Source organism: Cricetulus griseus, chromosome X (assembly GCF_003668045.3).
Source record: "Cricetulus griseus strain 17A/GY chromosome X, alternate assembly CriGri-PICRH-1.0, whole genome shotgun sequence".
NCBI classification, from domain to species: Eukaryota; Metazoa; Chordata; class Mammalia; order Rodentia; family Cricetidae; genus Cricetulus; species Cricetulus griseus.
Window position 1 is genome coordinate 18,108,441 of NC_048604.1, and position 576,716 is coordinate 18,685,156.

The window sequence follows — 576,716 nt, forward strand, 5'->3', positions numbered from 1 at the left end:
TGAGTCACTCAGCAAAGTACAGCTGGGAGATACGTTATACAGCTTGCTGGGTTCCACCCAATGTTTCCATCTCAGTGAGCCCTGGGTGAGGCCTCCAAGTTCACATTTCTAATGGGGTTACAGGTTAGACTGATGCTACTTTGTCTGGGGAACACAATTTTATAATCATTTGCTCAGGCTAAAAGACCTCAGTTCACACAAGAACTTCATCAGATCAAACTCCTCCAAGCTAAGAATGCTTTGGACGCAGATGAACTTGCGATCTTGTGGTAGAAATGAGTTAAGGTTTCCAGTGTAATATGTATCATGACCTGCTAAGTGTCATGCACTATGAATCAGCTATACCTGCCTTCCTAAGGCTATGACCCAGGAGGCAGAGAGCTTGGGTGCATTGGTTTGGATTTGCAATTGCCTGGGATTGGTTTGGTCTCACACTATGTATGGAGCTGGCTTTCGGACATTCCTAGGACAATTATGGTGGGTAAGATGAACATCCTATGCTTTCCCAGGATTTTTTTTTTTGGTTTTTGTGTAGAGGATGGTTTCAAAAGACTTATCTTAAGATATACTCACAGGGAAATGTGTGACCTTTATTACATGCTGCATTGCTAAAATTGCCAGTGTTCCCATTTTTCTTTTTAGTAACATTTCAGAGCCTATGAGCCTTCTCTTTCTATAGCCCTCTCAGTTGTGAAGTCAGTTTTGTCTTTTACAGAAAAGCTACCTTTCTATAACTTGTCTGCACAAACAAGTGTATCTGTGGGAACAGTTCTTTGCAATCGGATTTTCAGTATTTAAAATGTTTTCTTCCCAAATGTCTAAATGCAGAGAGTCTTGACTCTGAGTTCCTTCCTGGTCTTTCCATACTAGTTGCTATTCTACTGTGATTGATCCTAAGGAAGTCTATGAAAGTGGAACTGAGCCATTGAAGTCACCAGGTAGTCTTTGAAATGGCCAGTTTATGCAGGCTTTCTTTTGGGCCACCAGCCGGCTCCCAGTCATGACACAGAGACTTCTTATTAGTTATGCTCAGCCTGGTTTAGGCTCCTTTCTGGCTAGCTTTAAAAAAAAACTTAAATTAACCTGTTTCTCTTGATCTACATTTTACCTCGGGGCTTTTTTACATTTCTTTCATTCTGTATGTCTTACTTTTCCTGCTTTCTTCCTGTGTGTCTGGAGGCTACCCTCTCTTTCTCCCTTGTTCTCTCTTTTGTCATTCTCCCACTTCTTGCTCTCTCCCCAAGCCTAGATTCCTCCTACACATTCTCTCTGCCCACCAGCCCCACTGATCCCTCCTCTACCTAGCTATTGGCTGCTCTACTTCTTATTAGACCAATGAGATGCTACAGGCAGGCATGTTACAAAAGCAACACATCTTTACATAATTTCAACAAATGTAGCATAAACTAGTGTATCTTTACATAGATAGACAAATGCAGCATAAACAAATATAACATATCTTTACATAGTTAAAGTAATATTCCACAACACTCTTACACACAGATTTCAGCATGTAGTGATTCCAAAGGTACAGTTTTTTGAGTTGTAGCTTATAACACATGCCTGTAATCAGAACACTTAGGAGATGGAGCAGGAGGATAAGAAATTCCTGGTTATTCTCTAGTATAGTGAGTTTAAAATCAACATTGGCTACATGCGAACATGTGTCAAAGGAAAATAAGAGAGCCTGTGAAGGTAGAGAAGTACTAAACTAATGTAAACTATGTGCACTACTAAACACATATGCACACGAGTAACACTAAATGAACAAAGCAGTTGTATTGATAAATTTATATGTATAGTATATATTATAGATACAAAATAAGAGGCTTTGCATTTGAGAAGGAATGGGAGGACACAGAGGCAGAAATGATGTAAATATAGTATTCATATATGAAAATTTTCAAAATAAACTTTAAAAGTAGACTTTAAAAAAAAGGTATGTAGTTTGAAGCCAGCCTGGTCTATAGAGCAAGTTCCAGGACAGCCTAGGCTACACAGAGAAACCCTGTTTCAAATAATAAGACAAGACAAAAGAAATATAATTTAAGAATCTCAAAAGTATAAAATTCATGTGTATAATATATCTAGATATGAAAATACATATTTTTAGCATTAAACTTTCTTTGTGCATAGCAGAAATTTCTCTTGTGTTCATGTAATTAGCTTCTCTCATATGTAAACTATTTTATGTATAATCATATCTATCTATAGATATAGATATAGATATATGGTGGCAATATTAGATTTCATTACTTTTTCTGATATCTAAAATAAATTTTTATGGAAAAAATATTCCACAAAACACTATTTTTATAAGATTTCTAAACTTCTAAATTCCATGTTCTTTGTATTCTATATAAAAATAGGATTCCCATATTTCAATAAATTATTTTGATGTAATTCAAAGTATGCCAAATATAATTATATTGTACTTTAAGTTCTATATTCTGCATTTGATGCTCCAAAGATCACACATGAAATAATTTAGAAAAACATAAAATATGAAAATATGCCAATTATCAGCAAATTAATTATAATAAATAGACCTAAGCATGCCAATTTTCATGTAATTCTGTACAAGGAGCCAGAAGATTTGGACTTAAGCCAAATAACCACAGAAGTATGAATTTGTGGAGGCTATGTAACTGCATATCTTTTTACATGAAGATGTATATACCAGTATGAGCAAGAACCCTGAAAAGTTAAAATGGATACTAAATATAGCATTGTATGTAAAGGCATATAAGCAATCCTAGAAGAAACATACCAAATACATGCTCCTACAAAGAAAGATGTGGGCTAAAGCACCTCAGAAAGGATGGGGCAGGCAGATCACAATTTTTTATAATTTTTTCATTTAAGAACAATCTTATTTTACATGTCAATTTCCCATTCCCTCTCCCTTCTATCCTCCCATCCCCCCCACCGACCACCCCAACACAGCACCCGCACCCACTCCCCAAGGAAGATGAGGACTTCCTTGGGAGATCATCAAAGTCTGTCATATCATTTGGGGGAAGGCCCAGGCCCTTCCTCATGTGTCTAGGCTGAGAGAGTATCAATCCATAGGGAATGGGCTCTGGAAGTCCATTTGTGCATTAGGGATAAACACTTGCTCCACTGTTAGAGGTCCCATAGACTGTCCAGGCCTCCTAACTGGCACCCACCTTTTCTTTACTATGATAGAACATTTAACCCAGACTGGAAGGAGGGTGAAGCAAATGAGATGTTCAACCTTCATGTTCATGACTCCTTCTTCAGTTTTGTCCAAGTGCAGTATCCTGCTGTAGTACTAGGGTCTTGAAAGGTGGGTTGCTCAATCTATAAATGTTCCATCCACCTTTGATGCCTAAGAAAGACCTTAGATGGCCTCATCTTTTGTTTCTGGCTAACCTTGAGGCAGAATTGTAGACTGTGTGCCCAAGCACTGAAGTTATCCATCAATACACTGTAAAATGTTTGATAGCCTGCCAGCTTTACTAGTTGAGGTTATTAAGCATTAGCTGACTGTGAAGCTAAGCAGGCAAAAACTTGATTGGCCCCACACAATGAAGATTACAGATTTAACAGAATTCGTTTTTGCAAGGCCATTAAACAAACAAACAGCAGCAACAGCAAATAAGAAAACAGTAATTAACCCCATAGGAGGACTGAATTCCTAGGGTTTCTGTTTTATAATATTTAACGCATCCAGTTTTCAATACAAGGTTAGGAGGTGCACAAAGAAATAAAAATTTCTATTTCTTTATGAAAAATTTATGAAAAAAGACTATTATATGAAACCACCAGGTTTCCAGGAAATGAAATCCATTCAAAAAAGAGAGAAAAAAGGTGTGGGGCTACAGTGATGACTCAGTATTTAAAACCATGTACTATTCTTCTAGAGGCCCCAAACTCAGTTTCCAGTACCCATAAGGCGTGATTTACAATGAATGGCCTATAGGACTGTAACTCCAGATCTAGGGAATCTGCCACCTTCTTCTTGCTATCATGGACAGCTACAGTCATATGTGCATACCCCCAAATAGACATTGTGCTACCCAGGCACACATTCACACACATAATTAAAAATAAAATAAATGAAATACAGTAAAACTTTAAAAATGAATTGCTTTTCTAAATAGTAATATGCAAACTTAAAAATAATAAAATCTGTCATTGTTCTAGTCTTGTTTAGGAAGCCGTACTGATGTAATACATAGAAACAATATTAAACAGACTCAGCAGATTATATTTATATATTTATTTATATATGCATATCACAACAGTCATTAAAGAAAATCATGACTTGAATTTAAGGGGAATGGACATCTGACAAGGAAGAAATTGTAGACGACAAAATGATATAATTATATTTTAATTAAAAGTAAAATTTGAATAAAAATAATAGATAGTACTTATAATAACATTAAAAGAATAAAATACACAATAATAAAAGCAACTATGAGCTTGAAACTTTTACACTGAAAAATGCAAAACATTGCTACATGAAATCAAAGAAGCCCTTAATGAAATTTGACATAACCTGTGTTCATGTATTGGAATACTTAATATTGTTATGCTAGCAATACTCAGAAAATGAGTCCATAGTATTTGGGTAAGATCATTAGCTTTAGTCTGAGAATTAAAAAGCTGGTTCTAATTGTCATGTGAAAATGCGAAGGACTTAGACTGGCTAAAGGCTGGTGAAACTGTATACTAATGCAGCCAGTATAGAAATCAGTTTAGATGTTCTTCAAGCTATAGTAACAAAAACAGCTTGGTATTGACACAAAAACAGGTAGACCAATGGAATTGAATTGAAAACCCTGATATTAACTCACATACCTGATCTTTGACAAAGAAGCTAAAACTATACAATGGAAAAAAGAAAACATCTTCAACAAATGGTGTTGGCATAACTAGATTCTGACATGAAGAAGATTGCAGATAGATCCATATCTATTGCCATTCACAAAACTTAATTCCAAATGGATCAAAGACCTCAACATAAATCCAGCCACAAATGAAACTCTTAGAAGAGAAAGTGGGAGGTACCCTTGAACCAATTGGCACAGGAGACCACTTCCTGAACATAAGGGCCAGTAGCACAGACATTGAGATCAACAATTAATAAATGGAACCTCCTGAATCCAAGAAGCTTCTGTAAGGCAAAAGACACAGTTAGCAAGACAAATCGGCAGCCCATAGAATGGGAAAAGATCTTCACCAACCCCACATGAGACAGAGGGCTGATCTCCCAAATATACAAAGAAGTCAAGAAGCTAGTCACCAATACACCAAATAATTCAATTAAAAAGTGGGGTACAGAACTAAACAGAGAAGTCTCAATAGAGGAATCTAAAATGGCTGAAAGACACACAAGAAATTCCTTAACATCCAAAGGGGAACACTTCTCCACTGCTGGTGGGAGTGCAAACTTGTACAGCCACTTTGAAAATCTGTATGGCAGTTTCTCCAGAAAGTGGGAATCAGTCTACCTCAAGATTCAGCAATTCCACTCTTAAGCATATACCCAAGGGATGCACATTCATACAACAAGGACATCTGCTCAAGTATGTTCATAGCAGCATTGTTTGTAATAGCCAAAACCTGGAAGCAACCTAGATGCTCTTCAACAAAGAATGGATAGAGAAAATGTGGTACATTTACACAGTGGAGTATTAGTCAGCAGAAAAAATCAATGGAATCTTGAAATTTGCAGGAAAATGTATGGAACTAGAAGAAACCATCCTAAGTGAGGTAACCCAGTCACAGAAAGATAAACATGGTATATAGTCATTCATAAATGGATATTAGACAGAGAAAAGGATTAGTAGCCGACAATCCACACCTCCAGAGAAGCTAGGAAACAAGGAGGACAGTAATAGAGACATACACAGTTCCCCAGTGAAGTGGAAAAGACAAGAGTCCCTGAACAAATTGGGAGCATGGGGAGAAAGGGGAGGGAACTAGGAAAAAGAGTAGGGGAGAAGAGGAGGGGGAAGAACATGAGGAATCAGGAAGATTGAGTGGGGAGAGGAATAGAGGAGAGCAAGAAAAGAGACACATCAATAGAGGGAGCCACTGTAGGTTTAAAGAGAAATCTGGCACTAGGGAATTGTACAGAGATCCACAAGGATGACCCCATCTAGGACCCTAAGAAATAGTGGAGAAGCTACCTTAAATGCCCTTCCCCTATAATGAGATTGATTCCTACCTTAAATGCCATCCTAGAACCTTCATCCAGTAGCTGATGGAAGCAGAAGCAGAGATCCACAGCTGAACACTGAGCCAAACTCCTGGAATCCAGTTTCAGAGAGGAGGGAGTGATGAACAAAGGGGTCAAGACCACGATGGGAAAACCTGCAGAAACAGCTGACCTGAGCAAATGGGGACTCATGGACTCCAGTCTGCCAACTGAGGAACCAACATAGGACTAAACCAGGCCTCCAGAAAGTGGGTGTCAGCTAGAAGCACTGGGCAATTTATGGGGCCTCTGGAAGTGGAACCAGGATGTATCCCGACTGCACAAACAGACTTTGGGAGCCCATTTCTCATAGAGGGATACTCTCTTAGCCTAGATACACAGGGGAGGGCCTAGGCCCTGCCTCAAATGACTTGACATTTTTTTGATGATCCCCCATGGAAGGCCTCACCCTCCTGGGGAGTAGACGGGGATGGAATGGGGAGGTCTGTGGGAGGTATGGGAGAATGGGAGGAAGATGAAACTGTGTTACGATAAATCTTTCTGGCAAAAGCCTGAGCCCCACCGCCACGTGTGAGCTTTACGCCAGTCGCCCACCTGAGTTAGGGCCCAAATGAATACACAGAAACTTGTATTAGGTACAATGCTGCTTGGCCAATGACTAGGATTCTCATCTGTTAGCTCAGTCTTAACTATCATAAACTTATATATTTTATAAGACTTATCTTATCGGACGCCCTTTGTGCTGCTGGAACAGGAGCGGAGGGGAAAAGAGGGATGTTTCCTCTTTCTCCTTCTTTAAATATGAGTCTCCTTGCTATGTCACTTCCTGACTGGATCACCACTTCTCTACTACATTTCCCAGAATCCTCTTTGACTCCTAGTCCTGTCTAACTTGCTGTCTCATTGGCCAAACAGTATTTTATTCAACAATCAATAAGATAAACATACACAGAAGTACTTTCCCCATCATCTCCTCTTTTTTTGTCTAAATAAAAAGAAGTATAACTTATCTTTTATAATAATTGAAGAAAACTATAACAATAACTATCTGTCTTCAACTCTATCAAAGACGAAAAAAGGATAATATATAAACTCTAGAATTGACAGAGGCATCTCGATACCTGGAGAGTCACCCAAAGTTCCTCTGTAACGTTGGGGCATCCATCTTTAGCCTATAGGACACAGTGTGTCTGGCACACTTCTCCATTTCCACAGGAACCCTTCAGGACTGTCTTGTTTTGTAAGTTCAGCAGTCACTTTCTTGTGGGTCCTGCATGTCCAGTTTATACAGCAACAAACAGTCCAGGCGAGAGCAGTTTCTTGTCCAGATGGCTAATCTTGCCATGTTGAAAGCAAACTCCATAACAAGTTTCTTCGATGCCCATCCTCCTTGCTGATGTAATTGGTGTGCCAGGAGCAGTTGTGTCTCACTGCCAAGAAAAACCCTAAACCATTTTAATGCCATATTTCTGTAGGTCTTTGAAAGGTTTGAAGAATACCTAATCATCTCAAATACATCTCTGTAAATCTAGAAAACTAAACTAACCTAATTATAAGTTCTGACTATTATAGGTAAAAGATCTGTATAAACACAATACCTAAACAAGAGGAGACATATACCTATCACAAAAATTGACCTTAAAGTTATATCAATAAATGAAAATCTATACCAATGAAAAGTATTCATTCCTATATCCTATTCCCCTTTTTTTCTTTAAAAAAATTGACTATGCTCATTATCATTTATAACCTACTCCATTTAAATGGAAATATTTATAAACAATATTTGGGAATATGGGCGTTGTTCTTTCTAAACTGCTTCCTGCTGATTTGGGGCGATGTTCATACCATTGGGATCATGATAAAACATAGAAACCTGACCAAATCCTTGTTTTTGTGGTCTGTAAAGCTGTATCATCTCAGCTTCAGGGAGTCTTGCTTGATCAAACCATATTAGTCTGGAAGGAATCAACAGCTTTTCATTTTCTGTGGAAATACAAGCAAAACTTTTATTTCGAAGTAGCCTGTCCTTAGACTTAAATTTTGAAGTCAAAGCATTTTTAAAATGTGTAAGTTGGATTAATTTAGCAGCATTTATAATCAAGTGTATTTTAGCAGCAGTAAGTAAACACCAAACATACAGAATAAAGAAAAAATATTAAGAGCAGCAAAGGAAAAAGGCCAAGTAACATATAAAGACAGACCTATCAGAATCACACCCGACTTCTCAATGTAAACTTTAAAAGCCAGAGGTCTTGGATAGATGTCCTACAAACACCAAGGGAGCATGGATGCCAACCCAGACTACTGTACCCAGCAAAGCTTTCAATCATTATAGATGAAGAAAAAGAGATATTCCATGACAAAATCAGACTTAAACAATACATATCCACAAATCCAGCACAACAGAAAGTTCTGGAAGGAAAACTCCAACCCAACGAACATAACTACACTCACAAAAACATAATTCAATTTTACCAAACATGAAAAGAAACAGGAGGGCAAAATACACGCACACAAACACACACACACACACACACACACACACACACACACACACACACACAATGACACCACCAACAATAAATCCAAAACAAACAAGAACCAACAATCAATGGACATTAACATCCCTCAATGTGAATGGTCTTAACATGCCCATAAAAAGATACAGGCTAACAGAATGGATACGAAGACAGAATCCATCTTTCTGCTGTATACAAGAAACACACCTCAGCTTCAAAGACAGGCGTTACCTCAGAGTAAAGGGTTGGGAAAAGATTTTCCAATCAAATGGGCCCAAGAAACAAGCTGGTGTAGCAAATGTAATATCTAACAAATTAGACTTCAAACTAAAATCAATCAAAAGAGATGAAGAAGGGCATTTCATACTCATCACAGGAAAAGGCCATCAAGATGAAGTCTCAATCCTGAACATCTATGCCCCAAATACGAAGGCACCCACATTTGTCAATGAAACATTACTAAAGCTCAAACCACACATAAAACCACACACACTTATAGTAGGATACTTCAACACCCGGCTTTCATCACTGGACAGGACCACCAGACAGAAACTTAACAAAGAAACAAAGGATCCAACAGAAGTTATGGCCCAACTGGGTTTAACAGATATCTATAGAACATTCCATCCAAACGTAAAAGAACCTTCTTCTCAGCACCACATGAAACCTTCTCTAAAATTGACCACATATTTGAAAACAAAGCAAACCTCCACAGACACAAAAGAATTGAAATATTATCAAGAAATAATTGATCTTATTAGATCACCATGCTTTAAAGGTAGAATTCAACAGCAATACAAATTACAGAAAATCTACAAACTCCTGGAAATTGAATAACACCGAATTGCACCATTCCTGGGTTGAGGAAGAAATAAAAATAGAAATTAAAGACTTCCTAGGATTTAATGAGAATGTATACACAACATACCCAAACTTATGGGACACTCTGAAGGCAGTGCTAAGAGGAAAGTTCATAGCACTAAGTGCCCACATGAAGAAACTGGAGAAAAGTCACACTAGAGAATTGACAGAACAACTGCAAGCTTTAGAACAAAAAGAAGCTAACTCACAATGGAGGAGTAGACGCCAGGAAATAATCAAACTGAGGGCTGAAATCAATGAAGTAGAAACTAGGAAAACATTACAAAGAATCAATGAAACAAAGAGTTGGTTCTTTGAGAAGATCAACAAGATAGACAAACCTCTATCCAAACTAACCAAAAGGCAGAGAGAGAGAGCATGCTAATTAACAAAATCAGAAATGAAAAGGGGGATATAACAACAGACACTGAGGAAATCCAGAGAATCATCAGGTCCTACTTTGAAAACCTGTACTCCACAAAATTCGAAAATCTAAAGGAAATGGACAATTTTCTGGATAGATAGCACTTACCAAAATTAAACCGAGAACAGATAAGCAGTTTAAATCGACCTACAACCCCTAATGAAATAGAAGCAGTAATCAAAAGCCTCCCAACCAAAAAAAAAAAAAAAAGGTCCAGTTGGCTTCACTGCAGTATTCTAACAGAAATTCAAACAAGAGCTAATACCAGTACTCCTCAAATTGTTCCACACAATAGAAGTACAAGGGACATTGTCAATCTCTTTTTATGAGGCTACAATCACTTTGATACCCAAGCCACACAAAGATACAACTAAAATAGAGAACTACAGACCAATATCCCTCATAAACATTGATGCAAAAATACTCAACAAAATATTGGCAAATCGAATCCAAGATCACACCAGAAAAAAAAAAATCCACTATGATCAAGTAGGCTTCATCCCAGGGATGCAAGGATGGTTCAACATATGAAAATCCATCAATGTAATCCACCATATAAACAAACTGAAAAAGAAAAAAACACATGATCATCTCCCTAGATACTGAAAAAGCCTTTGACAAAATCCAACATCCCTTCATGATAAAGATCTTGGAGAGAACAGGAATAACAGGAACATATCTAAACATGATAAAAAGCAATATAAACCAAAACAACAGCCAACATCAAACTAAGTGGAGAGAAACTCAAAGTGATTCCTCTAAAATCAGGAACAAGACAAGGCTGTCCACTCTCTCCATATCTCTTCAATATTGTACTTGAAGTTCTAGCTAGAGAAATAAGACACAAAAAGGAGATAAAAGGAATACAAACTGTAAAGGAAGAAGTCAAACTTTCACTATTTGCAGATGATATGATCGTCCACATAAGTGACCCCAAAAATCTACCAGGGAACTCCTACAGCTGATAAACACCTTCAGCAAAGTAGCAGAATACAAAATTAACCAAAAAAATCAGTAGCCCTACTATATACAGATGATCAATCCAATGAGAAAGAAATCAGAGAAACATCACCCTTCACAATATCTGCAAGCAACATAAAATATCTTGGGATAACGCTAACCAAAAATGTGAAAGACCTGTACAGTAAGAACTTTGAGTCTTTAAAGCAAGAAATTAAAGAAGATACCAGAAAATGGAAAGATCTCCCATGCTCTTGAATAGGTAGAATCAACATAGTAAAAATGGCAATCTTGCCAAAAGTAATCTACAGATTCAATGCAATCCCCATTCAAAATCCCAACATGGTTCTTCAGAGACCTTGAAAGAACAATACTCAACATTATATGGAAAAACAAAAAACCCAGGATAGCCAAAACAACTCTGTCCCATAAAAGATCTTCTGGAGGCATCACCATCCCTGACTTCAAGCTTTATTATAGAGCCATAGTTCTGAAAACAGCTTGGTATTGGCACAAAAATAGACAGATAGACCAATGGAATAGAATTAAAAACCCTGATATTAACCCACACACCAACGAACACCTTATTTTTGACAAAGATGCTAAATCTATACAATGGAAGAAAGATAGCACCTTCAACAAATGGTGCTGGCACAACTGGATTCAGCCATGCAGAAGATTGCAGATAGATCCATATCTGTCAGCATGCACAAAACTTAAGTGCAAATGGATCAAAGATGTCAACATAAATCCAGCCACACTGAATCTTCTAGAAGAGAAAGTGGGAGATACCCTTGAACAAATTGGCACAGGAGACTGTTTCCTGAACATTTCACCATTAGCACAGACATTGAGATCTGCAATTAATAAATGGGACCTCCTGAAACTGAGAAGCTTCTGTAAGGCAAAGGACAAAACGACAGCCCACAGAATGGGAAAAGACCTTCACAAACCACACATCTGACAGAGGGCTGATTTCCAAAATATACAAGGAACTGAAGAAGCTAGCCATCAAAACACCAAACAATGAAATTAAAAAGTGGGGTGCAAAACTAAATAGAGAATTCTCTACAGAAGAATCTGAAATGGCTGAAAGACACTTAAGAAAGTGCTCAAAATCCTTGGCCATCAGAGAAATGCAACTCAAAACAACTCTGAGATACCACCTCACACCTGTCAGAATGGCTAAAATCAAAAACACCAATGACAATCTATGCTGGAGAGGATGTGGAGAAAAAGGAACACTCCTCCATTGCTGGTGGGAGTGTGAACTTGTAAGACCACTTTGGAAATCAATATGGCGGTTGCTCAGAAAAATGAGAATCAGTCTACCTCAAGATCCAGCAATTCCTCTCTTGGACATATACACAAATAATGTGCATTCATACAACAAGGACATATGTTCAACCATGTTCATAGCAGCATTGTTTGTAATAGCCAGAACCTGGAAGCAACCTAGATGCCCCTCAACTGAAGAATGGATAGAGAAAATGTGGTACATTTATACAATGGAGTACTACTCAGCAGACAAAAGCAACAGAATCTTGAAATTCGCAGGCAAATGGATGGAACTAGAAGAAACCATCCTGAGTGAGGTAACCCAGTCACAAAAAGACAAACATGGTATGTACTCACTCATATATGAATTTTAGACATAGAGCAAGGGATTACCAGCCTATAATCCTCTTCACAAAAGAAACTAGGAAACAAGAAGGACTCTAAGGGATAAATAGACCCCAGGAATGGGAAGGGGCAGGAACTCCTGATCTAATTGGGAGCATGAGGGTAGGGGAGAGGGAGCTGCCAGAATTAGAGAAGGAGTGGAGGAAATGGAGTAGCAGAAATATTGAGTTGGGGGAAGAATAGAGAGAGCAGGATGAGAGATACCATATCAGAGGGAGCCATTATAGGTCCAAGGAGAGATCTGGCACTAGGGAGATTTCCAGAGATCTACAAGGATGACACGAACTGACAATCCAGGCAATGGTGGGGAGGATAACCTAAATGATCTTCTCCTATAATGAGACTGATGATTACTTTATATGCCATCCTAGAGCCCTCATCCAGTGACAGATGGAAGCAGAGGCAGACACCCACAGATATACACTGAACTGAACTCTGGAACCTAGTTGCAGAGAGAGAGGAATGAAGATCGAAGGGTATTGGATTAAGGTCTCTTTATTTCAAAGCACAGCCGGGTGAAACACAGGCCAGAGCTAGGTTAAGAACCCAGCCAGCGCGGCCAGAACAAAGAGAGGGACCCGTCCCCACGTGCAGTCCCTTAAGAAGCCCCCTTTACGTCATTCCGGCTTTCCTTCACCCCGCCCTTATGGGCGAGTCCCCAGGTCCACCTGGTACCTGCCCCAGGACTATTGGGCGGGGCTAGGGTGACTCCCTACAATTCCCCTTTTAGTCTAAGAGAGGATTAAAACTTAATAGTGTAAAATATCCAAAACTAACAATCATAAGGGTGGAATACAAGAATATACAATAATCTGCTATGATACATCCTATGTCTATTCTAGCTAAGTCTTAAAGTCATGTGAAAAAAGTGTCTAACTTGAACACCTTCTTCCAATCCCAACTCTAAACAATAAGAAGGTTATTCTTAACTAGGCTTACACTACCCTAATACACAATAATGGGGAATGGGGGCGTAGCATCTTCTAGGTTACTTCCTGCTGAAAAGGGACGAAGATGGTCATGTGGGGGCTCTGTGGAAAAAAATGTCAGTATAGGGAAAGTCTCTAATGAGTTATGTCTAGTCCATGTTATATGATTTGTTTGATTGAAGATCTACGTTGAAATCCTCAACTTGATTGAAGTCGTTACTCGAGGTTCTGGTTGGAGTGTCAGTCGAAACGGAGTGAGTTGAACGGCCAGAACAAAGAGAGGGACCCGTCCCCACGTGCAGTCCCTTAAGAAGCCCCCTTTACGTCATTCCGGCTTTCCTTCACCCCGCCCTTATGGGCGAGTCCCCAGGTCCACCTGGTACCTGCCCCAGGACTATTGGGCGGGGCTAGGGTGACTCCCTACAGAAGGGGTCTGTACCAGGTTGGAGAAACCCACAGAAACAACTGACCTGAACAAGGGGGAACACATCGACCCCAGATGCTGTCGGGGAGGCCAGTACAGGACTGATCCAGACCCCTGAACATGGATGTCATTAAGGAGGCCTCTGAACTCTAGGGAGCCTCTGGTAATGGATTAGTATTTTTCCCTGGTGTAAGAAGGGACTTTGAGAGCCCATCCCACATGAAGGGATACACTCTGGCCCTGGACACATGGGGAAGGGCCCAGGACCAGCACAGGAAGATTTGGTGGACACTGCAGAGCCCTGGTTGAGGGCCCTACCCTGCCTGGGGAGGAGAGGGTGGATGGGGTGGGGGGTAGGTTGGGGGTAGGGAGGGGAGGGAGAGGGTGAAGGGATTGACATGTGAAACAAACTTGCTCCTAATTTGAACTAATAAAAAAATTCCAAACATAAAAAAGAATCTGTTTTAAAGTATTGAAATGAACAACAGCAAAGATTCGAACAACTTCATGCAAGTCTAGGCTGGACCAGAATGGAAGTGGAACAGAACTAGAGCAAGTAAGGCAAGTCCCACCAGAGCAGCAAAGACCCTGTCCTTCATTTTTAGTAGGAAGTAAATAGATTTAATGAATATACTGCAAGAGCAGAGAACTCAGCAGTAACAAGATTGCCTTGACATTCCATTCATTGAGGACTTTGGCATTAATTTAGATTTGTTAGCAGCATTGCCTTCAAACATTACTTAATTTCTAACATTTCTAGTGCCTTCACAGATTTTGTACCCACAATGAATGCTTCACTTGCCCCACTTTAATTTTGGCCCTGGTAAGCCCTCCAAGGTTAGTCACCTGCTTTTAAAATAGTGGCTGTCATGAAACACTGGCTGACCTCAAACTTCTTTATGTAGCCAAGGATGACATGGAACTTCTCATCCTTCTGTCCCTATCTCCTGATGCTGGGATTATAAGCACAAACATCCATTTGGTTCTAGGAATCGAAATTAGGGTTTCACACATGGTGTGTGAACACATGACCAATGGGGCTACATATTCCTGAGCTCTAATTGGAAATGCATTTGAAGGCATTATATTCTCAAAAAGTTCCCAGGAAAGGGGAAAACATGGTGGCAATAGCAAAGTCTTTCACATCTGCAGAATCCAGACTTGGGATTAAATGACATCTGAACATCTTCTGCAGAGTCCCTATTTCCAGTGCTCATGAATGGGGGAGACTGCAATAAATTGAGTGCACCTAACACTAATACCCACACTCTAGTAATGTAAGTTGTTCCTGCTTAGCATTTCAAAACTTGTTTCTATTCCTTTGCCTTCAGAATGATTATACATTGTCTTTGAAAGCCAGAGACCCTCCCAGGCATTGTCTTCAGTAACATTCTATAGGCAGGAAAACTGAAACCTCAAGTGGAACTGGTGGCCATTCTGTCGTGACCCAAAGCTGGAGCATCAAGAAAGGTCTCTGAACTTCCAGGTCAGCACCTATGTCACGCTGCCTGTTTTCTTGACTCTTTGTGCAACCTCTTTCAAGACTATTTCATTCAAGAAAACTTGGTCAGCAAGCACTAAAGTTCCATTTCCTTTTGATTATGATGTTTGCAAAGCAGGACATTGAAGGAGTCAAGTTCCTCGGGCCTCAACAGAAAACAGTCTCAGGTTGTCCTCCTACCTCTGGCATCAGCAGCTCAGTACCTTTGGCAAGCTTCCTTTGCCTCTGAGCTTCTTTCTCTCTATTTTTCAATACAGGAATAGCAGGACCTACCTCGGGTGCTAGTAGTGAAGCTCAAGCAGGTTAATGTCCATGCAGTACTGTGAACATTAGAGTAAATAAAATGTAACTGTTATCGGGCTGAGCATGTAGCTCAATTAGCAGAGTGCATGCATGAAACCCTGGCTTCATTGCTCAGCATCTGAGAAAAACTGGGTGTGGCGCACACCTATAATCCTAGCACTTGGGAGGTGGAGGCAGGAGAGCCAAAAAAGTCAAGGTTATCCTAGCAGCTGCATGAAGAGTCTGATGGCTGACCGACTGTTCTCTGTGTATTTTTGGAAGCCTGCTGTTGTGGCTAGTTTTCTGTTAACTCAACGCAACCTGCAGTCATTTTGGAAGAGGGAGCCTCAGTTGAGAAAATGTCTCCAGCATATTGGCCTATGGGCAAGCCTATGATACATTTTCTTGATTGATGACTGATGTGGGAGGGCCCAGATCATTGTGAGTGGTGCCGCCCCTGGGCTGGTGATCCTGGGTATTATAAACGAGCATGCTGTGCAAGCTCTGATGAACTATCTAATAATCAACACTCCTCCATTCCCTCTGCATCTGCTCCTGCCTCTGAGTCTCTCCCCTGTTTAAGTTCCTGTCTCAACTTCTTCGACAATGGACCATGCTATGGAACACAAGCTGCTTTTTTGTCATGGTATTTCATCACAGTAACAAAATCCCTAAATAAGACACCTGCAGAGCAAATACAAAGATGCAGGGCTGAACCCATGGCTAGGAGCATTAAGAGATCTGAAGCAGCACCAGCAGGATAGATGAAGTACAAATCCTACCTCAAATCTATCTTTGCCACCAAGGGGAAGGAAATACTATAAACTACATTTTAGGGGCTGTCATTGAATGTATAAATGTGTGTGAAACTATGATAGTGGTTTTGGAAGCGGAGTTTGATTTGCTTTTGTTTACTCAAACCTGTGAGAGCTATGCCCAAATATGAAAATTCCACTCTGCAGAAGACCCCTATATAATGTGTTTTCATTAAAATTTTTTGTTTCATGTGGTTCCTTTAGTTCTCAATGTTTGCACCCATGGGACTCTGGTAGAGCAAAGGTGCTAATGGCTGACTTCTTGCTGGTATTTAATATGCTCTTAATTTTATATGTTAGTGCACTAGCTCTTGAAGAACAGCAGTTTTGGAGTGCTCTCATTCTAGCATTTTCATATATATATATATCAATAATAGCAGTATGTTATGCATGAATAACAGCAACAGCTTTTCCAGGTTCTGCAGTCATTTGAACAAAATTGTAGAGACATCCAGCACTCTCCATTAAAAAAAAAACAAAAAAAGTAAAAAAACAAAATCCCAGAAAACAGCACAGTTCTGTTACTCTTGTGGTACTTGGCACCATTTTTTTTAAATTAGCTTCTCAATCATCATCTGGGAGGAAACCATTCTGAGCAACATCATTAAAAACAGCTCTGATAAAGCACGGTCACTACTATGTATCATAAAGCAGGTCCACATATGAGTGAGTACATATCATGTTTGTCTTTTTGTGATTGTGTTACCTTGCTCAGAATGGTTTCTTCGAGTTCCATCCATTTTCCTGCAAATTTCAAAATTCCATTGTTTTTTTTTCTGCTGAGTAGTACTCCATTGTGTAAACGTACCACATTTTCTCCATCCATTCTATTTAAACTTAAATAGGTGTGTGTGTGTGTGTGTGTGTGTGTGTGTGCGCGTGCGCGCGCGCGCATGCCACCACAGTGCACATGTGGAGGAAGTCACAGGGTAACTTATGGGAATCATTTCACCTTTGTATGGCTTCTGAGGATTGAGCTCAGGTCACTAGGCTTGCATGGCAAGCAATTTGTTACCCACTGAGCCATTTAAAAAAATATTTTGAGGGCCATGCTGCCACAGAGACAATGCTGATCTGAGTGGCCTGTACTGCCACCTGGGGCCATTGTGACATCCGTGCTCAGGCTGCCAATGGGAACTATGTCTGGGTCCATAGTCCTACCACCACCGGGGTCTCTGTTGATGTCTATGGTCTGTGATGCCACCAAAGACCACACAAAAACCCAGGGTCTAGCCTATATACTGTAGCCATGTTGGTGTCCAAAGGCTGTGCTGCTGCTGTCAGGGATGTAGAGGGAGGCATTTGGATCTGAGTGGCCTGTGCTGTCACCTGGGGTCAGGGTGTCATCGGGCCAGTTCTGCTGCCAAGGGTCATGTCTGGGTCCAAGGCCCTATAGCAGCCAGGATCTGCGTTGATGTCTATGGCTCCTGATACCATTGAAGGCATGCCAATGCCAGAGGTCTAGGCTTCTGCCTGGAACCATGTTGTTTTCTGAAGGCCTTGCTGCTGCCAAGGCCACACTAATCTAGGTGGCCTGGGCTGCTGCTGGGGATCTAAAGATGTCTGGGCCTGAGCTGCTGCCAAGGGCCATGGCTGAATCCATGATCCCGCTGCAGCTGAGGTCTGGGATGGTATCCATGGCCCATGTTGTCACCGGGGATCACAGGAACCATGTGAGTTGCAGTCTGTGCTGAGTAGGCTCCACCCCTTACTGGCCTTGAGATAGCTGACTGGTCCTGACCCTCTCTGGCCACTATAGCAGGAGAACTGGCCTTTTCACTTGGGGGAGATGGTGCCACCCCTGACCATGGACATGGGAGAGCTGACCCTGATGGCATGGGCCTAGGAGAGCTAGTTCTGCCTCTTGCCTGAGGGGGGCAGTTCCAGTGGCCTGGACCGATCAGCTCAGCTACCACCCAGATCCACATCCTGGGCCTTGGGTTGGCCCACCCTAGCATTTACCCAATCTCTGACCTGCTGGAGTGTGGGAAGGGACTGGTCTTGTAGAATGATAACCACAGGATCTCCATGACTTGGGGCAACAACAGGATATCTGAGAGGAGTTTTCACAAGGGTCCAGTGATGATGGTGTGCCAGAGGCCTTGAACCAGGTCAATGACTCATTGAAATGGACATTTTGTATTTAGGGGTAATGGGACAAAAGGGTATACCACATGACACTGCAGCACCCAATGCCATAGGATGAACGAAGAGGTGCTGGAAAGACGGAGGAGCTAGGTGGCTTTTTGTTTTGTTTTGTTTCGAATTGATTTTGGAGGGTGACTTCTTTCGAGAGAGGATGCTGCAGGGGCGAGGGGAAGATATGGAGGGCCTGGGAGATGAGCAGGATTGGGGTACATGATATGAAATTCCTAAACAATAAAGTATTATGCTATAAGGAAAAGAAAAATTATCTTTGTAAATTCTATGAGAATTTTATACAATATATTTTGATCCTATTCATCTCTGAAACTCCACCCCCACCTCACTAACCACCCAACTTCATGTTCTCTCTTAAAATTTTTTTTAAATGTTATAATTACATCATCTCCCTCATTCCTTTTCTCATTGAGTCGAATTTGTGCTACTCAAAATACTCATGGGTGTGGAGCCTGCCTTTGAGCATGGTTGACCTACCAGAGGTCACATATTAAGTAAAACTAAGTCTCCTACTCCTGACTGCTATTAATTACCAACTTCTCCTCAACTAAAGGCAAGGTTTTTTTGTTTTGTTTTGTTTTTGGTCCCATCCTGGTAGATTTTTGTCTGGTTTGAGCTAGTTAAGATATTGTAAAACACTGCTTCCTTGTAGTCACACACCACTTCTGGCTCTTAGACTCTTTATACTCCCTCTTCTGGAATGAGCTGAGCCTTGCAGAGAAGGGTTATAGATATAGATGGCCCATGTAAGGCTGAGCTCTCCACACTCTTATTCTCTGCACTTTGACCAGTTGTGAATTTTGTGTTACTTGCCATCTACTGATAATAGAGGCTTTTCTAATGAAGATTGCAAATGTACTAATCTATGGAATAACAATAAATCATCAGGAGTCATTTAGATACTGTATCTATTTAGCACAGTGGTTCTCAAGCTTTGGGTCATGACCCCTTTGAAGGCAGAATGACCCTTTCACAGGTTTTTCCCAAAACCATCCTGCATATTTACATTACAAATATTTCCATGACGATTCATAACAGTAGTAAAATTTCAGTTTTGAAGCAACAACAAAAAAATAATTTCATGATTGGGGGTCACCACAACATGAGGAAATGTATTAAAGGGTAACAGTGTTAGGAAGTTTGAGAACCGTTGATTTAGCAACAGATTCTTGGCCCAGATAATGATGCCAGGCATGGGGTCCATCTTGGGGAGCAGCCCTTAAATCCAACCAGAAAGTGGTGATGTGCACAACAGCAAGTGTGTATGGGAGTGCATGGGTGCCTGGAGAAGCATATGGAGGTCAGAGGACAGCTTGCAGACATCAGTTATCTACTTCCGGCGTGTGGGCATCAATTCTCTCCTTCTAACTTTTGGGTACTAGGGATCAGACTCATAACGTTAGGCTTGACAGTAACTGTGTTTACCTGCTGAGCCATCCTGCAGGCTCCCTGGCTGTTTCTACAGATTGAGCTGATAGTTGTTTTGATCTCCTAGGGTGATGCTATAACTGTTGGTGGGCATCTAAGATGACATGGCAACTAGGGAAAATGCTAATGAGATTTCTTAAAAGATTGTAAAAGGGGTCATGAGAGAGCTCTGTTAGAAACATTACCCAACATATTAGTCTTTGCACAACATTGAAATTTAATGAATAACAACAAACTCACAGACTATTTAAATTTCTTTGGCTTTAATTTATCAAATAATACTGATTTCGCTTGGTAAGAATGACCCTTGGCAATCATAATTTCTTTTATTTCCATCTGACTTAATGCTTTTCATGTTTACATTTGCTTGCCCTTAATTATCATACAAAGTAATGGGTTTCATAATGGCATTTTCATAATACTTTGTTTCTGTTGGTCTTCCTCCCCAAGTACTCTCCCTCACTGTCCTGCCCTCCTTGTACTCAAATAGTCTCCTTTCTGCTTTTGTATCACTTGTATTCTAAGTCCTTTAAAAAATCCTACCCTATTTAGATTCTATTAGTACTACTATATTGACATCATTTCCATCTTCCCTCACCCTCTTCAACAACTCCCAGTGTCCTTCCCCACACCCTCTCAAATTCATGACATCTTCTTTAATTATTCTCCCCTCTTTCTCTTTTCATCTCTTTCTCTCACACGCCCACCCCCTACGGACTATATTTAGAATAAACTTGTGTTTACTCTCAGCTCATACATTCCATTTTATACAATCATGCACAATTTAGGCTAAGAAAAGGATAAAGTGTCTCTAGGGTTCAAAGAGGGTTATTTTTGTTTGTTTGTTTGTTTGTTTGTTTGTTTGTGGAGACAGATTTTCTCTGTGTAGCTTTGAAGCCTGTCCTGTAACTTGCTCTGTAGACCAGGCTGGCCTACAACTCACAGATCTGCCTGCCTCTGCCTCCCAAATGCTGGGATCAAAGTCATGTGCCATCACCTCCCGGCTCAAAGGGTTCTTACTGAAGACAGGTGATAGAGAGCTGAGACAGATGCAGAGAATAATTCAGGTTAACCTAAAGAACCCGCTGGCAGAGTTGATTCAAAGTACAGGAACTGTTTCCAGTTTTACTGGGTTCAGACCACAGGTAACAGCTAGAAGGGATGTGTTGAGCTGAAGCCCCAGGGGCAGAGTTGGCATATGCACTGGTTGGACTGATGACAGTCAGTGAATGCTAATCAACCCCAATGTTAGATGCCCCTCCCTTTATAGGACTGTCTGAGAAGGTTGCATCATTGATTAGTCTAGCATGTCTGATAAATTTAATATGATGGTACAATTTTATTTGTGTATATAAATAAGTTCTTTGTCAGTTTGAGCCTCATGGTTTGTGCTGGACAGATGGTGGTCATTTACTTGTATGAATAGCATTCTACTTCAGCATTTGCACTCAAAATGGAGCAAACTGCTGAATTATATGATGGAGTCACTTAGGGCAAGCATGAACACTACTGTGTATATGATTTTCTTGGTCTGCCTAGTGAGCTACAGATTGTTGGGGTATGCACAGTGAGATCCTATATCAAAACAAAACAAAACAACAGCAAATTGTCTGTGTCACTGCAAATATCCATAAACAGATACAGAATTGAATATTTAAGCTGTGTTTTATTCAGAGAGCCCAGCAATCTGAAGACAGAGGACTAGCATGACAAAATTTGCCTTTCCTGTCCCATATCCACTTCATAGAGAATGTGAACAAAGGCAGTTAATCATTCTAGAGTTTAGTCTTGTTATAGTTAATTAGCAAATACAAAATATTATTAATAACGATGATGATAATAATAGTAATATGGAATGTAAAATTGTCCCTACCTGTTCCTTCTGTTTTGGGGCCCAACATAGGCAGGCCTAGTCCTGATCTCTTGCTCAGTCAGTTAAATGGTTCAGCAGATTAAGTCTGATGATCTGAGTCAGATTCCTGGGACCTATGTGATAGGAGGAGATAACCATCTACCCTAAATTGTCTTTGATCCTCATACTCCCACAAGAGTAAAGGACACTCTGACATTTTCTTCTCTTCCTGGGATGTACATGGGGAGATGAACAGACAACTAAAATCTTATACTGTGATAATCCAGCCTCCCTCTATTGAAATTACACAAGTATTTGGAATCTTGACAAGCTACCTGTTTTGTCCCATCCTTGGAGACAATGCACTTTGCTCCAGAAAAAAATATATCCTTGCCTCAGTCTTCTGACACGGAAGAGAACTGTGAGCTGAAGATGCATTTATGCAACACATTGAAGTATAGGAGGGACAGGAGTGGGCACTGATGTTCAGGGACACTATTTAGTTAGCCAGGTAGCTGGGAAAATTGCCCTGGAAGAATAATAACATGCTTTGTGTTTTTGTAATATTGGTTGTTTGTTCACACTTTTCACATGAAAATATCTTGCAGGAGTTATTTTTGTTGATCAGGACAGAATTTCTCTATGTAGTCCTGGCTGTCCTGGAACTCACTCTGTAGATCAGGCTGTCCTTGAAATTAGAGATCTGCCTACTTCTGCCTCCTGAGTGCTGGCTGCAGAGTTTTTTTTAATTTTTAGCGATTTTCTAGATTATAGGTTTGGATCTAAAGAATTATACTAAACAATTCAACAAGATTATAGAGTAAAAATCAAAGACCCATTGATTAGTGAAATTCTAAAAATAAATCAGTCTACATAGGGCTTCTGAATATTGACAAAGGTTCTAAGCTAACACAATGGAAGATGGTGGAATTTTCACCTGGTGGGTCTGAAACAAATAAATAAAGAATCTACACATATTCAAAACACATGGAAAAATCATTGGATAAACCATAGATTTAAAGGAAAATATATATTCATAGACCTTCTAGAAGAAAATGTAGAATATCATTTTGACTTACAGCCAGAAGTTTGCCTACAGAATAAAAAGAGCAAATCATTTGTAAAGTTTATTTTTTTATTTTTTTATTAGTTCGAATTAGAAACAAGCCTGCTTCACATGTCGATTAAGATTGAGTATCCCCAAAACAATAAGGAGCTTGGGGTGTGGTTCAGTGGTAGCAAACATGCTTAGCATGCCTGGCTTCCATTCCTAGTGTCATAGCACCACCATCACCCCTCTGTCACACACAGAGCAAAGAAACTACGCTGGTATTTAAGAGGATCACAGCTTGGTCCCCAGCACCCACATCAGGTGGCTCCCTGCTGCCTGTAACAGGAGCTACAGGGGATCTGACACCTTCCTTTGGATTTAGAAGCCACCTGTACACAAATGGTATACACTACACATGATAGATACATACATAAATAAATAATGAAATAAATATTTTAAAAATTATTTATTTATGTGTATGGGGTGTTTTGCCTTCATTTTTATCTGTCTGCTGTATGAGTTCTGGTACCAGTAGGGGCCAAAAGAGGTCATCAAGTTACCTGGGACCAGAGTGACAGAAGGTTATAAGCCACCATGTGGGTGGTAGGAATGTAACTTAAGTCCTCTGCAAGAGCAGCAAGTACTCTTAGCCACTAAGCCGTCTCTCTATGACTATATCCAACAATTCTTTAGGAAATTCAGATATGTACAGACTAGCAAAAATATCAAGGAAGCATATTCTGATAAAAGGCAGATCCAGTTTCTATAGAAAATATCATATAAATGACAAACATGTTCATCAGGTATGAATGGTTACTTCAGTTCAAAACTATTACAAGCTATAAATGAATAAAAGTAAAATCCATTTCTCTTTCTGACCTTGTCAACCTTGGTATAACTCAAAGTTGCAAAACCATTAAGTATGTAAAGTTTTTAGCTATTTTACACTTGTTTGTACATGTGCATGTGTGTGCGTGTACACCATGGCATGCATGTTGGAGTCAGAGGACAATTTGTGGGAGTCAATTCTTTACGTTTCCCATGTGTGTACTGGTGATCAAACTTAGGCTGTTTGGCTTGGCAGAAAGAGTCTACTTGATGAACTGAGTTGCTAGCTCTCGGTTATTATCCTGCTGCTCCTATTTCCTAAGCAACTGTGAATGAGTAGCCCAACTTCTCTGTCCCTCAGCTCGCACACTTGTGCAATAAAATAATATTACTTATACTCATAGAGTTGTTATGATGACTAAGTAAGTGAAAATTTGTAAAATGCTTAGAATAAGGGCTGGAGAGATGGCTCAGTAGTTAAGAGTAGGCTGTTCTTCAAGAGGACAACTCATAATTGTCTGCAATTCAAGTTCCAGGAAATCCAATGCCCTCTTTTGACTTCTGTGGGCACCATGCACATACATGATGCACATACATAATCAGGCAAACCACTCATGCATATAAAATAAAAATAAAGTTCTAAACTGCTTAGAATAATGCTTGATATCTGGTAAGTATAGGCAAATATAAAATATATATTTGTTCACTGCATGCTATGTCTTAAAATTATTGAAAGAAGATCTTGTGTATCCTAGACTAGCCTTTAACCCACTAGTAACTTAGGATGACCTTGATCTTCTTATCTGGTTAAGGTTTGAGTTAGGGACTGAGTTACACCTCCAGCCCTCCTGTTGTCTTCAAATACAGACTTGGTTTTTCATACAACTGTCCTAGAAAGTAGGTACTGTTATTTCCCTGTTGTCAAAATATGGTATCTTTATCTATTGTATTAGTCAGGGTTCTCTAAAAGATATATATATATATAATATATATATATATATATATATATATACATATATATATATATATATATATATATTATATATATATATGGCTTATATGCTGTGGTCTAGCTTGCCCCACAATGGCTATCTACTAATGGAAGGTCCACAAATCTAGTAGAGTAGTAGAGTTCAGTTCTGGATGTCACAGATGGTCTTTAGTATATGTCAGAATCCCAAAGATGTTAGCTCTAATGTTAGTGAAGGAATGGACTTGCCAGTGAGAAGGAGGGTAAACAGTCAAAGAGAACAAGCTTCTTTCTTCCATATCCTTTATTTAGCCTGCCAGCAGAAGGTGTGGTCCAGATTCGAGGTGGATCTTCCTACACCTTAAAAGATCTGAATTAAAATAAAGCTTTCCACTTCAAATGAAAAAAATCCCTCACAGGTATTCATAGCTGCTGGGGTTTCAGCTAATCTAGTTAATTTCTCAAGTTGATAGCCAAGAATAGCCAACACACACACACACACACACACACACACACACACACACACACACACACAGTCTTGTTTTGCAGGACACAAATTCACTATGTAACAAAGGCAGGCCTGAAACTCATGGGCATCCTTTAGTTTCAGCCTCCCAAGTGACGAGATTATAGGCATGCACAACTATGCCTGGCTTAGTCCCCATTTTGTGAGATGTGAGTGGAGCCTCAGATAAGTTTACATGACTTATCCAAGGTCACATGAATTTTATGTTTCAGTCAAGATTCAAATTGAACATTTCTGATTCAAAAGTAAGGCCCCATCCTCTTTCAACCAAATAGCTTTCCATTTGTAATTTCATGGGATGTTACTGTCTAACTTCTGGAAGGGAATGGATTTTGAATAAACGTTGGAAACTGACTTTTATAACTGCCCTGTCTCAGTTGTCCCATGAGCAGTGTCTGCAAGATGCCTCAATATAGGCAATATTTGGTTTTATAATTTTCCATTCTCAGATGGAAACTTCCAAGTTCCCATAGTAGACCCGTATCATTAGAGAATTGAATCCATGCCCTATCTTTAATTTTTGCGTTTATCTATGTATTTGAGGGTGGTGAGTATGTGTCACAGAGGATTTTGAAGGTCACAGAACAACTTAACAATAGGTGGTTACCTCCTTCAACCATGTGTTCTCAGGGTTAAACTAATCATCAGGCTTGGTGACAAGTGCCTTTACCCCTGAGTCATGTCACTGACCTATATAGATTATATTATCCCTTAAAACCACTTGGGTATTTGGGCTTAGTCTGATTTCTTCTCAGATAATCCACACTATCTTCCACAAGTAGTTTATATTTGATCACAGACTCATAACAGCTCTTTCAAATATTTTCTGTTAGGCCTGATGTTTGGTGTCTTGTAGGATTCCTGCTGATATTCCTTATTCCCAGGTTTCACTCTAGACCTACAGATCTTGACTCCACTTAGACACTGGAAGCTGTACCTGTACCCTGGAGGCTCCTTATATGGCTTCGTGGTAGGGCTGGTTCTGTGGAGATACCCTTTAAAGTAGCAAGGTCATGGTAGTCATAACAGAGGTTTTAGAATTGGATATACCTGAATTTAAGACCAAGTCCAACTATTTAATAGCTATCATTGAGCAAATTAACCTTTCTGGACCCCAGCTTCCTCATTGTAAGAATGGAAACAATAAAATAGATCTCTGTACATTGTGAAACTTAAAGGGAGAAATGAATTTAAGATATTCAGGATGGTGCTCCGGTTGATGAAATAACCTGAAACTATAGGCTGCACATTTTAATAAATAGCATTCCAATTTCTTCATTGAATTCCTTAAAATCCTCAGGTGGATGTTGTCTGCCTGATTCCCCATGAATGATTTCACTAGCATAGTTTGTGATTAACATCAGAACATCTTGTGAATTTAAAGTACTGCCATTCAGTCTGTCTATGTGTCCTGACTTTAAATCATTAGTTAAGCATGGTGCCTCATTTCTGTAATCTGAGCTCTAGGGAAGCTGAGGCTGGAGGACTACCCATAGAATTCAAGGCTAGCCTGGGCTACATAGTAATTTATAGGTGAGCTGTGCTGTATAGTGACACCCTGTCTTAACTATACCCTCAATAATAACTAAACACATCCCCTATATGGACGAAATGAGGAAGAATGCAACAAAGGGAAAATGTAAAACTCAGTTTTACAACTGTAAAAGTATTTGAGACTGGGTCTCATGCAGTTCAGGCTGGCCTTATACTCAGTATGTAGCCGAGGATAATCTTGAACTTCTGATTTTCTTGTGTTCACCTACTAAGCGCTAGGATTACTAGTATGTAGTACCACCCTGGGTTCTATGAGGTACTGGGGATCAAACCTGGGGCTTTTATATGCTATGCAAGGACTACCAAGTCAGTTACATTGTCAGACACAAGAAATAGTTTCAAAGCTGGCTGGAACAGTATTTGCCAGTTCACACACTCTTTTCTAGAGTAGGGTTACTCCTTTCTGCTAATAACTGAATTTGTATGGCTCTTTGTTCTGCCTTGACTAATAGAATTTAGCAAGAAAGAAAAAGAATCTTCTAAGGTTGAACTTGAAGGATCTATAATTTGCCATCTTTTTAGTTGCCGTTCTATTGCTCTGATGAGACACATGCCCAAGGCAACTTATAAAAAGAAGCATCTAATTGTGGACTTGCTTATAGTTTCAGAGGGTGAGTCCATGACCATCATGGCAAGAAGTATGATGACAGGCAGCATGACACTGGAGTAAAAGCTGAGAGCTTACATCAGATCCACAAGCAGAAGGCAGGCATGAGGGGTGACTGGCATGGACTTTTGAAACCTCAAAGCCCACCCCCAGTGACATACCTCCTCCAACAAGGCCATACCTTCTAATCCCTCCTAAAGCAATTCCACCAACTAGGGACAAAGTTTTCAAATGTAAGAGCCTATGGGGGCCATTCAATCCACCATACCATCACATTATGGGAAAGCTAGAAAAGATCCATGTAGAGGACCACAGGCAGGAAATCAGAGGCCCTTAACCAGCAGCTTTTCCTGAGCATTCAACATGAGTGTCTTAGGGTTTCTATTGCTGGGAAAATACACCATGACCAGGACAACTATTAAAAAGGAAAACATTTCATTGAGGGTGGCTCACTTACAAATTCAAGGGTTCAGTCCATTATCATCATGTTGGGGAGCATGACAGCACGAAAGGCAGACATGGTGCTGGAGTAGTAGCTGAGAGTCCTACATCTTGCAGGCAACAAACAGGAGGTTGACTGAGATACTGGGTGGTATCCTGAGTATAGAAAACCTCAAGCCTGCTCCCACAGTGACACACTTCTTCCAAAACGGCTATACCCATTCCAACAAAGTCATACCCCCCAATAGTGCCACTACCTATGAGATTATGGGGGTCAATTACATTCCAACTACCACAAGGAGCCAACCTTTCACCAACTCTATGAATGAGGTTATGGTACTGGTAGAACCAATACAACATGAAGTTGAATAATCTGAAAGTAACCCACAGAATAAGGAATTAAACTGATGTTTTAAGACATGGATTTTAGTATTGTTTTTACATGGCAATATACAACTGGCACAGGTACACAAAGTTTTCCTGTGCTGGAAGCTGATCTTAAATAACAACTCAGAGTCTTAATATTAATTATAAACTTTCGATCAATAGCTCAGGCTTCTTACTAAGTAACTCTTACATTTTAATTAACCCATATTTCTTATCTATGCTTTGCCATGTAGCTCATGGATTGTTACCTCATTTTCTATACATCCTGCTTCCATGGATGCTGGATGGCAGCTCCTCTGACTCCACCTTTCTTCTTCTCATCATTCTCCTGGTTTGGTTGTCCCACTTATAATTCCTACCTGACTATTGGCCAATCAGCTTCTTATTAAATCAATCTGAATGACAAATCTTCACAGTGTACAAAAGGATTATTCCACAGCATTCCCATTTTTGTCTAATTAAAAGGAAGGTTTTAACTTTAACATATTAAAATTATATACAACAAAACAGTTATCAAGTAAGAATTATAGTTGCAATATCCAGTCCATTTGTATTTGGTAAAATTAGAGAAAATACTCTATTATCTATCTTATCTTGGTGAGTCTAAAGTTTTATACCTAATTTGCTTCCTATCATAACGATGGAAAACTATAAGTTTAATTATTTAGTCTTTAACCCCATCAAAGACCCCAGAAAGATGAAATGCTACCTAATGACAGGAACATCAGGCTGCCTGAACAGTCACCCAAAGTTCCTGTGTAATGTTGGGGCATGCAACTGTGGCTTACAGGCCTAGAATATCTGACAGACTTTTCTCTGAAGCAGGAATTTTGAAGGACTGTCCTATCTTGTCTTGGCAAAGTTTGGCAGTCACCCTTTTTACATTCTGCTGGTCCAGAATGGACAGTAACTGTCAGCAACTGAGACAAGGGTAGTTTCTTTGCCCATATGGCCAGCTTTTGTCATAAAGAAAACAAACTCCATATGGAGTTTCTTTGATGCCCATAATCTTCTCTGAGGTAGATTGGTGCTGCCAGAGCAGATGTGTCTCACTGTCATGAAAGGCCTTAGGTTATTAGGTTAGTAAATGCCATATTCTGTAGGTCTTTGAAGTGTTTGAAGACCACCTATCTATCTAAATATATTTGTGTATGATCTTGAAAACATACCTAATATGACAATAAGTTTTATTATTATAGATTACTATTAATATGTATTTTAATCATACATTATGGTTTAAATGAGCTGCATAAACATAATACTGTAAACAAGAGTAGAAATAAATATACAATACAACAAAATTAACTTTAAATTTGTATCAATAAACCAAAATCCATAACAATATAAAATATTTAAGACCAATAGTTATTTTGGATTAAAGTAGATGCAATAATCTACCTTTTTATCTCATCATTTCTATATAATATCCCCATTCTTTCCTTTAGAAAGAGATCTTTGAATTTAAGTATTCTTGTTTAGTTTTTTTGACATGATTAATAACAACTTGTAACCAACCCCCCTTAGATGATAATAAACATCTATAACCCATTTTTGGGAATGTGGGCATAGTTTTCTAGACTATTTACTGTTGGTTGGGGGCACTGACATCTTTGGGGAAACCTTGAGACAATCAGGATAATTGTTTAGTCTTGGCTGGAGTATTCTGTGAGGATGGATCATCTCAGCATCGTAGAAACTGTTTTGGATGCTGGATCACCTGGGCCATTTTTATTGTTGTCTGATCCCTTTGCTTAGAAAATTCATAAACTTTTAAAGGAAACATACATATCTACATTAATAAAAGTATAAACTGTGCATTGTACACAAGTTAGCCAAAGATGATTTTTTATTATGTGTTTGAGCAAATAAAATACACACCACATGTCTTGTAGTTCTTTTAGGTTTGTTTGTTTTGTGTGTAGTCGGGATTTCAGGGGATCTTCCTTGATCAAACCTGATTTTCTTTAACCCAGAATGAATTCACAGCCTCTCATTTCCTGTGGAAATAAAATCATAAGCTCTCTCCCAAAGTAACATATCTTTTGACATAAAAATTGGGGTTAAGAGGGCTGAGAAAGAAATCAGAGAAACATCACCCTTTACAATAGCCACAAACAACATAAAATATCTAGGGGGTAACACTAACCAAACAAGTGAAAGACCTATATAGTAAGAACTTTGAGTCTTTAAAGAAAGAAATTAAAGAATATACCAGAAAATGGAATGATCACCCATGCTCTTGCATAGGTAGGATCAACATAGTAAAAATGGCAATCTTGCCAAAAGCAATCTACAGATTCAAGACAATCCCCATCAAAATACCAGCACAATTCTTCACAGACCTTGAAAGAAAAATACTCAGCTTCCTATGGAGAAACAAAAGACCCAGGATAGCCAAAACAACCCTGTACAATAGAGGAACTTCCAGAGGCATCACCATTCCTGACTTCAAGCTCTATTATAGAGCTATCGTCCTGAAAACAGCTTTGTATTGGCACAAAAATTGACAGGTAGACCAATGGAATCAAATTGAAAACCCCAATACTAACCCACATACCTATGAATACCTGATCTTTGTCAAAGAAGCTAAAGATATACAATGAAATAAAGAAAGCTTCAACAAATGGTGCTGGCATAACTGGATGCTGGCACGTAGAAGACTGCAGATAGATCCAAGTATATCGCCATGCACAAAACTTAAGTCCAAATGGATCAAAGATCTAAACATAAGTCCAGCCACACTGAACCTGTCTTAGAAGACAAAGTGGGAAGTACCCTTGAACGAATTGGTACAGGAGACAGTTTCCTGAACATTACACCTGTAGCACAGACTCTGAGATCAACAATTAATAAATGGGACCTCCTGAAACTGAGAAGCTTTTGTAAGGCAAAGGACACAGTCAACAAGACAAAACCAGCAGCCCACAGATTGGGAAAAGATATTCACCAACACCATAGCTGACAGAGGGCTCATCTACAAAATTTACAAAGATCTCAAGAAGCTAGTTTCCAAAACACCTAATAATCCAATTAAAAATTTAGTACTGTGGGGTACAGTGCTAAATAGAGAATTCTCAACAGAGGAATCCAAAATGGCTGAAAGACACATAAGAAAGTGTTCAACATCCTTAGCCATCAGGGAAATGCAAATCAAAACAACTCTGAGATACCTCCTGTCAGAATGCCTAAAATCAAAAACACCAATGATAACTTATGCTGGAGAGGATTGGAAAAAGGGGAACACTCCTCCACTGCTGCTGGGAGTGCAAATTTGTACAGCCACTTTTGGAAATCAGTATGGCCATTCCTCAGGAAAAATAGGAATCAGCCTACCACAAGATGCAGCAATTCCACTCTTAGGCACGTACCCAAAAGAAGCACATTCATACAACAAGAACATCTGTTCAACTATGTTCATAGCAGCATTATTTGTAATAGCCAGAACCTGGAAGCAACCTAGATGCCCCTCAACTGAAGAATGGAGAAAATGTGGTACATTTACACAATGGAGTACTACTCAGCAGAAAAAAACAATGGAATCTTGAAAGTTGTAGGCAAATGGATGGAACTAGAAGAAACCATTTTGAGTGAGGTAAACCAGTCACAAAAAGACAAACATGGTATATACTCACTCATATATGAATTTTAGACATAGAGCAAAGGATTACCATCCTATAATCCTCTTCATCAAAGAAACTAGGAAACATGAAGGACTCTAAGAGAAAAATGCATGGTCCCCCAGAGAAGGGGAAAGGGACAAGATCTCCTGAGAAAATTGGGTGCATGGGGAGAGGGGAGAAGGAGCTAGGAGAATGAGAAGGGGAGAAGAGGAGGGGTGAAGAGGACATAAGGGAGCAGAAAGGCTGTGTAGGGGGAAGAATAGAGGAGAGCAAAATAATAGATAACCATCAAAGAGGGAGCCAGTATAGGTTTAAAGTGAAATCAGGCAGTAGGGAAATGTCCAGATATCTACAAGAATGACAACAACTTACCATCTAAGTAAGAGTTAGTGGAGAGGCTCCCTTAAATGCCGGACCCTGATAATGAGATAACTAACGTATATACCATCCTAGAGCCTTCACCCAGCAGCTGATGGAAGCAGAAGCAGATACCCACAGCTAAACACTGAACTGAACTGGAATCCAGTTGCAGAGAAGGAGGAGTGATGAGCAAAGTGGACAAGACCAGGCTGGTGAAACCCACAGAAACAGCTGACCTGAACAAGAGGGAACTCTTGGCCCCCAGACTGATCATTGGGAAACCAGCATGGAACTCATCCAGACCCCATAAAAGTGGGTGTCAGTGAGGAAGCCTTGTAAATATATGGGGCGTCTTGTAGTATATAAGTACTTATCCCTATCATAGGAATGGAATTTGGGTTCCCATTTCACACAGACGGATACTTCCTCAGCCTAGACACATGGGGGAGGACCTAGGCCCTATCCCAAAGGATATGACAGACTCTGAAACCCGTTTAGATTTTTTTTTTCTGTCTGAATCTGATTTTACCATGTATCTGTAACCTTTTCTGTCTACATGAGCAAAAGCCCCAGTCCACCACGCAACATTTTTGGTCGAGCTCTCAAGCCCACAGGCCATTGCTGGGAGAATCCTCTCTGTAATGCAGCCTGTGTAAGAGACTGAAGGAACCTGCCATGCTACTTAGCTCATGGTGGTTGGCGGCTGTCTCCATCTTGCAGGCGGCTGTTGGGAGACACATCTCGGCGTTGCAGCTGGCATGAGACTGTGAGACTAGGAAGCTGGATCTGGCTCTGTTTTCGGGTGTTTACAAACTTTTAACAACCTTTTTAAAAGATCTTATGTGGATCTATGCCGGACAGTGGGCACCTTTTGTAGGCAGAAGTTTCTGCCCTGTCTGCCAGCTCTCAAATAACCAATGTGGAGAGTAACGATTACTTATAAATGATTGGCCAATAGCTCAGGCTTGTTACTAACTCTTACATTTAAATGAATCCACATTTCTTACCTATGCTTTGGCAAGTGGCTCATGGCTTGTTACTTCATTCTCTATACATCCTATTTCCTTGGGGGCTGGCTGGCGTGGCCTCTGAATCTGCCCTTCTTCCCACCATTCTACTAGTTAGGTTGTTCCACTTAGACTTCCTGTCTAGCTACCAGCCATTCAGTGTTTTATTACACCAATTTGAGTGACAAATCTTCACAGTGTACAAAGGGATTATTCCACAGCAGGCACAAAAACATTTAATAAATATTTTAACTGTCTTAGAGTTTCTATTGCTGTGAAGAGACACCATGATCCCAACAACTCTTATAAAGGGAAACATTTAATTGGGTCTGGCTTACAGTCTCAGAGGTTTAGTTCATTGTTACCATGGTGAGGAGCATGGATGCATGCAGGCAGACATGGTCCTGGCTACATCTTGATCAGAAGGCAACAGGAAGGACTATGACACAGAGGGAAGCTTAAGCAAAAGAGAAGTCAAAGCCTGTCCCCACAGCAACATACTTTCTTCAACAAGGTTGCACCTCACAATAGTGCCACGCCCTATGAGCTTATAGGGTCAAATTACATTTAAACTACCATAGATACCTTAATGAATTTTATTTTATTTTTGATGAATATGTATCAACAATTCACATTAATAGAGGACAGTGTAATCTTTCAATCTACGTACATAATGTACACTGTATGAATCCAGTTTGCCCTAATATGTCTTTCTTATTCCCATTCTCAGTTTGTAGTAAACACTATTGTACCTTCAGGTCAATGTTTTCCTTTCTCTAATTTCCACATACACAGAGAATGCAAAGCCCTTGCCTCTTCATGCATGGCTTATTTTACTTAACATAATATCCTCAGTTCCATCCATTTTCCATCAGAAAATTATTTCCAGAACACTATAAGCAACTCCAAAAACTCAATATCAAGAAACAATAACACCACAAAGCCAAACAAATCATCCAAATAGACACTTCACAAGGGAAGAAATACAAATGACCAACTGATAATTAAAAGGTTCTCAACCTCTGAAAGTCACAGAGAAAGTGAGTGACTTTCAGAGACACTGAGAACTGCTAAAACAATGTATGCTTTTGGTTTTCTGCCATGATTTTAGTTTGTGTCATTGATTGTCCTTACCTTTGCAACAAAATGTTATTGCCTGTTGTGCTTTCTGGTATTAGTAAGAATATGAGATCTACAGAAGAAATATACATACAAGAACCCTAATATGAATGTTGTGTGTATCATAAATTCTCTATTTACCCACTAAAAAGTCATTGCTTGTAACTGGTGCCAGGCACTGTCTTCCTGTTCTAAAAAAGATCTTCTCCAACAGAGAGCAAGGAACTATTTGGTATGAAGTCTCAAAAATATTCTGTTGTAACAACGGGTATTTCTTTATTGATTAATTTTGAGGGAAGATGTCAGCTAGTGGTAGCACTGTATTTACCAGAATTTGGCCCTCATATCTATCCACAGGTTCTGAATCTGTGACTTCAGCAACTAAGCACAGGACCAAACTTAACATCTAGAGGCTAGGGAGATGGATCATCAGTTAAGAGCACATAGGGCTCTTCTGGAGATTCTGAGTTCAGTTTCTGACACTCATGTCAGTCAATTCACAACTACTCCTGGGGCGTGATCAATCAGCAGTCAATAGGGCAAAGATTTCTTTATTCAGATACACCAGCCAAGCACAGGCCAAAGCGTGCCAGGGCAGCAAGGCAGCCAGGCCAGTGTGAGGAGGAGGGAGCTGGGAGAAGGGCCAGAAGAAGGGGTGGTCCATGTGTCCGTGGTCCCTTAAGAAGCCTTCCTGACATCACTTTAGACTTCCCCTCACCCCGCCCTCACAGGCGTGTTCTGGCACACCTGTCTGGGTTACCTGGGGGTGGGGCTACAGTGTCTCCCTACAATTCCCCTTTTAGTCTAAAAGAGGATTAAAACTTAATAGTGTAAAACATCCAAAATTAACAATCATAAAGGTGAAATATAAGAAGATACAATAATCTGCTATTGCACATCCTAACTATGTCTATTCCAGCTAAGTTCTAAAGTCACCTGAAAGGGGTGTCCAACCTGAACACCTCCTTCCAATCCCAACCCTAAACAATAAGAAGGTCATTCTTAACTAGGCTTACACTACCCTAATAAACAATAATGGGCAACGGGGGCGTAGCATCTTCTAAGTTACTTCCTGCTGAAATGGGATGGTAGTCATGTGGGGTCCTGTGGAAAAAAATGCTAGTACAGGGAAAGTCTCTAATGAGTTATCTCCAGTCCATGTTGGATGAGATTTGCTTGATTGAAGATCTAGGTTGAAATCCTCAACTTGATTGAAGTCAGCACTAAAGGCTCTGGTCGGAGTGTCAGTTGAAACGGAGAGAGTTGAATCCAGTGCAGTCGGTGAGGTGTGGTCCAATTCTTTTTCTGGAGCATGCAGGGATTGTTGTCAGGTAGGTCTTCATTGGCTGTATGGGTCTCAAACATAAGTGTCATCAGAGAAATGTTTGCTTGTACATGTATGTGTACTGGGAAAGGCAATCCTTGAAAAACGACAATTATGAAAGGGTGTAGGCCTTGAAAGAAAGAGCCAAGAAAAGACCAAGATACTCCTCTAATTCTTCATTTATTCTGTATTATAGCAATTGGCTTCTTGATATAACACAGAAACTTTAAAATTTTGTTAAATAACATGCTTGGATTTTAGGGGAGGAAAGCCAAATCCAGCCCTAAATCCAGCATCGATTTAATTGAATAGGGACTAGGAAATGAAGAGAAATAGAGTTATTTGAGAAACAGCTGTAAAGTTTATCGAATGGCACGTTCCTTTTGTTTGATGTTTATAGCTACCTTCTTTCCTTAAGTATCTACTCATGTAGTGTCCTTTGACTTCCAGAGTGAGGTTTCCTGTAAGGATAAAAACAAAGCACTTCCCATCCTTTGGGAGGCTTTTATTTAGTTCATGAGATATAACTCAGTAAATACCTGTCAGTCGTCCTTGTCGAGAGGGTTGTCTTTTTCAACTCGAATCTTGATCAATTTTGATGGTATCCAAAGATTTTCTTCTCCTGTGGAAACAAATGCAAAACCCCTACCCCAACGTAACACATGTCTGGGTTTCCATACCAAGGTCAGTACATCTTTGAAGTACACTGGTTGATTCAGTTCAACAGTTTTTTCCATAGTCCAGTGTCTTTCCGAAGGTGTTTGTCCTTCGTCATTAGCATTAAGAAAGTTTAGTGTCAATAAAGCGTTATGCAACCTATGTTTGGGGGTTTTTGACTTACCAGCTTGTCTATGGAGCATCTCCTTAAGTGTCCTGTTAGACCTCTCAACAACTGCTTGTCCTGTAGGATTGTGTGGTATACCTGTGACATGCTTAATGTTATAATATTTGAAGAACTGTTCCATTATTGTGGAGACATATGCTGGAGTATTGTCAGTTTTTATCTGTGCAGGTATGCACATAACTGCCATCACCTCTAGTAGGTGTGTAATACCGGAATCAGCTTTTTCAGAGTTGAGAGCAGTAGCCCATTGGAAACCTGAGAATGTGTCAATGGTATGATGTTAGGGGTTACCGTGTGCACTCAAAGATGAACTGTAGTCCGTAGGGCTAATACTTCTTTATTCAGGTAAACACCAGTCCAAAACGCAAGCCAGAGCGAGCTCACAGGAAGCAAGCTAGTGGCCAGAGAGAAGGGCCGAGGTCTCCACGTGCAGCCCTTAAGAACCTTCCCTTACATCACCTGGACTTCACTTCACCCCGCACTCATGGGCGTGTCCCCAGTACACCTGGCACCTGTCTGGTTTGCCTGGGGTGGGGCTAGGGTGTCTCCCTACAGTATGATGTACATATTTAAAATTTCCAAATTCTGTAAAGTGAAAGACATCCATTTGCCAGATCTTATTCCTCCGAATGCCTTTAGGATTACAGCCTGCTGGCAAAGGAGTTTGGTTATAAAAGGAACAAGTAGGACAGTTTCTCACTATCTCCTTGGCTTCTCCAAGTGATGGAGAAGTCCTTCTTTAAACCCTTGCTATTTACATGATGCTTTTTATGAAATTGTGAGGCTTCTAGCACAGTGCCAATTAATAAACGATCAATCTCGTCATTGCCTTGTGCCAGTGGGCCTGGCAGACTCGGATGGGATCTGATATGCGTAACGTACAGGGGATTACTTCTGTTTCTGATTGTTTCCTGTAATTGCAAGAACAACGAGGTTAGTTCAGTATTATCAGGGATGAATTCTGCAGTCTCTATGTGCAAGACGACTCTCTCTGCATATTGGGAATCAGTAACTATATTAAGAGGTTCTGTAAAATCCATAAGCACCATGAGAATTGCATATAATTCTGCCTTCTGTACAGATGTGTACAGACTTTGAACTACTTTACTTACCTCACCTGCTTTATAACTAGCCTTACCTGATTTGTTAGCATCAGTGTAGAAGGTAAGAACTCCAGAAATGGGAGTTTGTCTTACAATGCATGGAAGAGTCCAGACTGTCTTTTTTATGAATTTAATTCTGTCAGTTTTGGGATAGTTGTTACTAACTGTTCCCAAAAAGTCGGTAAGAGCTATCTGCCAATATTCATTATCCTTCCATAGGGAGGAAATTTCATCATTAGTTAAAGGTACTATAATTTCTGCTGGATCTTTTCCAGTCAGCTGATGAAGTCTTTAAAATCAAATCAGAAATCTTTTCTATATACGTCTTTAACTTTTTGTTCTGCTTATGTGGCAGAAATATCCATTCTAATATAGTGTCTTCCCTCTGCATCAGAATTCCAGAAGGATATTCTTTGGATGGCAAGATGACCAGAAAACAGTCTACATCAAGGTTTATCCGATCTACATGTGCATCCAATATTCTGTTTTCTACCCATTGTACTCTTTTTCTGCCTCAGCAGATAATATTCGTGGACTGTTTAAGTCCTTATCACCTTTTAGAGCCATTTTTAAACGCTTTAAGTCATGTCCTTCTACACCAATAATCATCTGTAATTGAGAAATTTCTCCAGTAGCTTCTGAAGACTGTTAAGAGTTTGATAACGGTCCCTTCTAATTTGCACCTTTTGAGGTCTGATTCTTTATAAGTCTATCTTATATCCTAAATAGTTGATAGAATTTCCTCTTTGTATTTTTTCTGGGGCTATTTGTAACCCCCATCAAGGCAGAACTTCCTTCACAATTTCAAGCATACGTTCCAAAGTTTCCTTATTACAATCCGATAAAAGGATATCATCCATATAATGATAAACAAGAGATTGTGGAAATTTTTTATGAATTATTTCTAAAGGTTGTTGTACAAAGTATTGACACAAAGTAGGACTATTTACCATCCCCTTAGGTAAAACTTTCACTGGTATCTCTGAACTGGCTGTGAGTTATTAAGAGTTGCCACTGTAAATGCAAATTTCTCTCTATCACTTTCTTGTAATGGTATAGTGAAAAAGCAGTCTTTCAGGTCAATTACTATGATCGGCCATCCTTTAGGTATTAAGGAAGGCAGTGGCATTCCAGGCTGTAGAGAGCCCATAGGCTGAATTACCTTATTTATGGCTCTCAGGTCTGTCAGCATTCTCCAGTTACCTGACTTCTTGATAACAAATACAAGAGAATTCCATGGGCTGATAGATTGCTCTATGTGACCAGGCTCTAGCTGTTCCTGTACTAACTTTTCTAGAGCCTCTAGCTTTTCAGAGGTCAAAGGCCATTGCCCTTTCCAGACCGGTTCATCTGTAAGCCATTTTAATGGCAGGGACTTTGGTTCCTCTGAAGGCCTATCATTTGTATTTATTGTCTGTACAGCCTGGATAGGTGGTATCTTACCCGATCCTTTCTACTATCCGTCGAACTCTAGATAGAGTTCCAATTCCTAAAAATTGTACATTTGCCTTTTTAAGAGGTCATTTTTGAGGCCAAGACTTCTGGGTAATAGTAGTTACATCAGCCCCAGTGTCTACTAAGACCTTAATAGCTTTACCATTAATTTTTATTTCTAACTGAGGCCTAGAATCATTAATAGAAGCTTGCCAAAATATGCGTTTCTCATTTTTACCAGTCACATGTGATTCTTGATCACTATTCAAACTACCATGTAGAGCAGTATCATTTTCCACAATAGACAAGGAACTATCTATTTGTCCTGTGAGAGATTGTCTCCCACTGCAACTGGGAACCATCGGACCTTTCTAGACACGTGTGGAGTGATCAATCAGCAGTCAATAGGGCAAAGATTTCTTCATTCAGATACACCAGCCAAGCACAGGCCAAAGCGTGCCAGGGCAGCAAGGCAGCCAGGCCAGAGCAAGGAGGACGGAGCCGGGAGAAGGGCCAGAAGAAGGGGTGGTCCATGTGTCCGAGGTCCCTTAAGAAGCCTTCCTGACACCACTTTAGACTTCCCCTCACCCCGCCCTCATGGGTGTGTTCCAGCACACCTGTCTGGGTTACCTGGGGGCGGGGCTACAGTGTCTCCCTACATACTCCAGTTCCAGGGGAATCTGACAAACTCTTCTAGCTTCCATAGGATCCTGAACATATGTGCATGGACCCATATACAGTCACATACACATATAAATAAATAAATAATTGCATCTGTACTTCACATATAAAGACATTTCTTTTTTTTCTGTTTCATGAGAGCACCTTCCTTTCCTTGATAATGCACTCATGTAATTACTTCATGGAATAATAATAATATTCAATACAGCTAACAGGACAATAAGCTACATATTTAATGCTTTTGAATTCACAAAGTTCTTTGGTTAATCAGAACTGTACTATAATAGGGTAATAGAGAGTAAGAGTTAGTGGATGACACATGTTGTTGGGAATATGACTTTTTTCATTTACAGTAGCACAGGAAAATGTGGTAATTTTGAGATGTCAGGATTACTTCTTGCAGCCATTTTTTGGAATATTTCTGAAGGGTCTTGTTTAGGTTTGAAATTTAAAATTAATTAAGGACCTGCAAAGTGGCTCTAAGTTCAACAAGGACAGGGGCACATCTTCCAATGAACTGTCAACTGTCATAACTCTGGCGCTTACTGGAGCTTGTAGTTCCAGTACAAACATGTACCATGCATGCATAGTTAAGTGTGATTCCAGTATAGGATATAATGGGAGAGTGACAAAAGGTGATATTCTTCCAGATGGCAATGGCAGTTCTTTATATGCTTCTGTACTATGCTAAAGATTTGGACTTTATATTAGCTGATGATGTCCCTGTATAATCTTCATATAACCTGATCAGATGACTATTTTAGAAAGATTATTTGGAGTTCAAAGAGGAGACATCCACAGCTAAAAGCTGGTGATACAAGAAGTACCACAGGAGAAGATAAGGATGGGATATAAGACAACCCTTGGAGGGTAGATCTGACTGAGTTGCATACAAGAGATCTTTGCAGGTAGAGTGGTTTAATAGTGGCTCAACATGAATGAGTAGAGGCTAGGAAGCTAACTCCCATCTTTTTGGAATACATTTAAAAATCATGAATGAAAGAATGAATAAGTAAATAAAAGCAGTAAGTCAATGGGCTGGCAAGATGGCTCAATGGCTAAAGGTACTTGCTACCTTGCTTGACAACCTGGGTTCAATCCCTGGGACCCACAAAGCAGGAGAGAACCAACTTCCTCAACCTGTCCTTTCACCTCCACACATGTTCTGTGGGACTTCTCTCTCTCTCTCTCTCTCTCTCTCTCTCTCTCTCTCTCTCTCTCTCTCACACACACACACACACACACACACACACACACACACACACACACCAAAGAAAGAAAGAAATAGCAGTAAGGTTAAGTGTGAGTGCATTCAATGTGTATTCCATCACAGACTCTATCCATCATTTCCAACAAACGTATCTTCCTTATCTTGGCATAAAAAAGTACCATGAAGCCCCCTTTCCAGTAATCTCAAGGATTTGTTGGGGTTAGATGCAAATGTTATGCTGCTTTAAATAAGAGACTTAAATATTTAAATATTCTTTGTTCAAGGTGGTTCCTGAAATTGCTCCCTCACAGAAACTAAGAGATGACTGTATGCAACTATGCAAATGTGATCCAGCATCTGGTTCCATTAGGGCCAGACCTTTAGAGCAATGTAGCTTAGTTAATATTATTTGTGTAATGTACATGTGGCCATGAGTTCTACCCCAAGTAATGCCCAAGTCTGGTGTGGTGGCACATGCCTATAACTCAGCACTCAGGAGGTTGAAAAGAAGTTCAAGGCCAGCCAGGTGTTGGTGGCACACGTCTTTAATCCCAGCACTCGGAAGGCAGAGGCAGGTGGATCTCTGTGAGTATGAGACCAGCCTGGTCTACAAGAGCAAGTGCCAGGATAGGCTCCAAAGCCACAGAGAAACCCTGTCTCAAAAAAAAAGAAGTTCAAGGCCATCTATTGGTGCATAGTGGTTTTGAGGCCAGCCTGATGACACACATCATTTTATGTTCTTTTCTATATCCAGAAACTTGAGCTACCTGAAATTGAAATGCAATGAAAAATGTACATATATTGTTAACCTGCCCTAGATGAAAATCTTCCCTTGGAAAGCACAATCCCGACCATTAATTATTGTTCCAATCATTGTGTTTGGGTGCAGAAGCTAATTGATCATAGGAAGTCAAGATTTTCAATTATTTTTGACTGAATTCTCAGTAAGGACAGTTTTGCCTTTAAGGTAAAAAGAGGAAATGTCCACATGATTCATTTTTGCAGAGAAATAATTAGCTGTCTCTGGAAAGTAAGGGACCCACAGTGAAAGTAACTCAAACACTCCATAGAAGCTCTGGCCTCCCTATGTGTTCCCTTGACCTACCTACCTTACTGCTTATTTTTCTTTAAAGGTCATTTTCTACATGATAGTGCTCCAGGAATGGATGAAGCAAGCCTGTGATGCAGACCGTTGCATCCTGATTTCATTTAAACTGCCATTCATTATTTTCTTCCTGCACATTGTCAGGACCCCCTTGTTCATTACTCTTCATCACTCTGTGATTAGAACAATTTGCATGTGTCGCTTCTATATTGGCCACATAATGAAATCATCATCTGAGCATCTACAGAGTGTTTTACTTTTATTGTTGACAGGCTAATTCATTTTACAAAGTCATTTGATCATTTTATGACATGAGGGGCAAACCTCTGATACATCTACTCAATGAAGATAAATATTTACCAAACACCCACCAGGTGACAGGCTCTCTGTTAGGCCCTGAAAAACAGACAAGAGTCCCTGTCTTCAGAAAACTTACATGTTGGAGAAATAAGACAGCAATAGATAAGTGAAATATTCTGTATGTGAGTGAATAAAAGACCAATAAGAGAAGAACAGCCTTGAAGGTATGTGTTGTTTTCAAGATGATTTTTTAGAAGGCCTCAGGGATTGCATTTTAACTAAAACTTCAAGGAGGTGATGAAGTACATTTTCATGTAGCTACCCCAAAGAAAAAAGCAGTTTGTATGGGAAGAATAAGCTATGCAAAGACACCGAGGCGGTATACACTTAGCTGTGTTTAAGAATCAGCAAAGGGGCCCTAAGGCTTAGGTGGCTTTAGTTAAGAATAGATTTACAAGCGTTGATAAGTGGCTATTGTTTAGGTTCTAATGGGCAACCCTCAGAAGTTTGATTTTCAGCAAAAAAAATCTACAGGATGAAGTTTAATTAATGGATCATTTTGTTTGCTATGAGAGAACTGACTGTGGGGTCCAGTAAGATAGAAGCAGCAAGGGATCACTGCAGTGATCTAGGTGAGAGATACTTGTGGATCGCTTTAGTGACAGTGGGCATTGTGAGCAGTGAAGGCATTCTGGATAATATCTTCTAGACTGGAACTGCCAAAAAGACAGGAAGATTGGCATGGGAAAATGAGAAGTCAAGGATGACACTAGAATTTCAGTCTACTCTAGCACTTGTGTACCCTAAATGCCAATATATGAACAAAGGATAGCGTTCTGGTTTTGTGTCCAGTATCTTACATCATACTTAGATTTCAGTGTACAGATATTTCAATATTTTGATTCCTGAACATTTCATCCGTTTTTAGTAAGTATGAATTTTTCCTTGATTTCTTTTTCAGATAGGCAGGTATTTCTGTAAAGCATAGAACTGGTCTTTGTATATTGGCTTTAGATCATTGCTTTTAGTGATTTTATTTAGTATACCTAACATATTTTTCATGTAAAACATCTAGATTTTTTCCTTCCAGATTATCCATTTCATGGATATACAATTTTATAGTGGTCCCTTATAATCTATTTCAATATATCCCTATTTTGATTATAACTCTCTCTCTCCCTTTCGTTTCCTCTCCATAACCCTCTTCCTCTTTCCCTCCTTCAACTGTCCCTAGCTCTCTAGTTAATCTAAGGATGTTACAATTTTAGAATTTCTAGAACCCTTTTGTTCTTAATTTGTTTTTTCTTTAATCCTTATTATTTCAACTAACTTTCTGTTTGCTACCTTTTACCTTAGGTCTGTGACACACAAAGTTATGTTCTAGTGATATTTTTTCTTCTTTTAATCATTTCTTTGATTCTTTGAAATTATAATTAACATTTACCACTATAACTATATTTTATTTTTCTTTTTGTATTTTAAGACAGAGTCTGCAGGAATGCAGGCTGGCCTTAAATATGCTATGGAATTGGGCATGACCTTGAACTCCTGATCCTCCTGCTTGCCCCTCCTATTGCTAGACTTACAAGCATGCATGACCATGCCTACCTCTGTAATTATGATTTTCCTTGTTTAAAGATTTATTTTGTTATTAATTATGTGTATGTGTGTATCTGTATTTAACTATGTACACATGAGTATAGGTGTTCATAGGCCAGAAGCACCAAATCCCTTGGAGGTGTAATTGCAAGCAGTTATGAGCTGTCTGACACAAGTGCTAGGAATTGAACTTTCATCCTTTGAAAAAGCAGTGTGCATTCTGTCTCAGGGATTCTATTGCTGTGAATAGACACTGTGACCACAGCAACTCTTGTAAAGAAAAATCATTTAATTAGGGTGGCTTACATTTTCAGATGTTTAGTCCATTATCATCATAGTGTTATATGGTGGCATGCAGGCAGACCTGGTCCTGGAGATATCTTGACTTGCAGGCAACAGGAAGTGGTCTGTGATAGTGGGTGTGACTTGAGCATACATGAGACCCTGCCTCCACAGTGACACACTTCCTCCAAGGCCATACCTACTCCAACAAAGTCATACCTCTCAATAGTGCCATTCCATTTGGGGGCCATTTTCTTTCAAAACCACCACACACTCTTAGTATTACTTTTGTTACAGCCCATAGTTTTAATAAATTGTGTTCTTGTTTCTTTAGGTTTAATTTTAATCCAGTTTTGATTTCTTCTTGTTGAAGCACATACTATTTAATTTTCACATATTTGTAAATTTTTTGTTCAGTTCTTTCTATATCTTCAATTTTTGTTGCATTCTCTCCTTTTCTTCATGCCTGAAAAGCTTCCTTTTGTCTTTCCTTCCTATAATGCATTTAAGAGACCACTATAATGTTTAATTTTTGTGTAACAATAGTTATTCAGTTTTAAAAGATATTTTCCTAGAAAAATTTAGGATTATTTGCACAGAGTTTTAGTATCTTTACAACTAGCTGTCAGAAAGTTGATGTGGAGAGAGTATCATCTAACATTTTGAGGCCAGAAGTATGGAAGGCAATGGTGCTGAGAGCACTGTAAATTAGGAGCCGGGTTGATGAATTTTCACATGGGAAGAATGTTGGTATATTTTGGTAAAGAATATGGCTGCTTTTGCCCTTGTCCTAAAACTGTAGTTTGAGGCTAAATTGAAGAATTATGGATTAATGATGTTAGTAGAGGAGATTTTAAAACAGCCTAGTATTGACTCTGTCAAGTGATTATGCAGATAAAAAGAAGCAAGCTGAAGACTCCTAGCAACAGTGGAGAGGGTCTCTGAATGGGCCTTCCTCTTTAATCAGATTAGCGACTACCCTAATTGTCATCATAGAACCTTTTATCCAGTAACTGATGGAAACAGATGCAGTGATCCACAGACAAGCACTAGACTGAGCTCCTGGAGTTCAGTTGAAGAGAGGGAGGAAGGATCATATGAGCAAGGGGGTTCAAGACTGTGATGGTGAAAACCACAGAGACAGCTGACTTGAGCTAGAGGGAGCTCAGGGACCATGGACTGACAACTGGGGAACCTGCATGGGACAGATCTAGGCCCCCTGAAAGTGGGACACAGTTATATGGAGGGAGGGTTGGCAGTAGAATCAGGACTTATTCTGGGTACATGAACTGGCTTTTTGGAGCTCATTTCCTATGGTGTGATGCCTTGCTCAGCCTTGATACAGGGGGAAGAGGCTTGGTCCTGCCTCCACATGGTTTGCCATGCTTTGCTGACTCCTGAAGGAATGCCATACCCACTCTTAGGAGTGGATGGGGGTTGAGTGGGGGGAGGTGTGGGAGCTGGAGAAGGGGAGGGAGAGGGAACTGGGGTTGGTATGTAAAATGGAAAATAATTTTAATAAAAAAGTATAAAAGGGAGCAAGTTGAGAAAGGAAAAATACAAAATGTACAGTTTGAGCAGAAAGGGAGAACCAGAAAGTATAATGCAGCTAAGGCTGGTGCTCAAGTAGATTAGAAGTCTAAAGAAAAGCCTGAAGATAAATGAAATAAAGGGAGTGGTGACCTCAGGGCAAGACTCTACCAAACTGAGCTTTCAATTTTTGAAAAGAAATTAAGCAGTGAAGGAAACCATTATTGACAGAAAGTAGATGCAAATGTAATTGAATAAGAGGGCCAAGTTCCAGAGGAACTTGACAGGTTTGGCCACATGGTTCTGGCTTTAGAGTCAAGGTTAGAAGAAAGAGGTTGTGGATTCTCCCTCTGCTGTTAAGGAAATCTGCTGAGGTCAGGTGTGTGTCAGGGGTGTCCTTGAATTGAGGGTCATTTTGTGAAGTTGTGAAGGTGAAGCCTGGATTTTATTAGGGACCCCAAAATATTGTTGATGCCAGAGTTATGGGATGCTTGCCAAGAAGAGCTTCAGACCAGGTATGGAACCATCCTAAGTGAAAGAAGTATGTTGCAGTCAACAAAGCTGAAAGGAATTGGAGATCTTGTTATGGAGTTTGAATACACTGGAAGGACCGAAAACATGATTTACATTAAAATTAGCCAAATTTGTATTTAAGCTGCAGCTGACCATGGTCTCCCTGCTTAGATTTGGGACTGTGGACCACCTTAAAGTGGAAACAGGGTGGGCTTTTATAAAGCAGGTTACAATTACTTCATTCCAGTGGAATTTACATCTATGTGAGGAACTGCCTCACTCCCCTTGTTTATGGTGAGAAGTGAAGTTTACAGAAACCAGAGCAAGTGGTTAGTCATTTCACAAGAGTTTTACATTTCTGGGAAGGGTGCAATAAGTCAGAATTGCTAGGAACTTGTCTTTTAGGAATTTAGAATGGGTGCCTAGCACAAAATTGAGTTTTCCTTAGCCATCACAATCTGAAGTTGCTTTGACATCAAATGTGGAGATGAAGAATTTGGAGTTTGCCCTGCTAGTTTTTGGACTTGCTTTGGTCCAATATTTCTGCACTACATTCCCTTTCCTTTCCTCCCATTTCAAATGGCAATGTCTTTTCTATGCCAAGGTATGTGATCTGTTTTGTGCCTTTTTATTTTATAGGTGGCTACAGTTAAGAGACTACCATGAGTCTCAGAAGAGACTTTGGACCTTATAATGGGAAGAGGAAAGACAGAGACGCAGTCACTAGCCAGTCGCAGAGGAAGCAAGATGAGAATGCCTTACTGAGAAAAGGTACCAAGCATGTGGCTAAACGTATATAAGAATTATGGGTTAATTTACGTCAAAAGATACGTTACTTTGGAGAAGAGGTTTTGCTTTTGTTTCCACAGGAAATGAGAGGTTGTTAATTCATTCTGCATTAACAAAAATAAGATGTTATTGAGGGAGACCCACTGAAAATTTTCCAAAGGGAATGGATGGCCCAGATGATCTAACATTTCAGAGTACCTCTGTTGCACTTTCTTCTGAGTTCTGCATCCAGAACAGCTTCAAGGTTGCTGGCTGAGATGATCCAGCCTCACAGAATACTCCAGTGAAGACTTGCCCATAAGCCTAAATTTTCTTTGGGTCCCCATAAGATTACCAGCACCCCCAATCAGCAGCAAGTAGCCTAGAAAACTAGACCCATATTCCCCAAAATTGAATTATGGGTGTTTGTTCTTGTTTAACATGTTGGTTACAAGTTGTTATAGATAATGGTCAGGGAAAAACTAAACAAAGGAGATTAGATATAGGGTTCTTGTTTGGAAAGAAAAAAGGGGGAAATGGTGTGGGATAATGTTCTTGTTGACTGTAAAGATTTGTCAATTGTATCGGTTTACTAAAACACCGATGGTCCAGTAACCAGGCAGGAAGTATACGTGGGGCTATCAGACTAGGAGAATTCTGGGAAGAGGAAGGCAGAGAAACAGTCACCAGACAGATGCAGAGGAACCAAAATGAGAATGCCTTACTGAGAAAAGGTACCAAGCTGCATGGCTAACAATAGATAAGAATTATGAGTTAATTTAAGTTGTAAGAGTTTTGTTAGTAATAAGCCTGAACAATAGGCCAAACAGTTTTTAATTAATATAAGCCTCAGTGTGTTTATTTGAGACTAAATTGCTCCAGGAAAGGGCAGGACAGAAATGTCTTTCTACAGTGAGTTGGTTCTAGCCTCCAAGATATTACTCCACAATTGTGGCCCAGTATTTTTCATAAAATCAATGAGAAGTGAAAGTAGAGAAGCAGAGGCCTACGCAAGTTGCCTTAAGTTGTGCCCCTGATATCATCGATTTCTTTTATTTTTGAATAGTTACCAAGTAAATGTAATCCACATCTTTACAAAGATATCATCCACAAATGATAGGTTTCATAGTTTTAAACTGAACAGTTCATTGAACTTTATGTGGGCATTCTGAGGATCCTCAGAGTTATTTACAGTAAAAAGTACAATTAAATTTAGGACATTTTGGTCACCTTAAAAGAAGTCTTATGGGATGGTGAAATGGCTTAGTGAATAAGGTGCTTTTTGCCTAGCCTGAAGAACTGAGTTTGGTCTCTGGGGCCCACAATATGAATGGAGGGAAAGAACTGACTCCTGCAAGTTGTCCTCTGACCTCACAAGCATGACATTAAACACACCCTGTGCATCCCTCCATGTAATAAAACAGTTGTAAATAAATACCAAAACTTTAGTTATTACCAAGCCCCTCCCCTACTACCACCATCCAGCTTTAACTAAGTAAATACTCTTCTCCTTACCATGTCTTGATTTCCCTATTCTGTGCTTTAATTATGAGTGAAATGGTATTTTATGTGGCTTTGGGACTGAATTCTTTTGATTTTTTTGCAGATTGAAAAGTAATCTATTGTATTGTTATAGTAAATTTGTTTTAGGATGATAAGGTTACGCTATTTAGCTCTATCTGGCCTGGAAATGGAACTTGCTGTATAGACTATGTTGGACTCAAACTCAAAGATCCACCTCTGTGTGCTTGCAAGTACTTGGATTAAAGGAGTGTTCTATCACACATGGCTGCTATGGTATATTTACATTTTGTTTATTCTTTTAAGGGAATAGATACAGATCTTTGCAACTGCTTGAGGCTTTGGTTTTATGAAACATGTTTCTAAATGCAGTCATATGTAACTTTCTGTGTACATATGCTTTTTTTTCAGTCTGGACTTAGAAATGTAATTATTTGGCCAGGTGTCAAGTCTCTTTTAAATTATTTGAGGACATAGAGGACTTGACAGTTCACTTTGTATTCCTACCTATACTGTATGAGGGTTTAGATTTTTCTGCATCCTCAGCAACACATGTTACTACCTGACGTTATGATTTTAGTCATCCTGGAATGTTTTTAGTGGCACATCAGTGTAATTTTCTTTTCCATTTGTTTTACTGTTAGCTGTTGATTTTGAATATTGTATTGTTTTATGGCTTTTTGGTCATTTGTGTATCTTAGTATAATTGTTTGTTTAAATACTTAAGCTGTCTGTAAATGGGATTCTTTCCACAAGTGTGGAATGTTTTCTCTTATTTTTTCAGGTTACTTAAATGTTTTCTGATGCATTAATCTAATTATTCTTTATTGATAAATATCAAGAGTCCAATATTAGGGTAAGAACCTGAAAAATCAGAGAACATGGAGCAGCTGTCAGTTGCTTCCTACCTTTTTAGTTACTCTGCCCAAAAGGGCTGAGATCCTCTCTCCACCCTGCCTTACCACCTCCTGTCTCCCTTCTCTACAGTTCTCCAAACCTCCTTGATTAGCTAGTGGCTAGATCTTCCCTCTGACTCCAAGCAAGCTTTATTTGTCAGAACACAACCAAAATATCACACAATTCAATTTTTCCTTTTATTGAAAGTAACTCTTTTCTCACATAATCTATACCCTCCCTTTACTCTACAAATTCTTCCTAATCTCCTCTCTCATCCAAATCTACTACCTTTCTGTCTCTCATTAGAAAACAAACAGACTTCTAAAGGATAAAATTAAAATAAAATATAATCAGATAAAACAAAAACTAACACATTGGAATAGGACAAAACAAATAAACTGAAGGAAAAGACCCCAAAAAGGCACAATAAAGAGACACAGAGATCTTTTGCACATTCGGGATTCCTTGTACTCAGGAATCCCATAAAAACACTAAACTGGAAATGGTATATATATATAATATATATATATTATATATATATATATATATATATGGTGTGTTGTGTGTGTGTGTGTGTGTGTGTGTGTGTGTGTGTGTGTGTGTGAATGTATGCAAAGGGCCTTTAGGGAAAAAGAGAGAAAAATATGAAAACATATATGAATAAAATAAAATAAAAATAAGATAAAAATTTTTGAAAGAAAGAAAAGCCCTGACATGATATTATGAAACAAAGAACCTGCAAAGATAACATTGAGTTCATTTCTGGTAGGCTATTTACCCTTGCACATGCAGCCTACCCTGAAGAATAGTTAGTTTCCCCTGTGAGACTCCCTTGAAGAAAAACTAATTTTTCATTATGCAAGTGGTACTCAATTGGAGATAACTTCTGGGTTAGGGATTGGGGACATGTTCTTTCAGTGCTTGGATGCCATCTGCTGCAGACCCTGTGCAGGCCCTGTGCATGCTGCCCCAGTGTCTGTGAGTTCATATGTACATCAATCCTGTTGATTTAGAGGACCTTCCTTTCTTTGTGTTCTCCAATCCCTCTGGCTCCTACACACTTTCAGTCTCATCTTCCATAGGATTCACTCATATTTATTTATATTTCACTTTACAAAATTTGGTAATTATCAGAGTATAAACTTTAAATTTTATTTTTCCTAAAAAACTTGTTCTTTTATTCTTTTAGATTATTTGTGTGAATTTAATTACTTTTTTAGGTTTATTTTGTGTTTGTCAGTGTATTGGGGTACACATGTTTGTATATACACCGACATGATGGCCAGAAGTCAACTTCAAGTGTCATTCCACTAGAGCCATCTACCTTGTTCCTTTACATATTATCTCTCATTATCCTGGACCTCACTGATTAGGCTAGGCTATCTGATCAGACAGTCTCAGTGATCTACCATTCTCTGGCTCTCTAATGTTGAAATTTCACATAAGCACTACCATCCATTTTTATGTTAGTACTGGTGATCAAATTCAGACTCTTGTGTTGCGTTTTTAAAGTTAGATTATTTTATCTCATCTTATCGTTTCTTATCTGTGTGGGTGTTTTGCCTGTGTGCATTTCTTCTTCCCTATGTCTTGCTTTCTCTGTAAGAATAACTTATTTTTAACTGAAGTTCCTGTAAAGCAGCCACCATCGCTAATCCCTCAGTGTAAGCTAGGTCCATATCTGAAAAATTCTTAATGAACTCGCCTACATTAGTCCTTTTCCTGTGAGGCCTTAGCGAGGTCTGGCATGCAGTACCAACATTATCATAAGCTAGCTGTTTCACAATCAAAGTTTTAACACTTGTGTCTCTAACTTTTTTGTATAATGCCCATACAGACCTAGAAATCAATTCTGAACTAACTCCCTAGGTCCCTGCCTGCTCTCTATAACAAACATCCTCCTCCTGACTGGCAGGCCTTGGTTACCCACTTTCAATTTCCTAGGGGTGAGGCTTCTACAGCAATATTCCCTGTCAGCTTCTGGGTAAAAATTGCTGTTGGTCCATACTGGACATAAGCCATTTTCAGTTCCTTGAGCTGTTTGAATGGTATTGGCACATGTATCCTGCTATGTTCCCCTGAGCCTCTCTCTCTCTGATCCAGGAAACCTGTAAATTTCTTATCTCCTGTAAGCAATTTCACTAAAATTTCCAAGTCTCTTAGCTCTTGCTGAATTTTACCATTGAATATTTGCCTTTCTATATTCCAGGTTTAAAATGAAGGAAGGAGGTGAAGGCTCCCTCCATCTTGGTACTTATTAACTCTTTCTCGTGTTGATCCCAATCATTGGTCCTGTATATTCTTTACCATCCAGTTGCCCCTTAGTAGGTGCGGAGTTTTCTGTACACCATTACATTCCTAGATATCCCCCGAGGGCCTGCTTGTATGGGAGACCGCATTTATGACTTCCCAAGCCCTGCGCAACTCGAAATGCTGCATCATGGCGGTGGCTTTTGCAAGTGGGAAGGATCCTTTTAAAACTCTTAAAATTTCTTGTACTTGCTTTCACTTTGTTTTAGCTCTCCTAGCTGTTAAACTATACCTAAGTTAATAAATATACAATCATCTGACTAATACCTGCCTGATTTCTCTAACTATATACATTTTTACTTTCAAGGCTAACTTACTTCTCTTTACCATCTGGCTAATATTCCTGTTTCATATTTACAATTACCTGCATTTTTAATTCCAGATTTTAACACATTACATTTTACTACTTTATCACCTGACTGACATTTCAGTCTCATACCTACTGTGTGCATTTTCTCTTATTTTAAGTGTTAAATAACCCGCTTTACCTATTTTTGTCAGTTGCTGGCTGACATTTTCTCATTTGCCCATCTTCCATTAAGGGTTAAATAACCTGATTTATCCTTTTTCATCAGCTGCTGGCTGACGTCTTTCTATTTTATATTACATATATCTGTTTCCTATTTCTACAATTATATACAGTTTTATTCCTGACTTAACGCTGTTCACTCACCACATTTGGCCATTTCTTTCTTCTTTTTCCAGCTCGTGCTTCTTCTCCAACTGGTTCGCTCGAGAGGACTATCTCTTCGAATTTTCCAAGTCTCTGCCTTGTCCATTTCTTCGTGGTGTCCATGGCTTCTTCCCCCATTCTCAGGCCCCATGTTGGGCGCCATTTTGTCGTGATCCAGCATGTCTCAGCTTTAACCCACAACAGCCATTAGGTTCTTGAAAGACTTAAAAATTAGCAAAGAAATATAGCCCAGAAACTGACCAAGGCCTGGAATTTACCAGCCACCAGCACTTACTCCCTTACAAGGCCATAAGATAACTGGGTACCAAGAATTCCCAGATGGCCACCCTTCCCGAGGGGCTCATGAAGGAAACAGATTGCCCCACTGGCCAATGTGTCAATAATTAACAATTAAGGATCCCTGTGAAACAAAGTGATAGCTACCATTAGTTAGCACATCCTGAGGTCTGCAGGTTTTACAACTGGTAGGGTCAGGAGGCTATCTGATTCTCAGGCCTCCCCTCAAGACAAAGGGCTTCCTAGGAACCCATGACTCTGGTCACATATTCAATGGACAGAGAGTTGAGGCCCCTCCCTAAGCTTATGGTTTTTGCCTTTAAAAAACGCCTGAGCCTGGGGGACGGGGCTGCTCTCTAGCCTGCATGCTGAGAGAACCCGTTTGTACGTCTACCTTTCATTAAAGCCACTTGCTGTTTGCATCAAGTTTCCACCTCCTCTCTGGTGGTTGGGGTGGCCGCAGTCCTGGGAAAAGATTCTGGAGGCCTGAGCTTCTCGGGATCTAACAGTTCTACCTGAGTGGGGGTGTGTGGACCTGGAAGCTCCTAGCAACCCAGCGACGATAAAGACCAAACACAGGCATCTTGTCATCTTTGGAGAGCTCTCAGTTCCATGTTGTAGAACTAGAGTCATTTCTTTATTAGCCATCTTTTCTGCTGTTTTTTAACCATCCTGCCACGACCACGAGGGAACCATTTCTCTCTTTGTTCCCTCTCTGCTCTCTCGTTGCTTGCCCCTAACTCTTAACCTTCCATCCTCACAAGTTACATACCTCTGTTCTCCCTGCCCAGGTGAAGGCCTATTCAGATGCTTAGGTGCATAGAGATACAAATTAGGAAATATATTACCCTGAGGCCATGGTAAACAATAGTAGCTTTACTGGCATTAACAATACAATAGTGGGCTGGAGCTTTCCGATGCTCTATGTTTAATGAAACCAAAGGCTGGATCTCAAAATATTCCATAGAGGAAATATTTTGGTCCCCCACATGCCTGGATGTGTATCTGCCTGTGTTTGGTACCTGCAGAGGCCAGAAGAGAGCATTGGATCACCTGGAACTACAGTTACAGATGGTTATAAGCTACTGTGTGGGTGCTGGGAATCAAATTAGGGTCCTCTTTAAGAGCAACTAGTACTCTTACCTGCTGAACCATATCCAGGTTATTTTGCTTTGTAAGCACTTTACTGACTGAGCATCTCTGCAGGCATGATTATTTATCATTTTCATGTGTGTGTGTGTGTGTGTGTGTGTGTGTGTGTGTGTGTGTGTGTGTGTGTGTGTGTATGTGTTCGTTTGTCTGTGCATGTGTGGGAACACAGCTAGGAGTGCTTACTATGCATACCTCTTACCCTCCTTCCCTAATTCTTGTGTTTAAACTTTAAGTCCATCTTTTCCTCTCCCCAATGCACACTGCTTAAAAATTCCCCTTCATTTCATCAATCATTTTCTCTTTAATTGATCTATTAGGATGGGTGGCTGAGCTGCTGTTGTTAAGAGTGCTAGAGCCAGGCCATTTGCACCCTCCCTCTCAACTCTAGTTATATCACTTAGGAGGCTTTTTCAAAATATGTATTCCTGGTACTATCCCTAGTGCTCTTAAAGTAAGCATTTCAATGGATCGGATGGGATGGACAGGGATGGATTATGGCACTCAGGAGTCACAGATTACTGAGTGTTACAGCTCAAATGGAAAAGTATTCTGGCAATCGGGAGCCAAGGAATGCCACAGGTCACAGTAAGCATAGCAGCTTGCAACCCTGCTTCAAGGAAAGGCTTCCCCAGTGTATCAGCTCTCCTCCAGCAGGAGAGAGTTTCCCCAGTGAAGGTGGTGTTACAGTTTGGCTCGAATTCCCTGAAGAGCTGAGTGTAACAACTTTGCTTTGCCAGGGAAGGTTTCAGCCCTACTCTGCTCCACTCCACCCAGGGTCATCTCTGCTTCAGTGGTGAAAGAAGGTCTCCCCCAAACCTCATTAAAGGGATTTATTGGGAGGGAAGAATCCAGGAGAGTGGCTGCCCTCTGCCAGGGTAGCTGAGGACAGCCGGGCTGCCCCAACAGCCAGAAGCTGAACAGACACAGGGTTTATAAAAGGATTCTTAGGGGTGGAGATTTTCAGAGAGATTTCCAGGGTAGGGATTGGTCAGATTTCAATCCCTGAGTTTAGTATGGCTAGATCTCCTGCTCAGGGATTGGTTAGTTTTCTGCAAGGGCTTAGGGTCAGATTTGGCTGAGGTTTCAGGGCCAAAGTGTGTTTCTTTCACCAGTCATTTTTAGCCTTTTGGCTCAAATTTTAGGGCCAGGGTGTATTTCTTTCACTGGCTCTGATTCTAGGGACAAAGTGTGTTTCTCTGGCACTGGTTTCAGGGCCAGGATGCATTTCTTTGGTTCTGATTGCAGGGCCAATGTGTGTTTCTTTGGCTCTGCTCTGGGTGTGTTTCTTTGGCTGGCCCCCTTTCCCTACAGTTGATAAGGAGGCTTTATGTACATGAATGTTTGTAGCAGTACTGTTGAAAATCAACAAAACTGTGATTCATGTTCTCTCATGCTAAAGACTTCTGATGGGTTAAGCAAAAAGAACTGAAGTAGCATAACTTAGTGAGTACACTATACTCTCAAAACTGTGTGTCTGTGTTAGTCTGTGTCTGTCCAGTTCTCTCACTTCATTTCACCACTGGAGTTTCTGGTTGTGATAGTTTCTTCCAGTCCATTTGAAAAATTATTATTTTATAGGTTAAATTTATGGTTTTGAGCAGTCCAGTGTCCAGGGGTGGTGGTGGCTATTTTGAATTGCTTACCAAGCTTTCCTTACCAAACTTCTGTTTCTCTGTGTAGTCCTAGCTGTCCTGGAACTTGTTCTGTAGACCACGCTGGCCTCAAACTCACAGAGATTCACCTGTCTCTGCCTCCCCATTGCTAGGATTAAATGCATGCACCACCACCCATCGTGGTTCATTCATTGCGCTTTTTTTTTTCAAGACAGGGTTTCTCTGTGTCATTCTGGCTGTCCCATAGCTCACTCTGTAACCAGGCTGGCCTGAAACTCAGAAATCTGCCCTCCTCTGCCTCCTGAGTCCTGGGATTAGAGGTGTGTGCCACCACTTCTAGCTAGGGATACATTCCCTGATTTTGTTTTTTCATTTTTTTTTAACCTTGGGCTTTATAGAATTTTTGTAGTGTCCAGCTTCCTCAGCTGACTGCTCACTGAAGTGATGGTTCAGAAACACCATTTTGTATCAGGCACCCCACTTTAGTAGCTGCAATAGCCACAAGACTATTACCTAAATTTCCTGATAACCCCGACTTTGCCCCATCCTAGGAACTGTGTAACTGTGGTGAAATGATTAACCTCTTGCGCTGGCTTCTGTAAAGCCAATTAATCACTGTAGGCAGAACAAGCGAGGCAGTTCCCCAAGTAGCTGGTGGGAGGAGTGAGGCAATTCCTCACATAAATTTTAATTTCACTGTGGTAGAGTAATTGTGTTTTTTGGTTTTACAAACCTTTCCTCCACCTGCTTAGGTAAGGCACGTCCATTTCTGATTTGGCTTAGAGACTGTGGCCCTGCCAGCAGCGGTTTAATAAGTTTGGATAATTATAATTTGTATTGAGTCTGATGGTCTTTTTCCGGTGGAGATGAACTCTATTAGACTGTCCCTCAGTGTCCCTCAACACTCCTGCCCTCCCCCACCGCCCTCCAAAACCAGCAATTTTAACGGCTAAGGCAGAAATGGCGGGAAAGAACTCTCCACAAAAGGCGGAAAAGAGAGCTCATCTTGAGAGCGCGCCTAGTGGGGTTTTTTGAGTTTGGCATGGACCAATCAGGGTGGGGAATTTGAGCTACTTCTTCGTGGGGTTCGTTTTCCACTTCCCACAATTCTTGCAGGCTCAACGGGCAGAGGGGTTGAAATTCAAACACTTTTCACCAATGAGGAGTAAGGATCTATAGTAGGCAGGTTCTCTATTTAAAGAGTACATGAGAGTAGACATTATCCCTGTCAATCATCTTAGCCCCAACCAATCTAGATCCGTGGAGGTGGGGCCATAAACTGCCTATAAAAGGAGGCTCACAGGCCGCAGGGCGCCCATTTTGTCTCAGCTTTGGGAGTGGGGTGTTCAGGGACGCTCTATGTTTCAGAAAGCTGAGGGGGCGGCAAGCCCCTGAGGTAAGCTAATAAAGCAGGCAGACAGAAAGGTGACAGGGAGTGACAAACAGGAGCGTTGAACTGACCATGAAGCTTCAAGTTGACTGACTTGACCTTGTATCTTTGACCGGGAGCAGTGAGACCCCGAGCATCGTCAAGACCCGAGTGTGTTCGAGCTCCGGAGCTCCGTCGAGACCCTGGAGATCCTGAGCTTCGTCCAGACCCCATCATCGTCGAGACCCGGAGCATCTTCGAGACCCCGAGCGTCATCGAGCTCTAGAGCGTCAAGCGACCAGTAAGCATCGATGGGAGTGGCTTCCAGAAGTTATCGTGAGGTTTCTTTTAGTTCTTAGATGTTATATTTCATATATATATTTTTACTTCTTACTTATATGTAGTATGTGCTTTAAAATATCTACCTAGAATAATTCACTACAGTAATGTTAAAAATTCATTTATGTAGGGCAACAGTGATATATCTATACTTTATCATAAGAATCTATATGTAAGAAAAATACAGTGAAGCCTACTTTACTCACTGGATATTTTTTTTTTGGCGGGTAAGGGGAGGCTTTGTGAGATTGTTTCTCTTTGACTTTTGGCTTTTTGAGATGATTTCTCTATGTAGTCTTGTTTTAGTGTTTTTTTTTTTCTTTTGGTTTGGTTTTATTGCTTTTTGTCGCGGTTTCTCTGCGTAGCCCCTTTGTTTTTGGTTTTCTGAGATGGTTTCTCTGTAGCCTTTTTTTTTGCTTTTTTTTGTTTTTTTTTTCTTTTTGACACAATTTCTCTGTGCAGCCCCCCATTTTTTGAGATTTTTGAGATGGTTTCTCTGGATTGCCCCCCCTTTTTTTAGACGGTTTCTGTGTATAGTTCCCCCTTTTGACTTTTTTGAGATGGTTTCTCTGTGTAGCACTCCCATTGTTGACATTTTTGAGATGGTTTCTCTGTGTAGGTTTTTGGGGGGATTTTTGATACGATTTTTCTGTGTAGCCCCCTATTTTTGGCTTTTTCAGACAGTTTCTCTGTTTAACTCCCCCATTTATTCTGCTTTTTGAGACAGTTTCTCTGTGTAGCCCACCCCCTTTTGACTTTTTTGAGGTGGTTTCTCTGTGTAGCCTTCTGGGGGGCTTTGAGACAGTTTCTGTATGTAGCCCCCATTTGGGGATTTTTAAGATAGTTTCTCTGTTTTGCTCCCTCCATTTTTCATTCACTTTTTGAGATAGTTTCTCTGTGTAGCCCCCCATTTTTAGCTTTTTGAGACAGTTTCTCTGTTTTGTTTCCCCCATTTTTTACTCACTTTTTAAGATGGTTTCTCTGTATAGCCTCCACATTTACTTTGTTTGTTTTGCTTTTTGAGTGTTTCTCTATGTACCCCCCCATTTTTTGTTTTTTGAGAGTTTCTCTGTGGAGCCTCCTAATTTATTTATTTATTTATTTATTTATTTATTAATTTTTTGCTTTTGGAGTTTCTCTGTGTAGCCCCCCATTTTTGGCTTTTTGGGTCAGTTTCTCTGTTTTGCTCCCCCCATTTTTATTCACTTTTTGAGATGCTTTCTCTGTATAGCCTCCACATTTACTTTGTTTGTTTTGCTTTTTGAGTGTTTCTCTATGTAGCCCTCCCATTTTTGTTTTTTGAGAGTTTCTCTGAAGAGCCTCCCAATTTATTTATTTATTTATTTATTTATTTATTTATTTATTCAATTTTTGCTTGTTGAGAGTTTCTCTGTGTAGTACCACATTTTTGGCTTTTTGGGTCAGTTTCTCTGTTTTGCTCCCCCCATTTTTTATTCACTTTTTGAGATGGTTTCTCTGTGTAGCCACCCACTTTTTTTGGCTTTTTGAGACAGTTTCTCTGTATAGCCTCCCCACTTTTTGGTTTTTGAGAGTTTCTCTGTGTAGCCCCCAATTTTTTACGTTTTGAGACAGTTTTTCTGTGTAGCCCCGCCCACCTTTTGGCTGTTTGAGATGGTTTCCTTATGTATCACTCCCACCACCAACTTTTGGCTTTTTGAGGCAGTTTCTCTGTGGAGACCCCTTTTTTGTTTTTTTGAGATGGTTTCTCTGTGTAGCCCCCCATTTTGGCTTTTTGAGACAGTTTCTCTTTGTAGCCTCCCCATTTCTTTCTTTCTTTTTTTTTTTTTTTGCTTTTTGAGACAGTTTCTGTATATAGCCCCCCATTTTGGGTTTTTGAGATAGTTTCTCTGTTTTGCTCCCCCCCCCATTTTTATTCACTTTTTGAGGTGGTTTCTCTGTGTAGCCTCCCCATTTACTTTTTGTTTTGTTTTGTTTTGTTTTTTGAGTGTTTCTCTGTGTAGGCTCCCACCCCCATTTTTTGGCTTTTTGAGACAGTTTCTCTGTGGAGCCTCCCAATTTATTTATTTATTTATTTATTTATTTATTTATTGTTTTTGAGAGTTTCTCTGTGTAGCCTCCCATGTTTTTGACTTTTTGAGACAGTTTGTGTAGCTCCCCCAGTTTTTTGCTTTTTGAGATAGTTTCTCTGTGAAACTCCCTCCTTTTTTTTTGCTTTTTGAGACAGTTTCTCTGTGTAGCCTCCCCCTAAATTTTGGCTTTTTGAGAGTTTCTCTGTGTAGCACCCCCCCAACTTTTGGCCTTTTGAGACCGTTTCTCTATGAAGCTCCCCATTTTTGTTTATTTGCTTTTTGATACAGTTTCTTTCTATAGCCCCCCATTTTTGGCTTTTTGAGACAGTTTCTCTGTTTTGCGGCCTCCATTATGTTATTCACTTTTTGAGATGGTTTCTCTGTATAGATACCCCAATTTTTTTGGATTGAGACACGTTCTCTGTGGAGCCTCCCCATTTTACTTTTTTTGCTTTTTGCGAGTTTCTCTGTGTAGCCCCCCAATATTTTTGGCATTTTGAGGTGGTTTCTCTGTGTAGCTCCCCCAGTTTTTTGCTTTTTGAGAAGGTTTCTCTGTGTAGCCCCCCATGTTTGTCTTTTTGAGACAGTTACTCTGTTTTGCTTCCCCCATTTTTTGATTCCCTTTTTGAGACAGTTTCTCTGTGTAGCCCCCCATTTTTAGCTTTTTGAGACAGTTTCTCTGTTTTGTTTCCCCCATTTTTTATTCACTTTTTGAGATGGTTTCTCTGTGTAGCCAACCCCTTTTATTGGCTTTTTGAGACAGTTTCTCTGTGTAGCCTCGCCATTTTTTTTTTGTTGCTGTTTGAGTGTTTCTCTGTGTAGCCCCCCCCCCCATTTTTGGCTTTTTGAGACAGTTTCTCTGTATAGTATCCCCATTTTTTTGGTTTTTGAGAGTTTCTCTGTAGCCCCCAATTTTTTACGTTTTGAGACAGTTTATCTGTGTAGCCCCGCCCACCTTTTGGCTGTTTGAGATGGTTTCCTTATGTATACCTCCCACCACCAACTTTTAGCTTTTTGAGGCAGTTTCTCTGTGGAGACCCCTTTTTTGTTTTTTTGAGATGGTTTCTCTGTGTAGCCTTTTGGGGGGTTTTGAGACAGTTTCTCTTTGTAGCCTCCCCCCCTTTTTTTTTTTTTTGCTTTTTGAGACAGTTTCTGTATATAGCCCCCCATTTTAAGTTTTTGAGACAGTTTCTCTGTTTTGTTTCCCCCATTTTGTATTCACTTTTTGAGATGGTTTCTCTGTGTAGCCCCCCTGCATGTTTAGCTCTTTGAGGCAGTTTCTCTGTTGTGGTTCCCCATTTTTATTCACTTTTTGAGGTGGTTTCTCTGTGTAGCCTCCCATTTACTTTTTGTTTTGTTTTGTTTTGTTTTTTGAGTGTTTCTCTGTGTAGGCTCCCACCCTAATTTTTGGCTCTTTGAGACAGTTTCTCTGTGTCCACCCGCCCCTGCCTTTTGGCTTTTTGGAACAGATTCTCTGTGGAGCCTCCCCATATTTTTTGGCTTTTTGAGAGTGTCTCTGTTTAGCCCCCCATTTATTGGCTTATTGAGACTTTTTCCTCTATTTTGCTCCCCCATTTTTTGATTCCCCCTTTGAGATAGTTTCTCTGTTTAGCCTCCCCTTTCTTTCTTTCTTTCTTTCTTTCTTTCTTTCTTTCTTTCTTTCTTCTTTTTTTGCTCTTTGAGAGATTCTCTGTGAGCCCACCATTTATTGGCTTTTTGAGACCATTTCTCTGTTTTGCTCCTCCCATTTTTTATTCACTTTTTGAGAAGGTTTTTCTGTGTAGCCGCCCCTTGTTTTTCTGTGGTTTTATTTTTTATTTTATTTTATTTTATTTTATTTTATTTTATTTTATTTGCGCTTTGAGAGTTTGTCTATGTAGCCCACCATTTTTTTTGGCATTTTGAGACAATTTATCTGTTTTGTTTCCCCCATTTTTTAATTCCCTTTTTGAGACAGTTTCTCTGTTTATCCTCCCCATTTTTTTCTTTTTTGAGAGTTTCTCTTTGTAGCTCCCCAGTTTTTTGGCTTTTTGAGATGGTTTCTCTGTGTAGCCTCCACTTTCGGCATTTTGAGACAGTTTCTCTGTTTTGTGCCCCCCCATTTTTTATTTACTCTTAGAGGTGGTTTCTCTGTGTAGCTTGCCCCCCCCTTTGGCTTTTTGAGTAAGTTTCATTGGGGAGCCTCCCCATTATTTTTTTTATTTTTGAGGGTTTCTCTGTGTAGCCCCCCATTTTTTGCATTTGGAGACATTTTCTCTGTGTAGCCCCCCCCACACCTTTTGGCTTTTTGAGACAATTTCTCTGTGTACCTCCCCCATTTTTTCTTGGCTTTTTGAAACGGTTTCTCTGTGTAGCCCCCCATTTTGATTTTTGAGACAGTTTCTCTGTATTGCTACCCCCATTTTTATTCACTTTTTGAGATGGTTTCTCTGTGTAGCAACCCCCTTTTATTGGCTTTTTGAGACAGTTTCTCTGTGTAGCCTCCCCATTTTTTCCTTTTTTCTTTTGTTGCTGTTTGAGTGTTTCTCTGTGTAGCCCCCCATTTTTGGCTTTTTGAGACAGTTTCTCTGTATAGCCTCCCATTTTTTTGGTTTTTGAGAGTTTCTCTGTGTAGCCCCGCCCACCTTTTGGCTGTTTGAGATGGTTTCCTTATGTATCCCTCCCACCACCAACTTTTAGCTTTTTGAGGCAGTTTCTCTGTGGAGACCCCCTTTTTTTATTTTTTTTTATTTTATTATTATTTTTTTTTTTTGCTTTTTGAGACAGTTTCTGTATGTAGCCCCTCATTTTGGGTTTTTGAGATAGTTTCTCTGTTTTGCTCCCCCCATTTTATTCACTTTTTGAGATGGTTTCTCTGTGTAGCCCCCCCCCATTGTTAGCTCTTTGAGACAGTTTCTCTGTTGTGGTTCCCCATTTTTTATTCACTTTTTGAGGTGGTTTCTCTGTGTAGCCTCCCCACTTAACTTTTTGTTTTGTTTTGTTTTTTTGAGTGTTTCTCTGTTTAGGCTCCCACCCCCATTTTTTTTGGCTTTTTGAGACAGTTTCTCTGTGGAGCCTCCCAATTTATTTATTTATTTATTTATTTATTTATTGCTTTTTGAGAGTTTCTCTGTGTAGCCTCCCCCCAAAATTTGGCTTTATGAGAGTTTCTCTGTGTAGCACCCCCCCCCAACTTTTGGCCATTTGAGACCGTTTCTCTACGAAGCCCCCCTTTTTTTTTGCTTTCGAGACAGTTTCTTTCTGTAGCCCCCTACTTTTGGCTTTTTGAGACAGTTTCTCTGTTTTTCTCCCCCCATTTTTTGATTCCCCCTTTGAGACAGTTTCTCTGTTTAGCTTCCCCTTTCTTTCTTTCTTTCTTTCTTTCTTTCTTCGTTTTTTTTGCTCTTTGAGAGATTCTTTGTGTAGCCCACCATTTATTGGCTTTTTGAGACCATTCCTCTGTTTTGCTCCTCCCATTTTTTATTCGCTGTTTGAGATGTTTTTTCTGTGTAGGTGCACCTTTTTTCTCCTCTTTTTTTGCGCTTTGAGAGTTTCTCTATGTAGCCCACCATTTTTTTTTTTTTTTTGGCATTTTGAGACAATTTATCGGTTTTGCTTCCCCCATTTTTTAATTCCCTTTTTGAGACAGTTTCTCTGTTTATCCTCCCCATTTTTTTCTTTTTTTCTTTTTCTCTTTTGAGAGTTTCTCTGTGTAGCTCCCCAGTTTTTTGGCCTTTTGACATGGTTTCTCTGTGTAGCCTCCACTTTTGGCATTTTGAGACAGTTTCTCTGTTTTGTGCCCCCCCATTTTTTATTCACTGTTTGAGGTGGTTTCGCTGTGTAGCTTGCCCCCCCCTTTGGCTTTTTGAGTAAGTTTCATTGGGGAGCCTCCCCATTATTTTTTTTTATTTTTGAGGGTTTCTCTGTGTAGCCCCCCATTTTTTTGCATTTGGAAACATTTTCTCTGTGTAGCCCCCCCCACACCTTTTGGCTTTTTGAGACAATTTCTCTGTGTACCTCCCCCATTTTTTTCTTGGCTTTTTGAAACGGTTTCTCTGTGTAGCCCATTTTGATTTTTGAGACAGTTTCTCTGTATTGCTACCCCCATTTTTACTCACTTTTTGAGATGGTTTCTTTGTGTAGCCGTCCCCCCTTTTATTTTTGCTTTTTTGAGACAGAGTCTCTGTGGGGCTTCCTTTTTTCTTTTCTTTTCTTTTCTTTTCTTTTTTTTTTTTTTTTTTGCTCATTGAGAGATTCTCTGTGTAGCCCCTCCCACCCGCAATTTTGGCTTTTTGGGACAGTTTCTCTGTGTAGCTCCCCCATTTTTTTTTGTTTTTTGCTTTTTGAGATGGTTTATCTGTGTAGCCCCCCTTTTGCTTTTTGAGATAGTTTCTCTGTTTTATGCCCCCATTATTTTATTCACTTTTTGAAATGGTATCTCTGTGTAGCCCCCATTTTTTGCTTTTTGAGACAGTTTCTCTGTTTTGCTCCCCCCAATTTTTTGTTCCTTTTTTGAGATAGCTTCTCTATGTAGCCTTCCCATTTTTTTTCTTTTTGTGTGTGTGTGTTTTGAGAGTTTCTCTATGTAGCCCCCCATTTTTTGGCTTTTTGAGACCATTTCTCTGTGTAGCCTCGACCACAGCTTTTGGCTTATTGAGACAATTTCTCTGTTTTTCTCCCCCCATTTTTATTCACTTTTTGAGACAGTTTCTCTGTGGAGCCCTGCTTTTTGACAATTTCTCTGTATAGCCCCCCATTTTTTGGCTCTGTACCTCCATCCACTGCCTTTTGGCTTTTTGAGAGAGTTTCTCTGTGGAGCCTCCCCCCCTTTTTTTTTTCTTTTTGAGAGTTTCTCTGTGTAGCCCCCGGTTTATTGGCTTTTTGATACAGTTTCTCTGTTTTGCTCCCCCCATTTTTTGATTTCCCTTTTGAGACACTTTCTCTGTGGAGCCTCCCCATTTTATATTTTTGCTCCCACCAGATTGACGTTTTGAGACAGTTTCTCTGTGTAGCCTCCCCATTTTTCTTATTTATTTATTTATTTATTTATTTATTTATTTATTTGCTTTTTGAGAGTTTCTCTGTGTAGCTCCCCATTTTTATGGCTTTTTGAGACAGTTTCTCTTTGTAGCTTCCTCAGGTTTTTGCTTTTTGAGATGGTTTCTCTGTGTAGCCCCCATTTTTGGCTTTTTGAGACAGTTTTTGTTTTGCTCCTCCCATTTTTTTATTCACTTTTTGAGATGGTCTTGCTGTGTACCCGCCCCCCCCTTTTGACTTTTCAAGACAGAAGTTTCTCTTTGGAGCCTCCCCCCTTTTTTTGTTTTTTGAGAGATTCTCTGTGTAGCCCCCTCCCCAACTTTTGGCTTTTTGAGACAGTTTCTCTGTTTTGCTCTTCCCATTTTTTATTGATTTATTGAGAAAGTTTCTCTGTTTAGCCGCCCCCATTTTTTTTTTTTTTTGTCTTTTTTATACGGGTTCTTTGTGGAGCCTCCATTTTTCTTTTCTTTCTTTTTTTTTTTTTTTTTTTGCTTTTTGAGAGTTTCTCTGTGTCACTCACCATGTTTTTGGCTATTGGAGAAAGGTTCTCTATGGAGCTCCCAAGATTTTTGCTTTATTAGGTGGTTTTTCTATGTTGCCCCCCATCTTTGGCTTTTTGAGACAGTTTCTCTGTTTAGCTCTCCCTATTTTTTTATTCACTTTTGAGATGGTTACTTTTTTTTTTTTTGGCTTTTTGAGACTGTTTCTCTGTGTAGCCTACCCACTTTTGCTTTTTTTACTTTTTGAGAGTTTCTCTGTGTAGCCTCCCCGGTTTTTTTGCCTTTTGAGAGTTTCTCTTTGTAGACCCCATTTATGGCTTTTTGAGACAGTTTCTCTATGTAGCTTCCCCATTATTATTTTTGCTTTTTGAGAGTTTCTCTGTGTAGCCCCCCATTTTTGGCTTTTTGAGACGGTTTCTCTGTGTAGCCTACTCATTTTTTTTTCTTTTTTCTTATTTTGGTTTTTGAGGGTTTAACAGTGTAAACCCACTTTTTTTATTTTTGAGAATTTCTCTGTATAGCCCCCTCCCATTTTATGGCTCTTTAAGACAGTTTCTCTGTGTACCCCTGCCCCCTGCCTTTTGGCTTTTTGAGACAGTTTCTCTGTGTAGCCTCCCCATTTTTTTTTTATTTTTGCTTTTTGAGATTGTTTCTCTGTGTAGTCCCCCATTTACTGGCTTTTTGAGACAGTTTCTCTGTTTTGCTCCTCCCATTTTTTATTCACTTTTTGAGACAGTTTTTCTGTGTAGCCCGCCCCCCTTCCTTTTTTTGGCTTTTTGAGACAGTTGCTCTGTTTTGCTCACCCCCTTTTTCAGATTGTTTCTCTGTGTAGTCGCCTCCTTTTTTGGCTTTTTGAGAGAGATTCTCTGTGGAGTCTCTCCCACTTATTTTTTTTTTCTTTTTGAGAGTATCTGTGTAGCTCCCCCATTTTTTTGGCTTTTTGAGACATTTTCTCTCTGTAGCCCCCCAGATTTTTGCTTTTAGATTGTTTCTCTGTGTAGCCCCCACTTTTGGGTTTTTAAGACAGTTTCTCTGTTTTTTATTCACTTTTTGAGATGGTTTGTTTTTTGTGTAGCTGTCCGTTTTCTTTGGGCTTTTTGAGACAGATTCTCTGTGGAGCCTCTCCCCCACCCCCAATGGTTTTTTTTTTTTTTTTTTTTTTTTTTTTGCTTTATGAGAGTTTCTCTGAGTAGCCCTCAATTTTTTTGGCTTTGTGAGACTGTTGCTCTGAGTAGCTCCCCCATTTTTTTCCTTTTGTGACGGTTTCTCTGTGTAGTCCCCCATTTTGGATTTTGAGACAGTTTCTCTGTTTTGGGCTTCCCATATTTTAATTCACTTTTTGAGATAGGTTCTCTGTGTAGCTGCCCTTTTTTTTTTTTTTTTTTTTTTTTTTTTGCTTTTTCAGACAGATTCTTTGTGGAGCCTCCACACCATTTATTTATTTATTTATTTGCTATTTGAGAGTTTCTCTGTGTAGCTCCCCATTTTGGGGGGCTTTTTGAGAGTATCTCTGTGTAGCCACACACAGTTTTGCTTTTTGAGATGGTGACTCTGTGTAGCTCCCCATTTTTGGCTTTTTGAGACAGTTTCTCTGTGTAGCCTACCCATTTTTTCTTTTTCTTTTTTTGGTTTTTGAGGGTTTCTCTGTGAAACCCCCCATTTTTTTTTGAGAATTTCTCTGTATAGCCCCCTGCCTTTTGGCTTTTTGAGACAGTTTCTCCATGTAGCCTCCCCATTTTTTTTCTTTTTGAGAGTTTCTCTGTGTAGCCCCCCATTTATTGGCTTTTGTAGACAGTTTCTCTGTTTTGCTCCTCCCATTTTTATTCACTTTTTGAGAAGGTTTTTCTGTGTACCCGCCCTTTTTTTGGCTTTTAGAGACAGATTCTCTTTGGAGCCTCCCCCCCCTTTTTTTCTTTTTGAGAGATTTTCTGTGTACCCTCCTCCCCAACTTTGGCTTTTTAAGACAGATCCCTCATTTTTTGGGGGGTTTCTCAGACTGTTTCTCTGTGTAGTCCCACACATTTTTTTCTTTTTGAGATGGTTTCTCTGTGTAGCCTCCCCATTTTTTTTTTTTTTTTTTTTTTTTTTGAGATTGTTTCTCTGTGTAGTCCCCCATTTATTGGCTTTTTGAGACAGTTTCTCTGTTTTGCTCCTCCTGTTTTTTATTCACTTTTTGAGACAGTTTTTCTGTGTAGCCGCCCCCCTCCCTTTTTTGGCTTTTTGAGACAGATTCTCTGTGGAGCCTCCCCATTTTTTTTTCTTTTTGAGATGGGTTCTCTGTATAGTGCCCCACTTTGGCTTATTGAGATAGTCTCTGTTTTGCACCCCCATTATTTTATTCACTTTTTTATATAGTTTCTCTGTATAGCTTCCCCCTATTTTTTTTGTTTTTGACACACTTTCTCTGTGGAGCCTCCCCATTTTATGTTTTTTTTCTTTTCACAGTTTCTTTGTGTAGCCCCCCAATTTTTTGGCTTTTTGAGGTGGTTTCTGTGTACCTCCCCCAGTTTTTTGCTTTTTTGAGATTGTTTCTCTGTGTGACACCATATTTTTGGCTTTTTGAGACAGTTGCTCTGTTTTGCTCACCCCCTTTTTTATTCACTTTTTCAGATCGTTTTCTGTGTAGTCGCCCCCTTTTTGGCTTTTTGAGAGAGATTCTCTGTAGAGTCTCCCCCACTTATTTTTTTTTTCTTTTTGAGAGTATCTGTGTAGCTCCCCATTTTTTTTGGCTTTTTGAGACATTTTCTCTCTGTAGCCCCCCAGGTTTTTGCTTTTAGATTGTTTCTCTCTGTAGCCCCCACTTTTGGGTTTTTGAGACAGTTTCTCTGTTTTGCTCCTCCAATTTTTTATTCACTTTTTGAGATGGTTTTTCTGTGTAGCCGCCCCCTTTTATTTGGGTTTTTTGAGACAGATTATCTGTGGTGTTCCCCCCCATTTTTTTTTTACTTTTTGAGAGTTTCTCTGAGTAGCCCCCAATTTTTTTGACTTTTTGAGACAGTTTCTCTTTGTAGTTTGCCCATTTTTATTTTTTGCTTCTTGAGAGTTTCCTCTGTGTAGCTCGCCATTTTTTTTTTTTTTTTTTTGGCTTTTTGAGACAGTTTCGATGTGTAGCCTACCCATTTTTTCCCTTTTTTTGTTTTTTGAGGGTTTCTCTGTGTAACCCCCATTTTTTTGCTTTTTGAGAATTTCTCTGTATAGCCCCCCATTTTTTGGCTGTTTGAGTCACTTTCTCTGTGTACCCCTGCTCCCTGCCTTTGGCTTTTTGAGACAGTTTCTCCATGTAGCCTCCCCCCCTTTTTTTGCTTTTTGAGAGTTTCTCTTTGTAGCCCCCATTTATTGACTTTTTGAGACACTTTCTCTGTTTTGCTCCTCCCATTTTATAATCATTTTTTGAGAAAGTTTCTCTGTTTAGCATCCCCTATTTTTTGGATTTTGAGACACTTTCTCTGTGGAGCCTCCCCATTTTATGTTTTTTGCTTTTTAACAGTTTCTCTGTGTAAACCCCCAATTTTTGGCTTTTTTCGATGGTTTCTATGTGTAGCTGGTCCAGTATTTTGCTTTTTGAGATCGTTTCCTCTGTGTAGCCCCCATTTTGGACCTTTTGAGACAGTTTTTGTTTTGCTCCTCCCATTTTTATTCGCTTTTTGAGAATGGTTTTTCTGTGTACCCACCCCCCCTTCTTTTGGCTTTTAGAGGCAGATTCTCTTTGGAGCCTCCCCCCCTTTTTCTTTTTGAGAGATTCTCTGTGTAGCCCCCTCCCCAACTTTTGGCCTTTTGAGACAGATCCCCATGTTTTTTTTTTTTGTTTTTTTTGTTTTTTTTTTTTTTTTGCTTTTTCAGACTGTTTCTCTGTGTAGTCCCCCTTTTGACTTTTTGAGACACTTTCTCTGTTTTGCTTCTCCCATTTTATAATCACTTTTTGAGAAAGTTTCTCTGTTTAGCTGCCCCCTATTTTTTTGTATTTTGAGACACTTTATCTGTGGAGCCTCCCCATTTTATGTGTTTTTTTTTTGACAGTTTCTCTGTGTAGCCCCCAATTTTTGGCTTTTTGCGATGGTTTCAATGTGCAGCTCATCCAGTATTTTGCTTTTTGAGACTGTTTCTCTGTGTAGTCCCTCATTTTTGGCTTTTTGAGACAGTTGCTCTGTTTTGCTCACCACCTTTTTTATTCCCTCTTTCAGATGGTTTCTTTGTGTCTCCGCCCCGTTATTTGGCTTTTTGAAACAGATCCTCTGTGGAGCCTCCCCCTACTTTTTTTTTCTTTTTGAGAGTTTTTCTGAGTAGCCCACTAATTTGGCTTTTTGAGACAGTTTCTCTGTGTAGCTTCCCCATTTTCATTTTTGCTTTTTGAGAGTTCTCTGTGTAGCTCCCCATTTTTTTTTTAACTTTTTGAGACATTTTCTCTGTAGTCCCCCAGATTTTTGCTTTTTGAGATGGTTTCTCTGTGTAGCCCCACTTTGGGGTTTTTGAGACAGTTTCTCTGTTTCACTCCTCCAATTTTTTATTCACTTTTTGAGATGGTTTTTCTGTGTAGCCCCCCACTTTGGCTCATTGAGATAGTTTCTCTGATTTGTACCCCCATTATTTTAATAACTTTTAGATATGGTTTATCTGTATAGCTGTCCCCCATTTTTTTGGATTTTGAGATACTTTCTCTGTGGAGCCTCCCAGTTTATGTTTTTTTCTTTTGACAGTTTCTCTGTGTAGCCCCCCAATTTTTTGGCTTTTTGAGGTGGTTTCTGTGTGTACCTCCCCCAGTTTTTTGCTTTTTGAGATTGTTTCTCTGTGTAGGCCCCTACTTTTGGCTTTTTGAGACAGTTGCTCTGTTTTGCTCACCCCATTTTTTATTCACTTTTTCAGATCGTTTCTCTGTGTAGTCACCCCCCTTTTTTTTTGCTTTTTAAGAGAGATTCTCTGTGGAGTCTCCCCCCAGTTTTTTGTGGTTTTTTTTTTTTTTTTTTTTTTTTTTGCTTTTTTGAGACTTTCTCTGAGTAGCCCCCAATTTTTTGGCTTTTTGAGACAGTTTCTCTGTGTAGTCACACACATTTTTGCTTTTTGAGATGGTGACTCTGTGTAGCCCCCCATTTTTGGCTTTTTTCGACAGTTTCTCTGTGTAGCTTACCCATTTTTTTCTTTTTTCTTTTTTTGGTTTTTGAGGGTTTCTCTGTGTAACCACCCATTTTATTTTGCTTTTTGAGAATTTCTCTGTATAGCCCCCCCCCATTTTTGGTTCTTAGAGACAGTTTCTCTGTGTACCCCCACCCCCTGCCTTTGGCTTTTTGAGAAAGTTTCTCCATGTAGCCTCCCCATTTTTTTGCTTTTTGAAATTGTTTCTCTGTGTAGCCCCCCATTTATTGGCTTTTCGAGGCAATTTCTCTGTTTTGCTTCTCCCATATTTTATTCACTTTTTGAGAAAGTTTCTCTGTTTTCCCGCCCCCTATTTTTTATTATTTTGAGATGCTTTCTCTGTGGAGCCTCCCTGTTTTATGTTTTTGGCTTTTTGACAGTTTCTCCGTGTAAACCCCCAAATTTTTGGCTTTTTGCAATGGTTTCTATGTGTAGCTCGTCCATATTTTTGCTTTTTGAGATTGTTTCTCTGTGTAGTCCCCCATTTTTTGCGTTGTGAGACAGTTGCTCTGTTTTGCTCCTCCCATTTTTTATTTCCTTTTTCAGATGGTTTCTTTGTGTATCTGCCCCCTGTTTTTTGGCTGCTTGAGACAGATTTTCTGTGGAGCCCCCCTTTTTTTGCTTTTTGAGATTTTTTTCTGAGTAGCCCCAAATTTTTTTGGCTTTTTGAGACAGTTTCTGTGTGTAGCGTCCCCATTTTCATTTTTGCTTTTTGAGAGTTTCTCTGTGTAGCTCCCAATTGTTTTGGCTTTTTGAGACATTTTCTCTCTGTAGCCCCTAGATTTTTGGTTTTTGAGATGGTTTTGAGATGGTTTCTCTGTGTAGCCCACACTTTGGCTTATTGAGATAGTTTCTCTGTTTTGTACCCCCATTATTTTATTTGATTTTTGATATGATTTCTCTGTATAGCCGCCCCCTAGTTTTTTTGTTTTGTTTTGTTTTGTTTTCGAGACAGGATTTCCCTGTGGCTTTGGAGGCTGTCCTGGAACTAGCTCTTGTAGACCAGCCTGGTCTCAAACTCACAGAGATCTGCCTGCCTCTGCTTCCCGTGTGCTGGGATTAAAGGTGTGCACCACCACTGCCCGGCTCTATTTTTTTTTTTTTATTTTGAGACACTTTCTCTGTGGAGCCTCCCCATTTTATGTTTTTTGCTTTTTGACAGTTTCTCTGTGTAGCCCCCAATTTTTTGGCTTTTTGCGATGGTTTCTATGTGTAGCTTATCCAGATTTTTGCTTTTTGAGATTGTTTCTCTGTGTAGTCCCCCATTTTGGGCTTTTTGAGACAGTTGCTCTAATTTGCTCCCCCCGTTTTTTATTCCCTTTTTCAGATGGTTTCTTTGTGTATCTGCTCCCTGTATTTTGGCTTTTTGAGACAGATTCTCTGTGGAGCCTCCCCCTCTTTTTTTTTTTTTTTTTTTTTTTGCTTTTTGAGAGATTCTCTGTGTAGCCCTCTCTGCAAATTTTGGATTTTTGAGACAGATCCCCCCTTTTTTTGCTTTTTCAGTCTGTTTCTCTGTGTATCCCCCCCCTTTTGGCTTTTTGAGACAGTTACTCTCTTTTGCTCTCCCCATTTTTTAATTCACTTTTTGAGATGGTTTTTCTGTGTAGCCGCCCCCTTTTCTTTAGGCTTTTTGAGACAGATTCTCTGTGGAGCCTCCCCCCCAAATTTTTTTTTCTTTTTGAGAGTTTCTCTGAGTAGCCCTCAATTTTTTTGGCTTTGTGAGACCGTTGCTCTGAGTAGCTCCCCCATTTTTTTCTTTTTGTGATGGTTTCTCTGTGTAGTCCCCCATTTTGGATTTAGAGACAGTTTCTCTGTTTTGCTCTCCCCATTTTTTAATTCACTTTTGAGAAGGTTTATCTGTGTAGCCAACCCCTTTTTTTGGCTTTTTGAGAAAGAATCTCTGTGGAGCCTCACCATTTTTTGACTCTCTGTGTAGCCCCCTCCCCAACTTTTGGATTTTTGAGACAGTTTCTCTGTGTAGATTTCCCTTTTTTTCCGTTTTCAGATGTTTTCTCTGTGTAGCCTTCCTTTTGGCTTTTTGAGACAGTTTCTCTGTTTTGCTCTTCCCATTTTTTATTCACTTTGTGTGGTGGTTTTTCTGTATAGCCGCCCACCTATTTTTTTTTTGTCTTTTTTAGACAGATTCTCTGTGGAGCCTCCACATTTTTTTTTTCCTTTTTGAGTTTCTGTGTGTTGCCCCCCCCTATTTTTTTGCTTTTTGAGATGGTTTCTCTGTGTAGCCCACCCCCAAGTTTTGGCCTTTTGAGACCATTTCTCTATGTAGCTCCCTCTTTTTTTTTTTTTTTTTTTTTTTTTTTGCTTTTTGAGATGGTTTCTCTGGGTGGCCCCCCACTTTGGCTTTTGAGACAGTTTCTCTGTGTAGACCCCACTTTGGATCTTTGAGATAGTTTCTCTGTTTTACACCACCCCCCATTATTTTATTCACTTTTTGAGCTGGTTTCTCTGTGTAGCTCCCCATTTTTTGTCTTTTTGAGACAGTTTCTCTGTTTTGCTCCCCCATTTTTATTCACTTTTTGAGATGATTTCTCTGTGTAGCCCCCAATTTCTTTTTAGCTTTTTAGACCGTTTCTCTGTGTAGCTCCCACATTTTTTTATTCAGAACCTTGTTTTATTTAAATGTGTTCTTCATGCAACAACACAACCATTCAGAGTCAATCAAATACATAATGTCAGTAGTTTCCTCAAAATTCTTAAAGACTCACAACCACAGTTCTAAACCCCTATAAGGCAGCCTCAGTATCCAAAAGATCACAACACAGTAACTGTGGCATTAAATCTCATTTTATGCAAATCAAAAGAAAAGCAAATGAAAGATTATCAAACTATGAAAAATCAGTGACATCATCATTTGGTATGTATATTTCTCAACTCCCTAAACTTTCTCAGCATTGGAGAGTTGCCCTCCTGCTTTTGAGACAGGGTGTCCCTGTGTAGATGTAGATCTGTAGACCAGGGTGGCTTTGAATTCATAGAGATTCTCCTGCTTCTGTCTTCCTAGTGTGAGATTAAAGGTGTGTACCACCAACACCTGGCCTTTAAAAAAGAAAAGAAGTTCCCCAGCAATTCTCATGCCATTCAGAGCTGGAAACCACTGCTTTAGCAGAGTATCTAATTATACAAAAACATGATTAATTGAAAAGTACAGCACAGGGAAATTGCAGGCATGTGAGGGATAGACTTAGAAACCAACACACTCTGCTTCTGAAAACATTTTATCTCTTCCAAGTCTCAAAAGATTACTAAAAGCACAATTTATACCATAATCCTACCAACTAAGGAAAACTACTACAGCTAGGGGCAGTAGAGCCAGAGGTAGAGTGATTGTTCATCATGCAGGAGACTTTGTTCCATCCATAGCTTACAAAGACCCCAGAAAACACAACCCAGACAGAACTTTGTCAATTATCATTAATCATCCATTCTTATAATACTATTTGCTAGTGAGGGAAGACTGAGAGTTTAGGCATAAATAATAAAGACAGTCTCAGGGCACTGGAAGAAGGTGAGAATTTCTGGGGCTGGATTTCTATGGTCCCATCCAGGAAAAGGATGAGAGGAAAGTCCACCTGTGGCAAGGAAATGAGCACTGAATGTCTAAGAGCCTTGCTCATTTGAGCTCATTGATCTTTTCCCTTGGAATTGCAGATAACAGAACAAATAGGAAGACAAATAGAGTGGGTCGTCAAGGAAAGTGTGGGTCTTTAGTTTTTACAGGTCAACTGTCCTTTACCATGGAGCTACTCACAGATGGTCATGAGAAAAGAGACCATTTTCATTTTAGAAAGGTTCATGATATGTATGCTATAGCAAAGGCTGGTTGTAGCAAAGTTTCACTTCAAACTTGCACTGATTGATAAATTAGCCATTATTGTGGAATGCTTAACTTCTGCTAAAATGTAGTTTTAATCCAATATAGTATATAGTATACCACTTTTCACATTTACTTGTAGGCCCTATATTAGAAGTAGGTTAAATTTTCATCACCAAGATAGAAGAATATTCTTACAGCTACTACTAAAGCAATAAACTACAAAATAATTTCCTAGTATTGCTTTGAAAATATACCCCTAGACTATTAAAAGAAATTCCAACTCCATCCCAAGGCATTGTTTAACTTGGATTCTTCAGTCATCATCTGCAGTCAGCTTAATGGTTATTCCTCTTCTTACCTGACCCCACCAAATTAAACACCAGTGTTTCTCAACTCTTCAGCTAAGGGCATCCCCCCCCCCTACTTCTGTGCACACAGGATTAGTCAAAAACAATCTTGCCCAAATCAGCCTTGACAGCACTAACTCTTCCTCTTATTGACAGGGATCCTATGTTGACCACAAGCACTTCATTCTTAGACAGCTTTTGGACCTTTGCTGCTTTCTTGTCTCCTTCAGTTCGGACGCCCAGAAGACGTATAAGTAGGAAATAGGAAATTTCCAGTTCCGTGAATATTTCAGGTAAAGCTCCAACTTCACCAAGCACTTGTCCCACCATTCTGTCAGCTCTGCACAAAGTGGGGTCGATCTTTGTTCCAACTCCAATGATACCTCCTGGGGCTGTATACTGAAGATCATTATGTTCCACAAAAGTGATACAATTTTGGAAAAGATCGGTTTACACATGAGTTTTCCTTCTCTATCTTTGGAAACAATACCAGGTCTCACTTCTATCTCCTGGCCTACCTTTAACACTCCTTTTAGAATACTACCACCAGCTACACCTTCCTTAAGGTCATCAATTTCACAGCCAGGTTTGTTTACATCAAATGACCTGATAACAATGAGATGGGGTTCAAAAGTAAAGTCTTGTGGGCACTGGTATTTTCTTCATTATGTACTCACAGGCGACTTCAATATTGTATTTCAGCTGAGCAGAAATTGGAATAATCGGTGCTCCTTCTGCTACTGTTCCTTGTACAAATGTGAGAATCTGCTCATATTGTTCCTTAGCCTGACTTTCTTTTACCAGATCAATTTTAGTCTGTAAGATCAAAATATACTTGAGTTTCATGATTTCTATGGCAGCCAGGTGTTCAGAAGTCTGAGGTTGAGGGCGTGATTCATTGCCAGCTATCAACAGAAGAGCTGCACCCATCACTACTGCACTGTTCAGCATCATAGCCATCAAAATGTCATGTCCAGGACAGTCAACAAAGGAAACATGCCTGACTAATTTGAAGTTCCCTTTGGTCCCTGGAATGTCTGTAGGAAACTCATCTGGTGTACTACTTCCACAGGACCTGTAACATTCTGGTCTAGGACAACTTGGGTCATCAAGTTTATAAATCTTAGCATTAGCATATCCACGCTTGATGGTAATGTTTCTTTCCAGTTCATTTTTTAATCTGACGGTGTGAACTCCAGAAATAGCCTTTACCACAGTGGACTTCCTATGAGCTACATGACCAATTGTACCAATATTAATTGTAGCTTGTCTGCTGATAACTTCATGGGAATGTGGTGTCAACTTGGTGACGTTCAATGTGGCAAGATCCTGTCGGGAAAGATGTGGCTGCCCGAGAGTCACTCCAACCTCACCCCCAGCCATCTTGCTCAGAGACCCACTTTTTGTTTTTGTTTTTGTGTTTTTTGCTTTTTGAGACAGATTCTCTGTGGAGCCCCCCCTTTTATTTTATTTTATTTTTTTGCTATTTGAGAGTTTCTCTGTGTAACTCCCCATTTTTTGGCTCTTTGACACAGTTTCTCTGTGTAGTCCCCCATTTTGGCTTTTTGCGACAGTTTCTCTGTTTAGCTCCTCCTATTTTTTTTTTTTTCTTTTTTTGATATGGTTTCCTCTGTGTAGCCCCCTCCCTTTTTTTGGCTTTTTGAGACAGATTCCCTGTGGAGCCTCCCTAGGTTTTGCTTTTTGAGAGTTTCTCTGTGTAGCCCCCCCATTTTTGGCTTTTTGAGACATTTTCTCTGTGAAGCTCCCCAGTTTTTTGCTTTTTGAGATGGTTTCTCTGTGTAGCTCCCCATTTTTGGCCTTTTGAGATGGCTTCTTTGTGTAACCTTTTTTGTTTGTTTATTTTTTGCTTTTTGAGACATTTCTCTGTGTTGCACCCTCTCGCTGTTTTGGCTTTATGAGACAGTTTCTCTGTTTTTGCTTCTTGAGACAGTTTCTCTGTGTATCCCCCTTTTTTTCTTTGATTTTTTTTTTTTTTTGCTTTTTGAGACAGCTTCTCTGTGTTAAACCCCCCCCATTTTTTTTTTTTTTGGCTTTTGAGACAGTTGCTCTGTGTAGGTCCTCTTTTTTTTGTTTTGTTTTGTTTTTTAGACGGTTTCTTTTTGTAACCCCATTTTTTTTTTTTTTTTGGCTTTTTGAGACAGGTTCTCTCTGTGTAGCCTCTTATTTTGACTTTTTAAGATGGTTTCTCTTTGTAGCTCCCCCATTTTTTTCTTTTTGAGACAGTTTTTCTTTGTAGCTCCCCCCTTTTTTTTTTGCTTTTTAAGACGGTTTCTCTGTGTAGCCCCCCATTTTGCCTTTTTAGACAGTTTCTCTGTGTAACTCCCATTTTTTTGGTTTTTTGAAACAGCTTTTCTGGGTAACCCCCCTTTTTTTGGCTTTTTGAGACAGTTTCTCTGTTTTACTCCCCCCATTTTTTATTCACTTTTTGAGATGGTTTCACTGTGTAGCCCCCCCCTTGTGGCTTTTTGAGACAGGTTTTCTATGTAGTCCCCATCTTTTTTGCTTTTTGAGAGTTTCTCTTTCTAGCACCCCAATTTTTGGCTTTTTGTGACAGTTTCTATAGCCTCCACCCCACCTTTTAGCTTTTTGAGACAGTTTCTCTATTTTGTCCCCCCATTTTTATTCACTTTTGAGATGGTTTTTCTGTGTACCTGCCCCCCTTTTTTGTTTTTTTGACATGGATTCTCTATAGAGCCTCCCCCCCTTTTTCTTTTGCTTTTGGAGAGTTTCTCTCTGTAGACCCCCCCCCTGTGATTTTTTGTTTTTTGTTTTTTTTTTTTTGGCTTTTTGAGACAAAAAGCTTCCTGTGTAGCTTCCCCAGGTTTTTGCTTTTTGAGATGTTTTCTCTGTGCAACCTCCTTTTTTGGCTTTTTGAGACAGTTTTTCTGTGTAGCCTCCCCAGTTTGTTTCTTTTTCTTTTTTTTTTTTTTTGGTTTTGTGAATTTCTCTGTATAGCCCCCCATTTTTTTGGCTTTTTGAGACATTTTCTCTGTGAAGCTCCCCAGTTTTTTGCTTTTTGAGATGGTTTCTCTGTGTAGCCCCCCATTTTTGCCTTTTTGAGATGGCTTCTTTGTGTAACTTTTTTGTTTATTTTTTGCACCCTCTCACTGTTTTGGCTTTATGAGGCAGTTTCTCTGTTTTTGCTTCTTGAGGCAGTTTCTCTGTGTATCCCCCTTTTTCTTTTTTTCTTTGAATTTTTTTTCTTTTTGAGACAGTTTCTCTGTGTAATCCCCCATTTTTTTGACTTTTGAGACAGTTTCTCTGTGTAGGTCCTCTTTTTTTTTTTTTTTTTTTTTTTTTTTTTTTTTTTTTTTTTTTTTTTACTTTTTGAGATGGTTTCTCCATGTAGCGTTTTCTGCGTTTTGAGATGGTTTCTCTCTGTAGCCCCCCCCCCTCTTTCTTTGGCTTTTTAAGACAGTTTCTCTGTGTAGTCCCCCATTTTTTTGACTTTTTCATATGGTTTTTCTGTGTAGCTCCCCTTTTGGTTTTTAAAAACAGTTTCTCTATGTAGCCACTTTTTTTGACTTTTTGAGATGGTTTCTCTGTGTAGCATTTTTTGCTTTTTGAGAGGGTTTCTGTCTGTAGCCCCACCCCTTTTCTTGGCTTTTTGAGACAGTTTCTCTGTGTAACCCCCATTTTTTGCTTTTTTATTTTTTGCTTTTTAGATGGTTTCTCTTTGTAGCCCCCCTTTTCTTGGCTCTTTAAGACAGTTTTTCTGTGTAGCCCCCCATGTTTTGACTTTTTCATATGGTTTTTCTGTGTAGCCCTCCTTTTTGTTTTTTAAGACAGTTTTTCTATGTAGCCACTTTTTTTTTTTTTGACTTTTTGAGATGGTTTCTCTGTGTAGCATTTTTTGCCTTTTGAGAGGGTTTCTTTCTATAGCCCCCCCTTTTCTTGGCTTTTTGAGACAGTTTCTCTGTGTAATCCCCATTTTTTGCTTTTTGAAACAGTTTTTCTGTAGCCCTCCATTTTTTGGCTTTTTGAGACGGTTTCTCTTTGTAGCTCACCCATTTTTTAATTTTTTTAATTTTTATTTTTTTATTTTTTTTGCTTTTTGAGACGGTTTGTCTGTGTAGCCCCCTATTTTTGGCTTTTTGAGACACTTTTTCTGTTTTGCTCCCCCCATTTTTTATTCAGTTTTTGAGATGGTTCCTCTGTATTGCCGCTCCCCCCCCCTTTTTTGGCTTTTTGAGACACTTTTTCTGTGGAGCCTCCCCATTTTTTTTTGCTTTTTGGGTCTCTGTGTAGCCCCCCCCCAATTTTTGGCTTTTTGAGAATTTTCTCTGTGTAGCCTCCCCATTTTTTTTTTTTTTTGTTTTGTTTTTCTGTGTAGTCCCCATGCCTTTCGGCTTTTTGAGACAGTTTCTCTATGCAACCTTCCCATTTTTATTTTATTTTTGCTTTTTGATAGTTTCTCTGTGTAGCCCCCATTTTTTGGCTTTTTGAGACAGATTCTCTCTGGAGCTTCCCAATGTTTTTCTTTTTTTCTTTTTTTCTTTTTGCTTTTTGAGAGTTTCTCTGTGTAGCCCCCCATTTTTTTTGGATTTTTGAGACAGTTGCTCTGTGTAGCCTCCACCCCACCTTTTGGCTTTTTGAGAGTGTTTGTCTGTGTAGCTCCCCCATTTTCCTTTCTTTGTTTTTTTTTTTTTTTTTCTTTCTGAGTGTTTCTCTGTGTAGCCTCCCATTTTGGCTTTTTGAGACAGGTTCTCTGTCTTAATTTCCCCATTTTTTATTCATTTTTGGAGATAGTTTCTCTGTGTAGCCACCCCCTTATTTTTTGGCTTTTTGATACAGATTCACTATGAAGGTCCCCAGGTTTTTGCTTTTTGAGATGTTTCTCTGAGAAGCCCCCAGTTTTGGCTTTTTGAGACAGTTTCTCTGTGTAGCCTCTTTTTTTGACTTTTTGAGATGGTTTCTCCGTGTAGCATTTTCTGCTTTTTAAGATAGTTTCGCTCTGTAGCCCCCCCTTTTCTTGGCTTTTTGAGACAGTTTCTCTGTGTAACCCTCATTTTTGCTTTTTGAAAAAGATTTTCTGTGTAGCCCCCCATTTTTCTTGGCTTTTTGCAATGGTTTGTCTTTGTAGCTCCCCCCCTTTTTTTGCTTTTTGAGATGGTTTGTCTGTGTAGCCCCCCCATTTTTGGATCTTGATACAGTTTCTCTGTTTTGTTCCCCCCATTTTTTATTGACTTTTTGAGATGGTTGCTCTGGATAGATGCCCCCCTTTTTTTGGCTTTTTGAGACAGTTTCTCTATGCTGCCTTCCCCCCTTTTTTTTTTTTCTTTTTGATAGTTTCTCTGTGTAGCCCTCCATTTTTTGGTTTTTGAGACAGTTTCTTTGTGTAGCCTCCACCCCACCTTTTGGCTCTTTGAGACAGGTTCTCTGTCTTGCTCCCCCACTTTTTATTCGCTTTTTGAGATGGTTTCACTGTGCAGCTGCTCCCCTTTATTTGGCTTTTTGAGATAGATTCTCTGTCGAGCCTCCCTATTTTTTTGCTTTTTGAGTTTCTCTGTGTAGCCCCCCACCGCAATTTTTGGCTTTTTGAGACAGTTTCTCTATGCAGCCTTCCCATTTTTATTTATTTATTTATTTTTGCTTTTTGATAGTTTCTCTGTGTAGTCCCCCCATTTTTTGGCTTTTTGAGACAGTTTCTTTGTGTATCCTCCACCCCACCTTTTGGCTTTTTGAGAGATTTTCTCTGTTTTGCGGCCCCCATTTTTGAGACATTCTCTCTGGAGGCTCCCCGTTTTTTTTCTTTTTTTCTTTTTTTTTTGTGTTTTGAGAGTTTTTCTGTGTAGCCCCCCATGTTTTTGGATTTTTGAGACAGTTTCTCTGTGTAGCCTCCACCCATTTTTTGGCTTCTTGAGACAGTTTCTCTGTGTTGCCTCCACCCCACCTTTTTGGCTTTTTGAGAGAGTTTGTCTGTGTAGCTCCCCCATTTTTCTTTCTTTCTTTTTTTTGTTTTGTTTTGTTTTGTTTTTCTTTCTGAGTGTTTGTGTAGCCTCCCATTTTGGCTTTTTGAGACAGGTTCTCTGTCTTGCTTTCCCCATTTTTTATTCATTTTTGGAGATGGTTTCTCTGTGTAGCCGCCCCCCCACACACCTTTTTTTTTCTTTTTGAGATGTTTCTCTGAGCAGCCCCCAGTTTTGGCTTTTTGAGACAGTTTCTCTGTCTTGCGCCCCCCATTTTTGATTCACTTTTTGAGATGCTTTCTCTGTGTAGCTGCCCCCCCTTTTTTTGGCTTTTTGAGAAAGATTCTCTATGGAGCCTCCCCATTTTTTTCTTTTTTTTCCTTTTTGAGACAGTTTCTCTGTGCAGCCCCCCCCCCCTATTTTTTGGCTTTTGAGACAGTTTCTCTGTGTAGCCTCTTTTTTTTTTTTTTTTTTTACTTTTTGAGATGGTTTCTCTATGTAGCCCCCTCTTTCTTGTTTTTTTAAGACAGTTTCTCTGTGTAGCCCCCCATTTTTTTGTTTTTGAAACAGATTTTCTGTGTAGCCCATCTTTTGACTTTTTCATATGGTTTTTCTGTGTAGCCCCCTTTTTGGCTTTTTCAGACGGTGTCTCTGTGTAGCCTCTTTTTTTTTGACTTTTTGAGATGGTAGCGTTTTTTTGCTTTTTGAGAGGGTTTCTCTCTGTAGCCCCCCTTTTCTTGGCTTTTTGAGACACTTTCTCCTTGTAACCCCCATTTTTTTGCATTTTGAAACAGTTTTTCTGTGTAGCCCCCCATTTTTTGGCTTTTTTGAGACGGTTTCTCTGTGTAGTCCCTCCCACCTTTTGGCTTTTTGAGAACTTTTCTCTTTGTAGTTCCCCATTTTTTTTTTTTTTGCTTTTTTAGACAGTTTGTCTGTGTAGCCCCCCCCCTTTTTGGGTTTTTGAGACAGTTTCTATGTAACCTCCCCATTTTTTTGCTTTTATAGAGTTTCTCTGTGTAGCCCCCCCATTTTTGGCTTTTTGAGACAGTTTCTCTGTTTTGCTCCCCCCATTTTTTTATTCCCTTTTTGTGATGGTTTCTCTGTGTAGCCGCCCCCTCCTTTTTTTTTTTTGGCTTTTTGAGACATTTTCTCTGTGGAGCCTCCCCATTTTTTGGCTTTTTGAGACAGTTTTTCTGTGAAGCCTCCCCATTTTTTCTTTTTTTTCTTTTTGAGAGTTTCTCTGTGTAGCCCCCCATTTTTTTTTTGCCTTTTGAAACCGTTTCTCTGTGTAGCTCCCCCATTTTTTTTGCTTTCTGAGAGTTTCTCTGTGTAGCCCCCCATTTTTTTGCTTTCTGAGAGTTTCTCTGTGTAGCCCCCCATTTTGGCTTTTTGAGACAGTTTCTCTGTTTTGCCCTCTGCAATTTTATTCACTTTTTGAGATGGTTTTTCTGTGTACCTGCCCCCCTTTTTTGTTTTTTTGACACAGATTCTCTAGAGCCTCCCCCCTATTTTTGCTTTTTGAGACTTTCTCTCTATAGCCCCCCTTTTTTGGCTTTTTGAGACAGTTCCTCGGTGTAGCTTCCCCAGGTTTTTGCTTTTTGAGATGTTTTCTCTGTGCAGCCCCCATTTTTGGCTTTTTGAGACAGTTTCTCTGTGTAGCCTCCCCAGTTTGTTTCTTTTCTTTTCTTTTCTTTTTTGGTGAGTTTCTCTGTGTAGTCCCCCAGTTTTTGGCTTTTTGAGAAAGTTGCTCTGTGTAGCCTCCCCCAACTTTTGGGTTTATGAGACAGTTTCTCTGTGTAGCTCCCCCATTTTTTTGCTTTTTGAGATTGTTTCTCCGTGTAGTGTTCTTTTGCTTTTTGAGATGGTTTCTCTCAGTAGCCCCCCTTTTCTTGGCTTTTTGAGACAGTTTCTCTGTCTAGCCCCCCATTTTTGACTTTTTTATATGGTTTCTCTGTATAACCCCCCTACCTTTTTGATTTTTGAGATGCTTTCTCTTTGTAGCTCCCCCAATTTTTTCTTTTTGAGATGCTTTCTCATTGTAGCTCCCCCTCTTCTTTTGCTTTTTGAGATGGTTTCTCTTTGTAGCCCCCCATCTTTGGCTTTTTGAGACAGTTTCTCTGTGTATCCCCCATTTTTGGCTTTTTCATATGGTTTTTCTGTGTAGCTCCCCCCCCCCCCGTTTTTGCTTTTTAAGATGGTTTCTCTGTGTAGCTCCCCCTTATGGCTTTTTGAGATGGCTTCTTTTTGTAACCTTTTTTGTTTGTTTAGCTTTTGCTTTTTGAGACATTTCTCAGTGTAGCCCCCCTCGCTGTTTTTGCTTTATGAGAAGGTTTCTCTGTTTTTGCTTCTTGAGAAGGTTTCTCTGTGTAGTCCCTTTTTTTTTCTTTGATTTTTTTTTTTTTTTGCTTTTTGAGACAGTTTCTCTGTGTAGCCCCCCATTTTTTGGCTTTTGAGACAGTTTGTCTGTGTAGCTACTCTTTTTTTTTTTGGCTTTTTGAGACAGTTTCTCTGTGTAGTCCCCCTTTTTGGCCTTTTGAGACAGTTTCTGTGTAGCCTCTTTTTTTTGACTTTTTGAGATGGTGTTTCTGTGTAGCCCCCCATTTTTGTCTTTGAGACAGTTTCTCTGTATAGCCCTCTGTTTTTGTTTTTGTGAGATGGTTTCTCTGTGTAGCTGCCCCCTTTGGCTTTTTAGATGGTTTCTTTGTGTAACCTTTTTTGCTTTTTGAGACATTTTTCTGTGTAGACTTTTTTGTTTTGTTTTTGAGTCAGTTTCTCTGTGTAGCCTTTTTTTTTTGTTTGTTTTTGTTTTTTGCTTTTTGAGAAAGTTTCTCTGTGTAGCCCCCCCTTTTTAGTTTTTTTTTTTTTTGGCTTTTTGAGATGCTTTCTCTATGTAGCCTTTTCTTAAAGACAGATTTCTCTGTGTAGTCCTAAGCTGTCTTGGAACTAGCTCTGTAAGCTCTGTAGACCAGGCTGGCCTCGAACTCAGATCCACCTGCTTCTGCCTCCTGAAGCAGGGATTAAAGGCATGTGCCAGCACTTCCCAGCCACTAAAATGTTTTTTTTGTTTAATAGCTAAGAGACATTTGATAGAATAAAGCTTTAGGTTGAACTCCTAATGGCTAAAGTAGGAATGCCCAGAATCCTAGCGAAAGAAACAGAAGTTTAAGAGCATCCTCACCTACATGGTTAGTTCAAGGCCAGCCTGATCTACATGAGAGTCTGTCTCAAAAAATATTTATAAAATGTATGTAGGTAGTGCAGAGGTAGAGTGTTGTCTCGGGGTTAAGCGCTGCTGAGAGTTCTTCATGGATCCCAGGTTTGATCCCAGCACCCCAAATGTGGCCAAAAACTGGCTGTAATTCCCATTCCAAGGAATCTGATGTCCCCTTCTGGGCTCTGCAGGTACTGCATGAATGGGGTACACAGATCGGCTTAACTCCAGTCCCAAGGAATTGTTTGCCCCTTTCTGGCTTCTGTGGGTATTGAATGCATGGCATATATAGACCGGCAGGCAAAACACCCATACAAATAAAATAAAAGTAAAGATTTTTTAAAGATAATGTTGGCTTGTAAGGTAGTGTGCTTTGAGAGTCAGCTAAATTGGGCTGTGTTGTGAGGTTCTAGCCTTACAACCTAATTTTACTTATTTGGGTAGTTATTGGTTTTGGATCCTCTTATATATGGTTTTGTAGTTTGGTGGCATTTTCAACTTAAAAGTGAATAAATCCAGTGATACACTTGTATTGTGGTTACTAAGGAGGAGCATGTGCAGAGGCTGAAGCGACATATTTTATTATTGATTTGGAGTTGACTTACGTATTTTTTGTAGCTAAGTAACTGATGGACACTTGAAAATGTTTAAGTGTAAGTGTGTGTGTGTGTGTGTGTGTGTGTGTGTGTGTGTGTGTGTGTAAAAGCAAGTGTATCCCTTAGCATGTGTGTTAGAGGACAATTTGTGGGGGTAACTCCTCCTACGACTATGTAGGGGCCTCTTAGGATTAAACTCAGGTTGAAAGTTTTGGTGACAGGTGGCAATTCCTGCTGAGCCATTTTGTCAGCCTTTATTGCTGCCTTTGATTTTTAAATATTCTCCACCCTGATTGTTACTATGAAGTATAAAGGGTTTAGGAAAGGAGACATTAGCCTTACAAATCCTAACTTTTCAAGCAGAACACTAGACTTGAGTGAGAGCTGTAGTACTTGTGTTCAGGTAGCAGGCTTAAAGTTACTTTTACTCCATCCTTTAGACCCCTAGAATCCTATAGGTGATATTTTCCAGATTTCATCCTCAAAAGACAGTGTTAGAAGGTGTGAAGTTTGTTCCTTATTAGTTCTCTGAAAGTCTAATTTCAGTATTTACACAGTAATAGTATTACTTAATGATTAGAATAATATACGGAACTACCCTAAATCATATTAGCTTCTTTGTGATGTCTCCTTTTCTAATTTACTGTGCTGCTGACTGCTCCCACTAATATACTGTGAAATAATCTTGTATAATCTGGTGAACAGCTCAGTTTCCCATTTCAAAGGTTGCTATCCATAATCCTGTATGAGTTTTTTACCAGGTTCTTGATAAAATAAACTTGACATTCTCCTGCTAGAAATTAATGGTGATTGCCTACTAGGTAATGTTTAATTATTTCTTTTTGATGTGTGAAATATAAACTATGGTTCATGTTGAAGGGAGTGTCAAAAGTTTGAGTAGTAATTTTGATTTTGTAATCAGATATAGAATTGCTGCTTACCTTATATTCTCTCTTTCTCTGAATGATTGCCTCCTGCCTCCCCATCCATTTTCAGAAGTTCCTCTGGGAAAGAGCACCTGTATCCTAGCCAGGTAGTGCTGGATAATCCTATCTACTCACACGTAAATGTTCCTACAGGTTTGTACAGAACCTTCTTTAGCTTATGAGAAAAACGACTTTCATGGCTTGTTTACAGTTACATAAAGTGAAAGTGGAGTAGGAATCAGTTTTTAAGATGACTTAGAAAAATTCAGAGTATGTGTATGCTGTGAGATGCCATTCCCTTCCCTGTACCCATTCCCATTGCCATCACTAAAATAGATGTTAAGTCTTTCCCTGAGTCTCTAGAGATCCAAAATACCAACAGTGACGGTCACTTCTAGAGGGTTGCTGACTTATTCTATAATTTGACTCATTCGCTACAAACTATTCCTCCCCCAACTAAGATTTTTTTGTTTTTTGTGTATGTGCACATGTGTGGAAGTGCCTGTAGGTCAAGTAGTTGGATCCCCTGGAGCTGGAGTAAGAGGTGTTTGTAAGCCACCTGTTGTGAGTGCTGAGAACTGAATTCTGGTCCTCTGTAAGAAAAATATGTGCTCTTGACTGAGCCAGCTCTCTAATCCTACAATCTGTTCCTTTAATTAGGCAGAGGCATCCTTTTCCAGTTATTCCTTCCCTTCTTGTGTGCTGTAGGGCTGCCACTGAGACACATTAATATCATACTGTTCTCATTTCAAAAGAACATATTTTGAGCTTTAAATCAAATTTTTGATCTGTTTTGTTGTTTTGGAAAGCTAGGCGATAGTGGAAGAATTGCCTGGAGTGGACTGTAAAGAACAAACTGCATGGCTCAGAGTGTAGGAGTGCTGCTCAGGTATCTTTCTTGAGTATTACAATGCCATTTTGAAGAGAATATGAAAGCCACCTTTATTTCTGAGATGGGAGGGGCAGGGATATAGGACCTATGCAACAAATGGGTGATAGCAAACAAGGGAGCTTATTGTTTTATCATACACATAGTGTATATTTGCTATGTATATTTGGTATAGAGGTCCAGGAAGCACACACAAGCAATTTAACAAACAGGCCAGTTCTACAAACCTCAGTACTTTTATTGCTCTTGCAGATGTTGTTGATACTGTAAGGCATTCTGGGAGTCTAAAAGTCATTTAGCCTATTTTCACTCTAGTGTTTTTGAATACTCTGGCAACACAGCTGATTTCTAACATATGTTTCTACATTTTAATATCTTGTTAAAATTGTCAGTGGATTCAGGCATTGGAATCTGTGGGAAGGATTTGTGGTCTGAATGCTCAGGTACCCCCCAACCCCACGTCTCCCCCATCTCTGTCTTCCATTTCACGTAAAAGAAACATAGAGGGATGAATGTCAAGTGGATTTCACTGAATGCTGACTCTATATAATACATTTTCTTTCTTTTCACTATGTAGGCCAGAGTCTCTGTTTCATACAGCGGCAAAGTCTAGGGCTTAATTGGTAAGCATTCCTATTTGTTTTTTTACTCAACTTACTGTTTGAGGTTTTTTTTTTTATCTTCGTATTTGTTGTTCTTTTACTCAACTTACAGTTTTTTACTGTTTGAGGTTTTTTTTCCAGGTGTGTAGAGGTCCTGTGTTTGAACTTGATTTTTATTTTTTCTGCCAATTTTCTGTCTGGCTAGGTATTCAGTAACTTCATCACAATTATTTTAAAAATTTATTCATTTGATTTGTATGCATGTTCTCTCCCTCCCCTGCTCTCTCTCTCTCTCTCTCTCTCTCTCTCTCTCTCTCTCTCTCTCTCTCTCTCTCCCCTCTCTCTGTGTGTGTGTGTGTGTGTGTGTGTGTGTGTGTGTGCGCGCGCGTGTGTGTTCACATGTGCATAATGCCCAAGGAGAACAGAAGACATCATCTTGTTCCTTCATGAAGTGGTATTATGTTGGTGCTAACTTACTCATCCAGAATTAATAGCTGTGATCTTTTCTCTTTTTAAATGAAGTTTCTGTACTTACTGCACAATTATCCTGCTTCTCTTTATTGGGAGATTCTGGAGGAAAATCTCTTTTTTCCTTTTTTTATTAGAAAGAAAATTATTTTACATGTCAATCCAAGGTCCCTCTCCCTTCCCTTCTCCCCTGCCCCCTCCAACTAATGCCCTACCCATCCCATACCCTGTCTGCTCCCCAGGGAGGGTGAGGCCTTCCATAGGGGGGGTCTTCAAAGTCTGTCATATTCTTTGGGATAGGGCCTAGGCCAACCTCCTTGCGTCTAGGCTCAGGGAGTATCCCTCCACATGGGATGGGCTCCTAAAGTCCATTCCTATGGTAGGGATAAGTACTGATCCACTACAAGAGGCCCCATAGATTTCCAAGGTCTCCTCACTGACACCCACATTCAGGGGGTCTAGATCAGTCCCATGCTGGTCTCCCAGCTATCAGTCTGGGGACCAAGAGTTTTCCTTTGTTCAGGTCAACTGTTTCTGTGGGTTTCAAGTTATAAGTTCAAAGAGAAATCAGGCACTAGGGAAATGTCCAGAGATCTACAAAGGTGACACCAACTAACAATCTAAGCAACAGTGGAGAGGCTACCTTAGATGCCCTCTCCTGATAATGAGATTGATGACTAATTCATATGCCATCTTATAGCCTTCATCCAGCAGCTGGTGGAAGTAGAAGCAGACACCCACAGCTAAACCTTGAACTGAACTGGAATCCAGATGCAGAGAAGGAGGAATGATGAGCAAAGGGGTCCATACCAGGCTGGAGGAAAATCTTAGAGTAGCTTAGTGGGTAATTTTGTTAAGTATCAGCATTCAGAAATAGTCATAAGGTTGAATAATATGAAATGGGTTGTCTCTACTTGAGTGGATAGTCTCAGAATTTGGACAGCATAGAATGGTGAAACTTCGGGTAGATTGTGGCTTTTAGAAAGCAAATCAGTTCAAACCTTTCCTTGTCCCCTCAATAGTGATCTACTTTGTAAGTGGAATTTTAATGTGTTAAGCCATGGTGTGCTTTTACTCCCTGAAACTTTTACTTAGATGAAATGTGTTTTCATGCTGCTTGTTTATATGAGTACCAGGGAGTTTAGATTGCATGGGTAATTTTAGGTCAAGCTTATGGATAATGGCTCTTTTATGGAGGAGAAAGGGCTTTTTCATCATACTTCATGAAAAAGCACTATTTACACAAAAGTTAATAGGCCCAGTTCTTTCTGTTAAAAATAACTTTCAAATTATAATTGCAATATGTGCTTACAAGGGAAGTCTAGAGACTATTAAAAAGTAATATTTTAAAAAACAATTGGCTTTCTGCAGGAAAGGAAAAATCAGATATGTGGGATTTTTCCAGTTTCTCAGATGCAAGTACTCTCACACTGCAAAATTTCAGACAATTAATGATGACATAGCTGAATACAGATTTAAGAAAAGATACACTCTTTGTTTGCCTGAGTAAATTTTGGGCATCATTGAATATATTGTAAATCATTCACAGTCCAGATAGCTAGTCATGACAACTATGAACATTTTGGTGTTTTATCCATATTAGTTCTTCGAAGAGGATACACTTTTAAAATCTAAATTTATACTTTCTCATTCAAGTGTCTGACTTTATTTCTAAACTGTAATGTTCTATAGATATTTTGGGAAAGGTATAGTAACTCATTGAATTTAAAAGATTCTCTTCTATTTTTGTATTTGGTTAAAGCAAATCATCTAGAAAGCATTATATTGTGTGGAATAAAAAATTCTGTGGCTCATCCAGATGATTTGGAGGCATGATTTTGGTCACAGCATGTGTAGAAGCAGTAAAAACACAGTAATCTTCACAGGAACTTTGCCCCTTTATGAAGCATGATGCAGAGTCAGTGAAGGTCTTTACATGGGAATGTAAACATGTGAAAAGAAGTTTATTTTGCCTAGTTCATATTATATTCTTAGCATCTAAGTTTGACTATGGCAATTTACTGCTTCTTATGAGAGCAACAGGTCTACTCAAGGCTCTGAATGGAGCAAAAGCACTACTATTTGTTTCTTTGGAACATACAATTTAAAAAGTTGTTCCTAAGGCCTAGAAGTAGCCTATGAAGTTGGCACATTGTGGCTAAGTTTCCCAGGTTCCTGAGGTTGTACAAGTGAAACAGAAGACTAGACATAGCTGTAAGTAACTTATGAAAGCCTAAACAGTAGACTTAGGAGCTTTCATTTGAGTTTTGCTCTCATAGTTAGCTTGGAGGTCCTGTTAATGTAGTCATCAATATCTGGGAAGGGATGTCACTAGATAATGAAGGGCAAGAAATACCTGCTGAGACTGTCATGGAAAAAAATGGTGAGGGTTTATAATGCACAAAGAGGTGTATGTGGCCTGCTACTCAGAATGCTTTTTTCTTATCCAAATCTGGTCTCTTTCCAACAGATCTCACTTCACTGTTGACACCTGTGCTGAGTGTCTGTCTTTCTCAAGATTCTTAAAGAGGTAAGATTTTGTGAGAGCCACGGAGAAGCATTGTAATACACATAGTTTTGATTGACAGACCAAAATGATTATATGTAAATATTTTTATTAAAATCACATCTAAAAGTGTCTAGACTGTGAGAGGTACTTGTTTAATATAAGTGTATATACAGTAAAGCTGCATTTTTACTTAAAACCATGCAGGCCGTCAAACCATCGGGAAATCCCATCTCAGTGAAGTCCAAGTTCTCTGAGGATTCTGACCAAAATATTTGCTTAGATATGTGGTTAATATAAATGTAGGTCATTTGACTAAATCAATCTAATTCCTCAAACCTTTTAACTTAAGGATTTTGCCTATCTTATTTTTTCTGCCTGGAATTTTAGTTTCAGTAATCCCTAACACAGTTCTACCTATGCATTCTATATTCTCATTGGAGTGTGCTGTTTGTTCATTGTTATGTAAGTCTTACAATCATGAAATGTAAAAACTATAAGGTGTAAGGATAGGTAAGGATTAAGTTTGTAGGAAGACAAAGAAGATGAGAATTTAAATCATCCCAATAAGCTAGAGCATGCTTTATTTAATCAGAGAGGTGGCATCTCAAGTTCTGACCCCAGTGTGATCAGAGCACAGGACTCAGTCACTCAGTGACTTCAAGGTGGAAATTTTGTAGCTAAGAATCTGGAAGTGTGGAGAGATGGTTCATTGTGGGTAGAATGGGGATAGTAGTTGTTTTCCTTAAATAAGCTGTATTTGAAATTGCAGGGTCTGTTGTCTCTTAGCAGCTCTTGGGTATCTGGGGTTAGTGTCAGCAGCTTTTCTTCTGCAATCCCCAAATATCCGACTTCCTGGAATTTTGAGCAGTTTAGAACCTTGACATTTGGGGGGAAGATTCCTTTATAAGGTGCATCAGGGGCTCCACAGTAACTCCCCCATTTCATTAGTAGGTTAAAAACAAAACAATGAGGAAGAGCTGTTGTATATATGAACTCACTGACAGTGAGTGCACACACAAGACTTGCACAGGAGCATGCCAGCCAAAATCACATCATGGGTGGTGGAGATTGGTTCATGAAGTTCCACTCCTAGCTGAGAAGATACTGGCAATTTATACCTGCTGGGAGAAGATTATGTCCCCCCCCCCAAAGATGTGGCCCCTTGATGTGTGACACTACAGCTGGGAAGACTTGATCATGTATCTTCTCACTACAGATAGGGAATTGATGACAGATAAAAAGTACAGACAACACCAAAGTCCATATTGGTAAACCAGTGATATTTTATTGGGGTTACCAACAGGAGTATGGGTGAGGGGTTACTTACAAGAGTAGATATGACTCAAAGACAGCTACATCAAAGCCCATACCAGAATAGGTGAAGGAAAGAAAACATCACAGCTTGGATAAAGAAGTTTTAGAAAATCCTAAGAGATCACAACTTGTCTTGACTTTCTAAGAATAAGGTTTAAGAATTCACCAAGAGCTGGGTGGTGGTGGTGTCATATGTCTTTAATCTCAGCACTCAGGAGGCAGAGGCAGGTGGATCTCTTGTGAGTTTGAGGCCAGCCTAGTCTTCAAAGCTAGTTCTGGGATAGCCAGGGCTACACAAAGAAACACTGTCTGGAACCCTCCCCCAAATGTGGGTTGTCAGAGCAGACAAAGTTTTGACATACAGAGAAAGAAATGTGAGAATAATACAATTGCCACCTTAGACACTGTGTTGTTAATAATTAAGGCAAGGGCATAGTGAACCCACTGAACTAAACCACCCTGTGGACAAAGAAACTTCATTCAGGGAATCAAAGTGCTGGGCTGTCTCTTTTGGGGGTCGTGCAGAGAGAAGTGACCAGCAGGAAAAGCCTTGCCAGTTTTAGGAGGACAGGAAAGTAGAGAGCTGTGGAAGAGAGATTGGTAAATCAGGGCTGCTACCAGAAGCGGTATTTTTGCCCATCATGGGACTCCCTTTCCTCCTGTTCTTCCCTTCCATTAATCACCTTAAATACCATATTCATCAGACCTCTATGAAGGGTTTGAGAGTCATTATCAAGTCTCTTCATTTCTTTTTTAAAATATATTCAATTTTGAATATTAGTTTGCATTAAACAAATTGTACTTTTTCATTTACTTGCTTCAGGCTATACTTTGACAACATATACTGAAGGTTATATAATAAGAGATATAAAAAAAGCTTGTTCCTGTCAGTGAATGGCATTTATACTTAGCTTGACAAATAAGGTTCTGAGCAAACTAAAGAATTTGATCGCTTATAAGGTGACCATTAACTTGGATGTCTTAATTGTCTTTTAACAGTTTACAGTCAATTAATAACTTTTATAAGATTAATATTTTATAATTTTATCACTTAAATTTGAGCTTTAAATTTTATGATTTTGAATTGAAGATCCTTTAGTATCAAAATGAACTTCAGACAAAACATACTGTCTATGGAGAAACTAGAAACCTCATTTTACTGATCCTTTTATAGTGTAATTTTACAAAATTCTAGTTTTTAAAAAACACTTAGTTTTTCAAAATACCTAAAGCTTAACAAAGTTAAGAAAGATATAACTGGTTAGACATATGTCTTTAGGTTTTGTTTTGTTAAGTTAGTTTTTGTTATAACCTTAGGATTTCATAAAATTTAATCATCAAATATGTGTTGTTTATAAGTCATATTTTCTATTAATTATGTCCATGAATTTTGTCTCCTACTCTGTTATTTTTTGCTCTTAGAACAAAAACAATTATACAAAAATCCATCCTTATCCAAAATATGTCAGAGCCTAGTGTTGCCTCCAAACAAACCATCTTGCCATGATATAAATAGCAACCTCTGTTGGAAATAGTTTACTGCTTAGCTCTTAACTGCATAGTGTCTTTTCCTGGGCTTTCCTATTGTTCTTATTCTCCCTGTCAAAGAGCCAGGGCACAAGCCTGACCCAAGACATAGACTTTGAATGAAACTTTTAGACAAACATGCTTGGGGCTAAAGTGGGCAGGCCAAATCCCGTCCCTAAAGCCAGTTTTTTAATAGGGTAAAACATGACAATTTCCAAATACTATCCATACACAAAATACATGTGGATCTCTGTAATACTGAGCCTAGGGAACAAAGGGAGGGAAAGCACAGAACACAAAGAAAGCTTAAAGGTAAGGGATTTTTTGGATCATTTGATTGGACTGTGGCAGAACTTGTCACAATATGTGAGAATTTGGAAATTGAGTTTTCTATTTTCTGGCCATAAATACAGATTGTCAAGCTTGTATCTAGGGCAAGCCATGTTGTAGTAAAGTCAGGCAGAAAGACTTAATGGTATATGTGACTCCAAAGAGGAAAAGAGATTTAAGGAGACAGACAAGGGGAGGTGAAGAGTCAAGTTTTGAGTGGCAAGAGCCTATAATTTGTTTGAGGAAGGGAGATGCCCTTGAAGAAAGGTTGGTAGTAAAGAATTTCCAAGAGAGAACAAAGAAGGAAATAGGAGAGACTTAGGAAAAGTTTTTTTCCTTCCCAAGTTCAGGTATTAGAGGTGATAAATATGAGTTCTACCAGAGGGTGGATTCCAATAGCATATCTCTGAGAAGTAGGAGTTACAGATTGTGAGAACATAACAGGATATAAATGGAGGCACAGTAAATGGTAACTCAGGACAGAGTCTCAGTCCAAGGGCATCCCCAAGAGACTGAAACTTGTCAAAGAGATGCACAGGATCACATGGGCAGGTATGACTTGTCACTTTATGGGTACCTAAAAAGGCTGGTTGCATCTGACATACCAGAGCAACTTTTATTGAGCAACCAAGAGAGACAGAGACTTGGTTGTCAGCGCCAAGAGAACACTTACATGGGTAAGGAAAAGGTGAGTGGGTAGAGCAGGTAGAACAATAGAAGTGGTTGAAGAGATGGACTCTAAATTTGGAGTCAAATATGGTGGGTGGCACAAGCCATCAGAGACAAATGATCTGTGCCCAGGAGGGCCAATTTGACAGTTTGGTCCTTTTGGGAGAGACTGGGCTTTGGAGGACCTAAGTTTTCCTCCTTGGTTTCAGTGCCAGATACAAGCAAGGGCTTGGTGAAACCACCCAACTAGACCATGTTGTGGGTAGAAGGGAATCGAATTGTTGGGCTGTCTCTGGGGTACAGAGAATATCTGCCAGCATGAAAATCATTGTTAGTTTTATGGAGACAGGTAGTGGCAGGAGGACCGTTGTCAGCCAGAATAGTCTAGGATTTAGCATGGGGACTTTGATCTCTTCCAGACTGCATTAATCAGGAGCTAGATGCCCTTGCCTCGAGGGAGTTGACCACTGGGGGCAGATAAGGGAAGTAATGACTTTTCCTGGGAAGCACAAACCTGACTCAGGAGTTTTCTGAGGAATGCTGAGTTTAGGTTTTTGTTTACCTAATAGCAGTCCTTCTGTTTACCTGGTCAGAGTCCAGCCTGAACTAAGCGCAGGCTGTCATTTGGGACATTGTCAGCATCACTTCTATGATGGGGCCCCCTTTTGATTTAATGATCCCAGTCTGGTGCTGCAGCCACACTTGTGATTTTTCTTAGCATTAGTGCAATTTGTCTGTAACATTTGTTTGCTTTTCTATTGCTGTGATAAAGCAGTGACAAAAAAAAAAACTGAGGAAAGTGTTTATTTCACCTTGAAGGGTCCCAAGTCCATCTTTGAGGGAATTCAGGGCAAGAAGTTAAGGCAAGAACTGAAGTAGAAAACATATAAGAATTCTACTTACTGGTTTGCTCTCCCTGGCTTGCTCAGTGTGCTTTCTAATACAACTCAGGACCACTGCCTACAGTGGTCTGGACCCTCCCACATCAATTGTCAATCCAAGAAACAGCTCCACAGGCTTGCCAACAGGTTAAGCTGATGGAGGCATTTTCTCGACTGAGGTTCCTTCTTCCCAGATGACACTAGTGTGTGCCAGGTTGCCAAAAAGCTATCCCACACCACTGTGTAGATATTACAGATATTAGTCTTGCATAACCATGCAAACTGACAGTATAATGTTCTTTGGTTGCTTTTGTCCTGCTAATATACTAGAGGTACCTAATTTATCTTAAATTATGGCCAGAAAATTACTTTTTACACTCAGCTTATAAACCTCTGCATTTGCTTAAAATGTTTTATGTTAAAGGCTTCTGATTAATTTTTCATTAAATTTTGCTACTCCTTCCAAGAGGAACTGATAATAGAATTATTTGATCCGAGATGCTAGTCCCTAAGGTTCAAGGCTAACATTATTTTGTAAAGTTTTTGCTATGCCAGGTAATAGGCACTTTCCTAAGCATGTTAATGAACCTGCTACTTCATTCAAGCTTCTCAGGTTTTTCTTAGAGATCTTTTAAGAAGCACATTGCACCTGTGTTAGATCCCACCACAGTTTTTAGCACTTTTCTGGTATACTCTGAAAATGAGGTGGGGAAAGCACACATAAAGGATAAAGGTGTATTCCTGTAAAGAAGCACTATGACTAATGCTTAGAAATGAACACTTAGATGCTTTTTCATATGAAATGCCTTACAGGACAAGTGAAGGCCACATTCGTGGGTTTCCCAATACTCTCTTATAATCCCTATTAGTCTTACTCTCATAGCCTTAGGACTAAGAGGGGGGCCCACTGTGAATAAAGAAATGGAAATTTTGTAAATGAGGTGACAGATTGTGATTTAGTTGTCAGTGGTCTTGTCTTCTACTATTTATCATTAGTTCCATTCAGCTATATACTTTTCCTCTCCAGAGACCATGAAACTCATGAATAGTCTAAAAAGGGCAGAAAAGTAACTTGAGTTTCACGTGAAAGCATGGAAAGAATCATAATGACTATAAATTATTTGTCCATAGTCAAAAGACTAGAGATGGGTACTAGGTCAAGAATCTGCCCACACCTCATATCATAACTAGGACAGTATTTGGGAAGAAATGTTATGGATTAGGTGGCTAATGCTATCATTGGTTGGAGTAGTTAGTATGTGCTGCTTGGGAAATTCATCTGTTAAAAAGACTTAGGCATCTGTCTAGAATTTAAAGATTTGTAGGGTTTTAAGTGCCTATTTTTAGAGATGAATTAGTGTTAGGTTTGAAACACTAGAGCTAGAAAGGGGAGTCATGTGAGTATGCATAGTTGAATCCAGTTTGAATTTAGCCATCTAGAAGCTTCTGGGTGCATTTAATAGTCATGCTTTATATAAATATAATTAGAAAGTATAGAATAGTGAGCATTATCCTTGAGGGCTGGATCTGTACCTAATGTCTTTATATCAACACTCTGAAGTGTTAATATTAGGCATAGACACAAAGCAAGGGTCTCAAATACAGTTTCTGTGAAGCTGGGAGACTTGGTGTCTGAAACAGGAAAGAAATAGAATCATTAGATGTCTTTGGGGGAAGTACATTATTTCTAAGGATCCCACGAAGAAGCTTTGATGGACATCATTCCTTTATTAACTCACAAATATGCATTTGTCCTATTATAGTTATAGAATAGATTGGGGACTTTGGCTAACTCATTATTTAGCTTCTGTATTAAAATCAATAAGGTGAGTGAATTGGAAAGTCAGTGTTTACTTTGTGAATGGGCCATCAGATTTCTATTTAAAAATAGTTTCCCATCTCAGACTTTTCACTAAAAGCTGTAATTAGCTTAAATGTTATTATACACTGATTGCTATACTGCTTGCAATAAAATATCACCCTCACTAATTACAACTTCTTTGACAGTCTTTCCCTTTGAATTATTAATTCTAGTTTTGAAAGGATTCTGTGGAAATCAACATAATGTTTAAAGTTATTTTTCCAAAGACTATATTCAAAATCCTTTTGTAAAGCAGTGTGTGAATAGTTATAAACTAAGTAGGCTGTCTGTTCTAATTGTCCAATTGAGGCCAGTTTGTATTCATGGGCTGTTGAACATGCTTCGAGAGGGTAGCTTTTCAAGAGGATAGGAGGTTAGCCAGATGGGCCTAGAAGATTCATTCAACTTTTGCACATACAATTTGGTGAAAAGGCTAAGGTGGTGGTACATAGGACAAAACCTTTCTACAAATGACACATAAAGACTCCCCTCCCCTTAGATCTGATAAAATTGAGAGTTACTTGTTTCTTTAAAAACATAAAATCATTTTTAAAACAAGAGAGGCAGTAAGGATGGTTTCACAGTTAAGAGCACAAACTAGTCTTGCAGAGGACATGGTTCCCAGCACCAATGACAAGTGTCTCACAACCATCTGAAACTCCAGTTTCAGAAACATCTGTGTCTCTGTCCTCTGCAGGAACTTGAACTCACATGTGCAGGTGTGCACATGTGTACACTTGCACAAATATACATGCACACAAATTAAAAATACTAAAATCTTTGTTCTTAAGTTATTTTTTATTTTTCAGATTGTATTTTAATTAAAACATTTCTTCCTTCTCTCCCCTCCCTCCAAACCTTCCCGTACATGCTTCCCCACTCTCCTTCAAATTGATGGCCTCTTTAAAATTAGTAAAATCTTTATGATCTGATAAGATCCAAAATTCTCATCAAAGGACAGAACTTGGAAGTCAAGTACATTTACCATAGCCGTTATTCATTTGCTACACAATATGAAACAGTATAGTAGTTTTAATCTCAACCCTCAGTGTTCTGTTTTTTCTTTTCTTTCCCTTCCTCTTGCTTCCTTCTTCCCTTCCCCCCTTCATAACTTTTTCTTTTGTATCACACACTCACCTCACTTGCTATGTGATTTTTGAGTGTCTGGATCTGTTTAAAATCCCACCAACAGTTCCCTTTTCCCCACATCCTCACCAGCATTTGTGGCTGGTTTTGTTCATCTTTGCCATTCTGATTGGGGTGAGATGAAATCTCAAAAGTTGTTTTGATTTGCATTTTCCTAATTGCTAGGGCAATGATTTTTTTTTTTTAATGTATGTATTAGCAGCTTTCATTTGAGGACTCTATTCAGGTCCCAGACCCATTTTTTGAAATATTTTTAACTCTTGTTGTTTAAGTTCTTTATATATTCTGAGTATTAATCCTGCATCAGATGTGTAGCTGCCAAAGATTATCTCCTGTTCTGTGAACTTCTCCGCCCGACTGACTGTTTCTTTAGCTGTGTGGAAGCTTTCTAGTTTTACCAAGTCCTACTTGGCAATTGTTAGCCTTATTTATTTTTGTGATCTGATGAGTTTAATTAAGGTTACTACGAGGAATATGAATGAGGAATTGATTACAGGATTGTAGCCTACAGCACTGAAGAAAATGTCTTTACCTTGCCCTGCAACAATTAGCTTCCAGTAACTCTTTAAGGAGGTGTGATACTTTGGAGAATCCTCCACCACCCATAGTAAAATACTGATGGATCCAATCTTGTGCAGATAACCACAGCTGCTGTGAGTTCACGACTACAATGACCATGTAATTCCCTGAAGTTGGTATTCCACAATACTTTCTCCCCTTCCCCCCAGCCCTTATACTCTTTCTAACCCCTCTTCCACCATGTTCCCTGAGCTTTGGAGAGGTGTTATAGATAACCATTTTATGGCTGATCAAGTATAATTTATTCTCAGCACTTTGACCAGTTGAGCCCATGGAGTAACTGCTATCCCCTGCAAATCAATCATACAAACAAATAAACCTTTCACCAAAGCTATACCAATATATGGGTATAAAAATAAAAACTGAGGAGGCAAATTTGAAAGGTAGTACCAGTTTTTAACTAAGCAGACAAGTAACTCTGAGGCCATTGATTTACCTTCCAGGTCTAGTTATAACATAAAACGAGAGTGTTCCCACATTTCTTTTTTGAGATGGAATCCCACTGTATTGCCTAGCCTGAACTCCAATTCCTGAGTCCAAGTAGTACACCTACCACACCCTCCCATGGACCGCAGCTGCAAGCATACACCACCAGTTTACCCAGCTACAATTTGAGTGATCTAGTGGCACAATCCCCAGAGACCCTTCTATTACTCAGGCCATGTTCTAAGTAATGGATAGACTGCACAAGGTCACACAGATGGTAAGGTGGAGCAGAAACAGGAAAAAGTATAATTACGAAGAGAATAAAAGCTTCTAATAGGTATGTAAAGTCAGGGTGATGATCTGTTCATTGCAGCAAGGGCTCTGCCACACCAAATGGCCCTGCATTTCATTTGGCACTGAAAAAATGGTCAGGTTAGTCCTTTGGGGTACTGCATCATTTTTTAAGTTACTGTTAGGCTACATTTAAACTTTTTAAAGTTCAGATCATTTCAGTCATTTTTGGGTCAAGTTACTGTTGCTGGACTGCAGGAGATGGTAGAGACAGTACTACACATAGAGAAACTTTGAGAATGGAACTGTGTACAAATTCTTCCAAATAGTTTTTAAAGTGTTTGTTATTATAAGACTCCATGGAAAACATTCTAGAAGCTCTTAGAAAAATGTCCCTGGGCATTTTTCAGCACTCAAATATCATTTGCTCATGTTGAGGTGTGTGATTTAGTTTTTAATCCATAGTGATTTAATTTTATAGTGAAGATTAGTATAACCAAGGCCTCAAGCTTATACCAGAATATCCAAATGAGTATATTAATTCTGGGAGATTTTCTTCTAACAAGGAGAATTTTATCAGCATGAAATAAAGACATTTAAAAATTATTAGACTGAAAATAGCTTTATAGTCACCCTGGAGCTTACATATGTCAGTTGATAATAATTAAATAACACCCAAGCACAATTTTCAGTGAAGGAAATGAGCTGGTTTTAGAAAGTCTGAGAGATAAATCAGATAATCAAAATTCTAACGTTAATATGAGAAATTTATGTAATTCACATTGAGCATGTCAGATCAACTGGAAAATTAGAGTAATTAAATGTTCAAGGGGAAGGAATTTTATTAGACAAGCTATAAAAACTTGACATGGCAAGAACACTTGCAAAGACCTCATCCTAAAGACCCAGGAAAATACAGAAACACTAGGCTGGGACTGATGAATAGGTTTCCTGGAGACCTTATCAGTAAAAATACAGAATCCTATTTAGACATATTAACGAGCATAGGTGAACCTAGAATTTCCTAGCAGAGCAGAAAAAAAATTTGAAGTATACAGTGGATTAGTGTTGAGGATCAGCAGCTGCTTCTCTCATGGCTGTCTACTTGACCATCTTCCAGCTTGATTTTAGCTGTTGGTGTTACTTCTCTGGATATGTATATTGTCTTAGTATCTGTTATCTAGCTTTTACTTAGGTTATCTATTATTTTCCGTGATAATAGTACAATGATGTCATTTCTTCTGCCAAAATTTGTTACTTAAGTGTTCTACTACCTGCCTTAGCAACTTAAACCACTATGTTCCAACCTATATCTGGTCTTAGGTAAAGACTCCATGTATGATAAGGGCATTAAATTAGCACTTGTGTCTTTCCCTTGTTCTTTTCAGTTCTGTCTTCTGAAGAATATACTTTTGATTTTTCGTTTTTAAAGGTTACTAGGTACAGTTTTAATTTTTAGTGATTTCCTCTTTGGGGGTAAATTGTTAGGTATATAAATGTAAGACTAGGTTTCTGAATTGTTGACTGAATATATTTTTATTTGGGCCTCATATTTAGTTGATATTTGATATAGAACTCTACATTAGAAACTGTATATCCCTTTTCTTTCATTTGTCTTCCATTTAGGACCTTTTTAGTCGTCATATACTGCATCTCCTGAACCTATCATCTATAATAACCTAAGTTTCTTTCTACAAGTCTCTTTGAGGTGTTTGCCTAATATTCAAAGACCATATTCCTAAGATTGTGGGACTCATTTTACTGAGCACCAATTTGAGGCCACAATGGACTCCTTACTACATATCATTTTTTGATGTTATATTCTTTTTTGTGAGACAGGGTTTCTCTGTGCAACAGCCCTAGCTGTCCTGGAACTTGTTCTGTAGACCAGGCTGGCCTTGAACTCACAGAGATCCGACTGTCTCTGCCTCCCAGGTGCTGGGATTAAAGGTGTGTGCCACCATTACCCAGCTGAGGTTCAATTCTTGATGATTCCTGTTAAGTCCATCACCTCTCAATATGACAAACTATGGTGGTAGTGGGCAGGCACAGAAACCATTGATTCTAGTCTTCAGATTTTTTTTCTGTAATAAATAAGAAATAGTCTTCTGTGTTGTGTCTTCCTCAGTTTTTCATAGTAGTATACTGTTTCTTTTCCTTGAAACATTACCATGTAGAAGACAGCAGCTCCAGATTTGCTCATCAAAACATACTGAAATTTGCCGTTAATAATGCTAGACCTCAGATTTTAATACAATTTATTTTCATGAGCTTGTACCATTACTGATTTTATACTATTTCCTTTGGAATGCTGATAAATAAAATAGCGCAGTTATATATTACATGAACTACTTAAAACATATCAAATAACAAGTAGATGATGAAGGCAAGCTATTGTATATGAGATTTCCTATCAAAAATTTAAAATCTATTAAACATTCTGTTTACATATTGTTTCTAGTTAACATGTAGTTAATTGATAAAAAGTCTCAACATACTGCCTTGGTAATCCAGATACACAATGCTTTAATATACATCAAGTCACTTAAGTTCTGCACTTTACTCTAAATGTAAAACATTCCATCGGTCATGCCAATTCTTGAGAATTTTGCTTCAGTGATACTATGTTTTATGCTGAATGAAATCTTTTCAGATTCAAGGCTTGGGTAGTCTCCCATTTTAAGATTCCTATTTGCTCCTCTTTCTTATTAATAGATCAAATCCTTCTACCTGAACAAATTGTTCACATAGTTGGTATAGGCACTTAGGGAAATGAAAAAGAAGTGTGTGTGTGTGTGTGTGTGTGTGTGTGTGTGTGTGTGTGTGTGGCGGGGGTGGGGGTGGGGGGAGGTGTTCCTAACAGTGTCTTGAGATATCCCAAAAGATTATAAGATAAGGTGAGTTTACTGATTTTGAGCTTAGTCTTGTGAGAGTAGAAGTCATTGCTTCTTTAAGGGACCATTTCCTGTATCTTCTTTCTTGTTTATTGTTCACTACAGTGACCTCTGATGATTAGACTTTCAGATGCAATTCCTTACTTTACAACCTATGAAAATATACACAGATTGTAATTTTGGAAGTGACAGAAAAGGGCATGTCCTTCACTCTTGGAAGGGATTGAGGGAAGTAAGACACTTAGCATGCTTCTGTCTTGTAGCTTTCAATATTCTTTTTCTGTACCGTTGTCATTGTATCTATCTATATCTATCTGTCTATTTATACACACAAAAAACACACAATATAGAAAGGGTCTTTTTCAGTCATGACTATATGAAGTTCTAAATACCCCTTGAAGTAGGGCGTTTGGACTTTTTTTTTTTTTTTTTTTTTTTTTTTTTTTTGCTGTATTTTGGGGAGCGGTTTGAGACAGGGTTTCTTTGTAGACCAGCCTGGCTTGGAACACACAGAGATCCCCTTGCCTTTGCCTCCCAAGTGCTGGGATTAAAAGTGTGCTCCACTACCATATGGCTGCTGTATTGTTTTTAAAAAACAATCTTATTTTCATACAATCTGGGAATTTTTCCTTTATAATTTTGTTGCTTTCTGTGCCTTTGGTTTCTATCTTAGGTCTTTCTTCTACCCAGTAAATTTTAGGTCTGGTGCCTTGATCATGTCCCAGAGTTCTTGAAAGTTGTGATCTTTATTGTCAACTGAGTATAATAATTTATTAGCCTTGCCTTTAATCCTTCATGTTTTCTCTTCTGCTTCCTCTAGTCTATTGGTGACTTTCCTGCAGAGGTTTAAAATTTGATTTATTGACCACTTCATTTCTATACTTAAAGGCCTAAACGCAATGACTTCTTCATTTCTAAATATTTCCATTTTCTTTTTGAGAATTTTAATCACTTTGGTGAATTTATTTTCTAAATACTAAAGTAACTTTCTTATTATGCATACCTACTTACCTCCTTCTTGGGAATGTTGATCATTTTTTAAATCAGAGTTTGAATTTGTCATCTTGTATTTCAGTATCTTTAAATATGATATGATACGATACGATATTGAAGATTTGGGGAACTTTAGAGGAGTCATATATTGCTTTTTAATTTTTTTAATTTAATATTTTTAATTCTTAATTTGTCTGTCTGTTGTCAAATATCTCTTTCAGATTAACACTGGGATTTTCCTCTGAGCAGTATTCTCTTGAGGTCTCTACCCTGACTACCATTCAGGAAACAAAGTAGGTTGCAGTCACAGCTCAAAATCAAATGGGAATTTAAATACAGTGGAAAACATTTGGAAATAAAAACTACAATAAAGTTAGAAAAGATAGGTGCTAAGATAGTCATGTGATAAGTAGGAATTTACAAATCAGTAGAGTTAAAAGTATTAAGTAATGGAGCTGGGATATAACTTAGTTGGTAGAGTGCTTGCCTAGCATGTGTGAAAATCAGGATTTAATTTTTAGTGTGTTTTAGCATTGCATAAAACCAGGATGGTAACATATGTCTATAACCTCATCACATGGCTTAGTGAGTGAAGTATCAGAAGTTCAATACCATCCTTGGCTGTGACTTAGTAAGTTCAAGGCCAGTGTGGGCTATATGAGACACTGTCTCAAAAATACAAAATGAATTATAGAAAGATACAAACATTAGTAAGAAATAAAAAGGGGTAAGTAGGGTAAGGAAAAAGTCAGGATATGAAAGAGTAAAAGCATATGGAATGAAGATATAGCAACTGCAAGGAAAAATAGACCAAAAGTAAGTACAGAGGAAAACAAACCAAAGAAAGAAAACAACAACAAAAAACCCAAACTGGTCAGTATTTCCTTCCTGAGGTGGATGATGGAAACACTTCAGTGTGAGTTTTGCAGTGTAGTGAGTTATTTTCTGCAGTAGATTCAAACAGGTTAAGACAGCAAAGGTTATTTGCAAGTAGAGGCCTGCCCTCCTTTCTTATTAGGTCGTGCTAGTGTATTTTACTTTTAAAAATTATTTGTGGGGGAGGACCTATATGCTATGGTGTCCATGTGGAGGTTGGGTGACAACTTGAGGGAGTCAATTCTACCATATGGGTCTCAGAGATGGAATTTAGGTCATCAAGTATGGTGGCAAAGGCCTTTACCCATTGAGCTATATTACTGACCCTTGAACTAACTTTTCAAACATTATTTTTGCTGTAACCATAATTACAGTCATAAGTACATTACAGATCATTTGTATCAAAAATATACCATTTCAGTTACATATTCATACATTCATACAGTGGTAAATACAGTTTCTTCTCCCTCTCTCTCTCTCTCTCTCTCTCTCTCTCTCTCTCTCTCTCTCTCTCTCTCTCTCTCTCTCTCTCTCTGGTCTAATTGTAAGACACGACTAATCTGTTGTCAGATTTCTGTGCTCTTACCTTAATCTGATGAACACAATGCATTTCAACAGGGCAGAACAGTAGCCTTTTAAAAATGATTAGGTCTCCTTTGTATTTGACTATCTCCTACTACAGCAGAAAGGAGTTTTTGAAACTCTTAAGAGAAATTCTGTGTAAAACACAAAACTCCATTACCTAAATTCACATTCCACTGCAATATTAAGTTTCATTTTGATTAATACATATTTCTAGTATTTCTAATTTAGCCTCTTGGACTTAGGAAATTCTGAGATGAAGGAATAGAATTTTGTCCTCTGTGCTTTACCACTCTGCTGATCAGAATGCATTTCAGCAGACAAAGGGGATCAGGAATTGGTGAAGATTTCATACTCCTGCAAGCTTTCTTTTGGTTTCTCACATTTGACATCTTTCTTTGCTTTTTAATAATATGACTGTTTTCATTATTTTTAAAATATATTTAATTAAATTTTTTCAAGACAAGGTTTCTCTGTGTGACAGCCTTGGCTGTCCTGATATTCACTTTATAGGCCAGGCTGGCCTTGGACTCACATAGAACCACCTGCCTCTGCCTCCCATGTGCAGAGATTAAGACATGGGCCACCACCACCTGGAAGTTTGTTTTCTTAGTTATAAAAAATAATAGATTTTAAGTTGACATTGTCATGCATGTATTATAATTTACTCATATTCACCCTCCATTATCTTTACCCATCAGTCCTTCTCTTCCCAGATAGTGTCCCTCTTCTCTGTCAAACATATTTCTGCATATGAAAGAAAATGTATTTGTTTTTCTTTCCCCCCAGTGTCCTCTTATTTCCCTACAACATTAACTCACTTTGTCCCTCCTTATGAGTTCCCTTTTTACTTTACTTTTATGCCACACATCTATCTATATATTCCAATTTAAATATAACCTATGCATACAAGAGAATACATGCTTTATTTGTCTGAGACTGGCTCACTTTGCTTAACGTGATGATCACCAGTTTCATCCATCGTTCCTATGGTTACAGTGAGCCATAACATCTAAGACAATTCAATTATTATTTTTATTATAATCTCTCAAGTATCTTTGTCTTTATAGATAGCTATAAGATCCCAGTTATATCCCATTTTGATTATTATGTCATAGGGATCATTTTCATGTGGAGAGAACTAAATGTCTCTGAAACAAAAATAATCTTAACACAGCCCCAAAGCATATCAATTCTACTATGGATTAAAATGTCAAAATGAATATTTATGCATTGACACTTATGAATTTAACCCCCAATGTGAGTACTAAGATATTATTTTAAGAGTTAATAATTGTTAAATGAAATCATAAAGTCAGGTTTATAATCCAATAGGATTGGTAGCCTTACAAAAGAAGAGAAACACCCCAATTTTCCTTTCACCCTCCTTTTCTTCTCTCTACTCCCCTCTTCTTTTTGTCAACACATACTCACATACCAGGAAAGGGCTATGTGAGGACAAAGGGTCATAGCTACAAATAAGAAAGAAAGGCCTCCCCAGCACTCGGGAGGCAGAGGCAGGCAGATCTCTGAGTTCAAGGCCAGGTTAGTCTACAGAGCAAGTTCCAGGACAGGCTCCAAAGCAATACATCTTAAAAAACAAACAAAAATGAGAGAGAGACAGAGAGACACAGAGAGAAAGGCCTGAGAGAGAGAAAGGCCTCACCAGAAATAAATCCTATGGGATCTTGATCTTGAGTTGCCAGCCTCAGAACTGTGAGAAAATGCATTAATGCTGCCTAAGGTCTGCCTAAGTCTTTGGAGTTGTAGCAATCTGAGCACATCCTCTACCCTTTCCCTTATGGTGAAAGAACAGAGGGCAGGGCTGCAGAGGATTGCCCACATGTAAAATCACAGATAAAGAAATTCCCTGTGTAGAAGTTTCATGTTTACAATTGTTTAAAGGGCAATTTGGATTGTCTCTTTGGGTTTTAATAGGATGGCATTTCACATAATAACTCAATTCCGAAGCTGAGTCTAATCTTTGTGTGTAGGGGGAGGTTGCATTCTTTGCTTGTGATTTACATCACCTGACACCCACTGTAATGACTTCCATTGCAAGGGCCATTGCTATGGCTCTGCAGCTTCAATCCATCACTGGCAACCTTCTGAGAGCTGGGGTATCCCATTCAATCAGGAACCTAGTGCTGTGCATAATTAATTATATCCCTTTCCCCTACCCCCACCAACTGCTACACATCAATTCTCTGAAAACTAAGTGAAAGCAGTATTTTTCTCATACCTTCCCTCTCAATAAGTGCATTTTGCTTTGTGTACCATCAATCACTGAAACTTTCAGCCTTTTTTCTTTTAATTTCAAGTATTCATGACCATGTCTGTGTTGAAAATTGCAAATGGATTCATTCGAGGATATCATTAGTACCTGAGCTCCCTAACTAGCTGCTGGACTCCAGGTCGGTCTTTGAAGCGGCATGGAGTTCAGCCATCTGCATGTAAGCAGAAGCAATCTCTGTGATTGTCTTTTAGGACTGTAACAGATGTTTTAGCTGATAAATAACACCTATAATTTTAGTGTCAACATTGTTGTTCAATGATGGTATCTAAAAGCCAGTAATTCTGTCGGCTAGGCTGAATTGATAAGCATATAGGCTAATAGAATTCGGGACTGTGATTTCAAGGGCAAGGTTTGATATGATTATGTAGGATGTATCATTAGGCATTATTACACTAAATAATTTATTCAAGTGGATGGTCTTCAATTTTCAAGTCACTCAGATTCTGTGACTGATAAGCTAAGAGAAAGGTTCATTATGTACAGAGAAGGAACATGGAAAACTTGAAAAAGGACAGAATCTTAAAACCAACCAAGCCCCTAATGCATTCCGGAATTGTTAAGACACTATTATTATGTTAAAAAGTTCTCTGCTTTCCTTATAAAGGTCTCTGAATGTATTTCCTGTTGGCCATTAAGGCAGAGCAAGGCAAACCAGACAGCAATTTTGACTCCAAAGCTCAGTGCTGTGAAACTATTATGTGAATCTATTTCATTTGGGGTATGGAAGATGATAGTGCCTCAGTGCTATTTGTATCATTAAAACGCAGGAGGAAAAATGTAAAGGGGGTGGGGGAAAAAGAGGGTGAAAAAATTAATTGGAGATGTGAGATTTGAGACACTCCCACCCAGTCAGCCATATCTCTACTTGAAAAACTAAAGGCTGTCTAGAGGCTAGGGGAATGAGTCACTTCTTGAGAATCTCTGGAAGGTTGTTAACCTTTTGCCTGCTTGAAGGAAGCACAATCCCTGGAACTTAGTCTAATTCTGTGTGCTGGAAAATATAAATCAGGATCAGGCAGGCATTCTTGGATTTTATCCAAGAGAGTTTAGTTACTGAAATAACAAATAGCCTCATCGCCCAGACTCTTCTTCAGGCTAGTACAGTCCTTGTACTTGGGGACTTTTGTGCTACTTCCTGTTTCTGGATGCTCCAAGGAAGGTAGATTGGAGCCCTTCACTTGAATAGAATAAAAGCTCCGAAAGTAGATTGAAAACCAAGACTTCAGTAGGATGCTTGAGTTCCAGTCTAGGTGGTTGGGGTACTGGGGAAGATTTACAGTCTTGGCCAAACACTTACATTCTCTTTGACTTCAATGTCCTTATCTGGCAAACTTGGCAGAGAGGCTAAAGATCTTTCATGTGGAGGTCAGAGGACAGCTTAGGAGAGTAGCTTCTCTCCTAACATGTGGGTTCCAGGGAATCAATCGGACTCTTGTCGGGTTGCTGTAGGCACCTTTCTGCTGAGCTGAGACATCTTGCTGGCCCATCTTATCAGCTTGTGTTCATTCTGTCTGTCTCCTTTTCTCTCTGTCTCTCTCACTTTCTCACCCTTACTCTTGCTCTTTCCCTTCTCATTTATTTTCACTCTTCCTTATTTCTTTCTTTGTGTTATACTAGGAATTGAACCTACTGCATAGCAAATGCTAGCTAGCTAGGTGACCTATCACTGAGCTACATCCTTTACTTTTACACTTTGTCTTGAGACAGGATCTTACTAAGTTGCCCAGGCCCTCCTGAATTTACTCAAATTTGAAACTCTCTTGCCTCAACCTCCCAATTAGCTGGCATTACAGGACAGAGACATCATGTTTGACAGTGTGGGTCACTGTCAACACAAAGTGTCCAATAGAAAAAAAAACAATTTAGGTATAAGAAGTAGGGAGGATTTATATCATGTAACTTAGAAATCCTTGGGTGGCCCTTAGTATTTTCTTTGTGTCACAGTGGCTCCTTTATGACACAGATAGGGCCCCTTCCATGTGAGCAATTAGAGGCACTTCCTTGTACGTTTCCTTTAGAAGACACCCCTAGAGTCAGGAGTTCTGGTTGTCCTAGCATGGCTCAGGTGCCCTATTTTTCCACTATACTTGGTAGATTGGAGTTATCACAGTGGTAAGGCAGTACTCTGACTATAGACTAACAAAATCAGTAGCACTTCACTGTATCTCATTCACATGTTAGACCTCTAATACTGTAACTAAATGTGCATGAAGTCCTCATTTTCCTAGGAATCTTTGTGCAAACCACTTTAGACCTCAGCCTGAAATTACAAACCTACGCATTTTCTCTCCTACTGAAAATAACTAAAAAAAATCCTGTTGAAGTGATTAGTAATATCTGTAGTGATGTTTCTTGTCTGAATTGTGAAATATGGCAAATAAGTATTCTTTAACAGGAATAAAGATCTTTTTTTTTAACCCCAAATCACTTTTTTGGTAAACACAAATGCATTTACTCATTTTCCTGAAATTTCATGTGGTTCCAAAGCCATCTAAACATGGAGATGAATTTCCCTCCCACACAGGCATATACCTGAACCCCCCCCCTCTCTCTCTCTCTCTCTCTCTCTCTCTCTCTCTCTCTCTCTCTCTCTCTCTCTCTCTTCTCTCTCTCTCTCTCTCCTCTCTCTCTCTCTCTGTGTGTGTGTGTGTGTGTGTGTGTGTGTGTGTGTGTGTGTGTGTGTGTGTAAAACTATCTCAAACCTTTCATTCAAACAAATGCCACTGTCATGAAATAGTTTTTCTCCATATCTTGGACCCACTGAATTTCATAGCCTAGTGACTCATTCCAAGAAACTACACTGAAAGGGATTTTACCTGATCTTGTAAGGTGTTTCAGCTTTCCTACTGCCTACTTGACAATGTAGAACACTCTTCTCTAAGTTTATCTCTATTGCTTGCCACTCTCATCATTGACTGTAAAAATCCCATCTGTTGCATGTTAATGTAAACAAGGATGTGAAAAAGAGAATTAAATAGAGGTTCAGTAAGGAGACCAGATCACTACTTGTAACTCTAGAAGCTTAAACAAGTAGGCTCTTTTTAAATCTTTTTTGAGAAAGGGTTTCTCTGTGTAGCTTTGTAGACCAGGCTGACCTCGAACTCACAGAGATTTGCCTGCCTCTGTCTTCCAAATGCTGGGATTACAGGCATGTGCACCATACAGCAACAAGGAGATGTGGCTAAGTGGTTAAGATCACTGGCTGTTCTTGCAGAGGACCTGGGTTCAGTTCCAAGCACTGACATGGCAGCTCACAACCATCTGTAACTCCAGATCTAGGGTATCCAACAAGTAGGATCTTAGTAATTTTTTATGTTTAATGCAACAATTCTGTCTTGGGCTGACAAGCTTTCTGTTTAAGGATTGGTGAGTCTGGGACTGATGGTTGAAAGCATCATTTAGACATGTTTGATTTCATGTAAATAAAAACATTTACTTGATAGATTTCTAGCTGCAGATTTCTAGTTGTCACACCACAGAAAATGTGTTGGTAGTAAATTTGTTCCTTATGTAGTAGCTCAAGATTATTGCAAAAGGTTGGATGTCCTTGTGTTCATTCATTTTACTCTGCCATTCTATACTTGTTAGCTTTACAGTTGAGCTAATGTAAAATGACTTTTACTGTCTCACCCTTCAGATTAAAACATTATGATACTCCATATTCAGTGGTCAACTTCAAGTAACAGATGCTTACATAAATATGGCAGTTATTATAATTGGCCCAGTAACATCTTGAGGGAACCATATACTTAAGTCTTTTCACTGATTGCATTTCATCTTTGTTCACAACTCATGAGCCTTGAATTGCTTCCTTACTCCAGTTGTTCTCTTATATGCTTAACTATCTTGTGTTTTATTTGCCTTTTACAGCTTTCACGTGTGTACTCAGCTGGTGAAATAGAAAAAGAATGGCAAATAGCAAAATGGGTCCTTCCAGTTATGCCCTTTATCTGAGTTTATCTGATAAACTCAGTAGATTAGTGTTATCTTTTGACTGCTGTATTACTTGTCTTCTGTATCATGGAAGAGAGGTTAGAAAGGGAAATGTGATAGGAGTTAAGTCAGCTAATCTCCAGTCCCTTGGAAGTAGATGCATTTTCCATAACAGGCGGAGTACTAAACTATTCTATCATGGTCTTTTATAGATTCATATGTCCAATATGGTAACTATCTACAGGTATTTAAATACAAAGTGGATAAATTAAAATTTCTTCCCTTTTGATTATCAGGTATTTGAGCTATTTCACAAATAATAGTAGGAAATATTATACCAATTCGTTTTTGTCTGCATACATTATACAAGTAGCTGCTGCTACTCTTAATTTTTTAAAATAAGTTAGTTTGGTGCTTCCTTGGGTGTCATTAATCACCTTGTGGCTGTAGCTACAGGTGGACGTATCTTCAAGGAGTAAACATCACCCTCTGTCTTCTAGATTTCATTGCTAACATATAATGAAATCATCTTACTACTGAAAACTACATGCTTGACAACAACCCACTGCAGCACACTAATTAGAACATTCCAATATCCTGAGTTATTTATGTCACTTTTCCACTTAAAAAATTGAACCTTAGCAATAAATTATTCCCCTGAGGTCCATATAGCTTCTCTTTATACTTTTTAATCCACCCAACAGGAAAATCAGCCCACCATCATAAGCATCTATAGGATAGCTGGGAATTGAACTCAGGACTCCTGGAAGAGCAGCCAGTGCTCTTAATCTCTGAGCCATCTCTCCAGTAGCCACAAAGCCATAGCTTTTAAAATTGAGTTAAATGTATGAATTTGAAAAGGGGGCAAATATAATACATCATATTTGTGGTTTTGTTCCTTTTCTACATTTTTTTAGACAAGTTCTCATGTAGCCCAAGATGGCTTTTAATTTTCTATGTCGGTATATAGTCATATTACTATATACCTAAGAGTGTTATTGAGTTCCCAAACCTCTTGCCTCCACCTTCCAAATATTAGTAGTACAGGCATGTACAGCCACACTCAGTTCATATGGTGCCATGATCAGACCCAGAATTTCAGGTATGCTAAATGAACATTCTACTAACTGAGCTACACTCTCAGCCCATCATACTGTGTATTGAAGCATTTCTGGAATAAGCAATGAGCTGTTTTTAACTTTCATCTTCCTACACAAGAGTCTTTTAGAACAGTATAATCATATTGATGAAAATAGTGGAATGGTAAACTCATGTTAATGAAAACAGTATACTAGAAGGTTTTAGTTCTTAGCATAGATGTACCTGGGGTAATCCATATGTGCTGATGTTCTTTAGGCACTTACAAATTTCAGTTTTCAGAAGTAATAGGCAGAAATCAAGGGGTAGCCATGCTATTATTGGGAGAGTGCTGGGTACATTAGTGAAGTAGATAGCGTTTGTGCTGGGCCTCAATCAAGCATAAATTTGGAGAGTTTAAATAGTAGCCTACTCTCTTTTTTCTTCTACTCCTGATACTTTGTCACCTCATCCATCTTAAGTTTTCTGTCCTCAATGACAGTCAATCTCTGGGAAAATATTCTGGTGTGCAGAATGTGATACCTTAAGAGGATTGAGAAGCACCTTTTAGAGACTTTAGGCATGATTTAGGTTTGGGACATTCAATAATAAGGATATTTCACAATGCATTAAAATGCAGTGAACAAAGTCAACTTTAGAGTTTTCCGATTCAAAATACATTTTGGAGACATTTGATTCATTTTTTTTCCATCCCTGGTGACACTGCATTTTCAGGTTCATTTTCCAAACAGTGGTTATGTAAAATTCTCGCACAAAGTCTTCAGCATGAAATGTGTTTATTCTTAAGTCAAATGAAGATATATTGACTTGCCTGCCCTCTTTGCCTTGGCAAGAAAAATGTTGCAGTGCCCCCTTGTGTCAAGTGAAGTCTAAAACACCCCTGATTGAACTCCAGAGCTGAAACTACTAATATCCTGAAAGTATCTCCTTGCAGGTTTTTTTTTTTTTTTGGGGGGGGGGGGATTTTCTGTGAAGTCAAGTACTAGGCAATCTTTGTAAGATCAGTCCACCCTTTCAAGTAAGATTTCTGTTGTATTATGCATGTTGTAATTGGAACTTGCTCTCTACTCAATTGGAATAAAAATTTGCTGTTTTCAAAATTGTCCTATCGGTCATAGATGTTCCCAGGATGACCTTGACCTAAGGGAGATTACTGGAATAATGGATGAATGTAACTCTTATTACCACAGACTATCTGCTTCCCATTTGTTTTCCTTACTCAGCCTTTCTAGCATCCTGCTTTTTTATGGGGATAGTGTATATGTATGCAAAATCATATAATTTATCTTGGAATTCCCCTCAGAAGATGAGATGCTCAAGTTCTGGTGCATAAATTCGAAGTCAGTATCTGTACATATGCCATCATCTTTTCACCTGTGGGACTTGCCTCTGTTAGAAAAACTGCTCTGTGAACCAGGAACCTTGGTTTGCAAGAGCTTTTGAGCTGTGGCCGTGTGATAGAGCTTAACCATATTTGTGTTGGGCGTAGCATTCTTTAACTGGATGTTAGGGGTATATATTAACAAAGATAGCAAACAAGAGTTACTTATCAGGAATTTAGGACAAGAGAACACAGGGATGGTAGGACCAGGACTGATAGTTGTGCTGAGCAAAAAGCATCACCATGGGACATCATGTAAAACTGTGGTTCATGGTTACTCTGGGAAGAAAGTTATAATTAGATAAGAATACACACAACGTGGGAGGGGAGAAGCTGTGCATATAGGAGTTTTGGGAGCACCAGGAATCTTCTTGAATCTTCAGATTTGATTGGCGAACCATAAACTTGGTGTAGTCCTAATGGTTTATCTTAATGAATATTAGAGCCAGTGAATCCCACATAAGATAGTGTGAAAACTTTTCCAATTTAATACTAATTCAAATTACTCACTGTGTTTCAGATGCCCCTGTAACTTGATTGCCTTCATTATTGCCCACATCACACCTTACTATTTAAGTTTTGTTGATGCCAAACTAACTGGCCACACAGCTGTCTAGCAGCCTTAGATTCCTGTCCACAACCCATATCTTTGAAAGAATTTAAATGAAAGCCATATTTTATTCCCTCCAACAGTAGTCTGAACTGTGTTCTTTTTAAGTTTCATGTTGCCTTCATGTTAAACTTGGTCCCAGGCCTGCCTTCCCATTTTGTGTCTAGCCTCTTGGTAATTAAAGAAAAAGGATCCACAACAGTGGATAGGCACTGCTACCCTGTGTATTTGAAATGGTTAATACTGAGTCTTAAGTAGGCTGTACATACTTTTGGTTGCCAAGAAAGTGCCAAATTGTTTTCTGGACAAACGTTTGCACTGATGTTTTGAATCTAAGGTTATTTGAAGGTTACTGATTCAGTGTGATTCTCCTCTTCTTTGGGGCAGAACTGCATCCCTTGTTGCTGTGGTTTCTTTCTATTTCTTTCTGTTGTCTCTGTGTTCATCTATGACTGGGTATTTGTCTAAAATGTCTATGTGATTAGAATGTCTCACATGGCAGAGACAAGGGAGAGAACCAAAATGAGATAAAAAGACCACCAAAACCACGTTGATTTCTCATTCTAGGCTAGATGCCTAAGACAGAAAGGAAAGCAACAACAACAAAGGCTGGCTGTTAGTTGCATAAATGAAGAAAATGAACAAGACCCTTTTTTGTCTAGCCTGTGTATATTTGACTTTTTAAACTCATCATAAATCCTCTGCCCTAACAGGTTGTTTTCCCTTGACATGCATTGCTGAGTGGGAAATTTCTTCACTCAGGATCAGCATCCAGTGCCATTCTGGTAAGCTGAGTTCTTTTGTAATTTCCTGTTCTCCTCTAATGGGTCCAAAGGGTATCTCTCTTGTCTAGTCACCTTTTACTGATACTTCCTTTGGTGTGATTTGCTCATGGGATTGTTGTCTGGTTTTCTTCCACTTAGGACATAGAATCATTTTATTTTATTTTTGAGACAGGATCTCATGTGACCCAGACTGGTTTTGAATGCCCTATTTAGCCGAGGCTGACATTGAATTTTTGATCCTTTGCCTCCACTTCCCAAGTGTTGGAATTACATGCATGCACCACCACTGACACACTTTGAAAAACAATTTGCTGTTCTTATATTCCTATATAGATTGTGCTTGGGTTATGGGAAATAGCAGTGCCAGTGGAGTACAAGTGAGGTGAATGTCTTACTAAGTGGGAATGTTTTGTGAATCTAAGGCAGGGAAAAACACCTGGCAATTGTTTAAATGACGTAAGACTTGAGCAGAGTTTTTAAAAGAAGATTAAAATTAAGACCATCAGGAGAAGTGTTAAGGAATTCCAGGTAGGAAGGTCATGCAGTAAGGGCTGGGTCTCAGTCACTGATCATCAGGACCCAGGTACAAAAGACAGAAGGATCCCTGGAGCTCAGAGGTCAGCCAGCCTAGGGTAGTGAGCCACCTAACCCAATGAGCGCTTCCAGGCTAGCTGGTTTTGATGCATAGCGACTGTATGGTAGCTCAAAACCATGCACAGTTCCAGTTCTGGGAGAATCCAGTACCTGCTTCTTGCTCCCTTGGTACTAGGCACATATATGATGTACAGACATGCATGTAGGCAACACAGTACAAGATAGATGGCTCTCATGAAACAGTGTTTAAAATTGACCTTTGGTCCCCAAACATACACAAACAGCCCCAATCTCCCCCAATTAGGCAGTACAAAAGGGAAAAATGCTATGAGAAGTTGAAATGTCAAAAATCACAAGGCTCTTAGATAACATACTAATTGGCTTTTACTTAATTAATATATTTTCCCTTGTACTGCAATTGTTTATATTATTTGTCCTATAACCTGTCGGAGAGCAGTATTTTACTGCTTTATCTTTTGGTCTGTCCATAGTTGATGCTAAAGCTGACTAAATGTGAGTAAATATTTTGGTTAGTAAGTGAATAAACAAATAAATACAATAGTTAGCAGGACTGTTTACAAAATACTAAGACTAGGGAAAGAATTAATGTCAAAAACTCCTCTTGCTGTATAATAAATACATGCTTCCTCAAGAGAGAACATTCTTCTTTTAAAAGAACATTCTTTAATGAAATAATCATATTTAACTTCTGGAAAATGATCTTTGCATTGTTTTCAGCTATGTTTTATTAGTAGCACTAACATAACCATTTTAAAAGAAAGGAAAACATGTTCTGCCAAATCTGTCTCTCCAAAAGGCTTCAAAGCTTGAATAGTTCATGGGAACAATTTGCTAGTCTAGAGAATTCTTCCCATTTTGGTCAGGGCCTCCTATGGAGAGATTTATGTGCAGTGTATGTCAAGAGGCGAAGTAATGGCATTTCTCTGCTATACAATGACATGGACTTTTGCTGAGCATAGAAATGCACCTTTAAAGCAGACAGGGAAAAAAGAAAGTCTGCCCTGATCCAATCATTTTGAAAAGCCATGCACACTGAGGTTGGGAACAAACATAATGACAGGATTTAATTGCTAATGCTCTAGAGGTAGTGTGCCTCTTGATGTGTTGACCTTTAACCCAAACTTAGAAGAGTAGAAAAGGGGAGGGGGTGCTTTCTTCTCTCCTTTCATTGGCCCTCACTTGCCTACCCCCTGTACCTGATCCTGCCTGCTTTCAAGCCAATCCATACACACCTAATGTTCAGCTTTGTCCTCAGTTCTCATTGCATGCTTCCAGCTTGGGGGGCAGCTTGAAAATGAATAGAAAAACACAAAGGAAGAGGGGAGAACAATAGGAGAAGGAAGTGGTTCAAGCTGTTGACAGCTGCTTAGAAGCAGGAGGCAGAATTACAGCTACTGAAATGAGAGACACTCTGTCCCCTAATGTTACTACCATCCCCTTAGTGTGACATGGAGCATGCATATTTTAATGCTTTTATTAAATTTCATTCGTTTTGTGTATGTGTGAGCACATGCATGCCACTAAGCATGTGGACGTCAGGACAGTTCTGGGGAGTGGCTCTCCTTGCACCATGTAGGTTAGGAGATTGAACTCAGATTGTCAAGCACTGCAGCAAGTCTGCTTACCAGCTGAGCCATCTCTCAGGCCCACATTTTCCTGTATTTTAATCCTCTATCCACAGGTCATATTTCTTTTCAAAGATTTATTTTCCCTTTTATGTATGTGTGTGTGTATCTATATGTAGGTATGTGTACATAAGTGCAGGTATCCAAAGATTCTAGAACATGGAATCATATCCTCTGGAGCTGGAGTTAATGTAAGTTGTGAAATTGGTCTAAATAATAAAAACCCAGGGTCAGACAGAGGAAAATGCTGAGATACCAGAGAAAAGAAGGAGCAAGCCAAAGCCACCTTTACCTCATTAGCTTTTCCTCTATATCTGACGCCGGTTTTTATTATTTAGACCAATTAAAACTCCATTTCCATGTTGTGAACTATTTGGCATGAGTGCTGGGAACTGAATTGGGTCCTCTTTGTAAAAGCGTTAAGCATTATTAACTGCCTAGTACCACTTCATTTTAAAAGGCTATGTTTAGGGTTAACTCCCTTCATGCATTCAGCTCTGCTTTTTTTTTTTCTTAAGCTTTCTTTGGAACGAGCAGAACCTCCCAACAAGTTAAAATTCAAAGCTCCTCCTGTTATGCACTGTACCAGGACAACTGGGCAGCTAAACATAGCTGGAGGAAACCAACCAAATTGTGATGATTGGTTCCACTATACATTCACAACCGTGAGCCCAAGGCAGCCCTGTAGTTTGGAACTGCTTAGCTAGGTTAGCAATCCATTTGCTTTCCTGATCTTTTACAAAAACTTTAGATCATTCTCTGTAGATGTCTTCACAATTCTCCCTGGAATGTAATTTTGTTTGTTCTTTCTCAAATCTGGAATCCCTTGAATCTCTTTGCTCTCTCTTTGAGACACTACTATATCCTGACTACCAGGTTGAGTCGCCTGTCCTTCGTCCCCCCCACCCCCCACCCCCACGCACCCTTGTGTGTACATGTGCATGTGTATATGTATGCATGTATGTTACATACTTGCAAGTGGAGGTGAACTTCTTCAAATGCTGCCTGCCTTCTATTTGGAGACAACATCTTTCAGGAGCATAGGGCTTACCAATTAGGCTAGGCTGGCTGCCCATCAAGCCCCAGGGATCCTCCTGTCTCTAGTTCTCTGCTGCTGAAATTACAAGTAGGTACCATTATGCTTAGTTTTGTCTATGGGTTCTGGAGATTAAATAAATGCAGATCCTCATGTTTGCGTAGTATACAGTTAACCAAGTAAGCTTGTCCACCTCTCCACCACCACCTTTCTTAAAATTACCACCATCTTATATCCTATATATACATAATCTATGCATATTATTATATGTATGGTTTGTTCATTTTTTTTAGGTGCTGGGCACTGAACCCATGCTAAGCCTTGCATATGCTAGACAAGCACTCAACTATTGAGCTATATGTAAATTAACTAGCATACATGTAAATTTTCAACTCTGCTACAGTGAATGTTTTGTAAGAGGCAGGACATTGTATTTCTTTACAATATTGTATACCCACAACTATATAGTGCTTTCCAGTATTCCATGCATATTTGTTTAATGAATGAGTGGATGAATGAATGTATAGTCACTTTTGCTCATGGGCTTTTGAGAATGACATTTCTCATTTCCTAAACCCAGTATACACATACTTTTCATGGTCATATTTCAAGGCACACTAAGCAATTGTTGGAGGAAGCCTTTTATTTGGATATATTGGGAAATCTAATGTGCTTTATTAGTTCTACTTGTTCATTAATTATATTGTACCTGGAATCAAAGTTTTATAGAATGGAGTCCTCAAATACAGCTTTGATGATGATTTTTTTTAGTACATTTAACAGAATCTCATAATGCCACTGGCCTTTCCTAACCCACTAAGATACTTACAATTTAAGGATAAATGTAAATTGAAGTTGTCTTCATTTTTCAGCGGTTTGGCTTGGGCTCATTAGAGATAGCCAGAACTTTATTACAAGCTCCAGTGGAACATATCTGATTTTATCATTTCCATTCACTGCATACATGGGTAGGCCACTATCTATTAGATCTTTCATAGTTTCTATCCAGTGAGGTAACTAAGCAGCTTCTTAGTATATTCTAGCTTTATCTTCTGCCACTTATCTTGAATGTTTTCTGAATGTTTTGAGGGCCAGAAGTATATCTCAGTGATAGAACACATGATTGGCATGTGTGAGGTCCTAAATTCAATTCACAGCATAGCAAAAGAAAAAAATTGTGAAAAAAGCTAATTAAAACTTACCATCTCTGATGACAATTGGGCTAGGCAACAATCTTTGAGTATAGCAGAATATTAGGCATCATTTCATGGACTTTTTTTCATTGACAGTCATGTTTGGTTCTATCCTAGGTCTCTTGTCTATCAAGCCTCTGGGTCCTGGCCCTTCAGGCAGTGTCAGGGGTGGGCTCCTTCTCATGGTATGGGTCTCAAGCTGGACCAGTCATTGGTTGGCCACTCCCATAATTTCTGTGCCACCTTTACTCTAGCATATCTTGTAGGCAGGCCAAATTGTAGATTATGTTGCTGGATTAGGGTCCCAATCCCTCCAGTGGAAGTCTTGCCTGGTGGTTACAGGAAATGGCTGGTTCAGGCTCTGTATCTCCCATTGGCAGGAGTCTTAGCTAGGGTCAGCCTCATACATTCCTGGGAGTTTCCATTGCACTAGGTCTCTAGCTGTCCCACAGATGCTCCATGATTCCAGTTATCTCCAGTACTCTCTCCATCATCCTTCCACCGGATCCCTCCCCTCCTCTCTCTCACACACACTCCACCATGGGTATGTGTTGTGTCAAGTCCTAAAAATAGCACCAAAAAAGGTATTTTACTAGATTCTTTGTTCTCATTGGAAGGAAACTGCTCTTCAGTTGTGACTTGTGCATACTGGTGGTTTAATTTATATTGTTCATGTACATGGAATATTTACATTTTTTGTGTTCTTGGAGAAATGGTTGCAGTGTCCAGCATTGAATATATGCTCAGGATATCATAATGTGAAGCATAGCTCAATAAACACTCAAAGAAAGTCCAATGTATGGTGAACTAGTAAATTAACAATGATGCAGATATTTCTACTGGAGTTATTTGGTTTTTTAAAGCTCCTGGCCAACTTCTTGGTATCATAGGTCATTCCTCCAAATCTGATAGAAGTAGCACGGTTTTGTGGGTTTCTGGCTATGTTTTGAAAGCCTCAGCTAGCCTAATATATTTTGCTAGTATCAGATCAATCAAACCTGGGATATTTTAGTTTTTGGAAAATGAGATAAAAGCTCATACATTTTCTTAACTTTGAAATATAGTTATCATTGTAGACTTGTATTCTAGTTTAAGGATAGCTGGGAAGAGAAATGTCATTGTAGTGAAGCTTCCTTTCAGCTGCATAGAATACTCACATAGTGGTTCTTGGGGGAATCAATACTCTTTAGTTTAAGATCTTTTAAACATATCCAAAGGAAGCTTCAACAGCTTTGAGTAATGAGATGGAATGAAAAAGAAGTTTTAAGTTTAGAATGTGCTGGAGAAGAGGCAGTGGTTAGACATGTCACCTTTTTGTCAGCATAGATGGTCCTTGGTCTTTGCTTATCACACTCAGTGAGCTTAAAGAAGTTTCCTTTATTTGGGAATAAAATGTCAAACTTCAAGGAAATAATTGAAAAATGCATACACAATTTCATAAGCACACCTCCTGTTTTTATCCTGTTTTGGTTTTTGGAGACAGGGTCTCTCCATTACTCCCTGGCTGTCCTGGAACTCATTATGTAGACCAGGCCAGTCTCAAACTCAGAAATGAAACTACCTTTGCCTCCTAGTGCTGTGACACTATGCATGGCTCCCAACTGGTCTTGAATACAGAGAGTAGAAATGCCAGGAGGAGGTTAGGTTACTTCCACTATCATTAGAAAGAAAAGACATCAAATTTTGGGAGGACATTGTTTCCCACATAGGTCAGGCCGGCTGAAACTTGTACTCTTTCATGCCTGCCCCCCCTCTCTCTCTCTCTCTCTGTGTGTGTGTGTGTGTGTGTGTGTGTGTGTGTGTGTGTGTACTCAGATTCATCTGGCATTGTAGAAATCTGAATGTGGATGGAAAGTTATTCTTAAGTTATAGATTCTGTTGAATATTTAAACAAAATAAAGTCCAATTAAGACTTGTGAAGAGAAAATTGCTTAAAATCTTATTTAGCATGTACAATATGACAGTAAACTACACATACTTTAGAGACCTTTGAAGCCAGGCACTGTGGTGCATACCTTTAGTCCCAGCACTCAGAAGACAGAGGCAGGTGGATCTCTGTGTTCAAGGCCAACCTGGCCTACAGACTGATTTACAGGACATCCCAGGGCTACATATAGATACCCTGTCTTAAACTTTCTCACTCCACCCCAAATCTAGAGAACTGAATTTGCTGCTATGCCTGAATGTTATGGAACCGTTTTCCATCATGACAAATATAGTCATTCTTTCACTTTGGTGCATATGTACTTTTGTATATGAATGGGCAAACTACTTCATTGAGCATACAACACAAACTTCATTATGTGCTACCAATTTTCAAGTTTTGGTCATTTGAGCATGGATTACGCAGAAGTTTTCCTTGGCATTCATAAAGACAGTATGCTGAGTTAATCAAGAGCATAGGCAAGACTAAGGAATATTAACTATTCAGGAGAAAATACAACTTGCAATGAATTTTAAACATACTTTCTGATGCAAATATTTGCACTGCTTATTGATACCATTAATTCAAATGTTTCTCCAGATCACTTAAAAATTTCTAATTTTCAGTAATTAAATATATCTGATACCATTTTTTGTAAAAATGATTTTGGGTTCTCAGGATTGACCTGGGGACTTTCTGGATTCTAAGCATGTGCTATAACACATAGCTATACTCCAGTTGCCCCACTAGGTTTGAGTAGAGAGCACTAACTTGGGTAAAATGTCAGAGCTGGCTACAGAAATCATTCTACCATGTATTTGATGGTTATGAAGTTGTTATTCAACTTTTTCAATGAAGGGTAAAATGTATGGTTGTTTCTCAGTGCTAAGTGAAAGAAGGTGATCTAACTGCATTTGGAATGAGGTAGATGGATTTACTCTGAGTATCCCATGTATGATTTCCTTTACACATCAAGGGATAGTCATCTGCAATGGAGGTAAGGGCTACATAGGGCTCCTGTTTGCTTAGTCATTTGTTTGCTTAGTCATTTGCTTAGTCATTTGTGAGATCATTCTGTATTTGTATATAACCAGGACACTGTTCACTGTGCTTTTTAACTATGTCTTAAAAGTCTTCCAAAGGTTTGATTATTTTCATTTGAAAGGTGAAATTAATTAGGATAGAATCTAACGTGGTAGAAAGAAGTTTAGGTTTTCTATAAACATTTATCTCATAACTGAAAGAACTTTCCCTTGGAGTTTTTAAAATCATGGTCTTGCATTGTTAACCAAGATAAACACTTACAACCATAGATTATTCTCAAAAGGTATTGGCTAATTACTAAAGTGCTAGATAGATACACAGAACATGAAGAATTTTTAGTATAGAGCCAACCTTAGAAATAGTCATCTTGTGTAGAAAGTAAAATACTATTTCTTTGTTGTCTCCTTAGGTAAACTTGGGAAGCAAATTGAAACTACAGGACCATTAGTAATCTAAGACAGGTGTCTTATTTGCTAAGAAAAAAGTATGGATCCTATATTGATACATGCTCAAGTCCAAATGTGGAGTGCAAAGGCAGGAATGTCTAAGACAAAAAGTGTATGCATTGAATCAACAGTAGGAAAACGTGAAGTTAAACTTCTGCTCTATTTCAGCACTGGGAAGATTAAAGCTTTGCAGCTAAACAATAATATTAAAAGTGTGATCCTTAGAACCTATGGTGACAACCAGAATTACCTACATTTAACTTTTAAAAACAATGATTTCTTGTTTGTTGAGAAACTAAACACCACAGATGCCAGACAACTGAAGAGATTCCTGGACAAAGTCTATCAAAAAAATCTTCGGGCATCTAAGAGAAATGATGAGGAGACATCTGGTGGTCCTAGTACAAGCACAGAGGAGTTGGGTGGCTCTTCATCACTGGAAGTTCATTCGGAAGCAGGTAGTAAATGCTTGGAATCAGCAAAAGAAAGTGAGGTACCTCTGCCTTCATCCTCACCAGCCACACTTAGTAGTATGGAGTTATTTGGGAAACAACTTATAAAGAGGAAAAGATCCTTACCTGATTCAGAAAAGAAGGGAAAAGAAAATATCCCGAAGGACAGTAGTAGGGAATGTGAGGCAAAGTCAGTGGTGCCTGTACATGATGATAAAGGGAAAGAGAGGGATTTAGGAGAGGCAGAAATGAGTAAACCAGGATTTGGATTTTCATTTGAGACCAACTATTCTGAAGAGTCTGATTCAGATATTCATAATCTTCATGATCTCATTAGAAAATTTTTCTCACCCTTTCTGTTGGAACCACACTGTGTGCAGAAAGGCGTAGAGTGGCATGAGTGTATGAAAACACTCTTACTGTACCCAGAGAAAGCATGGCAAGGTCTACCCAATGTGGGGAACACCTGTTATATAAATGTAGTACTACAGTCTCTATGCTCAGTTCCACTGTTCGTTAATGATTTATTCAATCAGGGTTTCCCATGGATTAAACCTCCCACGGATGATTTTAACATGCGCTTGATGCAACTGCTTGTTTTGAAAGATATTTACAACACGAAGACTAGGGAGAACTTGCTTATAAGTATTACCAAAGCCCTCCCAGAACTTGCAGACGCATTCATTGCTGACACTCAGAATGATGCTCATGAGTTTTTAAGTCTCTGTTTAGTTCAGCTGAAGGAAACTGTACAGAAATTAACCGTATTGTGGCAATCTGAAAGTGAATCTGGGGGAAATAGTTTACTTAGACGGATTTTTGCTGGCCATGCTATTGTCAACAAAATACCTGTTTGTCCTGTTGCCAATAATTTTGAATTTGAGTTGCTGAGATCCATTTTTTGTAAAGGTTGTGGCCTGGCTGTTTTCAATAAAGAACAGAGTAGTTATCTCTCTATCAACATTCCTCAAGGATTGAAAGGCCAGAACTTGTCTATTCAGTCCAGTTTTGATCTTTTTTTTAAAGCAGAGGAGCTTGAGCATAGATGCGAAAGGTGCATGCACAACAGATCTATTGCATTGCACAAATTTGGCAGCCTCCCCAGGGTTATTATTCTTCACCTAAAACGCTATAGCTTTAAGTCACAAGTCATGAAGAAAGATGAACAGCACATCATTATTTCCAAGTATTTAAAGCTATCTTTTCATTGCAACAGAAACACAAAACTACCTCAGCCCCTTAGCCAAAATGCTCATGTTAAGGATCTTGACTTACTAAAACCCCTTCAAGAGTTGGGTTCTGAAATACTGGAATTTTCATTTAATTCTCTGAGGGCCTCAAGATTCAAGGATTTCACAACTGGAGACACCAGATCAGACAACGAGTCAGAAGCACAAAATGTAAAGATAGTTTCTAAAGTGTTGAGTGGAAAAGGACAGCAGGAAGATCAGAGATATGGTGACACAGCAAATGTAATTGGGTCAGAATTAACAAATGAGACAGGAAACCTCAAGAAACATAAGAAAGTAGATTTACTTAGAAAGTTAGATTCTGGTAGAATCAGTGAGGCTACTGAAGAAAGTGACATCAGAATTCCAGAAAGATCCCCAAAGTACCAACAGGCCCAGAAATGTTCTGAAGAAAGAAGAGATAAACAGACCTCGGGAGAGGCAGTTGCACAAAAACATCCAAAACCACGCTCCCGGGAACAGATAGAAAGCACCAGGAAACCTGCAGAGGCACATACCCAGAATGGCAAGCTGAAGTCACAGGGCTCACTAGATTCCAGTAGGAACCCAGGAAACAAAGACGGTTTAGGTAAGAAGAGAAAGTCTAAAGTCAAGGTGTCTGATAAAGAAGAAAATGCTTACAGGCTCTTTAATATTATCAGCCATATTGGGAGCAGTCCCCAGGGAGGCCACTATATCAATGATGCCTTTGACTTCAGGAAGCAGGATTGGTTCACTTATAGTGATCCACAGGTGACAAGTACACAAGAGGACCTGGTATGTAAGGCTAGGCTTTCCACTGGGTATGTCTTCTTCTACATGCATAATGAGATCTTTGAAGAGCTTTTGGCAAGGGAAACCAGGTCTCGCAAAATGTCACAGAAGTAATACAAGGAACCTATGTCTCATCGTACATATCTACCTGAATGCCGCACTCACTTAAACTGGATCGAGGACAGATAAATAGCTCAGGAACAACATCTCAACAAAACAATTACAGAGAAATTGCTTTGCTAACTCTGACCCCATCAATCCTATAGTTAACTAACAATTTATGCTAATAAGTGTTCTTCTGGCATATAAAACTGGAACTGTGTCTTTTGTATACTTTTTGTCAGAAAATAGAGTTATTATTGATAGTGAAGTTTTCAGTATTCACTATGGAAGTTGCATAACCCGGGGTTGCCTTTATATTGATAAAATGCTTTATTTAATTGCAATCATAAACAGTATTCCAGGAAAAGAGGTACATTTTCTCTCATTTCAATCTTCTTTCTTGCATGATCGCCATAATAAGTTATAATGAAAAAGCTCTTACACAATCAAAAGACAAAAAGCTCACATCCAGATAGCCAATAGTTCAGGCGAGTCTACCTAGTACTGTTACCCCAGCCTGGTGCTTTATCTTGCTGTCTCCACACTTGATATGGTTTAGTGTCCCTATCCCCTCCCAGCATTCTTACAGTGGAGCTCACTAAATGATGGAGCCTGCAGTGAAGAGAGAAGAGAACATTTTGTGTCCACAGAAGTTGGATAGTGCTGTTTCACTGCTTCTAGGCTTTAGTCTTCTCTAGTTCCAGGGCCATGGCTTGCTTAAGGTGTCTGGTTTCCTTCTTGGCTCCAGTGACAGCTCCTCAGCTCAACTCTTCATCAGAAACAGAAGCACCATCCACAGTACTGCTGAGATTTTCAGACAGATGGAAAGGATTCCTTCATCTGCTCAGTTATATTTTCCGAAATCTGGATTCCCTATACGACAGATTCTCTTACTCATTTGCCTCAAAAGTGCTGCCCCCTGCTTCTGTCACCACAGAGTCTGAGTATGGACTCACAGGCACATCACTCCTCCCTTGTCCAACAGGAACAAGGCCACAAACCCTACCTTTTGCATATTCTAATGCAGCGGTTTTAAGTGTGTAACGTGGTGAGCACCACCAGGAAGACAGGACTTCATGGGATATGTGGACTCTACTGCAGACCTACTAATCCCCAAATTTAGGATAGAGGACAGAAATCCAATGGAGATTCTAATGTTCAATTAGATTTAGAGTCACTGCTTTTATATATAGAATATCTTTTGCTGTTATCTTATATGTTTGAGTTGCTTGTAACATAGAAAGTTTTTGTAGCCTTTGTATTTCTTTTATATATGCCTTTCCTATGTAAACACAGAAATAGTCTTAATAGTCAGTGATTTGGCTTTGTAAAGTACTGGGACCATGCCAACTGTATTCAACTAAATCCTGGCCATAAGCATTAAATGTGGCTGATAAACCTCTGAATCCTGTTAGAGCATATGTAGATGACACTGAACACCAAATAAGCCTTCCCATTAGCCACTAAAGGCCCCCTTTTCCTTGGTGGCAAAGGTGCTGGGTGTCCTCAGACTTTCATCTTGAGGATGGAGAAGGTCATTTGCGCTCAAGGAATTGGCGTGGTTTTATGTTTGTCAGCTAGCAGGTAACCTGGATTTTGTTGGTCTGAGCCCACTTCACCATTTTGATCTTCTCAGAAGGGCACTTGAGTCACATCAAAGCAGTTTTGTTTACCAGGTCTTAATCTGCAAAACTGAACAGTTTTATGTATTCAGCATTAGAAGAGGAAATACGGATTTCTTTTCATCTTTGTAGCATGGTATTCTGCTCCTTGAATGAATATACAATACCTGCTTTAAAGTCTACTTGCAAGACCTGAAAAATGTAACTTGAGTAACAAGCTTTGCTATAACATGAGAGAAATGTTTCTGGAGACGATCTGATGTGTGGGGAAAGCCGTGTGCATCGTAGTGTGGTGATATTCTGTAAACACTCAGTAATCAGACTTAATACTTCTAATCCTAAGCATGTGTTCTCTGAAAAGTTTTCTCTTGCCTAGGAAGCAATGAGTATAATTCCTTATACCTGTATTAGAGTAAATAACTTGATTGTACTATGTTTTATTACATACACAGAAAAAATAAGTTTTCAATCCTACTTTTGGCAATACTGAATTTACCTCCTAGTATATGGGGTAGTTTCAGCATAGTGGTTTTAAATCTTTTTTATTTGATAGTTTGTTTAATTTCTTTTCTCGTTTCTTTTTCTGTTTTTGTTTTGTTCTTTTTTTGCTTGTTTTTTTTTTTTTTTTTTTTTTTTTTTTTGAGATGGCGTCTCATTTCCTATAATCGGCCAGGGCTGGCTTTAATTCAGAAATCTACTTGCTTATGCTTCCCAAGTGCTAAGATTAAAGGTACAAGCCACCATGTCTGATTTTTAGTGTTATTTCTAGTGGCCTTTAAAGGAGTGAATTAGAAGTTAGTGCTGTTGAGGAAGTTAGGCAATGCCCTTTTGTTTATATATTTTATGTGTATGAGTGCTCTATCTTCTGCATGTCAGAGAGGGCAGTGGATCTCATATTTGGTTGTGAGCCACCATCTAGGTGGCTTCTAAATTTGTCTTTGACCGTAGTTAATTCCGAGCCCATTTACGTACAGACTTCAGAACAGGAAAGCACAAGTGAAGGAGTTGGGATTTGTGTAGATTTTTTTGTTTATTTTATTTTTCTTTTGAGACAGGGTCTTACTTTGTAGCCTTAGGTGACCTGGAACTCATAAAGACCTACTTGCCTCTGCCTCCCAAGTGCTGGGATCAAAGGCATGCATCATAACACCTAGCCAAAGAATTGTTTTATAAGGTACAAAACATTAACCTTTAGTATGAGATTGAGGGAATTTTTTTTTTGGTAGATGGTTTGTATACTGAAATTTTTCGTTAGTATTTAGCACTTACAAATATAGGGCAGTTAAAGGAAGAACAAGGAAGAGAGGAGAGGAAATTCTCAGTTCACATTTACTTTGTATACTGCCTATGTGTTATTTCAAATAAAATACCAAAAAATTTAACAGTGACTCAGTGGTTATTGTTTATCACAAATGTAAACATTTCCTCTAATTTATGGGTCATATTTCCAGATAATCACAGGAGCAAAAACATGTTGCTTAGTTATTTTCTTTTCTGTTTATAACAGGTTAACACAAGAGCCTAAAACAACACAAATTGTATTACGTTTTCATTTTAGAAATCAGGAGTCCAGGTTTGGTATATCAGCAGGCTGGAATCAAGTTGTCAGCAAAGCTGCCTGGCATCTTTGATGTTCTAAGGACAGAGTTTGTCGTGTTCAGTCTTGTACGGACACCCCACAGTCTTTGGCACTTAGCCTTGTTTCTGAATTCTTCAAAGTCTGCAGTGTTGGACTGAGTTCTTCACAATGAAAAGGCTGGTTCTTTTTCTGTATGTATTTTCCACTTTTAAAAACCATTATGATTAGATTGTCCATTCAGATAATCCATGATAGCACTGTTTTCATGTCAGAAATTGCTTGCAATATTTGCTAACAGTGATTAGGATGAGGATATCTATATGATACTCTACCTACCATACATGTTCAGTAGAAGTGACAGAAACCCACCGCAAAGGCAGAGTAGCTTGGACTGATGAAGTACAATTTGTGTCATTAGTACCATGTTAATGCTGCTGAGAGTTGTTTTCTGAGTAACAGAGAAAGATGATAGGAAACTAAAACACAACATCAATTAGAAAAATAAGGATTACAGTTACTTTGCATATTCCTGTTCATTATATCAACAGTTATCTGCATATTTTGTCACTTTTAGTACTCTGTTTCATATTTCTGAGTTTATGAACAAGTTTATTGTTGGCTTTTCCATTATTTATGTAACAGTATATTCAATGGTAGCCTGACTGAATTTGAGGAACACTTTTAAAGACCCCTGATGGCTGCAATGGGCTTGAGACTCTTGAGTCATCAAATTTTGGAGGAGTGAGAACCTTAATATTAACGAATTTTTATTTTCAATTAGGTAGAAAGATCGAATTATTTTGCTGGAGATGCATTTGAATATGTGTGCCAGGTGAATATTGAAGCTGACTAGACAAGGGTAAAGGGCCAGGTATCATATATTGCTTCCTGGCTTCAAGTATACCCTTCAACACACTCTCAGAAACAATGGACATAATACTTTTAATCATTAACAGTACACATGTTAAATTTCTTTTATTTTCTCTGGGTGTTTTGTTTTTGTTTTGTTTTTGTTTTTCGAGGCAGGGTTTCTGTGTTTAGCTTTGGAGCCTGTCTTGGAACTAGCTCTTGTAGACCATGCTGGTCTTGAACTCACAGAGATCCGACTGCCTCTCCTGGGATTAAAGGCGTGCGCTACCACTGTCCACATGTTCAGTTTATTGATAGAAGGATCTCAACTATATAGTGTTGCAAGTGAAAAGGGACTTCTCTTGCTATTCCCAGTTTGTGATGGGCTGGTTGTATAGTGTGAGAATATCTTCTGGTATAATGTCTCAAGCCACAAACCCAGAATATGAGGTCCCGGTTGCCCTCTAAAGCTCCAGGTTGACTTTGGCATCAATCCCCTGTTGTGTTTTCATGGATACTATATACTCATGGGTCCTGGCTTGCAATAGTTGCCTGATTCCCTGCCCCCAAGCTGTTCCCAATTGTGTATTTGCAGCTTCCCAATGCTCGGCCCTCTAGATGGAAGTGTGGAATAATTTTGGTTTCTTGCTGTATTAGCATTCCATGTCACTGACTATGACTATGCTTTGTCATTGGTTTTAATTTTGCTTGTTCCTTTAAGGATAGCCACTGGGAACCCTACTCATGCATGCCTGTATATCCATCCATTGGTCAAGGCTTGCCTGGATTATGACTACTACTTCTGCCCTCCAGGCAGCAGAGTCGTGTTTGGTATAGTAGTAAACTTCTCTGCCATCGGGAGACTGCTATTAAAGCTCCAACAGGGTTGGGATCCTGGCCCTTGTGTTTGGGACCCTTTCTGAATTTGGCCTGTTCACTGTACATACATTCAACATATAGGCTTTGTAAATCCTACAAACATTTCTTCATTTTTGAACTCTGGTTTTAACTGCAGTCCCCTGCCTATTCAGAGATAAAGCCCATGAGACATTGTAGTTATAATATTCCTACTTAAGTGCAAAGATTTTAATGCAACATCATTTCTTTGGGTTTTATTTGGTGTTCATAGTTATGTAAAGCATGGCAAAGTTTGTTGGATTTACAATCAAAGTACTCCAGTTTCCATTTCATCTCTAGTAAAAGGTTGAGAGATAAGTAATCACCCCTTGTTTTTCATGCTTCATTTGTTATGTGGATAACATGAGGGGCTACTGCCAGATGGTTTTATCAGGTGATTATAGTTCAGCCAAGATATGTGTCAATAACATACTTTGTGCCATTGAAACTGGAGTCATGTACCTGCCATTGACCCAGCTCCATAAAGTCCCAGTTCCACACGGTTTCTACATACAGAGCCCTTAGCAGCCACCTAAAGCATGCACAACACAGCCATGCAACCTTTGACAGTCTTTGGGCTGTCAGAGAGGAGCAATCACCTGTCAAAGATGGATCCTGGGGCTAGGGAAGGTAGCCCGGAGAAGAATGATCCTGGGGTGGGGAGAGAGCCCAAGGATTAGAGAGGCCTAGCAACCAGGAAAAGCTCCCTAAGGAGAAGGCTCAGGAGAGGGCTGGTACAGAGTGACAGGCTAATGCTAAGGAGAAACCACAGGGTGGGATGAGAGGAGTCGGGAGCAGCAACAGGGTCAGGATGCCCAGGACCAGGATAGAGGAAGAAGCCAGGATATATCAACAGTTTCCATTAATAGACATCTATAATTTCAGTGCTTGAGATTACTGGTATAGGAGGCAGAACTATCTAATGCATGACCTAGAATAATTTAGCCAACATGTAGTCGAATACTTTCTAGTTTCTTTGTTTGGAAAGAGTAGTATAGCTAGGCTACTCTGTCAACCGTAATGTGTTCTATTTGTTAACTATGTTTATAGCAGCATTATTTGTAATAGCCAGAACCTGGAAGCAACCTAGATGCCCCTCAACTGAAGAGTGGATAGAGAAAATGTGGTACATTTACACAATGGAGTACTACTTAGCGGGGAGTGGGGGGCAATAGAATCTTGAAATTCGCAGGCAAATGGATGGAACTAGAAGAAACCATTCTGAGCCAGGTAACCCAGTCACAAAAAGATAAACACGGTATGTACTCACTCATATATGGATTTTAGACATAGAGCAAAGGATTGCCAGCCTACAATCCACACTGTCAGAGAAGCTAGGAAACAAGGAGCATTCTAAGGGGAGAAGATGAGGGGTGAGGAGGACATGAGGGAGCAAGAAGTTTGAGTTTGGGGAAGAGTAGAGGAGAGAGAGCAAGATAAGAGATACCATAATACAGGGAGCCATTATAGGTTTAAAGAGAAATCAGGCACTAGGGCAATGTCTGTAGATCTACAACGATGACAACAACTAACAATCTAAGCAACAGAGGAAAGGTTACCTTAAATGCCCTCCCTTGACAGTGAGATTGATGACTGATTTATATGCCATCATATAGCTTTCACCCACCAGCTTGTGAAAGTAGAAGCAGACACCCACAGCTAAACACTGAACTGAACTGGAATCCAGTTGCAGAGAAGGAGAGTGATGAGCAAAGGCCAGGCTGGTGAAGCCCACAGGAAACAGCTGACCTGAACAAGGGGGCACTCTTGGTTCCCAGACTGATAGCTGGGAAACCAAAACCAGCCTGGGACTGATCCAGACCTCCTGAATGTGGGTGTCGGTGAGGAGACCTCAGAAATCTATGGGGCCTTTTGTAGTAGGTCAGTACTTATCCCTAGTATAGGAATAGACTTTAGAAGTCCATTCCACATAGAGGGATACTCCCTGAGCCTAGACACAAGGGGGTTGACCTAGACCCTATCCCAAAGGGCATGACAGACTCTGAAGACCCCTATGGAAGGCCTCACCCTCCCTGGGGAGCAGCAAGGGTATGGGATAGGTAGGATGTTAGTTGAGGGGGGGGCATGTGAGGAAAGGAGGCAGAGGAAACTGGTATTGACATGTAAAATAATCTAGTTTCTAATTTAAATAAAAATGTAGAAAAAGAAAATGAAGTAAATAATCACATGCATAAACAAACTGGCTATAATCCCACCACAAAAAAAATGGTTAACCAGAGAAATAGGACCAACAAGTTATTTGTGTCTTTGTGTATATATAATCTATATATACATATTTGACATTATTTTAGTGAAGTTATTATTTATGTATTAGCTTAACAAAGATAAGTAATACCCAAGCAGCTGGTAAACATTTACTGTTATATCATAGGAGGTTTTTTTGGAAAATACTAGTATTTTACTCAGGAGATGGAAGAAAGTAATTGTGCTAATAAATAGAGCTGGATATGTAATTTATGAGGACCTGAATTGAACTAAAAAGATCCAAGGGAGGCAAATTTGTTCTCTACTTCAGATGGCAGATCCATCTCGGGCTAGCACTCTTGGTCATCGGGCCTTGAGCTGCAAGCATTAATGCTTCCCTGGTTCTCAGAACTTTGACTTTGTGTTGGAACTACAACTATCTGTTCCCCTGGGCTTTCAGCTTGCAGGGCACAACTCGTGAATCTTCTTGACCTCTATAATCACATAAGACAGTCCCTCCTGTTTGGTCTATCTACCCATCCTTATTTGTCTACCTACCTGTTGCTTATGAATATCATTTTGAATTAATTTTTCATTTTACATACCAACCACAGTTCCCCCCTTTCTTCCCATTCTCTCCTCCCACCCTCCATCTACCCACACCCTCCCATCTACTCCTCCTCCAATGGAATCAAAGCATGGCATATCTTGACAACACTAATACAGTAACACGTTTAAAGCATGTCAGGTAGCACAGCAGACACGAAACAAGTGCAGGAGTCAGTATTGCAGTCTTGTGTCCGAAGTCCACAAGGTAAACTGTGCTAGAGACTACTGAGGATTTGAGGCAGAATTTCTTCAGAAAAATCAGGTCTTGCTCTTTAGGCCTTCACCTAATTGGAGCAGGTCCACTCACATTGTCTTTATTTGATCAACTGATTTACAAAATTGCATTTACAAAATACCTGCATAGCAATCCCTAGGTTATTATTTGACTAAATAACATACATCCTAGTCAAGTTGGCAGACAACTAGCCATCACATATGCTAAGTCCTGAAACTTGGAAAAGCATGAGCAAAACAATCAATTTTGTAAAAGAGAACTATATGTTATAATACTAAATCATTACAGGATAAGAAAATATTCTTAGAAACAATTCCATATAGACAGTGTTAAGGGTAAAACACCAAATACACAATTCTTAGGACAGCTTCTGCAGGGTACTAAGTAAAACGCATCTAATCAGTTTCATGACTACAAGACCAAGTTCTGTTTTACGTCAATTGACGTTTGAAATTTAGTGCATAACTCTTGATATCAGGTTATGCCCTACTTTTTTTTTAAAAAAAGATTTATTTGCTTTTATGTTTATGAGTGTTTTTTCCTGCATGCATGTAAGTATACTATGTGTGTGACTGATGCCAGAGACTGGAAGATGGCATCAGATCCTCTGGAACTAGTGTTACAGGTGGTTGTCAGCTACCTTATGGGTGCTCATAATTAAACCTGGGGTCCTCTGAAAGAGCAGCAAGTGTTCTTAACCACTGAGAAATAGCTCCAACCCCTATACCCTACTCTTAAATGACTCCATATTGTATTAAACTGGTTGTTTAAGTAGTGCATTGCCCTAGCAGATACAACAAGGATGACTGCAGCCCCTAGGGGTATCCAGGGACACTAACCTATCATCTGGTCTCTGTGTGTGTGTGTGTGTGTGTGTGTGTGTGTGTGTGTGTGTGTGTGTGTGTGTGTGTGTGTGTTAAGGACTAACAAACTTGACTTTGCCTGGGGTCCTGCTGTTGACACTGAACTCAGCTGCATGTTTGCCCACATTTTACAGTTTGGAACTGTATTTGATTCACAGATTTTTGCTTTAGACCTAGAAGCTGAACTACTTTAGCTTTGCCCTAAACTCAACTACAGCAGTTCTGTCCTGTGACTTGTCTGACTTACTACCTTGTTAAAACAGGCTCTTTCTCAGCCTTCTTCTAAAACCTCTTGAACTATACTGCAGCCTCCTTAACATGCATGCACTCTGTAGCCCATATATATGCATGCAGACATACAGATACATTTAGTCTGTGCTGTGTGAGACAATATTAACAGGTAAAATTGCAGTAAAGAACCTGCATTTGCCTCAGCCAGGCTACCAAGGTAGGTGGATGATATGACATTGCTGTCACTGAAACCACCAAACCTGTGAATTTATTGTTAGTCAATAAATTCTGACATTGTGGAAAGACAAAAACATGTTACTCTAGGTTTCTACTGCAGCACACTCATTTTTTCAAGAACAGAAGTCACATCATCTAATTTCCCTTTTAATTCCATCTGTACATGCCTCAGGGCCCTGATAACACTATTAAGGTACTTCACCCTGTCTGGCCATGCTATCATTTATAACTTGCACAACCAGTGGGAATGCATAGCCCCTGGCCTTTTCTTCACATCACATCACAAAATTTTCTGCCACTGAAATACAAAATATGTATGTACAGTGCGGGGAGTGACAATTGAAATAGAATGACAATTGCCTTTGAATTGTTATTTTAGAGACACTGGGATGTCAAAACTGAAGACCAGAATCAATAAACTATGCACTGTGGAAGTCACATTTTTATAACTAAAGTAACTCACACAGTAATATCGTGTTTTAACCTATGACCTAACTGCAACAACCAAGTTGAGAAAATTTTAAAATTAGATGCATTTATTTTATGTATGAGTGTTTTGCCTACATGAATGGAACTGGAGCTAGGAATGGCTGTGAGCTGCCATGTTAATGCTGGGAACATAACCCAGGTCCTCTGCAACCACTCCTAACTATTGAGCCATCTCTCCAACCCAAGAAATTATATTTTTCAAGCCTTATTTTTATTTCCTGTAAAGCCCTCTTTTGCATATATGTATGGGCATCACATGCATGCCTGGTGCCCATGGAAGCCAGAAGTTGGTGCCATATCTCTAGGAATTTGAGTTACAGGTGGTTGCAAGCAGCCTTGTTGAATGCTGGGAATAGAACCCAGATCCTTTGTAAGAGCACCAAGTGCTCTTAACTACTGGGACTTGTCCCTAGCCCCCTTTCAAAAGGAAATTAATCTTTTAAATAATAGGTATGGTGTGGGTAAGTGCACTTGATTGCAGAAGCTTGAGGAGGCCAGAAGCATGGGATGCTCTTGGAGCTGTGTTTAAGCTGGTTGTGAGCCACTCGACATGCATGCTGGGAACTGAACCGGCATCCTCTGGAAGAATAGTACACTCTCTTAACCTCTGAGCCATCATTTCAATCCCAGATTTCAGAAGTTGTAAGAAAAATAGGACCCACAAAGTCTGAAGCTTGAAATACTGAAAATAGTATTTTTAAGTGAACGCTTACTAGCTTCCTTCCATAGCTTATCATTGCCATTGTTTGAAGTTTATTTTGGAATAGTCGTACTAGTAAGGGAAAGCTCAGAACAAATAAAAGTAATTCATTGTCCACAAGGCTGGATGCTTTTCTCCTCTGAATTAAGCATAGGGTAGGTAAGAGGAGGAAGAGAAGAAGTTGGGACACCGAGAGGTGCTGTAGGACAGAATCCATGAGTAGGGGAACATGAACATGTGGTGGGGTACACAATCGTCCATAGAGGTTAGGTGCAGACAACAGGAAACATGGGGCCGCAGCCTTATATTGGTAATATTCCCCACAAAGTCTGCCAAAGACAATTCCTAATATGAAAGAAGGATACAGAGAGCACCGTACACTTTGCACACATACCCAAAAGAGAAAAGATTTCAGTTAAAGTGAACTTGGATAACCGCAACAAGGATTAATTGAGCACTTCATGTCTACTACAAGAGAAAAATGATAACACAGCTTTGGATAGAAAATGTGTGGGGCTATCAAAACCTTAGAATACTAACATCAGTTTCCAACTAAATTGTCTGTCTTAACCATCAATCATCTGTTCATTTTGTGTCGTTCCCAGTACTGCCAGCTAGGCTCAAACTAGTGAACTCAATCACATAACAATGAATCCTTTGTGTCTAAGGAGTACATATCTATCTGTAACTGATGGCCCTGTGCAGAATGAGAGGAGCAAAACAGAAGAACAAATACAGACGATGGAGATTTCTGTGGCCTGAATGAAGTAGACAATGTTTAAACAGGGGTGAGCTGTAGAAGTTTCATAGATGAGCTGGGGAAATGGCTCACTGGTCAAGAGCACATACTGCTCTTGCAGAGTTCAATTCCCAGCACCCATTTGGTGGCTCACAGCCTCCTGTGAACCCAGCTTTAGGGGACCCAATGCCCTTTTCTGGCCTCTGCGGGCAGGCATTTTTAAGCATGTGCACATACAATTTCTAGAAAAATCAATCTTTTATACAAGTCACATAGAGATGTTCAAAGGAGGAAATTGCAAACAAAATGGGCCTCACATGGATGTAAATTGTGAAGTGCCTCATTCTCGTGTTACTATGTAATAACATAAGTAGAACCTAAAACTCCACCTTCTACAAATGAAGTAGGCCATCCAACACAAGCTTCAAGTCCAGCTCAGTATATGATCACCGAAGAGCTGCTTGAATGTATTTAGACTACTCTTTTCCATTTAGATAATGAGAGATTCATAGAATTTATAGCTGGGTAGGACTGTTGATAACTTTTCTCCCTTGGCAGCTTATATAGCACCTTTGGATATTATGAGAGCTAGCTAGTCCTAAGGGAAGAGGCTTCCAGGTCAGTTCCAGCTCAATAGCTCCAAGTCCTGGGTATGGAATGAGTCATGTCTTCAGCAATAGGTTCTTCTTCAAGTTCTGGAAAGCAATCAAGGGCAATGGCAGTAACTGGCAAAGGCAAGAGGTAGCATAGTACTCATAAGTAAACAAGGCCAGCCATGGTTAGAATGTTTTCCAAGTTGCAACAGACCACTCAAAATCTTTCTTTTTTTCTGTGTAGGCATATATGTGGCACATGTGTATGTATGTGCATTCATATAGATGTCAGAAGACAAGCTTAGGCATCCTCCATAGGAAGGCCATCTACTTCCTTTGGGAAGTCTCTAACTGGCTGGCACTTACCAAGTAGGCTAAGTAGTCTGGGCAGTGAGCACTAAGGCACCTCTTGCCTCTGCTTCTTCAGCGCTAGGACCACTGGCTTTGGGGGGGGGGATACTGGGTACTGAATTCCGGTCCTCATGCTTTCAAGGTAAGCCCTTTACCAACAACAGTTTTCAGATCCCCCCCTCTAACTTCTATGGTTCTAACATGTAACATGAGCCTGATTTCTGTTTGATTATCAGGTCAGTGAGTCTAGTTAGTAGATTTGCCCCTCCTTTAAAAAACTCTTAGGAACTGGAGACATGGCTAAGCAATCAAGAACACTAGTTGCATCTTCCAGAGGATGAGAGCATTGTTTGCAGCATCCACTTTGAGCTATTCAGGACTGTCTGTAACTCCAGGTCTAGGAATCCATAGCCTTCATCTGGACTCTATGGGTACCCACACCTATGTGGCATAAACACACATGTGCACATAAATAAAAATAGTAAAAACATTTCAAAACAATAATATTAAAACCTGTCATGATGCATATGCATATATGCTTGTTTTTAGTGTAAGCAGACACATGTGGAGGTCAGAGGGCTGCCATAGGTGTCAGTTCTTGCCTTCTGTCTTGTTTGAGGAAAGCTCTCTTATTTTTCCTGTATATGCCAGGCTACCTGTCCCACCAGCTTCTGGGGATTCTCTTGTCTTTGCCTCCCATCTTGACACAGAAGTACTTGTCAAGATACATGTTGCTGGGAATCCACACTGATTCTCATGGTTGTGTAGCAAGTGCTTAGCATACTGAGCCATGTCTCCAGGCACCTCTTTACACCAGTTTGCTCAATTGCACAGGAGGCAAACATGTCTAGGTGACATTTTTTCCCTCCAGTGGAGTGGAATTCCTGTTGTCCTCCCTAGTGGAAGCAGTGTCACCTTGGGAACTAGTCTCCAAACTAGCTAAGGAATGAATATCAAAACTTCAGAAGGCAAAGCTATCCATGTATGAGTTTTTAAATCATATCTGGGAATGAGGGAGATGGCATCATATTATGGTCTCTAGGTAAACAGACTTCTATGAGACTTCAGTCTGGTTAAGGTATTTTCCTCCAACTAGCACTGCTGCTGGTTTTTCCACAGTAGTCCACATTTCAACCGAATCAGCTATTTCTGGGCAATGGGTTATCCCATGAGCCTAGTTATAGCCACAATTATAAGAGCATCTTTGCACTTCTTTTTCTGAGATGCATTTTCTGATGAGATGCAAGGCTATTTGGAATGCCACGATCTTGTAATAAGTGTTCCGTGAGTCCATGGATGACAGGAATAGCAGAATCACTTCTAAGAAGGATAAACCTTTATGATAGGCAAAATTTTATATAACTGAAAGGTCTGCTATCCGGTGGCTTATGGGTCCTTCTGAGGAAAGGTATCCAGGTCTTCACGTTCATCTTCATCACCAGGAGGTTAGGTACTCGACAGTAGAACGCTTCAGCTTCCTGAGAAGAAGCTTGTGTTGTTTTGCCTATGCAAAGCCTCTAATCAATGTCACTGTGGCCACTTGGTTTATCAGTTCATCCAGCAAGCACTCATATGACTGGAGAAAGAATCTGACTCACATTCTCTGGATATATTATTTTGTTCACCTGGTGTCTTCATGGTGTGTCCATTCTGAGTTATCTATCTACATATGCCTTCCCCAAACGTCCTTATTTCAACAATGCTGACCCATTCCACAATACAATTTTCAGAAACTAAAGCAGCTTCCTTCACAGTGTCCCTTAAGTGCCCTCTACTGGCAAGAGCCAACAGTGCATATACTGAAAAGGAGAAATGGTTATGTGAACTTTGGCTGTTATTCACAGACCATGTACAGATGGATGAATTGTACATTATCAACTGGCACAGACTTGCCACCTCGGCATTATCAGGAATTTGCCCATTTGCTGTTGTAAATGCCTGAGCCTGTTTTCTGACTCTTGAAAAAATAGTTCAAAAAGCACATTCTCCAATCCTAGGTACATCTGTAGTAACAAAGCCTTGATATCATGTATGTTTTAAATAACATATTCCCTGAATATTTAAAAAGTGCATAGTGTTTCCCAGCACTCCTGATCCTTCATTGTTCTTCTCCAGAGAATATTTCACTTAAAAATTTAGAAGCAAGCTGTACATACATATATAGGGATAGCTCATCAGGAAACCCAAGGCTTTAAAGCTCTATTGAATGAAAGGCATCGAGGACTTTCATACTAATATACTCTCTCTTGTCTTACCATTTTGTTGGTGTAAAAAAGTTTGGCTGTAAGTACTAGGGGCTTGGTCGGGCGGTGGTGGTGCATTCCTTTAATCCCAGCACTCGGGAGGCAGAGGCAGTCGGATCTCTGTGAGTTCAAGACTAGCCTGTTCTACAAGAGTGCCAGGACAGCCTCCAATGCTACACAGAGAAACCATGCCTTGAAAAACAAAAACAAAAAAAAAGCACTAGGGGCTAGCCTGATAGAACTCTTACTTTTTTCTAAGGGTCTTGTATAGCCAAGAGTGTCTTTGAACTCCTGATCTTCCTGCTTCTACCTCCCAAGTGCTGGAATTTTAGGGGTGCAGGATCATGCCCAGCTTCTGGTCCAACAACTACTTTGTATACTTGTGATTGTTTTCTATGTTTGATGCTACAAGGCTCTGTGTATCATGTGAACAAGTATCTTATGTGACAGCTTATGGCCTCGACATGTACAATCTGTCATCTACAAAGTTCATGCTCAAGAGCCGCACAATAAACTTACACACACACACACACACACACACACACACACACACACACACACACACACACACAAATTTTGGGGCGGGGGAGGCAGTTCGATACGGGGTTTCTCTGTGTAGCTTTGACTATCCTGGAACTCACTCTGTAGACTAGGCTGGCCTCGAAGTTACAGAGATCCGCCTCCCTCTGCCTCCCGGGTGCTTCGATTAAAGGTGTGCACCACCACCACCCAACCAAATAATGTTTAAAGTAATGTAAGTTTATGATTTTCTGTTGGACCACATTCATAGCCATCCTCCGTCACATGGCTATCACTTGCACTGTTAATCCCACCGGTCGATAAGAAGACTACTACCACAGTTTAAAGTCAAATTTGAAGCAAGCTTTAATTAAATACTGACCAGATGGATGGGCTCTGGCCAGGTCCATACCCAGTGTTGTAATTTAAGAAAAGCAGCTCTCGAGAGAAAGATGCCATGCAACAGGATTCAAGCAGAAGGTTTTTTTTTTTTTTTTTTTTTTTTTTTTAATTAGGGGAAAGGGAAGGGGGGAAACAAGCCTTCCCTTTCCACTAATTAAAAAAAGGAGCAGGAGAGAGAAAAGAGGGAGAGAGAGACAAAGGGAGGGGAGGATGGGAGGGGGAGAAGGAGGAAGGGAGGGAGAGAGAGAGAAGGATAGGAGGTGGGCAGGGCCCTTTAAAAGGGGAACATAGTCAATGTGCACAGGGGGGGTGCTCTTAGCGGCTGCAGCTGAGGGCATATCCTGTCAGAACTCCAAGAACAGGCCAGTACAGATGCCTGAATACTAATACCCAGGTTTCCAGGAAATGACCCCTAGTCATAGTTTGCAGCCACTTAAAGTATTTCCCATCAGATCCAATCAGGAGCGATCATACATCTTGATGTATTTCCTGCCTGTGAATCTCTGACCCACATGTAACCAAGTACATTTAGTGTAGTTGGGTCAAACAACCTTGTTTAGGGGAATGAAACATGTGGCTTATTATCGCCCATGCACAAATGCCTCCAGCATGTCAGGAACTATCTGTCCTTGGGCATGGGGCTTGCACATCAGAGACATTTTTTTTCATGGATCTCTTTGAGATAGTAATTGCAACATAAAATGTAACTTTGGCTCTCACACACATGTGGCAAACCATAATGTCCTCTATGCATGGGGAGTATCCTTGTGCACTGTTGGCTTCCTTTTAACAAGGCCAACCCAGGTGGGCTAGGGTTCAAAATGTCCATGTGATTCTTCTCAATTTCTCTAAAATCTTATGCCCCTCACTTGGTGAGTGTGGTGTTTAATTGTTTGGGTATTTTTGTTTATTTGAAAAGGATTTAGATAGTTATCAGTAAGAAATTTGCTTCTAAAAATCATTGCTGTTATTGTACTGAAAAATTTAAGAGCTACTAAGAAACAAAATTGTTACAAAGTTGAATGGATGGAACTTGTTCACTGATCCATTCTGACTTGCATTTATGCTTTATATCCAACATTTATATTGAAAATTCACATGCAAAGGAAAATGGAGGCATTGCTGCTATGTGACATCTGTCCTCTGTTTTCCTACTTGCCATCATATATGTAGGTACTTTTTTGACTAAGTGGAAAGAAGATGGAATACACAAGACTATAATAGGAAGAGACGAGGAAACATATTATGATGTTTTTCCTGCCATAGTGGATTCCTACATAAGTTGTTCATCTATGTGGAATGACAGTAGGATATTCTTTGACATATTTGTTACTTGTTGGTCAGATAGCCCACAGGTAAAGAAAAATCAGGTTCATCTTATTTATATCCTGCAAAGTACCAACAGTTCTTTTCAGAAGCATAGATGTGTTCTGAAGTCCTGACTGGTTTCTCCCAGATGATGCAGGGGGGAGTTTGTGATTGAGAAGTTAAGGGGACTTTGACAGCACCTAATTTCCTGCCTATAAAAATAGCATTTTCTCGCCGCTACTGTAGAGGGCGCTTTCTTGTGAATGGTCTGTGTGGCCAGGTGCCTCCAGGGTATTTTACTATCAGTTGCTTGGCAGCAGTATGCTTTTAATGAGCTGTCCTGTAGAAGCCTGTATACTTATCTGTCTTTGCCTTCAGCTGGAAGTCAGCTGGCTGCTATGCTGACATTTCAGGGGGAAAGCCCTCTGTGTGGTTTTCAGGCAACTCTGGTCAAAAATAAAATAAAATAAAAAAGCCATCCTGACACTGGGGACATAGACAGTCAGTAAAATGCTTGCCATACATTCAAGTGGATCCAAGTTTCAATGGCAGAATGCAGGCATTTAAAAAAAGAAAGCCAGGCTTGTGGAAGCTTGTAATCTCAGCACTGCCAAGACAGAGACACACAGATCTCTGGGGCTCCCTGGGCAGCGTTTCCTGTCTACTCACTCAACTCCAGCTTCCATTGAGAGAAACTGTCAAAACTCAAACTGCACAGCACCTGAGGAGTAATGAAAACCGAGGTTAACCTCTGACATACATGCACATATATGTCCGCACCTAGATACACAGTCTCTCTCTCTCTCTCTGTCTCTCTCTCTGTCTCTCTCTGTCTCTCTCTGTCTCTCTGTCTCTCTGTCTCTCTCTCTCTCTCTCTCTCTCTCTCTCTCTCTCTCTCTCTCCTGTACAGACACATGGTCTCCTCCGTCTCTGTCACACACACACAGATACACATACTTGGACACAGACTCACTCATACACACACACACACACACACACACACACACAGAGAGAGAGAGAGAGAGAGAGAGAGAGAGAGAGAGAGAGAGAGAGAGACTCAAACATGCACACACATCCCATTGTTCTTTAGCTCCTCTATGAAGTAGCCTGAATCATTATGTAATGCATCACTTTGGCTTTGGATTGGCTCTTTCCATCTCTCGTAGTTGACTTTTCCATCTACCCCGTCAGCATTTGAAGTCTCTCCATTTATTAGAACCCTCCATTCAGTAGCACCCTCAAGTCTGCCTTTCCCCCAAAGGATGGCATTTTCAATTGCCTCTTATTCACCTTCATTTCTCTCTTTGTACTTAGAGCCTTCCCTTCCAGCACATGCAGAATTTCTTTTTCTCTGAAGGCTGGTCCTCCCCAAGTGTGGGATGGTAGCAATTACACTGTCAAGGTGACTACTTAGTACAGCTCTTTTCCCCTGTCACTGGTGCCCTGTGGTAGAGACTAAGAATCCCCTTATAAAATCACTCTGGAGTCTGGGAGGAATAAGACATATTTCACTTAATCATATGGGCTTTGGGATTCACTCTAATGTATGGTTTGCTGTTAGGATCATATTAATAATTCGGAGGGAGAAGTTGCAGTTCTACTGAGAGAAATGGGAGATAAAAAGTGTGCAAAGAAAAGACTATCCTTCAGCGATGATTATGACCATTATTGAAAATGATTGTCTTCTCTATAGGATTTTATGTTTCTTCTTTTAGAAGCTTCGAATTTTCTTTTTGCCCCTTTCATTTTCCAAGCAATTATCTGTAAGTGTAACTCAAGTGTCAGGGATCTTAGTTGTTTCTCTGAAAACTGAAAACCCCAGAGTCCAAGGAATAGATGTAAAAATTAATAGTGCTTTTCAATGCTGTCTCTGAGGGCTTGTGATTTCCATAAAGACGGGAAGTAAGCCGATGTGTTTGTTTTTACTATAAACCAACATATTAACCATTCTTTCAAGTCGGGACCCAACAGCCAGTTAGAGAAACCTCCCTTGTACCTAGGGCTCTGCCTCCCATTGGGTGTGGCTTCAGTGAAAAGAGTCTCCACAGATTTCCACCCCTTTATGAGGAATACATCCTGCAGTTATCTTAGGTTGAATGCTTATTTCATACTGGAACCATGGCTCCTCAGCTGCAAACCATTTTTAAAGCCCTGTTTTGTCACAACTGGATAAAGGCAGTGAGTAAATGAGCTAACCTGTGTGAAAATGCCATACATAGCTTTACATTTCAACATGGGTTAAACAAGCAGCACATTAGGATTGTAGTTTGGGAGGCCAAATTTGAGTTAGGTGGAATTATCAAAGCACACAAAACACTTACCTTCTCAAATTGTTGCTAACTCAGAATTCCAAAGTGCTTGATTTCTGAGGAAAATTAAGACTATCGACACTGGCCTTGGTTGCTTTCTAAAACTCAAAGTTAAGGCCCTATTGCTTAAGACATCTCACAGCCTGGACATGGGACTTGTAAGAATCTAGCTGGAACTGATCTGGATGCTTCCTCCCTGAGGATCTAGCTCTCATAGGGTCAGAAGCCAAGGGAGAAGAACAAGTAGTAGTCCTTATCAAGCTGAACCGAAATGTTGACTGGCCAGACAAGATGATATAGTGGTGCAATAGTGTCAATTTTATTTTGAGGCTAACCAACAGTTGGAATTAAGGCCCACTCAGTGGGAAGGAATTCATGACCAGCACTGTAAACCTAGCCAAGTACCCATGGATGGAGAGGTCAGAGACCCTAGAAGAGAACACACTACTGACATTGTCCTCAATTAATGTACTTTTTTCTTCTTTCTTTCTTTCTTTCTTTCTTTCTTTCTTTCTTTCTTTCTTTCTTTCTTTCTTTCTTTTCTTTCTCTCTTTCTTTTGAGACAGGGTTTCTCTGTGTAGTCCTAGCTGTCTTGGAACTAGGTCTTGTAGACCGTGCTGATCTCAAACTCTCAGAGATCCACCTGCCTCTGCCTCCCAAGTGCTGGGATTAAAGGCGTACACCACGGCCACCTGGTTCAATTAATGTACCTTTAACTATATTTTTAATATTTATTGTTAGAACCACAGATAAGTGGGGAGCATTTCAGCCTTTTATACTGACCCCATATTGAACATGGTCATGATTTGAGTGAGTGTTCTAGGGAAGTTGACAAACACAAACAAAAAAGCAGTTTTGGGGGGGTGAGGCAGGGTTTCTCTGTGGCTTTGGAGGCTATCCTGGAACTCGCTCTTGTAGATCAGGCTGGTCTTGAACTCACTGATCTACCTGCCTCTGCCTCCCAAGTGCTGGGATTAAAGGTGTATGCCACCAATGCCCGGCAGGGTTTTTTTGTTTGTTTGTTTGTTTTGTTTTGTTATTTGTCTTTCAGAAAGCTAGTTGTTAAGATTTTACCAGCATAAATAGTGGAGAGGGTGCCCAAACTGGCCTCCCCTGCATTCAGATTGATGAATACCCTAATTGTCATCATAGAGCCTTCATCCAGTAACTGATGGAACCAGATGCAGAGATCTGTAACCAAGCACCAGGCCAAGCTCTGGGACTCCAGTCGAAGAGAGGTGGAGGGATCATATGAGCAAGTAAGGTCAAGAACATGACAGGAAACCCACAGAGACAGATGAATCAAGCTCGTTGGAGCTCACACAACTCTAGACTGTTGAGCATGCATGGGACCAAAGTAGGTTATCTACATGTGGGCAAGAGTTGTGTAACTTGGACTGTTTTAGGGGTCCCTGGCAGTGGAATCAGGATCTATTCCTGGTGCCTGAACTGGCTTTTTGGACCCCATTCCCTATCATGGAAAGCCTTGCTCAGACTTGATACGGGGGGGGGGGGTTCCTGTTCAAATTTAATGTGCCAGGTTGTGTTGATTCCCCATGGGATGCCTTATCCTTTGTGAGGGGTGGATGGGAGGGTGGAGTAGGGGGAAGGGGTAAAATCATGTGTGTGCATGCATGCATGTGCACGCACGTGCAGGCACAAACACACACTCACATACACACTGAGCAGACACACATGCATACATACATAACACACGCACATACATATATCTGTGGTGATATATTATTTATGATTTATTAAAGCTTGCCTAAAGATTCAGAAAGCAAAGTCAGCCTCAAGCTATAGAGATCAGGCAGTGGTGGTACACACCTTTAATCTCAGGACGCAGGATTAAGAGGTAGATGGATCTCTGAGTCCAAGACCACCATGGCCTTCACAAGACTGAAGAGTAACAGAGTTTATGCCTTTGATCCCAGCACCTGGGATCACACACCTTTAATCCCAGCATCAGGAGGTATATAAGACAGGAGCATGGTCTCAGAGCTGGCTGGCATTCATTCTCCAGACACATTGAGGATAGGAAGACATTAAGTCTCAAGACTCTCTAGCCATGATGAGGAGAGCATAGCAGTTTGTGATTACAGTCTGAGGTTTGGTAGAGCCAGGATCACCTTTCAGTCTGAGGTAGAGGTGAGAACTAGTGGCCAGCTGCTTTGCTGATTTTCAGTTTGCAACTTGAACCCCAATACCAGTCTCTGGGTCATTTATTTTTTGTGTAACATACATACATATACACATACATACATACATACATACATACATACATACATACATACATACACAAGCATACAGACCTAGACATATAGGCATACAAGCATACACACACACACACACACACACACACACACACACACACACACACACATTTTAGGATCTTGTCTGCTTAGAGAGGTGTTAATCCTTCCTGAAGCTGAAGTATATTTGGCAGCACACAACTGAGCATCCAAGTGAACAATAGCATAACACAGTTCCTCACAGCAGGTACTATTGAGAGTCATCCCATTTGTACTGCTGTGATACAGTTGTGCCACGAGGAGTCACACTTTCGCAGTCATTGAATTCTGCCTTAGCATATTAGACTGATGCTTCTTCATTTTTCCTTGTCATCTCCAGACAACATGTTTTGCATTAGCTAGCAATAGCTGTCAGATGTTCTGGTAGATGTATGTCTAGCTTTTTCAAACACTTCAGTACAGGAAAATCAAAAAGAGAAGGAGGAGGAGATTAGATTTTGGAGATGACGTAAGTCCCACATCTATTTATGATTATTTGTCCCTTAATGTTATCAAGATTCAGAAATGGTAAGCAGAATGGATTAAGTTATAAAATGTGCAGATACTTTTTTTATTTCTTCTAGAAATAGTGTGGGCTCCAATTTGTTTTCTGAAACATACTTTTATTTATTCTAGTGTCTGAGTGAAAGCCATTATTCTCCCAGTGCATGGTGTCAGTTGCATGTGTATTAGTTCCATTTCCTGTTGCTGTAGTAAAGTACTCTGACAAAAGCAACTTAATGGAGAAAGGATTTATTCTGGCTCACAGTTCCACGTGGACTGTCTAGTCCATTGTGGTAGGCAAATCAAGGAAGCAGGAGCTTGAAGCAGCGGGGCAGATCACATTCACAGTCAGGAAACAGAGGGATGAACTCATGCTTATTCTTCAGCTCCCTTTGTTGGGTCTTCTCTCCGAGATCCATGCAATCAAGATAATCCTCCACAGACATGCTCAGCAGCCCGTCCCCCAGGTGATTCTAGATTTTGACAAGTTAACAGTTCACACTAGCAGTCTCTCATATTAATGACTAGAGATGTCAGTCTTCAGAGAGATCATCATAGGCTACTGGGATTGCCTGTGTACTCATATCCACATGTATTTATGACCATTCTGATGATCTGTAGTCTGAGCTCACCTCTCATGAATAACACCATCACATACTAGTATCTACAGGCCTGGCCAGATGTGAGCTCTCCTCTTTTTTCCCCTCTGAGTTCACCTTTTCAGTGACAGTGCAGAGTACTGGTTTATTTTCCTGTTCTCCAGAGAAAAGTGAGTGTGATAAATTAGTGTTACTCCTGAGGACCCATGTTGAAGATTGCCCTCCAAGGCAGTTTGCAGTCTCTAAATTCCTCATGGAAATGTTCAACAAATGAAAATACAAAGTAATTCAATTAAATGCATCCATCATCTATTACAACAATTACCAACTTCTGACCAATCTCCAGAAACCCAACAATTACCAACCCCTGAAGCAATCTCCAGAAACTCAACATTTTACTCGAACATATGTGACTATGTAAAAAGCACTTTCATTTAAAAAAGAAAGTGGAGGAATCTTTGGCAACAATTTTCATTGAATGCATAATTTACAGTTAGTAGTTGTTGGGGCAGGGATGCTTTCCCTCTTTGTGGGAGCAAGGTGGGTGGAGCTGCAGAGCAACGAATGGTGACAGTTTCTGCATGGAATACTTTATAGAATGCTTTCTCTTCCTTCATATGATACATATTTGTCACCTTGTTTTGAATTTAAATTCATAAAAGGTGGTAGAATACTGGGTCATTCACACTGTGTTCTCAGCTTCACAAGAAGAGGTGTTTTTCAGAAGCCTCTGGCTTCTGCCACTTCTTGTCTACTCAATCTCCTCCCTCCCTACCTCAGACAAGGTCTGCTAATGTAACCTCCAACTCACCATGTAGCAGCTCCTGCTTCCCCCTCTCAAGTTCTGAATCCCAGGCACACACTACCACATCCAGCGATGCAGTGCTAGAGATCAAAACCATGAGGAATTAATACATGCTATCAAACACTCCACCAACTGAGCTACATTTCCAGTCCACCTTTACTAGAGTCAGCTTTGCGGTATAATTACATTTCAGTTATCAGTTACAGACCGGTTTGAAAAGGAGCTCATTTCTGAGGTTCAGTACAGGAACATGAATCGGTGGTTTAGAGCCCTTATTTACTATTCTAACTTTATGTTCTGTCTGTTTATTGGACTGTCCTAGGCTTGAATATCTGGTAATAAGCAGCCTTCTCTATGAAAGCAAAAATCGATGTTACTGTTATTTTTGCAGATGAAATGAATAGATGAAATCAGTTTTTACCTTATTAAAAAGTTTAGGTTTGAGCAGTAAATGGGGGTCATGAGACCCCCCAAGAATGAGGTGCCTTCTTGAAAAATTTAATGACCTCGTTTCATTTCAGATGAAACAGTTACAGCCAAAGTTACTTTGCTCCCTGTGACCTAATCCATTCCTGGAGGCTGGGCTGATGATGTGTAGGGTTTGCCTCCCTTCAAGGCAGCTCATGATAAAGTAGGCTAATGGTAAAGGAAAGAATCTTATGCTATTGAGCATTAGGATCATACTTCATATTTTGCAAAGTGCTTTTTCATTATTTATTACTCACAGCCTACCTATGAGATCCCCTGGCTGTCTTATCTCCCATATTGTGGCTGAAATATGACTAACCTATGTTCATAAATGCTTCAGGAAGCCAAAATGAATATAGGTACTTGCTGACATACAAACACCCAGCATTCAAAATGGTCAGCCTACACCACCCTCAGGGGATGGAGGGTGCAGCTCCCCCAGAGGGTGGGAAATAATTCCATTTCATTGTGTGTACAGCGGCATCTGCCACTGTGTGTGAGAGTCAGGGCTGAGGGGAGGAGGCAGGTGAGTAGACCCTTGTGACTGTTTAACAGAAGATTCACAGTCCCATGAGCACCTTACTACATAGGGCTTCCGTGCCCAGATGGATTCACAAGTGTTGAGATGTCTTGAGATACAGTTTTGTTTGAGCTCAGTTATACACACTCTTGGGTTTCCTGATTTGGGGGAAGGGTAGATGACTCTTTTTATAAAATTGGAACTCTGAGTTCTTATTCCTATAAAAACTGCTCTCCTGTAGGAAGGCTACTTGGTAATTTTGTAGCATGTATCCACCTGTTTCTTCTCTGCAGCAATCTAATATTATCCCTTAACCTCGTTCTTCTTCAGGCGACTTTCTAGACTAGAACAGCCTTTAGGCTCAGTCTGATTGGATGACACAGAAAGAGGCAGGTGACCTCTGTTTAGTTTGTATATATAAGGGAGGTCATAATTGGGAAATGTAATTGTATTTAGAACCTCACTGGCTTTGCCACTGAGTTTGGTGTTATCTCAACAGATCTAAGATGCTTGTAGTACTTGGTGATTTCCCTCCTATCGTCCAGTACTTCCTGCTAGTTGGTACTTACAGTTGAGGACAGCCAAACTGAAAAATTAAGGAGGGACAAGAAGATTAAAATCTATTGACACTATGTTTCCAAAATATGGATGTAAATATCAATTCTCAGGTGATTTTGTCAAGACAGTATGTATGTTAGTTTCAAAAGGTACAAGACTTACTGCTGGAGAACCATGTCTATAAAGGAAAAGTGATTTAATGGTTTTATCCGATGGTACTAGAGATTACACTTGTCATGTGAGTTTTGAAAAGCAGACTTTTTAAAAGCAGATATTAGATTAGCTGTCAGGAGACTTGAATGTCACTCAGATCTTGTTCAAATATTGACTTGGGTCTCTTGTGACCCATCAAAATGTTTCTGTTTCTTCATGTGGTAATTAGCAGTATTGAATTAAAGTGACTCTTGTGTTTCTTTGTGGCATTAAGACTTTCTTTTCCAATCCAAACGAAGTGTACATGAACAAGTAACCAAGTGACACAGGTGGCTTATTGGTCTTCCTTTGCCAGACTAAGAAAGGTAAGTATGTATTTCTTAGATATTCTGGACTATAAATAGAGTGTGAGGAAAACAATCATCTAGACAGGACAATCAGAATAAAATGTGTTCTTCCCAGACTCACTAATAATCTAACCCTCAAAGGATACCTCTATTTTGGTAGATCCCCCACAAAGGAAAAATGATATTGATTTGATGGATGCTCAGATGGTGTGTGGAGAGGCATGCACACTGATGTACACAAGGATGCACCTCAGTTTTCTTTTTTTGGTTTTTCAAGACAGGGTTTCTCTGTGTAGCTTTGGAGCCTGTCCTAGAACTTACCTGTAGACCAGGCTGGCCTCAAACTCTAAATTCTTTTTAAATGACATTCCCTGTTTCCTGATGGTTCACTATCAAAACCAGAACTCAGGTTCACCCCAGTAATCCTCAAATGGAGCTAAGCATCACTTTTCAAGAAGAGATATTAGATTATTTACTATCTTTTGCTTTCTTGTCAATTAAGAATATATTTTTAAAAGAAGATAAAGTGACTGCTGGGACAATGGTCCCAATCTTTCAAGAAGTTACTTCATGAGGTTAAAAAAATGATATGGAGCAGGCTGCTGTAGTTTATATGAGACCAAAGGGTGAAAGCTAGGAAATACAATGCATAGAACTTGTCTGTATGTAGCTGTAATGATAAGCCGCCCAAGCCCCGCTGCCACGTGGGAGCCTGAAAAAACACACAGAGATTATATTAATTACAATGCTGCTGGCCAATGACTATGATTTCTTATCTGCTACCTCTGTCTTAAGTATCAACCATAATTATTAATAAACTTATTGAAGACACCAGCAGAATGCATCCTATCTTCCTGGTGATTACATGGTGACTGTGTCCCTTTCCTACATTTCCCAGAATCCTCCTTCTCTCCTAGGCCCACCTAAGTTACTACCTTATTAGTCAACAGTGCTTTATTTATCAACCAATAAGACAAACATATACGCAGAAGGACCTCCCCCATTATCTCCTCTTTTCTGTCCAAATAATAAGAAGGGTTTTAACATTAACATAGTAAAATATATAACAGTTACCAAGTAAGAACTATAGGTATGATATTTAGTTCATTAACATTTAGCAAGATTTAAAGAAAATAGTCTATCATCTATCCTATCTTTGTGAGTCTAAGGTCTCATATGCAGCTTATCATTTATAATAACTAAAGACAACTATAGCCATAATTATCTGTCTTCAACTTCATCAAAGACTACAGAAGGATAACATATAGACTCTAGATCTGACAAATATCTTGCTACCTGGACATGTGGCTGTACAAATTACACAGGATTGGGATGATATAGGTTAATTTTATTGGGGAGAAATCACTCACATGAGAAACCAATAACCCAGGATCAGCACTCAGAGCATCCAATTTTAGCTGTCCTCTGAGGCCCAAACAGAACCCAGCGAGAGCAAGCCTATCCCTGACCCCAGACCAAAATCCCATTTATGCACCTGTGACCACACCCAAACTAGTGTGGCCAGTGCAGTAGGTGAGGCTGTGAGATCTCTCACTACATCTGTTTCCTTCCTTGGGAAAAATAAAAGCATATGGGGCTAGAGAGATGATCAGCAGTTAAGAGTACTGGCTGTTTTTCCAGAGGATCCAGGTTCTATTCCCAATACCCACATGGCAGCTAACAACTGTCTCTAACTCTAGGGTATCCAATTACCTGTTTTGACATCAGTGGGCCCTGTATTCATGTAGTACAAAGGCATACATATAGGCAAAATATTCGTACACATAAAATAACAAAATAAAAATAATTAAACCATTTTTAAGTTAATCTCTGGACATTTAGGAAAATGTAAATAGGAGATGGACAATATATACAATACATGACCGTACTTGTGATGAATGTATAGCAGTTATTCTTTGGAAATGTGTGTTGAATGATCCTGATTTTTATCTATTGCTGAGAATTTCTTCCTAACGTCTGCTTTACATGACAGAGAGATAGCTTCCCTAGCTTGATTGCTGGTTTCCATCTGGACTCCCTTGTGTTTCTTCCTTGCTTCCTAAAGTCTTGTCTCACCAGTGGGAGTTTCTTCTATACTACCTTTTCTTACCTTAACAAAGGAGAAAACTTCCATCCTAGCCTGGCCTTAGACGCTGCAATCAATCCCTTCGCTTCAGTGCACCAGTTCTTGTAACTCAGGGCTCTGCCCTGGAATGCTAGAGATGTTGTATTTGACAGAAGAGCAAAGTTCTAGCTGGGCGTTGGTGTTACCCGCCTTTAATCCCAGCACTAGGGAGGCAGAGGCAGGCGGATCTCTGTGAGTTTGAGACCACCCTGGTCTACAAGAGCTAGTTCCAGGGCAGCCTCCAAAGCCACAGAGAAGCCCTGTCTTGAAAAACCAAAAATAAATAAGTAAATAAATAAAATTAAAATTAAATTAAAAAAAGAAGAGCAAAGTTCTTTAATTATCCTCATTTCATTTTGGATAGTAAAATAGTAAGTGGAAACTGTACAACAATAAAAACATCACTAGAAAAGCTAATTGGGAATTTTATTATAAAATAGAATTTAAAACTGAAATAACAAATATTATTCAAAAGCAAAGAAACAAGATCAGCTCAGAAGAACTCAGCAGTAAGTCTTCTAAATAATGTTCCCTGGAATAAGGGACATTAGTGCGACTTAGTGGGCTGTTATTCAGTCTTGTGATTGAATTCCAAACCCTAAAATTAATGGGCCAATACTAAACATGGTGCAACTATGGTGAAGTGATAAATATCAAACCAAGATCTTTTGACAAGGGGATACAGTCACACAGCAAGTACAAGATGTGTGTGCTTATCTAAGAAGAAAGGATACCTGCTTTGCAGGGCAGTGAGCCTGAGAGTGCTGTTGTCACATAGCAGATATTGTCGATCTTTCCATAGGTAAAACTCCAAGATTCCTTGTATTAGTGCAAGTTATAAGCAATGAAAAAAATCCCATGTTATCCGATCTAAGACAAACCTAGAGTCACAGCACAAGGGCTGTTGCTGTATGATCATTTCTTGACCTGAATTCCTCCAGGTGAAGTTCACGCCTCCTATAAAATGTCTACAATTCTTCAGCATTTGGAAACTTTTGGCCTAAAGGTTAACATTAAATACAGCCAACATAATATAGGGCACATAAACTGAAAAAGCAAAGCAAAATGATTATGTGGAAGCAATAAATGGCATTTTCCAATTCCTCTGGTGTCACCATTCCTTCCTTGAGTTCCAACATCTACAAAAACTCAAAGAAAATAATTGTCTCAAATTATTGGAAACTCAATCAACGTGCAAGTGTAACTTTAGGTTACCGGATTCTGCTATTCCAATCTCCAGATGGACACAGGTACTTGATTCCTACCTAGAATAACACTCCACTTCCTATAGATTAACACTCTACACAAAGTTTCCAAAACCAAGTCTACACCAGGCTGTTCTAGTCTTTCATAAGGCCAGCTATGTCTGACTAATAGTGTAGGGTGAGAAGATCAGTGAACCTCACTGGGCATCAGGCAACTGCTTTCCATTGGTCAAATCAATTTGAAGTGATACATTACTCTAAATCAGTGCTTCTCAACTCTGTGATCCTATGTTCCTCATGTTGTAGTGACCCCCAACCATAAAATCATTTCATTGCTACATCATAAATTGTAATGTAAATAATCTGATATGCAGGATATCTGATATGAGACCCCCAAAGTGGTCACGGCACACAAGTTGAGAACCACTGCTCTAAATATTAATACAAAGTGGCAAGACAGATTCACAGAAATGCAATCCAAATTCAAAATGGTATGTAGTATGCTTAGCAGTAATCACTAACTTTAATTGCTGCAATGCTAGAGTAAGCACAATAAACTGAACGAGTAAATCCAACTGTGGGGCCATGTAAAGAAGATCATTTAAACTGTCACTATATTTATATGCAGGTAAAGCAATTAAATCACCTCCACATCAACTATCCTACAGCCTACCAGGTCTTCAGAGATAGTTCATTTAGTTAGTAGCCCAATAAAATGCCCAAACTAAACAAGTTGTGTTGCCAAAACCCACAGAATTATTTCATATTCATCCTATCTACAATGTTAGGGCTTGAGGTAGATCTGAAGTAGTTCATGAGATGAGTGCATGGGAGAAAATTACAGATTAGAATCCTCTTAACCACTGACACAAAGGCCTGGAAATTGACTCTGGGGGATAGTCCAACAGCACAGGGCATCTGCCAAGGCAGGCCACTGGCATCCTAAAATAAAGAACATGATAGGACTCAGAAGACCAATGCACAAGTCCCTATTAGTCATGCTGCTGGCTTTCATATGGGACCTGTGCTTTGCTGGAAGGATCTGGAAAACTCTCATAGCTGCTCCTTGACCTCTCTATCAAGGTGGCCAGTATTCCAACAGTTAGGAATCCAGGATGAATTTTGACAAGTGCCTAATATGTGTTTCTATACATCAGTTTCTATTACTAAGAGATTGAAACTAGTGTGGCAGTATTTGAACCAAAGTCTTTCCCAATGTTTCTAAGTGTGCTTCAGATCATAGACTCCTGGAGAGCCTGATTGATGTGTAAATTTTTAGCCCAGAAAAAGTAATTATAAATACAAATGACTACATATATTATATAAAACTCCAAGGACCCAAGATGCAGGGGTTGTGTAGCCAATTATTTCTATATTCTACACATTCCAGGAATTTAGGGATTATCTCTAAATGCTGACCACCAGAATAAAAAATAAAATGAGAAAACAGAAAAATATACTAACAGTTTGTTAACCTCTTTCAATAAACTTCATTGCAGGTTGTATTTCTAATGCCCAAATCCACTGTATAGTTGGTCAAAGTCCCCAGTGTTACAGTAAATTCTTCCCACAGAGAAATTTAAAACTTCTTAGTTGCTGATAAAAACATTAAAGTTTTCAACTTAAAGCAAAATGACCAATATGAATTTTTCCACATATAAACTGAGATGGTTAAAGAAACTTCCACATGTTAAGGAATATATCTTCTTTGGGGCCTGAGGTGTAGACAGTTGGCAAATTGCTTGCCTAGTATGCATGAAGACTTGGGCTTGAACCCTGACACCACCATGAGCCAGCTGTGGTAGAGCACACATCCAGTCTCAGCATTTGGGAGGTGGAAGCAGGAAGATCAGAAGTTCAAGGTCCAGGCAAGGTCCCAGTTAGGGAGATAGTTCAGATTTGGGTCCCCAGAATCATCTGTCTGTCTGTCTGTCTGTCTGTCTATTTTTTAACTGAAGATGGTGGCACATGCTTGTAATACCAGAACAGGAGGTGGAAACAGGAGGATATCTGGTATTTGCTGTTCGCTTGTTCTAGCTTATGTGGTGAATTTCTGACTTGCAAGAGACTTTGTTTAAAAAAGAAGAAAGAAAAAAAGAAAAGGAAAGAAAAGAAAAAGGAAAGGAAGGTAGCAGGTACCTTGGGAGCAACAACATTCTAGTCCTCTGAATTCCACACTCATGACACAAAAGTGCACATGTTCACACACACACACACACACACACACACACACACACACACACACACAGGTATGCTTGTATTTATATGGACATACACACATATGTGCACATATGCATAAGCACACACACCAAAGAAAAAGTTCAAAGCCATCAATGTCTACATAGCAAGGTCAAGGACAGTCTTGGATACCCGAGACCTTATCTCTGAGAGAAAGAAAGACAGGAGAGAGAAAAGAAAGAGAGAGAGAGAGAGAATGAGTAGATAGATGAGAGGGATGTATTTGAATGACTGTACTTTAAATTTTATAACCAGTCCCCACAAATGAATTTTACTTATACTAAATTACAAAACCTTAAGTTAAGTTAATAAGTATAGAACAGAGACATAAAGAAAATAAAAACCTGCCTCATAATTTCACTTCAAATCCTTTTTCAAGATTTAAAAATTTAGTGCCTTGAAGTATTTCACATCTTGAATATAGCCATATTGGTTTTCCAATGTTATTGATATGATTTCCCAAAGTTATGCAAAATCCTACTATCATGACATGAAAATATAGAAGGTAAAGTTTCCCTAGAGATGACTCTCGCTGAGGTAATGTATTTTTAAGGTAATATTTTGAACTTCTTATAAATATGGGACCTGGGCTAGCAGTGTGGCTGAGTGGCAAAGCACTGTGCTAGCGTGTGTTTCCAAGGCCTACAAAAAATGGGGTCATACCTTAATAACTTTTCTAAAGTTTTTTTGTGTTTTCATTTAATTGCTTCAACATTTTTCAGTAACTTTAGATATAAATTTGATTAAATCTTAAGTGTGAAGAAGTTTTCTATTCTCCTGCCATTCTGTAATTTATTTACCCATACCCATTAAAGAATGGCTCCAAGGAGCTAGATTCCAGGAAAGTGCCAGCCTCTGTTCTTTATAACCTGACAAGTTAGCGATTTCACAGCCTCTGCTCTCCAGAACCCAACAAGTCAGTGATTTCCAAAGCTAAGTCATCAATAATGTTGAAAGCAATCAAAGCCCTCTACACTCTACCAACCTGAAAACATCCTCAACCTTCTAGACTGAACACTGCTTGTCACCTTCTCTTTCTTTCTTCCCCTTCAGACATTTTGAAACCTAAATGGTCCTGTCATCTTCTCCTCCAGTCACCTTTCCCCATTAATCTCAATTATCCTCTAACTCTGAAGTGCTTCACTATATATGCTGAACTTCTTGAATGGAAAAAGACATAGCCAGTTTATTTTAAAGAACAGAATTTTTCCTTTCATTTCACAGAATTCATAGATACACCTTTTTCTAATCCCGGTGCCTCTATATGTGGGCCGCTAGTCACTCTATCTCTCCATAAAGAAGACGGTGGGACGCCCTCAATAAATGACTTCTTATTGCAAAAATGCCTCCAACTATGTCGCTTTAACACAGCTTACTCCATTCACCTTATTTATTCAAAACACTTTGAGGAATGATTTATAGCAGATGCTTGAACTTGCCAGGTATCTGTAAGAGATGCCCCTCACTCACAGTTCATAGTGATTTGTTGCTTTTGTTTGGTTATGAATCCTAGACCTTAAGGATCTGGGTCTGCATCTCAGACAAATATTTTTAGTATACGTGCACTATCTGCCTGATTTCCAATTTTGGTTTCAACAGTAGACATTGTCAGGAACTTATTCTCATTTGGACACATACAACACATGGGCTCCATCACCTCACCCTCTATGCCAAATCTGAACCTGGGGTAGCCTGTAGCTGGAGGACATGCTTTTCTTTGAGGATAGATTTGGTACCATTTACTATGTACAAAGTGCTGCTTTGGTGCCATATCATAATCCATCCAGTCAGTGTTCTGAAGTTTCACAGTTGAGTAGACTCAAACTCTAAAATACATGTACAGTTCTAGTCTTAATGTAGACAAGATTTTCTTTATTGTCTCAGCTTTGTACATAAACTTTATTTCCATCAAAAAGGGTAAAAAGATAGATCCTATTAATCCTTTCCCCTGATCGTGCTTTCCAAGTTACTTCACTTATCTTTGAAACTGGTAGTTAGTATATACTTTGTGACTCTGTGTTTGTGTATGTGTGTGTGTTTGTATATGTGTGTACATGCACACTCTCATGAGTGCCACTGCACATATGCTGAGGTCAGAGGACAACTTCATGGAGTCAGTTCTCTCCGTAAGGAGATGTTTACATGAGTTCCAGGGATGGAATTTGGGTCACCGAGCCTGTACAGCAAACATCTTTACCCTCTAAGTCATCTCATTAGCCCCATTTGTAGATAAGAGGCACAACACCCATTCTCCAGAGGAAATGCCTGCATTTACACTGACCATACTCCCTCCCCCGTCCCCCACTTGCTTTAAGAAAGCAGCACAGCAATGAAATCATCCTCTTTGTGAACTGATTGCAAAACCCCACACAGAGCCTGCTTCTGGTAAGCCAGACAGCCAACTAGTTAGCCTTCAAATGGAAAGTTTGAGTAAGGTCTTTGAAGAATGCCTGGGCAAGAATTCTAACAGCAGGGTTATCAGAACAGAAATAAGGAAGAGCTGCAAACATGATAAAGCCTTAAGTATGCTTGTTGGCAATGCTTGTGATCTGCAATTGATGTGTCCAGGCCATGAGCAGAAAATACAACCCAAATAGGGATGGGTTGCTGGAAAGAAGGAAAAAGAAAATGGAACAGGTTCTTGTGGTATCATCTAGAGAAAGATGTTCTGCCTGCTATTTGGCAATAAGCCATGTACATCACTGGGTTACCTGCTAGTAATCTACACAACAGTGACTGTCCTCTTAGGGAAAATTGACTGCCCCTTGCCTAGTACCAATTGCCAATAAATAACTTCATGGTTGCTGATAGGATTATGTGCTCCACTCCCTTCTCCTAGTTGGAATCTGATCTGTATTATATATGTCTTGTACACGCTGTCACAACTGCTGTGAGTTCATATATGAAATTGCGCTGTTGTGTTCATTCACCACCTCTGGCTCTTACCATTTTTCTGCCTCCTCTTCTACCATGATCCCTGAGCTTTGGGAGGAAGGGATGTGAATTAGATATTCCATTTATGACTGAGCATTGGACATTCTCTTATTCTCTGCACATTGCCCAGCTTTGGGTCTCTGTGTTAACCACCATTTCTGCAAATAGAAGCTTTTTTAGTGAGGGTTGAGAGTTACTTTATATCGTGGGTGTAATGGTGTTTGTGTTTTGAGACAGGATCTTGTAGTTCAGGCTGGCTTCAAACTAGCTATGTAGCCAAGAAAGCCTTGAACTCCTGTTCCTCCTACCTCATCCCTCCCTGTGCTGAGATTACAGGAGTGTGCCATCATATATCTTATCTTTGTACATGCTCACATTTTTCTTTGAAAAAATTGGGATCATAGTGTGCATGCATATTCTGATTACACTTTTGCACTAAAAAGGCTACATTCCTTTATAACATTAAAATACTTTATTTTGTTTAAGGAATCATATTAAGATTTCATGGGCACAACTCCCTTTCATATATAGAAGGCACTGTTTTGATAACTGTAGACTGTGTCACATTACAAAAGAAAACAACTACCACTTATTGCTAGAAGTGGTGGAACATGACTTTATTCCTAGCACTTGGGAGGCAGATTCAGGAAGATTTCAAGTTTGAGGCCAGCTTGCTCTACAAAGCAAGTTCCTGGACAGCCAACAGTACATAGAGAGATCCTGTCTCAAAACAAAACAAAACAAAACAAAAAGAACTACCATTTATTTACTTGACTCTTTACTTTTAAATCCTTAGTTTCTTTGCAATTTTCAAAAGCAAAACACAAAAGCAGAAACAAAAAAACTAGTTCTTGTTATGTAATACATAATTGAGGCTGGCCTCAGACTCATTGTGCGGTCTGCTCTTGATTCTCAGGTCATTTTTTTCTAAGCCTCTTGGTCCAAGTTGTGGAACACCCAATCCAGTTTTTCATTTATTAAGTGAGAAGTTTCATTAGAAAGGGAAAGGGGGATACAAAATATATAAACAGCCACAGAGACAGAGAGAGGACAGAAGAGAAGAGGGAGACTGGAAAAGTCCTGTCTACCCCAAAGGAACAGCGGGAAAGAGAGTGGGAAAGAGTTCAGTTTTTCATTTTTGAAATTTATTCTTACTTTGTGTGTGGGGGTATTTTGTGTGGTTCGTGTGTGTAATACCATTGTGGGCCAGAAGAGGGTACAGGAGCCCTGAAATGAGCTACGGTGGCTGTGAGCCACTGTGGGTGCTAGCAGCCAGACATAGGTCCTCCTCACCAGCAGCAAACACTTTTAACTGCTGAACCATCTCTCCATCCTCAGTTTGTATATTTATTTATTGTTTTTTATTCTTATTTGTTTAAGACGAGTTCTGGAACTCACTCTGTAGCTCAGGCTGGCCTCGAACTCCATTGATACACCTGCCTCTGCCACCTGAGTGCTGGGGTTAAAGGATTGAAAATGTGTACCACTAGATTTAGCTCAGTTTTCTGTAGTACAAGTTCAATAAGAATATATGCAAATGAGTTTGTCCAAGTTTCTGATTACCATCTTAAGATAAATTGCTAGATTTACTGGGTCCCATTATGTAAACTGAAAGGACACTTCATGGCTATTGCTAAATTGCCTTCAGGAATGGTTGCACTGGTGTAGTGACCCATTTGCAGGATGGGAGGATTCCTGTCCATTTTAACGACTACATATTGGGAGCACATAGTAGATTATTAAAGCATTTCTGTTCTATTTTGAGTCTGTGTTTGCAAATAAAGTGTCTTTGTTAGCGTCCCTTCTAATACTGTGAAGAGACACCATGACCACAGCAACTCTTGTAAAGAAAACATTTCATTGAGAGTGGCTCCCTTATAGTTTCAGAGGTTCAGACTATTAGCATCATGGTTGGGAGCATGGAGGCATGCGGGCAGATGTGGGACTAGAGATGAGAATGCTACATCTTGTGGGCAACAGGATGTCGGCTGACTGTCACACCGAGGGAAGCTTAAGAAAACAAGACCTTAAAGCCCACCCCTATGGTGACGCACTTCCTCCTGTTAGACCCCCAGAAAACTCAAGTATTCGGGGTCCCAGGCCACGTTCGCAGTCACCCCAATCACCAGGTGGATTCGAGAGCTTGCTGCAAACTGCACGAGGCTTTATTGTAACTTAACGAGCTAACCGTTCCCATGTTACCTCGGGTCTTTCGCCCACCCACCATGGTGGATGGCCAGAAAAGACGGCTCCTAGGGTCTCCCAAGAGATCTTATAGGGCAGCGTGAGGGGAGTGTCTAGGGGTACACACAGGCTCAGGATTGGTGTGCCTCCAGGCTTGGAGGGCTTGCCCTGTGTTGATTGGTCAACTGGTTGTTATGGCCCATAGGCCCTCCCAGGGTGGTTGCTATGCTCTCTACGTCATTGCTGTGCGCTTGTCCGTAAAGCACACCCAGGGTCGTAAAGCATAGCGCCACCAGCTAACTTCTGATTGGTCCCTTGTCACGACGCAGGCATCTGACTTTCTAGTGTCTAGGACAAGGTCATAGAAGCACGTTTTTGGCCGTTATGGCTGCAAAAAGGGAAGCTGGTCCCTTCACTCCAACAAGGCCATACCTCCTAAGAGTGCACTCCCTTTAGGGGCCCTTTTCTTTCAAACCACCACAGCAAGTCTAACTCTGGAGCACAACATTTGAGACTCTAGGTCCACAATGATTTCCTCCACCTGTTAGGTCTGAGCCTCAGATTCTTCACTTCGAGAGATTGAAATAACAGGTGCCTCACAGAGTTGTGATGCTAAATGGCTTGAATTCAGTTTCAAAGTTCAGTTTCCTCATTCAATGAAAGTGTCTAATCTAAAATCCCTTTTGATTACACGATCACCATGCTTCTTTTCAGCTTTGTGCATGAGAATGGAGAAAGCCTGAGAAAGCACAGACAAAATCAATTTGCTAATATTTCCTTGTTATGTTCCAGTTACTGGAATATGATTGAGAAGGTTTCTAAAAAGGCATAGTGTGGGTGATGGAGGAAAATCAACTAAGCATATCGTGTGATCATCACATTCTCATTTCTCTGTACTTCCAGGTAGAGAATGAAAAGTACCCAATGCAGAAACTTCCCATACAACAAAGATAAGGTGTCATTTACTCAGGTGCCAACGTCTTTGTAAAATTATCATTTCTCTCTGTTGTCCTCTTCAGTTACTTTCCATAAAACCGATTAAATAGAATGCAGTTCTTTGACTATGTAAGTTAAATATGCACAATATTCGTGCTACAAAAGCCTGAGAAGTAGGAATCATTTTTTAACTCCGACAGTATTGGGGATTCCACAAAGCACCAGACCTGCTGTCACAAGTAGGGTTCCTCTACCTCTCGTGGCACAGGGCATGTCTCAAAGCCCCTTGAGCCTCCAAAACCAAAGAAACATTCACAGTGTCTAATTTAATGTGTTCTAGACCCCGTGTCTTCTGATTGTGTGAGTGTGTGTGAGTGCGTGTAAATATGCAGATCCCCAGGCCCAACTTTTCCAGACAGACTTGTGAAGAATAGGACCTGTAAGTTAGCATTTGCATTGGGGCAGGAATTAGTTGGGAGACTGCACTCTGGTTTTAATTTGATGATGAATGTGTCACTGCCAGTAGTCAGTAGAGGCACAACCAGAAATGTAACTGTCAATGAAAGACAAAACTAGAGAAAGTTTTAGGATGGTGGTGGGGAAGGAGACACAGAAGACTTAGTATTTTTGTTTAACAGAAACTGAAAAATATTTTTTCTGACTGGTTTTGCTCATTTGGATAACTGGCCTAAATTCCATTTTGCCTGTGTTTTCTCACCTTCCAGTTTGATGAGAACATTTGGCAGGAATTATTTGGCATTATTCAGTATTAACGGAATATTTATTTAGATGACATAAAGACGATGTGTAACATAGTATCCTGAATTGAATTCTGGAATCAAAAAAAAAAAGATGTTAGGTGAAAAACTAGTGAAATCTGAGTAAAATCTAGAGTTTGGTTGCCAATATCTGAGTTAATTTCTTGTCTTACTAAGTGTATGCTGCTGCACAAGGCATGATGTTAACATTCAGGGGCCTGGATGACAGACATGTAGGAAAGACACAATGTCTCTGTAAGTACAAAATTACTCCAAAGTAAAAAAGTAAAAACTAATCTTAAGTTAGAACAAACCCGATCACTCAATGAAGCAAAGACAGATTGCTAATCAAAGCACTGATTCACTCACACACTGGGGGAACATCCTTTAGGGAGATAATTGCTTGATTTATGTAGAAAAGTTACTTATGAGAAAAAGCCTGTTATATCCCACAGATGAGTTTGCTGAGTTGGGGAGGGCTGTTTTAATTTCAGGAGAATCAAATGATGATTTTCTTCTTTGATAGCACGTTCTGTTTATGCAATTTTCATTGAAGTAATTGTTTTAAATGGAAAACATGGATCCCGATGGATTACTTAATGGAGTAATCAGCAAAGACTGGAATCACCTCATAATGGGTTTGTATATAGCAGGCTAAAGTGGATAAACAGCTTAATCTAAAAGATGATTATGTTATGTATATGAAAATATGTTTTATAGAAGTACTGTATCATAAGTGAGGTGTGGTGGTGCTGTAGTCCTAGGTATTCAGGGGCTAAGGCATGCAGATTTTGTGACCATAGGAGCTTCCAGCAAACTTGTGCAACTTGCATTCCAGCAAATTCCATTCTCCATAAATAAAGCAATACTTGGTAAAAAGTTACCCATTCCCATTGGACTGGAGTTGTCTCTATACTACAAGACTGGAGGGGACTCAGAAGTCCTTAACCGTGGCCATGCATGATGGATCATGCCTTTAATTTCAGCATAAGATTTAAGGACATTTGTTTGCTTGCTTGCTTGTTCATTCATTTAGTTACTTGAGATGGGGTCTAACTACGTACTCCTGGCTGGCCTGGAACTCACTAGGTAAATCAGGCTAGCCTTAAATCTTATGATAACCCACCTTCCTATTACAGTGCCTGAAGCACCCCATGGTTCATTCCCTTTCAGGAAACATTTACTGGATATAAATAATAATAATAATAATAATAATAATAATAATAATAGCAATAACAACAGCTGCAATTCTTGGAACAATTACTTTAGGCAAGGTGATTTATATAAATTCTCTAAATTCTCACAACTACATGAGACCAGGTTGTGTTATATTATCTTTGGCTTTCCAAATAAGAAAACTGTGGCTGGGGTTGTTTAAGAAACAATGGCCCGTGTTCAACAGGCAGTATGTGGTAGAGTTAGACACAGCCTTTTTCTAGCCGACCCTCCAACTTCCACCATGCCTAGCACTACAGTGAGCCATGCCATAGGGACAGAGAGTGAAGGCACTAAAGGAAGAATCAGCTAAATGCCAACAGGAGGGAAGATGAAAGAAAAACATTATTGGCTGGTGTCACAAGTGGAGAATCAGCCACAGGAAATACCTTTCAGAAGGAAAGGGGAGGCAAGGTGTGAACCTTCTTAAACATGCCCATATCCAGGTAGCAGTAGAGAGGGATTTCTTTGAGAGGCAGCAAGAATCAGGAGAGGTCACTGTGAGATAGTGTATATGGAGAAAATCTGCAGTACTCATCCGGTGCTTCTGAGAGGTCGAATGTGGTGGACAACCGATGATGAGTGGTGGCACTGGATAAAGATGCATGATGGCTACCTTTTTAGAAGGGCTTTAGCTGGGCAGTGGTGGCGCACACCCTTAATCCCAGTGCTCAGGAGGCAGAGACAGGCAGATCTGTGAGTTTGAGGCCAGCCTGGTCTCCAAAGAGAGTGAGTGCCAGGACAGCCAGGTCTACACAGAGAAACCGTGTCTGGAAAGAAGGAGAAGAAGAGGAAGAGAAAGGAGAGCTGTAGGACAGAGATAGTGGCTCCAGACTTAGCAGGGGGGTTAAGAAGCTAGGGAGGGTTGATGAAAGGATGGGGAGTGTCTTCCCTTTGACCAGGAAGATAAGCAGAGAAGAAAGATTACACAATATAAAGACTGTAACATTTTTATGTTGAAAAGCTCTGAGACGTGCAGGTGATGGAAAAAGGTACAGATGCAGTGGAAGAAAGATAAGTGTCATGGATGCAGTAACCCCCAGAGTGAGGTGGAAAGTGTGGGTGGGGAGTGCATGGAGAATCCAGTGAATAGAAAGAGATTATTGAGATAGGGTTGGGAACATCTCTGAAAGTGTGTCCCGTGGACCAATTCTTCTCTCTCAGAATTTTCTTCTCTATGCTGTGTTCTCCCTTTCGCCTCCCTGTTTCTGCATCACAATCTTTAACCAGGACATTGCACAGCTGGGGCAGTAGGTAGTCATTATCCACCTGAAAGCTGTTGCTGGAGGCTACAAGCAGAAAGAAATACAAGTCTACTTAGCTGTCATTCAGCCGGTACACCAGGTCAGCAGGTGCAGCTGCACCAACGATGTGTACTTTTCACCCATTTAGCAACACCACAGAATTGCATTATCGCACTTCTCATTAGAGGCTTTCTCTAACATCGTAATCAGCATTGTCTACTCGCATATGCGTCAGCATCAACTTAGAGTAATCAGTTTTAATGACGCTCATTTGAGTTTCTTTCATAAATCACATACTTTGATGAGATAATGGAGGACAACTATCTAATTTTGATCTAAGATAAATGAAAAGTGAATGCACATGTGCTTTAAATGCATTTTTACTGGTTTCCCACATTCGCCATTTAAAGGGAAAGAGTATATCCTAACTTTTCTTTGGGGAGTAAAGGAGGGAAAAGGGCAGTAGACATTTAATTCTAGAGCTTGAGCTGTAGGCTCTATACAAAAATAAAACTGCAACTCACCCTTAGTATGCTTTGCACGAAACTCAATTGATTAGAAATCAGTGACTATGAATGACATGTGTGAAGTATTTTCAACAAATTAAGGGGTAAAATATGAATGCTGCTTTCTTTTGACAGAGGCAGAATCAAACTGAGCTGGTTGTGTTGTCTGCAAAAATATAAGCAAGTTCTTTCATCTAAGAAGCATGTATTGAATTCCTACTAAGTTCCAGATAATTGTTGGAGATGGATAGAACACTCCAAATATCAAAATATTATAAATATTATAAATACTTAAATATTATTTTATTTAATATTAATATTCCTTTTATTGGATATTATTATCATTATTTTACTTAGTCTTAATTATCTGATATTATTTTATTAATTGTGTATGGTGGTATGTACACTTGAGTGCTTGTGTCTAAAAGGACCAGAGGTGTCAGATCCCCTGGAGCTGGAGTTACACGGGATTGTGAATGTGAACCATCTGATGTGGCTTCTGGGAACTGAACTCAGGTTGTTAACCATTGATTCTTCTCTCCAGTTCCATTCTCTTCTGTATTCTCATGGAGGAAGTAGACAGGTATATGACTTCATCCACCAGATTGTCTTAAGTACAGGGTAAAAGCGATTACAATATCAAATGGGAACAGTCTGGAGGAAGTATTTGTGAGGAGACAGAGAGAGAGAGAGAGAGAGAGAGAGAGAGAGAGAGAGAGAGAGAGAGAGAGAGAGATGGGGTTAGTCAGGAAGTTTGACAAAGTATGTGGTGATGGGGTTTGAGTTACATTTGTTCTAGGAAACTGTAATGCCCAAGGAGAGATGGGTAAGAAGGTCATCTTACAAGACTTTATTTCTAGATTTTTAGCTTCCCTTCTCTGAAATGGAAATCAATGGCAAACTGAGTATGGCATAGATTGCTCTTATGGTTCCTGGCTCCCTTTAGGACCAGTGTGAACCCAATAGTCAATGGCACACTGAACTTCTGTCAGTATCCTCATAAGACAATATTCCATGATACCTTTTCTTTGCATGTACTACTCCCAACATCTGCAAATTCAACTCCCTGTTTTCTGCCGGGCTGAGTGGTGCTTGATGACCTGCTACCTAAGACAAGGCAGAACACTTCAACCACAAGCTTGTGAGATCTTTTCAGCTCCAATCATACTTCAGTTGATGGAGATGTAGGTTAGAGAGCTCAATCTGCACACACCATTCTCTGTCTTCTGTTGCCCAGGCCATTTTGGAAGGGGTATGGTTCCAATGTGTATACTCATTCCCATCAGGAAATGTCTGAATTTATTTGTTTAGAATCTTTCTAAACCAACTAGAATAGAGGAGACTTAGGTAAAGTAACATCTTCATCCACTTTTATTATAACTTTGGGTTAGGGTTACCACAGATCAAAGATTTATACTATTCTACTTTTCTCTTTATCAAAATTTCTTCCAGGTAATTAAGGGAACATTTGTCCCCCCTGGCCTGAAATTTAAACAAATAGTAAAAGCTGATCCTTTTTAGTTCAATGTTGTCCACTAAGCCTTTCCTGAACGAACGAAAATCCTTGGACTAAGGCCTATTGTCCTGGCTGGGTCTACTGCAATTCCAGGTGGCCCATTATGTTCTCCTCAGGGTTTGATGCTGCAGAACTACAGAAAACTAAGTTAATTATTATGGGGCTGATATGATGTGCAGAGCAGAAGAAAGCTTAAATGAAGCCCTTTGAAGGGCTATTATTCCCCATTGTAATAGGTTTTACTGCTGTTAAGAATTAGTGCATGATACTTGCCACAATTGGGTGAATTACCTAAATGCTAATGTCAACATCAGATGTAATTTAGAAGAGATATGGGGAAGCATTTTTCTGTTTTTAAATGTCAAAACCATTTCTCATCCATCACGTAATCATTTTTCAATTTTCTTTTCACAAATATAGTACCTTGTCAGTGCTACTGAAGTCATAATTGATTTCACAGCTATGAAACCATGGGAAGCCAAAGAACCTTCATTATAAGATAGAATGTGGAAATATGAATGAGACACTGCTTCCCTAAGAACCACAAGATCAATAAAGAGACACAGCAGACAGCGCCAAACCATGAATCTACTACAGAATCTAAGGATGAGTGCCAGATGGCAAAGAAGTGGGTCTTAAGTGACCACCAAGGGCTCAAATAAGTTGCTTAGTTAAAAAAAAGTGATGTTTTCAATTTAAAAAAGCAGAGAGCATCAGACACAGGTCAAACAAATTATTTCACCACCTTAACACTCTGTTACCAAATTTTTCATTATTTGAAGTTTTGATGGAAACTTACTTGTTCCAGGAAAGCATGGTATGCCACACTTGCCATTTCTATTGCGTGGGTATCTCCACTCCTTCCAACCCCACTCATTAGAGACTATTGGCAAAATGCCTAACCGTTTTTGTTTTTATTTTTATTAAAGTATTTGTTTATTTGATTTTGTGTGTGAATGTCTGCATGTGTGTACAGGCATCGTATACATTCCTGGTACCCTCAGAGGACAGAAGATAGTATAGGATCCCATGGAGGTGGAGTTACAAATGATTGGGAGCTCCCATATGGGTCTGGGAGTCAGACCCACATCCCTTTCAGGAGCAGCAAGTACTCCTAACTCTGGGCCATTGCTCTATTCCCAACTAACCATGTTTAGCTGTAGTCTTTGGACATTCTTCGAAGGCCCAGGATCTTCTTGCTGCTTAGAAGACCCCACTGTTTACCCTCTTGGTTTATTTTAGAAGTACTGGGCTAGACCCAGCATAATCCCTGTTCACATCTAGATATGCTGTGGGGTCATCGAAAGAAGGTATAATTATGTGAGCCAGAGGATTACCTACTTCCCTGAAAAAACAAGCAAAGAACGACAAAACAACAAGTAAATCTTTTAAAGTCCTTAATTCCATTTGTTTAGTGTGTTTGTGCATGTGGGTGCATATGCTCATGCATGGCATTCATGCATGTTGAGGTCAGAAGACAACTTTTCTCTTCTTCCACTGTATGGGTTCTCGATCTCAATCAAACTCACTCAGCTCACTGGGCTGAACGTTTTTCTTTTGTCAATACTTTACAAACTGTCACATACCCCCTGCCTCTGTCTGTGCCCTAGCTAGATGTCCTGTAAAGTACTTTAAAGAATAAAGCCTTCTTTCCCAAAAGTTTTCAGGGACTATTAGGTCAATAAGTTATTAATATGCATGTTATGGACAACTAATTCCCTGGCAAGTGTGTTTGAAAAACTTAATTTGCTTATCCCCTCTTGGAAGAGACATAATAGCATTCAACAATGATGCTAAGAACCCTTGCAATAGCATGAACTCACAGCAGCTGCATTTACTGGCACTGGGCCTGCACCAGACTGGCCCTGTCAACAGTCAGTCATGGATGAGAGAGGGACACATGGGACCTGAGACAGTTAGTTTTAACTGTTAACATGATACAATATAGATTTTGCCTGCAGAGAGTCTTGTTGAAGGATTATCTAGAAGAGGGTGGCCTGTGAGCACGTCTGTAGGGAATTATCTTGACTGCCTTAAACATGGGAGATGCACACATTCTGGATGGCACTGTTCTCTGGTTTGCAAACAGTTTAAGTATAGAAAGGTGGCTGAGCACACGCAGGCATGCATAATTCATTTCTTTCTGCTCTTCTATGGGTTTGACTAGCAGTTTCAAGTTCCTGTTCCTTTGACTTGCCGGCAGTAATCGGGATTGTGAGCTAAAAGAAACCTTTTCTCCCCTAAGATGCTTTTTGTCAGGATATTTTATAATAGCAACAGAAATAGAGCTAAAACGTGGTTCCACCCCTTAGTGCCGAACCATTGCCTACTGACAGGATCTGGGAGAGGAGACAGTGTTGTCTTCAATTGTGTGCCCACAGGGCTCCAATGAATAGTTCAAACCCCATGGTGACACAGACAGCCTTGGTTAAACTCAGTGAGTCACAAAACAAAAAGGCACATTTGTGAAGGGGAAATTTGTAAGGAAGGGGGAGAACTGATGGGGTTGGAGGTAAATGAAAGAGGGAGAGAGTAATCAGAGTTCATTACATAGGTGTGTGAAATTATCAGGGACTAAATTTAATTTTTAAAAAGATTGCAATTACAGTCAACAAGTTTTAAATTTAGGTCAGTTTATTCTATATGTATTGATCCATGAATCATTGATCTTCATTTACTAGCTGACAATAGATGATGAAACTGCCATTCTCCAGCATTCAGCTACAGATTAAAGGGAATTTACCAGAGGACACGAAGCATTTTTGATGTCATTTAGAAAATCTGTGGGGGTTAGAGCCTTCTTGCAGATCTGTGAGTCATCTGTGCAAAAAAATAGCTTCAGTTCTCTATAACTGATCTCCACCTGCTCATGAGTCCCCATTTCCTCTGAGGGACGGAATTGCTTACACTTTGACTCTATGAAATGACTCAGTCTTTTTTCTGGTTTAAAACTTAATCTCTTTTGGATAATTAGTTACTCATTTGGTTCAGCATTTCAACCTAGTCCATTCAGTAACGCCATCACAGCTGCTATTACCTCAAGACCTTCCTGTTCTGTCTCTGTTTTCTACTCCCTTGGTCCCCTTTCCTGACTTTTTACTCTCTACTTCAAGCCCCTCCCACCTGTTTTTACATTCCCTTGTCATCCTTTAGAGAGCTATGTATATTTGCAGGAAGCATCTCCCTTACACAGGAAAATGTTTGAACACATGGCATACTTAGAGCAATTATTGTGATGTATGCCATTGTAAGACTGCAACATTCAGAAGAACATGAGGGCATAATGTGAATTAAAGTTTTTTCTTTTTGGGAAAAGTATATCTTAGAGCTAAAATATATGAGAGAAGCTGACAGGACACTCTATTCCAGATAAATGAAAAAGAGGGGTTAATTGTGTAGCTCTGTGGTAGAATCCATGTTTAGCATCTGCAAAGTCAGTTCTGGAGTTGATAGGAAGGAAGGAAAGAAGGGAGGGGGAGGAAGGGAGGGGAAGGGAGGGAGGGAGGGAGGGAGGAAATGAAAATTTACAGATGGTGTCTTAGGGTTTTCATTCATGTGAAGAGACACCATGACCATGGTAACTCTCATAAAGAAAACATTTAATTGGAGTGACTCACTTAACAGTTTCAGAGGTTCAGTTCATTATCTTCAAGGTGGGAAGCATGGCAACATGCAGGCAGACATGGTACTGGAGAGGCAGCTGAGAGTCCTACATCTTGTAAGCAACAGGAAGTAGATAGAGACACTGGACGTTATCCTGACCTTAGGAAACCTCAAAGCCTGTCCCTACAGTGATACACTTCCTCCAACAAGGCCATACCCACTCCAAAAAAGCCACACCTCCTAGTATAGTGTCACACCCTATGAGATTTTGGGGGCCAATTACATTTAAATTACCATGGATGGAGTCTTGCTATATTGTACTGGTACGATGGCCTGGTACTTGTTAGGAGGCTCAGGCTTGAACTTGTCGTGATTCTCCTGTCTCTGTCTCTGGGGTGCTGGGATTAAAGACTTGCACCACCGCATCTGGCTAGGAAGATAAATCTTTTTATAAATTTCCTTTAATATAAGAAGTAGGGCAAAGTGAAACATGTTGACAATTTCATGGCTATCAGCCATAATGGCATGCCATCACAGGGTAGGTGAGAAGCATCCTAATAAAGTTATTTTTCATTCTAGTGTAGGATGATTTTGAACAATTTATTTATAAAGCCAATGAAAGGCCCTGTATATCTAAGATGACAGTAGATAGAACAATAGAGAAGATACTTGAGTTTTTCGTACAAAGGCAAATTAAACTAACCTGTCAGAACCTATTATTTATACTCTGCAGCGTCTGGCTTCATTACTTTGTAAAATGCCTCTCATTTGCTTCTATATCTTTTGTTGTTCTGTAGTTGATCAAAAAATGAACAAACATGTTGTGCCCTTAAAAATTATTGAAAGGAATAGATTTTTTTCTAAGCTAACTACTACAACACATATGTTTTATTGCTGCCTGTCTGTATTGTCCATTAAGAGATCCAAATCCATGTCCTGAAGTGGGGCAGTAGCGGCTAAATGATAGTGAGAGGAGAATGTAGAAAGTGGCTTCCCAGCACACCCACACAGCATTGGGGCTTTCTTTTTTTCTTTATAAAACACTCTCCTTCTTTAAATTGGATGTCTGTTGTCAACTAAAACTGAAGAGAGCATGAAAAGGTGAAGGAATAAAACCTATATTTAGGGGCTGGAAAGATGGTTCAGGAGTTAAAGGCCCTTGCTATTCTTGCAGAAAATCCAAGTTTGCTTCCCAGCACCCACATGGTGGCTCACAGTCATCTGTCACTCCAGAGCCATGAGGTTTGCTGCTGTCTTCTAACCTTTGTGTGCACCAGGAGTACACATCCATACATACAGGCAAAACACTTATATACACAAAAAGATTTAAACACGCAAAAACCCATAGCTATAAAAATTCTACAAATGGAATGAATTTTGAAGCAGAAATGTTTATTGCACTAAAAAATACATGCAGTCATTTAGGGGCCATGCATTTAAAGGGGGAAAGCCACACCAACCCAGGATGTGTCTCATTGACTTCATCAAACACTGGATAAGTCTCCTCACCATTTTTCTGAAGTAAACAATTGAACTGACATTCTGACCACTATCCTTACCTACAAAAATGTAAATGTTGTCGTTCTGAGTTCCCTGAGGCTTGTGCTTGTCACTATATTAATGTTGACTACCCAGACTTTAGGTCTGGACTATTGTGGGTATCTATCTGTGGTGGTTTGAGTGAGAATGTCCCCCATAGGCTCATATATTTGAATGCTTGGTCTCCAGTTCGTAGAACTGTTTGGGAAAAATTAGGTGTGGCTTTGTTTTGAGGAAGTATGTTGCTAGATGGGAGCTTTGACGTTTCAAAGGACCATCCCACTCCCAGTTAGCTCTCTCTCTCTCTCTCTCTCTCTCTCTCTCTCTCTCTCTCTCTCTCTCTCTCTCTCTCTGCCTCCAACTTGCAGATCAGGATATAAGCCCTTACCTATTGGTCCAGTGAAGTGCCTGCCTGCCTGCCTGCCCCATGCTTCCCACTGTGGGGATCATGAACTGTAACTCTTCGGAACCCTGAGACCCAACAAAAATTTTCTTTTGAAGTTGCCCCAGTCATGGTGTCTCTTCACAGCAATAGAAAAGTAACTAAGACACTATCCCATGATATGGTTTGTTATAGAGCTGATTTTTTATTCTTTTCTACAACTTGATAGCTCTGTGAACCTGCAGAGGTGATTTTTGCCTCATTTTTATAACGCTTATAAAAATGAGTACAGTAAAGAGTCTATTTGTTGTTATGAGAAAGTATTTAGATAACAAAGTATAAAGTAATTATTTATCAGCATTTAAAAATATGTCAGTGTATTAGCTGTATCAGTAACGAGTAACAGTGAGTTCCCCCTTTTCCTAAGAAGAGTATGTAGTTGCTTGATGAACTGAAGAATTTAAGGCCACTTTGGGGTTGATTAGGATAAACCTGAGCACTCTGAAGATGGATCTGATAATACTTCCTGGGTGAGAAGGCAGTCCCATGTCCTTTTCTCCAAGAACAAATAGCCTTGCAATTTGTTTTGTCCCTGAAACATACATCAGTTTTGAACCTGGGGCTGTATGAGGCTGGGGTGGGAACTGAAAACCCTTTGTGTTTCACCGTTTCACTTGAAAATTTGTTGTTTTTACTCCCTTTCCTCCAAAGAAGAATTTAATCTCATCAAATCCTTAAAATTCAATACTTTTGTAAACCTCAAAAGACTGTGAAGAATGACTTCAGTTGCATGAAGGATTCTTTGCCTTTCTCCCTACAGCCACTTTTTGAGATAGAGGTCTCTCTGTTTTGCCTTGCTAGTGCCCCATATGGGTGTCCTAAACCTGTTCCTTCAATTTGCTTTTCTTATGTATCTCAAACCTAGTCGCATCTCCAACCAGTCTTCCCAGAAACCTCCTTTAAAACTGCTTCTAGAACTTTATTTAACATTTCTTAACCCCCCCACACCTCAAACAAACTCTTCTTTGCTGTCCTTACTCATTCAAATGGACAGAAATCTAGGAGAAATTCCTTCATGTAGGGACTACTCAAGCAATCTCCACTAAGAAAATGGTTGGTCACATCTGCAGTTCAAGAGGCATCAGTTGTTGGCACACCCCTGTAAGCTTGGGATGACAAAGATTTATAGCCAGGATTAGAAAAAGATCTTTAAAATGGAAGGAATTCTCCCATTATTTGGTGCCTGAGATATTATGCTCAGAACAATGCATTCTAAGGGCTGGGTGTGTAACTTAATGGTAGATTATGTGATAGCCCTGTACAAGGAACTATGTTGAATCCCAGCAATCCCAGTTGAATCCCAAACAAACAAACCAACCACATTTTAACTGAGAAAGGGACAAGGTAGGAACTGAGCCCATAGATAGAAGCCCTAAGAAGTAGGTTCCCAGGGCAGGGGTTGGGGGAGGGTTGGAGAGTGGAGTGTGTCAAAGGGGATCAACTGCTGACTTTTCTCCTTTGCACAGTGTCCATCTGGCCCCAAGTTGTTGATTTGTGAGCACGGATGCTTCCTGCTTTGTCCTGTTACTTTATCCCTGGCAATGAAGGGCAGGGGGAAGAACAAGGGACAGCTGTTTAACATCCCGCTCTAGCTGTTTTGCTGAGAACAGAGTGAAAAGAGGAATGCATTCATGTTTATTGAGCACCTGCTATCTGCCAGTTACCAGGAATGTCCATATCACATCAGTATTAGACCATAGGCGGGGTGTGTGTGTGTGAGGGGGTTTCAAATAACCCACTGAAAGAGTCAGCCTGCTGGGAAAGAAGGGAGAATGCCAAAAGCCATCCAGCAAGCTCACTTAGCCATCTTGTGCTCATCATTATTATCTGCTTTTCAACAGATGTGGAAGCTGAGAATTAGGCTGAAAGGCTCTCCCAAGATCCCACAGCTAGTTTATGGTAGAGCTGGCTGAGTTCGGTTTCTTTTCTATTAGTGAGAAATCATACATCGTTCTTGTACCCGTATAGCATGTAAACCAGAGGAAAGGGACATGTTTGATGTCACTTGGATATTTCTGTTAATGGGTATCAGGCGTTAAACTGCAGGTACATATATTTCCAGAGGAACCCAATTTAGAAAAGGAAACACAATGGATTAGAATGCACAATTCCACTTTGGTAGCTGCCTATATGGGCAAAGAAGCAAAAGAATAAAAGAGGGAAAGAAAAAGAGAGATGGCAAGGCAGCCAGAGGCATATATTTTTAGAGAGCTCAAAAGATAAAAATGATAGTCTCCCCTGGAATTTATCTTAATGAGCAAGACTCAATCAATGGGAAGTGACAGATGGGATAATTTCAAGTTCAACTTTCCTTCTTCTGTTTCTTTGTGTAAAAGAAAACCAACTTTTTGATCTTTTTTTTCCTCAGCTGTAATATTCTGCTGCATAAAGAAGATTGAACACCGAGTACCACATTAATATGTTATTGGCATCTTTCCTTTTTCATATCCTACATGTTGCTTGTAAAACCGTCCAGAGAGACTGATAGCTGTAATATATTACAGTTTCTCAACCTCAAATTAATTTCATAACAGTACAGTAGAGCCAGATACTCTGTGCTCCAAGAAGTATCTCCAAGCAGGTAATATTCTTTTTCTTTGAAGCCCCAGTTCTAGCTATTTTATTTATTGGATAACCTAGCTAGTCTGGACTTTTTCTGCTCCATTACCCAATGCAGTAATTGCCACTATCCCTGGAGGATCCCCAGCCTGCTTCTGATGCCTCCATGTGTGTGAGCCTATGGTGAACTGAACAAGTATATGAGGAGCAGAGAACTGTGTGTGAGATGTGCAGTCCTTGTCTCTACACTCAGAGCTGCAGGGTAAGCAGACAGGCTCATGTAGACACAGCTTAAGCCCATGAGCTCATTCAGGAACAAGTCAGGGCATCACTTGAACCCTTTCCTTTTCTCACAGGTGTTTCCCACCCAGAAGAGAGAAAGCCTAAGAGTACTCTGTCTTTCTGACTTTTATTTAGGAAAACGGTTATGAGGGATGAACATGAGCATTGTCACTCCCCACCCAGTGAGTCTTAGGACCTCTCTACTTGCCACAAAGAATCAGAAATAGATGCCAGGCTTGTACTATTTTCCTCTAGGGCTGTGCTGTCCAATATGATAGCCATTGGTCAATATGACCATTCTAAGATAATTTACATGATCCAGGCGGTGGTGACGCATGCCTTTAACCCCAAAACTCAGGAGGTAAAGGCAGACGGAGCTCTCTGAGTTCTAGGGCAGCCGGGTAGGTCTACAGAGTGAGTCTAGGACAACCAGGGCTACACAGATAAAACTGCCTCAAAAAAATATGAAGAAGAAAAAAGAAAAAGAAAGAAAGAAAGATAAAAAGGATAATTTACTTAATTTTAAATTAAAATATCTTAAAATTAAATCAGGTAGCTAGGGACACAGTTCAGTGGTAGAGTGCTTTCCTAACACGGCACCAGGGCCTGAGTCTAATTCTCTGGAACTGCAAAACAAATAAACAAACGAACAAAAAAACCCAAAAACACCACTACCATCAAGAAAAAACAAACAAACCAAAAACCAAAACCTAACCAAACAACAGCAACACACCAACACACACCAACACACACACACATGCACACACACACACACACACACACACACACACACACACACACACACACACACACACACACATCAACCTCCTCCACTTAGGCTTAGTGGTGCACACCTGTAACCCTAGCCAGGTTGCCTATCTGAACCATGTAGTGAGTTCAAGGTCAGCCTGACAATTTAGTGAAAACTGGTCTTAAAACTGTAAGCTGAGAGGAGAAGGGAGTAGGAAGGATGCTCTGTGGCAGTGTTGGTCTAGCATGTGTGAGGATCTAGGTTAAAATCCTCAGTATTGAAAAATATCATTTCTTAGTCCCAGTTGCTGCGTTTGAAGTACTCAGTAGCTGCACACAGGTAGTGACTATCATATTGAAGAAGGCAGACAGAGAACATTACCATCATTGAAGAAATTTATCATTGACAGATCTTCTCTTGACTCCAACTGGGTCTGATCTTGAAAGAAGAGTAGAATAGCGATTAGTTTCTGGGAGAAGGGAGACAGAATTTACAGAATCTCCTTCTTCGTTGCTACTGGCTTTGTATGGTGTATTTTCTATGAAAGGAACATCTTTGAATATGTAGTTTTCTACAGAGTATTGTCAGTTGTCAGAAAGAATGTAGGGCACCTGAAAAAGTTGTCTACTTTGTAAGTCATGTGAATAAAATAAAATGAGATTGGGGAAGCAGAGCACAGAAAGTTCAGTGGGTATGAAAACATAATTAAAATTTTTCCCTCATCTAAGTTCAAAAGAAATTTCTCCAGTATCTTAATTGCTCATTTTTAAAAATGTGGTTACTATAACTATGAAATTCATCATTAAAAGTAATCGTCATTTAAAGTTCATATTTAACTTACTTATTTATTCAACATAGGCTTTTAAGTACTTGGGATGTTTATCAGGCATTCTTCTAGGACTTTTCTGGGCATCAGTAACTAACAGATGCCTACAAAGCAGAAGCTTGCATCATATGGAATAAGTCATAACAATGGCTCTATAGCCCCTCATAATATGGGATATTGTAAATAAAATGTTGAATGAAAGAAACCACACACACAAAATTGTACATAGTACACAGGATTCTAAAATGGCTTTCTAAGATTCCGTGAGCCCAGTATGTGTGTACCTTGTTCTGGTTGTTCAAGCAAGCAGTAAGAAGTTTAAAGATGCAATGAGAGCTTCAAATAAACTGCCTGAACAAAATGAGATTATATTCTGGTGATTCAAAATAATACCATTGATTTTTACAATTAGAAACAAGATTGTTTTACATGTCAATCCCAGTTCCCTCTCCCTCCCCTCCTCCCCTACCGCTCCCCCAACTAAAACCCTACATATCACATACCCTTTCTGCTCCCCAGGGAGGGTGAGGCCTTCCATAGTGGGTCATCAGAGTCTGCCATATCCTTTGGGATAGGGCCTAGGCCCACTCCCATGTGTCTTGGCTCAGGTAGTATCCCTCTATGTGGAATGGGCTCCCAAAGTCCACACCTATTATACCATGGATTTTTAAAATGATCAAAACTTAAGTAGACACTTGTATGGAAATGTCAAAGAATACAAACATTTAGAAAGAAATTTATTTTAAAATAATTATTTGATATATATGTATGTATGTATGTATGTATGTATACTGTGTCTGTGCATACTTTTACTACTTATTAAAGATGAAAACAAATTTTTACACAAAAATCTAAATATATTGGGCTGCTGACGTGTAAAAAAGTGTCATGAGATGAGCTCTCTGAGCCGGGAGGTGATGGCACACTCCTTGAATCCCAGCACTCGGAAGGCAGAGGTAGGCGTATCTCTGTGAGTTCAAGGCCAGCCTGGTCTACAGAGCTATTCTAGGACAGCCAGGGATACACAAAGAAACCTTGTCTTAAAAAACAAAAGAGATGAAGAGAGAGAGAGAGAGAGAGAGAGAGAGAGAGAGAGAGAGAGAGAGAGAGAGAGAAGCTCTCTGTTGTTTACCTGAAATTGGATGAGGTTCTGGTAAAGCCAGTGGGATTGGTTGGATGGGGACCCCAAACTCTCAGTGATATCATAGTCCTGGCCAACACCTTTATTTAAAATCTGTAAGGCCTTGGAAAAAGAATCCATCCACATTAGCCTTGGATTTTGACCAACAGAAACTGAGATAATTGATTTCTGTTGTTTTAAGCTGCATTGTCCGTGGTAATTTGTTACTAGACAATATAAAACAATTGCATTGTGATTTTATTTATAGAAAGCACAAGACAGACAAAAGGAATCTATACTAATATAGATTACTGTAGTTGGGTTTTTCTCTGTACTGCCAGCTCACAGGTAATGACATGGAAGCTCCTTATTAATTATGAAAGCTTGGTCTTAGCTTAGGCTTGTCCCACTAACTCTTATAACTTAAATTAACCCATTTATTTTCATCTGTGTTCTGTTGCATGGCTCGTTACATCATCCCTCCATACTGCCCATCTTGCTTCCTCCAGATCTGCCTGGTGACTCCGCCTTCTTCCCAGAGCTGTCTCTGCCTAGAAATCCTGCCTGTACCTCCTGCCTAGCTATTGGCTGTTTAGCTTTTTATTACACCAATCACAGCAATACATTTTCACACACTGTACCAATATCCCTCACAGATTACAATGGCAATGTTTATTAATATTAAGGTTGATTAGTCATGTATATTCACTTTATGAAAATACTGTATATTTATCCTGTGTTCACCTTCCTTTATGTAAATTACATTTCAATAACATTTGAAGCATACATATGAAACATATATTTTGCTTTAAAGCAACTACAGATAATCTACACTGTGTAATTTTTTTGTCAATGAGTTTATTTTAAAAATTTCCCCAAAATACACTTGTAAAATCACTCACATACCGGCCTTAAGGACAGCCTTTACAAGAGATTTTATATATTTATTTTTGATTAAGGTACTTATGAAAGCATACTGCAACATGATTAATAAAATCCCATTGACAGATATTGGGGTTCAAGCTGAAAAGCAAAGCAACCAGCCACTAGCTCTTACTGAAATGGGTGATCCTGGCTCCACCAATCCTCAGAGTGCAATGCAGACTGCACTGCTCTCCACCAAGCTTCAGACTGCAATCTCTGAGCTCCTGTCTTCTCCCTCCATATATTCCTCTCTCTTCCCAGTCATATCAATCCTGTTTCCACCTCCTAGTGCTTGGATTAAAGGTGTGTGTTCCCAAGTGCTGAGATCACCTTTATATGAGCTGTGTCTCTTTCAGACTGAATCAATTTTGTGTATCTCTGAACTAACAGAGATCCCTCTGCCTCTGCCTCCTGAGTCCTGGGATTAAAGGTATGCACCATCACTGCCTGGCTCTATGGCTGTGGCTAGCTTTGCATTTTGATCTCTAGTGGCTTTATTAGATCATAAACAATGTATCACCACAGCACACAGATTTAAAAGATAATAGAAGAGAAAATATTAAGTCAATGTTCAAAAAGGGTTAATCAGTATTGTTTTTTCAATTGTGAGTTACTTGAATAATTAATAACATGGAGCTGGAGATATAGCTCAGCTATTAGAGTGCTTGCTTAGCATGCATGGAATCCTGATTTCTATCCTTAACACTGCATAAACTAGGCAGAGTGGCATACACTTGAGATAATGAGGCCCTGTCTCAAAAATAATTAAGTAGATAAAAATTTATGAAACCTCACCTTTATCCCAGCACTCGGGAGGCAGAGGCAGGAAGATCTCTGTGAGTTCGAGACCAGCCTGGTCTACAAGTGCTAGTTCCAGGACAGCCTCCAAAGCCACAAAGAATGCCCCCCCCCAAAAAATTACAAAACTGAAAGCATCAAAAAATCATAAAGATAGAAAAGGTTGCAAAGCTTATGCAGAATTGCGATGACTTACTAGGACTGTGATTTGAAGAAAATCCTAGACATTTCTTCTGCCGTTTTCATTAGGTGGCTACCTCTTCTTTGCCAAATCCTGTAACAGATCCTTTACATGCGTTATCTCTGATTTCTCTTGTATATATTGCAAGGTAACTGATAAGCACCATCCACATTGTGCAGGGAAGACACGGATGCACTGTGAGCTAAGGCTTTGCTTCAGGCCACCAGCTACTAAGGAGCAGGACTGGGATCCAAAGCTTGGCTTGAATTCCCAGTGTGCACTTGTTACTACAGTGCCTGCTCCCTGGGTGGGCTAATTAGGATGGTCTAAAGGATTCCTTGGATTTAAAGCAAGTTTTAGTAAGGGGATCTTCTGTGTCCAGAACCCTTGGATAGAAATAATTGTTCTTTAGGTTATTTTCTTTCCCCATACACACTAAAGGGGAATATCAGGGATGATTGAAGGTGAGTGGAACTAGCATAAAAAGCAAGATTCTGTTTCCTAGAATGGGTTAAGTAGATAGCTCTTAAATTTTCTCAGTGTGGCTGGCTTCCAGTTGTCCAGTCTCCTTCTGAGGCCTTGGCTGAGCCTCGCTTCACATTACAGGTTTTATTATCTGAATTTCAGCGTGCTCTCAATATGATGCCCCTGCAGGGATTATATTAATAACCTTGATGCAAACACTGTAGACATGGAAAGTGAAATCCAATCTCTGCTCAGGAGATTCCAATCCTCAAGTCAAGGGCCAAGCCATCCATCCAATTGCAAGAAGCTCACAATGGAGGCAGCTGAGTCCAGCTTGGACTTGACTTGGAATTCATTGAATACCCAGGAGTTAGTCAGAGGCCTGACCTGAGCTCCACTTTCCTGAGCACTCAGGTTACTGAGCTTAAAGAGCAGCCACTGCCCAGCAGGACTTGTGTGAAGGGCAAAAAAAAAAAAAAAAAAGACTTGCTCAGAGCACCCAACTTAGAGTTCTGATAGCCTTTTACATAAATGGTCTGTTAATATTTGTAAGAGAGAGCTCTGCCTCACTCCAGTTTCAGGGTATGGGTGCAATTCAACTTGACTCTCCCACCCTCATTGTTTTGGTGGGGTTTGTTGTTGTTACTGCTGTTTTATCTAAATTGCTTGTTCTAGAGTTGTAATATAGCACAAAAGATGTTTGGAAAACAAACAGATGTCTGTATAATTTTTATAATGCGCACAACTCCCTGATCATTGAATGAACTCTTCCATGTCTGTGATCCAGTGACTGATGAAATTTGTGCAGAATAAAAAAAAAAAAAGATTTTCTGTTGCCATCCAACTTGAAAATATCTTTGCTTGGGATGTTGTGGTATAAACCTCTAATATGGATGATAAATCATGTCTAGCTATATCTCCAGACTTGAGTCAACAGAGAAAATTGTCTGACCCGCTTGCTGGACTCGCAAGTGCTCTGGCAAATTATGGTTGTTAGTTTGCTATTGCTCCAGCATCTTAGCCTCTCAACTGCCCTAAGATTTCGCCCTTGATAGGAGCACTAGAAGCTGTCCATTTGGTAATTCATCATCCGACGCTTATCCATAAGACTCTGTAACAACAAGTGCCAGTTTGATTAGCTACCAAACCTCTGTTAAGACCGGGAACTAGGGGAAGGATTGGAGCAAAGTGCAAACATCTTTTATGATTGAAACTGTGTCCATCACTGTCCCTCTTCTTATTCAAAAAGCAGCTTGTAGATTTTTTTTTTAAAGTCAGCTATTTGTTCTCCAGCTGATATGGAGATTTTGACATGGACTGCACCAAAATCTTCCCAAAATAATGATCTCAGAAGTTTGAGGGTACATCATTAGCAATAGTGTAGGATTTGGAGCTGGAGAGAGTTGGGATAGTTTTGTAAAACATCACGAAACAAAGAAGGAACTGGGTACACTGAGGAAAACAAGGAAAAGAAAGACAAGAAACACAGTTCCCAGAACTTGAACATATCACAGAGATCCTTGGATGTTAATGTTTATTGCAGCACTATTCACAATAGCCAAGTTATAGAATGAGCTTAGGTGGCCAGCAACAGAGGCTTGGATATAGAAAATATAGATTGCATACATAATGAAATTTTATTCAGCCACAAAGAAGAATGAAATAAAATGGATACAACTTATTTAGAGGATCAGGTTAAACTCAGAAATGTCAAATTGTTTCTCACTCATAGTTCCTAGATTTTATATAGTTATATGAAACCATGTATGTATATACAACATGGAAGTGAATTGGCAGCTGTGTAGGATGCTGAAGGGTATTCATTAATAGAATGTGGGAGGGAGGAGAAAAGGGATGATGGGGAGTCTGAGAGAGAATATGCTCAACATACACAAGTAAGGAAACTTGAATGAGTGAACCCAAAGTCAATTTTTGTCAGCAGAAGTTCCTCTTTCTGCAACTAAGACAAAGGGGTATGCATGGGCTAACCAGCTCTTCCTGGCATTCTCCCAGAGTGTGCCAGAGTCCTAGCATTCATTTGCTGTCCTCGGGTTCTTTCCTATTCATCATACTTATTTATATTGAGAGCAAATTCTATAAAAATGTGCCCTGTCTGTTGAACATGTTGGGTGCCCAATATGAAACTACAAAAAGGGAACCATCTATCATCACTGCTCGATCCTTGAGTTTCTGACAGTATTACCTGATACTGACTTCTATGGCTAGAGAGAAGCAAGGGGGCAGTTAACAATGGTATTTCCATATAACATTTGGCCACTGGCTAAATTCTTCCAGCCCTCATAGACCTAATTTCCTCATACATGTAATGAGGACAGAAACAGCTGCCTTGAAGGATTGTAAAAGTCCAGTCATTATCTGTGAAATTATCTGGTAAACAGTGAGGCTCTAGACCAAATAGTATTGTTATTGAACACTTGGAGGAATTTTTAAAACAAAGAATCCAAGGCCTACAAGTCCAGGTTATTACTGGGTAAAATAGACAAGGTAATGCTTATTGCACCTCTCAGAAAAAGTGTGTGATACTGTGCACATTCCAAGGCTATGCATGTATTGCATTGTTCCATCTAACAATCTCTGTTTCTTCCTGTGAAAATTCAGGCTCTGGAATCTCGATATCCTTCAGTGCCTTTTAAAAGGAAGGGCAGGCTAGTGAATTCACTGCAGTGAGCAGTGGACTGGACATTTGCTGGAGTAGTGAACACTTCCTTCTCTATTACCTTGAGATCATGTTCCTGCAAATGCAAGCCTGTGCCTGTGTGCACACGCTCTGTGCAATCCCTCTGTACAGCTCTTCTACCTAAGTCTCTGGACTTTTCATTTGGAAAAATAATGTGTCATAGACACCAGCTCATGCCCAGACACCCTGGATCAGGGTGAGGATCACAAGGGCAACATTTGCTACAGGTTGTGCAACTAGAGAGACCTGGGTTCAAGAAAAAAGTTCATTCTAGCTGCATGGTTATAACAACAAATCCCAATGTCTTCATTTGCAATGAACTCATTAGATTACTGGTAATATTGAGACAGTACATGAATGGTGTTTAGTACTATATCCAATATATAAGAGATGTTTAGCCCAGGAGCTGCTGGCACCATTTGCTAAGCATTCTGGTGCTAACCAACAGGATATGTCACCAGGGCATGTCATTCCTGGTCACCATAAGTCACTGGGGTTGGCACAGTTGCCAACGTGTCCACTCCTTCCCTCACCCACACCTGGCTGTATTTCAAATCCCTCCTTGAGCACTCGCAGCCATATTTTGTCTCTTTTCATTGAAAGTCCAGATATTATCTTCTCCCTCAGCTAAATTTTCTATAAGATGATACCCATTAACGGAACATTCTTCAGTGTAGAAGAAGAATCTCAAAGTGCCTTTTACCAAGCTCATTTTCCCCCCACGGCTCTAATGGTCCAGTTCTCTGCAATTTAATGCTACTTAGTGAAATGTGGATTTTGAAAATATGGATAAAACAAGTAAGTCCCTTCCCAGGCTATTCAATAAAGTCCAGTTCAGGGCTTTAGGAACCTCTGACCTTGCTCTTGCTTATTAAAATTAATTTTCATTTAGTTTGTAACATGCATAGTTTCCCAAATTTCTTTTTTCCTGACTTATGCTCATAAGACATTCCCTTCATAGCTCATCTGGGTGTTAAAGGATCCTTTTCCTGTGTATAACTTAAGCCTTGAGGCTTATGTCCTCCATGTTGCCCTGAGATACAATTTTTAACTTTTTACTTTATTATCCAAAATAAGCTCTCCCATGGTGACCAGCCAGTAATGGATGAAGAGGGAATGCATTTCTCTCTTGTTGAGATCCCAGAATGCGAAGCAAATGGGAGACCGTGGGTCAGGCAAGGACACTTGCTTTTATTACCACTCTCATGTCAGCTGGAGGTCTGTTCTCAACACTGGTTTCCAGAAGTCTTTCAATTTTGATTTTACCATGTCATGTCAGTCATTAGAGCTACAAAATTCTATTTTCAGGTTTCTATTTTGTTCATGTGACTGAGAAAGTTTCGAAAAGGTTACTCTGTGTAACCCTGGCTGTCCTGGGACTTGCTCTGTAGACCATGCTGGCCTCAAAATCGGAGATCCATCTGTCTCTGCCTCCTGAGTGCTGGGATTAAAGGCATGAACCACCATGGCCCGACATGAAAAAGTTTACTCCTTATTGAAATTCTTGTTCTGATATAAAAATACTTATGTATAATTATTAATTATTTTGTGGCTGTTTGACCTGCTTGTATGCAAGTGTACCCTGTGTGTACAGTGGCCACAGAAGCCACAAAAAGGTGTCAGATGTCCTGGATCTGGAGTAACAGGCAGTTGTGAGTCACGTGATGTAAGTGCTGGGAACTGAACCTGGGTCCTCTGCTAGAGCAACTGCATTTAACTACCGATCCATCTTTCCAACTCCTTGTTCTGCCTTTACAAGTATTCTAAAATTTATTTTTATTTTACATGCATGTTTTGGCACCATGTATATATGATTATCTTGTATGTGTAGTGCCTTTGGAAGCCAGAAGAAGCCATTGGAAACCCTGGAACCAGAGTTACAGATGATTGTGAACTACAATATGAACAAAGGGCACCAAACACACATCCTCTGCAAGAGCAGTATGCTTCCTTAACCATGGAGCCATCTCTCCAGGCCCCTCATTTTGCCTTTTTGACTCAGATTCTAGTTAGAGGGTTGGTCATCTTTCATAGTGTACAGAAAGGTAGATCTAGAAAGGGTTTGTCCTCCCATCAGCTAGCAAAGATTACACCACACACACACACACACACACACACACACACACACACACACACACACACACACACACACACACTCCCTTCTTGAGGGAGACCTTTAGGGTCTACTTGCACTTTATTATTTTATCAAGGAGAGCAACTAAATACCAGAGACATCAAGTGACTCACCCACGGTCATGCAGTGAACTAATGCAGTTGTTGTGGTTTCTAACATGATGGGCCCAGACCAGTACTCAGCTCCCTGCTTTGGCAGCCATGGCAGGCTGCAGAAAAGACCCAGCACGATGTATGCCTCTGACTCAGCAACACGTGCTGAGCTCCCAAACTTGCCCTAATTACTGGGAATAAACTGCCAGATACTCTCCACGTGGCAAGAAGCCAATCAGAAGTTAGCTGGTGGGCTCTGGAATGAAGAGCATAGCAACTGCCCTGGGTGGGCCTTTAGGCATAGCACCTTCTTGTAGTTGTAGCAGACCAATCAATTCAGGACAGGTTGCCCAAGCCTGGAGGTACACCAATCCTGAAATTGTGGCTATGCAACTAGGGAACTCCCAGATGCTCCCCTTGCTCTACCGCAATATATTCCCTTTGCCACTGCTGTTCAAGGTCCCATGCCTGGTCCTGGCTTGCTTTACTCACTGTATAGGATGGATGGGGGTCCAAGTTAACTCGTGAAATTAAAGACTCTTTGCTTTTGCATTGGATCAGGTCTCTTGGTGATTTGGGGTTTCAGAATTTGGACAGAACACTATCTACCTTGTCACTGTTAACTAACCAGCCTAGGGATTAGCTGATGGGTGGGCTTGCTCAGTTATGTTTCATGCAGGCTGAATGCAAAACCTTGTTTTTCAATCCCAACTGCTGTGGTTTGACCAGCTGCTCAAATTGAAACCCCTCTGGCTAAATCAGCTATTACCTTTGGAAATGAGTAGAGCTGAATACTAGAGTCAGGAGTTTGGAGGAGCCTGGCCTTGTCAGCACTCCCCCTCACTTGCATACAACTCTTGTCTCTTCCACCTAGCTCCAGAAGTCTCTCTACTGAGCATCCCACCAGAGGGAGCATTCGGTAGGTTTAAACACCTTCCTCTTCCCTGAATTTGTGCCCTACTCCTTCATGTGACTGAATGGATCCATCAAGAGACATCAGCAGAAAGAGATAGAAAGCTGGGGGAGGGAGAGGAGACAATACTAGAGATAAATAGTATGAGGACAAAGCCACTTTAGCCCCTCTTAGGGTCATGTCAGCTATCTATCATCAGTATGCTAGTAGTATGGAAAAAGATATCAGATCAAAGATATTCAGAGTCAAAATTGGTAGAGAAAGTTCTGCTTTTCCAGAAACCCAAAGTATTCTCAGTAGATACGTTAACTCACACAAGAACTCAGTGAGGTAGCTCTGAGCTTCATTTTTTTATAGAGGAGAAAACTGAGGCTCCGAGAGCTCCAATTGAACTCCAGAGCAGCGTCCTCTCCAGAGCTTTTCTCTATCCTCTTTAAGAAGGCCCACTGGAGATTGGGTTCATTCTTACTGTACCCATAAAGCAGCTCACTGTTTTATGTGCAGGAACTGGGATGCAGAGAATTGAGCAGACTGCCTAGGAGCTGAGGCTGTGCTTGCTGCAGGTTGGCATGCTGTACATCTAAAAGCCCAGCATGAGCTGACTTCCATTCCTTCTCAGCAAGAAGGAGAAACTGCCCTGTTCCTGAAAGGCTTCTGCAGTCATCAGCCTGCATGTTCCCACTGATGAGGTTACTATGAACCCCATCCGCTGCTTAGTTTCCTTTCACAACACACACCCCTTTAGTACGCACAGCACCCCAGCGTTATCCTCCTCTTTTAATTTCTTGAGCCCCAGGTTTTGTCAGGCTAGAAATCAAAGCTCTGTGTTTTGTGAGGGAAAACGGGACTGTGGAGAGGGAGATGTATAACACAAATATGAAAGCTTGAGCATCAGAACAGCGTTTCATTAAGCACTGTTGTTCATTCAGTTTGGAGAGACACATAAACACAGAAATGAATTGGCGCCACCATTTGCATGCCTTCAATCTTTGTGACAAAAATTGCCTATTATTGAGAATATGAGCATTTTCAAAAAATTATAGACAGCTGGAAAAATGGGCTTGAAATGAATACTAGGGATGAGGGGAAAGCATATTGTTCTATGCTGTATAGTAAATGTGCTACACTCTCCCTAATATTGTTTCCACTATTTCTATTCTAATTTGAACTGGGATCCTGCTGTCGCTAGTGCATTATAGGCCCAGAACAAATGTAGCCACTGAGATCCTGTGTTGCTAATGCCCTAGAATTTCATTTTGAGGACCAGGAATCTAACTTTCTCCTACTGTCTGTGGCATTTTGGCTTTTGAAGCGGACAAGTAACCTTGGTCTTGGCATTATCAGATCGGGAAAGTGCTCTTTGAATCACATTAACCTTGCTGTCTTATACACAGGGGACAAAAGAAGCCAGCAAGGAAGCAGCTTCCCTGGCCTCCTAGGCTTCTTTGCATCCTACTTAAATTGTGGTAGGGAAGTAGGGCCGGGAGAAAGAGGCAACAAGATTACCATATGAAAAAAGTCACAAGGACCCTAACCTCTTCCCACCAGGGCTGTCTGTAACCAAGCAGAGCATCCCTGGGAAATGCATGCAATCTGCAATTGTGGGAGAAAGCAGGAGTGGCCTAGAAAGTCTCACTGTGGGGAGACCTGGCAGTTTTGAGCCTGGGATTTGTCCCAGCCCTTTAGTCCACTCCCATTCTCAAGAGTGTCATTGTCTTTCTTAATGGACTGTCATTGTTTCTATCACTATCCACGTGTCCCGGGTTCACTTCTTTGTTCTGTGACAAAAGAACCTGGCTATCTCAGTGGGTGCCCTCCGGATTTGGATTCATGCTTCTAACAAAGGACTCTCGCCAGTGCTGCTTGTTGTCCTCTTGGCCCCCAGCACCCAGATTCAGGGTTCCCAGTGCTCTGCTTGCTATACAAGCCAGGCTGACCTTTGTGCTCTCTGAATCATCCACTTTTTGTTGAAAACCACTGAAGGACAGTTCTGTGCAAACACTGAAAACCTCACCACGTTGTGGAGTCAACCAGAGGCCCTGCTCAGACTGCAGTGCCTTCCTTACCTCCCAAGTACTGAATCCTAAAGTTTTATACCCACTGCAACTCAAGTTGCTTCTAAGAGATGGATAAGCAAAGGCGTTGCAATTCGGACTGTTCTTTTGCTCTTTTCCTCCCGTCTCAGTCTCTCTCCAGAAGTCACACTCTTTGTGTCCAACCTGCAGTAAGCAGGCAGTCTGCTGAGAATAGTTATGAATGTGGTCCAAGACAAAAATGATAAACTTGCTTAAAACATTATGAGCTAGGTGTGGGGACCGAGGCCTTTAATGCCAGCACTCAAGAGACAGAGGCAGGAGGATCTCTGTAAGTTCAAGGTCAGCCTTGTCTATGTAGGAAGTTCTAAGTCAGCAGTTCAGGGTTATATAGTGAGAATGTATTTCAAAACAACAAACGTAAGATTTTTTGCTATTAAATAGTGTGTGTGTGTGTGTGTGTGTGTGTGTGTGTGTGTGTGTGTGTGTGCCATTGTGTACGTGCCATTGTGTTCCTGTAGAGGTCAGATGACAACTTGCATAGTTGGTTCTTTCCTTTCACCATATGGGTCCCTGGGATTGAACTCAGATAGTCAGGTTTGGCAGCAAGTGTTTTTACCTGCTGAGCCACCTGACTGAGCTACCTGCCTGGCCGACATGATTCATTTCTTTGTCTCACAAACATGAAGGGGAGGGGGTCAAAGAAGGGCTTGTAAATGAAAATATCCTCCACTGGCTTTTTATATATTCACATTGGTGTGTTAGCAAAGCACTACAGTGTACTTCCCTTAGTTCTGTAGAGAATCAAGCTGACTAGCACTTCCTCTGATACTCTCATTGTGAGCATGCTTGCCTGTTTGTGCATGTGTGTTTACACTTGTGCCCAGGTTTCTTTTGTATGCTTTGAGAAAATCCTGATTTTCCCTGGTTCTGCTCACCACCTCCCTCTATCCTCCACCCAAGGTAATTTCCTTTCCCATATTCCAATCCCATTAATCCTTCTTAAATAAAAATTCCATAATTAGTAGCTGAGGGATTGAATGTGCAAACCACCAAGTTTCAGAAAGAATTTTCTGAAAGCAGGATCCACTGACTACCATTCTAATGGTGATATAATGATGGGGGAGGGGAGGGCCTTATGTGGCATCACAAGAGGAGAGCTACCTACTGTGTCAGGAAAAAACTGCACTGTGTGGGTGGCCATGAAAATGATAATCCCTGTATCTTCAGATCTTACATCCTAACAAGCCCCCAGCAGGGTGTAGGTCCAATTCCACCGATGTAGCAGACCCAGGGGAGCTCTGGGGGGAAGCTGAAGTCTACTTTGTGTATTGCAGCATCCAGTTTCTTTGAACAACTTTGCTCCTGGAGTTCAGGGCCAGGGATGCAGGAATGCCACAAATGCAGAATTTCCAAGAGGTATACTGTCCTTGACACCTGCAGCATCTAAACAAAGAATCCCTTAATGTAGGTTCCCCGGGGAGTGGGTAAGTCCAGGCAGAACTGGAGATTCTGAGTAGAAGGGCAGGGGCACTGCTGTAAAATGTCCTGACAAGGACCCTTTCCTTCTTCAACTAGACTCAGACTCATTTGGTACACCTAGGCAAGAGTTGCAGGTAAACAACACCTGGTATTTTTTTACCTAAAGATTTCTACATTTTATCCTTACACTAACCTACTTGGTTAAAGTGGAGGCATTATTATTAGTCTTATGTGACAGAAAAGGAAACGGAGCCTTAGGAAGAGCGAGTTACTATGCCACAGTTTCTGTAAGGAAGTGAAAAAATTCCAAGGATGCAGTGCTCTGCATGCTGTTTCACCATACAGCAAGGCAGACACTGTTCTGGAAAGAAACATCCCTACACTAGCTCTCAGCCTACAGCATCCTCTTCCAGTGGCCCCAATGCCAATGGTGCTACTTAGGAACATATTGCTAACCCGCACTACTTTTGCTCCAGTTCGGTTGAAAGTGCATGTTCAGGGTCTTCATGCACTGCAATTTCTTTATTAATTAGATAGGAAACGTCTGGGGCCCAAATTGTCAAGGGGTCTTATTCTCAAGGCATATCCATTCTTAAATTTTCGAACCCCTGGCCCCCAGCTGAAAAGAGCTGAACTGGTCTTGATAATGAACACATAAATATTTATGGTGAGACGTGTTCTAATTGTGAAAAAATGGTTGGAGAGTTCCTGGGTTTCTGAAAGTAAATCCCAGTGTTGTGCTGTGTGACCTTGGGTATCTGTCTAATTCTCTCTGGGCTTCGGTTTCCTCATATAGCACAACATCTTCAGTAAGATGGTCTCCCTCTGATGCAGTGTGTAGTTAATTCATTCAAAACACAGTAGTGAGGGAATCTTCCTGCGGTGGTGGGCTTGGTGCAGGGGATTCAGCAAGGGGAGAGGAAAAAGAGCGAGTGTGCTTTGAAAATGCTCAAATTCCCCATATAAGGTTTTTTTAGTCATGCTTTATTTCCATGCTGACTTACCTTTTCAGAAAATACCCCCTCTTCCGTTGCAGAATGGAAATTGGCAAAGAGAGAGAGAAGAGGTCCAATTTGCGCCTTTGCTATTTTAAGGGAGGCTGAAATTACGAGCCAAAGTGGAGTGATGCACTCTCTGGAGTGACCTCCGTTCTCTCCAACACAGGAGAAAACCCAGGTCTTTTGCTTGTGAAGTGGCTGGGGCTCTTGGGCGCGAGGCATTATTATATAAATTCAAGCTCGCTCCTGATCCTTAGTACCCTGAGTTGCCTGAAGGGGGGAATGGCACTGCCTGCGTTTGCAGCCCGGACGCTCGGGCCGCCACTGCAACCAGAGCAAGGAGCGCCTGCTCGCACCACCTGTCCCCGCCGGCATTCCAGAGTAGAGGCCGAATTGGCAGCAAGCCGGCCCGGGTCGGTCGCCGCCTCAGTCCACGCCAGCCCTCCTAGGGGTGTGTCTCTGGGATTCAACTCCCCGCCGCTCCAGGACAAGCCCCCAAAGGCATTTTCTTCCTTGGCGGGAGCCTTGCGCGCCCCGCTCTTCGCGCTGCTGCCTCGAGGCCGCCGCAGGCGGATGCACGACCTCAGGCGACGCTGGGACCTGGGCTCCCTCTGCCGGGCCCTGCTCACTCGGGGCCTGGCAGCCGTGGGCCACTCGCTCAAGCACGTGCTCAGTGCGATCTTCTCCAAGATTTTCGGTCCCTTGGCCAGGTACGTGGTGAGCGAAAGTGGGGTTCGCGCTCTGGGTTCAGGGTGAGCCCGGGTGGCGGGAGCAGGGAAGGCAGCTGGGAGGAGAGAAGGCAAGGCTCAAAGTTCCAGCGAGCCTGCAGTGACCGGGCTGGGGGACTCGGGACCGGCTGAGCGCGCAACTGACCGCGGTGCGGCTCCTTCCCCGCTGTTCCGCGGAAAAGGGCAGCGCCGCTTCAGCTTGCAAAGTCCGGCAGCCCGCAGGCTCCCTCTCTCCCCTGCAGGGGAACCCTGAAATCCCAACTCACTCCCAGAGGCCACCCGGTGGGCAACGGGACAGGCGCCCAGGGAGCCCGCGTTTCGGGTCGGCAGCTCGCTCACGCGGAGGGGACTGGGGTCTGGAGCCCAGGAGAGTCCCATGGGCCAAGCGGGATGGGGATGGAAGCTGGAATTGAACAGAGCGGGAAGCACCCGGTGCCGGATAGGGGTGGGCGTGAGTTAGGGAGTGCGGAGACAGGGGCAGGAGGGATCTTGCGGGGAGCGAGACACCACGGAAGGGACCCGGGGCTCTTCGGCGGGGGAGGGGGCCACCGGCCAGCGGGATGGAGTCGGGGTGAGGGGGGCGGGTGTGCGGCAGAAGCCACAGCGCTGAGCCTGCCGGGAAGAAAGGAAGCGGGGAAGGGCGCCGCCGCCGCCGCTGTGTTGGAGTACTCGGTGCGGACGGGAGGGGAAAGGGGCGCAACGGTGGCACCACGGGGAGGGGGCGGTGCGGGAGCGAGGCGAGAGCGGGCCGAGCTGCGGGATTGACGTAACGAGCTTGGGTTTCCCCCAGCGTCGGGAACATGGATGAGAAATCCAACAAGCTGCTGCTGGCTTTGGTGATGCTCTTCCTATTTGCCGTGATCGTTCTCCAATACGTGTGCCCCGGCACAGAATGCCAGCTCCTCCGCCTGCAGGCGTTCAGCTCCCCGGTGCCGGATCCGTACCGCTCGGAGGATGAGAGCTCCGCCAGGTTTGTACCCCGCTACAATTTCAGCCGCAGCGATCTCCTGCGCAAGGTAGACTTCGACATCAAGGGCGATGACCTGATCGTGTTCCTGCACATCCAGAAGACTGGGGGCACCACTTTTGGCCGTCACCTGGTGCGCAACATCCAGCTGGAGCAGCCATGTGAGTGCCGCGTGGGGCAGAAGAAATGCACTTGCCACCGGCCGGGTAAGAGGGAGACCTGGCTCTTCTCCAGGTTCTCCACCGGCTGGAGCTGCGGGCTGCATGCCGACTGGACAGAGCTCACCAGCTGCGTGCCCGCAGTGGTGGACGGGAAGCGCGATGCCAGGCTGAGACCTTCCAGGTGAGTCTTTGGCTACTTCTCAGTGGGTCAACCAGGAGCGGGAAAGGCTATGCCTGCAGTTGCTGGGGACCCTGTGAACACCTTAGTGTCCTGAGTGTTGAGTCCCTGATGGGTAGAGGCTTGGTACCCTAGAGCATATCTTTACAGCCCTGAGATGCTGTCAGGAAGCCTTTGGGCTCCAGCCTGGGACAGCTGGCCTCCCCATCAGAAGGCTGGCCTGGTTGGTGGTTCGGAGTGAGCATGGGGAAAGTGGCCTGGCTGCCTGGAATGAGCATCCCAGCAGCAGTCAGGACTGGGCACCACACTCAGAGCCCTAGAGAGCCCTAAAGAAGTGCTGTGCATGCAGTCTCTGGGTTTATACTTGCTCGTTCTCTCTTCTCTCCTCTGCACCTGGTTTGAAAGCCAGTGCTCTTTCTCTCTTTGGTGATGATCCTCCCCAGTTTCCTGCTCCCACATTCTCTTTGCCCTTTTAGTTTCTGGCTTTCTCTAGTGGAAAATTCTCTGCCCATCTTGTCTGCTGTTGGTTACTCCTTCCTTCCTTTTCCTGGTCTTTCTATCGTCCATCTCCCTTTTCACTTTTCTTATCTGTCTTTCTCACCTTTCTGTTTCTTCTTTCCTGGCATCTACTGCCTCCTCACCCCACTCCAGGACTCACTCTTCTCTGGAGAGTGGATGTCATTTTGCCACTGTTTGCTGACACTCAGTGAGAGCTGCAAGTTCTCATCTTGTGGCCCTCACTGCTGCCCACACTGCCCACTCCGTGTTCACAGTGCTTTTCAAATATAAGGGGGCATGCTGCCAGCCTGAATACTGGCTGTGAAGTTGCTCTAGACCCTGCATAGGGATCAGGGGCCTCAGGAGTGGTAGGAGCTTTTTCTGAGGCACAGACATTCCATAGCCTCACCACCCATGGCCTGCTCAGGTTCTGGGTGACTGGGGATGATGCAGGAGAAACTGATTTATGAATAGTCTGTAGCCAGCAGAGCCTTTTCTTCTCTCTAACTGCTATGGCCAATTCCTGGAGGTCATGGGATGCTGTGAAGTGGACAAAAGGAGTTGCTTTGGAGTGAAATCAACAGCCAGGGCTATTGTTTCCCAGAGCTCTTGGAAAAAAATATCTAGGCTGGGGCAGAGCATCTATGAATGAGTTAGTTTTGGGGAGTGAAACTGGGGTCTTCCAGCAGGCAAGGACATGATCATGTGTGTCTTGCTTTGCCCATTTTGGTGACATCGTAGGCCTTCAAGGGTGCTGCTATTGCTTTTGACCACCTGGACCCGTCTTACCTTCATATTCCATGGAGATATTCAGTTTCCTGGCCAAAATGGTGGTTTGCAGGTGGCTGTTAAGAAAGAATTGTGGGTGTGGTTTCTTCTGTCTAGCTTCAGGAAACGGAACCCCTGGTTTTCTGGTCAGCCTCAGTTTACAGTGGCTTTTCTCAAAGGCCAGAGTTCTGGATGAATCCTTTGGACTTTCATTTTCTTTGTACACTAACAGATTTTTTTCCCATCTCAAGAGAACCTTGTCACAGGAAGACTGGGCTTTGGTTCATGGCAAGAATTGTGGAAGTCATTGTCACAATAGCACCCTAGTGTTTAAGAAAGCCCCTTCACATTTGGCAGTGCTGTAAATGATCTCTTACACTCGCTAATCTTGTAGGTGTACTGAGGGATGGTGATCAAAGTGATCTTTGTGGCAAAAGTAGACTGCCACCCCTACAACGGTGGTGGGGAAGTAAAAGAGAAGTCTTCACTGCTGTGGAAGCAATAGCTTTGTCTAGCATTTGTATGTGGCATGTGTGCCTTTTTCACTTCTTTTGAACATGTAGGTCAGGATGTGATGTCTGTAAATGTACTATTAATGTGGTCTGAATCATCTATTAAATAGTCATTGTCCTTTGGCAGGTTACATCAGATGTAATCTATAGGTTAAAGGACTCATCGAAGCCTCTTGGATTGTCCCCAGTTGAAGGAAAATTGTAATGCAATATGATTTTCTTAGGCATTGAAAGGGTGATACCACAGTGCCATCTAGTCTAACCAAAGAATAACCACGTTTGAAAAAGTCAGTTGATTGTGCAATATTTATGAAAATGAAGTAAAATTTCCTAGAGAAATAAATACCACTTCAAGGGCACTTTCATTATTTCACTACTTTCTGCCCATCTACAGAACTATTCAGTGATAGCCAGAGGGATCCAGAATTTTCCAGAATATTGGCAGATCCCTGCTCCCAGAATGAGCTCTGATAATGTGTATGCATGCATGCATGCATGTATGATTGCACATGGGAGATGAAAATTAAGTAGTCAAGGCAACTGAGGTGAGATACTAGTCTTGGGACTACAGAATATACCTCTGAAGTTTCCTGTAGAGCAGCCTATGTAAATAGGACATTCTATTTTGTCATAAGCTTTCATATTGTCTTGCTGTTTCTCTGCGAATGCATGCTGTCTTTTGGAGGAAGGCAGGCAGGACAAGAATATTCCCTTTTATCAGAAAACACTGAAATCCAAATCGGCTGAAGGGCTTCTCCAAGGTCATTGAGGTCTTTGGTGACACAGCAGAAATTTGTCTCTAGTTTTGTATGACTCCATACACTTTGATATGTTGACTGTGCCTTGATGAACAGTTTTGGCAAAACACAATGAGGTATTTACTACTAGTGATTATAAATGGTAGCTGGTATTGCTTTCACTTCCATTATTACTGTTATTAGCCACTTTACACTTGTAGCTTTAGAGGAATGGTTGGATCATAGTTGCCACCCTGATCTAAGAAAAATGGATTTCTGTATCAAGAAACCTTTATTCCAGCAGAAGTAGCTCTTGGGGTAGATTGCTGTGAGGCTTCTTTTTTATGTAGGAAATCTCTGTAAAGCTAAACAGCATGGTGACAGATTGGAAGTATGGTTGGTGAGTGCCAGAAGGAGCCATCTTCTGAGGATGAGCCTTTCACCTACATTAGGGTCACCAAGAGGGCCTATTGGGGCTGGAATGTAAGTCCCCAGATTTTGCGATTAAGGCAACAACTGAAATGGTCTCTTGCCTCCAGGGATGGTAAAGTGCTTGGGTGATATATACTAATATATTACCGAATAGAAAGGACTGATCTTATTGCCTGGGGGCAGGGAGGGGAGCAGAGAAGAGAGGGAGCTTGAGACAGAGCCTGAGAAAAGCTCAAGTTGTTTATTAAACTAATACTTCCTCAAGAAAAATTAGAAGTTGTTTCATTCATCTGTTTGCCAGTATGTTGCCTGAGGTCAGAAAAAGAGTTCTGCTCATTTTAGAATTTCTAAGACCATTTAAAAAATGTATCAAAACATTGTTGCACACCAGCTGTTCAAATTCCCAAATTCTACAGGCTTTTTCCAGGCCCAAACTTCCTGCATTTGTAGCCAACTCTAGTATGTCACTTGCTCTGTGGGAGGAATTCAAAACTGCCAAGAAAGTGCACAAACCCTGTTCTTCATTTGGTAGCATGCTGGCTGGTGCACATGGGTGTTGGCTCAAGGCACATGGCTGTACTGAGTGTCCAAATTTGCATATCTGCTGCAGTCTAGATTTTAACATTTCTACAGTTTTAGTAGCCACACGGAAGGATAACATTAAAATCTGGTAGCATATTGTTGATAGGAATGAACTAAAAGGTTTTTGTTCAGATGTAGAAAAGCTTTCTGTTTGGGGGATCAGACATTCATTTACAAGTATGATAAAAAGCTTTCTACTTCTTATAAAATGGTGCCTTTATTTTGAAAAAAGCTAAAATACAGTTCATGTGTCTGATCATCCCTTGCATGTCCTTACTTGTATTTCCTCTTTTTATTGGTTTTGCAGTGAGGCAAGAGACAGACGTGTGGTGCAAGATGAGGCATGGAGTGAATGCATTGTTATAGCAAGCAGTGGCACCCATGTGGTCCATCAGGTTGTGCTCCATTGGTCTCTCACCTTTACTTAGTTGCACACACCTTTGTTTGTTTGTTTGTTTGTTTGTTTCCTTCCTTCCTTCTTTCTTTCAAGATTCACATCTACGTCTATGGTATTTTGCCTTCATGAATGTCTGTGCACCATGTGCATGTCTGATGCTATCAGGAGCCAGAAAAGGGCGTTGAATCCCCTGGGGCTGGAGTTACAGATAGTTGTGAACCATGTGGATTCTTTTCAATTGAACCTGATCCTCTGGAAGATCAGACCATACTCTTAGCCATTGAGCCACTTCCCCAGACTCGATGCCTTTGGTTAGTTTATCTGTTGCCGAGAGCTTTTGTGTTGTTTTATAGTCTTGGATACCAAATACCCAATAGAAGCAACTTAAAGGGAAGAACTATTTCTTTGTGCCCCATTTCAGAGGGTTCAGTTCATGCACTCTTGGCTCCATGTGCTTGGGTAGGATATCAAGGCAACATGAACAGGTGGCAGAGGATTTTTCTCACCTCATAGCAGATAGGAAGTAGAAAGGCAGGAAGGAATAAGGTATCCCTAAGGATCTGTCCTCGGTGACCCCTTTCCTCTAGCTAGGCCCCATCTACTAAGGTTTCTACCAGGTCCCAAAATAGTGCCACCAGCTGGGAAGCAGGCATTTAAAATTTGAACCTGTGCAGGAAAATTCATATTCACACAATAATGAAGAGCAGGATGATGGGCGGTGGCGAAAGAAAGCCTGAATGAGAGAGAACAACAGTGTGTGTAGAATTCTAGCTGTATTTGTTAGTACCTTTGTATGGATTGCAAACAGATTTTTCATTTTCAGCAAGACTGACTCCCAAGTTCTCAAGCAGTATAAAATGTTAAGAGTTAGCTTCTGTTGATAATCTAAGGTTACTTCCATGATGTGGCAATTAAAATACTAAAGCTTGTTTTTATGGGTATCAGTTGTCAACTGAGAGAGTATGAAATGACATTAAAAGAATACTCATCTTTCCCACTGTCACTCATGTAATACAATTTTATGAAACTGTCCATTATATTCCAGGGAAGATATGCTCTTACAGAGCCGACAGTAGAAGTGAACAATTTGATACCTTAGATATTTAGAAAAGAAGATGCATTTTGTTTGAAAACTATCTGAAAATCAGTTATGTCTTTAAAATGTCAAACATTTATTAGAGGATATTAAAAAAGAAGACTCTTTCATCTGTCATGTGGTAATTTAGATCTAATCTATAAACCAGGAGAAGTAATCATCATAGCCCTGTTACAGTGCCAGCAGTTGTGGAGAACAGAGTCAAACCAATGCCAAGAAAGCCCAGGTTATCCTCTTCAGCTTAAAGCCCCGAAAGTTTGCCAGGTGAAGTGTAGAAATGTGTAGCTAAGATGACTGGGGGAGAACTTCATGACCCGAGGCAGTCCTTTCCTCTTCCTGGCCTGAGATGCGTTCTCTATATAATGGAAGATTTAAATAAGATGCTTCCCAAGGCCTATTCCTTTATAAAGTATGAAGACAAGTTAGAAAAGGAAAGGGAGAGATCTATTTGAAAAGTCCAGTGGGACTATGAGGTTGTGTTTAGGAGAAAGGAGGCATTGTGGCTAGTCATGGCATCCTCTAGGCAGTATGAAGCCAGTGGGCATTGAGAGGCCAGGTAACCTGACCTTGCTAGTAGCCTGATCTAGAGAAGGTTCATGCTTGGGGAAGTAATGGCTGTAGAGGTAGATGGGGGTGAAGCCCCCACCATTAGGAATCTGGAAATGTGGTGAAGAATATGAACGCATGTGAGTATGAGAAGGTCTTAAATGGAAGAGGATAAGAAGCACAAAAGTAAATGAAGGCATTTCATGTTCATTTAAAGGTACCTCTCTGATTTCTAGTCTCCTATTGATTAGATTAAAACAGGTTGAGTAGGGATGTAGTTTGGGCTGAGAGAATACTAAGGCACAGTGACTGTTGCTTGTTGCCTAGATGCCTAGTGGACAGGGTTTGTAAGGAGATGAGAACTGTGGCTCTGGCCCTGGTTAAAGCTTAGTGGTGTATGTGGGAATCTGTGAACCCAGTTCATCTGAATTCACAATTGGCATTATTATTTAAATGATAGCTGCAATTCACACATGGGACTCTTAGCCAAAGAAAGGAGGTTTGAATAAAGTGAAAGATAGACAGTTATGATTACATAAAAATGAGAATGTTCATCTGTCAAAAGAAAGAAAGAGAAAAAATGAAAAGGCATATGTCAAACTCATGAAAATATGTGCAACAATTACAACAGACAACAGGCTGAAATCTTTTCTGTACAAAGAAACCCTATGAATTGATTAGGGAAACAAAGGGCATGTCCAGACAGTTTAGGACATGAGGCCCAGGAATAGTTTGCAGACATGAAAAAAAAAAAGACTCAGTCTCCCTGGTACTAAAGAAATGCAAATAGAAGCATTTAAACTTAGGACAACTTTTTTTTAACTCTCTAATTAACCCTAATTCAAAAATATAAAAACTAATCTACATTACCACCAAACAAAAAATAAAATATGAGTAGCCAGTGCTGAGAAGGATGTATATAAAAATTCCTATAAATTAATGTTGAGAGTATAAATTTGAATATTCCTTTTGGAAATAAATTAGATAATGCAAACATAGAACATTAAACATATTTACTTTTTCACAGTAGTAGAGTGCTTGACCAGGATGTGGAAGGTCCAGGGTTCAATATATAGTACCACAGATTTTTTTCTTAACTCCTAAGTTATTTCTTGGGATTTCATTGAAATAAACCCCCACCCACATTTGTTTCCTCATTTATTTATTCATTAGGCAAATATTCATTGAGTACCTGCTATCATCACTAAAAATTTATCCTGTGGGCATTGTGATCAATCAGGTAGGCTATCCTTGCCTCTGTAGAGCAGGAAAGAGTTATAAGCTAATTAAATAAAATCATTAGAGGAGCTATAGGGGGCAGTCTTAGCTGAAACAATGGGACTAGAATGTCCACACAGAAAAGAATGCTTGAAGAATGTTAATGAATTCACTTGGATGATTATTATTGCAAAACCATGTAAACGCCCTGTTATAAGTATGGGGAATGCTACTGAATCATTACAAAGCAGAACCAGTAAGACTAAGACTAGTTTTTTCTTTTCTTTCTTCTTGAAAGCAGAGGGGGAATGGGAGAGAAATAGAAAATCTTTCTATTTCTACTAAATCTAAGCAATAAAGAATACAGACAGGAAGAAGACACACCAGGATCCTAGGAGATAGGGAAGTGATTTGTTTTCCTTATTCTGATATTCTGAGGATTTTGAAGTTCATTTGCAAGTATATCAATCTGATAATAAAGGCTAACCTAGCTAGGCTGGTAGCACACACCTTTAAACCAAATGCTCCAGAACAAAAGCAGGCAAATATCTACAAGTTCAAGGTCAGACTAGCCTAAGTAGTAATTTCTGGGATAGCCAGAGTTACATGGTGAGACTCTGTCTCAGAAATAAATAGACAAATAAATAAATTTAAAACTAAACAACACCAAGTTTTTAAGACAAGATTTTTTGTGGTTGCAATAAATGTACTTGTGTCTAAATTTTGCTCCCTGAAGACTATCTGTGGACATTTCTCTAGCCTTTTGACATCCTGGTCACCCTTAATGAGGAGAGTAGCTTCAGTCCAGTCAACCCTCCCACTGAAAGGCAGAGGTGCTAAGGCACATTAGTCCAGCACTGGGTGCTGATTTTTTCTCCTAATTGGCTAATCTATTTATGACATTCCAAGGAACTCTATACCAGCATAGCATAGAAATATCTAGGAGAATTGCTATTGTTTCTTCTTCACTGGAAGACTCAAGAAGCTAGTGCTTTTCCCCAATTGGAATTAGAAGGCTTAGTTGTGCTTGACCATGGCTCTTCAAAATAAGTTAGAACATTGGCCTTCATGGGACTCTAAGTGAGCTGATTGCCTAGCTAGAAATCAAAGACTAGAGGTTGGTTAAGGGTTGTGATTCTAAATATCTGTGTGAAATGCCATCATCAGTTAGTGCATGTGTTAGTGCATTCAGGAAAAAAGAAGGGTCTATAGCTGGACAGCCTTCTTAGAGCAGTTTCACTACGTAAGAGCTTTCCCTTTAATTAGACATAAATGAAGTCCATTAGAACGCTTTATTTCCCAGCTCTTCTGGATGTCTGTGAGCCAGCTCCCTCTCCATCTATCGAGGTGCATACTCTTATTGTTGAACCTGCACTGAAACTACGCCCAATGTAGAAGTTATTTTGACAGTAAAAACAATGTCATTCACGGTCAAAAAGCTAATATTGACATTCCATAACAGAAAACAAGGTATTTAGTGATTGACTTTAGAAAGAAGGGCATGAATGGGAATTTCCCTCTTTCCATTAAAGGATAATGAATAATCCACTTAATGGTACATGTCATGTAAAACAATGCCATTGTAAGCATAGGGAAATACTTGTCTGGACTTCAGTGAGATATTTATTGGTGAGGGAGCTTTTCTCGCTCTAGTAGGTCTTGGGCTCTGCAGATTATTCAGTTGGTCTTATTGCATCCATTTGTTATTTCTGCCATTTTGCCTCCTAGAACAGAACAGTGTTGAAGACTTTGACACATTTCAGAGCATTACACTAAATAAATCTGTCTTGCACATTCTACTGTGCTTTTTCTGGAATATTATAAGTATTCAAATATAGGCATACATGTAGATTCAAAATAGAATTCAATACATGTAAATTCTTCATAAATTTCTTACTTATAACTTAGCAATAATTTTGAACTTGTTATCCCATGATATAAATATATCAAAAGTGAGCTCATGGGAATTACCAATAAATATATTTTTCTGATTAAACTGTGGGCTTTTTTCCCACTGACAATTTGAGCTTCAATTTTGAGTTATAAGAGAATAATTTGCACTTCATTTACTCTAAATTGTCAAGAATTGCACTCTTCCACAATGTAAATGTCTGCAAAGAAGATTTCTTATTCAGTTTGATTGGTTTTTAAATTTTACTAGCAGAGATGCCCTTGTGAGCCTGAGAAAACTGGGCTGTTTCTTGTGATGAATTCATTCCTGGTGAATCGCTTCCATGTACTTGTCTGTGGAACCACAGAACAATTGAACTGTGTGGTGTATTGATTTATATCAGATGGATTAGGCATGTGTGCATCATCCCTTGCATTAATTGATTGTTCCCCATTGTTTTTGGAATTTTTAGGGTTCAAGACTCCAGCAAACTAGACTCATCCTCAATATGCCAATTAAAAAGACAATAGTGAAAAATAGAAAACGTATTCAGAATGGTCATATTGTGAAGAGGAACAAATAAAGGGGCCACATTCAGTACTGACATTTTTAGGTTTAAATAGAGGGCAAGAGATATACATAAAGAAGCAGTCCCAGTCAAGACATCCCTGCATACCATTGTCACTGTCAGGTCTGTTATGGAAGGGTTCCTGCTAGGATGTTAGAACTGTATGAAATCCCTTCATGCGAGGCAAGTTCTTCCACTGGCTTGAACATTTCCCTTTTTGAACCATGAACTTCCCAGGGGAAACTTTAACTCTTTGAGTCCTATTGTTTCAATACTCTGATCCCAAAGGGAGGGCAACAAGAGTCTTGTTTAGAATGTCTTCTCCCCTCCAAGGACAGTTCCAGCATAACTGTGCCAATAAAGAGGACAAATGGTTAGGAGAGCCTCAGCTCTGATTCTCATAGGGATTCTTGGGCTTTTGTTAACTGCTCATAGGAGTGAACAAAGCAAAGGGATTTAGAAAGTCACTTGGGCATCCATATGTGACTGTGCAAGCCTGTAATTCCATCACTGAGGAGACTGAGGCAGGAGGATTGCTGTGACTTTGAGGAGAGCCTAGGTTACAAGTGGGACTGAGACCAGCCTAGGCACTACATAGCAAAATCATGTCTCAAAAAAAAAAAAGACATGCATGATCCAGCTACAGGTAGGTAACTCAAAGGTAGTGTAAAAAGGCCCTTTTATGATGGTAGCCGACTCACCCATTAAAAACACAGATTATCATAAGAGATAATAAAGGGATAAAGGTACAAAATCCCGCTGTACTTGAAGGGTTGTAATAGCTATATTATGCAAACACTAACTGGAAGGAAACTGATGCAGGTGCACAGATGTGATGGTATTTTGTTTATGATCTAACAAATAAAGCTTACCTGAAGATCAGAGTGCAAAGTTAGCCACATTAGTCAGCCATAGAGGCCAGGCAGTGGTGATACACACCTTTAATCCTAGCACTGGGTTGGGGGGTGGGAGGCACAAGGATCTCTGTTAGTTCTAGGCCACCCTGAGCTACACAAAATTGATCCAGTCTAAAAGAGAAGCAGAGCTCACACAAAGGTGATCTCAGCACTTGGCATCCCACACCTTTAATCCCAGCATTAGAGAGGAATATAAGGTAGGAGGAGACAGGAGCATTGCAGTCTGAGGTTTGGTGGAGACAGATGTGATCTGGAGATTCAGTCTGAGGACAGGATCTCCCCTTTGGTTTGAACATTGGTAGAGGGGAGAACTCTCTAGTGGCTGGCTGTTTTGCTTCTCTGATCTTCAGCTTTAACCCCATATCTGTCTCTGGGTTTTTATTATTAAGACCAATAAGAATTCATGTTACACACAGATATCAAATAAAATAGACTTTTTAAAAAAATCTTTTTTTTCTTTTTTAATTTTTTGAGCCTGTCCTGGAACACACTCCGTAGACCAGGCTAGCCTCAAACTCATAGAGGTCTTTCTTCATTTGCCTTCTGGGACTAAGGCTGTGTACCACCAGGATTTACTGCAATGCTCATTATTAACCTGTGAATCATCTCTTCATGCCCTAAGAAATAATCTTAAAACCCTATGCAGTATTATTTTATAATTGGTTGTTGTTACGTGTCCAGCAGCTACAGGGTAGCAGATTATGCTTGGGTGTCTGCAAATGATCATTAGTGGATGGGTATTACCAATCTTTCACAGCTTATGTAATTTCTTAATTTACATGCAAAGTGAAGAACTCCGAGTCAGTCCAAGTGAAGAACTGTACAGTCCAGTTAGCTTGGCCTGATTGGTGAAGATCTATCACCATTTTTGAGTATATTCTTAGCCAAGCCCTGAGCAAGCAACATTACACATACTTTTTTTTTCATTTAATCTACAAAACAACCCTTTGAGATATATGTTTTAAAAATTTATTTAAAAATGAAAAATAGAGGATTGCAATCTATCATCTTTCTATCTACCTCTCCATCCATCCATCCATCCATCCATTCATCTATCAATCTATCATCTATCTGTATCTCTATATTATCTCTCTGTCTCTCTCCTGATAAATCTAATCAGCCGATCAGTATTGGAGTAGCATATAAAAATATTCAGAGCATCTGGTCATCGACTTTCTGTGTTTAGAAACAGAATGGAAACTTGATGTGACTATTAGGGATATTAGGAGCCCATAGGTTAACGGCTTTTGAAAATACATCTTTTAGGGGGCTGGAGAGATGGCTCAGTGTTTAAGAGCACTGGCTGCTCTTCCAGAGGTCCTGAGTTCAATTCCCAGCAATCACATGGTGGCTCACAGCCATCTATAATGAGATCTGGTGCCCTTTTCTAGTGTTCAAGCATATGTACAGGCAAAATACTGTATACATAATAAATAAGTCTTAAAAAAGAAACTACATCTTTTAAAAAGTTTAATAAACAGAACCAAGGAGATGCCTCAGTTGGTAAAGTGCTTGCAGTAGAAGCATGAGGGACTGAGTTTGTCTGAGTTTGATCCCCAGCACCTAGATGTGGCCCCCACATGCCTGTAATTCCAGTGCTGAAGACACAGACGGGAGGATCCCGTGGTTTTCTGGCTGAATTTGTTAGCTCTAGTTTCAGTCTAGTTGAGACCATGTCTCAACACGTAAGATGATTAAGCAAGACATTGATTTCAGGCCTCCATTTGCATGCTCATACATGTGTGTACTCATACATGTGTGTGCATACACAGGAACACACACATACATCACACAATGTTTTTAAAATGTTCTTTGAAGTGAAGTCTGCTATTCATTTTTTCTCTCGTAAACAAATACTCAGATAACTAACATCCCAAATGCTTTCAAAACCAATTTTTACAGAGGGTTAAAGGTTTTAATGAGTGTTAGTCATGGGAGTTTTCTTTTGTTACTGTAAGAAGTAATTAAGAAAACAACTTCAGGAAGGCTCATAGTTTGAGAGAACTCGTCTCATGGCGAGATCCCTCTACTTTCTTCTAGGCCATGGCGAATGAGTGGAGCAAAGTTCTTCCCTTATGGCATCCAGGCAACAAAGAAGCACATAGAGACAGGAAGAGGTCAAGGACACAGACAGAGTTCCTTCCTAGGCTGTGCCTCGGGTGACCTGCTTTCTCCCAAGTCCCTCAGTTTCTGGTGAAATCCCAAACTACCAATCTTTAGAATATATTTTTCTTAAAAATTCAAAGCATAACATAGGAGAAACTCTGTCTCTGTCTCTGTCTCTCTCGGTCTTTCTCTCTGTCTCTCTCTGTCTCTGTGTCTCTGTCTCTGTCTCTCTCTCTCTGTCTCTCTCTCTGTCTCTCGCTGTCTCTCTCTCTCTCTCTCTCTCTCTCTCTCTCTCTCTCTCTCTGTGTGTGTGTGTGTGTGTGTGTGGTTTTGGTTTTGGTTTTTTGAGACAGGGTTTCTCTGTGTAACAGCTTTGGCTGTCCTGGAGCTTGCTTGTAGACCAGGCTGCCTTGAAACTCACAGAGATCTGCCTGCCTCTGCCTAAGAGTGCTGGATTAAAGGTGTGCACCACCACTGCCCCACAAGAAGTTTAAAAAATAGGTGGACATGGTGACACACCACTCTTAGGGGGTACTCAGGAAGCTGACAGGAAGGATTATTCAAGTTAAGGAGTTTGGGACAGCCTGGGCAACACAAGACCCCGTCTTAAAAACAATCACACAAAACCAAAAATTAGAAAAAAAGAGGTTAGAGAAATGGTTTCCTTTTTTGTTCTTACATGAAATGAAGCTCTTAACTATAGTTTAATTGCAGCCCTATGTGCACTGAAAATTTGCTGTGCACTCTGTGGAAGATTTATAAGGTGCCAAACACCTTGCTTCTTCTGGAATGTTGTTGTTGTTTTATTAGTAATATCAGTATATCAGTTGCAGTGTTGTGATAGATCATGACTTCCTCTGTAAATGGCCTTTGTAGTCTGTGTAGATCCAGTGTCGTGGAAGGAGTGTCACTGTTTTCAACAAGGGCAGTTCCTGTAATATGGAAGTAGAGGAGCCAGTGGAATAAAGAGACTCTCTCAAAATCAGAAAAGATGAATTTGAGAGCTTGTTCTTATCCTAGGGCCTTGTCATGAAACTAATACGAATGTATTTGGTTTCTGAAATAACCAAGTGAGTGAGGGCAGCAAATTGTTATAAGCATCACTAGCCCCTCCTTTTTGAAGAGGCAGCTTCAAAAAAGTGTCATTAACAGAACGTGCAAATTAGCAAAAGCCTACTAGCCTGGCAGGCATTATTAGTGTGGATGGCAAAAAAAAAAAAAAAAATTAGGTTGAAGGCATGGAAGAATGGTCACGCCTAGTATACCCAGAGGACAACAGAAGCTTTAGCTGTTTGTCCACTGAAACAAGACTGAGGGCTGAGTGCAAAATTAACCAGCAGAATATGTTATGGTTGGTTGGTAAGCTGCTTGAACTTTTTTTCTTTTTGCCAAATATTGTAAGACAATATTTGCGACTGGTTTCGATGCAGGTATGTTCCAAAATTGTAACAGCCCAAGCTAGTTCATTAACACATGTTTAAATGAAACATATCAGACTGATGATGTGGACTAGGGCTGTTTAAGAAAACTTAATTCATTAAAGACTGTAATAAACATATAGAAATAATTTTATGTAGGTAAAGATCCATACTTAACATTTGCCACCTCAGTGGCAAATATTCTTTGTGATTTTGGAGGAAGAAAAATCAACCAGAAACAACAACAACACAACAAAAATCCAACCAATTAACCTTACACAGACAAACAAGAAACAAAAGAGAAGAGCACAGAGATGATTTTAAGATTAATATAGGGTTTTACAATCTTTTGGCAGCTTCTGTAGTTCTCACCATATGGGTGTATGTGAAATCTGCATCTCTTTCTCATTTATATGTTTATGAAGTTAAAAAAGATAGGCACATGCACACACAAAATAATTAGTCAAGTGATGTGTTTGACAATGTTTGGTGACTTAATGCGATTTACAGGAGTTTTTTTTTTTTTTTTTCAGCCTTGCTTTCCTAATCCAATTGCCCCCATGCTTTTTGGTTTATGCACGTAGTGACAGAATCCATTTAAAGTGCCAGAATTTGCATACATGCAGCCTTGAGTGAGATGTCTGTTTATTCCAAATGATTTTGAGAAATTTTTAGTGAGGTGGTTAGAGACCTGGATGGCGAGAGAGATCCATTAGGATGAGACGGATATCACGCTTTTGGGTTTGAGAATTTCCTCCTGTGCATGTGCAGAAAGGACTGTGTTTTCATTCTGTGGAGAGCTGAAGGTCCATAGCTCAGCAACACCATTAAATGGAGCCAGATTTGCTCAGCTCAGCTCAAGGAGGGCATCTTGTGTCATAAGCACCTTGTCTAATGCCACTGTAGAAAACTGGCTCATAATTTCCCAGAGTTCAATCAAAAGCTGAATAAAAGGCTACACACAGGATTTGTATTCATGAAAGTCAGAGGTTTCTTCTTTAAATAATTTAGTTGCATTAGAATGAATAAAATCAAGATTCTCTACATTGAGTGTCATGGATGGGTTTTTTGCCTTTTTTCCTTTGAGACGGTTTTGTGTATCCTGGACTGGCCTCAGATTCATTATGTTGCAGAAGATGACCTTGAATTTCCTATCCTCTTGGAGTGGTGGGATTACAGATGTGTCCATCACCATTTATGCAGTCTGGTGATCAAACTCAAGTGCAAGCTATGCAAGTACTCTACTAATTGAGTATATCCTGACTATGATTTTCTTTTTAACCCTGCCTTATTCATTGTAGCAATGTTACCTTCTAGTGTCCAGAGACTAGTGTGTAGGTCTTAGGTTGTGAACTTTGGCTAGGAATGGGTATTCTAAAGGATGTCACAGTGGTCATGTTTCCATATTGACAGTAAGCAAGTAGGTGACACTAAAGCCAACTCTTCACTTTGATGGAGTTTGACTCTAGGAAGCAGGGGGAAGAAAACTGAGTGCCATAACACCCAAGGCATGTGTACCCATATTGCTTTGGTTCTTGATTGCTTCCCAAGTTTAGTTTAGCAGACAGAGCCTAGGAAAAGAAAGAGTTCTCTCCAAAACTTCAAGGAATTAGAAATGTGGAAGAAACAGTAGGAATTTCACACGAAATATCAGAGGCTATACTTGAATCTGAGAAAGAGAAATACAGCTGTTGGCATAGCTAAATGACAGAGTGACCTTTAGTGATCCTGACTACCCCTTTCCAGATCTAGTGATGGCCTGCCTTGGCCCACCCTCACTTCTCATGGCCACATAAACTTCAGGACATATCAGTAGACCCTCACCTGCTGTGGGGCATTTGAGGAGGCGATGGATGGCCTGATACAAACTGTGGCAGCCCTTGTAGTGAGAACCTCAGAAGTTAAGGTCTCTTTGGCTTTCATTTCTTAGGATAAATGTCTACAAAGGTACTTGCTGGGTCTTCTGGTAATTTACACATTTTAGACATTTTAGCAAGTTGTACTAATATCTCATTGTGGTCTTGCTGTTCTCTTAATGTTTAAATATGCTCGGCATCCTTTCACATGCTTCTTAGCCAGCCATCTGTGTGTTCTAGTTGGTAATGTGTCTGTTTATGCAATTTGCCTTTATTCTGATTGGATTGTCTTTTTAAAATTTTGAGTGTTTTTAGACATTCTCTGTATTGTTTCTTTTTCAATTATGATGTTTGTAAGTATTTTCTCTCAGTCATTGCTTGCCTTTTTCATCGTCACTCAGTATCTGATAAGTTATAACATCATCTCTCCAGTGGATCATGCTTCTGGAAAGTCTGTAACAATTTGCAGATACCTGGATATTGGATTTTCCCTATGACTTTACCCCTAAATGTTTTGGTTTCTACATAAAACTATCCATACTTGTTGTATTTATTTTTTGAAAATTATAATATTTGATTTTCTCTGTATGGGTGCTTTGTTGCACACATTTATGTGCACCAGGGTCAAAGAGGGCGTCTTCCTGAGACTGGATTTGCAGATCATTGTCATGTGAGTGCTGGAAATTGAACCTGTCCTTTCCAAGAGTTACCAATATGCTTAAACACTGGCCTATTTCTTCAGCCCAATATCTATATATTATTTTTCACAAGTTTTCACTATACTATTTATAGTGATATGATAAAATTACTTTAATATTTATCTATTGCATCCTATTCAAACATTTACTTTGTGAGCAAAATATTCTATTACATACATGTATGTACCACATTTGTTAATCCATTCATAATTGATTTACATTTAAGTGTATCAAAATTTATGAACATTTTAGATCAGAGAAGTCAAAGCTGCCTGCCATGCAAACCTGATGACCAAGTTCAGACCTCTGATTGAAGGAGAGATTCACTGACTTTAATTTTTCTCTCATCTCCAATACAACCTACTGCATGGCACACTCATGCCTGTAAGTACACACACACACACACACACAAACACAGATCAACACAACAACACACAAAAGCCTATATTCTACACTGGGTGTGGAGGGGGAGAGAATTGAAAAACTTCATGGAATTGTGAGAGCAGGAAGATGGCTACTGAGTTCAAGATACTTCCTGCTCTTCTGAAACATTTTGCCTAGTTCTGTTTTCCTTATTTGTTCAGATTTCAGGAGGCAATAGCCTCTGTGTTACTTATTGAAAGGGGATATTTTATGTTAACTTTCCTTTAATCTCCTGCCCTGTCCCTTTACTGACAGGATATGACCTCATTCAGCCACAATGCGTGTGAAATTCACAGTGTTCCCTCTTTCTCTTCCATTAGTAAATTCCTTTTCTTCCTGCACTTCTCCTCCCTTTCCTCTTCACTCTTAAACTCGTGTCCCCAAGGCAGCCATTCTCTCTCCATTCAGATTCACTTCCCCCTACAAAACAACCTCCACCCATTTCTGTTGCATGGGTCATTTTCTTGTGACACATTTTTTCCAACACCCATGGAACCTGCACTTTTTACACACTGCACTGCACACACAAACATCAGAACAATTATAATTGGTAATAAAAACAAATATATTTACCCTTTAAGTTTTTGTTTGAACTAGCTCTTTGCAGATGCTGACACTCTTGTGATATGGAACATCCTTGCTGCCTGAAGTGTTGAGTTACTAAATTCAAGCAGGAAAAAAACAAACATACCAAAAGTCAGCAGGGCAATTTTTGAACACATCCACATTACACAGTGCAGCACTCAAGGTCAGACACTGGCACTGGAATTGCTATAGAAGAGTAGAATTTCTGAGTCATATGAAATGTTTGCTTTCTGTAATTTTTGGGCAACTACATTGCCCATTGCAGCAAGTGAGGCTCTTTTTTGTGAAATCACTTTAATTGTAGTTCCTGCCCACAACTTACAATTTGTTGTGATTTGGATTCAAGATTTTACCTGATTGGTGCCAATAACCCCTAACAGCTGCTTGGTGACAAGTGGCCTGAAAACAGGCCCTGAAGATTAGGTCTTCTAATAAATGCATTTTTCACATTGAATATTCTCCTTTCCCATAGTGCTACTTGCATTCTCATACCCAGCTAGCTAATATTTGGTAGTGATGTGAACATCTCATTGCCAGAATTTTTCAATTTTCAAATTGGGCTTTTTCAGAATATGGCCTTTAAATCAATCCCAAAAAAGTATGAGGATGGGTGGAAAAAAAAAAAAGAGGGAGGGGCTCTATTAATTGCCCTGTTTTGGGTTTCTAACATGGTTTCCACCTTATTCTAATCAGTCCAGTTGGCAAGCCCTGTTCACCCAAAATTAAAATTCTACCAGAAAGGTTCGCTTCTGTTGGTTAACAGTGGTTGAAAAGGTTTTGGGTTTCTTTACAAGTTGAGTGGGGGAGAATTGTCTTAGTATTGGTAATTGGTGATCTTTTAAAACAGATACAGAACTCACAGTACAAAGTTTTGTGTGGAATCTGCTTTGGGAGAGCTCAGCCCAGTGATTTTTTTCTCCTTGTCTTCACTGTTTTGCTCTGAAATAAGAAGATCACCTCACTTTAGAACATTTTGTTGTTGATTTATGTGTGAATTGAGTGCTAGTTTAAGATAATTGGTTCCTAGAAAACTGGCTCTAAACATCTATCTTTGTGATCTTTACAGGATTTTTTGTTATTTTTCTTATTAATTTAGTTTCATGGAATAATAAAAAGAGATTCTCTAGATTAGAAATGGATGTTGTGATTTTTCTAAGACATTTTGAATGGCCAAATTTGAGCCATGGTACCACAATTTACTATGGGCAGTGGTGTCTCTTTCTGCCACTGCTGTGAGAAAAAATCTATATACTCTTGAATCCTTATACCCTGATGAACTCTTTTTAGGGTATATTTTGTGCTTAATCTATTTTAGCAGACTTAGTTTTTTCTTCAACTTTTCTATATTAGTTTGTGGAAAAAGTAGGCTTTCATTTTTCCATTTCTTGGTAAGCAAGTAGTGACCAAAAGTTCATTTCATCTGATGCTTAGATGTCAAGGAGCACAAAGAATGTTTGAGTGGAAATTTGCTTATTCAAGCAGTGTTCTTGTTTCTATGTGTTTGAGGAAATGACCTTTTTTAGGAGAAGATTTTTTTAGGTTTTTATTGTGAACAGAATGGGCATAAACTTCAGGACATATCAACACCCTCTGTCTCTTACAAGCACCCTTGTCCCAGAAGTAAGGTTATGAACTTGAAATGATAAGTTAGACATTTTAGCAGTGTTTGCTTTAGCTCTGTGCCATGCCACTTTCCATCTGCATTAGATTACTGTTACATTGGACCTGTATTCTTTTCTTTAGCTTTTCAATTATGATCTGATTGCTTTAGGAGTATGCTTTATACTCACATTTTCATGCTGGATCTGTACATACTAGGTCTCTAGTCCACACTATGCCAGTGCCTGAGTGCTCAGTATTTCCTTCAGTCATCATTCCATGCCCCTAAAATATCAAAGATGCTTTATTTTTATTTCTAATTAGCTCAGTGTAATTTGTGATTTCTTTTGAATCATCTCTTTTGACCCAAGCCATGTACACTGAACTGGCAAAGTCCTGATATGGTTGGGAAGACTGGATTAATCTTGCTGTTGGGGAAACATTCTCTCATGTCATCCCTGGTGTGTGGTAAGACATACACTTGCTTTCTATCTAGGTTTTCTATTCACATTTGATGAAGAGGGTGTATGGAAGTCTCACTCTTTGAAACCTTATTTTTTATCACCTCCCTTCATTGTTTTGTAAAGCTGTAGAGGTCTTCAGAGTTGCTTGACAGTTGTGGGATCATTCATTATGCTAATGTCATCACCCTTCATACTCCAAATTAGAGATCCTCTCTACCGTATATACAGTCACTTCCTTCCCTTTTTCTCAAGTTTCTAAGCACCTTCTTTCTGTGTATGTTTAGCAGACAGTTTAGGGCAATGAATTAGATCCTCATTTTCTATACGCAGTATGCACAATTTATAAAGATGTTAGACAGCAACGAACATTTGATTTTGCTGCTGTTTGTTTGTTGTGGCGCATACCCTTCAATCCAGCATGCTATGATCACTTGCAAGATCCAATGATTTACTCCTATTTTAAAGTGACTTCAACACTCTAATGATGAATGTGACTTTGGAAAGATGTCCCAAGGCAGGCATCATTTTTTTTTCACTTAGCTGTGGGAATATGTTGTGTGACTGATAGTCTTGATCAATAGTTGATGTGCCCACTGTGTAAAATAATGACAGCAACATTCTAATTCTCACCTAGACTGGGACTTATCCTTTGGGATAAGTGTAAGCGTATTGAGAATTTTGAAGCAACAAAATAGGTCCATGTATGTATTTTTTTCTTTTCTCTTGTCCTTCGTGCATTGGGGATGACTGACCAGTTCACAGTGGTTCCCTTTGACTTCTTTAAGAAAAAGTTTCTTTTCTTGTTTTGGAAATCTGTACCACATTCATGCAGTGCTTGCAAATCTCGACTCATTCTAACCAGTGATAGAAGAGAAGCCACTATAACCCTTGCCTGGAACACCTTCAATAAGGTTCCCTGCAGTGGGGCTGGAGCAAGCTGGAATTGCCCCAATAGTTAGCATCCCATTTGGTCAAGAAATGTCTCTTCATATACTTTCTGTTATCATTTAGCTTCAGCTTCTCTGGTTTTGCCTTCAGCAACTTGCACAGACAAGTTGCTCTTACACATTTTAACTAGAATTTACTTTTCACAAAATTAGAAAATATTTAAATGAGATCCTGAGATAAAGAACCTCAGAACCTTCAGACTCTATCTTCCTATTGAGTTCCCACCCTACATAGGCATCTCTACATGGTCAGTATATAGTCTTTAAAATTCCATGAGTGAAAGCTGGGCTGCCCCCACATTCTTGTATTTATTATAGCACTCCTTCCAGATTTCTGGTCCCCTCATTCTTCTCTTTACCTTCTATAACTTTCAGCTTCTGCTTCCCTTCTGTCCTTCTTCCTAAATACTTCCTGAATCCATTCACCTCTTCATCTTCTCACAGCCTCTCCTCCAACCCAAGCTACTCCTAGATTAGTCTACAGCCTTTTAACTGGGCACCCCAAATTCTTGCCCTTCTCTGTTCTCTTCTTGGCATAGAAGTCAAAGTAACTTGGTAAAACCACAAATCTACCCTGACACCTCTATTTTAACAGTCAGAAAAACCTTACTGATTTCAAGATGAAGTGCAATGTATATTATATCATGCCCTCCAAGTCTGTACCTATCAACTCCTGAGGTGGGAAGACATGTCATCCTAAGCCATACCTACAAACAATTCCTCATGCTGCTACGACTTCCCACTACTTCCTAAATATTTTCCCTATTCATGCTTGGGCTATGCATCTATTGGAACACAGATAAGTTGCTACCTCAATAAGTAGAGTATTTTCTGGTTGAGAACCCTATCCCTCCTTCATCATAGCAGCTACAATTTAAAAGACCATTTCCTTGTTTCCCCATCACTAGTCTATAACCACTGACAAGTCAGTGCCTATGGCATCTGTCAGCTCTGTAACTCTAGGAAATGACACATTTCCTGGGGCATAGACATTTACATACGGAATCAATTAGTTAATGGCAAATACTTGAGCTTAGTCAAAGTATACCATACTGGATTTGTGCATCAACCTACTTAACACATAAATTTTGTTTCTGTTTTATGATGAATTTGTGGCAGCAGAGACTTCCAAATTATACATTATCCCAACTCTTTCCATATATTTTCAAAGGGCAATGTATTGCAATGAATTTAAATCAGTATGGTTGAGAGACCTCACCACACACACACCAACACACACACACACACACACACACACACACACACTCCTACATTCATGAAAACACTGTTCACAATACCCAAGATAGGAAATCAACATAAGCATCCATCAACTAATGAATGGATAAAGAATATGCTGTCAATAAAATACTATCCATCCACAGAAAAAAAAATGAAATCCCATCACTTGAGACAACATGGCTAGAAGTAAAGATCACCATGTTAATTGAAATATACCAAGAACAGGATGGGCCCCATTTTCTTTATTTCCAGAGATCAAATGTTTTTAAACTAAATTTAGGGACTAGGGAAATAACCCAGTGGGACAGCACTTACCTGGCATGTCTGATGCTCTGGGCTTCATCCCTGGTACTGCCAAAAGTGAAATTAGTTAATTCATTTTACTTTAAAGCCATGCTTTATGTTGCTCAGGCTGGCGTTGAACTATTTATGTAGCTGAGACTGATCTTGAGCTGCTGATCCTCTGACTCGGCCTTTCAAGTGCTGAGATTACAGGCTTGCCATCACACCTTACTTGTTTATCTATTTATTTATTGTTACTTACTTTTTTGGAAGCGTATACAAGGGCATCCTCAGCAGTCTTCTTCATGGGGTTTAAACTCTTAGTTTGAAGTACTTTATTTAGCATTTAAAAAAAGCATTACTTTCTAAGCCCTGTGTGGGAACGACTAGGAAGCTTTTTTGTTTACAGAAGGTTGTCCTTCCATCATTTTCTATCTATATCTATGGCTCCAGGGTGTTATTCAATGCTAACACCCTGCTAAAGTTTACAGTCACTGTGAATGACTGTGACCATCACTTTGAGAGACCAAGTGGCACATAAGCAGCCAGATTTCGCTTAAGCTTATGTTTAGCTATTACATAAAACATAGATATTGGATGTATTTGTAAGTTTAAATTGGGTTTAACATATATATCACAAATATACTCTTTTTGTGGTGAAATAATTTGAGCTCCTTTCTTCTACTTTTGAAACACACAGCACAATATAATCATTTGCAGTCAGGCTACTGTACAATAGCACTCCAGAATTTGTTACTCCCAGTAACTATGAGGTAGTACCCATTAATCAACCACTCCTCGTCCTTTACTTTCTCCAGCATCTGGTACTCAGCATTCTAAGAACTCTCAACTTCTCTGAGATTAAAACTGTGAATTTCTAACTTTTGAGTAAATGTCTTCCTGTTCTTGGTATATTTCAATTAACATGGTGATCTTTACTTCTAGCCATGTTGTCTCAAGTGATGGGATTTCATTTTTTTTTCTGTGGATGGATAGTATTTTATTGACAGCATATTCTTTATCCATTCATTAGTTGATGGATGCTTATGTTGATTTCCTATCTTGGGTATTGTGAACAGTGTTTTCATGAATGTAGGAGTGTGTGTGTGTGTGTGTGTGTGTGTGTGTGTGTGTGTGTGTGTGTGTGTGTGAGGTCTCTTCAACATACTGATTTAAATTCATTTGAATACATGCCCTTTGAAAATATATGAAGAGTTGGGATAATGTATAATTTGGAAGTCTCTGCTGCCACAAATTCATCATAAAACAGAAACAAAATTTATGTGTTAAGTAGGTTGATGCACAAATCCAGTATGGTATACTTTGACTAAGCTCAAGTATTTGCCATTAACTAATTGATTCCGTATGTAAATGTCTATGCCCCAGGAAATGTGTCATTTCCTAGAGTTACAGAGCTGACAGATGCCATAGGCACTGACTTGTCAGTGGTTATAGACTAGTGATGGGGAAACAAGGAAATGGTCTTTTAAATTGTAGCTGCTATGATGAAGGAGGGATAGGGTTCTCAACCAGAAAATACTCTACTTATTGAGGTAGCAACTTATCTGTGTTCCAATAGATGCATAGCCCAAGCATGAATAGGGAAAATATTTAGGAAGTAGTGGGAAGTCGTAGCAGCATGAGGAATTGTAAGTTGTAGGTATGGCTTAGGATGACATGTAGTACCTCAGGAGTTGATAGGTACAGACTTGGAGGGCATGATATAATATACATTGCACTTCATCTTGAAATCAGTAAGGTTTTTCTGACTGTTAAAATAGAGGTGTCAGGGTAGATTTGTGGTTTTACCAAGTTACTTTGACTTCTATGCCAAGAAGAGAACAGAGAAGGGCAAGAATTTGGGGTGCCCAGTTAAAAGGCTGTAGACTAATCTAGGAGTAGCTTGGGTTGGAGGAGAGGCTGTGAGAAGATGAAGAGGTGAATGGATTCAGGAAGTATTTAGGAAGAAGGACAGAAGGGAAGCAGAAGCTGAAAGTTATAGAAGGTAAAGAGAAGAATGAGGGGACCAGAAATCTGGAAGGAGTGCTATAATAAATACAAGAATGTGGGGGCAGCCCAGCTTTCACTCATGGAATTTTAAAGACTATATACTGACCATGTAGAGATGCCTATGTAGGGTGGGAACTCAGAACTTAAGATAGAGTCTGAAGGTTCTGAGGTTCTTTATCTCAGGATCTCATTTAAATATTTTCTAATTTTGTGAAAAGTAAATTCTAGTTAAAATGTGTAAGCAACTTGTCTGTGCAAGTTGCTGAAGGCAAAACCAGAGAAGCTGAAGCTAAATGATAACAGAAAGTATATGAAGAGACATTTCTTGACCAAATGGGATGCTAACTATTGGGGCGGACTGACACATAGAAACCTACAGGCTTAGCTTGCTCCAGCCCCACTGCAGGGAACCTTATTGAAGGTGTTCCAGGCAAGGGTTATTTTTTCTTGTTTTTGAGACAGGCTGGTTTTGAACTTGCTATGTAGTCAAGGATAACTCCAAATTCTTGGTCCCCCTGCCTGTATCTCCCAACTGCTGACATCACAGGCCTGTGTCGCCATATTCTTTTTATTCAGTAATGGGGTAAAACCCAGGGCTCAGTGCGCTATAAGCAACACTCTTTCATATAAAGTAAATCCTCTCACCCCACATCCCAGGTGTGAAAGCCAAGAGCTCTTGGGGAACAAGTACAACTCTTGTCACAAAACTTGTTCATCGAGAAGGAAATGCTTGTATTTGTACTTCTTTCTCTATGTGACACCCAAAATGCTTTAATTTTCCTATATCACACTTGTTATCAGTGAGAGTAACAATTTCAGGTGAATTATTTAACCTTGCATATATTATCTGTCAAAGTAATAATAAAGGTACTTCTTTTCTACAACCCAGAATAAATTATTTAATATTTCCAAGATATGGATCTCATGGACCCGAGTTTGCATGGTGGTTTTTTGCTTACTAATTATGAGACTTCAGGCAAATCACCATACCTAGCTCTCTGTGCATGTCTTATTTGTAAAATGGGGATGTTACTTCATGGGGATGCCCTAAAGCACAAAGCTGTTACAAAGTAAGTGAAAGGTCTTTATAAAGTGTAATTTTTTTCTGGTTTCACTGTGAAATATGTCAATGTTACTAGAAAATCTGTGAGATTGTTGCTAAGATTAGAATGCATTGCTGTAATTAGAATTCATTATTTTACATCATTTTTACTTAATAACAAATTATATAATTACATGATTGTAATGAAAAACAAAACCTGTTTCTTATTGTGGTTTTTGTCTGTAGCTGTACAAAATATTACCAAAATGTTCTCATTTCCCCAAAGATCAACCAATTTTTCTAACTCTAGCTCATTCTCTTAGGTTCAGATCAATTCAGTTCTAACAATAAAAAGTTTAGATTCTCCCATTACCACAGTTTAAGAACTCTGTCTTGCCTGTCAGTTCCCCACTTCAGATGCCAATCTCAAATTCCAGGCTCAAACTCTTAGATGTTTCACAGAACTCAAGAAACACTTAAACTTCCATTTACTGGTTTACTCTTTAATAAAGGATTCAGATAAAGGATGCAGATAAACCTCCTGATAAAAAAAGGCACACAAGCAAAGTTTGTGTGAATGGATACAGTGTGCCCATGTCTTTTCATGGCTTGCATTCTTGTCCTTTCCACATGTTTACCAATAAGGAAACCTTATAAGGCTCATTTTATGGGATTTTTTTAGTGGAAACTTTATTAAGCATGAAAGAGTAAATCATTGACTTTCCATGATCAACTTGGTCTTCAGTCTTCCAATCCTCTCTCACCCCTGAAGGTCATAGGTAAGGTTCAAAGTCCCAACTCTTTATATGATTAGAAGCACAAGTTGGTACTCCCAGAAATCAGCCATCCCCATCCTGAGATGTCATTAACATAAAAGGGCATCTCTCTCTTTCACACTATCTCTTTCTCTCTTTCTCTCTATCTCTCTCTTACACACACACACACACACACACACACACACACACACACACACACTCTACTATAAATCACACTACTACATTGATAATGGACCATTTATTATTTCATTTTCAGATTAAACATGGATTGATGAAATGGTAGAAATGGCACCCACCCAATATTTTCTAACATTGGGAACACATGTAAAATTGAGCATCTTTAATCTGAACATCTAAAATCTAAAATTTGCCAAAACATGAATGACTTAGTATACTGGTGTGGTCCCTCAAGTAGAAATTTTTACAACTGATTTTCAGATGACAGGTGCCAGTCAAAATATAGCGCTACTAAAAATTGAACAAAATTTCCTTCAGGAGATATATATCCTGCATATATATGTATGTATATATATACATATATATACATATATGCATATATATATGTGTGTGTATGGTGAGTATGAAACAATTAATTTTATATTTAAACTTCCCATCCTGTTATGAATATCCAAATACTCTCAAATTAGAGAGGATCTCTAAAACACTCTTAGTCTCAAACATTTCTGATAAGGAATATTCATCCTGTGTCTGTTGATGACTCTCCCAGTTTCAAACATACTTATGTAAAATCCAAAATATGTTGATTGTTGTAAATTTGTAGCATGTGTTCCTCTTCCATTTAGCATGAAGCTTTACATATTCTCTATAGATCTGTATTACCAGATTTTGCATGTTGTAGTTGAAATTTGGAATTGTAGTTATTGTTAATATGTTTCACAATTATTCTTGGCTTCTGAACTGGGCAGAATTTATTCAGCAGAGATAAAATTCAGCTAATGTGCTGTAACTGAAAGATTTTTAGCTGTTATAGATTGTCTGTGATGATACTGGACAGATAAAGAACAACACTTTATCAAATGATGGATTTTAACTGGGGAATAATTATTGCAGATGATCTTGTTATCCTGCAGGACATTTCAACTAGTGTTGGATATTTGAGGGGAAAATTGTACTTTTGTAGAAAGCCAGGCTATTTGAAAGTTTTTATGAAGCTCAATTGGCATTTTCTGATATGTGTCAGGGTTATCAATTTGTATTGTTACACATGGCAAGAAACACGTGGATGGCAATATCTCTTGGCATAGTGGTACCTAGGTTCCATTCCCTGCTGAGCTTTAGACAAATGGCTTTAGACAAAGACTCTAAAGTGCTTTCTGTTTCAGCATTCTTAATAGTGAAGCAGAAAGTAATATTTGCTATCACTGACCTCATGGAGATGGTAGATTGTTAATTAGATTATGCCCTAAAAGCACTTTGTGTGCTGTTAAGAAATATTCTGTCTCAAATTAAGTAGAGCCTATGGTTTTATAAATATAAACATATTGCCAAGAGATGAATCATTGATGGATCAAAGCATGCACACCAGATAACAGGCATTAGTAACATCAATGTGTGGGAAAACAAAGAGGAGGGCTTTGCTTTGGAAGAAGGGACTACTGGTCAGATTCAGACAAGGACCATGGCCACATGAGCCCAGTGACTTTTGTTCATTTCTTGGGAATGAACTGAATTTTAAGTGGAGGCAAGCAGTATGATTTTGTACCTGTTTTCAAAGAAGAACCCTTTGGTTAAGTTAATGTGGTATTTTCTTTATCTCCCTAGTAATTTTTGAAATAATGTTTATTTGTTAAAATAAAGTTGCTGTGTTGGATCTACAGCTTGATGATTTTACTTATTGTCATGAATAAGTGGTTAGAAACAAAAGCAGACACATATCTGTCTTTCCACAATGTAAGATTTTATTTAAAAGAATTTCACAAGCTCTTCCACTCCATTGGCTTTAATTCACCAAGTACTCTTAATTTCACTTGATATTAATGCCTATTTGAAAATAGTTTTAAAAAATCCCATTCCAATCTTAATTGCTTAATATTAATTTTCAGATAACACACTATATTTCACACAACAATACGAAGTTTACTGAACGGCTATGAATGAGCTAAAGCAGTTGTGGTTGATCAAAGGATTCTTACTATAGACAAGAGATAGAAAACTAAGACAGATGCTGTGGTAGTTTGAACGTTATTGGCCCCCATAATCTCATAGGGAGTGTCACTACTAGGAACTGTGACCTTGTTGAAGTAGGTGCAGCCTTGTTGGATGAATTGTGACACTGTGGGGGGTAGGCTTTGAGGTCTCCTATGCTCAACGTACCACCCAGTGCCACAATCCACTTCCTGTTGACTTCTGATCAAGATGTAGCCAGCATCATGTCTGCCTGCAAGCCACCATGCTCCCCACCACGATGATAATGGACTGAACCTCTGAACTATTAAATTGTAGATGGAAGTTTTTGTCCTGCTTGGTTCTGCAGCCCTTTAGTCCTAAATAAACACACAGAGGCTTATATTAATTTTAAACGGTTTGGCTGATGGCTCAGGCTTCTTATTGGCTAGCTCCCTCTTAATTATTAGCCCATCTCTATTAATTTATGTATCTCCATGTGGTCTTGGCTTACCAGACCTCTTTCTTCCTTGACAGCTACATGGCTTCTAGCTTGTGACCCTTCTCTGAGCCTCTTCCCAGAATTCTACTAGTCTGGTAACCCAGCATGGCTATATCCTGCCTGTCCATTGGCTGAAACAGCTTTATTCAATAAGTAATAAGAGAAACATATATTCACAGCATACAGAAGGACATCCCCTATCAATAAGCCACCACCTCAACTAAATGTTTTCCTTTATAAGAATTGTCATGGTCATGGTGTCTCTTCACAGCAATAGATACCCTAACGAAGACAGATGTAAAGAAAGTTACCAGGTAACTCCTTCTGTAACTGGGTAATCTAAGCAACCTAGTTACAGAACTGAAGTGTTCTGGCTCAGGCCTGCAAAAGCCCTGACACAGGGTTGCTGCCAGGTGCAGAGCTGCTTCCTGGTCTACTCTAGACAAATGGCAGTTCAACCAGACTAGATCAAGCAGGGAGATCCTGTCGAGCAGAAGCACTCTGAAGACAGTTCAGAGTTCATTGTGTGCCCTGTAATGCACACTGCCTGGCCTGATGGTGCAGTGGGTGCTGCCTGTAGCCAGTATTAGGTGTTACTTATTTTCTATGATCCTGATGAAGGAGTTCTATGATTCATTGATCTAGTAGTTGGATGCACTCATACTTTGGTTTCACTCAATGGTTTGGATATACCCACATTGCTCTTGTATTTCTTATTTAATTACTAAGTTCCTAGATGGCAATATTTTATTTATACAAACAAGTTACCAATCTGTGTCACATAGTTTTTGAGGGACAGATTGTCATAATTCACTTGTACAATCACAATGAAAAGTCATTCTGCCTCAACGTTTGGACCTAAGATGGATCAGACTGCTGTCTTACAAAAATTCATATAGTCTGAACACCACTGCTTTATATAATATGGAGTTATTTAGAGCAGAGATCAGCCTCATCTCCACATCCTTTTTAGATCTTTGACCTCTAAGGCAGCAGAAAGAAATGATAGCTAATTGGTTTCTGATGGGCCAGCCAAATCACTCTAGCAAATATTCTCCTACTTTTAGCCACACAGTTGGAAGGAAAGAAGCCTAGGGGTCCCAACTAAATCATTGACATGTCTGCTAAAATATGATGTAGGCTTTACTCAAAGCATCTGGGCATCTAACCTGAGCTTACTCATTCAGGGTCTTCTGGGTTCAACCTGAACCTATCCAGACTTGGTCTTGGTTGGCTCTCAGCTCCAGCATGAAAGCAGAAATTTGCATGACCTTTTAGATAATGTACCCAGTTTGTAGCCTGTGTCTATTTCAACATGGTGCTCAACATTCTGTAGTATAGTTGTGTTTCTGTATTGTTTTCCCAGATGTTATCTCCATAAGAACAGGGACTTTTCTATGTCTTCCCAGTGTCTTTTTCTGTAGTGCCTATAATTTCGTGTTGAATAAGAAAAATTAACTTTTTAGTGCTGTAAATTTAGCCTGCCAAAAGCCGATCACAACAGTCCATCTTCCAGTGAATGGTTTTAGAGCCAGTTTTCTAGGAACCTAAGTGTATCTTAAACTAGCATCTTTCAATTGCACTGTGTACATAAATCAACTGAAGACCTTGTTAAAATCTAGATTCTAATTCAGTGAGGCCTGATATTCTGATTTTTTTCAGCTCTCAAGTGAGGTTAATAATGTGATTTGTAGACTACGTCTTGAGAATTAAAAATCTAGACCATGGGCGAGTCTTGTCTCATCTCCAAAGCTGATTCCATCATCAAGTTTAGTTGACTTTGTCTCCTCTGTTCCGAGCTGTCTTTTTCTGTAGCCTCTGTTTTAACTGAAGATTTCATTGTTTTCTGCATGGATTACTTCAGTAGCTTCGATCTAATCTAACTATATCTTTCTCCTCCTTTCTGTTCTCTATACTGCTGCCAAATGATATCCTGCAAATACGTCTTTGGTCATGCCAGTCTATTGTTGAGAGGCTTTCAACAGAAGATAAACGAACAGTCTTTCTGCTGCTAGATATTTTAATTTTGGGTGGGAACAGGGCTGTGCTAAACAACATAAGGTCTGGGATGCTAAGAATGTAAGTGTTGGTAAACCAGTGATTAGGAGCCAACCCAAGTAGACAGGGCTACTTATATATGCCTGCCCCTGCCCTCCCCCTCTCTCTTTCCCTTCCTCCTTTTCCTTCTTTCCTTCCTCATAGTCAGAAAGTCAGGCATCCAAAATGCGAAAGCTGTTGGCCATTGATTCAATAAAGGCTTTGCATGTTTTTCATGATAAAAGCCCAATAACTTGAAAGGCATTGTTTCCAATTCTTTGGCAGATGAGATGTTTCCACTGTTTCCTTGTCCAAATATTAGCTAGCCTGGGCTCTGTCAATCCCCAAGTCCACCACTGATGTTTTAGTTTGAATTACGGAGAATTTTCTTGTACCTAGTGCAATACTTTATTACGTACCCCCACACCTGAAATGCTGCTCAGCAGTTCCTTTTTCTTTCAGGCTTCTCTTGCTGTGCTTTCAGCTGGGGTCTGTTAGGTGGTTGATGTGCATGCAGTCTCACTCAGGTATAAACTCGCTGATATCCAATCTGTCCCAAGAGTAGTAGGTGGTGGCGGCAGGAGAGTGACAGACTTCTAGGATTGTGCTTTTCTTTCTTAACAAAAGAGCTCACTGCACTTGTTGCAATGGGCATATCTGGGATGGCCGGACATTAGGAGATGTACAGAAGAGCAAAGCATCCTTCCCTCGTGGGTAGCAGAAATGTAGGTTGACTCTTCTCCAGGAATTCTAACTGCCCTGTTCTGACCATTGAGCTGCTGCTGCTGCTGTAGAGTGTGGCTGTGTTCAGGAAGAATGATGAGCCCTGTTGACTTTTGGTAGTGTTTGTTTTTTTCCTGCTTTAATTTAGTAACTCATTACAGGGGTTGTTCTTTGTTCATCATTCCAGGATTTTTCCATATGCTTACTAATGCCTACAGCTGGCTCTCTAGAGAAAAGTGCTAGGGAGATCAAACAAATGAGATCTTAAAGGGTAAATAAGGTTTTTAAATGTGTTCGAGCAACATCTATTCAGTTCAGTGGTAAAAAGTGCTTCCAAGGAAAGAAATTTGTCCAATGAAACACCTCCCAAATGGCAGCAGAGCAATGGGCCTCAGGTGGTTGTTTTGTAGCCCAAGTGTCTGATTCTGCTTAGATTTCCAATGGCTGCTTAAAATTTAAGAGTGAGGGAAAATGAAGTGCATTTGACTCAAAGGAATTTACTAATGGAAGACCAAAGTAGTGAAAACTGTCCTTTCACACGCATTGTTGAATGGTTGTATCTGTGAGTAAAGGGTTGGGGGCAGGAGATTGGGAAAGGAAAGTTACATAAAATATCCCCTTTCAATAATTTCACACACACACTCCTTTTCTACCTCCTGGAAATCTCAACAAATAAGGAAAACAGAGACTACAAAATGTTTCAGGAAAAATTCCAGAGTCATTTAGAACTCAGTAGTTCTGGTCTCTGTCTTCTCAGAAGTTCCAAAATGAAAAATTTTATTATGCAAATCAATGTACCCAGAGTAGAATTTATAGGATTTTGTGCTATTGCAAATTTGAAAATTACATCTTGTTTTTTGTCCTTTGTTATGACTTAAAAAGTGGCCATGCCTAAGGAATACTGAATATTCTAAGCCACTTGACATTGAACTATTAAATAGTGAATGCTATTGGTTATACAGAGGTCTAGGTAACTAGTGGTCCATCATGGAGAGCCTTGGCTAGGATAGCTTTTCTTCTTCCATTAAACAGATACTAAAAGTCATTAGAGACTCCCTGCCATCACCAAACCAGAAAACCAATTTATTCTGTGATATATTAAAGAAAACATACTTAGCAAGACAATTTTCTAAAAACATTATTGAACATGGTCCACAATCCAGTATGCATTATCCTTTCATAATCACTATTTCTTGTAAAACTTGACAACAATCCCATCTGTTAGAGTAAGGGATTAAAGAAGAACATAGGCCAGAGTCAGCATGAATGTGTGATAAGAGGAATTAGCAGTGGTTGCTTGCCTTTAGCATGTCATTTATTCTGATCTTCTTTTCCAGTTGTATCCAGGACAGGGGCCATTAAGACCATAGTGTCTGTTTGGATGCTTGTAATCAGGCTGAGGGGCTTTTGTCAGAGTAAATCAAATACCTTATATGGCTTCTCTGAAAGTTCACTAAGTAGGGTGGCTGTTGTCCTATCTGACCACATTCCAAGGAGGTAACAAATGGGGTCCAACTGACCTGTGTTTCTGAAAGATTTTTGGAAGAGTTTAGGGGGAGGTGCCCCCTGTCTTAGACATTATAGTTGCTTTTTGGTCTGATGGTCACCATGGTTATCAGCCATATAGACTTGCAGCACCAAATGCCAAATCCTTTTGTTTACCTGTGGTTGTCCAAAAGACAAGCCTGGTGTTCCTAGCAAATCTGCCTCTCAGGATTCATGTCATTGTTGTGCCTTAGCTGAATTGAACTTCTAGGATGGTCCCTGTGCCTGGTACCTGGCACATCCAGAATTGTCAGTCTGCACCGTCATCATGACTCTGAATGATTTCAAAGGGGACAGAAATGAAGCCCTCTTCATTTGCAAGAAGGAATTGGTGTGTAAGTAATAATCCTTTTGGGTAAAACAAACTGTCCTATGCTGAATTTGTGTTAGAGCTATCATAAAAGATCCTGGGCATAAAACTGCTTTCATACAGGAGTGGGTTGTTAATTCAACTTCCTCATTTGCCCAGGCCTAGAGAGGCCCAGAGCTTCCTCCCGATGCCTTTCCTTATCACCTCAGGCTTCTTCCAATATAGAGAATTGTGCAGTACATTGATGGCAGGTATGCCTTTGGACAAGTGGATGACTGGATAGTATTTTCAACCGTGTAGCTGTCATTTTATTTAAATTCTTTTTATACAATATATTTTGAATGTTTCTCCCACTCCAACTTCCAAATCCCCCCTACCTCCCTATCCACCCAACTTCTTCTCTCTCTCTCTCTCTCTCTCTCTCTCTCTCTCTCTCTCTCTCTCTCTCTCTTTCTCTCTCTCTCTCTCAAATAAATACCCCCAAACAAAAAGGAAAATAAAAACAAAGGAATAAAAATTATTCATACATCTTATACTTTGAGCATATCTTCTTCCTTTCTATTTTCTTTCTCCTCTTTACTCCTGTTAGCCCAATCACCTTTGTCCCCCAAGACAGTTTTACTTCTATTTTCATGTTACACATACACACATAATTGTATGTATCTATATGAAAGCATATAATATTTGTCAGAAACTGACTTAATTCACTTACTGTGATCCTCTCCAATTGTATCCATTATCCTGAAAATGTCAAAGCTTCCTTCTTGTTGGCTGAAAAATTTCCATTGCTTATTTTCTTTTCCATTGTGTATTTCCCAAAGAATGCTTTCTATATGCACTCCTCTATTCTTGGACACCTTGCTTGTTTCCAAAACTTAGCTACTGTGAGTGCTACAATAAGCACTGATGTGCAAGGCTCTCTGAGACAAATTGATGTGGACTCCTTTAAGCACGTGCTCAGGAGTGGTATGGTTGGGTCATATGTAGGTTTCTTTTATTTTTTTTGAGGAATCTCCATAGCATGTGGACTAACTTACATTCCCAGTTCTCATCCTTGCCAGTGTTTGCTGTTATTTGTTTTCTTCATAAGTGTCATTCTGTCTGGGGTGATCTGGAACGTCAATATCCTTCGGATTTTCATTTCTCTGATGACTAGTGAGGTGGAACTTTTTTGTTCATGTGTTTACTGGCCATTTGTATTTCATTTGTTGAGAGCTATCTTCATCTCATTGGCTCAGTTATTGTTTGCATTATTTCATTTATGATCTAAATTTTATAACCCTTTGTGTATTCTAGGTATTAGTCCTCTGCCAAATGAATAGTTAACAAAGATTTTATCCTGTTCTGTAGACTGTCTCTTCTTTTGCAATGGAGAAGCTTTGTAAATTCATAAGGTCCCATTTGTCAATTATTATTATTATTATTATTATTATTATTATTATTATTATTAGCAGCAGCAGCAGCAGCAGCAATAGGAGTCCTAGTCAGAAAATACTTTCCAATGTTTACATTTTGAAGTGTGTACTCCATAGCTGTTTTCAGTATCAGTTCTTATGTTAAGGTACTTTATTTATTTGGTATTGAATTTGTGCAGTGTGAGAGACAGGCATCTTATTTATTCTGCAAGTGTATTTATCCAGTTTTTCTTGCACTGTTTGCCGAAGAGACTATCTTTCATCTAAGATGTATTTTTGTTATCTTTGCCAAAATCAAGTGGCTGTAGCTGAGTGAATTTATATGTCCTTCTTTGATTTTGTTTCACTGATCTATATGTTTGTCTTTGTGCCAGTATTGTACTGTTCTTTTTCTATGGTTGTGTAGTATAACTTGAAATTGGTATAGTAATGCCTCTAGTAATATTTTTTAGAATAACACTTTGCTGCTATTTCTGACAGTCACTCATAATATTTAAATTGTATAGCGACAGATTTATTGTGCCATGCCTCTTAGAAATCTTCTTATCCAGTAATCTCTATACTATGTTTGCAGATCCCAATTGTTTCTCGAAGAGACACCAATGCCAAGGAAACTGCCAGGCATATATTGTTGATGGATGCTAAGGTGTCATGGGTTATTGTTTGCAACGTTATTATTGGTACTTAAGAATATTGAAAGAAGATGCACAGTCACTCTAAAACCTGTCCTTACTTTAGGTGTGAACTATAAATAGATATAATCCATTATCAAATTAATGAAATTTAGTGCTTTTCTGTAAACAGTGAAAGTTTACAACAATGCAGAAGATGTTTTTAATTTTTGCTTTGCTCCGAGTGTTGAAGTCATGTTCATAATTTTAGGTAACAGAAGATTTGTAAACCTTCAGAATTGTAAAATGGGCCTAACCTACAAAATACAGCAGGAAGGCCATATGAGTAGTTAGCAGCAAGACTGGGACAAATCCTCTGAACTGCCACATCACTTTTCTATAAGTGTCGTTATGCCTCGTGCACAAAGTCATATTGTATCTTCACCATCATCTTCCTTTGGCATTACTTGGTTGTGTATGAAAATCGTAAACCCATCTTATTACAAGTTTCTTCTATTTTGAATGTGTCTTCTAAAGTTCCTGTCTTGGAAATCTAGCTCACGCCAGATGTGACCCTTCTATCTTAGATCTTGAAGCTTCTAGGATTACAAGCAAAATAGACTTATGTTCATTATAAATTACTAGGTTGATGGTATTCTACTTATTTTAGACATGGTCTCACTCTGGAGACCAGACTGGCCTTGAACTCACAGAGATCCACCTTCCTCTGCCTCCTAAATGCTGGGATTAAAGGCATGCACCACCACATCTGGCAATGATGTTCTGTTATAGCAGTACAAAACAAACTAGTCATCAGCGATATGTTTTTTTGTATTAGTACAGCTTTTAGCATTTTACAGATTAGTTTCATGTATACTTTTCTTTTATGTTTTGTTCTTTTTGTTTTTTGAGACAGGGTTTCTCTGTGTAACAGTACTTGCTGGCTGGAACTCAATTTAGATCAGGCTGGTTTGAACTCAGAAATTCAACTGCATCTAATTCCTGAGTGCTGGCATTTAAAGGTGTGCACCACCCCTGCCAGGCTCGTGTACATTTTTTTGCATACCACACTTGTGAAGTAGGGCAGGTACAGCTGTTGTAATTTTAAAAGTCAACGCACCAGAGAAAGATACGACAGAGCTTGGGTGGAAGGTTTTTTTATTGGGGGGAATTGAATGGGAAAAGAGGGGAGGGGAGTGGGGGGAGACGGGCCTCTGGTGACCGGAGTGGTAGAAGAGAAGAGAGAGGCAGAGGGGGAGAGGGAGAGAGAGAGGTGGGCAGGGCCCTTTAAAAAGGGAACATAGTGAATGTGTACAGGTGGTGCTTTTAGTGGCTGTGGCTGAAAACATATCCTGTCAGAACCCCAAGGACAGGCCAGTGCAGATGCCTGAATGCTAACAACAGCATCATCACCAGCCTGTCATTATTAATAATGCTTCCATTTCTGTATTATGGTGGAGAAAGTTGTAAGTCAGGGAGGATAAATGGCTGGCTTAGGATCAAGTATACAGTAATCAAACTGAGTTGGTCATTGTGACATATTCATTTAATTCTACTTTGCATGAAAGCAAAACATAGAGATAAGAATGTGTTGAGAAAAGACATTTACAAGAAGCTTACTGGAGAATTGTTTCACTGTTGAATCCAACTCCTTTCTACCAGCACTGTTAGCTAGCTGACGTCTTAATACAATGAACCCATAACACTGGATGATTTTAGCTATACATTTGATGTCATACATGCAGACCTGGCGTGGCTTTATGCTGCACCTTGGATGCTTATTGTATCAGAGCCTATTTTAATAGAGATCACCAGTGAGCTCAGTGGCCAATAGTAGTGCTTCCTGTACTACATGAGCGAGTGCCATACCGAGGAAGCTGTCTTTAAAGGTCAAGTGTGACAAGGGTCAGTGGTTAACGTGGGCATCTGCCATGTTTTGAGATAGATAGATACTCTGTCTCTATTCACACTGCTTACAGGAGAGCCTCGAGGACTCATTTCACTTGGCAGATTTCAGTCTGTTGTGATTTTCCCTTTTAAAACACATCTTTTCTTTTGAAAATTTAATGAAGTGCTGCCACTTTCCTAGTGTTTTAAATGGTTGATCATTTTTTTTAAGCTGGCACAGAAATGTTTGTAAGTGCTAATACTTAAAATGCCATATCAGAAGAGAAGAAAAAGCCTCGCCCATTTTTTTGGTGTGTGTTCTGAGTAATGTGGTACTTGCTATGCATAGTAGAGTACAAGCCCTGCTCAGCTGTCATTTTGGACATCCATGGATGGCTCAGAAAGAAATGCTTTGGTCATATCAAGACACTGAACCTCGTTGGTTACTGGCCCAGTGTGCTGCAGGTCAGGGCATGGTGTTGGTGAGTTAGATACCCACGAAGTGGCTCTGCCACTCCTTTGAGTGTTCCATTAGTGGATGAATAGAAAGTTTCCATCCTTAGAGGTGTCAAGTTGCATGATACCAAGTGTGCTTAAGTGAGGCAGGCAAGAAAACCATACTACAATCAACTTAAGGATGTTTTGAAACAGTATCAAACTATGTAACTCATATTGGTCTGGAATTGCAATATAGGCTAGCTTGACTTCCTATCTCTAGTGATCTTTCCCTCTGTTCCTTGTAAATGCTGGGCTAACAGGTGTGAGCCTTTGTGACCCCTCACAAGTTCAGATTCAAAGCAATACTTGTTGGGTTGGGATACAATTTTCCTGGCTTTGATTTCCCTTGGAACACAGATAAGCTTCAGAGGCAGAAGTTACATATTTGATACTCATCAGAGGTGGGTCCCTCTCTTCTGGCTTGATGAGTGTATTACAAGGGGGTGGTAATTGTCAGTAGATACCATAACTCCTGGTAAATTTAAGTATTTTCTGTTGGGTTGTTAAAGTGATGCTTTCATACGAAAAGTACTGTCAGGAAAGCATATGCTTGCAACATGAAGATTCCTTAATCGCCCCACCTTTTGGAGAGCAGAACGGGATACACACAAAGATTTTGTCATTGAAGCCAAAATTTTACATGTCATCCAAGATGATTGGTCAATGAGTTTTATTTAATAATTCAATAGATACAATTCCACAGCAATCTGGTATGGCCAAGTTTAAAAGAGTAGATGAAAGGACAGCATTAGAGAATAGGCAGTTTGAAGCCTCAGTGAGGGGAAAGGCAGAGAATGGAGACAGCTATCTATTCAGCTTCCATTTGTAAAGGCAGTGGACATTATGTTTGATTTAGTGGAATTTAAATGTTTTTGTTTTGAGGAATTTCACATAATATATTTGATCATATTCTTTCGCTCCCTCAACTCCTCTCAGACTCTCCCAACTTCATGTTATTTCTCTTAAAAACAACTGCAGCAACAATAACAACAAAGCTCTCTCTCTCTCTCTCTCTCTCTCTCTCTCTCTCTCTCTCTCTCTCTAAAACACACACACACATACACACACAATTATGGAGTAAGATTTGTGTTGACTAAGGCTGGCATGGAGTGCAGTTGATATACCCAGTGGCACTGAATTAGAATCATTGTTATAAAGGGATAAAGGAGAAATTAGAACAGGAATATTAAATGTGGTATGGGAGGGGAAGGAAGGAGAGGGGAGGAAATATGGAGATGGATAGCTAACACTTGGTTGAATTTGCTAACAATTGGTTGAATTCCTTGTTTTGTCTGAGATAGGGTCTTTCTGTGTATCCCTGGCTGTCCTAGAACTCCCTATGTAGAGCAGGCTGGCCTAGGGCTCACTGAGATCCTCTTGCCTCTGTTTCCCAAGTGCTTGAACTAAACGCATGTGCAACCACACCTGACCTGTTGAACTTTTTGATGGCTGTTATCTTTCAGAATCTCAGGTCAGGGACTATGAAGGTATTTTGATTGCTATAATCTCAGATTTTTATAAATCCTGATTGACCAACTATAGAGGATTATTTTGAAAGCTCCTTCCTAAGGATGATGGAGATTAATAATTCACCTGGAAATGCAGTTACATAGACAATAGGAAAAGCCAAATAGAACCCTGTCTGAAAGGTCTCCAGAATGAACCAATAGAAGGAAATTTTTTTTTGTCAAAATGGAAGAGCAAAAGATGAACTTTTTTCTTTCAAAAAAGAACATTCCAAGAGAAAATATAGTGTACTTTTAGGGGAGTAAATTCTGGGTCTTAGGCCCCACATGGTTCTAAGCTGTTTGATGGTTTTAAAATAGATACCATTGCAGCCCCTTATATAAGGTATCAGTGGCTGAGTTTACGATGCCATGGATGGGATTATCTAGGAGAAAGAGCTTCAAGTGGTTGCTTATTGTCCCTAACCAGAGACCAATGCAATGTGTCTGTGAATTTGGAGGAGAGGTAAAATGCAGGATGCAGAGATGTAGAAAAAAAGGCAAGTATCAGAACTGAGAAGGCCTGTAGGGCTCATTGAATCCTGCTCCTTAAATGAACATATGGGGAAACTGAGGCTCTATGCAGGAAAGTAGGTTGTCTTTTGTTGTTCCAGGTTTGATTGCAGAATAAAGTATAAGCTTCCTGTCCATCTACTGTTTGTCTCCATTTATACTTCGTATGATTTTGTTATGGAGATTACTGAAATTAGGATCATGAGATTCTAAACTAAGCGACTTGCATGCAGTCTGGCTGGTGGTAGGAACAAGGGTCTGCCTGGTTCTAGTCTGTGAACATATTTATTGGAACATATGATCAAGTGGTTTTGTAGTGGGAGGTGGAGGGAACTTAAAAGGATTTTCAGAAAGGCCACTGTAAAGAAGTTACATTTAAGCTGAAGTCCATGGACTCTTGGGGAAGAAGGAACCATGTTAAAAATGGAAGAAACCAGCCAGTGAGTTGCACCCCCAAGTTAATTTGCCCCTGGGACTGTTGCTGGGGTCACTCTGTGACAGGCCTACTATAGTCTGGTACTTTCAATGCACAAGTGCTCCATTGTTGGTAGCTCTAACTTGAGAGTTTGCACCAGAGGCTCATGTCACGACAGTTTTCTTAAAGCTTGTCTGTCTGCTGTGTTTTCAGTAAGAACAGGATGAATCAAAATGCCAGAAGTGTGGGATCAGTGGGAAGGGAATGAGTTCGGAATGGCCTTGTAATCTCACGTTACTGGTGGAATACTGAAAAATATTTCTCTAAGGTCTTAAAGATATATAATGCTACAAAGATTCCTAGAAGTATTTTCTTATGACCCTCAGAGGCCTGTATTTGCAGAGGCACAGAGATCAAAAGCAAAGAACTACTGGTTGCAAGAAACATAAAACCATGCTTGTCTGGGTCCTGGAACAAAAGCATCTGAGGCCAGACTTTGACTTCTGCCCTGGGACTGTATTGCTTTTGATTCTCCTCCTTTACCTTTCCTGTTTAACATGTGATACACGTAAAATGTCTAGTCTTTAAAACAAAATTGTGGTTTCATCGAAAGGATTCACAAGGCATTTATGTTAGCCCCACTCTCCATTGTATTGATCACCTCAGTGTTCTTTGGTAGTGATTAAAGAAGAGCACACTCGTTGCAAGAGTGTGTGTAAGTTGCTTTGCACATTCCCCACTAAGAAAAGAGAAAGGATTCAATCTTTTGGCTTCTTATTTCTCTTTTTCTCTTTGGTGGGCATGCTTTTCAAGATTTTGTTGTGTGCTATTCTTTAGTGTTGGCCACTCACAACTGGTGGAAAAAGACCGGATCTGAGGTGGTTTGGTCTAGTGAAAGCAGTAGAAAGCACTTCATTAAAAGAAAGTCCTTATGTTAATTTGGTTCTTTCTTATTTTCCTAATTGCAATTTTATGAACTGTTGCTGATATCCTAAACTCATAGCAAGCCATTTCTATAGGAGTTGGAAAGAAAAGAAGAAAAATCACTTATTGGAAGGTTCAGGACCAAATTTGAAGGCTTTCAAGGTCCCAGTATGGCAAATGGTGGAGTGAATGTGAATGTGTTATGAAAGCATGTTCCTATCATCATCTGCCCAGTGAAGAATGGAATTTGGGTGGGATGGATGGAAATGTCTGATGTCTGCATTTATTACCAACCCTGTAGCTATTGAAATGATGACCATTCTTGGTGGTGGTGCAGTATGATGTATGAAATGCTGCCTCCCTAAGGACCTTGATACAGGGCAGAGGTGATTACAACAAATCATTGCTGCTGCTATAATGTTCCATATACCAAGATTAAACCACGAGATGAAGTAATGTGTTTTTTTTTTTTTTTTTGAAAAGCATCTGGAAGGAAACCAGGATACAAACTACTGCCAAGTGAAATATAATGCTCCAGGGGACAAAAAGAAGATACTGTAAACTTAAAAACATTACAAACTGACCATCTGTGTTATATATTAAACCACAGCTTTTCGATTTGTTATGGTTTGAAGAATGACTTCATAACGTATGCCACTTCCCGCTACCTTCCTCAGGCCCAGGAAAGTATTCGATTTTCATAAGTGTATCTAAACCATTTTTTCTTTATTTCAGTGATTTTTAAAGTTTAAATCAGCAGTCCTTAATTAAGTCATTCTGCTTGTTTCTTCACATTGAGCCCTACCACATAGTAGTCTCCTTGCTAATTTCACATCAGCAGCAGTGTGTAGCCACCCACCATGAGATGAATGGAATCAGTGTGGAGTTGACAGTTGAAAAACATCTCTCTGCCAGGGCTCAGGAAATAAGAGCCTGTTGCACTTATTTTTGGGAAACTCTGCGGCATTAAAATCTTAAGCTTTCCATGTTTTGAGAGAACTGAGCAGTAGTTCTGCTCTTTTTTTTTTTTTTTAGTTTTGTTTTTCCTGCTAGAGATGGAAACCAGAGCTCTGTATCCATTGTGCTGTGTTGTGTTTGACAACCAAGTTCCCGGCCCAGCTCTAGTAGCTCCATCTTGATAATACCTTAAATGTATTTTACTTAATTAGAATAGAATTTTCTCAAGCAGAAAATCACATTTATATGTTAGCTAGGATGTAACACCTCATAACTATCCATTGCCTCTAAGCAAAAAGGACAGCTCTGTGTTTTCTTGGAATTTCTATGGGACTGGCTTTGAAACACTTGTAATTTAGGAAGGCAACTAGTGTTTAACCCAGCCTCTTTGATAGGCTTGTGGAGACTGTAGCTTTGTTAGTTCTCGTTTTTTGAAAAGCATAACTTTTTGAAACATAATTTACATCACTATATAGTTTACACATTAAAGGGGAAAATTAAATTTTAGAGGGTATATTCATGAGGTTGTGTATCCAAAGCTATAATAAGTCTTAAAATATTTTTATTACTCCCAAAAGAATTCCCACACTCCTTAGCCTTTATACTCGGCCTTTCCATTTCTCAAAGCCCTAGGCAACTACTAAACTGCTTTCTGTCCATTTGTTTGTTCTCTACATTTAACATAAATGAATTCAAAGCATACATGATCTTTTATTACTGGCTTCTGGTTCATCTGTGTTGTAGTATCTCTTAGTGCTTCATTCTAATTTGTTGCTGAATGCCATTCCATTCTATAGACATACCACAGTTTATCCATTCAGATGCTAATTGGCATTTGGGTTGTTTCCTGTTTTTTGACTTGTGCACAATACTGCACTAGACATTTGTACATAGCCCCTGTGAAGACACAAAGTTTCATTTATAGTAGAGTTGCTGTGTCATATGGAGTCTCAATGCTTACTTCAACCTTTGAAGAACCATTTTATACTCCCATCAGCTATATATAGGTTCCCAATTTTTCTGTATTCTTGTCCATTCTGGGTAGTACCCCTATAATTACATTTTGTCACAATCTCTTTAGTGTATATGAACTGATGTATCACTGGGATTATAACATGTTTTTCTGCTGACTACTTATGTTAATCATCTTTTTTTTATCAGACTATTAGTCATTTGAATGTTTTCTTTGGGGGGGGAATATTTGCTTAAGTTTTTTGCCATCAAAATTGTACCCCTGTCTTTTTAGTTAATGAATTGTGATTATTCTTTATATATTTTAGATATGTGTCCATAAATTGAAAAATTTGTACAAATGGTTCTTCCATTCTGTAAATTAGCTTTCCATTTCCACCCCTTCAGTGCTGGGGATTGAATCTGGGGTCTCACTCTATCCCTGAGCTCTAGTCTCAGTTTTCTCTTTCACTTTCTTGGTGGTATTCTTTGAAACCCAAAAGGCTTACATCTTGATGTATAGTTTATTTATTTTTCTTTTTTGTTTATTGTTTTCATAGCAAAGAAGCCATTGCAAGTCATAAAGATTTATAGTTATATTTTCTAAGACTTGTATAGTTTTGGCTCTTCACATACTTGTGTGTGATCTTTCAAGTTAAATTTTGCATATGGTATGAAGCAAGGGCCCAGTTTCATCAATTTGAATGGATATTGTTTTGAAACAGACCCATTTGATGAAACAGCTATTATTAGTTCCTTTCCTATCTCACAATAGCTATGCATAGTATAATAATTCCAGTGGGGTAGCTATAAATTTGTTAGGCTGACTTCAGCAATGGTGGTACCATAATCATATTCTGCGACTTCACCTGTGATGACTTGTTCATTTTCAGCAAAATTATCATGAATCCACATTTTACTTACCATGCTTGACACATTGGCCACAGTATTTCATTACTGCAGAGGAAACTATAGAGAATTAATGAGTTATCATTACCATCTAAATTTGCATATCTCCTTGAATGCTTGGGAGGAAATAGAAACTTTTGGAGATGGAGCCTCACTAGGGTCACTGACTTAGGTGCGCCCCAAGGAACTATACTGACTTTGGTCCTTCCTGTCCCTTCCACTCTGCTTCCTGAGTTTGATAAGGCAACAGCTTCTGTCACATGTTCTACCACTGTGATATCCTTCTTCACCACAGGAACAGCAGAGCAGGATAAGAGTAGACTGAAATTTTTGAGACCACGAGTCAAAACATGTCCTTCCTCCCTTGTTATTCATATCAGATATCTTGTCATAGTGATGAAAAGAAGCAATATAACAGAAAATTGCTATCACAAAAGTGGGGTCATTGCTGTGACTATTTGGCAGTGTGCTTCAGAAGTGTTTGGAACTGGTTTTGTGGGAGGCATTAGGACAAGTTGGAAAAGCAGGCTAGCGACAGCCTAGAGTGCTGTAAGCAAAGCCTAATGGACCATTCTAGTGGAAGCTCAACAGATCAGCATGCCTATAGGAATGATAGGAATGTAGACAAAAAAGACTGCTCGGGAGGTTTCAAATTACAGCAAGGACCCATTGGGAGTTGCATCATTTGTATTACACCTTGGCAAAGAAATTCTCCAGATTTTGTCTATGCCCTAGGGTTCTATTGGAAACAGGTTTTTTTAAAAAAAAAGAGAAAAAAACTTTGTGCTTACTATTATTATTACTATTATTTGTCTCTGAGTGTGTGTATACTTGATATGTAGGGAAGATGTATGTATATGTTTCATAGCACATTTGTGAAGATCAGAAGACAACTCTGGGGGAGTTGGTTCTCTCCTTCTAACTTTGTGGGAACCAAATTCAAACTGTTAGGCTTGTATAGCAACTGACTCTACCCACTGAACCATTTAGCTAACTCAAGAAGCTGTGTTTTAAGTGGTAGGCTAATTTATTCTGGTGGGAAAAAACTACAGAATTCAGGCTGTGACATGAATTTTTGCTATCTACTTTTCCTCACGTTTACACTGAGAATCAGGAGCAAAGGAGGAACAGAGCGATTTGAAAAGCTTTCAGTTTGATCAAAAAAGAAGTTTGTGCAAACTTGGGGCCAGTGATAACAAGAAAGATGATTTGAAGGCATTTCAGGAGTTGGCCAGTTACCACTCATTGCAAGATGTAAAAAAGCAAAGTGTTTTGAAAAGGTTTTTTTTTTTTTTTTTGGGTGGGTGGTGGTAAAGAGATCTCTAATGTGTCTTGCTCCCATATGATCACATAGGGAAGCATCTCCCCAGGTTTCCCATCTAGACACTAAGGGAATCCATGATTTAAAGGATCCCAGCTCTGAGGTGAGTCGGCAGCAACTCTTTGTGTCATCTATATATGACAATGTTTTAGGGGCACGTAGGATGCAAGTGTTATATAGTAATGCCAGAAACTAGATAAGAGACTGTTAAAGGAATGGAAAAGATATTAAGGGAGTTTGAAAAGGAGAGAATGATGTTCATGAAGCATGAGAGCAGGAGGGATGTTGAGGGAGAGGCACAAGCAGGAGGAGGGTAGGGGGGATAGTGTTGGGCATTTGGGAAAGTGGGTAGATAAAAGCAAAGTATGGCATATATAGATGAAAGTGCCACAATGAAACTCATTGTTTTGTATGCTAGCTTAAAATAAATTCTGATAAAAGAGGTATGAGGTCATGGAGGTCTCCACCTAGATTTCAAAGGAAACCGTAGGCATCTAGGCAACGTGACAAGGTCAGAGTCCCTGCATGTGAACCTTGAAAGGGCAATGCATGTGAGGAAGAAACCTTAGCTGCAGTAGAGACGTTATGGAAGCCAAGAGGCCAAGAACAAATAACTTGTGCTGAAGAAAAGCCCAATGCAGGGAACACATTATTAAATGAGAAGTGTAAATCAAATTTCCCCAAATATACAGTAAGATTCTACTGATAGCAAGCTGATGAACTCGAGAGACTAAACTACATCAGCTGGTACATTTATAGCAAGAGATAAGAGGTAACAAGTGAGAGACAAGTGCCTTCATTACACCATCTCATCTGAACTGACATCTAAGTGTGTTTGCTCTAGTTTGTTTGTTAAGAGTAAATCATTATATTTGTCCTACAGTCAAAGAAAGATAGCACACAGGAATGAATAGCAGAGCTATGAGTCATTGGGAGCTAGCTACCCTACCACCTCTCTCTAACTTTTAGCATTCTACCTTGAAATATTATAGCATTTCACAGGAGGTATGAAAAGCATGTAACAGAGCCGGGCTGTGGTGATGCACACCTTTAATCCCAGCACTTGGGAGGCAGAGGCTGGAGGATCTCTGTGAGTTCGAGGTCAACCTGGTTTACAAAGCTACACAGAGAAACCCTATCTTGAATAAGTCAAAAAACCAAAAAAAGAAAGAAAAGCATGTAATAGTTTATTTTAATTTTCTTACTCTCAGAAATTTTGCTATTTTCATCATATTCTACATATGTTATATAGCACATAGTATAACATATTTAAATTGCTAGCTATATTTTAAATAAGTATAAAGTCCAAAGCCTAGATATTTAGTAGTTTAATAGCTTTGATTATTTAATAGCTTTGATTACTAATAAGAATATTTGGCCCTTCCAAAAACCAATTCCATTTTGCTGTATCAACAGTAGCAAATGACTGTTCATTAAAGCTCTTAATGGTTTGTCACAGTTAGTGTGTGTGTGTGTGTGTGTGTGTGTGTGTGTGTGTGTGTGCTATGCATGCTCATGTATGCATGAATATGTAGAGGCAAGAGGTCAATATTGGATATATTTCTCCATCAGTATCTATCACATTTTTGAGATAGGGTTTCTCCCTGAACCTGGATCTCATGCATGCAGCTAGCCAGTTAGCTCTGAGGATCCACTTATCTTGCCTTCCCCACAGTGCTGTGGTTACAGATGCATGCTATTCTATTGTGCCTTGCTTTTATGCAGGTGCTATGGATCTGAATTCAGAACTTCATCCTTGCCTGATAGTCTCTTCACCCACAGAACCATATTTTCAATTCAGTATCACTTTGTTCTTATTGAGACTTAATTTTATCCTTTGTTGAGGTATCATTAGTCTTTAACCTGGGGCTACTTTTATCCTGTTCCTGAGACAAGAAACCTTTGAGGGCTCTATTTAATGTCCCCAGAAAGACATAGGGTACTCCTGTTCCTTGTTCACTTCATAAGGATTGATTCTCTCCATATTTTTAAATAATGATTCTTTCCTTGATCTTGAGATCTATGTAGATCAGTGCTTACCCAGCAACGTGAAGGAATCCATCTAAAGACCCCCAATTTCTTTTCTGTACAGCTCTGTCCTCTGTGGTACCTTTCCTAATAGTTAAAAAAAAAAACTGTTTTGGCCTCTCCATACATTAATGTTTGGGGTTCATTTAGGTTACCCCTCCTTGTACTAGCATGGAAACCCTTGATGAGCAGTGGGGGCAGTTTTTTGGTTGCCTAACTTGTTTCTTTTCTCTTAAAGGGTACATTTATGTGTTGGCTGGTATTGATGACCACATTTTTTGTAATATGTTGTACAGTTTTATAGTTGTTTAACCTTATTTCTTTTACTCCATTGTGATAGAAGTGGAATTGTTAGCATGTATTTCATGTCTGACTGAATTTATAGTTTTGCTTTCCAAGTGCTGAAGTCGGATCATCCAGCTGTAGCTACTCTTCTTCCCTTTCTGTGCCCCACATTGCCCCTAAATGTCTTGACCAGCTTGGGAAGAATTCTGTTGGGCTTCAGTGGGCAATATTCTGTCTGCCATTTGAGCCTGTTCTTGCTTCAGTTCTTTTCTTGTGCTCAGAGGCACACAGCTGACAGATGCTCAGGTCAGAAGAGCCTTAGGGCCCTAATTTTTCATGTCTAAGCCCTGGAGTCATCTGGGCCACTTACCTCTCCTAGAGAAATTAAAACTGCTCCTTCTTTTATCATTCCAATTGCACCTACAAGGAGATTTTTAAAGTTTTAGTATTCTTGGCTCATAGCAATTGCTAAGATAGTCACAGGTTTTATTGTTTGTTTGTTTTGTGTGTGTTTCTTGCGATAGAATCTATACTAGACAAACACTCTAAAAGGACCCAAGATGTAAAAACTAACTTGAATATAACAACAGCTACTCTTTATCAAGTGGTAACCATGCCAGACACAGCTACCTTTTGAAGTTCTATTGAGTTGAGGAGGGTCCTAAAAGAGCTTGAGGAATTGCTACCACTATATGCCAGCCACTTCCAGAGTTGGATTCAGAACCTAGGGTCTTTTTGTACCATATCTCATCCATCTTGCTGCTCTCATGTATATGTGTACATCAGTGCTTTTCAAATATGACATGTATGGAGATCACCTGAGAATCTTGGAAATTGCAGTTTCTGATTCAGTGTCTCTGGCATCAGTCCTGGGATCCTGGGTATCTACTAAGTGATTTTTTTTTACACTGTTGCTATTGACCTATAGATGACATTTGAAATACATAACTATACACTAGTAGAAATGCATGGAAAGTCAAGTCTCATAACCTAATTGGACAGTTTTAAAAGCATTGAAATGATGTCATAGAGCGCATTTTTCTTGACTTTTAACAAAACTGCATTAAACATAATTTCTAATTTATGAAACATTTTACTCTTGTAGTGAATACTGTATAAATCTGGGGAAGGAATTTCCCCAGATGAAGAGACTTTTGCCCCATGTTCTAACTTCTTTTCTGTTGCTGTGATAAAAATTCTCCAATAAAACAGGTTGCTTTTTCACATACTCTCATGGTTTTGAATTTTACTTACATTCATGTATCAGTTACATCATGTGTCACTTTTTCCTTTTATGATTAAATAATATTCCATTATATGGATGTATCATGGATATGTTTTCCATTATCAGTGGATGGCTGTTTTATGGATTGTGAATAGTGCTGTTATGAATACTTCTGTATATTTTTTTCATAGACGTGTATCTTCATTTCCGTTACATTCACACCTAGGAATAGGTTGCTAGGTTATTTGGTAGGTATATATGTTACTTTTAAGAAGCTGCTGGCTTATTTTCCCAACTGGTATACCACTGAACTTTTCAACAGTGGCTACTTTCGAAGTGTGCTAGTTCATCACATGCCAACCAGTCTGGTTATTATCTGCCATTGTCAATTCAGTAGATGTATAGTAGTCTCTCATTTTGTTTTTAATTTAATTCAATGTCTAATGGCAAGTGGATATCGTGTGTTGATAAGCCATTATTAATATATCTTCTTTGAAATGAGCAATCAGATACTTTGCTCAGTTAGAGTTAGCTTGTGTTCTCATTAGTGATTTATTAAAGCACTTTTTGTATTCTACATCCAAATTGTTTATCTCATCTGCGTGTGGCAAATTCTATGTCTTTACTCATGTGCTATTATCCTGATTTTGCTTCCACTTTTGAAGGATAGTTTTACTACTTGGAGCATTCTTGGTTGACCGGTTTTGTCTCAATATTTTGAATGTTATTCTGCTGTCTACTCTCTGAACTGATACAGATGAAATCCCAGCCCTTATTGTAGTGATTCTTCGGTATATATATGATTTCTTTCTTCTCTTGCATCCTTAGAAATTTCTCTTTCCCTCAGAGGGGGAAGGAATTGTACTTGGACTTTGAGGAAGTCATACAAGTGCTCTACTCAACTGTTACTCTAGCATGTTCTTCTCTTTGTATTAATTTTCTGTCCTATCTCTCACTTTGACCTGTAAATGATTTGACCATGTTTCTAGGTGTGGAATCCTTTGTGTTTATCCTTCCTAAATTTCTCTCTCTAAGCTTTTGTTTGTAAGTTAGTGTTCTTAATCACAGCTGGGAAATTTTTAACCATTATTTCTTCTTATACATTTCTCCCCTTTCATTCTGGAAGTTTCATTAGCATAATGATTGTTGTCCCACATGTCTAAAGTCTGATATTTTAACTGTATCCTTTTCTTCTTCAAGTCAAACTATTTCTTTTTAATTATCTTCCACTTATTATTCTTTTACTTGCCATCTGAGTCTGCTTGTTTATGCATCTCCAGTATATTTTAAGTTTCTCCTATTTTAATTCCACAGTACAAAATTTCAATTTACTTTTATCAAAAAAATTTTTGATATATTTCCTTTTGTTGTTCATGATTGTGTGTGTGTGTGTGTGTGTGTGTGTGTGTGTGTGTGTGTGTGTGTGTGTGTGTGTGTGTGTGTGTGTGTGGTCACAGACCAGTCTTAGATATCATTTATCAGTCAGAAACCACCTTGTTTGCTGAGACAGTAACTCACTGGTCTGGAGCTCGCCAAGTAGACTGTCAGGCTACCCTGTAAATACCAAGAATCATTGTTTCTCTGCCTCTTCATCTCTGTGATCACAAGCATGAGACCTTTGGTGGACCTTTTTCTTCTCTTCCTTCTTTCTTCACGAGTTCTTCAGAACAAGTGTAAAGTAAGCACTCCACCCCAGCCTGTGTCCCCAGCCTCTTCTTTAATTTTTAAAATATGGTTCTTTAAGTTTTATGATAGGATCACAACATACTAACACTCAAGGACTCAAACCATCTTCATATGGGGGTTAATTTGGATTTTCAAAATTTATTATCTTTTCTCTCCCCCTTTCCTTCTCTACTTCCTTTTTCTTCCCTCCCTTTTATTTTCTTTTGTCACTTCCCCTCTTCTCCTCTCTTGTCTGCTTTCTTTTCTCTCATCCCAATCAGGTACATAAAATTTTCTAGATAAGTTCGATTTGTGTTATGTACTCAGCAAGAAACATAGACTGGGGATGGGAAGATGGCTCAGTGGTTAAGCACATACTCCTCTCCCAGAGGTCATGGGCAAAGTTCCCAATACCCACATCAGGGAGCTTGTAGCTTCCTGGAACTACAGCTTCAGAAGTACCTGAAACCTCTGTCTTCCAGGGACACCTGAACTAATATGCACATACCCATATACAGACATAGACCCATGCATATACTTTTAAAAATGGGTATTACAAAAATTGATGGTTAAATAGTATTTCTGTTACTGAGCCTTTAATGTCACCCTGTAATCTCACTTAGTTCTGAAGCTGAGACAGGAGGATTGCAAATTCAAGTCCAGCCTGAGCAAATTCATGAGACTCTGTCTCAAAGTAAAAGCAGGCTTGAGAGCATTTCTGTGCTCTCAGAATTTGGGAGATGGAGACAGGTAAACCAGTTTATCAGGCTTCACAGTGAATTTTAAGCTAGCATGGGCTACATGAGACGCTGTTCACCTCTGCAAAAACTGGAGGTGGATCTTGTTTAGTGGTGGAGTACTTGTATAGTATGTGTCTGGCCTTAGGCTCAATTCTCAGTATGACAAACCATGAAAATCTCTGCCAAATAAGCAATAAATTATCAGGTGAATTTTCTTACTTTAATTTAATTTCTTTACATTTGGTTTTCATTTTGCTGAAGGTTAACCCCTGCATTTAGTACAGAAGGGGAAGTGAAGACAAGCAGCTCTGCTTGAAAAATGTAACAGGAAACAAATATTTTGTTAGCACACGTGAGTTAGTAATGGAAAATGTAGCAGAGATCATTCACAGCTGAGTGTCCTGGCGAAGTCTGGGCACCAACCACTGAACACTTGTTCCCAGAGGGACTTCTGCTTTAGGTACAAGATTGGATCCACATTCAACATAATTTTAGAGTATAGCATCCTAGCAGACAACAAGAAGTGCAGGAGAGTATTAAGAGAACAGTAGTGATCTTTGTAGGTGCTTAGTGTCCAAATGGAGGGGCAAAGGTTTCCCCAGAACCACAATCTTTCAACATCTTTGTTTGCTTTATATTCATCAGTCGGCACAGGGAGTGAAACTTTGACTGGTATTTCAAGAGGCTTATGCCGAGGAGGTGTTCAGTTGCTATATAATGGACAAGAATAAATCGAATTGAAGATTGAACTGAACTCTGAATCTGATCTCTAAGGTTCCTTGCAGTCTGAAAATTCAGGCTCCTTGGATTTCAGCCATGGCAGTTCTGGCTCAGCCTCCCTGAGGGAAGCCCTGTGCTTCCTTTGTTTTACCCACCCCTTTGTATTTGAGTAGTGTAGGCTTTCAGTCAAGTCCTGGGAGGGTGTAAGTTTCTTGTTGCACTTACTAGGATGTGATAGGATTTCAAGCAACACCCAAAGAATATGTTTCTGGGAGATCTAGCAACACTCTACACATATGGTGGTCTGAAATGCATGGCTACATAGAGCAAGCATTTGTTATGATGCACAAGACTCCTAGGTTGTTAGAGAACGTGAGGGGACATTTCAAAGCTCAACTTGCTTTACCTTGGCTCTAGTTAAAGGTTGGAATTCCTCCTGAGGTAATCTGTTGCAACATCAAGTACTTCCGCATATGACAGAATTTACTAGTCTCTGAGTTAGAGAGAAGAGGGCAAAAGCCTTTGGAACTAAGTTGTGCACTCTAGCTTGCTAAATTAAGCATGGTGTTAATACTTTAAATGCTTATAATTAGGAGACTTCCAGATTTTATTGGTTTTTTTTCAAGCAATCTGTTTGGGAAGCTGGAAACAACTGGGCAATGCTGGCTTTGGTGAAATTTATTTAATTTATTTTTATGACAGTCTTCATCTTAGAAATGAGATTTTCAAATATTGCTTTGCCAAGCAACATTACTTATTTGCTGGTTTTTATTTCAGGATTGGGACTGGCTCAGGGTGCTGGGGAAGCATTTTATGCTGCTCTGTATTACAGTTGTAATATCCAAGAAAATTGTTTGATTGTATGCAGTATCTTGGATGTTGTACTTTATTGAAAATGTTCCAGACTTTGACAGTGTGATGTGTTTATTATTCCTGATTTAAATTTTGAATGGTCTTATTTCCTCTAAATTAATACTTTGTGCAATCTTTGAGATTCTATTTTGCTTTCTAGCATCATTAAGAAGCGTTTCATTGGTATTTTGTATCATTCAGTACCCTCAAGCATTAAAAGAGGAAAGAGAGAGCAGATACATTTGTTTTGTAGCATAGAATCACTTTGCCTTAACATTCACATTGATCATGAGCCAAACCATTGCTTTGGCAATAGCAAGAGCTTCACAAGTGTTTAAGCCTTGAGGAGAGGGGTTGAGATCATATCTCCTCAATGGCTATTTTTTTGTGATTTTCTTTTGAATAGTATTACTCATTGTGCCACTTCTCTTGGAATACCATGGACCTCCACTGTTTGCACAGTTTTCAAGACCACCTCCTCCTGCATGAAGCCTCTACAATGTCCATATCAAAATGGATGGCACTATCACCTTTGGTATCATCGCTCTCACCATTACCTTTCTTGGGGTCTTTGCCCATGTGTATCTTGTTGTATGAGCTCCTTCTTGGTTATTGTTTCATTCAACTAAGAGACACTTGAGAAAAGCAAGCATAAGGTTTGGATTGGAGCCTTTCTGTGTCTTCCAGAGTGCTTGGTGCATCCATGTTCTTTGAAGAAACAGTCTTCCTCATTAGTTGCACTAATTCTTTTAGGGGAACATTCGTTGAGTCAAGCAGCATGTATGGACTGGGGTCTGACTCCAGTTTGGTAGAGCTGATGCACTAGAACTGGAAGACTCAATTGAACTCCTAATGTGCTATTGATCAGTAGCATAACCTTCAATGACTTCCCTTTTCTGAGGTTATTTTTCTGTTTTTTTTTTAATATACTATAGATATGAGTACCTGGCATACATAATGTGAAAAGATACTATAAGGATGAAAAAAATGATTGTATAAGCAAACCTCTCACAAATTATGAATAAATGCATGTAGTAAATTTCCATTTTACAGCTTCATTTACCCCCAACTTTAAAATAGCAATCTCAGTATGATCGTGACTGAGTTAGTGGGAGCATTAAATAAGGCAACAAGGAGAAGTGCTTAGCAGATAGTAGGTGGTTAATGGCTGCTGTGTTTCCTAATGTGGGCCACACCCAGAATTAGAGAATATGTGCTTAAGGTGGGCTGCTTGGACTGTGGATTCAACTCCTCCCCCACCCCCTGGCTTTGCTAGTTCCAATTTCATAGCTGTAACATGCAAAATAATTAAATTTACTAGTAAATGTTTCCAGGCCTTTGAATGGCAGCCAATAAAAAGGGTAAATATTATTCTTTTTAAAAATTGATGTCTTTGATGTGGCAGAAATATCATATTTACTTACACATATTCCTGCCTCAGACTCAGAAAACAACTAAGAAAATTCTTTTATTCTCTCCGAATTTCCAGCTTAAGGTCTTATCTATATAGAAACAGTGATGGCAGCTACCAGCAAGGGCAAACCAAGGGTTCAAATCAGAGTTACAGCCACCTATACTGGTGGACTGGATGAGAGCTCATTCCTTAGCAGACACTCAATCCTCTAAGCCCTCAGCTGTCTCTTATATCCTGCCCACCATAAAAGTAGGTGCTCCCTAAGGACTATGCACTGCCTCCCTCCCTCCAGCTCTCTTTTCCCCACCCACAGTTACTTCCCAGAACCTCTCTACTCTGTGGCTGGTTTTTCTTTCCTGGGACCAAAGGCAATTAACCGTCAAAAAAAGGGGAAAACTTGCAAGGAAAGGCGATCCAAAATGTAAACACCCACCCCACAATGTTGATTACTTGAAAGTGGGCTGCTATTCTGTCTCCAGATCACAAATAGTCCCACTTTAAGCTCTGCCACTGAAAGAACTATTGAAAGATAAGGGAAGGTCAGCACATCCAAGTTCTAATTAATTTAGCACCTGATGCTTATGGTGCTCTGGATGGGCCACAGTTCTTGAAGGACTAGTGTCCCAAAGGTTAATGAAGTTTGCCTAAGGTGTTGCTGGATTAGGCCTTCTATTCTCACATAAATTGCCCATCTTTCAGTCCCCTTTGTCCTTTGACATTTTCACCACAAAGGGGTTGGGGAAAGCTCAGAGGATTCTATGAGCCAGACCATATTTGTGAAAAGACATGATTATAGACCCGTGTTTCAGAAAAGATGTGTTTCCAGATCTTCTCATTATCAAGATTCTTATTTGTCAGACTTTGGTTGTTTTGAAATCCCCTGCATTGACATGACAAACTGAAAACTAAAATGTTTTACATTAATGTGCCTCTTCCAAAAAACCTGAGATTTTTCTTTTAAATACTCCAGTTTTGGATTTTAACTTTACATCTTTTTTGATATCCTGAGGCAGAATTTTTTTTGGGCTAATGGAAAACAGAATGCCAGCATAAAACCAAATGTGCCTTTACTCTCCCTACCCCCTGCAAAGTTTAGTGATCTTCAAACCACACAGATTTGAAAATGGAATATCTCTGTCTAGTCCAATTCTGGGGCTATAGGCTTTGGCTTTACATTTACTTTTCTACAGAGATTTGACATCCCCTTGATTTTTCTCAGCTAAAGAAAGTGAATCCATTCAAGTTTTTCTCTGCCATCCATCAAGAGTCTCCCCCAAGATGAGCTTTCTGGAAAGGTTTATACAAATAGTAAGCCAAGCAGCTCCCTGGGCCATAACAAGATGCTTAGACATCTTGGGCACTGCAGACACAGATGGAGAGAGATAAAGGAAGCAGCTGGCTAAGTTCCTGACTTTTTTCACACTCCATCCTGCCTGCCTTTGCAGACAAGGGACTTTGAGACTGTTCATTACTTCTCAGACAGGGCTAGAAAGACAAATACAAGAGCCTCATCTCTGGAGAGCTAAGCTCCAACCCAGGGTCCCTAATCACTTCAATCCTCAAGTTGAATCTTGAACTGAAAGGAGCATTAAATATGAACAACATCTTTCAAATCAGTTTGACCTTTTGGGCACTGCCTGCTTCTCCTGGGGATGTGCAAACCTCTTGTGTTCCTCTTGTCACAGACATGTTGGCAATAAGGTGTCATTAATGGGCACTGCATTCTCCAAATTGAATGTCTGCTACGCATGCCCAGTCTCAGCTATTTTTCTTCTCTAGAATTTCAACGCTCAGCTTGTGAAGCATAATTCACATCAGAGAGGAGCCCAAAGCGTCTTGTCATTGAGGAACAGCCTTCATTTCCTCTACTCTTGGCCTTCTTTTCTACTTGGACTTCCAACTTCCTCTTGGCCCTCTCTGAGGCAGTGCAGAAAGAACATCCCTGAGTCTGTGCCACCTATGTTTTGCCATAGGTCTCTTCTCTGGAAGAGAAGGATGAGGAGGAGGAGGAGGAGGAGGAGGAGGAGGAGGAGGAGGAGGAGGAGGAGGAGGAGGAGGCTTAGGAAAACCATGTCACATAAGATAGAACAGCCAGCCAAGTCCACAGAGGTCTTTGGCAGTCACCTAGGTCTGGATGTTGTACTGGACCAAGGCTGAGTTGAGATTGGCTTTTTTATGTTCACCCAGCTAGTTCAAGGGGAAGAAGTACATAACGGAGTCCTGAGGACTTTCAAGGGAAACACTGTTTGATTTGAACTTTTGAGTTTCCTGATGAACTGGCACCTTAAATTGAATTCAAAGAAGTCTTTTCAAAAACTGTTTACATGTGTGTGTTTATTGTGGGTGACTCTGTGTGTGTGTGTGTGTGTGTGTGTGTGTGTGTGTGTGTGTGTGTGTGTGTGCGTGTGTGTGCGCGCGCGTGCGCGCACACATGCCATGGCACATGCATCAAGATCAAAGGACCACCTACGAATTTTGTTTTCTCCCAAAACCGAGTATGTTCTAAGGATCAGACTCCACTAGTCTTGATGGCAGTACCTTTATCCATTCAGCCATCTTACTGGACCTGGCAAAAGGTGTCGCTCTCTCTCTCTCTCTCTCTCTCTCTCTCTCTCTCTCTCTCTGTGTGTGTGTGTGTGTGTGTGTGTGTGTATGTGTGTTTGCAAAATGATGTTTCTTCTTTCTATTCCCAGTTATTTTTACTTTCCTTGCACCCTAAGGAAGATGTTTCCAGTTATAATAAAATTGTGTTGTGGGTTCTATTTATTGATTCAGATAGTTCCATCTTGTGGGAGCAGTTCTAGGAGAAATTCACCTGCTTACTGATTTAAAAGTACACACAGGTAACTCTCTTGGTCAAAGTAAGAGTGCACTGATCAGCGCAAGCTTGAAGAAGCTACAGTGCTACCAATAGGCCTCTCAGAGGCCAGTATGCATAGCCTCCAGCTGCCTAAGAAGCAATCTGAAATGGATAGCTATTCTTAGAAAGGGGAGCTGTAGAAGACTGGAAATTGCACAAAGACAGTATCTTATGAGTCTGAAACTCTGGCTTTGTCTCACAGGGCTCTACATTAAGAGCTACTTGTAATTTTACTGTGGCTCCAGCCAGTACTCAACTGGCCCACTTGTTCTTGTTCCTGACCATGGAGATAACTTATACTTAGATCCTTCAAAAACATTGCTTCCACACTTAGGTGTATACATCATTTCTATGCTTAACCAGGTCCTTTGTTTGTCTAATTGATGCCATTAGAGTCGTGTTGTTCAAGTCATTCATTTATGCATTAATTTCCTTCTATAATCAAGAAACATATTTTGAAATTAAGTCTGTGTCGCTTTTCAGTGATTAAAAGAAATTACCCAGATCCACTAAATTGCAAGCTTCTTTAAAGTAGGAAAGTGCATATTTCATTTGTGTGTACATACTGCTGAGCATATAGTTTCCATAAGTATGAATGGATGCTTGAGGCAAATGCAATTTAATCAAGTTTGCCACAGAGGCATCTATTTCTCCAGCCAGATGTTGGTATTTTAATATCTTTTCATAACCGGAGGTCTGAGGGCATGGGGAAATAGCTGAGAATGAGAGCTCTGGAATAACATGATATTAAAATAGATGCATGAGCGAGGACCCAAAGCTTCTCATTGTCAGAATCACAGAATAACTTTTGCTTCTTGTTTTTCCTGGGAGAAATGTAAGAGGATGATGAGTGAGAATAGAAAGAACAACAAGCTCGTATCAAGTATACAGGCAAACAGGAGTGATCCGGAGCTGCCCTCCTTAGCTCTCTGCTTTTGTACAGCAGCCAGAGTGTAAAACACGGATTAGTACCTAGAGTGGACTTGGTCACCAGAAACCTTGTTTAAAAAAATCACAAATTGTGTTCCAGCATTTAGTAACATCTAAACTTTCCACTCCCTCCTTCCTTTCTTTTTGGTTCCTAAGGTGTTTTATTGGCCATCATTCAGGACTGAGAGATTGCAGAATGGATTAACCAGGTTCAAAAAAGTCTGGACATCCACATAACTTAGCCAAAGAACTCCAAAATCCATTGTCTTTATTTCTGTGGATTCTTTGAAGGAATCTATGTAGCCACGGATGACCTTGAACTCCAGATTCTCCCATCTTTACCTCCTTGTCTTGGGAATACAGGTGTGGACCATCACACCAATTTATATAGTTTTGCAAATTGAACTCAGGGCTTTGTACCTGCTAGGTAAGCCATCTACTGACTACATCAGTCCTAAGTTTCTTGCTGAGTGCTACAAATATGATTCCTTCATATAGATCATTTGAATTTTACTAATAGCTGCTTTAGTACACATTTGAAAAATATTTTATTCCTATTTTAGCCACTACATTTACAATTACTGCAAATTATAAAGCACCTATGGCAGATCTCTATAATAGAGATTTCTGTGACAACACAAATGATTAATAATATGAACACTACCCAACTCTGATAACCATTAACATTTGTGATTATTGAATACTTGAAGATTGCTAGTGAGACCAAGAAACAGAGGTTTTAATTTTTATTAATTAACTATAACCCAAATAATTATTAAGTAGAGTACTTAATAATTCAGATATGAACGAACTCCAAACATTTTTATAAGTAAGTAAGTAAGTTGTGGTTGAAAAAGTTACATAATTTCCTAGGAGAGACAGAGATAAAATGTAATTCCTGGGTTTAGTTCTGAAGGCATTGTCCTGATGTTTCTGCCATATTTACCATTTAGACTATGCTTGCTCTACTTGTATACAAGTCTGTGAATGCACAACTCTGGTACATTTATAATCAGGCATACAAAGAAATACATAATAAAGAACAATAGTTGTTAAAGCAGTGCAAATTGATCCCAGGTCGAAGCATTTTTAATAATATGGTTAAAAAGTCACAGTAAAAGATGGCTGAAAATTCATTTGAGAAACCATATGTTTTTTGGAAATTTGAAGAAATAATGAAGAAAAAGATTGTAGGTTGGACTACTAAAGCAGTAAAATGTGCTTAAAATTAAAAATAGATTTGGAGGATATTCAATAAGAGAGAAGTACTTGATAATTAAGATCATAAAACACTTCAAAATGGATACTCAAGAGTTAGTGGAAGACAAGGTGAACAGGCAGTTCATACAACTAGCAAATAGGTGTATAGAGAACAGCTAAGATGGGAATTTTCAAAGAGCTACAAATTAAGTGCTGATAAGACAGCATCTTGTACCATTTGAATCAGCCAGTTCTAAAGAAAATATTAATCATCTGTGTTGGAGAAAGATGGTAAAGATAGCAGATTCATATGTTGCTCATGGCAGCTGAAATCGCTCTGATTTAGAAAGCAAATTTGAAGTCATCATGAATCATTAATGTACTCATTCCTCCTGAAAATTTACCCTATGTAAAAAAAAAAAAAACCTATGGAAAAATGCACTGCCTCACTAGAGTTTTAAAGTGTAGAAGAAGCTGTGCATTGAACATATGATTATCTCAATGTATAATGTGATCCTGCAGAAAGAAAGAAAATGAAGCAATATAAAATACCAAGTCTTGGATAGCATGCGTGCTCACGCCTGTGTGTGTGTGTGTGTGTGTGTGTGTGTGTGTGTGTATGTTTAAATTCATTATCACACACACATATATACACTCTGTAGAATATTAGATCTCTGTTAATTAGATAATTATGAACACTGTAACAGCATGGAAAATGTTCATCATGGCAAATGGAAAACAGCAAGACACAGATTTGTATCCAGGCTAAAATTTCAACCTTGTCAAAAAAGATATATATACATGCGGATCCAGATAGAAAGGGAACTCGGGAAGGTGAAAACATCTGGTGTATTGGGGTCTTGGGATTTATTTTTATTTACCTTGTTTCTGTTTTCTGAAAGAGACAAAACAGAAATGGAAACACAGACAAGCAGTCACAGAAATGGGCTTCAGTCACAAAGCATAATTTCTTATTGGAAGCTTCCCCCCCTCTTTCTTCTCAGACATCTATGTCTCATTTTGATGAGCAGCACATGATTAGAAAGAACCCGCCTTCAGTCAAACATAATCGGCACAAGGAGAGTACTTTCTGCAAGGAGATTTATTCTGTGATGGTTGGCAGAAGAAAGGAAGTACAAAGAATGTGTGGGTAGATTTCACAGAGGTAGTGGGAATGAAAGAGCAGACCATCTGTTAGAATGGGCTGTGGCAAATTAAACTGCATATTATGAACATGGAATACCAGAAGAAAATCCAAATGCACTGGAGTTGGAAAATGACCAGCTGAGGCACTCTAAAACAAATCAACTACAGGCCGACAATATGTCTTCATAAGCTCAGATAATTCCATTACTAGGGAGAACATCATTCAAGCCAAAATTTACAGACCACATTGGATGTGGATTCCCCTTAGGGGGAAAAACCAACTACCCACATCCTTCCACACCACACACAGATGCCTCTGAGGGTGCTGCTATTTCAATGAGTTTGGTAAATTCAGAAGGAACTGAAAGGCATTGGGTTTGCTTTCAGCTAATGTTCATTAGTGAACTCTGACACCCAAACCAGGCAATCAGAATGATCAGGATTGCATCTGGATAGTAACTCTTACAGTTCCTCCTCTTCCCCCTCTCTTTTTTTCACTAACTCCTGGGTATCTTGCTTATTTCCTGAATAGCCTCCAAATCTCTTTCCTTTCCTATCTTTTGTTTGCCTCCCCCTTTCTTTAGCTATCTAAACAGTTCACATTCTTATTGGAGCTGACATCTCAAGAGTTATGCACATTTTCAGCTCACCACCATTTCCTCTTATCAACCATTTCTTTTTTGTTATCACTAGGGACTCTTTCAGGTTCTCAAGTCTTTTATACATGGTGATGATGGTGAGATTGGTTCTTCCCACACACCTTTAATATTTGGATTCATTAAAGTATTGGTAATGATAATGATCCTGATCTCTATGTAGTTCTTAATGTGTCAAGTGTATGTCCAGTGATACCACAGTCCTAATGTGGCTTTGGGACTGGTTGCTTTCTAAGGAAGTAGCTAGATGCAATTGGTAGTTAGATTGAAGAGTGATGCTGAATCGGCGTAAGTATGTGGACTGGCTCTGGGGAGAGAGATTTAGGTATTTCCCAATGCACCAAATGCCACCAAGCAGTAGAGTGACAGTCTGTGAAAGGAAGTGCCATCTAATGCAGCAGAAACAAAGAGAAGCTGAAGTATGGCCCATGATTTGGGCTTGGTCCACGCCACCCTGGAGGAAGACATACCTGGAATGTTACTTTCCAGTGGTTCCTATAAAGATACCATATGTGCCATAGTTAACCATAGCTATTCCATGGAGATGTATCTCTTACAGGGTCCATTGTTGTAGACCAAAAAGGAGAAAAACCGACCTTATGACTGTTTGCCATCTCTTCACTCCTGGGTGTAGTTTCATTCTCTTGAACTCCTGAAAAACTTCTTATTTTTTGTGTTTGTGTACATATGTGCATTTTTTGTGTGTGTGTGTTTGGAGGCTAGAAGTCAACCTTGCATATAGTTCCTCAGTAAATGTCCACATTTTTTGAGACAGCATCTCTCACTGGACTGGTACTTGCCAAATAAGGCATGCTGATCAGCCAGTGAGTAACTGTCAATGTAGTCTCAACTTTCTCAGGGCTGCTGGGATTGCAAAGCATTGCACCATGCACTGCTATCCTATGTGGATTCTGAGAATCAAACTTAGGTGCAAGAGCTTCAATGACTGAGCTGTCTCCCCAGACCCTGAAGTTTTCTTAATATATCCTTGGAAATCTTGCAGTTTTCTCCTTAGAATTCCACACAGGACATCACACATACATTTTTCTATTAAATTGAATTGCTCCTCTTTCTTCCACTTCCTTTCTTCCTTCATCAAATATTGATTGAAAGTTTATTATGTTTTTTTATTTAATTTTTACATAATTATAATTTCACATGTCAATCCCTTCTCCCTCTCTTCCCTTCCCCCAACCCCCCCAGCCCTTTTCCCCACTCCCCCTTCACTCCCCATAGAGGGTAGAGCCCTCCATGGGGACCCCCAAATTCCACAACAACATCCTGGGGCAGGCCTAGGCCTCCCCCATGTGTCCAGGCCAAGAGTGCATCCCTTCAAATGGAATGGGCTCTCAAAGTCCCTTATTACACCAGGGAAAAATACTGATCCACTACCAGGGGCCCCATAGGGTGCCGAGGCCTCCTTGTTGACATCCACTTTCAGGGGTCTGGATCAGTCCCGTGATGGCCTCCCAGAACAGCATCTGGGGTCTATGTGCTCCCCTTTGTTCAGGTCAGCTGTTTCTGTGAGATTCACCAGCCTGGTAGCGACCCCCTTGATCTTCATTTCTCCCTCTCTGCAACTGGGTTCCAGAGTTCAGCTCAGTGCTTAGCTGTGGGTGTCTGCCTCTGCTTCCATCAGCTACTGGATGAGGGCTCTAGGATGGCATATAAAGTAGTCCTCAGTCTCATTATAGGGGAAGGGCATTTAAGGTAGCCTCTCCACTATTGCCTAGATTGTCAGTTGGTGTCATCCTTGTAGATCTCTGGAAATCTCCCTAGTGCCAGATCTCTCCTTGAACCTATAATGGCTCCCTCTGATATGGTATCTCTCATTCTGTTCTCCTCTATTCTTCCCCCAACTCAACATTTCTGCTCCTCCATTTCCTCCTCTCCCTTCCTCTTCTCCTCCTCATGTTCTGCCAGCTCCCTCTCCCCTCATGTTCCGAATTAGCTTAGGAGATCCTGGCCCGTCCCATTCTCCGGGGACCATGTTTTTTTTTCCCTTAGAGTCCTTTTTGTTTCCTAGTTTCTTTGGTGAAGAGGATTGTAAGCTGGCAATCCTTTGCTCTATGTCTAAAATTCATATATGAGTGAGTACATACCATGTTTGTCTTTTTGTGACTGGGTTACCTCACTCAGGATGGTTTCTTCTAGTTCCATCTATTTGCCTGCGAATTTCAAGATTCCATTGTTTTTTTTTTTTCTGCTGAGTAGTACTCCATTGTATAAATGTAACACATTTTCTGTACCCATTCTTAAGTTGAGGGGCATCTAGGTTGCTTCCAGGTTAAGTCTCTATTCTAATGACCAAAATAAACAAAGGGCCCTGTCTTCGTGAAGGTTTCTATTCATGTCCAGTTCTGCCACTTACTCAGTATGTGTGGGCTCAAGCATACTGCTTTCCTTAAGGGAGGAAGTGTGGCCTCTAGTGTATACTGAAGGGTTCATAAATATTCCTAGTTTTCTTTCTCATTATTTTCCCTTAATCACACATTGCTTCCGTGATAGTTTATTTTTCCCATTATTCCAAATATTTACTATTATATGGAAAATAACAGAATGCCCCTTTGGCTATAGGTCAATTTTTGGTATCTTTATGCTCACATTTGCTTAGAGTGAACTCTTTTTCCTTTCCTACTTATAGATTTACTTGGGACAAAAACAGTGGCTGTTTTATTTTTACTCTGAGTACTCAGCTCACAATGTACCTTCATTTACTTTTTCAAGCATTACTAGATTTTTATCCATTACAAAAGTGGCTCACTTTTGTTTATTTCCCTTAGTCCTCTGTCCTGAGAGCAGCTCCCAGAGTTACAGCCTTGGCTTCTTCAGCTGAAGGAGATTACCTATTTAACCATGATAGATCCTCATGAGAAAATTGGCTCCTTTTTTCTCCTATAATTTTATTTATTTAAATCCTGACTGCTTATACTAAATATCCTCTCAAAGATAATTTCATTTTCAAACAATTTGGTTTGTGATTTGATGCAGCTTAAGTGTTTATTTGGGGGATATCATTTTTCTTTTATAACGAGTTCCCAACAATAGCTCTGTTGAACTTCTTTTATATCTTATTTATTTACTTATTTTTTGCCTGGCTATTGGCAGGATGCTGGTTAGCTTTCCTTGAGGCATATTAGTTTACTAATAGTAATTAGCTTTTGAGAAACTTCTTCATTGGCATTAGCATCTGATTTTTATTAAAAAGTAGTGAATTTTCTAACAAATGGAATGATTTAAAAGAATTATAAGAAAAAGACAACAAATTGTTGTCATATAATTTCTTTAGTATTTGTAGTCCAATGGCCATTCTCATATAATTCATGTTTTATTCAGTATCAGGATACTAAGGTGAAATTGGTATTATCATATTGTGAAAACAAAAAGTAGTCATATATGTTATTGGAATATGTACTAACTCAGATTTAGTTATTAAATAGCCTAAAGAGATGAAGTTTCTATTTTGATCCATAACTTCACACATGTCAAGTTTGAATTTTTACATGAAAACTCTCATAGTGTACTGTCTTTTCTTGTTGCTTTCAACATGTTGTGAGCATTATAACATGAAGAAAAAAAGCACCAGCTAACTTGGCTAAGCATCTACAAGTTGTCCTGTATGGAGAGAAAATGCAATGTGCTCCCTCAGGCAAAATAATTTAGGTCCATAAACCAAGAACAGTAAGTTACTTTAAATAGTTTTGACCAGATTCTAAGTGGCAAGGTCTCAAGATTTAAGCTAGGTCAGTTTAGGGAGTAGAAGATTCAAGTCAGTTCACAAATACATACATTTCTAGTAAGTATTTGGGAATTGATTGCCAATTCTGTTGAAAACCAATTGTAAAACAGACATCTTCCTCCAAAATCCCAGCTCTAGTTGATTTTCTGTATTTATGTAGCCATTTGCTCGTTGTATCATTTTCTTTCATTTGCCATTATGTAAATATGTTGTACATGCCTACGGTTTTTAGACATAATTCTAGGCACTATGTTTTTTGCTATTGAATAAAAACGACATGATCCATTTTGTGAGACTTACAGTTGACCCTATTCAAGCAAGTCATTTCATTTGTCTCAACTTCATTGCATAATCTTCAAACAAGCATATTGTCTTCTTGAAGAATGAATAAAAGAATAAAAAAATTAAGTGTAGATACGTTGGTTACCACATAAGACATGGTAGGACCTCAACCAAGATAGTACTTAAACCATTGTGCATGCTGGAGAGCCTTTGGTAAATGAATTGAAGATCATCTGGATGTGGATTCACCTTATAGAATACTAGCTGAGAATGAACATAAGGGCTGCAAAGAGGTTAGTCTTTTCTTACACAGGCATTATACCACATACTTCAAATGAACTTGCATGAGAGAGCATAGTACTATAAGCATGGGATTTCTGAACATATCCATGGGAAATTTAGAGATGACTTTTTTCCTAGCATTTAAAAAGTGATAAAAAGACCAGGGAGATTGAGCAGTTAGTTGTTCTTAGTTGCCAGAAGTGAAGAGGTGTAGAGGGGAGGCTGGATGGTGTGCAAATCTGTTAGGTAATGTAACAATTCTGGCTGCTAATTTCACTTCTTTTTTCCATCTTTTTTTTATTTGAATTAGAAACAAGATTGTTTTACATGTCACTCCAAGTTCCCTCTTCCTCCTCTCCTCTACCACCCTCCCCAACTAAAACCCTACCTATCACGTATCCTTTCTGCTCCCCAGGGAGGGTGAGCCCTGCTATCGGGAGCCATCAGAGTCTATCATATCCTTTGGGATAGGGCCTAGGCCCCTCCTCCTTTGCTCCCAACTTGCTCAGGAGACCTTGTCCCTTTCCCCTTTTCCAGGGGACCATGTATGTCTCTCTTAGGGTCCTCCTTGTTTTCTAGCTTCTCTGGCAGTGTGGATTGTAGGCTGGTAATCCTTTGCTCTATGTCTAAAATCCACATATGTGTGAGTACATACCATGTTTGTCTTTTTGTTATTGGGTTACCTCACTCAGAATGGTTTCTTCAAGTCCCATCCATTTTCCTGCGAATTTCAAGATTCCATTTTTTTTTTCTGCTGAGTAGTACTCCATTGTGTAAATGTACCACATTTTCTCTATCCATTCTTCGGTTGAGGGGCATCTAGGTTGCTTCCAGGTTCTGGCTCTTACAAATAGTGCTGCCATGAACATCGTTGAACAGATGTCCTTGTTGTAAGAATGTGCTTCTTTTGGGTATATGCCTAAGAGTGGAATTGCTGGATCTTGTGGTAGACTGATTCCCATTTTCCTGAAGAATTGCCACACTGATTTCCAAAGTGGCTGTACAAGTTGGCACTCCTACTAGCAGTGGAGAAGTGTACCCCTTTCTCTACATCCTCTCCAGCATAAACTATCATTGGTGTTTTTGATTTTAGCCATTCTGACAGGAGTAAGATGGTATCTCAGAGTTGTTTTGATTTGCATTTCCCTGATGGCTAAGGATGTTGAATACTTTATGTGCCTTTCAGCCATTTTAGATTCCTCTATTGAGAATTGTCTATTTAGCTCTGTACCCCACTTTTTAATTGGATTGTTTGGTGTTTTGGAGACTAGCTTCTTGAGTTGTTTGTATATTTGGGAGATCAGCCCTCTGTCAGATGTGGGGTTGGTGAAGATCTTTTTCCAGTCTATGGGCTGTCTTTTTGTCTTGCTGACTGTGTCCTTAGCCTTACAGAAGCTACTCAGTTTCAGGAGGTCCCATTTATTAATTAATTATTAATTATTAATTTATTAATTGTCGATATCAGTGTCTGTTCAGGAAGTGGTCTCCTGTTCCAATTAATTCAAGGGTATTTCCCACTTTGTCTTCTAATAAGTTCAGTGTGACTGGATTGATGTTGAGGTTTTTGATCCATTTGGACTTAAGTTTTGTGCATGGTGATAGACATGGATCTATCTGCAGTCTTCTACATTCCAGCATCCAGTTATTCCAGCACCATTTGTTGAAGATACTTTCTTTATTACATCGTATAAATTTAGCTTCTTTGTCAAAAATCAAGTGTTCATAGGTGTGTGGGTTAGTACCAGGGTTTTCAACTGTATTCCATTGGTCTACCTGTCTATTTCACTTCTATGAGTCCAGAGTAAACGATAAAGATTCCTAAAGGGTGTGATCGAACACCTTTCTCCCCCTTATGAGTATTTGAAGGTAGAGCTTGTGGTGATTTTCTGTGTTAAAATAAAAATTAGAAGCAGTCATGCTGCAATTTCTCAAAAGGAATTTGCCTGTGCCTATGAAAGTTGCTTTTATTTTTTGTATGGGAGCATAGATTGAAAGAGACTACAAAATCATTACCCTTTGCTTCCAGATTCATAGATTTTGTAGTAAATCACACATAATAATAGTTTATGAACTTTAGAATGTTTTTGTGCTTTTTATATTCTGCTAGGAAGGCATAATTAATATGTCCCTCTCAGAAGTAAAGACACCGAAGAATAGATGCTTGCCCTAGAGCCTCTTCGCTAAGTACAAAACCTAGAGCTACAAGGATAACCTTTCTTGTGCCATAGCACTGGACTGTGGCAGACTGCCATGTGCTCTTTTCCTCAAACTGACACGAATAGGTTATACCAGGATTCATTAAGAGAATGAGAAGTAATTAAGTCCGAGTTTCTTAAAACAAGACCTCTATCTATAAAAGGATGGAAGGTTTGTAGAACTGTGAAGAACTCTTAAGAAAATTCTCAGCAAAGGCTGGTGTTGTGGCTAGCAATGGAGTGAAAGCTGTGAGACTTGTTCAGATTCCAAAATGCTGTTCAACAGGCCTGCTGGTTGTTTTTCATAATTGGAAACATGGCTTTATGGGTTGTGGGTATTTGTTTGTGCTAGGATGTACACTGATCCCTTAGTGGCTTTTGAGCTCCTGCTTTATGTGTTCCAAAGTGCTGATGTGTTCACTCTCAGTTCATTTAAAATCATAATGTACATTTTGTAAGAAGTCTGTGCATTGAAATTTTGGGGGGCTCATTTTCTTTGAATGCCTACCTTTTACATTTAGAGGCTAAGATTCCACATTTGTGTAGGATTGGAGGTGGATACATAGGTGCAAACTGTTTTATTTTTCAACACAAATCCTAAAGACAGAACAGTTAAAGTAGGAACACATTCAGACTCTTGGCTATAGTGTGTTGGAAGATCCATGAATTTCTGTTATCTATGTTCATGTTGTCTCCCAGGACTATAAATTATTGGCAGGTGCCTATTGATGATAGCTCAAATAAATCTCAAGGTGAAGTTACTCTGTGTCTCCAGGTTGACAGGATGATGGCTGACAGGCAGCAGAGCCTGTGGCTATCAGTGGTGTGTTGGCCTGCCATTCAGAAACCCTTTCTCACTTTAATCAGAGCCATAGCACTTAAAAGGATGAACTGTCTGTGGCATTCCTTTATGGAATAGCTCTAGGTAGATACAGGCCATAATCTGTATCCTATATTGAGACTGGTCCTAAGGCTCATTGGTAATAGGAGACTTTGACACAAACACATTCATTTAGATATAACTGTGGTGGTTTGACGACACATGGACCCCAAAGAATCATGTGTTTGAATGCTTGGCCCATAGGGAGTGGCACTATTAGGAGGTGCGTTCTTGTTGGAGTCATTGTGACCTTGTTGGAAGAAATGTCTCGCTGTCTGGGCAGCTCTGAGGTCTCATGTACTCAGCTACACCCAGTGTTGCACATAGTTCACTTCCTGTTGCCAGTGGGTCAAGATGGAGTACTCTCAGCTCCTTCTCTAGCACCATGTCTGCCTGAACTCTTCCATGTCCTGCCATAATGATAATGGCCTAAACCTCCGAAACTGTAAGTCACCCCTAATTAAATGTTTTCTTTATGAGAGTTGCCACAATCATGGTGTCTCTTCACAGCAATAGAAACCCTAACTAAGACAATGACTGAATGGGTTTATACCAAATATGTCACCCTTAAAATATCAACGAATTTTTATGGATTGATGGCAGTGTAAATATGGAAGGAAATAGTTTTTTATTTTATCTGCATCTCCTTCCAGAATGTTTTGATGTGGAAGTATTTTTTACACCCAATTTTGATTGAAAAGATAAGAAAGTACCATATAGATATTGTCTTCCTGACATGGCATGGAAGTAAGGCTGTGGCATGTCCTTGCATGGGTTGGGTCCAGGAATCCTGCATGAGGGTCGTGAGCGAATGAAGAAATGACAGACACACAGACACATGTACACAGAAAAGCTGACCTCAGGTAGATTGTGCTTGCTCTGATGGAGGATCCACAGCACCCCGGAACTAGTGTATTTATTTTATACATTTGAACATGGAGGCAGAGTTATTGTATATGACTAAACAAGAAAGTAATGATTATGGTATACAGCTGAATAAGGAGGCAGGTTTAGCTTTCTTGGTGTAAGTGGTGTCTGTAGGGAAGTACTCTTCAGGCTGTAAATATCCTGGTGGAGAAAGCTATGGTGGATATTTCTTGTATACACTATCATCACACTTGGACCAAGCAAGAACGATTTTCCACTTTTCTGAACCTAGCTCTGGGAATGCTTTGCCCATTCCTATGAGTCTAAGGTATTGGGGTCCTTTACATGGCTGGCTCTTGTCAACACACATGCACTCTGTACTTATATTTACTTAGGGTTTTGAATGTTTCCTTCAGGCTTTAAATTAGAGCATGGTAAGAAAGTTGTATAAAGGGTTATTTATGAAGATAAACTTCAATAAATGTAAATGTAATATATTTTATTGTTTAGACAGGGAGAGAATGCCATGTTTGTAGATCCTGCTATTATACATGATGTAAAATATCTTCTGCTCCTTGTTGTAGACACTACTACAGCTTGGATTGTTGTTAGTATAGGGAATTAGGATAGAAGCACCCAGAAATACATCTTTCAAATGCAGCTGACAATATAGGACCATGTTTTGTGACCTTTATTTTTATGATAACAACTTAAGGAAGATGTTTATTCAAATTATCTCTAAATAATAAGTAAAATACCAAGGAATGAGATTGGCAGAGAGTAAATCTGGATGTGGATAACCATATACCACTATAATATCTAAGATTTTTATATTTTCCTCCCTCTATGAACCAATTTTCTTCCCCTTTGTAGGCAGTATAACCTGTGTTGAAAATACCTGATTTTGATATGTAAAACTATAGTCAATTTATGTAGTAACTTTTTTCCAACATACTATTTTTATTGATTATTTGGGAATTCCATACAATGCACCGCAATCACACTCAATTTACATTCTTTCCAGTTTTTCTCCCCCAGCAAGTTGTGGTGCAAATAAACTAAGCCAAGGGAATGTCCAGTCTCAGAGTAGCTATCAGAGTAGTAGGTACTTCCCTCATTGTAGACATGAAAAACAAGAGATTGCCAAAATCCTGAAATTGGAGCTGATATGCTTGCATTATTTCTCCCTGGTTCTCATAAAACTAGAATGCGTGAGATTGGAAAGCAGGGTGTGGTGGTGGGGGCAGATGGAGCAAAAGAGTAGGGGCTAAAAATGATTAAAATACATTGCATACATTTATGGAATTAGCAAACAGTAAACTTTAAAAGAAGATGGAATGTGGAAAATATGCTGGTATCTTATCAGAGACCAGTCTGGCAGCTGAGATAACATTTGAAAAGAGTAGAATGAAGGGAGTAGGGCAATGGGGAATACATCCTTGTGATCCCAGATCTCGGGAAGTGGAGTTAAGAGGATCATGGATGCAAGCCCAATGCAGCCCTGTCTTTTTTCAATTAAAAAAATCTTATTTGTTTATTTTCATTTATTCATGTATATATGCATTTATTTATTTATCTACTATTGCGTGTTTGTGCGGGGCATACATACCACAGCACATATGTGGGGGTTAGAGGACAGCTTTTTGAATTAGATTCTCTCCTTCCACTTTTATGTGGATTCTGGGGATCAAACTCAGATCTTCATGCTTCTACTGCAAGCATCATTACCGACTAAACCATCTTGCCAGCCCCAGCCATATCTTTTATTTTATTTGACTAAACCATTTTTCCAGCCCTAGTCCCTATGTTTTTTATTTTATTGTATTTCTATTGTTATTGTTCTTATTAAGAGAGGGTTTCTCTGTGTATCCCTGGCTGTCCTGGAACTTGTTTTTGTAGACCAGGCTGGCCTTGAATTCAGAGATCTACCTGCTTCTGCTTCCTGAGTGCTGGATTAAAGGGATTTAAAACAGACAAAAATAATGAGGACAATTGACTCAGCAGAGTACATCCATGTAGCTGGGCGTTGGTGGCGCATGCCTTTAATCCCAGCACTCGGGAGGAAGAGGCAGGTGGATCTCAGTGAGTTCAAGGCCAGCCTGGTCTCCAGAGCAAGTGCCAGGATAGGCTCCAAAGTTACACAGGGAAACCTTGTCTCGAAAAACCAAATAATAATAATAATAATAATAATAATAATAATAATAATAATAATAATAATAATAATACATTTGGTTATAGTATAGTTTTTTGTGAAGAACTTTCTTACAAAGTACTCTAAAAATAAAATACACCTACTGAATACCAATAAAGTCATACACTATACATTTCCCCCAAACAGAGAGTCTTCCTGGAAGTTGATGTTTGCTCTTGGAGATGCCCAAAAAGATTCTTAATGTAGCCCGTGAAGAGGCATTGTTAGTAGATGCTGAGATAGCCTTCTGCTAAGAGCTAGTTGGCCTAAGTTCTGCCTTCCTTTCCTATGACATCCTGGGTGACTTTGTCAAGTGAAACTCTATCTGGACTTCTATATCCTTTTCCATAAAATAGCCGGGCTGAAGTCAGTAATTTCTAAAGTACTTATAAGTCTCTTCAAGTAGGAACATGGCTTAACACTATTTTCCAGCCTTTGTGTGTCATTCTAAAAGTTTCTGCTCTATCATGAGCAATTTCGCACCATGGCTAGTTTTGGTAAAATGATAATGTACTTTGAGCTGATAGGCAGTAAGTGAAAGAAATGTGTTAAATCTTGTTGTTTATATATTAAATAAACCATATTTGCTGACATTTGTAATGTCACCAAGTGAACAATTTACAAAATCAGTATGCCCTACTGAAACATTTGCACAGATATCTTACTTTATTGACTACTTGGGCTCCAGTTAAGGTGAATGCTGAAAAATATTGTCTTTTGTCTGTACTAATATTTACAGCTCAGTACACTTCCCATAGGTAGGGATAATTGCCTGATATTGTTAGCATACCCCCTATGTTCTAATGTGGGCTTCTGTGATTATAATGATTTCCATTTGGAAAAAAAATGTTTGGCTGCCAACCTCCACACTAGCTTTTTTTCCTCATACAGTTCTTTGTCTGCTTCTTAGAAGCCAGCAGAACAGTATGTGTAGTTGAAATACCTTCTGTTTCTTTCATCCAGGTTTTGACTGTGTCGTTGCATTGTCAGTTGGAAGACTGGACAGTTAATATGCTGTATTGATGAAAGAAATAAAGGCCAACATTATCTATACAATAAAAATCACTAGAAGGAATTGATTTCAAATTATAACAGAAAAACCAGACACTTTGATTTTTGTTTCAGTGACTAGCTGGGATTTATCAGTCTTAATGAAGAATAAAAAATACTGTTCCAAACCAATATGTTTATATCTTGTTATCAAGCTTCTCCCATGTGCTTCTGCTTCTGTGTGTGTGTGTGTGTGTGTGTGTGTGTGTGTGTGTGTGTGTGTGTGTGTCTTTGTCTCTTTCTCTGTTTGTCTTTATGTCTCTATCTGTCTCTTTCACTCTTCCCCTCTCTTTCTCCTGACTAGACAAGGAGACTTCTTTTTTTTCCCACTGAATATGTGCTCTAGAGAGCTTGGGTACATTTGAGTGTGTGATAATTCAGGTACATTCATCCTCATGGTTTACAGATAAGAGAGGGCTCCATATACATATATAGTTCTAATCAAAATCTTTCTAGTCATTTGTTTGTGAATGGCCTTTGCAGTCATTTGGTGCTTAAGGAGAGAACTATTTTCCAGAACTGGACTCTTCTCTATTCCTTCTACTGTAGGGCAACCTTCCAGAATGCTGTTGTTTTTCAGTTACAAGCTTTAGTGAGGATGCTCTCAGAAGCTACACGGATTTTCCTTCCAGGTCCCTGGAGGAATTATAGGCTGTATATCTTGTACTTCTTCCTGATATTTGTGGAATGAAATGACCTTCCTTTTGCAGTCTCTGAGTTCATGAGACACATCTATGAAAATGGCCCATTGGCAACTCTATGGATATATGCTGAGCATCGGGGAAGCCAAGTGCCAGGGTCATAGAAAATATTCTTCTGTGGAGAAAGGCCAGGAATTCTCAAGGACAATGTTCCTTTAAACAGAAAGGTTGTAGAAAATGGTTTTCCATTAGAGCCATCGTTATGTGTGTACAGATGCCAAGCCTCATCCTAAATTGGCTCATTGTCATCTGTTCTACATGGGAGAAGTACATCTCTGGGCATGGAGATAGTATGGAAGGAGGCAGATTGATGATGCTTCATTTTTCTATTACCAGGCAAATGACTTTGCTTTTAAAGGTCCGGTAAGAACAAATGAGCTTTAGGGTCCCATGTTGAATAGAGTCCTGGGGGAGAGGCATCTTTAGTAGATGTGTTTTAGCGTACTGCCGCCCCAGCCTGCTCTGAAAAGAGCACAGTACCGGCAGCATTCTGTTCACCTGTTAGAATCTACAGGCTCGAGGAATTCTTAAAAGTCATCTACTCCACCCACCCACCCGCATCTGATACACCAGCTGCTTCTACACCCGAATTGCTAGCTTTGCTTATGCATAGTGCTCTCAGACCCAGGGACCTCAGAGCCTAGCCACAGGTGATTTTGAATTCCTATTCCACATTGCTATCACCCATTGCTGCTAGCTGGACTATCTGGGACCTCACAGAACATTTCTAGCTTTATTTATGTGACTCTTTCAGAAATTGGTATGGGTTCCCTCTCCCACCTGTCCTAGTTTAGTTTGAGTTCTTCCAAGTGTCTTCTGATCTTGTAGACATAAAGCCAAGAAGGAAAGGATGCCTTTGAGACAATTGGAGAGCAGCATTTTTTCTCTCTTGCTTAGAGTGGGATAGTTGATGTGAATTAGTGGAGACTTAGGGGTAGGATGAGGGGATGTACAACCATTCCTCTGATGACATGGGCTTCCTTTTCCCAGTTCCTTTTATTTCCATTAATAGAGACAAGTACTTCTTCCTCAATATTCCTTTAACAAGATTCAGATACAACCTCACTAGTGGAGGTGAGCAAGGAGGCATAGGCCTATGATCCTGGCATTCATGAAGCTAAGGTAGAGGTTTGCAAATTTTCAGAGCAGCTTGTGCTACATGGTGCGATAACATCTCAAACTCTTTCTTGTGTTGATGAGCTCCTTCCTTCATCTTTCCACTGCACTTGGATTTAACACTGGAATTCATGTAGCGATTCATCTTTCTGGTGGCCTTACCATACTGGAAATTACAGTTTAACATATACTGGACAATTGTTGCCTTGCTGCCTGTAAACCAATGGTTCTGAATGGGGGTGATATTGTTACCTCCACTCCCCTGGGATATCTGGCAATGTCTGGAGATATTTTTTTTTTAAATTTCTGGACAGTTGGTTGGGCATGCCTTTAATCCCAGCACTCAGGAGACAGAGACAAGCAGATCTCTGGGACTTCAATGCCAGCCTGGTCTACACAGAGAGTTCCAGGCCAGCCAAGGCTACACAGAGAAAACCCGTCTTGAAAAAAAATTATGTGTGTAAGTGTCTGTCTGTCTTCTGTGTACCAATTGAATGAATGTTGTCTATGGAGGCCAGAAGAAGATGTTGGATCCACTGATACCGGGATTATAGATGGTGTGATCCATCATGTAGATGCTGGCCCCAAACCCAGGTCTCTGCAAGAACAAGTGTTCCTGAATGCTGAGCCACCACTCCCATCCTGGACACAGCTTTTATAGTCATGGCTTAGTTTATATAGCACTGGCAACTACCAGGTAGAGTCCAGGTGTGCTGCTAACCATCCTTCTATATACAGGGCTTCCTTTCCATTTCAAAGAAAACAGTTTCAAGGTCAAGAAGCTCTCTTAAAGACCAATGTGCACACATTCCTTCCAGGTTATTTCTCTACACTTTCAAAGGCACTTTATGTGCAATTTTTGCATTTACATCTTATTCAGTTTCATCTGTTTGCAAATCATGTTACACCATGATGTTTGGACACTCAGCATCAGTCTGCCAGTCTTCAGTGTTTCCAGCTGTGTGCATTAAGTCTTCACTGCTTGTAAAGGACAATTACTAGCACATATAGAGACCTTTTCTCTTTCTTAGAACAATGTTTTCCTGAAATGGTGTGCACTAATACAGAAGGCTGGTAACAATCTGTTTCTTTGTTTTTTTTTTTTTAACTGTAAACATGTTTTGGTAGTCTCTGACTTCTCTGATAGAGAGCTGGTGGGCTCTAGAATTGCATGTAGTTAGATTAACAAAAGGCCACTTAGTTAGCCTGCAGTGTGCTCCAAGTGTAGGCTCTAACTGCCACATCAGCGGAAAGTATTGACTCCCTGTAAGAGCAAGGGACAGGGAACCAAGGATACCTAGAGTGTTGCTTGGCAAAATCCATCCCCTCCTAAGTAGTATTCAAGCGTTATTAGTTCCACATGCCTAAACAGAGATGGGGATAACTGTTATTGGTAGGCCAATACTGTTACCTTTAATGGGATTTGTTTTAAGGAATACTTTCTTCTGTTCAGATTTTTGCACCAGGCCAGGCATCGCTCCAGTTGCTGGCTTAATGACTGTATTGTTGCCAATGTTGGTCAAGATAAGCAGACTCAAATTTAAGCTCCCATTTATATAGCATTTTGCAGTCAAATTGCATAAGGTAAGCTAGGCAGTTCTCATGCCCTGGTTGCCAGAGATGAAGTCTCCCTCTTGAGCCTATTTTCCATGTAGCTAAAATATTTCATTTCCTAGGTCCAAATGAGTGATTTTGTTGTTGTTGTTCCAAAGAGTAGAGCAGAGGTCAACAAGCTATAGCCAAGGTCAGTGTGTTTCCTGTGTCTCTATGCCTATAAAGTAAGAATGCTTCTTTTTAACCCTGTCAAGTGATTGAAAATAGCCCAAAGCAAAATATTTTATGATGTGAAAATTATATGAAACTCAACTTTCAGGATACATATGAAAAGGATTATCAGAACACGACCAGGCTTATTCGTTTGGATGTTTTCTTTGCCACTTTCATGAGGAACAGAATTGAGTAGGTGTGGTGGAGCTCTTATAGCCCACAAAGTCATGTATTTGGCCAAAATATGCTAATATCTGGCCTTTTACAGAAGAAGAAAACTATTTTTTCCTTACCAGAATAACATTTGTAAAGGAGTCTTCATTTTAATCTGTTGAGTGCCATGAAAATAATCTTTCTGTTAATAGCCTGTGTGATAGGAGTCTTCTGGTATCTGACCTAAGGGCGAAACTATATAAAAGTCTGTAAAACCCAATCTTAGAGCTGGGAGAAAGAGTTCCCTAAGTTCGCTGGAGATGGAAGTGATGGGAGTTTCTACATTCCTTGTGTATAGATCTAAGAGTCTTTCCTAGAGTTGCACAGTCCTTTCTCTTTGTTGAGGTTCTTGCAATAGCACCCTGGGCCTCCTGGGTATTCTGTCACTACAGCTCCCTCTGCATACAGTGACTTCATTCATAGGCATTGCTGGCTATTGTCTCCTCCATCTGACTCGAAGGCTCTTCATCATTCACATGTATTCAGTAGAAAGTGTTTTTACCTCCTATATACTAGATAGGAAGTGTGCAAATCTTACCCAGAAGTTTTTCTATGGGTTTCATTTAAGAATTTTTACCTTAACCTTTTTTTGAAATTAATGTGATGTCAACCTTTTGAAACTTAATGTCACTTGTCTCTCTCTCTCATATATATATATATATATATATTTACATATATATATATATTTATATATATATATGTACTTATATAATGGAATGAAATCTCTTCTGAGAGAATAGAAACTGAGATTTCACCGTCTCTATCATTTTTACCATTAGGATTAGGTCAACTAGCATTTGAAATTCAAACTCTCCATCTCTAATATACATAGTTAAGTATGATAAACCAGTACAATTATGTACTTTATTATGTCAAATACAAACATAAATATATAGTGATGCATAATTATTAAAATCAATAAAAGTATAATTGCATAGTATAACATAATATACTAATATTGATGAGCAGTAATTATCAACCAATTATATACTCCTCATAATATATGTTACGTATTACATGTTAATGTAAAATTGTGTATAGCATAATATAAGCACAAATAATATACTATAGTATCATATGATATTACGTTTTATAGCATGCAGTTATTTATTAATATATAATACTATATAAAGTATATAAACTCTATGTGCTTATATATTATAACTGTGACTATGAATTTCTATAAAGTATATGTTTTTATTTTGCCAGATGCTTGAGTTTCAGGCCTACCCAGACTATTTGTATCTTCTAAAATGTTCTATTTTAGCAGTTCATTTAGGGTGCCAAGACTTCATTCTCTTTTATATTTCTAGCATCATGTAAAGTGTTCAGCATAGTAGATTCTTGTTAAATGTTTATAGAATTAAGCTCACTTGCTGCAATTGAGAGAATATCCTTGAAATTTCTTCTATACAATCCTGTAGAACTGATGAGTGAGTGAACAATTTCCATAAATATTTGTCTATAATTTATCCAGTATTCTCAAGGGCATATTTAGGCTCAATCTGTATTCAGGTTGTTGGTGTTGATTCCTCTAATGTGGTGTTAGGAGAGGCTAAAGAAGTGAAGAGTGTTTTTGTTGAGGAGAAGGAGGAGGAGGAAGAGGAGTAGATTAGTCAGATTTTGCCCTGATGATAGCTGTCCTGCCCGAGCATCACATTTGGAAGTGGAGTTGAAGAGAAAGTCTACATGGAGGCTAAGAGAAATGCAAAAGACATAAAGGAAGGGACAGGGTAGCTAAAGGCCAGTAGTTCTTTTGTGTAACTTAGGTATAGAGCTTCAGTTAAAAGTTTTTGTCCCTGGGAACATGAGAAATACTGCAATTTGTACTTTCAGATGAAAGCCTAGGACCATGGAGAATCCAAAATGCTTCCCCACATAAAAGAACCTTTCTCGAACTGTGTCACACATCAGTGCTTTCTAGACTATTTTCCATATTGGTGTTTTTGTCTAGCTTCTCATTGTCTATTGTAAAGCTATTGTTCCTCGAACTAAAGATAGCAATCCAGGGATGTTGTGAACAGCACAAATGAGAAGGTTTTTTTGGATTATCTATTTCTATTTACAGATCCACTTGGAACAGATTCACTAATAGATACAGCTTAGATAGATTGTGTATCTGTTTATACTCATTAATTTTAGATTTCTTCATATTAATGTCAAATCATGACAACTATATGCATATGCATGTGGGTAGGTAAGTTTCCTTTCATGAATTAGAAGTAAAATCCCTATTTAGCTTTATTATTCCTATTGCTCTGCAAAATGCTTAAGAAAGTTAAAATTTTCAGAGCAAACACCAGAGCTCTTCTGAGTGGTATGAAAGTTAAGAACTATGTTCAGACACAGAAATACAGAAGTGACTTATTATGTGATACTTAAAAATGTTTTATTATTTTTATTCAAATGGTCTGGGGATGTTGTGGTAATTATTAGGTTAGGTAGAATCCAAGATGTTTAACAGATAAAGCAATTACGAAGAAATTATTCACAACAGAAAAGTCACTTGCTTGTCTAAGCCAAGTTGAAGGTGATGTTACCTTGTCAACAGATGCCAATATGGACAGCTACCATTAGGGACTTCCTGAAACACTGCCGAGCCACAAAGCATATGATATGGCATGTGGATACACATACATCTGGCTCCACTCTTGTGAATTCAACTAAATGAAGACAAAGTATTTGAAGTGAATTATGTCTGTACTGAACCTACATGTGCTTTTTTTCTTGTATTTAATCCCTAAATAATCTAGCATATTAACCATTTTCATAGTACCTACCTTGCACTAGGTACTAGAAGTCATCTAAAGAGGACTTAATGCATATTTCAGTGTGTGCATAGATTATATACAAGGAGCTGAATCATCCACAAACGTCAGTATCTGCAGGGGATGGGGGTTGCTCTGGAACCAATCATCCACGAATACAAAGCAAAACTGCAAATGTAAATGACAAGCAAAAACATCTTTATGTAAGTATGTATGGGGGAGGGGTGCCTTTGCTCCTCAGAGAGATAGAATGGCTTCCCAACACCATTGTTTTCTAAATGCATTGCTATTAAATCTGTAGCCATTTATCCATACACTTGTGATGGAATTAAAGAGCTCCCACTGGTTCCAAGTCTGTAATGAACTGTGGGTAAGTACTGCATAAGCTTAAGTATTGCAGGCACAAGAGGCCCTCATATAAGAATAGAGTCCCTGGGATTTGAACCCTGTGGAGGCTGCACTGGTTAGATGCAGTGATTACCAACGAGGACATTTGACTGTGTGCGATAATTGGGGAAGGCTCCCTTCTTCCCTTGCAGAGTGGTTTAGGGCAGTGGGAGCAGGGTGGAGGAGAGCAGGCTAGTTTCAAAATACTGTTTTCTCTCTGTCATCTTCTCTGGGGACTTTCTGAGAGTAAAAAGGGAAATATTTTCCTGATAGTTTGGCAACACATTTAATTAGAGGTGGTAATGAAAAGTCATTACAGCAGCACAATGCATTTGTATTATGAGTTAGACTTAACATATTTAAGGGTACTTGCTCACAAGCTGTTTGGTGATTAGGGACCTATCTACTGAACATGGAAATAAATAAATAAATGAAACTGCTGTTTGAAAAATGAAAGCACTGAAGTTAGGCTGCATATAATTGCTACACAACCAAAATTGAGCATATATAGTCCCCAAAGAGAGGCAGAAAGCCTTGTAGGGAGCATTTGCTAGTCTAAGCTGTTGTTTGTGGCTCTGCATGGTGTTGGCTCAAAGCCCAGTCTGGCCCCTAGAAAGCAGTAGGGTGAGTTGATCTGTTCAATCAAAACTGATTGATGTAGTAACTGGATTTCTCAAGTGTGTTTTCTCTCCTTTCATATAGGCAAAACCCCTATGTTCAGTGATTTTGATTTTTTTTGCTAACCTCTAATCATCTAAGTATGGCATCATGTCTTCATAGCCCATTTCCTTCCTAAGTGACTTTCTTTCATCTCCAATATTCTTAAGACTTAGGAGAGATAAAATTACTTCATCTGTCCTTTGATCTTCACCTACCGGGCATGCCCATCAGTTACATTAACCCATTTTTTTTATGAAAACATGAATGATAATGTTTAACTTAGCATGGCAAGTCTGTAGATTCTAAACACAACTGGCTACAAATCTGCTTCGTAAAAAAAAATTGGTAAGGCCAGTGTTATGTCCTTATAAAACATGCTTATCATTATCTGGCTTTTTTACTTCTAAACTGGCTGTTTGGACATCAAATTAACTGACTTCTGAACATTATCTCTGTAGAGGTGCTCCCATTTCATACGGTATGTCACTGAGTCAAGAGCTCCAACCAGTGCCCCACCATATTGATTCTTCATTTTATTAGGAGCCCCACTGGCAGTGAAAAGGTTCTGTGTCTAATTCGGTTAATGAGCTCCATTGCCAGCAGTGCTCCATGCCATGAGCTCCAAAATCAGCCTGGGAATTCTTCCTATGGAAAGGTCTGTGCTCAGTTGCTGCTCAGTTTGATGCCCATTAGGGATAGTTACAAGGTGCAAAGTGTCTTCTGTAGGAATGGTGCAAGAGGAGTGTTCGTAGTTGTAGGCAGGTCCAAGGATGATGTCACAGAGCAATATTTATGCTGATTGTACTGACTTTCTTGATTTGGAGAAACACAAACTCCAGATGAGAAGAACAGACATCTCACTGGAGACCTCTAGAAAACTGAGCAATAAATCTAACAGGCTTCTTTGGAACCCTGGAAAGCTCCAAAGTGTCAGGTTTCCATGGTTCTACATAAGAGTTCCAGCTCTTTATTTTTCATAAAAGAAACCAAGAGACTCAGTTTCTTCTTTAAAGCGTGAGATTTGGGGAATGTGTGAGATCATGTGATCTCATTTCCTCCACCAGGGCTTTCTCGCCAGCTCTAACTAGAACGTAAAAGTTGCACTTGAAATAAATTAAGCTCAGTAAGCCTATTGCTTCCGACTGACCCACTGCAGTTTAAAATTGCTCTGGGAGTTTTATGAACCACCCCCGTGAAGTTCTTTTTTAAAAAAGGCACAGTATATATTATATACGAGAGGGAAATATAAAGTGTTCAACTTCACCACATTTCTCAATAAGAACAGGGAGCATGGAGCTTAATTCAAGAATAAGTGATCGTAATTTTGTCTTTCTGAGACTGTGAATATATGTTAGAACTGACTTTAGTTCCCAGTCATAGCCAGCTAAGGAAACAATAGTTATCGAAGAAGCAGATTAAAAAGAGAGAAGGGAAGGAGAAAAGGAGAGAGCAATAGTAAAATGAATATTTCATAGCTCCTCTAATGTGCTTAATTCCAAAGTGTCATTTGCAGAATGATAAAAACCTCCAGCAATCTTAACAAGAATGTATCAGGTGAATATCTTTGGGTGAAAAGAGGATTAGAGGAGCAAGTAGTGGGAAAAGAAGGGAGAGTAGAAAGGGGAAAACAAAGCAAGAGGCAAAACCTGCCTCATTTCAGAATGTTGAAACTGTAGGTTGGGAACCTGCATTATTCATCTCCTTATGCTAAGGTTCCCCCATTTCCCTGAACTAAGTCCTGTTGTTAAAATAATTGGGTATTTGGAATAAGAACTAAGAGGTCCTTGGTTTATAGTGAGGTGCAATGGGATTGGAACCACTTCATGGCATTTATTTCTTATTAGCCCTGCTGAGGCTGTAATCTGAAAATGATAATGGGTTTCAGTTCCTTACTTCCATAGAGAGCTACATATTTTGGTAGTGGTGTGCATCGAACTCAAGGCCTCCTGTATATTAGGCAAGTGCTCTGCCAATGAGCTTTATCCCAGACCTTAGGAGCTATTTTTTGCCTGCCTATTCAAGTTGCAGAGTTATGGTATCATCTTAAGCAATTCTTGCTTGCTATAGGCAACACATTTAATAGTACTGGGAAGTGGGAAGCTCCTCACACTTGGCTTGTCATCTACAATTGCATTTCATCTCGTGCCATAGAAACCCAGATCCACTTTTTCTACATTCAAGTATCGTGAGGAAGAAAAGAAAAAAAAAACTTGCATTCCTTTGGAAATCATATGTGCTATCTCATAATGTCTGTGTTAGTTCATTTTTAGTGGGAAAAGTCCAATCCAAATCAAAATAATAAAATGCTAAGTGCAGTGTTACTAGTAGAGTGGAATTTTTGTTCACAAATGATAATTTTTAATTCTGATTCCTTAGAGCCCAAGCCCCCTTAGACCACCCCTTTAATCCAAACATAACCATTTGGAGATCTCCTCATTCCTTTTTCAGTAAACACCATCTGCTGCTAAACAGTGAAACTGAGATACTTAGCTAATGACCTGCTTGCTTAGGGATATGTATTGACCAAGGGATAGTTCTTAGGATCTCATCAGTTGAGGGACATATTTGAGAACAGTATTGATGAGTCTCACTGGCAGACGTGGGCCAGGAGAGGGTAGGGGAGATAGGTTTGGTAGGCATGAAAAGAGCACATTGATGGGATTTGGATGTTAAGCTTGCCAGAACCCGATGAAGTGCGTGTGTGTGGCGGGGGGGGGGGGGGGGGGCGGCAGTTGTTCTCGGAATAGTCAGATTATTTTATTAAAGGACTCATGACTGTCAAAATTATGTTTTTGTGTGAATGTGCAACACTGCCACCATCAAAGTATAATTACTGAAAGACCTAGTGTAATTGATCAAATAACCACGAGACAACTGCAGTTATCTGTGCCAGAAAGAAATCTATGCTTTTGTTGAGGAGGAGGAAAAAAAGAAAAGATAGATAACAGTTATGTCCAGCTCATGTTAAGTGTTCACAGAAAAAAAGAAAACAACAACAGAACATCCTGACAGGACCAAGTGAGAGACAAAGTACAACAAACCAAAACTGTTAGTGAGATTAGTGGAAGGGTCTGGATTGTCACTGGACACCTGCTGTCATAGTTCCAGAAGTCCATGGGACAGTTTGAATGAGAGATTAGATTAAGTTTTGGGGACTCTATTTTCCCAAATGCTTCCTGGGAAAAGGGCTGCCCGTGTGTCTGAGACAAGTGCTACTGGGGGCAAACAATGACTATTTACTTTTGAGTTAGGGATTCAGTGACAGTGCTTGGAGCTCAATTAGTGAGAAGCCAGGTTTTCTACAATCTGGTAAGCTCTGGTCACAGGGTCAGTCTTGGCCTCACAGTGGCAAGGAATTGGTATTCAGCTAGAAACATACATCTAAGAAGTCAGGCGGCCATCTCCAATTCCCAGTTCCAGATATAATGGGGCAGAATCCAGTAGGCATGCGAACAGTGTCTATTTACACATGTGTCGGGGCTGCTGTTTTCCTGTACAACCATTCTCCCCACATTTCCTGGAGGAACTACGAGAGTCACAAATCCAAATTTGTGGCTTGCCCTGGGTAATGAGTCATTGGATGGAATTTCATTTGGTAGATTTAAAGAGACTTAGTGTTGATCTATGAAGCCAGATGATTTAAGAAATTGAAGCAGTAACAAGTAAATTGCTTTTCTCTTGTAGTGCAAAATGCTTTCTAGGCGTTTTTGGCTTTTCTTTTTAAAATGGATTTATAATACCATTCCTCTCCACCTCAAGCCTCAAGTAAACCTCTTTGCTCTGATGAATCCTAAATGGCTCCTCATTTCCCACAAACAGATTGTCCAACAGAGTTTTTAATATCTTGTTTTAGACTATAGAAGCTAGACTTTTTAAATTCTATAGGAAACACAAATTAATACAAATTGTAATTTCATGGCTTTATTTCTTCTGAAATCTCTTATGGAGAAATTATGCTCAATCGTACTCAAATATTTGGCCTAGCAACCAAGGCTTGCAGTTACTAATCAGCACGAAGTTGCTTTCCCTTTTCTGTTTCTCTGGAGACAGTAGTGAAGTCACACCAGGAGTTACTTGTTGAAGGGAGACACAAAAGCCATAAACATAGTCAATTCATTCAAGCAAGTCACTGACAATTGTGCAGAATAGTTATAAGAACAGACATTTTGGGAAGCTGTGTCCAACCCATGATGATATGTAGTCAAGTGCTTTGCAAGTAGAGGAAGGTTGCTGTCTCCCAGAGCCAGCTGCATGCTTGAGGAGGCTAGAAAGGAGAATTTTTATGCTTTGGAGGTGGAAAGACCAGAGTTGTTCCAAAATAGCTTTTTTTGTCTTTGTATGTCCTCTTGCCAGTCTTTCCAGTTGTAGATAAATACCTTTCTTCTAGCAGCCTCAAGGACAATGCTGTCAGGACTCTTGAGAGACTGTTGAATTTGGGAGAAAAATGAACAGTTAGACATAGAGATTTCTGAATGAAATAGTTTTACCTCATAGAAATTCAGCAGACTCAATGAATTCAATGTGGAGTTTCTTGAGGGCAGGGACTGTGTAGCACAACATTTGTTATCCTTATACACAGTTTGGAGTATCCAAAGTGCTTTGTGCAGAGCAAGCATTTCACTCTGCTGAGGAAAAAGGTACCTTGGAATTCTAGAAGAGGAGACAGCTAGCTCCACATAGGGGACTCTGAAACTGTGCACAAAAATATGTAAGTTGAATCTCCCAACTCAGCAATTTGGGAGGGGCCCAGGGTTCTTGCCACCAGAGCATGTGAGGCGAGGTATTGAAACTGGAAAGCAAGCTGGTTAGCTTCATTATCAATCTTGTTCTCTAAACCATAGGGGCCACTTGGTAAGCCTGAAGTTTGCTGGCTGCAGGAAGACTCATAGAATGTATGAGAGTTCAATTCATAGAGCTATAGTTTGGAGAAGGGCCCTCAGAATGATACTGTAAGGAGGAGGAGTAATCATGGGGTATTGTTTAAGAGAGCAGCTGTCACTATTGCCATTTCTGGATGGAGGTCAGAAATGGGCTGCGGGCCTCTGCGGGTCATGGTTTATGTAATTGGGGTCCTGTCCTCCTGTTTCTGTTACACCACTCATCCATGCAGCTGTACATCTCATATGTATTTTCCACTGTAGTGGCCTTTGTGAGACATAAGGTGAACAAACTGCTTATTAAGGTAAGACAATGGAGGCCCCATTTTAAAAAGGTTAAGATGTACTCGAAAGTGTCAGTACATCGCAGTATTCATTAGCAGTGTACGGATGCACAGCCTGGTATTTTCCAAAGGCCACACTAACCTTTTCAAGCATGGAGCCAGCTAAAAGGAATGGATTTCCTCACCATTTGATGAGAGAAGAAATCTTTTAAATGCTTATTTTTATTTGCTCACTGAGAATCATTTCTGTGGAGCTCAACATGGGGAAATGAATCCCGAACACTTTAGCAACTCACTTAAAATACCATTAGAAAGCACTTGGGTTATTAAAAGCTGAAAACAAAGGACTGGGAGCCCTCTGGTGCTAATAACTTCTAGAGAGAAAAACGAGACCTACCTAGGTCCTCCTGTTTGCCAAAAATGTCTCTGAATTTAAGTTCTTTATTGTTAAAAAGCTTAAGTTTTGCCAAGCCCTTTTTTCTTTAAGTACACCCACTTTTCCATGTAATTGGCTCAACACTGCTATTTGCATAATTGTCATATTTTTCTGCTTCCCAAGAGGTCTGTAAGCATAAAGGTGAACCACAAAGTGGTTTGACAAAGTGCACATTTATATGTGATGTGCAATTCTCAAGTCATAAAGAAAATTACATCTTTTCTATTGAGGTTATCTTGCATTTGGAAACCAAGTATTCAAAACTCATTGCCCCCTGAGATGGGTTTAACCTGCTTTTCCTGGTCTTGACCAAAGACTAATTTCCTGAGCCCTGGGTCTTCAAATAATAAAGTTGCCACAGGGCCTTGATCTTAACAGGGACTTAAAACACAAACATTTTTCTTTAAGCTTTGCTACAACAATAAGATCACTGAGTCTGAATCTTAATGTTGGATTTCATAGTAGCTGGGCCATGTTTTTCAGTGAGGTGTCTGACAATCATTTAGCCACTCAGAGCTTCCCTTTGTCTAGCTGTAAAATGGTGATGCATCTAACTCACAGCAACTGCATATCCATTTATAAGGAAACATGTTTCCTAGGGCATGGTCCAGAGTAGATGTGCTGATAAATGTGTGCTATTGCTTCATTTCTTCTTTTATAGTAAGTGGATGACATTCAAATAAATGAATGAGACCTCTATCATTGCTATATGAAAGATCTGGATTTGTATTCTGGTTTCTGCTTATAGGAATAGTGACACAAAGAGCTATGTGATTTTTCAAAAAGCATTATGGTGTTTTTCTTTTATCTGGTAATTGGTGCAGAGGCTAGAAATATGGACCTTTAAGTTTGTATTGAGAGGATTGAATAAGATGCTGAATATGGGCCATGTAAATGCTCACTGCATCTGAAACCTAGAGTTACTAATTACATCTTTGATAGGTTTGGACCTGTTACCTGGTTTGGAAAAGTATGGATGAGGATGTGAAAGCTGAAATTCACTTTAGATTTGCTGTGTGTTGTCTAGTAAGTTTTCAAGACTGGATGGGGCGGAATGAGCATCTTCTCTCCCTGTAAATGGCCTGACCTAGGAAAGCTTTTGCTTACTTCCTCTGCAGTGGAACTAGATTCTCCCAGGTTTCCTGAGTGCTTCTGGTTGTGGACTGATGGCATCATATTGCAAGACTGAGTGGAGGAACAGTATTCATGGTGTGATAGTGATCAGATGAGGGAGATAACAGGACACTAGACATCCGGCCTCTGACGGCTGATCACATGGCTGACTTTTGAATCCTGGATTCCCCTTGACAAGGTTATCCACTATTTACCAAGGGTTTCATGGTCAGAATTCTAGTCAAGCAATAAACTTCAGCAGAGGGGAGAAATTGAAGGCTGTATTGCTCTGCCATTAACTGGCACTTGAATTCAATTGTTTATGTATGGAGCCAATGTAATAAAAATGCATCAGAATAAGTTGAAAAGTATCTAAAATTCTTACAAGTAGTTCAAAGTGTTTTCATAATTCTCCATGGGCTATTGTTTACAGTTTTTGCAGTTCTTGAGATTGAACCCACACTGCATGCATGTTTTTTCTTTTATAATTAATTTTTATTTAAATTAAAAAAATCTTATTTTACATCCCATTCACAGTTCCATCCACCTATTGTCCTCCCGTTCCTTCCACCATCTCCCCATCCACCCCATCCACTCCTCAGGGAGGATGAGGCCTCCCAAGGGGAAACATCATTTGGGACAGAACATAGGCTCTCCTGTCCCCTGCCCCTGAATCTAGGCTGAGTGTGTCCCTCCATAGGGAATGGGCTCCCAAAGCCCATTCATGTGCTGGAGACAAATGCTGGTTCCACTGCCAGAGGCCCCATAGACTGCCCAAGTCCCCCAACTGACACACAAGTTCAGGGGGCCTGGTTCGGCCCTATGCTGGTTTCCCGGCTGTCAGACTGGGATCCCTGAGCTCCCACTTGCTCAGGTCAGCTGTTTCTGTGGGTTTCTCCAGCCTGGTCTTGACCCCTTTGCTCATCACTCCTTGCTCTCTGCAACTGGATTCTAGGAGTTCGGCTCAGTGCTTAGCTGTGGGTGTCTGCTTCTACTTCCATCAGCTACTGGATGAAGACTCTAGGATGGCATATAAGGTAGTCATCAATCTCTTTATCAAGCAAGGGTGTTTAAGGTAGACTCTCCACTATTGCTTAGATTGTTAGTTGGGGACTCCTGGGAATTTCCCTACTGCCAGATTTCTCATTAACCCCAAAATGGCTACCTCTATTAAGGTAGCTCTTTCCTTGCTCTCCTTCTCTGTAGGGAATACACTTTACCACCGACCTTAACTTTACTCTGACCTTAACAGTTTTTAAACAAGAATGTGGGCATTAACATTACAAATGCTAGATGAAAAAAGGTGGTGTGTGTGTGTGTGTGTGTGTGTGTGTGTGTGTGTGTGTGTGTGTGTGTAAAGCTTAAACTCCTAATAAACAAATCCTTTAGATACAGAAGAAGGATAGATTCATGGTTGCCAGGAGATGGGGCTCATGGAGACTTAGAGAACATAGAGCAGACGTTCTTTTGGGAGTGATGAATATATTTTAAAATTGATTGTGCTGCAGTTTACACACCTGTGAATATGCTAAAATCTACTACATAGAGCATTTTAAATCAATGAGTTGTTTGTTAGGTAGATTATATCTTAGTAAAGCTGCTACCAAACAAAATAGCAAGAAGAATGATATACAAACAGATTAGACGTGAATGTTTCTTGAAGGCTAATAGTGGACATAATACAGTGGTACTTTTTAACTGATTTTTAAGATGGGTTCCTTCTTTAGCTTAGACTGTTCTAGGACTCACTACATACCCAGGCTGACCTCGATCCCTTAGCAATCTTCCTACTTCAGCCTTCTTAGTGTTGAGATTATAGGGTTGAGCTACCACACGTGACTGAGCTACTTATTTTCTTATCTGTATTTTCCCACATTTTTCATGGTGATATATAGGTGTGTATATATACTGTATAATGAAAATTTATTAAAAAGGAAAATAAAATGAATTAACACCACATTTTTCATCTCATGAAATTCAAGATAGAAATGACAAAGAGATTCAATTATGTTTACAGAAAATTAAAGTGTAATATAAAATAGATGACCCTGTGTATGGATGAAAGCATCATCACTCACCGTTTTTATGAATGTATTGAATTTTATAGAAAAAATTGCCAAGAATAATGGCACTCTTAAATAGCACACATTTATTTTGGAAGACTCATGGCAGAAAAATAGCACACAACCCCCTTCATTCCAGGACGATGTCTATCGTGATTTCTCTCAGAGTTCCTGAAAATTTCACTGCACAGAATGATAATTACCTCATAAGCACAATGTGCCACACAAATGCCTGTCTTGATCTTATCCCATAATTTTAATAGTAGCTTTTATCAAAACACTCAGAAAAGTGATTTTCATATGTTTAGCATTAAGTGCTGGTGGGAATTACTTGCTAAAAGCCAGCCTTTCTGGTGAAGCTTAATTGTACATTTGAGTGATTCCCTGTTGCGTCCCTCCCCCATGATAACCCTTATTATTATCCTTTGTACACTGTAATTTGTCTTCCATGGCCTACCTGTAGCATAAAACTTTCGGTTGTTTTACGCCTTCTTCAGTTAGTTAAACAACTCAAGCTGTAAAAATCACAGAGAGAAGAGAAGGTGCAACGTGATCGGATTTATGCACCATCAGACCCTTTTCAACATTTCTGCCATGCTTTTTATATTGAAGGGCAGGGAACAGCTGTCTCCTTCTGCTTTGGTGTCCAATTCAGCTGTTTCATATTCATCCTGTACCTTTAAGCATCTGTTGACAGGAGGGAAGGCTCACTGTGAAGAGAATTGTTGCTTTGGGTGGCTTCTGCCTAAAAGAAGCCTGACCCTTTGTTTGCCCCTGGAATAGAATGAGTGTGTTCCTCCCAATTCTCATTAGCCACAGCTGTTGGTACATTTTAGTAGATGAGAACCATTTCTGAAGTGTTTCTACATCTCTCTCAGAGAACCGAGGGGGTATTGTTCAGAATGTCACTGGACGAAGCTTGTTTGCTGTGGAATGTCTGTAAAGTGCTTGGGACTTATTAAGGAGTTGCCTGACTGCTATTAGTCCTCCATGTCTCAGAAATAGAAACTTCCACTTGATGGCCCTCTTTGCCTCCCATCTTTTACCAGAAAAATACAGAAACTCGAAGGCTTCTTTTGTTGGAACCCCTCACTTTACAAATGAGGAGCCCAAGGTGGGTTGGTTCAACTCTCTTGTTTTACATGGCAGAGGTGGCTAATGGTTTTGAATATCTAGAGAGTGACATCACAGTAGCATAGAGTTGTTGCTGACTCCAGCTTGTCATGTTTCTGAGAAACATTTTTCTCTTTGTGTTTATTCCTTTATCTTGAATCCAGCATATTGAAGGCTTAGGTGCATAGGTTTTGTGCTAAGGGGAGATCCAATCACTGCTCATAGAACTTAGTAAGTTTAAGCAAACTTAAGAATAATTCTGTAAAAAAGAAATCCTTGAAATGGTGTCTTGATATGTCTTATGTCAAAATCTTTAAGTACAGCAACTTCAATACTTTGTTGTCTTGTCTCTCTGACTACCTTCTATCACACTCTGCACATGTAGTCACTTTTGCACACAGCAGTGGAAAGGTACATGTAGATTAATGGAATTTATGTACTCACTGGAGCTGATGTGCCCTAAGATTTCCTATACTGAGTGTAAAATCCTGGGCCTGGGGACCCTACTAATGACTTTTCAAGAGGCGTTCTTTTCAGAGGCCAAGTCTTCAATCTTGTGAGCGGACCATCAACCCCAGTGACAGCCTACTTTGAAGGAGGCCTCATAATGGTCGAGTTCAGACCCTTTCTAATGGCTTTAGCTAATGGAACACCTGGAGGGGAAGTAGGAAAGCTTCCTCAAGTCTCTCACAGGTAGAAAGAAAGATAAGACTTCTCTAGAAGTTCTGTGAATTGACGGGAATTTACAATTTTGGGTTTGAAATGCATGAAGTCACAGGAGATGATGAAGACCCAGTCTTGACTCACTTGCTGGTCTCTGGAGCGTTCACCTAGGAAAAGAAATTAACTCTAGAGGCAAATTGAAGGATTGGTATTGGAAGCGTTACTTCTGTGGCCACTTCCTCTTTGCAGGTCTCATATCCATCCTAGCCAATGTGATTCAAGGGCTCCAGTGGGCACCTGTAGCCTTTTGTTTTAGCACGCCTTCTTTCTCAAAACTAGGCAGACACCTTTAAACATGCTGTGGAGAATATTAAATGCACAATGAAGATCTAAGATAATCCATATTGCTTCAAGAACTATCATTTTGTCCACCTGTCTGTCTTGTTTGCAAAGCCCTTGCAGTAGTTGTTCAAAGCTAGGCAGTCCTATGGTGTCTAAGTTCTTTGTCCCTCATTTCTGAAAATACTGTTGGGGATATGCTGTACACAGACATAAAAGAGACTCCGAGACAACCTGAGGTTGGAGTCTCACGAGAGGAATCACTGAGAAAACCTCTATCCACCCAGAATAACCAGTTTGATAATTATGGTGTATTTTCTATCTTTGTTCTGTCCCCTTTTTGTCAGGACAAGTCATAGTACATAAGAAAGCCCTTGTACCTTGCTTTTTTAACTTACTATGCTCACAGAGCCTTACCTTGCCACACGGATCAAATGTGTTTCTCACTCATTTTCATTGCTTGACCGTCATCTTGCACATAGGTTTTCTGTTTCAGATTATTTCCTTGGGACAGATATCCGGAAACGGGATTACTAAGTCAGGCTCTAAAGCTATTTTGAGGTCTTTGATGCATGGTGGCAAATTGCTTTCCTGAAGAGTGTGCCAGTTGACTCAGCTGGGAACAGCAAGGCCCAAGTCTCTTCTGAGCTTGTAAATGTGTACAGATAACACTGAAAATAGTTTTTAAAACTTGCTGATAGTTTATTTCTTAGTGAAAGCATTCTCTTCATCTGTAGGTATATAGCATTATATTCTCATATAGAGGTGGTACTTTTGAGATTCACTGTAGACTGAAGAGTGTCCTCACACAGTTGGTCATAAACCTCTGCAAAAACAAGGAAGCCCTTCCTGGTAATGAGGCCTAGAGAAGGCTGTCTGTCTTGTTATCCAAACTCCATTTTTCTTTGTGATTTTTTTCCTTTTATTGAAAATAGATTTTTTTCCACATAATATATCCTGATTATGGTTTCCCTTCCCTCTACTCCTCCCAGTTCCTCCCCATCTCCCCTCCCATCTGGATTCACCCCCTTTCTGTCTCTCATTGGAAAATAAACAGGCTTCTAAGGGTTAATAATAAAATAAAATATAATAATATAGAACATAATGGACACAATAGAATAGGACAAAACAAACAGAAGGAAAAGTACCCAAGAGAAAGCACAAGAAACAAATACAGGCACAGAGAAGCACTTGTTTGCACACTTGGGAATCCCATAGAAACATTAAACTGGAATCCATAATATATATGGGAAGAACCTATAGGGCAAAAACAGAGAAAATATAAATAAAATAAATAAAAATAAGATTTAAAAGACTTGACATGACTTAATGAGACATGGAACCTTCACAGATGCCATTGAGTCTATTTTCTGTCATCTATCATGCAGTCTACCATTAAGAGTAGTTTGTTTTCCCATTGAGGCTCCCTTGGAGAAAACTATATTTTCATTTACAAGTGGTTATCCATTAGAAACCGCTTCTGGGTTAGGGATGGGGGCATGTTTCCACTTCTTTCAGTTCTAGGAATCCATCTGGTACAGATGTGTGCAGACCCTGTCCGTGCTGCCTCAGTCTCTGTGAGTTCATATGTGTGTTGATCACATTGATTTAGAGGACCTTGTTTCCTTGCTGTCCTCCATCCCCTCTGGCTCTTACACTCCTTTGGACTAATCTTCCACAAGGTTCCCTGAGTCCTGAGGGGAGCGATTTGACAGGGACATCCCATTTAGAGCTGAGTGTTCCAAGGTGTCTCAGTCTCTGAAAAATGTCTGGCTGTGGGTCTCTGTATTTGTTCCCATCTGCTGCAGGAGGAAGCTTCTCTGATGATGGCTGGACAAGGCACTGATCTGCTCTTCTAGACAATGAAAATATTTTTAAATGAGCATAATTGACATATAGTAAATATACAAAAATTTAGTTTATAAGATTAGTGAGTTTCTGCATTTGTGCTCCTGTATCAATGATGTCTAGATTAAGACAGATAGATAGTATTTCTGTCATTTGTAGTGTCTCTGGAAAGTTCTGTCAGTGTTTTGCTCCGATAACACTCAGGAAAAGCCTTCATTTGTAAGTAATTTCTGCATGTTTCTCTTCTCATCTGAAGTGCTTTGGCAGATTATTTCTCTCTCTTTCTGTTTTCTTGTTTGAATCATGGTCTTACTTTATAGCCCTTGGTGGTGCCAGTCTTACTATAAAGATAAGACTCGCCTCAAATTTTCGGCCATCCTCCTGTGTCTGCCTTTTCAGTAGTACTGGTGTTTACAGGCATATGCCACCATGAGCAGTCACAGGTAGCCTGTAAAGGTTGCTTTTTCTGCCACTAAGCCCTCCTTTACCCCATATGGAGATCCGCATATCTTTATTTCATTGCTGCTCAGTCAATGATACTGTGCCCAGATTGCCTTGACCACGTTTTTGCCATGTCTAACATACCCACTAACTTTTTTCCTTTTCAAGAACAGACAAAGTCACTGCAGTCTGATCTGTATCGCATGAGGCAAAAGAGAGCAGTGATGAAGAAGGTGTGGAACAGAAATAAATCAGGAGCCATGTTGGCTCAAGAAAAACAACTGTCCCCTAGCATTCCTCCTGAGCATCTCTTTTTCTAGAGTTAAAAGAGAGGGTACAAAGAACTTGGTCTGCAAATCCAGCAATACTTTTCCAGAGCAGAACTGTGCTTTGGAATGTGAAGTCCCTACCAAGTGAATTTAAAAGGGAAGTCTCCCAGTGTGAGAAGGAGTGGCTCTTGAAAAGGTATATTCCTGTTGGCCCATGCATTTGGAAATCTAAATTTAGAGAGTAAGCATTCTTTGCTGAGACTAAATGGTCATTTTATCTTCAAATTTGATGACAATCAGAATTCCCAATTTTCCATGCAAACTATATTCAGCTGCCTTCCTCCTTATAGAAACAAATTGTTTTTTCATAGGTTGAGAAGCATCTGAAATCCTTTTTCTTGCAAAGCAGAGGTCAGTCAAGGTTAAGAGCATCATGCGCAGGAACATGGTGGATCAACAGTAGTTGTAGGTATAAATTCAGATGTTTAGAGCAGAAACTGAGAGGGCTAAGCCTAGATGGGAGATAAGAGGAGAGAGGATTAACAGTGATGCAGGGTCCACACCTGATCAGGAAACAATGGCATCTGCATTAACCCATTTAATATCCACACTAAGGCTGTGGGAATGGTGTCATTTCCCCTTGGGAGTGATAAAACTGAAACATATCCAAAGTCTCAGTGCTGTATTTCTTTCTTTTTTTTTTTACCACTATGTCTTTTCCTTATTTCCCATTATTGTTACATTCTTTAACTTTCTCTCCTCTTTCTCATTTTTTTTACTTTGCTATAACATCCTGTGTTATGACAAATATCTCTTATCATCCATGTGTCAACGACTTCAGAGAATTTTTTCATTCAGTCTCCCCTTCTCCAATGCCTTTCCTGACACTGTGGGCTAGAGTGAGCTTATATGACCGTTGGGTTTTGAAGCTCTGTCAGTTATATCGTTTTAAACTCCCACAACATCTATAGAAGTTGCGTGCATGGAACTCTCAGTAACTGTCATGAATAATGATATGGCAAAAATGAGCTTCTCATTAGGATGATGGCTTCTGTATCAAGATGTAAATGACTTCTTTGAATTGACCTAGAGCTACTGGGTGACATGTGATCAATAGAAGGAAACTCCTTAGTTCTCACATTGCTGCCTTAAAATTGGTATCAATACCCAAAAGTGATCACTGAGTTTTGCTGCTTTGCCACCCTTCTCCATTGGCATGCATAAACCTTGGAGTATTCTATTTTAGCATCACATCAGAGAACTTTCAGTCTTCTTAATTAATAACAGAAGCATATCAAGCAAGAGCTAGATGGTCTGACCATAGCACATTCCTTTACTAAGTAAGTGCTCTATAGATAGTTCCCCATCTGGCATAGACATCAAGGGCTCCAATTTTATCCAAGGACCTGTGAATGCTTCACACCTATATTGCTACATTAGAGCAGTCATGAAACTCAAATAGCAGTGAGTTGTTTTAGGTCATCTCTGAAAAGAAGTGTGGTAGGATAATTAATGCTTCGAATTATCAATGTGCTCACATGCTTCATATATTTATAGGGGCACAGTGGAGCTGGATAATATAAATATAAATATAGTTTCAGTCTCATTTTAATTTAAAATTTTCTAGTAGTCACATCAAAAAGTTTGTAATGCTACTGTTAATAATACATTTCATTGAACTTATAACACAAGCACTATGTCAACAAAGAAGTATTGTAAAATAATGGTGATATTTTCTTTATTGTCATCAATCATTGTAATCTGATGTATAATTTATACGTAAAGCACATCTTGTTTTGGACTAGTCATATTTCAAGGGCTAGAGGGCCATCTGTAGCTATTGACTACAATGTTAGATCCAAAGAAATTACTAATATTATCTATCTCATAAAGATAAGAATATTTATTTATAAACAACAAAACCAAGAAACCATAGTGTTTATTGGAGCTATGCTCTGTCATAGGCACTGTACGGTGGAAGGAAGATGTAAAAGTGTGTGTGTACCCTCTGTTTTCAAGCTGTCACATGTGAACACTGAAGTCATTCCAGTTCCAATAGTCAATGTGTCCACCACAAGGCAGTTTTTTTTTTAATTTGTTCTCAAGCACATGATTCATTTTTCATGCATGCGATTTATTTTCAGGCACGTGAGAGATTCAGTCAGGAAAGGACTCAGTCAGGAGTTTGGAGGAAAAGTAACACTTGCTAGTTGCTAGAAGACAAGGAACATTGGGGTAAAATATATTTGTATGAGATATCAAAAAAAAGAAAACATGCAGTTTGAGCAGGGGGTACAGCTTCATATAGGGATGGTGAAATTGCAGTATTGTGGACATAGATTAGCTTGGGTCTGAGAAGTCATGTCAAAGAAATTAGAGACAAAAGGATGGGATTCCTTTGGGCTGTATTGCAGAAAGGCCAACCATATATGGGAATGGCTAAAATGCTTCAAATAATAATGACAATAAAATAATTATAGCTACTGTCAGTTAATCAATTAGGGGCCAGTTTCTGTACTCAGTGTTTTGTATGTGTTGATCTCACAATCAAGAAAGCTAAAAATCTAGAGAAGTTGAAAGACTTGTCTATGTGGGCAGAATAGAGTTTTGAATTCTGACTCAATTTTGTTTGACTCATGAGAAAGCCCTAGGAATATTGACTCAAGTGCCACAGCAGTGCTGAGGCACAACTTCAACATATGGCTCTCTAGGGCTAGGGTTCTCTGCAGGTTCTTTATTCTAAAGAGATGTAAATAGGCACAGCTGGTATGCTGTTTCTGAGGTTGAGGGAAGCCTTGAACCTAAATGTTTATGACTCTAGCTGAGTTCCTCTTTTTCAGGCTTTACATATTCCAATATTATACTAAAATACTGAGATCAATGCCCTAATCGTATAGAAGAATAAGTAGTGGCTGAGAGAGGAAATGACTTTCCCAACCATCCAGTTTTAGAAGTGGCAGAGCTGGGGCCTGTATCATGATTCTTTGCCCCTAGAAAACTATACTGCCATTAGTTAAAGGCTTTCTCAAAACAAAGTAATGTGTTTGCATTGGGAGATGTATTTCAGTTATTCTGAGTAATTGCTTTAGCTGTCTAAGGTTAAAATCTTATTGTAGATGATGGATAGCTCTGAATTAAGAGATGAATTTCACAAAGGGTTGCTATAAAATGAGTTTCTAGTATGCAGAATCTACACTCTTACAGATTTTAATAGAACCAGATACCCTTCCTATAAGGAAACTGAATGTGATCAAATTTTTACCTCCAATGCATATTTAAAAGTAAAGCAATGCCTTTTAATATTAAACATTAGCACTTCCATTCACTTGGAAAAGTGGCTTTAGTTGGATATCAAACCATAAAATAAAACTACTTAAAAATAGGGTAGCCACAGAGCAGCGATCAGGCATTCTGGTAGATGTTTAGGCTTTTTCCCATCTAACACCCACTATTTACAACACAAGGTGGCCAGTCCCTGTAAATGTGGCTTCCAGGTCTCAATAGAGTCTATTTCTCTGTGATTTCTCTTACACCTTATACTATGATTTATTCTGGTTGCTACTAAATATTTTGCATCTATTGGGGCCTGATGTTTGTGACACTCATACTTTACAAGGGGAGACCGAAGAGTCAGAGAGGCTAGATGGTCTGCTGCAATGAAGCAGTGACACTTTTAGAAGACAGGATTAAAACACGAGGAGCAACTAGTGAACTCCAAACAATACATATGATGTGCAGATACCCAGTATAGAGTAGCTCCCTCTGTTAGATCAGTAACACTGCACGTTGACCATTTCCTTTTGATGTATCTCAGAGAAGCACAAGATGCCAAAGTTCGTGTTCCCAATCCACTAAGGGCCAGTTGCCCTTTAGCAAAGGAATACTTTTTCTCAGGATAATATTCCCAAATTAGGTTCTAGTTTCATGAGATTCATGACCAATTGGTTGTCTTATTCCAAATAATGGTCATCCCTGAAAACACACATACAAGTAACATTATTCAGATAAAACAGGTAATATTTAGGAATATGCAACAACAGTTAGTGAAAAAAGAGGCCATGAATTTGATGGTGATTGAAAAAGTGTATATGGGAGGGAGGAAAAGAAGAGGAGAAATGGGGTAATCACATTATAATTGAAAGCTGTCAAAATGGGGACATGCCATATTTGCTTCATTCTTGTCATCCCCTTAGAGAGTTGAGGTATCTTGCCATATGAAAGCCCGTGAAGCTTTGAGACCTTTTCTCTGATTCTGTCATTTAGAAACTTTGACCTCCTCCTGGTATTAACCAAACTGCCTTGTTTTAAAGAGCCCATATTTTGTAAAACATACCCCTTGGGCTTTGTGGCAGCACACACCTTGGGAAATGCTTTGGCCTCCAGTGACTTAGCTCCCCCACAGCAGTTAAATGGCTGATTAGGTTACAGTTTTGTCAGCCCCTGGATTTTCCAGATGACAGTCTGAAGCAGGAAGTCATAAAGAGAGCGTAGCTCAAGCTATTTGAACAACAGGCCTCTCACTGAAACACACCCCCCCCCCCGTACAGTTGATAAACATTTCGCCCTCTTAAGAGAAAACCATGCACAGAAACAAGCACATATGAATAATTTACCAAGCTGTAATAAGCTATAAATAACAAGCCTACTAAATAATGAATTAACCCAACTGCTGATTCATAGGTAAATGTCTCTTGTAAAGCAGCGATTTTATGGATTTTACAACTTAGTTAATATCTACTCATATTTCATTAGGATGGCTGAGCTGAAGTATTGGGGTAATAATCTAGATGGATTTCAAAGTGATGCAGCACATATGAGCAGTCCAGTCTGTGCTTGGGGAGATGCCAGGTTCCCTCTCTTCTGGTGATTGCACTGCACTGTATGTAGTCTTCTCTCTCCTTCGTGGCCCCAGCTTGCCCAGCTCCTCAGGGCAAGCCTGACATCTGAGAAGGAAGGAGGTATCCTCTCAGACCATTAGCAAAGTTGGAGGCAGAGGTCACTCTGAACTGGTGGGAAGGGGCACATGAAAATCACTTTGTAGTTTGTTTGGCCTATCAGCTCTGCTAAGATTCCCTAACAGAGGCACAAGGTTCTTGAGCTGAATTCTTGATGTTTGGTTATTAACTGACTACTTATTTTGTGACTTTGGACAAGGCGTTTATGTTATCTATGACCATATTATATCATGTCTAAAGCAGCATCAATAATTGTACATACAGCTCAGGTTTATTTTGAAAATTAAAGAGTTTATATTGTCAAGTTCTGGCACAGTTCTTGGCCCATAGCAAGTACTTTAGGCCTGAGGATATGACCTAGTGACAGAGAGCTTGCCCAGCATTCACAAAGGTTATACGTTCAGTCCCCAGCACAGTTTCTCCACAAAGAGCAAACGGAATTGCTTTGTACTTTTCATTTTGGTGTCTTTCAGCCTTAGGTCCCGAAAGTTGGAAGATGGTGGGAATCAGAGTGACTCAAATGTCCTCCATTGACTGCAAATAATGGGAATGAAGAGTGGTGCCTATAATGTCATATTCAGGATAAACTGCTCTGGTCAAATACCTAGTTATTTAAAATAAGATGTGTTGTGTATATGTGATTGCTTAAGATGAGGAACTACCAGAAATTACCAGTTGAACCACCGTCAAGAGGTAGTTTTAAGTTTGTTTTTACTGTGTGTGTGTGTGTGTGTGTGTGTGTGTGTGTGTGTGTGTGTGTGTGTGTTTGTGTGTGTGTTCTCTATTGTTTTACACTTTATATTTTGAACATGGACCTTGTCCTTTAGTCTAGACTGGCTGGCTAGCAAGCCTCCTGGATTTGCCTATCTCTTCCCACCATATTTCCTGGGGTTAGAGATGATACCATACCAAAATTTTTACATGAGCGCCAGGAATCTGAATTCAAGTCTTCATGCTTGCTCAGCAAGTACACGTGCCACTGAACCATTTCAGTAGAGAAGGTTAATTTTAATCTCATAAGTAAGTCTTAATTAAGGTGTAAAAAAAGATTTCTATTGTCATCTTGCAGTGACATTGAATTCCTTAAGCTGTGGAGGACATCACTGTTGCTGGTAATAGGGATAAAACTAGGGTAAATGCCCCACCCAATTGGACCATCACATCAAAAGTGTAAATTCTACTATTGGCATAACGGCCACTTGGTTGTGATTAAATGTAAAAGTAGGCTAAGCTAGTTATCATGTCTCATCACCCCAGATATTCCTATCACTTACTAGAGCACAGCATCATAGGTAGGTATAGTTTGTTGCAGTGGTCCTCAGCAGGTCCCCTAAAGTTTCACTTGGTAGCGACATCATTTCTCTGCATTTTAGTCTTGGGCTTTGGTCTGTATCCTGTTCTTGGTCCCCCTTTACAGCATGTTGCTTGACAATCTTCCTCAGTTGCCTACAAGGAAGAGTACTTTCCCACTTTTGCTTTCTCAGTCCTATGAGTTCAAAAATGGGCTGAAGGCTTTCTTCATGTTGGTGATGCCCCTCACTTAATGCTCTCCGTGTACACCTACTTCAATATAGAACTATGGAAGACATCATCTAGCATTACTACACTTTGAGGAAGGGGTGATTGCTTTGTGATGATGACTTCTTTGTTGAAGTCATTCATCTGGTATGTATAGAAAATAGCATGGGAACAGGGGAGGCTTTGACTTAATAGGATTGGACTCCAAAACTCTTATTTTTAATGGACAACATTAAAAGGTTGACTGTGTACATTCAGTAGCCCATAGACTGTGGGGACTTGGAGTGGATAATAGGGTAGACAATCGCTGTACAGTGTCTCCTAATAGAATAATTACCCCCTACTGCCTTGCGTTCTTCTCATTTGGGCTGTGTGTCAGGGCTCAAAATTAACTTTTGGCTAAGCTTTGTCCTTCCCCTCACTCCCAGGAAGTGGAAATAAATACGGTGGAATAGCACTCACTTTGACAAAGCTCTTTTTCTTTTCTGTACTCAGTAAGACCTGGAGGAAATAAAAACAGTTGCTAAGCTACTAGGTGGGTTCTATCTGTGTGTTTTGTTGTATTAAGAACTTGTGCTCTGAGATCTGAGTGATTGTTAAGGAGAATTGCCTCCAAAATCAAAAGACACAATTTCTGTAAGAAATTCTGTAAGAACACTCGAACACTTGATTTCATAAAGACAGATGGGAATATGTAGACCAGACATGTCAATGACAAGAATGTGGGGAATGTGCTATTGCTTAAAATTAAAGGCTATGTATGTTCTCATATATGTTTTCTCTATGTACTGCCACATACTTGTATTACATGTTTATCTCTTAATAAAAAAATGAATTTCTTTGTAAAAAAAAAAACCAACAACAAAGAACTTGTGCTTGCATCTATTCAGGACCTTAAACTAGAAGAAGGGAATAGGGTGCTGGAGAGGACTTTAGTTTTGCAAGTTCAGTTATTGGTCAGGTCAAGTGCACTGGAGCTGACTACAATTCTGCTACCAGGTGGGAAACAGGAGGCACATGTTGCTTTGCAGTTCTCTAAACCTTTTAAAGACAGCATTGGTTTGGGGCTTCATTTTTCCCTCTGCATTTATTTTAGGAAGGTCAGTTCTCAAGTGGGTGCTGGTCACACTCCTAGTTTTCCAAGCAATGTGTTTGTATCCATCACATGCAGTCAGTGCTAGTGATGGGCTATGGACAGCGGCTGTCCTAATGAACTCCTACCTTAACAATTCAGAAAGCATAGAAAGCCAGACCTTCGCTGTTTGTGGTGGCGCATGCCGGTAGGATTTGCTAAAGGAGGCAGAGGTAGGAGGATCACGAGTTGGAGGCCAGCCTGGGCTACACATTTAGCAGGGCATTGGTGGCACACACCTTTAAACCCAGCACTCGGGAGGCAGAGGCAGGTGGATTTCTGTGAGTTCCAGGCCAGCCTGGTCTCCAGAGCGAGTGCCAGGATAGGCTCCAGAGCTACACAGAGAAACCCTGTCTCGAAAAACCAAAATAAAAAAAAAAACAAAAAAACAAAAAAACAAAAACCCAAAAAACAAAAAACAAAAAAGAAAGAAAAGAAAAGAAAAGAAAGCCCGAGCTTTTATGCCCATAGTCAAATTGTTGCGCTGCTTTGCATTTAGTTTTTAATTTTCTTTTCTGTCTTCAACATTTTCTTTGTAAAATCAGATTGATCCTAGTTCAGGGAAGTCTTCATTTAAAAATGTTCACTTAACTTAGCATTTGTTAGAGCTGGTTGCTTAATGCAAATGCCACACCTCTAGTTGGTACTAGGATTGCTTTTCATGTCCTAGCTGGAGGGCTTTGACACTTAGAGGTAGAAAGAAAGGCTAGTCCCCAAATTCCACTCTGCCACATCCTCAAATCATTCATAATGGCCTAATCCAGCCATTGCATGTTGGTTCATGTTGTATGAAGGCATTCCTGATTGTTTTCATCAACTACCTCATTCTGCTTCAAGTTGGGCATAACAAAAATATCTTATAAAAATTTATGCAGCCTGGGCACTCTTTGTGGAGGGTACATTCAAAATACATCTTAAATAAAAAGCCAGGAAATTGTGCCTTCTGTCTTTCACCTGTCAGCATAAGCAATGGAATTCTATAGCCCATTCAGTGGCATATTTAATTAAGCAACCTATCTGCTGAATGCACTGGGGGTTGTCTGACAGTGCTATTCACTCATGATTTGGATGACAAAGGATATGGTGAGATATTCAGCAGTCTGGTGGAATGGAAAGAAACTCCCAATTGGTCACACCTACCTATTTCTCTTGTCATGTTGCATTTGCTCTGATAATATGGAAAATAGACCTTTTATGTACTGAGAAAGTCAGTGGACACCAACCTCTTGACTTTTGCACTTCCACAGCAAGCCTTGTCTGAGTTTTGCACACATTTTCATTATGGATAAATAGACATTCAGTCATTGATGGGAAATTTTAGCATTGAAAGAAAAAAATCAGGTGCTCATTTTAATGCTGGTATGGAACAGTTACTTCCAGGCCATCATTCTTTATTTTGATGGGAGTTATTGCCTCCCTTAATGGTTATTATTAGTATTATGCAGAGTTATACAGTGTTTTCCTGATTCCAAACATTTCAAAGTATTCTATACATTATCCTTCCCAGCACACCTACGGTAGAGATGTAATTATTATCTATTAATACAGATTCAAAACGTGATACACAAAGTGTTAATTAACTTGTTTGAAGTTACACAATCAGGAAGTGGCAGAATCAAATTTGGAATGTACATCTCTTTTTACCTTAGTCTATTTCCTTAGCCACCCTGCACTGGTTCTCTACGAGGCCCAAAGGGATTGTCATCCCAGTACAACAATTAATACATGGCAGTGGGGTTCTAAGACCCTTTGGAGGCATCTCCCAGGGAACTATGGGTTCTTCATTTTGGCTTTAGAGGCTACAGAAAACTCACAAAAGCCTTCAGATTAGATGCAAATGTATACATACATATTCTAGGGACATGAATATGATTTTATCTGCTTCTTGAAGAAGCTTGTGATATAGGATGATTAAATTCTATATGTAACAAAAATGCAGACAGCACTTGCCTTGTACGAGACATGACTATGATGCCTGGCATATAAGGAAACATTTTATCATTACCATAGTTGTAAGAGGTAGGTATGAACATCATACCTATTTTACAGAAAGGGAAATTGAGCCTAAGAAAGGTATTTTTCCAAAGGTTACTAAGCTAGTAAATGACAATATTTGGATTTGAAGCCCAGCAGTAGCCTTCTGAATTATTGTTTTAAATCATGCTTGAGAGAAAGTTTCTCTTTATTCGTTCACCTATCTCCTAGCACAGGACCTGATATATAGATGATAGTTATTGATATTTGTTGAATTGATTTGCATTCTGTTGGCTGTATGTGTGTTTTCTCTTAGGAATCTGTCTCAAAGATCTCATGTATATGATGGAGACACCACAAAACTGGGCTGTATGGATGAAAAGAATCAGCACACTCAAAAGATAATTTCTTAGGGTTTTTAAAGAAAGGCAGCTTGGCAAAATCTAAGTATTTTGCTTTCAACCGGGGCTCTCTGGAGGGTTGCTGCATTAATCCCCGAGTCCATTTTTCTCCTGACTCAGTAGATTGCTCCAATTAGTCATAAGGTACTCTTGAGTAGGGACTAGTTACCTTTTTTGCCTTTGTGAAACTGGATGATGCTTTGTGTCTTGATTACCAAGCATAATTCTCCTTGCTTCTTATTACCAAGTGACTAACTGGAAGCCCCTCAACTCTCTGTATGTAATCCCAATTCAAATCCAGGTCTCTGCTGGGCTTCTCGAGGGGATATTGGAGGTGATGCAAATCCAGTTCAACTGGAGCTGAGTGTTGTTGGGTTTCTAGGATAGAGCAGTCTTAAAGACTTGAACAATTGGCTATGATTGTGACGAGTGAGTGCATGGTGAGTTGGCGAACGGGTGAGTAACAAGGTGGAGAGACTCAAGTTTTTAATCACCTTGATTACATGTTCCAAGGTTTAACTTCGAGGCCTCCACTCTTCCCCTAATTTTACCTGCTGTGATCTTATTTCACTTTTCATTTTATTCTCTAATCACTGCCGATTAGAGCCCTGAGTCCATGCTGGTTCTGTTGCCTGCCTCTCGGCCTGATGGGCCTCTTTGTACTGAGGCATAGAACCCAGCTGGCGCTGAGACTTCCCAGGGCCCGGAAGCTTCATTACTCTTTGTTGGCAGTGAACTCAAAAGTTACTGGCTTTGGGCTTGGGCTTTCTCAAGTACAGAAAAGCTTACCATTTGGTCTCAAAGTTGAGAGATTTTTTTCCCTGCCTTTTTTCTTAAATTAATCACTTGCATGAGCTAATTATAATCCAGCAAATATTTTAAGAAAACTGCCCTCCCGTAGTACCCTTGTACAAACTGCAAACTGTTTGCTCAGTAACTAATATGTTTCCTTTATTTCCTTTGAGGTGAAAAACAGCCGTTGACAATGACTCCCTACTCATTTGGTTCAAATAACTAATTTTGTACCTGAAACTAATTACAGTAGTGACACCATCTTCTCTGATTAGGTCTCTCACTTGAAGAACTTGAAGCAATTTATAACTTTGGAATCGTGGGAGCAAATCTGTCTGTGGGCAGCATAGCAGTGAGCTGTTATCAGCAATATAGTTAAGCCTCTTTAGTTGAGCTCCTGCGAATTCAAAAGGTAATAATCCAGACAGTACGAAGAACAAATTTGGTACATCTCTGACAATAGAACGTTGGTAAAGGGGTTATTTAAACTGCCAAACAGAACATACTTTTAGAGGTGCCAATTCATATGCAAAGGATTGGAATGTACATACAAATTGTTCCATTAATAGACTCATAGAATTTGAAGGTGAAAAGTCATGTAGGGGCTGTAGCTCAGTTGGTGGAATGCTCACCTAGCAAGGGGGGGGGGCGGCTGGGTTGGATCTTCAGTGCCATAAAGAATGAGTATCGTGTTGCATCACTGTTATTCCAGTGCTAAGAAGGTGGAGGCAGAAGTATCAGTTCAAGGTCATTTTCTGTTCCATAGAGAATTTGAGACTAGACTGAGGTACATGAGACCCTGTCTCCAAAACAAACAAACAAAACATATAGTATGGCAAGTGGCTGTTCATCAATCAATCAGACATTTGTTGAGCAATGCTATGATGAACCATATGAATATAATTTTTGGATGATAGCTCTATTAAGACACAATAAACATACCAAATAATTCACCCATTTAAAATGCAAAGTTTGATGCTTGTCGGCATAGTCAGAGTTGTGAAAACACTATCACAGTTTATTTCAAAGCATTTGGATCACTTCCCAAAGGAGCATTGTATCCTTTAGTCATAAGTCTTTAATTTCCCATCACTCTCCATCTTTGTCAAGCACTCTTCGCAAACAAATTTGACTGAAACACAGAGCCTGCTTTTGAAAGGTTATCACAAGACACCTCAGAAAGTAATGGACATGTTGCACAGCATCCTACATTGTTGATGCCGAGACGCGTCAAGATGATCATCAATATCATTTTCTCATTTGACATTTAGAGAAACCGCTGCCCCAAAATGTGAAAGCAATTGCTCAAGAAAACAAAGATCGTGGGGCCATGAAGAGAAAGCATGCATTTTGTCATAGTAGCCCAGTTCAATATCAATTGAAGTGCACATTTGTGGGACAGTTTCCATCATGAGCATAGATTCTTGAGTCAGACTGCCTGGATCTAACAGTTTGCTTTACCTTTCATGGGCTGTGTGATCTCAAGCTATTGTTTAACTACTCTGAGACCCAGCTTCCATATTTGATGCATTAAAATAATCATTGTAGCTACTGTTTAGGACTGTTGTGAAGATTAATTCAGTTAAAATGTAGAGTATTTAGACTGTTATTTAGCACTGGATAATTACCACATAAATTTCTTGCTATTGTTTTGATCTAGTTACTGAATATGAAAATAGATATTTCCTTATACCCCCAAATATGCCACCAATGTCTTGATAATCTTCATACCTGACTGCTGTTTACCTTGTGCCAAAATCTAGTTTGTAGGGTATAAAAAGTGTGAAGGTTAATTTTGTATACTTAAGAAGTTCACAGACACATGAAAAGGCTAGTGAAGAATTATATAGTCCCACACTAAGGCAATCAGCAGGCAGTGCCACAAATTAAGATTGCATGGAGCAGAGATGGTGTTGGAATGGCTTTATGGAGGCAGTGGCATTTGATTTGGGCTTTGAAATATGAATCAAAGTTCATCAAATGTAAGAGGGTGAGAAGAGGCCAGAGTAACAGCAGAAACAGAGAACCTTATTTGTTCTGGTTGAAGGAAAGATAAGTGCTATCTATATGTGCTCTGAGTGTAGGATTTAGGGAGACGTCCTAGGAGATCAGCCTAACGACAGAGAGATGGGACTGTCAGCAGGAAAATGCATGAGAATTGGTTCATATTGATTACCTTCTATAAACCAGGCTGTATAAAGCATAAAGTACTGAATATGTATAAGTGACTCATTTGCTTCTCCTTTTTCAGGAAAAAGGCACAAAGTGGTGAAATTAATTGAATGATGTGACACTATGCAAGTTGCAGCATCTAGATTCATGTTGCGATCTTTCTCTATCTATACTTCCCTAGAGGAAAGGACACATAACAGTTTGTCATTGACTAGAAAAGATACATGACCAACATGTTTTCACCTGAACAGGAGCAAAGGAAAATCAACAGTTTATCTAGTGTGTAGGTTTTGAGAATGAACAAAGACACGGCCCTGCGGAATATACACGTATGTGATTTGGGCCAAAGAAATATAGCAGTCAACCAAACAAGCAGAAACAACCTTCTGCAGGGGTAGCAGAATGAACACGAGTCTTGGGGAAAGGCAACTTCAGTTAAGGAAGAGGTGGTCTGAACTGCCAAGTGATAAAAAGCCACCAAAGTAGATAGACTGAAAGGGGGCCTATATATTTTGTGACTCAAGAAGTTTTTAAGGGAAGGGAAGCAGATCAAGTAGAAATACTGGCTACAAATTATTGCAGTACTAGGGGACAGAATAAAGAGTGGAGAGTGGGAGATGCTGACTGCAGACTGTAGAGATTTGGTTAGAAAGATGTTGAATATAAAACATATCTTAGGATTTTTCTTCAGGATAGACAATAGTGAGCATCTATTTTGATGAACAGCAATGAGTTACTAAAGAGGCAGTTAGAATAAGAAATATTGGGGATACCTAGATGATCTTGAAAAATACAGGAGAATATGAAAGCTGGACCACAAAGAGTGGGCTTACTGTGGACTTGAGTCCTTTGTCTGAGATGGAGCAAGGAAGAGACACAAGGAAGTACAGGGCTTTTTCCAACAGAGTATGAACTGTCTGTGATAGTAGAATTCAGTACTGGTCTGAGAGACCTTTTACACTACATAAAAGTGTCAGAGAAGCAACAAAGACCAATAAGAAAGTATTGAATTTAAAAATATACGAGGAGCAAGTGGACAAAGAACACATGAAAAGATGTCTGGCATTGCTAGTTTTTAGGGAAGTAGAGATACAAAACAAAGGTAATACAACTTCATAACCATCAGGAGTACTATGTTTTAAGTGGAAAATATGAGTTGTTGAGATGCAGAAAAATTATAATCCATTGAACACTGTGGGGAGGGTTTGTAACGTCATGGAAAATAGTACAATGGTTCCTGAAAATATTGAAATGAATGCTGTACTTCTGGTGTTGCTACAAAAGAATTTGTAAGAAGGAATTGGAATACATATTTGAAAACCGATGCTCATGGCAGCGTGTTTCACAATAGCCTAAAGGTATAAGTAACCTAAGTGTTCATCAATGGATGATAGATATACTGGCATACGCAAAATGGGGATATTAGTAACATTAAGAAGACAATACCTTTTCATACATGCTACAATTTAGAAGCATCTTAAAGATACCACTCTAAATGAAATAGCAGGGTATAGAAGAATGGTTACTGAATGTTTTCCTATATCAGACACATAGAGTATTCAAATTTTAGAGACAAGAAGTAGATCACTTGTTGTGGAGATATGAGGTGCAGAGAATTATTTTTGAGTTTATGAAGATCGGAAAAGTTCTGGAGATGGATGTCAGTGATGGTTGCATGATACTGTGAACACACTCTATTTTTACTGAACCATACACCCAAAGTTAGTTAAAATGGCTAGTTTTATTATATCACCTCAAGAGAAAACCTAGCCTCATGGAACCATGCTTTGATCTTGACCAGGTTGGTTTCTCCCTGAGTTGTTTACCGCCAAAAACAGTGACAGTTTCCACAGCTGAGAAGTTCAGAGTGTCCTGGAAATGTACATGAGCTTTTCAAGTCTCTGCCTGTGTCCTCATTTGCTGGCATTCAAGAGGCCAAAGAAAGTGTCCTGGCAGCTCCTTTAAAATCTCTCTCCCAGGAGAACTGTGATGCAGTTAACTCGCATTTTTTTTCTCAGTGTACTTCACAGTGATAACATGATTAATGTGAATAAGAAACAATAACTTGGAGAACTCCTTCAAAACATAGATTCACAAAATCATCCCTTCCCCTATGTTAGTGCAGTAAGAGTCCTATTGGTGTACAAGGGCCTATCCCGAGACGCATGACTGGGTGCTCCTTTTTGTTTAGTTGAGAGAAGTCTCATTATGCAGCTTAGCTGAGCTTCAGACTCCTGATGACCCTGCCACAGCCAGCTGAGTATTGGGGTTCCTGGTGTCCACAAGTGCCCCAGCCAGCTGAGTACTGGGGTTACAGATGCATACAACTGCCCCAGGCAGTTGTGTTTATTGCTATTTATCCTATGAATTGGCTGAATCAACTGCAAGCTTGTTTGAACATAGCTAGGCTAGCACATCAGTAGGTTAGACTGAGTTCAGCTTTTCTAGAATGGCCTCCATTGGAATGAATTGGATCTGGTTCATTGTAGCCTTTCATGCTGCCCCTACTCCCCAAGTTAGCCCACATTCATGCTCATAACGTGGCTCAGGTCCAAGGAAACCCACATATTCATGAGTAGAAATGACTAGAACTTTTCAAGTCTCTATCTGTGTCCTTATTTGCTGACATGTAATTTGCCAAAGCAAGTCACATGGCACAGTTCAGAGTCTACAATGTTAAAGGGCAAAGTGCAAGGGACTAGAAGGGTGGGGCTTAGTTGATTATCAGTGTACTTAATCCAGTACAGTAGGATTAAGTAAAACCCAGGGATCTGCATTTTTGCAAGCATCCCATTGTAATTCAGATGCAAGGGATCCATTAACAACATCCTTTGAAATATTAGTCTAGTATCTCTTGGTACTAAGACTGGAACTGGCATGATGGATGGCTCAGAAAAATGGAGCTTATAAATGGGTTGCCCTATTCTTTTCCACAGTCCCCATTTATGATTCCTATGTCTTGGTTCCTCAAAGGTAGAGGCTTAAACTAAAGCTGTCTGCTTTTTAATAATCTTTTATAATTATTTGTTTGCAGTTGGAGTCAAGCTGATGAAATTATTTTTTAACACAGGCCAGGAGGCACTGTTGGTTTGTTTTGTCTTGCTCTTTACGATATGTCTCTGTCCAAGGGAGGCTCATAGTGATGTAAATGAAGCATTGAGATGCTTTATGGGCCATGTGATAGGATCATAAAGTTGAAGCTGTTGCTTGGATGAAACCTTTCTTAGAATACTAATCCAAGCAAATGAATATGAGCTGCAAAAAAAAAAAAAAACTGAAAACATAACAAGAAAGTACAGTCATTCAGTCAGTCCTATGATCTTGTCATGAAGACTCTTAGATAAGATTTGGGATTAGAGTTCTGCAGATATTTCTCAGAAAAGACAGATACCATAACAGTCTTGTAACCCTGTTATAAATCATGGTGACTGCCTCATAGTCAGTGCTTAAAACATATTTGTTTGAGTTAGTTTCTTAGATTGCTGTGCTAGTTTTCTATTGCTGTGAAGAGACACTATGACCAAAGGAACTTGTTAAATAAAAGCTTTTAATTTTGGGCTAACAGTTCAGACAATGAGTCCATGACCATCATGACGGGAAGCATTGCAGCAGGCAATCAGAGACTGGGACAGAGACAAGAAACAGATAAATTAGGATAAATTAGATGGCTAGATCACCTGGCATTTTGAATCTGAAAGGCCACTCCCAGTAACAAACCAATAAGACAGCACATCATAATCCCTCCCAAAGGTTCCAGAAACTGTGGAGTAAGCATTCAAGTAAATGAACCTATAAGGTCTATGAAGGAGAAGGCTTGTTGATTCAAGATATCTTTCGCAGCTTCTGGGCCAGGTGGCCTTTCCTGGCCGAAAGCAGAGGCCCAAGCGGGCTTGCCAAGAGCCGGAATGGGCCGTGGATTTCGTTGGGCGCCAAGTGAAGGAGAAGGCTTGTCGATTCAAGATATCTTTATTCAGATAAATACCAGCCAAAAGCAAGCCAGAGCGTTCCCAGAGGCAGCAAGGCAGGGAGGCCAGAGAGAGGGTCCCCACGTGTCTGCAGCCCCTTAAGAACCTAACACACATCATCCTTGACCCCCCACTCCCCGACAGGCATGGTCAAGCACACCTGTAGCCAGCCCTTAGGAGGCGTGGTTACGGTGTCTCCCTACAGGTCTATTCTTTGCAAAGTGCTGGTATTTGGGAGAAAGTAAACCTATACAACCTGGCAAATGACCTCATTAGATGATGTTCTTTTGTGGTACATTGGGTTATGGTGGAAGGTTTTTGAGGAGAAGGAACTACAAAACATCAAGATCACATAATCTCTTTGCCCCATGAACTCCAGCTACCAGAATTATTTCTACTATAGACACATTTTGAAAAATAAAAATAAAGTGGATGTTCTTTGCGTGTTATAAAGACAAGTTAACTGGGGAGGCTGATGTTTCAAAAATTGAAAAGGGGTTTGGGGTAGTAATTGAGGGTTTGTTCAGAATACCCTCTTCTAATATATCACTTACACATATTGGTTCATTCCCTATCTCACACAGTGGGTGGTGTTCACGTAGTTTGCTGATTTTCTGGAACAAGGGAATAGAGACAGTGTTTTTTTTTTCTTCAGAGCTCTACTAGCTTAAGATTTTCAAATGAGCAAGGAAAGGTGGTAAGGATCCCTTGTCAACCAACTGTGAATATGCCAAGCTGGCCAAGTTTGATTCATCTTGTCATCTGAGATATTGTTACTTACATTATCATTGTGACCAAATACCTGAGATGGGATGATTTAAGGGAGGAAGATTTGTACTGGCTCATGATTTGAGGGTGCATTCCTTTGTGGCAGTAAAGGCATGGCAGTGGAAATGGCTCTTAGCTCTGACTCCTTATCACCTCACATCCTCACATCCCCGGAAGCAGAGAACAGGGGATTCGGGCACACAACATTTTTGCCTTTTTATTCTATTGGAGATCCCAGTCCATGGTACCGTACTACCTACAATCACTGGATCCTCCCTCCTCAGCTTGACTTCTTTGGAAACACCCTCACAGACACATCCCAAGGTATGTTTCTTAGGTGAATCTAAATCCAGTGAAGGAGACAATGAAGTTCAATCACCACAGCTGGAAAGCTCCATGTGCTTTCTCTGAGAGCAAAAGGTGTAGCTCCTAGGTGAAGTTTGTCACCTGTCTTGAGAGAGTTAAAACCAAAGGGCTGTGATATTTAATATTCTTAGCATTTCAGGTGACCACCCTTTTTCTCTGATGCCCAGTACCCACTGCCTTCAGTCATTTTCCATTCTGTCTTTTTACAGTGCCTGCATTTTAGTCAAAATCATGCCTCATGACTTCTCTATTTCTGGGATGCTTGCTTCTCATAGTGAAGAATCTATCAGCTGTTTCTGAATCATTGCATATCTCTTAGAGTGTTAGCATCTTCAATTCTGCTATACTCAGCAATTTTGCCTAGTTTAACAGGCGATCCACAAAGAGCAGCCGAAGTTGAGTAAAGGCAGAAATCAGCTCCCCTTTGCCAGAGCCCCGTCAGTTTTCATTTCCTCCTTCCTCCTCTGCCACCAGCTCTGCTCATCCCATCCCAACTCTCTTCAGACTCTTAGTATTTTATCTCAGTTATCTATGAAAAGAATCAAGTATTTTTAAAATCTTTTGTTGAAAACCAAGTTTTGACTCTACAGATTTTAAATGACTTGTAACTATCTCACTCCATATATTCATGTACCTGATATAATTTTCACTCAAACTACTCTACACTGCTAGAGTAGTTTAATGAGTATGGAGTTGGCAATTGCACCATTTAGTAGTAAGGGAGAAGTGGGCCTTGGAGTCAGCCATTTATGGTTCTGACTTGGACTATATTACTTTAGAACTATGAAGTTTTTGCCAAGCCATTTCTGCATTTCTATGCCTCAGTTTCCTCATCTGTATAAGCAGTCTTATGCTCATACATTAGTGTGAATATTAAGAGAGTCCATTAAAATCACTTAGCCTGATACTTATCATGATCTCAAATGCCATTGTAATTGTGCTTATTTAAACCAATGAGAAACTGTACAGGATGCTATATATTGTTCTTTTAGTTCAAGAATCAGCTAAAAATAAACATTTTTCATAGTTTTAGAAATTTGAAAAAGGAGGTCAAAAGAAGAATGCTACTTTGTACTTGGGAAATGATATGAATTTAAACATTTTGTCTCTATAAATAAGGTCTTCCATAGCATGCTCACTCATTTTTCTATTATCGGTGGTTGTTTTCACTCCGCACCCACAAGAATCAGGTAATTTTGATAGAGATGGTATTATTTATAGCACTTAAATATTTACTATCTTGATGAACCCCAAATCCAAAGCATGTGATATAGGTTTTTCGAACATCACTGAGTTGCATAGTTCAGAAATAACCCGCAGATTATCACCAGTATCATCCCCAAATCCTGTAGGAGTGTCTTTGGATGTGGAGTAATTTACAAAGAAAGGAATTACACAAGTCCATATGAGATACATGGCATGATGCTATTGTGGCGTTTTAAGCTAAGGATTTCCATTGCGTATTTGAGGAATCAGACAGAATTTAGAAAGAGGGGCAGCACTTGTTGTCTAAGTTTATAGATTCTTTGATTTGACTTTTTGTCATGATCATTTTCTCTGTGCAGAGGACAGAATGAATGATTCATTTCTCTTTGGAAAGTGGATTGGATTTCTCTGAGTGCAATGGCATTGTAAGGAGTTGGTCCCCAATGTGGCACACAGCGGCAAGGTCTGATCTCATCCTGCCCTTCCCCCAAGGCAATTTCTGTGGAGAAGTATAAAATCTTAGAATATCAAGATTGGAAGGAGCCTTAGAGATGTGCAGACATGATACACATATTAATATCTCCTTGCTGATGTAGATACAATATCCTGTTTGAAGGCAAAATATTGCACAATAAACAAGTTCGTTCAATTTATTTATCTAAGATGGCCTTCAGTGGGGGTTTGTGTACTGGAACTAGATTTGAATACCTGTGAAGTATTAAATTTCATATGCTTTATAATATGTACAGCTATGGACACACACACACACACACACACACACACACACACACACACGGCTCAGTTTTGAATTGTGATGATTGGGGAAAGGTAGGAATGTCTCATCTAGGGCTATTAAATCTACTGTTGTGGTCCTCACATTCATCTTTTGTTTGGCCTGTGGCTCTAATAAAAGTGCCTTTTCAGTAGGCTTAGATGTACATGGGGCTGAGGAGGAGTCTGGCCTCTTTGAGGAATGTTGTGTTTAGCTGAGCTTTGCAGATAGTCTTGTTTCTCTGTCAGAGAAGAGAGTAGGCCTGGGAAAACTGCCAGTGGGAGCTGTACGGAAGTACAGGAAAACTGATCTTGCAGAAACCCCAGATCCTTTGCCATCTCCCCATCTTCTTACATGCTGTACTTTGGGTTTTCCAACTTGTAGGATGTTGAGGAGATGCATACTTTAACCTTCAATTTTCCTGAGTTATGCTTTGAAATTCTGGCTTGAACAGCATATAAAAGTAACAAAGGCCAAAGATGGTTCCATGTGTATAGATCTGATACTCCAGGTGTAGCAGATAATCAATCTCCAAGCTTATATATACTTCAGCTTCTGTTTTCCCGCCTCCTCTTCTTTTGAAAATCATCTCACTAAATGGCCCAATCTCTCACTTTAGTCTAGTAAGCCTGGAATCAGAGGAGTGTACTGCTGTGTCTAGCTTGCTTTCTCTTTCTTGTCTCATGGCAAGCTCCCAAAGTATCTGATGTGGACAGTAGCAATTGGTGAAGTTATATAGCTGAATTGAATTTGTACCCTGTAGTGATAGACTTCCGTTTTGTTGACGTTGGAGTCTATTGTAAGAAACTGTGTTAAGTTGGATTAATTTAGCAACATTTATAATCAAATGTATTTTAGCAGCAAGAAGATTTTCCTCGGCAATCAAACAATTTAAAGACAACAATATGGCATATAGTATCCAGATTCTCTGTGTATTTTCCATCTTTATGTGGCTTTTTTATTACTATCTTTTGTTTCTTTTTTTTTTCTTAGACAGGGTTTCTCTGTGGAAATCTGCCTGCCTCTGCTTCCTTCAGCAAATCCTACCGGTGTGCGCCACCACAACCGGCTAATCTATTTCCTCCTGTTGCTTTTTCTCTCACAAACCTACATATATTTTTAAATGTAGTGTAAACCTTTAGAGGTTTTTCTTCATCTGGATCTGTCTTTATCATCTTGGGAGTGCTGAGTCTAAACCCCAGAAGCGCCAGGATGGCATGAGCATATGGAAGCTCCTCCGATGCCTCTCAGCGGCCCGGCAGGGCAGGCTGTGGCCGAAGGTTCCCTCTTTCTCTGGAAACCTTGGGGCATGGGGTCATCCCGCTCACTGACACCATTCTGTTACAATAAATCTTTCTGTCAAAATCTGCTGAGCCCCACCGCCATGTGTACGCTTTATGCCAGCCGCCTGCCTGAGTTAGGGCCCAAATGAATACATAGAAACTTGTAGTAAGTACAATGATTCTTGGCCAATGACTAGGATTCTCATCTGTTAGCTCAGTTTTAACTATCATAAACCTATATATTTTATAAGACTTATCGGACGCTTTATTGGCGTCCATCCTTGTTGGTGGATCACATTGTACCGCTGGAGCAGGAGCAGAGGGGAAAAGAGAGGCCCTTCCTGTTTCTCCTTTGCTTAAATATGAGTCTCCTTGTTATGTCACTTCCTGTCTGGATCAGCACTTCTCTACTATATTTCCCAGAATCCTCTTTGACTCCTAGTCCTGTCTACTTGCTGTCTCATTGGCCAAACAGTATTTTATTTAACAATCAATAAGATAAACATACATAGTACGTTCCCCATCAAAACTGCCTATCTTAATACTTTACAGAAGAAATTTCTTTATTTTCCTTTGTTTTTGTATCCCAACCAAAGTTTCCTCTCCATCTCCTCACAGTTAATGCTCTATATTACTGTCCTGTAGGAATTACATCATATAGTTTGATGACTTCAGCCATGATCACTCCAAAAAAATATCTGTGGCTTCCAGCTTCTGGGCTAAATGGTGTGTGGTGTCCAGGTACTAGCATAGGTCAAACTCATACATAATGTGAATAGACATGGCACACAGGGGCCAAACAAGCCATTGTCACTATATTGACATTTTGACAACTCTAAAAGAATTATTTAGACTCCTAAGCTCAGTAACATATTCAGTTTTAGCAATGTACTTCTATAATGGACACATTCTTAAAGGTGTAAATAAAGCCCATTATTTTAGTTTACTATTCAGTTTGATATTCAAATTGCCAATACAGCTTTGATTTAATAATCAAAAACAATAGGATTCAGTTTATGTTCATATAGTGACAGTTGTACAGTTGGTCAAAAGATCTTTTTGTGTTTTGAATACTTTCTTAGTACCAGGAAGTATGTGTCAAAGCTAGCCACGCTAATTAATAAAAGCTATCATTTTTCAAGTACTTAATTTGTGTCAGGATTTTGGAAACATTATCTCATTTAATACCACTGATCATTCTGTAACCTGAATAACTCTTTTGTTATTGTTGTTTAAGACCATGTCTAATGCTATGTATTGTTCAGGCTGTTCTAGAATGTATGATCCTCTGACTCAGCCTCCAGAGTTCTGGGATTACAGGTGTGTGATACTATGTCTGGTTTGCATTGCTGTTTTTATATGAATGGAATAGATGGGGAAGTGAGGCTCAGGGCGTCATTCTCGGAAACAACTAACTGGCAGTTCTAAGAATGCATATCTGTCTGACATTACATCTTATATTCTTTATTTCATAGCTAGAAACTTCTGCTGGCCATTTCGTTTGGGAGTGTGCCTATTAGGTATTTTCTTGCAGATTCAACAGAGCTAGAGATATAGACATACTATGAAACTAGATAGAAAGGATACATTCAGGAGACTAAAAAGCTTAGGTGCAGAAAGCTTTAGCTAGTAGGAACCCAATGAACACACTGGTTGCTTATCAAACCCAGTAGAGAACACCAGGCCTAGAAGAAAAAGAGCATTCGTAACAGGGCAGGACCAGCCATAGGCCTTTCCAGACTTCTGTTAAATACCCACTTAACCTGCCTTCCTTCTTACATTTGTAGTCAAGTCATCTGGCACCATATGGCCAGCATTCTCCTAGGGAATGAGGGAGGGAGTTGGAAAGAAAGTTCATTAATGAGGCAATATATGCAGGGAGTCTTCAAATGATGCTTGATGACTATAGTGAATGGAGAGAGCGAGAGTTCCTTTCCACCCTCTGGTTGGTTTTCCTGTACTCTCTGATCCTTCTGTAGTCCTTCTCCTACCATTTTATTTTAGATCTGAAGCCATTGTTCTTGAGACTGAGACTTTTATAAGACTAGACTAAAACTCAGCGGTTCAGTTTTGTGTTTTGATAACACAAAACATGAGAAGTCAGAAGTGGAGAGAGCCTTTTGGTGTGTCCTGCTCTCCTTTTGGTATAGATGCCCCAGAGTGAGTTTTCCACATGTTACTGCTGGACTTCGAAGTGCTTTCTAGCCCCAATGAAGTTTAGCAATGGATATCTAGATAGTACAGCTGTTTGGACTCTTTTTTTGGAACCTCCAAGTTTATTTGGAACGAAGGTTTATTTTCCTGGGATAGTGCTACTACATCTCAGTCTCCCCTTCATCTGTGAAGTTAGAGAGAAAACAAGCAGCAAGCCTGCCCTGTGAACAGATGACACACTGTGAGACCCAGTAAAAGGCCTTCTCATTGAGGAAAATGTGAGCAATAGTCAAGGTGCAACCCTTGGTGCAACCCTGTTGGGATATGGTATCATCATTGTGCTACCTGGATTTTAGGCAAAGACAATGAGCATCTTACATAAATGACTCTCATTGCTTTTTCAAGTTCAGGGGTTTTATTTTTTCCTCTCAGTGAGTTTTCTATTAAATACTGGTTTTCTCTAGTATTGTATATAGCTTTACACATACATACACACATGTGTGTGCTTGTGTGTGCGCACTCACGCATACACACACACACACACACCCAGAGAGAGAGAGAGAGAGAGAGAGAGAGAGAGAGAGAGAGAGAGAGAGGGAGGGAGGGAGGGAGGGAGAGAGAGAGAGACTATCAGTGAGTTTGTTTCTCTAATTGTATTTTATTCATGTATTTTGCAATACAAGCACTATTAATTAAGTTCATTCTGAACAGGTCCCAATTAAAATCTATAAACCCCTTAAGCCTCTATAAAATCCCCACCAACTATCTTAGAACTTAGCATTAATAGTAAACTCTAGAGAGGAAAAATGTCTCTTCTTGTATTTATATCTGATGGATATCATTTTTGTTATCAATTTAAAAACCCATATATTTAATTGGATCCCTTAGGTATCAATGAAAGAAAGACACCAACGGGATTCTTTACTTGCCAGGATGGTACCATAGAGCATCTTCCAGCCACCTTTTGTTTCAATTCCTTTGAGGAGGCATACATTTAAAATTTCCATGTAAGAATAAAACCATTCTGTGAGCTTAATATTGCTATAATCTGAAATGCAGACAGCAGGAGTTCTCTGGGACAGTAGAGATCTGTGGCATGCAAAGATCATGTAAAACCAAGGCCATTTTAATCTTGGTTCACATGTTGAGCAAACAAAGGAATAATAGGACAGCCATTTTTCACTGAAAGACTTCTGGTTGTTAGTCTCCAGCTATAGAAAGTTCAAAGTCTTTCCAACTCTCCCTTTAAAATAAAAAATACTAATATTTTTGCATACTTTGTTTTATAGTCATAATCAATATTCAATTTCCAATGCAGTGAAACTAATAAAAGAATATAAATGGATCCAGCACAAAGGAAAGGGGGTAGAATTAATATGCTACAAATGGGGCTAAGGAAGAAAATAGGAGAATATTTGTAACCATCGAATCTTTTCTGTGTGTCCATTTCTATAAGCCAAACTCCTAGGTCAAGAGATTCTGTGATTATCCCTTGAAAAACAAGAATCAGGAACAATACTACAAAACTCCCAAATTCGTGAAGCCCTTCTCTCTGTGGTGTTCTGGTGTTTGGAAAGATTTCTCTCTGTGGTAATGGGACTGGACCTATAGTCCATTTGGTGCCTGTAATTATAACAGGTGTCCTGTGGGGCTGAGTTAAACATGAGAAGCAGCAGGCAACAGAGGAGATAGGAGTAAGGAACTCTATAGGTCAGGCAATGTTCCAGATTTTTGAGAAATGCTCCTCCTTCACTTGCTACCACACCTTACACTTTGCAGTGCTCTTTTGGTTTAATAGGTAAAGAGAAGTCTTTCCTATGGCATTTAAAGAGACCTTGAAATCAGTGTGCTTTTCTTGAGAACTTTTGAATTGCATTGGGTATCTCACAAAAAACTCATTTCAGCATCTCTGAAGACACACGTGGTTAATAAACATGCCATCTCCTCACTGCAGATGAGTACAGTGGAATATATTCTGCTATCAGAACCAGCCAGTGCTGGCAGTGGAGTCAATAGCTCAAAGGTGAAAGGTTCCACAATGTTTCATGGCACACTGGCAATGAAAATGTCTCCCATGAAACGTGTCAAGATTTAGGGTCTCCTGTGGGATAATACTGGTTTATTCTATCACATGGCATCTGTCTGATTAAGGACATTTTCAGTTAGATAAGCATTTTCAGCAGCATTGATCCCAAATTCACTACTAGTTTCTCTGAGACCTGGAAACCTACTTTTTATTAATGGGGGTGATGTAGTTTAGGTGTTTGCTCTTGACGTGGTTTCATATTCACTGGGTAAACTCAATAAGGCACCATGTTTTTTTCTGGTAGACCACTTGAAAACAAAAATAATTTTTAACATGAAGGGATCACACAGCTCCTAGTTTAGTGCCTAAGGGAATGGGCTTGCTAGAACTTTAAGTGGAATGATGCTACTCTCATAATTTATTCAACAAACATTTACTAAGCACTTACTCAAGGTCAAGCCACTTGCCAGGGAGGGAAATCTCACCCTTGAGGAGCTCTCACAGTCAGCTAGGAGAGATAAGCAGTAAGTGGGTAATTATGCAAGCCTCAGCCAGGTGCTGGTGATCCTGTCCCTGAGTTCTTGAGGTGTGTGGGTGCTTGGGGCATAGTCAAAGCTCAATGAGAAGAGTAGGATCTCTGTTCACTTTGGACTTTAAATTAGTCAAAAGCTAATCGCTTGCCTTTTAAATAACTTTGTTTTAATAGAATCATTTTTATAACGTTAACTGACAAAATAGGTTCTCCAGTTCACTGAATATCTTTCTCTCTAAAGTGACTGATGATAGGTTTTGTGATGCTTCCAGGGCACTAAACAAAAGTAGCACAGGCAGGACAATACTGGAGTGAATCAGCATGCTCTGAAGGCCAAATCCATGATATATTCAATAACTGTACCTTCAAAATAAAAAGGAAGAAAAATGCTGAGAACTATGACTTATAAAGAGTCGGCATGCTCACTGTAGAACAAGCAAGGATTTGTGCAGACAAAGATCCGTGGTGAGTATTGTGCCGAGAGCCCAGGAAGTCCTGTCATTTTCTTTACCATAATTCCCCAGCCAGTAAGATGGGTAGTTAGGTAAGTATCTCAATCTTAAGGTTCACATTCTTTTTGAAGCTGATGGAACCTTGGATTTCTCTTGTAATGCTGCATGTATCATACTAAGCTTTCTGACCACAGTGTACAGTAGGTTCTGTTCTTAATTCCTTCACTACACATGCCTAGGCAACACTTCTTAAGATCATTAAGCATTTAAGGGAGTGTATGGGGTTTTCTGAAGGGAAAGCAGCTATCCCCATGTCAATAGGCCACCTCTTCTCCTGCTTTACTCTTTGTGGCTTGCTGCCTTTCTTTTCTGAGTCTTTCCCTTTAGATAATTAATTGGAATTCAATCCAGGGATCAGGTCATTTTTTCTGGGTAATAATGAAAACTTGCATCCTTTTCCACAGTCCCTCTTTCTCTTAATGTACACATGTGCATACACAAGTATACTCATTGCACCGTGGTCAGTGGAGAGAAGGAATTAGGCCTAAACTACTATTTCACTCAGAATCTGAAAATCCTGGATGTACTTTTATACAGTTTGGTGTTAAATGGAATTCCATTATCCTTGTCAAGTTTCAGACAGGAGTGAGAGCCCAGAATTCTTGGCAAGCACATTTCAGGGTGGTAAGGTAGCTAGGCAGTCTGAAGGCATCAGCCTTCATCTGACTTGGAACTGCAAGAGACTTGGTATTATGACTTCCATCCCAATGACTTAGGTTTGAGCTTAGCATGTTTTGTGTACCAATTATGTGGCTTTCCCCATGCATTAAGTACCTATTGCCATCTTGGGGAAGGAGGGGACAGATTAAATGAATCTTTGTGTCTTTTTAGTACTCCACAACAAGAGACTTCTTGGAACTAGACTTAAGGTTTATTGTCTTGAATTGAACCCAATACCTTCCTTCAGGCTGAGTGTATTTACTTTCTCAGAATCCATTTTCTAAGGATAGACAGGTGGGCTAATCAAGCTTTTTCTCACTCAAAGAATACAATACAGTGTGTTTATCAATCTGTCCCTTCACCTTTGCCCTAATTTTCCTTTTCTATCTACCATTGTAGCCCTTTCTATTAAGCTCTCAGTTCTTTAAAGAAAGCGTGGCAGCGCTTTCTCTCCTGCTGACAAAATAGGGAGTAATTGGCTCCACAAGATCCTTGCATCTCTTGTCCCTTTCATGGACCTTAACAGCTCTGTTGCCTTTGCTTCATGGATGTGTCTGTATCTGTACCTTAAAGTGGGGGGAATGGTAGAAAGTACTTGTTAGAGCCCAGGGATCCACTTGCCACAGAACTCCTGGGGATTATAATAATAACCATCTGGCCAGACTCTTCTGAAGATGTCTCAGTTAAGGCCTGTTCCCTGAATGGACCTTTATTTATTTCAAAGCCACACTGCTGTTCCAACCTGAGAATTACATTTTGCATAATGGGCACTGGAAGTACAAGTGAAAGCTCCTTTAAAAAACCCACCCAGTAAATTTATCAGTCCATGTGTGATTCCCATTTTCAATTCAGCCAGGACACAGCCATCCCTTTTCATTGAAAACATATGGTGGGCACTTAGAACAAATCCTAGACCAGATCCAGTCATGGTGCCATCAAGTGTAGCAAAAATTAAAAGAGGAGGAAATGGTATCCAGGTGGTGGGAGGGGTTCGGGAGGTGGGATGGGAAATATTTTATGGTTAACAAGCTTTCATAAGAACAGAATCAAGTTAGATGTGATTTGCAGGTTCCTAGACTAGCCATTTCTGCCCAGCACAGAGGAAACATTGAGAGGACTCTCATAACTGTCTCCCATTTTACCCTAATCATCATTCTGTCATCTCTACCTTCAATGTGTTCATAAATGTCATTAATCTTTGAGAATACATTAAAAGTAGAATAGTACTTTCCTTGCATCATCCTTTTTATCCTCTCAGATGCTGTGAGACAGAGGGTATCATCCCCATGCTACTAATGGGAAAACAGACACATGTATGTGGATAAAGGTAGTACAGCTAGGAAGATGCAGAACTCAGGTCCGATTAAAGATCTCTCTGCCTTTGAGGTCCTTGCTCTATATCTACTATTTGGAAATTCCAGCAAGCAGAGAGAGAGATGCTTGCAAATTCATCAAAAGAGTCATGCTTTCTCCTGGGAAAGGCTTTTTTTAAAACACAATAGCTATGTATCCTGTGCAGCCAGACAGATCTGGGTAAGTAGCCCTGGCAGTGGGAGCACATGGGTCTCTTACAGGGAGCTTTCCAGCCAGTTCATACTACTTCAGCCTCCAATAATTCTGAGGACAGGCAAGCCATAGGGTTGGCTTTGAACACCAACAGAAAATTCTATGCACCGTCTACTTCTCTCAAAATCTTCATGAAGTGGGAGGAAGCAGTGATTTTCCATCGAGGCAAGGCATGGAAAAAAAGTTGAAGACAGAATTCCGTTTCTATCAGTTTAACTGATTCCTTTTGTCCTCCCTATAAAGTTTGCCCAAATATGTCCAAATTCCTTTTGTTACCCGTAAGTTTTTAGGAAATAGCAAATTAGGACTTCAGTCCAGAAGTGAGCTTAAAGAAGAGAAGACCTCCCCAGGCAGGATTCTAAACCTAAAATGGCCCCCAACACATTAAGACAGTAAAAGGGACTAATTGTAGGAAGGCGAAATTACAGCCAGCTCTTGAGATCTGAGGTTTGTGACTGTAATAAGTCACTTAACTGCAACCTCTGTGTCTGTCCATTTTTTAGAATAATCCTTTCCCATTAGTCCTTGCCCGATTGTTGTGAAAATGAAGCAGGAGGATGTGAAAAAATCCCAAATCCGTGATGCTACACATAAACACAAGTGATTATGAGAAAGTGAAGTCCAGAGAGTCACAGAATGGCCATTATCCTTTTGATGAGAGAAAATTGGTGCTGGCCTCCATGATGGTGGACAGGCTTCCCCCCTCTCAAAGCACATTTCCAGAGCAGAAGGAAGCTTTCATCCAAGCCCAAATGCTACAATTTTGATATGAGAGCAAGTTTGAGATTTAAATGAACCCTGTCTCTCAAGACACAGCTTTGCATCTATTTTGCATTCAAATGTATTTATCTAGAGACAAACTTGTGCATTCTTTAATTCTACTCACAGCATAGGCAAGTAGACCAAATGAGGTGCTGATCTAGCAAAATGGCAAGTAGCCTTTTGTGTCCCTGAAATTGCTAATTTTACAAATGGCAGAATGTTGAAACATGGCACGGAATATCTATTTTACTAGAATCTGGCCAAACGGGCACATATGGTCTTGTCAAGAACAAATCAAATGCAACTCCAGGATCCTAATTAAGTAGTTGAAATTCCAAAAGGAAGAACCTAATAGGAACCCAAGTCAGATTTAGACTGCTTCTCCTTAGGTTTCTCTTGGACTCCTCCCAAGGCACATGATTGGGAGCACAGATTCGTATAGAGTACTTACCGTGCAAATTGTTTAATTGTAAGACAGCAAACATGTTCTATTTGGCATCTGTACACCATGCTCAGGGTATCATACATCGCAGAATGCATGAAGTCCAGGTTAAGCAATATGCCTGCATAAGTATTTAGGTTGACACCTGCTCCCAGTGAATGTGCACTTGAGAACAACTCCCTGTCAGACCAGCCAAGATAAAGAATGGACAGGGGTACTGCAACTGAGAAACGCACTATGGTGTACAGGGATCGAACCAAGGCCTTGTGTATGCTAGGTGATAGCTCTACTACTGTGTTATGTTTTCATCCCAGAAATGCCTTCTCAGTCTTCCTTGGAGCGGTTTTTCACCTGAAGGGAGAGGCCATATCATTTTTCCCTATCAGACTGCCATCTAGCATAGCAATTGGCATGTGAATGACAAGTTGATCTGGATTGCAATCTCTGTGTCTCAGAAACGTGCCCAGGGATTCTCTTCAAGTAGCTGCAGACCTGATTTGGAGTCTTTGTTGATAACTGAGCATCTGTGTCCCCAAAACAGCCCAAGGGTAGAAACAATCTGAGCATGCTTTGACTGTAGAGTGTCTAAGTCTGCATGTATATCTGGCATGTATATGCAATACATTATTATTCACTGATAAACAGATATTAATATATAGAAATACATAGATGAACCATGAAAACCCGGCACTGACTAAAGCCAGATGTGTTTGATTCCATTTTATATGGAGAATGAAGATAGGAAAATTTATAGAGAAAGATTGAAGGTTGTCAGATAACAACAGAATATTAGAAAAAGATAGCTGAACTTATGGAGTTTTTTGGGGGGCTGTTGAAATAGTCTTAAATTGATGACAGTAATGTTTGTACAGATTTATGATAAAGTGTACTAAAAATTTTGAACTATATACTATCAATGAGTAAATTGTAGCCAGATACCTGGAGATATGCAATCTCGGTATTTGCAGGCTTCCACGGGAGGATTATGAGTTTAAATTTATTTTAAACTTGTTAAATGTATCCAGTTTAATAAGCTGTTTTATAAAAATGTCCTCTAGATGACTTTGTGGTACACTTGAGTTCCATATGTTACTAAAATTCCAGCAAACTATGGGCTCCTAATCTGCCCCCCCCCCAATCTTAGGGCGTCCAGGTTTCTTTCAGGCCTACTTGCAGTTCTCTAGTTCGACTTCAGAATGAAGTATGCCCAATACAAAGTCGATGCTATGGCTAAAGAATGCTTGGTTTAAAGCTCTGTTTACATGCACACCTCTGGCTCCTTCTGCTCGGACAGATGCTTTACTCTGCCCCTTTCACATGTTCTTCCCATTCTCATGTTTTCCCAGGGCCTGGCAAAGGCTCAATCAAGATAGCTGCTTTGTGGCTTGAAAATAGCCCCGCATTTTGGTCATCTACCAGAATGCAGTAATTCTATTAGTGAAAACAGCTGCCACAAAGCAGTTTCTTAGGTTTCATACAGGAAATTGTCACTTTCAAAAGAAAAGGGAGTAGACTCCTTTAACCCTCATTTAATATGACAAACTTAAAACACAGAGTTGTACATGTTATTCATTAGACCCTTTTGGACTTATTTTTTGAAAGAAAAGAAAAACATTTTGTATGCTACACTCCCCAAACTACTTCCAGCTTTTGATTTTACTCCAAAGTAAGAAAATATTGTTTTGAAGTCTGAAAAAAGAACACACCCTTTGTAAAGTGGGTGCTAATTCCTAGTTTCTTTCTTTTTTTTCTTTTTGAGGCAGAATCTCACTATGTAGCCCAAAATTATGGCCATTCCTCTGCCTCAGCCTCTTAAATGCTGGAATTACATGCATAAGCCACCCTAACTAGCTCACATTGTGTTTTCTAATAATTATTAATAAACACAATAGTTTTTCTTAAAACATCAATAACCATATACTTCTAGTAAGATCACATTGCAATCAAAATTATGAACAATGTGCTAGAAGTCCAGGTCCAAAAGCAATGTGTCTTTATATCTCCACTAAAAATACTTACTCATCCAGAATTAACTATCACGTATTTAAATGTTGGTAAAGATAAAGTTTACCTCAGAGTGGACCAAGGTCTTCTGACACAATGCTTTGTGATGACTGGTGATAGTCCGCATTCCATATCTTTGAATATGGATGTATCTTACCATTGAATTATCTTTGGAGTGGTCAACAAAAATTTTAAAAGAGTTTTAAAAACCAATGTGAAATTGGTGAGTTTTAACCACTTCCAGACACCTTTTTACTGCCCTCAGTACCCAGAGAACTGCTACTTTTAGCATCACATACTCTTACTGTGTACTTTCTTGATTTATTCTTGGCTGCAAAGAATCATTCTGCAAGCATCATGGAAAAGAGCCAAATACCGAGTCTTCTGTGCTTATTCCAGATCTGATATAGTTAGTTTTATGACTAAATAGACATGTCGCGAATGTCTGAATAAATAGATGCATGGAAGGATGGATTGGTAAACACACGCTCTGTTTATGAAAATGTACTTCATAGCACATTATTTCAACCATGGTCTGTGAGGTGAAACACCTAAACCGAGTTTTGTGGCAGATTGTTTTAGGGGCCTCTGCCCTATTATAGACTGTAAAGTTCAAGTGGAGATCTAAAGATACTTGGGAGCTGAGACAGGCAAAGCTGAGGAGAGAGTCCAGGTAGAGACAACATGTTAATCCATGTTAGCTAGGGCAAGAAGAGTAATAAATTAATAGAAACCAAGAGGAAACAGAATTTGGAAGATGGAAGAGAGTAACAAGGATTAAAGTGGGAAAATGAGGAGGACTAGAAGACAGGCATGGGTGGCAGCTGCCAAGACTCGCAAGCAAGAAAACCTTAGCAATTTTGAAAATGTAGGTTTAGCTGAATCATTCATTCCCTACGGACACCACATTCTCAGGATTTTACTGCAAAAGCTGGTATATTATTGGTCCTGAGAATTTCTCCCACAAATTGTTTCAACTTCAACATCTGTCCTGTGCATAACATAAGTTAGGACAGAGACGGAGCTGGAGGAATGCTGAAGATAATTTCATTGAACCTGTATTTTATAGCTAAGAAACAGAGTATTGATTGCTGTGGTTCTCAACCTGTGGGCTGTGATCCTCTGGGTGTCCAATGACCCTTTCAGAGGGGTCACCTGAGACCATTGCAAAAGAGAAACATTTACATTATGATTCATAACAGTGGCAAAATTACAGTTAAGAAGTAGCAATGAAAATAATTTTATGGTTGGGGGAGTCACCACAACATGAGGAACAGTATTAAGGGTTATAGCATTAGGAAGGTTGAGAACCATTGGTTTAAAGCAATGTTAACATTGTTGTAAATGCTGTCTTATTTAATCCCCAGAACAAACTCAGGAGCTAGAAAATATTATGAACCAATGCACAGATGATAAAACTGAGGCACAGATTCCTTTTCTCATTTCGGGTGTTATAAACTTTGGGCCTATTAGTCTGTCTCAAAAGCCACAAAACTGCTCAACAACAGATCTGTGAATGGAATGAACACAATCACTACAGTAGCCTTTCTTCAGTTCTAACTTGAACTCTGTTACTCCCAGAGTTAGATATACACAACATAATAATCATACAATCATAGGGTGTGAACTAAATATCTTGGTGTCCATCAAAAAACTATTCTATATCAGGGAGAGGATGGGCCCTTCCTTAGGAGCTGAGCTGTCCTGAATGTTGCCATGCATTATGACATAGTTGAGCAGTGGGTGCTTGGGAGCTGGCAGGAGGCATGGTTGTCCTTCAGCTTAATTGAACAGTTATGTTAGAAGCTGTCATCCAAATGTATAATAATAATAATAATAATAATAATAATAATAATAATAGCGATTACCATAATAATATTCATTGTGTCTTTTGTGATTTAGAAACACATGGGTTGCATTATAGTGTGACAACGTGTTCAACGGCAGACCAAGGTGTAAAAACCAATGCTGGAGATTACATTTCAAGGGCATCAAGTAAACCTGTTGTTACTATTTCCACACAAGATTTGATTGGAATGAAAAATGCATCTTTGTTTCATCATTTCAAAGCAATTTCATGCTTCAGTTGTCTACACTTTTGTCTTCTGAACACTTCCAAGGGCCACACTTGGACCTCAGCATCAGCCTGCAGTCTTATGTGATGAAGTTGCCATGTCAGGGCTCTGTGGGAGTTATGCTGAAAACTACATGGTAACACTTGACTTTGATAGAACATTTAATCATCTTCCTCTGCCTCAATGAAGCTGAGAAGACTCAAAATGCGGTTTTAAAATTGAAAAGTGTAACTGAATGAAAAGGTTTATATCAAATATGGAAAAGCTAAAATAGAGTGCAGTGACTATTACAACCGAGGCTAGCAATCTGGAGTGACTCAAGGCCATAGCTGTGAACAGCGATGCTCACTTTTCTGAACTGAATCATGGGAGAAGTGGAGTGGGATGTTAAGGACAGAGTCTAGAGAGCTTACCCAAAGCACTGTCTGGCACCTGGGGGCAGTTGAGTCTATTATGTAAAAATTCTAACACCATCTGGTCATTTGTGGAATTGTTCCGTTTTCTTTTTGAGACAAATCTCATGCGGTCTCCCCAAAACCTTATCCTTCTAGGCCACTATGGCAGGCTTATGTGGTTCTAGGGCTCAAATCCTGGGTTTCATGTATTCTAGGCAAATACTCTACCAATTGAGTAAGATTCCTAGTCTCTGTGGATTCCCTTTTCATTTATTTTATTCCTTGGAAATTTCATACTTATATATAATTACTTTAAGTTCTTTCCACCTCATTCCTCTCTGTTATCCCATCCATTTCTCACTGAATCTCTTCTTTCCTAGAAGGCTTCCTCCTACTTCCATGCCTCCCTTTTTTATTTACCCAGTGAGTTTAATTATGGTTTCAGGCATGAGCATGGGAAAGGTGATATTTACTAGAGTCTAGGCAGCTTATCACTATAGCATCTATATAACTGAAGAGAATGACACACCTCCCCCATCAACCATTTATTGCCACTAGTCCCCCAGGGAGCGATGGGGGTCTCATGAGACCATCATGTAAGAGTCTTTCTTCTTTATAAATTTATTTTATTTTAATTAAAGTATAATTGTATAGTTTTACCTTTCCTGCTTGCAGCCCCTCTCATCTCTTCTGCTCTCTCTCAAATTAATGTTCTTTTATAAAAAATATCATTATAGTTATTGATGAAACCCAAATGTGGGTTCCTTCAGCGAGGTGCTTGGTACCTATTGAGGTAAAGGAGAGGGGACACTCATTGATCCTCCTCCCAACTGCATTACAGACTTTGTGCTTGAGTGCTTTCTATGGATGAGAACGGTGCTGTCAACCCTGGCTGCATTGCCCGTCCTGTTTCTGAGATTCTCATTTATTTAATCATAGTAGAGATCTGAGCCTTCAGTATTATTAAAACTAGGATCCACGATGAGTTAAAATCAATAAGATGGAGAACCACTGACAGAGCATATGGTTGCTCTTATGCTGTTTTTGCTCTTTCAGAACCTGGGGGTTGAGTCACCATTTTTCTTGTGACAAGTACGAGAAATGTGTGTAATGGCTTCAGGACTATGAACATCCATGGCAAATTCCATCAGCCTGTTAGATCCGTGCTTTGAATTGTCTCTCTTTCCTGATCCTGCTTCCAGCTAATATTGCTAGCCTTCTACAAGACCATTTTCACCAGCCCTTGCTTTTGATCATCCATTCAAAGGAATTATATGCTGTCTTTACTTTGTAGCTTCTATAATCTGAAAATTGATGAAAAGATATTTTTTTGGGAGGGAGGGGTTCAAGACAGTGTTTCTCTGTGGCTTTGGAGGCTGTCCTGGAACTGGCTCTTGTAGACCAGGCTGGTCTTGAACTCACAGAGATCCCTCTGCCTCTGCCTCCCGAGTGCTGGGACTAAAGGTAACACCACCACCGGGCTTAAAAGACATAAAATTTTAGGTTTATTCGAGACAGGGTTTCTCTGTGTAGCTCTGGAGCCTATCCTGGTACTTGCTCTGGAGACCAGGCTGGCCTCGAACTCACAGAGATTTGCCTGCCTCTGCCTCTGCCTCCTGAGTGCTGGGATTAAAGGCATGCACCACCAATGCCTGCCAAAAGAGATAATTTTTAAAACCCCTAGCAGAGCTCAAGAAATGGCTCAATGATTAAGAACATTTTCGGTTCTTGAAGAGGACCTGTGTTTAGTTCCTAGCACCCACATGCCAGCTCACAACCATTTGCAACTCCAGTCCCAGGGAATCTGATGCACTCTGATGAGCTCTGCAGGCAGCAAGCACCCATGTGGTGTATATACATACATGTAGGCCAACACTCATACACATAAAAGAATAAAGTAAAACTAATTTTCAATATATGCTTTTAGCAAGGGAAGCGCACTTGCCATGCAAAGTTTCTTTCTTGGAAACATGTTCCCTATTGTAATATCTACTTTCTGTCCTCCTGACCAGGCCTCCGTGAGACGACCTCTAAAGACAGTACTCATGGGCCATGAGAGAGAGATTTGGCAGAGTAATAATTCTAGATTAAAGAAAACTCTGTTTTCCTGGAAATTTCCTCAAGAGGGCCAGATGTGCACCTGGTTGAAAGAAATCTATTGTCTTAGAATTTTGTTCTCCCAGGGACCCTACATTCTGGTGTCAGTGTAAGCTGGGCCTAGAGGCGAAGGAAAAATCCTGTTTCTTCAGATGGTGGTAAATGACTCTGGCAAACACAGTCTGGGACTTAGAAAAGAAGAGACAACACATGTCTGGGCAAGTTTTTATTTTTATTACTTTTTAATGTTTTTTGAGACAGGATTTCTTCCCTGGCTGTCTTGGAACTTGGTCTATAGACCACACTGGCCTCAAACAAGTTTCAGGTTCTTGACAGACATAAAATAATGTAAATCAAGATTTTGAATAACAAAATACTAATGGAGTTGTCTTATTATTTTGTGAGTTAGGAAATGACAGCGAGTCTTACAGCCTTTCTATTATGTGTGAAGCTCCTAGCTAGTATATACATTACTCTACTACATGGTTTAACTTTCCTAACACCCGGGAGGAACCTAGGATTACTTACCCCATGTTGTAGCTGAGGAGAGTGAAGCTGAGATCATTGACAAGAGTTACCCTAACTGGGTAAATATTTGGGTGGATCTAACATATAATCGAACTCACATCTCTCTAGGGGTGCAGAATAACTCTCATGCTTTCCAGTTCCCATTATCTGTCATGAACCTTATCCTCCATGGCTTTTAGGTTAAAATTTTTCTCTGGATTACTTATTCCTTAAATGTTCCCTAGATTTGTCCTTTCTACATTCTCACTTACCAGTATTCTTGGTTCTTTCAAATCCAACTTCCATCCTACATCTTCAGATGGTCAAAATTGACAGACTAAACTCTAATCAGCTTTTAACTGACTGGCTTCCTAGCACTTATTATGGATTCTTGCACTTTTTTAGGGTTTCTCTGTGTAGCCTTGGCCTCAAACTCACAGAGATCCATCTGCCTCTGCCTCCAGAGTGCTGGGATTAAAGGCGTGTGACACCTGCACCCGGCTCTTCTGCTTTTTTAAACTGGGTAGAATAAAGGAATTTCACTGTGAAATTCTTAACACTGACTGAGAAAGTGGTAAAGGTTTAACAAATGCCAATTATTATTTTCATGACTGTATGTGTTAGATGTGGCAGGGAGAAATATTGAAGACACTGCTTAGAGAGGGCTTCATGGGGCTTTCTGGGATAATTCTAGATGAATTTTCTCCCAAAGCCAGCACAGATTACATTTGCCCCCATTAATTATAAGAAGTTTTATATTCTTTTCTTTTAAGTTCATTTTGCCCTCTAGGTCATTGGAGACTTTTAAAAATGCTATAAGGGTTTTGATCCAATTTAAAATTATCTTGTAAGATATCATCTGACAGTCTTACTGTATTCCCCACAGCATTTTATTTAGATCATGATAGTGATGTGATCTTTGCAACTAGTGCAAATTATGTACTTCCAGTAACTCCTATATTAGTTGTGGCTTAGCTGCTAGGACGCACACAGCCAGTATTCAGTCTCTTTCAGGGGAGCTTCATTTCCTACATGGTCCTCATGGGTTTGGCAAAATGATGTAAAGTATTATCCATGAAGTGTGGCGCAGGGGTTATATGTTAGAGCATCTTATTTTCAGAGTGGATTAAAACACTTCTGAATTGCACTTGCTCCCCAAGCATGCACAGTTCTTATCCCATTCTCAGGTTGAGCGCACAGCTTGTTCTGTTGTTTGTTTTGTGCACATGTCTGTTTGAGACAGTGGTTCACCATTTAGCCCTTGAAACAACTATGTAGACCAGGCTGGAGTCAAACTCAGTGATCATCCTGCTTCTGTCTCGCAAGTCTATACTTACAGGTTAAGCTGCCATATCTAGCCCTTTGGAGTTCCATCTTAATTGACAATTTTAGGGCAATTTCCTGAACCTATTGGTGGCCTCATTCCCCTATTAAGATCCATACATCCTGTAAAGGCTTAAGAAGGAATGGCATTGAACACTAGTTTATAGTAACATTTCTTTTTAAGATTTTAGTTAATTTTTCCTTTTATTGAAAATAGATTTTTCTCACATAATACATTCTGATTTTGGTTTCCCCTTCCTCTATTTCTGCAAGTTCCTCCCCTTCCATGTAGATCCATCCCCTTTCTGTCTCTCATTAGACTTTTAAAGGATAATCATATAATTTAGTATGGTATGATAACAAAAACTAACACAGCAGATTTAGACAAAACAAACAAACAGAAGGAAAAGAGCCCAAAAGAAGGCACAAGAGTTAGAGACAGACTCATTTGCACACTCAGGAATCTCATTAAAAAAGTAAACTGGAAACCATCTGTACAGAGTACCTGGTAGAGACTTTTGCAGGCCCCCTACAGTAACATTTTAAAAAGTTAATATTTAAACTCATTTTCACAAATATAAGATAGATCCAAACTTATCATTGTATTTGAAATTTTTTCCTCTCTACTCAATCAGATTAATGGTGACTTATACTCTACTCATTTCTGGAGGAATGGTCTCTCTTAGTGTTGTCCTTGGCACAGCAAATGATAGCATTCCTGGTCAGAGAGTTCTAATTCAGTTGAAGAAACATCAGTTGCATATGTTTAAATCAGAATGTCTTTTCTTTTTCAGTACTAAGGCTTAAACCCAGGAACTCTACCACTGAAATGTATCCTCGAGCCTCTTTTATGTTTTAATATAGCATCTCACTAAATTTCTCAGGATTATCTTGACTCATTCTATAGGCCAGTCAGGTCTTTCTGCTTCCCAAGTATCTGGGATGACAGGTGTGTGTCACCACACTCTGCATAAATAAGAGTTCTTCAACCTGAACACATTGTGGGTTGGATACTTCATTGTGTGTAGTTGCCTTGTGTTTTATGGGATATTTCTAGCACCCGTGGCACTGACCCACTAAATGGGCCAAACTCCCAACTCCAGATTAATACCCCAAAATGCCTCTAGACGTTTTCATGACCTACAGTTTCCTCCATGATACAAAATCTCCTTCCACGGAAAACTACTGGTATATAAAGTGTTCTGTTAGATAAATTTATGTGAGGGTAATTCACTGGCCGGAAGGAGTTGGCACCCTTGAAAATAGACCTTTAAAAACTTAAGTCATATTTTGATAAACAGAGATGTTTCCGGTTAGAAAACTGTGAACTGTGGTTCAGATACTGCACTGCGATTTGATTTCTGAGTGGTGGTGAGACTACCAGGCTTCAGTGGAAGAGAATGTACATAGTGAGGAACCAGACTCATAAGACACATACCAGGCTTATGGCTGGGATTGGTAGCATTGCAGTGGCAGGATATGAGGAACACTTTGACAGTGCCTTTAACTGTAGTGTGCAGAACAAGGTGCAGGGAGAATGGCCAGAAGTCGGGTTCACGCTTTATTTCTCCCTGCTTTTACAAACGATCATGGCCAAAACAAGTCAAACAGAATGCCATTCCTCTACAGCAATGGGATTCTTTGTTCTGTGAATCCTACACAGGAAAACACATCATGAGGTGTATTGTGCAGACTCCTCCTCCTTTCGTCTCTTTGGCTGTATTTTGAGGGTCAGAAGATTTAGATTCATAAATTTTTAAACTAAAGGTAATTGTCTTGTTTTTCACATTAATATTCTTCATTAGGTCTTTTAGATTAGTTTCCAGAGCTAAAATCTGTATCTCCCAAGCACTTCTCTCTTTATCTCTGTGTGTCTTGCCAAGGTTCCTTTCTCATCTACCCAGTATCTATCTTGTTTTTCATTCAGAATGGTCTGAATGTTGCCTACAGGACCTCTCATCCAATAATACTGCTGATATCAGTATCATCTGTCTAGCCACTCCTCTTGATCATACCAATATTATAAATGCACCAGAAGAAAATTATTTCTTTAGTCTTTTATTCCTGTCAAATATACTATATTCACATTGGTGAGATTAAGAACTCCACACATAGAATGTTCACAAAAGGACACCATGTGTGCTTTTACATTTTAATAACTTAGGGGTTAGTCTGCCACTCCATCTGTATGGAACCATTATCCAAATGTGAGGATATGGAGTTTTAAAGCAGGATCCCAGGAGAGGTTTCAAACTGTGAGTCTCTTTCTTTGCCTAATGCCATCTAAAACCATGTGAGCTATAGGAGGACCATTCATAATAGAAATCATCTCAGCCACCTCTCTTGTCAAAGTTAAGGCACAAGAACATCTTCAAGCCCTACAGTTTGGTACCATTAATTTGAACCCAGAGAGAGTGTCATTCACTAATGAAATGTTGTGGCCTCAGGAGATGATGTGCACAGTTGAGATCTCAGAGCTCATCAAGATGACTTTACAGTGGAACTACAGTGCCACTTTTAATTGAATCCCATACAGAAAACTTTCTAGCAATAAGGATATCTTCAAGCTGGTAAAAATGGCTCAGGAGGTAGAGGCACTTGTGTGCTGGCCTCACAACCTGAGTTCAACCACTGCACCCCAAGGTGGCAGAAAAGAATCAACTCCTGAGAGTTATCCTGAGACCTCCACATCTGTACTCACAGTCTCTCTCTCTCTCTCTCTCTCTCTCTCTCTCTCTCTCTCTCTCTCTCTCTCACACACACACACACACACACACACACACACCCATACACATGCATATCCACAGACAAGCAACAAATAAATAAGCTAGATAAATAATAAATGCCTCAACAGATAAATAAATAAGCAAATGAGGTATTCACACTATTCCACTACATGTATCTGAGGGAGAATAATCTTGCAGAATCACTCTTGGTAGGGGATGCAGACGCTTATGCATGTCTTGGATTGTGCAAGGGGAACTGAACTGGATGGAGGCACAATGGCAAGCTACAGGATCCCTGATCTCAAGGAGCTTACCACCAAGGAGCTGTGTGTGGCATAGATCAAAGCCAGTATAGTTGGAAAGCAGAGGGAAGTTTTCTGGGGGAGTCCAGTTTTATCCTAGGCTTTGGAAAGTAACCTGTGGAGAAAGGTGTGGGCATTTTGAGTAGCATAGTAGCTGTAGGAAAAAGCTCAGTGGCATGCCCAGTTGGAGTAGAGGAGGAAGGAAGGGATATGATTAAGAGTGAGAAGTTGGATAGAAAACAATGCCCTTGGACTTGACTCCATGCTATCAGCATTGATAACCAGCATAGTCCATGGTGCTGTGTTTGGAAGGAAATTGCACCCAAATAGAATACATCCTACATTATTCTATACCCCAAGCGTAAGTTGTGTGCATTATGGAGATTCTTCTTACAATTATGACCATGCTGAACAGTTCATTGTGTATGATTACAATCAACCTCACATTCAATTATCTATGCCTTTCAGGACTGATTATGTATCCCCCCAAAAAATACATGAAGCACCTTGCATGAGGAACCGGGATTCTACTTCATAGCTGTTTTGAGCCACTATGTATAGGAGCCATTTTTGTAGAAGCAGAACCATCTGCACTTGGCACTCAAAATGAATCTATGGGTTGGAGAACATAAAAGAGCAAATAGCACTGTTTTACAAATGAACAAGGAGGTTTACCAGCTATTTCTGGGCATCCTTCCAAACCTAAAATCACACACATCACCCAAAATGTATAAAGTTGGGCTATTAGGATGTCATGTTCATGAGAACAGGGATTTTGTTATGTTCGTTTCTGTATTCATAGCACCAAGAATAGTGTCTGGCACACAGTAGAGGCTCAACATCCCCTCTTTAAATAATAAGCTGGGAATTACTGAATTTTCTAAGTTTCGTTACCAATGTTATTTGAACAATCATCTTTATTATAACTCGGTCCTTTTAGCATTGGATTTGCCTACTTAGCATTGCACCATTAAGTCTACAGCTTATATAACACATATAACATATAATTCATCCTTTCCAAGCATATTGTTGAGTTCTATTGGTATATTCAGAGTTCTTCATGATCACTACATCCAGCATATTTTCCACACTCAGAAGACAAACTCCTAATGATTTAGGGGCCCTCTGCATTTTTTCTACTCAGCTTTGGTAGTTAGGAACCTGTTCCCTATCTATGGATTCACCTATATTGTCCACCATATAAACAAGATCAACAATATATGGTCTTTATGTCTGGTCCCTTTCATTAGCTATGCATTTCAGAGCTGCAACAGTGTCAGTCCTTCACTGCTTTTTGTCTAATATTCCATTGTATGGACATACCATGTTTGTTAACCAAGTTATCCATGAGTGAATATTTAAGTTTCTACTATTGGGGTATCAGGAATCCTGTTGCTTCCCACTTTCAGCTCCTGTGAACATACTGAGTTTTGAGGATCATATGTTTCCAGTTCTCTTGAACATACAACTAATAATGAAATTGCTGGGCAATTCAATAATTTAAGGTTTAAGTTTTTGAGAAACTCTCTGATTGTGGTCTAAAGTGTTGATACTGTTTCAAACTCCTACCTGGAGTGTACAACATCCCAGTTCTCTGTGTCTTTGCCAGCACTTGTTACTGCCTGTAATTTTGACTCTCACCATCCTAAGTGGGTTAATATTGACTTTGAATTTAAGAATATATTCCATAAACACACATATGGAGCACAAACATGAACACTAAACTGTCATTTCTGTGCTACAGAAGTAGCCTTGTCAGCACAGCATTTTCCTTCTTACATTTTTAGTTTTCATTTAGTTTCATGTTTTATTTCCTCATAGAGGAAATGAAAGAGAGGGATTGGTGACCTGCTAAGCTGTATTTTAGCACTTCCTTGATTGAGAGTGTGGTGGTCATAAAAAGCACACACTGGGCTTTGAGATGGCATGGAAAATTCCAAAAATATGCCATTTCACAACATCTGTGCAGAAATTGTTTCTGTGCCAGTGTATTCCATTTGAAACCCCATTTTGTGTGTGCTCAACTTTTACGCAGATCTTGAGAAAATGAAATTGAATTTTATGCCTCTTTAATTTGATTTGAGACCATGACCAGGCCATTTCTTTATAATAATTACAAGAATGTATCCAATATATGACTTTCATCTTATAGTAATTACAACCATTTACCATTTATAGAACACATAGTTGAGGACACTATAAGCCACATTTCATGCTAATCACTTTTCTGAAAATAAAGGGCTCTGTTGTACAACTCCGAGAACAATGATAGGAGAAAAGAAAATCAATTGATACATCACATCAAAGAGGATCTCAAAAAGAAGACGTCAAATATATGCCAAAGGCTCTCATCAACTACAAATTATGAACTCACCCCAATCCTTATTTTTAGTCAAATAGGGTATCTTGATGGCTCATTATAACAGCTACTTCAAAGATGATGTGGTGTGACAGGATTTTGCCCCAGGGCTTTGCCTGTTTTACACGCCAAGGGCTTCCCCTGTGAGTATAGTTCCCTGGGGCCCACACCCAAGTGACCAACTTCACTTGGAGATTTTTATCTCAAAGGACAAGGAGCTCATTTTTATGATCTGTTTCCCGTTTCCTTCTTTATTTCTAAAGTTGTGTTCAGAACACAAAGAAAGGGCTTCGATAGCTGTTTCTTCTTGTTCTATGGAAAAACACCCTCATCTGAAAAATACCCATTGAATCTCCAAATAGTTCTTACATGTCCCAGGCTTAGTTTCCCTCCATGCTTGAAGGTTCAGGTTTTTCATCTTCTCTTTTAGGAAGTATTTATTTTTCTTGTTAGGTCTTATGTGTAATACATTGTTCATTAGAAAATGAAATTGACACCCATAAAATAACTTGCTCTGTGATAGCCCAAAATTTACCATGTGGCATTTCTTTCTTAAAGTATTGTCTGTTTGCCAACATACTATCTTATCTTTCCTTTCACTTAGTACTTCCAGAGTACCTACGTTGTGCCATGGACTGTATTAAGATATAAACTCTAATATTCATTGTCTTTGTAGTGATTATGTTTATAACTATTGATGTCACTACTGCTTTGCTTCGTAAAATTTAAACTTAAGGATTACTTATGTACCAAACACAAAACCGTGATCATGAATGAGTTTTTCTTTAAATACTCTTTGAAGATAATACCTCTAGCAGTGCTGGGGATTGAACCCAGGGCCTTCTGCATTCTAAGCATGCTCTATAATCAAAGAGTCATATCCCCAGACTGAAGATATTTGTAATGACTATGTAAGAACCCAGTTTAAGCTTTATACTAAGTGGGGGGTTTTGGTTGTTGTTGGTTTTTTTTTTTTTCGATTTTTCGAGTCAGGGTTTTCTACAAAAATTTATTTTTCAATCGTTGATCATTTGTTTTTGCTCTTGTTTGTTATCAAAATTAAGGTAGTTTTGAGCATCATTTCAAGAGTATACACATTATATGGCTGTTGTTGTATTGGTCAAACTTTACTTCAGTATGCTTTATTAAGGTGAACATTAACCAGCTGTATGTGAGGACCTTTTAACATAGCAAAGGGCACTACTCAACAGAAGACCAAAGGAATCAAATGACTTAATCTATCCCTTTGCATTCAAGGAAAGTCAGAATGGTCACCACTAGCACACAGAAGTTCAGTTTCTCTTATGTATTTAGTATTTATTTATGTGTATGTGTCTCTGTGTACCCACAGGTGTGCAGGTGCCTGTGGAACCCAAAACAGGGTATCAGTTCCCCTGGAACTAGAGTCAGATTCCCTGTGAACCATCTGACATGGGTTCTAGGAGCCAAACTCTGGTCTTTCTGGAATAATCACATGTGCTCTTAACTGTTAGCCAACTCTCTCACCCGTTGAAGCCAATTTTTATATTAGAAATAAATAAAACTTAAGACCTCTCTCTATATAGTACCATAAAGATTTATGGCCAATTAGTTGTAGTAGTTGGGGAAACATACTTATATATAATGATATATAAATCTGTAAGGAGAGAGGTAATAGTGAAGAGGAGGAATGTCAGTTATATAAATTCAAGGAAGCAGTCCGAATACTTACTAATTATCTATTATACATCAGAAATTGAGCTAGGTAGTATGTATGTTACAGGAATGAACATATTTCTCACCTTCAGAATTTAAAGTCTAGTAGCAAAAATAAGCATGGACCAGAGCGTGGCTCAGCTACTCTGGGGAGTTATATAATGTCTTTGATGGTCTCATCTGCCAAACAGTGTGAATAACAAGAGTTTTTAGAAGATAGCCATGAGACAGTATGAGTAACAATTCATATGCAAATGCCTGACACATAACAATGCAAGAAGTAGTTGCTATTGCTTTGATAATGGTGTTTCTTATCTTCCAAGGAATGTGTATGTGTAATGCAAACAATAAATAAATGTAAAACAGTTTTGCTATAGCCTCAAATTAAGATGGTGATTTCAATGATAACAGCCATCTTGGTGAATATCAAGAAAATATAACATAAGTGAGTTGTACCACACATGAAAGCAGTAACAGAGAGTTTGCTGTTGCTTCAGAACAGGTAGACCTTGGCATACTGCACTTCAAAAGACACTCTTTTTTTCTTTTTTTTTTATTTATTAGTTCAAGTTAGGGAACAAGCTTGTTTCACATGTAAGTCCCTTCTCCCTCTCCCTCCCCTCACCCCATTACCTCCTCCCCCACCTCCAACCTACCCCCCACCCCATCCACCCACCACTCCCCAGGCAGGGTAGGGCCCTCAACGGGGCCTCTGCAGAGTCCACCAAATCTTCCTGTGCTGCTCCTGGGCCCTTCCCCATGTGTCCAGGGCCAGAGTGTATCCCTTCATGTGGGATGGGCTCTCAAAGTCCCTTCTTACACCAGGGAAAAATGCTAATCCACCATCAGAGGCTCCCTGGAGTGCAGAGGCCTCCTCATTGACATCCATGTTCAGGGATCTGGATCAGTCTTGTACTGGCCTCCCAGACAGCATATGGGGCCGATGTGCTCTCCCTTGTTCAGGCCAACTGTTCCTGTGGGTTTTTCCAACCTAGTACAGACCCCTTCGCTCTTCATTCCTCCCTCTCTTCAACTAAATTCCTGATTTCAGCTCGGTGTATATTTGTGGATATCTGTCTCTGCTTCCATCAGCCATTGGATGAGGGCTCTAGGATGGCATAAAGAGAAGTCATCAATCTCATTTTAGGGGGAGGGTTTTTAGGTTATCCTCTCCACCATTGCCTGGATTGTCAGATCGTGTCATCCTTGTAGGTCTCTGGAGATCTCCCTGGTTCCAGATCTCTTCTCGGACCTATAGTGGCTCCCTCTGATATGGTATCTCTCATCCTGCTCTCTCTCTTCTATTCTTCCCCCAAATCAATATTTCTGCTCCTCCATTTCCTCTCCTCTACTCCTCTTCTCTTGCTCTTATTGTGGCAGCTCCCTTTCCCCTATCATCATGCTCCTAATTAGCTCAGGAGTTCATGCCACTTCCCATTCCTGGGGTCTGTTTATCCCTTAGAGTCCTTCATTTTTTCTAGTTTCTTTGGTGAAGAGGATAATGCAATCCCAACACAGTTTTTCACAGAACAAAAGACACTCTTACCTCTCCAAGTTGAAGTCCTCCAAGACTTAAAAAAAATCAAATGTACAAAGCCATCCCATGTTTTATCTATTCAAACTGTTGATTGTCTCTGCTCATTGTACCACACAGTTAAGGATACCCACAGTACATTTTGTCTTGGTAGAGTTTTGAGTTTTTGCCTGTTACCGGCCTAGAATTGACTACCAAGTACAGGCTTTATTGGGCTTGGTGATATTTGTCTCTTACACCATCCCTGAAGAGCAACTTTTGTAGTTTGAGATTAGACAGGGCACTGGAGAGCTCTAAGTGTAAGAAGTTAGAGGCTGGAAATGCTGTGCTGGATGTCTATGAAATGCAATTGATGAGCAAACTTTCTCCCCTGAGCCACTTTCCTGTTATGGGGTGGGAGATGCTCTATTTCAGTGATATGTGCTTGACTTCTCCCGTCCTGGAGCCCTTGTATTGAATGCCTCCAGGTTTAAAAGGAATGAGGGCAAATTAACTGTTCTTTTAAAGTACTAATGCTTCAGGCTCTTGTGCAATAAAACCGTGGCTGAATGGAAAATATTATTGTCTTCCTGATTTCAAAAGTTACTTGTTTACCTGTTGCTCATAAAGCACAGGGTAATTTGTGGTTGGGAAAAAGGTATTCTTTGTCTGATGGGTTTCATTTCAGCAACTCAGACTTCTCTGAAGATTGCAAAGATGTTCTATTGCTACACACATTTACACAGCTCACCCCGAGGTAGGAGAATTAGTGTCTGGTAATACCTTCCTGCCTGCCAATTTTCCCTCACTGATTCAACCTTTGGAACTGATTTAATCAATGTATCAGCACATTATTCAAGGGGGGAAATGTTATTACAGCAAGGCTTTCACAAAGGCTGATGATTCATGCAGACACCATTCAGGACTTTTTAATCACGCTATATAATAGATGTGAATGTGAGTGTTGCTTATGCCTGGAATTTTGATGAAAGGGGAAATATTAAGGAGCTGTAGGAGAAGGCCTGGTCTTGAATCTATGCATACAGACATTTATTCTGAGGAAGGGAGCTAAGAATGTTCCAGAATAAAAGCACCACAAAAAAAAAAACACAGATCTATCCTGATGAGAGAGGTGAGGATGTATGAAGGACAATGAGGTGCTGAGCCTATTCTCCAGTGGAAGAAGTCCCAGGATTATGAACAGAGGCCTGAGTTTCCATCCTTTTGTTTTATGGCAACTGAATGATCTCAATGCTCATGTTCCTCATTTGTTATCTTTCATTTCCCCATGACTTCATGGGGATCAAAGGCCAGTAAGTTCCTTGTAGAACTTACTTGTCTTATACATATTCAATTATTGATGACTCCAAATCAGAATCTCAGAATCCAAGTGATTGTGCGTGTGCATGTATGTGTATTGTGCACTCATGTGTGTTTGTAAGTATGTATATATGCATGGTACCATGTGAGTGAGTGTATGCACATATGTGTGCAAATGTTTGCTCATCTGTGCAAGTAATTCTCAGCTGTCATTACTCAGAAGTTTCCTACCTTGGCCTTTTGTTTTCACTTTGGAGACTGGGTCTCTCACTGGCTCCCAAGAATTGTCAGTTAGGCTCTGTTGGCTAGCCAGTGAGCTCCAGCTCACCACAGCACTGTGATTGTAAGAGCAGGCCACCACACCCAGGTTTCAATGTAGATAGTGTGAATCTGACAGGTCCTCCTGGCTGCAAGCACTTTACCAACTGAGCATGTCCCCAAGCCCAGTAAGAACCCCTCACTGTGAGGTCAGAGGCAGTGGAATCCATTGAAGGCACAGAGGCCTTGGGTCATTGGAAAAGCCTTCCTGACAAAGAGGGAAATAATCCCCTTTTCAGGAGAGTTAGGTTGCCTGTACTAAGGGAAGATACAACAGTCTGCTTAAAAGCAAAGTTTTTTTGTGCTCAACTAGATGTAGATTTGAACCCTACTCCCTGTTTATGAATTGTAGAATCATAATGGCCAAATTTCTTTTGTTTTGAAGATTTATCAATTTTTGAAAAATTTACATGTGTGTTGCATGCCCTGAACACCTGTGTACTACATGCATGCTTGTATCCATAGAGGCCAGAAGAGGTCATCAAATCCCTTGGAGGTGACGTTATAGACAGTGGTGAGCAACCATGTGCATGCTGGGAATTGAAGCCACATTCTCTGCAAGAGCACCAATGCTCTCAACCACTGAGCCTTTCCTTCAGCTTTATGGGCAAGCTTCTTGATGGTCTTTGTGGTTCTGGTTCATTAGGACAAAGTAAGAACAACAATGCTACATCCTTAGTGTGGAGCAGGAATGATTCTATCATAAAATATGGACAATACACTACCATATCTGCCTGAGAAACTAGTTCAAGGACAATTGGGAAGAGGGGCGCAATGACAGCTGTGGTAGCAATAACCACCGAGAACATAAATCATCAGTCATTTTGAAGTAGCTGAAGTGATGGTTCCTTTGGATCTCCCTTTGATAGAGGCCATATTCTTTATCTTTGGCCCTTACTTTGTATCTAGACCAGTGCTTCTCAACGTTCTTAATGCTGCAACCCTTTAATACAGTTCCTCATGTTGTGATGACCCCCACCACAAAATTATTTTCTTTGCTACTTCACAACTATAATTTTGCTACTGCTGTGAACTATAATGCAATTATCTGTGTTTTCTGGTGGTTTTAGGTGACCCCCGTGAAAGGGTCATTCAACCCTCAGGTTGAGAACCACTGCCGCAGATCCTAGTAAACTCACATAAGCTTATTTTGGAGACAAGGTGTAGCTTAGGTTCTCTTGAATTTTCTCGTGTAGCCAAGAATGATCTTGAACATGGTGGACTTATGGGTGTGCGCTGCCACGCCTAGTATATGTGGTGCTGGGATCAAACCAAGGTTTCCTGCATGCAAGACAATCACTCTAATACCCGAGTTACATCCCCAGGACTGTAGCTGTTCTTAAAAGCTTTTGTCGTCTGTCTGTTGAGGTTGCATAGATCTCAATTTGCTCTTTATTTTGCTGCATTCCAAGTGTGACTCATGTGAGCAAGTTGTGTCAATTTTGCTCCTCAGAGGTAAACTGACAGATGAAAATAAAAGAATTATTTGTTGCATAGGGTTATTTAGAGAATGTAAAAGGACACTCCATATTAAAAAAAGACTACCTAGCTTCTGGAGCATGTTCAATAATGATTCTTCCTGGGGTATAGAAGAAATAATTTCTCTCATGGGGTAGCATTTGACATTGAAATTCTTGATATTAAAATTGTATTTGACTTGGTAGTACATGCATAGCAATAACTTCCCCATTGACCGTTCATTTCTTGAACTGGCATCATTGGCTGCCAATCTTCCCATTTTTCTGTATAATGATCAAGTTCTCACAGCCCATTTAAGGTCTATATACTCATGGCAGAATGGCCTAGATCACTGTCTCTCAAATTCTGGTTGAATCAACTACATTGATAGCATATGAAAGCTTCTGAGAAACTGAGAGCCTGAAGCCTCCCCCTCACCCTACTGAAACAGAGCAATTCTCATATGATTGCCTTCTAATAGTAAGATATTATTGCATCAGTGTTCATTGGCACATACTGTCACCCCTATTTGATTGTTTCATTGCTCGATGTATTAAGCTACATACACTGTGTATTATCTTTTTCCAAGAGAGACACGAACCCTTGAACAGTTGAGCACTTTGCTGTGGGTCACACATCTTGCTTAATAACAGAGCCAGGATTATATTGCCAAGGACCCAAGATTCCACTTCCTGACTCTGCCCCCAGAGCTGTGTCCTTTGCAGTTTGATCTGCTTTTCTTTCTCTAGAGTCTGTTATCCATTGATCATTCTTTTACGCCCTCCACAAATCACAGATGGTTAACTGTATAGAACTGCATTTCTTTGATATTCCATCAACCACACCAGGGCAAAATCTAAAATGACTTAGTGAAATAACGATGAAAGATTTATATACCAATATGAATGACTCTTGGTTGTGTGTTCTGAAATCTCTGTGTTACTATTTCAGCTTTCTTGTGCAAATAAGTGCTGTACTTCAGTGGCTCTCCTTTTTACTTCAATTGCCTTAGGTTTATCTGGGGACCTTGTTTTTTAACACAGATTTTTAGTCACTCATGTGCAGAGATTCTGAGTCCTTCCAAATTGAGTCTAAGGCTACGAGTATACAGCTTGTACTTTTGGAAACCTACTTGGATTTCTGAGTCAGATTGCCTGGCTTCCAATCCAGCCTCTGCCAGTGTCTAGCTGGCTGCTTTTGTGCTTTATTTCCCTCAGCTTGGAAAGAGGTCTGACAATGTCTTTCCATCAACGTAATGTCACCATAATCCTTACACATCCCAATAAACATGAAGCAATTAGTACAATGTTGAACTCACAATTAGTTATCAAGAACTGTTAACTGGTAATTTTAAATCTGTCCTTTTTAGGTTACTAAATGGTTATTAGTTTCAAAGAAAGGTTCTCTTTGCATGAATACATACGCATTTCCAAAGGAACTAAATCACCCTTTAAAGCTTAACACTCATGTTATCTTGTCCTTGAGGTCCTTCTCATCTTGCTCTCAACTTGAATCACTGTTCCTTTTATAGCTCATCCACTTGTCCTCCCCCTAGAATAGAAGGTATTTCATTCTGCACCAAATTTCAGTCAGAACTTTGCATCTCTCTCCTAGGTTGGCAAACCCTAAAGCTATTACAAGCCATGTACTTCTACTGATGTTTCACACAGCCACAGTCCCTCATCAATGCTTGGTGCTCTGTAGCTTTCCACTCCAACTTTGCTGTGTTGAGCTGAATGAAGTTCAAGAAGTGAGAAGCCTCCACTGAAACTCTTCAAAGCACAGTCACTTCCCTCTCCCATGCTTGAATAAGCACTGAGAGGCATAAGGTCATCTCTGCTTTGTTTTTGCTGCAATTTGAGGGGAAACATCCAGAAAAGTCAGAATTGGGTGGAACACAATCACCACCAAACCACCAATGATTGCCATTATTTAGAAAAAGAAATCCTCACCAGATGGAAGGCATTTTCTAATGTCACATATTTAGTTCTTGGAGGAAGAAACAAGGCCATCCCTCTCAGTGAGTGTCTATTAACTTGGTGGGCAGTGGAGACTATACTTGACCTCTGGGTGAGTTTCTGGACCAGCATCCAACAGAATTTAAATAATAGAGGAACATTCCCTTCAAGGCACATGAAACAGGAGCTTGATGAATTTTCTGCTCAAGGGTTTATATTCAGTTTGAGTCTCTAGAACCTACACTTGATAGAACAAGGATTCGAGCCCTGAGAGATGAAATGCATACATCACATCATGAACTGATGCTGCTGGGGATTTTAAGGATCATTGACACCAGGAAGCAGTGTCCACATAATTGTTCTTTCGTGGTTCTGCTTTGTTTGCTTCTTTTCTTTTCCTTTTTCTTTCTCAAAATATCCATGAGCCTTTATTGCTTGTTTCCCTAGTCTCCTTAATTATGCCCTACTCCAAACTTACTAGCACCTCTGGGGATTCAAATTCAAGCTCTTACACTAATAAGCCGTGTTTCCTTGGACATATCAGTTGTACGCGTGGAGAATAAATTCTTTTCATAAAAATAGAAAACTGTGATGAAAGAGTTTTTAGGTCCCTTTTAGCTCTAACACAGAGATTCTCCAAGAGACAGAATTGTACTGTTCCCTTTTAAGGAAAACCCATTCTTTCCTAATGCTGAAATTCTGACAGCCTAGTGAGCCAGGTAACTCCACTCAAAGTTGTCTTACAAAGCATTTAAGGTGTTTGGAAGCAAGGATCTATTGTTTCTCCTGTTAATTTTATTTTAGTATTCCAAGTGACATTTACTTTTGCACAGCTCACATTCCCCATGAACATGTTATGTGACAGGTCATACACTGATTAAGACCTATTCGGAGAAAATGTATTCTTTCTGATGGAAATCCAAATGTATTGATTGTTTTTATCTCTATCATAAGACTGCCTTCTAGTCTTGTGATGGATGACAGCTCTCCACACCACTTCATCTGCCAACTGGACAGAGGGTGACACAGACAGTTTTCATGTTTTGTGGACTGAGCCATTAGCTGTGACAGACAGCTCCAAGCCCTCTGTGACCCTGTCATAGCCCTAACATGGTCAAACTGTGCAAGATTAGACATGTCTCAGCTGCAAGTTGATGTTCAAACTGATGGCTCAGTGAAAAGAACCTTTGAAAGTGACAGGGGCATCTGAAAAGATCCTATGCAGGGTGGGACCTGGAGAGATTTGAGAGCAGTGCCTGGAATTTGTGTTTTGTGTTACCTCTCCATATATCAGTGCAATAACAAGACATCAGTGCAAATTAAGACATAAGTGTCTGTGAGCACAGTTATCCAAAAGTATAGCAAGCCCATAGGCTAAGTATTTATTATAACAATTCAGGTTTATTAAGCTCTCACTATGTTTCCTGCACTCCATGTAACTCTTAATAATTTTCATAACAATTCAATGAAGACAGTAGTGTTGTTCCTGTTGTCTTTAATTTGTAGATTGGGAAAATGAGTCTCAGAAAGGTTAAGGACCTTCTCAGAGTTTCATGGTAGTAGATGGCAGAGTTAAGAGTTCTACTCAGTTAACAAGTAGAAAGTCTTATCTATTATGTGCTACTGCAGGCAACTGTATGTCTTATCCTTTAAAAAAACATTAAGAGTAGAAAGACATGAGTAGGTTTTGTTTCCTGTGCTATTGCTAGCAACATGGGGCCAAGGAAGAAGTATTGTTTTAAGCTTACCTCTTGTATGGGGCCATGAGGCACTGACATGGTGAAGCAATACATCTACAGGCCCGTTTCAGGGTGTTCTGCTATTATTCTTATCTACCATTCCTCCATGTCAACTTTCCCCTTAATTCCTGGCAACATTGCCACCACTTTTCTTGGACATCACTCTCTATAGATGAGACATAGAAGGTTATGATAAAGAGATGTTTCTTAATTACCATTACTCCTTATATACTTCTGAAAAGAAGCTTATGGGTCCCCCACAGAAGTCATCATTAAGTGACATGGAGTGACAAAGACACCTGGAACTTTGTTGAAGAAATGCAGGAGAAAGAATGTATGAGCAGCAAGCAGTATTTCTATCAAGAGTTTAGAGTGGGAATAATTTCAAGCACTTAATAAGCATCATATGTGTGGCTGTGGGGCTTCCAATAAACACATGGCTTCTGTCCTCAAGGAGCTCAAACATCTCCTAGCATTAAAATGATCAGTGAACTTGAGCATTCAATTTGGCTTTGAATTCAAGCCAGACAATAAGTGAAACGTGATGGATGATTCAGTATCCATCTGCTAAGTGGAGTAGTGTCTGTTCTTCACAAGAGACAAGCTTCTCTATCAAGCTGAATAATGATGACAAATTATTATTTTATATCAATAATAGCCAACATTCTTTGAGAGTTCATCATGTGCCAGCTATTGTACCAGGCAGAGGGCTTGCATTATCTCATCTAATCCCCATAAATATCTCCATGGTGTACATCTAATTACCATCATTGTGCAAATGAAGCATTTAAGATGAAGAAGAGTCACCATATGTACCCATACATAATATAAAGGGATATCCTCAATGGAGTTTTCACAGAATTTTCATATCTGTCTTTGAAAGCATCATCACATAAAGTTTTGTGTTCTTTCTGTCCTTCTTTCCATTCCTCATGAATATACGGTCTCCAAAGGCAGTGATCACAGCTGTTTTGCTTCAGCATTGCCATTCACGTCCTAACAATTCAGATGCAGTTACTCCCCTTGCATGGTCCAAATATAGAAAACTTTCCTTTATCAAACAACAAGAAGAGCTCCAATAGGCAACTCATCATCTGTCTTTTCCAAGAAGGAAGTAAAGATACAGGTAAAATGTTGGTTGGCCTGAGAAATGGCAGGACTTCAGTTCCAAGCTTCAGACACCTTCTGTGCCCACGTCCAGTACTGGCTTCTGAAGATGACTTGGTTCATGTCATGAACATGTTTACTGTCAGTCCTATTGCTCCTAGAATTCAAGGTGACATAGGAAGGACAATTGAGGAGCCACATAAAGAACCAGAGGACAAGATAGAGTTAGGTAAGCCAGTGACTGGTAACCTCCTTCATATACTCTGCTTCCTCCTTCCCTCCAATCCACTGATCTGATGGCTAGTGTTGCTGTCAAAAGGTCTGACGTTTTTGGTATGTGCCATTTTGAGGTGTCCATGCCACACCCATTTTTCAGAGACTCTTGGCTTTGATAGAACTCTCTTCCTCCTGCATGCATATATTTCTCACACATGCATGCGCCCCATGGCATGCTCTCCAATCACAATGTGTGGAAGTTAGGCATTTGTATATTAGCTATGAGACTTTGTGTGTATCAGTTAACTGTGAGCCTCAGTTCCTTCAGTTGACCACAAAGAGTGTGGTGTGTACATTCGGAAAAAAACAAGTATGGCCGTTTATAGTATTGTCTAGCCCATAGTGAGCAATTAAAGTAGCTCTCATCAACAAACTTGGGGGTCACAACCTGTGCCCCCAGCCAAGTTCAGCCACCTGCCCAAAAAACGAACTAAAAGAGCTAATTGAAAGATAGAATGCAGAAAATGAAGATCTAATCAATATAGTCCCATTGGAAAGAGAGGCAAAGAGATCTATGGAATTTCCCCAATCTAACTTTGGTGTCCCAGTGAGATTAAAGTTGAAACAAAGGTCCTAGGATACGCATATCTACCTGCCTTTGACTCATCCTTGTCTGGGCTTCAGTCTTATCCTCTAAAGTAGCCTGACAAGTTGTTAGAACTGTGAAATCTCTTTTTCAGGAGACAAGTCCTTCTCCATCTGGAGACTTTTCCTTCTCCCAACATTAGATTTCTGGGGAAATCGCCATTTTGGGGGTCCACTCTTTCAGTACTTAGGTAGAAAGAGAGACATAAGTGTCTCTTTTGATACTCTTCATTTCTGATTGGCTCTTTAGAATTTAGGAGCTTTTGTGAAGGATTTTGCACCTTCATATTGTGGCTTCCCTGTTTAGAATGCAGAACAATATTCTCTATTATCATCAAGTTATTTGCTTTTTCATGTCCCACAAAATTCAGTGAAATTTAGCACACTGATGATATTGTGGAATTATCAGCACTCTAGTTATGAAACATGTAAAAATCACCCCAAAATGAGACTATCTACCCATTAAGCAACCACTCACCATCCCCCACCTATGAGATTGTTTACTTTTCAAATATGTTTCGGATACTGTGGTATTCCTTAAACCCGAGGAATTGAGGGTGATTAATTCTGGGTGGTAAACTTTTCCTAAAATTCAGGAACATATTCCCTAATTGAGGAAACCCAAGCATTGTCTTACAAGAGAATACAGTAAAAAATCCAAAGTGATAAGCTCTTACTCTGGCCTTCACCAAAATTGACTCTTTGATATTTAGTCCTTATGTTTTACATTATTTACTTGTCTTTTACCCAAAAGAGAAAAGGGATCTGCAACTTACAGTAAAGTGAAGGGATGGATTTTTCTAAATGGTCCTGTAAACAAATGATGAGAAAGCCAGGAGAAGGTTAGCAGGTCAGTCTCTCTGCAGTTAATTTCCATCCTGACACATTCCAGGAGAGGAATTTCAGACTTGGGAGGCTCCAGATAACCCTCTGGGGAAATGTAACCCTTTGAAGTTACTGGTTGTCTGTTTCTGCAGCTGCTGATCAACTCACACCACCCAAGTTAGAGGGGCCCCACTCATCAGCACTCCAGTGCAGCCTAATTGACCACTACATGGCAGTGGAGCAGTATATAAGCATCCCACAGCAAGCTGTGTGAAAGGCAGGCTTCATAAGTCTGCTGCCATGAGACAAAAGAGAAACTCCAGTTGCACAGTTGACTGTGTCTTTAAGCAATGTAGAAAAGGAAAACCAGAAAAGGGAAAAAAGAGAGAGAGAATTCTCGGGCCCAATACTGTGGAATTTTGCAAATGGCTATGAAACCTATGTGTTAGTCAGTTTGCACTGTGGGACAGTGGGGCTACCTAAGAAGGCTTCTGGTGCCTTGAGAGCTAAAGGGCTGAGCAGGCTTCTTGGCTTAGTGACTATTGGTTGAGGCAGGATTTTTGTTTTGTTTTTAAGTTTTAGCTAGGATGCTGATACTTTGGTCACTGTGCTACCATCTTATAAAGTATAATTTCCTTCTGTAAAACAGTGTCCTTTGGGGGACAACGTTAATGCAGGTGGTTTCTGTGTGTATGCATACTGATGTTCCTGTTATGCATGATGAGTACTTTACAAGCAAGTTTTAGCTCCAACCCTTGCTGCAGTTTTTGAGGCTGCAGAAAGAAGTAAAGCAGTACTGATATACTTGGGAAACCTTACTTTGTTTTAATGAGGAATGAGGTTCTCACAGTCTAGAAGTAAACATGTAAGAGATGGTGCCAATCTCAATGGGCTTCTTCTGATGGAGATGTTACAGTTTAACCTCCATCGCAATTATCCCAAACACCAGGGATGTGCCTCTATAGAATTCACATTTCTAATGCCACAGTCAAGTACCTGACTCTATATGCTAAGTTAAGAACTAGATAAAATATTTTTGAGATTCAGATACCTGGGTCCCCAGATCAGAAACACTGCCGGCATCAGAAAGAAATGTTTGAACAAGTAACCTGTATGGCTCTAAACATTTGGTCTTGGATCTGAGCTCAGGGAAATTGCGGTCTCTGGAATACTTGGGGTAGGAACTGTGAAGGGGTAAATTGAGAGACAGAGGATGCTTTTCATTTCGAATCTGGTCTTTTAACTGGTTATTGGGGACTAATGGGCAGACCCAGCTTGGAGCACAGATTCGGGCCCCTAACTTATGAGCTAGGTACACTGAAAATGGGGGATCATGAAATAGGGCTTCTCCCTCTCCCTCTTTTCTGTTTATGCACATTTCCTGCTTTACAAAGAGACTTAAGTGGCCATTATCGTGTGATTGAAAACACGTTATGTGAAGTTGTAGGATAACCCTTGATATTTACAGCTTTAACTTCATCCATGAGACTAAATTTGAAAAGTTTTCTTGAAGGCTTAATAAATAGAGATTGGTAAAAGTTCCATGCTCAAGGGTATTTTCTTTTCCTCATGTCTGTTTGAATTGAGGAAGGATGAGCTTTTACCTCCTAGTCACAAGGTTGGAGATTTAGTAGCTCCTACTAAATTTGCCCTTTCTGTTCCTGGAGTAAAGTATTTATTAAAAATCAAACTACATTGTGGACAGAAGTCGAATCATTTTTTTATCGCTATACTTAGATGGATTCCTATAAATGAACATGAAATAGTCTAGTTTAATGTCTCTTAAAAGGCAAGTATTTCACAAAGGGGGAACTTTCTGCACAGCTCATCTTATTTTGGCCCTTGGTCTATGTTTATCTCAAAGCATTTAAAGTATCTATGTCAGCTCTTCCTAAAACTTGACCTTTAACTGGGTCTGGGAAGAAAGAAAGTGAAAGATAGCCTCTACCCCAGTTTTCTCTCTCTTCTTCCTCAGGATGTCCTACGATCATTCTGTAGTTGCATACCTACTCATGTCCCAGTATCTGTCCAGATGCCACAGACCGTATTATATCCCCATTACCTGACAGACAGTGGCCCCAAGAGAAGTTTTCTGAGGGGATTGAATAAGATTCCAGGATCGTCTTGGCCCAAATCAAGGATCTGATCTAATAGCTGTAAACTTTAGTTTTTCTTTTAAAAGCCTCCAGCATCTCTCTGGAAGTTCCCCTTATCTTCTCGGAGATGCTAACTTCTCTATCTTGAGAAGTTCCTTTGCTGATAACACATTTGAGGTGAGTTAAAATGTTGTTCTTCCACAGCCTCAGCTTCCTGTTCCTAAGGGTGAGTTACACAATTAGTCCTAAATAGTTCCAGCTGTTAGGGTTTCCCACAGGACGATCCTTGTGAAGTGGTTTTCCCTTTTCACTGCTTCTAATGAGGCTGTATGCTTTATCAGTAATAGACAATGCTAGATTACACAGCTACATCTTTATGGTACCTCTAAAACCCAAGGGTTTTTAACATTCTCTAAGATCACTCCTGACAATCTTATATCCAATGGCATTTCCCAGTTCTGATTGGAACCAACATCAAAAACCTTACCCATTTCTTCTCATGCATTGAGCCTAGCTCTTCTGCTCTGTGCTATGTGTGAAATTTATCCAGGGAAATGTCTATTCACTTCTTAAACACACACACACATACACACACACACACACACACACACACACACACACACACACACACACACGGCAGGAACACTCAGTGTGTTCAGGGAGATGGGTAAAGATAGAAGGCATTTAGAGCAATGAAGAAAGTGATGTCACAATGAAGCCAGAGAGCCACTAGCCAGCAACGGTGTGTTAGGAGTTCAAGAGAGATGGAGAAGATCACACAGGATCAATTGTGAGTACTGTAGGATAAGCAACCTCAAGAAAAAGATGCCAAAGAGATCACAGAGAATTGTGAGAGGTCATGATGAAGAGAGCAGACAAGACAATGAGGGAAGGAAGAAAAGAAGGAGAGCAAGCACTCACAGGACAAAGGAATCACCCGAAAATACCAAATTATGAAGCACTCTCTCCACAGAGCCTAGGCTCCCTGTACCTCAGATGGAATTTCAGGATCATATATCTTCAAAATCACCACCAAGATGCCGTTCTGAAGATGCAGATGGCAGAATACTTGCCAAGAATGCAGAAAATCATTGGCTCAATCCCAAGTACCCCATATGCTGGGTGTGGTGACATGGACCCATAATCCTTGTTCTTGGGGGGTGGAAGGAGGAGGCTCTGGAGTTCAAGAGCACCATTGACTAGAAATGGAATTGAAAGCCAGCCTGGACTACATGCCAGCCCATTTCTCTCCAAAGTAAAAAAAATAACAAAAGACCCCATGCATGACTGAAAATATACCCACCCTTCCTTTCAATGTATTTCAAATTTTGGTATAAGTCCTTTTATTCTGCCAAAGGGAAACCTGATCATTTTACAACATGTTAGTATTAAACCAGAAACCCATGCAAAGCCCCGAATAAAATGCTTTACCTTAGTGTTTCTCAAGCACCAGAGCATGATAATTGTCACAGATTCTTGCTAGTTAACATATCATGTTGTAGGGCTGAGAAATGACTCATCAGTTAAGAGAATTTATTGCTCTTCTAGAGGACCCTGATTAGAGCCCGAACACCCATATGGATGGCAACCCTCTGTAGCCACAGTTCCAAGACATCCATCCCCATCTTCTGGCTTCTGCAGGTACCACACATGTATCAGATATACACACAGGCAAAACACTCATGCACATAAAATAAATATGTAATTAAAAATAAAACTAAAATACCATCTTCCCAGGGGCTGGAGAAGTGGGATATTTGGTGCTTGCTAACAGCAGGAGGACCTGAGTTTGAATCCCCAGATTCCTAGAATTGAAAATTCCAGACATCCTGGGTTGTGCTTGTAATCTGAGAGCTGGAGGGGTAGATATAGGAACATCCATGGAGCTCATTGAGTAGCCAGCCTAGCTTATGCAATACTTTCCATGTTGTATTTGAGACCCTGTCTCAACAAAGAAGTCAGAGATTACATTGGGTCAACACCCAGTGTTGACCTCTGTTCTAGCCAGCTGTGTGTCTATAGCTTTAATTTACAGCCCACCACAAGCTTCTGCTGCCCAGCAAGATGTTAGCTTTAAGCTATGCCTTTTCTCTCATCATGCAAATTCATTTTCATCACTGACTTGAAGTCAGATTGCTTTCTAACAAGGCCTAGACTAAAATGGGTACCAAAATATCAACAACAAACTAAAACAATATTTTAATATAAGGACCCCAAATTAATGCAGAAAAACTAATGGCCGATAGATAGAAAGATAGATAGATAGATGGATGGATGGATGGATGGATGGATGGATGGATGGTCCAATTCTTCACTCATGTACCCCTGCTTCACTTGAATCAACTAACCTTAGCTCCAATTAAACTTTACAAAACCAGCCAATCAACTGTGGGCGTGGTTTACAGGTTTTACTTATTAAATACTTTGATTTATATTATTATCATTGTTTCTGATGTGTGTGACTGAAGGTACCTGGGCTATATCAGGAGTCAGATCTCTCCTTCTGAAACCTCTGGATCTAGGGATTGAACTCAGATTCTTGGGTTTGTATGGCAAATGCTTTTACCTGCTTAGCCATCTTACTGGCCAGGGTTTGATTTCATTTTCAACACTATATTATGATATTATTTATTCAACTAGGATCCAGCTCCTGGTTTCCATTGCCATTCCTTAATAAAAAAGAGCCAACCTCCTTGGAGAAATGGTTGGTTCTAAGAATGAACCTGGAAATAGTACAAACACCTTGCAGTGCCAGAAAGTAAGCAAGTCCTAATAAGCAAACAAAAACAAAATACCAATGGGACTTACCTCATGAACCAAGTGGAACAGTGACCACCGCTGGAAAAATCAGAGAAACTAAGTAAGTTGTATCATTCTACAACCCAATTATTCAAAACACCAAAAGCACAGCCAAGAATCCACATTGATATAATTAAATGTTTGAATAAATCAGTGAGCTGAGGGAAGTTTGCATAAAACAACTCCAAGTGATTCTTGCAGATATTTTGCCCAAACAGAGGTGGAGCATAGCTCTCCTTACCTTACTTCTGAGAAGTGGTTAGTGTGTTTCCTATAATGAGTATAGCTTATGGAAGAGGATGCGTAAAGAGGTGGAGCCTTCTAGTGGCAATCCTGCCACGTAGTATCTCAGCCAGGTACTAAAAGCCGATATCATCATCCATAAATTATTTTAATTTGGCTAAAGGTCAGACAAATTCCATCAGGTGAGTATTCTATAACTATGCTCTTCCATTGTTGGGTCATAAAAAACAAAACAAAACCCAAGAACATCTGAGAAATTGCTGTGGTCAAGCAGATCCTAAGGAGATGTAAGACGGAAATGGACAGCACAAATAAAAATTAAGAAAATATGAATAAAATATAGATTGTAGGTAGAATAACATACGACTAATAGTCAGCCCACAAATCCTAACAAAAGTACATAGAAAAGTAAGATGTTAATAATGGAGGGAAGTGGACGGCTGGGGATGCTGCTCCATGGCACAGTACTTGGCTAGCCTGAGTTAGGCCCCGAGTTACATTCACAGAACTAAAAATAAATTGCTTTTCTGGGCTTGATGACACCCACCTGAAATCTTAGCACTCTGTACAAGAGCAACCTGGGAGATATATATGAAACCCTATTGTAAAATAACAAAAACAATGTAAGAAAGCCTGAGCCGGGGTATACGGGAACTTTCTGTTCTTCCTCAAATTTTCTGTGAATCTAAAACTATCATAAAATTTAAAATTAAAAGAATATTATTTGGATCCACGTTTTTGTGCTTCCTTCATTTCCACAAATAAGGTAAGTACCCCACTCTGGTTGCCACAGTGATGGCCCTAGTTCCAAATGGAAAACAAACAGCTAGCTTCCTGAACTGTGTACACATCCCAGATGGCCAGTATGCTTTGTGTTTGTATGTAAAGAAAGTCAGGCATGGTGGTTAGTACTTATAATTCTAGCATTGGGTATATTAAAGCAGAAACTACATGAAAATCCAGTTAAGGAAGGAAGGAAAGAAGGGAGGGAAGGAGGTCAGGATGAAGGAAGGAAGGTAGGAGGAAGGAGGGAGGGAAGAAAGGAAGGAAAGAAGGTAGGTCACCATGCAACCTCCTCCTTATAGTTGGCTGTGTTGCACCATTATTCTGGCAGAGAGCATCAGCTCTCAGGTATCTGAGCCTGTTTCTAAATGCCTGGACCTCTGTCCTAGAATGTGGTATGATCAAAGTAGGTTTTGTTCTTTTTGTTGCTTTCCTATCACCTTTCACATCAATACTGTTAAGACAGGAAAAGCATCTATTTAAGCCCTGAGATCTTACATGCAGACTTCTCCTCGCCCCTCCTTCCACCTTTATTCTGTTCATTAGTGCCGAGAAGGTAGGCTGCCAGGGCATGGCAGAAATCTGGGTAGACACATTGCTTTCACTCTATTCCCTCAGGTGAAACAGCATCAATGAAAGAACAATACTGAGTAGACTTGGCTTTGGCAGGAAGGTTTGTCTGGAGGGGAGTTGAGTTCCAGAAATAGTTGATGTAGACACTAAATCACAGAGTGTACCTTCTGCTCTCTTATGAGCATCTCTGTAAGAAGATGCCTCAAAGTAAGGCCGATTGATTCTCGTTGGAGTAAGTGGGTGAATCTGGTATTTGTCTCCTCCTAAAAGAAATGATTAAAAAATAAATGCCAACTACACCATCCGGATTCATTGGAGGCATTATCTGTGGCCTCAGGTGAACTTGGGTGTGGATCCATCTTTTTTGTTCCTGGGTCCCTGAATTGCTTAACACTGAGACCTGGACAAGTCACCTAGCCATCACAGAACCCGAGTTTCTTGGTCTGTAAAATGGGGACACCAAAACGGTGTTTCTCTGCAATGAAGGGAACTAGTGAGTCCAGCCCACTGGAAAGATGCCTGTTAGATAACAGTCTTCTTCAGTGAAGGACTACAGCTTAGAACCTGAATAGGAAACTTCCGCTAGTAATTATCTCCAGGATGGCTCTGGAGATGCTGGGTGCATGGGACTCACTAGCTTTCCTCCATAGCACATGAGAAATGGTTCAGGAGCAAATTCTTCTCTCGGGAGATTACTGGAAGAATCCCCATGGAAAATGACACTTCTTATCCTCCTCTTTTCAGGCACATTAAGAAGGGGTTTCCAGAGGAGACTGGGTTTGGAAGCTTGGCCATGCTTTTTTCATCTACATGGGGGTGCTTATAGTATTGTTTGAGTTGGAATGCACGGTGGTTTCTATCTAGGCTTTGTACTCAGAGCCTTGGGGGCTAGGGGCAGCAGCATGTATCTGCCTTCCCAGGTGCATATCTGACAATGCCCTGATGGAGTTCTGTTTTAATGACATTCATAACTGGAGAGGTGTACTCTTTCCTTTTCTCTCTCTCTCTTTTTGGGGGATTGTGCAGCTGAGGACCAGATGACATCATTGAAAACTGGGGGATACAGTGGGAGCTAGAAGCAGCTGTTGCCACAGGAAACAAGGCTTCCCTGCTTAGGGAACACACTGCTCCAAAATGTTCTATGGGGGTGGAGGTAGATCCAGAATGGCAGCTGTCCTCTACCCGGATCTTTCTTTGTGTACTCAGAGGTCAAGCTGAACTGTGGGTTACCCACAGCAATTCCAAAAACAATTTTTGACCTGTCAAATCTGCGTCCAGCTAGTTCTACTTGACTTAAGTGAATAGACTCTCATCTTGTGGTCAGTCCACCATCACTTTCCCACAGTGTTTGAAGGTGGTCACCATTTCAAAGGACAGAGTAACAAAAGACAATGCAGACTGGTGTTTGTGGCTTATATTCTTTACCTTTGCTCAGTCCTACATTGGAGAGATGCATGTTAAGCATCCAACCTCAGGGGTAAATTCATCAACCAAAGGCTTGATGCTGATAGTTTAATTTTAGGTCCCAGCTGCAGGTTGAAGATGGGTATTTGAGGATGAGGGAATTTTTCTACTTACTTGAATGTATGGTATTCCTACAGTGTCTTGCTTCTGCAGGCAATACTATGCCTATTTGGGGAAACACACATAGTCTCCATACTTCTGGTCTATTACACCACAGCTATAAAGTCCTGGAACCAAAGAAACCCTACCAGATGCCTGTAGATAAAAACAAAGTTAGCCGCACTACCGTATAAGCCACATATTGTTGTAGTTTTAAAAATAGACTGTGGCTTTTGGTTTAGTTGCTCACTCACCCCACTTCCTGCTGGAATGATACTGCCCAGGCAAAGTGGCTCCGGGGATTTCCTTGGCTCTTTTTTTTTCCTGATTGGCATCTTCTGCTTCTAAATAAAACCTCAAATACTCCTTCCAGAAATTCAAGTCAATCAACATTTATTGAGCACCTACAGAGTTCATGGTCCTGTTCCAGGCCTTGGAATTGGAGCATGATATTACAGGAACATATGCCCAAACTGGACCTCATCCAGTCTGGAGATAAGGTCTAGTGCTGCAGGAGACTTACTGGAAGAGGCTGTAGGCTCTCAGTGTTCTACAGGAAACTTTGAGATGGGAGTTGGGTATGTGTGGCCTCTTAAACTTCTATCCTTGTTAATTTTCTTTGTTTCTGGAACACACTGACCGGGATCCAAAATGGGCTTAGCTCATGCTCAAAGCTACATGATGAAACCTCATTAGCTCTTTTCAAAGCCTCTTTCCTATTGGTATATACAGCTTCCTCTTAACCCTGCCAGTTTTGAAATGTTTGTTAGCTGCTCCTGATAGAATTACTTCAAATGAAAATGCTTCATTCCTGAGGATATTTTCTTTACAGCCAAGCAACTGTAACTAGTGACATTACGCCTACCAGGATGGAGTGACTGTAGATCTTTGATACTGCTGAATAACTCTGCCAGGAGTTCCAGGTTGCTTTTATACAAGTGAATTGCCTGATTCAAATAAAACGGGCTGCATTGCTCTTGTCCCCCTGCCCCAGGCTCCCTGCACTAGTCCCCACAAGCATGTGACCCAAAGCCCAAGGCTACTGGCCATTCAGCCAGCTGTCTGCCTAGCACAGATATATCAAGTTGGTCTACCCTAACCAACTGGTGGTTGAGCTTGATTGAAATCCATGTGGTGAGTTTTGCTAAGGGAATTTCTGTACCAGTCTGGCTTGGCTAGACTAGGTACTTTGCTATACCCTGAAAGCATTGTGTGTTATGGGGCCACATTTTACTTTTACAGTCAGAATTTTATGACCAGAAAGGACTGCTTTACAACTGTGCTGCTGAGGGCTCCATTTACTCATCATTTGTTGAAGTTTCTAAGGATTTCAATACTGGCTCTAGTCCTTGTGTTGGAGGTCCTGCTTTGGTGCCTAGACAGCCCCCCCCCCCCCGCACCGGCTCCCATGCATTGCATCAAATGCCACGATAGTGGCAAGAACACAGCATGCCGTACGAACCAAGGAAGGAAGGCAGGAAGGATCACTTCTACTTGGGAGGGGAGAAGGCCAAGAAAGGCAGCTCAGAGGAGGTGATATTCGAGCTAAGTCAGGTGGAAAAGCTATTCTAAGCAAGGGGAGCAAAGGCATTCGAGGTATTGGGAGAACCTTGTCTGGGAAGTGGGAGGGAGTTAATTAAATAAAGAGTACCTTGTTATAGAACGGCTCTTTCCAGCTGTGATCCAGTCATTAAGACTGAACCACACCTCGGTCAGCTTTTCTAGACGAAGCAATGTGTGCAATTGTAAGTCACTTGCTCCTTCGCCGTATGAGGCCACCTTCCCTTAAATGGTGGCCACATCGGTAGCAGCCAAGGACAGCAGCTTTGTGGGAGAGAGGAGTTAAATCTGAGAAGATTTATTTTGGTCCCATTACCAGCAGTCTTTGCTGAGCAAGGCTTAACGAGAGTGAAGCTCCTAATGAACTCCTGAGTGTCACCACCGTGTTCAGGGTTGGCTTATAAAGCCAAAGAAATGAAAAGAAAGAAAGAAATCAAAGGGTCCTTCAAAAGAAAAGAGGTAGACTGTAATGGCTATGGGGTTTGGACTTGCCTGCATCCTGATTGGCAGGCTGGAATTACAGCTTAGGCTGTGTTTGAAGGGTAGTTCTCCTCTAATGCTGTTATTGATAGTAGATTCTTTTTTTCCCACAGAGAGAGTTATGTTGAAGAAGAAAAGAAAATATTTGATCTCTGATTCACGGGCATGTTGAATGGCCCATGCAGCTGCTTTATCTTTAAAAAGAAAAAGCCTTTTTTTTTCTCTTTTTTTTTTTTTTTTTTTTTTTGGTCCCCTCGAAAATCAAAGAAAGCAATGTAAGGTTTTTGTCACTAACTGTGTGCCTTTCACGTGCCTTTATCTCCCAAACCTTACAACCCTGCTGCTTCTTTACCATAGCGAACAGGGAAATGTCAACCTGTAGTGTGGAGAGTGTGAAGCCTCGAGTGCCAGCACCTACAAAGAGATGACAGGTAACTGCTCAGTGGCTTCATTCTACTTTATGCCCTGTGCCTGTTTCACCTCAGGCAAGCAAAAGATCTGAGAGCATGGAGCTTGGAGAGGCCATAGGGAATGAACACTGAGTCCAACTTGTTATACAAATTGGGAAATGGAGGCCCACTGAGTTCCTCTCTATGGAATTGTTTATGGTCATGACACCACCCTTGGAAGCACTGCTGGGATTCATGTTCGGATTTCTTTCTTTCTTAGTCTTTTTTCCAATCATAAACTGTAGTCCCTCTTCCTGTCCTTTTCCCTGTCAGAAGCAGGAGATAATTCTGGAAGGGAGGGGAAGTGAGTGTCTTCTTTGTTGCAGATGCCACAAGGTGTAGGAAAGAGAAGCAGACCTCCTTGCTGCCCACTCTTAGTTGAACAGCCTTGTCCCTCTCTGTTTACATTTCCAATCAGCAAGCTTACTGTCTTATTTATTTAGCTTTGTTAGAGACTCAATGAAGCCCCTAAGCTGCAGAAGGGATTCTGGGGAGACCTAAGCTTCCCTTCTGACAGCTATGGTCCTCAAATCACGAGTCAGCCATCGTGTAGGTATCATCTTCTCCAGGAAACATTTCCTCATTTCCACATGTGAGCTATACAGAATAATACTGGCCTAGCCTAGAAACTAAGATATTCCATTACGTATGCATCTGTCTGCTTTTCTGGGATGTGAGTGAGTTCTTTGGGAACAGCAGCCATTTCTCTAGATCATAGAAAAGACCTAGGCTAAAGTAGACAATATTTTTTAAAGATTGAGGACCCAGGTTTTCATGATAACGAAGTTTGACGCTTATCTCCTTAAAAAGCCAACCATTCCAGGTAACGAAATGGGCAAGTGAGGTAAGCATTTATTCCACTTGCTGGGCTTGATGCTTCTGCCACTGTTGACTCAAATCCGGAATGGGCACTCTGTAATGTTTGCCTTGTGTGCACTAGCTCAGTTTGTTTCTGTCAGTGTCTGTGGCAACAGACTTCAGGAAGCAGTGTAAAGGTTGTTTTGATAGATGTTAAGTTGTTTTAAAAGGCTGGGGTTTAATTCTGTTCTACTTCCCTTGAATACTACAGGAAAGAGACATTTTTCCAAGGCAAGTGTGGAAAAGAATGAAGACTATGAAGCTAGAATTTCAAGTCAGGGTACTTTATCTCTCATCCAAAGGTGGCATTGTCACATTAGTTTTTCTTGGGGATGGGGCATGAAAACAAATATGTGTTCACCTCAGATGAGACATCAAGTATAGGCCAAAGAAACAATTCCACCCAAATGTATCATGGTGAGCCAATGAGGTTAGCTGGGGTTGCTTAGAACATAAGTGGGGAGTTACCTATAGGAGCAGGGGCAACTTCACAATAACTACACTATTGGTGAAAAGTTTCTCTTCCTTTGTACTGGTTCATTATTTTCACATCTGCAGGGAGGGTGGGGTCATTTGCATTTGGTGTGCTTTTAAATGCTGGGTACTCCCAATGATGAATGTTAGTGGGATCAAACTGTGAGGGTCTCATTTGGGTAATCATAGTTTCTCTGTTTTTTTTTTTTCGTTTTTCAAGACAGGGTTTCTCTGTGTAGCTTTGGAGCCTATCCTGGCACTCGCTCTGGGGACTCGCCTCAAACTCACAGAGATCTGCCTGCCTCTGCCTCCCGAGTGCTGGGATTAAAAGCGTGCGCCACCAATGCCCGGCAAGTTTCTCTAGTTTTAAGATGGCAGAGACCTGAGTGTCCAATGGACAGTATTCCATAACAGGCTTTGTTATGGTTCCCTGGCCTTGGAACCAGCCCCATGGGTTTTTATTCAAACGTCTTGCTGTTTGTAGAAAGGATGTGTTTTCAAGTCCTTGCCTGGATTATTTGACACAGTATATTTGGCTTAGATACATTCACTCCATGGTATCTTCATTTTGCTCTGGAGCCAAAGCTGTGCAAGATAACCATCCCATCCCTAAGAAAAAAAAAATGCCTGAAATCTGAATTGCTTTGAGCGGTGACAAAATGTTACAAGTAGAAATTCCCCACACAGGACTCCAGGTGGCAAGTTCCAGTAAAAAAAATATGAAATTATTTAAAATATCATATAGAAACACAGCCAGAATGTGTGTATAAGTTGTATATGAAACAAATGAATTTTGTATTTATACTTGAGTTCCATTTCAGAGGTACATTATTATGTATATTCAGGTATTCCAAAAATCTCAGGAAAATCTGAAATTTTAAACACTTAAAGCATTCAGAGTTTATTCAAATTATAGTGAGAGGGACAGCTACTAATGAATCACTGGGGACAAATAGCTTGCTTTTGTATTCTTACTTTCCCATGTCCATCATTCTCAATATTTAATGAAAATTTGCAGCCTTTCACAAAAAATGAAAATGTAACCAAAATCTTGTCTGTAAAAATGAAAACTAATATGAGAATTAATAGGAAAATAACTGATGCTATAGCCCTACCTCAGAACTATTTCTTCAAAATCTTATAGGTTAGGCCTTGACCAAATATTAAAAACTCTTCATTTGATTTTAGTGTACAATGCCAACTGTTTCTCCAGGAGAAGATGGTTCTCACGCTACTTTCTTTTTGGTTTATTAGACCTAGTATATCATGTAGCCCAGACTACTTCCAACTGAACTATTTAGCCCAGGCTGATTGTAAACTCACATCTCTAGCCTCCTGTCTCTACTTCCTGAGTACCAAAATGACAGGCATCAGCATCACACCTTGTTTAGTATATGCAGTGCTAGGGAATCATACACAAGGCCTCATGCATGCTAGGCAAGCGCTCTACCACCTAATCCACATCCAGGAGTTTTATTTTGTTACATTCTGAGGGCCTCTAAATGCTGACGTCCCTTTGAACCAGAGCTCTTCCCCCAACTCTGTGATGGATAGTTTGGAACACATCAGATCCCGAGAGACGTATTCACTCTACTGTTGGAGATTTGCTTCCATTCGAATTCAGCATGAGTCCACATCAAACATGTGGATTTGAAACATCTGGATGAAACAGTTGTCTTCCTGCGATGTCTTTCATGGCCTGCAGATACTAATGAGTTTTTCATCGACTTAATTGATTGTTCGACACAGCAGGTATTCCTTACAATTACAGAATATCACACATACTTTAAGTGAGTGATTCCAAAGTGGTGCATTCTTGATAGCATGGTCGGAGCTGTTTTCTAGAAAATGTTTAAGTGTTTGTGAATGGCAAGTGTTTGATACATGACCTCCATACTTTGACTCCTTTGTTCTGAATTAAATGGTAGGTATGTGAATGGACCTTATCTTTGACTTTGGAGCTTTTGAACTGTAGGCTTTACCCAAAGACATGTTGATGGGGTGGTCACTGTGATTTCATAACCCCAAGCCATCCTGGCAGTAGTTCTGTGCATTCAAATAGACCACCAAAGTGAATACAACTCAGCCAATAACTGAAGGAATGATAATGGTTTATATGACTGAGAAGGTTAGTCATATAACAGCAGTATGACTTAGGAGACCTGATAACCAACTGATACCAAAGCATCTACTTACCTTTGAGATGAGGTTAGCCCAAGTCAGTGGAACCATATTTGTGTGAAGACATTGAGTGTCAGGTGGTTTTGATGGGTGGTTTGGGCACGTTTGCTTAAAAATTTCATGGTAGGTCCCTATTTTCTTAAGTGGGCAATAAATGTTGCATCTGAGTCCACTAAGATCATGATAGTAGATCTTACTAAGATTTTGTTCTCATGCTTCAGTCACTAGGTAATATATGTTTTCTTCACTCCTTGACAAAGTAGTTTTGTTTGGGCCTTGGCTTCAGAGAAAGAATGTAGGATACAAAATGTATCCAAGACGCGGAACTTTGTCTTTTTTTACACAGTTCTTGGCATCCATTGCCCTACTGCTAAGACTGAGCTCCCTGTCTATGAATGCCCCTCACCCCATGTGATTCAGATCCTAAGGTCATATTGTATGGATTGCTGCTAAGCTAGGTAGGTCTCCCACACGTTTCATCTAATTGATATTCTAGATCCTTGGTCTGCATCTTGACTATAATCCACATCGAATACCTTGTATGGTTTGGCCAGTGATTCAAGTTGCTCAACAGCCTTATTCCATGCTTTTCTGACTCTTTTGGTTGAGTTCGCCCTTAGGCAATGAGTGGTTGTTGTTCATTTTCATGGTTTGAGGTCTTGCAGAGTCTTTCTTGTGTTGCTACTTTCCCTGTTTCTTTTTGTGGCTTTGTGAAATTTGAAGTGTCTGATTTTCACTTAGCTTTACTGAGTCCCCTGACTACTGAACCCAGACTATCAAGCAGGAACTGCTGTTCATCTAGTGTCAGTTTGCTAATGTTACTATTGAGCCTAGATAGGACTGTATAAAGCTTACCTTAAATTGCTAAATCTTTGAATTATTGGGGGGATTTAACAGGTATATATGTGACATGGAACACCAGATAACTATATATGACTTATGAAATATCTATATAGCTCCTTTCTTAAATTGATGCATAAAAATAAAATAGGAAGAGTCAAGGTTTGAATGAGTAGATTTACAAACAAAATCCATATTTGCCCCTGTTGTTGAGGAAATGTTAATTGAGGATATGCAGCAATGGTTAACCCACATTTGGGATAATCCTTGTTTGACCTTTATGTAATGGGTTCTGTAAAGGTTAGAGGACTGTCTACACTGACAGTCTCTTACTTCATGACCCTGGAATCTGGAATGTGTTTTATCTTCTACAACCACTTTTTCTTTGACTTGTGTGATCCATTGCTTATCTCCATGTCTTAGTTTCCAAACAAGGTTGAATTCAATACTTTGTTCTGATTTGATCTTTAATGATTCCAGTAACTTGGGGAGAGACAGCTGAATAAATGGACATACTTGTCATTTGTTGTTTTTACAGGTTTATTTTACTTTTAATTATGTGGGGTGGTATGTGTATGTCTGTGCACTCACCTGTGTGCATATGAACCACAGAAGTCAAGGTTTCAGTGGCTCTCTACCTACTTTGAGACAGGTTTTCTCAGAGTTCGCCTCTTTTGCCTGGACAGACTGACTAGATTGCCAGTCTTGGAGCCCTCAGCAGTGAAGTTCCAGGTACATACTACCACACACAGCTGTGGCGGCTGGGACTCAAAACTCAGGTCTACATGCTGGCATTTGAACCATCTCTCCAGCCCTTAGTAGTGATATTTCTCACATGTTATGAGGTAGAGATACTGTCATCCTCCATTGCACAGGGAAGTCATCATAGCTTAGAGAGGCAAGGTGGCTTTTCCAAGATCACACACCTATAAACATCCAAGTAGGAATGAACCCCAAGCTAAATGCCTTCAAACCTGCGCTGTCTCTCCCATAGCATGCTTCTTTTGAGATTAGAACAAGGCTTTATGCAGCCACAGGAGTTTGCTGTTGATTCTCTGTTCTTGGGAACTTTGTTCCCGCTTTCTAGAACACTTTTGCCAGCTCAGCAGTCCAGGCTTGGGCAATTCAGAGTCCTTAGAGTACAACGGTCACACCTCCAACCTATCCCATCCTCCATGGTGGCTGAGAAGCTTGCACAACTTCCTGACAATTATATGCCCAAATTAAGTAATTTTGCTTTCTCAGGGACAATGAAATAAATCTAACTATTCTCAAAATACAGCAGGGGGAAAGAAGCCGCTGGGAGAAACATATTCCTCCATCTCTGCCCTTCCTTGGCCAGTTCCCATAATGTCTCATTGCCTATAATGTATAATCTTTTCATTGCTTTTTATACTAGTGATGCATGTACCCAGTAAAATTGAAAGGGTATCTGTATTTCGCTGTTCTTTGTTTTTCTCTGCCTATCTATCAATTTCTGCAGCCACTTCCTCAGTTTCCCTAGCCTTGTTAGAAAGCTTATAGGCTTTTGCCTAGCTAATGGAGGATTGCCATCCAGTGGTATATATGCAGAATTGCATCGCTCCCAGAAAAAAAAAAAAAAAAAGAAAGAAAGAAAGAAAGAAAGAAGTTGCTCTCATTCTCCCTCCCCCTTTCTAAGGGACAATGCCATCCACTCCCATGTCTGAGGATTAGTCTTTTCTTGGCTTGATGCTCATTAGAGGCAGAGTAGAAGTAAAAGCAGGGAAAAGCAATGCGGAATTTCAGTCTCCACTCGGCTTTTCTTCTCCCTCATCTCGGAGTGGTTTTCTGGGAGATGAATGCTAGGAGCTTTTGATGGGGTGGCTTCTCTCAGAGCAACTGTTCTCTGGGTATTGGTGGTTCTAAACTGATAACATCTGCAGTGTATGTCTTGAAAGGGACTAATGCAAAAGAGCAGTTCATCACACATTAGGTATAAACAGCTTTTTAAAAAAGCACACACACACACACACACACACACACACACACACACACACACACACACACAAAGCCATGCTACTAATAATCAGTGAACTGTAAGTTAAACTTAGCAATGGAAAAATATTTTTACACATGAAACTGCCTGAGTGAAAATTCCCAGGGCTGAAGAAGAGTTAGTTTAGTGCATATTTTCATACACTATTAGCAAGAGTCACAAATTCTTCAGCTTTTCTTCAGAGGGTGTTCAATAATGTGGTGAATAGAAGTAAAAACTGTGTGCTTTGAACCTAGCTAGCACATACTATCACCTAGAAAAGCTTTGAGGTACAGACATGGGTGTATGCAGATCTTTGCTGAAGCATCCCTTAACAATAGACTCAAAGCACAAACTTGGAAAAATTTGATTGTGCAACCTAAGTAAATGTATAATCATAGATTAGATTTTTTGCTTAGGTCTTTATCCAAAATCATGCTCTTACAGAATAATTAAAGATGTAAAATTCTAGGGAAAGGATTAGTCCCTGTCTGTCTCTGTCTCTATATCTGTCTGTGACAGCTCCCTTCCCCCCCTCTCTCTCCCGGTGTGTGTGTGTGTGTGTGTGTGTGTGTGTGTGTGTGTGTGTGTGTGTGTGTGTTTGGAAATCCCAGGAACAAAACTAACCAGAGCCTTACTTTCTAGCATATCTCAGTAAAATACATAGAAAATGACTGAGTATGATAAAATATGTAAATAGTAATCATCTCTAAAATGGAGGATTATTGGTGATTTTATTATTTTTTCATACTTTTCTATTCTGCTTTTTCTATAATGACTATGTAATGATTTTCTTTTTAAAATAGTTTTTTTCTTTTAAAATTTTATTTTTGGTTTATTGAGACAGGGTTTCTTATGTAAATCAATCTTGTTTCTAACACAAATAAAAATGATAAAAAGTGTTCTTCCTGAGCTAAACTAACTTTTTTGAAATATGGATTCATCTTTTCTCTAACATTTATACAAAATAAAAAATATATTTTTTTTGCAGTGCAGAGGATGAACTCAGGGTCATCTCACCTATACCTACACCTTTTAATTTGAATTTTATAGGCAGAAAAGTGATAGAAAAATTAAAAATGGGCTAGGAGAATGCTAGACCAACTCACATAGCTGGTTGCCACCAACAAAAGTATGAAAACCTTGTGTATCCTTGAGTCACAAAGTTAGAGTTTCAGAACGCATTGAAGTACGTCTAGTGCCGATTTCATCAAAGCAACAGAAATCTTCTCACTATCTGTCTTTCCGGGCATACGTGTTCAGGCAGTCTTTTCTTAAATACTGAATTTAAGGAACTCACTGTCTCTGGCAACTACTTCTTCAAAAATACAACCACAAAGATAAAGCTTCACAAATCTAGTGGTTTGTATTTATGAATTTCCAACGAGGCACTCTAGTTGCTCACTATCCTGAATGGGTAAGTCCATTTTTCTGTTTCTTCCACATGATAATCTTGAGTTGACCTGACTGCCAATGTTAAAGGACTTCTATATATAGGACAAACAGTTACTGGTGTGATTGCAATCCAAGTTCCTTGGCAGACTAGGCCGAGGTTTGTCCAGAGTCTCTAAGTATCCAGGGTCTCATTTTAATTGGCTTATGCCAGCCTTGCTACAGCTTTGGATCTCTGAGAGATAAGCTCAGATGTAAGGTTACACATCAGATGAGGCCCTGGCTGGGCAAAAATGGCAAGAGCTCTGGTGAGAATGAAGAACCTGATTATTGGATTCTCCCTGCTGCAAATCCCACCAGTCCTCACTTGGAAACCTGCAACTGTATTTATGAAACGTTGTTTTCATAAACTGCTGCTTGTTCAATAAGGCATAAAATAGCCAGTATAAGATAGTTATTTGCTCTGCAAAATCGATTTTTGTAACATGGCTTCAATGTCAGAGCAGTTACTGCTTTTCTTTTAGTTTCCTGAGAATGTGACACAGTAGATTGACTGTTGATATGAAAATGCAGAGTTTCTCCTATAGCTGTCAGCAATCTTCTTCCATATTCCTGCAGCCTACCTAGGGAAAGCATTTGTACATGTCCACTGCAAGGTCTAGTCCAGGATCCATTTGGATTTGTCAACATCAGGAGGAAGCAATAGGGAGGAAGATAATTTTGTCTGACCTTGGGGGGTGTTTGTGAGTTAAGTAAAACAAGCTAAGATCCAGTTCATTGAGTGTTGTCCTTGTCCAAACCCATGGCCCCATTTCCTGTTCCATCTCAGGCTCTATGAGGAAGGGCAAGGAAGTCATAGTAGAATTTTTTTTCCCTAGCTGAGGAAGCAAGAGAAACCCATTGGAAAGGAAGAGTAAACCAAAAGGTACAATGGAGTCTCTCAAGATAGCATGTGCTGTGATGGAGATTACTAGCTAAAGGCTACCAGTTCAGTCCAAGACTAGGACAGAAATCTGCCCTGGCCTAGATGCATGGGTTAGCCAAGAACACAGCCAGTAGGTCTGAGGACACTGTAGGCCCTGCTGGGCACCTTGCCTAGTCAAAGGCACTCCTACTTCCAGGAATGGATCCATGAACTCTGCAGGAGGTTTGCAGAGCCTTTCCATGCCTAATCTGCTGGCTGCCTAAACTGGCACTTCCCTATCCTGTGTTTGGGGCCTTCCTTCCCACTAACCCTGGGAAGAGCAAAGCATATTCTCGCCAGAGAAATGCCAAACAGCTGTGCTTGCCCCTTCTGTAGGCTTGACGGTTTTCCAGCACTGTCCTGAGGGATTCAGTGAAATGATTCAGAAAAACAATTGGTTTATTCTATGACTGGAGTTGGGGGTGGGGTGTGTATTATGGCAGATGAAATCAGCTTGCAAAAGATTAGATTTGTGCCCCAGTTCCAGACCATATCTCTCTACCATGCTGCTTAAAGAGGGTAGGGACTAACGGCTAATGGGAAGATACCATGTGTAAAACACAAAGGCACAAATAGACCTTAATGTGTGGTTGCAACCATACACTGGACTAAATGTTGTCCCACTTTCCTGTTATTCCCCATTACCCTTAATTTGGGCGAGTGAGTGCAATACATAATTCTTTTTGAGAGTCCCAGAAAGTGTTTCCCAGCAGATATAATTTATGTAAAGACAAATGACTTATCATGAAAGGACTATTTTTGTTAGTTCTTTGAGATTTTCATACAATGTATTTTGATGATGTTCACTCCAAGCTGCTCCCAGATTTGACACTCCCCCTTCCCTACCCACCCAACTCTGTCTTTTTGTTATTAAAAACTCATAAAATCCAGTTTGTACTGCCTATATACTCTTGGATGTGACAGCATGCACAAGACCTTTGTGAACTCAAACTAAACAAAATCCCAGCTACTGGTGCTGTGTGTGGGTTTTGTTTTATTTTGTGGGAGATTTTCTTTTTATTTTATGTGTATGGATATTTTGTCTTCGTTTACATCTGTACACATGTATGTAGTACCCACTGAGAGCAGAAGAGGTCATTAGATCCCCTGGGACCAGAGTTGCAGACAGTTGTGAGCTGCTGTGTGGTACTGGGAATAGAACTGGAATCTTCTGGAAAAGCAGTCAGTGCTATTAACTGCTGAGCTATCTCTCTGTGATTTTCATTACAGACTGTATAAATAAGTTACTTCTTAGTTTCTTTACTACATATTTAACTTTAGATGCTTTCAATATACTTAATAAAGCAATGAATATATTACCAAGAAAGAAAGCACTTTTAGGTCCTTATGTGCAACAGAATTACACATTACAGCCCTTTCACTACGTGCCACCTTTGATTCTTGGACCTTAAAGTAGTTTAAGATGGATCCTGTTAGTTCTCTACACAGTCTAGATTATTTGGCCTTGTGGAGTAGAACTCTCCTTCTAGGCCTCATGATTGCTGTTCGTAAACAGAGAACATTAAATTGGATGAGTTCTGGTACCACCAACTCAGATCCTTTTCTATGTTTATTTCCCTATCAGTGTGTATATATTCACTTGTTGTCTTTCACAAGTGGCCATTCGCCTTAAAGTTCTTTTTAAGAAGAACAAAGAAGACTTTTGTATTTGTCTAAGATACACCAACCTATTGACTGATACCACCCTTCCACTTTACATTTGTTTGGTTATTCCTTCATTTATATATTCATTCTCTCATTCATCCAGATAACAGTGTGCTTGTCTTGTGCTTAGTATAATGCAGAGCAGTGTATATACGTATTGTAAACGTTTCTCAACTCTCCCTCTCTCTCTCCCTCCCCCTCTCTCTCTCCTTTTTCTCTCTCTCTCTCTCTCTCTCTCTCTCTCTCTCTCTCTCTCTCTCTGTGTGTGTAAGATGAAATGAAATGTAACTTGTGAGGGATCCTGCTGCTGTGTTTAGTTGTCATCCTCACTTTCAGGTACTTCACCTGATGAGCATCTTAAGAATTTCAGGGTGTCATTAAGAATATAGTTAGCCACTCTGTGCTTAATATTTCAAACCATCAATTCATAGGTAAGCAGGGAAGTATGAAATGACTTAAAGGATGTTAAAAGTTTAAAAAGAAAATTGAAAGTCAGCTAATGAAAATGGTATGTCTTCTCCCGCCGCCCAGTGTCATGATAGGATGTATCTCCCTCTGGAAATTAGTCCTAGTAGCAGCAGAGCTATTGTTTTGAATAGTTCAAACTTGGAGTCAAATAGTCTTTCTTGTCTAATTCTTGCATTATAGAAGGCAACACCGTGGCCATGTGTGGTCTTGTACTACAGTGTGCAATTTCTCATCATGTATTCATCATGTATTCATCTGGGTGCTGCAAACCCAGACTTTTTATTGGGGTTGAATAGTTACCCGACAAACAGAGAGGAGGAAGAAGAAAATGCCACTACCACTTAAGGACCCTTTGTCACTAAATACAATTGCTCTTTTTCAGTGATGTCTTCATTTGAGACGCTCAAATAATCCCAGAACGTCAATGTGGACACCATAATCAGAGTGAGCCTTGAGATCAGTCTTCTTATTTCAGTTCTGATGACTGTTGCTCAGAAGTCTCCACACCCTTCTTCCAGACTGTTTGCCTCCCTAGACATTTGCAATTTAACTGAGCTCACAGGCATGATTAGCTGCGTGGGTTCCTTGTCACAGTACGGCTTTTGCCATTAGTACCTTCTGAACTTCTTATCTTGGAACTACTAGAGTCCTTAAATCTTCTTGATACCTGGTTTGGCCTGATTTACCCTTGACCTGTTGCCCAAGAGCCTCTGTAACATATGACTAGAGTGATTGTAACCTAACTTAGGTAACTTCTGTTTTCACTCCCTGAAGTATGACAATGATGATTTTGGTCTGATACAAACCCCCTTCCATGGAAGGAGACCCAAAATGACAATGATGTATGAGTTGATCAGATGGCGGCTGACTAGGACATTGACAAGTTCTCTTTATTTTTATTCTTATTTTATTTTTTTTGGCTTTGTGTTTAAATCTTTCAGGTATGTTTTAAAAACCAAGAAAATAATGTAATTTGATTTATCAATTTTAAGTGATGAAATAAACCGTATCTTATTAATTTAGATTTTGTGATCATCATCTTTCTCTGGGACTTTTATTACACATACTTCCAACCACCACCTTCCCCTCCACCCCTCACCTCACCAACATTCTTTTTGGAGGTGATGATCTCTGCTGCCATACTGTATTTTTTCAGGTCTTCCTATCACTATTCACTTATTCTCATTCATAGATGATATAGCTAATGATGAGTGCTATCCCCTGCCATGCAGTTTGGGTTGTATGGGCCAACATGGCATATTCTTATTATTTTTTAGATTCATTTATTTTAATTTATGTCTCTGAATGTTTCATCTGCATGTACATGTCTTGTAACCAGGGGAGGAGGGAGTGCTCACAAGAGGGCATCAGATCCCCTAGAATTGATGTTAGAGATGGTTATGAGCCACCATGTAGGTGCTGGGAATCAAACCCAAGTCCTATGCAAAGGCAGCAAGTACTTTTAACCATAAAACCACCTCTCCAGCCTTAAGCATACTCTTTTTTTTTTCTAAAAATTGGGCTTCACTGAGAGCTGCCTTTGTTTGTAAAAAGGCCAGCTGTGGTGATTAAAGCTAGTATGTTGAGTGTTCCTGAGATCAGTGTGAGGACATCAAGTGCCTAGTATATGTAGGGTATCCATCATAAGAGCAGGTGTGACACACCCTTACTGTACCTGCCTGTATAAGGAAAGGCCATGTTTTCAGAAAGGAGAATGACCTGTGATGGTTCTCAAGTGGATAGTTTTCAAATTTTGGGTCACTTTCTTTTCTCTCCAATTTAAAAATCCCATTTTCTCTGGGCATGACTGATAGCTTGCTATTTGTTGCATTTTATAAATTCTGCTTTCATACTTCTGTGTCTTTGTCTTCCCTCTTTTCCCTTTAACTTGGATTTCTTAGAGGCTTGGTCCTCTACTCTTTCTTTTGCATTCATCTCAGGACTGTGTGCTGTGTGGACAGCCCCAAGTCCTAGTTTGGAGACCTCAGGGACGGACATTCCTGTAGTCATCATTGCCAACCTTCCATTCTCAGCAGTAAGGAACCAACTCATAGAGGATAAGCATGTTATATTTAAAGAAGAGGATATCATATGGAAACTCACTGTTATATATAATTAGGTGTTTTATTTAATGCTAAACATGTTAAACAAAATTCCTGGGCATACTTCCACTCTCAACCAATGAAATGCCATTTTTCCCAAATCGAACCCCTCATTATCATCTTGCACTATTCCTTCACTATCATTTTTCCCACCATCTGTTGGCTAACTACATGGAATGTTTTCTTGAAAATAAAGAAAATAGAGCTTCCAGTTTCTTAAGAGATTGTCTAATATGGTGATGAGGGAGGGGGAGTTGGTTATTTACTAGAACTATCTATCTCTAGGCAGTTATTTTTATAACCCTAAAACAAAGATGAGATTCATAGCTCTAGAAACAATTGACTAATGCAAATCTCCACTCAGGTTTCAATTTTGGTAAATCGGATAATTGTTCTGTGTGTCATTTGCAAAATGGAGGCAATTGTATTTTTAAGGTTTGGTTGTTAGGATTAAATGAGAAAAGACCACAAAGCACTTAGCTTTGGCTGAAGTCTATCACATCACCTCAGTCTAGATCCAATGCTGATACTCTCCAGATGTTCCCATTCTTGTCGTTCAGTCACATCTATTGTTTCTAGTACAGAACCTTTAGATTCTCAAGACTTATACTGTTCCAGATCCCATTTTCCTGGAATTTTGGAATTGTAAGATGACCATAATTTCAACAGGTGTCTAAAAGAATTTCTATAAATGTCAATGATTCAGATTTAAACAAAGGCAAGACCAAGCATTCATTGGGAAACATCTGCGAGGTAGCTCCTAAAACTGTTCTTTGCTGACTTTAAGAGGCAAAGGCAGCAGGTGGTGGTACACACACCTTTAATTCCAGCACATGGCAGGCAGGCAGAGGCAGGCAGATCTCTGTGAGTTCAAGGCCAGCCTGGTTTACATAGTAAGTTCCAGGCAACCAGGGCTACCTGGAGAAACACTGTCTCGAAAACAAAACAAAACAAACAACAAAAATAAGAGGTAAAGACAAGCAAGCACCTCCGGACTAGTCAGATACATGCCATGTCAGAAAGAGGGTCAACTGGCTGGCTTGTCAGTCAGAGAAATAAAAGCATACTGGATACACTGTTTAATGCCCCATTTGTCTTCTCACTTGACTATATATCTTGCTTATATATTGTCAAGCAACAATTCCTGCTTCATGGGCAGAATTAGAAGAGGAACCCAGAGGGACCAAACACTACAAGAACTTCCTTGAGCTACACAGCTCTCTAACAGAATGGGACTAACCCTTGACACTATGGAAAGGGGGATTGGGATACTTGACGACTTCCTGATAAGAGGACAGCAAGGAAAGGCAGAGGGAAGAGGTTTTCTAAGAACCGATAGGTCGGTGTTTTTGTTGATTGCCTGATCAAAAGTATGTCAAGCCTTCTGAACCACATGCTAAGACAAGTCATCATCCTATAATGTCACCTAAAGGGCTAGCTCTTGTCTAAATAGTTACATTATCCTGTCAGAACAGAAAGAACTTTAGAAGCACATTTATTATATGGAATATAAGGAAACTGAGGCATTGAAAGGAAAACAAATTTTCCCGAAGGTTATTTGATTCAAAAGGACATAATGGGCATCATGTAGCTGGATAGTGGGTGAGCACTGGGTACCAAAGTAAGATTAATTGTGTTTTCCTATACATGCTTCCTAAAGAAAATAAGTCATCTTTGTATTTATGATCACCAGAAGCTTAATTTTTCACTTTAGAGGATGGCTACACTAGAATTAGAAGCCTACTTTGCCTGACCTTTTTAGTGTTGATAAAGCATCCTTGATTTATGATGCGTGAACCTCGATCTTTGAAACCGGTAAGAAAAGTTTTGTTCATTGAACATGCAAACAAATTACTTTCCAAGGGCTGAAATTTAAACTGACATTAAGCTCCAAGAACATCTATATTTAATTATACATAAAGGCCAGAAAACAAATGGTAACTTTAAAATAGTCCAATTAAGACAGAAGTCCCATCTATGCAAATAATTTATTTCATGACAACACTACCCTTTTAGTTTTGCCATCATTTGTCTGCATTAGCAGCATTGGCTTCCCAGATATTTCCAGGGAAACCCTGAAATTTGAACTCACATTGGAAATAATCAGGCAGCACATTTCCCAGGGCAGCTGGTGTTAGAGAATCAGGAAGTGTGCTGGCTTCTAACAATGCTTGCCTCTCAGTAGGAGGATTACTAATGAAATGCTATCGGTAACCATATATTTCTCTCAGGATGTGACTAAGGGCTGAAAATGGAGTGGGAGGAACACAGGCAGGAAAAGCATGGAGATCTGGATCTTAAAATGACCCAGAACAATTCCTTTCTCCACTGTTTTCCATGGGTTCCTCATCTGTGAATTGAGAGGCTAGATTTTTGATGACCAGTTTGGAAGAATGGAGGAGGAATTGAAAGGAAAAGCATGAATCAAATAAAGAAGTCTTGCTTGTTACTAAATACCCATTACTTTCTCGCCAGCACATCCTTGCACCATACACATACATGTGCATATGCTAGTCCTCCACTGAGCCATGCCACAGTGTGATATTGCAGTAAGCACTGGACTAGGATCCTGGTGATGTGGGTTCACAGTCCAGCTGTTTCTCTTACTCTTCATATGCCCTAAGGTCAATCTTCCCCCCTCTCTTAGTTTCCCTAAGTACGAAGTAAGCAAATTAACACTGTTTGGTGCTCACTGGCTTCCCAAGACTGTATGTGTATAGACATCACATTTGAGGAGGGAGGGGGAGGGAGGCGGGGAGGGAGGATCAGTGCTAACAAACGAGGTTTTCCCGTGGGATAGAGCTCTGTAGGTGAGCTTCCAGACTGGCGTGGTTCCTTTGGCCATGCCAACACTGTTATTCTGTGAGCAGTTTCTGGGGACTGTCTCAGGCCTTCTCTGTGCTGCTGCTGCTGCTGCTTCTGCTGCTGCTGCTCCTCTAGTGACATAGCATTTTCAACATGTCCCTTGCCATCAGTCTTTTCAGAGGGAGGGATCTGTTTGTGTAGGGTGAGAGTGTGGTGGGCACAAGACAAGCTCTGTGGAGTCACCATGTGGCAAGCTGCCAAGACAACTTTCCGTTTGTCAGCAACATGAACTTTTCCTGAACCATACAGGGACCTGATTAAATTAATTGATTCCCGACTTTTCAAGAATCCATTCTCTGGTGGGTTGCCTGCCGCTTATCAAGATGTCTAAAGAAGTCAGTGCCAGGTTGAATGCTTTATCTGAGGGAAATTGTGGCTGACCTGACTTGAGATGAATATGGGGAAGAAGCAAGGTTAGACTATTGTCTACGTCTCTAGGTCAGTTTTGCAAATGTCAAGCATGGGCATTCAGACAAATGTGCTTATAGAGTAAGTATGGAGGGTGAGGAGGCAGCTTGCTTTGGACTTCATAAAGGCAGTGTTTCTTAGTGCAGTGCTATGTAGATGGAGAGCTCAACGAGCGGAAAGTGCCAGTGTTACTTTAGAGGAAGCCACTTACAACAAGCACATTGAAGATCCAGATATGACCCCAGCTGTCCTTGACTTACACATCCACAACCCTTGCCTTCCCTAAGTTCCTGCAATGAAGGGGTTGGACTCCCCATTACTCATTTTCAAACTTGGCCACTCAGGACTACTTCAGTTCCTCTAACCCACCAGAGTCTCAGGACTTCAGGATACAACTGCCATTCAAATTATGTTCTCACTATGGGCATCATTCTGCATACCTATAATCATCAGCATTCAGGAGTCAAAAGCAACAAATTAACGGGAAAAATAGTTTATTATCAGCAGTTCTCAAGCTTTTCAGCCTCAGGATTCCTTCTTCCAAATATTAAGTACTTCAAATTGTTTTTGCTTATATGAGATATAACTATTAATATTGCCTATGTTAGAATTTAAAAGTGAAAATTTCAAAGATGTTTTAATTCATTTTAAATGAAAACAGTGTACTATTAAATGTTATCACAAATAACAGAGACTAGTTATATGAAAACTGATTTGAAAAAGTAAAAACTATCAGAAAAAGGTAGTGCTTTACATTTTGCAAATACTTGATATTTGTTTTCATAAAAGATTCATGGATTTTCACATAAACTCATTTCTTTGATCTTACGTTATCTAGGTTTTTTTAGTTGAAATATATGAATAAAATCCAATCTTAAACAGACATATATCCCAACCCTGGAGGCATAGGCAAGACACACCAACTGAACCTAACTGGGTGAGCCCCAGATCCTAGAAACAAACAAACAAAACCCCTCTTGTTTCAAACAGTTAAAGTGAATGGTTCCCGAGGGATGACATCCCAAAGATTGAACTGTGACCTGCACACACATACATAAAAATGACTCTGCTAATATAAATTTAAATCTACTCATCAAAATCTCAGGTAACTGAAGAGGCAAGGAATTTGAAACTGATCAGGGTCATCAAGATTCTACCTCCAGGCTTTCTTTCCTTTCCTCTTCAAGTATTGAGGAGGGACTTTGGATTTGTGCCTCAGCCCTTCCAGTATAGTGAGAGGTATGTCATCCTGACAGTGACAGTTTCAGTGCCTGAAAATAGCATGGAATGGCTTCAGCGATTTAATGGCATCCCAGAATGAGGCTGTACTGCTCATAGAGTGATATAGACTGCAGGAGCCATGGATTCAGTTGCCATCCAGCTGTCTGATCACTGAAGGAGAGAGACAGGCCATAAGGGCACGTTTCAGTGATATACTCATGTGCCATCATCTTGAGAGCTACATATTCGTCATTTTTATTTATTTCCTAAATCCACATCACAGCCAGTGTCAAATACCATGGGATCTAATAGTCTTCGGAACCCATTGAAACTTTGAATTTCTCATGGAATAAAGAAGGCAGCACTGTTCTTTCTTTCCTTGCCATAGTCGGCATTGATTCCTTGACATTTCTTTCATAAAATCACATGGGATTCTCTGGCTTTGGTTCTTACAGCTGAGAAACTTCCACTCTAGGTCCCCTGCTAAACAGGGTGATGTGAATCCCATGGGAACAGATTGGCAACAACAATCCAGTGGACCTGCTAGCTCTAACCCTTAGAGAGACATTCCTGGACCGTGGAGGAGGGCAGGGTCCCCCCACTCCTATTCTGTCCTTGTTTGTTTCTCCTGCTGGCCTAAGCATTAATTAAGAGGCCCAGATCCAAATGCCCAACATTACCGCCAATCATTTGGGCTAATTGGGTGTCTCCAATTTAATGGAAGTCTTCTCTGAGAGTTAAAAATAAAGCTAAAGCTCTGGGAGAAACTGAAATCCTGTACAAACAATACTGATGAGAATGGCAAATGGTGCAGCTGCTGTGTGGAAGTGTTTGAACATGCTATTACCATATGATTCACTGTTCTACCCTTAGCTATAAATCTAAGAGAAAGAAAAACACATGTCTACACCACAACTTGCATACGAATCTTCCTAGTGGCATGAACTGTGACTATGCAAAAGCGAAACAACCCAGATACTCAGAAGCGGGTGAACCGACAAGCAAAATGTGCTGTATCCATTCAGTGGAATATTGTTCAGCCATCAACAGGACCAGAATTGTGATGTGTGCTACAACACGAACTAATCTCAAAAACATTTTGCTAAGTAGTGAGATATGCCAGATTTTAAAAGGCTACATTGTATGATTGCATTTATGACTAATCTCAGTAGGCAAACCCATTTAGACAGAAAACAAATTTGTGCTTGAAGCACAGTGTAGGGAGGGGAATTTGGAGTAACTGCTTAATGAATACAAAGTTTCCTTTGAGGGGATGAAAGTGTTGTGGAACTAGATAGAGGTGGTTTGACACTATACAACTATTTTAAATCCAACTTAATTCCACGCTTTAACTCCCATCATCATATATTGCATGGATTCACCTCAATTTAAAAATGCAGAGCATGTATAAAACCTACCTGAATTCCTGACTACTGTGTCCTCCCTGACTGTTTTCTCTCATGAATATCTGTGTAATCAGTAACCCAGTTCCAGACTGTGAATGGCAAATGGACACAACATAATTTATAGGTAATTTTAGTAATCATGTGTGATAGAACTGCCACTTATAAGGTATTATTTCCTATGCTCCTAGCTTCACTGTGATGTCATGGAAAGCATGGGTCATGTACTCAGCCTTACATTCCACGTGTCCAAACTTTCTCAGTACATAAGAGACATTCAATAGGATGTTGGATGAATAAATGAATGAATGAAAGTGTCCATTGTATTTTTCAGTCCATCTCTATAATCACAGTGCTAGTGATTATACTAGGATATATACTCAGGATAGATCTGTGGTCTTGAATAGGGAGTGATGATAGAATTGTTTAGATGCATTTTACTTCTTTAAAAAAATTGGATATGGGGAAATGGAATATTTTGGCTTTGGAAAGGAAGGAAGGACAGTTATGATATACAATATAGATGAACCTTGACATCAGTATACTAAGTGAAAAAGGCCAGTCACAAAGGGCAACTATTGCCATAGAATTGCTTTTATTTGAAATTTCCCAGAGAGGTTGGAGCTACATTTATGGCAGTCAGGGTCTGGGAGATCAACTGGATAGGACAGGTATATCTAGAATGTCAAGAATTTCTTTTGGAAATGATAAGGTATTTTTGACGATGGTTATACATTTCTGTGAGTCCAATGAAAACCACTAAATTACACACTTCAAATAGATGGATTGCATGGGAAATAAAACTATTAAGCTTACATATATCAGAAGAGTAGAGGATAAAGTTTGAATCAAAAGGAGATATGCCTGTAGTTTTGAGAGACAGCCATGTAAAATGTAATGTACATGCACACGAGGGCTTCCCTAGACAAAAGTCCCTTTAAATTGGGCCTCCTTTATAGGAGCAGCTCTTGTGTGTTTCCAGATCATTACCCCTCTGATGAGGGGCTAGGGCCAGAGTAACTTAAAGCCTGAGTGTGAAGGGCAACTGCCAAAAGTTGGGTAGCCAGAGATTGATTGTGATATATGTCGGGATTTGATTTTCACAAAGCCGGCTGCCTGCTGCTTTCTGCCTTGACTGAGTGATACACAGATCACTCCCCACTTTGATGAGGAAGAATGAGCAAGCTGAACGAGGAGCCACTTCTGTAATTTGCAAGTTGGAAAGTCCAACTTCTGATAAGCACCACCAAACTCCCCTTCCATTTTGGGGGAATATAGTCAGAATCTTAGAGTTTGTTAAACCCTGATGTACTTCTACCACTGGGCCATCATTAATGAATGGAGGTGAGACTCTGCACCAACATGTGTGGAGACTTTCAGAAACTCTCTCTGCATTCAGATGGCATCTAGATCTCTTCCTTTTTGTGTGAAGACACTCTCACAGCATCATCCCAATTAGCTGGCAGCTTGCCATGATCACCATCTCTTACGTCTCAGGAAGTTGGCCTTAAAAGCCTGAGAGGGCACACCAGCTCCCATGGTGCGTGGGGGGGGGCGGGGTTACAAAGCACTTGACAGGCTGTTCTGATGGCTTCTGTTTTCCTTGATTCCGGAGAACAAGTGCATCCAAAAGTGTGTTCAAAACGCTGAGAGCAAGGCACTATCCAAGGTTCCATTGGATGTAAGCTTGCAGACGAGAGTTCAGCTTCATTAGAGTAATTGCAAAGCCAAACACAAACAAAAAATTCCACATGGAGGAACCTCTTTTGTACTAGGAATGTAGACAAAGAGAAATGAATTGATTCTACATTGTTGGTGTGAAAGGCCCACGTCTTTGAGATGAGAGTAGCCTGGAAGCTCCCTTCTCTGTGTGTTCATTGTGTGACAATGGGAAAGATGCTTCATCTCTTCAAAGCTCCATTTCCTGGCTTGAACAAGAAGATAGGAAAGAATATCTTACAGTTAGTGTTAGAAAAGAAAGCCTGCTCTTCATTCCACATCCTCTTCAACCAGCTTCCCCCTGGCAATTTTGCTTCCATCCCTCCCTCTTGCAGGGACCACTGGAGTTTTTTCTTGTCTTTGTAAGAGAAAATAGTGGTGCTTTTAAACTCCTAAACTAAAAGTCATAATGGCTAGGAGATTGGTTTGGGGCCCATGCTGAACTCTGAGAACCTCTATAGAATCCCCACTCTCTTTCTCTCTGAGGCTACAAATGAAGAGCTTGGGTTTGATGGTCTCTTAAGGATACATTCCTGTTTCAATAAGTTTAAAACTAAGTGATGATAAAGTTGTGCATTGCCTGGTTTGCAATGCTAGCAAATGGACTCTGCCATTCGGCACCCACACCTATTATTTCCCAATGCATCCACTTACCCTCTTACCACAGCAATCACTCCTGCCTTTTCAGAATAAAGCGCACACTCTTCTTCCAGCATCATCCCTCTGCAAATTGGTACCCAGGCCCTAGATTTCTGCATTCTGTCTCTCCACTATAATCATATTTGTATTGACAAAAAATATAGGAACAATAGAAAAAAGGCAGCTCTACACCTGAGCTGCCTGCCAATTCCTTTTTCCCAAAGGTACCTGGCCCACACACAGCCACCTGATTTATGTCTAAGGCACAGCACAGCTCTGGGAAAGATTTCCACTGAGTTCTCATCTAGTCTTCTTGTGTTCAAGTGCTTTGCACTCTATCCTGGAATGCAAAATGAAAAATAGTCCCTTGAGAAGCTTGAAGAGAGGCATTCATGGAAGCACTTTGGAGTGTGCTGTCCCCAGATCTCAGTGGAAGTGTGCTATCCATTGCATGATTATATACAGTGACCCTTTCAATAGCGGGGCCACACTAAGGCAAGCACAGAGTCTAATGTGTAAGGTATAGTATGCAGGCCTGGAAGACTAAATAGTTCTGTCCTAGTGGCTTCACTTATTAGCCAAATGACCTTGAGTAAGTTGTATTCTGAGGCCCGACGATCTTCCCTGTGAAATGAGAATGATGTCTACATTACAGCACTACAGTGAAGGTAAAATCAATTCCAGTTAGAACAACTTAGTGGCTAATGAGCTTGGGGACAGGCATACTATGATTCTGAATTTGAATGCGGACTCTACCACTTACTGTGTTAGTTCTTCTGAGCTGCATTCTTTTTCTTTTTGAATTCTATTTTAATTGCATCTGTTTGTTTGTTTGTATTTATGCACACATGCATGCACATAGGGATGTGCATGCCAAGGTCAGACAGAAGCTTGAGAGATTTGGTTTTCTTTTTCTTCAGATAGGTCCTGTGGATCAAACTCAGGTTGTCAGGCTGGATGAACAATTGCATTTTCCTGCTGAGCCATCTCCATCCCCAACTTGTGGTTTTCTTATCTGCACAATATGTTTAGACTTTTTGTCTGGGTGAAATAATTCCTGTAAAGCATAGTGTCTGTGATAGAGTACATACTAGTTATATGTTAGTTAATAGTATGCATGGTATTGTTCGTCGTCCAGAAATAGGTTCCAATAATTTTGGGAAACACATATTCCTCTGGTAGACTCTGCAAATGTGCCCTTTACTTGGTATTTTAGAGGACAAAAAAACTGAGTGTTTTTGGTCCTTGTTTTGCCTACAGTCCAAAAAAGTATTAATTAGTCATTCCAAAAAGTGCTTCCATAGATAGTGCAAGGAAAATCTGATTAGGAACACTATACCTGATCTATTATTTATTTATTTCGTGTGATAAAATAACATTATCTAAAGCAACTTGCAGGGAAAAAAGTTTATTTGGGCTTATGGTCCCAGATGGAGAGTCCTGTTTGGCAGGTGTGATGTGTTTAAATCAGGGATGTCCACCCATAGGGGCATGTATTCAAACACTTGGTTGTGGTTGGTGGTGCTGTTTGAGGAGGTTATGGAACCTTTAAAGGTTTTTTGTTTTTGTTCTTGTTTTTTGTAGTTATTTAGAGAACAATCCCAGAAATGTGGATTTTTGTTTTTGTTTGTTTTCCACATTGGAGGAAGTACATCACTGAGTCCAGGCTTTGAGTTTTTATAACGTCACTCAACTTCTAGTTCATTCTCTCTCATTGCTAAATGTGGATAAAGACATGGTCTCTCAGCTCCCAAATTCTGCAGAAGACACTAGCTGAGTAAGTAAAGGCAAGAAGAACAGTGGCATACCAAAGTCCTTGTCACAGTTGCTGTTAAATAATGAACACCATTACCCAGATGTTTCATTGACTTGATTCTGGACATAACATCTTCAAAACATCTCAACAAGATGATGTAGCTTCCTTCCTTCCTTCCCTCCCTCCCTCCCTCCCTCCCTCCCTCCCTCCTTCCTTCCTTCCTTCCTTCCTTCCTTCCTTCCTTCCTTCCGAAGACTGTTGGATAAATTAAATTGAACAGATACTTTATGGATCACTTGCATTGTGCCTTCCATAGGGAATTGCTGCAGATCACAAAGAGATCCCAGTTTTGTTGAGAAAAAAAATGAGCCTGACAGCTTGAAATAACCAAAGAAGAGGAGCTGTGGTTCAAGCACAATTTCCGGGACCCTTGCTCAATCAATTTTTTGATCACAATTAACTCTTCGTTTTGGGCCAGCTAGAATGAAGTTTCCAATCAAATCTACTGTTCTCGCCATGATTTGATTTCATCAGAAACTCAAGATTCCTGATGAAAATGAGTGTCATATCTAGAATGCACCATCCTATGAGTCTGATCCCATTAGCAATTCCACTAAACATTTCTTGGGAATGATCTCAGTCCTTACGTTAGCACTGGCCAAATGATTACTTGTTTGGGACCTTATTACATTCCCTGTGGTGAAACATGTTAACATATTAATGAAGCAGTTATACTTCATGCTGGCAATTTGCCACAGTTTTTGTCTGTGTCAACATAAAATATTAGTGATATAATAAGGTGTATTGCCTTGCATCGTTGACTGGAGGAGATACAGTGGAAACCTTTTTGCTGATTTGACCCAGTGCTCAAATACCATGCATTGTGCATCTTCCAGACCCTTTACTCTTAAATTTGGAAGTAAAATTGTAGGCATTAACCCTAAGTGCTTGCTTATATTAATTTTATGTTATATTTCACATTCTAAATTACTTTTTTTTCTAGCCTTTCTTACAAAAAAAATAGCAAGTCTTGTATACTCGGGGAAATTTTTAACGGACTCTTGGTTCTTTCCTTTCCTTTCTGCTGAAAAGTGTATATAAGGGAGTGGAAAAGGAGGAAGGTGGAGGGGAAGCAGGGAGGACTGCGAGGAAAGGAGGAGGGGAAACTGCAGCAGATAGGCAACATCAATGAAAAATGTTGTTATTAAGTAAAAGAAAAATACAAACCTTACCCAAACTTTTCAAAAAAGAAAAATATACTTGTGAACAAATTGACGAAACACACTTCTAGGTCCCGTAATACAACTACAGATGTTTGCCAACAGGGAACACTAAGGCATGTATGAAAACCGTTGTTAGATTTCAACTGATGAGTCAGCTTGTGTCTCCACATTTATTTTATAACTCACACAGGGGTCCTGTATCACGAATGCTCATGTTTCTCAAGAGGCAGGGCTACAGGTTTTCTAAGTTTGTGGTCCTCCATTTTATTTTGCTTTCTTTTCTCCATTACAAAACACCCATTTCTCTTCTTTGGGAAAGACTGACTTGATAAATACATGGTGTACACGCCATCAGATGGCAAAGGGCAAGTTAAGAACAAACCCATTTCCCACCCCAACCTGAGAATTCCTTGGTCCCCAGGTTCTTAATTGGATCATCACTAGAGGGCACTCTTATGATGCCAAAATGGAGGAATTTTCCTAAATTCTGGTGCATCAGAGTGGGAGTGGGGGTGGGGAGGAGGGTGGTCTGCCAGGAATGCAGACACTAAGCAGCTGAGAACAGGCATCTGCAGCTGAGAACTGACTGATTTACCAGCAGCAGAGAAGAAAACTCTTATTTGAAAGGGGCTGTGCAGCAATTTTTCTCATCAGATCCACTTTGTTTCCAAAACATGATTGGTGCTTCAGCAATAAAGAAAGGGCACAGGTATTTTGCATTGTTCCTCAAATGAAATGAATAAAAGGGAATAAAAGGATCATTGGTTGATAATGAGTGAAGCAGTCATTGTAAGTTAGCAAGAAGCATAAAAATGTGTTTATAAATTAACAGAAACTAGAAAAGAAGAATGACACATCCCTGATGTCTTTTGCAGCTGTTTCCCAGTCTTTTGCAGTTCTTTCTCTTTAGTTGTTCTCAGTGTGGTGTGACTGTGTCTGAGAGATGATGCTTGTTTGCTTGCTGCCTCTGAGCAGACTCTAGTAGACACAGTCTGAGCGACATACTCTAAAGATAGGTCCTGGGCTTGGCTCCAGCACTGCTGTACTCTGTGGTGAGTCCCTGTCTCCAGAAGGATCTCAGCATCAGGGAAAGGTTGAGTGACTCCAATAATCCCTAAAAGATGTCACCCAGTCTTTAGAGTGTCTCTTTACACACCATCATTCCAGGGATACATCCATAGAAACTGAAACTAGACTTATGGTAGTCAGGTTATGGGAGAGCAAGAGGATAGGGCACTAGGAACTAAAATGTCAAGGTTAATGGGTAAGAAATGCTGAAATAGCTTTCTGTATTACTTGTTTATAGTACCACTTGTGACTCAGAGATGATGTGATAGGAATCATGGGATAGATGCTGACTCTATGTTATCATTAGAGGTAGTACTGAAAGATTTGCCACCCCCAAAGAGCTGATGTATCCATATTAGTCACTTGTTTAAGTTTATGGCTCACAACAAATACAACCTCAGAGACTTAACACACTAAGTCATCAATAGTGTTCCTTAAATTGGCTTAAAATGCCCAAGTTAGGCAGCTCCTAGCTTGTGCACCGAGAATCATGTCTAGCCAGCCTTTGGCATGGGGGTCTTTTAGAGAAATTCGGGAGTTTTTCTATCTAGTGTTTTTGTTTATGAGACATAGGCCATATAGTTCATGGGAATGTTCCCGATTAAGTCAAGTTTATCGCAGAGTCTTAGATTGAATGATGAACTTGGAAAGGGGACCTAATCAACCAACTTCTCTGATTAGGAACGGACTTGCCAAAGTTGTGAGCCAGATAATAGCAAATCTGGAATGAGGCCCTTAATTATTGAGTTTTAGTTCAAGCTTCTTTCTGTCCCCTTATACTACACAATATTTGTTTCTCCCCACCTTCATTGAATCTAGAGAATAAGCAACCAGTAGCTATGAATGAAATATATAACTATAATATATCTATGTTATTTCTTGTGTTATTAGGGGGTATATTTTTTTTAAAAAAAGGCTTCCTAATTGTTAGAAGGTTGGAGGTAAAATCAACGAACAGTAATTACTATGGTTCTTAAAAGGCTCTGTATTCCTATGACTGTTGCCCAAATTTAAAAAAAATAAACAAAACAGTTTGAAATCCTTGTTGACTGGTAGAAAACGGAAAGACAGGAGGGAAAGTTTGGAAACCAACTTGAGTGTCTTAAAAGAAAGGGAGGTACTGAGGAAGGAACAATCAAAACAGACTGGGAGGACTTCACAGTCGTGGCAAAGGCTAGTCCTTGTGGAATTAAACAGACACTCAAAGAACATAATTCAGGAAAGATGGTCTGCTTTGTAGTCTTGTCAAGCCAGCCATAAAGTACCCTGTCTGATGCCGTCCGTGTGCATGATTTTATGTGGACTTGGCATGGACTAAAGACAAAGTGGTCAAACGGCATAGCACAGATGTTAAGGCACATCTCTCCACTATACTAATAAATGTGGTGGATTTCAATGTGGCCATTGACATATAGGTCTTTTTGAGCATGGTTTTGACAGCCTGGTTCTGTTCCCAGAGGAAGAGGGCTCAGTGACAGGCTTGGGGGCTATTTCTGTGGTCTGCCTCAGTCACTATCATTTTGGACTATCCTCTTATCTGGTCTTCCTCCTGGACAAAAATAATCTTACATAAGGTTTATTGCATGTTGACTCTGATTCTTGTCTTCTGCCAAGTTGCTTGTAATGATTCTCATTGAATCATTACAAGTAACTTGAGAACTACCTTTCTATACTCAAAGTCATTGGCCTGCTTACAAAAGGCACCAGGTTTCTGCTCTGACTGGATTATGTTCTCTTCTAATTGAGCATCACCCATAATAACATATTTTGTGTGTATTTTGAATATCATTATGATCACAGATATTATACTTGTCCCATTTTGCAGGCAAGAGAGTTGAGCAGGTAGTTTTTAAATTTTTAATGTAAACTTTCCATCATAAAGAACCAGCCACTTTGTATATTTAAATGCATAGAGCTGTTTTCCAAGACAGAATGATATTTGGCCACATTTCCATTTGGACACTGTTGTTTTGCCCATGTCTCATTTGCTTGTGAATGCAGGAATGCTGGGCTCTCTGAACTACCGGTGGCAGGTTATATTGAGAATACAACTAGAGATAGGTATATTTCAAACTAACACAGCTCCAAAATGGAAGGTAAAGTTATTAGACTTGGTAATGTGTACTTTAGAAACCAGATTGTTGAACTACTTCATCTCCTGAATCTTCAATGGAGATCATAGCCCAAGATCAAATTAGTCTTTGGGAAAATCAAGACCAGAAACCAGGGATCCTGATTCCTGCACAAGAGTTCCTACATTTTATTCTATTTTGCTTTTCTTAAGGTCTTAATATCAGTATTTGGGTCTTAATATCAAAGTGAATTGCTTTAATTTTCTCTTTGAATACTTAAGCAGCAGCCCTAATACTGTAAATGCCAAAGGTAGATGCCAAAATTTCAGTTTCCTACTTCAGATGAATTTCCTCTGAAGTCATTTTTCTCAGTGGTATAGGCACTTCTATGTGGCCCAGACTCCAGTGAAATAGGCCCTATTATCCATGCTCATGCAATCTAGTTAAACTCAGTGGGTTACAACAAATTGCATGAGAGTAAGAGTGGCCATAGCTGGGGAAAGGGAGGCTCAACAGGATAGGTAGGGTGGTGAGAGAGATCAGTGGAAGGAATCTAATAAAAATGCATTGTATGAACTAGTTACAAAGGAAAGATGAATTCTTTAGAATTTCCAAATCTCAGGGACTCCCAACTTCCCGTTATTACAGTGATATGTGTTTTGAATTCACTTCCATCCTTTCCCTACTAACTTGCCATTTTTACATAGTTGCTGACTTTTGGAGGCTGATCCTAAATTCTTGAACTTAGCCCAGTATCCAAGTCTCCTTTGTCTTCCCAGGCCTGATGTTTTCCCAGGATGGGGCTTGCTGAGGGCTAATGGGTCTCATCTCAGCATGTCACCTGGGCCACCTCTTAGAGAAAACAATAATAGCCAATGAGAAAGGCTCTATAAAGATGTGGCTCTGAGCTAATATTGACAGTGCTATTGAGAGACTTCCTGTTTTCACAGCCTTTCAAAATACAAGCACTGGAGGCTTATGAGCCAGACGGAAAGAACCTTGACTGACAGACAGCTTTTGGGAAGGGCTTTTAAGGGGAAGAGACCATAATTTATAGAGTTCCTTCTAGTCAGAAAGTAATTTCTTATACTACAAATGTTGACTGTGATGCCATTGTGTATGTCCTCCATACATAAAGAAAAGAATAAATAAAACTAGGAGAAATGCTTTCACATATGGTATATTTCTGTAAAATTCTTATTTCAAGCAGATGGCCCACAAAATATTCCTCAAGATTGCAGAGTCGGCAGAAAAGAAGGATTTTCGTTTGTTTGTTTTATCCACTGTTGTATCCTATAGCAATTCCTGGCATATATTGGATAATAAATAGAGTTTGAATGATTCTTCATGATTAAAGGATCCCTTTAAAGGATTCCATTTGAGAACCATCCCAAAGGGAGAATGTGTGTACATTTGTATAAAATAAAATTGTAAATTAATTCCTTTTCTTCTAATCAGTATGCATCTCTCTCTCTCTCTCTCTCTCTCTCTCTCTCTCTCTCTCTCTCTCTCTCTCATCTTTCCCCTATGTTCTTTGGTCACCTACAATGACTATCCACCTGCTTGATTGGTGTACCTGTAACATCTTCATGGATCATTGAATACTGCATCTCTGGCTGTCTGGACACCCAGGTAAGACAATGAGCTCTTTAAAACCCTGTAAGTGTGATCACTGGGAAAATATTAACAAGTAGGAGGGAAGTTTGCCTAGACATAAAAAGGGATCACCTCAAGAGATGATAGCTCCCTGATTGAAGTTAAATTTAACCCACCCCTGATACAAATTAATAAATTAATGGGAATATTTACATCATTTGAGGATTTCCATTAAAATAGCATAATAAAATTATGGTTTTAGAAACTACTTTATATTTTCTGTGGGATTTACTGGAACTAAAAAAATCAACATATGGTTTCTTGTTTTCATTTTTTTCTTATTGCTGTTTTTCTTAGGTTTTTTTGTTTGTTTGTTTGTATTCTCATCCAAAGTTGTATTTTCTTTTGCTCACCAGACCAAGTGTGCTACAGGTGCTTCTAAGGTGTCTTCAGTGTATAAAGATTTTATATCATAAGGCAGAATATTATATCCTAAATTTCTTCTTTTTGTGGCTGGAGTAGACTTTGAATATCGAGCTAATTTGTGGGGGTATCTTGTTTTCAAGATGTAGTGTGAGAACTCACCAGACATACCATGTTGGTTTCTCATAGCACTTGTTTCCCCAGTAGTCTTAACAACTGAGAAGCAGGGAAGTGTGGTCTCACCACACCAAGGACTCATGATTTTTTTTTTAAAGTCATATACTGTTTCCCAAGTGATAATGCAAGCAAGGCTCTTCTACTGGCTATGCTATTAAGAAATATTCTTTATTCACCCCAGAAGCCTGCACATATTTTTGAGACATTTATCCCATAACAACTCACAAGCCCTTATAACCTTTTTAGTGCATATTAAGTGTACAAAATTGTAATGGCCCTTGTTATGGTGTAATTAAAATCAGAAAGTTACATGCAGAATGCTGTTCATATGAGAAGTTCACACACATGAGATTTCTCAGTGGTCAAGGAGCTTGTGATCAAGTCTAATGATCCCAGTTTAATGCCCTGAGCCTAGAACTCTTACAAATTTTCCTCTGACCTCCACACACATACCATGGTGTGCACACATACACATACACACATACACACAAAAATGCGAAAAAATTAAAAGAAATTCACACTGTAGAGTTAATGTTTTGTGAATCCTAAGACACGTGTTATGAGAAAGATCTAAGCAAATTTTATAAATGAGGAGAAATTATTTACTTACTTTGATGGATGTCTTCTGTTTGGGTGGCAATCACTACAGAAATGAATCATTTATCACTCTGTGTGTATGTGTGTGTGTGCGCGCGCGCGTGTGCGTGTGCGTGTGCGCGTGTGTGTGTGTCTGTCTGTGCATATGTGTGCATGTGTTTGTTTGTGCATGCATGCTTTGAATTCTCATCTCATTTGAGAGTATAAGCAAAAGTTCTAAGAGCTCTTTTTTTCTCTTTTAAGTGTGTTCATACATTCCCAATGATGTGACAAATCTCTCTTCAGTCCTTTCAATGAGGTGTTTCCATTTCATCCATGCTACAGGGTTAGACTTGGTCTGGGGTTGCGTGTCTTTGCTTTTGTCTTTCTTAGCTTGCCACTGCCCCTTGAGAAAGAGAATGAAGTTAGTATGAGTGGTAGATCTATCATTTCCTGCCCACAGCAATCCAAAAGATTGGTTCTCAATGCTTCCCTGCTTCTTTCAGCCTTGTGATTTGGAATGTCCCCATTTGCTGGAGATGAGCTAATGGGCAACAGAATGGGAAAGCTACCCATGAACAATTTCCTTACACTTTAGGAAACTGTAAAAATATGATATCCAAGCAAAGTAGATATTTTTATTATTATGACTCTTCTCTTGGCAAGCTCTTGCTATCGACTGGTTTTACTGTTCCTTTAACAGGTGGAGGATTTTTCAGATTCTAGATTCAACTAGGTAAGTAACAATGTATTTTTAGTTTAACTGAGCCCAAGAAAGGTACAAAACAAGCAGGAGCCTGCCAGTTTAATTGCAACACAAAATAGTTCATTTTTTTAATCATTGACACTTGGCTTGTTTAGGTTATAAGCACCACATTATCTCAGGTCTAATGGCATATCCCATTGGGAAGTGGGATGATGATTTAGCTTGCCCCACCACTCCCAAGAGTTAGCTGAAACTGGAATACACACTAGAGTTTCCAGGTAAGAAGATGTCCACCATCAACAAAGGCTTTACAGTGCTTCAGCCATGCTTGACTCTTCCTAGGGTAGATGGTTCTTTACAGAACAGTCAAACCAACATTTACTATGACATTACATGCCTATGGGATTACATAGCTACAGAACAATTGGACCAACATGTCTATGGGGTTGCAAGGTAGAGTGACCCCACAGGCAGTAGGCTTGCTTACATGAAACCTGCTAGAGAACAAATCGAACACAAGAAAGTTCCTTTCTGTGGGGAAAGAGCAATGAAAATGGTTCAGGAAAGTATCCACTGTTGCCATGAGTTGTAGCATCTTGTCACCAGTGCTGAAGAGGCTAATGGGAATGATAAGTGCCCCCCTTTGTTTAATGGCATACTCTATTAGCTTGGCATTTTTTCTTCTAAAGTTGTGATGTTCACCAGTTTTATATTTGGCTTATTGTAGGGTTATTGGCTCTAGAAATATTTACCAGTGCCTCTCTGTTTTCTCTTCCTGCCTACCTATACCTCTCCTTGACTAAATAAATCAGAGTTGAGAGGTGATGAGCTTGGTATTCCTCCACTAGGAGAGGCTCCTGTGGAAATTGATTAGATGGGCACTCTGTAAGATGACCAGTTTATTTTCAGGAGTTTGGCTTCCATATTAGTCTTAAGATCCTGTAGACCTATTTGATAACTAGAAGAAGAAAATCATCATTTGATGCTCTAGTCAGTTTGTAGTTCATTGAGATAAAAAGTATAAGCAGACATCAATACTTCATCACACATTACTATGGAGGATATTTTAAAGATCACATATTAGATATGTGTCCTCGTGGCAAGAATATTACATTTTGCTGCTGTCTAGAGCAGTTACTTTGAGCAAGTCCCATTTCCACTAATGAGCTTTGATTTACTCATGTGAGAGTAAATTTTGTGGATGATTATTAGAACGATCAAGAAGATAGAGATTATTTTACTTCTAAGTGTTTTACAGGAGGAGTGTTGCTGGTTTTTATTCCCTTTCTGCTTTAAAAGTTACATGGCAGCAACATTCTGTCTTACTCTTATTTTTATTATGGTGCTGCTTAGTTGGAGCCGAAGTTGTCAGAATGACCTTATACACAGTCTTAGTGAGAAAGAAAAGAGGAATGCAGGTGGTGAGATGGGAACGAAACAGCTTTGGTAAATATTGATGGGGCCGTTTTTGAATTCTGGTGGACTGAATGAATGATGTATGAAAACTGTTTGCAGGGCTTGCATATTTTTCAGCCACTGGTAAAATAATGAAGCAACAATTCATTTGGTAATCTTCATTGTATATTCAGCTTCATAAGTGTACAAGACTATGATTATCTCTGCCTCATAATTAACAATTGGCCTAAGTACCTGCCATTATTTGTCTGTCTGAATGGATTTTTGTAATCCAGAGGAAGAAGGGAACAATCAGAGCAAGCCACCCCAAATGCCTAGTATTATTGCTACACAAATGCACAATTAGCAGTGATACTAATTGCTGTAGACCAGAGAGCCTCATTTGGTTCTCTATAGCCAGCAAAACATTAATTGCTAGCATCTTGTCACTCATTCACTCACACCCTGGATCTCATTGTCTCCCATAACCAATTGGATCTTCTAAGGTCTTTGTTGGGTCCTAGGTCAATTAGTTGGTTGAATTTCCAGTGTATCCATTTGTGTGGAGCTTCCAAGCTTCTATTTGAGTTAGCAATCAATGTCTTGACCAACCATGGGTGTATTTTTATACGGTTTTAAGGAATAAAGTGATGCTGACCTGCCAACCAGTTCTGCTGCTGTACTTCATTCTACTCCCAGTCTTCCATCTTTAACATGATTGCCATTGAATCTCCATGCAAGAATTGTCTAAATTTAAGGCTAGAAGAGGTCTTTTAAGAGCACGCTGCCAAATTTCCCTCAGTCACCTGATGCCTTTGATTATTACTAATTGGAACATTAAAAACAACCACCTAATCAATGATGCCACATTTTAAAAAGAATTCAAACCACTGGGAACTATTTTACTAAGCACATTTGAGTGATAACAGGTTGCTTTGCAGTCATATAGATTTGAGGTTTTTTTTTTTTTAAGAACCCAAAATAGAATTATTTGAATATTCTGTCATAAGGTTTACCTAAATATAACCCCAAAGTTGATGGTGTATGTGTAAGAGGAGATACTCAATGCAAAGAGCCTGATAGATACTAAGAGCTACTTCATCAGGATCAGCTCCCTTCTCTGCAAGCACAGCTATCTAACTAACATGAATGTGGAGGTGTTCACTTCATTGGCTGACAGCAGGGAATTTCAGCTTCAAATAGAACTCAGATCACATCCTAGGATGGCCATGTTCTAACTGTGTAACCTTGGGTAATTTATTTAACTTTGCTGGTTCTGGTATTCTGAAATGCAAAAAATGTAGCAACTTTTTAGAGCTATTATGGGGAAGAAAGTAAAGCCATGCACAGAAATACTGTGCATTGATTCCAGCACATGGCAAGAGTCAATATCCAACAGTAGTTATTAACTTCGTTGTCAGGGATATCCAGTACCAATCTTATTGTTTACTAATATTTAATCTTCTGGTACTTTGGAATCCTTACCTGTGTATCTTGCATACATCCATGCATGGGTGATCTTGCACACAATCCAGAGGAACTACATTGGGAAGACTGCTTTTCCCAAAAGTTACCTGTGACCCCCATTTGTCAGAATTTGATGGCTGCTTCTTGCCTTCAATCATCTGGACATCTGAAGATTCCTGTACCTTAACATGTCTTCTTTTGCTGAAAAGTGTTCACTATTTATCTTGGTGTCATCATAATATTCATTAAGTTTGCTTTGTTGGGATTTCTGATCCACACAGACACACACACTAGTGCATGTGCATAACCATTGACTATGCACATACGTTTGTTCCCTCTTCAGCCCTTTAAATGTTGCAAATCCTGAGTTCCTGCCATTGATCTGCGTCTTCTCTCTTGCTGTGTTTGCTCCCTGGGTAATTTCATCTCTTCACGTAGTTTCACCTTTAACCCCTACCCTAATGATTCCCAAACTGACATCACCAATCTTTAATTCATTCCGGAGCTCTGGGCTAACTCCAATTTCCAAATGCCTGCTGAGAATCTCCAGGGCTGGATATCCTAGGAGGCTGACAGCGCAGTCTGGCTTTTGTCATCCCCTTAGGAAAGCAGATGGAAGTTTCAGAAGTATTAAGAATTTACAAAAAGGAGCAAGGGTGAGATATTAGCCTAAGCAGAAGTAAAGGAGGTCTAAGTTAGCAAATGAACACAAACCAGGCTTCCAGGGGAGAATAATGGGCAAACTGAATCTCTGTTTTCATGAATTGGAGATGCCAACTGGGTCTCTAGAAGTTGTGTGCTTTCTAGGGAAATGGGAATAGCTTTCCTGATTTAAACTGAATTCATTTTTAAGGTGCTGGATGATTGGCATGTTTGGGTGGAATGTTAATTAAAATCATCTTTCTTGGGAGACAAATGGTTATTATTTCAGTGTTCTGTTATAAAAATGCACATGTCAAAGAGAAGAATGACCACATGGGGATTTTGAGAGTTCTTGTATGCATAGACACACTTATAGGCTGGGTCAGAGGTGTCTGAGATATTGTTTGTGTACATCATTTTTTTTTGTGAGGCCAGGTCTTAAACTGTAGCCCAGGCTGGCCTGGAATACTTATTTCTGTAGCCCCAAGCCAATCTAGAACTGGCAGCAATCATTGTAGCTCACTTTCATGAGTTCTGGGATTGTGAGCTACCATGACAAGCTGCAAATAATTCTTTCAAGAGCTATAAAGATAAAGATGTTTTTCATTCATTCTGTAAACATTTATGGAAAATGCCAGGATCTCTCTGGAGAAATGAGACTGTGAATACTGTACCTATAAAGTCTCTGTCCTTGGATGCCTGGTACATTTTCCTTTAGCTATTTGCAGATACATTGAGACTGTAACTTGTCTGACAATCTTAATGACCAGAGGAACTTAAGGGAAATAAGACAGATCCAACGTGGGGAAAGGATATGCATAAATTCGAATTACAAATTGATTGCTTCCTTTAAATTTAGTAAATATTGAGTTGCTTTGGGGTTTTACATTCCAAGTGGGCTCATCAGTGTTTCAGGCCAGATGAATGATTGTGTCTAACCCTAAAATTTAATTAGAGCAAGGGGATAGACAAATCTTAGTTAATACGTGTGCTGTCATTAGGAGACCTGGCTATAAACAAGCTCCTCCCATGGAAAATATGGTCTCAGTGCTGCTTTCATTAGTAGAGAACAATCGCTCCTTTTTGGAAGGGTGGACCTACTCTGCAGTCCCAAAGTGCTTCCTATCTTATGTGCTACATGAAGGCCTGCTTAACTTCCAAATAGTCTGAGATCCTTGCACTCACATTTGTACATCATGCTTCCTTTTAAAGCTCTGCATGGCTATGGGTTTGCAGGTCTCAATTCCAAGTGCTCTTGTCCGAGCTCTCCTTGTCAAAGTCTACTTTGTTGCCCCTTTCAGATCTCTAGGTCCAGTCCCTGATTGAACTATTACAGCTTAGGGGTGTCCTGACTATCCCACAGCTCCTGCCTATAGCTCATCCCACCATGCTCTTCCTTTTACATGCCATAGAAACGTGCATAGTAACAGTATCTATAAATTTCTTGTGTTCTTATTTCCTTTGCCTTGAATGAATTAGAAACATTGATGAATTAGGGACAGTATCTTATTCGAACTGGATGTCAGAACAGTAAAAACCAATTCTTGAATTTATTCTTTAATATCGTTTTCTCACAGATCTAATCAACCCAATCTAAATTCTGATGTCTTTCTCAGACTAGTTCATTCAATGCATATGTATGGAGCACTCCACATAGTCTGAGACAGGCAAGTTCACTCCCTGCCCTTATGTTTCTTATGGAATGCGTGTATACATGGAAGCAGGCGTTAGAGGCAATTAAAGCCCAAATGTATGAATTTGCTAGTTCTAGAGAGTGGCCAATGCTGTGAAGGAAATAGAAATTGGCTGGAGAATGATCAGATGGGTGGGGATTGGTCAGGGAGGTGAAATCTGCCCCTGGCTTTTGTGGACTTTACACTTTGGACCCTTTCATTTCCTCTGCCTCATGCTTTCTTGGCTTCAGTACCAATTCTCATTTCCTGCTTCTGCCCACTCTAGCATTAGCAGCATAGTTAGTCCTCAAGTATAGGCCAGCACAGTCCCTTGTCACACTTCTGCTCCACACTTTCCTTGTCCTTTTCCCTCCTTTGCCTGTTACAGAATATGAATGATCCTTCCAGTCTCTTGGGGGAACTTCATTGTATCACTTTGAGTATTTTTGTTAGTCAAGGCATACAACCTGTTAAAACAAAGACACAAGTATTAAAGGTTAAAAAGCATTTGACCTTGCCTGTTTGTGTTTGTATCAGGATCTCGTTATATAGCCAGGCTGCCTTCTCGAACTTACTCTTCTCCCTTCTCTTCCCAAGGGCTGAGATTGGGAGCATATGCTGCCATGCCAAGCCTTGGCTTTGCCCATTTCTGTACTCGGAAGAGCCCCAGTTGGGAATCGGAAAACCTGAACTGCTATTTTAACTATCACAACTTTAGGCTCATTTCTTCATGAATAAAACCAGTGTTCAAAGCACATGACCCCCCAGGGCCTTTATAGCTTAGAAGTGGTACAATTAGTTGTTTTCAGAGATAAGGGCCAAAATCTCTTTCCAGCATTCTGTTTAATTTTGTAAAGTGGATATATAAGGGCCAATTTCCCAGTGTATCAGAACTGCTTAGATTAAACATACATTTTCTGGCAAAAGCCAGCTTTACAATTCTTGTAAATGTCACAGGAAGTTAAATAACTGTTTCTGGTTCTAACCTCTGCCAGCTAGGGTGGCAATTCAGAACCACAAATGCAATTGTCAGCTTCTTTAATTTGAGTATCTGAAATCCAGGATCTATCCAGCTTGCCCATGAGGAATCTTCAAAAAGAAACAAAAACACCACAGATATAAAGGACTGCATTGGAAGTGGCCTCCCAAGTGGTACAGTATAGGTGTTGAAGCCCAGTGATTTACCTGCCAAGAAAAGCATGTTAACCTTTGAAGCCCTCTCCCTATTCATGTAGTGATCTTTGAGTCATTCCCTCAGCGTTCAATCCAAGTCCAGTTAGGTCCTGAGGTGAGAGTTAGAAAGCTGGCTTTCTCTGACTTCCCTGAAGCCTTGGGATAATAACTTATCTGTGTACATGCAATTAATCAGATGCTGGAAAGGGTTCCAGCTCAAGTGAATCCTGTCTCATACTTTGATATGTAGTTAACTAGATTTGCTTGTTGTGCTATTTGTTTGATTGCCTTTGGTGTGTGTGTGTGCGCATGCGTGCGTGTGTGCGTGTGCGTGTGCGTGCGTGTGTGTGTGTGTGTGTGTGTGTGTGTGTGTGTGCAAAATGGGGAAATGTACTCACAAATTAGAAATTACTAGTCAATTTTGTTCTATCTCTGAATTTGAAGCATTTCCTATTTTATAAATGGTCCTTCTCTGTAATTTTAAATTTGTACCTAGTTCCTTCCATCCCTCCATAAAAGGAAACACCCATGGGCTTCCTGTTTCATCTCTTCCATTGGCTCACTGTTGTTTCCTAGACAGCCCAGCCTTGCATCATCAACTAGACACTGATATTGTTAGAGGACTTCTTCAAGGCCTTGTGTGGTTTGAAACCCTTTTGGACTGTCCTAGTTCAAGTGATATGGATGCTAAATAATGTTCATAAAAGGCAGTTAGTGGCACTTTGTTCTTTCTTCTTGGGATTTCTATCATTTCCAACTTGATATCTGCTACCCATAGGGCACAATTTACCTTGTCTTTTCCGGAAGCTCTTCTTCATTTGTCAAGACACCTAAAAGAAGATTGTTCCACATGTACAGCTTTGGAATGTCACTCATGTTAAGCTGTCATAAATGTGTCTTTAAATGGCCTTTGCTGATTGTTTTTATATTAAAATAAAAAGGCACAAGAGTCTATATGAGGAGATTATACATAGTCTTTCTCACGTTTTTTCCTATGACTTGATTTGGCAAAATCACAGATGATGGATGTATGGGAAGAAATGAAAAGTACAGGAAAGAAATAAACACTGTAGATTTCTCTAGCTATGAACCATTTTCTGACTCAAAATAGCTTTTAAACAATACCCTGATTTTGAATTGGTGCAGGAGAATGTGGTCCCTGTGATGTCCTGCTGATTTGATAACCTCTTGGAAATAATGGGAATTAGTTTCTGGTTACATAAACATAGGAGGCTTGAGAAATTCACAAAGGATGAAATAAACAGAGTCTCAAAAATAATTAGGTGTAATTATAAAGATGCTGGGATTTTATAAGAAAATGAAATAGATTCAGAGGGTTTGAGTAGTTTAAGATTCTCAGAAAAAAAAAAAACAGAATGTATTACTGAAGAGCCATGTAATTCAGTACTCCCCACTCATGGAACACCATGCAAAGCCATGCACCAGGAGACTTAAGCCTCATTTACTACTTTCTATATGAGCAGCTTCAATGTCTCCTTTACAGTGCTCATAAAATATGTGGCAGTAAAGTAATACTCTTGGAGCTGATTTTAAATTCAGCCTATGTAAACTACAGTTGACTTTAAATACCTGAGAATTGCATTTGTACTTGAAGTGCACAATGAAAGCTGGATGGCTCTGGCATGGTCCTGCATTTCAGCCTTTGAGATGGAAGGGAAACAGATGATAGCTTTCGATAGATGTGGGGAAACCAAGCAGAGTTCCACAACTTGGCAATTACCCAGTACTGCCGCTGACGGATTCTATATTTTTAGTGCCATATACACTAGACAAAATAGTGGCATGTACTTCTCTACTTTTTTTGCAGATTTTTTATTTGAATTAGAAACAAGATTGTTTTACATGACAATTCCAGTTCCATTGTCCCTCCCTTCCTCCCCTACCACCACCCCCCAACTAAAACCCTACCTATCACATATCCTTTCTGCTCCCCCTGGATGGTGAGGCCTTCCATAAGGTGTCATCAGAGTCTATTGTATCCTTTGGTATAGGGTCTAGGCCCACCCCTGTGTGTCTTGGCTCAGGGAGTATCCCTGTATGTGGATTGGGCTCCCAAAGTCCACACCTATGCTAGGGATAAGTACTGAACTTCTACAGGAGGTCCCGTAGATTTCCGAGGTTTCCTCTCTGAAACCCACGTTCCTGGGGTCTGGATCAGTCCCATGCTGGTTTCCCAGCTATCAGTCTGGGGACCAAGAGTTCCCCAATGTTCAGGTCAGTTGTTTCTGTGGGTTTCACCAGCCTGGTCTGGACCCCTTTGCTCTTCACTCGTCCTTCTCTGCATCTGGATTCCAGTTCAGTTCAGTGATTAGTTGTGGGTGTCTGCTTCTACTTCCACCAGCTGCTTGATGAGGGCTATCAGTGGCATATAAGTCAATCATCAATATCATCACCAGGGGAGGGCATTTAAGGTAGCCTCTCCTCTGTTGCTTAGAATGTTAGCTGATGTCATCTTTGTAGATCTCCAGACATTTCCCTAGTGCCTGATTTCTTTGTAAACCTAAAATGTCTCCCTCTGTTATTGTATCTCTATTCTTGTTATCTTCTGTTCTTCACCTGACTCAACCTTTCTGCTCCCTCATGTCCTCTGCATCCCTCCTTTTCTCCCCTTCTCATTCTAGCTCCCTTCCCCTTCTTCCTGTGCTCCCAATTTACTCAGGGCATCTTGTCCCTTTCCCCTTCTCCAGGGGACCATGTATGTCTCTCTTAGGGTCCTCCTTGTTTAGTAGCTTCTCTGGAAGTGTGGATTGTAGGCTGGTAATCCTTTACTCTATGTCTAAAATCCATATATAGTGAGTACATACCATGTATGTCTTTTTGTGATTGGGTTATCTCACTCAGAATGATTTTTTCTAGTTCCATCCTTTTTCCTGAAAATTTGAAGATTCCATTGTCTCCCCCCCCCCGCTGAGTAGTACTCCATTGTGTAAATGTACCACATTTTCTCTATCAATTCTTCAGTTGAGGGGCATCTAGGTTGCTTCCAGGTTCTGGCTATTACAAATAGTGCTGCTATGAACATCATTGAACAGATGTCCTTGTTGTATGAATGTGCTTCTTTTGGGTATATGCCTAAGAGTGGAATTGCTGGATCTTGTGGTAGACTGATTCCCATTTTCTTGAGGAGTCACCATACCTCTTCTACTCTCTGGTAGGAGACATAAAAGACCTCCTCTTTGACCATTTGAGAGTGTAGGAAAGACAATGACCCTCATGTTTCTTCTCATGCAGTTTCTGTCTGGATACCTGCCTTTAAAGTTCTATGGATAATTTAAAGCAGAATGTGTTTCCTGGCTTTCATAGTTAGCTTAGCACTTTTAAACTTGTGTGAATCTCATTTACAGAGTCTTATAATGGCTGGCAATCATTAGCGCTGGCTGATGTTCCAGCCACTGAATCAATTCAGTAAGAAGCTAACGATGTACTCAGTGAGTGAGACACAATGACCAGGCCTTTCAGACCACTTTTTGGGATATGCTTTAGTTTGCCTTAATTTGGCCTTGCAAGAAATAAAATACTATGTTTCTTTTGCTTTGATTGCTACAGTGTATCATATCTTACCCAAAACAATGCACAGTTTCATCTGAGGACATATGAACTAGTAGTAAGTAGGTCTGCTTCTACAGGAAGTGGTTAGGCATTGCTCTCTCTGTGGGCTGTGAGACACCATTATGTATTTATCCACATTTTCACATTTCAGTGCTAGCAGGTGTAGGAAGAGTATATAAAGAATAATTCCACTGAAAATAACGTCCTTCAGTGGAAGATATGTCATTAGTGTAACTGCACAATGTCCATTACTATGATACCTCCTTATATAGAACCCTTGCTTTTGAAGATCAAAGACTCTAAGAACAAAGACCAGGATAAGTTTGATGTGGAAAAGAAAAGGAGAAAGTTGGTTGAGACACATGCAGCCTACTTACCAATATTTGAGGGTGGTCTCAATCAAGGATAATAGAGGATGCTGAAAGTTTTGTATTCACATACATCTCCAGGCTCTTCTCTCCTTTGAGCTCTCTAGACTATTAACCAATATCACATTCATCAGTTCCACTGACAAGCTTCCTTGGTATCTCAGACTTCCCATTACAACGTGGATGTCTTAAGGTATTTCCAACCTTAGTCAATGACAACTCTGACCGTCCAGTTGTTCAAGTGGAAATAGCGCCATTCATACTAATTCTTGTCTTAGGCCACATAGCCACTAGCACATTCGATCTACTCTGCCTTTCATTGGGTATCAGGAATCTGGTTGCCTCTTGCCAATACTTTTTTTTCTTATGTGGGTTTCTAAAATTTAGTTTTGTTGTTGTTGTTCTACAATTGATCTTCTACATTCTTATTGCTTAGCAACAAAGTCTTGCTATATAATCCATTCTGGACTGGGACTTGTGGCAATCCTCCTGCCTCAGCCTGCCGGGTAGTGAGATTACAACTGTAAGCCACACCGTCCTCCAAGTCTTCCACCCACCTAGTCACACCTCAGTGCTGATCCTAAGTGTCAGTTTGTTGCATGTCATGCCGTTGGCCTGCTTCCTAGTGGCTCTCTACCTCATTCGAAGTACAATGCTTCAAGGGCCTGCATAGTCTAACCCTCCCCCCACTTCTAATTGTATTCCTCAGTCCCAATGGCCATGTGTCTCTAATTGCACTGGTCTCCTCACTTTTTCTCTTGTTATGCAGTATTTTAATCAATTCTTTTATAATTTCATGCAATATATTTTGAACATTCACCCTCCCTACTCGTCTCATAACCACCTCTTTACCCTACCCTCTCTACTAATCCAACCCCACACCATCAAGTCCATTGTGTTAGCCAACCACTCCTGGCCATGGCTTTTAAAAAGCCACCCCTGCCCCTCCAGGCTTTCACTTACCTAGTCATCCCAGTGATGATTCCATGATGATATATTAAGTAGCATACCAGTGAAGAAAATTGTCTCTCCCTCTCCCAACAGCAATCAAATGAAAATAGGTCCTCAGCTAGGGCTGAGACTTCATGCTCACTTCTCCTCTATGCTGAGATTTGGTCTGGCTTGAGCTTGTGCAAGTCTTATGCGTGCTGTTATGGTGACTGTGAGTTCATTTGTGTATCTTCGATTTTTGTGTTTGGAGAAACTGTCACCTTGTTGTCATCTACCACCTCTGGCTCTTCCAATCTTTTCTCCTCTTTCTCATAGGTCCCTGAGCCTTCAGGTCAGGGGTGTGTGATAGATGTCCCATTTAGGGCTGAGCACTCCAAAGTCTCTTATTTTCTGCATGCTGACAGCCTTGGGCTTCTGTGTTAATTGCTTTCTGCTTCCTTGCTTTTTCTTAAGTTACCAGAGCTTGTGCAACACCAGGAGCTTGTGATAAATGCCCGATTCTGCCCATAACCAACCACACTGCCTTTTAAAGTAAAATTCACTGACCCTGTACAGTAGGAGGTCACTTCTGACCTTTAAGAGAGAAGTTGCAGTCAAGTGGCACAAGCCAATCCAGGTTTTTGAAATACTTGTCTGTATCCCCTACTAGTCTGCTTCGTGAGTTTGGTACTGATGCCTCATTGACCTTGTGTCATCCCTCCTTGTGAGTGTTTTTTCAGGGGAACTTTGATTTCTTTACAGACTTATTTCTTGAGTACTAGTGTATGGTACAGTGTTAAACAAGCATTTTGAAGGGTTTTCTATACAGGTTAGAAGGCAAGGCTGAATGAAAGTGTCCTCTTTCTCTTAGGGAGATAGGAAACTTGAGAGTGTCTGCTGCCTATTAAGGGCCCCACTTTTCTTTTCAAATTTTCCTTTTAGACACTGAGAGTGTTATTTAAATTCACAAAATACCTATGACATCAAGCAAAACTCTTAATGATGTTGGGGTGAGCTACTTAACAGGTGATCCAGACCGTTAATACCCACTAGTGAAAAACACAAGTAAAGTGAGGAACTCAATAATGTCACTGTATCTACCCTTTACTTCATGTCCTCTCGTTTATTTGAAAGTATGTGCAGTAATGGCAGTTTCATATGCTGTTCCTTCATTTAGTCTCTGCCCTCTGCAATCTTACCCTAGCCACCAGCTTCAGAAGAGGTCGGCCTTCTTTGTATCTATTTATTCTAGAACCTGTTGACCTCAGTGGTAAATCCTGCTTTCCTTTGCTGTCCAAGAATTTTTTAAAGGTCACTTCTGCAATGTGGGCCCCTAAGCCAATTTCTGGGAAGTCTTGGCAAGACTCTGCACCCATAGCCAACATGGTTCTGCTCTGCTTGCAACTGTTCAGTAATATATTTTAAGGTCTCCATTTCCAGAAATGGATTATGATATGTATCTCATTACGCTGGCTACAATATGAAGATGCTGTCCTACCTGGCCTGATGTCTACCACATTTATCATGTAACGTCTTTACTTGAGTAGAAGGAAACAGCGTGACTACTGAGAATCGGTAGCTGCACTATGAGGAATAAACAAAGTTACTCACATCCTACAAAAGAGTACTTTTTCTGTGCAATGAATATTATAGAAGTATATACTTAACTAATATGCCAGTCAGGCTCAGTCTTGCCCAGTACTGATGAAGCTGGGCATCATGGGAGAGGAGGGCACATGAAGGTAAAACATGATCCACAGTTCCCAGAGGACAGAATAGAGAGATAAAAGTGCAGCTACATATTATGCTTTTAATGTGATATAATCCAGTCTGAACAAAATGGACTCAATTGGAAGGGACTGATGTTGCCTGGGGCTGTGAAGAAAACTAGCAGCCAAAAAGGCAACTGCAGGTTTTCAAAGAGAAGTGAGAGTTTGCTCTGACAGAAGATGAGGAAATGTGATCCACTTAGAGGAAGTGGCTTTGTCAGTTTCTAGAGGCAAGAACAAGTATGGAAGATCTCAGAGGCATGGTACTTAGAAAATATATAAGACTGAGCTCCAACATGGAGGGCCTGAGAAGGCATGAAGAGGGTGTAGACCTGATTTGGAAGGCAATAATGAACTATCTAATACAATGAAACAAAACGATAAGTATCTGGGTGTGTTGTCAAACATAAGGTCTCCTTTGGTACTTACTGCCCTGTTCTGCTCCTAACCAACCACTCTGTCCTCACAAAGGAAAGATGTTCATGGGATTGAGTAGGCAGTGCTATTCCCCGGGGATGGATAAACTGCAATCTCATCACTCTTTCTGATGGCTGCTTCACTGAGTAAGGGCAGAGAGAGAGAGAGAGAGAGAGAGAGAGAGAGAGAGAGAGAGAGAGAGAGAGAGAGAGAGAGAGAGAGTATTGGGGGGCAAGGTAAAAGCTCCTTGTTTCTAAGCAAAAGCCCTCAGTAGGAGACTGTTTGTAATCATGCCTAAAATTATTTCATTATTGGAACCTGTGTTTGATCTGTGATTAGGAACTGGATGAAGGAATTAAGCAATCAACCACTGAAATTGTAACCATAAATTGTTCTATAAACAACCAGCTTCCCCTGTCTCCCCCACCCCAAGCAATGAACTTGAAAACAGATGCTTTTCTTGTTGTTCTTTTCCCTCGTGGGTTTTATCCAGTACTTTTGAGCCTTGCACAAGCCAGAGAGCAATGCCTGCCAGCTGCAGTCTCTGCATTGCCCTCACATCTGGATTACGCGTGTTCTACCTTGTCAGACTAAGACAAAACACCTAGGGAGTATGAAATCGTTAAAAATGTGCAACTTATTAAGATGGGCCGGGTAAAGGTGAAGAAGTTTACTTTAACTAGAGTTGATGATGGAGAATAAAGAGAAAAATCCTCAGGAAATGTTTGCCTTTTGAATATATTATTCCATGTAGCTTTTGTCCCACGGGGTTTTACTAATTAGTCCAAAGACAATCAAATGCCACTGTTCACAGAGTTATATATTTCTGCAAAACACCTGTATGGTATATTTACTTTTTCTTCTCTGGAATAGCAATGTACCCTTCAACACATCTAGTAAACATGTGAATATTCTAAGCTAGGTCTACATTTCATGTTGACTGTTATGTCAATTTGGACAGTAATATTACAACCACAACCTTGCTTGCTCCCATTATACTTGGTGACAACTAGGTGAGAAGAGTTTGAGGTGCACTCATCAACTGTTTCTTTGATGTTATGAGGTAGCACCTAGCAACTCCTCAAAAAGCTTCATTACCTTCTTCTGTTATGACCAACAGCTCAAAACATATGGACATTATAACTTGGAATGATCCTTAAGGATTTGTCCAAACCCTTCCATTTTACACAAGGGCAAGGCTCACAGAAATTCATTTCTTCCCATTCTCAGCTAGTTATGAGCAGAAGCAGAGGTATAGTCACACGTGCAATCCAGGTGTTTTGTCCCATCAGATAAAGCCAACTTGCCACCTGGCCCTTTGGAGTAACTTCAATAAGCTAATAATAATACTATCATGTTCATAAGTACACATTCTTGCCACATAGCAACATAGCACCACCATTGACTGTACCTAACATATGTGCAGATACTGCTTTAAGAGTTGGTGTAGCTGTTTTCACTATAGTGTGGTTCCAGGGAACTAACTCAAGTCTTCATGCATGCTAAAGAACTCTTCTATTACTGAGCTACCTCCAGGCCCTCACCATAGCATCAAATATTTCTTCCAGTGTTGCTGTTAATAAAACCGGTGGCATTTTAAATGCCATCGTGGTGCAGCCACAGTGGAATATGGATTCCTTCTTTGTAGAAATAGAACTTGCAAAGGTTTCATGTTCTTTTTTTCTGCCTTAAAATTTTGTCAATAAAAATTTCGATAAAGACTACTTCAGGATCAGAATAGACTTAAGGTGTAATGAGCAGTTCTAGAAAAACAAGTAAATGGAAGATTCTAGGTCAGGAATAGTTGCTGATGATGGCTTTTCAGGTAGTCTCTTGAGTTATAACACATGGAAAAGAAACTATACTTACTGTGAGATGGCTAGAAGGAGGAAGGTAAAGGGAAGAGGGTAAGGGAGAAACTTCTATATAAAGAACCAACAAAAGCAAATTATCTCTACACACCCCACCCTGCCAAACTCAAAATTCTCTGGGATAAACAACTGATACTTGAATATATAATGACCCTAAATCTCACAGAGCATCAGTTGTTTTCTACTTGGAAGTGGGTGCCTCAAGAAACTAAAGACTTCTCATTTCTTAGGCACATTGCCAACTTAGGGTTTTACATCACAGGTCAACAAATTCTGGCTCAGGGACCAAACCTTCCCCAACTCCAGATAGTGGAGATGAACCCCAGGGCCTCACAATCACATGCACCTTCCCTGACTTACACCCTTAGCCCCATTGCATGGGTTATGCTAGTATCTATGAGTTAAGAACAATTTGTGTATTTTCAGATGAGTAAATGAAAAAACCCGAACACTATATTCATGACACGTGAAAATTATATAGCATGCAAATTTGAGTGTCTGTAAATAAAGTTCTGTTGGACCACAGCCATGCATTAATTTGCATGGTGTCTGTGGGTGCTTTTGGGCTACAGCAATGGAGTCCTCAAATGTGAAAATATTTCCTATCTGGCCTGTTACAGAGAAATCTGTTTCAACTTCAGCTTTCAGTTGAAGTAGCTTCCTGATCTAAAAGATTTCATTGCTTTCTCTGGAGCCCAGCTCTTAGTTACAGGGATATTGAGACACACTGACACTCTGGGTCAGTGTGACTCAATTCAGTGCTTGCTCTCTTTAACCACCATTCTTTCGCAGTCAAGTTAGAAACACACAATCCTAGCTTATAGTCTAATTATAAATTATATTCTATAAAGATACGTCAAATGTTTAAGTGTTCTAAAATGTAATATTAACTTTCCCAGTAATTCTCAGTGAGATTAAGGGGGAATTTTGGTATTTTTCCTTTATAACAATCTGCTTTGTATAACTAAAAGCAAGCAATTTGGGGTCTGAAGACTGTTGGAGGGTGTATTTTGAGTCAATTAGCTGTAGTTAAAACCTGAATGGTTAAATCAGCAATTTGACTTAAAAATGAGCCATAGATTCTATTTTCTTAAAGTCTCTATACCAACAGCTTTGATATTGACTTGGTTGTGGGGCAGACTATTATATGTACCAATTTTGAGCTAATTTTTCATTGTGGTGTCTTTCACCATAATACCCCCATCAAAGCTAGGTTTCCCAAGGGCATTTTTGAATAATGAAATCGAAGCAGGAATTTACATGCTCATTTAAAACTTGTCTCTGGACATCCTCACTTACTTAGGTTGGAGGAGGGTTGGTCCTCACTTAGGACAGACATCAGGAGATAAATGAAGGGGCTAAGAATCACCCTTGGAACGTCGGGAAGGTCACTTTTTGCACATTAGTACGTTGGACCTGTGGATCGTTTCTCTTGCAGTCTAAAGACATATTTTGCATTGATTAGCTGTCACTGAAGCCTTTGCAGTTCAGTTTTCTCCTTTCTACTTCTTTAACTGAGCCTTGTATCAACTATAGCTTAGATCTAAGAGATAAGAATGAATCCTATGCCTAGTGGAGACTTAATCCTGCTAGCTATAAGGGCCAAGAGCCTTTCTGCCTGACATTTCCATAACTACCTCTGTGAACTAGAATGCTTTACTTAATATTAGAGATTGTAATTTCCCCAATAGTTTCTTATATTTTGAATCAATAGTTTCAGACCACCAACCATACACTTCTGTTATGCTATTTTTTTGTGGGTTTTTTTAACAATAGCTCTCTTGCTGTTGGCTTTGTGGATTCTAGAAGGGTCTTCCGAGCCCTAGATCCTCTGGCTTGTCTTCGCTGCTAAAGTAACCAAAACCACCTTAAATTTGTACTTCACAAGGCTCTAAAACCAGAACAGAGCTATCTTCCAATGACTCTGGACCCTGAAATGAAGCTTTATATGAACAGTATTAGAAGAGTCACCTCGTGCTTTACCATGCAGTTTCCAGACGATGCAGCTTGAATTGTGCTCCTGTGTCTGGCCACTAGTTTAAATTCCAAGGGTTTCAACTGAACACTTAGGGACTATCATTTATCTAATAACCTTGAATGATTTCTAGTCAGCCATTCCTTATCCCAAAGGAATGTCACTTATGATGAAATTCATTCAAAGAAGTCTTGATCATACTCTGTTGCCTCTCCCCTCCCTCAAGATCAGAAGAGTGCCCTTCATGTGGCCAGAATAGAATGTCATTACTGTCTCTAGGTGCAATTGTTCATTCATCAAGGGTGACCATCATTAATCCAAGCACCTCCTTAAGGTAACGAGCCTGGAGATTTTTTGGTGGTTGTTGTTTGTTTAAGTTGTCTATTCTGGACTTGAACTCATGCTTCCCTCCTCCTCCTCTCTTGATTCTCCTGTTCCAGTCCCCACTCCCCGATCCATCCATAACTATATATTCTATTCCTCTTGCCTAGTGAGCCCTATCTGTTCCCCCAATCTCTTGCTCTATACCTAACCTTTACGGTCTTAGCAGCTAATATCCATATGTACATGAACACATACCATATTTGTCTTTCTGGGTCTGGGATACCTCACTCAGGATGATCATTTTCATTTCCACTCATTTACCTGTGGATTTCATTTTTTGACACCTGAGTAGTCCTTCATTGTATAAATTTTTCACATTTTCTTTATCCATTCATATATTGAGGGGCATCTAGGCTATTTCCAATCTCTGGCTATTATGGATAAAGCTGCAATGAACATGGTTATGCAAGTGTCTCTGTTATAGGATGAAGTGCCCTTTTCGTATGTGCCTAAGAGTGAATAGCTGGACCTTGAAGTAGACCTATCCCCATCTTCCTGAGTAACACACACTGATTTCTATAGTGGTTGTACAAGTTTGCCCTTTCACCAGCAAGGGATGAGTGTTCCCCCTTATTTCACATCCTCACCAGCATGAGCTGCCATTTGAATTCACTGTTTCAAGTCTCTAATATATTTGAGAATAGGTATTACACAACAGATCTTTGTATCAGCATCATTTTATTCCTAGCAGGTGCTAAGGGTATTGTTATTGAAACAACTAGTATAAAACAAGAGCCATGACAACATTTTAATTATAAAACAATTTGTGTTAATGTACTCTGCCACTTACAGTTCATGAGCACTAGGCCAGATGTCAGGACTGCACTGTTTTAGTTCACATTTCATTTGTGTGAATTGAAGCATACCACTCAACTAGAGGACTGGTGTGATGGCTTCTAACAGTAACCCCAATTTTCCAGTTTTCAATATGGCCCTCTCAATAATATGGATGAAATCAGGTGCTAGTATAATACATGGCTGCTATTTACAGAAGTCTAATTAATATCACTCACTCCCTAATGAAATACCTTTTTTGACTCTGTGGCCAAGCAGGGCCAAGCAAGTGATGTCAGAATGCCAGGGTGAATTATCGGGCTTGTGTCAACCTAGGCAGGGATGAAAAATCACCTCTGTGAACTTAATTCAGGACAAATGAAAGAGCCAAAGTTTTAATTAGTGAGGGTAGTGATTTACATTTGCATCCAGCCTCCCAAGTGTCTGTAGTAGTTTTTAAACTTCTGCATTTCCTTGGTTGTTTTCTGACACTGGTTAGAATAGTTAATGTGCTATTATATAGCACTATACTTAATGGACCTGTGAAGGTACTGACCTATGAATCCTTTTCCTCACCTGTCATTGGAACCATTCCCATTGGAGAAGTCAATGAAAGATCATAGGCTGGCCGGGCAGTGGTGGCTCACGCCTTTAATCCCAGCACTCGGGAGGCAGAGGCAGGCGGATCTCTGTGAGTTCGAGGACAGCCTGGTCTCCAGAGCGAGTGCCAGGATAGGCTCCAAAGCTACACAGAGAAACCCTGTCTAGAAAAAGCAAAAAAAGAAAGATCATAGGCTAGGAAGGGGGAGCATTTCAACATGTTATTTGGTTCCTTCCTGTGTACATGAGAAAATGCAGAAAATATTAATCTGGGCTACAGATATTGGGATTAATTTCTAGTCAAAAGTGGAAGGATGCCAAAGCACTAGAATAAACAAAAGAATCCAATGGATTTACTTTTGACACAGCAGAAGCGATAGATGGAAAGTGTGCTGGTTGAAGAAATGTCTGATCTTTCCATGCTTCTGCATTGGTAGTATATTTGACAGTTATAGCATGTTGCCATGACTCTGCACAATTTTGAGATGTCTTTTGAAGGTAGACTGGAGTTTTTGAATCAATCAGATTTCATCAGAAGATAATCATGATGTTATAATTGAGGCCAAATAAAATAAAGTGTACTACATAGTAATAATTCTTCTCATGTGTCTCATAACTGTCCATAAAGACAGTTACCATGGAGAAGCCCTGGAAATGGGGATCCCATCAGTGTCCCTGGAATCTTCATATAGCCCTTTAGGTGACACCTTTGAGAGGAGCAGCATGCATTAGATATAATGTAGCCTCTAGAGGGTTGCTAAAGATCTGTTCTGAGACTTTATCGCATTGCCTACATAGACTCTTCATTTGCCAAGCAACTCTGAGCATGAATTTCCTTCCAACAATCTGGAATGAAGCTAGCATCTTTCACAAGTATAAATTTACCCAAGTCTAATTAATGTTTTTTACTTACTAATGATCTACTCCTTTTGACTCTGTAGACAGGCAGGGCCAAATACATGATGCCAGAATTCCCTAAGTGAATTATTGAACTTGTGACAACCAGGGCAGGAATGAAAAATAGCCCCAGAATATTTAATCCAGGAGCAATTAAAGGGCTGAAGAATTAGTTAATGTAGGTTTTAATTTGTTAAAGTCTAGAAGAGGGAACCTCTTTGTTTGTACTGGAGCCCTTTTATGAGTCCTCTTTGATTACAGGCGAGTTTGCTTCCAGGGAAGGATAATTTTCCTTACAGTCTTCCTGGGTAACCTATGGATAAGAAAGAGAAAAGTGGGCTCTGAGACTGAAAAGTACATCAAATTGTTGGATTTGCAGGTCAGGTACTGAGCCACTACCTTGCCCAGAGGGATAGCTTTTTAGGGAATTGATAGAAGGCATAGATGGAGAATTACAGATAATGGAAGCAGATGATGATAAAAGAGAATGGGTGCTATCACTGGACAAAAGAGTAACATCCCAGGAGCCCTGAAGAAAGAATTGGAAAGAGGACCTAAGGAAATCAGGAGTGCATTTCTCTGTAGCTTTCAACTGAGTCTCCCTGACCCCCTACCAGATGGACACAGCAGATACAGACATGGAGCCTACCAAGTAATGCCTCAAACTTACCAATGCAAAATAGCCAAATGGACACAATCTTCCCTCCTGTGCAATGAGCAGACTGTTTGTTCCAACTTATGCTTCTTCAAAGAGACCAGAAGTTTTTACTGTCTTCCTTCCCATAAGATTGGATGTTCAAAATGGCATCTACCACATTAGCTTGGCTTAGTTGCGATTGCCATTTTATTGTATATCTCTAATGGCTAGCTGAAGTTTCCCAAATGGAAATTAGACCCTACCAACTTCACTTTTTAAAAAGTCTCCATAAATGATGGAGAGATAGATAGATAGAATAGGGGATATTATCTTTTAGTATTTTCTACAAAACAAGTGCTGCTTTGACTGGCACAAAAAAAGTAAAGTAAGTTCAATCCTCCTGACCAAAGAACATTGTTCTTTTTTTTTTTTTTTTTTTTAAATCACGTCTTGACAGTGCCATTAGCCATCAAGTTTCTATTATGGCCCTGGTTTCCAGGAAACTCAAATCTAACTCCAACACTCAATTTGAGTAATCCAAGCAGCCCAAGGTTCTGTGAGGCTTTCTCCCTTTTAAAGTCTTTCTGATGACCCCATCTTATAATGGTACTTTAGGGAAAAGTCTCCCAATTTTGCAGACAAGGGGCATGTTAGAAATGACAAATACTTCTCTACTCTACTCTGAAATGGTATCGTGCAAGTTTTCGTTTTCTGTGCCCCATGCTACTATCTCTGACCCGTTGTTCTTGTAATAAACTAAGTTTCTGTTAGCCACTCTTTTGACACTACAGGTAATGGTTATTTTAAATTATTCTTTCTCTGCGTCCACAAATATCAGTAAAAGTGGAGGGATCATGGAGCAGCAGGCATCACTTGGTATTTCCTTATTTCTGAAGCTGGTTATTTAAAATTGGCAAGAAGGAAATTTCTACTTAATCCAGAATTTTCCGGCTTTGGAATTGTGACCTGAATAGCTGACTGATTCTAGAATCATTTTGCATGATATCTCATTTGACTTCCAGTTTGTTGTCATTACTTCAAAGCTAAAAAGGAACTCTGATTCCAGAAGCCATATTGTCTCAAGAAACAAAGCATCTGTATTTTGCCCAGAAACAAAATCCAGATGTGTTAAGACCCATGTCTGCAAGCCATATGTATCCTGTAGTGTGTGGTCTTTCATAGACCACTGATAACCTTACTCTGGAATTATAGGTGCTTCTGTAAGTCTAAAATGAGTTTTGACATCTTGGCAAGCATGCAGTAATAGAAACTTCCTCTTAACTGAAACAAAATTCTTACCAGGACCTATCAGGGATAAGTAGAGCAACAGCTTCTAGAAGGAAAAGCTTTAGAAAAGATCTAACAACAAAGCTTTCTGAGTATGAGAGGGTCATTCTCTTCCTCTAGGGTTTTATTTCCCCTTAGTGTCTCTAGAATATTAACACTAAATTGTACTTCCATAAGCCCTAGATAAACAGAGTATGTGAAAGGTTACTTTAACAAAGTGCTCTGGAAAATGGGAAGAAAACATAATTGGCATTAGAAGAGGCCACAAAATGCATGATGATAAGAATCCCAAGATAAATACTGAATAACATGTTTGTGATGCCTTGTGGGTACTAGAACACTGCTCTACACCGTCACATCTTTGACCCTTAAACAGTTTTTATTAATTACATCTATTTACTTTCATTGTGTGTATACATGTATGTGTTCAGAGGACATCTTTCAGGAGTCAGTTCTCTCTTTTCTACCATGTGGCTCCTGGGGATAGAACTCAGGTTGTGTCAGCCTTAACTTAACCCATTGAGCTGTCCCCCTATCCAGGAAATAGATTTTAAAAGCTCATTTTGTTTGTGCCCAAGCCACAAGAACTGTTTGTGTTCCTTTCAAGCAGCTAACTGGATATCTCTCATCCCCAGTCTGGGTTTCTCTGAGTTAAATACCATCTTGATTCTCTTTAAGTGCCAACACTGCTTTCACTAGGTAGAATCCTCTGTTCTGCCTACATGGCACTCTTTTGGGGGAGACATCTAGAGGACTGACTTATCTGCTCCCCTGGGACCTGATGGTTGACTGAGATTCTTGAGCCTCAGTGAAGGTTGCCTTCTTCACAGCTTCAGTTGTCTCCCTATCTCACATATGGAATTCTTTCAGAATTGCCTGAGAGGTCTTCAAGCTCATATCCTTCTGTTGAGTGGGAGCCTAGAGATCTTTAACATTTATGGCATCCCTTCTTGGATGATCTCAGTAACAGCAAAGGCAGTCATTTTCTTAGAAACCTTGAAGAAAGTCAGGAAGAGGGCTTGCCCTTTAAAATTTAGAAGCCAAGATGAGGGCTGTAAGGCTTTTTTCTGATTTTGCATATAATAGAGAAACCAACCAAACAAATAATCAAAAGCCTAGTTTTTTTGAGAGATGTTTTTTACATAAGCCATAGTGCATTTAGTTTATTCTAGGACAGTTTCTTGTTTTATTTACCTTTGTGGTAATAAATAAGGCCAGATTGAAAAAGACACATCTAAAGCCTATAATTATGGATTTGGTTGATGTACAATAGTCTTCCTTCATTGCACTTCAGATCATCCTTGCCAGGAATTGATGAGAACAGGTTGCATGTGCTCAACAAGAATTCTTCACTATCAAATGCTCTTGGTGTGATAAAGGACAGGATGACTAATGAGATACCACAACTCATCAGAAAAGTCCCCTAGGAGAAAGCAATGTGCAGCACTTGGAATCCTTGGACATATCACAGTTTCATAATCAGCAACTGAGTCTCCAATGATTGGAATACTGCTCTTGGATTCAGTCTCCTCTTTGGCTTTCAGAAGCACACAGTCTCATTTCTGACCTGTGCTTAATCATCTTCCTTGGCTATTCCGTACTCAGTGCACTTTATACTCCCTCTGTGTAGTCTCTTACTCTATGGGCTTTAACTCCTGCCAATTCCCAGATTTGTGAGGCCAGCCTTCAGCTGAGAACCCTGTCTTGCTAAATTCTGTATCCGTATATCCAATCGCCAAACCAACATTTTGCTCCTAAGACTTTTTTATTTGAACAATAAAAAGACCACATGACTACATTAACAAACTTCTAATATAATATGTGTCAGTCAGCCAGCTCAGTCCAACAATTGCCTGCTATCAGCCATTTTATCAGGTACACTTATCAGTAAACTGGTATTGAAAACTTTCTGGGTACCAAATATTATGAGCTTTTATGAAAACATATTAACAAAACTCTTAAATCTCTTGTAAGAGTATATTATTAGAAAGTAAAAGCAATCACTGATAACCCAATAGGGAAATGTTCTTCACCCATACACAGGCTTTTGGCTTATCTTATTCTGCTATATAAAATCAAATTTTGTCAAGTAAATCAGCTGCCCTTTCTTTTTTCTTTGTGTGTTAATTCCTTCTGTAGTAGTTGGCTCCTTCAGCTTTTCCTAAAAAAGTTTTCTGAGACTCTACCCTACTCTGGGAACCCCCTAATAGGTAGCGTTCACCAACAAGACTCTAGTTGTGAATTTTTAATTATGTCAGATCGTTTTCAGTAAATAGAACTGCAGGCTCAATTAATGCTTGTCAGATCCAATTTTTGTTTCACCTGCTATTGAGCTCCACTCTGTGGTGTTTGCAGTAATTGCCACTTTCTTGGGAAAGAGAAGTTTCTCCAGAGATGCATGTCAGCAGCTCTTTATGTCTCCCCACCACCTTGACCTTCATGTAACTGAGTTCTAATTGTAGTTTTTGGAAATCAGGGACAGTGGATGTAGGTGATTGTTCTCTTGATTTCTACTAGTGTAGCTGTCATGTGCAGCAGTGGCTCTCAAAATGCACATCATGATCACACAACATTAGCATTAGCTGAGAACATGCTAGAATTGTAAATTCTCAGTTCCTTGTTTTACTCCCAGATAGCTTGTCCCCATGTCCAAACTTCGGTTTTATTATTGAAGGATGCTATCCTTCTACCACCCAGGATGGTACCTTAGGGTGCAATTAATACGCCAAAATATAGAAACAATGTAGGAAAGGGGAATAGAACTACATAGAAAAGTTAGAGTATTAATATTTAGCCTTTAATATTTTGTTAGTCCTTGGGAAGAATGGACAAAGAAAAGATATGAACTGTAAATGAAGCTTGGGTTTAATGGTTACTTTTGTTCATCAGTCAGTGTCTTCCCTACACTGAAGTACCAGCAGCAGCATCGGAGGGACTTTGTAATGGGTTTCTAGTAAGGGTTGACAATATTATTTCTACCCACTTTCTGTACCTAGCTTAGTGAGCTCTCTGAATTAGGGGATGGAAACAGGCTTGCAAGGGAGATGGACAAAGAAAGCCACTGAAGTATACAAGGATCAAGACTTGTATTTTCCTTCATTAACCTTAGCATTGATGCCTTATACAACTAAATCTACTGGCTTGGACTCTTACATGGATTCCTGGTCTACAGACCTTTGCAGAGACCTCATAATTCCCATCAACCAAGGTGGAACTAAACATTCTGACAAAGGATGTCACTAGACATACCTGCTTCTTAATCACAAGGACAACTGTCCCATCAGGTCTCACTACTTATCTCATGGCTCAGAACACCCCTTTGAAGCAGAGATTATCTTCTTACTCTGCTTTTCTTCTGGAATTCCAGTACCACTTCTCTAAATGTCTGCTAAAAATTGTCTTTCCATAACCCAGCTTAATATGTGCCAAGGCAAATCCCTCAATATCTTCTATAATCTATATCCTTCTCCTAACTAATCTCTTTCCTGGTAGAGTATATTTGTTTCCCAGTCATCTGGTTTCTGAACATTCTCCATAGCTGTTTAGAGTTTATTCTCATTCCTCCAATACAGTCAATCTCCAAGTTCTGTTATGTTTTTTTTTTTTATTCTGGGCATGGTTTCTTTCTTTCCACCTCTCTAATGACCATGCCAGTTCAAGCACCTTTCAGATTTCAGATCTCAATTACCCAAAGCCATGTAATCCCAGAGCTGTGATTTTTGGTCCTCAACCTCCCTCCTGATGGATGAACACCAGAGATGTGAATATAGTAATAGAACAATAATTGTCATAATTGTTGGGTGAAGTTACACTGACCTCAGATACTCTGAAGCAAGGTTCATATTCTTTCAAAATACATAAGTGATTGGCCAGCTTAAATGAGAATAATATAATTTAAAATCTGATTCCAGTGAGACATTAAAGGATATGACTATCACTCCCTTGGCAAAACAAAAACAAAAACAAAAACAAAAAAAACATCATGTGCCCATAGGTGAAGAGAGCAAACCAGCAACAATAATCAGTGAGCTCACTGTTGCAGGTCCTGGTACCCTGTGGTGAGCTGTTAGACTGAGAAGTTAATGGAAAGGGAGAGGGCAAGATAATGTATTGCACAGGCAACCTTTTCTCAAAGCTTTGCAATTACAGAGCAACTGTGAGTTTCTCTATGAATGAATTACCTGGTTGGTTTAATCCCTTCTGTTTTACACATGGCAGTCCTAAGACAGTAAGAAATGAGACATCTCACCGGCAGCCAAGATTAGAACTCAAGATTCCTGAGCAAGTGCTTTGAGCTTAGGAGTTGTCCCTGGGAGACTATAGTTATCCTTGGATACACAGCAAGAAAGATGAGCCTTTGTCTTCTCTGAAAAGCCTCTGTTACTATCCACAGTTAAGCCAAGGGAAGCCAGGGGAGGAGCAAAACAAAAGTGCATCTTAGAAAACGGAGCTTGCTCTGCTTGATGAGTGACAGAAATAGAGATAATGAATATAAGAGACTAAAAGGACAGTGGACTCTTAATTCAAACACTTCAGGTAGAAGGAATAAAAATGAAAAAATTGGGGGGCAAAGAAAGAAAACCACTCAGGACACAATAAGGAAAGAAAATGAAATACAGATGCTTCATCAGCTTTAATTAAAGGAATCAATATTTGAAGAGCTTTCTTACTCAGTAACAGAACAAGGGCAAACTACTTCAAAAATGCAGGCCTCTTCGAGAAGAGAAAGGCAGGCACTCACCAGGAGACAGTCATGATTTAAAAGCCTCTCCGAAGATTCCCACTTGGCAAATGGGTTGTTGAGTGGACTCAAACATCTGTTTGGGAAGCACACTGGACGAGTTTGTGTCCTTGCTAGTGACTGGATTTTAAGTGCATTTCCAAATGCTAGGAGCTTTCTGAAACCTAGACTCTTTGCTAGAAACACAGAATAGCTACTATTTCCCCCAAGAGAGACTTGGAACAAGCCCTCTACATCTCTATTTCTACTTACAAGATCATGCATTGGAAATCATTAAAAAGCTATATGGTTGCAACAGGCTTAGGACGATCATTAAGTACTACTATCCTATCATCTAACCATGCATGCTTGAAAATGAAATTGTTTTCAAAACTCACTTGTCTTTGCAACATACATAATGATCAACCATCAGTAACTGGATTCCAATTCTCCTGGACCATTCCTCAGTCATGGAAAATGTGTGATATATATGTCCCTGCTTCTCTTTCTCACACTGATCAGACCTTTTGATCTTTGATAATACTGCTTCCCTCCAAGCCCAAATGCAGGTGCTTTTTGTTGATTTGTTCGAGAATTTTTCTATGTGCTCGCTTTGCCTGTTTTCTATTGCATTAATGAAATTCATGAGCATGGATTAGTTATAAGGAAGCTGGTTTCTTTACCATGATTGTAAAGGCACTGAAGATCAAGAAGGGACAATTTGATATCCGTTGTCTGAAACCAAAATGCCAACCAGATTCACTCCTGCTGGAGTTTGCTCAAAGAGGTAATTATGAACAATCCTTCAATCATATATGAAGTCCTCATGCTGCACAAAACATGGCAGATGATGGCAGGACATGTGAGAGTAGCAAGCAGACGTGGGCTGAAGAGAGCAGATGTATTGGGGAGTGCTAGACTCCCTCGAGAGAAACCAGCTCTTACAGTAACTAACCCATTCATGAAGGCTCTGACCCTATGAGCCTGATTAAATGCTAATCTCAGCTAAATCTTCCTATTAAATGCCTCACCTCCTACCAATATCATTAAATTTGGAGATCTACCCTCAGCATAGCTTTTCCCGAGGACAGATGATGTTTAAACCATAACAAGCACTGACTTAAAAGTTAGTAGAAGAGATAAATGAGCAACAAAATATAAGCAACACGAGGGACCATATACGCTCAGTGCCAAAAAAAAAAAGATGCAGCCACAGGAAGTATGCAATAATCCATGCCTGGCACCTGAAATACAATTTCAGGTTCTTAGGACTCTGAAAATTGTTACAATTTCAGTAACTGCAGAAACAAACTGTTTTTATTGCACACATGAGATCTTTCCAAAAAGATCTCATGATACACTATGAGCAATACAGGTTTATTCATGCCGCCCATCAAGCATGTAGGTTAAACCACTGGGGGATGTAGATTGGGAGAGGGTATGACCTGCCTGAATGAGGATCTAGCTTCAATCCCCAATAACAGTAAAAAAAAAAAAAGGAATGTGTTTTCAAGCAATAAGTTCTTTGTTCATAATTGCCTCTCAGGCAAGACTGAAAAACCTCCAGCAGGAGTGGGTCTGGTTGCCATTTCCGTTTCTGACAATGGATATCAAATTGTCCCACCAGAAGCCCATTGAGAATGCTGCAGACTTGTGTCCATCCCAGTTTTCCTACTTAGATGGAATAATGGACACAACACTGTGGGATTTTCTTTCGTACCCTTCTAGCCTTTGGAGCATGTGTGGAGCCTGGAGGGGGAAAAATCCTCCTTGCTATTAATAGTTAGTGAGGACAGCTCACCAGAGAGTCTAGAGGAGGGCTGGCACGCATTAACTTTTCTTATCAGAAACTCACCTGGAATTGGTTTCACAGGCCTTTGATGAGGCCAGAGGAGAGTCAGAATCTTATCTCAGAAGAGGATACAACTCAGGTGGGGCTCAAGAGGGCTGGACCCCAGACCTTCTGGGATTTCAGCCACAGCTCTTGAGATTACAACTTGAAGGAGAGATGAAAGTGAAGAGGGCTGACAAGTGGTGTAGGAGCAGAAGGATCAAAGGAGTGACAGTGGGCATGTCTGTTTCAGATGCAAAGGTTAGGAACTAGTTCAAAATCAACGCAGTCCCCTCCCCATTCTCATGGGCCACAAATTATCATACATATAGCTTAGAAGCAAGCAGACATTCCTGTAAGTCCCTGGGATTGCTGGTTGTTTCAGTAACCAGGAATCTTGGCAGCATCTTAATCTTTGGGCCTTTGACCTGTGTCTTTCCAGATCTTTGAGGCTCCCAGTAGTCTGCTGCAGTATTTTCTCTTTATCTCTTATGAGGCACTTTGGGAAAACTCGAGGACCTCAGAATTACTGCTTTCATTGTCTTTGTGTCTCAAGGTTTGAAATTTACGGCATCTTGTCCAGGTTTATCTACCCAGCCTAGATCTCTGGGATAGGGAAAGATGGCTTTTTTTTCTGCCAATATTTGGCAGATCTTTCTGTACAACTATTCTTAGTATAGCTACAAAATTGCCCTCCTAGGATCCAAGCCTGCCAGAAGTTCCTCTTGTCCACGCCCCTTTCTGATACATTTCCCACTGGGAACCCATCTGTTATTTGCACAGAACACACATTTGGAGACATTTGAGTACTTTCACCTCTAGCCTTGGTGCCATACCTTCCCCCATGTGATTTATTCTTGAGAATGTTTTTGTTTTCATTCCCCTCAGATCTGCACTTCAGGGATTTGGCAGTAAGCCTGGGGGTGGGGTGGGGTGTGGTGGGATGCTTTCTATCTTTTAAAGGCTACTGCCCCAGGACAACCCACCTCCAGAGAAGCCTTTAACAATAATAAGGCTGTCATTGCAGCCTGACATTTTTCCCTGATGTCCTGCCTTGCTCTCCCTTGAGAATCACTTGTAATGCAAATTTTAGAAGACCTCCTTCCCCAAGGCACAGAGGTGGGAAGTTAGCCGTGAGAATGCATGTTGTTTTATTCAAAAGTACAAGGATGTCTAAAGTTAGATGAGCACATAATCTGAGCTTGTAGCCTGCCGAGGATGATTTAAGGGATCTCTGGTTTAAGAGTGCTTCCAGGCCAATTTCCCACTGCCTATTGTGTGAGTGAAGTATTGGAAGAGGTCCAGTGTCCAGGAATGTAGAAGGGAGGCGGCTAAGACATACTTGTGTTTATTTTCCCCTCTTTGAGTCAGGGCCCCTTGTAGCCCATCCTGACCTCAGACTTGATTTGCAGCTGAGGATGAGCCTGAACTTTTAATCCTCCTGCGTCCACCTCCTAAGTGCTGGAATTGCTGACACATACCACCATACAGGTTTCTGCTGTGCCATTAGGGATACAACCCAGAGAGTCATACACACTAGGCAAGCACTCTACCAACTGAGCTTATACCCCCCCCCCAGCCGCCACTTGTATGTAAAAGGAAACTTACTCATCCTTTGCATCAAACTGTACCCACTTTTAGAAAACAATAATTTTGAATGCTTTTGAATGAGAGCTCTCTCTCTCTCTTCCTATCTCTCTCCCTCTCTTCCCTCCTTCCTTCCTTCTTTCACCCTCCCCCATCGCCATCCTTCCTTTCTCCTTCCTTCTGCTGTTTATTTCCACACAAAGGAACAGGTTTCATCACGACATTTTCATACATACCTCCGATTGATCTTTCTGACCCAGAATATTTTGTCCAGATTTGAATTGTGGCAGTCAATTTCTGACCTTGGTTCTGGATAGGGAGGAGGGTGACTGGTATTCATCCCCAAACGGTCTAAGGAGTTCTTTGCCAAAAGGCCATAATGGATGGGTAGGGGTAGCAGTCCCCATTGAGCTCCTCAGTTTCCGGTGAGCATGTCACCCATGCTGGTGAGTCAGTGAGCGGAAGAGTCAAGTGGTGTCCCACTGGTTCAGTGTCTAAAGTTTCAGCACTGAACTGTAGAGCCTCGCACCGTGCAGCAGCATCAGAGCCACTTGCATGGCCCCCACTTTACATGACTGCTTTGGGCCCTTGTGGACACTACATCCAAACTGCTGGAGCTTTTGCTAATATCGACTCCTCCTGATTCATGTCTGTCTATGTCTATACATCTTTATTACCTTTGAAATCACAAGGAATCTCTCATTATTTCTTGTTCCAATCACACCCTGGTGCCCATTTGAAACTAGTGACTGTAGGATAGAATGACATTTATGACCCCCTTCCCAGCCTTCACCTAAATGCTGCTACACAGAAACACTTATTTGCAAAGGACTTGAAAGATTCGTAAGAATCTAGAAGGATCTTTGACATTCTCTTAGACACTATCTCTACCCATAAAAGGTTCTGGGCCCATGAGATGGCTCAGCAGAAAGCACTTCCTGAGGAAACTCAACAACCTCATTTTGATCCTGGAACCTTTGGCTGAATGAAGAACAACTGAAAGTTGTCCCCTGACTTCCATATTCACCCCATCACATACACACACACACAACACACACACACACACACACACACACACACACACACACACAATAATAATAATAATAATAATAATAATAATAATAATAATAATTTTTAAATAAAAAAAAGAAGGTCCTGGGCTGATGAGGTCACTCTGAACACTTGCTGTCATGCCTAATGACATGAGTGCATCCCTTATGTCCCAGATAGTGGAAGGAGAGAAATAACTCCTCCAAGTTGACCTGTGACCTCTCTGTACAGGCTATGGCACATGCACATATACACTTGACTGTACACATATAATAAGTAAATAAATGTAAAAAAAGAGAAGGTCCTATTACATACTCTGAATAACAAAATGAACATGATCTACCTTCACTGCTTATGAGGTTATTCTGACGTAGATTCTAGTAACAGAAAAATTTCCGATGAAATCGGGATAAATAATTCCACATATCAAGTGGAGAGAAAGGCTTTGAATTGGTTTCCATGGAAATCTGAAGATGAAGTACAGTATTAATTTCAAGGCAAAGCTGCTGAATTGAAGATAATGGTAAAATAGTTTGATAAAAGAAATAGAATAAAGTAATCAAGGAGACTCCAGTCAATTATTCCTCTTTGTTTACCTTGAGGTGATTAATTTGCCTTCGTTTATTAACCTGATGAGATTAAGCAGACCTTCCTTGTGATTTATTTAGTAATTGTTTCCAAGGTTTGACATAAGCTGTGGAGTTATTGAAGGTGGAAATTTAAATTCAATTACTCATGAAGCAAGTGGTGCTTCTCTTGAAAGGATCTCTGAATGCAAGGCCTTCCCATGAAACATTATGAGGGAAAATTATTAATTCATCTGATAGTATCTCCCAAAGATATTTTGAAGTCACTTGGTTCCATATCCCTCACTGAAAGTCGGCAGCTTCAGAACTGAACTTGTGATACAGACACTCCAGTGGCTGAAAAAGTAAGGGGTTTCCTTTTTGTTTGTTTTGGAGGAGAGAAACTACTATTCCCTTTTGACTATGTATTTTATACATGTTTTCCCACTAAAGCCTTCCTAGAAGCTTGGTCTATGGTGCTACTATTAATGGAACGTAACAGGTCAAACTTTGCTCTGAAGGACAGTTTTATTTGACCTTGACTAATGGTTCCTACTATCTCTGACATTGAAGGAAATCACTGGATAAAAATTTGCTGGGAGGAGGGCAGGAGAGAGAGAGGTTTTGAATATTGTTAAACGAAATGACTAATTGCCTTTTGTCTCTGTGTTCTTTGTATATATTTTTGTTCGGTGGGTATAGTAAGGATAGATGGGGTTCTTCAAACTTCAACTCAGGTGCCAACTCTCCATCATCTACAAAGACCCGGAGCACATCTAAGAGTGGGAAGTAAGTGAAAAGTGCTGTTGTGCATCTCACACAGTTACCACAAAGCCATGTGTCTTCATTTTGTCTTTCATTCATAGCCATTCAACAAAGATGTGTGGGATGTTTTTTGTGTGCCTGACAGTGGGAGTTAAAAGAACAATATCTATGTAGGTGATACTCGTATAAGGAGAAGGGAAGGGGAAGAAAAGGCCAGAGATGATTTTGCTAGGCCATTTGTCTGGAAAGGCAATGCAAGCTTAATCTACGATGTTCAAAAACTAAATAAATAACACTTGTTAATTGCTTTATAGTTTGTGCAATGCTTGAAAATCTGTGTCTTAAGATTTAGGGTTAAATTAAAAAGTTCTGGAAAGTCATTTCATAAATTTCCTGGTTCAAATACATTTACATTTGAGTTGCATCACTGATTACGTGATATGTTGATATGTTTATTCTTTTCACAATAACTAGCATGTACAATGTTCTACATCTTTTTTTTTGTATTTTCAGAACTTGGATTGGTTGGATACTTGTGGTAGATTTATGTTTTTAAGATGGTTCTAGAAGACAGCTTTGGCTAATCTCTCCTCTTGGATTTAGCAGAGCATGGCATTCTGAAGTGGTGTGTCCCTAAGGAGATGACATACCTTCAATTATGTAGTTCCCTCTCCAATAGGTGCAGCCCTTTTATGGACTATTCAGACTTTCTTTTTATTCATTTAATTAAATGTTACGTGATTTGGTGCTTTGATGGCATGTATGTCTGTATGAGGGTGGCCAGTCTCCTGGAACTGGAGTTACAGACAGTTGTGAGCTGTCATGTGGGTGCTGGGAATTGAACAAAGTCTTCTGGAAGAATAGCCAGTGTTCCTAATCACTGAGCCATCTCTCCAGCCCTTCAGCTTTTCTTATAGGTTCTTTTTTGAAGGATATGGGGCTTTAGACTGGCCTGCATCTAGAAAATGAAAGATGCCTTCATCACACTAGAAACTGCAATTGAGCAATAAGATATGTAACTATAAGAGCAAGGTTTTGCAATGGGAGGTGGATTTGTAATGGTCATATATTTTATGTATTCAGCACTGGACACTAAGTGCTGTACTTTGAATATAATCTGCTGTTCGATTCCCAGTGTGAAAGATCTATTGGCTGCCGCTTTCCTGTTCTTTTTCACCTCCTGAATACCATTTCAGTTTTGCATATAAAATTGATTGTGGCCTATCTGTGAAAATATGAAAAGTGGTGGTAAAGATATGAGACTAACTCTCTGAACAGATAGAATTCGTTTCAGTTATTTATTGCCAAGCACCACAGTCAAAATGCTGTATCAATTATGAAAAATGGAATTGATGGACACATTTCCAAACAGTTGAAGGGTTCCAAATTAGTCCCACTCTATTGTTAATTCACACTCTCAGTTCACAATGATGCACTGGAGAGAAGCTTTAACCCATGTCTGGGCGCAAACTCAATCTAGACACCCTTATTCATACCTGTCACACTGATGATGGCAGAGTTCAATTTTCATTCATTAGACCCTGATGTATAATATGGATATTTGTGATTTTTGATGCACTTCCAAAGGAGCATTGCTTTGCATCTTTGGACTTTGCAGGCACTTGATCTTTTACTTATTAAGTGAGAACTGTCCGTGTATCACGCAAGGGGAGGTTGGTATAATGGAAGTTTGGCTGATATAGAGAATGCATGCAGAATACTTTATCCAGGCTGTTCACAATAGGAGGCCTGAATAAATGCATTCCCAAGTAGATAGCCGTGCTCTTCTATTACAGCTTCTATGTTTGCATCCAGCCGAAGCTTTTGCCATTTTTGAATTCTGAGCTAGATAACTTTTGTTTGCTATACACAGTGACATACAAATTAAAATAGTTGTTTTTAACTTCTCATTATTTTGGTTAGTTACTACTGTTAAATTAGAAAGTTTACAGATTCATTTTTCACAGTTGTGTGGACCAGATTCCTTTGTATCATACCCTTCTTCCATTGGGTTTGAGGGGTAGAATTTTTTCTTAATCTGTCATTGCATGTTTTCTCTGCCTTGGGCTATCTTTGTCCTCAGGAATAGTGCTGGTGTTCCATTGCTGTGATAAGACTTGTGGACTTTCTCCACACCTTGTAGAATACTGTCTAGCAATGTTTAGGCATTGTGCTCAGTGTTCAGAGGAAGATGTTCTATACATTTCCTGCTAAGTTGTCCTTGTACTCCCTCTCCCTTGGTTTCAGAGTGTAGGGTGGTAGCAACAGCCAGCATTTGAAAGTGCCATTCTGTTGAGTTTCCTGGGCACTGTTTTATCTAATGACAGTAAGATATGCAGCTACAGAGTAGCTCTAGTTTCTCTGTGCTATTTTTGAGGTCAGATATAGGCTGCAAGACTGAAAGAGTGTTCTTCTCTGAAAAGAAATCAGCTCTTCTATTTTCTGAAGAAATATAAAATGCAAAAGTCAAGCTGTGCCAAGTTTGCCTCATGGCAGAAATTATTAGTAACTAGTATGTATTGCTTGTGTGCTTATGTGCCAGCATGTCTATGGTCCATGTAGTAAATTTTTCCTCATTAATCCTCGCCCACATAAAGCTTACAAAGTGGACACTAGTATTAGTATTTCTACTTTACATGTGAAGAAATTGCAACTCAGGAGATAGTAATATGTCCTAATGAGATCTACAAATGAATGGTTTTTGCAAAGACCGTCTTTGACTCAAGTTCTAGAAGTGATTATTTTTATTATATATATATATAATGTATATATAATATATATATAGAGAGAGGGGGGGAGATGGGGGTAAGGGAGGGAGGTCGAGAATCTACTTTGTACCCGTCTACTATATCCTGGGGCTACATAGATAAAAATAAAAGGTCCAGTAACTATCCCCAATTAGCTCACAGTCCTGGTAAAGGAAAGTGGGGATGTTGATACACTGTTTAGGTGATGCAATGAAATAATCACAGGATGTGACCAGAGTTGCCCCTGACCAATGCAGTTATTGGGATGCAGAAGAAGTCAAGTCATGAGGGGATTTTGGTGATATGACATCTGAACCCTTTAATGTCATCAATATTCACCTCTTAATTAACAAGGTTAGGCCAAGGCCAAAGAAAACGAAAGATGCAGGGCTGAGGAGGTGGCCCAGTGGGTGGAGCACTTTCTCTGCAAACATAAGAACCAAAGTTCAAATTCGCTTTACCAGCAGAGTATGGACTGCGTATTTGTATAACTCCAATATTAGGGGACAGAATCAGAGCTCACTAGCCAGCCAAACTAGGTGAAATGGATATAGTGAGCTTCGTGTTCTGTCTTAAGGAAATGGCAAGAGGGCAATAAAGACATGGCACCCTCCCGCTGCCCATTGTATGTGTTTGCATGAGTATGCTTATCTACACACACATGCATACACCACTCGCTCACTTGCCAGCCCTCCCCTCCCCCACAAAGAAAATGTATGCTGGAAAGGTGGGTCAGAGAAGCTGGAGTTGTGGAGTTGGTCAAAGCTAAAACTGCATGAGCAATTACTCCTTCTGACTTTCCACCTATTTAGAGCCGGCTTAGGTTCAATGAAGCATGGTCAGCGAGGAGCACAGGAAACCTCCAGCTTGGACGTTGTGTCAGTTCTGCTTGCTCTATTGCATTGCCTGGCTCTGAAGCTGGGCAGCCAACCTTCTGTTTCAGGGAGGAACAGATGGGGTGGGATATGTCTGAGCAGCAGAGCCAGACCACCCTGGCAACGACTTTCAGCGAGTAGCAAGCAATTTCTTCAGTGTTGACAGTGAGTCAGATTGACAAGACAGAGACAGAAATCAGTACAGAGCCATAGGATCTAGACCAAACAGTGTAAGTTTTACAGATGCTGCTGACCCATGACCAGGCGGGCCAGGCCACAGCACTGAGGCTCACATGGGGCTCCTTTCTGGAATATAAACATGTTACTCTGGCCGACACAGCAGTCCACAGTCAATCCGTTTACCTCCCACTGGATCACACTGAAACTGTCAAAGCTGAGAATGCTTAGCTGCCCCCAGGAGCTTTCAGGGTTCAGTTTTGCTAACTCGTTATGGTTTCTTGAGATACCAGTCTTAGTATGTGACCCATTCTGGCCTTCAACTCAGGAGTTTCTTACTCTCTGGGACTAGTGGCATCTGTCACCATGTCCAGTTTTAAAAGTGCTCCTTTTTTGCAGCAGAATATTTTTATTATTTACAGAAGACCAGCTCTTTTGCTGGACAGATTGTAGATAAGGACACCACCACTAAAGAAAGGTAAGCCACTTCTGAGTCACATATTTAGTTAATAGCAGATGGAAGCCTAGATTTCTGGTCTTCTAATGCTGTGCCAATACCCAATGCTCAACACTGAATGGTGTCATTCTTCCAGAGACCATCGCTTCAGTTCCTGGCCTCTTTTGTTCTAGATGTCCAACAATGTGCTTTACTCTCCATATTCCGTGATGCACAGATTGGGGGTGCAGTGAAAATGGAGACTTTGGAAACATTAGAATTATTCCACTTTATAAAAAAAATATGGCAGTGGTGGTGATGGAAGGAAAAAGCATGCACTTCTCCAATTCTTCATTTTTCTCTGAAATACCATTCTGCTGCGCTTGGAGAGGTGTCATTTCTCAAGATTATCGTGGCACTGTCAATGATGCCATCATTAGAATGTACAGATCACCACAGATTTTTTTTCTCTCAAATCAAACAATGCTGGTGGCCATTTTTGTCTAGAGATACAGATGTTTCTCAACTTGAAATAGGGTTTTGTCTTGACAAAACCACCATAAGCTGAAAAATATCATATTCAAATACATGTCAGTGCTGATGAGATAACTCAGTAAAGCGCTTACCATATAAGCATGGTGACATACCTGAGTACAGTCCCCAGAACCCATATAAGAAATCCGAGCACATTGGCACATGCGTGTAGTCCCAAAACTGGGAAGGCTCACCTGATAGTCGGTTTGACCTGCTTGGTGAGATCCAGGCCAGTAAGAGACCACTGGACTCCACATGCTCATACTCACACAGGCGTGCATGCACATTCTGTGAAGGTTGAGAGAGACAGGTTGTGAATTTGAGGTCAGCCTGGGCTACATAGCAGAAACCTGTTTAAAAAAAATGTACTTAGTACACTGTTGTGTATTGAACATCAAATATGCCCTCTCATACTTGTTTTAAGATTTTTTTTGTCTTTTTAAAGACTCTTTTGCTCTTTTAGCTTTTTGGCCTTTTTGAGGGGCCCACCACTCAGCTCCCAAATAACTCACACACGTAATTTTATTCTTAGTTATGAATGCTCGGCCTTAGTTTGGCTTGTTTCTTGACAGCTTCTCTTAAGTTATGCTGTCTACCTTTTGCCTCTGGGCCTTCATCTTTCTCTATTTCTGTATACCTTACTTTCACTCTTACTCCGTGGCTGTCTAGGTGGCTTGACACTGCTGTCCTTCTCTCCTTGTTCTCTTGTTTCTCCTTGTTTTTCATTTCACCTCCTATTTAAACTCTCTGCCTGTCAGCCCTGACTATTCTTGTTCCTGCCTTCTTATTGGCTGTTCAGCTCTTTATTAGACCACCAGGTATTTTAGACAGGCAAACAACACAGCTTCAGACAGTTAGACAAATGCAGCATAGACAGAAGTCACACACATGAAAATAGTATTCTCCGACACATACTACTCTGTTTCAACACTTGGACCCTAGCTATTAATACTGTTCTGAGAGGCTCTGGAAATTTTTACATGTTGTTCCTGGTGCATAAGAATGGAGCTCAAGCTTATGGATCATCTCTGCTTCCAAACCAAACTCTCTGCTTCCTGATGTTATAACAAACTATTCCAAATGCTCCTGACATTACTGACCAAGGCTTCCAGCCACTATACCATCTTTATCTTTCTAGACTGTATATCCTGAATTGTGAGCTAAAATAAAGCTCTCCTCCCTTAAGTTGTATCTGTCAGATATTTTAAAATAACAATAAGAGTGACTGATTATGTGTGTGGGTATATGTATATATATACATATATATATATATGTATGTATATCTGTATATGTATATATATGTATACATGTATATATATATATATATATATGTGTGTGTGTGTGTGTGTGTGTGTGTGTGTGTGTGTGTGTGTGTGTGTTCATTCCAGGGGTGCCCATTTAAATTAGATTGTATGCAGATGAGATGATGCTAAAAATCAGTCTCAGCATGAGATATATTTAACATACGCTGAGACTATGGAAAGTCATGGAGCAATTCCCATTTTTAAATACTCTTTTTTTCTTGGTCCAAGGTCTTATTATGTATCCCAGGCTGGCCTGGAGCTTGGTATATAGACCAGGCTAGCCTTGATTTCATAGAGATCTTCCTTCGTCTGTATCCTTAGTGCTGGAATTAAAGGCATCCATCACCATGCCTGACTCAATTATTCTTGAATGCCATGGATATTAAAAACCATTGTTGATCAACCAAGCATGGACCTAGTATGTGATACCATAAATGGTGAGTTAAGTACTATAAGTAACAGCTTAAAGGAATTCTATTAAGGGAAGGAAAAAAGTTACACAATAAGATGACAAAATCCTGTTGCAGAATGTTCCATTACATTGTATGAAGAATGTCACTGCGATTGGTTTAATAAAAAGCTAAATGGCCAATAGTTAGGCAGGAGGTATACTGGGGACTTCTGGGGACAGAGAAGTCTGGGAAGAAGAAAGGTGGAGTTGCCAGCCAGAGGAAGCAGGATGGGCAGTATAGAGTAAAGGTAACCGAGCCACATAAAAGAATGCAGATTAAAAGAAAATGGGTCAATTTAAGTTATAAGAGCTAGTTAGGAACAAGCCTAAGCTAAGGCCATGCTTTTATAATTAATAAGTCTCAGTGTCATTCTGTGTGAACTGGTGGCCCAAAGAAAAATCCCTCAACAAAGTCCACCTTTGCACATGTCACCAAGCTGAATGGGACTGACCCTAGTAGCAGATGCCACAGGATGACTGATGACAAACTGGATTTACTGGAAGTTTTGTAGCAAGTAGAGTTCTTTATCTATTTGGTGGTACCTGATGGGGGCAGGGTAGAACATGGTTTTTGTTGGCAGGAGACAAATAGCAAAGCTTTCCTGCCTTAGGAAGAAGTGGGAGCTTGCTTGTTTGCTCTGCAGGTACTTCCTCAGGTGTGCTTTCTGTTTGGTCTAGCTATGTACGTACATGTTCATCACAGAAAGCATGGGTGGCCTTGCCTCTCATTGAGACACATGTGTTTGTTCTGAGCCGGTAAGCTGCTTCTAAACTTTAAGGTTTTTCTGTGTGTGTATATTCTCTCACTTCAGATTGCAGTACATAATGTTGACATAATCAAATGTTCATTTTTTGTATGATTTTATAGTTTTAGGTAGCAATAATACCAATAATGCCCTTCACTTGGCTATTAAACCAATACCACAAAGATGCAAAACCAAGGTGTTGAACTGATTGTTAATTTATTCCTCCCCCTCATTACTTCTTTATAGGAAAGGGGAAAAACAGCTCCTAAGTAGACATGGCCAGGACAAGTCCCTTTGCAGCCTGACTGTCTTCTCCTCCAGTATTCCCCAGCCAGAATACTATGAAATTCTTGGTTAAAACAAAAATTTCAGATATACCCCAGAAAATACATTCATTAATAAGTCAGGAAACTCGAATAAAGCATTTGAAAAAAGATTTACAATAGCCAGGGACAAATAACCTAGGCTTACCATACTTTGATACTTTGATGTTTGACCTCAGGCTAAGCAGCTGCAGCACACGCCTGTTCAAAAACCTCTTTAAATAAATTAATCAGGCAGCCTTGTGTATTCAAGAAAAAATGTCATCCCTGGAGTCAGATAGACCTGGATTTGAATGCTGGCTCTCCTGCTCCATAACTTTATATGTACCTCATTGGGCCATTGTGAGGATTAAACGTCCTAATCCGAATGGAGCTCTCAGAGTGCCTGGCACATGGCAAGTATTCACTAAATGTCAACTAGTGATTATGTCTGTTTTGTTTGCCAGTGTTTTGCAGCTGGAGACAATGTGACCTGGCCAATAGGATTCTGGCCAGTAGGATTTTGATGAGCTCTGGTTGGCTCAGCTTGTTTGTTTATCTACTTTGCCAGCTCTTGAAATGGGGCAACAGTAACCTCACCACTTGCATATACAAATACAAATACATATACAAAAAATGAGCAGCACATCCAGGAAGAAGATCATTGCTAGCAGATTCCCACACCCCTCTGTGAGATACAATATATGTACCCAATAGGAAGTGCCCCTCCCAGCGAGTGCCTGTCAATACTGGTCTTGATGGTGCCTCTTGGTGGGAAAGTGTGTTCTGCTGGTTGGGCCTTGGAAAGCAGGGCCTACATTTTTGTCTGCCAGCCAACACAAACACTTGCCACATAAACTCAAGGAGGCAAGATGCTGCTGCTCCCTGTATATTGATTAAAATGGCAAATACTAAAACTTGATGGCTGCTTCAAAAGTTGGAGCACTACTCCGTGAAGAGTACTTCATCCGTCTGTGTACTAGTGTCCTCACGGTTAAAAATGAAAACACTGCACGAATCACTTTTCTTATTGCTGTGGCCAAACAGCAGACAGGAAGCAGCTCAGGGGGAAGCGAGTCCATTTTAGCTTACAATTTAAAGTATTGTTCATCATGGTAAGGAACGCATGGCTTGAGCATGAGGTGGCTGGACACATTCAGTCACAAGTTAGGAAGCAGAGAGTGGGTAGGAAGTAGCACTGGACTCTAAAATCTTAAGGCTTGCTCTTAGTGACCTACTTTCCCAAAGACATTGACAGCAGCTGGAGACTAAGTATTCAAACACATGAACCTATGGGGACTATTTTATATTCTAATAACATCAGATACTGGTAGCACCTACTTATTGTATAAGGTTTTCAAAGTTTTTACTGAGTGCATACACACAGGTGTTGAGTGCCACTCTGCAGATTCAGAAAAGAATACACTCAACGGTATTCTTTCTTTGCCATTTTGCCCATTATAGTAGAAGGATGTGATCATTAAACAAATAATTACACATAGACATGATAGCACATGCCTGTAATCCCAGCTCTTAGGAGCCTGAGATAGGGGAATTCCAAGTCCAAAGCTGGCTTGTGCTGCATAGTAAGACCCTGTCTCACAAAGAAGAAAGGAAGGAAGGAAGGAAGGAATGAAGGAAGGAAGGAAGGTCAAAAGTAATGACAAAAATGAATATGTAGTATTTCAAAAGGGAGGAAAAAAGAAAAGTATGGACATAAGGAATGGATGGTCAGGGCAAATATCTGTATATTTAGATGAAGTGATTGTGGGAAGCCTCACCAATAGATAACATGGGAAAGGTGGGAATTAGTTAATGAATTAGTACATTGTTCTAGTTTCATTTCTGTCATTGTGGTAAAATATCCTGACACAAAGCAACTTAGAAGAGAAAGGGGTTTCTTTCTGTTTACAGTTTCAGATTACAGTCCATCATCATGTGGTAGTTAAGGCAGGAACTTCACGAAACTGAACACATTGAATACATGGTGAAGAGCAGAGAGAAATGAACGTGTATGCCCGCTTGCTTGCCCACAGCTAGATTTCTCCACTCATGCAGTTCAGTACTGCCTGCCCCAGGGAATGGTACTGCTCAAGCTGGACTGGGTCTTCCCACATCAGTTAATTTGGTACTCCAATCCCCCACAGACATGTCCACAGTGCAACCAAATGTAGAGAAACCCTCATTGAGATTTTCTTCCTAGGTGACTCTAGGTTGTGCCAGTTAACAATGAAAGCTAACCACTATATACACATAAAAGGATTTGCAAAGTAATCTCATATATCATGAACTACACCAGTGCTTTGTTATGTGTAATTTATTGAGTGTTTTCTGAGTCGGGCACTGTGCAAAGTTCTTCACATATTCTCCCTTGTTTGACCATTAGATAAGAACTACTAGCACATTGTCATGGACTGAAGTCCCAGACTGACTAAAAAGGGAAAAGCAGAGAGAGTGAGCTGAGCATCAGCATCCATCTCTCTACAGCTCAACTGCAGACATCCCTCATGCTTTTGCCACCATATCTTTCCTTACACCATGACTGTCTTCAAAACTCTGAGTATGAGGGACCTGAGAAGGCAGAGCTGAATTTGTCCAAGCCTGAAATTACTAAAAACTACAAAGATACATATGTTTTCACAAAATTTTAAAGAGACTTTGAATCTATTATCTTCTTTAATTTTACCAGCAATTCTATGAGGAAGATGATGAGAAAACTGAAGTGACAGAAACAAAGTATTTTGCCCAAAGGCACACAAGTAGTAAGTTTCAGAATCATGGTTTAAAGCAGTATCCATGTAAGTCTAAATTATCTTCCCACTTCTATAGGGCACAGGCCACTCTGAAACTGGAAGTCAAAAAATGAATTTTAGCTATCTCATCTCAACACTTTATCAACTTACATGCAAGTAGAAAATATACAGAATTCATTTCCAACAAAGGTAGTAAAGACTGATAGATACACAAGGCAGAGTTTTTTAAGTAATGAGGGATGACATTTCCTGGGTGATTTCTTTGTACTACCCTTGTTCAAAGTTCTTTAAATACATGAATAGTCTCACTTAATTCTGGAAAGTACCACATGACATTAATGCAAGGAGAACTCCTCAGATGTTTCTATGGCATTGGGCCATTCAAATTTCTGAAGAGACTTAGGAGTGAACAGCTAGGTATCTTCTTCACATAAGGCTCCTCTGAAGATTCATTTATTTTATTTTATGTGTATCACTATTTTGCCTACATGTATGCCTGTACACCATGTGTTTGCCTGTGCCTGCAGAAGTCAGAAGAGCACATCTGACCCCTTGGGGGACTGGAGTTATAGATGCTTGTCAGCTGACATATAGATGCTGGGAACTGAATCTAGGTTCTCTGAAAGAGCGCCAAATGCTTGTCACTACTGAGCCATCTCTCAAGTCCCTAGGCATGGCTTTTAATGTGGCTGGATTGTTGAGCTTAGTCAAATCAGTAGTTCTCCCAGTCTTTTAGTCTAAGAGGTTTCTTTTAGGCATCATAACTTGAACTGAAGAATTAGGAATGGTGTGCTTGCTTCCACGTACCTCTATCTCATCATGGCTGGCCGTCATGCAGCGACAGCTTCAATGACATTTTCTACCAGCATTGGCATATGCACCCAATTGTTCCTGTTCTTGCATGGGAACTTCTCAGGGATGGCCACACTCTTTTGTGTCCTCACGGTAGGTACTAGGGCAACTGGTTAGGTTGTAAACTTTGTCAGAAAAATAGTCTGCTGCCACTGCATCCCTATATTACTCTCCCAGAATCACTACCATTCCTTCTGCAAAACGTGGAGAATTGTTCTTGTTACTTTTCCTGGCATCACCAAGAGGGTGGAAAAGCCAATAGTGAAATGCCTCCAAGACCAACCAAAAGCTACTAGTTGTGTGCCCATTGTGTTAAGTGATTGTCAGGAACCATGAGGGGGAAGCACATTTTCACATAAACTGGCAAACCTAGACCCTTTGCCCTAAGACTATCTTGCTCTCAATGGACCTGGTTTGTATTGGTTCTTCCCCCCAACCCAGATTGTCATATCCTTTCCTAGTCATCATATGCCTAGAGCTTCACCAAACACTCACCTTTCAAGGGTTCTCCTTAAGCAGACATGATCTGAAGAATAATTAGAAGTAGTTGAGTTTACCCTTGAAAACACACAACATTTGAAGGCTGTGAGTTTTGTTTCCTGTTTATTTGACTAGCTATCCCCATTTGGTGGCGGAGAAGAAATGGACTGTGTTTGAAGGGATGTTTATTTTCTTTACTGTGTTTTGGGTGTGAACTTTACTGAAAAAAGATAATGTGTTGCAGGCTTAGTCCCCAGATATAGAGTACATTTATTATGTATTCTAATGGTGAGTATATAACAGATGTGCTTTTAGGAGCTGGGGCAACAGGGGCATGGCTTCTGAGGATATATCCTATTTTCTGTCCCTCTCCCTCCATTTCTTCCCCATTCCTTCACCATGCCCTTTCTGGCTGAGGTGAGCAGCCTCCTCCACCCCTGCCATTCTCCCTTAGTGTCTCTGTCTTGCCAATCCACAGAAATGAATCTATTCAAACATGGTCTGAAACCTCTTAAACTGTGTCCACATGAAAACGTCATCCCTTTAAGTTGTTTCTATCAGGTACGCTGTCATGGGGGAAAGAAACAGTTGAGTAACACATCTTGATTGGTATAGTATGAGAGGCAGTGTTAACCATTCATTCATTTGTGGGCGTTGCATTTTGTACTATCCATGAGCAATAGCAAGCAAAGAGTGGGTTTCTCCCTGCCCTCTGCTTGCTCCCCACATACCTCTTGCTGTGTCTGCTAATCACCATCATCCTTCTCAGTTCCTGGTTTAGCTCCTAAATAGTCAAAATATGAAGAGAAAGTTTTAAAAAACCTAGATTTGATGATGCAGGACACTTTATTTATTGCATTCTTCCTTTGTATGTACCAGTGTTTCCAATCTGTGTTCTCTCTGGTCATTTGGTTCTGGGGCAGGAATGGAAAGGCTGCTGAAGGTAAGAGTGATGGACAAGCTGAATTAGTAAGTACTTGAAGCCCCAGACCCTCACTCTGCCTCTTCCTCATCTGTTTTGTGTATCAGGGTCAAACTGGATTCCCTTTGAAAGATCCAACAGCTGAGAGCTAGTTTCTAAGTACTGGTGCAGACCTAACCAGATAAGAGCCAAGGTGAAGGGTATGAAGATTACAGCCTGGGCTGTTCTTGCCCCAGCTGCCCAGAGACAGTGGAAGCATTCCCTTCCTCACTTCTGCATGCTATTTTTAAAAAGACAAAAAAAGAAAGAGTCCCCCATCACTTGGTCAGATGGTTCTGCCTGGATGAAAGGTACCTGATGGATAGGTGATGGTACTCAAGATTACAGCTGACATGCAAACTGAACCTGAAATACTTAGAAGGAACAAAATGCCTTTGGTTTTGAGTAATGCTCCCCAACTGGCTGCTGTTCTCCAGACTAAATGAGCATGCACTCTTTCCACTACATTTCCTTCCACTGGCCTCGGTGTGAGGGTGTAATGAAACCTGTAGAGGAAGAAAAGAGCATTGGCTTAGACACAGGGTTCTTTCAGTTGCTAAAGCCATCCTGTCCCAGAAAATGGTCCAGCAGATGTTTAAAGGTCAAAGTCCAACCTGAATGCCATTAGAAGGCCTGTGGTTTTTCTAACACTTATGCTTGCAGATATTTTGTATAATTCTAAGCATAATTTTGCTTTGAATTAAAAAATCTTTTCAGTGTTTTCACTGCATACATGTTCATTAACTAATTCAGCAGTATCTTTAACAACATACTCACATTAGAGAGGGATGCTCAGGCCCAATTGACCCCTATATCCAAACCTCCTCTTTTGTCTACCTTTCAAGAACTATTACCTGGGAAATTGTTGCTGAGAGTGCTTTAAAAAATACTGTCTTATATTTAGTTAGGGAGTTGAAGAGAGCAGGAGGGAGGCAGAGGCAGACAGAGAGGTTAAAGGTAGAGTCCAGGAACTTGGCATATGTCTTAAAAGTGGGCTAGATGTATTTTGGGACAGGAAAAAAAGAAAAGATAAAGACTGAACTTCTGTCCTTAGGTCTGACCCCGTCTAGCTCTGCCACCTTGAAAACATAAGTTAGCCTTTCTGGGTCTGTGACTTCTATGCTATTAAATGAGGGGGTGCCTTTGCTGACTCAAGTACAAATAGCTAGACAGCCCCTCATCACCAGTATCTGAAGAAATAATGAAGCAAAGACATCAATTCCTTCCAGGTACTTTAGTGCTGCTGCAGTTTAAGGCTGGTGGGCTTGGGGATACGTGTTTTAAAAGAAGGAAAACCCTTTCATGTCTCCCCACATAACGTCTATGGTGGTTTATTAAGAGCACATTTAAAAGAAGTGGTCTCATTCTATATTCTTCTACTCAGGACAGCAAACCAGTCCAGTCAGTGTTTGTTTGCTAATGGGGCCTTAAGCAAAATCTTTTTAGTGCAACCCAGAGCTGCTTTGCAAAAGACAGAGAAGTGGACTCCCAGCCCCCACCCCAAATCTATTTAAAAATGTTCGCTTTACCATTGCTAAACTTCATTACCACTCACCAGAGCTACATCTCTGAGATTAATGATCATCCCACAGGGAAGGCAGTGACGGTCAGGAGAAAAAAAAATCCCCAGCACATGCTATTTACTATTCTGCACTCTGAGAATTAACATCAATAATGGCACTGCAACATTTTTCAAAATAAAGAATGGAGATTTCTAATTGTCTACTTACAAAAAAATCCGAGTCTGGCTCCCTTGAGCAGAGACCTGAGTTTAAATCACGAAGACCACACATCTCTGAGCAGTGTGGACTGTTTGCAAGTGCTTTAATCAGGATGGTGTGGCAGTGGGCTACTTTAATTTGATCACATTGATTAAGTTTTTGTAAGCTACTCTATGTTGCATTTTCAATTTCAGTTAGATGAAAATATCCTACCATTTTTAGATATTACCAAAATGCCCCAATGAGTAAGGCTAGACTTGCCGTTTTCAATTGCTACCGACTTCCTGATTATATCATCTGTATTAAATGAAATCAATGAGTGCGCAAATTAAATTCGCCAAAATTTAAGTGCAAAATATATTTCCCTATACCTTTGTATATTTTTCCTCAAGGTATAGAGTCTATTAGTTGAGACTCATTGATTACTTCCAGTGATAAATTTTACAGGACTCTCTCCCCTCATATACAGGTTCCTAGAACAGTCTATCTTGTTCAAGGCACTGTAAATGTGGGTGATGAATAGGTACATCCCTAGTATATGTCTGTTATAGTTGTGCCTCCTTTAGCTTTAGATAAGCACTACCTTATGTAAATGCAATTGCTTTGTCAATGTAAATGCCTATTGGGTCATCGATCACCTCATGATATAAGAAGCAGAACAATGTGGGAGGTTCAAGAAAACCTGTCTGGGGACAGAAATGAAGAAAATTGCAAAGTGGGTAAGGGATTGAATCGATGGTGCTGAGGAACTTTCTGAAAGGGGGCTGGGCTGGAAAGAACAGTGCAGGTTCTTCTGGGAGAGTGTGTTGGGGCTGCCTGCTGACTGGTATTTGCAGAGGCTGCCAAGGGCCTTGCTTTCCTGGAGTTCAGGGAGGCTGAAGACAAGTGAGCTCAGTTGGGAGTAGTTTGCAGCAATCCGTTCAGTGCTTTTTATGGAGTCTAAATTTCAAAATGTGCTGTTGACTAAATGTGTGACTCACAGAGTAATAAAGCCCTCTAAATCGATGTGTAAGACATCGTCAAGATAAAAAGGAGGAGCGGCTTTCTATTTTTGCCGGTACATTTATTTTTTTTTATTTCCCGCCTACTTCTAAGAAAGATTTGGGGTGACTTCCAAAGGCATTCTTACTCATGCCTTGGAGTATTTAAGAGCCAGCTCTGAAAGTTGCCTCCATGTACATCATATAAATAAAGAATGATTTATGAAAGCCAGTATTATTGGGACCCTCTCCCTTTAGCTCTGGGGGATGGATAAGTGAGGGATTTATGTGGGGTACTTGCTCAGTTCTTGCCTCAGTGTCCCTGTAAAACCGTCTTCCCCAGCATCTGCCCTCCACGTAGTGTCCTTGCTCCCTGTCCTGTTGCTTTAGCTGCTTTCTAATAAAGTCTGCTACCTAGCAGAGGCTTTATGTGTCACTTGCCTGTGGGCTCTAAGGAGTCCCTGTAATGGGCAAGGAGGGATTTGAGGGCTGGAATAATCCTGTTTAAGGGCTGCAAAGAGTATGTAGCTTAGTTATAGCTAAAACAAAGTAACGCATGACAAAACTGGGGAAATAGGTCTAGACTTGTCTCCCAGACTGCAGTGTTGAGTCACCCAGCTAGAGCCCTGTGTGAGGCCAGAGCCATGCAGTGTTACCCAGCATACATTCTAGGAAGAGGAGAAGCAAATCAGCGGAAGAAGAGCACCTATGTGATTTTCCTCTAATCATCCTTCTTCTCTCGGCTTCCTCAACCTCTGTGCCCTTCCCTCTGATCTTTGCTCCTGTAAGAGGCTTAGCATGGAAAAGGGGCCTTCTGCAGGGCAACAAAGCCTAGCAGTGTTTTTCTGTATGTGAATGTGTGTGTGTGCATGCACCCATGTTTGTATGTGTGCAGATGCATGCACATGTTAATGCCAGAGGCCAACCTTGGATATAATTCCTCTGGAGCCATGAACCTTGTTTTTAGCGACAGTCTTTCACCAAAGTCTGGAGCTTACTGAATAGACTAGTCTGGCTGGCCAGCAATCTGCCTGTTTCTCCCTCTCTGACCTTGGGATTACCCTATACCTAGCATTTTATGTAGGTGATGGGGATTGAACTTAAGTCCTAGTGCTTTGGCACAGCAAGTAATTTACTAACAAAGCAGGAGAGGCTTTAAATGTTTTCCTTATGAAAGGCAATATAGATCATGAACTTAAAGTGTGTCACTGCCCTTGCTCTACCTCTTACTAGCAAGTTGTGTGACTTGGAAGTTGTCCAACCCCTCTGTGCCTCAGTTTCTTTGTTGTTAAAAGCTTACCCTGTAAGCTTGTCATAATACTTGAATGAACACATTTTAGTCCCCTAGAATTGTCTGACACACCAGCAAAAGTGAGTGAGCATTTGTGACAATTGAGTATGGATGCATGCAAGACTTCTTTGAGGCCTTTAAAGACTCCTTGATTGATGAGGAGTCAGGCCTATTCATGCAGTTTGTGTACAATGCATTTCCCAGTACTGGAAAAGGCTATATTGGAATCAACTTGAAACAATTTCCAAATACCAAGACAATAATGACTGTTGTCTGCTTTGAAACCATAAATTTACATATGTAGTTCCAATGAGATCCAATGTATAAAGACCAAAAAAAAAAACTGCTCATAACCTCACCCAACCTGGCCCCAAAGGCTGTATCACATTCAAACCCTTCTACCATGTCCACAGCATTTATCACTCTGAAACCAAATGCTAAACAAATAGTTCCAGAGCAGCAGGCTTTCGGTATCATTCAGGAAATTGCACCTGTAATGAGGAACCAAGGGCTGAACAAGGTGTTGTACAATCTGTAGTCTCAGCTCTCAGGAGGCTGAGGCAGGAGGATCACCATGAATTCAAGGCAAACCTAGCGTGCTAAAGTATAAGCACAAGTTGGGGTCTACAGCAGATACGCTTTTGTAAGCCTTCGACTTCCACTTCTACCTAACGTAGACCAGTACTTTTTGCAACTGGTTGACAATTCCAAAATGGGGGTGTGTAGAATCCTCAAATTCAATTCCCTTTTATGGTTTTACCTTGGCAGCATGGGAATGGACAGTTCCAGTGCTCAGTCCAGGACCAAGATGAAACATGGGTCAAGGCATTGCTTTGTTATAGCACCTGAGTCTTGGTTTGGACATGGAGATGCGCTGGTGGGAAGAGAGCAGCTGACTGGCATTGCCATTGTAACCCTGGAGCCCAGGGAGGCAGGTTCCCAGTGCTAACCAATGTTTCCTTAAAAGATCCTGAAATGTGTGTGGCGTAACACATATTTTATCATAGTTATTCTGGCTCCAAGAGTGCAATGAAAATGTTAGCCTTGGCATATCAATCGTGTTTTACAGATGACTGTAATTTCCTGAATGTCAAAACTCCAAATTTTTCTACTAAGCAAACTTTTCAGTGGCAAAACAGATTGCCTCCATAATGTATCACTGTGGGCAGGAAAAATGAAATCTTTATGCACTGTATTATGAATCAATGAGGCATTGAGATTCTTGGAAGGGTGAGTGGACTCTGGAAAATGAAAAACTGCCGCTATTCCGTCTTCACAAACCGCTGTTCGGGGAGCAGAGGCTTTGGTGGCATTCAGTGTGTGGGCCACGAAAATATCATATTCAAGTGGAAACCAGTTCCTGTCTTTCCTTGAATTTTGAAGAGCAAATGCCACTGTAAATATAGTGGGAGTCAGGTCATTTAACAAAGTCTTGCCCCAAGGCCTCCTGATGTGATTCCTTTTGCTTCTAGAATAACAACTCTGTTGGGTTATGGCTAAAGGGAGCCTGGTAAGACTGCGCATTTCATTAGGAGTGAAGTGATACACTAGTGAGAGGCTGGGGAATCTGTACCAGGCATCTTGCACTTTGTTAAGCAATTTACATAGGCTTACTTAGAATCACAGTTCTGGGGCTGGAGAGATGGCTCAACCGTGAAGAGCATTGGCTGCTCTTCCAGAGCACCCAGGTTCAGTTCCCAGCAAACACATGATAGCTCACAACTGTCTGCAACTCCTGTTCCAATAGAACTGACTCTATCACAAAGATATTCAGGTCAAACACCAATGCACATGGAAATTAAAATTAAATTAAAAAAGAATCACAGTTCTGTGCTGTAGATGCTTTCAGAAAAGGAGAGGTATGCTTTTTGAGGCATTATGTAGTGTACTCTAGAACTTGCCTCCAAAACATTCTGACACTAGAGACTCCGATAGAAAGCATGACTCTGAGGCCACAAAGTCCTGAGGAGGAGAGCAAAACAGACAGAAAGAGAACCTGCTCTCTTCACAAAATGCCTGTGACCTTGGAGGGAAGAAAAAGACTCAGACATGAATTCCAAGGTCAGATGAGCAGCATCCTCTAGAATAGGGTTCTCAACCCTCCTAATGCTGCAACCCTTTAATACAGTTCCTCATGTTGATGGTCTAGACAGTGGTTCTCACCCTTCCCAATGCTGTGACCCTTTAATACAGTTCCTCATGTGGATGGTCTACACAGTGGTTCTCACCCTTCCTAATGCTGTGACCCTTTAATACAGTTCCTCATGTGGATGGTCTAGACAGTGGTTCTCACCCTTCCTAAAGCTGTGACCCTTTAATACAGATCCTCATGTGGATGGTCTAGACAGTGGTTCTCACCCTTCCTAATGCTGTGACCCTTTAATACAGTTCCTCATGTTGATGGTCTAGACAGTGTTTCTCACCCTTCCTAATGCTGTGACCCTTTAACACAGTTCCTCATGTTGATGGTCTAGACAGTGGTTCTCACCCTTCCCAATGCTGTGACCCTTTAATACAGTTCCTCATGTGGATGGTCTAGACAGTGGTTCTCACCCTTCCCAATGCTGTGACCCTTTAATACAGTTCCTCATGTGGATGGTCTAGACAGTGTCTCTCACCCTTCCTAATGCTGTGACCGTTTAACACAGTTCCTCATGTGGATGGTCTAGACAGTGGTTCTCACCCTTCCTAATGCTGTGACCCTTTAATACAGTTCCTCATGTGGATGGTCTACACAGTGGTTCCCACCCTTCCTAATGCTGTGACCCTTTAATACAGTTCCTCAGGTCGATGGACCAGACAGTGGTTCTCACCCTTCCTAATGCTGTGACCCCTTACTACAGTTCCTCATGTGGATGGTCTAGACAGTGATTCTCACCCTTCCTAATGCTGTGACCCTTTAATACAGTTCCTCATGTTGATGGTCTAGACAGTGGTTCTCACCCTTCCTAATGCTGTGACCCTTTAATACAGTTCCTCATGTTGATGGTCTAGACAGTGGTTCTCACCCTTCCTAATGCTGTGACCCTTTAATACAGTTCCTCATGTTGATGGTCTAGACAGTGGTTCTCACCCTTCCCAATGCTGTGACCCTTTAATACAGTTCCTCATGTTGTGCTGACCCCCAACCATAAAAATTATTTTTAATACTTGATTAACTATACTCTTGCTATTTTGAATTGTAATGTAACTATCTTATATCTGACCCCCCCGTCACGATCCACAGGTTGAGAACCACTGCTCTGAAGGCTGTCCAAAGAACACTTCTGGAGGTTCATCCAAATACATGGTGGTGTCAACTGTGAATATAAGGAGGAAAGTAACCTTACAGAGATAGTACAGTTGCTACTCTGTATTCATGGGGTCCACTTCTGTGGGTTCACCTAACTCTAAAGGCAAAATATTTGGGAAAACATTGTGACTGTCCTGAACACCTGCAAATATTTTTTTTCATGTACCTAATCCCTAAGCAGTCGAGTTTAAGAATTGTTAGCACAGCATTTGCATTTCATTTGGACATTATATGTAATCTCGAGATGATTCTTATTCATTATAAGTAATCTAGAGATGGGAGGATGTGCATGGTGTGGGTGTGCCTCATACGTCAGTTCATATAAGGGACTTGAGCATGTGTGCATTTGCGCATCCATAGGCACTTCTCAAACTCATGCCCTGTGCATTTTCTATAAGCTATTTGGAAAGAGAGAGAAGACAGACCATGTTGTGCTGGGGAAACAGCATGGAGCAAAGCCATGGTGGCCATCTGCTGTGAGGCAGCAGGAGCTCAGTTTGCTTAGTTAGTGTGTGTGGTTCTAGAACCAGGGGAGTAGTGCTGAGATAGAAGACAAGAGCAAACCAGTTACTTAGTGATAAAAGTGTTTGACATTATTCTGCCAAAATCCAGCCTGCTAATTTCCTCTGTAAAGCCCTGGGCTTTACCCTTTGTGGCTCTAATTTCATATGAATGTGATGTATTGCTTTTGTACCCTGCTCATCTTTATCCCTGTTTCTTCTTTCCCATTCTTTCTGGTCCCCATATCTCCTTTCTGCATTTTAAAGCAGAGATTCTGACAGGTTCTCAGCCCCAGTACAATTCCCGTGGGGTACTTCTTAGCTGCCTTTTCTTTCCTCTAAACTTGATGCTCAGTATAACACATGCCTTGTATACCGCCTTCTCCACCCCTAACCATCTCCTCTCAATGTGGGATCTGATTGTAAGTTCACAGATGGTGTTGGAGGTCCTGCAGTCTCCTCTATGTAATGATAAATCTTAATGGCTTATGACTGCCAGGTGGTGGTGGTGGCTCATGCCGTTAATCCCAGCTCTAGGGAGAAGCAGGAAGATCTCTGTGAGTACCTGGCCAGTCTGGTCTACAGAGCTAGTCCAGCATAGCCAGGGCTGTTACACAGAGCCATGAAAATGAATGAATGAATGAATGAATGAATGAATGAATGAATGAATGAATAGTTTATAGCCCTCCATGTCTTAATCCCTGCCATCCTCCACACACACATACATCTTCTATTATGGATTTTTGGCTACTGTGAGACAGAAGGACTCTGTTCCTCAGCACTCTTCAAATCATACCAGCCCACAAGGCTGGCTTTGGTTTCTTGTGCTGTTAAGAGCTACAGAAAGCTCCATACTACTTCACACCAAATTCCTTTCATTCTAAAAATAAGCAAAGTGGCACCGGATAGCAAAATGAGTCTGGATGTCTAGACATGGGTTTAAGACATATGCAACTTGATCACATACTAGGTATGTGACCTTTCACCTTTCTGTGCACTAATTTCTGTGTTTGGGGGAGTGGGCTAGACCTGTCTATTTTACAGGCATGCCATGAGGATCTAATAAGAGTGAAAGCAAATGTGCTGTGTTAAAAGATCTCTTTGGGGACAAAAGAAGAAAGAGAGGGTGATGTCTTTAGAAAGGTATGGAGCTATAGTGCTTTAATCCTCAAAACTGCACCAAGAAATAGCAAGGTTTCTAGTGAAACACCTCAGCGGTAAGCCCCGTCACCCAAATGGAGTTTGGTATGCTGAACTGCAGCCACAGCAGCCTTTCCAAAGCATACCTGCCCATATATCAACTGTCAGTACATTCTTTCCAGGTGAAGGTCGGTGTGTTCTCCCCACACCTTGACTCATGAATGTTAAATGGAAGGAGGTGGGAAAGGGGAACAACAGAACTTCAAAAATAGCCCTAGGGAAATCAAATCTTGCTTTAACTGACTGTGTTCATGACTGATTCATGATTCTGAAAGGGGGGAGGAAGTTTGATCAAACTGTCACCAAATGGCCTCATTTCAAATTCCTTTGCTTTCTTTGAGCAGAGAGAAAAAAGCCTCTTGATGATGACTATGGAAACAGCCTTTCTCCTGTACACAGTAGCCAGCTACCTGCAGGCTGTGGCTCCATGAAGGCCTCTATCATGCCACTCTCCCTAATGCTGCCTGAACTTTCCTCACTAAGTCAAGAGGGCATGGCATTGCCCCATAGGGATGCACCCTTCTCACAAAAATTTTCTGGTGCTGCTAAATAGGTGATATGTTGGTCAAGTGTATTGTTAATGCCTTTCCTCCCAGACCTGAGGTTTTGATAAATTTAAGCCAAAAAAGAGCAGGGGTTGGGAGCAGAGAGACAGAGAGGAGACCAGGCAGGAAGGCTCACTAATGTGAAGCTATGGGACAAGGGATGAAGAATGTCAACTTTGTGCACAGCTAGACCTTCTGATGGCACAGAACAAGAAGAACCAGCAGCTAAGGGTAGAGCATTTCAGTCCTCAGTGGGAAGAACCAGGAAAGAAACAGACTTTGCCACCCTTTCAGGTAGGATGATGGTTCTCACATTTTCTGCTGCTGCGGAAAGGCCAGCATTGAGACCAGACGAGCCCATTAGTTCTGATGGGTGGAACAAGGAACTGATACAGAGCAGATAGGAGAAGGCTAAAGGGAATATACTGGCCAATCAAAAGTTTCATGGTAGATAGTTAGTCAACTCTCCCTCAAGTATGACATCTTGTAAGATGTCTGACCTTCTGAGAGATGAGAGGGGTGCCAAATTGTTTGGCTCTTGAGAATCTTAAAGAACAAGTCTGTGGCTGGTGAGACGAAATTCAAGAAAGGAATTCTTCTGACATTAGTGTTTCCTATGGAAAAGGACAGTGAAAAACACTGCAGTGGGAGTTTTAGAAGAGCTGCCTTCTAGTCCTGGACCCAGTGGTAACTAGTTGCAGCTCCTTGAGCAAATTGGCTACTTACTTGGAAAGGTAGTTCCCTCATCCTGTGTTAATACTCCTCTTGTATTATGTATAAAGAGAATAATCAAGGAAATACCCAAGTTTTATTAACCAGACTACTGGGCCTCATTGCTCCCCCTCTATCCCTCCATCACCCCCTTTCTTCCTCTTTCTTCCTCGCTCTCTCCTCTTAGGGATGAATATCAGTAGATTTTATTCAGTCAACCTTTGTGTACCACCAATACAGTCAGGAGGATATCATCTAGAATATGTGGCCTTCCCTCCACCTATAGCCACCACCTCTGAGAATGAATCTCACATCTAGTAATAAAGACCAAGTGAGGAAGGGAAGCCCTGCCCTGTAAGTGGAACATACATAAATGGGTGAATGATGCTTCCCATTGGCACATGTTCAGTGTCAGTAATGAATGAAAAAGCCAAGGATGGCGTTCCCTTCTATTTGCCTAAAGTTCAGAACTCAGGATCAGACATCATTTTCCAAGTAAATACTGAGATCACAAAAGGTACAGCTTTAAGATCATGCAGTAATCTACAGATTCAATGCAATCCCCATCAAAATCCCAACACAATTCTTCACAGACCTTGAAAGAACAATTCTCAACTTTATATGGAAAAACAAAAGACCCAGGATAGCCAAAACAACCCTGTACAATAAAGAAACTTCTGGAGGCATCACCATCCCTGACTTCAAGCTCTATTACAGAGCTATAGTCCTGAAAACAACTTGCTATTGGCACAAAAATGGACAAGTAGACAAATGGAATAGAGTTGAAAACCCTGATATTAATCCATACACCTATAATCACCTGATTTTTGACAAACAATCCAAATATATACGCTGGAACAAAGACAACATCTTCAACAAATGGTGTTGGCATAACTGGATGCTGACATGTAGAAAACTACAGATAGACCCAAGCCTATTGCCATGTGCAAAACTTAAGTCCAAATGGATCAAAGACCTCAACATAAACCCAGCCACACTAACCCTATTAGAAGACAAGCTGGGAAATACCCCTGAATTAATCAGTACAGGAGACCGCTTCCTGAACATAACACCAGTAGCACAGACACTGAGATCAACAATTGATAAATGCGACCTCCTGACATTGAAAAGCTTCTGTAAGGCAAAGGACACAGTCAGCAAGAAAAAATGACAGCCCACAGACTGGGAAAAGATATCCACCAACCCCACATCTGACAGAGGACTGATCTCCAAAATATACAAACAACTCAAGAAGCTAGTTTCCAAAACACCAAACAATCCAATTAAAAAGTGGGATACAGAACTAAATAGACAATTCTCAATAGAGGAATCTAAAATGGCTGAAAGACACATAAGAAAGTGTTCAACATCCTTAGCCATCAGGGAAATGCAAATCAAAACAACTCTGAGATACCATCTTACTCCTGTCAGAATGGCCAAAATCAAAAACACCAATGACAGTTTATGCTGGAGAGGATGTGGAGAAAGGGGAACACTCCTCCACTGCTGGTGGGAGTGCCAACTTGTACAGCCACTTTGGAAATCAGTATGGTGACTCCTCAAGAAAATGAGAATCAGTCTACTACAAGATCCAGCAATTCCACTCTTAGGCATATACCCAAAAGAAGCACATTCATACAAGGATATCTGTTCAGTGATGTTCATAGCAGCACTACTTGTAATAGTCAGAACCTGGAAGCATCGTAGGTGTCCCTCAACAGATGAATGGATAGAGAAAATGTGGTACATTTACACAATGGAGTGCTACTCAGCAGAAAAAAACAGTGGAATCTTCAAATTTGCAGGAAAAAGGATGGAATTAGAAGAAACCATTCTGAGCAAGGTAACCCAATCGCAAAAAGACAAACATGATATGTACTCACTCATGTGTGGATTTTAGACATAGAGTAAAGGATTACCAGCCTACAATCCACACTGCCAGAGAAGCTTGTAAACAAGGAGGACCCTAAGAGAGACATACATGGTCCCCTGGAGAAGGGGAAAGGGACAAGATCCCCTGAGCAAATTGGGAGCACAGGAAGAGGGGGGAGGGAGCTAGGAGAATGAGAAGGAGAGAAGAGGAGGGATGCAGGGGACATGAGGGAGCAGAAAGGTTGAGTCAGGGGAAGAGTAGAAGAAAACAAGAATAGAGATACCATAATAGAGGGAGACATTTTAGGTTTACACAGAAATCAGGCACTAGGGAAATGTCGGGAGATCTACAAAGATGACACCAGCCAACAATCTAAGCAACAAAGGAGAGGCTACCTTAAATGCCCTCTCCTGATAATGATATTGATGACTGACTTATATGCCACCCGATAGCCCTCATCCAGCAGCTGGTGGAAGTAGAAGCTGACACCCACAACTAATCACTGAACTGAACTGGAATCCAGATGCAGAGAAGGACAAGTGAAGAGCAAAGGGGTCCAGACCAGGCTGGTGACACCCACAGAAACAACTGACCTAAACATCGGGGAATTCTTGCTCCCCAGACTGATAGCTGGGCCACCAGCATGGGACTGATCCAGACCCCAGGAACATGGGTTTCATTGAGGAAACCTCAGAAATCTACAGGACCTCCTGTAGAAGTTCAGTACTTATCCCTAGCATAGGTGTGGACTTTGGGAACCCAATCCACATAGAGGAATACTCCCTGAGCCAAGACACACGGGGGTGTGCCTAGACCCTATCCCAAAGGATACGATAGATTCTGATATCACCCTATGGAAGGCCTCACCCTCCCTGGGGAGCAGAAAGTATATGTGATAGGTAGGGTTTTAGTTGGGGGGGGTGGTAGGAGAAGAGGGGAGGGAGAGGGAACTGGGATTGACATGTAAAACAATCTTGTTTCTAATTCAAATAAAAAAATGTTCAAAAAAAGATCATGCAGTAAAAAGAAGTGAACTTCCACCCACCAGAGGAGCATAAAGCCCATTTCCTTTTGCCAGGCACCTGATCATGATATCTAAATTATTATTACTAATTTTAATTTTCAAAAACTTTAAATGATAAGCAAGGAGTTGGAGACTTGACTTTGGATTGTGGGTCTGCTGTAAGCCGAATGTACAACCTTGGGCATGGTCCTTACCTTTCATCGCTAAGTGTTGGTGTCTCGTTGCTCAAGTGCTTGGACCACGTGACCTTTAAGAGGCCTGTCAAGGCTCTGAGAAAAATACAGATTTGCCATGTACACTTGTGATGGTGTATGCCTTTAATCAGGTGGCCAGTTCCGCATACAAGACATAGCTTTCTCTATCTACAAAGCAACCATAGCTAACTGCACGTGTGGAACATTCCACCCAATCTCCTCTGAGAACTGCTCCTGGCATGACAAATAGCACAGCCTCTCTCCTTTTCCACAAAGTTAGACTCTGTTTTGCACAAGATGGTGTTTGTAGCATGCCATTTTTAAACTTTCAACTCTATCAAAAACAGTGGCATGTTTACATATTCACAAAACAAAATGAAACCATGGCTTACATTTTACAGTATACATTGGATTGGGTTTCATGCACTATAAATTTACTCATTCTGAAGTGTTTTGGACCTGAAGAAAAATGTCTTTCTCTAGGATTCCAGACATTCCAGTGTAATTTTGAATCACTACCTACAGGAGTATATTGTGTGTGGGGAGGATGGTGAGGGCATTCAACCTTTGGCTTCCCAATACTGCACCACTGGTATGGAAGAGGTCTTTTTTACCTTAAAAGGGAAACAGGGCTGTCCAAGCTCCTTTATCTAATGAAAGCTAGATCTCTGATGTACAGAACATATAGCCCTATTACAGGCTTCCAGCACTAACTTTAAAGGTTACAACTTACTATTGGATTTTTAGGTAAAAACGTTAGATGGCAGATTAATGAGTTTTATTTTTTGGTATTTTCACTATGAAGACACAAAGAAGTACCTGTTGCTATACAAATGCTGCTTTCCACACATGTGGTGCTGCCATGTTCTTCAGAATGTATGCCTTTGGCAGCTGGAATAACTAAAGAAAACTCTCTCCAGGGAGATAAGCCTATGAAATTCATGACCCCTCCAGCCCTTGAGAGTCTGAATGGTTCCAATTCTTTCCAGTTGAAATGGTTAAGAAGGTCCGCGTCTCCCCACCAAAGCCAAAGTTTGCACTTCATTTTTCTCAGCACCTTAAAACAATATTGGAGCTCATTAAAATCAACCCAGGGCACAAGAAGGGCAGCCTTCATTTAGGAAAAACTTTCCTCCTGTGCTGCTCTGGAAAATAGCACAATGCTGAGAACAGACATTTTTCCTGACTAGGTTTCCTCTAATGATTTCTGCAAAAGAATACTTGAAGAGGTGCCTGCCTGGCTGACTGTGTGTACAGCAGACCCTGGATGAATGAATGGGAGCAGCCAGCTTAAAATCACCCTAAATAGTATTTGTTGACCACTCCCCATGTGAAAGGACTGTGACTTGATTCTGTGTCATTGTGCCAGTCCCTAAAGGAGTCCACAGACTCTGCATTTCTCCCAATCTGGAGATAGCAAGAGAACAGACTATCAGTTTCTGCGTCTGTGGAATGGAAAGCTTGAGCTAGAATATTTATCAGCTATACCTCAACCCCAAAGCCCCAAGTCTCTGAAAGGCTCTAAGGCTTCATAGGGGGACCACAAAACTGCAGGGATAACCCCCGTCATTTAGCACCCTGTCAAAGTCAACTGCCTCCTATTTTAGATGTTGTTTTCCCCACCAGGCTGCTTTTGCTCCTGCCCTGTGCCATCTGAAGCTGTGTACAAGGGGCTCAGGGCTTTTACAGAACTTGCAGATAATCAGTATCTTACTGTATGGTTTTGAAGGATGGTTGACTTGAACATTTTTGTTGAATAACACTATCCATACAACAGAAACAGCAATAGTAGTAACCAACACTTTTTGAGTATTATCTTTTAAGTCCCCCAGCTTCAAAAGTCAAAGGTCACTCTGTTCCATCCTTGGATGTGTAGGTTACTGAATTAGATGTCACTTAGGTATTAGTTTTATTACTTTCTAGTTGAAACCTGAAGCATGTTGTGGTTTATAGTGGTTTGCTGGCCAATCAAAAGGCAGGGCAGAACCATTGGATTTCCAGCTCAGGAGGTTATAGCAAGCACCATATAAAGAATGAGACATATCCTGGAGTAATCCCAGAGAAGCTGTTTAGAAGCCCCGCTTGCCTGCTTCTGATGCCATGGGCTGTGAGATTTCCACTCCTTACCCCCCACCGACTTATGTTGAGGTTGTAGGAAGGAAGAGATCCAACCCCTATTGCTGGCCTCAGATGTCCACCCTCAAGGTGGGTTTGTATAGAATGTCACATAGAAAAAGAAGAAAAATTCAAAACCCTAAGAAATATGGTGTGGGTAGGAAGGAGGTCCTGGAAGGGAAATTAAGTACCCAGAGCTTGTTAATCAATGGCTAACTAGTGTGCATGTGACTTACAGAAATTCTATCCCTTCATGCCTCCTTGCAACAACCCCCCTCACGTCTACCTCATGCACACACTAAAGAGGGTTTTCTCTAAAATTTTCCTCCTCCTCAAAAACACTTGGAGTATTAATGAACCGAAACTCACAACATAATTTTCGAATACAAAAATAGAGGAGGCAGGGAAGTGGTGTAAGCTGCAAAGCTTTTCATGATGCCAAGCAACTGAGTGGATTCTGGGTAAAGACTGGTGGCCACGGGTCATAAAGCTTGGAATTTCACATCTTGTTAAAAAACAAAAACTCAGTTTTCCCGCTGTTTGCAGAACCCTTTGTATTTATGTACTTTGAGACCTATGGGGTGTTGGGAAAGAGGGTAATGCCTTTTTTAAAAGTTAATACCCCCACGACTGATTATATGAAGAACTCCATCTTAAATTTGAACTCAGATATTTTAGAAGTCTTTCTTTTCTAAAGAGAAAAAAAAACTGAATCATTTGTCTGCCCCATAAAAGATATCATAAAAGATATCACTCTTTTAGTGAAGGTCATTTGTACTCAGAGGAGGTCCCCCATGTCACACACTGATAGACCCACCGCTAGTAACCAGAGTGGGGAGATAAATTTGTTAAAATATTACTTTATACCCAGAAAACTAGTCTCCTTGTTGAGGTGAGAAGAACAGCTAAAAGCTCTCTAGGAAGAGCTGAGTACAGTCACTGGGTACTTAAAGTCTGGGGCATGTCTTGACACCTCTCATTAAGAATATTGCTTGTTGTCTACATGTCATAGAGTATGCTACACCAACCTTGATAGTATAGCTCAGGACATGCTAGGCTGCATTTTAATCATCTTGCTCAACTACAATATATGAGTTCTTTTCTTTTGTCTTTTTTTTTTTTTTTTGGTTTTTGAGACAGGATTCCTCTGTGTAGTCCTGGCTATCCTAGAACTCACTCAAGGCCGGCCTTGAACTCACAGAGATCCACCTGCTTCTGCCTCCTGAGTACTGGGATTAAAAACTTGTGCCACTACTGCCCAGCTATGAGTTCCATCTTTGACAAAAACATTGTGCTTGTTTGATGGGAATGAGACCTTTAGCCTTTTGGAGGTCGGTTTTCTGGTAGATGCTCTGCTTGAAACTGATAACCCCTGCTAAGGAAAGAAGTTCATCCCTTGAGTGACCATAGTGAGTTTTGGTCATCATATAGCTCTGTGCACCCCTAAGAATCGGTCCTGTACCACTTGGCTCCCTGGCTGAACCAAGCCAAATGATAGCCCAGAGTAATAGCTTGAAAGGGGAAAGTAGCGTTTCAGCGTCCACATTGTTTGGGACTTCCAGTTTGGGAAAGACAATGAAATGAAATCATGGGCGCCAATGCTCTGTGTAGTCACTGTCTGCAAATGTGATGGATCACTCTTTTTACTAGATAAAGCTTGACTACTGAGCCACAAGACTGTTGTGGCAAATGTATCAAAACCAGAACATCTGAATGAGCGTCTATCCGCATCAAAATAGTCCCCTTGCGAAGCCCCTCTCTTCTTTAATGAGGCTGTTGCCACTGCTGATCACAGCCTTTATGAAACTTCTCTTTGGGGACCGCCAATGTATGAACCACAGAAGAAAATCAATTCAAACAGCAACTGCAGGGCTAAAGGGATCTGGTCCCATCAGAGGCCTGTTTGCTTTTAATTCAATTTACTGTACTTTTATTTAGTTGAGGCTCACATGTTAATGTTGTTTGACCTGAATGTCATCATCCTTGCTTAAAGTGCGTTATTTACGCGCAGTGAAAGGATCACATTGTTTACTTCAGACCTTTGTAGCTGAGGGTGGAGACCCCTCAGCATTAATGATTCAATCCCATGTTTACCCCCTAATGTCTGCAGAATTTACTGAGGACCACCAATCACAATTCTTGTTTCTCTATCACTCTTCATTATTCCAAAACCAAGGTAAGGTGTGTAAAGACTGAACTTTCGTTAAAAAAAAATTCAGAAGTAAACTATAGGTATAATAAAAATTTGATCGTATTGATTTGGGTTAAGAAACTGTTTCCTTTCTTAAATTAACTTTTTATTGATCACTCCTATGACCTTAAGTGGTATGCGTTTTCTGGCCTTCCTCCACTTTAAAAAATGGCTTTGATATTTATTTCCTCTATGAGTGGTGTAGAAAAATCTTAGGATGGCCTTTTGTGAACCAGTGGTCTCAAAGGAAAGTCAACATTTACGGCTTGATCCTCCCTCAGAACTTTGTTCAGGAAAAGGGTCCCTGGATTGTCCTTGACAGAAATGAGCATCCCCAGAGATGGTCTCATCAGCACCAGCAGGAGCTTGGGCTTTCTTTTCATTAGGGCTTTACTTGATCGCTGACACCACACCTCTAGGCCAGAGCTTCTCCAGCTCCAATGTGTAAGGTTGGAGCAGAATCCCAAGAAAGCTCACTGAAGCACAAGTTCCAGAGCCCTGAGACCCAAGTTTTGGAATGATGGATGGCTAAAGAAGCTCCTAGAGAATGGTGGTGCTGGTGGTAGGCCCTCACATCTGGAACCACTTCTTCTCAAAGCTGAAGACCAGGGGTTTTGTCCCACAACTGGAATGAGAAAACAAAACTTTTTCCAGAATCAGAAGATACAATTATGAATGCCCTTGTTTTAGCTTGAGACATGACCTTGGGCCATGCTGTTCCTCTCAGTGTTTCTACTTCTTTTTTTTTTCCCGAGACAGGGTTTCTTTGTGTAGCTTTGGAGCCTATCCTGGCACTCGCTCTGGAGACCAGGCTGGCCTCGAACTCACAGAGATCCACCTGCCTCTCCCTCCCGAGTGCTGGGATTAAAGGTGTGCGCCACCAATGCCCGTCGAGGTTTCTACTTCTTAATGCATAAGTGACAGACACAAATCCCTCCTAGCTATGGGCTTGAGGTGAGGAAGTGCCCCCCATTCTCAACAACCAGACCTTTCTATGTGATTGGGGTTAGTGAGTTCTTTAAAGGTTGGCTGAATGTGCTGTCCTGTGTTCCTGGTTAGATTGCTTCTCTGGAGCCCTCATCAACTGTGGCTTCTGGGTAAGGTCTTTCATTTCCCAGGGCCTGCTTTTAAAGTGGAGGGCTGGAATCAGAAGGTTTGCTTCGGCAGCCGTTTCTTCTTGCTGTGACAAATCTGAGCTTCTGTGACTTGCAGCTCAGGTTCTTATTGCTGAATAAGTCAATAGTAAAACAAGGAGAAAGCATGCTTCTTGCTCTTTATACACTTACTTTTTAATGCCCTTGATCTTCTTAGCCTCCTTTTAATGTGGCCTACCGCATGAGAAGTCAGGTACAGCAACTGAATAGAACCAGATTGCTTTAAAATGCTCCATCACCAGTACAAAATGGTGTATCTGTTACTAAATACTGACATCTAGTGGCTTTTCATTATCAAAGAGTAAGATGAACATTTTTCTTGTTAGCTGCTTTGGCTGCTTCATTCGATACCCTTTCATTAATCACTTACTTTATGTCAAACTTTGTGCGAGACCCAGAGGAGCTTATATTGATAAACAATACATATTCTTTACTCTGTTAGTGCCCATCGTCCAAAGGGGGAATCAGAAAAATCACTAGACAATCACAGCATATTGTAGTGATTGTCCCAATAGGAATGTCCCGGGGCAACCAGCGTAGAGGCAAGGAGCTTATTTTATCCAGAAAGTTTTCATGGAGGAGAAAACCTTTGAGTAGAGTTTTGTTTTCTGGGTGATTTTTGAAGGAAAAGTAGATGCCATTTGAAAGAGTGGGTACACTATATACAAAGGCAAGGGCCACAAGAGTTATTGACTGGGATAAACTTGAACAATGGAAAGTATTTTTATATTCCTTGGAGCTTAACATATAGAATATAGAACAGAATTTCTCAACTGTTGCCGTTTGCTGGATGAATGATTCTTTGTTGTAGGGTGCTTGGCCTTGAAAACTGCTTAGTGATATTCTAGATTCAAACCATTGAAAACCAATACTAACTGCTCCTTCTGGTTGTACCAATCAAAACATCAATTTTGTCAATTGTCAGTATCCCCAAATTAGCACAGTAAAGGGTACGCTCATTAGAGATTAGACTGGACAAAAAGCAAGCTGGGCTCCATGTGGCTATGTCTAATGCAGAAGACCTGGGTTTTTAATAACATCTTTGAGAGAGGATGTACTGGAGAATGACAGGTCAGATGTATTTCTTGTAGGACTGTGGAAGGAGCATGGGACTGGATGCATACAAGTGACCTGAGACACTGCTACAGCAATGATCTAGTAGAGAAGTGATAAAGGCCTGCCACCTGGGTAGCGACACAAAGCTTGGATTTGACAGACCTACTAAGATTCAGGATCAGCAGAATGGGGAATTGTTTAGATATGAAAACTTCCTGAGACAGAAGACTCAGAGATTACCCCTGGGTTTATTGCTTACACAGCTTTTTCCTTGGATCTTACTGTCTCCATGATTTCTTATCAATGACAGGACACTGTATATGTAAAGCAGGCTCACTCACAGTATGTTGACCCCAGGAAGACAGAACATATACACAAGTTAAGTGAAGTGAATTTGTTCATTTTCAACGGGCAGCAAAGATCAAAAGTATCCAGGATCCATTGAGAGCTAGTCTTTCAAGGCCCAAGAAAGCTACTCAGGGTGCATGAAGTTCACATGCTTGTAATCCGGCTACTGAGGAGGCTAAGGCAAGACGATCATGAGTTTCAGGCCAGTCTGGAGTATATAGCAAGCTCCAAGCTAGCTTGAACATCTAGTGAGACTCTGTCTCAAAAAATTAAGTATTCATACCACACTTTGACCACAGTAGAAGACCCCCATTTTTTATCTTAAAAACAATGTGTGTCATTTACAAATGTTTGACGTATATTGTGCTTGTAGGACAAAGGAACAAAGTCTGGCCAGTTCCTCCCTAACTTCAGATGTGTTCCTTAGGAAGGACAGGAGCAAGGCTGGGGCTGGGACTGGGGCCTTTTCAGGCTCTTCCTTCTTATCTCAGAATATTGCATTCCAAGCATATTCTGCAGCAATCTCAAAAGCAAGAAACAAGAAAAAGTTGGGTTACTCCAAGGCCACCTGGAGAGCAGCTGTCCTGCAACAGAAGGTGGCTAGCCTTTGGCTGCCCTGTGCCACTAGAGGCACCATGGGCATACAGGTGCACTGAATGATCAGGCATTCCATTAACCCAGGAAACTGATGGAGACTCATAACTCCAATTTCACAATGTGAACCCTGTTCATTTTAATTAAGTGACATGTTTGGTCAAAAGACAATACTGTCCAATTATTGCTGAGTGAAACCAACTGTGTATGATTTTCCTGGGAATGAGTTTGTCTTGCTCTTTGAAAATTAAACCAGTCTGTTTCACAGTACGAGTTGGGTTTATATCAATCTGAAGGGAGGTTTCCAGCAAATGCCACAGACCTGCAATATTTTGTTTTATTTTAATCAGTGCCTGGATGCAGGCACGGCCAACAAGAAGGTATGCTGAAGGTACTGGGGGATATAATCAGAATCCATATACATTTTTGACAGGCATAGGCTTCCTTTAAAAGGAAGAAATTGAGCAAAGTCACAAGCAACCTACATCCATCAAGGATGATTGGGGTTCAAAACTTCTCATCAGTTTCCTGGGTTAATGGAATGCCTAATATTTCAGTGCACCTATAGGCCAATGGTGCCTCTAATGGCACAAGTCAGCTGAAGGCTGGCCTGCAAGATAGCCCCAGGGTAAAGGCACATACTGCCAAGTCTAATAACCTGAGTTTGATCCCTACAGCCCACAGGGTAGAAGGCTAGAACCTCCTCCTGAAAATTGTCCTTTGAATTCCACACAGGCATCAACGTGTGCATGCTTTCAAGAGTTAGCACACACACACACACACACACATACACACACACACACACACACACACACACACACACACACACACAATTTTGTTTGCTATGTCAGCGGTTTCCAATGGCCTCCAAAGGGTCATTGTGATCATGGTTATCCACCTTACTTTTGAGACAAGGTCTCTCACTAAACCCAGAGCTCATTGATTGAACTAATCTGGCTGACCAGTGAATTCCATGTTTCCACCTCCACAATGCTGAAATTACAGATACACCCTATACACCTGGCCTTTTACATGGATTCCAGGGGCTTGAAATCAGGTCCTCATGTTTGCAAGGCAAGCACTTTCCCAAATGAGCCCTTTTCCAAGACCCAAGTATATTATGTGTACTTGTTTTCCCACCTCCAGAATACAAGGTAACTCCAGACCATCTTCCTTTTCAGCATTGAGACATATTTTCAGCAGTATCAGACACTCCCAATTGAGACATCTAGGTCCCTGAGACTATTTTCCCTGGATTGATGGAGCTATTAACATAATCTCCATTTTTTGCTACCTTAATCTATGTATCTATGTAGTTATATACCAAGGTAGTTGTGTGTGGGCTGTGTGTGTATGTGATAATACTACAGTATGGAAATTGAGACTGCTCCCACCATCCATGTCATCATTTCCTACAGGTGACATCTGGTTCAGAGGCATATTGTATTATTCCATGTATAATGCAAGGGACTTTTAGAGTACTATCCATCTTAGTCACTCTTTGTTTTCTCTTTCTTCCTTTCATGTATGAATGGTGCTTATAAAACAATGATTCACACCGAATCTTGGTAGTTGGCTCTATGCGGTCTGAAAGGATAAGTTTGGGGAAAGGAAAGCCACAAATTTGCACTAAGAATTGCCAGACGATTCACTGTAGACTTAAACCAGCAAAGCAAATAAGGGTGGGAGGGATGTCAGCTATGCATGAAGTTGACTTCGTTATGAGGGTTAAGTACCCCCACTTCATCCCCTGCACAAGAGTCCCCATTACAATGCATGCCTGAAAAATTTGGATTAATAAATTTCTTTTTTCTAATGATCAGGCTAATTGCCACTAAAATCTTATCTGAATTCCTAAAGGATACTGAGAAACAGAAATTGATACTCTTCTGTAATGGGTCTTTTCAGAGATACATTTTAGTGGTATTAGCACAGTTATGTCCTAGAAAAGGTTCAGAGAGATGAATGAAGATACTCAGCCCACTCTTTATTCCTATTCCCAGATTCTGTGCCCAATCATTGTTTATTCCATGAAAATGTATAAGGTGGTTTTAAAACAGAACATCCTGCTGTGGTATTCATAAGGCATTTTCGATATGATTAAGAGTTTTTCTGTGAATGAGCCATGTCCCCAGCCCCGGCCTTCCTTTTACTTGGAATGGTTCCTTAAGTGAGCAGTTGAAAGTCTGCTAAGATTATGTTTTGGACAGGCACAAACACTAATATGCAAAGCTGGGGTGGGTGAGACAACAGTTACAGAAACTGGACAGTCCGTGTTCTAGGGAACAGTTTGAGTAGGGATACAAATGAGTAATTATAATTCAGTATGAAAAGAGTTTTCGACTAAGTATGGAAGTACTATGGTAACACCGGTCAAGAAGAAATGCCAGCAGTAGACAGTAGGCTTGGTTTTCTAAAGACGGATGGTACGTGAACTGGACTTGAAGGGTGAGTATAATCTTCTAGACAAAGAAGAAAGATTGTGCCAGACAGATGAAGCACCACATATGCCACATAACAGGAGGCCCTGAGTCTGAGTTAGAAGAAACCTTTCCTTGTTGAACTCTGAATAGGGCAGGTAGTTGAGAATGTCCTCCATTTCCTCTTAGAGAGCATCCACAATTCCTTCAGATGGAAACGACAAAATCAGAAAAGTTGGAAGCCATCCCCCAAGTTTCCTTTAAGAAATCTGAATGCTCAGTATTTACTGTTGTTTTCCTACCACAGCTATACCTTTCCAACAACCTCATCCCTCATCTACTGTATGTGGGTGACCATTCATGTCTCACAAAAAGCACATTTGTGGAGGAATTTCTCTCTTTGATTATGCCTAACCACATGGACCTCGGTGTATCTGGGTTGTGGGCCACAAGAGTATATGTAATGTATGCGGTTGAGTGTGTCAGCCAGTAAGTTTAAAGTCTACTAGTCTGCTGTTTGTGCAGAGACCTTTAGAAGGCCATCCAGCAAAGCTTCCATGGTTGTTATATTTGTTCATCTGTTCAGTGAATAAAGAAAAAGGATATTTTGGAGCAGACAGAGTTAACTTTCTTGTCCTGGGAATGGTACTGTGTAAGCAAAGGTAGATACTTGCCTGTATGCCATTGGCAGATGCATGCCTACTTTAGTCTGTGACTAACCACTGTGTTTATCACTGTGTTTATTTCTGGAGACCCTAGGATTTTCTACCTTTCTGTATATTCATTTTCTCTAGTTATGAGCCATAACATTCTGGCAATAGCCAAAGTAGAGAGTATCATGTCAAAGAGTTTTGATGTGATTTTCTTTTTGCATAACATTTCCAGATTAGATCAGGTTATTGGAAAAAATGCTTGTGCATCGTTCATAAGAAACATTAGAAATTTAGCACCCTTATCAACTCCATTGCACTTCCATAAGTCATTTGCTTCAATTGAGTCTCCATTTTGTGATTGCTTTAATAAGGGTTTAGGGGTTCAGAGTATAAAATAAGTTGGTTGCACACTGGTACAATAACATCATTGGGAAGAGAACAAAAGAGGGCAAAAGAAAAGAAGGTTGTTATCCAGAATCAAACTTTTTTTGATGCCTGCTGTGGATACAGTGTCGGGAAGTTGGATAAATTAATTACCTATCTGGTCAGGCTAGATATAAAGAGGGGACCACAACACAGTTCACAGAACAAATGCCACTAGATCTCTCATTCCTCTCTTGCATTCCTTAGTGACCATGAACAACACATATGCCACACACCTTTCTGACTGCACTTATGTCACCACACTTCTGACTGTGGTCTTTATGCTTTATCCATAGGAACTTCCACTATATCACCATCCTCCGAGACCCGGTGTCCCGGTACTTGAGCGAATGGAGGCATGTCCAGAGAGGGGCGACCTGGAAAGCATCCCTGCACGTCTGTGATGGAAGGCCCCCAACCTCTGAGGAACTGCCCAGCTGCTACACGGGTGACGACTGGTCTGGCTGCCCTCTCAAAGAGTTCATGGACTGCCCCTATAATCTGGCCAACAACCGCCAAGTGCGCATGCTGTCTGACCTGACTCTAGTGGGCTGCTACAACCTCTCTGTCATGCCTGAAAAGCAAAGAAACAAGGTCCTTCTGGAAAGCGCCAAGTCCAATCTGAAGCACATGGCATTCTTTGGCCTCACCGAGTTTCAGCGTAAGACCCAGTACCTGTTTGAGAAGACCTTCAACATGAACTTTATTTCGCCGTTTACCCAATACAACACCACTAGGGCCTCTAGTGTAGAGATCAATGAGGAAATCCAAAAGCGTATTGAGGGACTGAATTTTCTGGATATGGAGTTGTACAGCTTTGCGAAGGATCTCTTTCTGCAAAGGTATCAGTTCATGAGGCAGAAAGAGCATCAGGATGCCAGGCGGAAGCGCCAGGAGCAACGCAAGTTTCTGAAGGGAAGGTTCCTTCAGACCCATTTCCTGAGTCAGAGTCAGAGTCAGAGTCAGAGTCAGGGCCAGAACCAGAGTCCAGGGCAGAACCTGAGTCAGAGTCCAAATCCCAACCCAAATCAGAACCTGACTCAGAATGTGAGTCAGAACCTGACTCAGAGTTCCAAACCCAATTTGATCCGGAAGGAGAACCGGGGAAGTCAGAAGCAGGGCTCGGGCCAGGAGCAGAGTCATAGCAGCACCAGCAATGGCACCAATGACTACATAGGCAGCGTAGAGACATGGCGCTAATGGCCCTGAAAGGCGCATGCACACTGCTTCCCAAAGCACCACCAAAAAGATGGCGTGTATCTTACAAGATGAAAGTGGCCAAACACATCCTGCTTCCTTCATTTTGGAAGTTCAAAAAAAGTGTATATGTTGCCTTTACAGTTGCCTTTTGATTCAGTGTTACACTGTGTGTGGCTAAAACAAATCTCAGTGTGTAATTAAATTGTCTTTTGGGGGGATGAACTATTTCTGTAATCCAAGAGCCAAACCAGACTCACCAGAAATTGCAGTTTAGATATTTTAGGAAGTTCTTAAATTAGCTATGGAGACACAAAGAAAACACAAAATGTGGCCATTTAAACTTAGGGCTAAGAAAGAGATTTTTAAATGATTCCGGATACTCTGTTAAAACCCAATCTTGAGAACACCCCCCACCCCCGCCTGCCAGAGGAAAGCATAAGTAAAAACATGAGCAGACTAAAAGACACTCAAACCTTTCATTTCCTTCTTGTTTTAACAAGGAGTCTATTTAAACAGAAAAACAACGGATGATAAATTTTGCCAAACTGTAGAAAGTAAACAATTTCTCACTTAAATGTAGGTGGGTTTATGTAAAAATATGGCATTTTAAATAGATTGGGATTCATGTCTTGTAATTTAACAGATGTTTAAAATTTAAAATTTTTCTACCTTCTGCTGATTAAAAGGTTTTAAACAGGGTATATCTCATATTAACAAAGCATTTTTCCCAAATGGAATACCAATGGAAAGATCCAGTTTCCAGATGGTTTCAGGGCACTGTAATTTCAACAATTTCAATCTTTTTGGCGCTGCTTCTCATTCACTTTAAGGCTTCTCCGAGTTGTGCTCATTCCAAATAAATCCATGTATAGAATTTTTCTTCATCATCTAAATGGTGTGTTGCTGAATCTCTTGTGGTATTTAAGCCTGGATTAAAGTCAGGACTTTCTATAGAATTGTCTTATCAATGTCTGTGCAGTAAGGTCCTTAACAAGAAACTCACAAACAGAATATGTGTCTCTAAATATTGCTGAACTTATTCTTCTTGACCAGACTGAATTGAACCTGAATGTGAACTGTTCATTATTTCGTTTATTGTAATATTTCCAGTTTGGCTGGCTATTTCTGGCCCATGGTTCTTTGTGTGTGTGTGGAAAGATTTGTACACAATAACAAGAGCAAAGTTTTTTTTTTTCCTCAAAGACAATGGTACTAAGCATTAAGATAGCCAGAGTTACTCAGTAACACCAAAAGCTGCCTCTTGATACTTGAGGTTAACACTTTTACCAGATTTTCATGAAAGATCAAAAGGGAAGAATGCTCTGCAGTGAACCTAAGTTTCAGGGACATGCAAGTTGAGAATAGTTTGGTGTTGTAAGTCTGTGTAATTACACATTGGTGGCATCAATTACAAATTGAACAAAGGAAGAATTAGGGACCCACTGGGTGGTTAAACATCATACTGCTTGGCAGTTTCCACTTCACGGTTGTTGCTACGCTTCTATAAGAACTTACATTAATCCCTTGGCTTTCCATCAAACAAGGTGACTAGAAGTGGCATTTGTTTTAAAGAGGAACATGCTTAGAAGTATGATCATAAAGTCCTATCCAGTAAGTCTGCCCAAGTGCATGACCTGCTTTCATCTTTAATAATATCGCCACGAGTTGGACAAGAAGTTGAGTATCTGGGTCTAAAGTGATTTTTTGACTCTGAGCTCTGTAACAATATTTACAGCTTTTGTTTTGGGGTATTGCAGTGTTGAGAATTATGATACCTTTAAAAAACTGGAAGGAATTTTTAAAAGCACATCTTGAAGTCAAAGTGTTTTAGAATAAACTTATTTGGTGTACATTGTGTTCTTAAAATATTCTGTAGATCACTATGGTATTTCAGTTTCTTTAGTTTTAATTGAAAATGTTTGCTCTTAAAATTGACAGTGTTGGAAAGCAGGACAAAGTCTGAGCCAGTGGAAAAGCTCATTACAGAAAAAAAAATGTGTTATTGCTGTGGTGTGCATGGTTTGCAGAGATTAAGTACATTTTCTCTGTCTCTACTGATTACTGTATATAGAGAATGGTATAAATATACATTTTTGTCATCATCATGTAAATCCTACAATTTCAAAACTGTAAACATCTGTTCAGTGGTGTAGCTTTACAAATCGTTCACTGATTTTGTGTAATTTAACAATAGATATGAAATAAAGTTTCAATTGCAAGCTTTGAGCAATTTTGTGATTTCAAGGTTTACAGCCACTAGACACTAGACACTGACATCATAAACAAACCAGAACTGGAGTATTTTCTACTATAGTGTTTTTCTTCACACTTGACAGCAAAGTATGAAAATGAGACGGTCCATTCTAACCCTTCATGTTAAAATGCCCTTAATTCAGGATGCTTCCTCCTTGGAGGCCATGATTTGAGTAAAACAAAATTGTCCATGAAATACAAAGCTTGCCATGCAAATGAAATATACACGTGTTTTAATTTAAAGGTTATTATGGTAGGTGCCTTCATATGTGGTAGGATGCAAGAAGGAGAAATACTCTTAATTGCCTACCTCCTCCTTTTTCCAGAAGAAACGGTTAAAGGTACATATTAACATTTTGGCTTTGACCACAGTTTGCTCTAATTATATTCAACATACATATTTTCCCCCAAATCCTTGGGGTTAGGACTATGAGTAGGCATGATTGTGTTCTTTCTCAAAGAGAATTTAAATATCCATTCCAAGGGATTAGAGAGAAGAAATCTGCAGGTTTGGGTGGCTGTTAGTATCCTCTGCTTATAAACTTGGGAGGTTTTCCATACTAACTGTTGAGCAGTAACCAGGAGACCAGACCTGGGGCATAACTCAGTTGTAGAATAACATGCATAAGTTCCTGGATTCCAACCCTAGCACCACAGAAAAATGGTCAACTAAAGGTTTCCAGTATATGAAGGCCCCATGCTTCCTGGGAATGGGGACTCTGAAGGCCTAAAATACTAATGTACTACTTAGTACATTAGTTATTTTTTTATTGCTATGATTAAAAAAATAAAACCAAAGCTTTTAGAAGGAAGAGTTGACTCTGACTTACAGTTCAGAGGATAAGAATCCATCATGGTGGACAGGCATGACAGCACACAAGAGGCACAAGAGCCAAAGCAGGAAGCTGAGAGCTCTGATGGCAAGCAAGAAGCAGAGAGAGCAAACTAGAAATGGTGAGAGGCTTTTAATCTTTAAACTTTCCTCCAATGACATACTTCCTCCACCAAGGCCACACCACCTATACCTACCCAAAATAATGCCACCAACTCGGGACCAAGGGTTCAAATACATGAAACTATGGGGGACATTTGTCTTCAAACCACGGCATTTAGTAAATAAAGGTTAGCTCCATTTTTCGCATACAGTGTATGGGGACCATTGCAGAGTAGAGTATACTCACCGAAGTGGAAAACAGGCAGGTCTCTGCACTATATGTAGCTTCAAGGCACCAAGGAAATGGTGTTCTGAGAAAATGAGCTTTTTGAGCCTGGAGGAGAGCTGAAATGAGGAAATGACTGAGTGACATAGTTCCCGAGGCTTGAGATGCCCCTGGTGTGTTAGTTACATTTCCCATGACTGTGACCTTAAAGGTGCAATGTAAAGGAGGGCAGACATTCTTTTCATTGGTGGTTTGAGGGTACAGTCCTTCATGGTAGCAGGGCTGGGATGGTATTGCTTACATCTCCACAACCAGGAAAAGGAGACGGGACACAGCAGGGGGCAGGCTATAAACCTCAAGGTTCACCCTGATAGCTACTCACTTCCTCAGCTGGGTGCTCCTCTCAGATATCTCACAGTATGTGAAAACAACACGGGAGCCAGAGACCAAGTGGCCTATCACCTGAGTCTGGGGGGCATTTCACATTCAAAGTGTCACACCTTCAGAGTTATAACAAAATAGGATTCAGGGTGGAATTGAAGGGAGAAAGATTTCCTTTCATAGGGGTGAAAATAAGGCAAAAGCATGGCACCGCAGGATTGGAACAAGAGAACTGTGGGATACTCCCGGCTGCCAATGTGCATACAACCCATATTGTCCTAATGACATGGCTCCTGACACTAATATGTCGGGAAGGGAGAGTATAGTATAGCAGTGAGCCAGGATTTTCTTTCTCTCTTTTCCTCACTGGGGATTGAACTAAACAAAGACTGGGTGCTTGAAGAGAATACTAACAAAAACCAAGGATATGCTGACTCCCCAGGTTACCACCAGGAACTTGGATTTTCAACCATTTACAGGGGAAGGAGGACCTATCTTGACACTTGTCTCGAGGAATTTGACTTTAGACACAAACATGGCAGCATGCAGCCCTCAGATTTTCACAGATGCTCAAAGCCCCCAAGAACTTGAGGAGAAGTTAGTGTTATTGGAATGCAGCACAACCACTTCTTTGTTTTCTACAGCAGCAGGGGTCATTACAATGGAGCTATGGAGCCTGAAATGTTTATTTTCTTGCCCTTTCGACAAGAAGTTGATTGACCCTGGAACTATAGTGCAAGTCCAAATTCCTTATGTATTGAAAACCTAGAAGAGATTCCCAGAGTCTAAGAGAGTAGGGGTGTGAGTCAGATGCCATGCTTCCGAAGTACAGCACACCACAAGCTGGAGTGGCTTACCAGAGGAGAGGGGGAGAAACTGATCTTTTTTGTTTGTTTGTTTTTTGTTGTTGTTTTTTCAAGACAGAGTTTCTCTGTGGCTTTGGAGGCTGTCCTGGAACTAGCTCTTGTAGATCAGGCTGGTCTCAAACTCACAGAGATCCACCTGCCTCTGCCTCCCGAGTGCTGGGATTAAAGGCATGGGCCACCACCACACGGTTGAGAAACTCCTCTTTACACTCACAAGCAAAGACATTGAAGACAAGTGTTGTGTCAAGGAGTATGAACAAAAACTCCAGTTGTCGTGTCAGATGCTTCAGCATGTTCACCAGTTTTGAGAGGGGGGAGGGGGATTAGTTTGAACATGAGCTTGTAAGGATTAAACTATATGTAAGTGTGCAAAGTAAGCATAAACAGTGAAATCACCACTCAGCCAAAGGAACTGCATTCCTCTTGGTCCTAATCACAATGAACTCTTTCTGTCCCATGTCTTCTACTCGTCTCATCTCCCCTCCCCTCCATCATCTGCCCTTCTACCCTCCCCTGCTCTCCTCTTTCTTTTTCCTCTCTTCTTTCCTTCTCTTGCTAGCACAACTATAAACAATATTTACAGAAATGATGGGAATCAGTTTGTAGTCACTCTTACTCAGTCCCCCTTTCTTGACGCTCACCTGTGTCTCATGGTTTTCCTTCCCAACTGGGACCATAGCGGATGGTTTCCCTTCACCCTGAACACTGACTGCTGAAGATTTTATAGATCGAGAACAAAGGTTTCAGCCACATACTGTCTGGCTTTGGTCCCAAGCTCTCCTCCAAATACCAACCCTAATGGAGAAAGCAATAGCCAACACGTCAGCAATTCCTTGTGTAAATTGGAGTAACTGTCTACAACACATTTATGAAAGTGATAGAGGTGCAGAGAACCTTGTGTATACTTGCCAATACAGTTATTATTACTGCCTGTAGCATGAAGGCTAAGTGTCTGCCAAATGTCCTTGTCTTCTGAGATCAAGATTTGAAAACACTGAGCTGTAAGGTAGCCTGGAAGTATAGCTCTTACCTAGAATGCCCAACGGAAACAGGTATGGGGGGGAGCTGAAGGATCACAGAAGCAAAGCTGTTAAGCCACTAGAGAGTGCTTATCTCCACCAAGGCTCAGACCAAAAGGGGTGATCCTGTCCTCAGTGTGACTGCTGACTGAATACACTGCACTCCTGTCTCCACCCACTTTATACTCCTCTCTAGTGCTGGGATTAAAGGTGTGCACCACCTCTGTCAGCATCTATGAGCAACTAGTATGGCTGCTAGGATTAAAGTGTTTGCCACCATTGTCTGGCCTCTATGGCTGACTAGTGTGACTAGCTTTGCACTCTGATCTTCAGGCAAGCTTTATTTGTTAGATAACAAACAAAATATCATCACGCCCAAGGACCTAAATTCTGTTCTTAGCTCTGGGATGAATGAATAAAAAAATTAGGATAAAAAGTTAAAATGTTGGCAAGAAAATAAGCAAAATCCTATTGTGACTAATTTAAGAACCACTCTCTTGCTAGACATGGTGGCTTATGCCTGTTATCTCAGCACTTGGGAAGGCAGAGACATAAGGATTGCTGAAAATTCAAAGGCCAACCTGTGTAATATAGTGAGTTATAGGTCATCCTAGGCTAGGGAGTGAGACATGGTCTCAAAAAGAATAAAAATATGCACATCTTATATAATACAATCTATATACTCAACTTATATAATCATATGCCCCAAAACCTTTTTGAAAAATGACATCTAAGATTTGAAATAGCCAATGACACAAAACATTCTGGAAGACCTTACCCACTAAATGCTAAGTGAATCACCGTCTCTCCAGCAGTAAAAATGAATTCTCTCATAACCCTAGTTGATTTGGGACCTACTTTAAAACACTTCGACAAGGGCAACTTATGACTTCATTCTTTTCCACCCATCTTTCCACCCAGCATCTCCAGAGGTCAGGCTTACCTAACTGATGAGATATGCAAGGGCTCCTAATGTCTAGATGCCTCTGTAATAGATATGGCCTGGTTCCTAAATTGCCATACTCCAAGTTTTTATTCTGGGTGAAATGTATAAAATCAGCACAATCCCAGCACTCAGAAGGTAGAGGCAGGAAGATTAGAAGTTCAAGACCATCCTCTGCTACATAGAGATTTTGAGACCAAACTGGGCTATTTGTGAATCTCTGTCAAAAAAAAAAAAAAAAAACAATGCTTCTGTACTACCTAGGAGGGAGGAGACACAATAACCCATTAATGTGTATATTAGTTAATCAGGTTGGTAGTTACAATGGACTCTTAGGAAATGTGATACAAGCCTATAAATTCTAGTATCTCACCTCACTTACAAAAAAAGAAAACAGGCTAGGCAGTGATGGGACATGCTTTTAATCCCAGGACTGAGGAGGCAGGTGAATCTCAGAATTCAAGGTCAGCCTGGTCTACAGAGCAAGTTCCAGGACAGCAGGGTCTACACAGAGAAACCAAACCTGTTTCAAAAAGTCAAAACAAAACAAAACAAAGGAAACCGAAAACCCACAAATGACATTTGCTTCTATCTCATTTGCATTTTTGTGTTTCAACCTTGTTACTTAAAAGTTTAATAATCTTCAAGTTTCCTTGTCTGAGATTGACAATTGATAAATAGGACCTCCTGAAGTTGGGAAGCTTCTGTAAGGCAAAGGGCACAGTCAACAAGACAAAACGACAGCCCACAGAATAGGAAAAGATCTTCACCAACCACACATCTGACAGAGGGCTGATCTCTAAAATATACAAAGAACTCAAGAAGCTAGTCACCAAAACACCAAATAATCCAATTGAAAAGTGGGGTACAGAACTAAACAGAGAATTCTCAATAGAGGAATCTAAAATTCTGAAAGACAATTAAGAAATTCCTCCAAGTCTCATCAAGGAAATTCAAATAAAAACAACTCTGAGATACCATACCATCACACACCAGCCAGAATGGCTAAAATCTAAAACACCAATGACAGTTTATGCTCGAAAGGATGTGGAGAAATGGGAACACTTCTCCACTGCTAGTGGGAATGTAAATCTATATAGCCACTTTGGAAATCAGTATGTGGTTTCTCACAGAAATGGGAATAAATCTACCTCAAGACCCAGGAATTCCACTCTGAAGCATATACCCAAGGATGCACATACATACCACAAGTATTATGAATATCAACTATGTTCATAGCTGCATTATTTGTAATAGCCAGAACCTGGAAACAACCTAAATGCCCCTCAACCAAAGAGTGGGTAAAGAAAATTTATACAATGGAGTACTTTTCAGCAGTTAAAAAAAATGACATCTTGAAATTCACAGGCAAATGGGTGGAACTAGAGGAAACCATCCTGAGTAAGGTAACCCAGGCACAGAAAGACAAACATGGTATGTACTCACTTATATATGGATTTTAGACATGGAGAAAAGGACTACCAACCTTCAATCCACAACCCCAGAGAAGCTAGGAAACAAGGAGGACCCCGAGAAGGGGAAAATGACAAGATCTCCTGAGTAAATTTCGAGCATGGGGGGAGAAGAGAGAGAGGTAGGAGAAAGAGCATGGGAGGAGGGGAGGAGAGAGGAGAACATGAGGAAGTAGGAAGGTCGAGTTAGATGAAGAACAGAGAAAGAGAGCAAGGAAACAGATGCCCTGACAGAGGGAGCTATTATGGGCTTCATGAGAAACCTGGCACTAGGGAAATTCCCAGGAATCCACAAGTATGTCCCCAACTAAGAATCTAAGCAATAGTGGAGAGGCTACCTTAAGTGTCCTTCCCCTGTGATGATATTGATGTTGATGCCTTATATGCCATCCTAGAGCCTTCATCCAGTAGCTGATGGAAGCAGACACCCACAGCTAAACACTGAGCTGAACTCTGGAATCCAGTTGTAGAGAGGGAGGAGTGAAGAGCAAAGGAGTCAAGACCATGCTGGGAAAACCCACAGAAACAGCTGACCTGAGCAAGTGGGAGTTCACCGACTCCAGACTGACAGCTTGGGAACCTTCATAAGACCCAACCGGCCCCATGAATGTGTGTGTCAGTTGAGGGGCTTGGGCAGTCTGTGTGGCCTCTGGCAGTGGAACCAGTGTTTATCCCTAGTGCACAAATGGGTTTTTGGAGTCAATTCCCTATGGAGGAATACTCGCTCACCCTAGATACAAGGGGGAGGGCCTCAGTCCTGCCTCAAATAATGTGACAGACTTTGAAGATTCCCCATGGGAGGCCTCACTCTCCCTGAGTTGTGGATGGGGTGGGATGGAGAAATGGTGGGGGAAATGGGAGGAGGGGAGGGAAAGGGAACTGGGATTGGTATGTAAAATAAGATTTTTAATTTAAATAAAAATGGTTTCTTGTGTATTCTTATTGTGTTTTATAGTTATTACTTATTAAGTTTTATACTTATGATAATCTTACTATTTCACTAATCTTGGTAAGCTTTAATGATGCCTACCTAGATATAGGAAGAGTTTAATAATCTTGTGCCATAACCATGCTCTAAAGCAATGGTCCTCGACCTTTCTAATGCTGTGACCCTTTAACACAGTTCCTCATGTTGATGGTCTAGACAGTGGTTCCCACCCTTCCTAATGCTGTGACCCTTTAATACAGTTCCTCATGTTGATGGTCTAGACAGTGGTTCTCACCCTTCCTAATGCTGTGACCCTTTAATACAGTTCCTCATGGTGATGGTCTAGACAGTGGTTCTCACCCTTCCTAATGCTGTGACCCTTTAATACAGTTCCTCATGGTGATGGTCTAGACAGTGGCTCTCAACCTTCCTAATGCTGTGACCCTTTAATACAGTTCCTCATGTTGATGGTCTAGACAGTGGTTCTCACCCTTCCTAATGCTGTGACCCTTTAATACAGTTCCTCATGTTGATGGTCTAGACAGTGGTTCTCACCCTTCCTAATGCTGTGACCCTTTAATACAGTTCCTCATGTGGATGGTCTAGACAGTGGTTCTCACCCTTCCTAATGCTTTGACCCTTTAACACAGTTCCTCATGTTGATGGTCTAGACAGTGGTTCTCACCCTTCCTAATGCCGTGACCCTTTAATACAGTTCCTCATGTGGATGGTCTAGACAGTGGTTCTCACCCTTCCTAATGCTGTGACCCATTAATACAGTTCCTCATGTGGATGGTCTAGACAGTGGTTCTCACCCTTCCTAATGCTGTGACCCTTTAATACAGTTCCTCATGTGGATGGTCTAGACAGTGGTTCTCACCCTTCCTAATGCTGTGACCCTTTAATACAGTTCCTCATGTGGATGGTCTAGACAGTGGTTCTCACACTTCCTAATGCTGTGACCCTTTAATACAGTTCCTCATGTTGATGGTCTACACAGTGGTTCTCACCCTTCCTAATGCTGTGACCTTTAATACAGTTCCTCATGTGGATGGTCTAGACAGTGGTTCTCACACTTCCTAATGCTGTGTCCCTTTAATGCAGTTCCTCATGTAGACAGTGTAGACAGTGTAGACAATGGTTGTCAACATTTCTAATGCTGTGACCCTTCAATACTTCCTCGGGTTGTGGTGACCCTAACCATAAAATCATTTTATTGCTACTTTATAACTGTAATTATGATACTGTTATGAATTGCACTGTAAATATATGACATTCGGGATATCTGCTATGAAAGGATCTGTCAGCCCCCAGTGGGTTGTGACCCACAGGTTGAGAAGCACTCTTCTTCTGGCAATTTCATGACTTGGGTGATGTCAAGCTGCATAAGATAGTGTGATGCTGTAGCTGGATAGGACTTAACTACCCCCTGGAAGCAGTTTTAATTCATCTTTTCCTGAATTAATCCAAAACCCAAAAAACAGCTTTCCCCCTCTGGTCTGAAGGTAGACTTCTGTCTCTAAAGTGACCCAGGGCAGGATCACTTGTCTGTATTGAGGCTTGTAGGAGCAAATAGCAAAGACTGCATGAATTTGATTTAGGTTCCACAAAAGTGAGTGGACAATGAAGGAAGTAGCAATAAGGATTCCCTGCACTAGCGGATGGCTTGACACAAGTCAAATTTCTAAGCCCTTTCTAGAGCCCCTTTCAGCTGAAAATATGCTCCCCCAATCTTGTAGGAATTTAGAAAGTGGTCTTCTTGATTGCCCACTCCAGGTCGGGTTTCAATGTTGCCCATTCGGATGGTCACAATGTCTTTGTCACTATCCTTCCATTTTTAGCCCCTTTTCATCACCAGACTCCTCTTTCTAAAATTGTCTGTCAAAATCTGATCCATATATACATGGCCTCAAAACCCTCCTCATTCCGGGACACCACTGCTCACATTCTGAAGTGCAATCAGAGACTGTCTTTCTGTGAGAAATCCCAGGGGAGTCTACATGCTCTGGTAAATAGGAGAACCACTCTCCTAAGATTTGCTGCTCTCCCCAGTTCATGGGCAAATTCCACTCCTCTCATTTGCATGCCTAAAGCACTCTACAACCTGGCACCTTCTCTTCCCTGGTGCTCTGTTCATTCACATCTTCACTCTTATCTAAATGGCCTTACTCCTTGGACAGGAGTTTACCAGGTATCACTGCCTCTAATACTCTATGGAAAAAAATCTTTAATAGGCTGATTGTCGTCTTACCAGAGCTTTGTCCAGTAAGAAACAAGTGTCAATCATTTGGGGCAACAGGTGGAGTAGATAAGAATTTCCTACTCAGATTGAGTCAGTAAATAGCAGAGGAAACCTACCTAGGATACTACAGTTTGAGGGGCTGGAATGGCCAGTGGGTATGGAAACAACTGGAAGTTTGATCATTTCAAATTTGAGTTCTATAGTTTGGGCCCCATGTTACAGTTGTGCAGGCCAGCCACAGGCTCTAGGAGTACTATCATCCTGGTCATGAGATTTTTTAAAAACCATCTCTGTACTATGCACCTATGTTGTAATTTAAAAGGGCTCCAGAGACAAAGATGTCGTGTGACAGAGCTCATGTGGAGGGATTTTTTATTAGGGAAAAGGGAATAGGAAAGGGGGAGAGGATAAGGGAAACCAGCCTCTGGAGACAGGAGCAGCAGAAGAGAAAAAAGAGGCGGGGGTGGGAGAGACAGAGAGACAGGCAGAGAAAGGAACAGAGAAAGAAAGATGGGAAGTAGACAGGGCCCTTTTAAAAGGAAACTTAGTCAATGTGCACAGGAAGTGCTCTTAGTGGCTGCAGCTGACGATGTATCCCATCAGAACCCCAAGGGCAGGCCAGTACAGATGCCCGAATACTAACAATGTTTATGATCTGTTAACCTGGTTTTGGTCTTGTGGACAATTCAGTGGCCATATGATAATGAATAACTTCCCGTCAGGTTAGCCCAGTCTTAAGAAGCTGAGAGGGGAGCTCAGAAATATGTTTATCAAGCAGTGTTTCCGAAGCCAAGTGTCATGGCTCAGACTGATATGCCCAGCACTTCAGAAGCTGAGGTAGGAGGATTCCTGCAAGGCCAGGCTGGGTCACATAGGAAATCCAAGACCATCTTGGCTTGTTCTACATAGTTTGACTTTTATCTCAAGACCAGCCAAACAAATGGATTCCCAGTTGTGTGCTTTCCCCCAAAGTAAAAGCCTATCGAACTGCCTGGATGAACACAGCAGCCTCCTGCTCAGTTCTGTGCAAGAAGGCTTTCAGTTCTGCCGAAGGGTGCTTAGTGGATAGTGCTTAGTGGAGGGTGCTTAGTGAATGGTGCTTAGAGGAAGGTGCTTAGTGGATGGTGCTTAGTGGATGGTGCTTAGTGGATGGTGCTTAGAGGAAGGTGCTTAGTGGATGGTGCTTAGTGGATAGTGCTTAGTGGAGGGTGCTTAGTGGATGGTGCTTAGTGGAGGTGCTTAGTGGATGGTGCTTAGTGGATGGTGCTTAGTGGAGGGTGTTTAGTGGATGGTGCTTAGTGGAGGGTGCTTAGAGGGTGCTTAGTGGATGGTGCTTAGTGGATGGTGCTTAGTGGATGGTGCTTGGTGCTTAGTGGATGGTGCTTAGTGGATGGTGCTTAGTGGATGGTGCTTAGTGGATGGTGCTTAGTGGATGGTGCTTAGAGGGTGCTTAGTGGATGGTGCTTAGTGGATAGTGCTTAGTGGAGGGTGCTTAGTGGATGGTGCTTAGGTGCTTGGATGGTGCTTAGTGGATGGTGCTTAGTGGTGCTTAGGATGGTGCTTATGGTGCTTGGATGGTGCTTAGTGGAGGGTGCTTAGTGTGAAGTGCTTAGTGGATAGTGCTTAGTGGAGGGTGCTTAGTGGATGGTGCTTAGAGGAGGGTGCTTAGTGGATGGTGCTTAGTGGATGGTGCTTAGTGGATGGTGCTTAGAGGAAGGTGCTTAGTGGATGGTGCTTAGTGGATAGTGCTTAGTGGAGGGTGCTTAGTGGATGGTGCTTAGAGGAAGGTGCTTAGTGGATGGTGCTTAGTGGATGGTGCTTAGTGGAGGGTGCTTAGTGGAGGTGCTTGGTGCTTGGATGGTGCTTAGTGGATGGTGCTTGGATGGTGCTTAGTGGAGGGTGCTTAGTGGAGGGTGCTTAGTGGATGGTGCTTAGTGGATGGTGCTTAGTGGAGGGTGCTTAGTGGATGGTGCTTAGCGGAGGGTGCTTAGAGGAAAGTGCTTAGTGGATGGTGCTTAGCGGAGGGTGCTTAGTGGAGAGTGCTTAGTGGATGGTGCTTAGTGGATGGTGCTTAGTGGAGGGTGCTTAGTGGATGGTGCTTAGTGGATGGTGCTTAGTGGATGGTGCTTAGTGGATGGTGCTTAGTGGATAGTGCTTAGTGGAGGGTGCTTAGTGGATGGTGCTTAGTGGATGGTGCTTAGTGGAGGTGCTTAGTGGAGTGGGTGCTTAGCTTAGGATGGTGCTTAGTGGATGGTGCTTAGTGGATGGTGCTTAGATGGTGCTTAGTGGATGGTGCTTAGTGGAGGGTGCTTAGTGGATGGTGCTTAGAGGAGGGTGCTTAGAGGAAGGTGCTTAGTGGATGGTGCTTAGTGGATGGTGCTTAGTGGAGGGTGCTTAGTGGAGAGTGCTTAGTGGATGGTGCTTAGTGGATGGTGCTTAGTGGAGGGTGCTTAGCGGATGGTGCTTAGCGGATGGTGCTTAGCGGATGGTGCTTAGTGGAGGGTGCTTAGTGGAGGGTGCTTAGTGGATGGTGCTTAGTGGATGGTGCTTAGTGAAGGGTGCTTAGTGGATGGTGCTTAGCGGAGGGTGCTTAGAGGAAAGTCCTTAGTGGATGGTGCTTAGAGGAAGGTGCTTAGTGGATGGTGCTTAGTGGATGGTGCTTAGAGGAAAGTGCTTAGTGGATGGTGCTTAGTGGATGGTGCTTAGTGGATGGTGCTTAGTGGAGGGTGCTTAGTGGAGGGTGCTTAGAGGAGGGTGCTTAGTGGGTCCTACCCTGGGGTGGAAGTTTCTGAATACATGGGACAGGAGACAACTGCTACAGCCCCACTCCTCCATAGGAAAACAATTATTCAGTGCAGACACACCAGGACCCCATCAGGAGATAGGAGCTCAGTTTTAAAATTAATTTTTACTTAAATTAAAAACAAACTTGTTTTGCATATCAATCCCAGCCACCTCTCCCTCCAGTCCTCTCACTCCCCTCATAAATTCCCCATGCCACCCTCCATCCACTCCTCAGGGAGGGTGAGGCCTCCCATGGGGGATCTTCAGAGTCTGTCATATCATTTGGAGCAGGACCTAGGCCCTCCCCTGTGTATCTAGGCTGAAATAATATCCCTCCATAGGGAGTGGGCTCCCAAAGTCCATTCGTGCATTAGGGATAAATACTGTTTCCACTGCCAGAGGCCCATAGACTGCCCACCCCACCCCCAACTGACAGCCACGTTTAGGGGGACTTTACATTTTCTACTTCCCAGATTCTTGGTTCAATTCTGGACCATGAGGAAATTATTTTCATGTGAAATAAAACGGTTTTGGTCTCCAGTCTGATTTGGGCCCCCTATACTTTATATATTGTGTTTTATAATTAATTAGTGTCTTAGTTTTAAGCAACATCATGACTACAGCAACTCTTACAGAAAACATTTGATTGGGTGGCTGGCTTGCACTTTCAGAGGTTCAGCCCATTATCAGCATGGCAGGGCGAATGGTGACATGCAGGCAGTCATGGTGCTGGAGGGATGCTGACGGTGTTACATCTTGTAGGCAACAAGAAGTGGACTGACTGTCACACTGAGGGAAGCTTGAGAAAAGAGAGCTCAGAGCCCGCCCCCACAGTGGCACACTTCCTATGATAAGGTCACACCTCCTAATAGTGCCACTCCCTTTGGGGAGTTAGTATATAAAGTAATGGCATATAAAGAAAATAGCACATAAAGAAAAAAACTATACAAAAAAAAAAAAAACCACAAACAGGGCCGGGCGTTGGTGGCGTACGCCTTTAATCCCAGCAGTCGGGAGGCAGAGGCAGGCAGATCTCTGTGAGTTCGAGACCAGCCTGGTCTACAAGAGCTAGTTCCAGGACAGCCTCCAAAGCCACAGAGAAACCCTGTCTCGAAAAACAAAACAAAACAAAACAAAACAAAACAAAACAAAACAAAAAACACAAACAGGGAAAGACATTTGCTTCTATCTCATGTGTATTTTTACATGGCAAGCTTGTTGCTTTAAGGAGACACTGTAGAATTTTCACACATATTTATCATTATATCTTGTTCTCATTTTTTCCATCCCCCAATGGCCCTTCTGTGTGCCCCATGTCCCCTCCTACCAGATGCCTTCCTTACATACCCGCTCCCATTTCATATATACTATATTCCTTGTTAGAGTCCATCAGTAATCAGTGTAAACACTGCCTTTCAGGGCACTGAAGAAGGCATGTGCTCTGCCTACATGGTGGATGAGATATATCAGGAGCAGCAACATTCATTTGAAAGCATGTCTAAAGCGTCTTTCACCTCTAACACCATCATCACGCTCACAGCCCATTTTCACTTGCCTTCATCGTTTTAGAGGTTTACTTGGAGAACCTCAGAGGACAAATGACAGACATGGGACTCAGCCCAACAGCTCTCTCAGTCTGCTAAGTGTACACAGCATTTCCCTAACAGTTAATAAGCAGATTGTTAGCATGCCTACTTTTCTTTTTTACCCTCCGTTCCATTGACTATTTGTCTTCAGCCAAAAGCAAACTCTTTTCTCAGCCTCCTACTACAGGAGTTCAATGGTCAAAGGCACAGTGTCAGGAGCCATTATCCTGGTCCTATCCACTTACCTTCCGTGTGACCTGGACTAAGTGACTGATCCTTAATGTCCTCACTTCCAATTTGAAGTTATAATAGCACTTATTCCATAGGTTTTCCATAATTAAGGGAGTTAAAGCATACAAAGTACCTTTTCCCTTTGTAAAAATAGTTTATTAAGTATATGCGTTATACTATTTGCAAAAACTACCTGAAAGGCTTTTATGTCATCTGATAAAAGTGTTTTCTTGCTTACTATCTCACAAGTAAATCATCCCTGTGGATTGCAACTAAATGATATTCTCATTCTACTTCGCAGCTACCAATCAGATAAAATAAGTATTACCTCTCACCTGGACTAACTTTCTAAGGATTTGTTCATGCGAACTATTTTTAAAGCAGAACTCTGGTGTGTGACAGTTTGATTGAATTAATGGAGGAAAACATTTGTAGCATGCATGAAATGGATCATTGTTTCTAACTGATATGTTTTATTCATCTGATACATTTTTATGGAACGCCTACACTGTTTTCCTTGGTAACGTTTTACATTCATTGTATTCAGATAAATTACCCAGTGGTTGAGCTCATGGTACATGAAAGAAATGTTTCTCCATAGTGTCCCTGAAGAAAACAGATTTCTACCTTGTATTTGTAGTTCCAAGTTTTTTATTGTATTTATTTCTTGGGGGTGAACATGACTGCTATGACATTCATGGAAGTCAGGGGACAACTTGCTGGAGTTGATTTTCTCCCTTCACCTTGCTGAGACTGAACTTAAGTTGTCAAGCTTGGTGACAAGCACCTTGACTTGCTGAGACATTTTACCAGCCCCTCTTTCTTTTTCTTTCATCCTAACGGCATGACAGTGCTTATTTCCAACAACATAAGGAATTGCTATTTAACAGATGCACACAATAGTCAGTGCTCAAGACCCCAAATTCTTTGTGTGTGGAAAGCTGCAGAGGCCATCTCTATGCACAAGCCATGTTCTCTGCATTCTCGGTAACAACGACAGTTTTCATTATTTTATCCCACTGCCAGCTCATGTTCCAGGCTTTGGACTAAAAGCTAATGTCATCTGTAGTTATTGTACTAAATGTTAGCAATGTGTCGTATATTCTATTTTAAGGCCCATCTCATACCACTATAAACAAAGTCCACCTAAAGTGTATTTGAACATTAGCCTAATTCTTTGCATTACACATAGAAAGGCCCCCAGGATCTGGCTCCGAGGAAAGCCCATGTCAACACGTCCACTCCAGGTACCATCCCAAGGGTACTCTCTGAGATTCTCCCTCATGCTCTTGAGATTGAATGCAAGTTGCTCTTTGCCTTCTTTGTCATCCTTCTCCCTCACACATGGCTCGTCTTTATTGTTCTTGTATGCCTCCCCGCCCCCAATCACATACAACAAGCACACCATACACACACTGCTGTGTAGCTCTTGCAAAGGATTTTGTGAACACATATGATGTTAAACAGCAGCTATTCTGACAGGAGGTGAAACATTCCACCCCGAAGAGAAGATCCCTAAGTTTAGAAAATAAATAACTCAGTTATTTCAGGAAGTCCAAGAACTGACCTTCCCTCTTCTCAAGGGTATGTAAGCTGTAATGAGTGCTGAGAGACACTCCCAGACTGAACTTCCTGGAAGACCCTTAGAGTGGCAGAGCTGCCTGGAAGAGGGAATCAGCCAAGCTGCCTAAAAGAAATACACCATCTAGGTCTCCTGAAAAAACAGTGGAAAGAGTTGAGATGCCTAGAAGAGACGCAGAGCACTTGGGCTTCCTGAAAGAGACACTCAGAAACCTGTTGAGCCTTCTGCAGGCAGTGCAGTGTGATCCATGTTTGCAGCTTTCATGAGCTGTCATTGGTGACGGGGTGGCTGTGGTGATGCAGAGGAAGGTGGTAAAGGCTGATAGGAAGAACAAACTTAGGGTGATAAAGGAAGGCAACCCCCAGGAAGTGATGTTTAAACCGAGACATAAAATGATGAAAAGGGGGTGAACATGCAAAAAGGCGCCCTGTCGGGAGAGAGGGGAAACACATTTTATGTACAGACCAAATGCTTGTTGGAAGAATTAGAGAACGGGTGTTAGGATCCTGAAAGAATTATTCTGCCAAGAGGCTTTCGTTGTGAAGGATCAACTGCAATGGAGTGAGTCATCTCTGAAGTCTGTTTTCTACTGTGTGTTTTCCTCACTCAGAAGCCAGACTCCAATCTCAGTCTTTTAGGCAGTAGGCTTTGAGGTTATAGCAAGCGCTTTCAGCAGAGGGCGCTCCAATTCAGTCATCCTGACTTCCTAGTTCCTGATAAACCCTGAAGTACAGGAGAGTTTGGCTGCTTCTCAATCCAGTAACTCTTCCCTGGGAGCTTTCTTCCAGCTACAGACAGCCTGTCACAAAGACTGGCTAAGATGTTAATCTACTTGACTTCCACACACTTTGGAAATTTTGAGTGTGGTAGGTATATCCATGGTTGTGAAGGAGAGTGATTTTGGTCCTTTCTATACAGCTGAATTTAAGATCCATGATCAAGAAGACCCTGTGTCCATCCGTGCTTGGAACTTGTCTTACAAATCTTACCACTACGTGTTGCCTTAAATTTTGTTTGTATGTGCCAGTCTCATTTCTCTTGCTGAACTATAAATGCATTCCCTAGGGTTGCATATTATATGTCCTCCATTGTTTTGGCTTGCCCACAGCAGACCCTTAAGATGTGTGTTTGGGTTAAATTTTTCCCAAGCAGGGTTTTCATCATTGCATTATATTTCTGACAAAACTTCACAGCGGTCAAAGGTAGCTCACAGGTTGGTCTGTGTTCTTTGTGTGAGGCCCATCTGGAATGTGACAGAACAAGAATGTAGCTCTAAGTATAAAGACATTGTGGAGGGGAAAGTATTTGTGTCTGGGATTTGACAGCACACATCATAGGAGCTAGTGAACAGTCTAATTAGTTGCTTGGCATCTCATGCTGAAGTTTGAAATTTATGACTGAGAAGAGAAGATGGACATTGATTTTTAGCACCTAAGTACATCATGGAACCCGTAAGGACAGACCCAGCACCAGAAATTGAAAGCTCTGTAGGATACGTGGAAAAGTTGATCAGTTGCAGTTCAGACCAGCAAGGTGAGCCAGCAGGCAAGTGCCAAAGTGTGTGCACTGCAAACTGTATGCAGCTTTCCTCTGCCTTCCAAATCTCCCATCTCAGTGAATTCTTTGGTGAAGCACTCTAATCAGGGTTAGGGATGCAGCTCAGTGGTAGCGTCCTTGCCTAGCACAGAAGGCCTGGAGTTCCATCCCCAATACTTCAAAACTAAATGACAGACAACCCATTTTAATCAAAATATACAGGAAATATATACAGCTTAGCCTAGCTACTAGAAATCATTACAAAGACAGCACAACGGCCATGACTTAGGCCTTACTCTTGGGAGCCACTCTGCTCTTACACTTTCTTTACAATGACCACTTCTTATCAGCTTTTCCTAGGTGTGAGTTTCACTCAGTGTACTTGGGTAAAACTCTTTAAAATATGTCACACTGTTATTTCCTCAGAGATATGTGTGCTTGACTTAATAAGGTTATTTTTTAAACATTTAGGCTAAATTTTGTTTAACATCATGTGTGTGTGTGTGTGTGTGTGTGTGTGTGTGTGTGTGTGTGTGTGTGTGTGTGTGTGTGTGTGTTGCTGGGGATAAACCCCAGAGCCTCAGAGAATGGTAGAAAATACTCTACCTCGAGTTCCATCTTGCTGCTGTTGTTTTAGTGAGCACCTTTGCTCAGGTGATTATAACTGGTGAGACTTTTCAGTAAACTTCAGGTGCTTCAGCTCATTGGGGACCAGAGCAGCTACTCAAAGAAATCAAGTATACAGCTGCTATTTAGTGCATGTGTTCTATCTAGGGTAGTAAGTAGCTCTGAACACATGGGTCGCCACCCCCACATGGGGTCCCATGTCAGATATTTACATTACAATTCATAACTGAACCAAAATTATAGTTCTGAAGTAGCAATGAAATAATTTCATGGTTGGGGGTCACTACAACATGAGGAACTGTATTAAAGGGTCACAGCATTAGGAAGGGTGAGAACCACTGTCTAGACCATCAACATGAGGAACTGTATTAAAGGATCACAGCATTAGGAAGGGTGAGAACCACTGTCTAGACCATCAACATGAGGAACTGTATTAAAGGGTCACAGCATTAGGAAGGGTGAGAATCACTGTCTAGATCATCAACATGAGGAACTGTATTAAAGGGTCACAGCATTAGGAAGGGTGAGAACCACTGTCTAGACCATCAACATGAGGAACTGTATTAAAGGGTCACAGCATTAGGAAGGTTGAGAACCACTGTCTAGACCATCAACATGAGGAACTGTATTAAAGGGTCACAGCATTAGGAAGGGTGAGAACCACTGTCTAGACCATCCACATGAGGAACTGTATTGAGGGGTCACAGCATTAGAAAGGGTGAGAACCACTGATCTAGAGGAATAAAACTTTTGTGAAATAGCTTTTAACTGACTTTCAGGATATATCACTAAGTCTTGAATACAGCTAAGTATTTGAGGCACTGGAGTAGTTGTGACTGCTTGTACACATGCGGGTACGAGAGAGAGACAGAGAGAGAGAGAGAGAGAGAGAGAGAGAGAGAGAGAGAGACAGAGACAGAGACAGAGACAGAGACAGAGAGAGACAGAGAAGGAATTATGGTATAGAAACCGTGTTTGATAACATGCCTGTTTTTTGCTGATTTAGCAGCTGAGAAGAGAGAAAAATGCAAGTTAGTGGACAGCCTTTGCAAAGGTTCAGCAGACAGAATCTTGGTTGCTTGTCCCACAGCAGAGAACTTGGCAGTTCATAGATATGGCCACATGGTGGTGTAGTCACTGTGCATATGGTGTGCACTCCAGGGAAGCAATCCAACCCTGTAAATATTCAGCATTCTTGCTTTTCCTTTTGGGACCTATGCATTGAGAAGACAGAACATGTGGAAGAGAGCCAGGAAATTTGAGTATTGTGCCAAATATTATCTACAGTGTTTGAGAATGAGGAAAATCTATTTACACTCATACTTGGCTCTGGAATCCTGGTGAAGACTACTGAGTATAAAGTCTGTAAATGTCACTTAATTACGGGCTCTTTACTTCCTCCCTTATACAGCAAGCTAGCAAATTGTGGGTCGTAGTGGTGTTTTTTTTATAAAATAGATTCTATTCCAGTTAGATGTGTTCAGTGGGCTGTGGGGTGGAATGGGACAAAGATTTTTCCTTCTCTAACCATGAACATTTCTCTTGAAGCCTGGATTATGAGGTTCATTTATTCTAGACCACTGAAATCCTATGCAAATTGGCATATATATTGGCATATATTGGATGACTTGTCTGTTTGGTGAATAACAGGGTAGACGTAGATAGGTTTGTAGTACAACTTAGCAACATCATTATTGAAGGTAAGCGTATGACCTGTAGGGCCTGGCTAAAATTTTAGAAAGAATAGGATTTCCAGGTAATTACAAACTAACTTTAAGTAATTGAGGGCAAACAGGTAAATTCTATCTTAACTTCAACTCACTCACTGGTTAGGAAAATTAGATACTTTATCAGAGCGAACAGAACTCAGAGATCTAACTTTTTCTATTGTTGCTTGCTTTGCTTCATGGAATGCCTTTGAGAAAGATAGTTTCAGTGTTATAATACAGAGAAAGGCAAATGGTAAAGTGCAAAAGAATAGCTACCATACAACAAAGGGTTAATATCCATAAATGCAAATAACTCGTTTATACTGGTAAAAAAAGAAAAACAACCCAACAGTCAAATAAAAGTAATTAAGGAGCAATTCACAGAAAAATATAACTAGCCAATTAACACTTGAAAATATGCTCAGTCACCCTAGCTATTGATACTAGGGAAGGGCAGAGTCAAATAAAAGCAGCATTTCCCCCCTCATAGATCAGAAGAAAAGAAACAAAGCAATGAAATTAAAGCATAATATGAAGGTTCGTGATGGTGTAAAACCTTTGATACTAAATTAGAATAGCAATTCTGTATAGAAATTTGGCAGCTTCTAACAAAAATTCTAATGTATGTGCCAAGAATTCAGCTTTTAGGAATGTATCCTCTCCTTTATCAATACCCAATACATGCTCACACTTGTATATACAAATATATTCATCATGATATTGTTTATATGAGAAAAAGAGCCAATATAATTAGCTATGAGCTAAATATCACTCATAAATAAGCATGGGTGGTTAATAGCATGCAGCATGCTACTGTTAAAAAAAAGAAAGCTGAAGTGTGTGTGCTGGCATGAGCTGATGTTGAGTATTTCTAACTAAAAAAGTGTGTGTGTGTGTGTGTGTGTGTGTGTGTGTGTGTGTGTGTGTGTGTGTGTATGCATGTAAATATACAGAAACACATCTAAAAGAAAAAATCAGCTGTAAACTGACAATACAATTCACTCTAAATCTGTGGTGGGTGTATGGATTGTCAATGTGAAGGACCATAGCTGCATTTCTCTTTATGTTCCTCTTTTGGAGTTCATTCTTTTATTTTCATTTTTAATTTTCACTGTGCATATTCGTTGAATGGGGTTTTGTTATATAAAGACATTTTCGTAAAAGGATACAATGTATGTTGAACACCTTACCCCCACACCTCCTTACCCTCCCCTCTCCCTACCTCTCCTGTTAGCCCCCTTTGTTTCCCTAGACAGTAATGTTTCCCTTTATATTCTTTTTTTTTCAGTATTTTATTAATGATCAGGTGTTAATGTATTACAAAACTTAAAAACCAAATTCACTTGAAAGATATTATTAGGTTTATAAAAGTTGTAATTTCTCCTCTCAAAGCTCCAAATGTGCCTAAATAATCCTTAATCACAAATGAACAAAGCTGAGACCTACATGAGGTAGAAATTTACAGCTATGTGCTCCTGATGTCCCTTAAGTTTGTTCTTTTCAGGCAAATGGAAGTGAATTTGCTTTCATTAGAAGATTTTCTTGGCTGGCAACTAGCAACTAGCAGCTGGCAGTCACTCTCCAAGGAATCATGTCATAGGCTGGGTGAGCAGCAAGAGAAGTAACTAGAAAATTGTTGCCTTCACGGATTGAAGACTGTTTTGCACTTGGCTTTTCATGTCCTTTCTCACTTTTAGGGCTTTCCAAATCACACATATTTACTATTCCATACTTTTTTTAGGGCTTGTCGTTAGAGCTCCATGCTCTGGCTAGATCTGGACCGCTAATGACAGGATCTATTTCCGAACCCATAAAATTGCCCCGTGTTCCCCTATTGACCACCTGGAGGCTTTCTCTCCTGGCTTTTGGCTTGCTCAAAACATTTTCAACCCCAAGCGACTTGTTCTTAATGCTCTTGATTTCAGAGTCTCTTGTATGTTTCCATACCAGGGCAGCATTCCATTAAGGTCCCATCCACCTTCATCCCTTAATTATTGACCCTCACAGGAAAAGAAAAATCAAATAAAAACATGCCATGATGAATGTTATTCATTTCAGATGATGACTCACCTTCTTTGCTGAACGGTTGCCTTAAACATATTCCCAAGACATATTTGGCCATTTGTAGCCCAGTGTACTGTTTCACAAGCCTAGGTATTGCTACTCACACATCACCAGCAGATTCTGACCTGCAGTGGTGTTTGTAAATGACATTGCAGCCTTCTCCAATAGCTCCCTGATCTGTTCATCTATAAAGAACCCCTTGCCAGAGCCCTGTCTCCCCTGCATCACCCATTTGCTCTCTGTCTTTAACTCCCCTTGATCACAGTTTGTCTGTCCCTAGGAGGTGGTGTATACTCAAGATTAGTCTTCTTTCCTATGCATTTCTAAATCCATTTCCTTTTGCTTTGGGGTTGAAGTATAAAACGGTGGTCATCTACAGTGCAATCTTGTATCCCCCCATTAAAAACTCATTTCCTTTATTTTTCTATAATTACCAGGCATATTTTATCTTTCAACTGATGAAGCATTGATGGAAATATTGACTTGTGTCAGCCTTAGGTCACAGGACCCAGTGTGAATCTCTGGCTCTGGTTCTTATTGATACCTCTGGTTCTTATTGAACTATCAAAAACGACTTTGTCAATATCATCCTCTAGTACCAATTGTGTCAGGTCTGAAATCATTTTTCAAGCTAGTTAATGAGTAGGTCATGGCCAAGAGCAGAATCAAAAGCCTTTCCTAAAGTCAATACACATTATGTCATATGGACCCCAAATCCATTAAGTTCATCATCTTTTATCAGCAGAAATTAGACTGGGTCAGCATGTGTCATCCTTACCTTTCCCCACAACTTTGGTTGGGAGTTTAGGGGGAAAATGTCATCTTGTGAGTGAATTGTCTTAACCTTTTCATCTCTTTGAACTATTTGAAAGGGGTTCATAGGTTCTTGTCCCTTCACAGAATCTAGAGATGACTCTGTACATTTAGGGATGAAAGTTGCATGACATCGTTCAGATGCTCAGAATTAACTGTATGACAATTATGAAAGTTGAGAGTTTGGTGGACCAGGTTGTCTGGAGACAGAAAGACAGACAGACAGAGAGAGAGAGAGAGAGAGAGAGAGAGAGAGAGAGAGAGAGAGAGAGAGAGAGAGACTGGCATGGACTTTTGAAACCTCAAAGCTGAGCCCAGTGACACACTTCCTCCAGAAAGATTGCACCTCCTAATCCTTCTAATCCTTTTAAAGAGTTCCAGTCTCTGGTCAAATACATGAGTCTATGGGGTGTTATTCTTATTCAAACACCACAGTCATATTCTCTACTCCTTGCCCTTTTTCCTGCAAGTAGTATCCCTTCTGCTTTCATGACACATATATTATGGAAAGAGAGAAAATCTAAAAATTAAAAATGCATATGTGGGTCTTTGGTATATATCAAACACACACACACACATACACACACACACACATATACATATACATATACATATATATATATATATATATATATATATATATATATATATATATGTACCACAAAAAGAAAATGTGATATTTTGTTTTCTATTGTTTCTATGAAGAGGCATATTTTAAAAGATTGGAGAAATATTCATTGCCATCACTTTTTATACTTCCTGATAATCTTGATTTCCATGATTTTGAGAGTACACAGAATTCTGTACACATTTAAAACATCATTTTTATAACATTAATGTTTTTTCAGCTGTGATCTATTTTAAAGACTGCATAGTAATAAATTGTAGCCTTTCCCTTATTTAGAACTTAGTCTGTTTTGTTTCCAGTAATATAAATATCACTTTATTTAGGGTCTTTAATGCATAAAACATTGCTGAGGTTTGAATGATTTGATCAAATTGAAAATACTGGAGCCAAGAATGTGAATAACTATAAAGTTCATACTATGTTTTCAAGGTTAATTTCTTTTTTTCCTTTTATTTTCTTTTTATATAAATTAGAAACAAGTTTGTTTTACATGTCAATCCCAGTTCCCTCTCCCTCCCCTCCTCCCCTGGCCCCCCACACCAACCCCCTATCCCATCCCCTTTTTGCTCCCCAGGGAGGGTAAGGCCTTCCATGTGGGATATTCAAAGTCTGTCATATCATTTGGAGCAGGGCCTAGACCCTCCCCTGTGTGTCTAGGCTCTGGGAGTATCTTTCTATGTGGAGTGGGTTCCCAAAGTCCATTCGTGTACTAGTGATAAATACTGATCCACTACCAGAGGCCGCATAGATAACCAAACCTCCAAACTGACATCCACATTCAGGGGGTCTGGATCAGTCATATTCTGGTTTCCCAGCTATCAGTCTGGGGCCATGAGTTCCTCCTTGTTCAGGTTAGCTGTTTCTGTGGGTCTTTCCAGCCTGGTCTTGATCCCTTTGCTCATCACTCGTCCCTCTCTGCAACTGGATTCCAGAGTTCAGCTCAGTGTTTAGCTGTGGGGTGTCTGCTTCTGTTTCCATCAGCTACTGGATGAAAGCTCTAGGATGGCATATAAGGTAGTCATCAATCTCATTATAGGGGAAGGGCATTTAAGGTAGCCTTTCAACTATTGCTTAGATTGTTAGTTGGGGTCATCCTTGCAGATCTCTGGACATTTCCCTAGTGCCAAATTTCTCTTTAAACCTATAATGGCTCCCTCTATTATGGTATCTCTTTTCTTGCTCTCCTCTATTCTTCCCCTGACTCAATCTTCCTGCTCCCTCAAGTCCTCCTCTCCCCTCCTCTTCTCTTCTTCTCTTTCTCTTAATTACCTCTCCCCTCCATCATGCTCCTAATTTGCTCAGCAGATCTTGCCCCTTTCCCCTTCTTTGGGGGACCATGTCTGTCTATCTTGGGGTTCTCCTTGTTTCCTAGCTTCTCTGGCAGTGTGAATTGTAGGCAGAGATTGACAATTAATAAATGGGACCTCCTGAAACTGAGAAGTCTCTGTAAGGCAAAGGACACAGTCAACAAGACATAACGACAGCCCAGGGAATGGGAAAAGTTATTCACCAACCCCACATCTGACACAGGGCTGATCTCCAAAATATACAAAGAACTCAAGAAGCTAATCACCAAAACACAAAATAATTCAATTAAAAAGTGGGGTATAGAACTAAACAGAGAATTCTCAATAGAGGAATATAAAATAGCTGAAAGACATATAAGAAAGTGTTCAACATCCTTAGCCCTCAGGGAAATGCAAATCAAAACAACTCTGAGATACCATCTTACTCCTGTCAGAATGGCTAAAATCAAAAACACCAATGACAGTTTATGCTGGAGAGGATTGGAGAAAGGGGAACACTCCTCCACTGCTGGTGGGAGTGACAACTTGTACAGCTACTTTGGAAATCAGTATGACAGTTCCTCAGGAAAATGCGAATCAGTCTACCACAAGATCCAGCAATTCCACTCTTAGGCATATACCCAAAAGAAGAATATTCATACAACGCTCATACATCTGTTCAATGATGTCCATAGCAGCATTATTTGTAATAGCCAGAAAATTGATAGAGGGAATGTGGTACATTTACACAATGGAGCATTACTCAGCGGGAAAAAAACACAATGCAATCTTGAAATTTGTAGGCAAATGAATGGAACTAGAAGAAACCATCCTGAGTGAGGTAACCCAGTTACAAAAAGACAAACATGGTATGTACTCACTCATATATGGATTTTAGGCATATAGTAAAAGATTACCAGCCTACAATCAAGGTTAATTTCTGAGTTAGATATGCTGAGCAACATCTCAGGGTATGCTGGAGAGATAGTCAGCAAGACATATTTCTACAGATGTCCAAAAGTGTACCTGAATGTTCACTAGTCAATTCATTCTTAAAATCATAAGGTGTTAAAGATAGGAAGGATGCTGGAAATTAGACAATATAATCTTTTATTAAATAGTCAGAAACACAAGAAAGTTGTGATTTACAAAAATTCTTGGGAGTCAGAGAAAGAGTATAGAAGTTTGCACATTTAAGAAAAATATGGATGTGGATAACTGGTTGCAAATAAACTTCCCTTAGTGATATGCATTTATTACAAAATTAGACAGATGTTAGCAAAAACAACTCAAGCTATAAGTATATTTTAAGATGATGAGGTACATGAAGAAGACTGTGCACAAGAGTTGAGGAGATAGGCAGGGTGTAGATGGGCTGAGGGCCAAAGACTACGGTTAAGAGGCGGCCTCAATGGCTATAATGAGGGTCCTGCTGTGAGTAGGAAGAAGCTTGTATTAGCAAATAGGGAATGCCTGGGAACATTTGGTCCATGTTCTCTTGGCTGGATACTAACAATCTTAGCAAATGTTTATACAATACTTACTAAGGCATTACAAAACTGAAATAATTTAACCTTCTTATATACTCAGTACATATCATTCTGACTTGACAAATGGAGAAACTCAGACCCAGTGAGATCAAGTAATTTCCACAGGTTTACATAGTTAGTAAACATTGGTGTGGTATTTGAACACAAGTATTCTGGCAATGGGCCTGTATTCTTAATACCAATGCTTTGGCATATCACCAGTGGACAAAACATCAAAGCACAGAGAAAAGAAGTAAGAGCTCTGCTTAAGATCAACTAACAAGTTAGTATCACAGTTGCTACTGATGATCTGCCTAGTGAGCTTTCTACCATTCTCACTGTAACTTGTGCATTTTGAGTATTAAATAGCTAGTGTAGAATCAAGGTATTGATGTGTAACTAACCCAAACAGATATCTCCCCTATGAAAGCTCTTATCTCTGTTAATAAAGGCAGAATTTTAGTCATTTACATGAAAAGTAGAAAGGTATTCTCTGTTCCCTGACTATACAGGACACATGGCCTAATTGGGCTAACTAGTCATTTTGTTGCTCATTGACATCACTCTTCTGTTTTCTCTTTGCTCCAAAACAAATGCTGACTTTCCCCCTTATTGATACAGCATTATCTCCCAAAGTGAATGATATCTTTCCATCACTGGACACTTCCCTTCCTATGTCATCATGTTCATTTTACAGGCAAGAAAAAAGTGATTAAGAAGCTCATTAGAGACATAACAATGATGACCATGCATGATGATCTCAAAATATAAATGCATTGTGTTATATTCAAGCCGTCCCTGATGATGCAAAAAGAAAGCCACAATGAGTTTGGAGAACTGAAGGCTATCCAGAGCAGCTGGTGGGTGTTTGGGATGGGGAGGGGAAATAGACTAGAGAGATGAGCAAACTCCAAGTCCTATAAGACTACTGCCTGTTTTGGGAATCTATTGTTATCCTGATGAAAGGGATGAATAAGTAGAAGAAAGAAGAGAAACAGCAGTGGTGTTGTGAAGTCTCTGGAAAGAAGTAATTCAGATTTAATGCAGTTTCTCTAGCTCACTCATTCATTGATGGGGGTATCCTTCTGTATATATTTCTCTTATTATTGATAAATTAAACACTGATTGGCCAGTAGCCAGGCAGGAAGATAGGTGGGGCCACTAGACCAGGAGAAGGCTGGGGAAAAGAAGGCAGGAAGAGGCCACAAAGAGATGCCGTGCTTCCGAAGGAGTAACATGTCAGATTACAGGTAAGCCACAGCCTCATAGCAATACAATAACTAAGACAGAGCTAGCCAATAAGAAGTCTGAGACATAGGTCAAACATTTTACACTTAATATAAGTCGTTGTGTGTTTATTTGGGGCAAAGTGGCTGTGGGACCAGGCTGGAAAGAAACTTTCGTCTACATTTCATCAATGAAGATACTTTAATGGGTAGTCCTCATTTTCCTCAGGTTTTATCATCATGTGGCTTTGGTGACTTTGAACTGGCCTACTATATGCAACTTTCTTTTTTATTTTATTTATTTTTAAATGATTTTATGTGTGCCTGCCTGCATGTGTGTACTTGTTCCCTCAGATGCCCGTGAAGCATGTCAGATCTCCTGAAACTAGAGTGACAAGTGCATTTGAGCTGCCATGCAAATGTTGGGAAATGAACCCATGTCCTCTGGAAGACAAGTAAGTACTCTTATCCACTGAGCCATCTCTTCAGCCCCATCTCACATGCAATTTCAATATAATTCAATATCTACTCTGTCAAGAGTACAGAACCAATTATGCCTTTCCATTATCAAAAATACTTCCATTGTTCCCAGTTCCTTTAGGAGAAAAGTCTAAATTCCCCAGCATGATCTTCAAAGGCTTGTGTGACTTGCATCTTGCTCATTCCTCTAGCCTCATTTTCTCCTCACCATCCCAGATGCCCACTAGTGGCACTGGATAGTCTTCAGCTCTTCAAACTCAGTGTGGCTTTTCACATCTGCAGGGAGGGTTTGCATTAAAGTACCATGTATTTGTGTCTCGAGGTAAGAATGCATGTCCATCAGTGTCATTTGTATGGCTCTACTGAACCTCTTAATCCCACTTTCCTTATCTGTGAAACAACCATAGAGACTCTTACCTTATAGAGATTTGAAATATCATAGAGGAAGCATTTAGTACTCAGCAAGTATTTAAAGACTAGGGACAAGGCATAGGAAGAGGATGCCACTATTGTTTGTGGGTGTTTGTGCATACAGTTTTATCCATTGCTAATGCCCTAACCTGACTCCTTGGTTAGCTCCATTCGCTCATTACAATTCTGTACATATACTACTACTTCTGGGATTTTCCAGGACCATGTTCCTTCCTAATCTCCTCTTTGTTTGGAATATCCTTTGCTCTACAGAAGCACCCTGGAATCCGCAGTCATGTAATTCCTTCACTGTCTACAATTTTAAATGTCTAAGTAATTTAACACAATATTGTTCTTTCTTCATTTCTGCAAAGGAATGTTTCAATATGCTCAGATCCTAAGTCCATATTTTACATTAAGTGCAAATGAACATTTCCATTTCCTCTTTGATTACTGCTTCCCATGTGCAGGCACTTGGCATCAAGTGGCTCCTGTAACATAGCACTGCTAAGGAATACCAGTGTTCTTTTCAAGTGGGCATACTGACGTTCAGAGAATTGAAACAACTTGTCCAAAAGTCATAGGTGGATACTTCTTCTGGTGCCTTGCTTGGGGAAGGGACACATACAGATCTTTCACAGTTGAAAATAGGCCAGTGGTGGTGGACAGAGATAACCGTTTGGATGGAGGGAGTACCAAGAAATAGCTAGAAATCAATATTCCAGACAAAGGTAGGCAAGCATCCTGGTGTTGCCACTCACTTGCTGTGTGTGAGCTGGACCCACTTCATTTGTTTCTCAGTTGCTATAGTTTCCTTCTCTCTTATGTATTTGGATAACCATGCTATCAACCCTACAGAGTTATTGAGACAATGAAATGAGCCAATACATTTAAGGTACAGAGGTACAGGGCCTGGCATGTAGTAAACACATGGTTGTTTTTACTCAGTTAAAGCTTAGCCATTGACCAAGTGGTGGTGGCACAAGCCTTTAATCTCAGCAGTGCTTGGATGTAACCAAGGACCCTGTAGATGTGTGGCAAGTGCTCTACTTCCAAGTCCCAAGTCTTAAATTGTCACCAGTCTTGAGAAGCTACTTTATAATTTCAGTCTTTCTCAGAGAGGACAAGCCAGTGATAATCAGACTTCAGTCTTTGGGCCGGAGTTTTGAAACCGAAAATACCTTCAAAGTATTGGTAATAATATCTCAAAAGTAATACATTTGAAAAATAGGAAAGCATAGAAAGTTTAAAACATTAAATATTTATTGTTAATATTTCTGCATTTATCTTTCTACATTTTTCCTATGCACATGTAATTTTTCTTTTACAAAATGGAAATTATACTATAAATACATTGCTTTAAATGTGGTTTTCTTCATTTACAAACACACCTTGAATATGTTTTCATGCCATTAAGTCGCAATATAACCTAATTTTCACAGCTGCCAAAATCTTCTGATTGTATAACCACATATCTTGATGAGAAAGAATGGGGTGAAGAGCCCCAGGAAACTGGTGGGTTTGTGCTAGAGCCTTGTAGATAATGTATCTAGCAAGCTTTGAAAAAGGAAGCTATCAAAACCAGGCTGGAGCCAAAGTAAAGTGGCTCATGACTGCAATCCAGGCTATGTGGGGGTCTAAGATGGAGGAATGACAGGCCCAAGGCCTGCCTGTACTGCAGAGTTAGTTCAAGGACAGCCTCTGCAAATTTGTGAGACCCTGTCTCAAAACGAAATGTATGAAGAAGGCTGTGAGTGTTGCTCATCGGTAGAGCACTTGATGGGAAATTCTAGGTTTAATCCCCAGTACCACAAAACAAAAGTAAACCAAGTAAACATCTAGCAGAATAGAACACTGAAAATTGTACAGTTTTGCAGTGGTTTAAATGAGAAACATCCTCCATGGGTTCATGTATTACAGTGCTTGGTCCCGGTTGGTGGTGTTGTTTGGAGGGGTTAGACAGCCTTTAAGAAGCGCACCCTTCCTGGATGAAGGGACAGGCTATGAGAATGTGGAGCACCACTCTGTTTTTGTTCTCTCAGCTTCCTGCTCCCACATCCTGCTGTCCAGCCTCCTCTGCTATCACCTCCTATTCTTCTGGAAGCATAAGTGAAAACAAGCTTTCTTCTTTAAGTTGCTTGTGGGTACAGTATATTTATCACAGCAACTGAAAAGCAACTAATGCAAATGATATTTCTGTCACTGTTTTTGTCTTTTATACATCTTTCTATTGTCAATATATGTGGTGACCATTAGTGTACATAGCAGATCTCCAATTGGAAAGTACATAATGGACCAGAGGCCCCAGTTGCCTTGTTCAGAGGTCCTCCTAGACTAATTTGGTTGGGCTTCCGTGGCAGCCTGAGGCCATTCACAATGTCTGCTTCTAGCTCTATTTTCTCTCACATTTGCTGCCTTCAGTGAAGTCCTTCCACGTGTAATCCTATCTTGGGATTGCAGCAGGATCAGCACTAACATGAGGAACACAGAAGTGACTCAGGTCAGAGCCTGCTGTGTCTGTCTGTCTGCTAGCTACACAGAACCACAGTAGTAGGGCACCACCCCATAGCAATCCTGGGACACTCTGGAGGCCGGTCCATGTATACTTGGCCTAGCAAAACAAAACAAAACAAAACAAAAACAAAAACACCTCTCGGAAACTGATGATTAAGGCTATGTAGAAAAGAACAACATTTAAATTTGTAAATGTTCTTTAACTCTTGCAGTCTATGAAACTCCATGGCCAACTTTACTGTGTAGCTACATGGTGACCCTAATGACATGTAGCATGAGTCAGCCTGCTTTTGGCCAAAGCTACTGCCATAAATAACAGCAATAGCTCTATTGATAATAATACTAGGAGCTAATATTTATCAAACAATTGATTTAGGTACTATGCTAAGCCTCATACACAGATCATGATGACCCTTGTAGAGTTCATGTGTTTCTCTTCTCCAGGACAGTTGTGTTTGTAGAAGGTCAAATAATTAGTTAACTAGTGGTAGTATTCAAAGTCAAATTTATCTAATTTTACAACTTCTTTTCTTAGCTATAAGGATCAGCACTCGTGGAGCACACTCAAGTCAGCTTTACTTTTGCCAACAGTGTGTCTAGGTCAGGACCTCAGGCTTTTTTTACTCCACTTGCTTACTCACACGTGACCTCCCCTAGCCTAGGCATTTTATGCAAGATGGGCAGTGGTGCTGGGTGGGACAGAGTTGGATAAGGGATATCGTATAAATTCTCATGCCAGAAAATTTGTAGCCAAGAAGACAGCAGATGTGGTATAATGTTTTTTTTGTTTTGTTTTGTTTTGTTTTGTTTGTTTGTTTTTTATCTAACTGGCAGAGATACTGGGACTAGAAAAAAAAAGTGTTTGTCCATTTTCTCTTTACATTTGAAGACACCATGCTCATGAAGAATCCAATGAATCAATTATATATAATAAACACAATGAGGAAACAGAAGTGGCATCTAATGGACTTCCCACAGTGTCATTACGAAGAAAAAGCCCAGGATAGATTTGTATAGAAACAGTCATCCTCAGTTCTGTTAATATCAGACAAGACATTGTGATTGCCTCAATTGCTGACATTCCCCTCTAGCAGATGAAGTGGCTGTTCTTTTATGACTCATGGGACACACTCAAATTAGTATAAAGTCACAAGCTCCACTCCTGATATCAGCTTAGCCTGCTCCCGGACACACTCTGAGCATGATCTGAGTCAGCTAGCAAACTGCTGAGTGCTTGTTTAGTCATGCAGCCTACACTGACAATGGGCACTTAGTGCTGTCTTAGCACCAAGGCTATTCCAGAGCTGGAGATGACTGTCCTAACTCACCCAGTGGCAAATTGCTGCTGCCTCTTTATTTCTGTTGCCACAGTTTCTGCTGCCACTTTACTGGTCTCTTTCATCTCAGCTTCTCTGATGCAGTAGTGTGGAAACCAAGTTGGTGAACTTCAATGAGTTCCCTCCTCTTGACCCTAAAGTCAAAGGAGGCTAATTGCTGGGTAATCACACTAATGTCAATAAACCAGAAGGGCGAGTTTGCAGCATTCAAGGTGATAGAGCTGGCACTGTGTTCAAAAGGTTCTACATGCTGAGCTGGGCTTGGGCAAATTAATAAGAGATAGGAATATTTGGAAAATTCTCCTGGTCTCTTATCAAGCACTTACATGCTTCTTTCTAGTCTTTCCTCTTAGCCTTCCTTCCATTCCTTCCTTTCTTTCCTTCATCCCTTCCTTGAGAGATACATTCACCATGTAGCCTCAACTGGAACTCATGAGCTTCCTCCTTCTACCACCAGAATACTGGGATGGCAGGCTTAAGTAGGAAATTCATATTCACATCACCATAACTATTATTTGTTACATACTAGCCTCATGCCAAGCAATGGTATAAATTATCCCGGTATGGACAGACATGCTCTAAGAGAGGTACAAGCCCCATATTACAGACCATGAAGTTTGACTGTTAGAGTGACTTGATAATTTGCCTAAGTTCACATATACCTAGTAAATGGCTACACTCAATGCCTCGCCACAGGAAAACCATGTTCTGTTTGGGATTTAAATAGACAGAAACATAAAATAATTATTATAAAAAGCATTTTATTCCATGAAAGATTCCTGAAGAAGATGGATTTTCAATAAAGTTTGAAAATATATATCTTGTATATTTCCAATCTGTGGGTTTTTTATTTTTGAGATTGTAATTTAATTACAATGTTTCTCCCTTCATTTTCTACTTCCAAATGTTCCTATATACTCCTCCTCACTCTCCTTCAAATTCATGGTCTTCATTTCATCAATTGTTATTGAATGTGTATATATATCCTTAAACATAATAACCTATCGATTCCATATAATTTTTTAATATTTATTTTGTTTTCTATTTTTCACTTGGTCATACTTTTGTAAAGGTAAGTGAGCTATGTGGTTCTGAAGACTGAAAATTGTTGAAGGATGAATCTTATAAAAAGTTCTATCATTTATGTTTGAAAAAATATGTATTTGTAACTGTTAGGAATCAAGGTCTTTCTCTTTTTACAGTTTTGTGAAACATCATTTAAATATTTCTTATTCTTATTTTTACCTGTTCTCTGAATTATTGAGGGGGGATTATTTTTTTTTAATTCTTACTACCGTTGGGCTTTTCTATTCCTTTTTATAGACTATTTGATTGCACATTTTAAAGACTATGGCATCAGTGAATAATAATTTAAAGCATTTCTAAGATTATAGTTATTATGAAGAAATCATCTTAACAATATTTTAATAGTCACTAACTTGGCTAAATTGCATTTCATTTCTTTAGCATGTTCATGGCATACATTATGTCTACATTTTTACTTTAACCTTTATCCTTTTTTATGGCTCTGTTATAAACAACACTGAGTTGGCCTTTTTAACTGATCTACTCTGAGCATCTTGTTAGCTGAAGCTTTTAGTCCACTTATATTTCATGTAATTCATGACCTATTTGGATTTCTATGCCCTTATTATTTTGTGCTTTCTATTTCGTGAGCTGTGTTCTTTCCATTTGTGCCACTTGTTCTGTGCTTTTCTCATAATGACCGTAGATGGCTTTGATTTATCATTCCACTTTCCTCTCTATCTAGACATAGACTGCTCTCTTCATAGTTATCTTTCAAATGGCAACATAGATGCTAAGCTATCAAAAATATTCAATTGTATTCTCATTCCTTTGGCCAATTACTAGACTTCAGAACAGTAACTTCATCTATTCTTCGCCTAAAACAGCTAGTTAACTATATCGGTTGACAGATTACAGTATCAATTAGTTCTCTTATTCTTTTAACCCTACAAGGAGCTATAATTATAGAAGCAGCATAAGATAACCCACCATGGATGACTTTGTGATTAATCTTCTGTTACACAGACCTCGGCAGGCCATAGATATTGGAATGGTGATTTTCCCAGGTTCAAGAAGCATCCTCACAGTTCAGCAAAACAGTAACCCTCAACTAGAGCTAGAGCTGAACTCACGTTCTGGCCTGATAGCTAATAACTTTTTGTCCATTCTATATGACTGTGAAAATGTTTTGAATATTTCATTCAAAAATTTTAATTTAGTTTGATGTTTAAGGTAAGAGAATATGTCAAGAAACCACCAAAAATAGCTTGCCCTTGTTTTTGTAACGTTTTATTTCTTTTTCTTGCACTCTTGGTTGCATCTGCTTCAATTCACTTTTAAATATTTCTTTCTTAGCTTTGAATTCACTTCATGAGGGATTCCTCTATTCTCATCTCATTTGTGCACCAAAAGGAAAAGAAAAATCAAGTCCAAGGTGTGTCATGGTAATAAAACGGAGTCAGTTACAGAGGAATCTATAAATTATGAGTCAAAATTCCACAATAAGCCAATGCCCTAATCTGATTAAGACTTTGAAACAAGTCTAAAAACACTTTTAGAATCTCAACAAAATATCCTTTCTACCTTTTTTGTTTTGTTTTGTTTTGTTTTTGTTTTTTGTTTTTTGTTTTTTGGTTTTTTTTTTGAGACGGGGTTTCTCTGTATTGCTTTGAAAGCTGTCCTGGAGCTAGCTTTTGTACGCCAGGCTGGTCTCGAACTCACAGAAATCTGCCTGTCTGTGCCTCCCGAGTGCTGGGACTAAAGGTGTGCACCACCACTGCCTGGCCCTTTCTACCTTTTTTTATTCTTACTAACTTTAACTTGCATGTTTAAATGCTACAAACATCCAAAAAAGTAGAAAAGTCTGTTTTCTATTCTTTTGCTACAATGTAGTGTTATTCTAATCTCCTATTGAAAACCCAGTATTTGATTATATTTTTGTTTACCACATACAGTAGGAAAGCTTGATATAGTTTAAAGCTATCTACAAACACAGTCTATGTTATTTTTATGTCACATCTGACTTAGAGATGAGCCTCTGGAATGCAATCTGTTTGTGAAACCTGGTCTATTTGTAATCTGGTTCAAAAATATATATTAGGGGCTAGCAGTGTAGCTCCATGATATAGCAATTGTATGTGACAGCAAGCTCATCCCTAGCAAAGCAAAAATTAAAGCAAGTAAATACGTATTAACATAATGTCATAACTACACTAAAGGAATATTTTTAGGAAGATATTTTCAACTTCTATAAGGTAAATACAACTCTTCATTTCCCCTCACCCTTTCATAACTGTTATTTCTATGTTCATAGGATTTCCTTAGTTGGGGTCATAAGAAGTGCGATGCTGAAGTCTCCTTTTGAAACTTTCCAACGTTTCATAGATATTCTTTATTGATGTACAATTTTCTGTCTATAATTTGCAATATCTGCATAATATCCTGCCCAGCTGATTTCAAAAGTCAGTTCATAGTACTGTTTTAAAATGTGTTTGTGTATCTATTTTTCTTCTTTTGAGCTAGCGCCTTAAGAGAAATTGATAGCGGTAAATTTACTGGGTGTGAGCTTGGTAACATTTAATAGCTTTTGATATAGATTGAGCCCACATGTAATGACACCAGTGGATGATGGTTTTGCTCATCTCCCTCGACAGCACTCAAAACATTATTTCCATTTTCTGTTGAATAATGTGTGTGAATGATGCATTTATTCAATATGTGATTATTGAACTCCTAGCGAATTAGGCATTGTGCTAGGAGCTATAAACACTGAGATGAATAAAATATGGACAATGAATACAAGGAATCACAGTTAGTCTTGTACTTATATAGAGGAAGAGAGTGTGGCCAGTTCTATAACAGAGGCCTTACACATGTCTATGGAAACACAAATGAAGAATGAACTAATATCTGAGCTTATTTCTCCTTTTTGATAATACAGGCTGACCAATTATGAAAGTTAGTTCCTATAGAATGTGTAAGAAATTCCCCAAACCAAACAGGATACTTTACAATAGTTTTTGATTAAATGTGTATTTCCTTATTGTTTTCTTTTTCAATTTTATTTTAGAAACAATCTTATTTTACATATCAATCCCCCATTCCCTTGCCCTCCCATCCTACCATGCCCCCCACCGACCTCCCAACCCACCCCCACCCACTTCCCAAGGATAGTGAGGCCCTCCACAAAGGACCATCAAAGTCCTTCACATCATTTGGGGCAGGGCCTAGGTACTCTTGTGTATCTGGGCTGCAATAGTATCGCTTCATAGGGAATGGGCTCCCAAAGCCCATTTGTGCACTAGGGATAAAGATTGGCTCCATTGTTAGAGGTCCCAAAGACTGCCCAGGCCTCCTAGCTGGCATCCACATTCAGAGGGCTTGGTTCAGTCCAATGCTGTTTCCCCAGCTTTATGAATAGGGTCTCTGTGCTCTCACTAGGCCAGGTCAAGTGTTTCTGCTGGGTTTCTCCAGCACGGTCTTGGCTCCTTTGCTCATTCCTCCTCCCTCTCCACAACTGGATTCCAGGAGTATGGTTCAGTACTTACCTGTGGGTGTCTGTTTCTTCTTCGATCAGCTACTGGATAAGGCTCTAGGAATAGCAACCAAGGTAGTCATTAATCTCATTATAGGGGAAGGGCATCAAAGGCAGTCTCTCCATCACTGCCTAGATTCTTAGTTGAGGTCATCCCTGCGGATCCCCGAACATTTCCCCAGTGCCAGACCTCTCTCCAAACCTATACTGGCTCTTTCTATCAAGGCATCTCCTTTCTTGCCCTCCTCTATTCCTCCCCTGTCTCAGTCTTCCGTGATCCGTCCTGTTCTCCTCGCCCCTCCCCTTCTCCCCCTCTCCCCTTCCCACTTCCTTCTTCACCCCTCCCCCGTGCTCCCAAATCCCTCAGGGGTTCTTTTCCCCTCCCCTTCTTCTGGGGACCATGTATTCTTCAATTGCAGTCCTCCTTGTATCCTAGTGTGGATTGTAAGCTGGTAATCCTTTGCTCTATGTCTAATATCCATATATGAGTGAATATATACCCCTCTTGTCTTTCTGTAATTGGGTCACCTCACTCAGGATGTTTTCTTCCAGTTCATCCATTATTGTTTTCATTTCAACTGTATGTATTCACTTGATATCACTTTTGTTTGACTTCCAGGTTTAATTCATTGCACAGTGTTTAAATGTAGTATTAATTGCAATATTTGTAGCAACTTAGTACCACAATGACAAGAATGTCCCATAAGTCCTCTGCTAAAAGATATAAAGGTGATCAAGATGCTAAGTTTGGACATGAAGGTGTTTTCAGGAAGGCAAGAATGCCCATCTCTTTAAAAAATGTGGAAAGAAAGAGAAAAGAAGAAAGGGGATGGGTGAATGGGAGGAAGGAAGGAAGGAAGGAAGGAAGGAAGGAAGGAAGGAAGGAAGGGAGGGAGGGAGGAAGAAAGGAAGGAAGGAAGGAAGTGGAGAAGGGAGGGAGGAAGAGGAAAAGAAATTTGTTATGGTAATAGTGACTGGTAGATAGACAAGACACTATTTTAGTCAGGACTAGTTCCTTCACACCTTGTCATTTGTACTATGAGTGAAATAAAGAATCCTGTCAAAGCAACTGTTCACATCCCAGAATGGGGAATGCTATGTGATAAATACATGAATAATCTAGTGAAAATAACAAAAAGGTAGCAGCTGTCAAGTACTTTCTAGGCAAGGAGAATGATATGGTGCAATGATTGCTGAAAAACTAAAAAATGTAGATGCCAGCGAACTAGCAATGGGCTTTTGCCTTTAATCAGCCAGTTGATAACATGTTTAAAGCATTTCCTCAGTGATACCACCTTTCCACCTTGACCAAGCAGAAACTCAGAGCTCTTGATTTCGAGCCTCTCATATTCCAAATGAAGAATAGTTGCCATCATTGATATCAGTCTGCTTAGTGGAACTTTGGTGTAGGAGAAAAAAACAAATTAGACTTCTCTACTATTTGGTCTGTTTCCATTACATCGATGGTCTCCAAGTTGAAAACTAAGAGAATTAGTTGGAAACACCATGGAGTGTTGGAGAAATGAATTGCAAGCAATTTCAGGGTGCATTTTGTAGTTGTTACCAGATGGGGATGAGTCATTTTTGTTGAATTTCTCAAGTATGTACGTGCTGACAAAGGCTAGCACTAAAAGGAACACACTCGTGAAGAGACCACTTAGAATCACTCTCCTGGCTGCACTGTCACAGCCATTACTTTTTTATTAAATGAATAATATTCTGAAGAATAATATGATGAAGAATCTCATCATAAAGGGCCATTAACAGCTATTCTTTGTCATACATGTACCCTCATGGAGCTCTAGCGATGCTTTTGCTAAAGAGTTTTAATTTTCTACAGGAAAATTAATAAGACTGGTTGCAGTGTTTAGATGCTTCCTCCAAAGCTCTTTTAAATACCCCCCTTTGCCCATCTGCCCTGAGAAACAAAGTTGCCACACAGTAACAGGAGCTCTTCAGCAGGAAGAACTTCTCTGGGTCCCCTCCTCTGGGCTGCAGTTCAGGCTTTGGTCACCAGGGAGCACACTAATCCCTCAATTTAAAGCTCACACTAACCAGGCAGCTTTGGAGTTCAGGCTGTTCATGACTTGTTGCCCGAATCATTTAGTAGAACAAGAGGCAATCAAAGAGACCTCTCTTAAGCCAGAAGGCAACTCTGACCTGTTCTATTATTTCAGGACATGTTTCTAGGCTAACCCATGTCGAGTAATAGTGGAGTGAGAAAGTATTTAGATTGGCTATGGCAAGCTGTTTTTGTCCTTATGGTAAAGCCGTTTAGTGGGGGGTCAGAAGTCAGCTCCAAACTAATAGGCACGAGAGAGGCAAGGTGAACTACCTAGACGACTTCTAAGTAAGACTCAAGGAAATCTCCTCCCTCCTCCTGTTTGCCCCATTTGTCTTCTCGTCAGTCTATTGCATTGGGTAAATTAGAAAGCTCTTTGAAACTGGAACTTTCCTTTGATGTTTGCAAACTTTGGTGTGATTTATTGCTTGGATCATATTGAAGGTTCTAGCATGACCATTGGTGCAGTTACTTGTCTGTAGATTCAGAGATAAGTAGGACCAAGGAGCACACAACCAGAGGAAATTTGAGCCAAAAAGTATTAAATTTCATTTTCACTAACAAATCTGTACAAAATGTACTTTGGTTCCTTGGCCATCTGGCTGTTCATCAGTTTAATTTTTAGTCCTGACATGATAAATAACAGTCAAGTAGATGGCGTTGGACAGATCTTGTTTCCTTTGCTAGGTCAAGGATTAGTGAATAATCCTGAGACTATTCATTGTATGTTCTTGAAGTCTGTGAATGTTAAAGCCATCAGGATGCAGGGCACTTTGTGTCAGATATAGAAGACAACTCCATTGGCAAATGCTTTTTAATTAACAGGGGTTTGGTATCAGCTTCCCTATCTAATCGCTGGAGTTCCCATGTCTGCGCAGCTGCATCCTGTTGTGATTACAGAACAACAAAGGGGAATATGAGGGCAGAAACGCTTTGGATAATGATGACCTAAGGATGACAGCCCCCGCCCCAGTTCTCTGTCTCCCAAGAACTGTACAAGTTCCCAAAGAACTGTCCATTAAGCCAACTCTAGCTCAAACTGGTTTGATTGATCCATTCTTTTGAAAAAGAAACTTGCTGAAACTGCTTTACGCCTGGGTTCTGTATTAGGCTCTGACAATGAGCAAGGTAAACCAACTGGCTGAAGTGGAAGGCAGTTTAAAGGAAATTAATGTGGGTGTTTCCATGTGCAAAGACCTGAGAAGATTTCACACATGAATTCACTACCTTTTAATCATAGGGATGTCTCTGTTATTGCCGTTATCAGCATGCTTCTACAATGAAAATAGATGGCTCCAGTTTAATGCTATAAAATCTTTGAAATGTTGTTGCTGCCAACTCTGCCCATTGCTATGATTTCAAAGAGTGGCATGGAAATAAAGAGCAGATATCATAGGCAACTCCCACCCATGACATTTGGCATGATTTTTTACTTCGTCTCATAAATGATGGGATTTAGTATGTGGATCACTCTGGGGAAGTGTTATTCCTACTTCCTTGCTTTCCTAAGTGTCCCTACCAGCAGACTCATTGGGGCTTGTATCTGTGACTATTCTTGAGCTAAAATGACGAGTAGGAAAAATGGGAATCGAGTGAGTGATTATACATAAGGATCACGGAATTGAAGATACTGGGCAATTTTGTATTAAGATCCCATGGCGTCTGGTCAGCTGGAGCTGAAGAGTGAGCAACTGTGATTAACAAAACAGCACAGCAAAGATGAAAACTTTGTTTTCCTTGGACAATTGATAGTGGTCAGCTGGGGCTGAGACCAGCATCACTGAGGCAAAATCTACTCAGAACTATTTCCACAGGGTCAGCACATAGAATCTGTACTACTGTCAGGGCCAGTAAAAACCTCGAGCTGGTAAATGAGCTTGGTAATATGCTAGAACTTCCCAGGAGCCCCTGGTTCTGAAGCTCTAAATGGGTCACAAAAGGGGCAGCTAAAGCTTGGCACCATGAGATGTCATTGGTGAAGTTAAGTTACAGCCTCAGTTGAAGTGGATACCCCAGGATTGAAGGGGTTATGGGGGAGAGTTGGGGCTTGGCACCATGTGGCAGGGTGAGAGTCCCTGAAGGGACTGTATGAGAAGCCAGTGGTGAAGATGCAGCCCAGTTGCTTTGTAGATCCCAGCATTTTGGAGTTGCCAGTACCATGGGATGACTACCAAGAACAGTAGCATCTATGGAGTAGAACTAGCTTGAGTTTAGGAGACAAGCTGTGTATACTTCAGAGAGTGGAATCATAAAAGTGGCACAGGTGCTATGGGTCCCAAGAGATTATGAGTAGCTTCCAAACATCAAATGCTGAACTTGTTACATGGCTGGACTTTTGTTTTGCTTTGATTAGATTGTGGCTGTACCTTGGCTATTTCCTCTTGGATAAAGAAAGTATTTAACTTATTTTTTTATTTTACAGAAGCCCACATTAAGGAGACTTAGAACTTAGAGGAAATGTCTCAGCTAGATTGGCCTGTGGGGCATTTTTTAAATTGATGATTGATATGTGGAAGGAACCATTTCACTGTGAGTAGTGCCACCTCTGGGCTGCTGGTCCTTGGTGCTATAAGAAAGCAGACTGAGAAAGCCTGAACAAGCCATGAGCACACAAGTCAGTAAGCAGCGCTTCTCCATAGCCTCTGCCTTGAGTTCCTGCCCTGACGTCCCTAAATGATGGACTACAAGCTGTAAGATGAAATAAACTCTTTCCTCCCCAAGTTGCTTTTGACCATAGTGTTTTATCACACCAATAGAAACCCCAAGACATCTAGTAAGGTCTACCACTTAACTATCCATCATATGGCCCTGGACTACCAGGGCCAATATTGCCTTGAACAATCTCTTCAGATCCTCTGATTCCAGATCTTCCTTTGAACAAAATCCCTTAAGTTATTTGTATGCACAGAATATTAGGATGTGTGAAATTATGCTCCAGATAGGTAACTTTCAAGCATTTTCCTTCACTTCCACACATTAGATAACTGATTCTATACAGGACGCATATCCTCCAAGTAGCAAGGTCACAAACCTTTCTGCACTATGACAGAAAACGATAAGAAAGCACTGTGATGCAGCTGTGTCACATCATGGTTTAGAACAACTGATCTATTTAACTCCCTTTTCCTAGAGATGGATGGAATGCCTATACCCTTCATCAAGGTCAGAGCAGATCTGGCTGGCCCTTTGCTTTACAAAGGTTTTGTTTGCATAAAATAATAGTACTCATGTATTTATTTTCTTTTTACCTAAAAATTACTTTTCATTTTACATACCAACTCCAGTTTCCCCTGCCTCTTCCCACACCCCATCCACTCCTCAGAAGTGGTAAGGCCTCCCTTGGGGAGTCAACGAAGTCTGGCATACCAAGTTGAAGCAGGACCAAGCCCCTCCCCTTTGTATCATGGCTGAGCAAGGTATCCCACCATAGGGAATGGGCTCCAAAAAGCTTGTTCATGCTTCTGGGATAGGTCCTGTTGCCACTGCTACCCCCCCCCCCAAAGAGATCAACTGACATAACTGTTACCCACATTCAGAGGGTCTAGTTTGGTCCCATGCAGGTTCCCCAACTGTCAGTCCATACTTTATGAGCTCCCACCATCTTGGGTCAGATGTCTCTGTGGTTTTCCCATCATGGTCTTGACCCGCCCCCCTTGTTCATATGATCCCTCCTCCCTCTCTTCAACTGAACTCCAGGATCCCAGCCCAGTGCTTCGCGGTGGGTCACTACATCTGCTTCCATCAGTTACTGGATGTAGGTTCTGTGATGACAATTAGGGCAGTCACTAATCCGATTAAAGGTGAAGGCCCATTCAGAGACCCTCTTGATCTCTCATGTTCCCATCCCCCATCCCCTCCATTCCACCTCCTCCCAGTTTACCCAGGAGATCTTAACTATTTTCCCTTCCTGGGGTTCTCCATGTGTGCCCCTCTTAAGGTTCCCCCTTTTACCTAGCTTCTCTAGTGTTGTATTTAGGAAGTGGTCTCCTGTGCCAATGTATTCAAAGCTACTTTATCGGTTTCATTGTACCTAGATTTATGTTGAAGTCTTTGATCCACTTGGACTTGACTTTTGTGGATGGAGAGAGATATGGATCTATTTGCAATCTTCTACATCTCAGCATCCACTTATGCTTTCTTTTTTCCATTGTACAATTTTGGCTTCTCTGTTAAAAGTCAGGTGTTCCTAGGTGTGTGGATTAGTATCAGGGACTTCAATTCAATTCTATTGATCTACATATAAGTTTTATTATCAAGCTGTTCTTATTACTTGAAGTCAGGGGTGGTGATGCCTCTGGAAGTTTTCTTATTGTACAGGATTGTTTTGGCTATCTTGGGTTGTTAGTTTTTTTTCATATGAAATTGAGTATTGTTCTTTGGGTGTCTGTGAAGAATTGTGCTGGGATTTTGATAGGGATCACATTGAATCTTTAGATTACTTTTGGTAAGATTGCCATATTTATTATGTTGATTCTACCTATTCAAGAACATGAGAGATCTTTCTATTTTCTGGAACCTTCCTCAATTTCTTTCTTCCAAGACTTGAAGTTCTTGTCATACAGGTCTTTCACTTGTTTGGTTAAAGTTAGCCCAAGATATTTTATGTTGTTAGCTGCTATTGTAAAGGGTGATGTTTCTCTGATTTCTTTCTCAGCACATTACTCATTTGTAATATAGGAGGGCTACTGAATTTTTTGAATTAAATTTGTATCCTGCCACATTACTAAAGGTGTTTATCAGCTGCAGGAGTTCCCTAGTAGATATTTTTGGGTCATTTATGTAAACTATCATATCATCTGCAAATAGTGAAAGTTTGACTTCTTCCTTTCCAATTTGTAGCCCCTTGATCTCCTTTTATTGTCTTATTGCTCTAGCTCGAACTCCGAGTACCATATTGAATATATATGGAGAGAGTGGGCAGCTTTTTCTTGTTCCTATTTTAGTGGGATTGCTTTGAGTTTGTCTTCATTTACTTTCATGTTAGCGGTTGGTTTGCTGTATATTGCCTTTATAATTTTTAGGAATGTTCCTTATATCCCTGATCTCTCCAAGACCTTTATCATGAATGGGTATTAGATTTTCTGGAAGGCCTTTTCAGTAATCAATGAGATGAGTATGTGTTTTTTCTTTCAGTTTATTTAAATAGTGGATTACATTGACAGATTTTTTTTTTATGTTGAACCATCTCTGCATCTCTTTGATGAAGCCTACTTGACCCATGGTGGATGGTTTTTCTGATATGTTCTTGGGATCTGGTTTGCCGGTATTTTATTGAGTATTTTTGCATCAATGTTCACAAGGGAGATTGGCCTGTAATTCTTCTTAGCTGAGTCTTTATGTGGTTTGTGAATCAGGGATATTAATTTCATTTTACATTCCAATCACAGTTCTCCCTCACACCCTACCTGCTGCCCTCCTGTCCCACAACATACCCCCTATCCACTCCTCCCAAAGTCTGGCACATTAAGTTGGGGCAGAACCAAGCCCCTCCCCTTTCATTATGGCTGAGTATGGTATCCCACCATAGGGAATATGCTCCAAAAAACTAGCTCATGGGATCCTGATACAATTGTCAGAGACCCTCAGGTAGTTCAAGCTTCACAACTGTCTCCTACATACAGAGGGCCTTGCTTGGTCCCCTGGAGTCCCCACAGCTATTGGTCTGGAGTTCATGAGTTCCCACAAGCTTGGTTCAACTGTCTCTGTAGATTTCCCTGTCATGATCTTGCTCTCCAAGAAGCTAGGTAACAAGGAGGACTCTAAGAGGGACACATGGATTATGATTACCCTGGGAAGGGGAATTAGATGAGATCTCCTTGGTAAACTGGGCATGAGAGGGGTGGTAAAGGGGAAGGGGTGGGGGATGAGAATATGAGGGAAAGGGATGATCAGGTTGGGGGAGGGACAGAGTGGGAGAGCAATAAAAGAGCTATCTTGATAGAGAGAACCATGTGGGGTTAGGGAGAAACCTGGTGCTAGAGAAATTTCCAGGAACCCACAAGGATGACTCCAGCTAAGACTCCTAGCAATAGTGGAGAGGGTCCCTGAACTGGCCTTCCCCTGTAGTCAGACTGATGAATATCCCAACTATCATCATAGAGCCTTGATTCAATTATTGATGTATCCCAGACTTACCTGGATCATATATGTCTTGCTTCAGCACTGAAATTAAAAGCATGTATCACCTTGTCTGATGTCAATTAATGTTTTAAAAATCATCCACAATGAGATATGAGTGAGCATGTAGAATTTCTCTTCCCAAGTCTGACTTATTTTGCTTAACAGAATAATCTCCAGTTTCATCCGTTTTCCTGAAAATGACATGATTTCATTCTTTTTATGGCTGAATAAAAGTTCATTGATTATGTATAATGCAGTAACTTTATCCATTTATCTATTGATGGGCATATAGGCTGATCCAATAAGTAGGCTATTGTGAATAGCATGGCAATATACATGTGCAAATATCTCTACAATATGTTTACTCAGAGTCCTTAGGTATATGCATAAGAGCACTATAAATGGAACATATGTTAATTTAGTTTAGTTTCCTGAATAACCTCCATATTGTTCTCTGTAATGGCTTCCAACAGTGTATGAAAATCCCTTTTATCAGCATCCTTGCCAGCACTGTCATTTTCTGTCCTTTGGGTAATAGCCATTCTCATTAGGGTGAGATGATACTTCTTCATTAGGGTTTTGAATTGCATTTTCCCATGTCCATGAATTTGTTATCCCTATTGAATTTCATCTTTTGAGAAATGATTATTCATATCCATTGCCCATTTTAAACGGGATCATCTGGGTTTTGTTGCTGTTTTCTGGTATCAGGGTTGTTTATTTTATGAGACTGGGTCTTATTAAGTAGGCCAGACTGATCTCAAACTTGATATCCTCTTGACTCAGTGACCTCCTGAGTGTTGGAATTACAGCCTTACCCAAATATTGCAGGTCTCAGTATTGAGACTTATGTAAGTTCATCATATATTCCAAATATTAATTGTCAGATGCATAGGTTGATTTTTTTCTCCCATTCTGTAGGTTGTATCTTCAGTTCATTATTTCTTTGGCTACATAGCAGCTTTTTAATTTATTATAAAACAATATGCCTCCTTTTTGCTTGTATTTCCTGTGCTTTTAAGTCTTGTAAAAAAAAAAAAAGCACTGCCTATACCAATGTCTTAAAGTATTTTCTCTTCTAGTTTTAGGTCTTATGTTAAGGTTATGAATTTTTTGGAGTTGCTTTTTTGTATATAGAGTGACAGGGACATGCTTTCAATGTGTGACTATCTAGTGTCCCAGCACCACTTGTTCAAGAAGCTGTCTTTTCTTGTATGCTTCTATCACCTTTATCAAGAATCAGTTGGCTGTAAATATGTGGGATTATTTGGGTCCTCTATTTTATTCCATGGAACAGTGTTTATGATTTTATGCCAATGCCATGTCCACTGCCCCAGGATATCATCCTTGAGTCTGTGGCTTGTTCTCCCCAACAACCTAGTTCTTCAGGAGCTTTTTATGTCATTTGTATCTCAGGCTCAAGATGCCAGCTGCTAATATCTGCAGGTGGCTAATAGAAATGTTTACCCACCTACCTTTGAACAGCTTGGTAATCTTATCACTGTTGGTTATAGGAGAGCTTTTCCTGCCAACAACATTCTTTCATCTTTAAAAACCATTCTTTTCTGACCTTGACTCCCACACAGTGCACATGTAGCACTTGGTGCCTGTGTTTTCTGCTTACCTCTGTGATAAGCATACCTTTCTCCATAGATTGCATTGAGCCAGCCACATGGACTCCTGTCTTCCCATGAGCATATCTCATAAAAGAGTTGTATAATGAGGTACCCATATTTAAAATTTTCCAGACTGTAGAACAGTGGTTCTCAACCTTCCTAATGCTGTGACCTTTTAACACAGTTGTGGTGAGCTCCCCCAACCATAAAATTAGTGTCATTGCTACTTCAGAACTGTAAGTTTGCTCCTGTATGAATAGAAATGTAAATATCTGATATGCAGGTTATCAGATATGTGACCCCTGTGTAAGGGTCCTTCAACATCCCTCAGGGGGTCATGGCCCATAAGTTGAGACCACTGCACCAGAACCTCCCAAAACTCTGCATCAAAAGTCCAGATGTCTTTGTTTGGTCTTACCAAACTTTGATTACCACTCGAAGCCAAAAACTAGACACCTTTTATTTGATGGGATAAAGAGCAAACTGGTACGGAAAAGAAAATAAGCAAAGCAAAAATTGTAGAATCTTTAACAAGAATGAGGAAAATTTACAAAGGAAACCTTTTCTTTTCCAGGAAAGGAGATGAAGAGTGTCCTTTCCTCACATTACGAGTCTAATTCTGTATCATCCAGTGCTATAGTTTTAATGTGGTTTCTCCCTTTGACCAATCAAGAAGAAGTCTGAATTCCAATGGAGTGGTGTTGGAAAGTGGGGCTTTTGAGAGGTGATTATGTCTTTAAGAGGTGATTAGATTGTTAAGAGGGATTAATGCCTTTCTTTTTGAGACTGGATTTAGTTCTCATGGGAATGAATGAATTGTTGCAAGTATGGGCTCTTAGGCAGTGCTTTGCCTTCTTGTCCTCACCCTCTCTCCCATTCATACCGACTCACCCTGCTTGCACGTGCTCCCACCATGTCACTCAACTTGCCGTGTTACACTGCAGCATGAGGTGTCCTGGCTACAAGCAGCCACCTAATTTTGATTTCCCTTACCACTGAAATCATAAGATAAATTTCTTTTCTTTATACATTATCTGCTCTTAGATATTTTGTTACAGCAGCAGATAATAAAATCCACAAATTGATTTAGGTCTGAAATACTTGTATGTGTATGCGCATGTATGTTATTCGGATATTTGTATGCATGCATTTTGTGTGTGAATTTGCATGTGTGGGGGTCCAAGGACAACTTTGGGCGTTGATCCTTGCCTTTTACCTTGTTTGAGACAGGGTCTCATTGTTACTGTACACACCAGGCTTGACGGCCCATGAGCTTCTGTAGATTGTCCTGTTTCCTACCTCCTGTCTCTTCATGGAAGCATTGAGATTACAGGTGCTCATGCTACCTGTCTGATTTACACACGGGACCTATGGATTTGAATTCAGGTCCTCACTCTTATGTGACAAGTGCTTTTACTCACTGAGCCATTGTTCTAGCTCATAAAAGATTGCCCAGTGTCAACAATTTAATATGAGAAACTGACCTTGAACTCGGGATCCTCCTGCCTCATTCTCTTCAGCATTTGTCTACTGGTATCTGCTAGCACAGAATGTATCTTCCCTATTTGAATGAATATGTATTATGAAACCCAGGACTCAGTACATGTATAGTGAATATATGCTACAAACTGCACTGCTAGACCATCTGCATATGAAAACAGAGGATAAAGTTTAGTTCAAATAAATGATTACTCAAGACAAAATTTAAGGCGTGACAGATGTGAAGTTCTATTAGCAGCAAGGCTTTCAGGAGTCCTCTGGATCCCATCAATAGTTGCTTGTCTGCTTCTCCCATAGATAAGGCCAGCTTGAAGGAGAATGACACCTGCCCCTACTTGCTTCATAAAGGGATTAGTAAGTATGAAATTAGGTCAGAGGCATTAAAGTGCTTTTGATGCAAATCAAATCAAGGCTTTGATTTTTCCCAATTTAATCTATCCAGTGCCTTGGGCTCAGTTTACTCCTCAACCTCTCCATCTTTTAAGATGAGAATGTTGTACTCTTGAAGTTATTTGCAAGGCTGCTATGTACAAAGGAAACAAATGCATTCATTGTGATGCCAATGGATTATGGGTGTGTGAGGCTTTAACGAGAACAATGGCATGGCAGAAGTAACAAGTGGTTGTATGCAGCCTGCATTTCAATTGGTCTGGTACTAAACAATGCCTAGGCGGGTGAAAATTTGGTACTTTGCAATCATTCATCAGAGAAATGACTCTTCTGTTACGTTTAATGACATAAGGAAGAGAACAGTTCTACTATGTTTTAAGAAGAACCACTCACCTGTTTTCATTTCTCAAAGCTTAGTATCATCATGTGACACAAATAATGGTTTTACATTATTTTTTCATAAGGCATGGTCTTCCGGTCTATTGCACCAGAATAACACACTTCACTATAAATTCAGATTTCTGGACACCTTACCAAGGATTCTGATTCAGGATCTCTTCAGATGGAACCAAGAAAAACATATTTTAAATAAAACTTGAAATCTCTGGCATAGTAACATATGCAACTATCACCAGCAGATTGAATTCTTCAAGTATTGCTATAGGACAGTGGTTCTCAGTTGCAGCTACATAACAAAATCACATGAAGCATGCACAGATGATATCTATTGCCACTCCCACCCCAGAGCAATGAAACCTCAACTTGGGATGTTAAATCCTTCTGGTAGTATTTTTGGAGCCACCTGTAGGATCACTAGCCTAGTCTCAGTGGGTTGTAAAGGGACTACCCCAGGGTATGCAAAGTACAGAGTGCCCATATCCTAGCTAATCTGAAGTTTATTTTGTCTGATAGGTTATGGATCTAAAGAAACTAGAAAGCCTTACTGTGTGCTGTATCTTGGGGAAACATCAGTGAATCAAACAGAAACTGATTGCTCTTAAGGGGTCTACAATCTTCAGGGAGTGCCAAAGCCAGTGAATAAAATAAAAGAAGTATGAAAATTTCTCTAGCTTCCCACAGCTGACATAAAGATCTTGTCATACCACATCCCAAGGTCTTATCACTTACTTTTAGGATCCCTTGTTTGACCTCCATTCTATCTCCTTGTTCACAGCATCCTTTAAAAGCCCTGTTGATGACAGTTCTTAAAAGCTGTACTTCTTTAAGATATTAAGGACATTCCTGAGTTTATTTTCAAGCCCCAAGGATTCCCTCAAGTATGACTCCCACACCATCTGGTCTCACCCCTCAGGAACTGGCCTATATTAGTACACGAATATGATCATAACAATACAGTGATAGAATTGTGTTTCATGGGATTACAATGAGCTGCTCTCTTCCCTATGCCCCAAACATGGCTGGCTCTTTGAATTCAGTGCCTGAGAAAGCCTTTTTCTTTGACAGAATTTTATTGGATTTTATCTGGGAAAAAAGGAGCTATTAAGTAACAATTCTACTTTGGGTCATTTTTGGACTAATGTTCCCTCCACCCCTCTCCAACAGAAGGACTTAATTAAGGGTAGGATTTTGCTGTTTAATCATCTGATGAAGAACATGGGACATGCCATTAAAGAGCTTAAAGTGACAAATTATGACATCTTTGAACTGGCAGGACAGTAAAAAAATAATTCACTTGTAGCTTATGTAATTTATCATCTGATAGAAGATTTTATCTGAAAAAATTGTCTGTGGGTAAATTATCTTCAGATTATTAAATTGTGTTCCACAAAACATTTCATAAAAAGGTAAAGAGTTTTCAGTGACAAAGACCTTATTTTCATTTGACATTAAAGAGACCACAAATGAAACTTTCCTCTTTTCATCTACTATATTCACACATTCTTGGTACAAACCTAATCTTTTATATTTTTTGAAACATGTAGGAGAAAAAATTCTCAAGTTTTAATTCCTAGTTTGAAATAATGTTTCAAATGGGTAATTTAGGCACCCAGCTTAAAGCTCTTTGGTTAATACACATTTAGGCTATGTTCACAAATTTTTAATTTGCAGCAACTAGAAATATCACCCACTCTTCTGGAGAGAAGTGACACAAAGACTTGGTTGTAAAAATAATACCATGTTGGAAGAGCAGAAGCTGGCATAGGTGTGAGCTAGACAGAGTCCTTGGGCTACAGTAGTACTCATGACTGGAGAGTTTACTAGCTAAGCACAAACTGTGAGAAGCAGATCCCTAAAGTCATTTGAACATGAGCTGAAGGAGTTTTTGTGTTCAAAAATGTGTGATCTTAGTAACTGGCCTTCTCACTTCTCCTGGCTTGCTTCATTTAGGTCCCACTCAGTCAGAAAGCATCAGTTCTGAAGTGTTAACTGGGCAAAATAAGCATTCTCAGTGTGAGGACAGTTTTAAACATGAAGAGGGCTCATGGAGTCTTGTAACAGTTTCATTGTGATATAATAGGATTCCTGGTAAACATCCACACAGTAGTCCTAAGTCACTGAGATGTGCACTCATGAACATTATCCAGAACATTTTGGTGTTTCTTGCCCCAAATACTCTGATCACTGACTCCAAATTTCCCTCTTTGTTAACACGGGAAATCATGAACATTTTAGTATCTTAAACAGAGACGATACCTAAAAAACAGGACATTTATCTTTTTGATAATACAGGAAGTAATTCCTAGTGTTCCCAAGTTAGTCCTTCATTGAAATAAATATGTTTGGAGAAGAAGCCAGGAAAAAATGGCTCTTCCAGTTTTCCAGGTCAGGAATTAGTTGTATTCTTAGTTGCTATACACACAGATGTGATGATGAGGAAGCTTGGAACGCTGCTAAAGGGTAGTTAAGTCAGCTTCAAATGGTGTGAAATCAAAATAGTGATGGCAGACAAGGGATGAAAAATAATTCTTAGAAAATCTTGTCCAACTTTGAGACTCAACTGTTCTTTGGGGACATTTTTGGTGATCAGTATTAAGACAGTTACAATTGCATATTCATTGCATCTGTGTAATGTGCTTGGACTGTAATAGTGCATTATACATCTTACTGTAAACTAAGGCCTACAGCAGTGCTTCTCACCCTTCCTAATGCTGTGACCCTTTAATACAGTTCCTCATGTTGATGGTCTAGACTGGTTCTCACCCTTCCTAATGCTGTGACCCTTTAATACAGTTCCTCATGTGGATGGTCTAGACAGCGGTTCTCACCCTTCCTAATGCTGTGACCCTTTAATACAGTTCCTCATGTTGATGGTCTAGACAGTGGTTCTCACCCTTCCTAATGCTGTGACCCTTTAATACAGTTCCTCATGGTGATGGTCTAGACAGTGGTTCTCACCCTTCCCAATACTGTGACCCTTTAATACAGTTCCTCATGTGGATGGTCTACACAGTGGTTCTCACCCTTCCTAATGCTGTGTCCTTTAATACACTTCCTCATGTGGATGGTCTAGACAGTGGTTCTCACCCTTCCTAATGCTGTGACCCTTTAATACAGTTCCTCATGTTGATGGTCTAGACAGTGGTTCTCAACCTTCCCAATGCTGTGACCCTTTAATACAGTTCCTCATGTGGATGGTCTAGACAGTGGTTCTCACCCTTCCTAATGCTGTGACCCTTTAATACAGTTCCTCATGTGGATGGTCTAGACAGTGGTTCTCACCCTTCCTAATGCTGTGACCCTTTAATACAGTTCCTCATGTGGATGGTCTAGACAGTGGTTCCCAACCTTCCTAATGCTGTGACCCTTTAATACAGTTCCTCATGTGGATGGTCTAGACAGTGGTTCTCAGCCTTCCTAATGCTGTGACCCTTTAATACAGTTCCTCATGTTGATGGTCTAGACAGTGGTTCTCACCCTTCCCAATGCTGTGACCCTTTAATACAGTTCCTCATGTGGATGGTCTACACAGTGGTTCTCACCCTTCCTAATGCTGTGTCCTTTAATACACTTCCTCATGTGGATGGTCTAGACAGTGGTTCTCACCCTTCCTAATGCTGTGACCCTTTAATACAGTTGTTCATGTTCTGGTGACCCCCCCCCAACCATAAAATTATTTTTATTGCAACATCATAACTGTGATTTTGGTACTGTTATGAATCTTAATGTAAATATCTAATCTATAGGATATCTGACATGTGACCCCAAGGGGTCACAAACTACAGGTTGAGAACCACTGGTGTAGAGGTTGGTTAAGAAACCAGTTAAAGGTAGAAACTCTTAATAAGTTAGTAAAATTTAAAACTCAGGTCTGTCTAAATCCATGATACAAAATAAATACACACTATTTACCTAATCTCTAGTTTGATGAGAACCTAGTGATGGCTTCATAATCTTCTAGCCCCAAGTGAAGAATGAAACACACATACACACACACATACACTTTTCTTCCACACATTCTCACATTACTAATTACCAGGTGGCCTTGCAGACAAGAAGTCTCAAAAATAATTCCATTTACTTTCTTTACAGTATAAACATGTAGAAGGAATAGTATTATCCTCTCCTGTTTATAGTAATGACAAATCTATGGTGGAAAATTCTAAGGGAAGGAGAGGGCGAGGTAAAGGGCCCTATGATGCTTTTCCTTTGTATCTATTTTCCCACCCAGCAGTGCCCTCCTACAGACGCTGTGTTTTGAAAATACGGGTATGGGATAGTCCTTTACATGTGCTGTGTTGGCTTTGATGTAGATCACTGTGCTCAGCCACTGAAAACCTTGTTCTTTTTCTATCTAAACAAGGACTTATCTCAGGCCACTTTCATAATTGTAAACCATGAGGCTGTACTTCCCTACGCATCTAAGAGACACTGTCCTTTTCCCAATTCAGAGGGTGTTCAGAGTGAAAGAATCCATTCCTCCTCAGTTCAAATCCATAGTTCTCCAAATTCATGAAAAGAGCCCTCAGATTGAAGATTTCAGTATCTCAGGGATCTCATCCTTATATCTGTATCTGTCTGGGGGCAGGCATCCTTCATTCTTGGAAACTTCAGGAAATACCCTCTAGTTTTTGTTTTTGTTTTTGTTTTTGTTTTTGTTTTTCTCAGAAGGATTTAAGTCATTCTACTAACCTCAGCCACAAGAACTTTATACTACTAGCTTCTGCTTTTCTACAGAAGTCTTCAGCCCAGCAGTCAATGGCTTTTTATCTAAGGTATGCCAGCACTGTTTTCCTTCTTCAAACATTTGCAGCTAGGTTGGGTTATCATTCATGATCTTCTGGCTTTATCTGCCCTTTGATTTATTTTGCTAGGCCAGAAGAGAGAGTTAATCTTCATTTTCTTTTTTATCTGAGTCTTGTACTCAATACTAAGAACCAGGCATGTTTGCTTTCAAATGAGGAGAATAGAACTGCAGTTGACGAGTGTAGATAGTTGTTGAGGAAGAGCAGGGTGGGACTTTGAATACTTCAGTCTTCCAAATAACTAGGACAATAATGTGCTGCTGGCAAGCATCGTAGAACTCTTACAAGCACACAAAACTAGCTATAGAACGTGTGATCTGAATTAGTTGTGCACAGTCAATATTTACTTGTCTCTTACGTGTCAGGTCCCATTCTGTCTTACATACTGGAAGGAACATCAGTGAACAAAAACAAGAGATTCCTGCGTCAAGTTCTGTTGTATTGTCTGTGGACAGAGAAGTGTCAGGCTCTGTTATGTGTCACGCTCTATTCCATTATAAACATTGAGACACCATCACTGAACAAAAACAAGGTATTATTGATCTCAAGGAAGTTATATTCTAGCTGATAAAGACTGGCAAGTACCAATAAATATAAAAATCATCAAATTATATATTATGCTAGATTCATAAAAATACTATGAAGATTTCAACAAAAGCTGAAGCAGGGTTAAAGGGATTGGTAATGCAGAGTGGATTGGATAGGTTGTGTTGTAGAATAGAATGTCTATTGATTAAGAAAGTGACATTTGGGGCTGGAGTAAATGACTCAGCTGTTAAGAGCACTTGTTGCTCTCACAGAAGACCTAGGTTCGGTTCCAGAATCCCCATGATGGCTCACAACCATCCATATTTCCAATTCGAGGGGATGCAACAGCCTCTTATAAGCTTTGAAGGCACCAAACACACATGTGCTAAATATGCATACATGCAGGCAAAACACTCAAACACATAAAAGAAAATAATCTGAAAAAAAATAAAGTGACACTTGATTTTAAAAAATGAGAAGAGCTAGCCATCCAAATATCCAGGGTAAGACTATGACATGCAGAAGTAAACCCTAGAATCAGTGTAAAATTTATCATTTTAATCAATATAAAAAGACTCACAGCCTACTTCACATCAAAGTACCCTTTTCATATACCCCACCACACATCTTTAGTTGCATTATTTAATAGTGGTCACAAAAATAAGGATGGTTCCTGAAATTGTGCTGTAAAGTACTTTATTTCTTATGGACTGTTTTAATACCTTAGAATGGCATCTAATATGAAATGGTTTTTGCTTTCTGTTTTTTTAGTATAAGCTCTCACATAGCCAGGCTGGCCTTGAACTCACTACATAGCTAAGGATGATTTTGACATTCTAATCCTCCTGTCTTCATCTCTCCCAAGTTCTGGGATATAGGCATAGACTACTAAAATCCTACAATAAATGTACATCTTGGGCCAAAATACTCTTAGCCAAGGATGAGTTGGTGCCTCAATCTGTTATTGATGCTGATAAGGACACTGGTTTATACTGGAATTTTCAGACTATTTGGAGTCTTCCCTGCAATCCCATTTTCCTAGCCCTGTCACGTGCCTTGTGTCAGTGCCTCATCTCTGTTTCCACCCAGTCTTCCCACCAGACTGCATTTTTAATTGCATTGTAGGATTCTGACTCCATAGTGTGCAATTTTCACTAACATTTACTCTTTTCCCTTCATTCATCAAATACACGGTTTACATGTATTTTCTGCCATTAATTAAGACACCCAGTCACTTCCTTGTGTCTGGCCTCTAACTCATGATCCTCCTATACAAGCTTGCTGAATTCTGAGATTACAGGCACTTATTAACACACTCAGCTTCCTGCCACTGAATCCTCCCACTGGGGATTTTCTGAAGCATAACAGTGTTTAAGTTTGCTAACATGCAACTCCACTTTTAGTTTTCTTTCTTACGTTTCTTGTGTTGTACATAACTCAAGGTCATGAAATTTTATTTACATATTCACTCCCAAGATACAATTTAATATTTAGGAATTTGATCCACTTTTAGTTAATTTTTGTATATGATGGGACAGTATATAGATTCCAACTCTATTGTTGGCCATGTGAGCAAGAATATCCCAGCACCATTTGCTGAAAAGCACACTCTTTATTTTTAATCATCTTGGTACCCATGTAAACAAACAAAAAAAATCATTGAAAATTAGAGGCATTACTTCTGAACACTGAATTTGATTCTATTGATCTATATGTCTATCAACATATAATTATCACTTTTTTTCTTTTGAAACAGAGTCTCATGTATCCCAGGTAGGTCTTGAATTCATTATGTGATTGAAGATGACCTTTGCTTTACAATAAAATATCTTATCCTCTTGCCTATACTGCCCAAGCTCTAGAATTACATGTGTCCACCCCCACATCCACTTCATACAATATTGGGGATAGAACCCATGGTTTGTGCATGCTAGGCAAGGATTCTACTGACTGAGCTGTAGCCATAACCTACACTCTTTTGATTTTGATTTTCTATCAGTTTTGAAATCAGTAAGCATGAGTTTTCCAACTTTGTATTTTTCAGGATGGTTTTTGTTATTCCAAACTTGCTCATCCTGTGTATCTGCTGCTATTGTGTATTCTCTAACATCTCTCTCTCTCTTTCATCATTTTAAATTTTTTTTGCATACCAACCACAGTTTCCCCTACCTCCTCTCCTCATGTTGCCTCCCCCACATCCTTTCTACCCGCTCCCCATCCTATCCACTACTCCTCTGTCTCCATTCAGATGGGGTAAGGCCTCCCATGGCAATCAACAAAGCATGGCATATAAAGTTGATGCAGGACCAAGCCCCGCTCCTGCATCAAGGCTAAACAGGGCATCTCACCATAGGGAGTAGGTTCAAAAGAGCCAGTTCATGCACCAGGGACAGGTCCTGGTCCCATCGCCAGGGTTGCCACAAAAGACCAAGCTACCTAACTGACATCTCTCTATTTCCCCTCCACACATTAAAATTCTGATTTGGGAATTTAGAATTTAGCTGCACTGTGACAAAAAAATAACGGTGTGACATAATCTCAATGACAATCTGCTTTACCTAACCATTCCATGAACTATATGTGTCCTGTAATGTTTAATCAATTGCAAATAATATGAGCAATGCAATTTACTTAAAATTCTCTGTTACCACTTATCTAAATCACTAGTATGTTAACAGCACACACTTGGGGCGCTCTGATTATGAGTTTCTACAAAAAATAGAAATAGGAGTAAGACAATATGAGATTTATTTCTCTTTTTAAGATAGGGTTTCACTATGTATCCCTGGTTAGCCTGGAACTCACTATGTTAACTAGGCTCTTTTCAAACCTGCAGCAATCCTTTGGCCACTGCTTTCTAAGTGCTGAGATTACAGGAGTACAGTGCTATACCAGTCTGTAGTGTCCATCCTCTCCACATATGCCTATCTTTATATAACTGCAAGTCCTGAAAGAGGGTTGGGGAAATAGTTAATGTGTTGAAATGAAAATGAAATGCTCCCTGATCCTGTTTTCCCATCTATTTTCTTTTGAAACCATGTTATTTCCATGCTCACAAAGCATCAAGGAGTCTCTAACAGATCAAGTATATTCTATTGGAAATGGAGTTAACCATTGTATGTTTTGATCCCAACAACAGCAATAGTTCACACATTTACTGGAACCCAAATTGCACTGTTCTGTGAGTATCCATTAATATGTCAGTCATTTGCATTAAGCCATGAATTCTTAGAAATCAAGAACTACACTCCTTTATTTGTTCTTACCTGTGAGTTTATCTTGTGTTGGGTGATCGACATGGTCATTTACCTCGATAAGTGATTGTGATTTGCAATTTTAGAAGTGGAGAGTGTTGGGTGAGTGGAGTACTCAGGATGGACCTTGTCCCTTTTCACTTTTCCACCTCCTTTACTCCCTCAAATGAAAACCAAAGTTTCAGATTCTGAGATTCTGATTGGTTGTAGTGGATTTTATTACTTTCTTCCATCTGGTACGTCCAGTTGTCCCCAGATGACCTCATAAATGTTCTGCTATCATGTAAGAATTACAGACAATGGTAAGTATCATGACCAATATCACACACCCCTTGGCCATTCACAAATGGCTCCCAGGAAGCCACATTCAGGTTCTACACATCATCAAACATTATAAAGCATGTCTTTCTGTGAGTAGTACTGAAAATACTGATGCTATTACTGCCTGACATTATTCACTTTTAACCTTGCTGGTCTTTTTCTTGTAAATTATAGTTTCTGATTTTGTGTTTTTATGGGTTGTGTGTGCTTTTTCTTGTGTTTTTTCTTTGTCTTTTAAAAAATTATTCTGTTTTGTGTGTTTTATTTACTGGTTTGATTTCTAAGGAAAGAGAGAAAGAAGACATGAAGTTGGATGGATGGGAAGTGAGGAGGATTTGGGGAGAGAAAAACCATGATTAGAATATATATATATATATATATATATATAATTTTAAAAAGAAAACTATAAAAATTAGGAACATTTAACTATATTGTAACTAATTAGGTTTACTTGTGGCAGTTAGTGGAAGCCTGGATTTCACCACAAACCCACCTAGAGAAGGAAATAAAGTGATGTGGACAGTGATATCTTTGCCTGTGGACTATGAGAACACTTGTAAATATAAATAGAAGTACACCCAGAGTCATGAAAATCTGATATATTAAAATTGGAAGTGATGTACACCAATTGGTTATCTAATATCAAATAGTCAGCCCTGAAGACATACACTTGAGTACTATTATTCAGACCCAACAGCTTATATTTAGGAATATATAGTTATATATGTAAAAGCAATTCATGAACAAAGAGAACATGAATTTGAAATAAAGCAAGGAGGTGTATGACTCGAGAGAACAACTTATAGTTGTGGAAAATGACATAGGGAAATGCTTCATGTCAGTTGTCTTCATGATGATTTTGTTTTGTTTTTAAAGATTTATTTTTAATTTTTAATTGTGTGTGTGCACTCACATTTGTATGCGTGTGTGTGTGTGTGTGTGTGCGCGCGTGCGTATGTGTGTGTGTGTGTATGTATGTATGTATGTGTGCACATGAGTGCAGTGTCATAGGAAAACATAAGAGGATGATATATTTCATGGATCTAGAGTTACCAGTGGTTGTGAGCTGCCAGATATGAGTGCCAGAAAACTGGAAACCACATAGATGTCCCTCAACTGAAGAATTAATAAAGAAAATATGGTACATGTAAACAATAGAGTATTACTCAGTTGTTAAAAACAACATCATGAACTTTGCAGACAAATGGACGGGAACTAGAAAAAAACATCCTGAGTGAGGCAACCCAGATCCAGAAAGACAAACACGGTAGGTACTAACTTATATATGGATACTAGATGTAAAGTTAATTAGCCAATTTTAAAAAGAGGCAAAGGGCTTTTGCTAAGACACCGAAGGAAAACATGCATATGAACAATGCTCAGCATCACTATCCATCATGAAAATGCAAATCGAAACCAAGATGAAGCATGTATTTGGCACACACTGGTAATTCCCTGACTTGAACGGCTGAGACAGGAAGTATGTGAGTTGGAGGCCAGTGCGGGCTACATAGTGAGATCATGTCTCATAAAAAGAAATCATAAAACAATGTGATATCACCTCACAAGCACTGGAATAGCTGTTATAAAGATTTGTAGGATATAGACAAAATCCTTTTGCACAAAATGACTATTCTCATTTTGGAAAAAAATCTTTGGAATTTTATCAGACAAATCAAAAGCAAACACAGCAATCACACTCCCAGGCATAGATGCAAAGGCATGAAATCAGTATGTTGAAAAGACATAACTCTTCCATGTTCATTTCATCAATATTCATAATAGCCAAGATACAGAATCAACCAAAATTCCCATCATTAAATGAATGGATATGTGGTTCATACACACATGGAATATGATTCAGCCTTTAAAAGAAAGAAATGCCATCTTTTGTGACAATATACATGAGCCTATACATTATCTTGAATGAAATAACCCAGGAACAGAAAGATAAGTATTGAATGATTTTAGTCCTTTGTGAAGCATGAAGCATTCAGACTAATAATGACAGATCAAACCAATGTTTAGCAGAGGCCAGATCAAGGACAAAGTTGGAAGATGTTGATACAAAATTTCAGGTAGAGAGGAAGAATAAATTCAAGAGACCTATTGTACACAGTGGCAATTTGCTATTAATAAGTAATGTTTTATTGAGTGATCTTAGAAAACAAACAGAACCACACTAGCTCCTGGCTCTGCCGGAACAAAGCTATAAGTAAAGTGAGATATTGTCTTTTATGACTAACATTGTGATGTGTTATGCCATGAACTTTTTTTTATTTGCATTTACCCATTTAGCCCTAACAACATGAAAGCACTTCCCCATGTTTTATTTTAATAAAGGTCAAGAAAATGAATGTAGAGAAAACATGTTTCTTTAAGGATGCAGGTAACTGCTAGCAGATTGAGAGTCTCTCTGATTCCAGCATGTGACTATTTTTTCCTTTCCTTTCCCTGGTTGCACTTGCCTTTTTGTGGGTTCCTCTTTCTGCATCTACCTCTAATATAATTGTATTCCTTTCATTTGTTCCTGGGACCCCCATATCTGAATTCTTCTATATCCCCCCTTGGGAATATGTTATTTTCCCAGTGGCTTTAATAAGCTATGTACTGAGGATTCATTCCTCAATATCTCTGGTCCAGTTTCTGCTTAAGTCTAAGTCTCCTATAGCTAAAAACCTTAGACTAGAACTCCACATGAATTACTACTGTTGCCTTATACTCTTCAAGTCCCAAACTGAATTCATTCTCTTTACTTGTACCAAACCTGCTCCTCTGCCTGTATGTCTTAGGTGGTGAATGATACCACAATGGATGCAGTTATTCCATCTAAAATTCAATGAGTCCTCTTGTGTATCTCTCTCAATCTTCATCCATTTCCTCATAAATTTTGTGTTCAGCTTTTCTCCTAATGGCTTTCTCAATTCATCAATTATCTCCATAGTGAATTGCATCTTTTCGTGTCTGGACCATTACAGCACTTGGCAATTGGTCTTCCTGAATTGGTTTGTGCCACCCTTCCCTTTCCCTAACACTTATTTCAAGCATAATGATCTTAAAGTGTTTATACCCTTGCTTATACTCATTCAGTAGTATTCTACATGTTTATAACTAAAGCCTGGCTTATGGATCCTGCGTGGACCCCCAGTACCCTATATTCGATTACATCTTCAGAATACTCTCAGCCTAGGTTGAAATTTACTAGCTTACTCATGTCTCTTCTTAACTAAGCTGAAGTCTTTTAAAGGACAAAAACTGTGTCTATTTTCCATCTCCTGGATCTAGCTCAGTTTCATTAAGTGCTTAGTAAATGGCTTAACTCTTATAGCTATCTGTGCCTGCATGCATGTGTTTGTTGACAAAGTAATTAATTTTATTATAGAATTCTGAAAGTTCATAAACAGCCATCAAAATATGAGATGCAAAAAAATCCAATTAAAATTATTTTGAATCCCGTATTTTAGAGCTTAATTAGGTTAATGTCTGACAACTGACTTTCAGTCCATTTGAGAAATTATCCATAACTATGTATTTTTCTTTTCTTGATGAAAATTAGAATCCTACTTTATCATTTTTCTCTAATGTGTTAAATGGTTTTCATTGTATATATTCATTCCACATGGTATTGTGTGACATAGGAACATTTTCATACAAGTATATAACATACATTGAGCAAATGACCCCCATACCTCACCCTCCCCTTTTAACACCTTTAAACTATGAATATTTTAAATTGTGTATATTTATGTCTTCCAACATTTTTATATACTGTGTAGTATTTGGCAAGACTTGAACAAATCAATGTCATTCCCTTTCTGTCTACTGTATCTTTTTGCTTAGAGTCTTTGAACTCTTTTCTGATTGATCTTCATGAATAAAACAGTAGTTATAAACTGTAGTTCCCTCATTGTGCTGGCCATTTATGCCTATGCTTTCCTCCATTTTATCCAGCTTTTCTCTACCATTTCTTCCCAGACCACTCACCCTAAACTTTACTAAACATTGATCGATATTCAGATTTAGATACTGTTTGGATTGAGTAATCTTCATGTACCCATTAGCAGCAACATGTAAACACATAAGCCTTAATGATGCTAAATTTTTAATTTGCCAGTATTATGGGAAGGAAATAGAAGCATATGTTTTTTTTTCTGTTAAGAGAGCTAAGGATCTAAGTCTGGGACTCTTACTGTCAATTTGGAGAATTTAGTTAAGAGGAGAATTTTAGGTTTGGTGTAGTGTAGAATCTTTCCAGTTCCATAGGGACAATATATTGATAGGCTTCTATTAAATAGGCAGAGTTGAACAGAAAAGAAATTCCTGTCACTATAAGCTCTACAACTAAGCATTTCCAACTTCTGTAGAATGTCCAACACATGAGAAACAAAAAAGTCTGAGGAGGATAGGGAAGGAGGGAGGAAAGAAAATAAATCAATGAACAAGGTCTTGTTAGAAGTGTAGGAATATTTAATTTCTTATTTTGAAAAACAGTACTTACATATATAATTTAAACTGTAGAAAGTTGCAGCTTTCCTTCCATAGCTGCATGGTGACCATGCCAATGAAATATTACAGTTAGGATATGCCAATAAAAGGAAACCGCAAGTGAAAATTATGTCAGATGTAAGTTGCATTAACTAGCCGTGAAATATGAAGCTTTAAGGTAGATTGTGTGTGGGTATATTTTCATACACAAGCAAAATGAAAATTAAATCAATTATAAGAATAATTCAAGCCCTAATCCACAAAGATTTGCTTCAATTAGATAATTGATGCAATTAGGTGAAAGGTTTTTTGGGTTAGATTTTGCCAGTCTGAATTATCTCAAATTACTTTAATTTTCCACTTCACCTTGATTATGTAGACCCACTTGATGCTTGAGTTTGAGAGAATTTAAGTACCTATTGTGCTACCGGTTCAGATAATTCCCTGCTCTGTGGTCATCTTTTCCTTCTTCCCCATAAAATGTGATCTGCAGACTATGTTTACAAGTCAATTTCAGAGATAAACCCTCCAATTTACAGAGCAAATGTGCAGGGCTTTCTATCTAATAAATCATGGGAGACAATTACTGGACAAAAGCTCTAGTGAAAATGTTCAGGAGTGAGCATTTCTCCTTTTGATATTTCCCTGTGTTTGTTGGAAAGTGTAGGCTTGGGGAAAAATTGACTCAAGACAAATAATACAAAGGCTTTTAAAAAGACATATCCTCAACCTAAAGTATTTGACATGATTAAAAACATACTGCACTGTTATTGAAACACTTGATGCTCGGGTCAGATACTTAGTAATCGCAAGCAGCTTCACACAAGTGTCAAATGAGAAGTTGATGGAAGGGATTCTGGGAAATGATGTGCAATTTTGGAATGAAATGTCCTCAGGTCAGATTCTATTGACTTGGAATTGGATATACACCACCACCTAGGAGGCTTGCTATTTCACCTTTCCCTGAGTTCTCCCTGCAATATAAATTATATTATTGAAGTGGGGGAGAGACAAGTGAAAGAAAAACTTGAGGAACACTATTTTCTACATCTTAGGAGCTAACTATATAAGGGAGAAAGTGGAAGTTGGGATTATTCAGTGTTGGGAGCAAATGTCCCAGCCAAATCCACACTGTGACTTGAATTCTTACCCCAAACTTGTAATGATTACACAATGTTGAACATCAGGTCATTGAGAAGCTAGCTGGGTGGGTACAAGGTCTATTTACAAACATATATAGCTTAAGGAGCTAAGAATATTGGTATCAAAGTAAGCATCTTTCAAGTAGCTACAGTTTTAGTTATAAGGAGGAAATACTTAACTCCGAAGGTTGTGTTTATATAACATCAGATCTCTAACGTAAACTATAGAGATGCTTGCCTTAGTTTTGTCTTGTTGAATGTGTCCTTTGCCTTACAAAAGTTCCTCAGTTATACCTGTCAGAATAGCTAAAATCAAAAACACCAATGACAGTTCATGTTTGAGAGGATGTGGAGAAAGGGGAACACTACTCCACTGCTGGTGGGAGTGACAACTTGTACAGCCACTTTGGAAATCAGTATGGCGACTCCTCAAAAAAATGGGAATGGCTCTACCACAAGATCCAGCAATTCCACTCCTAGGCATATACCCAAAAGAAGCACATTCTTACAACAAGGACATCTGTTCAACTATATTCATAGCAGCATTATTTGTAAAAGCCAGAAACTGGAAGCAACCTAGATGCCCTTCAACCAAAGAATGGAATAAAGAAAATATGGTACATTTACGCAACGGAAATGTGTAATGCAGAAAAAAATACAATGACATCTTGAAATTCACAGGTAAATGGATGGAACTAGAAGAAACCATCCTGAGTAAGGTAACCCAGAAACAGAAAGATAAACATAGTGTGTATTTATTCATAAGTGGATATTAGACATAGAGCAAAGGATAACTAGCCTACAATACACAACCCCAGAGAAGCTAGGAAACAAGGAGGCCCCTAAGAGAGACATACGTGGGAAAAGGGACAAGATCTCCTGAGTAAATCGGGAACACAGGGGGGTGAGGGAGGAAGAGAGGGAAAGGTAGGAGAGAGGAAGGGAGAAAGGGAGGTTGGAGGAGAATATGAGGGATTAGGAAGGTTGAGTTGGGGGAAGGACAGAGGAGAACAAGGAAAGAGTTACCTTGATAGAGGGAGACATTATTGGCTTAACAAGAAATCTGGCACTAGGGAAATCTCCAGGAATCCACAAGGATGACCCCAACTAAGAATTTAAGCAATAATGGAGAGGCTACCTTAAATGCCCTTCCCTTATAAAGAGATTGATGACTGCCTTATATGCCATCCTAGAGCCTTCATCCAGAAGCTGATGGAAGCAGAGGCAGACATCCACAGCTAAATACTGAGCTGAACTCCTGGAATCCAGTTTCAGAGAGGGAGGAGTGAGGAGCAAAGAGGTCAAGAGCATGCTGGGGAAACCCACAGGAACAGCTGACCTGAACAAGTGTGAGCTCACGGACCCCAGACTGACATCTGGGGAATAGACAAAAGACCAAACCAGGCCCGCTGAACATGGGTGTCCATTGGGTGGGTCTAGGCAGTCTATGGGGCCTCTGGCAGTGGAACCAGTGCACGAATGGACTTTGGGAGCCCATTCCCTATGGAGGGATACCCTCTCAGCCTAGCCGGACGTAGGCCCGGCATCAAATGATGTGACAGACTTTGATGATTCCCCATGGGAGGCCTCACCCTCCCTGAGGAGTGGATGGGGGCGGGATGGTGGCATGGTGGGGGGAATGTGAGAACGAGGACCAGAGCGAGAGGAAACTGGGATTGGTATGTAAAATAAGGTTGTTTTTAATTTAAATAAAATTAATTTAAAAAGAAATTTATAAGAATTTTTCGCCGGGTGGTGGCAGCGCATGCTTTTAGTCCTGGTACTCTGGAGGCAGAGACAGGAGGATCTCTGTGAGTTCGAGACCAGCCTGATCTACAAGAGCTAGTTCCAGGACAGCCTCCAAAGCCACAGAGAAATCCTGTCTCAAAAAAAACAAAAAAAGAAAATTTCATTTTTCTTTTCTTTTTTAAAATTATATTTGTTATTATTTAAAACAATTTTAAATTTAAATATATTTTGATCACATTCTTCCCCTTTCCAATGTCCTTCCAGATCCTTTTTCTTCCCTACCTACCCAACTTGAAGTCTTTCTCACAAAACAAAATCTAATACAACCAAACCCCCCCACACCAAGAAAACAAAATAAAACTATACCCAGAAAAGGAAAAAAAAAACCACTAAACTATAGCCAAATAAAAGCATGCGCGTGCGCGCCTGTGTGGCACGTGCACACGCTCAAACACACACACACACACACACACACACACACACACACACACACACACACACACACACACAACAACAACAACAACAAGAAAAAATGTGCATTCTATGATATGTTAGTCAACTACTCTGGAACATGAGTGGTTGATATACCCAGTGTCACTCTTGAAGAAAACTGAATTTCCCTCTCCTGGCAGACATAAATGACAATTCATTTTTTAACCTTAAGGTTGTCGTTCATTCACTTACTCATTCAGTTTTAAAGTATAGCAAAATTATAAGATGAAATAAAGACAATCACATGCAAGTTGGACAAGACAAACCAACAGAAGGAAAAGAGTCCCAGAAAAGGCACAAGAACCAGAGACCCACTCTTTCACACACTTGGGAGTTGCACTGGAACTCCAAACTGGAAACCATAGTATAATGACAGAGGACTTGGTGCAGACTCATGAAGGCCCTGTGCTTGCTGCCTCAGTCTATGAGGGCTCATAGGAGCTTTGCTCATCTTGATTTAGAGGACTTTGTTTTCTTGCTGTACTCCATCTTCTCTAGACTCTCCACCTTCTCTTCTGTGGGGTTCCTTGATCCCTGAGGAAAAGGATTTGATGAAGACATCCCATTTAGGACTGAGTGTTCCAAGGTCTCTCACACTCAGCATAATGTCTAGCTACATATCTCTGTATTTTTCCCAGATAACACAGAAGGAAGCATCTGTGAATATGATGGCTGAGCAGCTCTCTGATCTATGAGTATAGCAGAACATCATAAGGAGTTAATATTTTTTTTGGTTTTTCGAGACAGGGTTTCTCTGTGTAGCTTTGGAGCCTATCCTGGCACTTGTTCTCTAGATCAGGCTGGCCTCAAACTCACACAGATCTGCCTGCCTCTGCCTCCTGAGTGCTGCATAAGGAGTTATTTTATCATTCTATTTTTTTCTTTTTTAGACCAGTATTGTATGATCTTACCCTATATTCAAAGTGAATACAAGAAGCCACATTTTTCATGTTAACATATACATTAACAGAAAATAAAATAAATAGGAGCAAAGAGCAAAGTAATCCACTTTTAAGCATTCTCTTTTATCCCTTCTTCCCCTCTTCTTTTCTGTAGTATGTGGTTTGTGTGTGTGTGTTTGTGTGTGTGTTGTTTTGTGTATCTATGTTTAACATAGGAGCAACAGATGAAACAAGATATGCAATATTTATCTGATGGGGAATGTCCTTCTGTGTATATGTTTGTCTTATTGGTTGATGAATAAAGCACTGTTGGACAATAGGGAAGCAAGATAGGTGGGACTAGGAGACAAGGAGGATTCTGGGAATTGTAGGCAAAGAGGAGTTGTCATGGGATCCCAGGAAGTGACGTAGCAGGGCACAATAAGTACATAAGCTGGGACAAGCAGGAAATCACTCTTCTCTCTTCTCTTCTGTGCTGAGACACCAAGCCAGCCATCACCATGTAGCAAGCAGGCAAAGGAGTTGCAAGTCTGGTGAGCCAAGACTATGTGGAAATACATAGATTAGTAGTTATGGGCTAAGAATAAGAAGCCCTAGACATTGGCCAGCAGCGTTATAATGAATAGAGTCTTTGTGTGCTTGTTTAAGGGCTCCAAGGATGGCGGCAGGACATGCCGGGCCAAGGAAACTCAGGTTACACTTCTTCTCAAGCTGGCTCTATACTTAATATGATAATCTCCAGTTGTATCCATTTTCCAGCAAACATAATTTCAATCTGTATGACTAAATAAAACGCTATGTGTATATATACATTTTCTTTGTGCATCCATTTGTTGAAGAACATCAATGTTGAATTCATAATTTGGTTACTGTGAATCACACCACCATAAATGTATAAATGTGGGTGAGACAGCATCTCTGTAGTGTGCTGGTTTGGAATGTACACCCAGTAGTGGCATGACTGGGTTATATGATAGTTCTGTGATTAGCTTTTTGAAGAACATCCCTACTGATTTTCCCAGTAGCTGAAACAATTTATATGACCAATAACAATGTATAAGAATTCTCTTTTCAGCTGGGTGGTGGTGGTGACACGTGCCTTTAATCCCAGCACTTTGGAGGCAGAGGCAGGTGGATCTCTGAAGATGAAGCCAGCCTGATTTGCAGAGCAAGTTCCAGGACAGCCAGGGCTACACAGAGAGACCCTGTCTTAAAAACCCAACAACAAAAAGAAGTCTCTTTCCCCCACGTCTTTACCAGCATTTGTTGTTTGTTTTCTTGACAGCCATTCTGACTGAGGTGAATGAAATCTCTGTACAGTTTTCATTTTTATTTAGCTGGTGGCTAATGATGTTGAAATTTTTCAACATTGTTAATTAGCCATTAGTATTTCATCTTTTGAGAACTGTACATTTGTTTAGCCTATCTATTGACTGAGTTTGGCTTAAGAATATTCCTTCCTTCTCTTTCTTTCTTTCTTTCTTTCTTTCTTTCTTTCTTTCTCTTTCCCTTCCTTCCTTTCTTTCTTTCCTCTCTCTCTCTCTCTCTCTCTCTCTCTCTCTCTCTCTCTCTCTCTCTCTCTCTTGTTTTTGTATATTCCAGATAGTAATCATCTGTTAGATATATAGTTAGCAAATGTTTTCTTCCATGTTATAAGCTATTTCTTCACTTAACTAATTGATCCCTTCACTATGTAGAAGTTTTTAAATTCCATTCAATCGCATTTGTCAAGTCTAGGCATTATTTCCTGAACTATTGGAGTCCTTTTCAGAATGTTCTCTCCTGTGCCTTTATTTTGCCATGCTTTCACTATGTTTTTCTCTGACAGTGTTGGAATTTTAAGTGCTGTATTCCAATTTTTAATCCATTTTGAACTGATTTTGCACAGAATAATTGGTAGGAATCTATTTTCATTTGACCACATGAAGGTGTTGTCTTTTCTCCAGTGTATGTTTTTAGCATCTTTGCAAAAAGTCAGGTGACTCTAAGAGGGTGAGTTTATTTGGGGGTCGTCAATTCTGCTCCATTGCTCTTTGTATCTGGTTTTCATCTACTGCAATGCTGCCTTTGTATTGCTCTGGAGTACATGAAATTGGGTGTTGTACTACCTCCAACATTAGGTTTTATATTTTTGCTTGGAATTTCTTTGACTATTTGAAGTCTTTTGTGTTTTTATATGAATGTTAAGGTAGTTTTTCTTTCTGTTTTTGAGAAGAATATCATTGGGATTTTATGGAAATTGCACTGAATTTGAAGATCAATTTTAGTAATATAGTAATTTTCACTACATTAATTCTGTCAACCCATGAGCTTGAGAGATCTTTTCAAATTTTAGGGCTTTTCAATTTCTTTCTTCAAAGTTTTAAATTTTTTCAGTGTAGAAGTCTTTTACTTCCTTGGTTAGGTTTATTTTCTAAGTATTTTATTTCCATAAACAGGATTATTTTCCTGAGTTTTTTCAGCATGCTTGTTTTTGGTATATAGGAAGGCTACCAATTTTGCATATTGATTTGTATTTCATTATCTGTGTATGTGGAAACAATTTTCATCCCTGAATGAAGTCCATTTAGTAAAGGTCAGCCATCCTTATGAGGAGTGGCTGAATTTGGCTTGTAAGCATTTTAATGTAAATTTTTAAAAGCAGATTTTTTAAAGATTTATTTTTGTATTTTGTGTATGGGTGTTTTACATGCATGTATGTCTGTGTATCGTGTTCATGCTGTACCCACAGAAGACAGTAAAGCACATATGATCCTCTGAAACTGAAGTTACAGTTGGTCGTGAGTTGCCATGTGAGTGCCGGGATTTGAACTCTGGTCCTCTGAAAGATGACTGAGCCATCTCTCCAGCCCCTCTTTGTGAATTTTTTATCCATGTTCTTCAGAGTGTGGGTCTCTAATCTCTCTCTCTCTCTCTCTCTCTCTCTCTCTCTCTCTCTCTCTCTCTCTCTCTCCCTGTTTATCAGATTTTGACAATATGATAATATTATGTTTCTGAAATGAGTTTGGTAGTATTCTCCCTTTCTGTTTCATGGAATATTTTGATAAGCATTGGTATTTTTCTTCTTTGATGTCTGATGGAATTCAGCATGGACTCCATCTGAGCCTGGGCATTTTTGTTTTGTTTTGTTTTCAGTTGGAGGATTATTTATTACTGCACCAATATCATTGTTTAAAATAAATCTATTTTAACTGTTTATATCCTCTTGGTTTAATTTTGTTAGACCTGATGTACAAAGACATTTATTCATTTCTTTTAAATTTTCTAATCTGTGAGAATTATTTCTAATTAAAAAATGAATCATATTCCATTGTATTTATGTATGGCATGCCATCTTGGTAAGCACATGTATTTATGTATTTAGAACTAGGAAATATTTAGAGAAAGAATTCATTGAAATATGATTATTTAGATTGTTAAATCAAAGTGCTGAGTATACTGCAGTCATACCAACTTGATATCATTCTCTCAATATTCATGTATTTGGAAATTGTTCCAGTATGAAGTTGAAAGGAGGAGGCTAAAGAAATAGTAGACTGTTTAGTAGCACATACTGCTCTTGCAGAGGGCCAGGCTCAGTTTCCAGAATTGATATTAGGCAGCTCACATTGCCTGTAACTGCTGCTACAAGGGATCTGATCTCATGCCTTCTTCTGGCCTTCAGGCTCATCTGCATTTCACTTTTGCACATGTACACACACATATCACTTTTAAAAAATAATATAATGTTGAAAGGAAAACAAAAGTAGACTAAAACCACCAAGGTGTGTAGATTGACAAGCTTTACTGGTTTGTCTTTATTTTAGTGTATTTCACTTCATAACTTCCTTAGCGAATCACTATTTGTGCTGTTTCAATACTTTTCTATGATGATACTCATTTGATTATGTTAGAATGCTCTCTGTGTTATATATACTATTGTCTTATTATATGTAATGTTATTTTATGAAATATATAAAACAACAATTTCTCATATTTTGTGTTGACTTTTTACTTCAACTGCAGTGTTTCAGAATACATAAATATTTAAAATACTTACGTATTTATGTCTATCAATCATTTATAGATTCTCACTTCTACACTATTATTGGGAAAGCATTTTCCATTCTAAGATTATAAAAATTAAATATCTCTGGGTTCTAATATTTTTAGTGTTTAAATTTTATGGAAATCTTGCCTTTTATTACTTTAAGGCATCAGATATTACCTAAGTTAATTTTCCCAGGAAATGACTTGTCATGTGTTCCAGTATCATTTATTGAATAATTCTTTCTCCCTTTTCTATGCCTATATGTTATGTTTTCACTGAAATGTCAATAAAAAAGGAAATGTCTATTCATTTTAAATTTTTAAGAAAATAAACTGTTGCTGGAGTTTCTTATCCTGACTTGCCCACTTTAGCCCCAAATAAACACACAGTGACTTCTATTAATTATTAAACTGTTGGTCAATGGCTAGGGATTCTTATTGGCTAGCTCTGTCTTAATTATTAACCCATAACAACGAATCTATGTATTTCTACATGGCCTTATCTTACCAGAGAACACTTGGTGTTTCCCATCCTCCTGGGTCCCTCCATGGCACCTCTTCCAGTCTCTCTCCACCTCCTGTCTTAGAATTCTCTTCATCACCTAGCCCCAACTTTCTTCCTGCCTCCATTGGCCAAACAGTGTTTTATTCATCAACCAATAAGAGAAACATATGTACAGAAGGACATCCCCCATGAGTAAATCATCATTCTGGAAAATATGACATGTAACCCAGTATTTCCACGTATACCCAACAGCATTTTCTCTTCTAGAAAAAATTACCTGTGATTCTCATGTCTAATGTTTCATTCTACTTTAATATTGATATACCTGCAAATGAAATTTTCAATTATTTTGCAAAATATTATAGCATGCCAAGAATATATGTATAAGGAATTTTCGTACTACTTGAAAATTGTGTGTGTGTGTGTGTGTGTGTGTGTGAGAGAGAGAGAGAGAGAGAGAGAGAGAGAGAGAGAGAGAGAGAGAGAGAGATGCGGTGCAGGCACACATGTGTGTGCAGGTTCACGTGGAAACCAAAGATCTTTGTCTGTCATTCTTCACCTTATTTTCTGAGACAGGGTCTCTCACTGAGCCAGAAGCTTATCATTTCAACAAAGCGGGCTGGCCAATGAGCTACTGGGTTCCACCTGTCTCTACCCCACAATGCTTATGTTATAAGCATATGCAGCCATGCCTTTATGTGGATGCTAAGGATTTGAACTGGTGTTCTCTTGCATTCACAGCAAGTACTATTACACACAAAGCTGCTTCTTTAGCCCCTTACCTGAAGAGTTTATATCTGGCAACGAGCTAGTATGCCATAAAGTACAGAATATGATATTTTTGTTACACTGAATATTTAAATCTATATTTGAATTTAGAATGTCCCTAGAGCTTATTAAAGCTCATCCTGAGAATATAATGAGCAAAGTGGCTCCATCATATTTCTCATTATTGCAATTAATTGCAAATAATTTGGTGTGGTAATCTACCATCTTTCAAGGTTTATGTTTCCTCTTTATGTAATTATTAAGAAAATAAAACTGAGAACTCAAAGTCAATGACCAACTAAGAAAATATTGTTCAGGAGACCATTCCTGCCACCGAATACCACAGAGGGACCTGGAGGCAGTATAAAGCAGCTAGCATTGGCCGCTATTCCTGTCTTGCCCCTCCACCTTCCAGTAGAGAGAGAGGAGGGAGAGGGGGAGACCTGGAGGCAGAACAAAACATCCTACATCAGCCGCCATTCCTGTGTTGCCCCTGCACCATTCAGGAGAGAGGAGCGGATAGAGCCTTAAACCCATACCCACCAGGAGAGGGAGAGACCCCACCTATGCCCACTTGAAGGAAAGACGGGAAGACGACAGTATAAGAACACATGCAAGAATAGAAAGACTAATATGACAACACCAGAGTCTAGGGACTCCACACCAGCAAGACCTGAACATCCCAATGCAAGTGAAGCAGAAGAGAATGACCTTAAAAACAACTTCATGAAAATGATAGAGGCTGTCAAATACCTTAAAGGTTGAAAATACCTTAAAGAAATGGGAGACATTCCACATGGAGGGATACTCCCTGAGCCAAGACACATGGGGGTGGCCCTAGGCCCTATCCCAAAGGATATGATAGACTTTCATGACACCCTATGGAAGGCCTCACCATCCAGGGAGAGCAGAAAGGATATGTGATAGATAGGGTTTTAGTTAGGGGGGGGTGATAGGCGAGGACGGGTGGGAGAAGGGAACTGGGACTGTCATGTAAATCAATCCTGTTTCTAATTCAAATTAAAAAAAAAGTTGAAAAAAAATAAATGGGAGAAAAAACAAACAAAAATGAAAGAAATCAACAACTCTCTTAAAGCAAGGAAAGCCAAGAAAAAACAATCAAACAGATGAAGGAAACAATTCAAACAGTTCAAGACCTGAAACCTGAAATAGAGACAATAAAGAAAACACAAACTGAGGGATTGCTGGAAATAGAAAAGCTGAGTAAATAATCAGGAACTTCAGATGCAAGCATAACCAACATAATACAAGAGATTGAAGAGAGAATCTCAGGAGTTGAAGATACACTAGGATAAATAGATTCATCAACCAAAGAAAATCTTAAGTTCAACTAATCCCTAACACGAAATATCCAGGAAATATGAGACACCATGAAAAGACCAAACCTCAGAATAATAGGTATAGAAGAAGGCAAAGAAGCCCAGCTCAAAGGTGCAGAAAACATATTCATCAAAATCATAGAAGAAAACTTTCCGAACCTGAAAAAGGACATGCCTATGAAAGTGCAAGAAGCTTACTGAACAAGAAATAGACTGGACCAAAAAAATGTCCCCTCACCATATAATAATGAAAACACCAAACAGAGAATAAACAAAGAATATTAAGAGCAGCGAAGGAAAACGGCCACATAACATATAAAGACAGACCTATAAGAATTAAACCCGATTTCTCCATGGAAACTCTGAAAGCCAGAAGGTCCTGGATAGATGCTAAGAGACCACGGATGCCAGCCCAGAATACTATACCCAGTAAAACTCTCAATTACTATGGATTGAGAAAACAAGATACTCCATGACAAAACCAGATTTTCACAATGCAAATCCAGCCCTGCAGAAAGTTCTGGAAGAAAAACACCAACCCAAGGAAGTGAATTACATTCACAAAACATAAGCAATAGATTTTCCCACTTTACCAGAAGCCAGAAATAAGGGGAAAACTCACACACAATACTGCCACTAAAAACAAATCCAAAACAAACAAGAATCAACAATGAATGGTCATTAATATCCTTCAATATCAATGGTCTTAACTCACCTATAAAAAGACAAAGGCTAACAGATTGGCTGTGAAGACAAAATCCTTCCTAATGATGCATGCAAGAAACACATCTCAACTTCAAAGACAAACATTACCTCATAGTTAAGGGTTGGGAAAAGATTTTCCAATCAAATGGACCCAACAAGCAGGGGTAGCAATCCTAATATCTAATAAATTAGACTTCAAACTAAAATCAATCAAAAGAGATGAAGAAGGTCACGCATATTCATCACAGGTAAAACCCATCAAGATGAAGTCTCAATTCTGAACATCTATGTACCAAATACATAGGCATCCACATTCGTAAAACAAACATTACTAAAACTCATATCACACATCAAACCCCACACACTTATAGTGGGAGACTTCAACACCCCATTCTCACCACTGGACAGGACTACCAGACAGGAACTTAACAAAGAAACAAAGGAACTAACAGAAGTTATGGCTCAATTGGGATTAACAGACATCTATAGAACTTTCCATCCAAACACAAAAGAATATACCTTCTTCTCAGCACCACATGGAACCTTCTCTAAATTCATCCACATACTCAGCAATAAAGCAAACCTCAACAGATACATAAAATTGGAATAACCCCCTGTATCTTCTCCAATCACCATGGCTTAAAATCAGAATTCAACAAAAACGCAAATTGCAGAAACCCCACAAACGAATGGAAATTGAACAATGCTAAACTTCATCACTCCTGGGTAAAGGAAGAAATAAAGAAAGAAATCAAAGATTTCCTAGAATTCAATGAGAAAGAAGACACATCATACCCAAGCCTATGGGACACTCTGAAAGTAGTGTTAGGAGGAAACTTCATAGCACTGAGTGCCCACATGAAGAAACTGGAGAATAGCCACACTAGAGAATTAACAGAACACCTCAAAGCTCTAGAACAAAAGGAAGCAAATTTACCCAGGAGGAGTAGATACCAGGAAATAATCAAATTGAGGGCTGAAATCAATAAAGTAGAAACAAAGAAAACAATACAAAGAATCAATGAAACAAAGAGTTGGTTCTTTGAGAAAATCAACAGGATAGACAAACCTTTACCCAACCTAACTAAAAAGCAGAGAGAGAACATGAAAATTAACAAAATCGAAATGAAAATGGGAATATAACAACAGACACTGAGGAAATCCAGAGAACCATCAGGTCATACTTTGAAAACCTGTACTCCTCAAAATTGGAAAATATAAAGGAAATGGACAATTTTCTGGATAAATATCACTTACCAAAATTAAATCAAGAACAGATAAGCAATTTAAATAGAACTATAACCCCTAACGAAATAGAAACAGTCATCAAGAGTCTCATAACAACAACAAAAAAAAGCCCAGGGCCAGATGGTTTCAGTGCAGACTTCTACCAGAAATTCAAAGAAGAACTAATACCAATACCCCTCAAATTGTTCCACGTAATAGAAGCAGAAGGTTCATTGCCAAACTCTTTTTATGAGGCTATAATTTCCTTGTTACCTAAGTCACACAAAGACACAACTAAGAAAGAGAACTACAGACCAATATCCCTCATGAACATTCATGCAAAAATATTCAATAAAATACTGGCAAATTGAATCCAAGAACACATCAGAGAAATCATCCACCATGATCAAGTAGGCTTCATCTAAGGGATGCAGGAGTGATTTAGAATACAAAAATCCATCAATGTAATCCAACATATAAACAAAGTGCAAAAGAAAAAAATGATCATCTCACTAGAAGCTAAAAAAGCCTTTGAAAAAATCCAACAACTCTTCATGGAAAAAGGTCTTAGAGAGATCAGGGATAACAGGAACATACATAAACACAATAAAAGCAATATACAGTAAACCAACAGCCAACATCAAACTAAATGGAGAGAAACTTCAAAGCAAGTCCTCTAAAACCAGGAACAAGACAAGGTTGTCCAATCTCTCCATATCTCTTCAATATTGTATTTGAAGTTCTAGATAGAGGAATAAGACAAAAAGGAGACCAAGGAAATACGAATTGGAAAGGTCAAACTTTCATTATTTGCAGATGATATGATAGTTTACATAAGTGACCTGAAAATTCTACCAGGGAACTCCTACATCTGATAAACACCTTCAGCAAAGTGACATGATACAAGATTAACTAAAGAAAAATCAGTAGCCCTACTATGTATAGACAATAAAGGGGCTGAGAACGAAATCAGAGAAACATCACCCTTTACAATAGCCACAAACAACATAAAATATCTTGTGGTAACTCAAACCAAGCAGGTGAAAGACCTGTATGACAAGAACTTTGAGTCATTAAAGAAAGAAATTAAAGAAGATACCAGAAAATGGAAAGATCCCCCATGCTCTTGGATAGGTAGGATCAACACAGTAAAAATGGCAATCTTGCCAAAAGCAATCTACAGATTCAATGCAATCCCCATGAAAATCCCAGCACAATTCTTCACAGACTTTGAAAGGACAATACTCAACTTCATCTGGAAGAACAAAAGACCTAGGATAGCCAATCGGTACAATAAAAGAACTTCCTGAGTCATCACCAGCCCTGACTTCAAGCAGTGCTAAAGAGCTAAAGTCCTGAAAACAGGAAGACCCTGATATTAACCCACACACCTATGAACACCTGATCTTTAACAAAGAAGCTGAAGTTATACAATGGAAAAAAGAAAGCATCTTCAACAAATGGTGCTGACATAACTGATGCCGACATGTAGAAGATTACACGTAGATCCATATCTATCACCAGCACAAAACTTAAGTCCAAATTGATCAAAGACCTCAAATAAGTTAAGGCTGGTGAAACCCACAGAAATATCTGACCTGAACAACGGGGAGCCCTTGGTCCCCAGACTGATAGCTGGAAAACCAGCATGGGACTGATCCAGACTCCAGGAATGTGGTTGCAAATGAGGTGACCTCGGAAATCCATGGGGCCTGCTGTAATAGATCAGTACTTATCCCTAGCATAGGTGTGGACTTTGGGAGCCCATTCCATATAAAGGGATACTCCCTGAGCCTAGACACACAGGAGTGGGCCTAAGCCTTGTCCCAAAGGATATGACAGAACCTGAAGACCCCCTATGGAAGGCCTCGCCCTCCCTGGGGAGCAGAAAGGTTATGTGATAGGTAGGTTTTAGTTGGGGGGTGGTAGGGGAGGAGAGGAGGGAGAGGGAACCGGAATTGACATATAAAACAATCTTGTTTCTAATTCAAATAAAAAATGGAACAAAATTCTCAATAAAGGAATGTAAAATGGCTGAAAGACACATAAGAAAGCACTCAACACCCTTAGCCATCAGGGAAATGCAAATCAAAACAACTCTGAGATAGCAACTTACACCTGTCAGAGTGGCTAAAATAAAAAAAAAACAAGAATGACAGTTTATGCTGAAGAGGATGTGGAGAAAGGGGAACACTCCTCCACTGCTGGTGGGAGTGACAACTTGTACAGCCACTTTAGAAATCAGTATGGCGATTCCTCAAGAAAATGGGAATCAGTCTACCACAAGATCCAGTAATTCCACTCCTAGGCATATACCCAAAAGAAGCACATTCATATAACAAGGACATCTGTTGTTCAATGATGTTCATAGCAGCATTATTTGTAATAGTCAGAACCTGGAAGCAGCTTAGATGCCCCTCAACTGAAGAATGGATGGAGAAAATGTGGTACATTTATACAATGGAGTACTACTCAGCGGGAAAATAATCAATGGAATCTTGAATGGAAGATACCATCCTAAGTGAGGTAACCCCGTCACAGGAAGACAAACATGGTATACACTCACTCATATATCATTATTAGCCATAGAGCAAAGGATTAAGAGCCTACATTCCACACTTCCAGAGAAGCTAAGGACCAAGGAGGACAGTAGGAGAGGCATACACAGTCCCCTAGTGAAGGGGAAAGGGACAAGAGCCCCTGAACAAATGGGGAGCATAGGGAGAGGGAGGGAGATTTAGATGAAAGAGGAGGGGAGAAGAGGAGGGGAGGAGAACATGAGGAATCAGGACATTGAGTGGGGAGATGAATAGAGGAGAGCAAAAAGAGACACATCTACAGAGGGAGCCAGTATAGGTTTAAAGAGAAATCTGGCACTAGGGAATTGTACAGAGATCCACAAGGATGACCTCAACTAGGAATCTAAGCAATAGTGGAGAGGCTATCTTAAATGCCCTTTCCCTATAATGAGATTGATTCCTACCTTAAATGCTACCCTAGAACCTTCATCCAGTAGCTGATGGAAGCAGAAGCAGACACTCACAACTAAGCACTGAGCCAAACATCTGGAATCCAGTTTCAGAGAGGGAGGAGTGATGAACCAAGGCGTCCAGACCACACTGGGAAAACCCGCAGAAACACCTGACCCAAGCAAATGGAAACTCATGGACCCCAGTCCAACAGGTGCAGAACCAACATAGGACCAAACTAGCCCCCCCACCCCAAATGTGGGTGTCAGATAGGAGCACTGGGCAGTTTATGGGGCCTCTGACAGTGGAACCAGAATGTATCCCTAATGCATGAATGGACTTTGGAGGCCAATTTTCCATGGAGGGATACTCTCTTAGCCTAGATACACAGGGGAGGGACTAGGTCCTGCCTCAAATGACTTGACAGATTTTGATGATTCCCTCATGGAAGGCCTCACCCTCCCTGAGGAGTGGATGGAGGATGGAATGGGGCGACTGGTGGGAGACATGGGAGGATGGGAGGGAGAGTGAACTGGGATTGATATGTAAAATAAGATTGTTTCGAATTTAAATAAAATCTACTAAAAATATGGTTCAGTGTGCTTCAGCAAACTTGCTGAGCCTACAGAGAATGACCAAACTAGTCAGTCATTTTAAAGAAATTATCAGAGATATTTTTCATCTATCTCTAAGTCTTCAGCAACACTCTGGTGGTTGTTGCTTAGCAAATGTGTTATAAAATGATTCTATTTTTATTTCTATGGAAGAAAATTTATGGGACATATTATTAGCTATAAAACTATTTTCATCTCTTGCTAGTTTTCAGTGTTGCATCATGGGTTATCCCATTTATAAATTTATAGAGTTCCATTCATAAGTGAATACTGACATGAGATGGTGGCTGTGCTCTGGGGCTCATCTCTACGGCTTTGTAGCTTATTCTGTATTTTTGGACAAACTAAGCCCACTTTGGGGCTCCATTTCCTTCATTTTTTTACCACAATAAAGAAGTTACTTCTGTGAGTTTAAGATTGCTTTCTGGCCAGGCATGGTGGCATACACTTGCAACTCTAACACTCAGGAGGCAGAGGCAGGAGGATCTCCAGTTCTTGTCTATTCTGAGCTACATGGCAAGACTCAGTCTCAAAACTAAGGTAAAAAGTATGATGAAGAGGAAGATGAGGAGTAGGAGGAGAAAGAGGGGAAGGGGAGAAGAAAAAGTAGGAAGAAGAGGAAGAGGGGAGATTTCTCTTTTCTGTTAGTCTAGTTTTTATGTTTATGAAACAATAGCAAACTTTATTTGTAGAAACTGCCTAAGGGAGATCTTGGCAAGTTTTGTCAAGCACAGACATGGATTATATCCTTTATATTTGTGAATATGAAACACAACCTTCCCTATCAAGTGAATGATGATTAATTGCTTGTTTTAGAGTTTGACAGCCTAGTATAAAGTAAGCCAAGAATATTCTAAAGCACATGGCTCTCTTTTCACATCAAACACCAGTGAAGTTCAGGCTGCACCGTGTGCCACCAGGTGCATGTCTACAGAATGATTTGTAGATAGAATCTTGATAGGACTATAAAATTAGATAAACTCAAAACTGACAAAAAACACTCCTTCCATACTTTCACATCTAATTTTATGTTGAAATGTGTTTTACAAGCTGGGCGTTGGTGGCGCACACCTTTAATCCCAGCACTCAGGAGGCAGAGGCAGGCGGATCTCTGTGAGTTCGCGGCCAGCCTGGTCTCCAGAGTGCAAGGATAGGCTCCAAAACTACATAGAAACCCTGTCTTGAAAAACCAAAAAAAATGTGTTTTACAAATGAACTATACATTAGTCTAAGAGTCTGTAAGTCTACAGTTCTTGTTAAGTATTGTTTTAAGATGAGAAAAAAAGATGAGTTATATGGAAAAGATTGTGGGTGGCTTGAGTACTTCCAGGAACTAATACTGTGAAAGTTTCCATTACTTTCTAATTCCTGCAGATTATATAGATTATATGCCCTGCTTCCATAATGCCACGTGGTGAAACCTCATATATATATATATATATATATATATATATATATATATATATATATATTCCCTTCTAATACATTTTAAACAATATTAGGCTACTGAGTTCATAAATGGGAGAATCCCATATTAAAATTCTAACTAGACATTTCCTTATAAATCAAAGGATTTGTTTTCACGACAGAATATGATACCTTCAACAAAACAACTACTCTAAAATAATTTCTGAACTTTACAGTTAGAGTCATATGTATTTCCCCTCTGCTCTTGTCTAGTATGTGGAAAACATTACCCTTTGTGTAATGCCATGTATGGGGCAGTGAGGATGTGTAGTAATGCTTTGATCACTGAATCATTAGGGCAAGGAGAATGAGAGAGAGAGAGAGAGAGAGAGAGAGAGAGAGAGAGAGAGAGAGAGAGAATATAGTCTTGCCAGCAAAATCAGACCAAAATGTACCTATCTGGCTAGTTTCACTTAATATTGATCTCCAGTTCCATCAACTTTTCTGCAACTGCATAATTTTGTTTATGACTGATTAAAACTCTGTTGCGTACATATCCCACATTTCTTCGCCCATTCATCCACTGATGCACACCTAGAATGCTTCTGTGACTTGACTGTTGTGACTAGCAACACAGCAAATAAATGAGTATGCGAGCTGCTTTTCATTATTTTTAACTTAGTTAAATGCATAATGCTCAGCCAGAGATGATAGCAATGATGGGACACTTACCCAGGCTTTCTATAAGCTACCTACTTCTCACTCATTTATCACAGTTTTCAGAGTCTCTAAGTGTAATCAGTATAATTACTATACTCATCACATAGATGAGACAACTGAGTTTCAAACAATTTAAATAGTTTTTCAAAAGCTTAACTGTCACCAAATATTGGACCTGGGCCAGTCTAGGTCTTATTTCTCACTGTGGCTCCTTTTCAAGGGAAGTAGAGGAATTAAGATGTATCCAAATGGTTACTTGGGTTAAAATGAATGTACTGGTGAAAATGGCAAGACCAGGAACACTGAGGAAGGTCAACAAGAGGGCTTGCAGCTGGGTATGAGATAGCCAAGCTGATCAGATTAGAGGAAGGACAAGGCTCTGGGAAAACAACTAGTTCAGTCTCAGCAGGCTCTGACTAGGTTTCTATCCCCCAGAACATATGCAAGGCACCATTGTCTTTTCCCATATTTGAACAACAAATACAGCTGATTACAACTGTGCACACTAACAATTGTGCACAATGATAATTTTTAGTGAACCCTCCACCTATTCCAGGAAGGAGATCATCTTAGATTGTCCCCACAGTCAAGGGGCTAAAAATGAAGTAGCAACTAAAAACTGCAGCTATATCTTGGTAACTTTGACAGGAGTACCCCATATGCAGTACATACAAATGTGCATGGAAAACTACAAACAGGTCACATAAACATCCAAACAAAGCAAACATGGTTTAGTTAACTGCTGGCAGACCTCCCCCAGGTGAGAGGCTAACACACCTAGCCAGGGCCGAAGACTGGCAAACTAAACCATGATGATGAAAGGATGAACAAGAATGAATATGATTTGTGACCCGTCTCCTCAGTGGAATAAGCAGCATGGGACTAGTATGTGATCATCTCCCTGGTTAGATCAAGGGAACATACACAAAAACATGGGGCTTCCCATTGACTTGGTCTGCGATATGTCCAGTGAATTACCCAATCTTAATCAAATTAACCATTTTCCTACCAGTTGCTGCTCTAAATTTTCGAACATTCTCCTAGACAAAGTGCTTAGCACCAACACCTCAGGGCACTTCCCACTATGGGAATCTTACTTCTGTTCTTTCATAACAATGCCTTCTTAACTTTTCTTGCTCCCATTTGTGTCTCCATCCTTAAAACAACAGCAACATAAGACAGTATCTTGAGAGCCACTACAGGTTGACTGTTGGTGACAATTGATTGTTTCACACCTTAGTCCCTGGGCCAAGCACATCTGGGCTGAGTCTGAGCCCCACAGATCTCGGCACTCTGCATCAGGTACACAATATGCAATCTGTTGAGGACTGAATAGAAATACAGCATAAAGGCAGGGCAAATTAACTGTCTGGCTGCTTGAATTGGGAAATATTCTTTGACCTTAGTAGTCCTGTATTATAGGCCTGTATACCTAAGCAGCAATCTGTTATTGACTCTGCAGAACATCAGGCTACTTGGAGATGGTGGATCATAGAATGCTTAGCGTTTGTCAGTGTATGAGTCAAAACTTTTTGTGTCTTTGTGTATATTCATATGCACTTTCATTTATAGACAATCCTAATACACAGCCCCGCCACCTTATGATTTTCTATAGGGTAAAATCTCTCTATACCCCTTTCTCTATATGTTTCAATTCTGAATGTTTCAAGGCTCATGGGGGAAAGATACCCATTCTATTTATATCTGTTAGGCACAAAATATGGAACTCGAATCATCACTACCAGACTGACTCCTATGCAAAAACAGAGTCTTTATTGCGAGTTTACTCGGGTCCCAAGGAACAGAGCAGAAGAGACCCAGAGCAGAAAGGAAAGGGAGTGTCTATAGTAACCATGCAGGAGGGAGGGACTTGGGGAACTACAAACCTGCCTAGCTACAGGCTTGGGATTGGCTCAAACCCTGAGTATGGATATCTGGACTAAGCTGATTGGCTGCCCTGGAGGAATTGCAACATTGTTGTCTCAGGTCGAGGGTGCCTGGAGTTGTTTACTTGTTTCTGATTGGCGTCTCTCAGGTGATGCTCGTTTCTGATTGGTCTCTTCATGGGCTAGTCCGGAAAACGTCTTGCCTCTAGACTAGAGGTTACTACTTCCCTATTTCCCTGGGCCGGAAAGTTCACACACCTAAGCTGGAGGTTACTACTTTACTAGTCAGGGATTGGTCGGTTTTCCCTGCTCAAGGATTGGCTGGTTTTGTGTCAGGGGCAGAGATGGCTCTGGTTTCAGAGCCAAACTGTGTTTCTTTCCACAGTTCTTTTTGGCTTTTTGGCTCCAATTCTAGGGCCTAGGCAAATTTCTTTCACATGTCCCGAATCTAGGGACCAAGTGTGTTCTTTTGGTGGTAGTTCCGGAGTTAGGTTGTTTTTCTCTGTCTCTAGGCTTAGGGATAAAGTGTCTCTTTCCCTGGCTTGGGTCCCAAATCTAGGGTGTGTTTCTTTCACTGGGTTGGGGCTTGGAGCTGAACTGTTCCGGATCTGTGTAGGGGCTGCGGATCAGGAATTTTCTTTCCCCTTTTAGACTTGGACTCAGTCACTCTTCCACTTTTTTCTCTTAAACAAATGCAGAGTTTGCCCTTAGAGATAGTCTTACTAGTCAGGTTTCCCCCTGGCTCCTCCTTCCAAAGTTAGGATTAAATACTGACTGATATGCCCACCCGGAATATTCATGGGTTCTGGGAGTCAGAATTCTATCTGGGTTCTGGGGCCCTCATGATCACACTGGTGAGTCATGACCCCAGATTTCATTTTATTTGTTTGAGAAAGGGTGACACTGTGTATGCAGAACTGGCCTTTGAATACTTATTTTCCTATCTCAGCCTCCCCAGTGCTAGGGTTTCAGATATAGATAACCACGTCCAAATACATGATAGAAATTTTTATACGGTGTTGACTCTTTTTTCTTTTTTCCGAGACAGGGTTTCTCTGTAGCTATGGGGCCAGTCCTGGAACTCACTCTGTAGACCAGGCTGGTCTTGAACTCACAGAGATCAGCCTGACTCTGCCTCCCCAGTACTGGGATTAAAGGTTTGAGTCAACACCGCCCAGAAACTCTTACTATTCTTTAATTTTTCTTATTTGCTCTTTGTTTTTCCAAATAAAATTAATGGGAGGCTTTTGGTAAATGCACAATGAACTGAAACTGAGGACTCTTGAGCACCCAATGCAACTGTATCTCAGATGAACTACTATTATGTACAACCTTGGGTGCTTGGAATATCTTTGCAATTCTCCACTAAATTCTGTTTATGTCTGTCTTGCTTAATATCCCTGTTCAAGTTCCCTGTTGTGAATAAAAGTTCTCAGCGTATGATTGGCTAATTCCTGCCCATCCACTTAAAGGATGAAAATGCTGAAATCTATAGTCACAATCAAAAGACATTTTTAGCCTTTTGTATATATTGTGTTTTTTTATTTTTCGAGACAGGGTTTCTCTGTGTAGCTTTGGGGCCTATCCTGGCACTGGCTCTGGAGACCAGGCTGGCCTCAAACTCACAGAGATCCACCTGCCTCTGCCTCCGGAGTGATGGAATTAAAGGCGTGTGCCACCAATGCCCAGCTATATTTTGGTATTTTTCACTGCTCTTGCCTCGACAGGAATCAAGGCAATGGAACCAACCATTCTAATTTGTTAATGTATTCATTACTACCATGCGTGTATTTTTTTAAAAAGTTTGTTTGTGTATGATATTACCCTTGATAAAGCAGTACGTTTCAGATTTATTAAATCTTGGTCTCTAAGCACACATTTTAATATTCTGTTTTATCAAATTGAAACAATGCACAATACAGTCTGTTGCAGACAGAAATCTGACAGTGGCCTAGAAGAAGCATACCTGTGTGAGTATGCTATGTAGTCATGTTTTTGCATGGAACAATATTTTACATGAAACAACCAGACTTGGGTATTATGTAAACATTTTTTCTAAAATTAAATAAGTTATCTGTCATTTTCAGAAAAAAACCCTTACAGTATTTTTTTTTTTTACCAATGATAAATATTTGTGTATTCAAGTACAAATTAGTTTTGGAAAACCTACCTCCACAACTGTGTGCCTTACAAATTTCATAAACAAAAGGCTTTTCTGAGGCTATCAGAGGTGATATTAATGAATGTGTTTTGGGGTATTAGGTATACTATAATATCAATCAGACATAACATTGTGCCTAACTTTCTAGAAAGCACCTCTGCTTAAATATTGGTGTGGTAGCCAAGAAGAATGTTTCTAACTACCTGAGACATCTGGCAAATGACCTCTTCCATTCTAATTATGTAGCTTTCCGTAGCTGAATTTTCTTTGTATGTTTCAACAGAAACAATAAATTACAACCCACTGAATGCAGAGAGATAAGAACACAGCATTTTAAGATTTGTTCAAACATTAAAAATAAGCAGAAACATAAAGCAAGGTTTAATTTCTCACTATTTTTGCTTGCAAGGTTTAATTTCTCACTATTTTTGCTTTGGTTTGGAAAACATAAGTAGCTTCAATTAAAAATGCTAGCATTTGATTTTTTATTTTTCTATGCATTTATGTGTGCATGCAAGCACACATTGCATAGGTGCGTATGGCAGCCAAAGGACAGCCTTTGTTTCATTTCTCATGTGCTGTCCACCTTTATTTTGTGATACAGTCTCTTGCGGACCTAGAACTTTTCAAGTTGGCTGTGCAGGATGGCCAGTGAGCCAAAGGGAACTACCTGTCTATGCCTGCCCTACACTGGCATTATAAGTACACAGTCATGCCCAACTTTTTCTTTCATGTGAATTCTGAGATTTAAACTCAGATCCTTGTGCTTGCAAGGCAAATACTCTGGATGAAATCAGCTATCAATCTAGCCCCAGTGTTGTATTTTAAAAGCTAGTAAATCAAAATAAGCAAAAAAAGCTAGTAAGACAAAAACATATCAAAATAAAACAAAAAGACTGGAAGGCTGGGGGCTTGGTGGGGGCGGAGGGAAATGAGAGGGTGGAGGGACAGGAGGGAGAGGGAGCTGTGATTGGTATGTAAAATAGGATTGTTTTTAATTTAAGTAAAAATTAACTTAAAAAACCAAAAAGGCCACAAAACATGAAATTCATTTTGTGTTGGTCGATATTTCTGGAGCATGTGGTCTGCTCTTGGAGTATGTATGATTGATATACTCAGTGATACTCCATTAGAAAGCAATGTGATTTTCCATTTGATAGTCGGTATCAAATGCAAATAACTTCTTGATTATGGATGTGACCCTGTATTCACTTCCACCTCTCATTGCCGAGACTTGCTCTGGCTTGAACCTATATAAGTCTTGTGCATGCTGCCACAGTCTTTGTGAGTTCTTACGTGTATCTGTCCTGTTGTGCCTGAAAGACACTGTTTCCTTGGAGTCATCCACAGTCTCTGGTTCTTACAATCTTTTCACCACCACCCCATTCTGCATAGATTCCTGAGCCTTGGGGAAAGCGGTTTAATGAAGATATCCCATTTAGGACAGAGTGCTCCAAACTTGCTCATTCTCTTCATGTTGTCCAGTTGTGGGTCTTTGATAATTACCATTTACTGCAAGAAGGTTTTCTGATGAGGGTGTCACAGTGCACTGATCTATGGGTACAGCAATGTCACTGGGAGTCATTTCATTGCTATTTAGCAGATAATAGTAGTAGGGTTTCCCCTAGGGCCCATGATGTTATTGGCCACTTTAGCAATATCAAATTTGAATCCCATCTCATGAAGTGGGCCCTAAATCCAGCATCAAAATTGTTGCTTATTCCAATATCATTTGTTGCACTATTGCACCAGTATATCTTGCAGGTGGATCACTGTTGTAGGTCACAGGGTTTGTAGCTGGATGACGTTGATGATGGCCTTTCTCCTCTGGTAGCATGCAAAGTACATTCTACCACCATGAATGCTAGTCAGTAAGGGTGAAGAATCTGTTGGTTACCAGATCTACATCTCAATGTTTGAGAACAGAAATAGTTTTCTTCAGCAATAGGACCTTATCATCAGGTTTTTAGAAAGCAATCAATAGGGCATTGTCTCCACATTATTTTCTGACTCCATTTAGATTACTTTCATATATGTATATATTTTAGGAAGCTTCTACAGCAGTAGGTTTCCATACGATTTTTCAAATGACCTTTAATGTTAGTTGTCTCTCTTCATATTTCCTCCTTTACCCTTCTCTTCCATGCCCCTCCTTATTTAATCCTCCTATTCTACTTTCCCCGTCATCTCTCCATAACACTGCATTCTATTTTCCCTTCCTTGCTAGACCCTCCTTTTTCCACCCCTAGTACTCTGGTAGGTTCCTAACATTTGTGATTATTCAGTTTGTAGCACATATGGTACCAAAATCCTAAAAGCTAACATTCATATATAAGACAAAATATGCAATATTTGTCTTTTTGTCTCTCAGGATGATTTTTTTCTAGCTCAATCTATTTACCTGTTACCTTTTTGTTTTGTTTTTTTGGGGGGAGAAAGGATTTATTTGGTTTTCACATCCTGATCACACTCCATCACTGAGGGAAGTCAGGGCAGGAAGTAAAGCAAGATCTGAGGCAGGGACCATGAAGGAACACTACTTAATGGCTTGATTTCCATTTACCTGTTAATTTTATAATTTAATTTTCTTAATAGCTGAATAATATTCCATTGTGTGCATCATTACATTTTATTATCTATTCATCAATTGGTGGACATCTAGGCTGTTTCCAAATTCTAGCAATTATGAATAGAGCAGCAATGAACATGGATGAACCAGTAACTTTATAATAGTATATAGAGTGATTTGGGTGTGTGTCCAAGAGTAGAATAGATGGATCTTGAGGTATATATATTCAAGTCTTCCTGTGTAACTGTCATATTGATTTCCAAATTGGCTGTACAAGTTTTCAGTCCCACCAGCAATGGAGGTGTGTTCTCTTTGCTCCACATCCTTGCCAGAGCTGTCACTTGATTTTTTTATCTTAGTCATCTGGCAGGTGTAAGATGGAATCTCAAAGTAGTTTGACTAATTTTTACTTCAATTTTTGTGGATTTTTGAGAGTGATAAAGAGTGAGAGAGAACATATTGTTGGATGGGTATGGTGATTGTGAGGATCTGGGAGGAGTTGGGGGAGGGGAAAACATGGATCAATATATAGTATATAAAATGTTTTTAAATGAAAAAAGAGTAATAGTTTTTGCATTCAATTCAAATACATAAAATGCTGATAGGTATCACCCATATAAAACAGAAGAGACACCTAGATAATCAAGAATTTGAGAATCAACATTGTTTTTTTGCGGGGGGGGGGGAGGACACCAGATTTTTACCATAATTCATGACCTGTCTTCTGCTTTTCTTCCTGGCTCAGGTTGTGACCCTTTCTCTTATCATGATCCAGCAAACAGGGCTTCTGTCAGCTTGGACTATGTGAGGGGCCGCCAGCAGTACAACCACAATATAAACCTGGAACATGAGTTAGCTTGTTGTAGCCCATTCCATATGGTAGGATGCTATGCTCAGCCTTAATGAATGGGAGAGGGGCTTGGCCCTACCCCAACCTATTGTGTCAGACTTTGTTTACTCTTCATGGGAATCCTTACTCAAGAGGAGGAATGGACGGTGGGGAGGCTGGGGGGAGATGAGGAGGGGTGGAGGAAGGGTGGAAGAACTGTGATTAGAATGTAAAATGAAATTGAAGAGATTAAATAAATGATAAAAATGGCTTCTGTCCAGTCCTCACACTTCCACATTTCTATCTGTATACAGCCTTTGTGCATGCTAACTTATTTATTGCATGTCTCTCTCCTCTCATCTTTGACTCTGCCTGACTGTCACATATCCAGACTTTAGATTTAATATCTATACACATTTTCTATCACTGTGTAATAAATCACTACAAACTCAATAGTTTTCAGTGGCACAAACTTCTTGGAAGTCCGTGGTCTCAGCTTATTTTTCGGCCTGAAAGTTTCATAAGAAAGGAAGCAGATGTTCACAGGGCTATGTTCATATCTGAAGGTTTGTGGGAGAACCTACCCCTGGATTCATGCAGGCTGTTTTCAGAACTCATTTCTGTACAGGTGTGAGAGTGGGAGTTTCATTTCATTGCTGGTTATCAGCTAAGAGCCACTCTCAGGTTCTCATCCCCCACTGGTCCATAGGATCTTTTCCAAACTCACAATAGCAACAGTGTGTCAAATCCCTCCTATGCTGCAGAACTCTCTATTACTGAAAGATCTCTTCTGCAGCCAGAGAAAGCTCTCTGATTTGAAGCACTCCTGTGATTAATTTGGAGCCATTTATATAATCAAGGATTAGGTTCCTCTGTTAAGTTCTATAATGTTTACGGTATCTGCAAAGACCCTCTTCCAAGGTTCTCCTTATTGTAACAAAAGCATCACTGCATCCCAAACTCCAGAGGGTTTTCTGACCTCTCTTCCTGGCTAGTGCCCATCCTTTCTTACTTTTCTATATTTTGTGTGTGACAGGATGCTGGTGTTATCCCCAACCCCTTTCTACCATTTCTCCTAGAAACATTGCTTCCTGCCTTGCCACTCTTCACGCTTGCCTCACCACTCGGCATGATTATGTGAACAAGTTTCTTCCAGTTGCCTATAAACAGAAGTGAGGTGTGCAAAAACAATTGTTTACGGTTCTTATAAATGATTTCCTCTCTTCTCTTCTTAGATGGCAACCATGCTAGAGACCTTTGCTGAGTATGCCAGCAAAACTCATACTCTGAGCTGTGCGTTGGTCGTGCACGCCTTTAATCCCAGCACTCATGAGGCAGAGGCAGGCGAATCTCTGTGAGTTCAAGACCAGCCTGGTCTACAAGAGCTAGTTCCAGGACAGCCTCCAAAGCTACAGAGAAACCCTGTCTCAAAACAGCCCCCCCCCAAAGAAATGATACACTAGGAGATAATAATATGGAAGAGAAAGGGTTCTCTAAATGACTCCTTTCATAATATGAACCTGAACTTTTCCAGATTTTTAACTGAGAATCAAGTAAGGATATCTCAATAAAGCTACACTACTGTGGCATGGCATCCCTTTAAAAAGTGCAATATATCAGTTGCCTAATTAAAAAGAGTACTTACTGCCCATTTGGAATTACATACTGATGTACCTGTTTGAGGAAAAATCTGTCTCCTCAGCTGTAAGAGAAACACCATGAAAATAGGGGATATGTTCTATTTATTTACTACTATACCTCCACTGTCTACCAGAAGATTCCCATATTTGTTCAGTGAAGTTGCATAGCTCTTCATATTCTCCCTGCCCCTCTCTTTCACAGTGCTAGGGTTTGAACACAGGGATTCATTCACACTGGACACGTGCTCAATTCCAGTGACTCCATTTTAGATAAGACAATGTGAAAAGCTACCACCCAATGAATACACTTACATACTGGAAATGGTCACTGCTGATATAAGACCTAGTATAGCATGATAAATAAAAGACCCAGAGACAGATATTGGGGTTCAAGCTTCAAGCTGAAGATCAGAAAAACAAAGCAGCTGGCCACTAGCTCTTAGCTCTACCTCAGTTCAGACAAAAAAGGGCGATCCTCAAACTGCTCCTGACTTCACTGCTCCTTTGATTCACTCAGACTGCTATGCTCTCCTCAATGTGGCTAGACACTTCTAGGGATGACTACTGAAGACCCTGCTCCTATCTTTTATACTTCTCTAGAGCTGGGAATAAAGGTGTGAGCTCTGTTACTCTTTTAGACTGATTTAATATTGTGTAGCCCTAGGGGCCTTGAACTCAGAGAGATCCATTTGCCTTTGTCTCTTGAGTCCTGGGATTAAAGATGTATACCACCACTGCCTGGTTTCTATAGCTTGAGGCTGACTTTTCTTTCTGAATCCCCAGGCAAGCTTTAATAAATCATAAATAATATATCACCTTTTTTCAAGCTGATCTCCAGTGGCCTTATTAGATCATAAACAATATATCACCACAGTCTGTTTTCAAGCAGTTCTCTCATTTTCTTCAATCTGTAGCTATGTTCATGTTCTTTCTCTTAGTAGTATATCTTCAAAGTCTTTAGCTTGTGGGGCTATGCATTTTAAATCTACTTATGTGGTCACTTCTACATTGACATTGATGTTGAAATATTTATTTTGCCACTTCCTTATTTACATGATACATTTAACCAACTTTTTCTCCCCCCACAACTTCACTTTTTTTATTCCAATACCATCATTTCTTATACATTTCATATATATTTCTATTGGACTTATTCATTTCTTTATTGGTACTGGATGTTGTTGATGTAAAAAATTATGTAAATTATGAAGCTAAGACACAGATATTGTATCATCTTCATTTCTCTTAAAGTGTCTGGTCTGAGATAATTGCTATGAATTTATTTATTTCGCTTTATTCTAAAAGAAATGACATTCAATAATATTTACAAACTCTCAGTACTCAATACTCTGCCATGAAACTAGTTCTAATGTCATAAAATCCTTGAATTCATTTAAAAGGAAGAAAACATGAAAGAAAGGAATAAAAGGAGGAAGGGAGCAGTTGGAAATTATGAAAACAGGAGACTGCATACTAACATTTCTATGAATCTCAGTTCCTTCTACTTTAATTGCCAGGGCAATAATCTAAATTCACCTGGTGTTCAGATGGATCTAATTCCTTCATCCCAGCACTATTTGCTGATTCATGTCTCTATGCAGAACACTGTGCAAGATGTAAAAGAGAATACAAGGAAATTTAATGCAAGTCTAATTCCTTTTAATGTTCTGAAATCAGTAAATGTTCTTGTAGAAATAACACACACATGAATTTAATTAATGTTTGTCAGGCTTAAGGTGAATCATTTATCAGAGGACCTAGTTCTCAAAGTCCAGACTTTGTGATACTCTTATGAAACAAAAGCTGTGGTGATATTTTGTTTATGATCTAGCAAGTAAAGCTTACCTGAAGATTAGAGTGCAAAGCTAGACACACTAGCTAACCCTAGAGGCCAGGCTGTGGTGGTACACACCTTTAATCCCAACACTCAGGAGACAGAGGCAGATGGATCTCTGTGAGTTCAGGCCAGGTTCGGCTACAGGAGATTGAATCTGACTAAAAGAGAAAGGGAGCTCACATCTTGATCTCAGCACTTGGGATCACACACCTTTAATCCCAGTGCTAGGGAGGTGGAGACAAGAAGGGATATGGCTGGGCAGAGAGAAAAGCATAAGGTGGAGGAGACAGGAGCTCAGAGCAGTCTGAGCAGTAGTTTGTCTGAAGCAGTCTAGGCGGTCAGTCTGAGCATTTCAGTCTGAGAATATGTAGGAACAGGATCAACCCCTTTGCTCTGAGGATTCAGTAGAGGTAAGAGGTCTCTCTAGTGGCTGGCTCTCTTACTTCTCTGACCGTCAACATTTACCCTGATATCTGCCTCCAAGTTTCTGTTATTAAGACCAATTAGAATTTGCGCAACAAAACCCCACACCAATATCTGATGAGTTGCTTGTACAAATCAATGTATCCTCATTTGCAAAACCCTCCTGTTTGAATTTGAAAGCTGTGCCTTGATCACCCATCAAATATTTGATTTATTTTTGATGAATGTCATCCAATCTTTCAAAATATCTACTATATTCATTTATTCCTTCCTCTCCATAGCCTATGTGGCACTTGTGCTTAAATTTTACCTGCTATAGCTTTTCAAGTACATGGTATTACAGCCCTGTGCTATCATGCCTGACTCATTTATTCATTCATTGAGCAAATTCCATTGAGTGCTTATCATACTCCAAGCATTGTCTTTGGTATCATGGATATAGCAGTGCACCAAAGTGACGAAAACTGCTCTATTGGCACTTACTTTCTCATAAGAGAAGAGAGACAAGAGATCAAATTAATTCAACAAGGGAAATTTCAGATAAGAATGAACTAGAAATTTACTCAAAATTGCCATGTTCTTCCTCACACTAGGGGAGAAAGAAATGTGAATTATATATATTATCTATTTTCCATATCACCATAGAAAAAGAATAGAACTAACTATTTTGTTTTGGGGTATTTTGGTCTAGATGTTTACTGGTAGTAGATTCTATACCCAATCCTCAATTCCTCTATTTGAAAGATTTGTCTATAGGGCTAAAGATTCATAAAAAAATATTGCTGAAATAGATCACCACTAATCTTATCTTACAGTGGCTCCCACTTGCTCTGGCAAATAAAATAGATTATATTGGCATCACTGGTATCTAAATCTTGCCAGCTATGCCAGATCCTATTTATTTTGATTCTATAGCCAGCATAGAAAGTCTATGGCCAATATGGAATTTAGGTGTGGACTGTTGTTAACAAGTCACTCCTGGTTGTCGTCAGTCATGGAGGTTTCCAGAGCTGGAAATCTACAGAGGCTTCATATAGGTCTACCAGTTCCCTCTGAGACTGGAAATACACTTCCATCATCATCACTACCTCATCATTTGAGTTGGTGATGTTGAAATATCTAATGGTGAAGACCCACATGTGTGAATATTCTTGCAAGGTAAGAACACCCTCTCCATTGTTAAATTCTGTTAGGGAGATTGCCCACAGAAAAGTTTTTTTCTTCCAGAATATACAAATTCTGTTGTGATAATACCTAATACGAGTCGTTCTTTGTTTGGAGGACAAATTCAGCAGTATATATTCATTATTTTTCATTTTAAGGTCTTTCTGAGAGTTTGTTTTATTTCTCCAAATCTTCTGGAGCCAATTAGGCCATTCTAGTCCATGAGGTCACCCATATAATGAACACAAGCTAAGTTAGTTTCCTATAGTATGTTTGTAACCCCCTGTAATAAGTTGTTATTGGGTTTTGAGTATCCAACACCTTGATTTTAATCATGAAAAATTATCTTTTGTACATAATATGATATCTTGGTGTTTCTTTGCTAAAAGTGTGAGTACACAACCCATAATAACAAATTTGGCTTACAGTAGAATATTAAATGTAAGAGGAAAAAAAACCTCAAGGTGGAAATACAGAATATTTCAGTTGTAGACCATGGCAGTTTCTAAGGAGTTCTTTTTTGAAACTTTCTTTTTTATTTATTCTTGGTGTTTTCAAATCATGCATCTCAATCCCATTCATCTCCCCATCCCTTCGGATGTGCTCTCTACCCTTGCAACACCCCCCCAACAAAATTTAAGAGAAAAAAAGAAAAATCAGTCTCTTCATGGAAGCTGAAGTGTAACACAGTGAATCACACAGCAAACCCTTTATTCCATACATCTTTACTTGTAAGTGTTCATTGCAGAGAGTCATTGGTCTGGTTATAGGCCTCGGGTTTCTACTACCGATGCTGGGCCCTCATTGGAACTCTTTTTGGTTATCGTGCTGTTGCCCTTGTCGTGGAGATCCTAAAGTTTTGGGTCTGCAAGACTGGCCCTGTTAGGTTATCTAGCAGATCACAGATGGGGTGGGCCAAGTCAAAACCCTAGTTCTGGGCCTGGGCCATTACAGGGTTGATCAGCCTGCCAGCTCTCCCCCATACTCACCACCTTGGTGAGTTCTCCAGCATTGAACTAGCCTATGCTAGTCCACCCGATGCACCAAGGAGCAAAGGACAGGGCTGTTTCTCCTTCTTTCGTGCCTTGTAGGTCAGCTCACCCATATCTACACCATCAGGGCCAGCTCTATTGTGTTGCCCATTCGAGGTGCAGGGGCCATTCTTCTGAATGCTGCAGCTGCTAAGTGACAGAGACAGCTTTCCTGCTCTCATGACCTCAGGGTCAGCTCTGTCAACTGCCACCGGCAGTGAGGGGCAGAGGAGGGCGTCTCTCCCTCGCCCACACTACCATATGACAGATAAGGAATGGCACCAGATTGCCCATGCTCACGTTCTCAGGCTTTGCTTCACCCATGCCCCTGTCAACAGGCTCAACTCTACTTTGCTGCCTAGGTGATACGCAGCGCCCTATTTCCCGATTGCTGCAGTTGGTAAGGGGGAGGGTACTAAGAAGTTCTTAATCACTCCCCTGGATGCTGTTGGCTTATTCTCAGCTTAGTTCTGCATTCATAATGTGAACTGTTTTTATTTCATCCTAATTAATTGACTATTCAAATTATCTAGAGTTGGTGTTTTAGCTTATTTTCTGCTGCTGTGATAAAAACACCCTGACAAACATGAAGGAAGAAACGGTTTGTTTAAGTCTATAGACCCGGAGGGATGGAATCTACAATGGCAGGGAAGACATGGCAATAGGCAGGGAATATTTGGCTGCAGGTGTAGGAAGTTGCTGATAACATCACACCCATCCTCAGGAAGCAGAGAGAGAACAGTAAATAAGGTCAAGCTATAAACCCTCACAGGCTTCCCCCAGAGATGGATTTCCTCTAACAAGGGCCTATCTCCTCAATGTCCCATAACCTTTCCCATCAGTGTCACCAGCTAGGAACCAAGTGTTCAAATGTATAAACCATCCAAGAAGAAGAGACAGGAAATGGCTAGAAGCGACAAGGCCATTTTGGCCTTACATTATGCTCTGCACTGCTGCTGGGTACATTTGTTCAAAATATTCATGTAGTCATACTTTCACCCTGCTGAAACTGTTTCCATGCCTCCCGCTCATATAGGTATAGTCAGTGGCAAAAGTATTCCAGAGGCCCCTGGAAACAGTGTTTAAACTTGCAGATTCACTTTCTTAGACAAGTAGAATTACATTACTGAGAAATCCCCTTTTGGGAGGATTGGATTGGGTAGATTGGTGAGTTTTGTGAGACTTTTGTTTCTCAGAGTGTGGGCTCATCTGTCAAGGAACACCCGAATGACACATTTAAATTCAGCTTCCTGAGCCTCACTTCAGACACACAGAGTAATACCCTCTGTAGGCAGGAAACATACATGCCTTTCAAACACCAATTCTGTTTTGGGAGCCAGTAGTTTGAACTCCTCAAGTAGTCTCAAACTCAGGAATAAAGCTGTCTGGAAAGGGGTGGGCAGCTCAGGGATATACTCCATGGTATCAGAGGCTAGGCAGAAAAAGAATCAATGCCCAAAACAAGAGGTCACTAGAACAGGCCAAGATACAAACTAATAAAATGTCCAATTCAAAGTTTATTTGTTTCGAGGGAGAGAAAGGCATGCTTTGATTCTTCTTTCCCTTATGGGTTGATGACCAGAAGAAAACATTTTCCAGTGTTGATTTTTATAGCCAGGCCTGGGGACTGACAAAGATAGTAAGACAAAGCATGATGAGGATACCAAGATGAACAAACTGGATGCCAGGAAAACTGAGCAATGGAATGGGTTGAGGACCAGGAGCTAGGACAAATATCCAAGGAATCTTTCATCCTGATCACTAAAAACATTCCACTGATTGCTCTATGGTTGTTCTATGACCTCTTGACAACATTGCCCAGGGACCAAAATAGTCTCATATAACCTCAAAATTCTCTGGTGATTGAACTCCTTGCCTTCCATTGATGATACCGTATTTTACCTTGCCCCCGGAGTAGGAGAGTTCAAATGGAGCAGTAGGGGACACAGACTGATTCTAAGCTTCATAGCCATCAGTCATATCTAAGAATACTGGCTGGGTTAAAATAGTAAGTCAATCTGTAGGACACACAATCTTAAGAAAGGAAGGAAGCTGGGTGTAGGGGAGACATCCATCAAATACAAAATGTTGTTTGTGAGTATGTTCAGTTTCAACTGGGTATCTCCTGCTCACAAAGCCCTGTGTGACATTTCCTTCCCAGCCTAAACAAGCACATGGAGGGTGGGAATGCAGTAAATGTGACTGTTCCTGGGCTTATGGGATTGCTGGCAAGATAGCAACAGGATGTGGGGGAGCCAGAGGATTAGGTGGAAAGAAGACCAGGAAAACAAGGAAAAGCTTCATCTTCCTATAGCTCCAAAGCTTTATGTGCTCCAGCAGGAGCTGAATCCCTCCCACCAAGAGAGGTAATGATGATGTTCTCTGACAGGGGCAATGAGGGCATTTTTCTTCCATTGCTCAGGAAGTATGTTGAAGGCAAGAGTTTAATAAAGAAACAAAGCTCACAATGGGGAAATGGAACAGAAGTTTTCCTGCCTTCCTGTTGGCTCTTCATCTTGCTATCCTCATTACTGCCTAGGCCTGGCTATATAAATCAAGGGCAGAAAATGTTTGCTTCTGGCCATCAATCCATAAGAGAGATAAATCAATGTCATATATGTAAAAAGGCATTCTTTTTCTCCCTGAGAAGGAACAAATGTAGAATTTGCTAGTCTTGTGTTTTTAGGCATTTATTTGTGATTTATTAAGGAGGGGAAAGGAGGTAACAAAACTTTACACTATGTTATTCCAACTTTACATGAAGTGTTATGCACTAAAAATTCAGTTACAGTCAAACATTGTATTCTGAAATTGTTTTGATTTTGGTGTTTTTGCTGTTTTTTAGATAGCATCTCATGAATCCCATGTTGGCCTCGAACTTGATACGTAGCTGAAGATAGTCTTGAAATTCTAATTCTCCATCTCTCTTCTCAGGACAAGGATACAAGAATATGGAACCATGTCTAGTTTATGTGGCACTGGGGATGGAACCCAGGCCCTTGGGCATACCAAGCAAACACTCTAACTTAGCTACATCCACAACCCTTCAAATACTACCTTTCAAAACTTCCCGGCTCTCACAAATGGTAACTCACAGATGGTAAGCAAAGAAGGGAAAAGGGACAAGAGATGATTATTCTAGAATAAAGACTGACAAAGAAAGTAGAAGTGTATTCACATGGCAACAGTTGGAAAGAAATCAGAAGGAGTCGACAAAGATGAGAAAAGAACTTTAAAGACTCCCTTCCTCTAGTGTCTTGATGTGGTCACTGGCATTTCAAAAGTTGATGAGTGGTAACCAGGTATGGTGATGGCACACAACTTTAATCCTAGCACTCAGGAGGTAGAGGCAGGAGGATCTCTGTGAGTTCCAGGCCAGTCTGGTTTATATAGTGGGTTCTAAGTCAGCCAATTATATTCAGTGGGACCCTGTTTTCCAAAAAATTAAAAGAAAAAAGTTGATGAGTTGGCACAGCCATATCTGATGGGGATGTCAGAAGTCACAAAGCCAGCACAGCTGCTTGACAAACATCCAGCAAAGCTGAGCTGCATGATGGCTGCCATGCCACCCTTGGTTTTCTTTTCCACCTATTGCATACTTGGAAGACTTTTAATATTTGTACAATTTGGGTATAGTGGATTGATGAAAATTTTCCTATGAATCATTTATGCCTTCTCCAGGGAGTACCGTTTCTAAGCTTCCCCAGGACGGTCCTGAACATACTACCTCTCCTGGGTTTAGGGAGATATCCTTATCTATTTGAAGGACTTCTTTAAGCCTTGGAGGTTGTGACACACATAAAGAAGCCAGAGGTCTCTTTATGAGGCTATGAGCCGTTCTTGAAACACCTATCCTGATACTTACACAGGAACAAGATATTCAAAATAAAGTAAACTTAAAAAGGTCAACAAGATCTGGTGGGCTAGAGGAGTTGGCCATAGTTCAGATTGCAATTACGTGGCATATACAGCAACAAAGTTAGATTAGCTGAAGTTATCTCAGCCTTACACAGATGATTAACAAAGATGGAGTGGGAAGATGAAAAAAGAATGAGATATGAGAACCTCCCTTTCTCGGAGAAGTTAGCACATGCAGAGCCACTGTGGTGTCATATGACCAAGGAACAATGGAATGCCAGAATTAGACATATAAACACCTTCCATAAAGATATAAAATGTGAACATTTATTATGCCAGAATTTGAATAATATCTGCAACAGCTTTGGCCTGAGAATTTATATTGGGCACTCTGACCATTAAGAGTTAATAATACACTGCTTGGGACATAGCAATCTTCCCAGACTAGCTTAGAGATTTTGTTTTGGTTTAGTGTCCTTGTAGCCATGAAAGCTACAAATCTGAGAACAGGCTGTCATATGCCTCTAGATTCTTAAAAATTAGGTTACAGGGTTAATGAGTAGCAATGATAATGACTCTGTTTATCAATGATGTCAAAATTTGAGGGAAAATGATTGGAAATGATAACTCTATTCTTTCATAGTTTATTAATGATGACTAAAAGATGAACAAAAGGAATTTAAACACACACATGTCTGAAAACAAAAATGATATTATCTGTATCTGTATCTGTAATAAAATGAAGAAGCACTCTGGCTGCCTTTAGACATTCAGGATGCAAGATTCTTCTGACCATGATGACCTGGCTCACCTCCTTCCCTCGCCAACTCCTTACATCCTCTGCTGGGACCTGTCCACTACTGAGTATGGCTCCAGGCAATGAGCCTTTTATCAGTTGTAAATAAATCAAGTAAGGAGCTGGGGAAATAGTTCAGTTGGTAAGAGTACTTGATACCAAGCCTGATGACTGGACTTCAATCAAAGAGACCCAAATGATAGAAGGCATATAGCTCTTTGCTCTACACACACGTGCACACGCGCGGACATGCGCGCGCGCGCACGCGCGCACACACACACACACACACAAAGAGAGAGAGAGGGAGAGAGAGAGAGAGAGAGAGAGAGAGAGAGAGAGAGAGAGAGAGATTGTGCATACTCCACTAATCAATCAATGTAAAATAAGTCTCCAAAGGCAGATTTCTTTTCAAGCTTCCCAGCATACTTTAAAAAAAAGCCTTTATTTTCTCAGACAGTCACAAAGGTTTTGCATCTGTAAAAAATAATACATAGCTTGTTTCTTTTGGAATCTTAGAAGTGCTTTTGAACTTATAATTGAGACCTTGTCATCTTGAAAATAAATTACCTGGTTACTTTATTTCTCTTTCTCCCTTGTTTGCGTGTATTTATTTTCTTGTTTGGTTTTGTTTGCTTGGCTGTACTTGCATAGAGAAATAGTGTGACAGGCAGTTAAACTAAGCTCAGTGCAATTGCATTTATGACCGAGTCAACATTTTTCACAGCTAGATTTCATGAACTGAAAACTCTTCATTCTGATAAAAGCCCATTAGATCAGGTGACATTTATGGACCCCTTATCAGGTTGGAGACACATTTGTGTCTCCTCAGTACTACATCTATCATTTAGGTCATTGCCCTGTTAGTGGCACCTGCCAGTGTAGCATATATCTCTATAAGTCATCTCTTCCCGGGGTTCTGAGTTGAAAAGCAAACTTAGAAGGTATGCTTTAATGAAATGCCGGTCCCTTTCTTTCTACTTTCTTTTCATATTTATTTACTTTTGCATCAGTTATCATTATTATTATTTATTCCCACATGGAGTAGGATGCTTTGGCCTTGTTCTGACAAGCCAGGAACCCTAGCACCATGTTCTGTCTGGTTTCAATCCTCTTTGCCATTTTGTTTGCTTTTGAGACAGGCTGTCACTATGTAGTCTAGGCTGGCCTTAAACATGATATACTTATTCCTCAGTCTCCCAAGTGCTGAAATGAGAGGCCTGTACTTCTATGCCTTGCTCTTTGTCTTTTTAAGTCATCTACAAACATCAATATCCCTATTATCTGTAGAAGACACTTAAACATGAAAAGGTAACAAGAAAGATGAATTTTAAGATCCAAAGACAAAACCTGGTATCTTTTCATTGTTTTAAATATTTTAATAATCATCCCCTCATCCTCCTTCCTACTTGCACTTGGCTTGGCATGCATTTTATGTTAGTTTGACTTGTTTAGTTGAGACAGGTTTTCACCCCATAGCCTAGGCTGTCTTCAACCTGACAATTGTCCTTCTTCAACATCCTGAGTATTGACATAAAACATGAGCCAGCACTCCCAGCATCCACATCTACTTGGTCTTGTACTTGACAGACTACTGCAGTTCTGCCACTGCCAACTCAGTTAGTGCTATCCACATAGAGAAACCAATTGTTGCTGTATTGTTCCTTGCTCTAGAAGCACCAAAACCTTGTAAATAAACGCCTACACATCTTACCTACTTAGGGTACCATTCCTCAAATGGCTAGCCAAGTCTTTTTTTTTTTCCTATTTTGTCCCCTTTAAAGACACTCGGATTTTATGTTGCCACAATATGCCCTGGTAACTTCAATGAATCACCAGAAGTTTTAGAAAAAGGCCTGGTTTGCTGATCTACACTGCATAAAAGACATGAAACTTAACCTATGTTGTGCCCAAAAATGTGCACATGCTTAAAGGAATTCTTTTTTTTTTTTTACAAGCTTTTACATTGTTTGAACACACCAAAAGATTTAAACCCATAGTTTCTGCTTAACATCTTCCAAATGGCTGTATATCCCATTGCCTATTTGCCCCACTCATTGGATGTAATGAAGTGAAAACTTTAATTAAATGCTGTATTATGATTTTTGCTCACCCATCCTGACCTTCAGTCATTTGTCTTCATTGTGTTGCTCCTAATGACATGTCATTGCTATAATAACATTGGTGACCTAGCTAAGGAACTTGAATAAATATGTACAGTAATCTAATCATCAATGATAGCTAATGAACCCTTGCAGTTTGTAACTTGACCATAGTATATATGTCTTTTCATACTCAGAAGAGAAAAAAATATGTATAGAGGTCAAGAATTTTTTTCAAAATATAGTAGTTGGCCAGCACAAAAAACTACATTTTGTGTGCTTTTTGCTTTGGAATTTTTTGTCTTATTATTTTTAAAATACAGTTTGCTTGTTTGGTTTTTAAGGGTTTTTGTTTCATAAGAGAGAGAGAGAGAGAGAGAGAGAGAGAGAGAGAGAGAGAGAGAGAATATTGAGTAGGGAGTTGGGGAGAAGGATCTGGGAGGAATTTGGAGAGGGGAAAGGATATGATAAAATGTATTTTATGAAAAATTGAGTAAAATTAAATACCTAGCCCCAAAAATAAAAATAGAAAAACAAAATTATTTAAAACTTTGCCTTACATCTTTGAGAAGTTCACTTGTGCATACAGTTTGTTTTGACTTTATTCACCCCTCATTCCTCTGAATTCCTCCCAGATCCATCCCACCCCTCTGTTTTGTGTCCTCTCTTTTCATAACCCACCGAGTCCAATTTGTTCTGCCTATATGCTCAGTACATGTGGAGCCATTCACCAGGGTGCAGTAGACTTAGTAGAAGCCACAGCCTTAAAGACAACAGAGTCCCACTTCCCTAGAAGCTATTTAGCATCAATCAGCCCTCCTCTATTCATGCCAGACTGTGGACTGTCTAGGACCTGTGCATGTCTTACACAGTCAGCCACAACTACTGTAAGTTTATGAGTGCAGTGTTCCTATCATGTTCAGGAGATGTTGTTTCACCCCAATTCTTCCCAACATCTGGCTCTTAAAGTCTTTCAACTCCTTGTTTTGCAATGGCCTCTGAAATTTAGAGACAGGGAATGTGATAGAGATGTTCCATGTGTGGCTGAAGACTCTGCACAAAACCTCTCCTTTGCGCCTTGACCTGTCATGACTTTTTGTGTTAACCTTAATCCTCTGCAACCAAAAATTTCTCTGATGAGTTCTGGGAGCTCACCAATCTACAGGTTAGAGACAATGAATTGAAAAGTGTTGTTTGCTCCTACATCCATTTAGATAAATAGTAGTAGGCTCAGCTCTAGGTCCTTGGAAGCCAACTGTTTTATTTAGCCTAAAACTTATTGTGAGGCTCATAAATAATCATGACATAAAAAAGAATTTCTGTGTTCCCTTGAAGGCCAAGGACATAATTTCCACTTCGATTTAAAACACAGAGGGAAGTGGTTTAGTCTCCTGCCCCAAACTCATTCTATGTAACCCCTTCCGATTTCTCAACCAAACGACTATGTTCTCCCTACAATCTACATCTTTGAGAGGAAGAAGGATCAATTGTTCTCTTTGGTTTGTTACGAGGTATATACCTGCTTGTACAGCCATGGATTTATAAGTTGTAGGTGCTCCAAGACAGCCATGATTCTAAATATTATGTAAGACTGCTGTTTTAGAATCCATGGGTTCAGAACATTATTTCCCACTTTCAAAATGCTATTTTTCTATTTCATAATTAATGTTAATAAATGCCTTCATATATCCAAGAGAATGGATAAGTTTCACCCCTTTTACTCTCTCCTCCTCCTTCTTTAACTTCTTTGTTCCATCCTTGACCATCAGATTCATGCCTGCTCAGCTCGGAATTTTAACTCAGGGAACATCTTTATTTCTTTGGGTATTTTTCCTTCTGTTCTGAAGTGATATTTTTAAAAATCATACATTTATATTCATAACTCCATACTTAAATTTCTGAAATAACTCCCTAATTGATCTGCTCTCTTTGCCTGTTGCCATTATTCTGCCAAACTTTGATTTTTAAGTCAGAACACAGACACTTAAAATAAACACTTGTTTATGCAATATCCTACCATATTCTATTCTTTAAGTCCTTACCCTTTAGCAAGTTGAATATTTATGGAGATAAAAAAAATTCCACAGAATGTTTCAGATGAATTTCTTAGAGAAAGCACTGATTTCAGGGGTATTTTATGTCTCCCCCCAGTAGGCTAGCCACCTTTAAAACACCCAGTTGAGATTTGCTAGCTATAAATTGTTCTATACATAATCAATACACTGAACAATAGATTGTATAGGGAACTTATAATCTGACAAGTTTGGGAATAGATACACACTCACCACCACAATTAAGATAATATTAATTGCTGTTCACACCCAAAGTTATTCCCTGTACTTTTAAGCCTCTTCCTACTGTTCCACTTGATCCACCCAAGACAATCACTATTCTGATTTCTATTATTCCCAACTCCGTTGTGCTATTTAGGATTTAAAATAAATGGTATCATCAAAGCATGGACCTGCATTAATAGTTAATATTTTAGGGCTTGGATAGATTTACAACAAAATTTGTTTATCTGTTCTAATTGTGGGCATTTGGGTTGTTTACAGTTTTCCACTATATAAATAAACCTACTCTGAATGTTCTTATACGGGTCTCTGTATGGTAACATGCATTCTTTTCTCTTGTGTTAGTATCTGGAAGTGGAGTAGCTCAGTGTAGTAATCATCAAGACATTTTCCAGAATATTTATATAATTATATGCCACCAGCAATATGCATCAGTTCCTATTCTCCTACATTCTTGCAAACACTTGATATAATCATTATTTTAAATTGTATTCCTATTGTTGCAAAGTAATAGCTTACTGTCATTTCAATCGATTGGCCTGCAATAAAGTAAGGCTCAAGAAGACAAATATGACATGAAAGAAAACAATGGAGTAAAAAAAAAATAGTAGATACCAGGGTCTTGGGATGTAGCTCAGTGGTAAAGCACTTATCTAGCATGTACAAGACCTCTCTTCAGTAACCATCACGGCAGTATAAGAGTTACTTTCATGAAAGTTGAGGGTACAGTGGGATATATAGAGGCTTTGGAAAGTAGGGGAAAAGAAGACACTGGGGAGAAACTGGCTGATCAGTAGGCACGAAAACACCACTAGATAGACTAGGAGGAATCGGTTCTGGTGTTCAGTGCACTAGTGGGGCAACAATACATAACAATATGAACTATTTAATCTCAAAAATGTGGACAATATTTATGTCTTCATTATGAATAAATAATAGATGACTGAGGAGATGGACGATAAATTTAGTCTGATTTAAACATCATTCAATGTATGCATATGTTGAAACATTACATGGCACACATTGTGTACAAGTTCATGCTTTTAAATATCAGTTAAAATTCAATATACACTTCTTTAGTGATCAATAAGATTGGTCATCTTCTTATGTACTGATTTTCTTTGTGTTCTTTAACCAAGTATCTAGTTCACTGTTATTTTTAAAACCATTTTTATGTTTTGCTTTTTTATTATTTAATTTGATAGCTCTTTACATGTTGTGGATACATGTACTTTATGTAGATGCAAGTGCTTAAGTGGTATGAAAGCATTTTCAGTGCCTGCTCTCTAAATTTTCAAGTTGAACTAATCTGCATAATAAATTCACATTGATATACTGCAACATTTAAGGGTAAATTTAGGCATGTATATAAATAAAAGGTAAAACGAAAACCCTCCATACTCACAGAATTCTTAGATAATACTCCCCAAAGCACAGTTTGTAAAGTATGGATATATTGCCATTTCACCAAATAAAAAAGCTTCCTCTTTTTTAATTTATAATTTTATTTATTTATTTTAATTTCATTTTACATTCCAACCACAGTTCTCTCTCCCACCTATCATCCCACCCCCTGCCTGTCCCTCAGCCTACCTCCATCTACTCCCAATGGGTAAGGGCTCCCATGTGGAGTCAATAAAGCCTGGTCCATTAAGTTGAGGCAGGACCAAGACCCTCTCTCCTGCATTAAGATTGAGCATGACATCCCCTCATAGAGTATGGTCTCCAACAAGCTAGCTCATGCACTATGGATAGATCCTAGTCCTACTGCCAGGGGCCCCTCAGATAGTCCAAGGTTCATAACTGTCTACCACATGCAGAAGGCCCAGTTGTGTCCCATGGAGGCGCCATAGATGTTGGTCTAGTGTTCATGAGTTTCCAGGAGCTTGGTTCAGCAGTCTCTGTAGATTTCCCCTTCATGATCTTGACCTCCCTTGCTTATATAGTCCCTCCTCTCTCTTTTCGACTGGATTCCAGGAGTTCAGCCTGGTGCTTAGTTTCGGATCTCTGCATCTGGTTCCATCAATTGCTGGATGACAGTTCTATGATGACAGTTGGGGTATTCACCAATCTGATTACAGGGGAAGGCCAGTTCAGGCACCCTCTCCACAATCCTAGGATTAGCTAGGGTCATCCTTGTGGGTTCCTGGGAATTTCCCTAGCACCAGGTTTCTCCCTAACACCATAATGGTTCCCTCTATCAAGATAGCTCTTACATTGCTCTCCCTCTCTGTCCCACCCCCAGCTTGATCATTCCTTTCCCTCATGTTCTCATCTCCTATCCCCTCCCCTTTACTCCCCACCCACAGTTTACCCAGGAGATCTCATCTAATTCCCCTTCCCAGGGTAATCCATGTGTCCCTCTTAAGGTTCTCCTTGTTACCTAGCTGATAGAAGAGAAAGTGGGAAGTACCCTTGAACACATTGGCACAGGAGACCACTTCCTAAATATAATACTAGTAGCACAGACACTGAGAGCAACAATCAATAAATGGGACCTCTTGAAACTAAAAAGCTTCTGTAAGGCAAAGGACATTGTCAATAAGACAAAATGACAGCCGACAGAATGGGAAAAGATCTTCAACAACCCCACATCTGACAAAGGACTGGTCTCTAAAATACATAAGGAACTCAAGAAACTAGACACCAAAATACCAAATAATCCAATTTAAAAATGGAGTACAGAGCTAAACTGAAAATGCTCAACAGAAGAATCCCAAATCAGCAGGGAAATGCAAACCAAAACAACTCTGAGATTCCATCAAACACCTGTCAGAAATGGCTAAGATCAAAAATACTGAGGACACTTATGCTGGAGAGGATGTGGAGCAAGGGGAACACTCTTCCATTGCTGGTGGGAGCACAAACTCATACAGCCACTTTGGAAATCAGTATTGCAAGTTGTCAGAAAATTAGGAATCAATCTACCTCAAGACCCAGTGATACCACTCTTGGGCATATACCCAAAGGATGTTCAATCATACCACAAGGACATTTGCTCAACTAAATTCATAGCAACATTATTTGTAACAGCCAGAACCTGGACGCAACCTACATGTCCCTCAACAGAAGAATGGATAAAGAAAATGTGGTACATTTGCACAATGGAGTACTACTCAGATGTAAAAAACAATGACATCTTGAAATTTCCAAGCAAATGGACGGAATTAGAAAAAGAATCCTGAGTGAGGTAACCCAGACTCAGAAAGACAAACACAGAATGTACTCACTTAGCAGTGCATATTAGATGTAGAGCAAAGGATAACCAGACTACAGTTCACAGCTCCAGAAAAACTTCTTCTTTTGAAGAGAATGAAGAGGAAAGCCATAGGCAGGAGAATATACTTTGAAACCTTATGAAATACTTACATCCACATAAAAAAACATGTGCCCTCAATATATAAAGAACTCAAAACAAAATAATCAAACAGGCAAAATAAAAAAATAGTAATGGAATGCAATGCCCATATCTAATAATGAAGAAATCTCTAAGAAGCCTCTAAAAAGCAAGTTTGAGTGTCAATATCATAAAAAATGAAGATTTGTGGAATGTTCCAGATAAGGGGGGGTTAAAGGTATTTGATAGCCAAGTGCAATACTTGACTCTGTATCGGGCATGGGAAAAACTACAAAGAAAAATTTTACAATGACGGAATAAGGTACAATGTGGATACATTCTTGATTAGATTTGAGCGGTGTATTCCAGGCAGGGAGATAGGCTTCCTGGAGTATTAGAATCAAAGGTACATGCCATGTATTGCTTCTCATTAAGTAGGGTTAATTTTGATCACATAGAAAAATAGTTATCCAATTTCTCTATTGTGTAATTGTTATATTTCCCAGCAACTGATAATGAGCAGTTTATGAAAAGATATCTTATTACCTTGTAAATATCCTCTTCATTAATTTTTCTAGCTAGATTTAACATCCATTTAACATCATTTTATTTTATTCAATCTCAATTACAATGCTTGTAGAATATTGCCTTTTCTCTCATTCTTACATTAAACATTTTATTTATTTAGTATTTGTTTGTGTATGTATGTGCACTCATTCATGTATATGCAATGGTGCACTGTGTCTGTGTGTGCCCACATGCTGTGTGCATTCCATAGTGCACATGTGCAAGTCAGAGGATAACTTGTGGAGATGAGTTCTGTCCTTCTGTTACATCTGTCCTTAGCATGAAACTCATGTTGTCAGGCTTGGCAGCAAGTGCTTCTCTATATTAAGCTGTGTCGTCAGCCTTAAATGTTGTCTTTTTAACTCTATTACCTCCCTTATATTTGCCAGTAATCATTTAGAAATGCATTATAACTTAGCACTTTTCCTTCCCTGTTGTTGTTTATTATTGATAATGAGCTTTAGACTTTTCACTTTCCACACAATATTTTGTAAGTATTATTTATTCTGATGCCAAGATTCCATAGATTTGGTGAGTTGAAGCATCTTCAAGACAGATCCCATGTTTTCAAACACTTCATTGCTTTGTAGTATGAGCAACTTGTCCAGGCTCATCTGGTACCTTCCTTGCCCTCAGAATTCAGCCAGCTTTTTTGTCACCCTACTTGTTTCTGGTGGAGAATGGTGTTAGAGTCTCAGACATAGGGTCAGGTTTTATTTTCTAAGTTCAATATTTATTGGCTCGAAAGCCATTACTTTATAGGTGCCAAGTTTAAAACGATGATTTGACGGTTACTTGGTTGTAGCTGGCATTTTCTTTAGGCTGTCAGCCAGACTGTGTCTGACAGGCCCCTGGCATCCCTCTGCTTCTCTTCTTTCTACCTTTTTTCGAGTCTAGATTCCTCCTCCTATTATATACTCTCCCTGCAGGGAAGTTCCATTCATACCTCTTCACTTGCTATTGGCTGTTCAGCTTTTTATTAAACCAATCAGATGCCTTAGTCAGGCAAGGTAAAACAACAACACATCTTTACATAATTAAACAAATCCAACACATCTTTATATAGTTAAACAGATATTCTGCAACATAAACAAATACAGCGCTGGGCGTTGGTGGTGTACGCCTTTAATCCCAGCACTCGGGAGGCAGAAGCAGGCGGATCTCTGTGAGTTCAAGACCAGCCTGGTCTCCAGAGCGAGTGCCAAGATAGGCTCCAAAGTTTCGAAACCCTGTCTCGAAAAACCAAAATAAATAAATAAATAAAAAACAAACAAACAAACAAACAAACAAACAAATAAATAAATAAATAAATAGGGCTGGAGAGATGTCTCAGAGGTTAAGAGCACCGACTGCTCTTCCAGAGGTCCTGAGTTCAATTTCCAGCAACCACATGGTGGCTCACAACCATCCATAATGAGATCTGGTGCCCTCTTCTGGTTGGCAGATATACATGGAGGCAGAATGTTGTATACATAATAAATAAATAAAATCTTAAAAATAAATAAATAAATAAATACAGCATATCTTTACATAGTTAAACAAATACAACACATAATTGCATAGTTAAATATTCTGAAAAACTTGATGAATTGAATCATGCAATTGTTTTAAGCATAAGAAATATTTTATATGTGTCATGGAATTTCCAGTATAATGACATTAGATTGAACTGCAAACATACTCTGAGATTACAGAGCTACAAGAGCCCTTTATGACAAGAGGCATTATCACCCCTCCCCGTCCCAGATGATGGAAATGAAGCTCAAACAAGCAGAATGTTACCTAAGATCATATATCCAACTAATGACTGACTGCTGTTTTCATGGTACGTACTGCTAGCTACAAATGTTGCTGTGCCAAAAATCATAATATTATAGTATTGGGGTTTTCAGCATATACCAGTTATGTGGTGTAGTAAGGCTTTGTTATGGTATTTTGATACATGCATAGTAATACAGTATTTTTAACTTAAAGCTTATTTTTGAGAATTTTATTTATGGGTGTTGTATTTCTATGACTTCTGCCCCTCCTTCTATCCCTTCCGATCTCCCCAGTCCCTTTCAAACTCCTGACCTTTTCTTCTTCAATCATTGTTACATACATATGTATACTTTTACACACACACACACACACACACACACACACACACACACACACACACACACACACCTACTGAGTCTATTCAATGTTGCTTGTAGGGAGACACCCTAGCCCCGCCCAATAGTCATGGGACAGATGCCAGGTGGATCCGGGACTCGCCCATAAGGGCGTGGTGAAGGAAAGCCGGTGTGACCTAAGGGAGCTTTTTAAGGGCTGCATCAGAAGACCCTAGCCCCTTTTTCTGGCTGCGCTTGCTGGGTTCCTGTAACCTCGCTCTGGCCTGCGTTTTGCCCTGGTGTTTTCTTGAATAAAGAGACTTTACCATCCCTGATCACAGTTCATCTTTGAGCACACGCTGCAACCATTAATCCTCAGTTGCTTGTATGTATAAGTATTTAGGACAATCACTTGGGCTTGGATAAACTTTCAGGGAATATGTCCCTGGAGAAAACAGATTCTCCCTCATTCAGAAGCCATTGATCTTCTTTGACTCTTTACCTAAGTGTAGAGGCATGTCAATTGGTATCATTATATAGGTCCTGTTTAGGCAACCCCGCTGTTGAGATTTCATGGATACAGCATCCCTGTCATATCTAGAAGTATTTTTCCAAGCATTCTTTTGTAGGGCTGGTGTGGTGGATATGAATTCCTGTGGCCTATTTATATCATGGAAAGTAAGTCTTTCTCCTTCAATGATGGTAGATAATTTTGCTGCTGTTTGGAATCAGCTGTTATTACAGTATATTTTGCTTTATATGTGACTTACGTTTTTTTCCCTCACAGGTTTTAAAATCCTCTTTGTTATATATATTTAGTGTTTTAACTGTAATATGCTGTTTGGAGTTTCTTTTCTGGCTCTGTCTATATGGCATTCTGTATTCTTATTGTATCAGTGTGGGTAGGGTTTTCTTTAATTTAGGGAAATTATCTTCTATAATTTTATTGAAAATCTGCTCTATGTCAGTGACCTGGAACTCCTTTGTTTTGTTTTGTTTTGTTTTTTTTTCAAAACAGGGTTTCTCTGTGGCTTTGGAGGCTATCCTGGAACTAGCCCTTGTAGACCAGGCTGATCCGCCTGCCTCTGCCTCCCAAGTGCTGGGATTAAAGGCGTGCACCACCACTGCCTGGCAGAATTCTTCTTCTATACCTGCAGTTCATAGATATTTGATCTTTAAAATATGTCCATAATTCTAGTATATTCCTCTTATGGATTTTTTCATATTCCTTGCTTGATTGGTCCAGTTCCACTAGCTTATCTTCAAATTCTAATTACCTCCTACCTGATCCAGTCTACAGGTAAGTCTTTACCCTGTGTTCTATAATTGAATTTTTGTGTTTTTTCAATTCCATCTTAATCTCAATCTTTTTACTGAATTCATTTTAAATCCTGTATTGTCTTTGTCATTTCATTCATATGTATGTTGGTTTTCCCTTGGACCTCACTCAGGAATTTATTCCTGTTCTCTTCAAGTTTATTTAGGCACTAATGTCTTATTTAAACTCCTGGAATTCTTTCATCGTGTTTATGATACATTTTTAGTTTTGTGTGCTAGGGTTCATGAAGTTCTTCTCATTAAGGAACACTTCTATCGAACAAGTCAGTTTGGGGAAGAGATATTGCCTTGGACTTTGATATTGTTTGTGTTTTTGTGCTGTGGCCTGTGCATGTGAACTTCTTTCGTTGATTGTATATCTGATGTGAGATTCTTGCCTACCTCTGCTGAGTAGTCATTTCATTCTGTTTGCTGACTTCAAATCAGATATAAAGATTTGGTAGGTCAAAAACTAACCATGGAGGAAGGGAGGATTCCAGTTCAGTGGTAGCTAAGAGTGTGTGTGTGTGTGTGTGTGTGTGTGTGTGTGTGTGTGTGTGTGTGTGTGTGTGTGTGTATGTGTGTGTGTTTGCCTGAGCTGGTACAGATCTGGATGTTGTGCTGAGTTAACAATGTATGAGGACCAGGTAAGGATCTGTTTGGTTTGTGGCTTGGCTTGACAGTTTGGTTTGTGGAACCTGAATTAAGTCTGTGTGGTGGTTTGAATAGAAATGCCCCCATATAGGCTCATTTATTTGAAAGCTTAGGACATAGCAATATTAGAAAGGATTAAGAGGTGTTGCCTTGTTGGAGGAAGTGTCATTTAGGGTGGGTTTTGAGTTTTCAAAAGCCCAACCCAGGCCCAGTGGCTCTCTCTTCTTGCTGCCTGTTGATCCAGATATAGAACTTTCAGCTCCTTCTCCAGCACTTTGTCTGCCTACAAGCCACTATGCTCCCTGCCATGACAATGAACCTCTGAAATGGAGCAAGCCCCAATTAAATGCTTTCTTTTATAAGAGTTGCCATGGTCAAGGTGTCTCTTCACAGCAAAAGAGCACTGACTATATAGTCTTGGAGTGTGGCGACAACACAGATGGGTGAGACTTTGGGGGCACTCACTTTGTACACAGGCTGTTGAATCCAAACTAGGCCTTCTTGGAGTATAGGGACATTATACGCAGTGAGTAGGGGTATGGGCCACTTACCATCTGGGCTGATGCAACAGCTGCTTGTACTAAGACAGGCCTAGGTATGTGGTTATGGCATGGGTAATTGGGGATCTTAATAGTGTATTTTTCATTAAAGTATATAAATAAGAAAAACCTCAATAAAGCACATTGAAAAGTAAATGCATTACTTAGTATGCACACACTTTGTTCTAGCTTGAGTAGGTATTCACCAAGGCATGTGCATGGAACAAAACTTCTTTAGCAACTTTATTGATGATTTAAAAGAGGAGTACAAGTATTCTCCAGCTTTTCAGCCTTAAGTTCTGAGCCAGAATTCTAATTAGTTAACCTCTATAGCAATTTGTCAATGACTTTAGCTTTCATGTGTCAAACAAGGTTGAAGAAACTCATCGAGCCTGAGCACACTTGGCCAACATCAACATGGGAAGTGACAGTGATTAGCATTTGACGTGAGGCCTCCTGTCTACATTCTTATCCCCATAACTGGCTTCCTGCTGCTCACCTCTGCAACATGAGGGTTCATCTCATAGACCTTCTTGAAATAACTGCTCGTATTGGCTGAGAGAGAAACAGCATGCTTGGAGAAATGAAAAACGGAGTTACTGCATTTGACTGAAGCAGATGTCTGTAAGCCCGTGGAAGTTCCTATGTTAGAGGTGTTCAGCATAGGTCATTTAATCTGCTCTTGATGTTACTCAGTGAAATTTATTTAGAGTTCGAGGTTAGTCTACACAGCATTTCTCCTAAATTGTGGATCACAACATTCTTTAAGGATGGGAAGATTGTGACTTGGGGGTTATAAGATTGCCTAAAGTAGTTAAATGCTATGCAAATATTTTCTGGCCACTGAATAGATAACGTAAGCTCTCACACATGTACATGCCTATATTATTATTGAAAACAGTTGTTATTGTAGATTCTGTCATATTGCATTTTCTTATTCAATACGTAGCATGAGTGCAAGATGCCTTAATGGAAGACCCACAACTTTTCTCGTGTTCATGTTCCCAGAAGCTCAGGGCCAACCACTAATTTTTTTAAAGAAAAGTCTCTAACTCAGAAACACATTTCTAGATAATTTCACACAATCCTCTTCCACCTCTGAAATAGGAAATAAATTGTTCAGGGCTCTTCAGGATCAGGAAGACAGAATAAATTAGAGCTCTGAAAAATGCAATGGCATAATTAAAGAAGAGGTGGATTACAAAGAAAATTGACAAGGACATGAGCCTGAATAAGCATTGGCAGGGGGATAAACAAGAAAGAGGTGATAGATAGCATAATGATTACCTGGGAGGAATCAATACCAAGAACACAGACGTATTCATTTGCTGCCCAGAGGCTTTACACAGACTAGCTAGGATTAAGGAGAGAGGGAGAGACAGACAGACAGACAGACAGACAGACAGACAGACACACACACACACACACACACACACACACAGAGAGAGAGAGAGAGAGAGAGAGAGAGAGAGAGAGAGAGCATGAAGTTTGCATTTTCCACAGGTACTTCTTACCTGTGATAAGTATATAAGTATATATATAAGTATAGTGATCACAACACAGTGAAATTTAGAAGAGAAAAAGCAAGAAATAAATCCATTGTGCATTCAGTATTGGAAAGGCATGCCATGGACAAGCTGTGGATACAGTGGGAGGGGGAGACCCTTAAAGGTGGAGTTAATCCAATACTTTGCAGGCTGTGTGAAGTATAATGTAGAGCAACTAATGCAACCTCAGCACACATACATGACAGAGCTCAAGTCTATCATAAGCTTAAACTATGTATGGCTTCTTGTGATAAAACACACAAAGCATAACAGTTACCATCTTTAGGAAGTTTTTTGAGATGGAGTCTTATTCTGTAGTTCAGGTTGTCTTGGAACTATGGAATCCCAGCTAGTTTTAAATTCATGGACTCCCCCTGCCTCTGCCTCCTAAGTGCTAAGATTATAGGAAGCAACGCCACACCTGGCTCCATTTAAAATACTTTAAAGTAATAGTTCATTAGTGTTGCATTGTTGGGACAAAAAAGACTCCAGATGTTTTTTATCCTGTAAAAATCTCTGCAATTAACTTTTGCAACTCCTTTGCCCCCAGGTGGAAACTACTTTATGTTTCTATGAATCTAGCTGCTTTAGATAGTTCTTATAAGTTAAATCAATTAATTTTTTGGTAACTGGCTTGTTTAACTTAATGTCCTCAAGGTTTGTCTTCATAGTAGTGTGCAACAGACTTCTCTTTCCTTTATGGGTTAAATAATATTCCATTGTTTGATTTGCCACATTTGCTTTTAATTGGCAGATGTCAGGTTGATTCTACCCCTTGGCTATTATGAATAGTGTTTGCCAAAGGTTTTTTTTAATGTTGATTTTAAACCTAGAACACAATACATTTATATAAGCAAATATAACGTTTATTTGTTGTTTCTTACAAACTTAATGCATAGAAGAGCAAGAGTACCAAATTGCCTCTTGGCAAACTAGCATTAAGAAAGCTCATCACCAACAAGTACACAAATACATAAAGCAAAAGGAACTGTGACATTTTAGTATCTTATCCCAGTATAGCAGTGAACCATCTGGTCATTTGTTAAACTGGTGTCTCAAGGGTAGGCCCTACCTTGTAAAGATGAGAGGGTTAAGCTCAAACATTACAGTTTTAAACTGTAAAATTTCTAGAAGTTCTTTATTATAGAACAGCAGCATAAGATATCCTAGATAGAACAAAGGTTATTTGGCACTTATTTCCTTCTAAAACAGTGCTTGTCAGGCTTAGCCATTCAGAATCCTGAAAAAAAAAAAAAAACGACATAAAGATACATACACATGAGTTCCTGATTTGCATGTCCCAGAGCGTGATTGGAAACTCCTAGGTTGGGACAACCTACCTCAATCTGATCCTCATGCTCTTAGTAGAATCGATCATGTGAGTCATCAAGACCCCCTCTTTGCCTATCCTGCTTTTTCTAATTATTCCATGAAGTCTCTATTTTCTTCTAGATCCTTGGTATCATAATTCTGTCTCTGTAGCTCCAAGATATCTGTGCTGCTTCTTCCTGGTCAGTACTATATGCTCTAGATTTCACTTTCTGAACCTACTACCCACTGTTATGCAGGGTCATCCTAGAGTGGTTATTTTACTGTTTCCAAAACAGTGTCCATTGTTCTCTGTACTGGAAGTTATATTGGGAAATTAGTCAAAACACTAAATTATTCAGTGGGATTTGCCGATAAGTCACTTTTCTGCTCCCAAATGACATGGTCCTTTTGTCAGATGCTTCCACTGACCATGCCTTTGTCTTCAACTCTCCCCCTCACACACACCACTTCTGTTGCCTCATCTGGGAAATCCATCCTAGCACAGACAAAAATGGGAGGGAAAGAGATTTAATATCTCTCTCGTTATGCTTTAAATAACCAAATCCCTGGCCTACTCTCATCCATACCCAGATACAGATGTTTTCTAAATTGTCATGAGTTTGTCATCTATTTCCCTATCCCAAATGTTCCCAAACTAACACGACATTAAATGAAAAAATGTCTCTCCATAAATTTGCTTATTTTACTATTCGTCTCCTTCCACATAACATCCCTCTCATCATGTGTAATGTGCAATCAATCACATACCCCCGGGAAGGTTGTTCATTGGTCATTTACATGATTAAAGAATGGAGGAAATGAGATACTTCAAGGGATAGAGGTGTTTTAATAAATTCCAATTTGAATCTCTTCTCGCTACCCACCCCCTACTGACATAACATAGCAACTTTTGCTACTTTCACCCTTTCTCTGAAAGGAAGTTTCATATTTTTTCCTATGCAATGGAGGTTTTTACTTATTAAGGATGCCAGGAATATGCCAAACCATTAAGCCCAATGGGAATCCCTATTCTGGCTGAAAAAGGAAGATCACCATGGATACATCTCTGCTTCACTGCATGATCAACAACAGCTGTTGAGCCAAGCATGGGAGCCCCCTCAGAGTGCTTATCACACAAATTACATTAGGTAAACCATAAATGCCACATATTCCTTAGTGTCATAAGAATCAGCCGTCTCCCAGTCCAGCAGCTTTGCCTGAAACAAAGTGCTCAATAGTTCCACATGCTCTCATACCTATTTTCAAAATTCCTTGACTATTAGTGATTACCTTTATACCCAGTAGATGAAGCCATTCATTTGTAATGGATTTCCCCCGGCAATTCAGCCCAAGCCCTGAGGTCAACAGGTGCAGAAAACCAGAAGGCAGCTGACAGCAATTGCTTCCACAGTGATGTGTGTGCATGCACACACAAATCTATATAACACATACACATGTGTACGGATACACACATATATGCATATAATTGACACAAATATATGACTTTCTGGAAAGATATGCTGAGCTTTTAACGAATTCCATACCTGTACTCTGAATGTGTTGTGAACCACTTGCTTTCCAAAAGACTAAGGCTCTTTGTGGAATCTGAGGTGACCTACCAGCCTACAAAGCAGTAAAAGACTTGATGTATGCCCTGTAATTTTACAAGCTCCTTGTATCCTATGCACAAGGAGTTCCAGATTCAGTCTACCTATTTTGTAGGCTGACCACTTCTTCCATACTTTGAGCAGCCCAAGCTCTCTTCTAAACACATATTTTTGAGTGATAAGGAGAAACAGATCACCATTGTTGCAGCTAATGTGTCGTAACCCGTCTGTGTGGGGCTTCAATTGGATCCAGCTGACTTGCCCGGTTAAATACCTGAGAGGGGGAGTGTGGATTGAGAAACAACAGGTAAAGATGCTTAAGAAAAAGACAGGGACACAGGATAGAGTCGGGAGGGCAATCCAGTGAATACTGGATGCCCCAAGTTTATTCTTCAACATTCTTAAGTAGCCCAACCAAAAGGGGGACATGGCAAAAAGACTTCTTTATCATATATAAGGAACAAATAGACTGGAGGGGATACCCTAGCCACCCCCACTTGGGACTGGAGACAGGTATGCCTGGCCACACCCGCTTGGGCATGGTCAGGGTGACATGAGGAAGGTTTAAGAATGAGGGACACACACATGAGGTCCCCTCTACTTACCTTGCTCCTTGGCAACTGGCCAGAATGTTCTGAGTGAGTAGAATCTTTCTGAATAAACTACCCTTATATCTAGACCTGACTTTGTATTGCCGTTCCACTTTAATAGACTTCCTTTTTCCTTTTTTTTAATTTAGAAACAATCATTTTACATATCAATCCCCCTGTTCCCTCTCCCTCCCATCCACCCATGCCCCTACCAATCCCCCTACCTGCTCCCCAAGGACAGTGAGGCCTTCCATAAGGATCATCAAAGTCTGTCACATCATTTAGGAGAGGGCCTAGGCCCTCCTCAGTGGATCAAGGCTGAAAGAGTAACCCTACGTAGGGAATGGACTCCCAAGGTCCATTTGTGCACTAGGGGTAAATACTGGCTCCACTGTCAGAGGTCCCATAGCCTGGCCAGGCCTCCTAACTGGCACCAACATTCAGAGGGTTTCATTCAGTCCAATGCTGATTCCTCAGCTTTATGACTAGAGTCCTTGTGCTCTTACTAGGTCAGATCAGCTGTTTCTGAAGGTTTCTCCAGAATGGTCTTGGCTCCTTTGCTCATCACTCCTCCCTCTCTACAACTGGATTCCAGGAGTTCGGATCAGTGCTTAGCTGTGGATCTCTGCTTCTGCTTCCATCAGCTACTGGATGAAGGCTCTAGGATGGCATTTAAGGTAGTCACCAATCTCATTATAGGGGAAGGGCATTTAAGACAGCCTCTCCACTAATGCTTAGGGTCCTAGTTGGGTCATCCTTGTGGATCTCTGTACAATTCCCTAGTGCCAGATTTCTCTTTAAACCTACAGAGGCTCCTCTATTGATGTGTCTCTTTTCTTGCTCTCCTCTATCCCTCTCCCCACTCAATCTTCCTGATCCCTCATGTTCTCCTCCCCTCCTCTTTCTCCTCCCTCCTTCTCCCTCCCCTCATGCTCCCAATTTGTTCAGAGGCTCTTGTCTTTTCTGCTTCACTGGGGGACCATGTATGTCTCTCTTATGGTCCTCCTTGTTTCCTTGCTTCTCTGGAGGTGTGGAATGTAGGCTGGTAATCCTTTTCTCTATGTGTAATATCCATATATGAGTGAGTACATGCCATGTTTGTCTATCTGTGATGGATATCTCACTTAGGATAGCTTCTTCTGGTTCCATCCATTTGCCTGCGAATTTCAAGATTCCATTGTTTGTTTGTTTGTTTTTCCACTGAGTCAACTTGTACAGCCACTTTGGAAATCAGTATGTTGGTTTCTCAGGAAAATGGGAACCAGTCTATCTCAAGATCCAGCAATTTCACTCTTAGGCATATACCTAAAGGATGTACATTCATACAACAGGAATATCTGTTCAACTACATTCATAGCAGCATTATTTGTAATAGCCAGAACCTGGAAGCAAGCTAGATGACCCTCAACTGAAGAATGGATAGAGAAAATGGGTACATTTACAAATAGACTTTCTTTCCTTAATCCTGCAAACATTCAACAAAGAAATGGTTGCACATATTCCTTGATTACAAAAACAGAGAAAACAGATATGTGTTCTATCATCAATTGGTTCACACAAATAATGCAAGGAAGAGAAGCCCCCAAGTAAGTAAACATACACTGGATGATGCTTTCTCATCAAAGCTCAGTGTGCATCCCAGGGACATGTTAGCCAGGTTTTTAAACAAGAGGACCAAAGGCAAATATCTGAAAGGAAGCAAGTCATAGATGACTTCTACAATCCTAAAACTAGCATGCTGCTCTATTTCAAGATATAGCATAAGAGTATTTAGGGAAAGACTGGGAGAGGACAGAGGTACCAAAAGTCCTGGTAATTATAACATGCCAAAAAACATTAGACCCTACATTCCAAAGAAAGAGGGCATTTTATTGACAAAATTATTCTCTCACATTGATGTTCTCCAAAGAGAGAAACCAGGGTGGCTTGGTGGTTGTGAGGCCTGTGTAGTCAGATGGTGTATCTCACTCTCAAGGGCCTTGCACTTGGTTTAATGATGTTGTTACTGTATTGAAATCCTTAAGAAATGTTTTAGTAAAAGACTCTTCCTTCTGTTTTCATCTTGTTACTAGGCCCTACAAATTAGGTGAACAATTCTGGCTAGAAAAACCATACTTGAGAAAATGTTAAGACAAGGGGAAAAAGGAGTAAAGCAGAAATACATGACCCAATTTTTTACAAATCAGATAGAGGCATCCACTATTTCTATGTTCTAATTTCTGTACTGCTTCTTAAAACAGTACTGGTCCTTGCATTAAAACAGTTATCTCACATTAAGGATGCTATTCTGATATATCTTATTCCCCCAGTGGCAGGGGCTGTTTTATTTCTTTAATGAAGATTCTTTTTCATGACTCACATTTCAAAATCCCATTTCTAGTATTTGGGGAACTGAAAAAGGATTCACAACCAAAAACCTATCATGTCTTTCCTTACATAGATATTTGGGGATTTAGACTCCACACTGGGAATGGAAATGATTGAAGCCATTGTAGGACAATCAATGGAAATACCTGATGTGTTTGTGTTAGGAGAAACACACAGCAAATTGTCCTTTCAGTAGCTGTTGAATTATAAGTAGTTTAAGCATTGGTTTATTGCTTCAGGGATCTCAAAAGCAAGAGGTGCTGCCATTCTAATTGCTTCAAAATTCCCATTTGATGTCCAAGTGCTTGAAACAAAGCCTGATAAGTAATTTTATCTTGGCTAAAGCAATCATTTAACAAAGTCATTAACAAGATTCCTCACACAAGTGAAAGGAATTTTATAGCCCAGTCCTTTGAAAAGTTGCATAAAAATCTGCCAAAAGGTAATGAATCATTAACAAACTCTTATTTTTTTAGATTTATTTTATTTGCATGTATGTATGTGTACTCAATGCATGTAGTGCCCTCAGAGGCCAGAAGAGAGCATCAGATTCCCTTGGAACTGGAGTTAATAGATGGTTGTGAGCTACCATGTGGGTACTGGGAACCAAACCCACTGATTGTTTACCCAGCTTTTCTATTTCCAGCATTCCCTCAGTTTGTGTTTTCTTTATTGTCTCTATTTCAGTTTTCTGGTCTTGAACTGTTTGAATTGTTTCCTTCATCTGTTTGTCTTTTCTTGGCTTTCCTTGGTTTCTTTAAGAGATTTATTGATTTCATGCATTTTTTGGTTTGTTTTATTTTTCCATTTCTTTAAGGGATTTTCTCACATCCTCTTTGAGGGCCTCTATCATTTTCATGAAGTTGTTTTTAAGGTCATTTTCTTCTGCTTCATCTGCATTGGGATGTTCAGGTCTTGCTGGTGTACAATCCCTAGACTCTGGTGGTGTCTTATAAGTCTTTCTGTTGTTGAGTGTGTTCTTATACTGTCATCTTCCCATCTCTTCTTCCAGTGGGTACAGGAGGGGTCTCTCCCTTTCCTGGTGGGTATGGGTTCAAGGCTCCATCTTCTCCTCTCTCCCGGAGGGTGCAGGAGCAAGACAGGAATGGTGGCTGATGCTGGGTGCTTTGTTCTGCCTCCAGTTCCCTTTGGGGGATTCGGTGGCATGAAGGGTCTGGTGCCACAGGACAGGGAACTCGAAGAGGGAAAAGTCAAGAACCACTATTCTTTAGTTTTAATATGGATCATCCCCCAATTTATTAATAAGAAAAATCTCCTAAGTCACATATTAATGGTGTGAGCAGAGTACAAACTTATTTTACAATTATTTATAGATGTAGATTCTTTTTAAAGTCATTTGTATTAAATAAGACCATTAGAGTGGAGACCACATAATTTGGTACTGTTCTTTAATAAGAAGTAGAGAGGCCACACATACAGGCACATGCTCACTCTCTCTTCTCTAGAAATGCTCTTAGATGCCTTGGGATTCTGACAATAGGAAGGCTATCTCTACATGTGAGCCTACATTTTCTGACTTCAAAACCAGGAAACAAAATAAACCTATATTCTTCACAAAAGTTTGTCTCAGGTATTTTGTTACAGTAACAAAATGTGGGTAAATACAAGGTACATTTTATATGCAACAGATATGTTGGCAGCCATACCAGATTTTGTCATATATAATTATTTAATTGTATGGTGTAACCAAATTCTTACCTAAAGTCAAAGCCTTCTATGATTTAATTCCACACACATTTCTACAACTATTTTACTGAACTCTATTTTACATTCTTTCTGATTCAGTTATTGATTAAACAGAAAGGGCAATCAGAAACTTGTTAGCTATCTTGGGATATCATATATATCACAGGTTTGCAGCATAAACAAAAGAAACGGTTTTGTTGTTGTTGTTGTTTACAATTTTGGAGAGTCGAAGTTCTAAGATAAAGGACCAGGCCATTTTGTCCCCCAGTGATGGGCATCTCTTTGGAGTGAGGATAGATAACTACTCACTGTGCTCTCACATTGATGCAAGATTGGGAGAGTGTAGAGAAGTAGGAATCCATATCTCTGGTGTCTCTTCTTATAAAGACATTACTACCATTAGAATCAATCTCCCATCCACATGTTCTCATCTAACAGGAATTATTTCTCAGAGGTCCTGCTTCCAAATAACATGTGGAGGTGGGAAAGCCTTTGATATACGAATTTTTGTGGCAACACAATTCAGTCCATAGTACACCTCTATCAGGTTAAAATGAAATACACCTTTTTTTTTTCTATTCAATCACTAGTGAATCTAAGCAGTCCAAGATAGTTGACTATTTGCCTAAGCAAACTTTGTTATTAAAGGTATTTGAGAATTATTTGAATTAGGTGACA

General features: G+C 40.0%; 2 protein-coding genes and 1 pseudogene across 3 annotated transcripts; 2 read left to right on the top strand and 1 right to left on the bottom strand.

Annotated features, from left to right (window-relative positions):
• Positions 1–74,095: 74,095 nt before the first annotated feature.
• Positions 74,096–75,629, bottom strand: LOC113830671 (annotated as a pseudogene).
• A 46,138-nt stretch (positions 75,630–121,767) lies between these two features.
• On the top strand, positions 121,768–124,296 carry Usp26 (ubiquitin specific peptidase 26). The gene has a single exon (XM_027432109.2). The coding sequence runs from the start codon at positions 121,768–121,770 to the stop codon at positions 124,294–124,296; it is 2,529 nt and encodes an 842-aa protein (XP_027287910.1).
• Positions 124,297–190,495: 66,199 nt separating this feature from the next.
• Positions 190,496–453,964, top strand: Hs6st2 (heparan sulfate 6-O-sulfotransferase 2). Of its 2 annotated transcripts, XM_035450284.1 has the most exons (5): positions 190,496–190,923; positions 191,732–192,250; positions 383,142–383,174; positions 415,430–415,516; positions 452,692–453,964. In XM_035450284.1, exons 1-5 carry the CDS (start codon positions 190,496–190,498, stop codon positions 453,593–453,595), a joined length of 1,971 nt encoding a protein of 656 aa, XP_035306175.1. In that variant the 3' UTR covers positions 453,596–453,964. The 2 variants fall into 2 exon arrangements, with proteins under 2 accessions (XP_035306175.1, XP_027287912.1); XM_027432111.2 differs by lacking the exons at positions 383,142–383,174; positions 415,430–415,516.
• The last annotated feature ends 122,752 nt before the right edge of the window (positions 453,965–576,716 follow it).

Coding starts and splice junctions, on each gene's coding strand:
- Usp26 (XM_027432109.2), top strand. CDS start 121,768: ATGGATCCTATATTGATACATGCTCAAGTCCAAATGTGGAGTGCAAAG.
- Hs6st2 (XM_035450284.1), top strand. CDS start 190,496: ATGGCACTGCCTGCGTTTGCAGCCCGGACGCTCGGGCCGCCACTGCAA. Junction 190,924..191,731: donor ATTTTCGGTCCCTTGGCCAG/GTACGTGGTGAG, acceptor GGTTTCCCCCAG/CGTCGGGAACATGGATGAGA. Junction 383,175..415,429: donor CAGATTCTAGATTCAACTAG/GTAAGTAACAAT, acceptor CGGTGGGTATAG/TAAGGATAGATGGGGTTCTT.